The 558683-nt window shown below is 41.4% G+C and overlaps 61 protein-coding genes, 3 long non-coding RNA genes and 3 pseudogenes across 182 annotated transcripts; 41 read left to right on the plus strand and 26 right to left on the minus strand.

Moving 5' to 3' along the window:
* Positions 1-18286: 18286 nt before the first annotated feature.
* LOC110189638 (uncharacterized) lies at positions 18287-19424 on the minus strand. Of its 2 annotated transcripts, XM_086838179.1 has the most exons (2): positions 18818-19363; positions 18287-18628 (listed from the first exon to the last, which is right to left on the minus strand). In XM_086838179.1, exons 1-2 carry the CDS (start codon positions 19277-19279, stop codon positions 18359-18361), a joined length of 732 nt encoding a protein of 243 aa, XP_086694305.1. In that variant the 5' UTR covers positions 19280-19363; the 3' UTR covers positions 18287-18358. The 2 variants fall into 2 exon arrangements, with proteins under 2 accessions (XP_086694305.1, XP_020815442.2); XM_020959783.2 differs by having other exon boundaries at positions 18287-19424.
* A 118-nt stretch (positions 19425-19542) lies between these two features.
* Positions 19543-22458, minus strand: Elp2 (elongator complex protein 2). 2 transcript variants are annotated; one of them, XM_020959413.2, is made up of 7 exons: positions 22334-22458; positions 22146-22274; positions 21299-22082; positions 20681-21238; positions 20322-20625; positions 19752-20264; positions 19543-19699 (listed from the first exon to the last, which is right to left on the minus strand). In XM_020959413.2, exons 1-7 carry the CDS (start codon positions 22400-22402, stop codon positions 19576-19578), a joined length of 2481 nt encoding a protein of 826 aa, XP_020815072.2. In that variant the 5' UTR covers positions 22403-22458; the 3' UTR covers positions 19543-19575. The 2 variants fall into 2 exon arrangements, with proteins under 2 accessions (XP_020815072.2, XP_020815071.2); XM_020959412.2 differs by having other exon boundaries at positions 22146-22393.
* Positions 22459-22636: 178 nt separating this feature from the next.
* Git (ARF GTPase-activating protein GIT1) lies at positions 22637-26375 on the plus strand. 3 transcript variants are annotated; one of them, XR_002319943.2, is made up of 9 exons: positions 22637-22778; positions 22962-23876; positions 23987-24143; positions 24209-24294; positions 24354-24644; positions 25000-25190; positions 25265-25670; positions 25739-26117; positions 26199-26375. XR_002319943.2 is itself a non-coding variant. In XM_020959199.2 (8 exons), exons 2-8 carry the CDS (start codon positions 22983-22985, stop codon positions 25940-25942), a joined length of 2229 nt encoding a protein of 742 aa, XP_020814858.2. In that variant the 5' UTR covers positions 22637-22778; positions 22962-22982; the 3' UTR covers positions 25943-26375. The 3 variants fall into 3 exon arrangements, 1 of the variants encoding a protein (XP_020814858.2); XR_002319942.2 differs by having other exon boundaries at positions 26216-26375; XM_020959199.2 differs by having other exon boundaries at positions 25739-26375.
* LOC110189220 (uncharacterized) lies at positions 26323-37717 on the minus strand. Of its 5 annotated transcripts, XM_020959195.2 has the most exons (11): positions 37401-37717; positions 34225-34364; positions 30497-30695; positions 29658-30258; positions 29506-29592; positions 28883-29446; positions 28312-28826; positions 28006-28245; positions 27850-27945; positions 27714-27784; positions 26323-27619 (listed from the first exon to the last, which is right to left on the minus strand). In XM_020959195.2, exons 3-11 carry the CDS (start codon positions 30683-30685, stop codon positions 27547-27549), a joined length of 2436 nt encoding a protein of 811 aa, XP_020814854.2. In that variant the 5' UTR covers positions 30686-30695; positions 34225-34364; positions 37401-37717; the 3' UTR covers positions 26323-27546. The 5 variants fall into 5 exon arrangements, with proteins under 5 accessions (XP_020814854.2, XP_020814855.1, XP_020814853.2 ...); XM_020959196.2 differs by lacking the exon at positions 30497-30695; XM_020959194.2 differs by lacking the exons at positions 34225-34364; positions 37401-37717 and adding an exon at positions 31216-31372.
* A 1093-nt stretch (positions 37718-38810) lies between these two features.
* Positions 38811-41440, minus strand: LOC147642828 (uncharacterized). Its single transcript, XR_015272887.1, has one exon. It is a non-coding gene; the product is annotated as an uncharacterized LOC147642828 (long non-coding RNA).
* Positions 38811-127563, minus strand: psq (BTB-domain-containing protein pipsqueak). The gene is given in 14 exon segments (XM_086838342.1): positions 38811-41755; positions 44605-44788; positions 44860-44962; positions 45626-46015; positions 46070-46267; positions 46355-46652; positions 46654-46931; positions 47029-47167; positions 47344-48318; positions 100545-100709; positions 100772-101026; positions 104805-105601; positions 105656-105810; positions 127156-127563. Coding segments are annotated over 11 exon segments (3171 nt in total). The 5' UTR covers positions 100922-101026; positions 104805-105601; positions 105656-105810; positions 127156-127563; the 3' UTR covers positions 38811-41464.
* LOC110189496 (longitudinals lacking protein, isoforms A/B/D/L) lies at positions 125301-182318 on the plus strand. Of its 42 annotated transcripts, none has more exons than XM_020959590.2 (7): positions 125301-125789; positions 135554-135953; positions 136029-136422; positions 136549-137271; positions 137338-137415; positions 170384-170497; positions 170803-173416. In XM_020959590.2, exons 2-7 carry the CDS (start codon positions 135780-135782, stop codon positions 172269-172271), a joined length of 2952 nt encoding a protein of 983 aa, XP_020815249.2. In that variant the 5' UTR covers positions 125301-125789; positions 135554-135779; the 3' UTR covers positions 172272-173416. The 42 variants fall into 42 exon arrangements, with proteins under 42 accessions (XP_020815249.2, XP_020815245.2, XP_020815259.1 ...); XM_020959586.2 differs by lacking the exons at positions 170384-170497; positions 170803-173416 and adding exons at positions 161522-161899; positions 162517-165021; XM_020959600.2 differs by lacking the exons at positions 170384-170497; positions 170803-173416 and adding exons at positions 155016-155226; positions 155354-157773.
* On the minus strand, positions 137341-143255 carry LOC147642829 (uncharacterized). The gene is made up of 2 exons (XR_015272888.1): positions 143050-143255; positions 137341-137471 (listed from the first exon to the last, which is right to left on the minus strand). It is a non-coding gene; the product is annotated as an uncharacterized LOC147642829 (long non-coding RNA).
* LOC147642830 (uncharacterized) lies at positions 151066-154387 on the plus strand. Its single transcript, XM_086838497.1, has 3 exons — positions 151066-151083; positions 151514-151694; positions 152767-154387. Exons 1-3 carry the CDS (start codon positions 151066-151068, stop codon positions 153039-153041), a joined length of 474 nt encoding a protein of 157 aa, XP_086694623.1. The 3' UTR covers positions 153042-154387.
* A 59-nt stretch (positions 182319-182377) lies between the features above and the next one.
* Positions 182378-183992, plus strand: LOC110189497 (longitudinals lacking protein, isoforms N/O/W/X/Y-like). The gene is made up of 2 exons (XM_020959602.2): positions 182378-182428; positions 182516-183992. The coding sequence occupies exons 1-2, from the start codon at positions 182419-182421 to the stop codon at positions 183502-183504; spliced, it is 999 nt and encodes a 332-aa protein (XP_020815261.1). The 5' UTR covers positions 182378-182418; the 3' UTR covers positions 183505-183992.
* LOC147642831 (longitudinals lacking protein, isoforms N/O/W/X/Y pseudogene) lies at positions 183755-184957 on the plus strand (annotated as a pseudogene). Of its 2 annotated transcripts, XR_015272885.1 has the most exons (3): positions 183755-183885; positions 184072-184143; positions 184423-184957. The product of XR_015272885.1 is annotated as a longitudinals lacking protein, isoforms N/O/W/X/Y pseudogene, transcript variant X1 (transcript). The 2 variants fall into 2 exon arrangements; XR_015272886.1 differs by lacking the exon at positions 183755-183885 and having other exon boundaries at positions 184059-184143; positions 184420-184957.
* A 193-nt stretch (positions 184958-185150) lies between these two features.
* pre-lola-G (zinc finger protein pre-lola-G) lies at positions 185151-192296 on the plus strand. Of its 2 annotated transcripts, XM_086838379.1 has the most exons (4): positions 185151-186347; positions 186428-186479; positions 189182-189280; positions 189801-192296. In XM_086838379.1, the coding sequence occupies exon 4, from the start codon at positions 189962-189964 to the stop codon at positions 191162-191164; it is 1203 nt and encodes a 400-aa protein (XP_086694505.1). In that variant the 5' UTR covers positions 185151-186347; positions 186428-186479; positions 189182-189280; positions 189801-189961; the 3' UTR covers positions 191165-192296. The 2 variants fall into 2 exon arrangements, with proteins under 2 accessions (XP_086694505.1, XP_086694506.1); XM_086838380.1 differs by lacking the exons at positions 185151-186347; positions 186428-186479 and having other exon boundaries at positions 189172-189280.
* A 1-nt stretch (position 192297) lies between these two features.
* Positions 192298-194458, minus strand: Pef (penta-EF-hand domain containing protein peflin). Its single transcript, XM_020959603.2, has 4 exons — positions 194319-194458; positions 194038-194257; positions 193635-193778; positions 192298-192826 (listed from the first exon to the last, which is right to left on the minus strand). The coding sequence occupies exons 1-4, from the start codon at positions 194325-194327 to the stop codon at positions 192600-192602; spliced, it is 600 nt and encodes a 199-aa protein (XP_020815262.2). The 5' UTR covers positions 194328-194458; the 3' UTR covers positions 192298-192599.
* Positions 194459-194662: 204 nt separating this feature from the next.
* Positions 194663-195835, plus strand: trsn (translin). The gene is made up of 5 exons (XM_020959274.2): positions 194663-194849; positions 194902-194989; positions 195057-195153; positions 195206-195321; positions 195384-195835. Exons 1-5 carry the CDS (start codon positions 194775-194777, stop codon positions 195695-195697), a joined length of 690 nt encoding a protein of 229 aa, XP_020814933.1. The 5' UTR covers positions 194663-194774; the 3' UTR covers positions 195698-195835.
* Positions 195836-196465: 630 nt separating this feature from the next.
* On the plus strand, positions 196466-206022 carry whd (carnitine O-palmitoyltransferase whd). 6 transcript variants are annotated; one of them, XM_020959273.2, is made up of 9 exons: positions 196466-196719; positions 202190-202371; positions 202437-203174; positions 203241-203440; positions 203505-203843; positions 204195-204254; positions 204710-205091; positions 205154-205513; positions 205576-206022. In XM_020959273.2, exons 2-9 carry the CDS (start codon positions 202231-202233, stop codon positions 205699-205701), a joined length of 2346 nt encoding a protein of 781 aa, XP_020814932.2. In that variant the 5' UTR covers positions 196466-196719; positions 202190-202230; the 3' UTR covers positions 205702-206022. The 6 variants fall into 6 exon arrangements, with proteins under 6 accessions (XP_020814932.2, XP_020814929.2, XP_086694503.1 ...); XM_020959270.2 differs by lacking the exon at positions 204195-204254 and adding an exon at positions 203964-204029 and having other exon boundaries at positions 196493-196719; XM_086838377.1 differs by lacking the exon at positions 196466-196719 and adding an exon at positions 200002-200348.
* LOC110189261 (peptidyl-prolyl cis-trans isomerase-like 3) lies at positions 205841-206958 on the minus strand. The gene is made up of 3 exons (XM_020959275.2): positions 206837-206958; positions 206537-206773; positions 205841-206296 (listed from the first exon to the last, which is right to left on the minus strand). The coding sequence occupies exons 1-3, from the start codon at positions 206837-206839 to the stop codon at positions 206051-206053; spliced, it is 486 nt and encodes a 161-aa protein (XP_020814934.1). The 5' UTR covers positions 206840-206958; the 3' UTR covers positions 205841-206050.
* Caf1-105 (chromatin assembly factor 1, p105 subunit) lies at positions 206935-211249 on the plus strand. Its single transcript, XM_020959441.2, has 2 exons — positions 206935-207642; positions 207710-211249. Exons 1-2 carry the CDS (start codon positions 207047-207049, stop codon positions 209424-209426), a joined length of 2313 nt encoding a protein of 770 aa, XP_020815100.2. The 5' UTR covers positions 206935-207046; the 3' UTR covers positions 209427-211249.
* Positions 210941-242434, minus strand: Galphao (G protein alpha o subunit). 8 transcript variants are annotated; one of them, XM_020960003.2, is made up of 8 exons: positions 242274-242434; positions 240863-241189; positions 230221-230405; positions 229967-230127; positions 215798-215926; positions 215603-215732; positions 215333-215486; positions 210941-215266 (listed from the first exon to the last, which is right to left on the minus strand). In XM_020960003.2, the coding sequence occupies exons 2-8, from the start codon at positions 240978-240980 to the stop codon at positions 215079-215081; spliced, it is 1065 nt and encodes a 354-aa protein (XP_020815662.1). In that variant the 5' UTR covers positions 240981-241189; positions 242274-242434; the 3' UTR covers positions 210941-215078. The 8 variants fall into 8 exon arrangements, with proteins under 8 accessions (XP_020815662.1, XP_020815663.1, XP_086694509.1 ...); XM_020960004.2 differs by having other exon boundaries at positions 242070-242395; XM_086838383.1 differs by having other exon boundaries at positions 242104-242393.
* Positions 218275-229047, plus strand: Cyp49a1 (Cytochrome P450 49a1). The gene is made up of 14 exons (XM_020960002.2): positions 218275-218765; positions 221626-221855; positions 222036-222205; positions 222273-222438; positions 225896-225976; positions 226079-226195; positions 226271-226347; positions 226877-227072; positions 227130-227304; positions 227363-227532; positions 227597-227675; positions 227774-227888; positions 228484-228605; positions 228685-229047. Exons 2-14 carry the CDS (start codon positions 221653-221655, stop codon positions 228796-228798), a joined length of 1785 nt encoding a protein of 594 aa, XP_020815661.2. The 5' UTR covers positions 218275-218765; positions 221626-221652; the 3' UTR covers positions 228799-229047.
* A 426-nt stretch (positions 242435-242860) lies between the features above and the next one.
* az2 (zinc finger protein az2) lies at positions 242861-245057 on the minus strand. The gene is made up of 3 exons (XM_020959613.2): positions 244583-245057; positions 244144-244506; positions 242861-244080 (listed from the first exon to the last, which is right to left on the minus strand). The coding sequence occupies exons 1-3, from the start codon at positions 244967-244969 to the stop codon at positions 243052-243054; spliced, it is 1779 nt and encodes a 592-aa protein (XP_020815272.2). The 5' UTR covers positions 244970-245057; the 3' UTR covers positions 242861-243051.
* A 77-nt stretch (positions 245058-245134) lies between these two features.
* Positions 245135-251532, minus strand: LOC110189569 (phospholipid-transporting ATPase ABCA3). The gene is made up of 13 exons (XM_020959700.2): positions 251182-251532; positions 250529-251114; positions 250205-250348; positions 249367-250123; positions 248773-249257; positions 248399-248678; positions 247803-248325; positions 246857-247542; positions 246655-246793; positions 246420-246602; positions 245648-246307; positions 245514-245579; positions 245135-245415 (listed from the first exon to the last, which is right to left on the minus strand). Exons 1-13 carry the CDS (start codon positions 251397-251399, stop codon positions 245205-245207), a joined length of 4938 nt encoding a protein of 1645 aa, XP_020815359.1. The 5' UTR covers positions 251400-251532; the 3' UTR covers positions 245135-245204.
* Positions 251533-251675: 143 nt separating this feature from the next.
* On the plus strand, positions 251676-254274 carry LOC110189472 (uncharacterized). 2 transcript variants are annotated; one of them, XM_086838390.1, is made up of 2 exons: positions 251776-251877; positions 251934-254274. In XM_086838390.1, exon 2 carries the CDS (start codon positions 251964-251966, stop codon positions 253905-253907), a length of 1944 nt encoding a protein of 647 aa, XP_086694516.1. In that variant the 5' UTR covers positions 251776-251877; positions 251934-251963; the 3' UTR covers positions 253908-254274. The 2 variants fall into 2 exon arrangements, with proteins under 2 accessions (XP_020815212.2, XP_086694516.1); XM_020959553.2 differs by having other exon boundaries at positions 251676-254274.
* A 1974-nt stretch (positions 254275-256248) lies between these two features.
* LOC110189508 (glutathione S-transferase 1 pseudogene) lies at positions 256249-258296 on the plus strand (annotated as a pseudogene). Its single transcript, XR_015272889.1, has one exon. The product of XR_015272889.1 is annotated as a glutathione S-transferase 1 pseudogene (transcript).
* Positions 257530-258296, plus strand: LOC110189473 (glutathione S-transferase 1 pseudogene; annotated as a pseudogene). Its single transcript, XR_015272890.1, has one exon. The product of XR_015272890.1 is annotated as a glutathione S-transferase 1 pseudogene (transcript).
* A 14-nt stretch (positions 258297-258310) lies between these two features.
* GstE9 (Glutathione S transferase E9) lies at positions 258311-259985 on the plus strand. Its single transcript, XM_020959904.2, has one exon. It carries the CDS (start codon positions 259202-259204, stop codon positions 259868-259870), a length of 669 nt encoding a protein of 222 aa, XP_020815563.1. The 5' UTR covers positions 258311-259201; the 3' UTR covers positions 259871-259985.
* imd (death domain-containing immune deficiency protein) lies at positions 259941-262920 on the minus strand. The gene is made up of 3 exons (XM_020959902.2): positions 262139-262920; positions 261102-261955; positions 259941-260509 (listed from the first exon to the last, which is right to left on the minus strand). The coding sequence occupies exons 2-3, from the start codon at positions 261756-261758 to the stop codon at positions 260348-260350; spliced, it is 819 nt and encodes a 272-aa protein (XP_020815561.2). The 5' UTR covers positions 261759-261955; positions 262139-262920; the 3' UTR covers positions 259941-260347.
* Dp1 (satellite-binding protein 1 Dp1) lies at positions 262194-272236 on the plus strand. 4 transcript variants are annotated; one of them, XM_020959901.2, is made up of 7 exons: positions 262194-262316; positions 263226-263302; positions 266660-266750; positions 266805-267058; positions 267122-268975; positions 269038-270414; positions 270481-272236. In XM_020959901.2, exons 3-7 carry the CDS (start codon positions 266711-266713, stop codon positions 270880-270882), a joined length of 3927 nt encoding a protein of 1308 aa, XP_020815560.1. In that variant the 5' UTR covers positions 262194-262316; positions 263226-263302; positions 266660-266710; the 3' UTR covers positions 270883-272236. The 4 variants fall into 4 exon arrangements, with proteins under 4 accessions (XP_020815560.1, XP_086694513.1, XP_086694515.1 ...); XM_086838387.1 differs by having other exon boundaries at positions 262309-262361; XM_086838389.1 differs by having other exon boundaries at positions 262313-262382.
* Positions 272237-272865: 629 nt separating this feature from the next.
* LOC110189514 (tumor protein D54) lies at positions 272866-278031 on the plus strand. Of its 7 annotated transcripts, none has more exons than XM_020959636.2 (6): positions 272866-273062; positions 275972-276096; positions 276158-276318; positions 276446-276505; positions 276708-276870; positions 277742-278031. In XM_020959636.2, exons 1-6 carry the CDS (start codon positions 273053-273055, stop codon positions 277775-277777), a joined length of 555 nt encoding a protein of 184 aa, XP_020815295.1. In that variant the 5' UTR covers positions 272866-273052; the 3' UTR covers positions 277778-278031. The 7 variants fall into 7 exon arrangements, with proteins under 7 accessions (XP_020815295.1, XP_020815294.1, XP_020815291.1 ...); XM_020959632.2 differs by having other exon boundaries at positions 272879-273062; positions 277168-278031; XM_020959628.2 differs by having other exon boundaries at positions 272893-273062; positions 276708-276912; positions 277168-278031.
* Positions 278032-279628: 1597 nt separating this feature from the next.
* On the plus strand, positions 279629-284310 carry LOC147642833 (GPI ethanolamine phosphate transferase 3, catalytic subunit-like). Its single transcript, XM_086838501.1, has 6 exons — positions 279629-280296; positions 280352-280995; positions 281057-281240; positions 281302-282916; positions 282977-283272; positions 284272-284310. Exons 1-6 carry the CDS (start codon positions 280150-280152, stop codon positions 284308-284310), a joined length of 2925 nt encoding a protein of 974 aa, XP_086694627.1. The 5' UTR covers positions 279629-280149.
* PIG-O (phosphatidylinositol glycan anchor biosynthesis class O) lies at positions 283978-288146 on the plus strand. The gene is made up of 6 exons (XM_020959880.2): positions 283978-284645; positions 284701-285344; positions 285406-285589; positions 285651-287265; positions 287326-287777; positions 287856-288146. Exons 1-6 carry the CDS (start codon positions 284499-284501, stop codon positions 288054-288056), a joined length of 3243 nt encoding a protein of 1080 aa, XP_020815539.2. The 5' UTR covers positions 283978-284498; the 3' UTR covers positions 288057-288146.
* Positions 288117-301542, minus strand: Ttd14 (TRPL translocation defect 14). 8 transcript variants are annotated; one of them, XM_020959881.2, is made up of 11 exons: positions 300684-301492; positions 297443-297510; positions 297184-297221; positions 296817-296854; positions 295867-295998; positions 290598-290726; positions 290397-290533; positions 289594-289807; positions 289191-289521; positions 288942-289126; positions 288117-288666 (listed from the first exon to the last, which is right to left on the minus strand). In XM_020959881.2, exons 1-11 carry the CDS (start codon positions 300922-300924, stop codon positions 288623-288625), a joined length of 1557 nt encoding a protein of 518 aa, XP_020815540.1. In that variant the 5' UTR covers positions 300925-301492; the 3' UTR covers positions 288117-288622. The 8 variants fall into 8 exon arrangements, with proteins under 8 accessions (XP_020815540.1, XP_020815542.1, XP_086694525.1 ...); XM_020959883.2 differs by lacking the exon at positions 295867-295998 and having other exon boundaries at positions 300684-301542; XM_086838399.1 differs by lacking the exon at positions 297184-297221 and having other exon boundaries at positions 300684-301449.
* Positions 301543-302355: 813 nt separating this feature from the next.
* Positions 302356-307416, plus strand: slim (scruin like at the midline). Its single transcript, XM_020959753.2, has 3 exons — positions 302356-303788; positions 305558-306115; positions 306184-307416. The coding sequence occupies exons 1-3, from the start codon at positions 302913-302915 to the stop codon at positions 306613-306615; spliced, it is 1866 nt and encodes a 621-aa protein (XP_020815412.2). The 5' UTR covers positions 302356-302912; the 3' UTR covers positions 306616-307416.
* Positions 307417-308495: 1079 nt separating this feature from the next.
* On the plus strand, positions 308496-309231 carry Lamtor2 (Late endosomal/lysosomal adaptor, MAPK and MTOR activator 2). The gene is made up of 3 exons (XM_020959779.2): positions 308496-308707; positions 308765-308951; positions 309007-309231. The coding sequence occupies exons 1-3, from the start codon at positions 308640-308642 to the stop codon at positions 309127-309129; spliced, it is 378 nt and encodes a 125-aa protein (XP_020815438.1). The 5' UTR covers positions 308496-308639; the 3' UTR covers positions 309130-309231.
* Positions 309232-309289: 58 nt separating this feature from the next.
* Prp19 (pre-mRNA processing factor 19) lies at positions 309290-313050 on the minus strand. Its single transcript, XM_020959418.2, has 3 exons — positions 312876-313050; positions 311461-312814; positions 309290-309563 (listed from the first exon to the last, which is right to left on the minus strand). Exons 1-3 carry the CDS (start codon positions 312892-312894, stop codon positions 309419-309421), a joined length of 1518 nt encoding a protein of 505 aa, XP_020815077.1. The 5' UTR covers positions 312895-313050; the 3' UTR covers positions 309290-309418.
* On the plus strand, positions 309547-311434 carry LOC110189371 (uncharacterized). Its single transcript, XM_020959419.2, has 6 exons — positions 309547-309684; positions 309738-309814; positions 309872-309981; positions 310033-310788; positions 310848-311091; positions 311152-311434. The coding sequence occupies exons 1-6, from the start codon at positions 309645-309647 to the stop codon at positions 311347-311349; spliced, it is 1425 nt and encodes a 474-aa protein (XP_020815078.2). The 5' UTR covers positions 309547-309644; the 3' UTR covers positions 311350-311434.
* A 41-nt stretch (positions 313051-313091) lies between the features above and the next one.
* rswl (tRNA methyltransferase roswell) lies at positions 313092-314605 on the plus strand. Its single transcript, XM_020959394.2, has one exon. It carries the CDS (start codon positions 313238-313240, stop codon positions 314579-314581), a length of 1344 nt encoding a protein of 447 aa, XP_020815053.2. The 5' UTR covers positions 313092-313237; the 3' UTR covers positions 314582-314605.
* Positions 314596-316413, minus strand: Dnaaf3 (Dynein axonemal assembly factor 3). The gene has a single exon (XM_020959393.2). It carries the CDS (start codon positions 316331-316333, stop codon positions 314630-314632), a length of 1704 nt encoding a protein of 567 aa, XP_020815052.2. The 5' UTR covers positions 316334-316413; the 3' UTR covers positions 314596-314629.
* Positions 316414-319340: 2927 nt separating this feature from the next.
* LOC110189304 (protein qui-1) lies at positions 319341-358826 on the minus strand. 5 transcript variants are annotated; one of them, XR_015272891.1, is made up of 20 exons: positions 358279-358826; positions 356605-356749; positions 340257-340856; positions 339882-340189; positions 339105-339280; positions 338900-339044; positions 338661-338826; positions 334043-334955; positions 333511-333974; positions 331169-331616; positions 330922-331051; positions 330488-330599; positions 328018-328200; positions 325915-326010; positions 324777-325860; positions 324465-324707; positions 324083-324399; positions 323676-323754; positions 320671-320911; positions 319341-320415 (listed from the first exon to the last, which is right to left on the minus strand). XR_015272891.1 is itself a non-coding variant. In XM_020959339.2 (19 exons), exons 3-19 carry the CDS (start codon positions 340449-340451, stop codon positions 320375-320377), a joined length of 5100 nt encoding a protein of 1699 aa, XP_020814998.2. In that variant the 5' UTR covers positions 340452-340856; positions 356605-356749; positions 358279-358826; the 3' UTR covers positions 319341-320374. The 5 variants fall into 5 exon arrangements, 3 of the variants coding, with proteins under 3 accessions (XP_020814998.2, XP_020814999.2, XP_020814996.2); XR_002319947.2 differs by having other exon boundaries at positions 320671-321264; XM_020959339.2 differs by lacking the exon at positions 320671-320911.
* A 6315-nt stretch (positions 358827-365141) lies between these two features.
* On the plus strand, positions 365142-366878 carry GstE11 (Glutathione S transferase E11). 2 transcript variants are annotated; one of them, XM_020959681.2, is made up of 3 exons: positions 365142-365264; positions 365343-365451; positions 366220-366878. In XM_020959681.2, exons 2-3 carry the CDS (start codon positions 365354-365356, stop codon positions 366797-366799), a joined length of 678 nt encoding a protein of 225 aa, XP_020815340.2. In that variant the 5' UTR covers positions 365142-365264; positions 365343-365353; the 3' UTR covers positions 366800-366878. The 2 variants fall into 2 exon arrangements, with proteins under 2 accessions (XP_020815340.2, XP_020815341.2); XM_020959682.2 differs by having other exon boundaries at positions 365154-365255.
* A 10742-nt stretch (positions 366879-377620) lies between these two features.
* Positions 377621-379103, minus strand: LOC110189584 (cathepsin L1-like). The gene is made up of 2 exons (XM_020959717.2): positions 378552-379103; positions 377621-378481 (listed from the first exon to the last, which is right to left on the minus strand). Exons 1-2 carry the CDS (start codon positions 378863-378865, stop codon positions 377773-377775), a joined length of 1023 nt encoding a protein of 340 aa, XP_020815376.2. The 5' UTR covers positions 378866-379103; the 3' UTR covers positions 377621-377772.
* A 1336-nt stretch (positions 379104-380439) lies between these two features.
* On the plus strand, positions 380440-393870 carry LOC110189428 (sodium-dependent neutral amino acid transporter B(0)AT3). 10 transcript variants are annotated; one of them, XR_015272893.1, is made up of 12 exons: positions 380755-380900; positions 380952-381085; positions 386533-386856; positions 388083-388315; positions 388381-388958; positions 389329-389476; positions 389551-389912; positions 389971-390133; positions 390200-390403; positions 390662-390730; positions 390860-391350; positions 391756-393870. XR_015272893.1 is itself a non-coding variant. In XM_086838402.1 (10 exons), exons 3-10 carry the CDS (start codon positions 386586-386588, stop codon positions 391969-391971), a joined length of 2175 nt encoding a protein of 724 aa, XP_086694528.1. In that variant the 5' UTR covers positions 380756-380900; positions 380952-381085; positions 386533-386585; the 3' UTR covers positions 391972-393870. The 10 variants fall into 10 exon arrangements, 5 of the variants coding, with proteins under 5 accessions (XP_020815151.1, XP_020815154.1, XP_020815156.1 ...); XR_015272895.1 differs by having other exon boundaries at positions 380756-380900; positions 380952-380987; XR_015272892.1 differs by having other exon boundaries at positions 380440-381085.
* An 898-nt stretch (positions 393871-394768) lies between these two features.
* Positions 394769-403300, plus strand: Pepck2 (Phosphoenolpyruvate carboxykinase 2). The gene is made up of 2 exons (XM_020959614.2): positions 394769-395665; positions 401326-403300. Exons 1-2 carry the CDS (start codon positions 395631-395633, stop codon positions 403211-403213), a joined length of 1923 nt encoding a protein of 640 aa, XP_020815273.2. The 5' UTR covers positions 394769-395630; the 3' UTR covers positions 403214-403300.
* Positions 403301-405987: 2687 nt separating this feature from the next.
* Positions 405988-408722, plus strand: Pepck1 (Phosphoenolpyruvate carboxykinase 1). Its single transcript, XM_020959476.2, has 2 exons — positions 405988-406411; positions 406531-408722. The coding sequence occupies exons 1-2, from the start codon at positions 406380-406382 to the stop codon at positions 408440-408442; spliced, it is 1944 nt and encodes a 647-aa protein (XP_020815135.2). The 5' UTR covers positions 405988-406379; the 3' UTR covers positions 408443-408722.
* A 1081-nt stretch (positions 408723-409803) lies between these two features.
* On the plus strand, positions 409804-420043 carry Rgk2 (Rad, Gem/Kir family member 2). Of its 9 annotated transcripts, none has more exons than XM_086838406.1 (8): positions 409804-410118; positions 414856-415017; positions 415081-416237; positions 416305-416706; positions 416888-417178; positions 417269-417369; positions 417791-417975; positions 418460-420043. In XM_086838406.1, exons 2-7 carry the CDS (start codon positions 414866-414868, stop codon positions 417947-417949), a joined length of 2262 nt encoding a protein of 753 aa, XP_086694532.1. In that variant the 5' UTR covers positions 409804-410118; positions 414856-414865; the 3' UTR covers positions 417950-417975; positions 418460-420043. The 9 variants fall into 9 exon arrangements, with proteins under 9 accessions (XP_086694532.1, XP_086694534.1, XP_020815325.2 ...); XM_086838408.1 differs by having other exon boundaries at positions 416894-417178; XM_020959666.2 differs by having other exon boundaries at positions 417791-420043.
* A 6347-nt stretch (positions 420044-426390) lies between these two features.
* Positions 426391-484016, minus strand: GEFmeso (Guanine nucleotide exchange factor in mesoderm). Of its 2 annotated transcripts, none has more exons than XM_020959672.2 (8): positions 482787-484016; positions 432851-434576; positions 432584-432778; positions 431320-431485; positions 431092-431245; positions 430890-431035; positions 430614-430827; positions 426391-428728 (listed from the first exon to the last, which is right to left on the minus strand). In XM_020959672.2, exons 1-8 carry the CDS (start codon positions 482836-482838, stop codon positions 426603-426605), a joined length of 4779 nt encoding a protein of 1592 aa, XP_020815331.2. In that variant the 5' UTR covers positions 482839-484016; the 3' UTR covers positions 426391-426602. The 2 variants fall into 2 exon arrangements, with proteins under 2 accessions (XP_020815331.2, XP_086694537.1); XM_086838411.1 differs by lacking the exon at positions 426391-428728 and adding an exon at positions 429181-429381.
* On the plus strand, positions 481455-482606 carry LOC147642834 (uncharacterized). The gene is made up of 2 exons (XR_015272897.1): positions 481455-481614; positions 481854-482606. It is a non-coding gene; the product is annotated as an uncharacterized LOC147642834 (long non-coding RNA).
* Positions 484017-484884: 868 nt separating the features above from the next.
* Positions 484885-485846, minus strand: LOC110189616 (uncharacterized). 2 transcript variants are annotated; one of them, XM_020959754.2, is made up of 3 exons: positions 485485-485846; positions 485278-485413; positions 484885-485220 (listed from the first exon to the last, which is right to left on the minus strand). In XM_020959754.2, the coding sequence occupies exons 1-3, from the start codon at positions 485698-485700 to the stop codon at positions 485150-485152; spliced, it is 423 nt and encodes a 140-aa protein (XP_020815413.1). In that variant the 5' UTR covers positions 485701-485846; the 3' UTR covers positions 484885-485149. The 2 variants fall into 2 exon arrangements, with proteins under 2 accessions (XP_020815413.1, XP_086694306.1); XM_086838180.1 differs by having other exon boundaries at positions 485278-485408; positions 485485-485823.
* Positions 485847-486477: 631 nt separating this feature from the next.
* On the plus strand, positions 486478-487631 carry LOC110189469 (tRNA-specific adenosine-34 deaminase regulatory subunit adat3). The gene has a single exon (XM_020959547.2). It carries the CDS (start codon positions 486478-486480, stop codon positions 487582-487584), a length of 1107 nt encoding a protein of 368 aa, XP_020815206.2. The 3' UTR covers positions 487585-487631.
* mRpS28 (mitochondrial ribosomal protein S28) lies at positions 487582-488586 on the minus strand. The gene is made up of 3 exons (XM_020959548.2): positions 488054-488586; positions 487870-487991; positions 487582-487807 (listed from the first exon to the last, which is right to left on the minus strand). The coding sequence occupies exons 1-3, from the start codon at positions 488330-488332 to the stop codon at positions 487624-487626; spliced, it is 585 nt and encodes a 194-aa protein (XP_020815207.2). The 5' UTR covers positions 488333-488586; the 3' UTR covers positions 487582-487623.
* A 471-nt stretch (positions 488587-489057) lies between these two features.
* LOC110189665 (TIM double twin CX3C motif protein) lies at positions 489058-490187 on the plus strand. Its single transcript, XM_020959810.2, has 3 exons — positions 489058-489266; positions 489331-489495; positions 489561-490187. The coding sequence occupies exons 1-3, from the start codon at positions 489180-489182 to the stop codon at positions 489747-489749; spliced, it is 441 nt and encodes a 146-aa protein (XP_020815469.1). The 5' UTR covers positions 489058-489179; the 3' UTR covers positions 489750-490187.
* LOC110189664 (TIM double twin CX3C motif protein) lies at positions 490184-492659 on the plus strand. The gene is made up of 3 exons (XM_020959809.2): positions 490184-490319; positions 490395-490559; positions 492075-492659. Exons 1-3 carry the CDS (start codon positions 490233-490235, stop codon positions 492282-492284), a joined length of 462 nt encoding a protein of 153 aa, XP_020815468.1. The 5' UTR covers positions 490184-490232; the 3' UTR covers positions 492285-492659.
* Positions 492365-494089, minus strand: LOC110189663 (cysteine dioxygenase type 1). The gene is made up of 3 exons (XM_020959808.2): positions 493509-494089; positions 492871-493429; positions 492365-492797 (listed from the first exon to the last, which is right to left on the minus strand). Exons 2-3 carry the CDS (start codon positions 493406-493408, stop codon positions 492619-492621), a joined length of 717 nt encoding a protein of 238 aa, XP_020815467.2. The 5' UTR covers positions 493409-493429; positions 493509-494089; the 3' UTR covers positions 492365-492618.
* A 2872-nt stretch (positions 494090-496961) lies between these two features.
* Positions 496962-501756, minus strand: Atg7 (Autophagy-related 7). Its single transcript, XM_020959698.2, has 9 exons — positions 501166-501756; positions 500584-501105; positions 500311-500523; positions 500070-500214; positions 499663-500010; positions 499444-499608; positions 497485-497781; positions 497309-497425; positions 496962-497247 (listed from the first exon to the last, which is right to left on the minus strand). The coding sequence occupies exons 1-9, from the start codon at positions 501360-501362 to the stop codon at positions 497194-497196; spliced, it is 2058 nt and encodes a 685-aa protein (XP_020815357.2). The 5' UTR covers positions 501363-501756; the 3' UTR covers positions 496962-497193.
* LOC110189568 (32 kDa beta-galactoside-binding lectin) lies at positions 497949-499444 on the plus strand. The gene is made up of 3 exons (XM_020959699.2): positions 497949-498342; positions 498475-499062; positions 499120-499444. Exons 1-3 carry the CDS (start codon positions 498251-498253, stop codon positions 499403-499405), a joined length of 966 nt encoding a protein of 321 aa, XP_020815358.2. The 5' UTR covers positions 497949-498250; the 3' UTR covers positions 499406-499444.
* Sec6 (Exocyst complex component Sec6) lies at positions 501676-504201 on the plus strand. Its single transcript, XM_020959507.2, has 2 exons — positions 501676-502752; positions 502810-504201. The coding sequence occupies exons 1-2, from the start codon at positions 501781-501783 to the stop codon at positions 504055-504057; spliced, it is 2220 nt and encodes a 739-aa protein (XP_020815166.2). The 5' UTR covers positions 501676-501780; the 3' UTR covers positions 504058-504201.
* Positions 504202-505696: 1495 nt separating this feature from the next.
* Cth (Cystathionine gamma-lyase) lies at positions 505697-507090 on the plus strand. The gene has a single exon (XM_086838419.1). The coding sequence runs from the start codon at positions 505818-505820 to the stop codon at positions 506997-506999; it is 1182 nt and encodes a 393-aa protein (XP_086694545.1). The 5' UTR covers positions 505697-505817; the 3' UTR covers positions 507000-507090.
* Positions 507091-507336: 246 nt separating this feature from the next.
* Positions 507337-509594, plus strand: LOC110189435 (cystathionine gamma-lyase-like). The gene has a single exon (XM_020959506.2). The coding sequence runs from the start codon at positions 508319-508321 to the stop codon at positions 509498-509500; it is 1182 nt and encodes a 393-aa protein (XP_020815165.2). The 5' UTR covers positions 507337-508318; the 3' UTR covers positions 509501-509594.
* Positions 509595-510361: 767 nt separating this feature from the next.
* On the minus strand, positions 510362-512516 carry zda (peptidyl-prolyl cis-trans isomerase zonda). Of its 2 annotated transcripts, none has more exons than XM_020959430.2 (7): positions 512328-512516; positions 511686-512192; positions 511548-511630; positions 511338-511479; positions 511121-511288; positions 510831-511061; positions 510362-510764 (listed from the first exon to the last, which is right to left on the minus strand). In XM_020959430.2, exons 2-7 carry the CDS (start codon positions 512184-512186, stop codon positions 510687-510689), a joined length of 1203 nt encoding a protein of 400 aa, XP_020815089.2. In that variant the 5' UTR covers positions 512187-512192; positions 512328-512516; the 3' UTR covers positions 510362-510686. The 2 variants fall into 2 exon arrangements, with proteins under 2 accessions (XP_020815089.2, XP_086694543.1); XM_086838417.1 differs by having other exon boundaries at positions 511686-512245; positions 512328-512503.
* Positions 512517-512676: 160 nt separating this feature from the next.
* Positions 512677-517300, plus strand: GLaz (Glial Lazarillo). Of its 7 annotated transcripts, XM_086838420.1 has the most exons (6): positions 512760-513182; positions 513568-513615; positions 514366-514562; positions 516503-516657; positions 516722-516794; positions 516856-517300. In XM_086838420.1, the coding sequence occupies exons 2-6, from the start codon at positions 513600-513602 to the stop codon at positions 517126-517128; spliced, it is 714 nt and encodes a 237-aa protein (XP_086694546.1). In that variant the 5' UTR covers positions 512760-513182; positions 513568-513599; the 3' UTR covers positions 517129-517300. The 7 variants fall into 7 exon arrangements, with proteins under 7 accessions (XP_020815282.2, XP_020815283.2, XP_086694546.1 ...); XM_020959623.2 differs by lacking the exon at positions 513568-513615 and having other exon boundaries at positions 512677-512904; XM_020959624.2 differs by lacking the exon at positions 513568-513615 and having other exon boundaries at positions 512757-513182.
* A 134-nt stretch (positions 517301-517434) lies between these two features.
* LOC147642835 (uncharacterized) lies at positions 517435-518177 on the plus strand. The gene has a single exon (XM_086838424.1). It carries the CDS (start codon positions 517435-517437, stop codon positions 517855-517857), a length of 423 nt encoding a protein of 140 aa, XP_086694550.1. The 3' UTR covers positions 517858-518177.
* Positions 517860-521542, minus strand: Nrk (Neurospecific receptor kinase). Its single transcript, XM_020959253.2, has 4 exons — positions 520629-521542; positions 520286-520571; positions 519981-520223; positions 517860-519923 (listed from the first exon to the last, which is right to left on the minus strand). The coding sequence occupies exons 1-4, from the start codon at positions 521001-521003 to the stop codon at positions 518644-518646; spliced, it is 2184 nt and encodes a 727-aa protein (XP_020814912.1). The 5' UTR covers positions 521004-521542; the 3' UTR covers positions 517860-518643.
* ND-MWFE (NADH dehydrogenase (ubiquinone) MWFE subunit) lies at positions 521313-523241 on the minus strand. 2 transcript variants are annotated; one of them, XM_020959255.2, is made up of 3 exons: positions 523087-523241; positions 522823-522909; positions 521313-521542 (listed from the first exon to the last, which is right to left on the minus strand). In XM_020959255.2, exons 1-3 carry the CDS (start codon positions 523183-523185, stop codon positions 521384-521386), a joined length of 345 nt encoding a protein of 114 aa, XP_020814914.2. In that variant the 5' UTR covers positions 523186-523241; the 3' UTR covers positions 521313-521383. The 2 variants fall into 2 exon arrangements, with proteins under 2 accessions (XP_020814914.2, XP_086694551.1); XM_086838425.1 differs by lacking the exon at positions 521313-521542 and adding an exon at positions 521621-521736.
* TppII (Tripeptidyl-peptidase II) lies at positions 522903-529083 on the plus strand. Its single transcript, XM_020959250.2, has 12 exons — positions 522903-524177; positions 524246-524582; positions 524642-525191; positions 525465-526019; positions 526086-526207; positions 526273-526429; positions 526493-526686; positions 526747-526910; positions 526969-527080; positions 527145-528134; positions 528204-528531; positions 528597-529083. The coding sequence occupies exons 1-12, from the start codon at positions 523860-523862 to the stop codon at positions 528967-528969; spliced, it is 4200 nt and encodes a 1399-aa protein (XP_020814909.2). The 5' UTR covers positions 522903-523859; the 3' UTR covers positions 528970-529083.
* Positions 529084-529618: 535 nt separating this feature from the next.
* Ack-like (activated Cdc42 kinase-like) lies at positions 529619-539881 on the plus strand. Of its 4 annotated transcripts, none has more exons than XM_020959252.2 (8): positions 529619-529740; positions 530633-530702; positions 530808-531207; positions 531276-532358; positions 532424-533175; positions 533242-533470; positions 537954-539303; positions 539362-539881. In XM_020959252.2, the coding sequence occupies exons 1-8, from the start codon at positions 529737-529739 to the stop codon at positions 539551-539553; spliced, it is 4080 nt and encodes a 1359-aa protein (XP_020814911.2). In that variant the 5' UTR covers positions 529619-529736; the 3' UTR covers positions 539554-539881. The 4 variants fall into 4 exon arrangements, with proteins under 4 accessions (XP_020814911.2, XP_086694540.1, XP_086694541.1 ...); XM_086838415.1 differs by lacking the exon at positions 529619-529740 and adding an exon at positions 529947-530281; XM_086838414.1 differs by lacking the exons at positions 537954-539303; positions 539362-539881 and adding an exon at positions 533715-537785.
* Positions 539882-540276: 395 nt separating this feature from the next.
* Positions 540277-545866, minus strand: Cap-G (Chromosome associated protein G). The gene is made up of 7 exons (XM_020959251.2): positions 545116-545866; positions 544848-545024; positions 543954-544768; positions 542345-543893; positions 541652-542275; positions 541436-541594; positions 540277-541098 (listed from the first exon to the last, which is right to left on the minus strand). The coding sequence occupies exons 1-7, from the start codon at positions 545377-545379 to the stop codon at positions 540511-540513; spliced, it is 4176 nt and encodes a 1391-aa protein (XP_020814910.1). The 5' UTR covers positions 545380-545866; the 3' UTR covers positions 540277-540510.
* On the plus strand, positions 545803-549311 carry LOC110189442 (uncharacterized). The gene is made up of 4 exons (XM_020959512.2): positions 545803-547852; positions 547902-548134; positions 548189-548585; positions 548643-549311. Exons 1-4 carry the CDS (start codon positions 546389-546391, stop codon positions 549150-549152), a joined length of 2604 nt encoding a protein of 867 aa, XP_020815171.1. The 5' UTR covers positions 545803-546388; the 3' UTR covers positions 549153-549311.
* A 572-nt stretch (positions 549312-549883) lies between these two features.
* LOC110189601 (uncharacterized) lies at positions 549884-551408 on the plus strand. Its single transcript, XM_020959735.2, has 3 exons — positions 549884-550142; positions 550233-550441; positions 550500-551408. The coding sequence occupies exons 1-3, from the start codon at positions 550064-550066 to the stop codon at positions 550815-550817; spliced, it is 606 nt and encodes a 201-aa protein (XP_020815394.1). The 5' UTR covers positions 549884-550063; the 3' UTR covers positions 550818-551408.
* Positions 551409-558683: the final 7275 nt, after the last annotated feature.

Here is a 558683-nt window from a genome sequence, read left to right on the forward strand (position 1 = left end):
GGCATCAACAGCTGAGTCGGAGTCAAGCAAGTCTGCCAGTTTTTGAGTGTATTAAGCAAAATTTCGCAGATGGACTAATTTTAATTTTTAGGCAGAAGATCATGTCGTAAAACGGCAGTAGAATAGTTCTTTAAATTAATAAAACAGAATATATATATATATAAATCCTCGAAGTTTTTCTTAAAATTTGTATAGATAAATATACAATTTTTAACGATCCTAATAATCCTGCATTTGATTACACATATATGATGCATGATACAACCACATGGCTTATTCTATCCATAAAGTACCATTCATCATTCATTCATTTCAGTAGACACGTTAATAAAACGTTAATACATTTTGCTTGATGAAGACTATGGTACTGCAGGGTGAAGTACCGACACCACTGTGCGATGGTGGTGGTTCTTGTATTTCGTAAATGTTTTCGTATTTCAAGGGGGGTGACTGGCACCATGTTGCAGCAACACAAAATGTTGCTGTCGTAGACAAGGATTGCCATCAACATTGTTGCTAAGCACGGTTCATTCATTATTTTTTTACTGGACATTATTTTGATAAAATGTACATTTTGAATAAAGTGACAAACGAAAGGCAAACAATAATAACAAAAATATTCGATACGATGTGATTCTTGTATAATAATAATAATAATAATAATAATAATAATAATAATAAAGTAATATTTACTACTTACTTTTAAATGCAATATATTACGGCTTTTAGCAGGAGACACTTTCAAATTTTGTGAAGAAGTATTATCCAAGGTTATCATTAAACTTGTCCCTAATTAAGTGTTAAAATCAGAATTGAAAAAATAGGTTTTACTTAAAACGTGTCTTTTGTAGCAACCGAGTTATAGTTTTCTGCATGAAAAAGAATTTGTATCCATAACAATTAATTAAAAACTTTTTGGCTTGTGTCAAATTTTCCAGTCACCCTATCCTGGCAAGCCCGAACGCAATAACAGAGATTAATGGAAGTTTCTGAAGTCAAGAGTTGTTAACTCAATAGATTCAATTACAAACACATTACTTGGCACAATGAATCCACTTAAGCACGACACAACACAAGTATTCCAGAAATTCTCAGGTTTATCGCTTGAGAATCTCTTCGATTAGATTTCCATTTATCAAATTATGCAAAATATTTAATGCAATTTAGTTGGCAAGGTCCAGTCGGAGGAGCTGGCAACATATGGCGCGAGCAGGAGCCAGCAACCAGGAACCGAACACGCTTTTGGCCCGCAAGGACAACAGCCGGCGGTAATGGGTGGTTTGTGTGTGGGCCGGAATTTATAGGTTAGTCTATAGACCATGGGAAGGTGTTTGGCCAAGACAACAGCATTTGGCCAGCATCTCGCTTTTGGCCCAAATCCATCCAAGGGAAGGCGTCCTGCTTGCATGTAATTGACATTGGCCCCTTGCGTTTGATTAATTGCATTTGGTTGAGGGTCCTTCCAAGCCATTGGTTCGGAATGCTCCGAATTTCACCCATTGATCTGTAGTCCCCCTCCTCGTGTCCGTATATCCCCGTTTATCTATGTACGTGTATCTGCATCCGCATCCGTAATCTGTTACGGTTTCAATTTGTATCTGTGTGCTTTTTGCGGGGCAATAAATTCGACATGTTCGACATGCTTTCCAATTACTCGGCGCTGGCATTAAACAAATGCAATTCACTTGACACACGTCGAAAGCCGGCCGTCCTTTTCGGATATCGGAGTTCGGAGTTCGCAGGAAGGAGGCAGGAGCCAGGAGCCAGGAGGAACTAGGAGCCAGTAGTTGTGAAACGCGCAAGAGTTCAGTTCGGGTTGAAGAACCTGAATCCTGCAGGCTCCAGCGAACCAAGAAACTAACCAAGCGGAGGAGCCAGCACTGCAAAAAACGTTCAGCTTTAAGGGGTCAATTGTCTATAATATCTGGGAGACATTAGCAATATTCAAACAAATATTATTATTAATCATATATAATTTTAATTATATAAATAACAATAACAATAAATTTAAGACCCAAAAGCAAGCACTAAAGTATTATTTTTGAATAAGTTTTTAATCATTTTGACTGTCATTTTAAATTGTTTCATTTAAAACTGAACATATTCGAGTGCCTTTGTGTAAAAAGTATATATACCTGTTATGACAATTGATAGAACCATGTATAAATATTATAAATATGCTTTTTCCTAACTGCAGAATGGAGACACTTGTCCCTGCGTTTGGTTTATGCAAGTGCCGCCTGCGAGCGATATAAAAAAAAAGAGGAAAAGTCCGGAAAAGGCGAAGCGGAAGGGGTTGGTGGGTGCGATTCTACCACTTCAATGAACCTCAATGGCCGCCGGGCGGAGATGGGTGTGCTAGTGGGATGCTGGGCTGGTGGCGTTACCCAAGAAACATAACTCAACAATGCAAAGGACGAGAGCGAGCAAAAAGCGCAAGCCAAGGAGGAGCCACAGGCTGCATCTTCAGAGGAGCAATTTGAGCCTTCCTACGCTCGGCAAACGCTGCCCATGCATAGTTTATGATCCTGCAGCTCCTGCTCCTACTCCGGCTGCTCCTCAAACTCATATCTATGCATTTTCCTGAATTAAACCAACTGCACAGAATGTCGCAGATAATTCAATGCACCTACACTGTGCCCCATTTTATGGCCCTCATCCTCATCCTCGTTCTCGCCGGCCGGCGTCCTCCAACCTCCGTCGAAAAGTGCCACGAGGGTAATTTAAAAATCCATTTGTGTTTTGAGATTTCGCTGGCAGAGCCACGGAGATTCCAGTTGGCCAACAATTGTGGTGAGCAGCGAGGAGCAGAAAAAAAAGAACAGAAAATGCGAAGCGACTAAAAAAATGATGCTGCGAGAGGTGGGATAGCTGGGAAATTGGCGAGGACGGAAAACGGAAAATGCGAATGTCGAACGGCTGACTAGATGACTGCCCGAGACTTGACTGCGTGACACAATTTCAATTTGCATTGACAGCATGAATTATAGCAAATAATCCCCGGAGGCAAATGCGATTTTAGTGATGCCAACAGCCAAGCGCTCCCAGTCTGGGTCCCAGATTCCCCCGACCCGGGTCAAGCGGTTCCGGGAGTGACCCAGCAGATCCGCACCAAGGTCCAGCTGTTATTGATATGGAAATGATGCGCAGCAAACCGAAATAGAACTGCCAGCGGAAAGTTGCCCAGGGAAAACAAGCAAAGTTGCAAAAAAATAAAGCAAAGTAGGCGGCGGCGAAATGAAATGAAATAAAATAAAACAGCGACAATAAAAGCGAATAAAATTTAAATTTTATGCAGTGCGGGGCAAAAGCAGTTAATTTTTCCCGTTCAGCGGAATAGCTAAACGAGCGCGGAAAACCCAAAAAAAAGGCACTCCCCCGAGGAGGAAGAGTGATAGAAAAGAGAAGGCTAATGAGGAACGAGCGAGGGAAAAGGCCAAAATATGAGTTTAAGGCAAAAGCGCTGAGCTGAGCAAGTTAAATATAGAAATTCAGAAAGTAAAATCTCACAATGTTGGCGAGACCCTCCACACAAACACATTTCCATACATCGAGAAAATTGCATTAAATTCGAGAAATTCTATTGAAATATAACCTAATTCGAGCTTCTTGTATGCATAAAACATCTTTGAGCAGCAATATCAAAAGCTGTTTCGAGTTTCTCAGCTGCTGCACAAATGTATGCTACGAATTTTCTGCTTAAAACACAAATATCCCATTGCTTTGGCTATTCATTTAAATTCAAGCTTAAATAAGGATGCTGCCTTGCATTTTATTTTCTTATTTTGTGTAGAAGAGAGTTGAGGGAATTTCTCTGAAGATTTTACCAGAAAAACTCCAGGAATAACCTCTATGGCAACCGAAATTAAAACATAATTAAGAAAATTTGTAAATATTAATCTGCAAAGTTTAATAATGATACGTTGTATCTAATATTAAACTTGCAATTTAGTGTCTAATTCTAGTCTTAATCCCCAGCATCAACTGCCAATTTGTACACTTCTTATATTCACTTACATTTAAAGTTTAACTACAGTTTCAGCTTTGTGTTATGTTTCCTTATTTTGTCTTGAAAAGGGTCAGAGATATTTCCCTGCTCCAGGAGCTACCTCCATGGAAACCTAATGCAAAACATATTTGTTGAAATATTTTAACAGTTTACTAAAAAGTTTAAAAGTGAAACGTTACTCTTTATATATATATATTTTTTGTTCCATTTTCCTGTAGGAAATACAACTTATTAATATTAGGATATTTTCTACAATTCAAGCTTCTGCTTTAGGCTTCTGTTTTAAGTTTTATGTTGTATGTATAGAAGAGAGTCAGAAATATCCCAAAAATATCGCGGTATCAATTTAAATCAATATCTAATTGGTAAAATATTCAAATATTTATCCGAATTGTATGAAACTGGTACATTATTCATTATATAAAAGTCTTGGTTGGAATTGTAGTCCTATTTTGCTGTAGCAACTACTACTTACTAATTATTTTGCTGCTTCCATGGCTTCCTGAAATAAAAGATATCTTTATAATTACACTTTCGCCATGAAAACACAGCAATGCGAACTACTAACCACCTGCACTAGCAACCCCTGGCTCTCACCTTTCCCCATCCCAGCCTCCTCCCGTGGCTCTCTACTTCACACCTGCATTCGGTAAATTAGTGCACTCCACGGCACGCCGTTGCCACCTGGGCAACTCCCGCAGTTCTTATTTTTATTCATTCTTTTTTTTGGCGGAACCACTTATAAGTTGATATAAAAAATGCATGCCGAGTGCATTACGCTTCCTCTTGTTTTTCCAGGGGAGCTTCGAGGGGGAGCTAACAAGGACTCCTTCCTGTGCTGTAAAACCTAGCTCATTAGCCAGACGCGTCTGCTGCTGGCAACCCCTTCGAACGGCAAGGAAATTCGCGAGTGCGTGCGGGAAGGGCGTGCTCAAGTGGGCGTGGGAAAACTATGTCAAAAACTTTAAAAATATTCACCGGCATGGCATGGCGCTAAAATGTTTGTTGTTCCAAGTGCTTGCCAGCGTCTTAGGATGTTTGCCGCCGGTTCGCCGGGATGGCGGTGGCGGTTCGAGGAGCTTGTCGTTGTCGTCGGTCGACGACCAGGTGCGAGGAATACTTTAAAAGTTGGCCCACGACGATGAAGTTGCCAATGCCGGCTGCCAGGAGCTGTAAATTATATGCAAATTACGTCGAAACGACAAATATACGAACGGATCCGTGCGGTAAATCATGCGAAAAACAAAGTTGCTGACGCCCGGAACAGCCGGAATGGTATAAATGAGGAATGGGGAATCCCCCTTTCGCATGAAGTTGGGAGGTGTAAAGTGGGCTGAAACTAACAACACTTGAGGACGTGCGAAACGTGTTCAAGACGAGCAGTTGAGCCACGGAGTCCTGCATCCTTGAGACCGCCTCCGGTCTTCCCGTATTGATATTTGTGGCACGTCACAGTCGGAGTCATCACGTCGCTGAGTATGGGAGCGCATTCCGGGTGCACGGATATCGGGATGCCGCAATCTCAAGGCTGCAGACAGCACACGGAGAAAAATACTTGGTACCTGGGATTTCATGGGTGTACTTGAAGAAACTAAAACAAGGCAATGAAAACATTCTCTGCAGTTAAAAATAAATTAACAATTAATACATCTAAGCAAAATTACTTGTTAAACCTTGTAAAAAGTCTTTAAATATTCGAATAGATCGAAAAAGCTTTATTGGATATTTTTAAGTGAGATTAATTTCATTGTAAATTTGATTTATTTATGATTCCTTTACATATTTAATATATTATTTTTATAAAGCAACATTAAAAGCTTAGGATTTTTATTCATGATTCAGAGATTTAACTCATTATTCAATGCCCGTTTTGTATCTCTACTAAAATCCCAAAAAGGAAGTTTCTTGCCTAGTTTCTTAACCATAATTTCTTGCAGTGTAGAAGCAGCATGCAGCCCAAAAGCAGGCAGCAGACTGACGGCAGGCAGGCTTAAACACATCACGTCAGCGTGCTGTCAATGAGCAGCACTTGTACGGCCGCCGTCGCCATCGCCTGGCAAAGGGATACTGTTTCCAAATGGGATCCAATGGGACGGGATGCGATGATGGGCCTGGGACTCCGGGGGGAAGGTTTTGTGGTGCCACTCCTCCTGCGTCCCCCTCAGTGACTTCCCGCTTCGCATGCTCCCAAATGTTTTATAAGTCATTTTATGCATTTTTTCCTGTACGAGAATTTCCTTGTTTTGCTTTATTTTTTCCTTTGCTTTTTCCTGTTCGTAAGTAGAGAGTGCCAGTATGCCACAGAGATGCGTAATCATCCCTATTATTTTTTATGGAAAACGGTAGTTATTATATTATTTATTGTGTATATTAATAAACTTTAACGCAAATGTAAATGTTTCAACAATATTTTGTTTTTTGAAAAAGGAAAACCATTATTAAAATATTTATATCATTGTTTTAATGAACTATTAGTTACACACCTTTAAATAAATAATATGGTAAAGCAGATTATTAATGAGGTATGAAGTACAATGAAATATTAACCAGTAATTAAGAAAAATGCATTCGAAGTAGTTAGTTTAAAAGTTATAAAAGTCCATCATCCTATTTTCTTTGAAAGATGCGTGTTCTTCGAGGACATCTCAAGCGGCCAGAAAAGCCGCCAACTCCAGCGAGTCCTGGCATCTGTGTGAATTTTTTTCCTTTCTTTATTCATTTCCCATTTTCTTTTCAGTTTTTTTGCTGGCGTTGCCCTGATGCCATAGCTTTTGCCGGCGATACAGCCTGCCGCGCGCATGACTTGATGCTAACAATAGCACTCTGGGAATGGGTTACAGGAGCCGGGAACAGGGAGCTGGGAGTCAGGAGCCCAGGGCTTGAAGCCCCAGAGACTGGAAGGCTGTGAGGCTGGGAGCGTCAGAGCATCGCATCACGGCATCGGGACATCATCATGGCATCAGCCTGGTTGGGCTCGTCGAGTTTGTCGAGTTGTCGGTTCCTGGGCCGACTCACGCAGTGCACACACATACTATATGCGAGGACGAACACACAGATTGACAGTCTTTTAATTAAGAAGCCGTCAAAGATGACTCTGGCACGCTCTCGAGGCCCGAGAAGTCCTCGATCCGGAGCCATGTCACTGGCAATTATGCAGCGCCTGCCGCGATTGCGATTGCGATTCCGAGTGCCAGTGCGAGTGCAACTGCAGCAGGCAGCTTGCCGCTAGCGCAATTCAATTTAACGTTTATTCACAAATTAATTGAATTTTTTGGTATTCATTGTGCGGTGCCGCGAGGAGCACTTGCTTCGCGGGATTGAGTTGCGAGTTCCCCGGCTGATTGATTAATCATATGGCCGGCTAATTAACCACAAGCCTGGCAGCTGTTGTCAACAATTAAACAGACACCTGACAGACAGGATCGACAGGATGTGTTCTTTTTACTATATATAATGGAATAAGCTTGCCGAGCAGATTGGCCTCTTAATACAATTCAGCAGCTTTTGTTCCCAATTTAAGTCCAATTAATTGTCTTTAGTATTCAGGTTGTAATAAAGGAATAATAACATCAAAGGATCCTCTTGTAATTTCTTTCCCTATTTTCATTCCAAAAATTAAGTGTTCAGCATAAACTTATTTTCAACATACATCTTAGTCATTTCCCCCTAAGTGAAACAGATACATCCTTGGCACCCTCCATTTTGCCATGACGTCAACAGGATGCCGGCAATGAATATCGCAAATAAGCGATTGAATATACTCGTAACGAAGTTAATAATAATACGACACTCGCCCCGGATGGATGCCTGTGCTGAGCTCTGCTTATTTGTACTTTGGAGAACTCATCGTTTTTGGCTAACTTTTATTCGGCAAGTCGCTGGAGGCCATAGCCTCCGCCCACTCTCTTTGGTATCTTTGATGGGACAGCCTTGACAATTTATTCAGCTGCTGCTGCTGCTGTTTAACTTTGCCAGCGAAAAGTTAGTCGTGCTCGGACTTTTGCTAAAAACTACTACTGCTCAAAAGCACTTATTTTTAGTTTGCCAAAGGTAAGGAGGTAAGGCAGCTGCCGGCCTTGCAATAATTGCATCTTGTTGTGAAGAGGCCAATAGATGCTCGTCCCGGTCTTGAGTTCAATTTTTGGAGTGACACTTAAGCAGGCAGTGCAAGCAAAGTGCTAGTTCTACTCATAGATGAAGGACTGTTCAGGTGGAAAGACAAATGCTTGCACTGAAATAATAACTGGAAGTTTCCAAATTATATTTATTTTCAAGAGGAGAGTTCCTAATATATATATATAAAGCCTTTAAAGCAATCGGAAAATAGAGCAAACCCCTAGGACATTTATTGAAAATGGAATTGAATGCAATAAAATCGAGAAGAAATTTTCTTAAGGTAAACTTGAAGTTCAAAAGATATTCATATTTTAATATAGAGATGACCTCATATAGCCAACACTTTAGAGTGAACCTTTAATAAGTATACAATTTTGCTTTATATAGCTGTACACATAATAAATCTTTTAATCTTAAAATGAAAAATTTTCCTGAAAATATTTCAATGCCTTTAAGGTAAGCCTTTATTAATTATATATTTTCGATTTTTTAGATCTCTATATTTTAGCAACTTCAAAAAATATGAATTGAAATAAAATCGAGACACTTTCTGGGCACCATATGAATTGTCTTAAGGTGAATCAATAAATGAAATAAAAAAGGAAAGCCTCTTCAACCTCGAAGAATCCTCTTGCCCAGTGCATATATATTCAGATATATAAGCTATATTAAAATGCAGTTATTTAAGGGCCTCGAGGGCCAGCTTATGCAAATCATGCACATAAATTTCACAGCGACTTTGCGAAGGGAGGGAATATAGGATGGACTTAGCATGGCCAAAACATTCGCCAGCAAATACTTCACATTTGCCACTTTTCCGGCTGCTTGATTACTTATGCCACTCCACATATTCGCACAGACTTGGTATGCCGAGGAATGAATGCAACAATGTGTCTAAATTCGGCCAAACTTTAAAATGGTAGCAGGCGCCGCCCGCTGCTTTTGGCCATCTGTAGATGGCACTACTATATATGGCTAGAATAAAGTGCAGTTAGAAAGTTCCAGCTAGCAACAATGTAAATGGCACCAAAGTTGCCACATATTTTGAGGCTGAGCGCATAATTAATGTTTATTTTTGCACTTTAATTGGTTATTAGAGCTAGAACCGTCGAACTTTTAATGGCTTTGACATGGCATCAGCACAAAATAGTGGGGTCTTTCCACAATATTGGTATTAAGTGCATTGAAATTGATGTTAATGCGGAGGCCTGTGGTGATTGCCGCTGCCAGGGGCAACGCAACCAACCTCGGCAACGGAGAAGCCTGTTTAATTGAAATAATTGACATTTTACGCCGCATATGGCAGAGTTCCTAATGTTAACTGGAGCCTCCTGCTTGATATGCCACCTAATTAATTTCGTTATTATTGCCACACAAAAGTCAACTCTGTAGCAATCTGAAGAGCGGCAATTAGGGCGCATTGATAGGGGGCCACTTTAAAGTAACTATATATTATTAAAATCATAATCAATTCACAGCGCTAATAAAGCTCAGTTTAGTTCCTGGGTTAAATGTGTTTAAACATCGCAGCAACTAGGTTCACGTCAATTAAACTTTATTTGTTCTTTTACTTAATTGGAAGTTTTAAAATGATTTTGATGATTAACTTTATATTCAAAGTTTACAAAGCTAAGGCTGCTATAGAAGGAAAGTTGTTCGATTCAGCAAAGTATAAATAAAATACAACTTCGTGATGATATTATTTTAATTACAAAGTATAAACTAAGGCAAAGAAAGATTTAGTTCTGCAGAAATGAAGCTTTTTAAAGAAAGAACTGAAAACTTTTTTTCCTTAATAGCCACTCAAACTTTATTTTACAAAAATTTCATATTTATTAACTTTAATGTTATTAATTAAAGTTCCACCCGAGGCATCTCTCTCTGTCATGAGTGCACTCCGCAAAGCCTTTTCAATTATTTCCCATCCTGTAGTTGTATTTATATTTACATTCCCATTTACCTCGCACTTTTTATTTGCTTAGTGAAATTGCTGCACTTTCTGACATTTTTAACCCTTAATACGAATGCAGTTCTCCGTCCCCGGTCCACTTCATGCACATGAGCAGACATAAGCACTTTATAATTATAACATATTAATTAAATAAAGTGCACTTCCGCTGTCATTAACACGGCCAGGCACTCTAGGCTTTCGGCTCCCAACCAATCTTCAATCTCCCGTAGCTCAGACCCGGCTAAGCCAGATTCCAACTCCTCCACATTGTTCAACGTCATCATCAGAAGCAGGAGCAGGAACAGGGGCAGAAGAAGCAGCAAACAGACAACAAGGTGGATGCATCTGCAGGTGGAATAACAAAAGCAAATACTCTGACTGAAGGGACACTCCTCCTGGAGCTCAAGCCCATTCCGTTGACATTTGACAGCGGCAGTCAAACCGAGGACGAGGTCAGCACCCAGGCAAAGCTAGTTTATGGTCAACTAGCTGGTGCTCTCGAGACCGTCCAACTGCCTCTCCACGTGTGGGTAAGTCCCAGTTGATCCCCAGGCCCCTGAGGAGAGGTGTCACCCGAGCAGCTGGCTGTGATGGCATCGAAATCACGACATTGCTAAGGGAAATGCTTGAAGTAAGTCACTTTTTTAAGCCTGACATATTTTATTATAAGGTTAAAAGCTTAAAAGCTTAGCTTTAGATTTTTTGACTATTTTAAAGTCCAAGAAATATTATTTATAATAATATTTGATATTATATTATATTAACTAAACAATTTGAATCTTTTAGAATCATTGTCATGAATTATAATATATTAATATTTTTAAATATAAAATTACATAGTTTTTCCTACATAATTAAACTACTTAAAGAAATCACAACTATTCTAGCATAATATTATTAAGTACCTTTAGCCTTTTCAACAATTAAACATGTTTTCACTTTCATTAAAGTAATTATTTCCTTTCATTGACAGGGCATTGTTTTAACAATTTAACTAAAAATACTCCGATTCTCTTGTGCAATCGCAATTGTTTGTCATTGTTTTTCCAGTGACGTGACTGCTGAGGGAAATAATAGTGAGGAGTGCATTGGCATTGTCCCAGCACTGGCAGGCATTTGTCCAAGGCAAAGCAAAATAGGCGGCAAAAATGACCCCCCACCCACATAACACCCCCTACACCCCACTCCCACACACATACACACACCCAGCCATCAAACACATATTCAGACAATGACACTCGAGTTGTCTGTAGTTGCTGGCACTGCTGCCGTTGTCTGACGCTGAGTGTATCCGAGCTTTGTTGGCAAGTGTTGCTTTGTGCCCGCGACTTGCGATGAACTCATAATTTGAACTCTGACATCGGCCACGCAATGCAAAGGGCGGAGGGAGGAAAAAATCAATACTGCAAGTTGCAAGTTGCAAGTGCTTGCTAATGGACCGAGTCTATGTTGGGTCGAAGTTCTCCCTCATAAATTGGGCAAAATCGCATTACTATAACAATTGTGCATTATTGCAATTTATGTTGCAAATAAATGGCCAAAAGCCAAATTTAATGCTGTTGGTAAACAATTTCTCACTCACTTCGCCCTGCTCACCCAGTAATATCAATTAGCGCCACTCATGCAATTGATGGATGCATAAATTAAACGGCATGAGCACGGACACGGACACGGGCACGGGCACAAGTACAAGTACAGAACGGCATGGCTTTATACAAATTACGCGCAGCGTGTAATATGACAGTCGACACTGTTCAAACAGCCATCGCTCACTCTGAGAAACCAGGGGAAGATAGAGGAGCTAGGGGAAGCTAAGGGAAGCAGAAGGGAGCTGGAGATCCATGGGGTTGGTTCCGGGTTTCCGGGTTTCCGGGGGTGGTGGCGAGATGAGTTCCGAGGCATCCCATCCGAACTGACAGCAGCAGGTGCTGCCACTTGCCAGTTTGCACTTGCCAGGCACAGAGAAAAATAAGAAGTTTAAGCTGCATTAAGTAATACAAAAATAATCCAAAGAACATGTATTTGAATTTATTGTGTGAGTCAACCTCATTTTAATAAAAATAATATCATATTATTATAATTAATTAGTAAATAAAAGGTCCAAAGCACACATGGGGCCGTCTCGCTATCAAAGTATTTGGTGCTTAATTTCCACTGGAATTCCCAAAGGATTGTATCTGTAAGGTGGTTATAAACAGAATAAATGATAAGGAGATACTAAGGATGAGCTTTGAAAGATTCCCAAAAACTGTAAATAAAATATAATTATATAAATACTCTATACATAGTTATATATATGCAGATACTACATGGAATAGTTTTCTGATATATGTACATACATATGCTTGAAAAAATGATTTACTGTTTGTTATATCTAACTATTGAAAAAGATGTACAATAACAAAAGTGTATTATTGTAGATACTTTAAATATAAATTTACATATTTCAACTTCATATATACTTAAATTAAATTCATTTTTTAGATTTATATATTATATGATATATTTATGTTTTATGTAGGACTTTTTCTGTCGACTTTAATTCTTTGCGAAACCAATAGTGTTCTATAACGCTTCTTCTTAAAATTATTAACGAGAAAAATTTGACAAATTTTGTTAATAATACAGTTAACATTCGTTTTAGCTACATAATGTCAAATAAACATTTTAACAAGACTTGTCTTTAAACTAAGAAAATCTCTCTTGATGTTCTTATTGCATCGTATTTACTGAAAAACTATACATTCCTATACAAAAGTCCAATACTGGTCTTTGAAAAGTTTTAAAGTGTTATTTAAAGTTAATTCGCACTATAAAAATATTTATTAACACAAATGATAACTGAGCTTTATGCTTTCATTGAACAATTTTTGCATACATTAAACTTTTTAAAATTAACTCATTACATGGTTCTCAAAACTCATTACCTAATTTTTAGCAACTCCATAAAATGACTCTTCCAGTCACGAACAAACATAAAATTGAAAATTAATCAAGTAATGATTACTCAAGATTCACTTAAATAAACATTACAGCAAAATGCTGGCGATAATCATTGCCAATTAATCACTTTAATGATGGCCAAACTCGAATACATTTCGTTAAGTGTCTCCGGCTGTGCCCTCCTTCGTCCTGGTGGCAATGGCGTCCCCGACCGCATAATTTGCGGCAATGCCCGGAGGAAATGTCGCCGCTAAAGTTGCGGCTGTGTTGCTCCAAAGTTTCCTATCCTCGAGCCTCACAACACACACAAACACACACAGGCATACTTATAAACTTGCCTTCAGAGTCGTTCGGCATAAAAATTTATCATCTTTTCAGCCGGAGCGGGGACTGTCGGGGAGTTGCCTCTGGAAATTAACTTAAAGGCCTTTAAAGCAGTGCGCTTTTAATGTTGTTAAGTCAAAGTTGATTTTCTCAGCTTAACCCGATTTTCCTTTGTCCCCCATTTGGCAGCGAGAAGAGAACAGGAGCGAGCAGTGCTAACCACATCAATGGACGTCAACGCAGGGGAGTGGCTTTTCCCTTAATCGCACTCAACAGCATATTGAATTTATAAATCCGCACGATATGGCGAAAATTTGTTTTTACTCTGACAAATCTATTCGCAGCCCTTGATGATAAAGTCACAAAAACCGTATTTTTTTATTGAAGCATCAGCGTAAACAAATTAACTTTAACGCCCAACAGTTGCGACCATTCAACATACATCAGAAAAAATGCAAAAAAAAGAGTCCAGGAAGAATCCTGACAGCTGTGGGAAAATGAACTGAAATGAATCCAACCGAGGACCAAGTTCGTTTTGAGGGCCACAAACCGAGGAGTTTTTGCTCTCATTATGCATCAATAAGTAAGTATGTATAATATTTACAATATATCTTTCTGTTATTTATAGTAATTAATCTCGAATAATTTTATTTATGTGCGATTTAATGAATAGGTAAAATTAAACATTTATGTTTGAAAACAAATTGAAATAAATTTAGGTTTCAGGCAGTCAAAGTACCCTTAGCAAGAGCATTCGCGTATAGCTATAAATAAACCTTTATAAAGTGATTTAAAGTGACAACTTTAATTAATTAAAAAAATATAAATATTTGTAAATGGCTGAAAGAGTTTAAGCTGCCTTTCAGCTGGGCTTACATTTTTATTAATTATTATGTATTATCAAGAACTAGAATGTTTCTTATTTTAGCCTTAAACCATTTAAACATCACACATTGATCTTTAAGAAAATCAAAATAATATTTATAATTCCACAGCAAAATTAAAGTAATTTTGATTAATTAATATGTATTCTTAAGAACTAAAAGTTTTATCATATTCAGCCTTCAAACCTTTAAACTTCACACAATTGATGTTTAAAAAAAACCATTAGCAGGAGGTCCGTATCCGCAAATAATATATATAATTCCACAGCGAAATAAAAGTTATAAATGCAATGCATTTACAGAAGTCCAACGCGAATTGATAAAAAACATGAAATTGTCAGGCGGCTGGAAAAGTGTCCGAAACGAAATGAAAGCGCAAGCAATAAGGGAAATCGTAAATGCTGGAAAAATGTCCGATGGCTTTTGCATTCGGGCCATTTCCCTGCGGCTGGTGCCGGAGTCCGGTGGTTACGTTTCCCAGAGGTGATGATGCTGCTCCTGCTCCTGCTGCACTGTTGACAGAACACAATACACCGTTTGCTCTTTCATTTTTAGTGTTTTTCCCCTTTTTTGGCAAACATTTTTTACAACTGCAATCAGGAGTGTCGAAAATGGCCAAAAGCGATTCGCGCTTAAAACAATTAAATTGTTTTCGGTTTGAGCTGAGCAAAGACAAATGCAAATGCAAATGAAAATACAAATACAAATACAACTACCACTGCAGCTACAGAATAATGGCCGGATTTAAGTGGGCTTAAAGCTTAAAGGTGGTTAAGCATCGCTGCATAAATCAGTCAGGAGTTAATCCCTTAAGAACCCGGGAAATTCAAATAGGAAGCACGGTTTCACTGTCAAGTGCAGTGGCCTAAACGATCTGAACCAACTGTGTAATTATGCTGGCCCAAAAAGCAGTCTTTTTCCTCTTTTATGCTGCCAATTTATGGACACAACGCCTCCATGTTGTTGCACCTACCGAATGTCTGGGAAAACCATTCGTTTGGCTTTAGAGTTTTCAGCAAAAAATCCTCGATATTTTTTATTACTTCTTTTTTCGTCAGCTACAATTTGCAAGTGGCAAACAGTTGTTACCAATTTTTTTGGCTCCCTTCTGGTTCTTTTTTTGTTTGTGTCTGATTTGCTTGCAGCACACGTAATTAAAAATTCATCATACGCCACGTTGACTGCGAGAAAACAGGAGCAAAAAAGCAATGAAGAGCAAAGAGGAGATAAGGCGTCAGGGAGCGGGCATGTGGCAGGAGCTAAATGAACTTCAAACTTTTTACAGCGCAACTAATTGGAAAACAATTAAGGTTTACCAACTTTCAAAGGCTTGGCAGACACAAATGAAAACGGAATCAAGCTGAGGCCGATGCCACCCACTAAATTGAGCCGCTAAATGGACCTGGCCCGAAGTTCGCATTACAATATTTATAATCAAAATCCGCAACTCTCTTGCGCATTTTTACTCCGCTTTCCGTCTACTTTTTACTCTTGTCTTGTGTTAAACTTTCCCTTTTTCCCAAGCAAACAAAACTATGCTAGCCAGAAATTTGTTTCGGGATCTGGCAAGGATTTGGGTATCCTGGAAACACGAAACTGGAGACTGGAGACCGGAGACTGAGACAGAGCGCGGTCAGGTAATTGAAAAACTTTGAACTTCAGCTTTGGGCTGGCTTAGCAGTCTGAAAGTTTTCGATTTCGAACTTTTGCTTGTTACGCCAAATGCGCCAAAAAGCTGGACTACACTCGTTGCTTAATCAATTGGCAATTGCGATTTAACTGGTACCCACTGGCCACTCATCTCGAACTAGGCCAGCATGTTCAATGCGCATCAATTGGCTTTTGTCGCAGCTCCAGTTTCCATTCGTAGCCCCAGCCCCAGCTTCGGTTTCAGCTATGGCAGCTTCCGGTTTGCGTGTGCGTGCTGCCAAAAAGCGGAAATGCACAAATCATGGACCGTGCGCCATTGTTGCTGCCGCAGTCAAAACGGAAATACGAGCGAAACATATGCGTGGATATATGTACATACATATGTATGCATGGGGGTGTGTGACAGCGAAAAGCGAGCAAAAATATATATGGCTATGGACTGGCATACGCTGCACCACTGGAATAATTAATTTGCTTTTGCTTTAGGGATTTTTCAGAAGACGATGACCAGCACGAGAGTTGTATCAACAAGCCATTCCATTCGACCTCCTCTGCGGTACGACTTTGACGCTTAAATTGGCTGTAGAAAAGACACTGGAAAGTTCAATACGAATTTGTTACCTACATTTTGTACTTTAAAAAATGTTCATAAGGGTAAATAACATAGTTAACCAAATGCATAAGACATTCATTAATCTAATAAAGGAGGGAAAACCACAATTCAGTTCCATTTCCTTTGAAATTGTCGTTGTTTTATAATCCTTGATCAATTTTTTCCACAGTATAGGGAAGATTGAACGTCAAGTCAAACAAGTGAAAAAAAAACTATGGCAGGCAAACAGAAAGCGCAGCCAAAGCGAAATCCACTACTGACACACATGCAAACGAATGTCTGTTTGCTTCGCGTAGCAAGCTGACTATGGGATGCTGAAAGGCTGGACTGGGAAGCTGGGAGCCTGGGATCCTGCGTTGCTGGGATACTGGATCGGGGGAATATGTTTACACATGTTATGGCCAGAATGGCTTCAGTTTCCAGCACCAGCAACAGTGGCTGTCAGCAACTCTTGGGCACGTTCTCGCTGCAATTGAAACTTAAACTTTTTCCGCAAAATGCAAAATTGTTGCAACAATAACAAATGGCGGCGGGGGCTAAGAAAATAAATAAAGAGTGCGGAATCATGCCACAGCACAATGCAACTTGCAACAAAAGTTTTTTGGGTAACAAATGCATGAATGTATAGGATTTTTGTGGAACTTTCTGAACGGAAACGGAAGCGCGTGTAGCGCCATTGCAATGGACGGGACAGGCATTGTTTGCCAATATTTGACTTTAAATAAAAAGAATGCGAGCAATGTACATGGAGAATAAATATTTATTCTTGATAAATTATTTGATTTGTGTCCTATAAGTCAGTAAATACAGATGTGAACCCTAGCAATAAGAATTTAAGAATTATCATTTCAGGACTTAATTTACTTGTATATTATATTCAAAACATTGAAAAGTCTGCATCGAATACATATAACGAATGATCAGGGATCAGTTGAAAATTTAATAAATACAGATATTTCTTTACGGTGTAAGAATAAAACAATCATGAGCCGCGAATTCTGTTCCAATTTTTTCCATCGACGCCACTCAGTGTGAACACACAGACGTGGAACGCAGGAACCTCCCTTCCTCCACTCCCTTCCCCAATCACAATCCCGATTGAGCCATTGGGGACCCGGCAGAGAGCACTTCCCGCCGGGATATTGGCTGTCTCTGAATAGGTGCGAGGACAATCGACCTCCGACGTGGCCTAAATGCAATTCAATAGTTAACTCTCTGCCCCATTGTGGCAACCGGGAACAATGCAGATTTATGTGCTTATCTATGCGGTTCCTCGGCGGTGGTTCAACGACATAGTAGATGGATATAGAAGCTATGTGTGGCAGGGGAGTAGGAGTTGCGGACTCTACGAAAAACATAATTAAAGTGCCAGCAAAAGATGGCCGCCAGCCAATTAACCGCACTGCCAGCTCCGCGCCGGAGCTCCGCTCCAAAAGTTTGGACAACAATGGCGCTGGAGCAGGAGCAAGAGCAGGAGCAGGAGACGAAGCCAGAAGCCAATGGCAATCATAAAGTCAGTTGGAGCACGGAAATTGCAAGCTGCGGTTAAAAAGGTGGCACGCTCAGGCCATAATTCAGCACCCCCGGCTCCACTTTATCCCGTGATTCCTCCCGGTCACGTGGCTTTGGCCATAGCTGTCTTGGCCCAAAACTATGCAGCTAAACGGAAATTGCAAACTGCGGCTCCTTGTGCTCGCTGACTGCATCCCGTTCCCGTTCCCATTCCCGGCTAACCATTTTTATTTATTTCTCATTTTACAAGCATCTTGGGATGACTTGCGCCAGTGAAAAGCTACTTTCTGTAATTATACATATTTAATGCACTTTTATTCCCATACGGATATAGTTTTGTGTTTCGCAGCCACTTTCTATTGGCGCTGGCTGAGGTTCAGGTGTTGGTTTTGGGGGCCGGACATCGTGAGCTTATTATTCTGGTTGATCTCCAGCTCGAGATGCTGGGGTAGGTCCACCGGCTCCTGGACAGCCATGTCGAACTCAAGATGCTGTGGCTTCTGCTCCACGGGCTTGGCTCCCAGAGAAACCAGGTGTCCTTGGGCAGAGTCTTCCTGGTGCTGCTTGATCTCAAACTCGACATGCTGAGGCCTCTGCTGTTCGGGGCGCTGCTGCTTGATCTCCAGCTCAACGGAATGAGGCTTTTGCTCCACGGGCTTGACTTCCAGTTCCACCAGATGATTGGGAGAAGAGTTGGGGTGCTGCTGCTTAATCTCAACCTCCACCACATGCTGGGGCTTGTGATCCACGGGCTTGACCTCCAGCTCCACCAGATGATTGGGAGAAGGGTTGGGGCGCTGCTGCTTGATCTCCACCTCAACGGAATGATGAGGCTTTTGCTCCACGGGCTTGACTTCCAGTTCCACCAGATGATTGGGAGAAGAGTTGGGGTGCTGCTGCTTAATCTCAACCTCCACCACATGCTGGGGCTTGTGCTCCACGGGCTTGACCTCCAGCTCCACCAGATGATTGGGAGAAGAGTTGGGGTGCTGCTGCTTGATCTCAACCTCAACCACATGCTGGGGCTTCTGCTCCACGGGCCTCATTTGCACATCCACCAGTTGAACCTGGTGATTCTCCTCGACTTGCAGCTTCTGCTGTGCGGTAACCTCTCCCTGCGACTGAAACTGCAACTCCATGTTCTGAGGCTTCTGACCCGCCGGTCGCACTTGCGCAAATATGTGTGAGTACTGATCGTGGTCAGGTCTCTGCATCTGCCTGATGGGCGGAGCCGCCAAAACGGAACCAATCAGTGCCAAAACTATAGCTGCCTTCATCTCGAATGGGTTACAAAAGACTGTGAGCCACAAATGGGAATATACCAACTTAAATACCCGGAATCGAAACTCTTTTTTGCACCTAATTAGGTGTCAATAAATTGTTATCTCGGGGAGGGGGGTAAAACAGAAGCAAAGGGAAACCCCGAACATGCCTAATTGCAACAAACAGATTAGATAGCGTCTAGCTCGTCTGGGTCTCGATCAAGCCAACCCTCTCCCTGCCAAGTCTGCACAGATTCATAATTAAACTCAACGGCCAATAAGCTAATAAGGCTAATTTAATGCAGACAAAGTCAAACTTCTGTCAGCTTTATGTCGTAGATGCGCACCAGGTGATCCTCGCCACAGCTAGCGAGCTGGAGGAGCTTCTGTCCTGGACGGAACTGGAGCCTCCGAACGGTGAGATGATGGGCTTGGCTAAAAAGTTTCCATTAGATAGAGGAAAATGAATGATTTAATAGCTACTCACTCTTTGTGCAAATCGACAAGCAGCTTCCACTCTCCCTTAACCAACTGATATACCTTTATCAGGCCACTTTCCGTGCCCAACGCCACAATATATGTGTCATCGGTTCCGTTTAGGTAATCATGGGAAAAAGCCACCGCCGTGATTGACTCATTCTTGAGCTCCAGCACCGCCGCCGCATGCCAGCCATTCAGGGAGGAGGATTCCTTAGAGATTTCGTGATTCTCATCCTTTCGCCATGCCACTACCTTGCCATCCCTTGAGCTAGTCACAAAGAACTGTCCGTCGTGCGACCAATCGCATGACCAGATGATGCGTGTGTGCACTCCGTTCGACTTGTCCGTGCTAGCCACCAGTTGGTAGCTCGCTGTGGAATCCTGCTGCTTCTCGTACAGGCACCAGCGACGGTCGCGCGACACGGAGACAAGTAATCGGGCATCTGGAGAGAAGCTGAGTTGCGTGACCGTCAACTGGTGGCCGCTCAACTTCTGCAGTTGTTTCCAGTTTGATGGGTTCCTGTCAACAAACGCTGTAAACTTTTTATCCACATCCCCTCCCTCCTCTTAAACTCACCACAGGATTATCTGAGCATGCTCGGCATTGCTGGCCTTGCAGGTTGAGGCCAAGACAGAGCCATCGGCAGTGGCGGCCAGAGCAAAGATCTCGTAGCCATGGCCGTACAGTTTCTGCATTTCCGGCCAGAGTGTGTTTTGCATCAAGGTCTCCTCCTGGGGCGGCGTTTCCAGAGTTATGGGAACGAAGTAGCTTTCAGGATACTCGTTTTTGCCCTTGCTTGTATCCTCCGCACTACTGTCCACTTTGTATACAGCCTTGTTGGACAAACCCAGGGAGGGTACAGAGGCTCCCTTGGGTAGAGCTGACAGAGGGAATTAAGTGAACTATTAACTCAAAATGTAGGTCACTTCACTTACAATCCAGTAGAGCATCGCCCGCCTCATCGCTCTCCACCCTGCTGATGTTCCGGAAGTTTTCAATGAAGTTTGCAGGAGCCTGAAATGTGCGAACGATCTTCTCCTCCGCTCCACTGGCAAACTTATAGCGAGACAATAAGGCCAAGGCCTGCATGTCGTAGCCATGGATTTGTGGACGTGCCAGCTCATGCCAAGTGGGATCAGCGGATTCCTGGACCCAAGGAGCGTGCAGGCGAGTTGTCTGATCCGCCGATACGGTCATCAGATAGGCGCCGTCATGCTCCCAGGCCAGATCCCTCACCTCGCCATAGTGACCGCCCACAATTACGTTGGAGGACCAGAGCTGAGGACGATCTCGATCCTGATTCCAGATGTGAAACCCGCCCTGGTAACTGTGGCCCACGATCGAGTGTCCATCATCGGAGAACTTGCCGCCAAAGAAGCCCATTGAGTTGCCGCCAACCTCGCCGACGCGGACTTGCTCCAACCAGACGCCATCCTCGGTGGGAGCCCAAACGATGAGGGTTTTGTCAATAGAAGCAGAGAGCAGACGGAGTTCTAAAATGTAAACAGGAGAATAAGTTATAGTTTAAATATTTCTACAGACATTTTACCCACCTCCGTTATTCGTCTTATGCCACTGAACGCCGTAGACCCATCCCTCGTGGCCGTACAGCACCGATTCCAGACTCACCGCATACCAGGCCTGCTCGCCCAGTTGCAGGATCTTCTCCTCCACCTTGATCTCAGCCTCGCTCTCGCTCATCTGGAGGAGGTCTATGCGATTCTCGCGCATTTGCTCCTCGCTGCGTGGTGCTATCCTCCAGAGGCGTATAAAGTTATCCTGCGAACCGCTGGCCAGCAGCAGATCCTCTCCGTCGTAAACAAAGTCCAGTCCTCGGACCCAATCTTCATGGCCGCTGAGCTTGTGAACACGATGGAACTGACGGTTTAGAGAGTCGCCACCACCTGTGGCTTCCACCTGCTCCGCGTACAAAGAAACACTCTCGTCATCGCCGCTGAAGGCTAGGAGAACGTTATGGGTGCTGGGGAGCAGTGTGAGGCGCAGAGAAAAGCAGAAGCCGCCCGAAAGTTGGATAGTTTGGAAACAAGTAGCGACGCCATCGAGGTAGCTCCAGAGCCGGATGCTGCTGTCCGCAGCAGCGGTGGCCAGGAGCCACGAGCAGTCCGCCCGATGCACGCCATGCACAGCATTTACACCACTCGTGTGGCCTTTGAGAAGTAAATGCTTGGTGGCACCAGAGTCATCCACTTTCCAGAGAACAGCATTTCCATCATCGCCGCCAGAGAGCAGCCTCTCGTTGTTCAGCCACTTTACAGTGTTTACTCGCTTTGTGTGCTCCACTAAGGTAAACAGAATCTTGGCCGAGTTTCCATTAAACTGAAAATAATCAAAAGATTTATAGTATTTGTGGTTTTTGATGAAATGTAAATAAGAACTTACCTTTGGGTCCATAACAGCCACTGCATTGCAGGCTCCATAGGCAATCAGGCCATTTGGGCCCCAATCCGCGCATTCTGTGCAGCGATTACACGCCACCGAAGTGTACAGATTATCCACCTCCATGCTAATCTGCGTAATTTCTTTTTTAAATATTTAAAAACAATGAAAATACAATTTTAAGTCGGCACTTTGTTTTTGTTTTGCACGTGTGGCTCCAAGCGGCAGTGGCTCTCAAACTGTCGTCTGTTGATAAACATATGTTTTACCCAGAGCGAGCGAGACAACTATATAACCCAGAAGCGTTGCCAGAGAGGTAAAAATTAGTATGACCAAATCTGGACCATGAAAGGTCTAGTTGGATTGTTTTTGAAACTAATTACCTTTTAAAATGATTTTGTTGGTTTATTATATATATTTTATAAAACTTAATTGTCTGCATTTTCTGTATTTAAAATAATTTGTTTAAATAGTTCAGCTTAAAAAATTCAATTTAAGACCTTCTCCCTTTTAAATCTGGCGCTTCTCTACCCAGTCCTCTTGGTCACACTGGTCAGTGGAAAAAAAAAACAAAAATAGTGAAAGCCTTCGCAAAGAAAATGTTTTTTTAGTGCAGCCAGCAGCGTTTAATTAAAAGTAATTTTCCTAATTGATTGGCCAGGGTGAACTGGGCTGGCGGGGACACACGACCTCTGACCGCCAGCCCGTCCGATTCCCAATCAGAGCTCTTAGTTTGCCGTTGACTCACGCGGACGCCACTTGAGTTTTTCCGAGAGTTTTTCCCAACGTTTTCTATATTTATTCTTTATCCCCCTGCAGCCACGGAGCTTGGAATGCTGAATGTGTTTCGCCAGCAGCATAATCGAAGCGCATAAGAAGTTATTTATAGCGCCGCAGCCGGAGCAGCAGCAGCAGACGAGGAGCCCCACCACGCCCAGGAATTCGGTCAGCAGCAGCAGCAAGATGTCACGGGGCAAGTCCCGCCTGCAGACGGAGGTGTGCGGAGATTGCGGCGCCAGCGATCCCTCCTGGGCGAGCATCAACCGGGGCATCCTCTTGTGCGCCGACTGTTGCTCGGTCCACCGCAGCCTGGGGCGGCACATCTCGATCGTGAAGTCCCTGCGCCAGGGCAACTGGGAGCCGTCGGTGCTGAACTTCGTCAACTCGCTGAATGCCCACGGTGCCAACAGTGTGTGGGAGCACCATCTCTTGGATGGCTCCAGCGGCTCCACTTCCGGCAAGCATGTTCCGCGCTGGCGGAAGCCATCACCTAAGGATGCCCTGCATCCCACCAAGTCGGACTTCATCAAGGCCAAGCACGTTAATCTAGCGTTCGTGCTGAAACCAAGTCTGCAGGACGACGACGATGGTAGCGGCACGGCGGGCAGCCTGGAACAGGAGCTAAGTCGCCAGCTACATGCTAGCGTGCGGACCAGTAATCTGGAGACTTCGCTGCGTTTCTTAGTACAGGGAGCCGATCCCAACTACTATCACGAGGACAAGCTGTCCACGCCGCTGCACATGGCCGCCAAATTCGGCCAGGCCTCGCAGATCGAGATGCTGTTAATCTACGGAGCAGATGTGAACGCCTTGGATGGCAACGGCGGACATACTCCGTTGGAACTGGCCAGGGCCAACAATCATAATACCATCGCTGAGCGACTGCAAGATGCCATGTATGATGTAACCGATAGAATCATCATGTTCTTGGGCGGCAAGAAGCCAGATCATGCGGTGAGTGGACTGTAGTCTTGGTTCCTAAGGTGTATTCTATATGGAAATTTAAATTCTATAAATCTCATTTGATGTTATTTTAATATAAAAACCTTCCTTTCCATATTTAGAGTGGCCGCCACATGATCATACCAGATGCCAATGGCGCTGATATCAGCGAGCAGCTGAAGATTGCTCGTGGTAAGTTGCAGTTGGTGCCAAACAAGATGTTCGAGGAGCTGGTCATGGATCTGTACGATGAGGTGGACCGACGCGAGTGCGAAGCTAGTGAGTGTGAACTCTATTTCTCAATATCAACAGTCCTAATTGAACATTACCCCATCCCTTTGCAGTCTGGTCGACGAGCACCCTGAATGCTGACCATGCAACTGTGCCATTCTTGCCAGCTAATCCGTTTTTGAGTGCCACGCGCAATCAGGTCTGACAGCATTTAATTTTCTGAATCAAAATATTCATTCATACGCTTCGTCTTCACAGGGTCGTCAGAAATTGGCACGCTTCAATCGCGCCGAGTTTGCTGGTCTGTTGACCGACGTCCTCGTTGACGCAATGCGGCGCCAGAACATGGCCAACCTGCGTCCACTGGATGCTGCCGCCCCACTGCATGGGGGTAATCAGTCGCTGCAATCGCTGCCGTATGTCAACCATTCAATGAGGCTGGGATCTTTCGACGGTGGCCACGATCCGAATCTGTCGGACGATGAGCCCATCTACGATCCGGTGGCCAGTGACGATGACTATGCGCCGGTCCCTCCCATGGCCCAGCAGGTAAACCTAATGCGCCAAAAGATACTCAAGCTGAACAATAGCTTCGGCTAGTTAAGACTGACCCCGTGCTGTGACACCCGTTGTGTTCAATCCGTAGCTCAGGGCACTATAGCCCCTGCTTTAGCCAATATTTATAGCTAGTTCATTCCCTAATGGTAGCCCCCAAAGCGTAGACTATAAGCCTCAATAAAACTAGCTGATACTTGCAAAAGTGTAGTGTTTAACTATGTGTAGATTTTGGCTTCTCCGTATCCTTTTCCCTTGTTTGCTTTTAATTCTTTATAGTTTGTAAATATTTAATTTTGTTTAGTTTATGATTTGTTAAACTTGTTCTTATTATTTCCTTTGTGCTTAGGCCATTATCCACACGCCGCCACGTAATGCCACTTCGCAGCACGAAATGGATACGCTGCGCAAACAGTTGAGCGAGTACAAGTCTGAGATTAACCAGCTGAAGAATGTGGTCCAGATGCTGTCCAGCGAGAACTCGCAGCTCAAGTCCAAGTTCTCGAGCGCGTCCAACAACAGCGTCTACGATGAACCACTGTGAGCGTTTTGATTTGCACTTAATTTGCTTTTGTTTTATGATTATGATTTTCTTTTAATTTTCCTTAATTTAGTCGCATTGATCTGAGCCTGAGTAGTCCGGACACGGAGCACGAGCCGTTGTCGCTGCCGGAGGGGGGATCGGGTGCTGCTGGCAACGCAGACAGCGGCTCCTCCAATGGCTCCTCGAACCAATCGACCATTAAGCGGCCGGCCAGCATGTACGAGCGTCGTCTGGCCCCGAATGTGGCCAAGGGAGCCACGGATGTACGGAACACAACCAGCATGTACCAAATGGCTGGCGATGGCAAGCCCTTCGGCGAGGAGGTGAAGGTGCGCTCCGATTTGGTCACACGCTGCCTCAAAGAGCTCATTAGGGCCATGCAGCCGGTGGCGGAGGATCAAAAGCAATCGATAGCCCCGCACGGGGAGCTGATACACAGTGCTGTCACCGACTTGATAGCTTTGTATGCCAATTTGGTGAGTTAATCTTTAACTTGAACATTAATAAAAAGACTTTCCTTACAATGCTTTAATTTAAATTTTAGCCGCCAAATGCCAGCGAGACTACGCGTGAGACCCTGAAGCAGCTGACCCGCCACAAAATCCTTATCCAGCATGAGTGCGAGAATCTGCAGAAGGCTATAGAGACCGACGACAAGCAGGCCATACAGAAGAACACTTTGGAGGTTCGCGACTGCGCCTTCCACATTGCCAGTGCCATAAAGACCTTGGTGTTGCAGTTCTATTGACGGCTGCTAGCGAGCAACATAGAAGTTTAATTTAACTCACCCTAGGGATGCCAGAAATCATCAATATATCGATGTTATATTGATATTTAAAGCTGAAGTCGATATTTTTAACGTTGCGGTATACATTTTTGAGATAAATCGTGTTTCTGTATGATCTTTCGAATCGGAAAAAGAGGTAAATGTAAAAAAAAAACATTTTTCATATCGTTATTTTTCGATATATGAAAGTTTACGATATTTTCAATATAATGTACAGCGCGTTATTCTCAATAGGCATCCCTAACTTACCCTTTATGAAGTATTAACAAGACCAATTAAGTGCCCCCCGATTTAGTGCTGACTAACCAACGTGCTTCCGCCAAATAAATTAAAAAGGAAAATTATCCCCATTACATATAGTTTTATGTATTTAATAAATGTTTACATAAATCAATGTATTTCGTTCAATATACACACACAAAATGCGGTTCATTGCAAAATAGTTTGAAAATGTCTTGAAGCAAAGACCAAGTAACAAGTAAGATGCGTAAAGCCATAAGATTTGTTTGAACGCTCTCTTGATCTTTTCTTTAACTACTCCAGGATATGGCGTTACGCATATTAGCCTTTATATTGTCTTTGCTTAAAGGGTTGGCGGAATTTAAAAAGAATTACGATATCTCTATTATATATATATTATATATTTGTGTCCTTTATAATCAGTAATTAATAATCAGGTGCATTTTGAGCCTGCATATTGTTCACTTTAGTTAACTATACGTTCTAAGCATGGACAATCAGTTAAGCGTGGACTACGTCATATACACACGTTCTATACGTATGTGGCTTCCTCTACTTATTGTTTAACTTTGTGTGGTAATTGTGGCTGCCTTTGTGTTCTGATTTCCTGTTGGTCGTCGGCCATGCAATCAGATTGCTTCAATGGACATCTCACGGTCACAGTAGTGGTGGAAGGAACTCCGTACACATGCCAGAAAATAAAGCAACTATCCTTGAGTGTGGCGCACGTTTCTCTAAAAAATAATATACTTTGCTGCTGCTGCTGCTGCTCCAAAAGTGTCCATAAAAATATACATTCAACATTTTTCAAGTGCATTGTCTAAAATATTGCTTTACATATTCACTTTACATGCTTTCTCGTAGTGTAGTGTCCAGTGCGTTCTGCTTACAACCTGTAGTGTCTTTTGATTGCGTTCTGTGGAAAAACAACTACTAGGGGTTTTCTTTTTTGGAATATCTTTAAGGAATATCATGTCAAAGCTCAGCTCAAACTCTCATTTTATCTAGATCACAAAACATAAGGGCTTTTCAGTAATTAATTACTGTTTATAATTAAAAATCAGTTTATCTAATTAAAGGTAAATTAAACTAGCAAGCTTTAGGGATACACTCACTACATCATACATCATATACAATACATCAATACCAAGTTCAAACATCTCCCTGCCGGGGGGGAAGTCTGGCACTCGTTTACAACGAAACTTGGCCGAAACAGAAGAGCGCTGGCGGTGGTTGTTAACAATAAACGGCAATAAATAGAGCAACTAACTAACTAGCTAACGAGTACATCTTCTCTTTGCTTTGCTTAATCATTCTTCTTAAACTCAAATATTTTTCTCCACATCGGACTCAGGTCCTGCCCCCGCCCTAAAATCAAGTTGTCTTATTTTCTTGTAACTAGAATTAAACAAAAAAAAAGAAGAAAATAAAAAAATACAAAAATTAAATGCAAAATTTGTGAATTGGAAAAGTCTGGAATAAATATCTTTACTCGTCCTCGGCCTCGGTGATCGTGGAGTTCATAATGTGCGTCTCTTTTTTGAACAGAAGCTGTCGGTAATGCTGTGGACGGGGAGATAATATTTTTAATTATTAAATTGTTATTTTAAAGTATAAAGGTCACCCACCTCTTCGTTTTGTATCATGACGATGCGGTGCTCCAGCTGCGGCGCCAAATCGCAGGTTGATTGCTCCAGGTCATCCAAGGAGGCACGCCGCAGCATCTGGGAGAAGATTTTATATAAAATGAATAGTAAATATATTTATTAAGGCATTAAGCTCACCTTCTGGGAGTTGCCATGCGTCAGATCCATGGATTTGTTGTGATGACCCACAGATAACTTGCGTATGGGCGATGGTCCATCCAGATCCATGCTGTCCAGGCATTGCACCAAACTATGCCGCCTGGACAGGGTTACCAGCGACTGGCGATGCTTAGTGTTTTGGCCACATTTCCGCGAATTAATGGCCTTGAAATGGTTTTGCAGGGTTATGCCCAACTCGGGACAGGCATCGTCATCCATCTGAAAGGTATGATAATCCTTAGAACTAGGGACTTTAGAGATATTATAATGGGTTTGAAGACTCACCAGCACAGTGGCATCCTTGAACATGGTATAGCCATCGCAGCCCATGAAGATATAGCTCTTGACGCAGAGCTTGTAGGTCTGCTCAAGGTTGAGGTACTCATCACCCACCTGTATGAGCTGAGGATCGATTCGTTTGCCAGGCTCCGCCTGCGGATTGAAGGCGAAACTGATGCCCGCCACTTGGGGGAAGCGACCCTCCAGCTTGGGATAGGCGCACACACCGTTCTCCAGCGCCTGCCACAGCACACGACCGCTAACCTCCAGAAGGATCAGAGGATCCCGCATCGGTATTACATTGACCAGGTCGCCCATGGTAAAGGCCCCAACGGGATGCACCCGATCCGATCGGAAGGTGCCACCATTCAGGATAACCACATCGGCGCCAACGGCTGCCAGCACCACGTCGCACACCCAGTTGCCCAGATTCGTCTCCTGGGTCCGCACCCGTGAGAAGCGACCATCCAGCTCTACACTAAAGACGCCCATCACATCCGACAGCTTGCTCTCAATGAACTCTGCAAGGATAAATACGATTAGATTCACATTTCCTAACAAGAACAGCGCTACTTACTGGCATATTTGGAGAGCTCTTGCTTAAGTTCGGGATCCTCGGGCACCTTGGCCGTCACATCGAAGCACTTGACATCCGTGGTGAAGTGCTCTCGGTTGGCCGGATCGCGCTCAATGGTAATCACTGAAAACTGCTGGAAGTCCGTGCCCGATTTGACGATCATCTTGCCATTGATCTCGGTCACCTCGCGCACATGATCGTGGCCGCCTAAAATGATGTCAATCCCATTGCACTTTTCGGCCAGATTAATATCGTTGGGCGTTCGCATGTGGGTGAGGGCAATGATAAGATCACAGCCCTCGTTTCTCAGCTCACGGGCCAGCTTATTGCCCGCCTCCACATAGTCGATGTACGTCACCTCGTTGGGATCGATGGTGGGCAGGGTCTCCAGCCATTCGCGTTCCACCAGACCAATCAGACCGATGGAGATCTGATTGTGCAGAATAAAATGCGAGATCTTGCCACCGCCCAGAGGACGTCCGGTTTCATTGTCCACCACATTGGACATGAGCCAGGGGAAGTCCGTCTGCTTAATCAGCTTTACCAGCACATCTAGGCCGTGATCTGGAAAGGGTAATAGGCTTAATCTCCCCTTGGATATCTAAGTACCTCTAATGACTTACCAAAATCATGGTTGCCAAAGACGGCACAGTGCGTTCCCACCGAGTTAAGCACGGGAATCATCTGTTCGCCCTGGGTGAAGGTGCTCACTGGAGTGATATTTCAAAGATTGAATTACTTACTTCCTCCCATTTAATCTTCTAGGACTACTCACACATGCTGGGCGAGAAGGCATCGCCGCTGAAGAGCACCAAGGGGTTCAGGTGGGCAAAACTCTTGATGGCTGTGGCAAATCTGGCCGCCCCGCCCACCGGCTCCGTCTCCGCCATGGACTCAATGTTGTAGACATCGTTGTAGTGCAGAATCGTCAGCGGCTTGTCCTCGCCCTCGGTCATCTTAAGCAGCTTCTTGGTCTTCTCCAGCTGCGAGGAAATCGATGTGGAGCGGCCGGTCAGGCCGTGTGTGGATATCCTGGAACCTGTGACAGACCCCGAGCACGATCCTCGATGCCTTGGGCTCTGGGGCTGACTGACGGAGGCGTAGGCGCGAGTGGGTCGCGTAAGAAGTTCCCTGGCATCCAGTGGCGTCAGTGATTGACTGCCTCCGGCGGTCTCCTCGGGCTCCTCTGGTCCAAAGTGCAGCGTGGAACCACTCAGCGAGGCGGTGGCACTGGCTGGAGCAGCTGGAGCTTCGCTCGAGGTCGGTGTGACGGATGTGGGCGTGCCCAGAGATAAGTCCAAAGATCGAAAGTTGGGATTGCTGCTCTGCAGCATTGACAGAGTCCGTGTGCCGGCGTCTCGCACCTCGATGGAGGCCTGGAAAAAACCAAGAAAACAGCATATGAGCTCAAAGATTCTGCTCGGTGTGCAACGATATAACCACATCGAAGGAGATCAGGGGCAACTGAAGAGTCAGGCGGGGGGAGGATGCAACACAAAAGCAAAGGGGTGCAGGTTTCTATTTTTTTTTGTTCTTGGTAGTGTAGTGTAATACACTGTGTGTTGTGCTGGGTGGTTCACATCAATACGGATCAGTTTTGGGTTTGGACAGAACCTGCTTCAGCCAGCCCACCACATTGCCCATGGCGGCGGCTCCTCCCGAGCGGCTGCTGCTTGTCAGGTGGCTCAGGCGACGCGTGGATCCATGACCAGTGGGCGGTGGCGTTGTGGGCGGCACTCCTGCTGCTCCTCCAGATCCGCCGCCTCCTCCTCCTCCTCCTCCGTCGATTCCCGCATTGCTCATCCTACAGACGCTGCTTGGTGGGTTTTGAAATTGAAATGGAAATGGCACACAAGAGATTGGTGATAGATACGACTTGTGATAAGCTAGAGGGGATCTGCTCTCAGGATCTGATTGCCCAACTAAGAAATTATTATTTGTATTGTAATAAAATCTATATTTTCAAGGCCAACTGTGTACAAAAAAAATTAAAAAGAAAGTGAAACTTAACTACTAGCTATAAACGCATAAAAAGGATGAATAAAAAGTCAAATTTAATATTTATTTTGGACTGACAAGGAAAGTAAATGTTTTTTGTAGTAAATCAAGGTCTCAGCTTTTACATAATCCAAATCATAATAGTCTCTGATTATACGTAAAAAAATAACAAAGTAACAATAACTTATCAAAACCTCACGTAAGTGTATTTACACTATTTGTACATTTTTGGGATTGAAGTTTTACACTCAATTCACTGTTTAACACGTCAATAAAGATATCTCTATTTGAGAAATCAGATCGGAAGGAGCCATGATCATTTTTTGAGAACTCACAAGACGCCTGGAAAACAGCGTATACGGCTTAGACGCATTTTCACAAATTAATAATCAAACAAATTTCGTAATTTCGCGCTAAAAATAAAAACAACACCGAGATCGTTGCCACTCGAACGGCAAATGATTGCTTAAGCGAAATGAGTAGCTATTTCATTCGTTGCAAAAATACAAAAATATATAAGTAAAGTACAAACAATGATAAGGCTGAGAGGGAAAGAGCATAAAAGTGCACACAGAGAGGTGGGTGAGAAATGAACACATCAGAATAAAAGTAAATAAAAACAAAAAGGAAATCCATTTTGCATTATTTGCTCATCACAACGAAATGTATTTGCTACAGCTTCCCAATGACCTACAGATGCGATTCGTCACATTCTTCTCATCAATTACTACACTGCAAAGCAAACTTTGTTCTACTAAAGGTTAATAAGTGTAAAATAACAAAGAAACAGAAAGAAATAACTTGCAAATCGGTAGTAAATGATACGTTATCAAAATTTATAGGCATCTTTGGATATTTAACTAAAATTTGAGTTAAATTAAATGATAAACATGAAAGTTATTGAAAATAAAGTTGTAACATATCTCTATCTTGCTCACACGGCTTAAATGATAAGCAGTGTCTTGAACCTCGGGTTTGAAACCTAACTTCTAAACTTTATCACTTGTTAAATCTAGATTTTAACAATTAATTGTGTAATATTATATAAACTTTTAACCTACTTATTTGTTTTCTTTTATTCTGTCTGTACAATTTGCCCCATTATTTCAGGGTGAGACACAATAAAAAGAAAACAATCAGAGATAGTGAGAAATCGAGAGCTAATGAATCTCACAGAACACACTATGTAAATTCCTAGAGAACATTGACATTGATAATGAAAGCGACAAGCAAATCGGCAAAGTCATCTCATCCGTAGCATCGCTCATACGCAGCGTTGGCCCGAGCGGCGGCAAGGTCATATGTGTTTGCAAGTGCTTTTAGCAACATCTTCAGGTTGGTTATACATTGAGCTGGCAGCTGAAGCTAAGCTACAGATCCTGTCACAGGACACAGGAAATGAATTGCACTCGGGGGCAGGAAATGGCCGGAAAGCGGAAACAAGCTGGCAGATGACCTCAATACGTGGCCAGAACTGATTCAGAATATTCGATGCGATGCTATTCGGCTTTAACCGGTTGCAGTTGGTTGGCCAAATAATTGAAGTCAATTAGTTTGCGACTATTTTGTTTATTAGTTTCTTTATTTATTGGCATAATTAACTCTCACCGAATTAGATGACGAATTTTATTAGCTCCTGCTGCTCTGCTCTGCCAGACATATTATATTTCACTATAAACTCTTTTTGTTTTGCTTATTTAATGCAGACATTTCACATTAATTGAATCCGCTTACCCGAGCATAATTAATTTATATTTCAGCTATGGGGCAATATTTGCTGGAAAATCCATTCAAACTGCATTAAATATGCTCATCAAGCATATTTGAATACATCCACACATCACCGCAGAAACATTCAGGAGCATGCATATCGGAGCACACACAAAAGTGGCAACCGCAACATCTCATTTCGGTATTTGAGCAGAAAAAATATTTACACCAACGCCAACTTTGCAAAAGCGATGCTACAAATACCCTTTCAACATATTGTTTATTATTTATAAATTGTTTATTGATTTAAGGCAAGATTTTTGCAGCTCCTGAAGCCCTTATAGGAGTTCGTTAGTTTGTATTTTTTAAGGTCCTATCAGATAGGGCAGTTTATGGCGTATAGTTTTTAAGAAAAGCTTTATACCCTGGGTACATACACTTCAAAACAAGGATAAATAACCCAACAGGTCAGCATTAAATATGCTTTCGGTTATGACAGCTCTCTGATTTACCGAATGTGCAACAGTTGAAGTGGGTTCTGAAATTTGAATAATATTTCAAGGGGGCTCTCTGCTCTGCTCGACTGACTCTGAATAATGTTTAAGCATTTTCAGGTGCTTAATATCCTCACTCGCTGTGCCCCTCCAAGGATTTGGGACGGGATGAGCCGACAAATGAAAGTTGAAGGCAAAACAATTGCATGCAATCAATTGGTGAAATCAGGCATGCAATTCGCATGAGTGTGTGTCCTTGACTTTCTGGGCCAGGTAAGGAGACAGGCAAGAAGGTGAGCCGGTGAGCAGATAGGGCAAGTGGGGCCGCTGGGTAGACACTCACTCTAAGCAAGGGTTAAGGGTCAATTGGCTGAAGGCTTGCCAAAAGAGGAGGTCGAGCCTTTTCGCTTGTGAAGTGAGCAGCAGCAGGAGGAACTTTTCGCCTGGCTTGTTTTCCGACAACCTAAGGACAACCGCAGTAGGTTGAGGGACACACACTCACACACTCCCTGCTTAGGAGAAAGTAACTTTTGCAACAGTTGGGCCAATACACTGAGCCAAAATATAAGCCAGAGCTGAAGAGAGACGGAAAATGTAATCTGCTTTAAAGCTCTGCTGCACAAATTCAAAATTGAATAATACAAATCACAAATAAAGCTAATACATAATTAAATTTAATGCCATTTTGACAGTGTACTTTGTTTATCGCAACAGAAGTTCATTAGCATATTACATATACATACGTAAGGCTAACAGGGCACACTGATTGCCATGGAACGAACATTTTCATTTCAACTTGGGGCAGGGGCAGGGGCAGGGAAACGGAAATGAAAAGTGTAATGAGAAAAACGGAAACTCAAACAGCAAATCAGGAATAAATTATTAAAGACATTTCCACATCATCGTCATCATTTCAAAGCAGGGAAGAAATGCCTCTGCACCATCGAGTTAGCTCCCCAAACTATTTTAATCCTTCAGGCCTTAGCCTTGGCATTTACCTCTTGATCAATATTGCAGGTGCAGCAGCGAGCTCTCCAGCTGACCAAAGTTTTCACAACTCTCTGCCTGCGACTTTCCCCCATTTTAATTGCATAATTGATAATTTCATCTAATGGCTGCCAGTTACCGTTATTTACTCACTTGCGTGTAAGGTTCGGTGAGTTCTCCCACGCACTCCGCCCGCTGTGCGTCCTTCGTCCCCCTCGTTTGGCTTCTTTGCGGTGTTGAATGGATGTGTTGCCCCAGCAACACTACCGAAGGGTTGATGGGATGCAATGCAACTGCAAAGACACACAAGGATTTGGTTGTAGGAGGGCTGTGGTGATAGCTAGGTAGCTAAAATACAGACTATATCATTTAACTGGAATCAGGTGATAACTCAAACTTTCAAAGTGGTTCGGATAAAATTCATGGAACTTTTCAACTATATAATCAAATTTCAGGAAACTTTGCATCCAGAAAGTTAATCATAATTAAATCAAACTTATTTTCTAACCAACCAAAGCAGATACTGTCTAAAGTTTTCACTATTAAAAGTTATCTTTTAAATTCTATCCAGAATCACTTTAAAACTTAGGAAACTCTGCAAACTCTAATTATGAGAATTCTTACAACACATTGTTCCTCAAGATGTACATTTTAATATTAAAGTTTATATACTCTTGAAAAAAGTTTCTTTAATTAAAATATTAAATACTAATTAAGACTGCTAGTTTGTTGTTTATATTATCCTCTTTAAATTAAAAGTAAAATTTAAATGTATAGCTGTCAAATCTAATCGTATAGATTAACTATAACAAGAGCCTTAACAAATACTGTTGAAGATACATATATATATATGAATTATTATTATTTATATTTTAATAAATCTACAACAATTGTCAACAACCCTTGAAAAACAATTTTCTGCTAAACACCATTTACAAAATAAACTTAGATAAACAAAACTCTTTGTGCTTATAAATAAACAACTCCCACTGTACTTAAAAAGAACCTCCCCTCCTTCCAAGGCTGAAGGATAGTAATTACATTTTCGGGACGCAAAAAGCTAAAGCAAGTATCGATGGTCTATTTTTACACCTCCTCCCATCCGGTTCAGTTTTCTTTTTGAACACACAAAATACTATATATGTACATACATATATGCAACACCCAGCACACACACCCAGCACCTTCACTCGACTTCACACAACCTTTCAATATTATTATAGTGGCAGCTACTGGGGCTTCCACTTCAGTTTGTTGACTGAAATTTCAAAGTCAAAGATTCGACGATGCCACTTGTTGGTTATTTTCACAGATTGAATTCGCGTCAAAAGGCAGGCCTTCAATATTTAGCATACCTATTTTTGATTTTTAAAACGTGAATGTAGGATTGATTGTCTTCAAAGTTTCACGAAAACAATTGAGGAAAAATATTGTAAAGCCAAGAGTGGCTTTTTAATTGTTGAGTAATTAATCAAAACTGCTGACATTGATGTTTTCAAGTGTTTTTGAGTTGTCTTCAATGAAGAGAAACCCGAATCCCATTACAAGTTTCTTTAAAATATCTTTAAAACCATTTGTGATTCAACTACTACTTACATATATGGATTGGATGAGTCTTTAGATTTATTTAAATTTATTACATTTATTTGATTTAAACAAAAGTATGTAAGATTGTATAATTTATATAATAATCATTGACTTATTTTAAACTGTATTTTTGCGGGACTTTAAATAAACAACAACAACCCATACATAATAAACTTTTGAAATGTGTCATTTGGCTTGTTTATTTTTGTGCCCCCACCACAAACATACATATATGTATGTATGTTTTTATATACGAAAATTCAGAAATCGTCGAGGTCAGCAAACGATAAAACAGAATCTTTCTGACATAAGTATAACTTAATTATTTTAACCATTTAGAACCATGGTTCGGTTTTTAATAATTGGCCACATTATCTCAAAGGTATTTCCGATTGTTTAAAATTAAGATTTCCGAAATTATAATTTTCAAGGTTGAAAAATAATGAAGGAAAATAATTTATCCAAATTAGGAAGCTACTGTAACAAAATCTATAGTAATAAATAACTGTGTGAATAATAAATGTAATAATATGTGACCTTTCCATGTTTATTTATGAGGCACCAATCCAAAAAAATTTTAAAATGAATAATAAAACAAAATTGATCAATTTTTCATACATCATCAACATCATCTATATAAACTATTTAATTTAAAAATGATTCCATAATTATGTGTTGCTTTTCATCAGCATGGGAACTATATTCATCTTTTCTTGTTTTATTTTTGACAAATTCACCCTTGTTCTTCCGGAATCTTCAAGGTCAAACGGCCTATAGAAGATGTCTAGAGGCGTTCACACCCGTTAGCCTAGACCCAGTTGTGTGTGATGCCAAGTTCAAATGGCCCAAAGACATCGGCAGACATGGCAAACATCAGCAAACACGAAACACTTATTCGCAGCACTTGTTGTAAGAACAATAAGGGGGTGGGTAAGAGTGGGCTGCAAGTGCTAGAACTACCAAATACCGTTACAATTCTGGCAATCAGCTGTGTGCGAGATAAAGAGAGAATTCGAGAGAATTATAGAGAAGTGGAACCCAACAGAGGGAGAGAAAGCTTTCGTTGCTGTTCTCTGCCTCTCTTGATTTACTTCCTCTCGTTCTCTCTTAATAAGCACGTTGTTTGGTAGCTGTTATTATTGTCAGGTACTTTTTGTTGCTGGTTTTTTCCTTTTGTTTTTGCTCATGTCTGTTTTAAGTTAATATTTTAAAACGTGTTGAGCGACGAGCGTTAGCTTTTGCACAACCACACGCACATCATACCCACTGGCTATCCCTGTGAGGGAGTGCTGGAGTGTTTGTGAGTGTGTGTGTATCATGCGTAATGTAATTTCTCGGGGGTTACGAGTTTTGTACACTTGAACTTGCAGCTGTCCTCTGGCATATAAAAATAAACTGTTTATGCAGTTAGCTCGGGCTTGCTTGGGCCCCGTGCTTTTGGCCCCGATTTTGACTCCGATTTAGCATCCCCCACTCTCCCTCCCTCTGGGGTTAGCATTAATAATTCAGCACACACACACAGGGTTAGAAAATTCGCAATCATGCGAATTTTTCAATTGCCACTTCCGCCTATCATCTATATATTATATATTTAATCTTTCAATTAGAAGCCACTTCACACTCACTTTCATTCAATCAAGTCAAGTCCGTTTCAATTGATTCAGTAATATAAACACACATTTAATGCGCTGATTAATCAATTAGCACTGATAACGAGGAGGATTTCCCCCATCGACACTTACGGAATTTCTTTAAGCGTTCTTTTGTTTCCACCGAAAATGAAGCAATTTCCTTTGTTGTCTCCTTTTCCTTTCTTGTTTCCAGGAAAAAATGCTGGTCCTGCTGATTCCTTTTCGCCTCTTCTTTACTTTATTTTTCCTTATATTTATTTTTTTCCTGCTAAAAAATCTTTTGCGTCGCGAAAGGAAGCGGTGCAGAGGGTTCGAATCGCGGAAAAGTTACCAGATAAAGCACCGTTCGTTCGTTCACATGGACAGCCAGCAGAACTTTGACTACTTTGGCATCTTCCTCCGCTTCTAGGTGAGCAAAGTCAAATAAATCCAACATGTGGGAGAGAAGAGCGGAGCATGCGCCAGCTGAGCGAAGAGCAAGGCAGAGAGAGAGAGAGAATCATAATAATAATACCCCTAGCAGAGTGTCTAACAGAAAAGCTCTGCCTAACATTACTGGCCAAAAACATTCCCCCAGAGCCAAGATCAGGGTTAACAGAGGCAAAGCTTTTACGTTTTGTTACACTGTAAGGGGAGAATGTACAAAGTTTAGTATATTTGAAGACAATAAGCGGATAATGTAATAGCGCAAAACAAATTTGTTCTCTAAAAAGAAATAAATAAAGAAAATAAAATTTAAAATTTTAAATTAATACTTTAACTTTCATGCAATTCATTTTCTTCGAAATGAATAAAAAGAAAAGACTTGCATTGACCCCAATTAATCAGTACAATATAAATGTATTGTTATTTTCTCAACGTCAAGATTAAGTATTATTCTTTTGTTAAATTCCTTGATTCGAATTAATTATAAAGCAATAATAAAATATACATAAAATCAGAATGTGATTCAGTGGGCGACCTACTTTAACTTTTACTCTACTTTTTTGAGGGAGGAGTAGAAGAAGTAGAAGAAGTTGCACCACATGCGCGATAAAACAATATTCTCTTTAATATATTGGATCATAATCGATAATTCTGATATATATTTTCTGATATATTATATCAATAATTACAAAGTTTTAACGATCAATTTTATTCGAATTTTCCATAGTTAAAAATAGGATATATGAAAGTTAGCATACATATGATATTATACCCTCTTTAGATACTGCATATGTACATCCCTAATCTGAACGCAAATAACTTAAAGCTTTCTTTGCTGATCATGAATCTGAATTATATGTTGCCCCATCACTTTTGTTCCTTTAAATCAACATATCAATACAGATTGTCGTCCGAAAGTAAACAGTGATTTAAATATGTACATATGTATACGTGTATTTCCACATTGTCAACTTGAATAATTATCTAAACTCTACAGAAAAGTATTACAACACTTTCGGGGATGAACTTCACCCCTGTTTTGGGAATCAATAAAAAAATTCATTATACAGTATTTAAAATAAAAGAAACTATAGATTTTTATATTATTTAATAATTTTTATTTATAGTACCTCACTTTAAAAATTACGTTATACCAATATTACATTAAATGTTTTTGTTTATTTATTACATGGGTTGTTTTCGCTAATTTCGGCTGTTACATAGATTGTTTCCTTTCTGTGTTTTTTTTCCTTTTTCTCTTTTTTTTTGGGGTTTACCTTTACATTTACGGTTTATAGTAGATATTTTGCTGTATATGCATATTTGATAATCCAAAATGTGCTATAATATTGTGTGGTTAAAGTTTACTCTTACACATTTAGTTTAGCTTAAAATTTTAAATGTAATATTTTTCGTTATTATTATTATTTAAATCTTCTGTGATTTGCATTTATTTTCGATTTTCGATTCTTCTTCATCTTTAAGTTCTTAGCTGGGTTCATTTTTTAATTGCTCTTGCGACAATTTTAACAAGGTTATAATGATATTTGTTGTTTGTTTTTGTATTGTTTACTTTTAATATAACTCTTGTAGATGCTACTTCGTATGCTTTAATTAATTTACAATGATATACAGGTTTAGCTATATAAAAACATTATGATTCCAACTAAATATAATAGGAATAGAATTAAATTAAATGTTGAGTTTAAGGTAAGCATATTGCATTCAGTTCTACGGGTCTATAACGCTAAAATAAATTAATTTGCAACATTTCGATTCTTGTAAATTTCAGATATATATATACCTATTCCCTTCTTCGCTTAGCTCAACTTAAAGAACCTAAGGAAACTAAATTAGTTTAAATGTATTTACAAATTTCTAAAATCCTTCCTCCTCTGCACACTTTCTATAGTTGAGATGAAACCAAAAATAGTTGAAGTAACTTCAGATGGGTTTGTGTACGTGTGTTTACAAGTATCTGTTTTTCCGTTTCCTTTTTTTTATCTTTTGTTTAGATTCCTAAATATGTGTAGAATACGCTCTAGTGGAAGTTATTATACAATTTTATTTTGTTTTTTTTTCTAGTTTTTAAAAATTTTCAATATAATTTTTCTCCTTTTCCCTTGACGATCTTTGATTTTTTGCAATTATTTAAAAATGATCAAGTTTTTTTTATAATTAAAGAGAGAAGGGTTCTTTGTATTACTTTCATTCATATAGATTTCTTGTGTGTATCCATCTATATACGGTTGCTTTATTGATTGATTTCTCTTACACTTGCATTGTTTTCTTTTCTTTTTTTAATGAAATTTCCGAAAAAGACATTATTTTGAAGCTTAATATTAACATTTGAAGTTTACGTTTCGCTAAACTTCGGCGGCTTTTGCTACTGTATTTGTTCCTGATTTCTATAAAAAATACAATTTCTTTATTCCATGTTTCATTCAAGTTCTACATTTATTTATTGGATACAATATCTCATGAATTCAGTTGTGAAATCAAATAAAATCAATTATGGTAAGTTTGCTTCAGGGCGCCCTTCTGGTTTTAAATTCAAATAACTTTCATTGCGGTTTAGAGCTAATGAGTCTAAGCTAGAACCTTGATAATTTGGTTGGTTTAATTCTACTTTAAGGTATTTTATCCTTTTACTCTTTTCTCCCGTTTCACATAATGTAATGGATATAAAGCATTTGATTCTTCATGTTGGGTTCATGGGTTCTATGTTGTATATTGTATGTTTTGGGCTTGTTTTTTGTTTTTGTTTTTTTGTTTTTTGTAGACAGTTTTAGGCGCACTTTCAGTCTCACACTAAGAAGTAAATTATAACAAGACGTGGCTCAAAAGGTTCTTTAAATAATCACGAGAGTCCCAGATATAGAGGCGTGTCTATATATATATATATGTATATATATATTTGTCCATTGATAACAAAGTGCTCTTAAAACTGCTTAGCCCAAAACGAATATTCATATTCTTTTTCGAGTTTAGGCAAAAAGCAAAAATTCATTTTCCTCTTACGCTCTAGTTTATCTGTCTATATATCTATATATTTCTCTCCTCTCCTCTACTACTATCCTTTTCATCTTACTGGCTAGAACCAAAGGACTTTGCGAACCTAATACCTATTTTACTACTTATGTTCCGTATTAATTTAGATAAAGCATATTCTCGTTAAATATATACATTTTATACACATCTCGACTGTGTAATTAATGTCCATATATGTAGTTCAAGGATGTTACTTCTTTTTTTGTGATTGGTTAGATCCTCGGGAGGTGTGTGTCTCTTGTGTCTGTGGGTCGTCTCTCCAACTGACTGACTAACTACTCTACTGCTGCCGCCGCTGGTTTTTTGGACAATAACGAATGAAACTGCCTTAGCTTGCGCTTCCAGTGCCTGCAATTAAATCTAAACTTGATGTCCTCGGGCCTGGCCACTCCGGCAATGGCTTCTGGTTCCTCCTCCCCTTCCTGCTCCTGCTCCTGCTGCAGTTGATCCTGCTCTCAACGCTTTTGCTTGGTGGCTTTCTTGCGCTTGCTGGTGCCAGTTGCTGTTGCCGCCGCAACGGACGCCGACGGTGGTGGTGGCGGTGGGACGCTGCTGCTCTGTCCACTGACCAGCGCCGATATGCTGGCAAAGGGCGAGCTGGTGGCCGCCGCGCTGCCACTAGTGCTGGCCCCACCTCCTCCTCCTCCTCCTCCTCCTCCACCGGTGCTGCCCATTAAAGCCGCAGCGTGCAGTGATTCTCAACTACGCTCCGGCGTCCCGTGGTGCTGATAGATCTGCTGAAGCTGCTGCTGCTGTTGGCTGTGCACCACCTGGCTGCTCGATGTGACCACATCCTGCTGCATGTGCTGCGGATGGTGACCCGGATGGGGCGACTGCTGTTGCATATGCACCACGTGCTGTTGCTGCTGCATGTGCTGCGGCGTTGGCGGCCCCTGCGCCGAGCTATGATGCTGCGGCGTGCTGTGATGCTGCGGCGTTGGCGGATGAGGCGACGGACTGTACGGGAACTGTTGCTGCAACATGTGCAACTTTGCATAAATATAGATTGATTAAATCGGTTAGTCAAAGCTTGGCATTTGATGTGGATTATGGGTGAGGTTTAAAATTATAAATACTCATGTAACGGATGGTATAGCAACGCGATTAATTAAGCAAAAATTAGCGATACTATATCGACATTTAAATCGATATTTTATCGTTTCAATATACAGTCGATAAATCGAGTTTCTTTATGATCAAATCGAGAAATATCAGATATTTAAATTATGTTTTAAAAATATTTGTTTTTCAATTCATTTTATATTTTTGTTATGATATTGAGCGCTTTATTTTTGTCGATATGTTGGAAAATTGCAGGATCAATATTATCGATCATTTGATTTTGGTCTATCATCAAGTTGAGTTTAAAAGAACTAATGAATATTTAAAAAAATTTAACATTAAAGCCACAATTTTTTTAGTTTCGTTTTTTCATCATTTTTTTCTATGAAAGGTACTTTAATATGAATTGATTTTATTAATTCAAAAATTAAAATCTATTTAAATAATTATTGTTAGCAATTGAATTGGAAATTGCATTACATGATTATTTGATTTTTTGTTGTCGATGTTTAGAAATTAATTAAGTTTCCATTAAAATCGCAAATGAAACAGTTAAAATGAAAACCATTGTTATACCCTTGCAGGGTATTATAATTTCAGTCAGAAGTTTGCAACGCAGTGAAGGAGGCACCTCCGACTATATAAAGTATATATATTCTTGATCAGGATCAACAGCCGAGTCGATCTAGCCATGTCCGTCTGTCCGTCTGTCCGTCTGTCCTTCTGTCCGTCTGTCCGTTTCTACGCAAACGTTTCTATGAAACTTTGTAGTTAGCTTTCTATATACTCTCACTCGTATATATGTCGGAACGGGCCGGATCGGACGACTATATCATATAGCTGCCATAGGAATGATCGGAAAATTTTTACAAAAAATTTTTTAACTTTTTCAGTTTTCAATAGAATTGGATCAAATTTGAGATATAGCCATTTTACTATACTCTACAATTTTGCATAAAATTTTATGAAAATCGGACTACTATATCATATAGCTCCCATAGGAACGAACGAGAAATTTGAGAGGACTAAGAATGGCGGTAGCTGTTGTTGCTGGAAGACTGACAATCGCCGTGGCGATAACATTTTCAGTTTTCAACAGAATTTAATCAAATTTGAGATAAAGATATTTTATATTATTCTACAATTTTGTGGAAAATTTAATCAAAATCGGATTAATATATCATATAGCTCCCATAGGAACGAACGAGAAATTTGAGAGCACTGAGAATGGCGGTAGCTGTTGTCGGACCGACAATCGCCGTGGCGATAACATTTTCAGTTTTCAACAGAATTTAATGACTGACAATCGCCGTGGCGATAACATTTTCAACTGAATTTAATGACTGACAATCGCCGTGGCGATAACTGAATTTAATCGCCTGGCGATAACATTTTCAGTTTTCAACAGAATTTAATGACTGACAATCGCCGTGGCGATAACATTTTCAACTGAATTTACTGACTGACAATCGCCGTGGCGATAACATTTTCAGTTTTCAACAGAATTTAATGTCTGACAATCGCCGTGGCGATAACATTTTCAACTGAATTTAATGACTGACAATCGCCGTGGCGATAAATTTTCAGTTTTCAACTGAATTTAAGGACTGACAATCGCCGTGGCGATAACATTTTCAACTGAATTTACTGACTGGCAATCGCCGTGGCGATAACATTTTCAGTTTTCCACAGAATTTAATGCAATTTGAGATATAGATATTTTATATTATTATTTTGTGCAAAATTAAAATCGGATTAATATATAGGAACGAACGAGAAATTTGAGAGGACTGAGAATGGCGGTAGCTGTTGTCGGACGACTGACAATCGCCGTAGCGATAACATTTTCAGTTTTCAACAGAATTTAATGAAATTTGAGATATAGATATTTTATATTATTCTACAATTTTGTGCAAAATTGTATCAAAATCGGATTAATATATCATATAGCTACCATAGGAACGAACGAGAAATTTGAGAGGACTGAGAATGGCGGTAGCTGTTGTCGGAAGACTGACAATCGCGGTGGCGATAACATTTTCAGTTTTCAACAGAATTTAATGAAATTTGAGATATAGATATTTTATATTATTCTACAATTTTGTGCAAAATTGTATCAAAATCGGATTAATATATCATATAGCTCCCATAGAAACGAACGAGAAATTTGAGAGGACTGAGAATGGCGGTAGATGTTGTCGGAAGACTGACAATCGCGGTGGCGATAACATTTTCAGTTTTTAACAAAATTTAATGAAATTTGAGATATGGCCATTTTATATTATTCTACAATTTTGTGCAAAATTTTATGAAAATCGGACGACTAGATCATATAGGTGCCATACAAACGATCGTTAGATGCGGAGAAAAAATGCAAATCTGTGAATGTAAAACTGCAAATATAATATGTATAGGTGAATGAAATGAAAGCAGGTATTACTTCATTGTTTTTTAACATAAATATATATAATTTATATTGTATGGATTCCTAGTCATCGAAGTACTATCTGCAAGGGTATATAAACTTCGGCCTCCCGAAGTTAGCTTCCTTTCTTGTTTTTTAATTAAATCAAAGCTCGCAAATAACGATTTGTTTCCATTACTTTTCCTTAAATTTTTCCCAGTTAAGTTACTTTTTGTGCACTCTTCAATAGCATCCTAAATTGTTAATCGGTTCATCTTTGCTCAGAAAACAAGCCAAAAAGTCAACTGTTATTTGCGAGCCGGGTTTTGCGGCCGTTGAGCTATCGTCATAGGCCATGGGTTGTGTACGTACCGAATTCTCCTGACTGTGCTCGATAATCTCAATGCTGCCGGTGGTATTGCCCGAGGTGTTGAGCAGCGCCACGCCACTCGTATTGGCCACCACATCGTATTTGCCACGCTTGAAGCGGCCGTAGAGCGAGCTGTAGGGCAGGTTGTAGTGAATGGCCGCCTGGTTGATGGACATTTGGCCGACACTGTTGGAGGATGCGGTGATTAGAGGCTTAATTGAACGGAAGTATTTTACACACACACTCAAACCACTTACCGCACAGAGTTGAGGGCCTCGTTCATGGCATCCTCGGACCAGGGCGTTGGATTCGAACGCGACAGCTCAATGCCCTCCCGCTTGCAGCGTCCATAAAGTGTTCCTTTTTTATATTTTGAGGCGGAGGTTGTTTTGGGTGGAAAAAATAATGGAATTAGTCACAGGCAAACGAAATAGAGCTGAGGACACATGGCGGCACTGAAGCCAGGCCAACGGAGCAAATGGGTCACATAGAAAGGACATTTCTGATAGTGTTATTCCAGCTAATGTTCTGGCACAAAAAGGTAGAAGTAGTATATCGAAGAAGATATCAACTATCAAAGGACGATTTCTAAGTCGAAAGGTATGTGCTATAAAGCGATATTCCTTTTGATAAATCAGACCAATATGAAGGTTTTGAAGATGATTAAAATATATTCACACGAAAGACATATAAGACAAATACAATTTAGAAAACATTTGTTCCGATGTATATCGATAATATCGGTTAAATAAAATAAGGCGATATATCAAACTGTGATATTTTCGATGCGTTAAGCGTGATTTTTTTATCGATTAGTCATATCGAACTTTTTTACTCGATGCATTTTTCGATGCAAATTTTATATTTTGAGGCGAATATCTTCCCAATTTTCCCAAATAAGTTCCACAACCAATGTTAATTGAACACGACACAATATACAAAACGACGACGAAATGTGAGCGGAATGCCATCAACAGTAGGCTATAGATAAAAAATTCCGGACTGGATTTGCGGACAACTCACCTGTTGGGATGCCAAACTCGGCGCTTGCTTTCTGCACCGATGTATTACCCGCCCGTATCGCCTCCAAGGCACGCTCCAGATCCTCGGGCGTCCACGTGGTTGGGGCGGCATTGAACGGTGCCGCAAGGCGGATGCCCTCCCTTCGGGCAATCTTGTAGAGCGTCGACGAGGGTATGCCAAAGGCCTTGGACGCTTTGTTCGCGGATATCTGACCCGAACGTAGCGCCTCCAAGGCATTCTGCAGAGCATCCTCGTTCCATGACTTGGTGCCGCCCTCCTTCTTGGGCGTTTCGATGCCCAAACGATGAGCACGTTGCCACAGGGTGGTCGATGGGATGCCATAAATGGCGGATGCTTTCGTCAGGCTCATGTTTTGGTTCTTTAATGCATCTAAAGCTGAATTCATATCATCTTGTGTCCAAGCTTTGGGACCATTAAACTGACCTTTCTCGCCAGAGCCAGAGCCAGCCCCACCACTCATGCCCCCACCACCACCAGCACCACCTGGCCCCGGGCCACAAACGCTGCCGCCGCCCAGACCGTGCTGCTGGTCCAAATTCGTATAGTGCGGCTCCTTCTGATCATGTGGCGAGCCGTTGGCGATCATCATTGAATCCTCGCTCGTGTCCGAATTGTACATGTCTGTAAATTTAAAAGGAAAATATTTTATTAGTATTTATTAACTTGGGAGCAGCTTAGATTTATTTATTTATTATTTTTTACACTCACCCATATGTCCTGAGGACATCATATTGACAATCTCTGGCGTTATTATCATGCCCGGTTCGTGCTTAATTTGGCTCGGATCGATCTCCATGACTGTGGCACCGCCAATATCGGCATGCGTCACGTGTCCCCCATGTTGGCCATGCACACCTGCAGCAGCTGCTGCTGCGGCCGCTGCTGCTGCCGCCTGCTGTTGCTGCTGGTGGTGTTGCTGCTGCTGTTGCTGCTGCTGCTGCAACTGGGCCTGCAACTGCTGGGCATGAAGATGCTGTTGCTGCTGCTGCTGCTGTTGCTGCTGTTGTCTGCTGCTGCTGCTGGTGCTGCTGTTGCTGGTGCTGCTGCTGGGCTTGGTGATGGGCATGCTGCTGTTGCTGCTGCTGCTGGGCCTGGTTGAGAGCATGCTGCTGGGCAGCAGCTGCCAGGTGCTTGGCCTCGATCACCTCGCTTTTGATGTGCTGCACCAGATTTGAGTTGCTCTCGTCACCGGTGTGGTGATGGGATATCGAGTGCATGGGGGACTGATCGAGCCGATGTATTTGCTGGGCCAAATGATTGTCAATGTCGAGCGGTTCGGTGGGATCTGAGGAGTGAGAATAAGAGAGATCATTAGTCACAGATGTTCCCTCGGATAGGAGAGATCCCGGCTAGAATCGGTGGCAACACTACCGATAACTCACTTGATAGATCGCGCGTGTCCGTGCTGGGGTTGCAGGACAGATCGACGTGCTCCGTAACGGTGACTGGGGTGGCGGATGGTGCTGGTGGCTCGGGTGTAAAGTCCAGGAATCCCATGGGCACGCCCAACAGGCCGCCGTTCTGCGCATGCAATCGAGGTAGATTCGATAGTGAGGAGAGAGATAGATAGGAAATATCGGGTTAGCAAATGAGATCTACTCGAGATCTGGCAAATTCATCCTCCGGAGGGAGAGAGGCTGCTGGCAGCTGCTGAGAGCTGCTAACTAAACCAAAACTAACTAACTAAACCAACTTACCATGCCCATGCCTAAACTAGTCATATTTTTTGTATCTTTTCCGTCGCGCGCTACTACAATTTGTGTGACGATGGCTTGGTTGCCGGTGGTGGACACGCCGCCGCTCACGCCCGCTGCATTGTTTGAGTTGGCGCTCGATGAATTGGACGCCGGCGATGCCACCGACTGTTCCGTCTTGCAGATCTTATTCGGTTTATTCTCGAGCTCGTGGTCGTGATCGTGGTCGTGACTGTGACTGTGGCCGTGTCCGTGTCCGTGCGGATGTCCGTGTCCGTGGATATGCTCGTGTTCGTGCTCGTGATCGTTCTCGGTGTCCGATTCGTCGCCAGTTCCTGCTCCCACCGGTATATAATTGCCGTCGGCCGTCTGCTGTAGGCTGACAATCGAGGTGGGATTCTGGCCCTGGATGAGAATGGTCTGGTGGGGATGATGGTGTGCCGGCTGCGGTTGCTGCTGTTGCTGTGACTGTGAGTTGCTCGAGGCACCAGAGCTCCCAGAACCTGTCGGCAAATCCGGTGACTTGGATCGCTTTAGCCGGGATTTGCGTGGCGTCGCCTGTAGGCCGGATGACGTTAGTGTATTCTGCTGTCCGCCGGAACCGGAGCTACCGCTACTGGCGCTCGCTGTGGTACTCAACAACTGTCCGGATAGGGGAACACCACTGCTGCCACTTGGCACTCCACCGTGTTGCGTCAGCAAGGCGGCGTTGATTTGCTGCTGCTGCTGCTGTTGCTGGGCATGAACCTGCTGCTGGTCCTGTCCCTGTGCCTGATGGTGTTGCTGCTGTTGCTGTTCCAAGGTGGGCGAAGGAGCTCCAGGAACTATGGTTGCATTCACAATGTTTCCCACAACCGCCTGCTGAATGTTCTCCGATACTGTGATCGTTGCTGTGGCCGCGTCGTTTAAATCATCCGCATTCTCTGCAGTTTCGCAGAGACCCTTGATCTTTAATTGTTCGGCGGTGCGCAAGAGGCCCTGGAATAAAGTAAGTGAATGATTTTATTAGTTATTGCTCTCCGAAATATGTTTGGGTAACTTCTTGGCATTTAGCTGAACCCTAAAATCCTCAAAGAAACCTTTGCTTTCCTCAAAGAAACCTTTCCTATAAATATCACTGATTATTTAGCGTATTTTAGGTTTAATTTATATTTTTTACGCTATTAAACCATCTTTCTATACCTTCCAAAGGAGATTATCTTATTTATTAACTAAAACCTATAAAATTATAAAACATTTCGTAGTAATATTTATTTATACTTTGTCAAATTATAACCCTGTGCCATTTAAGCTGATTTAAATATGAATTATGACTGATTAATTCTCAAATAACTCATGTAAACTCATATATCAGACCATCTTACTATGAATAATTCATGGAAACTAGTTTGGCTTCTTTTTAATATGTATGGAAACGTGCCAACCTTTACTATCAAAGCCTTAACTTGAACTAATTTTGTGTCATATCCATTTCGAATTTGATTTTTTACTTCTCATAAAGGGTTATTTCTCTACAGGATATTACCCGTTTCCCTCCCCCCTCCCTTCTGAGGGCAGTTTCCCTTGGCAATTTACACACATTGAATATGAGATATTTTCGAAGAGATTTGATTGAAAAATAGCCTATATCATGGGATAGTTGAATGAGTTCCAAGAACCGCGCCCAATCCGTAAGAGGCACACACACTGTCGGAAGGGTGCCCCTGGGGGAATACATAACAGGGGCTTAGGTGATGGAAATTTTTGTTCACTCTTTTTTTTTTGTGGAATGGACAGCGACGGAGGCGGCGTGTGTTTGCGCTGTGACAGTCATTACGGCGTCGCTTGTCTTGGCAATGTTCGGTCACCAGTGTCCATAGAGAGTCGCAGCAGTGGACGCAGCAACCCGTCCAGCAACACTTTCGCCATCAGCAACGACCAACGACCAACGACCAACGCCTACACCCACTGCCCACCGTCCACTGTCCACTGTTGTCACCCAGCACCGGCACACACACCACCCACATAGCCCTCGCCCTCATCCTCACCCTCAACCTCGGCATCTTCGTCTCCACCTCCACCCATCTTTCCATCTCCATCTCAACCATTTTCCCAACCCAATCCGCGCTGCAGTTGGCAGTCGCCGCAGCAATTGGACAGACAAATATTTACTTCAGAAGTTTTTCTTTTAAGCAGTGCGCAAGAGCCTTCCCTTACCTTCCCCCCCCTATTTTTTTTTTCACCCACGTCCCTTCTTCTGCGACCAGTTTATACATACATACATACATATATATATATATATATATTTTCCATGCTTCGCATTTTAAATTAAAACTACGGAAAAAACACTACGGCTCACGCACACTCCGGAGAGATGCCCAAGAAAAAATTCTTATTACCGCCTGGCGAAGAGAAAAAAAATGAAGAAGCCTTGGGAGGTGGAGATGGGAGATTGGAGACGGAGATGCTATAGCTGGAGCGGGAAGATTGGGCTGGCGATGGGTGGCCCGAAGGTCTCCTGGCGAAACAGAAAAGAAATTAAGGCAAAAATTGAGTAGGTTGAAATTTGTGTACCCGTTCTTTCGGTTCGCTCAAGCCGCAAAAAAGAAATTCCCGCCACGGACAGACAGAGCAGGAGAATGGGGGGGGAGGGGAGAACGGGCAGATGAAGAATCCTTCGAATAAATGAAAGAACACAATTTTTTGCGCTCTGCTCTGCTGTAGATGCAAATGGCAGGCGCCGGAAACGGAACTACGGGTCAGGGGTAGGAGGAGGTATCGGGTATGGTGTGGTCCACGTCAGGAAAGGATGCATGATTGCTCGACTCTATGGCTGTGTGTGTGTGTGTCAGATGGGCTGTGGTCGCTCTGCTCTACTCATCAACGCCAAGACTTTACCCTCCGACTTTCTCCTCCTTCGTATTTATTTATTTAAGTTAAAAACAAAACAACAAAAAGAATTGTGGAAAAAAGTACATAACAAATTTACGCAACTTTCTTCTTGCAGAATTTTCTTGGACCTTTTTTTCCAGCTTCTTCTGGGAGCGCAGTGTGCCCAGCACTTTATTAAAAGCAGCAAAAACAAAACAAGTAAAGAAAAGGGCTAAAGAAATTAAGAAGGAGCCAAAAGAGTTCGGTACAGAAAATTTAAATAAATTGCGGGCAAGCAGGGATGAGGAATGGAGGGCAGGAAGGTGAGGAGAACCCAAGGCGAACCCCACAACCCGACCCGATACCAATCCCAATTCCAGACCCAATCCCTTCCTGGGTTTCCGCCTTCTTGGCACATTTTTTCTTCGCCTCTGTGCCGTGCAGAATTTTTCCTTGTTTTTAATTACGACAACGACAGAGCAGAGCACAGAAGCGCTCTAATGGCCGTGAGGGCACACCCGGACAACGGACAACGGACAACGGACAACGGACTACGGACTTCTCCGGACTGTCCGGTCCCGGGGTCTTATGTAAAGCAATACACAGACCAGAGCAAGAAAAAAAAGGCTGCGTGGCCAGCAAAGTCTTGGCAAGCAAGTCGAAGGAAAAAATTGGCATTGGGCAGGTATATATGTATATGTACGTATGTATCCAATGGCTACCCCAAAAAAAATCCAAGGAGCAGGAGCAGAGAAAAATCACTGCTCCTTGCCTGGTTTTGATAATCTCCCAACTGCAAATTCCAATTAAAAACTCTTCATGTGCTAAAGTCAAATCAAAGAGAAGGAGGGAGAGAGAACGAAGGAGGGAGCTCTTCAAGAGGATTGCTAGAGAATTGGAGAAAGGGGAAATCCCCTTTTCCTTCTTCTCCCTCTCTCTCTCTTTTTTCCCCCCTATTGAAATTCTAACGCAATTAGTGCATGAAAATAAAGCGTCGTCAATGCTGCGTATGAGTGATATATGGCTTAAATGGCACAATAGCTGCTTCAGCTCATCCAGCTCCTCCTCATATCCCGCTTCGTGGTCAGATCCCTCTCCCTTACTGGGCTAAAAACAGAGAGAATCCTGAACCAGTCGGGCATAATTAAAAAGCGAGACCGGCTCTGACAAGGACAAGTAACCAGTGCAGAGCACCAACAACAACGACACCAACTAAAAAACTGTATCAAATGCTTGGTTAAAAAGAAATTGCATAAAAAAGAAGAGGTTAACACAAAAAATGGGGGGTGAATAAAATCCAAAGCAACTGCAACCACGTTGATCAAAGACACAAAATCTGTCTAAACCATAAATGAACAAGGTTCCAGGGTGGCATCAAGGCGGCAAGACAAGGCAAGGCAATAAATGCAAGGAAAAAGGCCTCTCGACTTCAATTAAAAGTTCAATAAAGAACATTTCCTCATCTCTGGATTTTTAATATAACATATAGATGTTGGTACTTTTAAAGTGCATTTTAAATAAGTTTTTACCAAGACCAATATAACAACAAGAGTAGTTACACCATACGATTTGGTTTTTATGCATCTTGGTTTTATAAGAGTTTTTTAAGACCAAGTCAGACAATGCTTTCATTTCCTTGACATTTACAAATACGGAGATATTGATAACTTAATTTGTTGTTAAGATTTCCTGCATACAAGCTAGCTTTAATATAGATAATGTTTAAATTAAATAACTCATATTTAATTCAACAATTATTGTATTTTGTTTTTTATTTTTACATACTTTCAAACTATAATAATTAAAGGGACAAATTTTCAAAGTAGTGAAGGAGTCATTTAGACCCTTAATATCCTAGTCGATCTAGCCATGTCCTTCTCCATATTTTCTTTGTCCGTCTGTCCGTTTGCCACTTTGTTACTTTGTCCGTTTGTCCGTCTTTTTGTTTTAATGAAACGTTTTCACAGTTTTTGATTTATCTGATTTTTTCCCCATTAATATACATATAAGTCAGAAGGGTCCAGATCGGAATACTATCTAAAAGCTGCCAATTTATGAGGAAAATTTGAAAAAGTCATCCATTTTACACATAGTTGTTTTATATCTTTACTGTTAGGATTTTTCTAGTTTGACCAAAATAAATCAAATTTAAATGATTCAATCACTAACGGCAAGGGTTTTTAAAATTCGTTTATAATTAATCCATTACATTTGTTATAACTCACAACTTCTCCTCATTAGACAACAATATATCAGCCATTAATGACTTTATTTCCCATATACATTTCTTTTACATTATTTATGTAGCATGCTCCAATTTGTGTCGTTTTTTTGTCAAAAAAAAAATGAAAGAAAAAAAGGGAAAATTTTCTTAAAAGGTTTCCCACCCATCCTCAACCCCTGGATTTCCAATGAAACCCTCTCTGGACTTAAGCCCTTATTTCCGCTGGCAGGTACAGTTACGTCCAACGATCCTAGCCAAGGTCCCGTCAAGCCATGGAAAAATCGATAATTACTAATGTAACTAAATACAATTAAAAGCAGAACCAACGAAAAAAAAAGAAGAAAGAATTTACACATATACACATAGAATGGAGGAAAATCGCGGGTTTTTCATGCAGAGACAAATGAGCGGAAGGAAAGCGGCGGCAGGCGGCAGGCAGCAGTGAAAAATAGAAGCGGACGGAGAAAAAAAAATCGGGGAAAAAATGCGCTTACTTACAGCCCAGTTGGCAAATGGGCAACCCAGGATGCTGCTGCTGCTGCCCACCCCCAAACCCCCACTTTCCCCATTTGCCGGCTTTTCCTGTTTTCCCGCCGACCATCAAAGACAATGGCAGCGCCCATTCAAGGGTTTAAAATTTCACCATTTGCATTTTTTCCCTTGGAAGTCCAGGCCCAAACCCAAGCTCAAACCCCTCTATTTTTCCAACCCACTTTGCTGCTCAGTAATTTCATTTCATTTACCATTTTTTTTGTTCCTATCCTTATCTTTGTCTTTATTATTATTTTTTTAGAGTTTTTTGTTTTCTTGTTTGCCTGCATTTGTCATTGATGTTGAAGAAAATTCATTTCGGGGAGTCGAATTCGCAGCTTGATTAAATGTCCATTGAAGACGAATGAATTTTCTTACTTGGCCAACGCCGTCTTCCTTCGCTGTGCAAATTACAAGGCATCGGCATCAATATTGTGTAACTGAAACTGAAGTACATGTCACAATTTGTCTTTTTATCGGGAAATGCGAGACCCCGCCCACGCCCCCTGCACATCCAAGGGTTGGAAGTTTCTTCATCATCGAAGAGCGCCGCAAAATAATTGCATGCAAATGAGCCACTGACGTGCCGCATGAAAATCTACATAATCCCAGCGATAAAGGTGAGGGGAGGGATGGGACAAGGATGCTGAGAAGGGTACTACCACTACTACTACAACTACATACATACTTCTTCTGCTGACTGAGACCAGAGAAATCTCCCATGAATTTGCATTTTAACACGTTTCCGATGAAAACTCTATTCTTGTGATGCCCACAACAGGAACAACAATGTTGCTGGGATTTTTGCTACAAGCAAACAATGTTGCCAATTCAAAATGATTAGGAGAGACACAAAAGAAACAATAGTTGCAAGAGAAGTTCAATAGAAATAATATAAACGAAGAATAAAATCAAATTGAAGTTTCAAATATACCCTTTTTCCAGGGAAACTTTTGAGTTGATTAATCAAGTAAATATGCTATTAATCAAAGCATAAAATACACCTAAAATTCTCAAATTACAACTTAGAAACTAAAATTCTCAAGTTCGAAGTTGGAACCTTAAATTCCCAAGAACGAATACTACGAGAAACTGATCACCTTTTGAAGCTAAATCATCACAAATAACACTGGTAATACCCATTAGAATAATCAGATACTAATACATTTGAACAAAGGATCTTTGTTGTTAAATCCTAGGTGGACTCGGAATGACGTTAAGCACGAGTAAGTGAAACAATGTCACTGAAATTAAACATCAGAGAGGCTGCAATTTGGAGGTTTCAACAACAAATAATTTGTGTTTTACAACGCACATCCTGGTGACGATGGTGATTATTGCTGTATACTTTTTCCCTGAACTTCCCTCTGTCTTGAATTCAGGATACAAGAAAGGAGATCGAAATGATGTCCATATAACCAAATTGAAGTTTTCCATAAAATTTCAATGCCTAATCCTCCCTTAAACATTTATCTTTTTAACGCAACATTTTATTTCTTTCCCCCAAATCATTTTAATGTAACTTTTTATACAAACCCTAAGCCTTTCCTCGGTATAAATACTCTAGTTTTTTGCCTACTCTATTTCCTTTCGAAAAAAGTTTATAAATTCACTGAAGCACAAATCAATTTCAATCTTTAGACACCCAGGTTACGCTTTTGGCATTTTAATTTCAGGCCAAAAGCAATACCAAACAGTGAGCACTCACTAACGAATAATGATTTCTGATTGAGAGTCAGTCGGTTGCCAATTTCTACACCAAAGCGATCGATATTTACCTGCAAAGAGAAAAGGAGAAAATTTGCAAATTAGTTAAAAATGTATAATTAAGTTTTTGGTAAACATTTTAAAATTTTTGGATGATTTTTCAAAATTGAAAAGAGATTAATAAAGATTTATATGTAAAGAATACCACCCGGAGACGCCCGGTGGAGAGGTGGGCTCTTGGCCCGTGAAGAAGACACCACACCACACAACAAGGAAGGGGAAACTTTTCGAAAGCGGAACCAAACCAGTTGCTCCGATGGCTGACTTGCGCTTGATCATCAATAAGAAAACAAAATGGAGTCGGGAGTATAGGGGCCAGCCATCGCAACGTTAACGTTAACAACTTCAGCTAATTGCCTTGCCAACGATAGATACAAAGATATAAATGTATATACATATACTTATACATATATATTTACAACAAAGTAAACAAATTGCCGGTAAATGAGCACAAAATGATTATAGAAAATATTTGCCGAGAAATTGCTTGTTCGCTTGCTACTAAATTTAAGTGCCTTATAAATTAATAAATACAAATTAATGCTAAGAAAATGTTAAGATTTAATAAAGATGTTTAAAATTGATAGAACCAAGATGTATATTATTTTCTTAAGCAAAGAAAGATAATATTAATTGCATTCCATAATGTATTTTTAAACTTATTTAAGCTCTCAATTTTATATATAATTTAAAATGTAATACAAAAATCTATTACAAAATACCCTTCGAATTAAAAACTCAAAACAAGAACTAGTTCTAACTCTCAACTCCAATTTTGTATATTTATTTAGAAACTTCATTCAGAGAAAATCCATTGCGAAAAAAAGTGATGGAGAGGAAATAAAAGCAAATTGGTGAGCAAGTAAATTACAAAATTGCTGACACACACACAAAGGTGATGTGATAGTGACCAATCAAAAACAAAAAAAAAGGAAATAAAACATGTATAAGAAAAGAAAAGAAAGAGAAACAAATTCGAATATTTGCTAGCTGCAAAAGTTTATTGAACTTTTTTTCGACGTTTCGCGCTGGCTCTCATTATGGCTCCATTATACCCGTGTTGTTGTTGTTGCCCGAGACTTGGGTAAGGTGTACGCCAAAGTTATAAAATCGGCAAACAACGAACAGTAACAACAACAACAATACCCGACGCATATTAATGAGTTTTGCATGCGACGCGACTTTTGGTTTTTTTTTTAGCGCAATGGTATGTGTGCGCGTGCGGAAGGTATTTTCATAGCCAATTAACGAAGGCAACGAAATATAATAAAAGCTATTGGGGGAAAATGGACGGAATGAAATATTGCCAATTTTCCAATGTTTTAATAAACGTTTTTAACTAATTGGAGAGTGTAAAAATTGAGATTGTTCATTAGATACGGGTTTTATGCTTTGCTTTAATAACATTTGACACTGGGATAACTGGAAGGAATAGGGTTTAGTTTCGATTTCTAATCTTACTGTTAACATTTAGATTGTGTCAATGTGAGAGCCAACGTTAACAGGAACCCAAACTCCCTGGTAGGTAGAATACAAATTTATTTATTTTTACTGGTCTGTTAGCTAACAGGTACCTTAGCAATGAACTACACTTTACTGGTACCTTGTCAAAAAAAAAGATTCAAGCTTTAAAAAGTTTGAAGGTAACGATAGTACGATATGAGATATAAGAAAATAAAAAATGTTGAAATACTTTAGGTTAAGCTAGAAAATAAAATCTAAAAAAGCTAAAAAATAGTGTAATTATCATATTTCCGTTTAAGTCTAAATTTCTTTAAAAAAAAAAATTAATTTAAACAAATTTTCGAAAAGAGAGTACACAAATTTAAGCAAACTATACTAACAAAACAAAAATTTACAAACTCACGTTTGATTATAAAAACAAACTTTAAAAACGTCATTAAAAAAGATTAAAAGGTAACGATAGAACCTACCATATGAGACATCAAAAAGAACCAACTCTAATATTTGAGGTTAAGTCCGAAAAGAAAGCAAAGAAAACCCAGGAAAAGCTAACGAATAAAAGAAAAATTACCAAAACGACCTTCAATCATAAAAATAAAAGTAAGACAAACCCTCAAAAGCGCCATAAAAATCAAATAAAACAAATGCCAGTGGGGAACAAACAGAATGAAAAGGGGGAGAAAATGCAATTTTAGGTTTAAACTCCTCTCACTCACTCGTACACACAAACACACACTTACGCGCTCAATAAAAAGCGTGAAAATGTATGAATGAACGTCTAGCCGACTCTCTCCCTTGCACTCTCTCCCCCTCTCACTCAATGTGTGCTTAACGTAAGGCGCGACTTTTGATATTGAAATGGAGTGAAGAATAACGGAAAAGGAGGCGAGAGCAAAGCAGGGGGAAAGACAAAACAAAATATAACAAATTGATAGACTCAGAACGAAAGGAGCGCAAAAGCAGAGTAAGTGCTAAATTTCATGAGCAAAACAAAAGAGCAAAGTAACAAAAAATAATCATAAAAATACTTAACACACACACACATTGCGAGACCGAGGGCATAGAAGAAGGCAAATAAAAGAAAACAAACAACAACAAAACAGAAGAAGAAAAAAAGTAAAAGTTGAATTTTTCCAAAGAAACTGCAGACCAAAACAGAGAATTACGCGAAAAATAATAATAATAAAAATACCAAAGCGAAAAGGAGAGACGCGAAGGCAGACACAAAGTAAATAACGTGTGGGAGAGCAGCGTAGAGTAGAGTAAAGTATATATGACAAGACAACGGGACAGCTGGGCAAGAGGGGAGACCATCACAGAACAGGATAGGGGGGCAAAGGGGGCGAGAAGGTGTGACGCAAGCAGACGCAGCAGCACCAGCACAAGCATTTTTATGGCCCTGTCTACGCGAAAGGAAAAATAAAGTAAAGAAAAATAGTAACGAGAGAAGCTGGAAAATATAGAAAAACGTGGCACAATAAGACGCCGTCGTCGCCTCAGACGGAAAAGTGGGGGCAAAGGGGAAGTAACAGCAAGTGGCCCCCATCTAGACAAAAAAAAAAAGGACGAACGAAGGGGATTCCCGGGCTTCAATGATATGTGAACAACCCACAAAGAAGTTGCACAAGTGCCGGCTTACCAAACACACACGCAAACACTTACTTACGCGAAGACCCCCCACTCAAGAAACTGCATGGGAAGGAAATAGTGGGAGCAGCCGAAAGAGAGAGAGAGAGGAGTGAGTGAATTACCACAGAAAGAGATGGAGCTAAGCCTGTTAAGCAGCTGTTAAACGAGCACCCAGCAGCTGCCACCATATTGCACTTGTAACAAAAACGGAGAAAAAAACTAACTGTAAGAATCAATTTGTTAAGAAATTATATTAGCCGAATTTATAAATCAATTTTTCAACTGATTTTATTTATTTCAGTATATTCTAGTATTTCAAAGCATGTTAGAATTTTATTTAGTATGAAAATTGATTTGCACTATTACAGCTGTTAAGTAAGTAGAGAAGAGTCCAAATTGTAAAGCCCTATATGTATATTTTCAACCCTATGTTACCTATACTACGGTATTCTTAACTATTTTTGTTAATATTAAATGATTATTAAGATAGAGCAACATATTGCACTTGTAAATAACAGAGGAGAAGCAAGGAAGAAAAGAGCCATCAATAGGTTTACAGCTCTTTTATTATTTAGTTTAGTATATTCTTTTACGTTTAAGTATTTTTTTAATGTTATTAATTTACTTGGTATTATTATTTTTCTCTGTACGATGTCCCAGTATCCAAAGTATCTGCGTGGGATACGTTTAAAAATCAGGTGAAATAACGGTAAAATACACCGGCTGCAACCCCAAAAAGGCCGTTTGCGGCGGTACTTTATGTGGCACAAAATATGTAAAGATGTTGGGGATATATTTAAACTTGATTCGTAGCCTTGTTGGTTGTGGAAAGTAAACCAGACAGGAAGCCAGGATTGAGGGATCCGATAAATTGAGGACAGAACAGATGCAGCAGCTTTAACTGCTGGACCACATAAACCCTGTTAAATAATGGAAAGATCACTTTGATAAAATACCGCTACTCGATGATCTTATAGATAAAGATGCACAACTCATTTTAAAATGTACGTCAATCGCATATAACATTTTAAAAAATTATTTAAATTTAGATTTTAAAATACCTTTTAAAAAGGTAACCCAAACAATGCTTACAAGTATTATCTTAGCTTTTATTCCAACTCAAATGATTCGACACATCCAATGTCCATTGAACCCCATCACTTAGTAAGTAATCCAAATTACTGGCAAACTGTAGCATTATCCAGATACAAATCGGCAAACAACAGCAAACAATGACTAAATAAGAGCATAATGAGAGAACACAGTACAGAACAGGAAGTGTCGGTCATTTGGTCAGAAACAAGCATATTTATTGGATGGATGGAGTGGATTGAAGTGAAGAGGATTGAAGGGGAACCTTTGGCTTGCTTGCAGCTGAAATTGAAAACTTATAAAATCGAATCAAACCGAACCTAAACTGAAATTGAACTCGTACTCATCGAGGGGAAAAGGGCAATAAGCAGCCATCTGGGATGGGATGGGATAGAATGGGATGGGAGGATGTCATGGGGTTGAGGATTGCGGACTGAAAATGGGGATTGGGGATTGCGCGATGTCAGATAGGTTCCACCTTCTGGCTGACTCACACACACACACATTGGTGGGGCCAAAATACAAATACAAATCGTGAGGCTTAATATGCATGGCTGGATAAATTGCTGGCTGCCCCGAGTCGTCGCCAGCATTGCTGATTGAAGGCAGTCGCAGTCGCACTCGACGACTGAACTCTGGAAGGACAGGGAAAGAAAGGGGTGGCCACTGGGAGGTACTGAGCGGCAGGGATCAGGGATCCAAGCAGGGGGGGAGCCGAGGCCCGGGGCCCGTTATGGAACAACCATGCCGTGGGGCAACCAAGGAGAGGAGGGACTCCAACGACGACGATGACGACGACGACGCTGGCAGTCAGTCACTCAGCGAGTCTGCTTGATTGGACTTGGACGGACCTCGAAACGTGCCGATTTCCAGCTTGGATATATGCACACTAGGGTGGTCATTGTGCCGCATTTAAGTCAATACTAACACCTTCAAGACTTGAGGGAGAAGACCAGGCTTATGGGAATTTATTATTTTAATCCACTATAATTAAAAATTGTTCTTAAAATTCAATTATAAAAAATAAATTTTATTTTTAATTGTTCTCCTACATTGCTTATGTGGCTAAATCAAAGATCTTATAATAATATAAGATCTTATTATAAATAACGCCCAGTCATAAGTAAGCTATTTTTGTACAAGCTAAACATTTTTGTGACACATTTATAAAGGGATAATTCTTAAAAGCATATTACTCATACGCCGTGTGGCCTTTAATTATAATCTATTTAATTATAAACCAAAGCAAAATTGTAACAATACTAAGAACATTAAGGTTAATTCACATACAGTTAGCTGCCTTTTTAACAAGAAGATTCTTTAAAAATAAGTTTTATTTAAATAATTTCAAGGCGTCGGCCACGTGTCGTATACGTAATTTACACTTACATTTAAGGTAATAGTTTGTGTTTCCTAAGACTTTTTGGATACATATTTTAAATTTGATTAAGTTTAAGAATTTTTAGAAAATTATATTTATATTTTAGGGAATCCAAGCTTAAGGAGACAGGTCCACCCTAATATATTTGTATGTATGTTTTGCGGGCCAGGCCAGTGTTTTGTTTGTGGCTTCTCTCGGGCAAAGGTTTCGGCAGCCCTTACACACACACACACCACAACACACACTCACACTGGCACAACTAACGCACACTCAATGAAAATACACGGTTAATTTGCCATTTTTATGGTTTCATGCCTCTGGCTTGGACAGTCTAAACAGAAACAGAAACAGAACTACATATAGTTCATACACAAAAACATATACATATGTATGTATCTTTATATATACATACATATATACAGTCTCAAAGAAAATTTCATAAAGCGAACTTAACACAGATTATGCATACACACACATGTATATATATATATATATATATATATATATATAGGAAGACGATTTATACACTCGTACAGTCTGCTGTTTATGCACAAATCAAAGAAAAAAAAAACCTTGCAGAACTTCGAGGAGAAAAAAAATTACCCAAAATTTCAATTTCAAAACCCAAAGCCGAACTTCTCCCTTGGGCAGTAAGGGTCGCCATTGCCCTCGTCTGTCTGTGTATATGGATGTATGTAAATATGTATGTAAAAGCTTGGCCAACAGCAGGAAAAAAAAAAGCAAATTTGGGATGACGAAAGCCAAGCGGCAGCAGGCGGGAACACAAAAATCATCATCATTTATGCAGATTTCAAGGCACTGATAGCGACAGTTTTTTTTTTTCAGAGAGTGTGTGTGGATTTTTTGTAGAGTAGAAAATCCAAGCGATTTGTCTCCTATCTATGAGTATATAGATATATACATACAATATATATGTACATTTATGTATGAAGGAATCTTTAAGTCAAGGCTCACCACACAAAAAAAAGTTTGTTTCAAAGATTTGGGTTCGTTTTTAGACCCAAAAACAACTAATTTTAGCTGACAACAGTTTTTTTCTTTTTATAACATTTTTTCGCTGAATAAACAAAATAAATACTAACTTAATTGGTAGTAAGAGTGTGCTTAAAATTGTTAATAAAAATATGGTATTTTTATATTGTATATTGTATATTGTATATTGTACAATATATTGTTATATTGTGTTTAAATAATTTGTGGCTTTGAAAAAATACTCTTTTTGTTAGTTTTGAAAATTTATCTTTTTGTAAAGTACTAACTTTCCAATGTTTTTGTTAAAAATGTGCTAAAATTAATGGTTTTTGAGTTGTTAATGAATAAAGTTTAATGTCCGAATAAAATTTGTGCTATTTTCTTTTAAAGAAATCTATCCCTTTCATGTGAAAATAGTCATATATTTTGTGGCAGTCATACATAAGTTGTAATATCTTTACAACCACCTATTACAGGGCACAACTAAATCTGCCTTAACATTTTCCCAAATTCTAAACACACTAAATATACTCCCAAGTCAACCTTTATGTGCATAAAATTTTAAAAATAAAAACCAACAAATAACCGGACGCTATCAGAGGCACATAAAAAAGTGCCCTTAACTTCCTCTTTCAGGCCCCAACCCCCAAGTTAAAGCTACTCCCCTACCCCCAACTACTGCGTCCGCCCTTTTTTAAGATTTTTGCAATGCAAATTTTGTATTTTTTTATATGTATATAGCAAAACACATGCATAAATACATAAACCTACACAGAAAGAGACATCAAATTTAAAGCTCTCTTTCGAACAAAACTTTCTTTCTTTGGGGCTTTTTGAAAGTAAAATAAAAAATAAAAGTGATTGGAACTTTTTGCGGAACTGGACTGATTTTATAAAGCGATAAGCAGTTGGCCAGGCCAATGAAATATTTATGCATTTCATATACATATATCATATATATATACAATATAGTACACATCAATATATTTACATATAAATATATATGGAAAGGAAACAAAGATAAGGGGGCGACTTCTTAGCCTCTCTGATAAACTTCTGCTGGTGCCAACTTTATTCGCTTATCGTTTTCTCAGAGTTTCTCACCAGAAAGATAGATATGTACATAGAGCGAGGAGAAAGGGTCCGGGGAACAGCTGCAATTTGAAGAGACCCCAGAGAAACCAACTAAAAAACTGTAGACTTTGTTGCTGGGGCATGAGAATGGAATGAAACCAAGCCAAACTAAGCCCAAGAAATAAAATCTAAAGTGGCGGGGAACCCTATAATCGAAATCGATTTCGCAATGTGCCAAAGCAACACACAACAGTGAGATATATATGTATATATATACCTATATATATATGTATACTGTATAGGAGAAGCGACACCTACTGCAAAGAGGCTTTGGCTTTGGCTTTCGGCTGAAATGGCACCGAAAGACGATTTGCCAAATTTGCCAAACTTACAAACAACTGATGGCCATGTCGTGATGGGTATTTCTCTCTGAAGAAATTCTGTCTCGCCGTTGTTCGGTGTGTGTTGTGTGTGTGTTTGCATGTCTTTGTAAGTAAATTATGTTAATTGTATTCTTTGACTGTCACCATGGTATCAAACTGCCAGCCTGGGACAGCAAATGGAGCCCCAACAGTTCCCAGTCTCAGCTCCACTTCACTCCACTCTACTCTTCTACTACTCTCCAAGTTCAATCCGAATTTCAATCGTAGAAAAGGGGTTAAAATATATGGATAAAATTAGCCAAAATATTGGAAATCCGAAATAGGATTTGGGCATTATCTTCAAATATTACATTTTCCTTAGATGCAAGTCTTTATATAAAGAAAAATCTAACCTATGGAGTACACTAAAATATTTTAAAATTGAAATACTTAATTATAATAATTTAATTACCTTAATACATAATTTAATTAGTGAAATACACAATCTATTTAATAATTTAATTGAATTGAAATTTTTATTATTTTTTTCTTAAATATACTCATCTTTTATCCCAAACGTAAGTAAAAATAATTTATATAATTGATTTATTTATCATTATTATTATTAGTTTAAAGTAAGCAAAAAGTGTAATAAGCTGTAATTAAAATGAATGTAACAGAATAACAGCGTGCTGTTAACTGTCGATTATTTCTGTAAAGAAATGATTTGTGCTGTAAGGCGCAACCTCTTGAATGCTTTGGCTATCCCAACTACTTAAAACTCTCTCCTGTTTTCTTGATTTGTAAGCCAAAAATCAAGTATTCTGCCATAATTTGACAGGAAGTCTAAGTTCCTGTCAATACTAGCTAGTTATCTAATCGAAAGCCAACTCTATTTTCTTAGACGGGACTTTGTATGACCGTGGAATTTTGACAGGGAAAGCAGATAGAAATAGGTATATTTATATATATTTTTGATTGAGCTACTGAATTCTCATGTTTTTAAGTAACAAATTAATTTTAATTATATATAAATTTTTTATCAATTAGTATGAGCAATTTTAAATAACAAAATTAATTTAAAAAGTATATAAGAATAAATAATTTTTATAGTTACTTTTAAGAGAAACTTTCCTGATTAGTTGATTGAAACTTTTTGAACCACAAATCCGCAGGGTATTCAATTGAAATTAAAAAGCAACCATACACACACTCTGTCTCTCTGTACACACAATTGTGTTCGAGTGTGTTTTATGTGTGTGTACTGGTTGGATACCCGAAATATAAGGTTATGTACTGTACAAATATATCTTTATCTGTATCGGACCGAACCGATTGGCGAATGTGCACATGCGGATCGAAATAAAACAAATTGAAATTCATTTCGTGTGCGACAACGCAGGGGAGTGAGTTTTTGGGGATTCTTTAGGCAAATAAAAAGATACAAAATAAAGAGAGCAAAAGTCACCCGATGGGGCCATTTGGCACACCAAACCAACAGAATTTTATATAGTATATAGATTTTACAAAAAAGATCAAAACAACTCTCCCCGCATCCGTTTCAAAGACCATTTCTCATAGTTCTATCCAAACCATCTCAATCGCTGATAGTACCTACAATCGAAGCGATGCTGATTATGGCCCAAACTTGTGTAAGACTTAATTTTTGTTTTTGTTTTCAATAAAGCCCTAACAAGCCGAGGAGCGGAAGCATTTGTTGTGTGAGAAACAAAGGTAAAAATAAAAACGTGCGAACCAAACAACCAGAAAATGCCGGCTCAAGTTGGACATGAGCTGAGCCAAGCCGAGAGCTGAGAAACTTAATTTTTGGCTGACTGACGACGACGACGACGACGACTGGTGAGACAAGAAACTGGTTTCCAATTGCCGGCAAAAGAAGCCAGGAGGAGATGGAGGGCAGTCCGAAGGGGGCTGGAGGGCGGCACGCATGACTTCAGCAGCAGCAAACCACAAAAAAAAAAATAAGAAAAAAAACTATATATACTTCGACGCGCCGTTTTCCCAGCTGTTTGTTGACCTCAAAGAGCTAAAGCCAAAGCCAAAGACGGGCCAAGTCATGGTTACGGCCGGGCCAAGTCGGACCAGGCCATAAAAGAGGAGCACAGCCAGAGCAGAGCCGAGTCGAGTGGCCAGGTTAATAATAGACAGCGCAGTAAGCCAGCCAGCTCAAAGCAGGCAGAAGAATCAGACGCCAGCAGCAAGACAAGCAGAACGAGACTGGTTCTTCAAACTGGCCCAAACACGGCGAGAACGAGATAGGGAGAGAGAGACAGGGAAGAGAGAGAGAGAGGAAAGAGAGAGGTATTCTGTTTGGCTCTGGGATGAGGAAACATAATGGAGCCTTTGGGTTTTCCCTGTTTTCTGTACGCTTATTTATAGTTTTCTAATCACTTTTATTTTGTCAAAGAAATGATCTGTGTTTCATAATAAAAATTATTAAAATTTAAACTAAATTCAGCATAAGTCAAAAATAATTGCCATGAGATGACTAGAAATTTTCAAGTCTGGATATAAAATATACACTAATATAAATCACTATGAAATCCATAAATGATCCAATACCCGCAATTAATTATAAAAAATTTATAGCAATGATTTATTTGAAATTCATTAATCCTTATACATGAGTTATTATTTTATACCCTTAAGTATTGAAAATGGCGTTAAAAAATAACCTAAAAGATTTAGAAGTACTTCATTCTTTTCTAGATACTTAGGGTAGCTGAAAAGTATTACAGCTCTTAAGATGTATTTATATACATTACATAATAAATTCATATTAATAGTCTTAACTTCAAGACGATCTTATAAATATTCTACCATCTCTACTCAACCATAAGTTATTTTCAGCAGCTAGTAAATAAAGTAGCTCTCAGCTAATATAGTTTTAGATGGTATTTTGTATTTAAAGCCACATGTTTAAGCTTCAAGTTAACCGGTGAACCGGCAAAAGTGTTTATTTACACTCGTGGCATTTGTTGTTTAATTTTTTCTTTATTCCCCTTTGTTAAGCCACAATTGAGCAATCAAGCGGAATGACGATGTGAATGAACACATAAGAAAAGGATTTTCCCAAAGAAAACTCCAAGAAGATGAAGAGGAGGAAGACGACGCAGAAAACGGCAAGTGCCAAAATAAAAATAAAAAGCAAGATGAAAAGCGAAAAAATGGCAATAAGAAAGTGACGACACAAAAACCTATAAAAACCAAGAAACAACAACAAAAATGTAAGACAAATCTTCAAGGACGTATGCCAAGGTAAGCACACACACACACACATGGAATCCAAAGAAGGAGAAGATGGTGGAGGAATAAAAGGAGGAGATGAAGATGGGGGAGGAGAAGGAAAACGAGACACACACAAAATAAGTAAAAGTAGAAGCAGCAAAGCGGCTAAAGAAAACGCGACCTGTTTGATGGTAACAACACACACACACACAAAAGGAGATGTGAAAAGCAAGTGTAGGAAAAACTCGTTTCGTAAGGGAAGGGGGGAAAACCCCACCAACAAATCAGGAATAACTCGAGTAACAAAATGTAGGTAAGTTTTATACCGTCCTCTCTTCGCTCATGTTTTCTTCTATTTTTTTAAGGAGGCAACGGGAGGAGGATAACATAAAATTTAATCAAAAGGCAAACGTTTGAAAATGTGCCAAAGAAGGAGTAAGGAAAATAACAAAAAAAAATATAATAAAAAAGGAAAGGAGAAGGAAAGGAAGAAGGCAAGAAGACGTAAAGCAGACGGCGGCTACGACGACGTGCGCGTAATGTGGAGTAAAAGCCAGTTTGATAACGGTCTATGGTCCCTCTCTCTCTCTCTATCTATCTCCCTCTCTTTCATATGTGTATGTGTGTGTGTATTGTCTAGCCTAGATTTACGGACATAAATTATGCAAGAAATGGAGCAGACAGCGAAGCTCTGGCAAAAAGGAGGAAACAAGAACAAGAAGGAGCCGGCAAATACACGAAAAAGGAAGAAAAGTCAAAGACAAGACAAGGTCAAGGTCTCTTTTAGCTTACTCTTTGTGTGGCTTTTTACATGTTTTTCCTCCTTATACCATAAATAGCAATAATATTAATAATAGTGGTAATAATAATAATAATAATAGGTAATAAAGCAAGGCCTAAAAAAACTCGTTCCCTTTAAAAACCAGTTCTTTGTCTAATGTCTTTTGCCCTTTTTATTTCGATATTCATTTTTACCTGCTCTTTTCGCTACCTGTTGCAGTCCCTACAACAACATCAACCATAACCAGTGGTGAGTAAAAACTGAAAGTCACTTCAAGGGAACCACAAAAGACTAACCCTCCTCCAGGTTCTCCATTAAACCATCCTAAGACCCTAATACCATCGTACAATCGTACACCTGTGCGTCTGTCTAAGCAGATTGTAAAGTCAATGGGCTCAATTTATTTCCGAGTCACCCTATTATTGGTGTGATGTAACCCCGAAAACTATAAAAACAAAATGGTAATGAAAGAAAGGTAAAGAGAAAATTAAGAAACCAGAAGAGTTCTAGTTGTAATTCTATAGGAAATGGAAAGTTTTAAATAGTTGAATTAGGATAATCAGAAAAGAATACTTAGGAAAGAGTTGGATTAGGAAAATTTTGTAAGACTTTTGGCTCTTTTAATAAAATCTAAAATAAAATTCTTTATTGGAAATGTGGAGATTTAAATTAAAAAAGGTTAAATAAGGAAAATTTGATCAATAATATCTATAAGAAATTTTAATATTTTTAAAATTTAAATAGTTCAATTAGGAAAATTCTCATAGAGTATTAGACCAAATGTTAAAATAGTAGAACAGAAATTGTTGAATTAAAAAATTGTATAATTCTAGTTCTAATACTAATATCTACAGGAAGAAACATTATATTTTTATATTATTTATAAATTCTAAACGTACAAAATTAATGTTATATAAAATAAATTTTTCAAAAAGGACATACATAGTTAAAACTTATTAGAACCAGAATAAAAAAATTACCTGTTTTACAAAAACATTGATGTAGAAATTATTAAGTTGCAATTAAGTTTCTATTTCTACAAAAGTTATGCATTCTTTGGTTAATATTATTAAACAAGTTTCACTTACACCAAGTGTGAATGAGTGAATGAATAATTTCTTCATTTTCGAAAAACTTCCCTCTCTAAGAAGCCACAAAAAAACTAATCTTAATTGTCATGGGAGCGTAGCAAAGAAACGTTCTCTTTCTAATTCACTTCCCGCTCTTTGAGGTTTTTCGGTTCGTTTAGGTATATATTTTTTTATTTGTATTTTTTTTTGGTAATTAATTCTACGCACTTGGGCAACAATGTCGCGTTCGCTATAATTTCAAGCCGAATCCACGCACTGGGCTTTCAAGGTCTAATGAGTTTGTTGCCACCAGGCGAGAAACCATTGGCTATAATGAGCCTGGCCGAAGAAAAATTATAATCATCATTGAAATAAATGATTAAATTGCTGTGACTACGGTGCGTTTCATAAGCACAAACACACACTTCACCCATGGACCACTCTAAATATTCAGTTCTTGAAGCTAAGAAAACTAATGATTATTACAAACCTAATTTTATAATTGTGTGATCTTTTGTTGAATTAGATTATTTAAAAGTTTGAAATAGTTTAAATAAATAACTAAAGACTTGTATAATTAAATTCCTGTTTAAAAACCAAATTATTGGTCACCTCATTTACTATATACTGCTTTTGCCTTTTCTTTTGCGCACTGGGCATAATTCCTTTGCTTCATTATTATAATTGTAGTTGGTGTAGTTGTTGGTGTATTTGTTGGTGTAGTTATTTCGCCTGGAACAATCAACTTCTTGGCGATCTTTAACACCTGTGGGGGGCGACAGGAGTGAAGGGGGTGACGGTTTCCCATCCGGCTAAACTTAAGTTCAAGGCCTTTTGATAATATTTCAAAGAAGCTCGACTCTACTCGGGGATTGATTTGCTGCTTTTCGTTGGTCTCCCTTCTTTCTTTCTTTCATTTTTTTTTTGCAAGCTTTTTTTCGTGATTAATTAGTGTTAATTACAATGTCGTCCAGGCGAATATATGTTTCGTAAGGGTTTGCTTAAAAAAAAAAACTTATACAATCTCCCCAACGAAATCACAAATTGTAAAACGATTACATAAGCCTTTAATATGAATGAATTGGGAATGGAACTGAGACTGAGACCAAGTCTTTGCTTCGTTTAGGTATTTATCTGAGATTTTTTTGTTTTATTTTACGGATATATACGGGTGCGAGATGATCTCATTTGTGTTTAGTAGTTAAGAAGAGGCGATACATATGAATATTGAAATATTATATAGGGGCAGCAGGCAGGCATTACGCTTGGGGTGTCATCAGTAGGTTTTCTTGGCTCAAAAAGTTCTTTGAACTAAAACGCTTAATGGTTAGCCAAGAGGAACAAAAAGCAGTTTGAAATAAGTTAAATTATTAACAATTAAGGGACTCTCATTTATATTATATTCCAATTAACTTTCTAAAGATTTGTGAAGAATGAAATGGAATTTGGTAAGGAGAGCGGCAGCAGCAGCAGCAGCATCTGTGCAAGATTAGAGTGTGATTGCAATTGCAATTTAAGACCCCGTTGAGAAATAGAATGTGAACAGATAACAAGTGCGTGCGGGGCTAAAACATATAGCACACACGCTTTGCTCTCTCATACAAAGTTGTTGCCTGCCAGATATATATCTATCTGGTGCACTCGATTTCTTAATTGAATTTTGGTCTAAAGCATACTACTAAGCCAAAACCAAAGCACGAACTAGAGAAAAACGCATTAGGGGAGAGCACAGCTGATGATGATGTTGCTGCTGCTGCTGCTGCTGTGCGGCGACTTTGCGCTAATAAGTTTATTATAAAATAATAATTACAAACCGAACTAGGGAGGCGGAGGGAGAAGGAAATAACGAGAAAGTCGTTGCACGCTGATTAGCTTTGTGGCTACCGACTTGAGGAGAGTCCCGACTTGGGCTGTCTACATATAGATATATATACATATATCTGTATCTATATCCATTGGCTGTTTCTTGCATCTGTAGCCGTGGATGGATGGATGCTGATTAGGCATCAGCTGCAGTGGCAGCAAAGCGAAACCGAAATCAAGCCAAGCACGTACACGAAAGTGTTAATTGCAAATGTACCAAGATGCCAAAGTTGGGGTTACCCGGAGGTGCCACGAAAGGGGCCTTCCAGAGGTGCCAATATGTTACGCTGCGCTGGCAAACCCAATTGATGCGATCCTCTTTTGGGTCTGTTTTCTTCGTAGACTGTAAGTGAATTGTATCATGTTTAACATATTTTCTTTGAAAATGAAGATTATTCTATCAAAAACTAGGAACCACTTGAGAAACCTTTTCCGATTATATGGTTGATTTCCGTCCAAGGTAATCATGTCCGCTTTAGATATCTTGGAAGGCAAGGAATTAAAAGACAAAGGTTGCTATGTACTCAAAAGAGGAATCCTCTGATGTAAACATTTTATTCAAAAAATGTTGTTTGGCTGAGGAACCATGTCCGTTTAAAATGAACTTGCCCGCTTAAGAGAATCATGTCCGCTTGTCCGTCAAAATATTCAGAAGTAACCGATGTGTATTTCCAAATGAACTGTCCCCTCAAAAACTCCTTGAAAGAGGCATCCTCTTATACAAACATTGCTCAAAGTACCTTGTCCGTTCAAAATGAATTTGTCCGCTCAAGAGAAGTATGACTGCTTCTTCCGTCGAAATATAAAATAAACTATGGAATATCGTAAATCCAAATAAGCAGTTCTCCTTAGAGGTCCTCAAAAGCGACGTCCTCTTATTGGAACTTTCCATTTGAAAGGAATCTGATTATAGGGCCTGTAGCGCATGCGCAACTTGGGTGTTTCCCAGTGTCTATAAGGAAACAACAACTGGGCGACCGTCAAGCTCTGTGGCTCGGCCCATAAATCGATGATCGGCAATTGGATTATGGTGGACGGATTGGTGGCGACCACGGGAGGAGGCCGGAGGCGACCGCAGGGTGGCGGTGGGGGCACAAAAAGAGAGAGTGCCACACGCAGGCACAAACAGAGGCGTCAACGAACCGGTTTGCAAAGGGTCGTCGTCGTCGACGTCATCGCGGAGAAGTCGCATACGCGTCAGCAATAATTAATCAATCAATAATTGAGGCAGCCCAGGCACCAACACCAGTACCCACACCAACATACACACACACTAGCACTTAAACACACATACAGTGGCAGAAAGACAAATCCAGACGGCGAGTGAGAGAAACGTTCAACTAATGACAGGGCATACAAAATGGCCGACACATAAGCCCATTAAGTCCGAGCAAACAGACATCCGGTGACCATCCAGTAAGCAAGCAAGTGTTCCAAAGGGAAGAGAGGGGGCAGGGCTAGGCTTAACCTAACCCCCGACGACCTCTTGATTAATCGAAATCCGCTCAATAAGTCGCTGCTTATCTGCCTGCGAAGAAATCTTTGGCCAAAAAAAAACAGAAGAATAACCAATCAACTTACTTTCTTCGCTCTCTTTTTTTTTTGATGTTGCAACTTTTGCTTTTCTCTGGCGGTGGTTTTAATTTTTCAAGCTCATTCCAAGACTATAATCTTTTATTGATTTCATATTTATTATTTAATGTAATTAATTTGTATATATTTTGTATTTATGAATACTATTTCTTTCTATTTCGCGATCAACTTACTTTCTTTTGGCTGTAACTTTTGCTTTTCTCAGACACTTAATATTTGGTATTTTGTGGTTAACAGTATTTCAACGGGATATTCTTTAGGTATTTCTTTTTTGGTATTATTCTTTCTCCGTTTTCCTTGAGATTTATTCGTATTCCTTCTTGTTTCTTCTTTTGGTATATCCGCTATTTCTGCACTTTTTATTAGCCTTTTCGCGACGTTTCGAAAATTTTGTTTTTGTATTGTGTTTCTTTTTGATTTTCCTTTTCTTTTCCTTTATTTTAGTTTAGCGAAAACGGAACCCACATGTAAATGGCAAAGACGAAGACGAGACGAAAGCGGAGACGGCGAGAAACAAAAGGCGAAGCGCACAGGTAACGTTGCGACTGTGCATAAAAATCGAACTGAACTGAAACCAAAGAAGAGCAAGAAAAAAAATTCCAAAACCCAAGTTTTAACGCTGCCGTCGCCGCCGCCGCCGCTGTTGCCACTGCTGCTGTTGCCGACTATGATTGTTGTTGTTGTTGTGACGGCCGCTTTACCTGTAGACCGCTCTGCTGAATCCCAGAGAAGACCGAAGACTTTCAACGTCGCTTCGCTCGGTTCGGTTTCTTTTCTGCTTGCTGCCAACGTCGGCGTCAACGACGGCGTCGCTGTGGTTAAACGCCGCCGGCGGACAACAACAACAGCAACAACAAGAGCGGCTCAGCTTAGCGTGGCCCGTTCAGCTTGGCTTGAGCCGACGCGCACAGGTGCAAGCGGGATAGCAATACCGCCTCGATCCTCTCTTTATGTATGTGTCTGTCCACATGCAGGTAAGGGTAAGGTGTGCGAGTGTGTGTGTATGTGTGTCCCTTAGGTAAGAAAAGAAAATGTGTCCGACTTTGGCGAAACAGGTAGACCGTTCACATGCCGGTTGTTATTGTTGTTGTTTCTGTTATACCTCATGTTATTGTCGCTGCTGTTATTGGGTGCTGTTAAGTGCTGCTTATGTTGCCAATGCAGCTCATGTTCCCAATGCTGCTAATTTTGTATTTACAGCTAAATAAGCTGATACAAGAGGCTTTTCTTAAAAGCAAATACTGATTGATTGATTGATTGTGTCATTTTATGTAGCCCAAATATTTAAATTATTTAAATATGCCTTACATAATTGTATATTGTTCTGCTGAAAATTCGGTCAATGTTAATGTTGCTAATGTTGTTGCATTTACTGTTAGTAGCCTAAAAAAGCAACATCGACAGGTTCAGCAACATGGAAAGCTGTCATATAAGCATCGTCAAAAATAATGTTGAGCAACATCTAACATACAAGCTTTCTATGAACCTAGTTCTTGTTATGTTGCTCATCAATGTTGCATGATGCTATAATGCAATTACTGTTACGAAGCCAATTATAACAGTATTAACAATGAGAAGCTCTTGGCAACATTTCATGTACCTTGTTCCTAAAATGTTACTCATAACTGGAACTAAAGTTGCTATTAATCTTCCCAATGTTGCTGAGCTTAAATGTATCATGAGTGTTGCTACATACTTAAATTTGTCACCTCTTCTCATATGTTGCTAATGTTGTTTCTCATGCTTCTTCATCTTCTGTTATTGCCCGCTGTTAACGCTGTTGCTACCGCTCATTATGTTGTTCCTCCTGTTACCGGCGCCCGGCAGAAGCGACCAAGCGGCGAGACTTCGTTTTTGCGGCTTAAATGCGCACACCTCAATACACACACACACACATACGTAAGCGAGCAAATACAACAAAAGTCAACGCATTAGGGTGCCTCAACATATTGCAAATAAATTGACTTCTGGATAATACCCAAATAAACCGAAAAGGAAACAATGGAAAACGCGTGGCGAACATAAGCCGGGTTTACAAGCAGGGTTTGAGTTTTTGTTAATTGAAGGGAGAATGGGAAAATCCCCTGAGAAACCTATTCAGATCATCCTCAAGCGGAGTTTTTATTTTGAGAACATGAGAATATATATTTTTGTATGATTTGTTATGAATATAGGATTATAAAAAAGGTAATTTGCCTGAAGATCAGGGAAGTCTATAAGTCTATATAAGAAGCACAACGTCTAACTTTTATAATTGGAAGCTTTAGTATCGAAATCTTAAAAAATAAAACAAATTATAAATGCATAAATAGGGATATATTTCGAAAGTCTATATATATATTTTGTTTAACTTATTAATATTAAAAGGAATGCAAGAATTTGTTTTTAAAAGTATTTCACGCCTAAAATACTGTATGGAAAGGTTACAGTGGTGAGGCCCGAAGCTGGGGCCTCCAATTAGAGCTTAGCTCCTTTTTGATCCACTGTATGGAAAATACCCAAAATTCTCCTTCTACAGAAAATCCCTAAAATTCTCTTCTTCTCTTAAAATGTGATTGAAATGCTTGAAACAATTAAGGAATTTAAGTTATTTAACTTGGATCACCCCAACATAATACCTGCCCGCATGGCATACACAGGTAAATGCGAGAAAATACAAAACAGCGAACAACGTTTATGCATATGGAACGCCGCAGACAGACACATTTAAGCGACAAGAAAGCATACGTCATACAGTGAAATTTGTATGTGGAAAAATACTTGGTGGCGGCGACGACGACGAATGGCGATTTTTGCGCGTGAGTAATTTGTTGACTATGAGTGTTGTGTGTTGTGAAAAAAAGAGAGATGAGGGGCAATATAGTAGTGGCATTTGTCCAGTTTTGTCTCTTGTGAGGCTTCTACTGCAGGTAGATACTCACACACACAGATACAACCAGCCAACGGATACAGCTACAGATACCTTTGTATGCCGGTAATTATCGGTTTTCGATGCCATATGCCGGGGCAACAAAACACAACAGGGGGAAAAAAAACAACGAAATATACAAATACGATTCATTCGAAACTGAAAACCAAAAACCGAAATCGAGCCGTATGTAATGGCCCTTAAATTTTGCATTTTCTGTGTCGGCTTTTGGGTGTTATATTCCACCGAATGTTGCTAACTAGACACAAAATTAAAGACAGCGCGCTCTGCTACGGATCGTTTCGAAATGCCGCACATGAATATGTATCTATAAGATATAAGATACACATGTACACAAGTATATATCTACATACATATACCTTTTGGCATCATGCATACTAACTCAATTAGCACATCGTGTAAACGTGATGTAGGAACAACAAACCAAAAGTCACCGTGTCTCCTCGAAAGGCGCCTGGAACGGACTTGGACCTTGCCACAGTTTGGTTTCCTTAGTTGGCAGTCTCAATATTTCGGCTGGAAGACAAAACCCATGAAGTACACATGTTCGGTAGCTAAATGCAATCGCTGGCTTCCAGGAAAACGCCAAACTGATCATGCAAACAACAAATATCAAGTCACCACACAATACACACACACACACACACACACACACATTTAAAGCTGCTTTGGGGCAAGGGTTTTGGAGTCGGGCAGACCCACGGCCCCGCCCATGGTGCCCCGATGGTGCCAGGTGAAGTGAATGTAGTCCGTAGTTTTGGCGTTCAACAGGTAAATCTCCACAGTACATATGTACACAACAATATCGTCTCTATATAAATACATACAAATATATACATTTATCAGTCTGTCTGTACATCTGTCGTATTTTTTGGGAGTGTTTTGCAAAGCAGAGACCTCACCCCAGAGTGTCCAGCTGCTTTCGTTTTTATTTTTTACGCTTGCGATTTTTATTTTTGACACGATTTTCGAGTTTTATCAATGAAGTTTTTGCAAATACCCTAACGAAAAGCTATTGGATTTCAGGGGAAATTGTTGGTTTTTATAGTGGATACTGAAGATACGGATCAAGAATAATAACTACAAAGAGCTGCTTGAAAAAGTCTTATTAAAAGCTTTAAATATAAATATTTATTGACTTATTTTCTTCGCAAATCTTGATAACTTAAGACCTTCCTTCTTAATGAAAAGTAAATGAAAAGGCTAAAATCTAATGAGACCAAACTATAATATATGTACACGGTATTCAAAGTGTTTTTGGATGAAATTAAAAGGACCATAAGACATAGCTAATTCCGTTTATCTAATTTAAAAATTAAAATTAATGAAAAACTTCAATTAAGCCCAGTGGCAGGCAGAAGATGTTAACAACTGAAGATAAATGTTGCTAGGAACATGTTGCGCAACACCTCACTATACACAGAAATTGTCTAGTAACTCTTATTTATATTATTAGAAAAGGACTGCAATTTGATCGAGGATATACATACATAATTTACCCTGTGGGGTCAGAGATGCTTCCTTCTGCCTCTTACATATATTCTTCTTTGGTAATAAGCTATTACAACCTTGTACCCTATTAATTTCAGTTGTAAAACCACAAAATTTAGGGTATTTTCCCATTCGACCTGCTCTCAATCTGTATAAAATACATATCTTTTGCTCTCGCTTGCCGCTGCATTGTGATTCAGCCTGCATTTTTGCGCATTTATCGAAAATATTTGCTCTGGCTCAGCAGCGGCTCGGCGGCTCCTCTCGCCTCATATTGGATTGGATTCAATTTAAGTCGCATCCGCTATCCGCTGCTGGCCAGCGATGAGTGAAACTTACACAGTACATTTGTCGATTTTTATTTTCTGTTATTTCTGTTTTTGGAATATATATATTTTTTTGTGCGGGGCATTACATTGTCACGACTGGCGGCGATGGCTTGTGCTTACCTGCAAGGAGATGGAAAGAGAAAGAGGGCGCGGGGCCCAATTGAGGTCATTATTAAAAGGTTGTTTTATTTTCTTTTCAGGTCTCGGGGGCTTAAAAACTAAAGCGTACGAACTGCTTATGGCTAATTAGTGCAAATGTTTATAGATTTTAAATGAGTTTTTGCGGCCCTGAGACTTGAGAGAGCGAGAGAGAAACAGATTCAAAATGAGATAAGTTTATTTTCAGTTTTTCTTTTTTTTTATCAGAACTCAAAGGATAAGAACCTTTGAAGGCACAACAAGTCAATCATAAACATCAAATTCAAGCCGCAGCTATATTTTTTTCTCCTTTTTAATACACAATAAAAAAAATATGAAGCAAGAGAGAGAATCTAATTTTGAGTAAGAATCCTTGAAGCCTCAAAAGCAATTTTTAATTACAACTGGAGTGAAATTTATGTGCGAACTTGGCACAAGGCAAGAAAAAAAGAAAATATACTGCGGAAAACTGCAAAAGAAAGCTAAGGGGGGACTGCCAAGGGTGTGTTGTGTGCACTAGGGAGCCAGAGAGTGTATGTTGTGTGGGTAGAAAAGAAAGAAGAAAATCTGTGCAAAGGAAATCGACATGCAGATTAAAAGGAAGTTGCACAAACCAAATGGACAGGCGGCAGGCCAAAAAGGGCGTGGCTTGGAATGGGGGGATTGCGTAGAGATCCCGGGGAGAGGCAGCACAAAAAAATTCGATTATCTGCGAGAGGAAAACTGTAATTAAATCTATGGGGTTTTCCCCACACAGGATGCCAAAGAAAATATGGGTAGCGAAGAGCAGGGGAGCAAGCCAGGAGTGGCAAAGGATAGCAGCAGCAGCAGTAGAAAAAATGCAACGAAATCACGTAAAGCAAACTAATACCGCAACAAGGCGTGCAGATTGCACTGAAACGAAGGAGAAGAAATGCCAGGAGTAGATGATGGCAGGGGAACAGGGTCCTGGCCGAAGGAAGCCCCCCAGCTGAGCCTGCGCAGCAATTTCTCGCTCCTTCAACTAAGGAATCGGACCCGGGCTTTGAGCTTTGCATAGTCTGGGACAGTGGTCTTTAGTGGCAGGGATTAACGGCGGAGCCAAATGGCGGCATGGGCTTAGGCTCTCGGACGACCATTGAAACCATGATGATGGCACTACCGCCTGCCCACACACACACACGCACATCCTACTCTATCCAGCACACACTCCCTAACAAGCAGAGCGGACGCAAAAGAAGAGGCTTCATTAGCATAGGAGATTTAGAGAGAGAGAGAGAGAGAGAGAGAGAGACAGACAGTGGAGTGCGAAAAGAAAAGCTGAAATATCCTGACGGAAATGCATGGCAGGCGTTCGTTTCAGCGTTCCAGACTGAACTTTACCGTCGAAGCTTTAGCTGATTTCCCCAGGTGACCAATGTCGAAATTCTCCACAGTCTGCCAAACGCCATTTCCCATAAATAGTTTCATGATAATAAAAAACTTTGTTTAAACTACAAAATCAAGACAGGAAATAAAAAAGAAATATGTATATTGTATGATTACGTTGGATTCCTTAATTTAAAGCATACATTTTAAGCTCAAAATAACTATTCTGATAGTTATTGTCTTTGTACTACTTATTTGGTCCTTCGAGCCGGATCAAAAATTAATTTAAATTCAAATTTAAAGAAGAATTTGATGAAAAGTGATCACACTACAAAAACACATCAAAATATATTTATTTTAATGTTAAATGTACAAGCATATAAAACCTTTATTAGAAGCTTAAAGTAACATAGCGTAATTAAATTGCTTTAAGCTTAAGTTCCATTTAAAACAATATACCTTCTGATCCTTAAAACATTAATTAAACTGAAACTGGGATTTTATCCAGTCAATCCGTAGCAAGAGAGTATGAGAAACCTCTCACCCCTCACAGTCGTATATCGAAGTTTTATCGATAAACTGTCGCTTGCCCAGTCCCCAGACTTTTGAGGAGCTGTCATACCCTTTACTTCAATATTGGCAGGGTATGAGATGGTTGTATAGGAGAAAATATAAAAAAAAACAAAGCTATGTCGAAGAAGAGCGTTGCATGTGCGGCTTATGTACCGCCACTTTGCACTCCACTCTACTCCACACTCCTTGCCTTGCCCCCTTCCGCTTCTCCCCCTTCATCCAACTGGCCGCCTCGCTACAGTTGCGGCAAATGAACAAACGCCAAGAAGAATGCTTCTCACACTCCAGCCCACTTTTTACGCCTGATGCTGGGTGGTGCGCAAAAAAAAAAATAAAAACGAATATAAAAGGACATTGTGAGCCAGAAAAAAAGCGGGAAAAGGCAGAGAAATGGGAAAGCATGAGACATGGAGTATGCTCCGGGGGGACGCAAGATGCCACTAACTCAAACTCAGAGCTCAGAGGCACCGAAACAGCCCGAAAAAATGCCACCTGAGCAACCTGCAACAACTTGCAACTACACTGGAAAAAATGTACTACCGAAATGATCTATATTTTAAGATTTTATAGACTTAATTCATTTAAATATATTTGCGGCCTGAATAATTTGTTAGGAATAGAACTGTTCGTGTTATTTACAGATTTGAGTTTGCTATTTTTGTTCAGCTGTTCATACTAAAATATAAGTGTGACCATTAATGGTGCAGGAAAAGGTGAATTTAAGAATAACTGTTTTAAATGTTTTAAAGTTAATGGAATATTATACCTAAAATCTAAGTTAATACATTTACTGTTGACAAGATTTTTCATAAGGATTTTTAGGATAAAGTAGCTTTATATTTTTCGATGCATGTGAAACAACGTGAGCAGTGATGGTTGGTAGGGAGCAGCAGAAACCCAACCAAAGAGGAGCTCTAGGAGGAACAGGACACAGCACGGCACAGAAGGACCCGGAGGAACCGGAGTATTGGTCTGGGAAGTTCAGGCAGGACGCGCAGTTTGACTGCCGGAAATGAACATTGGAGTTGGGCTCTGGTTTCTGGTTCTGTTTCTGGCTTGGATCCGGCAGCTGGGAACTGGGAACTGGGAGCTGGGAACTCGGATCCTGGGTGGTTTCAGTGGGACGGCAACAACGACGTCGTCGTTGGAGCACAAAAGAAATTAATTTCATTTTTTTTCGCCCGCCTCTACTCTCTTTCGCTTTTCTTTCATTCTTTCCATTTCCATTGCTTTTCCTCTCTCTTCAATTTTTATTTTTTTCCTTCATGTTTTGTGTTTGTCTTTGTTGCTTTGGCAATGTTTTGTTTTACCCTCAAGTTTGCTGCAACAAAAATTGCAAAGGAAAAATTTCTGCTAAACCAAACATTGATTGTCAGCTGGTGTGTGTTAGTGAGTGTGGGTGCTTTGTGTGTGTGTGTGCAAAGATGAACAACTGCTGCAGAGAGAGAAATAATGATTACTTATATAATTTAAAAGATTGCCTTTATTAAAGATTAGTTTTCGTGTAGGTTTCTTTGAAGAGCAAAACTTGTATACATCAGAAAAATGTACAAATGAGGAAATATAGCTTACAAATCAAGTAAGCCATTAATGTATGTTTTTTAAACATGTTTGTAAAAGATTTTAATCACTAATTAGCTTTTCTTAAGATCTCTGTCAAAGTTTTGGTATTAGTAACCTGAAGAATCGCTTTTGTTAGCACACTTTTAGACACATTTTCAAGCGATTTGAAATCACAGAAGCCTTGATAACTTAATATCCTTGGACTTAAGAACCAAACAAACTCCAAAAAGTGACCAACTTTTTGCCCTCTAATTTTTCTCCGTGCTGGGGAATAGAATGCCAACTGGCCCAGCTGCCGCTTGTGCTGATGATGATGATGGCATTCCCCCAGCTAAGGCACTGGAATAGTTAGCTTGGGGAGCGGGAAAATTGCACTTTGCATGCTGCTGTTGCGAACAAAAAAAGAAATACAAAAAAATGTATAGGAGAAAAAAAACTAGAACAAAAAATCGGCGAAGGAGCAGCCGGAGAATGCTGCGGCGCGGAAGTAAATGAAGATTCGCTTGGGCTATAAACTGTCGCCGCACACAGATGCACAGGATGAGCACATCCTCCAGCCTCCATAGAGGCGCTATAGAAGTATACAGTGACACAGGGCAGCATTTGAGTTACGGAAATGAAATGTCAGAGGATGAGAAGGAATAGAAATAGGAATAGGAATAGGAGAAGCCAGAAGCTAGAAGGAGGAGCCAGTCATCCAGCCAGGCAGCCTCTCTGGGAGAATTGTCCCTTATGGGGCTTGTGTCCAGGCCCGGCCGGTGTTTGTGAATGATGTTGGCTTAAATGCCATGGTCCATCCATCCAGCCTAGACTGGCCCTGGTGCCTCTCTTAGTTTCTTGCCAATTTTTCGCTGACTTTTCCTACAAAATTTCCTTTTTTTTTGTGCCCTCCTATATCTCCGTTTCCGTGGTGGACTTTTGCCTGCGTGAACTTCCGGTAACGTGCTTGGGGTTTATTCCAACGCAAACACACACGCACAACACCTGTGTATATAAGTATTTTTCAGGTATCCATATGTTCATCTTTTTTTTTGTTAGCTCTGTCTCTATTTTTTGCAATTTACTAACTACTTTAACGCGCTCAGCTCTTGGCCAAAAACCACAGCATTTTCCGTCCACTCTCGCTCCACCCCCTTTCGCCATTCCGTTTGTTTAGTTTACAAAAATTACAACAACAACAAAAGCAATGAAAGCTGCCTTGCATTTTAATTAAAAATTCTTCAAAATTCGCTTTGTGCTTGCTTCGTGAATTTCCCCTCTGACACCTCTCTCAGCTCCGCACAATTTCATTTTCCTGCTTCATTTCTCTTTGGGTCTGGTCTATATATATACTCTTTCTTTTTTTGGGGGCTGCTACCAATAATAATACTCCTGTTGTTGGTCATTTTGCTGCTTTTGCTACTTTTGTAGCTGCAGCTGCATGCCACCCGAAAGTAGACCACATATTTTTAATTTGACTGCAGCGCAAGGATAAACGAGAAAATGTTGCGGTGGACCCGAAAAAAACCCGGTCATATCAAATGACCCAAGCTACTTGCAGTCATTACAAAAAAGTACTTTTAGACAGATTTTCCAATTAAATTTTCACTTATGCAAAAAAAAAAAACTAAAACTTAAAATTATCAAGGAAGGAAAGATATTTGAAATCAATTAAAAGTCTGTCAAAAAGTATGCCATAAAAAGTTATTCCTTAAACTTAAACAAGTTTTCAACACATACTTTCCATTTTTTAAAGCGTCATTCCATAGGATTAAGTTTACAGAGTGCACTACACAGTACACAGATATAATAAAAACGTTATTTATTAAAAAATCCCAAATATTTGTATTAAATTTTTTTTATGAACTGCAAAACAATTTGAAAATATAATATTTTCTTTCCTTTTTTATAATATTTGTTAAGTTTTCTTTAAGAATCTTCATATTAAATGAAAATTAAACTCAATGCTAACAATAATTTAATTTAATTATGTTATAATGCCAAACATTGAGCCATGAATTTTTACATGGTACAAAAAGGACTATTTTACATTGAATACAATACCAAAGAATATCACTGCATACTTTTTAACACCTATTTTATTACATTTTTTAGGTCTGAAGGATATAATATCTAAAACTGGGCTACTGCATTGAATATTGTACAATGTATTTTTAAATACATTTTTAACAAGTATAAAAACTCTAATGATTTTTGGAGCACCATAAATTGATTTACTTCATATTCTTCTTTTGAATATATAAATCACAAATTTAATTGTTCATAATTTCCTTCAGTTTTTAGAGCCTATTGAGCACAAGACAGTCTATTTAAAAGAACATCTCTCTATCTGTGAAACCAAACCTTAAATTTAAACTGGAATCTAAAAACCTCCGATTCCCAAGAAAAACTTAAGATTAAAGCCACTTGTATACCCATTTTCGCAGCTTGAACTTGCAGTAAAATGCGAAAAACGAAGAAAAGTTAGCATAGGTGATGAAAGACGGCGAGACAGAAAAACGTAAAATAAAAATATAAGAAAAACAACAACAATCGCAGCTGTCGCTGGAATTTCAAGGAGTTGGTGGCATTGGTGGGGAAGTATTATCAAAATACATAATAAAACGAGGTAGGAGAGAGGGGAAACGAACAGGCAGACGGCGAAAAACATATGAGAGCGTGTACGAGGTACTCAAAGTACAAAGGAGAAGGAGAAGGCAAAGAAAACAAGACCAAGTAAAAGAAGTAAGCGCCGCTCACTCAGCTGACTGACGAAAATAGTACGCGACGATAGAAAATCGCGTGTGTGTGTGTGTGTTTTGCAAAAAGAGAGAGAATGGGGGGGGAAAGGGGGAGATGCAGGATAGAAAGAAACAGAAATCAGCCGCTCTCAAGCGGCCGGCATTTTTATTATTATTTTATGTTATGTTATGTGGCCTTGGTTCGCCGCTTCTTCCAGCTTTTCTTCTTTTATTTCTTTTTTTTTGTGTGTTGCCTCTTTCACACTTTACTTTACTTTACGTTTATTTACATTGTCGACGCTGACGTCGCTGTCTCTGCCAGCAGCAGCAGCATCATCTCTGCCGACGGCGCCGTCGCTATTTTATTACTCGGTCACATGAGGCGTTTTCCGTCTTTTCCTTGCTTTCCTTTTCTTTTGCTTCGTCTTTTCAACAGAATATGTGCTTGATTTTCGTGGCTTTTATTTTGATTCAGCTTTAAACTTCAAACATTGATGCAGGTCAAAAATTAAATAAAATAAGTTTTGCCTCTCGCTTTTCTCTTAACATTCATATTGCCTACTTTCTGGCGTTTGGCGAAGCTAACCCCTTGACTTTTCCCTTGTTTTTTTTTCGTTATTTTTTCATTTCGTAAAACTAGGCGTGTTCGGGCATGTAAATGAATTGGTCTATAAAGAACAGGGCCACGCCCATAATGGTCTAAAAAGGAAAAAGGAGCGACAGATTGATGGACTACTAAAATTGCCAAAATAAAAACTTTGCAAAAAAAAAGGGGATAACCTCGAACTTTGAATTTATTTTAGGTTAACAAATTAAAACATTCATTCAAGTATGGAAAATATTAAGCAGAAAAAGTCCAAGGCTTGCGTAGATTTGAATTATATGCCTAAAGAAATGTATATTTTTATTATTCTTGGGTCCTTTAAATAGCGTTATTTCGTTTATTGAAATCAATTGCAAGAGTGTGCAAAAGAATACCTTAGAATAGTAAATAGATAATTTACTTATAAGTAAGATTTTAAAGTCTACCTCAAGACTTAAGTTTTAATGAATTTCCATAGAGACTATCTATAACCCCAATTTATTTTCTAATAAAATAGAAACTATGATAATAATAAGTAAGTAGAGTGTCACAGAAATCTCTATGAGTTTGAAATCCTTACAAAAGATGTCTAAAAGTATGCAATATAACGGTTGAGCCTTTACAATAAATAAACTAAGTTTTTATTATATTATTTGTAGTACTCAAATATAACGATACGATTAAAAATATTTAACTATTATAATTATTGCCAACTGTCATACTGTTCAACACCCATTTTAGATGATTTGAAATAAATATTAAAATAAACTTCAAAGTAAAACTTAAACAAAACGAACTTTTTAGATATATTTAAAACATTCTTTAGTAAACAAAACTATTTCCAAGAAGAACTATTGAGGGTCCTTTAGAAATCACTGGAAAAAAACCACACAATTTCACTGGCATGGCTTTGAAAACATAAATTACATATTTTAAGGGTTTTAAAAACCCCTAGTGTTATCTAGAGCAGCAAGTTAAAGATAAGAATGAGGTCTCATCAAACTGGAATTTTTCTAGCAACATTAGAAAACATATCTGCTGTTAGTGAAGGGTTCTTAAAAATAAAAATGATTTAGATGTTTTCCCACAAACTTATTGGTATAAGTTTATTTAGTGTCCAAAGCTGTGGATATATATTTGTTTGATTCAAGGACTCCTCCTCGACCGAATCATTGTTGTTTTTGTCTTTAGAGGGTGTGTGGATAACTGTCATAGCGGCAAGGGAGGACGGGCAGGAGAGACTTGCCCAATGAAGCACGGCGAAAATAGGACGGACCAGCAGCTAAAAACTTAAACCTTTTCTTTATATATAATATAATATGCCCCTGGCCCTATGGACACACACACACATACACACACAATCAAGCAAAACAACTATATATATGTTTATATACCAATTTTTAGCAGTATCCAGGCGCCAACAACAACAATTGTAATCTATATCTTTGCAGCTAAAAAAAATAACAACAACCAGGCTTTAAACGTGGCAAAAAAAAAGGAGAACTTCTATCCGAGAAAGGGACGAAAACCAAGAGGTTTGGGGATTTTTTTTTTTCGATGGGAGGGAAAGGCATCACGAAATCACTGGGTGCGCCGCCGCCCCGCCCGGTGGCTCTGAAAGTTCGAGGTGTGGGATTAGTTGAGAAATAAAATCCCGAAGCCAACCCAAAAAAGGCAACACCAACAACAATAACAACAACACCAACAATTGGAATCGACGACGAAAAAAAAACTGCTGATGAGTTGGAAACGTACCCGAAAAAAAAATCGGTTATTTAGTAGTTGTGTGGGCGGCAGCAACGTCACTGGGCGAATATTTTTCTCCTTGCGGATTTTTCTGTTGTTTTCCTTTTTTTTTGGGTGCGCTCCGAAGGAAAAAAGAGAAATTAAAACAAGGGATTTTTCCATTCGAAACGGAGTGGGATGAGAGTTCTTCTGTTTCCCTCCTCTTGGCGTTCTTTTTTTTCTGCCAAGCAAGCTGCTGACTTTTATGTAATTATATAGCATTGTTCAATGAATGAATGGTGGTGGTTGGTCCTCGTCGGTATATTCGGTAAAGGAAGAACACAAAAAAATAAATGCAATCGTTTGAAATTTGAATTCCTAGTGGGAATTGTGTAATGCATGGGAGGAGAAATCAGATAAAGTTATTTGCAATATCCGATTGTTCCAAGGACCTCTTAGAGAGTCTCTTTAGTTAGACAAATAAAAAGGTGGGTGCAATGTTATATATTTAATTCCTATTATTTTCCCCCAAAAAGTAATGGATTTCATTGCACATATTTCACAATTTGAGATAATTTAAAATACCAAATTACAACAATTTGGAATCACACTAAATGCGGGATTACAATTTGAAATCACTTAAAAGCATGCTACATTTTATTAAAGATGAATTGGTACTCTTAAACATTTCCCTTTTTGGTATATTCTTAATTTAACGCAATTTCTAATATTTAAAAATAAATTAAATACCATAATTATTTGAACCAAATTGTAATATACAAGTAGACGTAGAGTTTTTATGGAATTTCTACCATAATCGTTTTAAATAAAAATAAAAGTAAAGCGGAATAATACAAAAACCCAACTAAACCCTTATCGCACTTATTTCCAATAGGAATAATATATATTATAGAGAATATTGTTAAAACATGAAGAATAACACCGGTAAATGGGGAAAGTCCTTTCGGTCAGAGTCATAAATCCGGACGACCGTTTCTAACCATTTTTTTTTTCTTCATTTTTTTTGTCCCCTGGATTTTCTCGAGAAACTGAAAAAATGAAAGCATACCTGGAGGCGCTGAGAGGTAAACTTTAAGCTGCTTCCCATTGCCATAATTTCAGCTTAGAAGTTTATTTATTTCTATTATCTGATTTGACTGCAGGATTGCCCCTGGGCGAAATCTTTTGGAAATATACATATATTTTTTTTTGCTGACCTGCCGCTGACTGTGATTGATGTTGTTGCTTTTCCCTCACACAATCGATCGATTAAAAAACGGGAGAGAAGAAAAAAAAGAAAAACGATAGAGAAAAGAACGAAAAGTGTGGGTGGAGGTGCCAAAGTTGCACCCTTAAAAAATGGTGAGGCAGCAGCAAGCCAACACAACAACACAAATAAAAAGAAAGGCAATGAAATGAAAATGCTTGTCCAGTTGTTTTACATTTTCTCGTGATTTTCTTGAGTAAATTTTCGCCTTTTTCCCCAATGCTGCTGGGGGTGGTTCCCATTTCCCACCTATTTCCACCCACCCTGCAAGCGATTCATTTGAGCACTAAAAAGAAATTAAGAAGTAGCGCAAATGAATGCTGGCCGGGACACAAAAAAAAATGTAAAAACTCCCAGCGAGAATGAGAAAGAAAATATATAAGACGAAGAGAGAGAAAGAGAAAAAAAAATAAGAAAAACAAATTGAAAAATATAAAAATCACAGCACGGAAATACCCTGATTACGCTATCTGTAACTGTGCGAGTGTGACGCAGCGAAAGGAAAGCGAACCGTGATGGGGGGCAGATTCAGAGGGGCAGCAATACGGGTGAATGGGACCAGGGGCAAGTGGGTGGCAATAAGCCGCCTTCCCAACCCCAAACCCCCTTCCCTACAACAACAACAACAACCAGAATAAGAACCGCCGCTCAATAGGCTTGTGATAAGCAAGCGATGCTTGAACGGCCTCAGCTTTCCTCCCCCTCCACAAATGCACCCAACCCACACCCAATCCCTCCTTCTCCGAAAACCCCTTTTCTCCACCCACCATCATCATCATCCTCCAGCAGCAACAACAACAACCACAGCTATGAGCCACTCGGACCCGCTTCACACTCGACGCAAAATAGGTATATTTATATTTTATTTTGAAAGATATCCTAGTGGGTTTTGGAAATAGTATCGCTTGGATTTTAAGTTTATCTAGAAAGAGTCCTTCTGTATCATCAGTATCAATTTGCTGAATGAGTCTAATGAAGCTATAATCTTCTTTTAAATACGTATAAAAATCTACAGAAAGGCCAAAGAAATCGCTATAAATCAATTGATCGGTTGATCAAAAAAAAGTTTGCTTTTCAAATCAATTGATCTTTCGAGATAACTGCGAAAATAGTTAATACTAGTAACTGTTTTATTGATTAATTTGATTTGCTTGATTTTCGATTATTTCTGGAAAGTCATTTTGTATCATCAGTAACACAACTTCTTTAATTCTCTTTCAAATCTTAATTCTTTGTTTAAATACAGGTTAAAATATAAAGTGTTAAGAAAATCGTTATGCTTTGCATATCAATTTATCATTTAAGAGTTACGTTTTTCAGAAAAAATTGTTTTGTTCAAAGTGGTAGAAAGAATCATTGTATCCAATCTATAAAACTTATCTTGAAGCTCTTTTCCTTTAAGAAAATTATAAATTATAAAGATATATGATACGTGTAAATACAACGTTTTGAAAACTGTTTTGCTTGGCACATCGCCGCGATTTGGGACCCACTTGAAAATCGTTTGCATTCTTGTTTGTCTGGCTGCTCTTTCCCATAGAATATGTAGCCACATCTGTTTTAAGCTATATTTTTAATTTCAAAATAAAAAATATTTAAGATGGGCACATATCGTTATGCTTTAAACTCTAATTGATCAATCGAATGTTTTTAGTAAGAGAAGAAAGTAAGATCCAAATTGTATTATCAGAAATCAATCGCAAATTATTCATTTAAACTTGATTCTCTTGAGTCTGTTAGTCTTTTTGATTTCAAAATCTACGTTTTTTTTGCATTTAATGTAGATTAAAACATATTACTATTTTTTCAAGTGCAGAAAAGCAGGAGGAGAAGGAGGAGAAAAGGGCTGCCTCAACGGTTGGGCCGCTGTTTGGACTTGATAACCCGCCATTGTACACAAGTGAGGCCAAGCCGGCGCATAATCGTCGCCGCCGTCGTCGTCGTTGTCGACGGTAGGGCCCTCAGCCGATTTCTTCCTCTTCAAGGAGCCAAAGGGAACTGCGGGGCATGAATACCCTGAATACTGGATAGTGGAACTGACTGAACTTAACCAAAGGGGAGAAGGAACAGAGGTCCGGGGCTTTGGGGTCATAGTTTGCAAGCGCTCATGCAGCGAGTGCCCCATCTGCTCATCCGAGGAGACTCCACCCAGTGCCGCTCACTTGCACCAACGTGGACTTTATCATTTGAAAGGCTTTTGTTCTTATATCATTCGAATCATGGCCATTGGAGTCTTTTTTTTTTTGTATTTGTTTCCCGCTCTATTCGCGATCATTCCTTTGCTTATTTTATTTTTTATCGCCCCTTTTCCACCAGCAATTGCCCCCTCTAAACGTATTTCTCAGCCACTTGGCGAACTTTGACGGCGCTTGATGTGTGAACTTTTCTTTTTGTATTTGTATTTTTCCTTTGCCGGACTGCAATCATCGATTGGAGCAGCACATCGAGGAAACTTTGTTGACGGACTACTAGAGGAGCATCGGAGTGCAGCACCGGTTTACTCGAGTGGAAATGCGTACTTCAAGTTCAGCAAACAACATCAAAGGCAATGCTGCAAAAACCTTGATTTACTCCTAAAAAAAAACACACACACATAAAAGTAGGTAAAATAGCTACGAGGCCTTCGAGGGATGATGAAAGAATTTATGTTCACAACTAGTATAAACTAGAAAACTAAACGATCTGTTTAAAAATAGTTTAGGGATGCATGAGTGAGATTTTTTAATAATGATGGTAACTTATTTATTATTTTTAATTTAAAAGGATTTGAAAAATAAGAATAATAATTTGAATAATAACAATACAAATTAATATTATATTTAATGCAAAAAAGAAATAGTTTTCGTTTAATTTAAATCATTTTTAGCAGCAAAATGTAAGTTTTTAACTGCAAACTGCAATAGTTTTTTACTAAAGTCATTTTTCAAACAATATCTTAAAGGTTTTGACATTAAAGTCGGGTATTTATTTATGTAGATCAGCTGAGATTTAACGAGAAGAGCACCACTTAGTGCACATCGAGAATATAGATTAATAATTTGATTTTGAAATTGATTTACTACTCTAAATATTGAAATATTAAATACATATTTTCACAGATAAAATTCAGGTACGAATAAGTTATAAATACCTATTAAAAAGAAATAGAAAACAAAATTACAAATAAACAAGAAAGAATCCTAATTTCAGAAGCCGAAGATTGCAGTTTGCAATAGATTGATAGGATAGAATCGAAAATTGATTATAACTAAGCATTGAATCGATATTTATCGATACCAACTCATAACTACGCCAAAAAGAGTACTTTGAATAGGTTGGTATTAGAATAAATTGACATACTTAATTTAAAATCAAACAAAAAATTAAAACTTTTGCTAACTTGTAAAAAATGTATAAAACTTTTTTCTGAGTAAGATGTTTAGATCGACTCGGCTATTGATGCTGATCAAGATTTATAGGGTCGGAAATGACTCCTTCAATTTGAATAATAATAATCAAATTTCAATAATAATATTCCAAATTCATATTATGTTAAACGCATGAAAAAAGTTGTTTAGTTGAAAACGCGTAGCCATTTTTTAGCAGCAAAATTGAAGTCATTGACTCAAAACTGACACGGTTTTTTACTTAGTGTTTTGACATTAAAGTTAGGTCTTTATTGATGTTGATCAGCCATGAGCTACAAATTTGTTTCAATAACCTTTTAAAAATAAATAGACAACAAAAATACAAGTATACAAGAAAGAACCTAATTTCGGACGCCGAAGTTTATATACCCTTGCAGTTTGCAATTGAATTATAGGATCGTATTGAATGTCGATACACCAAAAATGTTTTTTTTTCTGCGTGAGATCACTTGGCTGCTGATGCTGAGCAAGATTTATGAGGTCGAAAATGACTCCTTCACAGTGTTACAAGCTTATTAAAACTTATAATACCCTGTAATGGTATTAAAATTCTTATCATTTGTAGCATTCATATACATATATAAAGCTAAAACTACTTTTAAACTGTACAAATACTAAGCAGCTATAAAACGAACTTCAATTTGATTTTATTACAGTTTAAACATTCATTCCCAAGTTTTTCTTTATTCTATACTGAAAAGTAAGCTAAGACATTCATTCCCAAGTAATTAGAAATTAAATGTATCAAATTCAAGTTCGATTTCTGTCAATTTCTTTAGCTTTTTCAGTAATCCCTCAGGCCTAATTGGTTATCGATATTAAAGAGACCTTGGGGAATTGAAATAAAGTCGCAAGCAGAACCAATTTTTTTCTTTTGGGTGCGCCCAAGTGAAAAGAATCCGGCGAAAAATTCTACAACAGTTTCTCTGTTTTCTGCGTTTCCATTTGTGCTTTTTTTCTGTATTTTCTTTTAGGTACTTTTTGTTTCGTTATGTCTCAGTTTTGCCGTTATTCCGATGGCCGCTAATTGCGGGCGGGCGTGTGTATGTGTGTGTGTGTGAGTTCGTGTATGCGTGCGAGGGTGTGTTTTGGGTGTAAATGTATGTGTGTGCGTTACACTATGGGTTAGGTATATCTAATTAATGGCATTATTTTATGTGGCCTAGCCCTTAAAAAATACACGAAAATTGGAGCGCACGCTAAATGCGCCTAAAAGTAAGCAACGAAAATTGAAAATGGTGAAAATAGCACTTTTCCTGATTTTTGTGTTGTTGTAGTTGTGTTTTACCTTGATCGCAGCGTGTGATTAATTAAAATAGTATCCGTTGAAACCAAGCCTTTGTTGATTTATTGTTTAAAGTTGACAAATTGTAGTAGACGACGTGACGGAATTAATTTCATACAAAAAATGGTAATTTTACCCAAATGAATATAACAAATTAGAGAAAATTATAGATATTAATTGCTAACTATAACACACAAAATGAATTATTTGTATTATTATTATTATTTTTTTTATAATTTTTTTTTGGACGCAATCGTTGCGATATGTAGTGGCGTGCGACAGAGAGCGGGAACAACTCCTGTTTCCTTCTCTGCTCAGAAGTTGTTGTTGCTTTTTATATTGTTTATCAACACGTGGCTTTGGTTATTTGTTGTTGTTATTATTTGCTAAAAAAGGAAACGGAGAGGGGAATCAATGAGAGCGAGCGAGTAACGGTAAACAAAATAGAGCGCGAAAATAAGAGCAAACACACGCGAATCAAACGACGAAAGGCGAATGCACATAAAGTAAATACACGCCAAAAATGTTGTGTATAAAATAATCATAAATGCGAAAACACACACAAAAACACATGTAGAGACGCGCGTGTGTGTGTGTGTTTGTTGTTTGTGTGAGGGAATGCCTTTTTACTACGTAATGCAAAAACGTAAAGCTTTTCTTTTATTTGTTCCGTTTTCTTTTTGCGATTTTTTTTATGCGTCTGCAGCCGGCTGTCGTCTGAGAAAGAGAGAGAGCGAGCGGAAGAGCGGCGGAGAGGCCCTACCGGAGAGCGTGCACTTAAATAACGGGATCAGGTGGGAGAGAGCGGAAAGGGAGAGCTGGCCTGGCCTGAGTTTTATTTTCAGCACATGTGAGTTTTTAATTTAGCTTAATTTTTTGGCACTTTTGCAGGGTTATGTTTCGCGTGGTTTTAACGAGGGTTCGAGGTTTATTTTTTGACCCGGTACGATTCGGTTCGGGCTGGGTGCTTTAATTTTGCTAATTACAGCCGATTTTATGCTTTTAATTCCGATTGTCCGACAGATCGAGAGCGCGAGACCCACCGACTACAAATACAAATGTTGTCTGATGGCTGGCGAACCAAAGCTGGCAGCATTGACCGTCGCCGCCGCTGCCGCTGACGCCGCTGCAGAGAAGAAGAAGCACAAGCAGAAGCAAAAGTAGAAGGAGGAGAAGCACAAGGAGAACAAGGAGGAGGAGGAAAAAAAAATCAGCAACACAGCAACAACAACACAAGAAATCTCACTCACACACACACATAAGGGCGGCGGGCGAGCGGCCAGAGCGAGAGCGAGACAGTTACATACATGCGACAGAACGATGAACGATGATGATGAACCGAATTACAAATAAAAAGAATGATGCCAAAAGACGACGACAACGCCAGCGATTAGCAAAAGCAAAAGCAAAGGAGCAAAAGCACACACACACACACACCCGCACACCTACACACCATATATAGCGGTGGAGCAAAAAAAAAATCGGTCGCAATCGGAAAAAATGCAAAGGCAGCGGCAGCAGCGGCGGTTGCGACGACGGCGGCAGAACTCTCTCTGCACATAAAAAAAAAGAGAAGAAAAAATAAAACATAAGCAAGCGCACACAAACACACACACCAGCTCAGAAAAGTGCTCAAGCAGGCTGGAAAAAAATGAGAAGAAACTTTGAGCCTGAGCGCCAACTGACAAAAACAACAAAAACAAAAAAGAAGTGCGGGCAAGAAAGCCGAGGAAAAAAATTGCGGCACATCACGCGCACAGTGGCATCGAAAGCACTAAAAGCATTTAAATATTGCATGGTACAACGAAGACTCGAAAATTAACTAATTCACTTATAAAACATTTCAACTTACAAAACTTGCATAGCTTCCAAAAATATAACCAAAGAATGTTCATCTTTAAAAAAATAAAATAAACCTTAAAATTAGCTAAATGTACACAGTTTCGTTTAAATAGTACCAGATATGTATGTATGTTGCCACTGACAGTGGGTCGAATTTAAAAAAAAATGCACACAGAAAGCAATTTGCATTATTGATGAGAGGAACACACACATTTCTTTAACAAACTTGTGTGGAAACAAGGAAACAAAAAAAAAGCACGGACGGGAAGAGAGAAAACAGAAAGAAAGAAGTATAGAATGAGTGCAAATAATACATAACAGAACCCACAGTACATAGCACCCTTAGAAAATGACCAGCACACTGACCATCTACAGATTACCCCACACTCCCGATACACCCGAAATAAAGCTCCCAGCTCGGAAACCGACTCAAACTCAAACTCAGACTTCCGACTCGCGACGCCCATTAACTGGAGATGAATTCCCATTCTCAGGACCCCCATGATTTGTGTTTGGGTGTCGCGTAGACATCGTTGCTCTCCCTCTTCCCCATTTTACCCAAGAACCCCGGAAAGAGTATAAAAAACAATGGAACAGATGAGCACCGAATAAAAAAATAATAAAAAAAATGGAATAGTGCAGGAATTGATGGAAGGACATTCGACATTGTTGTTCCTGGACGACTTCTCTCGAGGATGCCCATAAGCGAGAACAAGCAACATGAATGTAAAAATGGGTGTGGACATCGCGCGAATGAATTGGAAATTCGAGCTGTTCCATCGTCCATTCCTAATTGGAAACTGTTTCTAGACCTGGGTTAACCAAAGCCAACCCAAAGCTGGGGAATTGATTTCTACTTTTTCCGCTTTGAATATTCTAAGATTTGCATACACGAAGTTGAAGTTAATTATAAATGCTGTTTGATGTTGTATTGTACACCTAAATAATAATACTCCTTAGTTATAATTCATACTTCTTATGAACTGTTTTGTATATACATATGTATGTAATTATGAACGTAAATTGATAGAACATAGGCTAGGCTTTAATATATTTTCTTATATTGAAAAATAAAATTAGTTGCAATATTTATTAAAAATTTTATTTTTACTAATATTCGTTTTATTAATTCATAAGAATTAAATTTTCAAAATGCGTCAAAAATTCCCTTAATGATCTTAGTCCCTAGGCTTGATATAACTTACATATTTAACCACCGAAGCTCTCTCCACGACCCACTGTGCGGCAAAAACAATGCACGTTCCGTGAGCCGCAGAAAAAAATGCGCTCTCTGGCCGAAGCAACAACAACACAAACAGCAATAACAACGGCGACAGGAGCAAAACCAAAAGCTACAGGAGTGCGAGTAAGAAGAGCGGTGGCTAGCAGGCGAATCCGAAGACAAGAAGCAGGACGAAAAGTTGAAGGGGCAACGAGAAAAAAAATCGTGATGGAACTGGACAGACGCTGCGTCGTCCCCATCGCACGAGGTGAGCTAAGGGGGGCCTTGGGGGTTAAGGCTTCGACTTGGACTGAGAACGAAAGTGTACGAGGGTGTCTCTGTGTATAAGTGTGTGTGTGAGCAGCGGCCATTGTTGGGGGGCCCCCCCCACACACACACACACACATACAGAAAAGGCGGGCAAAAAAATTTTTTCTTTGCGCTTCACTCAATTTCGATTTTTTTTCTTTTATTTCGCTGGTCCGTTTCCTTCGAAAAGTTCAAAGTTGCAAGCGTGCTCTCTCGCTTCCACACTCTCTCCGACCCGGTCTCACTCTCTCTTTAAGCACAGGCGAAAAAATACTCAGAGAGGAAAAAAGTAATTCTGCACAGAAAAATAAAAATTGTTTGCAAGAAAGAACGAAAGAAAAAATCGGAAAAAATGCAAGCCAAGTGGTTCAGACGGGGAGGGAAAGAGATGAAGCGTGGGTGCTGGTGGGTGAGAGGGCGGGTGTGCCACCCCATTAACTGATGTCCACCTTATTCCCCGTCTCTGTCTTGTATTTGTGCTAGTGTCTGTGTCCGTTTCAGCTGCTCACATAGTTGGCCAAAGATAAAGGTGAAGGAGGAGAAGAGCAGCAGCAGCAGAAGGAGATGGCAGAGGAAGGAGAGAGGGGCAACACATGCAATGAGGCCAAAACAGGGGGTGGGCCGGGAGGGGGTGGGGCACGACGCATTGGGAAGACCCTCAAGTGTTGGCATGCAGCAAAAACAAAACAAAAAAAGAATATAAAACCAACACAATTTTTTTTTTTAATTAGCAGTTCCAAATACCCTTTGAATAAAATTAAAAAACAGATTAAAAATAACATAAAATGTACGAAAATAATACATGAACAAATAAGTAAATGAATAAAAAAATGAGGAATTAAAATTTGCTTAATTTAAACTAATAAATATGAAACATATAATAATTATTTTTTGTTTGCAATTTATTTTAAAAATAAATATTTTTTGTTTTCCCATACAGTATTAAATAGTATCAATTGAAGAAGCATCCATGTATTCCCAAAATATCACCACCCCTTGATAGGGTATCCAACAAAATACATAGCAATAAATATAACCAAAGCACATGGCGTGGCAGACACATGCATTTAAAAGGGGGGCCCAAGCGAGAGGTTAAGAGTGGTTCGGCGAGGGGTTAAGGGAGCCAACGGGGTTTTAGGGGCTCAAGAGGAGGGGGGAGGCACTACTAAATCATCTGTACATGTATTCCGCCGCATATGTACATATGTAAGGATGTATGTATGGGCTAGCTGACCACGTTTGCTAAAAGCATTAAAGCAGCGCCAGCATTAATTAACGCTTAGCAAAAATCGAATCTGAGCTTAACCCCAAAAAGCGAAAAAAAACCACTAGCACACAAAACCCCAGAAAGAAGAGTGGCAACGCAGGGGTCATCCGGCTTGAGAGCGAAAGGGATAGCCCTAGTGAAGACCTGCATACTAGCGTAAGAAACCGTTTCTTGGTGTGGCTATCTTGAGGTGGACCCTGTTCGAATAAAGGGAGGTCCCCTTAATTGCAGAGGAGCTGTTATACAAAATGCCACAAGCATTTGTTAGGCCCTCTATTTTATTTGGGGAGAGTAGAAAAATATACACATTGACTTCAAGATTTCTCTAAAATAAATTTTTAAAATATTCATTTACATTGACAACTAGAAAACTAATTGAATTTTTTGTACAAACATTTTTCTGGAAGCTTAATTTGTATCTAATTAAGCTGAGCTTTAAAAATAATTTGTTAGTTAATAAAGTTTCAGCAAGAACTTAACAAAGAATAAAGTCTTGAAAAACAATTTTTGTATTTTTTTGTTATTTATTTTTTATTTTGGAACACTTTACTGCACACTCTTGGTTCCGAAAGTTTTGGTCTTCCCATTTTCCCTCATTTCCGTTGCGATGGTCCCTAAGCATTGCCAATCTGAAGTCCATTCGCAAAAAAAATTTCAAGGCGAAATGGACGCGCCAAAAAAAGGGGCCACAAATACACAGAGTCACGCACACACACAGATAAACATATCCCCAAACATACACACATACTCTTACGCATTAAGCTAAAGACGAAAGCTCCAACTCACAAACATACAAACAGAAAGAGAAGTTGCGGTTGAACATACAAAAGTACAAGGGCAAATACAACAACAAACTGAAGAGAAGAAAAAAAATGGGCGAAAAAAATAATACATAAAGTGAAGGAGGAGCAGGAGGAAACTCCAAGAACATGTGCAGAAACAACGGCGACAAAACGAAAGAGATACAAGGCAACACACACAACTGCCGCTGTAGTTGTAGTTGTAAAAGTCGCCACACAAAACAAAAAGGAAAAAAAATATGGGCGAAAAAATTCAGCAACTTGTGGAAGTTAAAGAGGGGGTGGCGGTGGCCGACCCGGTGGGCACAGTGGGTGGATGGGTGCACAGATGGCCGGCGAAAATATAAAAATGGAGCGCACGTCTGTGACAAAAACAACAAGCGGTGCAAAGAGACGGCAGAGAGAGCGGAAGAAGGAGGCGGGAAGCGAGAGAGAGCATGAATGGGAAGTCGTCGTCTGCCAGTCGCCGCAAGAAAAAGAAGCAGAAACGGCGGAAGGAGAAGCGGCTTGTGTTTGTGTGTGTGTTATGGGGAGTGGGAGCGGGAAGGTAGACCTGGACCGCCGTTTGAGTTTTTTTGTTTTGGTGGCGTTGCGTCAGCTTGAGTAATTTTTTATTTCTCAGCAGCGGCGGCGGTGGCGACAGCAACGACTTGAGCGCAAAGCAAGTTGAGCATTTATTTGCTCAAGCGGAAACGGGGAGGGGGGTGGCGCCGAGAGGTGTGAGTGTTGTGAGCACTGTGTTGCCCGCCACTGTAATGTGGTTGCTGTCTCCGCTTAAGCGGTTGCTGTTTAAATAAGTTAATGTTAACACTTTACAGCTAAGCCGGATGTCCGCTGTACCGGACTTAACAGAAAGCCCTTAATTATTATTTTCTGCTAAATTTTAATAATTTACATTAAATTTCGATTAGTTATCGATTATTTCGATTATTTTAAATAAATAAGATAATTTAAAAAAAAAATAGGTTAAGTTCACGGTTTTTTGGCATAAGCTTTTAAAAATATCAATGAACAAACGTAAAAAAAAGCGTTCTAGACTATATTGTCAATATCATGTAATTAATTATATATTCTTTTTTTAATTAAATTTTAAAATCATAGAAATCAAAGGTTGCAATATTATTCAACTTTTTAATTAATTATTTTTCTCAGGTACTTAAAAATATATCCTTTAGATACTCAAAGTCACCAAAAACAACTATTCCGACCGCAGAACTAAAATTAAACCCTAATTACTGCGAGAAATCGATAAAATCGCATTGAGAATGCAAATCAATATCAATTATCCGTTCGCAGCAACAACGAACCATACAATATATATGTACATACATATATGTGTAGTTATAGTTTGGGGCACATTTCCCCGATAAATGTTTAAAGGTAATAATTGTGTATGTGCCCCGGAGCAATCGTCAATCGTTGTCGACGTCGACAACAAGAGTTAATGAAGCACACAAAATGACAATTACAATGGGGGGCGTTGTCGTCACAACACACACAATCGACGCTTGCACTAAGAGAAAAAATTGGGTTTGTCATTAGAGATTTTAATTTTCGGGTGGTTGAACGCTAGATTTATCCTGATTTATAATTATTTGATGTTATTACAAGGTGGTATATTTTTATACCCTTGCAGGGTATTATAATTTCAGTCAGAAGTTTGCAACGCAGTGAAGGAGGCACCTCCGACTATATAAAGTATATATATTCTTGATCAGGATCAACAGCCGAGTCGATCTAGCCATGTCCGTCTGTCCTTCTGTCCGTCTGTCCGTCTGTCCGTTTCTACGCAAACTAGTCTCTCAGTTTTAAAGCTATCTGAATGAAACTTTGTAGTTAGCCTTCTATATACTCTCACTCGTATATATGTCGGAACGGGCCGGATCGGACGACTATATCATATAGCTGCCATAGGAATGATCGTAAAATTTTTACAAAAAAATTTTTAACTTTTTCAGTTTTCAATAGAATTGGATCAAATTTAAGATATAGCCATTTTACTATACTCTACAATTTTGCATAAAATTTTATGATCGGACTAATATATCATATAGCTCCCATAGGAGCGATCGAGAAATTAATACAATTAAATTTATAACTTTTTTAGTTTTCAGCTGATTTTCATCAAATTTAAGGTATAGCTATTTTATATTAGTCTTAAATTTTTTGTCAAATTTTATGAAAATCGAACGACTATATCTTATAGGTGCCATACAAACGATCGTTTGATGTAGAGGAAAAATGCAAATCTGTGAATGTAAAACTGCAAATATAATATGTATAGGTGAATGAAATGAAAGCAGGTATTATTATTCATTGTTTTTTAACACAAATATATATAATTTATATTGTATGGATTCCTATTCATAGAAGTTCTATTTGCAAGGGTATATAAACTTCGGCGTGCCGAAGTTAGCTTTCTTTCTTGTTATATTTTATATAAACATTTTAAATTATTGTCGTACCCATTTATTGAAATTGTATTATTATTTATACATTACTTTTTAATTCATATAAAATTGGAATCCTTTACATAAGCAAAGCAAAACAATCAAATTTGGCCTTAGAAAAGCCGCACGATTTATGTGTGTCCTTTCTGTAATATCTCCTGCACACTACCAATTCAAGAAATAATTATTTGAAGGGCTTCAGATTATTCAGGTTCAGAATATTAACATTTTGTAGTTTAATCGAAATTTGTAAAAAATATATAAATAATATTCTTAACTAAATTTAAGAACTCCCTTAACTCTTGTTGTTTTCTAGTAATCAGTTAATAATAATAAACGTTTTAAAATATAATTAGTTAAACCTTTTTTTTTTAAATAATTATTGTGGTTTAAAAATTAATATTGCTTTTAGATATTCCCAAAATATTCCTATTTTTCTTGAAACCCTCAACTTATCCGTTATCAAAAACAACTTCAATTAACAATTTTCGCCTATTTTCTTAAAGAACCTGCCTAATTTTCTCTCAGTGCCCTGGGCAAGTGGGTGGTGTTCAAATAGATACGAGAGAAAGGGTTCAACATGATGGGAAATCGGGGGAAAATGGAAAGAGAGCTCGCTCTAGACCCCGATAACAGCGCGACCCTGACAGTAATTGTACTCGCACCACAACGATCCCGCCGTCGCCTCTACTATATTTGTGAGTTCAATTTAGAAAAGAACAACTTTCGTGGTTTTTGGCTAGCTCTCTGCCCGATGCTTTTCATTTGTTGACAGACCGATTAGGGGAGGTGGTAATTGTGGGTGCAGACTGGGTGTATCTAGTAACTGCTGCTGTGTATTGGAATTCATGCGATTCGGTTGTATTTTGATCCAAATTAGTCGGTTCTACGAAATTCTTAGTTTGTTTGGATTATGAATAATATTATTATATAAAATAGAGACCAGTGCAAGTTTGGGTTAAACATTATAGGAACAGGACTAGACACCAAGCTTCAAGGTCGGAGCCCGAGGACAAAAAACCGACTGAGAGCACAGTAAAACCAATTTTAAATATACAGTGCTTCGATTCCTTATGTTTTCTTTGTATATTAATTAAAAAAGTTGTATTTTTCCGCCAAAAAATGTGGAGATAAATGCTTCAATTCCACTATCTTGAGTTAACAACAACAAATCATATACGTATTTGCGACGCCAACGAGTATTTTTTGTATAATCGAATTAATTTATTAAATATCTGTTATAATCAAATAGAAACTAAACATTTTAGTTAAAGTAAATGTGTAGATTTTTCATCGTTTCCCCCTAAGTTCGCTGAACTTTTTGCAAAAAAAACCTATAACAAATACCATTTCTAATTATAAAGCATTTTGTTGTATACGTACATTTAAATATATATACTTTTAGCGTTGTAAGCCATGATAACAATAGAAAATAACACAATTAAAACCGTATAAAACTTGATTACATTATAATTATGTGATTAATTGCTTATCTCAGTAAGCAGCCTTGCCCCATAAAAAGATCAAACACAATTACAATCACATTTTATGAGTCATTAGATAAGGAGAAAGGCAATAGAAATTAAACTTTCCTGTCAAGAGTTGTCTTATCCACGCAGCATAGCATAGCACATAAACATTAAGTAGTTTTTATATTGTGTAAATTGTACAAATTCTCAATAAACAAATACTTTTACAATTATATAGAAGATAAAAGATTCTTTTGTGGAAACGGATATTGAACGATATCTTATCCGCAAAGCGCAAACATGAAATTTGTTATATAAAGATTGTAAACATCTTCTTGAAAAGTTGTATAAAAACTTTCCGAGTGACAAACAAGGGAATTTATCTTTTGTTTTGCTTCTTGATTTCTTTATAAATACATTTTTTTATATTGCTTAAGCTTATATAATCTAAATTTGGTCAAAATATACCTTATTACGGTCATAATTCAAAACTTATTTATTACTTTTCATTTTTAACACAAAAACTTATTTTATATGCAGATCATATGCCAGACAATTAGCTCACCTGTAGTTCTGATTCGGTGACATCAATTTCTCCTCGATAAACGAAATCAATAATTGTTTTCAGATCGGTGAAGATGATGTCGGCGGGCAGGATGATTGTGGGATGTTTGCACGGATTCTCCAGTAAAAGTTTTTGGAAATACGTCGAGCAGGCGGACAAAACAACCTAATAAATTAAGACTTTAGTTATTAATACATTCAGATTCAATATATTTCATCGATACTTACCTTGTGCGCCTTGAGGGATCCGTGTTCGCAGGACAGGGTGACATCCACAAAGGACAGATCCTCGCGGAGCTGCTGGAACACCGATGTCATTGTGTTCTGATAGTTGTTCCAGCGCAAACTAAAGTACTGATGTCCTCGTACCGCGGCCATTTTAAAGGTTTTTGATTTATCTTTTTTTCGTTTTTTATTTCCTTTTTCTGTATTCCTTGCGAGGTTGCTCAACACTTCAAAGGCTCACAGCCGCCTTTCGTCGTCCTGGAAAGGCAAGAGAAGCTTAAGTTAAATGAGGTTTATTTAGAAATTGTGGCAAGGAAAATCAATCAATACAAAATCCAAAGAGGCGGCGGCATCCTCAGCTAGCTAGTAGTTCCTTGCGAATTGCCGTTCCCGATGCAACTGAACTGAACTAAACTGACACGGAGCCACCACCACCACCAGCACCAGCAACCACATGTTGAAGATGTAATAAAAAGAAAAGGAGTCGCAGCAGTCCATTGTGTCGAAAGCTTTACACCGGATTGCAAGGAGAGGAAAGGGGATTGTGGGGGCCAAGGATGCGGGGTATTATTGGGTGGAGCAAGAACCATGTCCAAGACAGGAAGGAGAGAATAACAACTACAAAGATGGTCATGGTCGAATACCTGATGTCCTGAGCAAGATTAAAGATATTTTCAGGGACTTCTAGCAAAGTATATAAATTCTAATTAGGAAATAGAGTTTTTGAATAAGATGATATTATTTTTATAGGTTACGTTTCATCATATTTGATCGGGAACTCAAATATCTGTAGAGAATTGAAGGATTTTTAATATTTTAAGTTTACAAAATTAATTTTTTACATAATATATATTATTCTCTTAAGCAATTTACCTAAGTATAGAATAAACTGATTATTAAATTCAAAGTGGAGCGTCAGAGAGGAGGCAAAAATGCTTTAAAGCGTTGATTTTGAGTTTGCATCAACAAATCATATAAGTTTTGGCGACGCAGAGTAAATAAATAAAGTAAGTTTGTTATTTTTTAATTAGTAATTAAATTAATATTCTAATTAAAATTAAGTTACGTTATCGAACTCTATTTCTAGCTCTCAATTATCTCTACCAAAATCGTTTTATTTCCTCCCTTAAACCCCCCACTAAACTGCATCTATTTCAACCATATTTTGCGGTGGTCGTGTCGCGTGCTTTTTAGCCCTGCCCTCTCCAATAGCCGCCAATTCGAAATAGTTTTGCTTTGCGCATTTTCATGTAAAGTGCTTGGCCAGACCGAAACCGAAACCAGTTTTTCAGTGAAGCCTCTGATTTTCTTTTTTATTTTTTTTTCAATGGCACGTATTGCTCTGTTAGCGAGGAGTTGTTTTTGCTAGTTCGAGGCATTGGCAAAAAAAAAAAAAACAACAACAAAAAAAGAATATAAAAAAGAGTAATAGGAATGCTGAAAGGATGCTGCTTCTTGAAGAGGCACAGACTTTCCGTGCAAATAAAATGGGAGGCAGGAGGAGCTGGGGTTGAAATGCAACCACAATTTAATTCCGACAAACAATAAAATCCAAAGAAGCTTTCAAAATAGGAAAGAATTTCAAGAGATTTTTGTTAAAACGAAGTCAAACTACAGTGGTATTTGGTCTGTAAATCTTATTTGGGAAAATATCCGAAAATATTCCAGTATAATAAATATAGAAAATGTCATTCAGAGTAAAATAGATTAAAATTCCTCTTTTCGTATATAACATTTTATAAAAATATAATATACATATATAGTTCGTAAAACCGGTTACTTTTATAAAATATTATCCTAAATTAATTTAAATTCCCCTTTCTTTTATACAGAAGTTTTACTGTAATTGCATTTCGGTTTTTGTAGAAGATTCGCAATCAAAACAAAAACGGCTTGCGGAAAGATGCGCAAAAAGAAAGGGGAAGAAGAAGAGGGGGGGGGGGGTTACAGTGTTGCCGCCCACTCAAAATTCGGAAGTCCCTCTCTCCCGCTCCCGCTCCCCATGACCATTCATTCTTCCCGGCTCTTTGTATTGGCCAAAGAGCTTATCATCAATCGGCCATTATGCGGCATGTTTGGTGTTGTTATTTTCTTTTTTTATTCCCGTTGTTACATTACTTCTTATTTCTTTACTATTTTTGCCATTGTATTGTTTTGCCCCTGTTGCTTTACGTGTCTCTCTCTCTTTCTAGCACACACAAATGTTTGCCTCAGATTTGCCGCCTTTTGGAGCCTCCGCTTCTTCTTTTTCTTCTGCTTTCCACTTTTCGTTTGCCTTTCAGCATGTTTATTTGGCAAATGGATAATGTGTGTAAGTAAGCAAGGTGTGTATGTACATTATGTATATGTTTGTATATTGGGCTTTTCACTTTTCATATCTTTTCGATATTTCACGGATTTCATTCTCTATAATTAGCATTTAGATGTATTATCCATGAAATATTAATCATAAATCTAAAACAGATTCTATTATGACTTTGCAAATGGAATGCACATTTTATTTATACTTCATAAATTAATAATAAATTTAACATTTCTAAAATATGTTCCATTTGATCATTAAATGAGATGATTTTCTAATCAGAAAAAAAAACTTTTAAATTAAATTGGAGACTTTACATTAATTACAACAAATTACTTAAATTAGAAGTATCAATTTATATTAAGGGTAACTTTTATAACTCCAATAAAAAAAATAAACGTTAATCTTGTTATTAAATCTTATTATACACAAATTAACTAAACGTATTTTTTAAATTTTATTTCTCTATTAACTAAATCTATTTATATTTAATGAACAAAATTAAAGACTCTACCTAAAAAACTCAATTAGTATTGATTAATAAAGCTTAGCAATGTTGCTATTGATTTTTAATGTGCTACTATTTATTTACCAAACGTGTATTTAAGAAAGTAACTACTTTCGGGACAGTATATAAATTAATCTGAAATATATGTATGCTTATTCGAGATTTTAAAAAAAAAATATATAATATACTTCCTAATATTGAAGGTTTACTAATTGGCTTTTACTCATGGCAATCAATTTGGTCAATTTAAAGTTTATTTTGATATGCAAATAGACTCAAGTCGATTTCTCAAAGATATTATTAATGCGTGAAGTATTAAACAAATAAATCTCTAAATCTGTAACACTATTTGAATAGTTATATAGCCAAAAAATGTATAGATTGTCTGATTCATTTAAAAGCAATATGTTTTTTTGTACCGATATTTTAATATTTAATAGTTTAAATATTATAATCAAACATTCAAAGCTAAACAGACATTATTGAAATCTCATTGTTATTACTTAGTTCAAATGTATGATTCTGACTGGCGATAGTGAAAACAAGTGTGCCGAAAATTTCCACTGTACACCAGATAAAGATTGTCACAACAATAACGTAATCCGCTTTCTGACCTATCCACATCACTTTTGACCCACTGTTGCGCCCTCCAGGCAACTTCGTTTTCGTTGCGTTTTGCCTCTGTATTCTCTGCTTTTTGGACCGTATGCATGCGAGCGAGCGAGCAAGCGAGACAGCTGTTGGGCTCACGTTGCGCGGGGGCGATGAAGAAGAACAAGAAAAGGAAGAAGAGGGACGAGGCAGAGAAGGCGCAAGGCAAATGACAGCGGCGCTGCTGCGAAATGAGTGGTGGGTGAAGGAGAGGCGAAAGAAAATGGATTTTAAACATTTTTGTTTTGATTATTATTGTTCTTGTTCGTCGCAAAAGTTTGCGAAGCGGAATGGGCGAGGAGAGCGAGCGGGAGAGCGAGCGGGAGAGCGATAGAGGGCAATAGGGAGAGCGAGCGGGTGAAGAAGTGGGAGTGGAAGCGGGATAGGTGCAACCCCCAATGCAATGTAATGCAAATGTAATGCTGAACAATTGCATTTGCCAATTGAAACCAATTGAAAGGTTTGCAGTATTTTTATTTTCCCCCCTTTTTTCTGTATTGTAGATCACTTTTTCAAAGAACTCTTATTTTTATTTTTAGTGCACGCTCGTCTTATTTTCTAGTTCTTTTTTTTACCTTTTTGCTATTTATATTGGATTTCTGCTGCTGCAATTTGCCGCCTGCCTGCGATTTGTTGCTCTTTTGCATAATAATAGACAAATACGTCAACGAGTAGATGTATGTTCGTATTTTTCGTGGATTTTCACGTCTTACGTTGTGTTTGCCGTTGTTGTTATTGCTGGTTTTGTACTGCATGCGTATTTACCGCCAGTTTTTATTTGTATTTGTAGTTGTAGCTGTTGCTGCTGTGTGTGTTATTGTGTGTTTATTTCGTCTGTTGTTCACCTTATTAATTTGGTTCGCTTTTATTTTTATTTTGCTAGGTAGCTATTTGCATTTTGCTCTGCCTTCTGCTTCTTCGCTCGCACACAGCCACAAACTCGCGCACACACGGAGACACACACACACACTGGGAGCACTCGTCGCACGCACGCACGCACACGTACATAAGCGATTGGTTTTTCATAATTCGCAAAAACTTAATTTTATTCTATTTGATATACTGGCTGCTGGCATGCTGTCGCTGCATTCGGTTTTCCATTACCATTTCGCTGACACTGCACTTTGGGCTCTGCATGGCGATTTCCGCGATTTACCCACGCTTTTCCGCACTTTTTCACACACCGCACACGCACGCAGGCGAGGAATTTCGTTGGCAAAACGGAATTTAAAATAATAATTTATTTTTTCAGCTCTTCGTTCATCGGAGTGCTCGTGTTCGCCATTTTCGTATGGTGCTGCCAGATAGCCGCAGTGTGGGTGCAAACTCGGAAAAAGTTGATGTGACTTCATTAATTGTATTTGTGTTGGGCCTGGAAGATTTTGCTTCATGCAAAGGTCTTGTTTTTATAAATTCCATTCTATACTTCTCTGTGAAATTGTTGTCAAAATGGGAATTTCTTGGAAATCTCCAGCAAGGTGGCAACTCCTTATCGGCTCTCCTTTGCTTCGCCACTTGTTCCAGATAGTTGTCTCGCTCGCACTGCCTTTGCATGCCATACTGATTTTTTTTCTCTATGGACTTTGGATGGCGCGCGAAAAATACCAGAATTTGAAAGAGGAGATGAAGATAAATGGAAAAAAAGCAAAATTAAAAACGTTTTTATTTAATAAATATGTACCTAATTGAACAAAACATAAATGTAATATAGGTCATCAGATGAGTATTTATAAAAGGAGGAACGGAAAGATTTAAGAAAAGTAGTGTAATTAAAAATGTTGACAATGATATATTTTAACATACTAAAAGATAAAATCGTAAATTAGTACTCGATTCTTAAGATTGTATATTGTTTGTTGCTTGGAACCCCTTTAATTATTTTGAAATAACTTTATTTAAAAATAAAAATAAAACACCTAATCATTTTTAAGAGTTGCCAGAGTGTAAAACAAACTCTCCTAGCAAGAGCTCCTTGCTGCGAAACTCTTTCTATCGATAGACGTGTAGTTTCCTATCGATATGTGGGCGCTTTTCTGTTTGAAATTTAAAAAAAAAAAACGCATAAGCCAATTTAAACTCGATCATTACAATTAGTTTTAGAAACTCACTTAATGCTCGTGTGCTTGCAAGTCATGGAACTTTATGTATTTATAATGAGCAAATAAATATTCGCCACCCGAAGCCGGAATTTGCATAATGAAGGCGAAACCCATTTCAAATGAGTTGCACTTTTTCCGCTGCCACTCAGTGGGGGGTGGGACCCCATAAAAAAAGTGAGCAGAAAACAAACAAAAGCGATCGATCGCATGGCATACAAAGCATCTGATTTTGCAGTGAATCTCATGGATACATAGATACTACGGCCAGCGGTGACTGTATCTATGTGTCGCTCGTACATTTGCATTGTGGATGCGTGGAGCGCAGAGCTAATAGCTAAAATGGAGAACTTACGTGCCAATTGACATTCATGAGTCCCAAGGCCGAAAGCATTAAAATAATTGCATGTTCTCTGGGCTCCAGCAGCGACAGCGGTGGACATAATTGTGCCCCGCATGATCATCGAGTCGTTTCCAACTTTCCAAAGCGGAAAAATCGATCAAAATAAAGGGGGAAGCTTTGCTTTCAACATATAATGGGGTTTTCCGCGAGGTCGTTCCAGCAATTGACGTGTACTATATAATACACTCACTCGTATGCTGTATGTACTATACATACATATAATTATAGTCGCACATAGGACAACCCACCAAGCGCACCCTACATCTACTCCACTCGAATAACCCCACCAAACACACACGTCAGGCTACAAATACTATATACTATATAATATATATGTTTGCTATATATTCTGACATACATTCTATATGCACATGTATTTATTTTGGGCGCCTGCAACTGGCGTTGAATTTAGCGGGGAAGAACCTTATATCGTGTCACGAGGTTAAATTAATTTAGTCAAGTGACTAACTCCCAGGCTGTAATTTAATATTTGTCGTAAAGCTTTTCTCTCAATCCATGTTCTGTTACCTACATGAACTTAGAACTTAAATAAATTTACAATAAAAAGGAATACTATTATTTTTAAGTTATAATTTTAGTCTTAAGTTTGTACGATTGGGCAAAGTTAATTTTATTATTAGGAAGTTTCTATCTTTGGAATGTAGTTTTAAATTACATTGCTTTACATTTTATTAAAGAAAAGAAAAAAAAAACTATTTTGTATTGTTACTATCTAAAAAACGACAGTCGTTAAAATATTAATAAATAAATTACTTTAAATTTAAAAAGAAATTATACATATAAAAAAAAGGGCAGAAAAATATTTTCAAAGCTCGATCGAACTTAATATAAGAAACCAATTTTGTATTATCAATATCTAAAAAACGCAAGAATTTCGATATTTACTAAAACATAATTTATTTTCTTTAAATAAATACAAATTATTTCTTTAAAGGGAAAGAAAAAGCTGTTTCCAAATTAGTTATTTATTTAAAACTATCTATGTACATTTATTTATCCCATCATAACTATTCGTTACGCGAATTACATTTGCAACTAAGACTGCGAGTTTCTCATTTAAATAAGCAAAGGTAATCAAAATATTGATTTAATACTCCCCTCCAAAAAATTAGTTACTTAATTGCGGTTTTGTGCCATCTCTAGTGCACACACGCACGCACACAAATATCACACGCTCCCACAATTAGAGAGGGACAAACAAACAAACAAAACAAAAGATCCCCCGTCAGTGATGTCATTTCCACTTTTTTCCCGTTGCACAATTATGTACGTCTTTAATGCTAGATATAACTAAGGGAATTTAAACAGTAAGATTTTTAACACTTTTTATAAGATCTTAAAATTAAAAATTTGGAAGGGTTTATCTTTACTAACTAGTACAAATTTGATTATCCTTAATCACTTAGCGAAAGGGAGCTTTTTTCATCTTGTTTCTTTAAAATGTATTTTCCTAACTCTTTCAAACAATTTGGCTTTTTTAGCTTGTATTTTTTGTTGATCCAGCTTTTCTGCTCAGAAAGAAATGAGCGCACTGCCCAAAAAAAGCATAAAGCACGTAAATGGAAAATGGGAAGAGGGAGAGAGGGCTAGCGTGAGAGCATGATAGACGGGAAGCCAGAGCGAGAGAGAGCAAGAGTGGGGAAAATGAGAGCGAGCGCATTAGAATATGTGTAGCTTCCCGCTCTGCTGCAACAATTAATGCATATTAAGGTCAGCTGGCATTGCTGCTTTGCTTGTGTGCTTCTTTTTCATCTTCCTTCTCCTCCTGTTTGCCCTTCTGCTCTGTTTCTTTATATTTTCGAAAATGCCATAGCTTAGCTCGCCCACAGATGGCGCCAGAGGTTCCGAACCGAATGGGAAATGAATTCGAAAGTCCGTTCAAACATCGAAAATTCTACTGTGGGAGATCTTTGGTGACGGGTAATGTCCTAATTTAGGATATACTCTATGTTATTATTTACTATTGGAATAAAGAAAAGTATTAAGTTTTAATATAATAAAACTACTTAAGCAGTGTCCATTTGTAAGGTGAGAATCATAATAAAACTTAGGTATGTACATATGTATAAGATCGATGTTGCTATGTTTTTACAGTTAAGTAATAATAAAACTCTTTTTAAACCTTTAGACTTCCTTACTCGAATATTGGACTTTCGAATATTATTTGCGAATATGCCTTTTTAATACATTTTCAATAAAACAACTGGTAGTTTATTAAATGGCATACTTCAACTCTTTTATTGAAGATCAAGGAGAATCTGTAAAAAAGCATATTCCCAAATTACATTCGAAATTCCACGAGACGAATGAATTTGGATTCCAAAAAACCGGTGATGGAATAGGCAATAATCCATAAAACTTACAATTGGAACGACGAAAAAAAAGTTAATGAACAATCACGGCAGCCCACTCAAAGAACTACAAAAAAAATGAAGAAAAAACAACAACAAACAAAAACTTCTGTTTTTGGCAGGGAAAAGCGGCAGCAACAACGACGGAAAATAGCAACAAAAACAACAACAATCAGTTAACAAAAGCCACAATTTACAGAGCGATTGACGTCATTGGAAGGTTTAGTTGTTGTTGGTTTTTTTTTGTATTTTCTATGGAAATGTTTATGTAAGTCTGTGGGCAGAAAAAGCGTGTGTGTGTGTGTGTGTTAGTGCGCGTGCTGGGCGACAAGTGCAATGCAATTCTTGAATGGTGCGCATGCACTCGCACCCCCTAGCGCCCCTCTACCTTTGGCAAAAAAAATCCCCAACTAACAGAGAGAGAGAGAGAGAGAGAGAGAGAGAGAAGAGCGAGCGAGGGAGTCGGAGAGCTTTTATGAGTACTTTCCATATGTGTGTGTGTGTATATCACTATGCGTGTGTGTGTGCTTAGCAATTTTCATGTCATAAGTGCATAAAAATTGCAAGGCCCTGAAAAGCGGTTCGCTTCACATGATAGCCATACAAACATTAGATTTATCAGTCAAGCGCTCGCTCGCTCTCGTTCTCGCTCTTCCGCTCGGTGCCCCTCTCACTCCCACTCTGTCTCTGTTTGTCTCTTTCTCATTATCTAATGTTCACTTAGGAGGTTTTTTTTAAGTAAGAAATATAAAATATAACTTGCCCTAGAACTATTTTTCATTTTGACTTATGCACACAGGCGTAGATTAAGTACTTTGGTAAAAACAAATGCAGTTATATGAATAGTTATTCCCTAAATATACATATATGTACTTCCTTTAAAATATAATATTTGTACTGATACTTATTATTTGAAGTACTTGAAGTTAGCGTCCTAAGTGATCTAAATATATTTTATATTTTTATACAATATTTTAAAAGGAATTGTATACCTTATTTTTATCAAATGATAGTTAACATTTGTAACATTTTAAATATAATAATTATAATTATATTCATAGAAATAAATAACTACAGTATTTAAAACCTTAAAAGTATGTCGAAAAGTATGAAATGTGATTTTTTTAAGTGATGTAAAAGCTCTTCAAAGGTTTTAAAATTTGTAGTTTATGTAATAACCATATAATAAACTATATATTTATATAATTTATGGTTTTAAGTTGATTTTGGAGTTACAATCTAATGATCACCTTTGAATACTACTCAACATATATGCGGATTTTTTTACTAGAGGACTTAACATCTTTAGCCAATATCAAATATATCAATAATATCAAATTCACTCGAAATTCATAATCCTTATTGGGGATTTCTCTCCATGTTTTCAATATATTATACAAATATGTGTATAATTTTGTTAATATTTTTACAAAGAACTATAATTTTTTATCTCTCATATCTTTGAAAATTTAACGGTTTAAAAAGTCAAATACATATATATTGAATATAAATAAAATATTGTAAATAAAATACCCTTTTATATAAACTTGCACTTACTTAAAAAAAACGAATTTCATATCAGTGGAGTATGTCAATATAATATAATATCGATAAGAAATGCAAGTCCCTAGGGAGCTATCCAAGTTAGAACTGATTGAGACCTTTGGTTATTCAAGGGTTGAGTTCCTGCTACTAATATTATCACCTCATATGTGAATATGTACTGGGCTTCGGCTATCTCGGCAATATCTCTTATTCTAGTTGCAGTTTTCCGTTGACGTGTATTTCACAACGAAGCCCTTCAATGGATGCACCCCCCCTCAGGCCACCCCCATAGGCACACATGGAAACTAACTCGAAGGTAGGAGAGCTAGCCTCTAGAATTATCCACGTGCATATGCACATACTACATTGTAGATATGTATGTACATATGTGAACAGGTAAGCAGCTCTAAGTACATAGCTGCGACAGGTGTTGGCTTTTTTAACGACCTGCAATGCGCCCGCCCTTAAACGTGTCGTCTCATGCGTTGACATTCAGCTCGGCTAAAAAACTGGCTTCTAACATCGATAAGATATCCGATAGAACGAAAGATTATTGAGTAATTGAAACGATTGAAAACAAACACCGCGTTTGTTTGGAAATGTACAATAATGCTCAATTAACACGAAGAATGTTTGTTGAGGAAGGCACACCTCTGAAATTGACAACTCAATCAATTATTAATGCAATTCAGCGTTGGCTGAATAAATCTGGGGAGAGGGAGCTTTATATTTAAATAGATATTTAACTGTGATCTTCAATGATTATTAATGCTGTCAGAGGGATTTTGTATTCCACATATATGTTTTTGTTTTAATACATTTTTTTAATACAATTTTAAATCAAGTCTGTCCTAAAAAAGTGTATACAAAATTGGTAAATTTCAAGGCCAATTTGGGTGATGTGTCATTCCAGTGCTTACCTTGACTATGTCATAATGCTCATAAATGCTAAAAGTTAAAAAATTGCCCAAAGTTTTCGTTTTAAAGTTATTTGGTAATACGTGAAATCTAATATTTAATGATTCCTTATGTAATATAATAAATATTTACTGAGATTCTTTATGTTTAAAGAATTAAATATATTTTAATAAAACAATATGCCCATAATGATATTAAAAAAAAATAAATTAATATAATACAAAAGCTGATTTTAAATACATACATTTAATAATATAAAATAAAAGTTTCTTGATAGTTTAATTAAAAGAGTAGTTATTAGGTAACAGACACAGAAATTTTAGGTTAAAGCAAGAAATTAATATATTAGAGTTCAAAAAATGTTTATTTTTACTGCCAATTTAAATCAGTTTAAAACAATTTAATTAATTGCCTGACTGTCAAAATCATAGTAATTCGAACAACAAATTAGCCTTGATTAAATGTTAGCTTGTGAACGAACGGCTTCTAATAATCCTGCCATCTTATCCCACCCACTTCACCCCTTCCCTCCTTCTGCCTTATTCGTCGTCTCCTTATCTGCTTGTCTACATCTTTCCATCGTTTTCCTTTCCCACTGAAGGAAAAGCTCGCCTGGCAACACAACACACAAGTGGAAAGTAAAGACAAGACAATGAAAACGATGGAAATGAGAGCGAAAAAAACCGAAGCATACTTCGCGGCGCTTTCGCTTGAGCTGACTCTTGCACACACTCTCTCTCTCTCTGGCACTCTCTCTCACTCTCTCATGCTAGTGCTTTCTCTCCCTTACGCTGGCACGATTTCGGCTCGTGTGGATCTCGTGCTCTCTGTCACTCCCCCATCCAGCGGGAGGGAGCGAGAGCGAGTGCGCTCAGCATTACATGTCTTTATCCCTTCGATCTGGGGCTCAGTTGTTGTTTTTTTTTTTTTGTTCTTGTTCGGCATGCGGAATAACGGGAACGAGGCGGCGTTCTCGTTTAACCATTATTAGGGTAGTTTTTCATGCGGCGGCCCTGAAGCTCTATTTGCCGCAATCGATGTTCCCTCCCATTCCGCCTACCCGCCACCCCCCGACCAACGTACCACCCCTTGGAAATGGCCGCTTTTTTTTTGTTGGGGTGGAAATGGAAATTGTTTCGGCTTCGGGGATCAACATCATCATCATCATTATCAACATCAGCGTCATTATCGTTTTGTGCCGAACCAAACTCAAGCGTACTTTTCTGTTTAGGGTTTCACCACGTTGTTGTTGTTGTTGTTGTTGCTGATGTTGTTGTTGTTGTTGTTGTGGGCCGACATGACAACGTGAAATTTACTTTATTGTCTGTCCGTGTATTCCATTTCAAAGCATTACTTTTTCGCTGATGCGCCCTCGGGGCCGAATTTACGGAGCGCGCCCACACCCATCTCCATAAATGTATGGAACACCATACAACAACAACAACAACAGCAACAAAAACAACAACAAAAACACATACTCAGATATCCCCTATTACAGTTAAACTTCACTTGATCGAACTTTTTATAGCTTACTTTTTTCCAATTTTAAAATTAATTACATAATTTAATGATTCTAGGAGTCAATGTTAATTTCCTTTCCTTTCAATTTCAAAAGAAACAAGAACAACAAATTTAAACACCATTTTGAGAAACTCACAGATCCCATAACTTTTCAGCACATTTTAATAAATACTTAATTATTTTTATACTATCTAACATTTTATTTTAATCGATCCTAAATAAAAGCAAACAAAAAATTGATTAGATATTTTAAAACTAATGTTCCTTATAATACAACTATAAATAATTCCACTTTTAATAACTAAAAATTCACAAACTCAGACTTTCTAATACTCAAACTTTGTGTGTTTACTGAAAAACATTGGTTTAAACTTTAAACTAACTTACTTGATCTGCTTATATTGCCAGTTTTCTCTCAGGTTCTATAGTTTGATTATTCAATAATATTCAAGACGAAGACTTACTTCAAACTTGCATCTTATATCATATATCATATCTTATATATTATATCATATATAATTAACCATATATTATATACATATATGTGTAAAAAAGGTTTCTAAAAATTCTATTAAAAAAACTCTGAAAAATCATTTTTTAAAATTCAAGATATTGAAGTGGAACTGTGATACATTGTACATATATTTTTTTCTTGAGCGTCCCCGTCATGGGATCGTTAAAAGCTCAACATCAAAATCATTTTTAAACATTGCTTCCTTTTATTTTTGTCTTGATCGTTTTTTTTTTTTTTTTGCATGCAACTTTCTATGTGTGTATAAATCTTTTTTTTATATGTAATTAACTTTTATTCGCGGCTTGAGTTTTGTTTTTTTTTTTTGTCGTTTCTTTGTTGCCGTAACAATTGCAAAAACTTGATTTTTAGCGTGTACGAAAATAAGTGCTTACGATAACTGGTGTTCCATTAAAAAATCGCAGCAGCAGCAGTCATAATTTGGAAACTGTAATTGCGCATCTTAAAATTCTGCACATTATTAACAGCTCTTAAAGATACTGGCTGCCGTGAAAGAGCTCGGAGCTTAAAATAATTAACAGTCGTAAAAAATAGCACGGTAAAATAAAATAATCTGCAGTTGATCTTGTCAAGATATTAATATTTTCATTTAATTAATTTTATTTATTATTGTAGTGTCTAGTTAAGACTCATTATTAGAGTTTTTAACACCTTAATCCTTCAAAAATGTTTGGAAAAATTGAAGTAATTGAAGTAAATCTTGTATAAGGTCATGAAAGCGATCCTTTTACTTAATTATGTCGTTATGAGGTCATTGAAAAATAATAGATGTCACGGGAATTCCATATCCTTGATTCCCTTCAGTAGGCTTTTATTATAACTTCTTATATATTTAAAAGAATAATATATGTAAATAATGATATTTATAATATATAATAAATAATACATATTCAAACCTTGACAAATGACTTTAAAATTGGACAACATTTTCCGAATTTCCGCTGATTAATCCTTAGAGCAATGATCGCAAATCTTTGAAATATTTATTTTTCCATAAAGTTTAAAAATAAATAATATATTTTGGTTCAAGAAAAACATGTTTTTAAATGTTTAAGGATATAATATTGAATTTTTTATTTCTGGTTGAAAGTTATATACATACATACAAAAATGTTGCGTGTGTTAAATATTTATTATAAGAAATGTCTTTAAAATCAAAAAGGGAATACAAGTTTGCTGATCGATGCTTGGAACAGTGATCAGATTTTAAATTAAGTTGTAAATTACATAATATTTAATTTATAAGTTTTAATGCAGGTTGTCTAGCTTAAATAATAAACAACATAATATTAAATTCTATGTATATTATAGACTTTTAGTAAATTTTCTATAGGCGTGAATATTAATCTTTTAAATTTTGTACAAAATAACCTTTTCTACTTTCGTCATGACAATGAAAATATTAGTTGAGAGACTCTGAGATCATGAAAATAGCTTTGAGGTTGAAACCGAAGATCAAAAACCCCCGAAAACTTGTTTGGCATCGGTTTTCTGTTTGTTTGTTTTTTCGTCGGTTTTTTTTTTGGCAACATTTTTTCTCCATTACCGAAACAAAGTGAAAATTTATGCCGCACCTTGGAATATGTCTAATTTATTTATTTTTTTCGGTTGCCCCAATCTCTGGCGAGATCCAAACTTTGGCAAACTGTGTTAGCGAGAAAGCCGTAAATTTCTTTTGGATTTCCCCAGTGAAGTTTTCTTGAAATTAGACAAGTTTCTTAAAGGCGAAAATGAGTCACCTGTGCGAGTGAGCGAGCAAAGTGAGTGAGAGAGTTGCGTGGGCGAGAAAGATGACAGATACATGTACATACATACATACATGTATATGCATGTATGTAGCATGCATGATGCATGATGCTCCCTCCAAGCTTTTCTGTCGCTTTACCTTGCTTTTCTTCTCCTCAACCGCCTCCTTCGCCGTTCCTCTTTCGCCTGCCACTTCGCCAGAATGGCGAATACAGCTGTTCTGTTCCATAAAAATTCCTTTTTTCGCGTTTAATTTTAGCCAGAACAGAAATTGCACGGGGAAAACAACAGCAACAAAAAGTGCAAGAACAAAAAATGTTTATTTTCGTATTGTGCTCGAAACTCATTTACATGCAAACACACACGCACACACGCAAGCCCACAAGTGAGCGAAGAGCAGAAGCCGACGAGGAAGAAACGGCGAAAGGAGAGGAAGGAAGAATATGCGTGGGACGCCAACTCTACGCCGTGCGACAGAAAGAGAGGGGGCCAACCTTGAAGGAGCCTCGGGTACCGCGATGCCCAGCAGATGGCGTAAGCCCAGGGCGTATGAGTGCACGGGGAAAAACAAACATACTTACATATGTATGTATGTAAATACATACATATATGTATTTGCATAGAAAACAAAGGGGAGTACGTCATCCTGGATATTTTCATTAGAATTAATAACACTAACATTCTTATATAATTTACAACATATCTTATTTAAACTTGTATTTTATTGAATTTAGTTTTTAGTTAAGATACATTTTGTGAAATAGAGCAACATAAATCTTTTTAAGTACTTTTTTAAAACTTAAATCTATTTTTTACATTCATTTATTTTATAATTTTAAATATAGAATAATTATTATTATTGTTATTATTGTTATACGTTTTTCTTTCCATAGATACATCATTTTATAAATTTTGTTTGTAATTTTAAATTTTTTAGGTTTTGCCGAAAACATGTGTTATTTTGTTCAAATATAATGTTTTTATAAAATTACAGATTTTCTTGTAATTTTTGCTGTATTTAAGTTTGACATTATGATCTGATACACAGATTGTCAAGTATTTCTTTGCAAAAAGAGATTAATTTAAATTGATTCAATTTATGGAAACAATATTAATATAACAAGAGTTAGGTAAACCTATTTATTTAAAACTTGATAAACTGTATATACATGTGTATTTGTGTATATATTTATTAAAAATAGTTTTTCCCATATAATTGATTAAAAAGGGCGAGAAAACAAAAATTTTTTAAATAAAAGCCTATCATTGAGCTTTGATCATTTTTGGTCTCCAATCTATACATTTTTTTTTCTAGCTTTTCGTATGCGTGAGAGTGGTTCTGGTGCTTCCTTCCCACCCAAATTCATCCCTCTCCCCCTATAACCACCCCCTTGGTGACTAAGTTAAAAAAAAAAATAAATAAAAATAGTGCACATGCGAATGCAAATTGGAAATGCAAAGCCAGAGCACGCGGGAAACATGGCCACAATTCCTATAGAACCCACAAGACCATATTGCGGACCCAACCATACCCGAGTCTAGATCCATCCGTTGGAAACGAGAAAGCGAGCATTTATAGCCCAACAGAGCAGATGTGCGGCGTTTTGGCTCCCGCCGTCGATCTCCCCCTCCCCAGAGGGTACCTTGAATTTTCCCATTTTATGCGCCCCTCGAACATTGTGCTCTACACAGAGAAAAAAAATATAAAAGTTTCCTTCAAAGTTTTATTTTAAATATTCTAATCATTTTCTGCTTCGATAATATGTATCTGTGATAGAAAGTGGACTTGAGCTTTAAGTGGAACTAAAAGATAAACGGCCAAACAAACGGTAAAACGAACGGACAGATGAAATTTCAGCTGATCGTACAAAAGAACGGACTCACGAACGGACACAGGAACGGACACACGAAGGGACAGATGAATGAAAAGATGATCGGACAAATTAACGGACAGATGAACGGACGTGCGATCGGACAGAAAGGACGTGATTAGATCGACTCTGCTGATAAGTCTGATGATGAATATATGCAATGAATATTCATAAGTATTTTCATTAGAGGTATAAATATTTCTAAATTTAAAAATAATTATTTAATATTGTTCTGCCCAAACGATTTTTCTCAGTGTACATTCGCTGGGTTCTCCATTAATCTGTTTTTCGTGTGTACGTGGCACATACATACATTTATTTTTTGTTTTTTTGCATGCTCATGTTCATTTCCTTTTGTCAATTGAATTTAATGGAGTTGAGTGGCGGCCTGTTTTCGTCTATATGTGCATGTGAGTGAGTGTGTCTGCATCTGTGTGCATTTGTTCGTGTGGCCAAGGGTGGAATTGATCGATCAAGTTGATCAGGGGAGCGTGCAACGATCGTGTGCAGGGCATTATGCTTAGGGGTTGCTTTTCCCGATCCCTTGAGCCCTTTGGGTTCAGTTCCGGAGCTGCAGCTGTTATGTTTCTCATTAGGGAACGATTGGGACGGGAGGGAGGAAAAATCCCCTAATGCAACCCTTGGGGGACTGGATCCTACAGCTGGATCTCCTGTATGACCCCAGTTTATTGAACTTTTTCAGTGCACCAGTACAAAGGAAAAACAGAGCATATGATCCTTGTCCTGACTATTCAAGTGTAAAACATCAAATTCTTGTTTTAAATAATTTCTGATACAGGGGTATTGGGGTTAAAATAAGCAATGATCTTTGAAAATAAAGTTTATATAGCTTTTAAAATGTAATGTTTTACTAAACCACTACTCTGGTGTGGAAAGATTTTTATACCCTTGCAGGGTATTATAATTTCAGTCAGAAGTTTGCAACGCAGTGAAGGAGGCACCTCCGACCATATAAAGTATATATATTCTTGATCAGGATCAACAGCCGAGTCGATCTAGCCATGTCCGTCTGTCCGTCTGTCCGTCTGTCCTTCTGTCCGTCTGTCCGTCTGTCCGTTTCTACGCAAACTAGTCTCTCAGTTTTTAAGCTATCTGAATGAAACTTTGCAGTTAGCCTTCTATATACTCTCACTCGTATATATGTCGGAACGGGCCGGATCGGACTACTATATCATATAGCTGCCATTGGAATGATCGGATAATTTTTACAAAAAAAATTATAACAATTTCAGTTTTCAACAGAATTTGATCAAATTTAAGATATACCCATTTTACTATACTCTACAATTTTGTATAAAATTTAATGAAAATCGGACAACTATATCATATAGCTCCCATAGGAACAATCGGGAAATTAAGACAATTAAAAATTATAACATTTTAAGTTTTCAACAGATTTTTATCAAATTTGAGGTGTAACCATTTTATATCAGTCTTAAATTTTGTGTAAAATTTTATGAAAATCGGACGACTATATTATATAGGTGCCATACAAACGATCGTTAGATGTGGAGAAAAATGCACATCTGTGACTGTAAAACTGCAAATATAATATGTAAAGGTGAATGAAATGAAAGCAGGTATTACTTCATTGTTTTTTAACACAAATAAATATAATTTATATTGTTGGGATTCCAAGTCATAGAAGTTCTATCTGCAAGGGTATATAAACTTCGGCGTGCCGAAGTTAGCATCCTTACATGTTATTATACCCTTGCAGGGTATTATAATTTCAGTCAGAAGTTTGCAACGCAGTGAAGGAGGCACCTTCGACCATATAACGTATATATATTCTTGATCAGGATCAACAGCCGAGTCGATCTAGCCATGTCCGTCTGTCCGTTTGTCCTTCTGTCCGTCTGTCCGTCTGTCCGTTTCTACGCAAACTAGTTAATAATAATTTAGTAATTAATAATTTACCAATTTAACCAACCAACCAATTTAATTTATTGTTAGAAATTTACTTTACTGTAGAAGGTTATTTTTAATTCGTACTTGTGCATTTTCAGGATCTGTTTTATAATATTTGTTTGGTAGAAAAGTATTAACTTAATGTTCAATAAAACTAAGACATTCTTTAATGTAATATATTAATGTATTTATAGTTTCTTTGGACTTAACTTAATTATTTTTATTAGAAACGAATAAATAAATTTATATGTTAAATTTACATATTGTGTTTTTATTCCTGAATAAACTTCTCTTCTCTGTCTTTTTTTGGAATATTTTAGAAACTTGCATAAATGACATAAGAAAAAACATTTTTTAATTCTGTAGACGAATAGAAAGTATTCTAAAACCTCAATTAAAATGGTCATTCTAACCGGATTCGTCTTCATTTTACGTAACATATTTTTGATAATGATACACTTGTAAAGTACCTCTTAAAATATTTATTTTCAATTCAAAATATTTACGCTACTGTTATTTATTTGAAAGAATATTTTTGGTGTAGGGCTATCAAACCCCTTTTAAATAAAAAAAATATAAATAGGTGAGTAGAAAAAGCAAATTAAAATTCAGCTATATAGAACCCTTATTTGTTTTTTTTCACAATGAACATTGATTTAAAAGATAACTCTCAAAATACAGCGCATTAGTCGCAATGTAACCATTTTTTTATTATTTCAAGGACATTAGGGAAATGCTCGTCGTAGGGGTTGCATTCAACTCTTTTATTATATTTTTTTTTTTTGCAAAGTGCAAAGTCCCCTGTGAGATCGCAGCTGACGTTCGGTTCACTTCGGGGTTTTGTATAGTTTTTGGCAACGCAGTAAAAAGGGGGGACCGACCGAGATGGAACCAACCCCCGGGACAGGATCTCGGCGTCTGTGTGCCAATTTCCACCCCATGAACAAGAGCAGTGCCACCCTCGCACCCTCCCGAAGCTGAATACCAACTCCGAACCGACGACCACCCGCCGCCGTCTGCTCGTGATCTGACCCCCGTTTCGGGTTTAAGGGTTGCTTTTCACTCCATGTCAGCGGCGCAGCAAAAAAAAGCTCCTTGCTCCTTTGCTCCTTGCTCCTGAGCGGCGCAGCAACCCCCCAGCGGATGATGAGGAAAAGGCAACATCCGGCCTGCTGCAAGGGATGGCAATGGGAGGGTTGGCCCAGGTCTGCATCGTGTGGTCAGAGAGGGGATCATGCTTGGCTGCCGCTCGGGGCTCCGAGTTTCGAGCTCTGAGTCCTGAGACCTGAGGCCTGCACTGGGGAAATATTATAAAACAGAAAGGTGGTGATATTGTTTCCTCAATTTATATAGACTAAGCTTTTTTATTTGTGTTCATGACTCAAAGATTAAGTGCGTTTATGTACAATTCCACATATAAATATTCTGTTAAATACAAAATACTTAAGCTAACTTTCTCCCTAAAACAAATATCAACATTCTATTAAAAAAAAAGTATAATTTAATGTAAAAGTATTTTTTTGTGTCCCATTTTTCCCACTGTGTAAGCCTTATTTGTAATGCCTGTCGTTGCCAGACACCCGAACATCACCACCCTCCTGGACCTACTCCACCCCTCAGGGCATCTGTGTGGCTGACCCCCTCCTACCACCCCTCACGGTGTGTCCTTGCTGCTAGAACTCGGGGGGTATTAGTGTGTTTCCCAGGACCTTACTACTGTCGGGCCTATAATGTGTGTGTAAAAGGAACTTTTGTCTATTTATTTTATATATTTTTAATAACAACACTAAAACTTCTCTTAACTATCTAAAATAAAAGTGACGATGGAACCAACATACAATATTGTGATCAATAGTAACAGTATCAAAAAGTAAATTACAAATAATTTAATTCTGAAAGCTAGTATTTAGTTTTAAGGCTAGATACTTTTCGACTCAGTTTAGAAAACTTTGCAATCGTCACTACGTGACACGGCAAACCACAGTGATCACAGTGCAGAAAAAAGTTATAAATACAGATTATTTTAGTATTTATTTATGTATTTATTTAAAATAATTTATTTTATGCAACAAAAACTCCTTAAAAACTTATTTATGTAAGGCATAGCTGATTTCCACTTATTGTACATCCATCTCAACAAATTTTTATACAAATTTTCACATTTGTTCATATATACATATGTATTTAAATATATACATAATTGAAGACTAATTAAAAAATTATGTCTATAATTATAGAAAAATTGTTGTCAAGTCTAATTAATCAACCTTTAAGTATTTTAATTTAAAACCAGATAACCTTTCTAGGTCCAAACAAGTCTTATCATCAAAGTGTTTTTTCTATCGAATATTTGTTTTTTTTTTTAATAGTGGGGAAAAGATTTCTGTGTTTTCTAATTTTAGGAAGTTACTAACAAAAAATTATATTTATATCTTCAGTTAGTCACAAAATGTAATGCAACTTTTAACATAATGTTTCTATCATAACGGCGTTTTAATATAATTTATGTGAACTAAATCAGCTGATTATACCTTGAGCTAGTAAGTAAGTATAATAAGTTTAGTAGACAAATAACAAGTTCTTATTATCATTCATTTATACACTCAACATATTACAGCTTCATATTTCTTAGAGTTAATCCCTGGTAATTATTATCAGCATCAGTTAGGATTATGAGACGGCTGTCATGGAAACATCATCTGTCCAGGGGTCTTGAAAGCTTCGTTTCCCGAATAATCCAGATTCCTCGTGTGTGTACAAAGCAGGGCAGGAAAATCGATAATCTTGGGCGGATCGGGAAAATGGAAATAGAAATTGTGCGCAGTTGGCAAATCTGATAATGACGATGATGTTACGAGGGGGAGTTGACCGACCGTCCACAGCTCTCTTTCCCTTCACTCGGATTAACTCGCTTTTGTTACCAATTTTATGTTATGTACCCTTCTCTTTCCTCCTCTCCCTCCCTCTGTCTCTCTCACTATCTCTATCTTTCTCGCTCATCATCTTTGTTTTGCTGTGTGACCCAAAAAGTAATGAGCAAAAGAAGAAAAGAATTTAAATTTTTGCCAGCGAAAGAAAACCAGAAAGTTCCATTAACAACAAATATTTTTTGGCAGCCTCCAATTTCTGTGTTCTCTTCATTTTTTTCTTTAGAGGGGGTTCCGGAAAAAGGGGGAAGCTGTCCAAGGGGGGAGGTTAAAAGGGGTTTCTTTCGATTGAGAGCGAGCATTCTTTGAAAATCCAGGGCCATCAATCACTCAAAAAAATCAGTGGCGTATAGTAGGGGGCTATTTATACCCTTGCAGGGTATAACAATTTGGTTGTTACTTTGTTGTTATTGGTCAAAACTTTTATATTTTTTAACATTTTAATGTAGTATGCAGATTTGTTAACATTATTAAACTTAACATACGAAAGCTTTCCGAATTTTAATGCTTTTTTGACTTCGCTTTGATATTCTTAAACTTTGTTTTAAAAAATTGTCATAAAATATCGCATAGATAGGGTATAAAAGCCTTGGCTTCCCGAAGTTACTTTTCCTTCTTGTTATAGATTAAAGTTCTCTAGAATTATATACATATTTTAACATTTTTATATTTTTGTGTATCTTTATATTTTCTTTTTTTTTAAGACTTTAGTTTTTGTTTATTTTGTGATGTTGTTAAAGCTAATAAATGAAAATGTGGAAAATCCAATACAAAAATAGTTATAAAAAATTGCATACTTAATTATGTTATTTCGATCTGCTTACAAATATAACAAATTATTATTTATTCATTACTTCAATTTTCCCAAGATAAAAGCCCCCTTGAGATCACAAAAGCCCCTCTCAATGAAAACCTGCGCCTTTCCATTGCAAACACACACATGAAAATTGATAAAAAGAGAGTAAATGAGAGCTGTCGCGAGCAGCAGACAGAGAGAGAGAGAGATGCTAATTCTGTTTCGAGTTCGAAATGAAAACGAAGCGAAGCTCAAACCTTGGAATTGGGATTGGAATTGGGATTGGATTGGGATTGGAATTGGGAGCTGTGAAAAGAGCGGCGCGAAATTATAATGGAAATCAAAAATAGCAACTACACACACATATGTAAACATACACGAACATAATACGAAGTATGTGCAAAGAAAAGCCACAAAAATGTGCTCGACGGAGACGGGGGAAAAAATTCAATTACATATTGACTTTTGTTTATTTGTTGGTGGGGCTTTGAAATGGATTGGAATTTTTCGTGTGTGTTTCCATGTGTGCGTGTGTGTGTATGTTGTGTGAAATCACGAACTCCAAACTTTGTTGTTGTTGCTGTTTTCAAGCGGGGTGCGGCATAATTTTCACTTTGCCAGCGGAATAACAACAAAAGCCAAAGTCTTGCCAAAAATACAAAAACACACAGACGCACACTCACAAATTTCGAATGCCAAACGGGTTTTGAAACTCTGCTTCTTCTGCCACTTCTTTCTTCTTCCTCTTCTTTCTTCCCGCTTTCGGCAAAATATTTTCTTCGTCATGCGAGCGCCGAAAAAAAGCGTTGAAAAAATTTCCAACTTTTATTGTTAATTTCTTTGAGAGCGCAGCTTTTTTTTAAGCTCCTGCGCGGGCGTCGGCGTCGACAGAGATAGCGTAGTGGGAACACTGCGAGAAAGTCACGATCGTTCGTAAAATCGTTTTTAAATTTTTGTATAAATATGCTTTAGTAATGAAAATTAATTAGTAATTAATAATGAAAATTAAATAATAGTTTATAATAAAAATATTATTTTATTATTTTTTATAAAAATTATTGACCTGAATACTTTAAAATAAAAATATTATCCAACTATTACTTGTTCTGAAGATCATTTCACAATTTGCAAAGTGAAAAGAAATATTTAAAACGATATTAAACAAGAAAAAACTCAATAATTTTTAGAAAACGACTTTAAGAAACAACAAAAATTTAATAATGATAGTACCATCTAATAATCTGATTCATATATTCACAAATGTGTTTTGATCCTATTTCTTTGTGTGCAGCAGCATTATTGTTGTTCTTGTTTCTTGTGTAATTATGGTCTTGTGCTGACTTTTTATATACTATATTTGCTCAAATCGGGTAATCATTTATATTTAAGCATCAAAATCAAGTTTCTGGCAATTGCTAATGCAAGACAGACAAAAAAATGGTCAAAGATTTATACGAATTTACTCTTTGTGTTCACTTTGTTTGCAGGTATGCTTGTACATTGACGATTTTATTAGAAAGTAGCAATTGGCAAAAACAAACAGATATGCAAAAAAGTTAAATGCGAAAAAAAATGAAAAGAGTGGAACCATAAATTGAAAGTTTAATCTTTCCCGACACCTTTCCACTTCCCCGACCGGGAATTTTAATTGCCACGCTAAAAATATTTATTTACTAATCACAAGAGACACAGGTATCTGGTGAATTATGTTCCTTAGCTTTAATTAAATATACTTTCTTATTTTTAATTCAAAAAACATGGCTTGTCATTATGATTTGATCACCTTTTTTTGTGCAAGGTTCTATTGAATAAAAAGTATGTATGTATAGGGAAGCGTTTAAAAATAAATCTGGGAGTTATTAGTATGTACAAAAAACATTAAAGCAACTTTTTTTAGTTAAAACATTATAAAATGATAAATTTTTGTTGGTAACCTAACACCTCAAGGTCACTAAATTAATAAAACAGTGTTCAAAATTCTCGCTGATTACAAAATTAAATTGAAATTAATTGTAAATTAATTTTTCAAAATTTTGATTCTAAAATGTTGTTGTAAAAAATTTGTATTTATCCCATATTTTAGGAATCTTAAAAAACGTTTATGATCTCCAAAGCGTTTTTGATCAAATATCGGCATACATACATATGTGAATATGTATACCCCTGTAAATATGTAAAACCATAAATAAATATAAATAAGTAAATCATTTTCTTATGTGCCTGCCGAAAGAAACATTTTCTTTGCCTTTTCATTTAGCACGACTTCCTTTCCCCATTGCTTCCTTCTCAACTCGCTCTGCCTCTCTTCTCCATCCGACTGCCCCTTTTCCAACCGGACAGTTGCAAAAAGCAATCAACTGTATCGTCGTCCGACCCCGTCTCGCTCGCACTAACTGCGTCTAGCGCACGAGCGATCTTCGGTTTTTCGAATGCAGCAGAAAGAACAACAAAAGCAGAAACTTCGTGCTTACACACACACACACAAGCTCAGTTTTTTTTCGACTTTTATTCTTTGCGCCTCGCGCAAAACTTTTTTGCAGCGATTTTTCAGAAACAAACGGCAACTCTCAGGAATAAAATCGTCGTCGCTCCGCTCGTTAAATTTTCGTTACCCACCCACACAAAAACAAAAAATTAAACGATTTTTAGCTGCGCGCATTACATAAAATATATTTTGAGTAAAAACTAAGTGAAACAATAGCTTTTTGTGTTGAGTGTGTAGGAGGGAAGTGTACAACTATAAATTATAATAATTAAAGTTCACCATAGATAATAATTCGCGTTAGTGTTTGTGCGTATATGTGAGTGTTTGCTGCCCCCCGCTCCTGCGCGTGAATGAGAGAGACGGCGAGAGGGGCGCTACGTGACCGAGTTGCAATGAAAACTCCAGTGAAAATTCAGGTGAGCGATTGTCAAACGACGTGATGTTATGTAGCACATTATCTAGCTATATCTCTACATCTGTTTAGGGGTCCAAAGATCTGTAGAATTTATGTTCGCACAGGGGCGGGCACTCCTAGAATTGTCTCCACTCGATCAATTAGCATTTGGCGTGTAGAATTTCGCACAGAAATGTTAATTCTCCAGTGCCGAAAACCGTTAAGAATTAAGGTACATATGTACATACATATAAGGTGCATAATTTTTACAAAATTAGAGATTAGAGAGAGTGCGGAAAACGCGAGGCGATGAAGTCATGCTGGAAGCCAAAAATAAATCAACGGCGGCCAGAGGCCGATCATAAAAGCAAAATATAATTGGCGCTTTTTAGTAGAAAATGCATTGCATACAAAACTATTGCCCTCGCACTCGGACACACATTCAAGTGCAACGCGAGAGCGGGAGAGCTGCAGGCAGTGAGCTACAGAGAAAAAGAGAGTGTGAGCAAGAGGGAGAAAGGGAGCGTGAGAGTGAGAGATTGCGCTCGGCAACGGTAATTTCTACCATTCGGCTTTGGCGAACATTATGGCTTCGCTATGCCAACAACAAAATCTCGCCCCTTTATTGGGAAACACACACAAAAAAGCAACAACAACTGTAGGGACTGCGAATGATATTTTCGAACTCCACCACATAGAAACAGAGTTGCCAACCTGCTGTCATTTGCATATATAATCTATTTCAAAACTTTAAATTTTATTAATGGTCAAAATGGTTTATCTTATAAAATTATTCATAAAATGATTACGCATACATATGTGAATTTAAGATCTTTATTGTTAAATCGAAAATACTTTTAAGGTATTCCAACGAGTTATTGTACGATAACCATTATTAAAAGTTTGTTTTGTATAATTGGTACTTTAATCATATTTTTGTAGATCTGTTTGGTTGGCAACTCTGCACGGCAAGCATATAAAGCACACTTGCAAACACACAGAAGAAGAGGGAGAGACAAACGGACGACGACGTCAACTCATTTTCGAACTCGCACTCATACTCGCACTCGCTCGGTTTTGCTTTCGGTGTTGTCCGTCGAACATGTATGAAGAGAGCGTGAGAATTGTCCTCTATAGGCACTCTCTGCTTTTTCGCCCTTTCAGTCAGTTTTTCTTCAGTGGCTAAATTCTGTTAATACCATAGGTAATATTCTGTTAAATTGCGATTCCATAGGCAGACAATGTAAGTGAATTGCACACATAAATATGACAAACCAAACGGCTTTAAAATCATTTAAATCATTTGTATTATTTATGTTATTTAAATTTTTATTTTAAGCTAACAAAATTAAAACATTCTACAAAATAAATTTTAAATACATACTTACATAAATACAAATGTACAAACTTCGGCACAAGCTTAGATTGCTGTTCGCGAGGCCGAGGAGCGAGCATGGCATGTGGTGTTGTTCGTCGAACATGTTTGAAGAGTCGTAGTTGGATGCTAAGAATCTATATATGTGGGTACTCTCCGCTTTTTCAGTCGTCAGTTTTTCTTCAGTGGCTCCGCGTACGACATTTTCAGTGTGGTGCGTTGCTGTCGCTGCCTACTCTTTTTCTTTCTGCTCCCCAAAGCAGCGGGAAAGGAAAATACAAACACATACACGGCTACATCCCCACATGCAGTAAAAATAAATTCAACTTTATTGCTTTTCCCGTCGCGTTATCGTGCAAGCGTGTGTGTGTATTGGAAAAGCAACACCAAAATTTGATATGTGCAAAGTTTGTTGACGACTGACTACGTGCTGCCTGTGATTCTATTTCGGTGTGTATAAAAATTAATAGAAATACAAAATACAATATGAAAAGATTAAGAACAAAATATGGTACAAATAACACTGAAAAACATAATGAATATCACACTGCCTTGAACTGTACTTGGCAATTATCTCCGTGTGCTTGAGCGTGTGAGTGTGTGCGTGTTTTTGCATATCAAATCAATATTTCCAGTGGTGTTTCCATCGATTTTTCCATTGCGGAGAAAGCTTTTCACCAACGACGACGAAATATACATATGTATGTGGAGAGAGCGGGAGAAAGAGCGAAGAGAGCTTTCTCGGAAAATGCAACGCTTAAGTAAATGACGGGCGATTTTCATTAATTTTCAGAGGCACACATACACGGACACTGGCTCACTTTCCATGCAAATGAGGTCAAGTGTTGCAGTGGGGAAATGTGTGTTTTCCGCCTGCGTGTGTGAGTGAGTGTGTGTTACATAAGCTTTTTTACTAATTGCGGAGAGGCGTACCACCTGAAAGCTTGTGTAAAATTGAAATAATAAACAAAGGGCTTCTGGATACAAAACAGTTAAAAAATCAACGATTGCTGTTCGCGAACTCCTAGAAAAAAGCACGTTTTTCACTTTGCTAGATTCCCGAATGTCTCGGTGGCCGCCATCTTGGTTTTCCCCCCAACGAGTCGACATAAAAATATGTGCGCTCTCTTTCTCTCTCTTTTACTCCCTCTCGCTTGATTTTCGTTTTTATGTTTGTTCGAACGACGAAAAAAAAAAGAACAACAAAAAACAAGCGTGAAATTTTCTCTGCACTTTTCACACACACATGGAAAGAGTGGCGGCGGATAGAGAGTCCGAACTCGAGAGAGGGTCGTCAAGTTGGCGCTCGCTCTCTCGCATCCCCTTCTCTTTCGCCCGCCACATATTTTTCTGTTTCCACTTTGTGCTACACTTCTACTTGGCTGTTATTGTTGTTTTTATTTTTCTGTCTGCTCTAGAGACACGTTTACATTTTCATTTTTCATATTTTCGTCTCTCTCGCGCCTTAATCTTTTGATGTATTATCGAGCAGCAGTCGCAACGTTGCCGAAAAAACTGCAAAAACTTTTCGACAAAAAGTTTCATTTGTTTACATTCCACGCACATGTGCAGAATAATAACAATAATATAAAGAATATCTCGCTAACACAAAAAAAAATTAAAGCTTTTGCGCAACAAGTGTAGAAAATGCGAAATAGAAGGGGCGACAAAGAATAAAAGTGTCGAAAAGGCAGAAACGGATTGCTTTTCGGTTGCTTTAATGCTTTGTTTACCATTTCGCGTTTCGCACTTATTTCTCGAGTCATCTGATTTTAAAACACCAAATGACCTTGCAGATGATTTCTGACCTACAACACGCGTGCCAAAAAAAAAATTGTCGCACTTTTTTTGCGCTATTCTTTGTGCCTCTTCTCCAATGTTCCTCTTGTAATTACATAGTAAACAAGAAATTTGTATAAAAAGTAAAGAAAATAACGAATTAGATAGGGAAAGGGGAGGGAGAATAATGAGCAAGGTGAACCTTATTGGGCCTGTGCTACCCGTTATCGCCGCCTGCTCTTTGTTCGACTTTTTTTTTCTTATATTTTTTGGTTAGTTTTTATTATTTACCTTTTCGCTTCGGCCATTAGCGCAAAAAGTTCATTGAACTGTGTGTGTGTGCGTTTTTATTTTGCCGTTTATTGTTGATTATTTTTGGTGGCTTAGTTTTTTCACTTTCACTACCAGTTGGCGGCAATTTAATAAATTTAAAAAAAAAACGTACAATCAATATAATTATATTTGATATTTTTATTACCAAATACGAAGAGTAATTAGATGCTATTAATATTATGCTGTAATAAAAAGAATTCGGTTACTTGAAATCCAATTTCCTTAAGCCCACCATTGAACTTTTTTAATTAAATCAAAATCATAAAACTATTTCAACTGGAAAAATGCCAAAAACGTTTATGGCACCTGGTACTACAAAATGGCGGAAAAACCCACAGGTTTTTTGTCCAGAATTCACGGTTACAGCATGCCCAAAAAATCTGGCAAACAAAAAACGAAAAGAGCGATTCAGAATCTGAATTTGGAGGCCCGCTAAATAGATAGATTTAACCTCAAAGCAGCGACTTCCTCCGCCGCTCCCACACTGGCGATCCGCAGACACATTTTACAGATACAGATACACTCGCGCATAACAAGCCCTTAACATTCACTTTAAATAGCTTTTCGAGAAACAAGTTTTTGTGGTTGACGTTTTTTCTTCTTATATATTTTTTTTTTCGCTGCTTTAATGGCAAAACGACATTTTCTGCGGCCGAACACACATGATGGGGGAAAGGAAAGGCAAAGAAGCATGAAAATGGAAAACGAAATGTTCAATGCACTTTGAAAAAATTATGAGAGCTTTTATACATAAATAAGGTCATCATTTAATTTGTAGGTCTAGATCTATTTGGTCAAAGTCGTCGTTATTAGCTTTTAATTAAAAGGTCGAAGACAGCAATTTGTTGTTTACTATCTAGAACTACTGGTTTTATGTAAAACTATCAAGATTACTTATAATATTCAAGATCTTGCTACTAATACCCTTTTTTTTTACATTTTCCATGAGCAATACAACAAATATGTTGTAGTCTGACTTGCAGTAAATCCATTGAATTAGTAGGCTCCTAATTGCTTAAGACTGGTTTTAGCTCTGACGACTTTGGAAAATTACTTGATAATTTCTGGGAAATTATAATCTCGAACTGTTTGTTATAAATCATATTTTGGGGTAATTTACACTGACTCACAGATTGTTAGTAGTTAATATACCCCTGCAGGGTATTATAATTTTAGTCAGAAGTTTGCAACGCAGTGAAAATATAAATATATAATAATATGATCTAACCATGTCCGTCCGCCTGTCCGATTCTATGCAAATATTTTTTTAACATAAATATATAATTTGTATTGCTTTAATTATTAATGAGCAAGGGTATATGAACTTCGGCGTACCGAAGTTAGCTTCCTTTCTTGTTTTTCACATGAGATCGTTCCCTTACACTTGATTCAACTTTTCTCAATCGACACACGGTTATAGACTGTTGTTTTTGCAAGAAAACAACAACTTGACGAGCAGAAAAAAGGGTGTAAAAATAAATAAATGAGCGACGACGGACGCCTACGTGGGTTTTCAGAGGTGGTTTTTTGTATTTAATTTTTTTTTTTGGGCTTCGAGTCGAGAGAGTTGCTGTGCTGAGTGCTGTGTTCGGTGCTATTCAGCAACATTTTCAGCTGCTGCCAGAAATGAAATTATTGAAAGTCAGTGCGAGAGTCGTCGAGTTTATTTTTACGTCGTAAATATACAAATTTTATGTCTCACAGCACACACATACAGATGAGCTGAAAAAAGATTCCACTTTATGCAAAAATCTTGTGGGGGAAGTTCTTGTCTTGTTCTTGGCTGTCGGCTTCTCTCCCTCGGTTTCTTATTTAAGTTATTTCCATTTTAAATTTGTTTTTCTGAATATGTGTGGTGTGCCTGTGTGTGTGTCATGGCGACTTTTCTGGCTGCGATGTGAAATGAAATAAGTTTCTCGAAACTGGTTTTTCTGCCAGCCGATCATATATCGGATCGGATCGGTTTGGATCTCGGATCTCTAAACCAACAGCAGCAGCAGCTTGACGATGGCCACCCGCTCCTCCATCCATTTTTTCTTTTTTTTTTCGTGTGTTTATTTTTTATATTTTTTCCTCCCATTTTGTGTTCGTTTTCGAAATGGCACAGTTCTTGTATTTCTGCGGAACCGGTTTTTCTTTTGACTTTTTGCGCACACACACGCACAACAAAGCACTCAGAACTGAAAACCAGCCCCATTAATATTCCAAGTTCAGCTCTCTCCTTCTCTTTTTCGTTGGCCAGGAATTTTCACTCGGGGGCCCATTCTCTTTGTGTGCTGCGTTTCCAATTTCCAGACTTTGCCACTTCCTGTAGAGAGGAAAAAGGACGACGGCGGCAGTTGTTGTGATCCAACATCTGCCGTCAGGACTATATGGCAAAAAAAAAAAATAAGAGGGAGAGAGGAGGTTGAGAAACAGGACATGGAGAGGGGGGATCTGTTTAGTTTTTAGGGGTTGATTGCAACCCCAAAAAAAACCCAGGTCTGCAGGACCCTCGCCCTCCCTCCTCCTACCTTCCCGTTAAACCAGTTCCCCGGGGTTACCTTAGTTTTCGTACCGTCTGGCGCGTGCTTCGGGAAAAGGGGACTGACATCAACATGGACATCCTTTATTATCCGCTCCGCTCCCCATCCTATCAATGCATCCCATTTTCATTTCCATCTGGCACTCGAATCTGAAACCTGGATTAGAGTGATTTTAAAACAAGTTTATAACAAAGGGATACTTAATATATTGTATTTTAGTAATCATGTATAGGAAAACAGCAATTCGCTCTACTCAAGTACGAAAGATAACCATCCAATTTTCGTATAATTAAGCGGCTGCTAAAAAGAACTTGCAGTTGAGTTTTTCGCTAACAACGTTTGCTAAATTGAAAATTTTAAACGTAGTTTGATAGTAGATCTCAACACAAAATTTATATTTAATTTAAGAATTTTTAGATTGATCATAAGGGCAGCTCGCCTATGAAAAATTATGAAAAATTTACACATTTTTTGTAAAAAGCTGCGGCTGCTAAAATATATTCCAGTTGAATTTTTCGCTAACAACGTTTCGTAAACTTGATGATTTGAACGTAGTTTGATAGTAGATTTCAACACAGAATTTATGTATTTAAAAGGATTTTACTTAAACTTACTTTACCTTCAATCATGAATTGTTAAATGATTATTATTTCATAAGCATTTCAGAAAATGTTGACCCATTCTCATAGCGTGCAATATCAATTTTTAAAGTGTTTTGGAAATATTTAATCAAAACACAATCGATTGTAGTTGCCAGATAAAAAAACAGTTGAGATTTTCGCTAACAATGTTCCGTCAAATCTAAAAATTTTGGACATCGTTTGATAGTAGACCTCAACACAAAACTGATAAAGAACATATGATACTTTAATGAAATATTAATTAATCAGAGGCTTTATTAAAACCTTGAACGAGACAACTATATGTGTTATTTTGCAGAGAAATAGTGAGAAATATTGATTAATAGATTTACCAGAAAAGTGATACTTCATACAGTCACAAGTATAATTTTGTAAAATAATGCAAAATTTTCAAAACTATTTTATAAGGAGAGTTATAATTCAATAATTATAAGATATCATACAACCATATTTCCAATTTGCAACAGCAGATTTAAATAGTGTTTTGGCTTTATTCCTGACCAAAACATTTCCGAATGCAGTTGCCACATGAAAATTCAGTTGAGATTTTCGCTAACAATGTTCCGTAAAACCAAAATATTTTGGACATCGTTTGATAGTAGACCTCAGCACAAAACCTCTAATCACCGATTACTCATTACCCATCCCCCTTATCGGCGTGTATGCTTCATCTTTTGGGTTCTCGGTGGGAAAAGCGAACCCCAAAGAAGTGCACGTCTTTGGGCCCAACTGTACTTTTTCCGCACACACACAAACACTAACTCGGTCGCTCGCTCGGTCGTTCTCTCTTGCTCTGTCGCTTCGTCACAGGATCCCAATTCATAATCCTCCACCATCTGCGCAAAAATAAAACCTTGCAATGTGCAAAGAGCGCGCGTCAAAAAGGAGATGCAAAGAGAGAGCGAGCGGGAGAGATCCTTTTTGTTGCCTCCCTCTGCAGTTTTTACCTACTTCTCTTTGTTGCCGGATTTGTATGTACGTGCTCGTGTGTGTGTGTTTGGGTGTCTGTGGAAAACCCATCCGACGCATCAACGTTGGGGTAAAGCAGCAGCAGCAGCAGCAGCCGTTGTTGTTGTTTTCTCTTTTGTGATTTCTATTTTGTGCGCATGCCTTGCACCTTCCTTCCATGTGGACCATCTCTCTGTGTGTGTGTATAACAAAATCTCGAAAAACTGATCCCTCCGCCTAACGGTACTTTGTCTTGGTACGGCGGAACTCCCTAGGGGTGATTCTGTCTCTCCTTCACTTACGCTTTTTTCTCCTGGATCTGGCGAAAAGTAACAGGAAAATACCAAGGGGAGTGAATAGCCTCTAGTCACGTAGTCAGCGGCGTATCTCCATCTCACTCTGGCTCTTTAACCAAATGGTAGTTTTCTATGCTCCAGCTTCAATTGGTTTAATAAAAAGTGTGTGTATAAAACTTGCAACCAAAAAACATTTCGCATGAATGTTTTCCTGGCCATTTTTCGCTACCTGTAAATGTGTGTGTGCTCGTTTCATGCCCTTGTGTGTATTTCCCGTTATTTCGCTTTGGCACGATTATTGTTGCTGCTGCAGTTCTCCTTTTTCCTTTGGGCTCCCTTTTCCTCTGTCGACGTCGCAGTCGCTGCTGCGGCCTACCTGCCCCTTTTGTTCGCTCTCTCTCTTTCTGTCTACTTGGCAATTTCATAACGTGCCCCCAAAGGCGAGACGCGAGAGAGAACAACTCTCACTCGGTTCCTCTCGCTCTGGCCCACACGGCAGACAGCCGCTCCGCTCTCCCTCTCCCTCATGCAGCAACTTCGTTTGCAGGGCGGCCATTGCCGAGAGAGCCCAAACGAACGCGTCGAGAGCGTGCAGTGGGGAGCGAGGCAGAGCAGAGGCGTCAGCTCGAGCGAGGGTCGCTCAGTTACCGTTCATTTGCGTCGTTTCATTTGCTTTCGTGCTCTCGGAGCTTTTGTTTGGTTTTCCTGCGCTGTGGCGGCAGATCGCGAAAACAACAACGCGTGCGGTTTGCTGACTACATTACATACACAGCAACATATATATACATATATACTACGGCTACACCTACGGCAAGCGGAGCTAGAATAGAAAAACCAACCTTTGCAGTGCTAATTATTTACAACAGTAAGTGTGCTTGTGTGGTTGTATGGGTGTGGAAGTGAAGCATAATCGGCCGATAGAATGAAAGAGCGAGCGAGAGAGAAATTGTGAAATAGCGCCCATATCTATATTGTTTGTGTACATGTGTTGGTTGCTTCTAATGAAAAACGTTCTATTTTTAAATGCACACACCATAAAAAACTGAAACGATTGCTCCACACTTCAACTTTAAAAATTATCAGCCAGCAGTGAGCGAGTGTGTTAGTGTTTGTCTCTGTATGTCCGTATGAGCGAGGGGGAAAATGAAAATCATCATAAATATTCGTCTGTGTCTACTTGTGAAATTTTCCACAACGGAGAAGGAAGGAAAGAAAAAAATCGAGACACACGCACGTGTGCATATGTGTGCAGCGACGCCGACTGCGAACTTCCCCTCTTTATGTTTCATGCTTCGTTTTTTTTTTTCGGTCGTCACGAAGTCTCTTCGTCTTTTATCGTATCCATCGATCTCCACACCGATACAAACGCAGTCGGGAAGCAGAAACAGAAGCAACTGTAACACAAATCCGTTAGCTCTCTCAGAGAAATAGAGAGAGTGTAGTTCCGTTGGAAAGAGCAAAGTTGAAAAATTAACAAGAAACTCGCTCGAAAAATAGCAAGAACAAAAATTGCATTTTAACTGCAAGTGTGTATGCGTGCGTATGTGTTTGAATGCAAAACAATAATATTCTAGGTGAAATTTTAAAAGTACAAAAGAGATGAAAAATATTCAAGGCACTCTCTCTTAAGTGAACAAATTTTGAGCGTTTTGAAATGATAATTTATATGATTAAATTTTACATTGAAATGCAAATTATTATATATTAAAACAACGATAAATTTATTTATAAGTAAAAGTGATTAAGAAGCATATATACTTTATTCGTCGTGTACTGTGTACTGAAAACAAACATGAACTTGACCTTGCCGACATATAATGTGTATTATTTCGAGTTTTTTCTGGTTGAAACGTAACTAATTTTATTTTCTGTTTCGTCACTCTTTACAGCATAACTGCTGACAAACACACAACCGAAAAGAAGAATAAGAGGCAGAATAGAAGGCGAGAAGTTTTTGTAGACCCCACTGTACTTCCCTAAGTTGCAAATTGTAAAATCAGCGAGCGAGTGGCGAAAAAACTCTTAACCAGAGAGAGGGAGCACAGCGAGCCACGTCAAGGACGTGGGCCCACCCATTTCCCCCCTAAATAACCACCCCGGATCCAAGCCCCCAAAATGGATGACGATCAGCAGTTCTGCCTGCGGTGGAACAACCACCAGAGCACACTGATCAGCGTGTTCGACACGTTGCTGGAGAACGAGACTCTAGTCGATTGCACGCTAGCCGCCGAGGGCAAATTTCTCAAGGCCCACAAGGTGGTGCTGTCAGCATGCAGTCCCTACTTTGCTGTGAGTATTTCTAGCGTGAAAATCCCCTAAAAGTGTAACCTCTATAATGCTCAATCGAATTCCTTTCAATTACAGACCTTACTTCAAGAACAGTACGACAAGCATCCCATCTTCATACTCAAGGATGTCAAGTACCAGGAGCTGCGCGCCATGATGGACTACATGTACCGCGGCGAGGTCAATATCTCGCAGGATCAGCTGGCCGCTTTGCTCAAGGCCGCCGAGTCGCTGCAGATCAAGGGTTTGTCGGACAATCGCACTGGCGGATCGGCACCCAAGCCGGAGTCCACACAGCAGCAGCATCATCGCGGCAAGCTTAGTGGCGCCTACACACTGGAGCAGACGAAGCGCGCTCGCCTGGCCACCGGCGGTGCGATGGATGCGTCTGGTGATGTATCTGGGTCACGTGAGGGCTCTTCGAGTCCTTCGCGTCGTCGCCGGAAAGTCAGACGTCGCAGTATGGAAAATGGTGAGTGCCTTGTCAATCTTATGACATTGTAATTAAAACCAAAATCCTGCCAAGACCTTTTGTCTTGAATCGTCATTTAAATAAATTTTAAAGTTTTTATTGATTTTCGTAATTTTTGTTTTGCAGATGCCCACGACAACTCCAACTCGTCCGTGTTACAAGCCGTCGCCTCGAATCAGTCAATCCTCCAGCAGACAGGCGCTGGCCTCGCAGTCTCCGCTTTGGTCAGCACCCAGCTGTCCAGTGGATCGGCAGCCGGAACCAGCAGCCAAGCGTCGTCGAACCAGCAGCAGCCATTGACCAGCACCAACGTTACCAAAAAGACTGAAAGCGCTAAACTAACATCCTCGACAGCCGCACCAGCGAGCGGAGCAGCTGCGTCAGTGACCGCCCAACAACAGCAGGCCCAGCAGCAGCAGGCGCAGACCACAAGCGATGCCATTAATACCGAGAATGTACAAGCCCAGAGCCAAGGCGGCGCCCAAGGCGGCGTCGAAGGTGATGACGAGGACATGGATGAGGCGAGCGCCGTTGGCGGTGCAAGTGCCATCAGTGGTCCCAATCCTGCCTCCGCCTCCGCCTCTGCAGCCGCCGTTCACACTGGTGTTGTGGTCAAGCAGCTGGCCAGCGTTGTGGACAAATCGTCGTCGAATCATAAACAACAGAAGATCAAAGACAATAGCGTGTCGTCGGTGGGCTCTGAAATGGTGATTGAACCCAAAGCCGAATACGACGATGATGCGCACGATGAGAACGTTGAGGATTTGACATTGGACGAGGAGGACATGACAATGGAAGAGCTGGACCAGACGGCCGGCACCAGCCAGGGTGGTGAAGGATCTAGTCAAAGTGAGTATTGCATTTTAAATAACTATTTAACTTTTCACTTACTTATATTACTCTCTTCCTTTATAGCATATGCATGGCAGCACGACAGATCTCAGGATGAACTTGGACTAATGGCACAGGATGCGCAGCAACGGGATCCCCAAGGTGAGTGTTTGTTGCCTCAAAAGTCGATTATATACAATATATATATATATGAGCTACTACGAACAAATGAAAAAGCAAAAAGTACAGCTTAGCTTAGAAGTTTATTAGACAGAGAAGAAGAGATGTTTTTCGAACTCAGCGAGCACGACAACAACCATGACAAGCTTAAATTTCAAATGCAAATGCAGATATAAAGAATGAAACCACGTTAATTCAAGGTCACAACTTCATTTTTTCCACAAAAAAAAAAAAAAAAAATAACGACATAAATATATACATTTTGATTTTTTTACGTTTTAAATGTCGTGCTCCGAAAAAAAGCTCTTAAACGTTGAAAGTAAAAAAAAGAACCATTAAATAGAGAACTTTTTCGAATATAATTTTCAACAAGATAGCAGCAGACGAAAAAAAGCAAGCAACAAGAAAAAGTACAAATACAAAACAATACCAAAAATAACAAGATCTCTGTGAGCAAGAGTTGCCGAAAAAAAGAAAGAAAGAAAGAACAAAACAGAACGAGAAACAAAACAGCAAAATTAATGTTTAAGAGCGAGGAATTTACGACTCTGATTTCTGGTAAACTTGCTGCTGCAGTGTTTTCTTCTCTTTTTCTTTTTTTTTTTTTATAAAGACAACTCCGACAGAGAAAAAACAGAAGAATAATTAACCCGAAACAAGAATAATTTGTGCAAGTTGAAAAGTATTTACTTAAAACAAAAAATCTTTCTTTACTTAACATGATTTTTTAAAACCAAGAGACTAATCATTTTTTAATTATGACACACACTTGTTTAATTCGTATAACTCCTAGTAATCCTATTTTTTTTGTACATATACTTATTATACTTATTAATTTTTTAACACACAAAATGAGAAACATTTTATACCACTCACTCACACACAAACATAATACATATATATAATTGCTATATAAAAACCACAAAACCACCACCCACAACAAAACCCCCGTAACATCCCCTCATTTTACCATTATTATTATTGAATATATATATGTATGATTCTATATGTATGATCATTTGTTGTTGTTTTACAATTGGTGTTTGAATTAACAACTATTATTTGCTTTATTTACACTGTAAATGTTTGAAAAAAAGCCATTCCTAAAAAACATTCCCACTCACTATCTATCTCTGTCTCTTATCCTACTGCCCCCTGTCTTTATCTCTACTCTCTGGCCCCTCTCTCTTTCCAACATTAAGCCGTTAGCTGCAGAGCAAAGAAAAATGCATTCATAATTCATGATTATTCATAAAAATATATATTTCACACACAAACACATACACAAACATACACTGCAGCTTTAAATTAGGATGTATAATAATAATTATAATAATAATAGTATTTAACACAAGAAGCGAGGAAATGATAGAATGCCTTATCATTTAAGTTAGTTTTTATAAAAATGTGTACGTATAAACACAGATTCTTTTCTGTGCGTGTATTCCCAAATATGTGTGCGAGTGTTTGTGTTGATCTCTCTCCCCTTCACTTGCTTTCTCTCGCTATTGCTCTTACTCTCTCTCTAAGCTGCTGTTTGTGTACGTGTCTCCATCGAGAGAGTGTGTGTGTGTGTGTTTGCAGGGCTCTGGCAAGAACCACAACTACAACAAGTATTACCCCCAACCCCTTTCTCTGAAAATGAAAGCACTCAGTACAGTTGCGCCAAAAGTTGACTTTTTAGCAATTTAAACAGTAACGGGATTTAACTTAAACTTTGTGTTTGCATAATTAAAAAAAACATCTCCCACCACACACACACAGGCACACAAACAAACCATATCATACCCATAAATATTCACATTTTTCACACCCATTGATTGTCATTTCTGTTCCATTTTGATTGTCAAAAATCTGTTTTTAGAACTCTCAGCGCGTGCTAATGTTTATTTTTGATACACAGTTGTTTTTATTTTATTTTACACATTATATTTATATTATTATATATGATTACGAGAAATACGCATGCAGTTTTAAATTGTACTTTAGTATACTATATCTCTCTCTATATATACACATATATATATATTTTGCTTTATTTTGGTTGACGGGACTTTTTTTTTTCTTTGTTTATTTTTCCTTTTTGTATTTGTTGATAGTTTTAAAGTTAGTATGTAAGTTTGCCGTTTGAAAGTACGTCGCGCGCGTTGCTCCGGGCTAAGTCTTTAAACGTTAAAGACATTCAAAATTCGAAATAGTTGAAAGTAACAACTATAAAAAAACTAAACTTTAAACAAGTCAAGTGCCAAGTGATATTGTAACAAGAAACCCAAACTGATGACAGAGCAGAAAAGCGAGCGCAACGCGAGGTCACTGGAGGAGGTTCATCAGCTGGAGGATTTGGTCAAGTCGCGTCATTGCCACAAGAACAAAGCACGTAGCCAATCCGTAAGGATGGCGAGGTACAATCGCAGCTTTGGGCATTCCGACACGATCCGTCAACCGAACAGCCGGACTCATCCCGATCCCCAGGTGAGTATGCTCCGCTCGACGGTATCGGTTGGGCGGAGTGCCATACAAAATGAAGTAAATTTTGTATTTTTTAAGTTTTCTTTATGTTGCGCCCTCCAAAAAAGAATACCCCCCACCGTTCCTCAATCTTAATCCCTGACTCCTTAAATCCTAAATTCCCAAAATCAACTTTCATTCCTCACAACAACAAAAAAAAAATCAAGAAAACCACAAAAAAATATACAAATTTTCAGCAACTTGCCAGGTAATGTGTATAAAAAATCAAGCAACAAGCTTGGGGAAATCCTGCCCAAAAAGGTGCAATCACTTTCTTCCAACAAAAAAAAAAGAGTTTAAATGGCGTTAAATGGGTAAGCTATAGTGTTACTCTTATCCCCGTTTTCTACAAATCTTTCTCCTCCGATTTAATTCTAAGTGTGTACGTACTCCTTAAATTTACATTGTTTATATAATTTTTTTTTTTGAATTTTTAATTTAATTGCGTTTGGCGTTTGTTTCTCGAAATTGCTTAAAGCGTCGTCGTTGCCAAACAGACATTAAAAACTACAACAAAAAAATACACCAAAGAAAAACCACATTCTCGAACTATAAAAAATATATATATAAATATGCAAATAGAATACACTGCATTACGTGTTTATAAATTGGCTTTCCTTCATGAGTTTGTTCTCTTCATGAGTTCTTTGGATTTGTTACTTCTTTCTGTTAATTATCAGAAAACCTATATAAACTATACTCTCGGGATTATTCAAAAATTGTTTTCTCATCTGTTTTCGGTTAACAAAATCTCAAATAACTTTTCAAATTTGGAAAGAGAAGTATAATATTAGGTACTCGTTTTAAAGGGATTGAAAAAGATTGCCTCTTGATATTTTTTGAAAACCTAAAATTTCCCCATTAAATCTTTAAAGAACTTTAAAAGAAGATTGATGGGTAGTTTTCCGTATGTTTTTCGAGTTTTTATCGTTGAAGAAGCGCTAGAGAATTGAAAAAATATGGAGATTTAAAATTTCCATATTTGAATTCAAAAATAACCAACTTGGTCTAGTATTAGGAGTTATTAATTTCTTGAAATATCCAACGACTTGTTTTCTCTTCCCCTTGCTCTTCGATTCAATATTTTCTACAACAATCTTGTTTGATCAATTAATTTATGAGTTTTTTTTTATGTTTCGCTCGTTAGCCAGGTGAGCTATCTAAAATAAAAGGGGGTGTCTGTTATATTTTAATATCCACGAAACTGTCGTTGATCCCTCCGCTCGGCACCCTATCTTTTACTCACTTATCCGCTTTCTATGCCCGTTGTGTTAATTGTTAATCAGCAAAAACAATAGCAACAAACGGCAAACAGCAACAAAAATAAAAATAAACATAAAAACAATGGCCGAGAGGCAGTCAGTCAGTCGTTCGTTCAAGTTCAAGGTCGGCTAAATAATAATGTGTTGTTTCTATGTGTGAGATTGTGAGTTGCTTTTTCTCTTTTAATCAGCATTGTTCACTTGATGATGAACAGAGACGGACGGAGGAGGTGATGTGGCAGCGTAGAATGAAGCAATAATATTAATGTTCATATCTCTGTGAATGTTTATCATCTCGCTTGGCTTTTGATTTCGGTTTTTTTTTCTCTGCTCTACTGATGATGTTTTTCTTCTCAATTTTGTTGTGTGCTATTCTCGAAATATTATTTCGTACTGCTGCATCCGTGTAAAATGTCGTGTGATGACGATACTGATGCTCTTTTTGGCATAAAAAGAAAAGAATCAGGTTTTTGGAATTTTCGAATGGGAATTTCTACATCTAAAATAATTGGTGAACAATCTCAGAAAGTTGCTTGAAAAACCACTTTAATTTGCGTATGCTTTTTGAGTTGGTTTTATTGCTTAAGAAGGGGTGACGTTATGATCTTGGAGTCTTCTTGAGTCTGGAATATAACTATTTTATTCCTTTTTATGCTATTAGTGGTATAATATAAACATTTTAAATGACAGTGTTCCACTTGACTTTCAACAAATGCAGCTTATGTTTATGTTTAGCGAGTTAGAATTCTTTTGGAATTGCTAGAATTTATTACTTAAGCTTATAAGATAGGAAATCTTCTCATTACTATCAGAGTTAGTAAAAGATCTTAAAACCCCATTTAATGTATAATCCCGTACGTGGATTAGTATACTCCGATTATTTTTCCCTTAAAATTTATTTGTGATTATAAAACTTTTTGTTGGCCCAGTTGAAAGCTGTTTGCATGGCCTTGACCCAATTCACAGTTGATTTTGCTCACTGAAAGCACAGGCACAGGCACACAATCGCACTCACAGATACGCAGAAATCCATAAACACACACACACTCACACAAAACAGGCAGTAAAAGATACTTTTTTCCCCTCTTTTTGCGTTATTTTTGTGTAACATGCAATGTGTCAAAAGCTTTTGTGATTTTTTCAAACACGTCATAGAGGCAAGCTGTCGGGAGACCATGTCCTGACGTGCATTCCTTAATTTATACATATATTTGTGATTGTGTATCTGTTTGCATAAATTGATGTATGTGTGAGTGTCCTTTGAGTAAATTTTAAGCTCCTAATGTAGTTTATATGCAACAGTTATCCGTAATTTGTAGTTGTATATTGGTATATTGCCTATATCTCTCTTCTGCGGCTATTTGTGAAACTTGCTTTTCTCTCTTCCCCTAAACTTTCAACTTGCATAAATGTATCAATTTTTGGAATATACGAGATATAACAGTGTTTTGAACGAGAGAGATTTAATAGTTCATTTGTATATTATATTGAAAGATAAAGATACTTATGAGTAAGCTTTGCTTTAAAATAGGAATCTTTTGATGTTTTTATGTACTTTTCTTGTTGTCTTGTCATTTTTATACCTTTTCTTGTGTTTTTTTCAACTGCTATAATAGTTGTTGACTGGAATTTGAACCTTTTGTGGAAATTGGATAAATAGAGCAAAATTTGCTAGTGACTTTTGTAATTAAGGAGTGTTACCTGAAGTAATTAAGAAATATTTTTTTTTTTTTTTAATATTAGCGAGAAAAGAAACCTAGAAAGCTTCGTTTTGTTATTTCATTTGTGACTTTCTTATTGATGTCTCTATTTTTTGTTATTTGCGAGTGCCTCAATCTCTTCTTACACTACTCTTCTTTTCCGTCCCATTTCCATCCGTTTTGAATCCATATGTCGATGGTTGGGCAGACGCAATGGTTGTGCCCCGAATCACGTCGGTTCGCGGTGGCTCTCAGCGTTTGGCCGGAAAAAGGGCCAACACTTCCATTGCATCCGCTTTGGGTGCTGCCGCCAAGCACACGACATCCAGGCGCAAGTGCAAATCCACCAGCACCTCATCGTCGCACAGGTAACTTGGCTTGTGCCCAGACTCGATGCCCAGATCCCTGATGATGATCTCTCTCGTGCTCTCCCATTCCCCTTTCCGTTTTTCTCTAGACACACCAGTAGCAGCGGTGGACGAGATGGCGGTGCCTCCACATCCGCCTCGGCATCCAGATCAAAGTCGTCGAAATCGACGGATCCGACAGCTAGTGCTCCTTATGTGTGCCAGACGTGCGGTCGTCGATATCAGGTTTTGGGCACTTTGACGCGTCACATGCGCAAAGAGTGCAATCAGCCGAAGAAGTACGTTTGCGGCATGTGCGGTCGTGGCTTTCACTATAATTTCAAGCTACAAGATCATTACTACTATGTACACAAAGGCATTCCGCAATCGGGATTAGATAAGAGCGAAAGGAGGAGATACATGGTGGAGGAGGAGGATAGGAAATAAGTGTAATTAATGTAAAACTCTTAATTCACACACTATATATATAATCATCAGTATCATTAAATGTGCAACAATAAATTTGGGGCTAGAATATTAATCTGGGATCTATCTCAATCGGAGCAAGAGTTCAAATGGAGAAGATGTGGAGGCTATGAGAGGATATCTTACAAAAGGTGTTAACAGAGTGGGATGGAACAACAATTTAAAACAATATCTGAAATCAGTAAACTAAATTGAGTACATTTAAAGGACAATTATGGTTATATTTAGGTGATGAGCTCTTTAAAAGTTGTATGCTGAGATATAAATTTTCCTTAATCTTATAAAAAAGTAGTTTTCCAGTTGAAGAGTTTTTAAGGGATTGTATTTAAAGGATTGACATATTATTTTGGAAACAATTTTTAAAAATTCTAAATCTTTCAGAAGAATATGTAGTGGATACATTAGGTTGTATAGATTTGTAGGTTTTTTATGTTATAATTTCAAAATTTTCACATTTTCATGTAAAATGTATTTATTTTAACTTGTACTTTACAGAAAGAAATGTCAATTAAATATAGGATGATGTAGCTTATAGAGCTCTTCGAGTTTTTAAGGTTACAAAAATGAAACTTACACATCCTCATTCAGTAAGAAAGTTCTCGAAAGCTGGAGAAATACAAAACATACAAGTATTAAATTCCATATAGCGCTGACTTTGAAAGTGATTTGTTTTTAGCGTTCCGATTTTGCAGATTTGATTAGAAACATTTTTGAGGTTAGGCTTGAAGTTAGGGAGATGTCTTCTATGTTTAGTTAAAAATATTATTTAGAGTGTGTCTTGTTTTGAAATGTGAAAAGCTTTTGTCATGTCAGTTGCTCGCTCGTTCGTTTTATAAACTCTTGTTTTTGTTTTTCCTCCCCTCCCTCCTATGTGCGATTCTCTATCCAGCTCTTTTGCTCAAACCTTTAATTGCAGGTCTGCTCGAGTTGAGTTTTAATGAAATGTTTTACTATGAAACAGAAACTCTGCCGACCTCTGTTGCCGCTGTTGAATCGCGTCGCGGAAAGCTGCGATCACGTAAGAAGGCCACTAGTGGAGCCCAAATATTAAAGAAGAACATAATGCCGCCGCCGTCCGAACAGAGCTGTTCGGCGGCGAATCTGGCAAGGAATGCGAATATGCGGGAGGATGGCAAGGTGCAGTGTCCGCAGTGTCCGAATGCGTATACAAGGATATCGGCGCTGAAGCGGCACTTGGAGTTTGAGTGCGGAATGATGGAGAACTTTCGATGCGAAGAGTGCGATGCAGGATTCAAGCGGAAGGACTCGCTGAATCGTCATCGCAAGAAGCACATTAATACGAAATATTTGTTTAAGTGAGACTGGTCGGTCCAAAGATGAGCCATTAAAGAAGATTAAGATAATGCCAACTCGTTTGGTGGGGATCTACTCATTATATACTCACTATAAATTATCCTATCGTTGGATATATTTGATCTCTCTTTGATTTTGAGTGAAGGAATTAGTCCCAAGTCAATCAACCATCACATAAAGCCAGGATATATCTGTATATGTTTTTGACTGCGCGATAAAAACAGATTACAAATTGAATAAACACACAAACATCACACTACACATATCCTCCAGCCCATTACTCTTTCTCTATATATCCTTTGCATAAATCACAAAGCTGACGAACCACACGGTCTCTTCTCTGTCTTCTCTATCCAATCCCTGATCTCTCCTCTGACTAGTTTTTCCTCCTACGATTAATCCATAACCAAACAACCAAAAACCAAACGCCCGCTCTCCTCCTATTTTGCATTTGCTGTTCTGTGCAATTGTTTTTATGCCTGTTTGAAATTTGTTTTTGTTTGATGAAGAAACTACAATTAAACAAAGAAATTAATTTATTAATTTTTACCACAAAAACAAACGAATATCTAATGCTTTTCAAGACTAATATCTGGCATTTTTGAGAGTAACCCAACCAAAAAATAAAATTAATATTATATTGCTTGTTTTTGCCTTGACAACAATTTTAAACCGACTAAAATAAGAAATGAAACATAACAAGAATTAAAAATAATATTAAAAGCATGATTAACGTTTAACTTTTAACGTTTTTGAGAACAAAACAACAACAACAACAAAAAGAAAGAGAACTTGATAGAAAATTTGAACTCGAGCCCCGAGAAAATATGAAAAATATGAAAACAAAGAACAAAAACAAATTTCAGGCCTGCATCAGCTGATAGAAGACTCCTCATCCAGTCAGCAACCGGCGAATCATGTCCTAAATGGCGGCACCAACAGCACCAAGCAGGAGCTAATGGATGGCAGCAGTGATGACTTTCCTCAGGGATCGGGATCGGGATTGCATCACTTTCAGGCCCCACAATTTGATCATTTTCATGGACTCTTGGCCGGCGGTAACGGGGGAGTGGTAGGAGTAGGCGTAGGAGGAGTAGGAGGAGTTGGCCTCGGCCAAGAGGAGAGCTTCACCTGCCCGCAGTGCTATAGGACTTACCGTAGACACGGCACCTTGAGGCGTCACCTGCGACAGGAGTGCGGCAAGGGCAAGAGCATGGTGTGCTCAGTTTGTGGCCATCGCACCAAGCGAGCGGATCACCTGCGCCAGCATGTGCGCAAGAAGCATCCAGAGATTGCGATGCGATCGCTCTTTAAGCGCCAGCAGAGAGCAGCCGCAGCGGCAGCCTCATCCGCAGGAGAGGAGAATCAGACGGCAGAGTCCGAACAGAAGCCAGAGATTGTGAATCTAGTGGATATGCTGGACGAGACGGCAGTAGGAGATGAGGATCAGCAGCAACATGCCTTTCTAGTCGATGACGACGATGAGGATGAGCCTCTAGACTATCCTCCACTGCAGCAGCAGCAGCATCATCATCAACGTCAGGTGGAGGAGGAGACCAGGACCACCAGCTATTATCGTCAGCAGCTACGGCAGCAGGCTCTGCTGCAGCAGGCGTTACAGCAGGTGGCAGCGGCGGCGGCAGTGGTGGCCAGCGGCGGCTCCTCCAACTCCACCACCTCCCCCTCGGCCGAGCTGCTGAAGGGTGAGGGATTGTAGGTTTTAGGTCCTTCTCCGCTACCTCCGCTTTGAGTAAAAGACGCGCAACGCTAAATCCTATCCAGAGATATCTCCACTAATCAAATTAACCAAAGAGCGGCGACATTTGCCATTTTCTTTTCCTGCATTTATATATATATATTTTCTAATTCGTATTATATGCGATATATATATGAATATATATTTCTTTTTCCAGCGCTAAATCAAAAACAGTTGACAACTAATATAATAATAATAATAATAATAATAAAAAAAGTATATTTATATATTTTGTATAAAATGAAAACAAAAGGAAAAAAAAAACGACAAAGAAGAAAAGCTATAAAAACTAAAAATAAAATGCAACGTTTTTTACAAACAAAAACCACAAACCAATGCGTTTTTCAATTTAATGCATGAGATGAAAATCGAAAAAAAAGAAGAAAAGAAAACACGGATTTCGAAATTAATTTAATTACATGATTACTCGATTAATTTTCTTTGGTAAATAACATTTAATTTAATATGCGAAACGATCATATATATACATTATTTTGTTTTCGGTGCAAAAGTATTTTTTTTAATATCCTTTTTGTGTGTTTAAATTTAAGTTTAACTTAAGTTTTAACTTTGAGGCGAGGCGTGAGATGTGTATTATCCATATGTAATGGCGGCGTCGGTTCTTATGCTAATCCACAATATATACTATATTGCATAATACAGAATATACATAACTTTAAGCCAACAACAACAACAATACACTGTAAAAATGAAAACCCAAACATGAATTTAAAAACAGCCCAAACAAAAACCACACTACACATCACACACACACACCATCTCTCTACTCAACCTCTGACTCTGTACTCTCTCACTTTCTCTCTCTTTATCTCTGTTAAGAAATAATCGTTTAAATCAGTCTTTTAGCCAAAATCTTAGACATAAAAACAAACCCAATCACAATTCTTACAGATTTAAGGACGCTTTACTGTAATTATGCCACGGCAGTTATAGCAGCGGCCAATGCGGCCAGCAAGAAGCCGGCCATGGAGGAGGAGCAACAGAATCACCTCAACCAACAGCATCAACATCATCATCATCATCACCACCACATCGGCAACAGCAATAGCAGTGAGATTTGTGAGCCCGATGTAACGATACGCAGAATGTATAAATGTGGTAGCTCGGGTCAAGCGGAGCACATTGTCAATCACTTGCAGCCGGCTGCGGTTAGCCAGAGTAGCAACAGCAACAGCAGCAACTCCATTGCAACGCTAGCAACTGCACCGGCTGTCACATGTCTGCGGCAGCCGCCTCCTTTCAGTTGGCCAATCTGCTCAACAGCAGCATACGAAGCGGAAGCAGCAGCAGCGGCAGTAAACCGCAGAGGAACCACAGTCATAGCACAAGCAACAACAGCAACACAAGTGGCAATAGCAATTCCAACACAAACAACACCACAAATAACAATAATGGCAGCAGCAGCAGCAGCATTATTTCAGCGAGCAAGAAACCGCCAAGCGTCCAGTTCCATTGCGAATTCTGCAACTTTAGCTGCTCGTGGCGCTACGATTTGAAATTGCACTTGCGACAAAAGCATGGGATTCATCAGCTGAAGAAAGTCTAGAAGGGATTAGGGAATGTGATTCCAACTAGGATCGAGATCAAAACTACTGGCTGTTTTACAACATATATGTGTATATACATCCCCATTTTTATATAGTTAAGACAACACGTTGCTCTATATTGTTCTGTGTCTGCCAAGTCAATAATACCCTGAAGTTAAATATATGTGTACGAAATATTTATTGAAATGAAAAGTTGATTTTTTTAATGCCCATCCCTAAATATTGTTCCATATCATATAAACTAATGTATTTTTTAGAGAGCCTGTGATGCCCAGAAAGTCATTTTGGAAACCACACTTGATTTTTACACAATAATCTATAAAATATTTATATTTAGTTTATAATTATTTCATATGAAAAAGATTTTATTTCGATTTTTCCAAATTTAACCAGGTTTCCCATACAATTTTTTTGTATTTGAGTTTTAACAATTTCATAAGTACATTTTGAATTTTGTTACTCAATAGTTTCTTTAATTTATTTATGTAATTTTGTTAGAAAAAAGTATTTAAAATGTATTTGTTTATTTTATTGTTTTTAGAGTAGACTCTAGTAGTTTCTGTTGAAGATAATGTAAACTTGATTTTAGACATTGGATAATTGTATAATTTGTATTAGTTTTTTCCTTCAACTTCTCAAAAACGAAAAATGAAAACGAAAACAACAAATCCAATTGGAAACTTGACAATAAATAAGTTTAGTTTTTAAGTTATGTTTTTATAAACAAACATTTGAAGCGATGATTTCAGAATTGTTTATGCCACATTTAAGTATAAGCCTAATAATTCCTGGACCTTGTGTTTATAATTTTTCACACATTTTTCTCTTTTTATTTTCTTTTCATTTTCATTTCATACAATCCAAAAACAAAAATCCAATCAAATCGAATCAACCAACTCTAATCACCCAAAAATCACCAATAACAACAATCAATCAAAACAAATCACCAAAACCCAACATAAATCAACAATTCACCATACAACACACAATATTCCTCAACTCGCCAATTCACCAACTCACCAACCAACCACACCACACACTCCAACTACTAACAAACCACAAACTTGCTGGCCGGGATTCGATTTGATTCGATTCCCCACAGACCTGAAGTATGAATACAAGCACAGCGTCTTTGGCAGCGACGACCAGGATCAGGATCAGTACAAGGAGCGCTTCCACTGCGCCGTCTGCAACAAGAGCTATCTGCGCAAGCGCCATTTGCAGCGTCACATGCGCGACGAGTGCATCGGCATACCGCCGCGTTTCAATTGCGAATTCTGTCCCTCGCGCTTCCGCCGCAAGTACCACATGGTGCGCCATCTGGTCTCTAAGCACGGGATTCCCTCGGCTATTGCCCAGATGACCACCGGCAGTGGTGCGCGTTCGTCGAGTGGCTCGCTAGACCTTAAGTCGGGCATTAGCCTGGTGGGTCTTCAGCAGATGGGCGGCGGCGGCGGCGGCAGCAGCGGAGGCGGTGACTGTGGTGCGAGTGTGGGCAGCACCGGATCACACAACGGCTGCGAGAGTCCCATTCCCGAGAACCTGTCGCTGCGCAAGGAGAACTATGAGAATGAGAATTTGCCTGGCTCGCGTTGCACTTCGCCATTGCCGCCGCACATCATGCCGATACCCACGTACGGATTAACAGGTGCCATCACAGCGATTTCAGCCGCAGCAGCCGTGGTCGAGGAGCAGGCAGCGGCCGCAGCCGCAGCCGCAGCCGCAGCAGCAGCCGAGTCCAAGAACAACAATGATTCCGCAGGAGCAGGGGCAGTCGACGATGACGAGGCGGTGGCTGTGGCCGAGGCAGCTGCCGCGGCAGCAGCATTGGGCATCAAGCCGGAACCGGTGACGCCCAGCAAGGTGCAGCAGCATCATCTAATGAACGAGGAGTGGAACATGAAGCTGGGCCTGCAGATAATATCGAATTCGTTGCTCAAGGAGCGACTGATGAACACGATGCCATTTGCTTACAACAATAACTAAGCTCTCCCTTACGTCTATATATATATTTCTACGAATCTTATTTATTGAAACTAGAATCTCTCTCATTTATGTTTATTTGTCGAGAGTCTTGCGGGTCTTCATCGTATTCTTCGTATGTGTAACTGCCGTAACTATACGTTGTCTTATTCCCGCGCCATTGTATTACCATTTTCTGTATGAATCTCATTTGTAAGACATTCCATATTCTCGAAAGATATCACTTTTTTTCTTTTAACTATAATTTATGTAACTATTTTTGTGAGTCTCGCTATACAGACAAAATGTGTCTTAAAAAACAAGAATTACCAATATTATTACAATGTTGAATGTCAGCCAACAAACAAGCAACTTTCCTATACAAAAAAACACTAAACTTAAACCGTCACGAATTTGTAATTGTATAAGAACGTTTTTCTTCAGCATGACAGGATGACGAAATGTCCCCGCTTTTAAGCTATGAAAACAAGAACTTTTGTTAGTCACTTAAGATATGAAACCAAAAAAAAGAAAGAAAGAATGAAGGAAACGGAAAAGTCGAGAGGAAATCAAATCTTTTTACTACAAGTTGAGTAATTTACCATTTGATGTATTGATATATGATCCAAAAACACTCGTAAAATACTCAACGAAAACTCTAGCCGCCGTCTCCCCAGAGGCGGGAGTGGAGGTAGTAGATATTTCTAATTGTAATTGCACTTGATCCAAATGATATGCCACCAAATTGTACGACCTATGTTAAGTTATTTTTATACGAATACATTTTTAGCATGTATGTACTAATTTATCCAAAGTCCGAAAAACGAAACAAAGAACCATGAGAAAATTATATATATTATTAATTGAATAAATTATCAAAAAAAAAAAAAAAAGAACAAAATATATACCAACTGACCAAGAAATATATTATATCTATGATGTATTCAATTGCAGCCAAATCGAAAGTTGTATTATTTATTTTTTTTGTTTAGCTTTTTGTTGTCACATTATTTCACATTCATCGATCGATCCCCTTCATTCATGTTTTTTCGTTGCCACGTTTTGTCTTCTGTTTTCCATGATTTTCCTTAGTTTTTTTTTTTACTTTGGTTGTTTTCCCCCTCCTTTGAAATTGTGCAAATTTCACTAACCTATTTTATTACTAAATTTCTTTTAGATATCTTCTACAAACCAAAAAACTGTTGTTGTTGTACTACCCCATCTACTTCATCTACCAACCACTACTCCAATATCTACTACCTACTATCCACATACTACTATCTGTGATGACCGTATCGCCGTAGAGTGTTCTCCTGCTGTCCTCCTGGAAATCTCCGAAAGACGCGCCGCAACGAAAAGTCTGTCACTTACCGTATTATATATATTTCTTTATATATATATATATTCTATATGATATATATCTTTGTTCTGTGTAAAACTCTCGCCTCGAATTGTTTTTGTCTCTGGGTTTTCAACTTGATTCACATACACACATAAAATACACGATCGCAGGACGATATAGTGCGTTTTGGAAGGGAAATACTTGAGAAAATGATATTAACGAAAGACCCCCCTTAATGCACTATATCGTCCTGTTTAAGCATGTTCTCTCTACACACATAATTCGTGTCTATTTTTCACTTCCTTTGCTTGGGTTCTACTTCTCATGTGTCATGTGCTTTTTGTGGCCAGGAATGCGTGTGTGTCAGCAGTGTGTGTGTGGTGTGTCCTTTGTGCTTTTGTGTGTGTGTGCAACCTTGTTCTCTCGCTGAGCTTTTTCCAATTCATAGACTTAATATTATTATTATATTCTAGCTCTATTCCTCTATTTGATAATGTGATATTTGTGTGTGCGTTTCTTTCAAAAGAAATATTTATCAAAAACAAAAATAAATTACTTAACACTTGATGTTTTTTCTTACACATACTTTTTACTAGTATTTAAGAAGGTTCTCCACGCGGGTTATTTATATTTACATAAATATGGGCTGAAATTTTATTACTCTAAGACAATCTAAATGTTTTATATATATATTTATCATATTTTTATTTTCCCGTCAAAATATAGCTTAAAATTATATATTTTCTTTTTTTTTTATGGAATGCCTATTGACATGTTTTTAAGTCTATACCATGATTTCATTTTGTTAAAGAATTGTTTATAATTTATATCTTTTTTTTTCATTGTTTGTAGCTTAGCTAAATTTGACTTGCTCAAAAGAACACAAATAAGAAAATAACACGTGTAACTAAGAAAATACTATAAATACAGTCAGTCATGAACACGATCAGGAAAAACGAATCATTGTATCAAATCAAATCAAATCAAAACTCGAATCACTTTTCACCCACTCACACTTACCCATTCTGTGTCGCTGTGCGCACGCGTACCCCTCTCTCTTCTCTTTCGCACCCACTCTGCATTTACAGATTTCGTACTAACCTGGTATCAGCACGCCTGCGATCAGTGCGGCAAATCCTACAAGACCCGGAAAAGTCTCAGCCGCCATCGGCGGTTCGAGTGCCGCTTCACCACCGAAAGACCCATCTTCCAGTGTCCCAGCTGCAATTATGCCGCGAAGCGGAGCGACAATCTCACCAAGCACATTAAGACACATTTTGCCAAAATGAAAAAGGACTTTTTACCGCTGGCATTCCAGATGCAGACATCCAGCATCCCGACCAAATGGGAGGCCACCGCATAGGTTTTTATTCCTAAATGAAGAAAATTAACAAAAAAGAAGAGAAAGAGAAGGAAACCAGAAATCTCCAATCCAGTCCAAGAATATTTCAGCTTTTGTTGAAGTTTAGTTTTTAAACGTATATTTACCGTAACGTATTTTGATGATTATTTGCAAACAAAAAAAGAAAGAACCAACCAGGACAGACTGCAATGATCTACTGAGCAATGCCCAGAAGGAGTTGTTTATTAACAAAAACCAAAAAAAAAACTCTCAGCTTTCACTTTGTATTACTTTGCAAAGGCGATTTGCATAAATTTGGTTAATTCATGTAAATGGCAAACAAAACGCGTGCGGCCTGGGCTTGCTTAAAAATTCCATTCGTTGCAGTCTCCGTTGTCTGTGGGTCTCATTTAAAATTCGTATTCTTAGACCTAAGTTAAGCGCAGAAAATTTCCATATGCTTCTTTAGCTTCGATCTCAGTTTCGCCTAAGTTAACTTTAAAATTAATTTTAATATTGGTAGTTTATAGTGAGCCAAAACGATGAAAGAGGAAAACAGTCCAAAGAGAAAACGTGAACGAAACTAAGTCAGGGAGAACGGGAACGGGGACAACTACTGAGAGTAGTTTTTTGGGGCAGCCCACACAAACACACACTTTACTTTGCATTCCTAAGAAACAAGAAAAAACAAAAATCGAGTCAAAAACCAAAAAAGTGAAACATTTTTCAATATTTTATAGTCATAGTCGTAAGTAAAAAAGGCAATGCCAAAGCAGCGAAATTCCAAAATGCAAAAAAACTAACTAACCAATTTGTGGATTAAGTTCATAGACGATGAGCCGTACAATCTAAGTTCCTTTTGCTAGCTAGGATTATGACTAAACATATGCATACACTTATAGAAAAGGATCTCAAACTTACTGAAAAGTTGAAATACAAACAAAAGAGTTACAAATTAAATGCAACCAACAGTACAACAAACAAACAAACAAACACTTAACTAAAGTAAAACAACAGTCGCAAGCAAATAGTTCAAATATATTTACAGAGCAGCCAAAAAAGAAAAGCCCAAGTCTTAGCAGTTACCTACGATTAAAGATATATATTTTGTGAGATCTTGAGAAATGAAATGTGAAACGAATTTTTGTGAATCAGCAAGAGAGGATGAAAAACCTTCAACGATATTTAGTTAGCAATGTAAGCCAGAACTTAATCTTATACAATATATATTTATATTAACCGAAAGTCAACTATTTTTATATACAATATGTCAGAAGAGAGCCAACAACTAAGTATTTTTTATATGCATATATTACATATATTTAAATATTTTTGTAACACCAAATAAAATTGTATTGATCAAGAAACCGTTTGTATATCTGAGTGGGTCGATCTCCCAGCACCTCTCTTCTCTGCCAGACCACTTTACTAAACATGTTTCATTGCAGACCAAGCCATTAAATCAAGCCATCAACCACCACCATCATGCCATGCCATGCCATGCCATCATCTTCAGTCAAGATATCATCATCAAACCCACAGCGTTCATTCCAACCAAAATAAATCAAAAATCAAGCCAAAAACTGCAACTACTGCTGCTAGCTCTGCTCACGCTTCACCAAAATGCCAATACGCCCACACACAAAAATAAAAATATTACAAAAAAAAAAAAAACAAATCAAACTAATAACTGTAAATATCACCAATTTTTTATTACTATTCATACTATTTTTAATTTTTTTTGACTCAATGCAAAAATTAACTTACCAAAATTTTACAAACTCTAAAAATGTTTATTTTAAAAAGTGTTTTTTTCTTTTACTGAAATCTTGTTACTTCTTCAGAACAAAAAAAAAAAATAATAAAACGAAATATATCTGCTCTAGCTGTTAAGTCTTCGGATGAAATGCAAATGGAACACCTCGAGACTCATATGATGTATATCTTTCTTTCTTCTCCTTCTATATATGTACATAAACATCTAAACATTTGTAGCGCCAAGCAGCTATGCATCCAACTCGAGCCAAACACCGCCCCCGACTGGGACCTCGGCCAGTTCGGCGCACTCGCTGATCCGCGACTATTGGTACGAGCTGAAGTTCTCCGATCTATTCAAGTTCATCAATCCGGATGGACGTTACCAGTGCCCGAGATTCAATTGCCTGAAAAGCTACAAGGATGCCAGCTCATTGCAACGACATATCAGGTGAGTGATACAGTTTCCTCCTTCAAGTCTTTGTGCCCAGCTCCAAAGTTACCAAAGTTAAATGTATACTGATACCCGTCTTCTTTCTTTTGTCTTATTTCTATATTACCCAATGTTTCTAATTTAGATATGAATGTGGTGGACAGAAAAAATTTCGCTGTCTGATGTGCGGCAAAGCATTTTCACAAAGCTCCCACCTAAAGCGACACCTTGAGTCCGGTGTCTGTGTCAAATATTACTTATGAGATAATGTTTTCTTTAAAATCAAATAGAATAAGAGCGTTATCCCGGTAGGCAGAAGAAGATCCATCAACTGATGATCTTACAGATGAATATGAAAGTGAACATGGAAGTGAACATGCAAATGAACACTGAAATGAACATGATTATATACCTAAAGAACACGTATAGTACACACACACACAATACAAGCAAAACACAACAAAACAAATAACAAGAACAAAAGATATATAGAACAATTAGATAAAACCAAGAACAATTACAAATAACAAACAACAAAACGAATTTATTGGATGCCACATCATTTATAAAGAAAATGAAAAACAAAAAAAGAGAAAGAAAACCAACCACATATACATATATATATATATATGTGTAAAGTATATATATGATGAGAATTATTGTTGAAAACTGAGCATTAAAGAAACAGACAGAAAACTTAGTTAAATGAACAAGTGAAGTGAAAAGAAAAAAAAAACGAAATATTTAACAAAGCTAGAAGAACAACAACAATATATACACATATATATACATATATATTAAATGCAGTCAGTGAACATTTTATAGAATTTTAGTAAAATGTAAAACCAGATTTAAAAAAACAAACAAAGAAAGCAAACAAAAAAATGAATATATACTAAGGAATAGAACAGAGAGGCAAACGTTAAAAACAAACAAAAAAAAAAAACAAAAGCTAAAAAATAAAAACAAAGCAGAAAAACAACAACATACACGCAAGGAAGCTAAGAGCAAAACAATTTTAGTCAAACTAACCAAAACTACGTAATTTTAGTTAAAATATATACATAATTAATAATATAGAAACTAAACCAAGCAAAACTTAGTGAAATTAACAAAAGATGAGAGATGCATATAACATATAACATAACAACAAGAGAAGTGAAACGCGAAACCAGAAGAACAGAAATGCATATAACAAAACGTACTGTGTTTATTTGTTGCCAAATATATATCTATTATATATATTTCTAATAATATATAAAATATAATTAATACGATTCTTGTTATGCCACACACAAAACACCAACACCAACACCAACCACAACAACAACCCAACCACAACAACAACAGCAGCAGCTACAAATTAACAAAAGAAAAGCCGAATGAGGAGAACCTGACAGCAACAACAATAAGAACAAACCGAACAGAGCAAGTAAATCATCAAAAACGAAAGGATAATAACTATTACTGTTATTGATTAAGTTTGTTATTATTAGAAACACCACATAGACACACACACACAGCGTGCAGTGAAACCTTTGGGAAATGATGATGAAGATCAGGATCTCTTGATCTAATTATCCTTTTCGAGGCTTCACTTGCCGCACACACACACACGTCTCATAGAGTCATAGATTTCGGTTAGGCATCATTAATGGGAGGCGGCAAATGGAAAACAAGAATTGCAGGAAGATTTGTTACATGGTTCCAAGAACAAAACAAAAAAAACATAGTAAAAAGAAAGAGTTTATATACATATATACAAAGAAAAAAAGAAAGAAAGAAAACATATACATATGAAGAGAACCACATCTACATAAAGTATATACAAATATATATAGAACTATATATAAATGCTATATTAGCAAAAATGTTGTCTGTTGAAAAAAAAAAAACGAAAATGGGATATTAAGTAAATGAAATATTGTTGAAAATGTGCGAAGAATAGGAGATGTTGGTGTAATTATACTCACATCCCAAAAAGGGGATCCCCATTAGGTGTATAGGTGTGCTTGTGTCCGAGTCATGTGTGTCTGAGTGTTGTGTGTGCCAATCAATTGAAGGATTTTGTACCAGAAACCAGAAGCAGAAACAGAAACAAAAACGGAAATAATAGAAAACATTTTGTGCCATTAGAAATTCTCCACCAAAAGTGAAAATGAAAATTCAACAATGCGAATAGGACGCCATAGATAAAGAGATCGAACAATATACTCATATATAGAGAGATATATATACATATATAGTATATGTAAACCAATATGATTTGTTGTTGTTGCAGAAACCACAAGAATTCTGTTTGGAAAAGTGTAATTTACATTTACATCTTTCGTTGTTAGATTCAATGATTTGGTTTTCTAGTGAAATTATATTTTTTCAAAGGCAAAACAAGTGACAACTAAAATGCTATAAGAGTGCCATTATCAAACAAATTTTAAATATATATGATATACATATAATTAAATGATAAATTATTGAAATTATACGAGAATACGAGAATATATATATATGTATGAATAATAACCTAAACAGGAGGCAACTAGGCATAATTTCTAGTTAGGATCAGAAGGCAGAGAGCGCAGGATATATATTGTTTGTTGCTTGTTGATTGTTAATCTTTGGGTTGCAGATGCATACATATAATATAAAAAACCTACGCATATAAGAAAAGCATACAACAACACGTATATATGACAGTACAATAAACATAAATATTCTATATACAGAAAACCAAGCAGCAATAGAGAGAAAACTAAACTAAACTGTATGAGAAAACTCGAATGAACTAGACAAATTATACACGACAGAAGAGTATAAACGATGGTTGGATAGCCCCCAAAACGAATGAAAATCAATTATAGTAAAGTACTAAAATAATTCTAAAACAGCAGTCTCTAACCTGGTAGACACTAAATTTCAAAGCCATAAACGTACCGTACTCAAGGTTAAGACCTGGTCCTGAACATTCGGCTCAATCGTATGATCGATTCTACTCCAGAATTCACTTGAAAAATAGTTAAGAGAGGACTAACTCTCGGTTTTTGTTTCTCTTTGGAGAGTAAAAATGCCAGCTAAAAAGAAACTCCCTCGTTCGCTATTGTGTACATTGCAGGCAAAGCGTTCGAAAGAGAGCAAAAAGCAAGTGGGTTTCAAATAAGAGCAAGTTCTCGTAAAACCTTGCTTTAATTAGCCAATCATAAGCCCGATTTTTGTGTAATTCGTTGTGGCCTTGGATATTTAGTGTCTGCATTTGGTTATTAGCACACATGTTCACCCGCCCCGCCACGCCCGCAATTAACAATTAATACCAAAGGCAAATTTTTAAATTGATTTACTTCAATTTGATTTACAAAATTTTTGCTACAAGTGCAATATATAACTTCAAAAAATGAACCACAATTTGTCTTGTGCGGCTATTTGCCAAAGTCAATTTCTTGAAATGAATAGTCTTAAAAAAACCACACATTTTTATAACAAAACAAAAATATATTTAAAAACAAACCAAGCGAACAAGACAAAATGTGGGACTTTTTGAAGAAGTATAGGAAAAGAAACAGAAATCACTTTTGAATTAGTTGAAATTTATTTGAGAATTATTCGATTTATATAACATGTATAATTTATGTTTTGTTGTTAAACTAATTTTTACTAAGACCCCGTTGCAATTAGCTAAATTATTATTATTATTTTTTGTTTGCTGTTAAAGTTTATTAGATAAAAGGAAAGAAAGAATGCTGCGAAACATAAAATGTTTGGCAAAATAACTCTTGTTTGTTAAATCGTTTTTCTTTAAATTAGTTTTAACACTGTTTTAATATTATTATTACGAAAACAAAAAACAAAAAAATTTATATATATACTGTTCACATTAATTTAACCAGAAGAACAACTCTTTATGTTTTAACTTTTGTTATTATTGTTAATTAATATTTATCAAGTAAGAGCAGAAAAGAAAAACATTGAGAATTAGCTGTTAACTGTGTATGTAAGTTACAAAATAATGAACAAAATATACTCCAAAGAAACCAACCAAAAATATATATATATATATACAACACACATATATACAAGGACATATACATATACCAATATATATATATTTTAGACAAGCAAAAACAAAACTGAACAACCAGACAAGAAAACGTTTTAGTAAAGTGTATTTGGAACAACAAGAAATTGCCATAAAAACAGATTAAAAACCAAATAAACAAAAACAATAATTAACAACCGAACAAGAACAACCGAAGGAAAGTTTAATTGTAAACGAAAGTTGTTTATTTTTTGTAGATTAATATTTAACAATGAAAACCGAGTAAAAAAATTGATATACATATATATTTATTGTTAACGAAACCACGGAAAAGGCGAAATTATGAAAAAAAAAACAAATTTATACAACCAAGAATAATACAGAAAAACTTTAATTGAAGAAGCTGATATTGTTAGTACCTTAAAAAAAAAACAAAAAACGAAAAAAAAAACATAAAATTAAAATAATTATTATTAATAATTGTAATAACAAGAGCTGTAGGATTAAAAAAAAAAACAATGAACAAAATAAAAAACAGAATTGAATGTAACCAAGCCAAGACCATTTGGGATTATGTTTTAATTTTTCGAGAAACCAATTTAAACCCCGAAAATTGTTATTTTTGTGAAGCAAGGAAACTCGGAACAAATGGCATTATATATGGAAATCGTTTATATACAACACATTGTTTGAAATGAAAGTGGTAACAGAAACAGAAAACAAAAAACGAAAAAAAAAACAACAAAAAACCAAAACAAACAACAAGAATAATAAAGATTGATATTGAAATGTTGAAACCCCAAAAAAAGAGAAGAGCGAGATTATTTATAAAGTATTATTTACTGGGGGTTATTAACTAGTTCTCCTACTTACAGATCGTGAGCAGACTGGTGAAAGAGGTCCAAGAGTCAGGTCAATGGTCAGCCATTGCTACCGTTACGCCATAGTAGACGGTACTACCTGCAACTGTGTGAGCTCCAAATTACATTTAAATTTTAGCCCCCTTTTAATAAGTTCTAATAAATTAAAAATAAAAAAGTGTTGAAAGTTGAATGGTAAGATTATCCCACTTTTTCTGTTTAGCGTTAGAATTTCTATCAACTTTTTATTATTTTAGCAAACCGATGTAACCTCCTCTTTTATTGCTACAATTAACTATATCTATCGCTCTGCAAAAACTGAACTGGTAGTTGGTTAAAATGACAAATATTCATACATAAATATCATACATCTTAGCATATTCCCCAAATTGTATTGTTTTGTTTTTTGTTTATATTTAAATATGATCTCGTAAACGACATATCCGCTAACCTATTCCATTTCTTTCTGTCAATTCTTGTAGAGAACGCATGGACACTAGCCGTGAAATCGGTCACCTCGCTGAACAATGTCTCCAGGCCGAGGAGCACCTCGCACATTTGTCCACGATGTGACAAGGCCTACACCTACAAGAAGAATCTCTCGCGACACCTGCGCTACGAGTGCGGTCACCTGCCCACGGAGAAGTGTCGCCATTGCTCCTATGTGGCACGCTACAAGCATAGCCTTAATATGCATCTCAAGACGCAGCATCCGGAGCATTCCTTGGGTCCGAGGAGAGATGGTGGAGCTAATGATGGGCAGAGAGTCCCGATGCTGGCACCTCGCGGCCTGTTTGATTCGAAAACTGTTGTGCCTTGATTACATTTACACTTTGTTATTATTTTTTTTTAATTTGTTGATCTCGGACAGGTAAGTGTGAGTGGCCTTAAAAACAAAAAGAAAGCAAAGAGGAGAAGAGACGAAAAGATTGAAAGAAAGTGCCGTCGTAATGTTAATAAAAAATGCCTTTTTGTAAACCAAAATTGAAACGTGTCATTATTGAATTTTTTTCTATTCCTAGCCGTTAAGTTAGTTAAGCTTTATATATATATATTATATTAGGGGCACGCACGGTTTATTATCCTTATTATCCTTTTTTTTTTTGGCTGTGGTATTTTGTTTTGTCTTGTCCTTGGTTCTCATCTAAAAATAAAAAAAAAAATAAAAACACAATCCACCTACACTTATCTATATATAAATATATATAATATTAAGTTTGATTTAAGAACTAAAAAGGAAAAGCTATAAAATTGTTTGCTTGTTTTGTACCAAGATAAATAATAATTATTATAATAAAGATGAAGAGGATACGTTTAGTGACAGGATTCAACCCACACACAGCTGAGCTTAAGCGGTAACTTTGTACACTTGGAACTCTAACACTAACTATCATCTCTCCCATCCCATCATTCGCCTCTGCAGCCTCCTCCAAGCAGGACAAGGGTGAACAGACGGAGGGAACGCCCGAGGAATTCGAGTTGGACGATTGCCTGCTGGAGAGCAATGACATTGTCATCACCCAGAACAAGGATGGATTTGTGCTGCATGTCAAGAAGCTGGGCAATATCACCGCCGCCGCCAAGATGGAAGCCGACAGCGCGGATCATCATTCGCATCCCCAGCAGCAGCAGCAGCAGCAGCAGCAACAGGCTGCTGTCACCGTCACCGGACCGGCTGGCCAGCCCACGCCCACGATCACCGAATTGTTGAATGCCGCCGCCGCCTCCCACTCGGATAAGCCACCAGCACTGACTGCTTTGAGCAGCGGAACGACCATCAAGTTGCCCTCTTCGGAATGCGGTAAGTTTCCACATCTTGATCATAAATATAAAAGTGAATTGGAAAAACTTGGTTCGAGCTTTGTTAGGTCCGAGAAAATTAATGAATCAGAAAAGTTGAACTATGAGTTTTTGTTTTAATTAATAATATGTCATGATTGTTTTAATGTTTGAATAAGAAACAAAGCTCGCAGATACCATTTATCCGTCGAATTATCGGTCGAATCAAAGTATTTATTTAAAGATACTTAGAACAAATAGTTTTGTGATAAACTTCTCTTCCCTGTATAGTTTCTACAGAATCTTTGTTTATATCTGCATTAGATGTTATTGAAAGCAAGAAAACCCTTAAAACAAAGTTAAGATCAAAGCCACTAAGTAGAAGCTAAAATAAGGGATACATTAAGGAGTATAAATTTTAAAGAAAGCTATAAAGAGTAGTACAATTAAACTTGTTTTTAAAGACACAATATTCTATACACATATTATAGAAATAGTATCCTCGAATATATGCAGCTTTACGTATAACTAATTAAAATATTTTTCTATCATTAAGTTACTTGATAAATTTAAGATGCAAATCACTACATACTTCTTTACTAATACCGAAACTCTTCTTTTCCCCTTAAATGTTTACAGAGCTTATCAACATTAAGAAGATAATACCGGCAACCACATCGATTGCCACACACCATCATGCGCACACAAGCTCGGCGACAATCATACATCCCCATCACATTATCCAACATGTGCCACAGGAGACGCACCATCAGGAGCAGCAGCAGCAGCATCACCACCACCAGACGATCCACATCGAGGAGGTGCCACAAACGTCGCAGCAGCACCATCACCATCTACAGACGACCCAGCCGCCGCAGCACACCCAAGTACAAAGCATTATCACAACGCATCCCGGCCAGACGATCAACCTGGTTGGGCTGCGGAATGTGCAGCTGACCGATGCCAAGCCCATTTCCGCCTCAAGGATTCGGTATTCGCGCGGCAAGATTATCGGTGGGCCCACTGTGCAAAATCTGCAGATCGTGGAGACCCATGAGCCCATCCAGCACCAGCACCACGAGTTGGCCGATGGCACCAAGTATGAGATTAGCGAGATCGATCTAAACAATCCCAATGCGTCGGCGGCAATCATTAGCGACCTGGTGAAGTACGCCGAGATCGATGACATCGAGCTGCCAGATGGCACCAAGATTGGCATTGGATTTGCCCCCTCAGAGATTACGGAGCACATGCAGACCTCGGGCGGGGAGACGCACATCACCACCATTGAGCACGATCCACAGGAGGTGCAGACGGTGCACGAGGTGCATCAGCTGGAGGAGTCGCAGCAGCAGACGCATCACATTCATACGACACAACTGCAGACGCACCACATCCAGACGGTGGTGCAGACCGGAGATCAGCAGCAGCAGCATCATCATCATCAGCGCCTCGAGCTGCAGGACGACGATGGTGTGGAGACGATTCTACCCGAAGAGATGGGTGTGCACGACTCCAGCAAGAGCTACACTATTCTCACCACGAGACCGATGAAGGAGGAGTCCGATGCCGGCAACGATCCCTCCGGCATGACCTACGAACTATCGTTGAGCGACTCATCGTTGGGTCCCTGCGATGATCCCGAGTCGCGGTACGTGTGCCGTCACTGCGGCAAGAAGTACCGCTGGAAGTCCACATTGCGTCGCCACGAGAACGTCGAGTGCGGCGGCAAGGAGCCGTGTCATCCCTGCCCCTACTGCACCTACAAGGCCAAGCAGCGTGGCAATCTCGGGGTTCATGTCCGCAAGCATCATCCGGAGAAGCCGCAGCTGGAGAGCAAGCGAGGACGCAAGATCTAAGCGAGCCAGGGTGGAGGAGGAGTTGTGAGTAGACGAGAAAATGAAACCCTTTGAGTTCTAGACCAGTTTTTCATTATTTTTAATACTATTTTTTTATATCATTTTTTATCATACAAACACAGTTGTAACTATTTAAGCTTAAAACGTTCTTATTTGTTGATTATTTTTATTAAGTTTATAAGTCGAAAGATTTTTCCCTACTTGTTTCTTATATCCAAAAGTTGATCTTTTCTTAAAAACCCCATTGAGTTCTTCATATTTACCATAAGCTTTAATCTTTGTATGTCTTCACCTTTAAAATAATTGGTTCTTTTGGTAATTTTCAAAATTACAAATTAAACACTTACGAAAGCCCCAAAAAATTAACATAAACTAAAAAAATAGTCGACAAACGATGGAAGACGAAAACTTCAAATCAATGTGCAAGTATTTTCATGGAAATAACACAAAGAAATATATAGAATGCTAATTCTATATACAAATGAAAAATAGTTTAGAGAAACATTAACTGTAATTAGAAATCTTGATTCTGTATGTATGTGTGCGTGCTCTCAAAACAGAAAATTTACAAAAAAAAAGACTAATAATAAGCAAAAAAATATACATATATATATCTTTATAATGAATATAAATCTTGAAATCATGTTGAGTTAAAGCTAGCAAAATCTTAACCTGAAAACTATGAAAAAAAAAATATATATTAATTTCAACTGCAAATTCAACGTTTTTGGAGGAAACTGCACATAAAATTAATTTTATAAATATTATCAACACGAAAAAACGCTCTTAAAACTAAAATATGGAGGAAATTAAAATAAAGTGTAAACCTGTTTAAATTTGAGGCTTACAACATTAACACATATAATTATAATCTTGTTTTGAAAATACCCCTATACATAAAGATATGTAAAAACAAAGGGAACTAATAATATTGGTGATGTAAATTGCAGAAAACCTGAGAAAACCTAAAAAACGAACTTAGAAAAATTGTTTGTAAACCTTATAAATATTTGACTAAAGAAAAGGAAAAACTTTGAAACCATATTTTGACATAAATAAATATAAAATAAAAAAATAAAAAACTAAATCCATACATATGTATTAGAACAAAATCTATATATATACGTCATTTTACAGTTTTTTGTGTGTGTAAATCAATTACTTGATGGAAATTAAACATTTACTATATATACTTATCTATAGAAATTATATATTTTGAAAACTAGTTGTAACAAAAACAAAAAGGTCAAAATAAAATTATATAAAAACCCTAAAAAAAAACAAATTTGTGATCAGTCGGAACTTTAGAATAAGTTTTAAGAATTCATACTAATATATTTCTCTTTCCAGGTGACCGATAGAAACCCCAGCACAGCGAAGAGCCTGCGGAGCCAAAATACCACTTAATGATCCAATTTTTTCCGAGCATACCTAATATATTTCTCTTTTCTTTTAGATGGCCCCGAAGGATCGAACCTGGAACTGGGACTTTGAGGAGCCGGACGCATCTTGAGCTAAACTTAAGTAACAAACAAAAGCCAAAAACAATTGTGAAAAGGAAACAATTGCCTATGCCTATATATATTCCTATTATTATACATCTAAGAGCCCGAAAATCTAAACGTTCGTTTCTGTGTATGCCACTAAAAAAAGTAACAACCAGACCCGAATCGAACCATGAACCTGAACCTGAACCTGAACCTGTGTCCATACAATCCCAGCCGTGTTTCTAGTGTGTTCTAGTAAAAAAAAGAAAACAAAATCGAAACAAGAAAGAAACCCACCACCAACCACCAACCCCAAGCAGCACTTCCACCAGCTACTACAGTTCAATTAATAATTTAGTTATTCTTCTTTTTAGTTTTTTTTTTAAATTGATTTCTTTAAACAAAACAAAAAATAAATATGTTTACACCCTGCACTAATTGGCCTTACTTTGCTCAACGTGAAAGAGAGAGTTTTCGTTTTTTGCCTTATTCTGTATATATGTGTTTATTATAATTTGTATCCTAATTTTTATTCACGCCACATAACGACATCCTAATGCTTTCTTATATATATATATATTTAGTATCACCTCTAAATGCTTTGACTAATTCTCTATAAATTTTGCTTTGCGTGTGCCACCACCTCATCCAGCAGATACATAAATCATCATTCCCTAAAATACCCCACAATATCCACTCGCCACTCTCTCATTTGTGTGTGTTATTACACCCAAGCTACTCAACTAACAGCTAAAAGAAAAAAGAAATCCGTATCCCTAAGTGTTAAGTTTTGTTTCATTTTTTGTTATTATTTTCTTTTTTTTTGTGCGATTTTTTATATAATTGAGTTTGTTTTTTTGCAGTTTTATCTCCTGTGTCGTCCAGTCAAAAGTAATTCTATTTATTTTTCGTTCTTTTCTCTTTTGTTTTTCTTTTCTCCGTTTTTATTTTCATATGTTGTGCGCTGCGACACACCAACTTCAACCTCCAAAAAATAATAATTATAAAATAAATACAACAAAAAATAAAAATCCACCAACAATTTACAAAACTACATAAAACAAACCCAAAACCAAACCCTCGATTAAACATGATCAGATCTGAGTATTACCCGCATTGCCGGACTCACCTGGAACGAGTGGAACGCCCGCCTGGCCATGCCCTTGGTTACCCTGCGCGAAGGCGTCCAGCCACTGATCTTTCCCACCGATCTATCGGTGGATAAGCAAAACGCCATCGCCAAGGATCAAACGATATCATCCAGCGGAAGGAAGACACCCACCACGGATGGTGGTGGCGGCGGCGGCGGAGTAGGAATGGTCAAGAGTGAGCCCAGAGCGGCCTCCACGCCAGCCAGAATTCACAGCAGCGGCAGCAGCAGCAGCATCAGTAATAACAATAGCAGCAGCAATGGCAAGCCAACCAAGACCAGTACTGGTGGCAAGTTGAAGCATCTGAGCGAAGAGGAGGCCACTGCCCTGATGCTCAAAGCCGTGGCCGAGAAACAGGCCGCTGCTGCTGCCGGCACCGAGCTGAGCTTTGGCGAGGATCAGGCCAGTTCCGGTAATGGGAACAGCAGCGATTATCCCGCCACATTGAGCGGTGCCGTGACCTTTGCGGATGTTGGCGGCCCAGCTGGACTATGCCACATCAACATCCTGAACAGCATTAGCGCCATGAACAACCTGATTAGCGGTAGCACCGCGGCGGCCGGCGGAGGCGGCATACCCACTGGATCGGGTCAGTCGCCATCGAACAGCGGGAACGGCGGCGGCAACAACAATGCGCTGGGCGTAGCGGACAACGGTGCTGGACACCCGTGTCCCGTCTGCGGGAGAGTCTACAAGCTGAAGTCGTCGCTGCGCAACCATCAGAAGTGGGAATGCGGCAAGGAGCCGCAGTTCCAGTGCCCCTTCTGCGTCTACCGTGCCAAGCAGAAGATGCACATTGGCCGGCACATGGAGCGCATGCACAAGGAGAAGTTTAAGCTGGAGGATGTGAAGAATTTTGCCGGCTCCGGTGCCCTGGATGGCGACACAGCGGCGGCAGTTTCTGTGGCGGCAGCCGCAGCTGCGGCTGCTCTGGCCAGCGGCGTGCCAACCGAGTTGCATCCACACTTCTCGTAGAGAATATATATATACATATATATGTATATAGTATCTCTTGGGGAAGCCATGTATAAAAGAGTTAACGTTGATCAGTTATTAAACGATGAGGAGGCGACGAACTAAAAGAAAATAAAACAGAATCAGGGATTAATAAGAACGAAAGGAAATTACATAAAAGAAAAGAAAATAAGAAAAACAGAAATAATCACACACCAAGCTCTCGGGAAAACGGAATCAGTGTGCCAAATTAAGCTTAAAATAAACAAAAAAACAATCAATAAGCAAATGAGAAGAAAAAACAATAATGAAATAGTGTTGTAAGATGATGATGATGCCTGGGATGTTTCGAGAAAAGAAAAACGCGTTCGAAAGGATCGCCAAACAATTTGTTGCAAAGCACAAAACAAAAAATGTACGCCATTTCCACATAAAATAATCTTTTTTGTTATAATTGTTATTAATTGTTTACACGATCTACACGAGACCGGTTTAAAAATCTATCATTTGTATAATTTCAAGAAAATACAAAACCAACAGCAAAGTGATCAGTAAAATGATTTTACACAAAAAACAAAAAAAAAAAACACAACATTAGATATTGAGCAACATTCCATATAAAAAAAAAAAAAAAAAAAAAAACCAACGTAAAGATGAAAGACAAAACTTGTACAATGAAAACGGTTTATAGGTTTAGTTTGAGAAATATTTTATTATAAACATATGTACTAATACATAACAAGGAATTATAATAGTAGCAGTAGCGAAACTCAGTGGATATTTAAGATGCAACAGCAAAACACACAAAAAGAAGCAAAGGAAAACTCAGTCCATATTAAGATATTACTCGTTAAAGTAAACCAGAGAGAAGAAGGGTTCTACAAGTCAAGTACATTTACCCAGCAGCATGATAGCAGGAAACCAGTGGAAATAGTTGAGGAAAATGCTACACCTCGGTGATGTACTTGAACAGGAACCCCATAGGTATTCAGATATTCATACAGAGTGCCAAGCAGGTTCAACTTAGCTACCCATATACAAGCAGATATTACTGCAACAATTACAGCAGAGATACATAGGTTCTTTTAACCGAGAAACGTACAGAAACCAGTGGAAATACAAAATGGTAATGTACTTGGGGAAAATGAAGAAAAGAAAGGACCTCACATAGATATTCAGTAAATAGTGCCAAACAGATTCAACTTAGGTTCCCATATAAAAACGCAAACAAAACCACAGTCAGTCAGTCTCTTCAAACAACAACATTTTACCTCAAGTGGAAACATTTTTGCTATTATATCGATGTCTTAGGCTAGAGAGAAGGAACAGCAATTCACAAAGCTCAAAGTACATACACTTTTTATTTAGATTTTAATATAGGAGCAGAGGCAGCAGAACGTTAGATAGTCAACGGAGCAAGTGCCTTGATAAATTGATGGAATAATAACAAAAAAAAAAAAAAAAAAACATGCAATTTGCAAAACACATTTAAGCATATGGAAGAAAAAATCAACAATCTATATTCGTAACTGTTTAAAGCCATATAAAAGTAGGTTAAGGACAGGAATTTAAGTGAAAAGTCAACCGGAAGGAGGTCAGGATTTAAATGGTTTCGTAGATATTTAAACTCAGGTACTTAGTGAGGGCGAAACCCGAATTCCAACAACACAATCCAGTAGCTGAGCTACTGCACAAATGCAACATTAACAGATTTAAATAGCAACAGAGATGAGGAAACAGAAACACCGCCACAAAAAATACGTCACATGCGAGCGCACTTTATTTATTTTTATTATTTTTTTGATATCTTATAAATACGGTATGGATAAATGTGTGTGCTTATAATATATTATTATTATTACCTTACGCTGCACATTTATTAGATAGTCAAGTGTAATTTATTTAATTTTTTCTCTGCTTTCCACTACAACGAAATACATTCCATAGATGATTTTATTAAGCTTTAATCCTCTAATTAAACAAACGACAAGCAACAAACTACAAAACATTCACAAGAGAACAGACGACAAAAAAGAAAAACTAAACTGAAACCCAGACAAAAATGTGCGGCCAGTAAAACTGTGCAACAAAAAAGATATAAATATAAACATAGTTATTATTTAAGGGCTCTGATCATATTCTATTAAGAAACTTAAGGGCAGAGCAAGGAGGAGGAAGTGAAAATCTCGAATGCTTACATATTAAATATTTTTCTTTAAGGAACTAAAATTCTTAAATCAACAAGAAACATTGGTTATATACTTGCGGTGTTGGGCTAAGTTTAGCAACTCTTTATACAATGAAGAATAAACGAAACGAAACAATTTATACAAATTCTAAAAATCGAAACATTATGGCAAAATCGGAAAATTACAAATTTTCTTTAAAATTTTATAATAATAATATTGTTGAACAATAGGAAAAACGAAAACAAGCACACAAAAAAATATATAAATAGAGAATAATTTTAAATAAATAAAAAAAACACACTTAATAAGACAACAAATACTCATTAAACAAACAGAATTAGCTTACCTATATTCTATCTATATATATAATATATATATTTAATTTTTTCTATGAATTGTTTGTAAAACTCTTTTTGTAAATTGATAAAAACGAAAAAAAAAACCCAAATTCAATGTGAGAAATATACAAATTCCATGTAATAAAACGCAAAAGAAACAAGAGTTGTTTACTACTATAATAGTAAGATAGTGAATTATATTTCATATATGTTTTATGTTTATACTACGTCTCTTCATTTTTTTTTACACACACAGATTTTAGTAGCGTTTTGTTTACACTGCTTGTAAGTATTGATTTTAATTTCCCTTTACAATCATTATTATTTATAAAACATTTTTCATTTTTTTTTGGCAATATATCTTTTAATTACGATAATACACAAATTTTAATGATCAAAAGAAAATGAATATATAAAAGAACAATGGTTAGGTCTTCATCATAGCTTAGGCACACATCGAAGAAATATATTTAATATAAACTTGTAACCTTACTAATCAAAGAACAATTTAATATTTAACATTTGCAGATGATAATGGCCAGCTGGAGGGTGGCGAGTCCAGGATTCGAGTACGCAACTGGCTAATGCTGGCCGATCAGTCCATCATCGAGAAGGGTGGCTCCGTTGACGAACCCACAACAGGTATTTATTTGGCTGCCTTTTATTTATATTTTATTTCTTGATTATTACTATTATACATATCAGTTTATATTTGAATTATATTATCATTAATTTTACTTTCTTTTTACAGTCTTCTTTACATTTTATTTATTTTTTTTTGCCGCACTCGAGACATCATGCGTTTTTTAATGTTTTATTTTACCATCGTTAATAATAATTCCAAAATCAAACTAACTTAACATTCCGAATCTCTTTTTCATGACTAACCAACCGACACAAAAAAATCAAAACCAAAATAAAAAAAACAAAACAAAACTAACCATCAGAAAAACTAACTCAGTCCAAAAAGTCACTCATAAGCGATGCTAAAACCACTAACAAGACATCGGCGGGGCCAAACAGGGCGACTTCCACGACTGCGACGGCGACTCCGACCCCAACTCCGGCTTCATCAGTGGTGGCGGCGGCCACCATTGCAGCCAAGCAGGCGGCAGCGGCCATAGCCAGCAGCCACATCAACAACAACAATGGCTCCAACAGCAAGCATCAGCAGCAGACTGGCAACAAGAGCATGCAGCCGTCGACCTTGACCCAGACAGTGACCCGCATCGGCAGCATCGGACGCACAACCATTGCCTGCATCACGCCGGCGAATAATGGGAATAAGAGTCTGTCGAGCAATTGCAATGTGGATGCCGCTGCCTCGGCCGCTGCTCTGGCGGCTGCCGGCGTTGAGTTGGACAGTATTGATGACACCATGACCGAGGTGATTGTGAAGATCGAGAATCCGGACAATATGTCGCTCAATGGGGACGATGGCGAGGCCGTGTGCAACAATGAGGCTATCGACGATGAGAACACCTTCGACTACGACCTGAAGTTGGCCAGTCCGCTGTCGTGGACCTACGATGCGGTGAAGATCGAGAACGAGGAGTTCGAGGACAGTTACCTAATGGACAACGATGACGACGACGATGATCTGCTGACGACAGCGGCCGCCTCTCAGAAGCATGCCAAGCAATCGAATGACAAGCAGAAGGCGGCGGGCTCAATGGTCGCGGGCGGAGGCGGAGCTTCTGTCAAGAAGATCTTGCTGAGCGCCCAGCAGCAGCAGCAACTGCTCGAGCAGCAACAGCATCTGCAGCACTTGAATCTCCAGCCCACCAGCCAGTCGTTGCAGATCAAGCTGCCCGCCATTCCAGCCACCATTACCACCATTTCGGCGCCCAAGCAGATGGGCGGCTCAGTGGCCGGGACCAGTGGCGGCAGCGGATCGGGCAACTCAACGCTGCTGAGCAGCAAGCTGAGCGGCCTGAACATGGACGCCCTGCACTGGTCCCACTCGGACGACAATCGCTATCGCATCCTCGTCCAGAACAAGCGCACACGCAAGGAGTCGCTGGAGCACTCCGCCGACATGATCTACAACGCGGACATTGAGAAGCCGTGGGTGTGCCGCAATTGCAATCGCACCTACAAGTGGAAGAACAGCCTCAAGTGTCACCTGAAGAACGAGTGCGGCCTGCCGCCGCGTTACTTCTGCAGCAAGATGTGCGGCTATGCCACCAATGTCCACAGCAATCTGAAGCGACACCTGAACACCAAGTGCCGGGATCGCGAGAAGGATGCCGAGGAGGATAAGCCCAAGTCGATATCGGGTGGAGGTAACAACGTCGTGTCCATGGCTGGCAGCCCCGTTGTCCCCGTCAGCAGCAGCAGCAATAATAATAACAATAACAGCAGCAGCAACTCGAGCAGCACCTACACCCTGGTGTTCCAGAACGAAGGAGTTTAGGAGGAGAGACTAGGACTTGTACAAACCCATCTTAGTAGGCACTCCTCCCTCGAGTTTGGACTTGGATAACCTTTCGTTGAACGAAGTCAGTGAGTGAATATAAGAGATGTCGTGCAGTCACACACCGAGCGAAGGAGACTAGAAATAGTTTGGAAAAAAAAAACAAAACAAAAATACAAAATTAACAAAAAAAAAAAAGACAAAAACTGCAATTACAATAACAATTGTATTGCTTTAGCGAATTCTCACAAAAACAAAAATTTAACTTAATCTTCATATATATATAAATATATATATATATTTAAATATGTGTAAATTTTTTTCCCAGAAAAGACAATTATGTGAAACTAGTCACACAGCTAAAATATGTTTTAGGTGTGCTAAAAACAAACAAAAATACGCAAAAAAAGAATATTGAAAAAGACGAGAAAAAGAGGGAATCTTTTGTAACGAGATTATTAAAAAGAGGAAAAGGAAACCCCAACTATTATATGCATGGCATGATCATAAAGCAAATGCCCCATCCAAAGATATACTTAATATTTAATTATAAAAGATGAACATTACACATTCGTTCTGCATTATGTTTTTTTAATTTGTTAGAAACATTTTACAAAGACTTCATTTCTGGTCATTAAGTTATGCTTATATATATTACAATAATAATAATTATTAACTATAAAAACGATTATCTAGTCAAAACGAAACGATAATGAGATAATATTTTCAATTTTAGACAAAAATTATAATTATAATTGATAATATAAAATGATAATGTTTAAATTCGAACCATTTCATCGGCGCATGTATGCTTTAAAAGAAGAAACGTTTAGATTTAATGAGAAAATCACTGAATGAAAACCAAAATGAAAGTCCGGCACTGAAATCACTAACCTACCAGATGTAATGTAAACTCGAAATAATAACAAATACCTCTATGAAGTTGCAACAAACAAAAAAAAACAATTATTAATTAATTGGTTATGATTAAAGTATGTATTTCTCCCTTAACTGAACATCGTAATTATTGCCGGCTAAATGTATTAAAAAAGAAAAGAAACTAAAGATGAAGAAACCGAAAAACCCCAAAAAAGAAAATTCGAAATACAATTAAAAGCAAATGTCAAAAAGAAAATCACAAAAAACCAAGTTGTACTTATTTAAATGCCCAATCATTCCACACACATTTCACACAGGAATCCACATTCGCATCCGCATCCACCTCCTCGTCCTACTCCTCCTCTTTTCCTCCTCCTCCTCCACGTACAGTTGCAGGCAAATCCTTGCTTAGAATCTATACTAATCAGATCTATATTTCAGGTGGATGGTGATGATGATGATAATGGATGTGAGATGTGATGATGATGATGATGATGATAATGATGAAGATGAAGAAGTTGGTCTTGACTGATGAACGACGGCCAAAGAAATCAACGCAGCTCATGGTGTTGCCTCCTCCTTCCCTCTCTTATTGTTGTTTGCATGCTTAAAACTACTACAATCTACCTATATAAATACTATTTATATAATATATAGTTATGCATAACCATGTATTGTATCCTTCTACCTAGAATTTATATATATATGTATATGTATTTGTTAGATGAAGTAACTATATGATTTACAAAACTATGTATGAAACCTATTAGACTTGTAGTTTCTTCTTTCGTTCTCTGTTTTTTTTTTGTTTTTCGTTTAGCCTAAGTTCCTTTTACCTATTGATCTCTTCTGTCTTTTCTCCATAGCGATTGTGAAGCGTATAAATCTGATTACTTAATAGCCATACATTATTTACAAATTAAAAGTTGAAAATGAAAACAAAAACTGAAAACAAAAAACTTAGTTTGTATAGAGATATTTTATCTACATATTAAAAACAATTAATTATTTTATTATTTGAAAATTGTGTAATATGATTTCCCTGTTTACATTTTAATATTGCATGCGTATTCATAAAAAAAGAAAGAAAAAAATAAGAAAATCAAAACACTTTGGGTCCGGGAAATCGGAAGGAGAATTTTGACTTTCCTTCATCTCCGCCGACTCCCACTCCCCTTTTTAGTAATATTAAGTGTTTTTTATGTCACTAACCAACAATACACCACACACACACACACATTCTATATATATATTTATATAAATAATTACTCAAACACGTATATTTTTAAAGGACATTTATCACCTGTAACTGAGAACCAAGAAGTTGTTGTTTATTTTTGCTTAGCTCTCGAAATGTTTTTTACTCGACATTTATGATGTACTCTCATTGTGTTTTTAATTTAATATACTTAATCAAAAATTTACTTTTGCAGCCTACTTACACACACAAACACACAAAACACAACACACACCACACACCACACACACACCTATCCAGATCTCACTCCACTCCATAGCACCATGTATCTCTCACTAAAGCAACAAACATATTTAACTCAAAGAAACAAAAAAGAAAAAAAAGAACCAAAAGAAACATAAAACAAGTAAACAAACACAAACGAACTCGAAACAACTACGGTAAAGATGTTTTATATACATATATTGTCTTAGTGCATCACGGTCGCCAAGTGATAGCAACAATATCATTTATTTACTTCCAGTTAGTAAAATAGGTTTTTTTATGATTTTCTGATCAGATGAAAAAAAAATCTATGCAAAAATCGAAGGGATTATCCTATGCAGCGAACACTAAAATCTACCTCCTTTACTTTCATATTCTCATCCAATCTTCCCAGACGTTGGCCGCCTCTCACCCGGCCCTCATCCCGGCGGCTACAGCCTGATGGGCATCAAGACGAGTCCCTCCTACCACAGTCCCATCGACGACAGACCCGTGATCAAGTTTGAGCCGGGCAGCGGCCTCGAGTCTGACCACAACGAGCTCGAGAGCAACCGGGCCACGCCCACCCATTGCCCGGGCCACCTGCTGCTGCCAAAGACCCAGCCACGGCACGGCAACGGCGATAATGATGATGAGAACGAAAGCAACGACGAGGACAGCATGGAGCCCTGTGACCTGCGCACGGGTCTGGCCAAAGTTCTGCTCGCCGCCGCCGCCCAGGGAAACACCTTGCCGATAGGCGCAGCCCATCATCAGCACCATCAGCACCAGCACCATCACGGCCATCATCCGCACGTCCGTGCCCTGCCGCAGCTGCTTTATCCGGCTGGGCCGAGCCAAGTACAGAGACCGGATACGCCGACACGTCGGTATAGCAGTAGCAGCGGCGGTTTAGTGGCCGGCGGCGGTTCGTCTGGCCAGGATCCGTCGAGCAGTGCAGCGGCTGTGATTGTGGCCGTGGCCGCAGCTGCCGGACTGGCGGCCAACAATACAAGTGCCTCATCCGCCGGCGGTGGAGCTTCCACCTCGGCAGCAGCGGCAGCTGCAGCGGCGGCGGCAGCAGCAGCAGCGGCAGCCGGAGGAGGATCATCGGGTGGAAACTGGACGGGAGGTTCTGGAGGAAACAGTGGCGGCGGCGGTGGCGGCGGAGGAGCCTACGCCTGCGATAGATGCGGCAATACGTACGCCCGGCCGCACAGCCTCAATCGTCATGTGCGCTTCGAGTGCGGCGTTGAGCCAAAGTTCGAGTGCCCCATTTGTCACAAGAAGTCGAAGCACAAACACAATCTCGTGCTGCACATGCGCACCCATCAACATCGATGATACGACAACAAGTGCTGCTGCAATGGCATCATCCGATGACGCCTGGCTCTCAAGCAACTGTAGTGGCTGCTGCCCGGGATCGTATCGATTGGTATCGTAAACGGGGGATCTATGTAGGGCGGGCTTTCGGGTGGGGCTTCAGTCAGAGTCGTCTCTCAAGCCCCAATCACACATACACAGTTCAGTTCAGTTCAGTTCAGTTCAGTTCAGTTCAGTTCAGTTCAGTCCAGAGCGCCGTTTATTTTTTTTATGTAATTTTCCAAATGATCTTGAAACATATAGTCGTTTTTACATATATATCTACTATATATATGTATATATATATACCAACTACACACTAACTCGTAACTATGTATATAAAGAAAACAGAAGGGAATTCTTAACAAAAATTCTAATTCTTAGACCTTATTAATACCCTTTATTTTTAGCATTCTTCCCTGATAACCAATAATTTCTTTATTTTTGTAACTTGTTTTTCGGTTTTGAATTGGCAACAGAAGTTAGAATGAAATAGGGGAAGGGATGAGGGGCGCGCGAGAGGGCCGACGCCGCCGCATGTTGCATGATGATGATGATGACGATAATGTGTAAAATCCTTAGGAAAACTCAATGATCTCAATTAACTTTTTCTTGATAAAAACAAAAACAAAACAGAAATACGGGAAAAATAGGGGAAATTTATGCATTTTATTGTAGAAGCAGCAGCAAAAAAAAAAACCTAAACATTCACATTAATTATAGTGTAATTTCTAGTGCAGGCCACACTCTCGCGCGTCGTCGTCGTCCTTCACCTGGCGAGGTTACTACGCCCAATCGCAGTCAGAGTCAAGGACGTAGAGCTTAAGTCATAAAAGGGACCCCCCGGAGAGTAGATCACATTCAATATGAAACGGGCACCAAACAACACATACAGTCGTCGTTCTTTACCTTTTTCACATTTGTTTTTAGTTTTGCTTGTTTTATTAACAAATCCAAAAGGAAAAAATGTTTGAAGTTTGCTTAGGCACACGCTCCCCCCAAAAGCCACATTACGCATAATATATATAATATTATATAACAAATTATAGTTAGTAGTTAAAAACGATCTCTATCTACTATTTTTCTAAAAAAAAAAAACAAAACAAAACAAAACCAACAATTTATTAATTTATCTTGTGCTCATTCCATGTACGTTTTTTTTTAAATTATGTTTTAATTACAATGAACCACGATATGTGATAGCGGGAATTTTAATTTGACCAAAAATGAAATCAAAATTATCGTGGCTTTGGGTTCAGGGCGTCGCCTCTACACAAAGCAGACAAAAGGTTTTAAGAAGACAAACTGAAACTGAAACTTCAACTAAAACTACAACTAAATACTACAACTAAAACAGTTATTAATTATTTCGTAGAGAAAATATTAAGCTTACAAACAAGAGCGCAGGCAGGATGTGTGAGCGAGGGGAGGTTGGAATTGGCAATGTAAACGTAGAAACGGGTTTTGGGGGAACTCGCATCGAGTCACAGTCAGAAAGGAAATATAAATTGGTATGTGATATAAAGAATATAGTCGTCATTGTAATTAATTGTAATCGTAATTGTATATGTTTTCTTATTAATTATATAATTTACATTTGTCAAAATTGAGGAAGAACGAGGTAGAAGAGAACCATTTGGAAGCAAATCCTGAGAAGGAGGAGGAGTCTTTGTTATTACAATATAATATTATTTACACACACACACACACAACACGCAACATTACACAAACACGAATTCTAAACGTTTTTTGATAATTGTTAATATACAAAAACAAAAGGAAGAGCTTAAATGTATAACAAAAACTTAACTAAAAACAATACACACTTAGGGGCGCGCGCATACCATTAATTTGTTGTCAGTTTTTAAAGTTTTGTGCCACACACAAAAAATGTGATAAAAAAAGTAAATTAAATTACAGACAACAACAATGGCACAAATCGACACAAAAAAAAAGAAACAAAAACTAAAAAAAAAAGATTAGTACGAATATATTAAATGGAGAAAAGTGTTAGACACAAAAAAACAAAATTCTTATCGGTCAGTATTCGCGAATTAGGTGAGGAAGGAAATGCTAAAATTGTAATTCGTTGTAAACTTTTGTGAAACAAATTCGATTGGTTATATATATATGCTTTGGATTCATACACTTATAATTATTATTATACATTATATATTTTAAAAATAATCGCTTTCTTGCGCTAGTCAGTTTATAGAGAGTTGTTTTTGCTTATCATTTCGGATAGAATATATCTATTTCACCATTTGTAAACGTTCGTTTTTCACATATAATCAATAATCTAATTTTTTTTCTAAGGTTGTGGTTCTTATTTATATCTATAAACGAAAAGCATAATAATTTTAATTACCATTCTAAGCGAAAACATTAAATTTTTGTTGTTGTTACAACAAGAGGAAAGCGATGGATTCATCTATTACCAAGCCTATTTTATAATTTATCAACAGCGCATGTGATGGACTCGAAATGTGAACCAAATATACAAAAGGAAGAAGGATACTTAGGGCAATCTAAGACAGAGTCCGAAATGTTGGCATAACTTTCGAGTCGAGTTATAGTTAAAATGTAAAGAGAAAGGCATGTGATAAATTTCAATATAATTTGATTAACAAACAAACAAACAAAACAATCTATCTACTAACACAAATTAATCCCTTAGAACACACCCAAGGTACAGAAACACAGGCGGAGAAAAGGGGTCAGAGGAAGGTCTCCTCGGAGAGAGGGTAGGGTGTGTGTATAGCCCATAAAAAAGTGAAATATTTTTCGAGAAATTGTACTAACACCCCACAGATAACAACTCTATTCTACTAATATGTATCCTTATTAATTAATTCTGTTAAATAAAAACAATATCAAAGAGTAAACACCCCAAAACACACACACAAAACACAAAATACACGCTAAAAAAAGTTGTAAACAAGGAGCTGTGAATGTTAAATTATATGTAAAGCAAAATATATATCTAAATATATATTAAATACGAAAACAAAACAAACATACATATAAAGGAATCGATGTGATTAATTGTGATTGAAATGAAATGAAACGAGGAGAGGTTAGGATCCTAGATCCTAGATCCTACAGAGAGGGCGAGGGTGGCAATAGGTTGGGTTTTGGTCAAGTGAAAGGCTTTCTTTTCAAACACACACGACACACACACAAAAACATAAACATAAAACATACATAATAGATACAAGAATATGCTTTAGGAAACTCTGATATGTTGTTTGCAACACTTTCTGTTTTTTTTTAGTCATTTTTTTCCATTTTGTTCTAATTTTATTTCTGGATAGAAAACTAATAATACAAAAAATGGGGAATTAAAAACATAGCACACACCATAAAGTCAAGTAAATAAAGTAGCTTTAAGTTAACAAAACAAAAGAGTAAGAGAACGGGAAAGTGAGAAATGATTGTTAATTGCTGTTAAAACGCACGCTTCACGAATAGTAAATAAATGTTGAATATGGAACGCAAAGCGCCGAGGAAATCTGAAGAAAATGTCCACAAAATGCAGAAGAAATACAAATTCGATTCGAGTTGGAACACCTTTGTACTATAGCTAAACGATAATTATACAAAATAACAAAAGATTTATATACGAAAAAGGATGAAAAATCACATTGCTTTTTGCACTGCAATTTAGAAAATAACAAATTTAAAATAGAAATCAATCTAAATATATATATTTATGAAAAATGATAAATCTAACAAAACGAAACAAACGACGACATTCAAAATGCCAGTTAGACTATGAGAAAAGTGTGCTTAAAAACTTAAAACCAATTTCATTGAAACAAAAACGAAATGTTAGAACGAATTCAGAGTACATTTAATGATGATTGTGTAATATATAAAGCCGAGAAAACGCCTTAAACAAAATTTGTAAAACTATATATTTTAAATGTTAAACGAGTAAAACGATTTAATTGTTATAAGTATAAACACAGGCAGAATCCAGAAAACCAACAAATAAAAACTAAATTTAAATATATATTGAGAAAAGAAAATGAAAATTAAAAACTTTCAAATGCATTTTGAAAACTTTCTTCTTTGCAGCAAAAAAAAATAAATAAAGAAAGCAGCTGTCACTCGTGGAATTAACATTTAAAACTTTAAACTAACATAATCTTTTCTCTTTTTCTAGGTGGACATGATATGGATATGAACTCAGTTCCGAAGGACTTAAGCCTAAACGACGAAGGACATCTTTGCGGACACCCTCGCATCATGATAATGAATGATATTGTACTGAAAAAAATATATATACATATATGATAAAATTATATAATTTAATTTGCTGTATTGTTGTAGTTTTTGAAAATCACACCAACGAGTTACTCCAACACACACCAACACTGACATTTGTTACCCCGTTACCTATTTTTCGTTTTCCTGTATATATACCTATTTATTCTAAAGCTTTTGTTTAGATAAATGCTTGAGTGGCTTTTTGTATATGTGGTGCGTACATGTGTAACTCTCCTGGGATTATTGTGTCATCCAAACGTCATGTCCATCACTGCATCCCACCACCACCATCACCATCATCGTTCATAAAACCAAACATCATCGTTCCCAGCTGCTAACTCCAGAACCCAAAGAAACTCAACAACAACAACAACAAGACTCACCAATCACCAATCCAGCGCGACATTCACCATTCAGCGTCTATTGGGTAGAAGAAAGACACTAAGTTCTCGATATTATTTTTGATTTAACTTAATTTAATTTTAAATGTGCGCTCCGTTATCAATCCACTATTAATTTTGCCTTTGGTTTTGTTCTCCTTTTATTTTGTTTCGACACCGACACCGATACCGATACCGTCATCGACACCTCAATGCTGTGTGTGTGTGTACCCGTGTATATGTTGACCACCAGCAGACATCTACCCCATCCTGGGCAGCCTTCTGGGCGTGGACACATCCTCGACGAGCGCCAATCCCGGTGCCAGTGCCAACGCCGGCGACGAATTCTATGGCTATCATCTCAACAATAACAACAACAATAACAGCACAACCATAACCCAAGTGAACACCACCGCGTCCTCCAACCATGCCTCGGCACGCGGTGGCAATCCCAGTGGCGCGGGACTGTCGCGGGATACGTTTATGCAGTGTAAGCACTGCAATCGCTACTACAAGTCCCACCAGAAGCTGCAGGAGCACGTGCGGAAGTACTGCCTGAAGCAGAAGAAGTACAAGTGCGTGTCCTGCGAGTATCGCTCGCGGCGCAAGGATCATGTGCTGCGGCACGCAAAGCGCAAGCATTGCATGCTCTACGAGCAGTCGCGCGACGACGAGGAGAGCCTGTATGTGATACGCAACGAGGATGATCTGAGCAACGAGGAGGAGGACGGCGATCCGGATGACAACGATGCGGATGCGGATGCCGATGGCGGTGGCATGGACAGCGATGTGGCGGCGGCCCTCTGCGAGATCAATTTCGATTTTGCGGGACGGGATCTGACTATAACGGCGGTGCCGGCGCTGCAGGAGAGCGAGGAGGATGACGAGGACTACGATGACGATGGCTAGGCCCAAGAATCCGGGGGAGAAGCCACAAAGAGAGAGCAGCCGCTCGCAGAGGCGTAATGTGAAATGTTTACCAAATGAAAATATACAGACAATATATAGTTGCTTGTCCAAGTAGTAGCTACCTCCAAACATCCTTGCAACCTGCAACCTGCAGCCTGCGTCCCGCAACCAATAACCTATCGCAACCTACCGTACCCGTACCCGTACCCCAACCCTTCTACCAACGTTGTGGCAGAGCTGGCCGCCCCACATTCCGTGCACCAATTTACTTAACAAACTCTAAGCCTCTTTTATACCTTTAATTTCTCTGAGCGCATTCCGTTTTTTACAACTCTTTTCTTTCCCGTCTTTATGTTTTGAGTTATGTCTAAGTTAGATGCAACCGGTCAAAGACCAATTTAATTATTTATACAAATACGTACAGACACAGATTCAGATTTATACTATATTTGTTGTTTAGTGGTTGGTGTTCTCTCAAAACTCAAATATTCTTGCCAGCAATCAAAGACTTAAAGCGCCATTAGTTTGCCACGTTTTTCAAACAAACAAAAACACACAAAAATACACCTACATACATATATATTCCTCAGTTATACATTTAATAATTCGATATACCTACATTTACCTACCTGTAATTATATAGTGTTCTTGGTGTTCTATATAGAAGCAAAGCGAAGCGAGAATTTGTGTACATTTTTCTATTCTATAACTTTGTAAATGCAAGAAGCGATTAAGAATAAAGGATACGAATCATATATATATACATACATATATATGCGTAAAAGCAAATAAAAACAAACAAAACCAAGTCCAAGTTTATAAATCCCATCACATCACCAAAAAAAAAAAAAAAAAACAAATCCCCCCAAGACGGCCCCGCAGCTCACAAACACACTTGTTTAAAATGCTTACAAGTAAATATTTTATATATTTTTGAGTTACTCATCCAAGCGGATGACTGACCAGAATCTCTCTCTTCTCTTTTCCCCGCCTTCTTGCAGATGGCTACTGGACAATCCTGGAAACGGTGCCCTACTCGATCGCCAGTGCCGTACCCACCACGGCCACTACGCTGAGCAACGGTGGCCATGGCAATAATGGATCGTCAGGACTGTTGACAAGTGCTACTGTGGTGGTCGAGCTGCCGCCCGATGATCTGGGCAATCCGGTGGGCAATATCCAGTACACCATACCGGCGCTCACCAAGAATGCCACAACAAACACAAACACCACCAGCTTGCTGCACAAGCCGCAGGCCACCACCATTCAGATTGTGAAGCAGCAGCAGCAGCAGCACCAGCATCCGCAGCAGCCGCATCGCCAGCAATTGACCATCCAGCATCCTCCGCGGCAGGAGTACATCAAGATAGACACCTCACGGCTGGAGGATAAGATGCTGCTGCGCGATGTAATGCAGTATGGAGCCACTAGCATTGCCATGGCGCCGCAGAGTGCCCACAGCACCACCACTTGTGTGGTGTCCAGCCACGAATCCGGTCTGCTTCTGACCGATGCCGATGAGGCCGAACGGGAGCTGGAACTGGAGGCCATGAAGGGCAATGATCATCAGCAGATCGATGATGATGACGAAGACCATCATCATCTGCTCGACGACGAGGGCTATGTGGTGGAGAAAATACCCATCGATGAGGATCAGCCGGAGAAGTTGTATATAAACGGATTGTCGAGTGCAACGACGATGCACAGCAGCAGCAACAACAACGCGGCACACACCACCATGACACTGCATCAGCAGCAGGTGACCACCAGTGATTATCCGCTGGATGACTGCAAGTACGCGTGCAATGTGTGCGGCAAGACGTACAAGATCAAGGGATCGCTGAAGCGGCACAAGAACTACGAATGCGGCGTGGAGCCGAATCTCAAGTGTCCCCATTGTCCGCACAAGTGCAAGTACAAGTCGGATTTGCGCAAGCATATGAATCAGAAGCATGCCGATTCTGGGGACCCCCTGGTTCTGGGACATTAGGTCGATTGACATTAACTTAACCCTAAGATGGTAGTCTATATATATCTCTGTTTAGCAGTTGTTGTTGTGATGTATGTTCCATACCTTAGGTTTTACTCGGAAATCTCTGGAGATTTAAGAGCTCTCTTGATTAAAACCTTGACACCTTACTTCAGTCCATAGATTGTTATTATCTGCATAATTCCTTTGTATATATCTGGACCCTTATCCTTCTCAACGGTTTCTGAATCTCTGGAGATGACAGTAAACTGTTTGTAATATAGCCAAAGTTATGATCTCAATTGAATAATCATAGATATACTAAGCCGTCATATGAAGTTCTAGTTGAATTGCTCAAACAGTAGACTCAAACCCAATTTCGAATCAGCTCAAGTCAAGTGTGTAAGTCTAAGTATTTTAAACTCCAAACATTATACAAGCCCTAGTGAACGTTTTAACCCCCAAAAAGTAATAATAATTAATAAATAAATAAATGTTTACAATCGAAACCAAGGCCAGTAATTATTGAGTTCGTTGCAAAAGTCCCGATATAAAACAAAATCACTAACATGATTCTCTTTTCTCTAGGACGACGAATCCGAGGAACCGGAAGGAACTAACGTTGGAGGAGATGATGCCGGACTGGACCAGCCAAGAAAGGTCTATAAATTTAACTTGACTCTCTCTCTCTCTCTCGCTTAGCATAAGTAGTCCAATCAATCATATATCAGCCAATAAAAATGTCAAACTGAAACGAATTTGTTGTATTCATCGTCACCCACGAGATCACCTCAATACCTAGCCCCTCTCCCTGTAATCCGTGTGTGACTAGAGCTATAGAGCCCGTGTCTGTGACTGTGACTGTGACTGTGTTTTGGAAGCTAGCCTAAATCCAACCGCATTCCGTTTCTGTTTCTTCTCTCCCCGCCTGTCCAGCAGATTTCGTGCGTCACGGCCCCAAGAACCAGCTGCTGTGCCAATGTGGACGCTACTACAACACCCTGAGCCGCCTGATGCTGCACCAGCGGGAGGAGTGCCAGGACTTTAAGCGCTTTCAATGCGACTTCTGCCTCAAGTGGTTCAAGCGGCGATCCCATCTCAATCGCCACAAAAAGCTGCACGACGCGGAGCTCTTTCTGGAGCCGGTGCACCAGAGCAAGCAAAGGCCGAGGGCTAAGGCCAAAGGCGGTGCCAATACCAATGCCAAGACCAACGAAGAGGACGATGATGGCCTGGACACCGAAGCACCAGCCATTGATCTAGATCCGGATATTTTGTATACATCTGAAATCAAAGTGGAGACAGAAGAGGAGGAGTTCATTTAAGTTTCTGTTACCCGAATATTATTATTATTATTATACCAATACACTAGACCAGTTCTCGTTGATGCCAAAAAAGAGCCGAAAAAATACTGAAGTTTTGTAAATAAATAGAAGAGGATAACAAGAGAAAATCTTATCCTGTCGAAATCCAAGTCTTACCTTTTTACTCAAAATGTTACCATTTATTTTAATTCATTTTCTTCATCGATTTTAAATTTGTAAATATGTATGAATGCGTCTGAATGTGCACTGTGCCGAATATTTATTTGTTTATTTTTTTTTTTACTCCGTTTTTATGATTTGTATTTTTATTTTGATTTCCGTTGGTCTATTCTGTCGTTGCAGGGCACAGCGTTATGGATCTAAAGTACAACCTCCGCACCCATGAGCCCAGCCAGGACTATCCCAGCGGTTCCAAGCCGAAGGTAAACGTAATTGGAGTTGGACTCAGACAGGATCGCAAGTCTGGAAATCCCCCAACACCTGAAGCACCTGCCGCCGTGGAGCAGAAAAGCGAGAACGAGGAGCCATTGGATAACTCCAGCGATACCAGCCTCAAGAAGACCCTGGCCAGCTCGGACGCCATGATAGCCCTGCAGCAGCTGGCCTCCATATCGACGGCGCGGTCATTGCAGCATCTCGTGCAGAATATGAGCAACATTGACACCAGCAGCCTGGTTCCGGGCAGGAAGCATACGCGTCAAGCGCTTGCCAAGCGCTCGCCCACCTACGAGTCCAACCGGTGTCCACTGTGCTCCCGCACCTATCGCTCCCAGGCCTCCCTCAACGAGCACATGCGTAAGGAGCACTCGGTGCTCATCTAGTTAAGCCTTCGTCCTGGATTCCAAACCCACACACCCTTCGAGATGGTCTTAATTTCATCTATCATGACTACTTGATGATACATTGAGTTGAAAATACAGTAGATATTCGCATCAAAACAAGTATTTCCTATTAAATATTGAGTGTAATTGTGCAAAATTCAAACAGAAACACAGCTAAAATAATGATATCAGTCATTTTTACCAAATTTTGAAATGAAGACCAAAAAATATATATAGAATTTTTGTTCTATAATTCACTAATCAACACTTTTCTAAGAACGTACCTACAATTAAGTTGGTATAATGGCCAAGATATAAAGTACTCGCCTAATGGTTAAGATTTGTCTGCTTTGTCAAGCATTTATTGGTCTTTGAGTATAAATAATTAACTAGGTTATTATATAGAAGAGGTTAGCCGGATTTAAATTGTCCCAATTGATTAAACAAGGTCCAATTTAAGACTTTTTATACTTATTGCTAATAAACAAACAAAATAAATAAATCTTATAATATGGTACTTTGTGGTAACATGTACTTGAAATTGTTGTTCAATCTAATTTAGTTTATTTATTTTTTTTTAATTATTGTACGTTTTCATTTGAGCTAAGGTTGGTAGCCTTGTTAAGTTATTCCATTTTTTTACTACATTTTTGTTTCATGCTTTATTTCAGTTTTCGTATTTAAAGTTATCTGCGAACAACTATTTATGTTTCTTAAGGTTAGTATCTTATTTTTTGTATTTAAAATATTTTTATTTTATTTAATGTTTCGTTTTTCGTTTCTTTTTTATATTTTCAGTTAATCTGTTAATTGGCAAAAGTGTTTCAGACAAAAGGATGCTTATGACCAGGCAAGTACAACAAATCTTTTCATTTTTTTCCCCTTTACAAATTGCATTTGGACTCAGATTTCCTGAGAGAGATACAGGATTGCTGCTAATCCTTTAACCAAACAGGTTTTCGGATAACAATAGCACTGGTTGTCCTTGAATTTGGCATGGCAGTGCGAAAAGGAAACCACAAACTAACTGTACTCTATAGAGAGATACAAACCCAGAGAGAGAAAGAGAGAAAGAGACTTGTATCCCTCGGATACCTCACAGAGTTCTAGCTTCTCTTTCACCCACACACACTAAAATGCATTTGAAAAACATTTGCGCACACATAAATCAGGATATCTGTTTGTGTATTTTGAGTTTTTCTAAAAATAAGTTCGACCCGCGTCCGTCTGCCTGCCTGCCTGCTTTGTATCTCTAAGCCTGGGCTGTGTGTATCTGTATCTGAGTATCTGAGTATCTGAGTGCGGCTTTCGCAGTCGGGCGGGCTTCCCACGTGATTTTCCTCGATTTTCTCGAATTCCCTATTTAGCCTGCCCCATTATCCCTATCGGTGTCTCCTTTTGGGCTTTACCTTCGCAAAGCCAGGATACACACAAGTTTCAAGGGCTGGTTTCGAAGCTATTTGTGTGGGTAAATTCCCGGAAAATCGTCGGCAGAGGACCTTGATGCATCAGATAGTAAATGTGCGTCTGGCTGTGTTTACAGATATTTCCAAAAAGGAAACGCATTCGAAGCTGACGACGGCTCTGGGACATACCTAAGCTGGCACAGTCGTCCTGAGGAGTTACAGAAAATTCTGGAAAATTATATATGTATGGATTTAATGACCCATTTCCTAGTCGTATAATACTGAAGATTTTGGAACTTTAACCTTTAATTATTAGATAGTAAATTAATTGACTAAATATTTAAGAGAGCGCGTGATCTAATTTCCCAATTTATAAGAGAGCGAACGATTTGCAGGGGGTCCAATTGAGACTTTTCTTTGATTTTGTTAAAATCGAATCCTTGGGTATCCTTTAGGTAAAGCGAGAACTTAGCAAGCTCTGCTTACTAGTTTGGAGTTTTAGACCATTTACCTAAAATACAGATCAATTTAAAATCCTAAACATTCCACAAAAATAATACATTACATGAAAGGAAACTAACTTTGTGAAACCTAAGTTAATATACATTTGCAGTTTGCAATTGAATTATAGAAACGAATCGGAAATCGATCAAAAAAGTTGAATTCTTTAAATCCATATTTTAATATAATAATTTATTTGACCAATCAAAAGTCAAAACTAGGCAAAAAAAAAAAAATTAATTCGCTTTCTTTTGTTGGTTGTTGTTATAGTAATACATTAAGATTCAATTTAGTTAAAAAAAAATAAATTTTTGAAAAATTATTAAATTTAAAAAAAGGTAAATTTAATAAATTTCATTTCATTTCTGTCGGAGAGGGCTTAATTGAATCTGCTTTTTATGCTGATGAAGAATATATATTATTTATAGGATCGGAAATAACTCCTTCACAGTGTTACAAGCTTCTGATTAAAATTATAATACCCTGCAAGAGTAGCCAAGTTTCAAATATTTTGGCATACTCTACTTCCTGACTTTGGACCTTGAAAATAAAGAACTGAAGTTAAAATCTTATAGTAAATAAATAAATTAATAACTTTATGACTCACAAAACTTTACCTAAAATAATTGTATAGTTTCCCTAGTTCTTAAATTAAAATAAAGTCCTTAAATCAGGTGGCTTACTTAAATAAATAAATTAAAATCCTTAAATCTGGCGGCTATATTTATATTATATTAAGAGACTATTAACTTCGGCTTAATAATTTTTTTAAACCAGTCAAAACCTGAACTTTACTCAGGAAATTTAAAATGAAATCAGAAGTACTTTAAAATAATAAATAGCTCTTCATCAAAATTTCAAGAGAATGTGATTAAATTTAGACTCCCTTAACTTTTCCACTGCTGACCTTCAAAATATAGCAACATGTACTATTTGGAACAGATGCACTAGATGAAGGAATAGGAAAAATAAACAAGGAAAACACCACCGGAAGCTGGCTGAAGAGTATTTCTGTTTAAAATGCTTTGAAAATGCATCTAGTTTTCTCTCCACATACACACACACACATACTCTCGCTCAAGCGAGCTGCCTCTCAGAGAAAGTTTTCCCCAGTTGCAGTTTTCCACAAATAGAAAGAGAGGGCAGGACCAATAACAATAACAACAACTGTTGAGTTAGGTAGAAAAACCCAAAAATAAATCAAGGATCGGATCGGATCCTAACCGAAAAGCAGGCAAAACTGCACTTGCTGTGCAACAGATACACAGCGCACAGGCACACAGATACTCACCCATACAGTCATATCGGGAAACAGGCGACGCAGCTGCGCCTGCGTTTAGGGATTTAGGACTCTCGGCTTCGTGCTTCGGGGAAAATAGAAAATTTGTAAGCTAGAGCCAGCGCCGACAGTGCATTTTCGATTGTGTTGCCGAGCGGACGCTTTTCTTTCGCGTGGGCGGAGTGCTAATTAAGCTGGAATTAAGCTTGGAAAAGCGTGAAAAATTTAAATAAAATATATAAAATTAGCAAAAAGCTCTTCGCCCACAGCTTAAGCAGAAGAGATAAAGCCAAGCAACCTTGCACTCTATTAAAAGTAATCTAAATAGTGACAAATAACTAATTAAAATTCTGGTTTATTTTTCAGGTTACCAAGGATCCTTCAGTGCTTAAATAGTGATGCAATCTTAAATAATTCCAGCACTTAGCTAACCTATTCTTCTCTGTTTTCCAGATGCTTCGACAGGTAATGAGTTGCATTTTAAAATGGTTTTGGTTCATAAAAAAAAACTCACTCATTACATATAAAACCACCAACACACCATTATCATCATCATCACCACCATTATCATCAGCAACATCATTCAACACACAAAAAAATACAATGTTTTCATTTGCCGCTGCTATAAAAGTTTATTTTATTTATGCCGAAATTATGTGATTACCAAAATTAATAAAACTTATAATAACGTGTACTTTTTATTTGTTTAATTCCATAAAAAAAAGAAAAGACAAAAAACGAAACTGATCTGTGTTTTCCTTAATTATTTATTTGTATTTGTAGTGTTACCTGTAGTTTAATGCATGCTTCTTCATATAACTTTTTATTATTATTGTTTTTGTCTGCTTAATCCCAGCTAGCCAGGAGTTTTAACTTGCTTTTTCATTTGTGTCACTGCAGCAGCTCATCCAAAGCTTATATCAAAGGACCAATTCGGTGAAGAAAAATACAAAAAACTAATCCATATCTATGCTTCCGTTAACAGACTTGAGCAGGAAGGAGAACACGGCTCCGGATGTGGTGGCCGCCACTCAGCTCCATCGCTCCATTCAGCACAGCCTTCTTCAAAGCAAGCTACAAGAAGTACAGCGTAGCCATGTGGCAGGATCACGCCGCAAGCGCCTCTCCGTTTCGGAGGTGTCCGACATGCTCTTCGAGTTCTACAAGACCAAGTCCGCCAAGGTGCCCAAGCAGCAGCAACACCAGCCAATGGACCGTCAGGTGTCTCCCACCTCCGGCGAGATATTGGAGCCGTCGACCATTGCTGCCATCGCCGTGTACGGCTCGGCCTCCGAGACGGCCTCAAAAAACTTGAATGCTGATGAAATGACGCGCACACAGAACACCACCCAAACGGTGGGCGCTGCCGCTGGCGCTGTCGCCTCATTTCATCCACGGCCTAATTACACCCTGAAGGCAGCGGCGTCGACACCCATGGTGAAGGCTATACCCACCTCGGTGCTGGTGGCCAATAGCTCGGTGGTGCCTCCCCCGGTTGTTCCGTCGGTGGTTCCCAGCCCAAAGCCTCAGGCAGCCGTCATTGCGGAGGCTCTGATGCGAAACGGCCTACACAGCTTCCAGCAGCAGCTGCGGGCCCAGGAGATCCTTCGCCAGCAGACTCCGCATCGTCGGGTTAAGGAGGAGAACGATCCGTCAAAGATGGGCGAAATCACGCCCACCAAAATATTGGAAAACCTCTTGCGAAAGCAGCAAGAGCGTGACTTCCGCCATTCGGAGTGCGAGAACGAGCCGGGATCCTCGACTGAGGACGAAGAAGAAGGACGCTTTCATGCCTTTGATGATATCCACCTCATGGAGCAGGGTGGCGCCGGTCACAAGTTTGGTAACAACACTATAAGCTTCTTTAATGCCAACACTCATGGAGGCTCGACGAGCTCCATTCTCGACGCCCAGACCCAGGCCTTCCGCAATCTGGAATTTACACTGAGCGACTATGGCGGCAGCAGCAGCAACGGTAGCACCACCAGCCCCAATGGCATCGGTCTGGACGGAGAGCCGGTGTACGAGTGCCGCCACTGCGGCAAGAAGTATCGCTGGAAGTCCACGTTGCGCCGCCACGAGAACGTCGAGTGCGGTGGCAAGGAGCCGTCCCATCAGTGTCCCTACTGCCCGTACAAGTCCAAGCAGCGGGGCAACCTCGGCGTCCATGTCCGCAAGCACCACACCGATCTGCCCCAGCTGCCCAGCAAGCGGCGCTCCAAATACTCCATGAAGGGCGAGAATGGAATGAGTGGTGGATCCATGTCGGACGACTCGCAGGGCAAGCTGATCATCGACTGCAAAAATGAGGGCAAGCTGTTTATCGACTGCAACAGTGAGGGCACCTGAAAGGCTCCAGTTCCGACTCTGAATTCGATACCAAATAATATTACTGACTATATATGTTTGTGGGGACCAAGTGAAGCTTCCAATTAATTATAGATTTTATTCGGGAGGAGGAGAGACAGCGAGCCATGTTCGTCGATTTGTTGTGTGTCATCTGATTTATATCAACTTGCTAGCATATTATTTCTTGTCATTCATCATGTGTCATCCCAAATATTTAATGTTTACTTTGTATAAACTTATGTAGCATCTAAGCAATTGTAAACCAATCTAATCAAAGCAAATAATCAAATTAGTCTTAAGAAATCGCATCCCATATTTCGAACGAAGCGTATATCTCAAACGAAAAACGCTCTCTACCCCGATTATTATGATATTATATGATTGACGATTGATTACACAATTATTTACACAATTTTATATACTTAAGAGCTTATGTGCCGCACTCAAATATTATTTTTTAGGCCATATTATTGATTAAGAGATTAAACGCAATACGCTGCTGTCCAGAAATCAAAAAGTATTCTCTTAGGGCTTGCCATGCGCACATTTCCAGAAAAACATATTCTTTGGCATCTTGCCCAAAAACTTTTGCATTTAACCCTACTCGATCTCTTAACTGGACATGATCCCAGCTTGGTTAATAATGCCATTTGTACTGATTGAACTCTACGACTGAATAAGAGACACTTTGGATATTTGTATTGGACTATCCGAGCCCTTACCCTAAAGACATTCGCTTCATATATTTATGGACTGTTAAGACTGAGATTTGTATCTTAAAAATTATATACCTACAAAACCAAAAAACACAAAAAAAAAAAAAAACAAGAAAAGACTTTGGAACACCACAAATACGATTCCCAAACCAAAAACCAAACATATTTTATCCTCAAATGTTTTTAACTGATATATATTAATGTTTTGTATTTTAACTATAAGCCTTTGTGCCGCCATTTCGAGTCGCTTAAGACTTGTATCGATTATGATTGTAATTTCCAACTGCAAACACAAGACACGATTACGAACTGTAGGGCAGTGTGACTGCTGCTAGAACTAAGACATGCTTTTATAATGAACTTTTCATACATCAATGTTTACATACATTTTAAATAAAACAAAACACATCACAATACTTTGTATCTTTTATAAATAAACGTGTATACTTTTTATTATTATTTTTAGGCGCAAGAGACTTTGTACTATGAGTGTGAGTCGGACTGCGTTAACAAATACTTTTGAAATTTGATTCTGATAACAGGAGATTGCAATATGACTGTGCGGAGTGATGATTACATAACATTAAAAAGCTATCAAACACCGTAAAAGAATTTTGTAAGAAAATGCAGCTTCGCGGAATTAGTTTCTCTGTTCCCCTGATGGCTGTTGTCTATCTGCACAAGTATGGTCCTTTTAGTAACTGGCCGAATTTAGTAGCTTAGTAGGAGCAGCCAATGGCCACAGTCAGAAAGTCCTCAAAGCCAATGGTGATGGTGCCATTCTGCTGAGTATCGCGCTGCCTGAAGGCCTCCGTGAAACGCTGTACTTGCACGCAAAGCACTATAAACTGGTCCACCGACACCTCCTTGTGGGTCTGCGGATCGCTCTTCTTCACCAGGAAGTTGATGAACTCGGGCGAGAAACGGAAGCCCATTTGAGTGAAAGCTATGGGAATATATTTAAGAATTAATTGAGTCATCTTTGTAAAATTCAATAAACTTACTGGCTTAAACACTAAAAGTAAATCCTAGCTTTATAATAAAAAAAATTATATAAAAGTTAAAAAGATGAGGTGTAAACAACTTTTATAATTTGAGGGCACTCTGTACCAATTCGTAGCACTGTGATTCATGTATTGTTTATACACAAATTTGTTGATAACAGTGAGTCAGATAATTGTTTTCACTATAAAAACTAGATGAGTGTTATAATTTAGACCTGATATCTGCCATGTTAGATTACGATTTTGTTAGGATAAACCATTTTTATAGGTAGTATACAATTTAAAGTTTATATGATTGCTTAATCATACAACTGCTTACGATAGATTTAAAGATTTTTTAAGATTTTCGTAAAGATGTATTGAGAACTATTAGCGTGAATGACCAAATTGCTAGAGTATACAAACTTCGGATTGCCCTAGTGAGCTACATATATTGCTACGTTTTATTGATTTAATTTATTTAACTTAATATACAAGTGAATCGTTTTAATTTCTTAGCACATGAAGTTGAAGTTTATGTACATGCTTTAAACGAACCATTAAAGATTGCAATTGGATCATGGTACTAAATTTAAAAAGGATCATAATTAAAACAAAAATGCATTAGGTTTAATAAGAAAAGCTGTTGTTACTGATAAAGAATATAAAACGAGAACGGCTCTTTTACAATGTTGCAAACTTTTGGCCAAAATTATAACACCTTGCTAGGTCATAAAGATAGGTTTGTATCATGATCTAGGTAAAACATACCCTGGGTCAGCTCATGCTCCTCGATGTGACCGGAGGCGTCCTGATCGTAGGTCTTGAAGACCTGTAGCCACTGGTTAATATAGTTGTAGAGCTTCTCGAACTCATAAACGTCGATGGTGCCACTGGCGTCGTTGTCGAACATGCCTGTTTGGAGCAGAATCAAAAGTAGCGATAAAATCAGCATAAATCTCAGAGTAAACAAAAGAGATAGTATAGTGTCTGGCGGCGCCCCAAGGTGATCTAAACAAATATGTACGTGTCCGTCTGAGCTGTCCAAAAACTGGGGGGCGGCAAGGCAAATAAGTTTTTATGTATTCAGGCGGAAGACAAGAAGTCCCTGCCCTTTGACGTCACTGCTTCTGCTGGGGGAGCACCTATGGGTATTTCAATAAGACGTGCTTACTTATCATCAGCTTGCAGGCGTTGTCCGAGAAGTGGTCGCCACGCCCATTGACCAGAGCAGCCTGCAGCTCGGATGCATTAATCTTGCCGGATCGATCGCGATCCACCATTGCGAACCATTGCTGCGCCTGTGGCGAGACCTGAGCATTCTGCGGCGGAAATGCTCCGGGGGGAGCTGCATAGCCGGCACCGGGCTGAGCATAGGGGTTGTAACCTTGACCCTGTGGAAGGAAAAGTGTTAATCCTGACATTTATAATACTTTCTGGTTTTTAAACACCCACATAAGACATTTTTGTCACGAGCTGGAATTAACTTTAATTAAACACAAAACAATAGAGCAGCAAGAATATCGATGTTACTATCGATGTAAATGGTTTTAGTATCGATACTACCAATATTTAAAAACTATAAGCATACAATTTTAAAGGCAGGTAAATGCATATGAGCTTTTCATTCTTAAAAGCTGTCATTGCTACGGTGATACCTTTGATAAATTAGACAACAATGTTTTAAATCAACAGAACTATGCCGTTGTGTGCTATTCGTCGACCATAAAGAAGCCTTTAAAAACTTGTCTTAACTTTATTAGAATGTGGTTTGAAACTTTGCTGAACATATACGTAGTCAAGTTAAAGACGTTGCACAACACTAATTATCGGAAGCCCAACTACCAAGAGTGACATCGATATCGATATCTAAAAACCGGCATAAACAAGGAAAGCAACTAAAAGGCAAAAATGGCAAATTTTGTGAATATGGACATTTTCTCGAACTATCAGAAGTATATAGACAATGAGCAGGAGTTGCGAGAGGTAGGATATACCCCAAATAACAGCAACAGTCTGTGAAACCTCAAACTTTCAGAACATTCGCATCGTGGTGCGCGAGATTGAGCAGCTGGCAAAGGAAGCGCAAATTAAGCTGCAGATAATTCACAGCGATTTAAGCCAGAGTGAGTTACATTTCTGAGTTGTCAGTTAGTCACTTGACTTATTATGTGGGGTTGCCTAAATTTATAGTTAGTGGAGCTTGTGGCTTGGCCCGCAAGCAGATCGAAGCCTGCTCCGAGAAGTACCAGAAATTGGCCGGCTTGGTGCCACCAGGGCAGTACTACAGGTGAGCAGTGCGAAATATCCATGGTAGGCGTCTAATGATCCACTTTCTACAGATACTCTGATCACTGGACTTACATTACTCAGCGACTGATCTTTCTCATTGCCTTGGTCATATACCTGGAGGCGGGCTTCCTGGTAACGCGCGAAACTGTGGCTGAAATGTTAGGCTGTGAGTGGCAACAGCCTCCGTTTTAGATAAATTAATTAAATGAATATTGATTACAATTGCAGTGAAAACCAACCAGGCCGACGGTTTCCACTTGGATGTCGAAGACTATCTACTGGGAATCCTGCAGTTGGCTTCGGAGCTCTCGCGCTTTGCCACCAACTCCGTGACCATGGGCGACTACGAGCGTCCTCTAAACATCTCGCACTTCATTGGAGACCTGAACACAGGCTTCCGCCTATTGAACCTCAAAAACGATGGCCTGCGCAAGCGCTTCGATGCTCTGAAGTATGATGTGAAGAAGATCGAGGAGGTTGTCTACGATGTGAGCATACGCGGACTGTCTAACAAGGAGAAGGAGCAGCAGCCAGAGGAGTAGGCTACTCCCAAGCTAGAATAGAGCTAAGAATCAGTTTACTTAAGACCTTAGTTACGATGTAAGAAGCAAATATTCCATTTGAAGTAGCCTTTTATATATTTCGTAAATATATTTCTCAGTCGATCAAGCGAAACAAAAGTATTTGGTTTTGACACGCTGTTTGACTTGATTATGAAATTCGACATGCACTGGCAAGTTTGATTGTTTTCTTTAGCTATGTTAACTGGAACACAATTAAGAATGTACACAATTTTGCATACTGATCTAAGTTAATTATGTATGCTAAAGTTCAAGTTTGCACGAGAATAGTACCTTTTAATTAAATCGAAATTTACTATCCGTTTCAACAGTTACTTAAAAAGGCTCATAAAGCCTGGGAAAAAATACTTAACTTTTTGTGATGATTTGTTATATTGTTTAGCTACTGAGAGTACGAAAAAATGAAAGTGAAGTGTTAAATTTATTGTTTGTCGTTTCACGCATTCCACATTAACCTCCGGAGCTAATTGCACATTTTTTTGTTTGTTAATTATTCTGTTAACGTTTTTTCTTTCGCTTTGAGTTAAAAGGATTTTGAGGAAGCTAAACTAAAGCTTTTACTTCTTTTCTAAAGTTTAAAAAACACTTTTGATGGAAAACTAGTTGCATTTGTGTTGGGTTGTCTGGGTGAATGTTTCTGCTGTAACCACCACCACTGTTGTAGCTCCGATCATATGGTGGAACATTCGCGCTTGTTGCTGCTCTCTTGGCTGCATCTCCGTCCTCGTCGCAGTCGCCGCCGTCCACTTTAGCTTATGTTTTCGTTTCACTTCTCAGTCTCTCTTTTACCACCGGAAAGCTTACAACATTGCGCGCGTCTTTGCTTCTCACCGTTTTCGCTGCTGTCGTCGTCGTCCGTTGTACCTTCATTTTGTGTTATTGTTGTTTTCTTTGTGCGCCTTTTTCGTTTCGTTTAGCCTGTTTTGCATTTTTGGATTAAGGAGCTATTGCGTTTAGCAAGGATTGCATTTCATTGCTGGGAAGTAAGTAGTTTCCGATTACTGACGAGTTTTATTTATAATTTTCCGGGAAAACTCATGCTTCCGTTGCCCCAACGACCTACTCTCACTAGAGCACAACGCCGTCCCGCCCACTGTTTCCTCCCCCCAAAAGATAACCTGTTCGGCAATAATTGGGTCACAAATCTTGTAAAAAGAAACAAACTAGTTACCCGAAATAGGCACTAAAAACTTATAGCAAAGTATTTATTACAACACCCGTCCTTGTTGTTGTTTGTTTGTTTTAATTTTTTTGGTGCCAGCAAATAGTTGTTGTTTTCATGTGTGTTTTCAAAACACGCTTTAATCGAAGAGGTTCAAAGTCCGAGTCGCGTTTTCTGAGCGGCTTAACGGGGTTCTCTCCCTATCGCTTTGCTCTCTTCTGCTCAGCCAGAGTGGGCGGAGGAGAAGGTGGAGAAGCAGAGCAAAAGCTGAGAGAGAGCAGAGCTGAGAGCTTTGCTAGATGGTAAACATCTGTAAAACAAACACACCCACACACACATGCAGGCAGGTGCAGGTCTGTCACTCTCTCTATATCTCTCTCGTTCCCTTTCTGGCCTACGTGTCTGCCACTCAAAAGAAAATGCCAAAGAAAAGCTTAATCTGACCCAGCAACAACAACCACAAAGGACACATACACAGACATAGGCCCAGAATCCCAAAAACGCTAATTGATATGGAAAACAACGAAACTATTAGGTATTGACCTCCTCCATTGAGAGTTTTGTTTGTTTTCATACCCAGTAATCGTGCAGTTAACGGGTATACTAAATGTGTTCAAGCGATTTGTAACAAGCGTGCAAGAAGCGATTAAATGCATTTAAAAACAATTTTTGAAAACGTGAAAATGGCATGCGAGCGACACTTTCTTAGTTTTAAGGTAAAAATCTTATCTAATTTAGAGAAGTATTTTATTGATATTTCTCATTAATATCACATTAATACCCATCTTTAGTCTCAAAGAAAATAAATATTTACTATTTTAAAATAAATTATATAAATTTCACTGAATTGAGGCTTCCCTAAACATAAAACAGTTCGATTTAGACAATACATTTTCGATCAATATTGTGATCACTATTGAGCCCGGTGTCCCCTGTGCAATAGGGGACAATACATTTTCGATCAATATTGTGATCACTATTGAGCCCGGTGTCCCCTGTGCCTATAAAACTATTGATCACCTTTTGTCGTGTCACAATAATATCTTCTGTTTAGCGAAGTACTTTCCCAGTATCTTAAAGTCAAGTATTACTTTTCCATAGAGTGCTGTTTATTTTTGTTTTTCGGTTTCTTATCAATATATTTATGACAAATAAATAATATTTTTACTTAACATTGATGTGAAAGGTACTTCTGTGAGACTCAAGATTAGTAGGATAATAAGATAGTGTATTTCTAAGATTATACATATTTTTTTTAGCAAAATAAACTAAATTTTTAAGTTTACCTAACTTATAATATAAACACTACTTTATATTTAATCAAATTTAACTTACAGATTTTTAATTCAATTAATGTCAATTCCGTTCAAATATAGGTAATAATTCAGTCAGCTGGATCGCTACAAAGTTGTAGTTTCGTAAACCAGACAGTGTAGAAACCGGGTATTTCACAGTCGAGTATCTTTCAGGTAGCTCTCGCGTTTTTATTAACTTTGTTTTACTGCTGCAGCAGCTGTGAATGATCTGCGACGGGGTCGTCGCGGCACAACTGGTTCCCAGCGCCTAAATATCACTTCGCCTTTCGTCTCGCCCTCGTTAGACATGCGTCGCTTCCTCTGGCGCTGCCGCTGCCGCTGCCACTGTCGCTGCCTTGGTCGGTATTTCAAGTTTGCTGCGGTCCAAAGTCCAACGTGGAGATACAGATACACCCGATACGAGCGCTCCCGCCACATTGCGCTGGCATTCAAACCCCTAATGAGCCCCCAAATTCGGTCAGACTTTCTTCGGGAGAACCAAGATCTCTGGTGCGCGATAAGCAAGGTGTTATTTACGCCGGGTAGACACTTTCAAAGCGTCACCGATTGCACTAGGTTATTCTGGCAGAGGGACTCACTCGTCTCTTATCGCTGCCGCGTGCTCCAGTCGCTATCGGTTCAATTTCGCCGAAATTGCGTACTACTTACTAGGGTTCTCACAGGCCCCCCACAGCCACAGCGATAGATATTGGACTTTCAACTATAAATAGTGAGCGATAAGCACACTCTCAATTGTTACTTATCTGAGCATTTTCATTGGTCAGTTCTCTGGTTATAAAATCAAATCTTTTAAGACTTGTTTTTCAGCTCCGTTTATCATGTGTGGCAAACAAATAAACAGGCTTTTTAACTAACTAGTGTAACCTCGATAAGAGGCGATGTGGAGAGCCGATCTTGACTTTAAAGAAGCTTGCATAAAGCGTACTTAAGTATACACTAGAAGCAATCTGCATAAAGACCAAAGTCCTTTTTGCCGAATTTAAAGTTCATTCATGTTCTTATCTTTTTATGATACCGCATTTTGATGTTACGTGAGCGACACGGCTATAATCTTTACTATATTTCATTTATACTATTTTTATAGCCGAGCGAACGATATATCGGATAAGAACATGGTATCATGGGTTTGGGAAGCTCAAAGAAATGAGTATTCGGGGGGATTTCCTATTCCTAATTGTTATTAATCAGGTTTCTTGCAGGTAATTCAGCTAGCAAAGTCCATTCATATTTAATTTTAGATTTAACCAGGTGGACTTATTAGGTTGCAAAGACCTGTTACTATTAAAAAGGTAATTTTGTGTTTACACTGCAAATAGTACTATACAAAGGATAGATATAAAATAATTAAAAAAACTTTTAAAGACATTAGTTAGGAAGTACTTGTTTATTTGTTTATTCAGGATTTTCTTGTGTAACTATTAGGAAATGGTGCTATTGACACAGTGATTACAGACTCAGTAGTTACCAAGAAATCCGGCTAGACAAGTTCAAAAGCACTTTTTCAAGAGGTGAATGAAAAGCCTAAACTCTTCACCTGGGAAGTACATCCATCCAACTATGTAGTATACGATTATGAGTATATATTGGCCCAATCGGATATCAATTTCGCCAGCGAAATGCCAGTTTATGATAAGGCTCTATCGATCTGAGACGGACTGAGGCAGAGGCGGCGACAGGGGCGAATATCGCCGGTCAACACACTCCACACGATGTGCACCCCTTCCACTTGTGCGGACTCTCGCAGCAACGAGCCCCTCGACTCGTGACGCACCCACTCACTGGCCACCAGTCCGACCCTCACCCATACAAGAAAAGCACATCGACGGCGTCTCTGCGGCGCTCCGTGTGCTCCGAGTGCTTTTAAGACCCAAGTGAGCTCGTTCCGCTCACAGTCGATTCAGTCAACGCTCGGCGTTCAACCGATCAAGTCGCCTATAAAACAGGGGATCCCGACAAATCCCTCAGAAGCTATATTCCCGTTCGTGTGTGCATCTCGCCTAGGATTTCGAAATTGTCATCGGAAAAAGGCAAAGTTTATAAATACCACCGCCACACACATCGAAGTGCAATTAATTCTCAGCGTCGTTCTCGAGAAAATCGTTAAACGAATTACAATTAATTCGTTGTGAAGAAGGTTTGTTTGTGTTTTACCTCGTTTTTGCTTTTCCACCTCCGCTGAAGGTCGGAAAAGCGTAAACAACAATTGATTGACTGGGAAAAGGTTGCATTTTAACGGCTTATGGCGCTGCCCTGATCTTTCCCTTCTTCCCGTTTTTATCTCTCTGACGCTGTGTTTGTGACCTAGATTCTGGCACATGTTTTTTGATAGTTTAAAATTGTACATACATATGTATGTATTATTTGCCGAGATAGCTGCCGCTGTCGCTGTTATCAGTTGCGCGGCACAGGGGAATTTTTTTAGTTGTTACATAAAACCGGCGTTCCCGCCCCCTCTCACAAATAAACGCAAGGTCAGGGGGGCCGCTGCACGAGTATCTAGAAACACATCAATTTAGATTTTCTGCAATATAATTAACAACGCTCGAGTAGGAAGAGATCACACGGCCAATGGTCGACCGACGACAGTGGAAAAAATAATTCGTGGACTTTGCACCAGTCGTGCTCAGCGGAAAAAAAGATCTTGTAGAAAAAAGGCAACAAATCGCGCATATATTTGCTATTTCTTGTTTTTTTTTGTCGTTTTCCTATGCTGCCAGTAGTGAGTGAGTGAGGTTATTGTAGTATATAGTTATTGTTGCTTCTTCTCTCGCTGATACGCAAACAAATAAAATAATAATAAATGCCGGCAGTGGCGGTGTGTGTTCGGTGCTCAAATTATTAAGCATACGCCGCATAGTCGTCGCCTCGAACTGGGTCAAACGAAAATGAAAACGAATTTGTATCGTATCTTTTCGTTGTGGCTATTTCGAGTTGGAGCTTGTGACGGTCTTACTGGTTTATTGATATGCATGGACAATAGAAGGTATATTCGAGCCGATGCACTGACCTTCGCCAAGGTGTCTGTCTGCGACGAATCAAGGCTACATATGTGGTCTAGAGCAGCAGTTCCGTCTCACTTTTGGGCATGTCTATATGTCCTAACAACTTCTATTTGTGCTTTAAATATTAAGATATATAAATAAACTCGTTCCAAGCCTTAGTGTATATATTTAGAGGCGCACAAACAAATCACAATAATGTGCAATTGCGACATTCAATCCCAGCTGAGATATTCAATTGCAGCTCACCCCAGCTTGGGGAAGCCCAGAACCTATTAAGCGAAAACAATAATAATTATATTCCCAATGCGGTATTGATACATAGCTAGACGAGAGCGAACTTTGATTCTCTTTCACGCCGAAGTCCATTCTAGAAGTGACCGCCACATGCTAGTCTGTGAGTGCTGCCTAGACCTAGAATCCAATGATTCCAGTCAAACTCTATCTGCAGCCTCTGTGTTGGGGTTATCATCATCGCTGAACGAAAGCGCTTTCAGTGACGTCAATCATGGGTTGCATGCGGAATGTTATGACATCGAATGCTATACTAATTAATTTAAATAAAGCAAAGCCGGGCAATATGCCTCGCTGAACTTTGTACTGACTATAAACCTATTGAATATTTGATCTGAGACGCATTTAAACGCGATCGCAACGGGCTAACACAACTGGCCAAGTTGTGAGTCACATGCTTCAGATGTCTGGCACTTTCCAAGATAACTTATCAGCCATTCATTTTTGACTTGTTACGACTTGGAGCATCTAGACCACAAAGGGTTTAAGTGTCACAATTTAAATTTAGTGGGCGTCAACCTTTCGTGGAAAAATTATGGGTAAAACATCTTCACTTTGATTAACTTATACTTGTGAAAGTTTTAATATTCATTCACTTGGCAGAAACAGCGAACGCTAAGGGGCTTAGCCTAGAATTGTTTGAAATGAAATTGGTTTTTAAACATTTGTAATCTCTTTACAGCATTTTTCTTTCACGTCGGATATCAATAGAAGCCGACAGCTATGGCTGAAGCCCATTCTGCCGTGGCATTCTCGTTTGCCATCACCCACGAGGGCTTCGACATCAACTATGACCACGAAGTGCTCAATTTGGTGTGGAATTCTGGCGTTCGATCCTGGAAAAAGCGTCTAGCCCGTGCCAGGGTAAGTCCATGAAGCAGAATAAATAAAATTAATGTATTCTAAACAGCTTTTCGTAATTTTCGCAGAACGGTGTACGCAATGGCGTCTATCCGGCGCACATCCAGAGCCTCTGGCTGATCTCGGCCATAGCGCTGGGCCTGCACTTTGCCGGCTACCAGGCTCCATTTAATCTAACCAACCGAATTCTGGTCCATCTGCCCTCCAACACGATCAACTGGCAAGTGGCCGCCTGCTTCGCGGCCGCCCTAGTGGTCTGGCTCTCGATCTGTTTCACCATGAGATATACACTCAAGCTGCTGCTTATGTACAAGGGCTGGATGTACGAGTCGAGAGCTCCTGGTAGTCGCGTCTCTCTTCCTACCATGCTCTGGGTGGCCGTGGTGCGAGTGCTCTCCAGCTGGAATAAGCCTGGACTATACAGTTTCCAAGGATCACTGCCCCGTCTGCCGTTGCCCTCCGTCAGCGACACGATGACCCGGTACCTGCGCAGTGTTCGTCCCCTGCTGGACGATGACAACTACACGCGCATGGAGCGACTGGCCAAGGAATTCGAACAGACCATCGGCAAGAAGCTCCAGTGGTATCTCATCCTTAAGAGCTGGTGGTCCACCAACTATGTGTCCGATTGGTGGGAGGAGTATGTCTATCTGCGCGGTCGCAGTCCCCTGTGTGTGAACAGCAACTTCTATGGAACAGACGCCATCTTCATGAACCTCACCGATAAGCAGGCGGCGCGAGCGGCCAATGTGATCTCCCTGTTGCTGAACTTCCGCCGGCTGATCGAGCACCAGGAACTGCAGCCTGTAAGTTGTAAATAGTACTATTCTGGTTTATTTTCGATTAATATTATGATTCTGTTCAACTTTTAGATCATGGTCCAGGGCATGATTCCTCTGTGCTCTTGGCAGTATGAACGTACCTTTAACACGGCCCGTATTCCCGGCCTGGAAACTGATCGCATTATCCACTACCGAGACTCCAACCACATTGTGGTGTTGCACAAGGGCTGCTACTACAAAATGCCCATCTACTACAAGGGCCGCATCCTGCGTCCTTGCGAGCTTCAAGTGTAAGTGACTGACTCCCTATACAAACTACTATTAAATTTATAATTTATTAACATCTTTCCACAGTCAAATTGAGGAAATTCTAAAGGCGAAGGCAACTCCTGTGGATGGTGAGGAACATCTGGCTGCCTTGACCGCCTGGAATCGCTCCAAGTGGGCGGAGGCCCGCAACACCTTTTTCTCAAGAGGCGCCAATCATGTCTCCCTGCGTACCATTGAGTCTGCTGCCTTCGTCCTTTCCTTAGATGATGAACCCTTCGAGTTCGATCTGGCCCGTCCCGAGTTGTTGGACAACTTTGGCAAGAAGCTGCTCCATGGCAATGGCTACAACCGCTGGTTCGACAAGTGCTTCACCGTCTGCGTGGGCACCAACGGACGTGTTGGCTTCAATGCCGAGCACACGTGGTAAGTGGAAAACTAGTCGTGCTCTCAAGAACACATCTATCTTCATTCAAATGAGAAAACCTTGATTATCGCTATAAACTTAAATTTCTGAAACGATTTGCCAAATTGAAAATCCAAAAGGTCCGACGCCGCCATCGCCTCACACATGTGGGAGAACCTGATCGTCGACGATCTTGTGTCGGAGGGGTAATGATGATTTTCGATTCACCTATGACCCCAGCTTTGTCGGTTATCAGTTATCAGTTTTCAGTTTACACCCAATATCGTCCCATTCCACAGACAAATAATTATTTTAACTCTGGTTGTGGCCTAACAAATGATCTTACACCATTATTTACACCTTCTTTATAGGGCCGATGCACCGGTTTTGGGACATCTGTGGGAGTATATATTTGGTGATGATATTTATGGGTAAACACTTAATTCCAAAGCACAACAAGCACACACATAAGCACAAAGCAAAGCTAATTGCAATTGAAGTCGTTTTGGGTCGAGTACGATCGAGAGGTTTAAGGAGAGTTATAGTTTTCAAATGAATACATGTGTATGTATATATTTCACTCGGTAACGTAAATATTAGTTAAACTTTTAACAATGTATAGAGCAATATAAATGTAAATTTCAAACGAATGTATTCTCAAGTCTCTCAAGTTCTAAGACGCCGGTCTACCTCTCTCAGCTCAACCCAAAAAGGCAACAAAAACACAAATTTGAATGTTATTTTTTATTTCGTGACTAACCACAACCTCTTTATTTTACTACAAAATTAACTAAAATATTATCTTTGGTTTACGTGGCTTGCCTTCTACTGACATCTACACTAAGCGTTTCCTTTAAAGTAAACTAACATTATGGTGATCCTTCAGATACGATGAGACTGGCAACACCAAGGGAACCCCCGAGTTCCAGCCACCCACACCCACCCGCCTCAGCTGGGATCTGACGCCCTGCCTGACGCAGATCGAGGAGGCCACCATCGATGTGACCAAACTGATTAATGAGGTGAATCTGCGCATCCTGGTGCACCAGGAGTACGGTAAGGGCTTCATGAAGAAGTGTCGCATCTCGCCGGATGCCTACATTCAAATGGCCCTTCAGCTGGCATACTTCCGTGATGCGGGACGCTTCTCGTTGACCTATGAGGCCTCGATGACGCGCCTGTTCCGCGAAGGCAGAACCGAGACAGTGCGTCCTTGCACCATCGAATCGGCTGCTTGGGTGAAGGCAATGCAGAATCCCAATACAACGGTAAGATGCAACTGTTACAATTTTCTAAAGGTCACAATGTAACTAACATTTTCTAAAAATAGAACGATGAGCGCGTGAAGATGATGCAAGCGGCAGCCGATCGGCATCAGCTGGGCTACCAGGATGCCATGTGCGGTCGTGGCATTGACAGGCATCTGTTCTGCCTGTATGTCGTCTCCAAGTACCTGGAGGTGGACTCACCCTTCCTAAACGAGGTGCTCAGCGAACCCTGGCGCCTGTCCACTAGTCAGACCCCGCACGGCCAAACGCCGAAGATGGACCTGAAGAAGCATCCGAACTGCATCAGTGCCGGCGGCGGCTTCGGTCCCGTGGCTGATGATGGCTATGGTGTGTCCTACATTATTGCCGGCGAGAATCTGATATTCTTCCATATCTCTGCGAAGACCACGTGCCAGCAAACGGTAAGGAGTAGCAATTAATCCAGTATTCATCAAAAGACTCATTTTATCTCTTATATATGCAGGATGTGCATCGCTTCGCGGCAAACATCTCGCAGGCCCTGGCCGACATGCGCAGCATGTTTGAGAAGCATATGAAGGACCACCCGAAGCCCGCCAAATCACTCACAAACGGCACCGCCTCCACATAATCCACTTGCGTAGTCCATGTAGTCGAGAGATTCTTGTTAGCATTTGTTTTATCCTCTCTAGTTGATCGTTTTAAAGTTAAACACATCTATACATCCGTCTAATGTAAGTCCAAATTAAGTGCAAAAGTCGTTGAGAGAGTTACATATACAGAGAAAACAATGCAATTTTTTATAAACAATTGTGACACTTGGCTGATTTTAAGATTTAGTCGTTAGATACATACTTTTGCACAATATTTGATGTTTCTCAATCAGTTAGTTTGTAATCGAAGAAATCGTCTAAGTTTTAAGTGCTATAAATATATATTTCCTTGTAAGCAATACGTTCAAGTTTTTGTACTTTGCGTTGTCACGTAGCAAGGGGATTGGCGTGTATGGTGACGCCGTTTATCTTCTTGTCCACATGGGGCCGATAGTTCTTTGGATTCACGGGCAGCTTCTCCAGCTCATCCAGGGCATCGAAGCCATCTATGACGCGTCCAAAGAGTGTGTACTTCAGGTCCAAATTTGGCTGAGCGGCATACGTGATAAAGAACTGGCTGGCATTGGCATTGGGACCATTGTTGGCCATGGAAACCATTCCGCGATCCGTGTGCTGGAGAAATGTAACATAATATTGAATATTCGGAGTGTTTCGGAGTCAGGTTTTTTAGTTAAAAAATACATTACAATTCTTTTTTTTATAAGGTCTTGACCAAATGCAATCTTTTCTGCGACATCAAGTAATAGTATTTAATGAAGTAAATGTTAATGACACAACAAAACATAAACGAGGCCCAGAATCAAGATATCTTCAAGGCCCCCAAAGGCTATCAAACTGTGTTTTACCGCTCACCTTGATAGTTTCTTTGAACTCATCGTCAAACTTCTGGCCCCAAATGGACTGTCCATTCTTGCCCGTGTTCGTGGGATCGCCAGTTTGGACAATAAACCCCTTTATATTCCGGATGAAGACGCAGCCGCTGTAATAGTCGCTGGCGCAAAGAGCAAGGAAGTTCTCGCAGGCCTTGGGACAAGCATCACAGAAGAGCTCTATCTTAAGGTCGCCCACGTCAGTGTGCAGCGTTACAGACTAAAAAATAAACAGTGAAATAAGTTAAAACCGGCATAAACAGAACTACCAACTTTTGTTTACCATTTTCGGAGTATATTAGGGATGACCAGACAACGATAATATTGACGAACCTTCGGTCATCGATACGGTATCGCACTGCTTATCGATAACTGAACATTGGTATTTCTGTGACCTGCGGTCACATCACGTCTTTTAGGCGCGAATTCTGCCGCATAATTTTTTTCGCACTTAATTATTGTCAGTAAAAACGTAGCTAAGTTAGTTAATAATATGAAGTGCAAGATACCGGAGATCTCGTGGCACAACCGCGACCCCGTGCTCAGTGTGGACATCCAGCCGAATGGGCAAGGACTCCGATCGCCGACGATCTGTCGCCTGGCCTCGGGTGGCACCGATGCCCATGTCCTCATTTGGTATGTGAACCGCAGCAGCGAAGACGGCGAGGGTGTGGATCTGGAGCTGGCCACCGATCTGTCGCGGCACCAGCGTGCCGTCAACACGGTTCGGTGGTCACCTAATGGCGAACTGCTCGCCTCGGGCGACGACGAGAGTGTTGTGTTTATCTGGAAGCAGAAGGCCGACCACGAAGTAATCAACATTGTGGACGCCGCCGATGGAAACAGCGAGCAGGACAAAGAGGTCTGGATGACGCTGAAGGTGCTGCGCGGCCATCGCGAGGATATCTACGACCTGAGTTGGGCTCCCAATTCGATGTTCCTGGTCACGGGCTCAGTAGACAACACGGCGATGTTATGGGACGTGCACAAAGGCAAGTCTCTGGCAATTCTAGACGATCACAAGGGCTATGTGCAAGGCGTGGCCTGGGATCCGTGCAATCAGTACATAGCCACTATGAGCACAGATAGGTAAGCGTTATCAGTTTCGTTTCCGAGTTGAAGAAGATCCTCTCAATCCTCTGCTATTCTCCTCCAGGCAAATGCGCATCTTCGACACGACCACCAAGCGAGTGCTCCATCGGGTGAGCAAGTGTGAGTTTCCCGTGAAGGAGGGCCACGAGTTGCATGAGAAGAGCATCCGGCTATACCACGATGGGACCTTGCAGACCTTCTTCCGCCGCTTGTGCTTTACTCCTGACGGCAAGTTGCTCCTAACACCCGCTGGAATTACCGACTACGACGGCGTAATGAAGCCGATGAACACCACTTACGGATTTAGTCGTTATGACCTTTCGCGACCTGCTTTTGTGCTGCCCTTTCCCAACGAGTACACGGTGGCCGTTCGTTGCTCTCCGGTGCTGTACCGTCTCAGACCGTACAATGCGGAAAAGAATCCGCCGATCATTGCGCTGCCCTACCGCATGATCTACGCCGTGGCCACTAAGAATTCGGTGCTTCTTTACGATACACAGCAGGCGGTGCCCTTTGCAATTGTCTCCAACATCCACTACACCAGGCTAACGGATCTGGCGTGGTCCAGTGATGGCACCGTGCTGATTGTGTCCAGCACGGATGGCTTCTGTTCGCTGCTTACCTTCGAGCCGGAAGAGCTGGGCGAGCGCTACGAGGATATGGATGCAGTGCTGAGCGCTGCTCTCAAATCGTCGGAAAATGTGCCGCCACCACCAAGGAAAAAGAAGCAGAAAACTCGAAAGGCCTCGTCAGACGAGTTGGAAGTCACGAGAAAGCCTTTGCAGGAAAAGACCAAGTCAAATAAAATGAAGAAGACGGACGTTTCGGACCTCAAAGAGGAGGGCGGCGAGACAGATGTGGATGCTGACAACGATTCCTCGATGCAGAGCGCCAGTTCGTCCAGTTCGAGCAGCCCAAAAATTAAGGAGAAATCCGCCGACAATAAGCCCACACCTATTGCCTTCAGGCGATCGCCACGCAAGGTGACGCCTGCGCCGACGCCGATCACCATACGACGATCTCCGCGAAAACCAGAAGATCTAGCCGCCACGCCGAAATGTGGCACAGAAGACGCCGCTGCACAGGCTCCAGCGCCCATATCCAATCGCAAGAAGGAGGAAGCTGTGGCGAGCGCATCTCCTGTGCCCGTCAAGCGCAAGATCAGCTCGGATGTCGAGCTCCTATCTACAACAGAGCTCTCCCAGCCAGCAATTGGCGTAATTGCCGTGCTCGACAAGGAGATCATCAGCTCCGAAGAGAAGTTCGAGTCGCCCGAGAAGAAAAGTCGTCGGCCAGCGACGCCCATTCAAGTGCGTCGACAGCCGCGTACTCCTAGCAGCGCCAGCACTTCCTTCAACCTTACTCCCAAGAGCCAACCCGCCACCAAACATGCTACGCCCATTGCCATAAGGCGAACTCCCCGCGTTCTCGTCGAAATGCCTGTCAACTCCCCGATTGGACCCGTGGAGGAAGCCATGGATGCCTGGCCCCTTGATGAGGGCATCAGTCCCCTGCCGGACACAAAGAAAGATTCCCAAGAGCCGTTGTCAGAGGCCAAGGCGGAACCCCACACAAACACAGCAGCTGTCCTTGCGGTCAGTGAGGCGACCTGCGAACGGACAGAGGACATCCGGTTGGTCTATGAGGACACACAGGAGGAGGCCGGAACTCCGGCGAAGGCGACTGAGTCCAAGCCGTCCACGCCCAATAATAAGACGCCGCGACGGGTGTCTTTGCGAACCATATCCACGCCCAAATCGAAAAAGAAACTGTTAGAATAGCAGAGCAATAGGTTTTAGTCGTAAAGGATTTTAAACAAGAAAATTATTCAAATATACACAAGCCCCAAGACAAGGTATAGAAGAAAGTTAACATCTCTTTTTAGTTTTAAATCAAAGTTGTAAAATAGATCACTGTCCGAACAGCTTCTAAGGAATGGTAATTATGATTACAACTTTCGCATCATTAGTAGTATTATTACTCCCAAAGCAATTATTTTCCTATGAAGTCTGAAATCGAGATGGCATGACAAGACCTTGTTTATGCAAATAACAACTCCTTGTGGTTTATCTGGATCGATTAATGCACTATGGAATACGTAAAAGATGTTCTGCATTGATGACTGCGGAAAAACTTTCCTTAAGCATTACCGAATACCAGCCAAAAAGTACAGTCTGCGATCAAGTACAGTCAAGCGACGCTTGTAAATTTGGTCCCTTTGCTTCATGGTCAGTACTGGATTCTTACCTGATAAAATTCACTTTTATGGGTGACGAAATGTGTTGCGCTGACTAAAGACTTTGGATTCGAGCTACTTCATGTTTTTTTCTCTACCTGGACTTTAATTTTCTAGGGAGGTTATAGCTGTACACTTTCCTACATATTTATGAGTATATGTTGATATGACAGCAAAGCAATGTCAACCTTCATTATATATTTAAAGTATTTCAGTCACAGTGTTAAAATTTTGGATACATTTACAAAGATTTTTTTTTATAAATTGAATAATAATTTTCTAATATATAATATAATATTCTTGATTAGCATCAACACCAGAGTTATGAAAGCTAAAATCGGAATTAATTTTTGCAGGTTGACTTTTCTCTACTCTCATTATATATTATATCATTAGTATATATGTAAGTCTTAACGGGGTAGATTGGCTCACGATATCGTGTAGCAATTATAAAGAAAGGAAAAATGTAAATGTTGAACTGTGACTGTAAAACTGTTAATATAATATTGATAGGTAAATGTATTACAAATTAAAATTAATTACTTTGTTGGTTTTCAACATATATACATATTTATATTGTATTAGATATTTCAAGCTTAAGATATATTCATTATATTTCATAAGATTTAAAAATAATGTTATAAATTCAATCAAAGTTATATTATATATATAGATCTACTGTTAGTTTTTATTTTCATTTGACCAAAGGATCTAGATGACCCAAGTATTAACAGATAGCCCAAAAACTGTACGGGTGTACAAACGGATATGGCTAGATCATCTCGGCTATTGATGCTGATCATGACGGCATGCAAATACTTTATGTGAAGTCTTTTTTGGAAATCTGAGGGCCAAAATCTGTAAAATTGCCAAAAAGGGTCCTCTAGGGTATCACAGTTCTAGAGACGAAAAGACCACTTTGTATTGGCTCCACAATTTAAGAGAAGAGTCCTTCGATTCCTTCATTTGCTAGAGAAAGTGCCTCCAGGGGTATAATAAATTCGATCCCAGATCAGATTCTCCTCTTGACGTTGGGAATAAAACACTTGAGGCATTGTATTGTTTTTATTTATATTTATTTAAATTGTAGATGATCTCTAACGTTTTGAGTTTCTTTTACATACAAACATTTTGGTTTTGTTTTGTTCCTTTGTTATGCCTTATGCCTTTCTTTTTTTTCTTTGTTATAGTATTATTCTTGCTTTTTTGTTAATATTATTTTAAATTTTCAATTCAACGATTCAAATTCTGTCATCAGTATTATATCATTATCGAGCTTAGTAAGAAGATGCTGTGGCTCGCTTCGTTCTTCGTTTGCATTATTTAAAACTCTTCCATTTGGGCCATTAGCTACACATTATCCACTTGTGGGGGTCATTACAGAGAGAGAAAAGGAGCTCAAGACTTGAGGAGAATTGTATTTCCACGTATGTACGTACGTTATAATAATAAGTATATAAATATTTCTTCTGTTTGTCATATACAAGTTAAACAAATCTGATCAGCTGCATCTCTGGGACAACCAAAGCAATTTTAATTAGGCTAACAAATTAGATTAGATACAATGTCTAAACTTTGTCTAACCTATAATCTTGGTTCCACATTCCACGATTCCATCATTCATCCCATCCTCCGGTGGCTCCTGGCCTCGTTCCTCGCATCCTTTGGGATTTTACAAAAGGTCGTGTGAGTGTGAGTCGGAGGAATGCCCCCTTTGCTGACATTTGATTACATCCCCTCTGTTTTTACTCTTTATGAATTTCACTTATAAATGTTTTAACTGCTATTAAAGTAATTTTAGTTAGTAGTGGTGTGCGACTTGCTTCTGTGTGCGGTGTGAGTTTGGGGCGTGTGTGTGAGGTGTGAATGTGTGTGTGGAGCAAAGAGGTGTATATGAGTTTTAGAAAAATATGAATTATGTGTGATTCCATTCCGTCTGTTACATTATTCCACGCTATCATCCGTTTAGTATTGTGAAAATATGCAAAAAGTTTAGTATACTGCGGTTATGAATGCTATTAATGTTGCTATTATCTGAATGCTGACTTTACTTATGGTATTTAGTGTGTTCTTTTTGTTTGCCATCTCTCTTGATGCGAAAGTTGAGCTAAGTTCGAGGAGGAGGATTGGAAATTATAGTCGCTTTCGTATATATATGAGTACTTCGATTAATTATAATTTACGAGAAAAATATAGTACATATGTATGGGTATGTATGTAGCAATTTGTTGATTCTCCATTTACTAAATATATATATATGCCTATATATCTGTGTATATATAGAGCGACTTTGTTTACTTTTCGTCTCGAAGGTAAATGAATAACTTTGTTGTGGTTGCTGCTGTGGCTTAATTAAATTGTCAATAAATATATATATCGTTTGTTGTCGTTAATTGTTATATCTATAATTACATACAATTATTGAACTCTTTGGTTCTTGATCTGCCGCATTGCAGGATCTGCGGATCCTGCTATTACCCCGAAAATCCAGCAACATTGTAATCTCTATAGCATGCAACATGGCCAAATAATCGGGTAACTTAAGATAAATAATAACAAAATGGCTGGTTTTATTTTTGAATAAATAGTTTTATTTGAAAATGGTTTTTGCATTTGTTTTTGTTTTGTTCATTTTTTTGTTCTTTTTGGTAGAATTTTACAAGTTGAATGGAAAATACAGACGTACTAAATATTACAGTATTTGGTTGGTGGTTGTGGTTTTTGGGCCGGGATATAGAAGGGATATTCATAAATGTGTAAAATAAATTACGAGTTCGCTGATCGGTGTTTTAATTTCTAAAATCAAAATTTTACGGACAACATAACTTTTGAAAAGCTTCACTGGATAATCTGCTACTGGGATGGGGGATTACCCAATTAAAATCAAAAAGATGACTTTGTTAAACTATACTTTATGCTGTTTTGACTGTCAAATAATATATTTATTTCGCTAATAAACTTACTTAGTTGATGTTTAAGTGGTGTTGTGTGTGTGTTTGTGTTTTGTATGTGCGTTTACATAAATTAGACTTAAAAACTATAAAACATAAATATTGGATTGGATTGCCGTCCAACTCTAGAGCAGGAGCACAAGTTAGGGGGAAGAGGACTTTAGGAGTATAGGAGGAGAAGAAGACTGAGCTGAGATACAAAACAAAAGATACTCTATATAAAAATAACAATATATAAATTCTCATTGCAGCTAAAATCAAGAAATGCACAAAAGACCACGTTCAAAGCATATACACAAACATATACACGTAATCGGTAATCGGTAATATATAATTAGAATAATAATAATAATAAGTCTAATTGAAACAATTCAACATACTCGCGGGATTAAATGCCATTCGCTAAATACAGTTTACAGTTTGACATACATCAGATACATGTATGACGACGATTGTTGTGTTACCATTAAAAGTAGAGTTTTTCTTTATAAATATTATTACATACAATCCTTAGTTTCATTGTTTTGGGAGATTTGAGTTCTGCGTTCCATTTCACTTTCACATTACATTCTCTTTACTTTTGATTCGTATTGTGTGTGTGTGCGTGTGTTTTGTGTGGTGTTGTGCGCGTATTTGTGCGTAGAGATATGGCAAAAATAAATAGCATGCTTCTGTGCGCCGCCAAAAGTTGAATTATTTTGATCTTCGCTGATTTGTAGTTTCCCTCTTCGCTTAAATGCAACAAAATCATTATGAATTACAAAGAAATCAGCTCGTTAAGTGAATTAAATTAAATATGTATGTAAGTAGTTAGTGTGTGTGTCCATTGTCCGGTGTCCAGTGTTTGTGTTTCCAGCCAAACGTCTTTCTATACACGTAAATTCAACAAATTACAATTTACATTGAAATGTGATCAATCGCTAATGTCGCTCTTCTTTACATAATTTTGTTAAGTGGCCACATACATATGCGTTTACTTTACTTTTCTCTGGGTTTTAGTTTTTAGCTTTCTGCTTCGTTTTTTTGTTTTGTTTTTTTTTTCATGTTTGTTTGTAAATACAATAGATAGAGTTTTATATCCGCCTCTCAATTATCTTTAAATCCTTTTAAATTAGACTTAAACCTTAAAGATTTGCTCGTTATCTTCCCTTCTTTTGGTTTTGTTCATGTGTGTTTATGTTTATGTTTAGGTAATATTATTATTTACTTTTAGCCCACACGCTGACACGCAATTCAAATGAATTAGTTATTATTATTATTATTTCTTAGCTCCGCTGCCTTTGTTGCCGTCTGCTGTTTGGATTTGGTTGAAACTCTTTCGAACTTAGGTCTAAACAAGCATGATGCAAATGCAGAGCGTTGATGGCATGAATAATTCCAAAGAGAGATTGCAACAGGAAACATTTAATATATAATATTTATATATATATATATTTTTTTAATATATATGTATGTATATGTATAGAAGTGTATCGCTTTGTCCTTCTGACTTTCTTTTTGGTTTAATAAATACATGAGGAAACTAAGGGCTACCCAATAAATTATGAAGTTCTATAAAAATTATTCAGACCAAACAACAACTATATATATGCAATGCTTGCGCTTGTGTTTCGAGAGTGTGCGTGTCCGGTGTTGGTGTCATGTCGTACATGTGGCCTTGCATAATGCATATGTATGTGTGTTTTGTATATATGTATGTATGTATGTATGTATAATAGGAAATGCCTTTCAATCAAACTGCTGCTTCTGCTGCTACCAATCATTCAAATCAATCCTCAGTGATCCTCTGATCTGACATTGCATCTATGTATCTGCACCAAATATTATCGATATTATGTAATGTACTTGTCGCTTATTTCCTTATATTTTTCATCATCCATCCGGGATCTCCGTCATTGCGCGTTTTTTGTTAAACAAATAAAAGTTCTTTGGGCTTCGCTTGTTCAGTGTTCAGAGTCCTGTGGTGTCCAGTGTTTAATGTTCAGTTGAGAGTGTCCAGTGTAGAGTGTCCCGTGTCGTGTGTCCTTTGTGTTATAGTTGCGGTTGGTTCCTATCATCGTTTTGTTGCTCTCTTAAATTTGTTTGGTTTTTTGATCAATGCTGGTGGGTTGTTGTTGTTGTGCTCCCGCGCTGCTCTTTAATACCGTTACGGTGTTCCCTGCTAACGCCCCCCATTTCTGCTCCACATCATCTCGTTCTCGATCTCGATCTCGATCTTGATCTTGATCTCGATCTCGATCGGATCCTTAGTACAGACCGCAGCCGCGCAGATTGTTTGCTATGATGACATCGGTGACAGCATCGAATACAAACTGAATGTTATTGGTATCTGTGGCGCACGTCATGTGGCAGTAGATTTCTTTTGAGGTTGATTTGTTTTTCGCTTCAAATTGAGCCTGAATGTAAGCAGCCGCCTCGCCATACTCCTGTCCACCTGGAATAGTCGGATATCGAGGAACATTAATTACCTGGGAATAGGGATATTATATAGGCAACTCACCTGTGTATTCGGGGAAGCAAATTGTCAGGGGACTCTTGCGGATCTTCTCCTCGAACAGATCCTTCTTGTTCAGGAACAGAATGATCGAGGTGTCCGTGAACCATTTGTTGTTACAGATCGAATCGAACAGTTTCAGCGACTCTTGCATGCGGTTCTTGAATAGAAAATAGAGAATATTGTTTATTAATCATGTTAATTCGATTTATTGAATAGTTAAGTTAAATACATGTATGGTAGATATATTAGTATAAACATGCTTCAAATTCTCACCGTGGTTTCATCCTCATGCAAGACCTGATCGTACTCTGACATGGCCACGCAGAAAATGATCGCTGTGACATCCTCGAAGCAATGTATCCATTTCTTTCGCTCAGACCGCTGGCCGCCCACGTCGAACAATCTGCAAAATGAAACAAATCAAGTAAAAATCCAATCCCTTGTAGGAGACTCTCAGGAGATACTCACTTAAAGTTGAGGTTTTTGAAGGAGAAGTGTACCTCCACGATGCCAGTGGTCTTGACGCGAGTACGCAAGATGTCCTGTTCGGTCGGCTGGTAATCCTTGGCGCCTAACCGATCCAAATCGTCCAGGAAACTGCAAGGAAATAGAGCAAAGGCAGAATGTGTTACAGTTGCTGGGGCGAAAAAGCATTTCATTTCCCCACCCACATCGCTTGACCAGACAAATGTTTGCCCAGCCATCCTCCTACATCCTCCCATCCCTCGAATTTCCGGCCGTAGCCTCCCGCCAAGTCTTGAGCAAACAATTAAGGCGCAGACCGAAGCGCTGGGCAAACAATTAAAAACAAAAAAACCTGCGCGCGTGTCCTGCACAACAGCAGTGGGGGAAGGAACACACGATGCCAGCACTAGCCACACATGCCGAAGGGGACCGAGAACGGGACCGGGACCGGGATCCTTACTTGGTTATGCAAACGGCCTGGCCCATCATCATCTCCATATAGGTACACAGGACACAGGACTGCATAAACTACATGGCTATTCAGAGCCATGATTCCCATTTCCGTGACTTGTTTTCTGCTTCTAATTTCCGTGCTTACAAGCCGTATTTGCAATTAGTTTTATTTGCCGGTTGTGTAACCATTGCCCATCTCCCAGATACAGACACAGACACAGATACAGATACAGATACGGATACAGATACGGATACAACTGCTGTCGGAGATGGAGAGTCTGCGTGCGAGTAAGAGCGTCAACAAGTAGGTCATTGAAGCGGAGAAGGAAACCGTGGAGGAGCAACAGTAGCTCCAAAGTGTCCAGTTGGCTTACTTCATGTGGCCGTAATTAACTCGGGTCACGCAATGCCTCAAGAAACAAAGGGCTGAGGTGGAGGAGAAGCGGCTAATTTTATTTGTTGGCCAGGTTTTGGACAGGTCGTAAATAGTTTTTTATTTTTTCTGAGGGGGAATGAATCTACGCTGGTTATCGCATCAATCTCCGGTTGACTTGCTCTCTTGCCCAAAATCAGATTCATTCACTGGACAACTGGTTTTCGCTTTAATTACACGCACAATTGCCCAACAACAAGGCAAAGGAATGGCCAAGATAGGGCCAAGATAGGGCCTGGACCTGCACCTAACCGCGGAAATCGAGCCCAGTCATGCTCGTCCGGCTGCGGCCACTTTTCATGCGGAAAAGTTTAGCGCAGCTTTATAATCAAAGCAAATACATAATGCCCACAATATCTGTTACAATTTCTTGGACAAACGTTAATTGAACTCCGCCTGCAAACGGATGCAAACAGTTTGGGGATTGGGCAACCAACTTAGCACTTCGCATGCCAAGATCTTATTTAACATGTCCATCACAAAAGTTTTTCCCTCTGTTTACTGATCCAAAACCGCAGACCCACATGCATTCGTAATTTGTGAGCCCCGGAAAATGTGTTGCAATCTGCGAGTGTGTGGCAAGTGGCGCTAAGTTGTGGTAGCAACGCGTGTGTGTAACTAGATCATAAAAGTTGACGATGGGGTGGAAATATTAGCTAACATTAAAATAATTTCTACTACCGTTTAAAGAACTTCTTCATATGTGGGTCACCTTTTTCGTAATTATATATTTTAGGTCCTGATTAAGCGTAGCTTTAAATACATTTAAACATTTGAAGCCAACTTGTTCACGCTGAGTTTTGTCATTAGTTTACCCTTTTGGCTTTTATGGGCCTTTCAATTGAGCGATTTGTGTGCAATTTTGCCTAGGAAATGGCTCGTTAATGTCAGCTGCGTTTAATAATAATTTATTTATTTTACATAACCCGCAATTTCGCACTAAAGACCTAAAAAACAAAACCTCCAATCACGACCATTCCCCCCTATTAATGTCAATCAATGTTGCTGTAAACCGTTATGTATTAACACAAACTTTTGCTTTTTGATTAGCATTATTTAGGTACTTTCAATTTCATTTTCATTTCATTTCCAAAAATTATGCTATTCACGCCAGAAGACCACTATTTTCTGCCTAGATAAAACCGGAGAGCGAAAAGAAACAAAAACAGAGAACAAGATACGGCAGCAATTAGCAGAAATATCATAAATGACAAAGCCAACAAGAGCGCGCCAAAAAGCTGATGAAAAGTCAACTCGAAATACACAGTAAAAAAAATGTGAGCAGAAGGTTGGAAAGTATTTTTAAAGATTTTACAATATATTCGATATAAGAAATAATTTCTAGAAATTTCATACAATTAATTGCTTATTGTATGTTACAGAAGATTGTGTTGAACTTAAGCTATACATTGATATGTAAATGACATCATATTAGAGTTCAAAAATATATATTCTCAATATTTAAAGATCTTGCTTTTCTTCTACTATATTTCCAATCAGTTTCAACCATTTCAATGTCTAATATTTTTGTCTCAGTGTATCTTAAAGCCCATAGCGTACACAGTATAAGTAGACTAAGAAGCCCGGCGATCGCGTTTAGTGCGTCGCGGTTGGTCTACGAGGCAACAACAGCTCAAAAACCCGGAGCTCCATAGCTTTCGTATTTGGTTTGGATTTCTGTTTGCTGGAATTCGGTTTCGGTTTCCGACTCGGATTCGCTTGGAGCCAGGCAAAGGCATCACAGATCTGTGCAACATAACGACTCCGCGTTGCGTGACAAAAGACTTGGCGAATCTCCGCATTTTAAGTGCCGCCGCTTGCTCTTCAAGTCTTCAAATCTTCCGAGACTTCGAGTGACTGAGTGTGTGTGTGTGTGTGTGTGTGTGGGAAATTGGCCAAACAACAATAGAAATCCGCAACAAAAGGCATCCAAAGCGGTTTTAATTGTGCACAAACAGCCGGGGCCTGAAGTTCGTGGAAAAATCGGCACAACTAAATCGGTAACAAATTGATTGAAACTCAATCTGGAAACTCGATCGAACGAGAAATACGAATCGGAGGAAAATTAACAAGAAACAAAACGAAGTGAGTGTTTTCCCAAATAGTGGGGTTTCCCCCCAACAATTTGGGGCGTGTCGGGTAAACTAGTTGCACCTTGACAAGCTGTCAAAGAAATCAACTGTTAACCGCCGTGAAAGGCCAATTCAATTATAAAGACTATGGGAAAAGCCAAGGAAATTGTGTATTTCAAGGAGAGAAAGGTGTTTCAGGACAATAATAATCAACACATTGTGTATTGTTTTCTAGTTTCACTTATTTTCTAAACAATTTCTTCCGCTAAAGTGGACAATAAACCATTTAAAGCCAACTAGTTTGTTGTTGCAAAAAGTGTTGCAAGCTGAACAGGTCTAAGTAAGCAGCTCGAAAGACATCTCTTTTTATGGGTTCTAAGCATAAGTAAATATTTCGCCTTACTTTACTTGATTGTATTAAGAGAGAATCATGAAAGGTGTCATGTTAAAGAAACTTTAGTTAGAAGCTGGAAAACATAAATATATCAAAAGGTACTGTCTTCTAGTGACATATTGCTATAAAAACTGTGTGAAAACTGAGCAAACTGTGCTGGAAATGCAGTTTAAACTGACAAGTAGCTCCTCAAAAGTCACTCATTCGGCTGAAATATCTGTCAAAATGAGAGGCAGCTGGTAGCTGGTGACGTGAAAGCCAATTCAAATATGACTTTAATACCATCGATTCCCATGCCAGGCAACAGCCACACCTGTTCAACGGCTACACACACACCTGTGTGTGCCTCTGAGGGCAAGTCAAAAGGTATTAAGGCAAAGATTTGCCAAGCAAGCTGCTGCTGCTGCTGTTGTGACATAACCGGGCGAGATTTTTCGGAGCACCTTTTGCCAGCATTTAGCAGCTGACTGCTAATAGAATTCATTTTCAATTTCGCATTCATTCGAGTGTGAAGGAAACCCGAGGAGAAGGCGAAGGCGAAGGCGGAGGCAGTGGCAGTGGCAGTGGCAGAAGCAGTGGCATTATGGTAGCAGGGTTGTTGCCTGTGGTGGCCTCTGTCGTGGCGTTGGCTTCCATTTCAAACAAAGGCCATAAAAGCCAACGACAAGTGGCTACTTGACATTTCTCCACACATTACTCGCAGGCGCTAGGATTATCACTCAAGTTCATTATAACCGCCGTTGCGATAAAGCCCACCAGCGGCTGGAGGCTGAGTCTGGTCCTGGGACTGAGATAGTTGCGTTGTTTCGCCTCGTTTCGTTACGTTACGCTACGCTTTGCGAGGACTCAAGGACTCAAGGTCGCCGCTTGTGCGACAAGGGCAAGGATAAGCCCAGGCTCTCCGCTGCTGCCATTGTGCCCAAGACCAACTGAGTGTACATAAAAAGAAATAAAACGAAAGAAAAATGGCAGCAAGTCAGCAGTGTGTGTGTGTGGTGTGTGTGCGCAGATTTCTGTTCCATCAAATTTTCGGCATTTAAATTATATTGCCCTTGGGGAGCAGGCGCACAAGTCGCTGCCAGAATCTCCGTCTCCGTCTCCGTCTCCATCCCAATCCCAATCCCAGTCCCAGTTCCATCTCCAATGGCTTCTTCTTCATCTGCTTTCATTGTTTGCCGCTGGCTTACGCGGCGTATGAGCAATCTTTCTCCATTGACTTTTCGCCGTTTTGGCAGTTTTCCTGCCCGCAGGAGCAGCATCATGAATGCTCATATTTAATTCGTGTTTTGCGGCTTGTTTTCTCAAGGGAATATGTTAGTTTCTGTATTGACAGTGAAGGAACTTTAAGGCCAAACACCAAATATTGTTAAATCATTTGAATTTCGGATGCGCCCCAAAAGCAAATACCAATTCTTGACAGCTTTTTGGGTTCTGACGTAAGTTGGGAACGAACAAGGGGGCTTATTGTGCTTAAAAACTAGACTCGTGAGTTAAATTAAGTGAACAAGAGTTTAAGAATTAATATCAAAATCGAATCAGTAAGATAGTTAAAGATATTTCTCTATTCTTTATGGCATCATAACATGTGCTATCTCCTATAAATTATATTGCAGTATAAAGAAATATTAAGTTTCGGAAATTTAACAGCAGCCTAGCTTTATGAGGCCATTAGAAATATATATTTTGAACACTCGTTTTAGATATACTACATGAACATAAACTATAAAACTTGATTCGAAGCACAGCGCCTTAGTTGTTGTTTAAAACTTAAAACAGACCTTACTTTGTGAAAACTTGGCCAGGGTTGATGGAGCCCACTTGAATTTAGCGTTCGCTTTGTTTGAATTCACTTTTTACAAGTACTATTCGTCCGTAGTTATGTACTCAATTTTACGCTGGCTAACTCCGACTTGATTATTGACTGGTTGTGAGGGACCATAAAATGGAACGCACAAAACCAGAGGCAAGTCCCACTCTCACCCAAGTGCTCCCCAGAGATCCGAGGGACAATCGCTGACTGTTTGCCATCGTTTGTTTTGCAACTAGCTTGAACTAAGTGCTGTCAGAGCTACGGCGACCGATTGGGGCCCAATAAATGTATACGAATATGCGAGTGTGCGATAATATTTGCACTTCAAAGCGAACACCTTTCAGCACCGTCGATTCTATGGGGAATAATCGCTTGGAATAATAATAAACCCATAGTCGAGTCCCCGGCCTCTGCCTTGGTCCTTTTATATTGATTGATTTGCCCCGGGAAAACACTGGCCAGTCGGTCACAACTTGTGAATGCATTAAAAGTTTTTCCCCGGAACTGCGGTGAGGGGGAAGCAGCACTCTGGGAATCATAAATACACAATTTAGTTGCCGAGCAGGAGCAGGAGCAGGAGCAGGAGCAGGAGCAGGAGCTGGAGCAGATTGTGCTGCTCAACTTATGCTCAACTTTTTACATAACACTCTTCTGCTTCTCTACTGCCAGGACTCCCAGGACTCAGCTCGGTTCAGGATGTCGTCGAGCTTACGCAAAACCTCCTTGGCGCTGGTGAGGCGCTCCACTTCCAGCACCACCGTCAGCACCACCTTGCCACATCCTGCGGCAGTGTCGCCGCCCAGCAGCGGTGTGGGCCTGGCGACGGAAATTGAAAAATCAATTGCAATGCAGCGACTGCGACAAGGAGAGGCGGCGAATCTCAAGAAATTAAATGCCAGGTTAGTGGTTTTTCTTAAAACACTGAAAAGAATTTAGACCAAACTGTTGATAAATATTAAAACTTTTTTAAAGATATTTCTCTTTAGTAAAGCATTACAAAATATAAGCACAAGTTTTGCAAAGAATATTTTCCGAGTTCTAATTTCTTTCTCTATTTGTAATGCCTCACTAATTGGCAGCCACCAGGTCGTGGTAGCAGCAGCAACCACTCATCCAAAAGCCACGACAGCAGTTCATGCCACAGCCACTTCCTCGACTGCGGCTCCTGCCGTCCGTCCCTACTCGGAGGTGCCGGGTCCATATCCCCTGCCACTGATTGGCAATTCCTGGCGCTTTGCTCCCCTAATTGGTAAGTCTCACAGTGGTAGCTCCTCTCAAGGGGTACTCGGGCCTCGTTAACCGATATCCGCTTGCAGGAACCTACAAAATTAGCGACCTGGACAAGGTTATGAACCAGCTGCATGTCGACTACGGAAAGATGGCCAAAGTTGGCGGTCTGATTGGTCATCCGGATCTGCTGTTCGTCTTCGATGGCGATGAGATTCGGAATATATTCAAGAAGGAGGAGGCGATGCCCCATCGGTGAGTGATTGAACCCAGCAGGCAAGCTGTCATGCTGATGCATGATGCAGTAGCAAAGTTGCGTATACGCCACGTGTGGCACATTGAACTATGAGTTTCCCGATGATGATGATGCAGTGCGTCGAGAGACAAGTTATGTGATTGATAATCTTGGCATCCTTAGGTTAGATTTCAGTTAGTTTATCTTGCGGATTGGAATTTTTAAAGCACCATCCTTTACTGAAACAGAATTTCCTAGTTCCACTAGATTTTTACTTTAAACAAGTCTATTAAATTTATTTTTAAACCAAACATTACTGCCATGTTGCTGCCTGGCTGCACTCGGTCTCAATTGCGAGTAATCCCACGCACATATGCACACTCACCCGCACACACATAGCACACGTATGTGGCATATATAGCATATATATCCGCGGCAAATCATTCATGCATGGACGCACCCAACCCTCCCCCCTCCGGGTGGCAGTGCATTTTCCTGTTTATTTATGCGCATATTGAACGCTGCCTGTAATTAAATTATTAACTAACGAAGGCAAAAACGGGGCGATTCCGATTGCGATGCATACGACGTAGGAAGGATTAAGTTGGATGTGTGAAAATATTGTGGCAGGATCGAAATTGAAGCGACAGATGGAAAACATACTACGCATTTTCCGCGTGTGTGGCAAGTGAAAATTACATTGATTCAGGTTCTAATTAAAAATCGGAATAAATACAGCAAAAAACTTGGCCTTAGAGGGATAAAGTTCTTTTAATATTGTTTAATAAAAATTATGTGGTTCGTTTCCAGTTGCAAAAACATTTAAGCTGAACCCATTCGAAATGTATATTCATAAGGGGAAATAAATGAAGTATTTTACGACATCTTTGACGCTTTAAAAAGTCATAAATTACAGGAGAATGAATCAACTTACTAAGGACCTATGACATTTCCTCCTTTTATTTTATTTATTCAGTATGAAAACCAAATTCCCCATCCGTAAAGATGTCATAAAGATTGAATATAATTATTTTTTCAAGCGCGTGATAAAAATAAAACTATTAAATTGAAATTAGTTGAAAACTTTCACTCTGCTCTTATCCAAACTGGAGATCTGTAGGCCTAGCAACACCACAGATCCAGCCCCGAAATAAAGAAAATAATAAAACCGCAGAGCAAACAAAACAAACTATTCACAATTCGGACGGACAGGCGTTAAGCATTTTTGTTTTTTATTTTGCATCACAGAAATAAATAATGAAGGTAAAAAAAAGCAAACAAAACGAAAGTAAAGCCAACTTCGTGTTCATATCTTTTATAAGCTTTCTTTTCTCAACGCCTTTCCCCATCATTCCCACTCGGACTCGGACTCGGATTTGGATTTGGATTCGGACATATAGCCATGGCCATGAACCAAATTTGACATGTTACGTTTCTCATAGTTTATGTAGTTTATTATAGGCAACGCCAACAACATTTGCACGGATCGATGGCGAATCGGGAATCGCAGACACTGTTGTTTGCTGTTTGTTTTTTGGCCAACACATTTGGCAAGTCATCATTAAAATGAGTGAAAAGAATCGCTAATAGATGGGACATGAGACAACATTAACGTAATGTTGGCAGACAGATTGATGAATGAACCACGCACAAGTGTGAATTTGCCTCCAACTAACTGGCTAACTGACTGACTGACCAACTGACCAGCTGATTGATGAAGTTATTTTGGCCAAGACATGCGCCAGAGGCGTCGGCATTGTTGACTCTTTTACGAGGCCCATAAAACTCGAAGAGAAATATGTACATGTCTTTTTATGGTGGGAAAAGTGTGGCTAGATGAGTTCCGATCGTGACTTTCAGAGGGGTCAACATGGAGTTTACTTGGGATTCCCTGCAAAACTTTAACAACTTTAACCATTTTTGTGCCTGTGCATAAATTAATTATACAAACAGCGCTGACATAGCCATGTAAACGATTTAATTTTAAACTTAAACATCATCTTTAAACCGGTTTTAAGCTATCTTATTCAATCGATGAGGAGTATGAATTTAAACTATATCAACCGTACTAATTTCTAAATTATGCCAAATTAAATGCTTGAAAAGACTGTCTCTCACAGCTGAAATAAATATTAATGAATCCTTCCCTTCTTTATCCTTATTTTTCTCCCTTCTGGAAACTATTACGACGCCAGGGCATCAATTTGCATAATTCAAATGCAGAACATACTTATTTTATAGACATCTTTGGCTTGAATTTCCTTGGCATTTTATAAAACAAAATGAATTTACATATTTACACTTAGATCTCTGGCATTTAATTGGGCATTTCGTTGCCAGAGGCAACACGCACTCGACTAAGTGAAGGGAAATTTGGAAAAGGGCATAAAACAAAAGCCAATAAATACGTATGTGTATATTTGTTCAGTGACATGCGAGTAGACAAATATAATGCAAATAATAGGAGCTTCCAGCTTGTACAAATGTCTACACCAGGTCAGGGCACGGGGGAGAGAAATCGCTTCATTTTGTGTGTGTTCGAGTGTGTGTGTGTACGAGGAGTGTGTGTGCTTTAGTGGGAATTTGTGTTTGATGTTGTCGTCGCCGGTCTGTCTGCACGCAAGGGCAGAGGCGACCTCGAACAGGGGATCCGGCCGGGGTTTTGGCCAACTCCAGCTGCTGCTCCCCATAGAAATTCACAAAGCAAAAAAATCAACTACAAAGTCAGCCATTATTTGAGGATTGCTTAACATAAAATACCTGAGATGTGCAAAGGTTTCTTTAGCAAGATATTTTTATTAATACAAAATTCCCAATGCATACTTTATATTTCAATTTAAAAAGCATATTAAGCATCATAAAAGTATAATAAAATAAGCACGACTGTTACAAGAATATAATTAAAAATAAATCAAAGAACCCCAGGAGCTCAAAAGATCTATCAAACTCCTTTTGACACAAAACAAACATTATATCATAAATAAATAAATACATTTTAAACTATAGAAATTCCTAACCTAAAAAAACCTTTCATATGCAACTATAAATCAAATTTTTAACTAAGAATGTGAAAAGTTTTTCTTTAATTGTTGTTTATTGCTTACAGAAAGTTTCGAAAGGTTAAAAAAATGTTTAAATATAATTTCCGCACTAATTTCAGTCAAGAAATCGTTAATAGTTTTCAACAATTTTTCATTGTGAATACAACATAAAAATGTAGAAATTAAATGTTATTTAAAAAGGCTATGCTGCTACATTTCTGCCTAGCTTCACTAGTCTTCAACTTTATTTTTGGCTTCAACAGGCTTCACTTAATTTATTTAAACATTAAGCCCCTGTTAAATGACCTTTTCGGGGCTTTATTATTTTTTTCCTGTGCACTCATTTCCTTTTATTTATACTTTCTTTTCCATAACCGCTCTTTGTTTGCGCTGAAACCCATACAAAAAATAACCCGAAACCGAAACCGAAACGCAGACCTTCGATGCCCTCACTGCGCCATTACAAGGGCGACCTGCGACGCGATTTCTTTGGCGATGTGGCCGGCCTAATTGGCGTGTAAGTAATGTGCTTATATAACGGACATTATGGCGGGCATTTTGAAGTGCATCCACTCGTTTCCAACCCCCAACCCCCCAATGCCCCATTCCTTCTCTGCAGGCACGGACCCAAGTGGGAGGCCTTCAGGCAGGAGGTGCAGCACATCCTGCTGCAGCCGCAGACGGCCAAGAAGTACATACCGCCGCTGAATGACATTGCCAGCGAGTTTATGGGCCGGTAAGTCCAACATCTGGGCATTCCCAGCTGTTATGCAATCCAAACACACCCACATTCTGCATCCCCCATCTGCAGGATTGAGGCGATGCGCGACGAAAAGGACGAGTTGCCAGCCAATTTCCTGCACGAGCTGTACAAATGGGCCTTGGAATGTAAGTTCTGTTGCCAATATTCTCTGCATTTCCCTTGATTATGACACAATTTAATGCAATATGTGCAGCTGCAGCTCAATCAAAATGGCCTAATGGCATTTTTCTTATTTAATATATAAATCTTTCCCTTAACTTCCTTGGGGTTATTTGAATTTAAACATCTTTCCACAAACATAGACACAAGCCTCTATTAATCAAGTCTAACCGTATGCACTTTACCTGCCTGGCAAAGCGATTAGCTTAGAGATTAATTGCCTTGAAATGCTTTTAATTAAATTAAAGCTCAACTCTAACTCTCTCTCTATCCGCCGTGTAAACATTTTGGTTAACTTTTAATTGGCACTTTAAGCGCTCAACAAAAAACCCCAATAAAAGTTTACTGTGGAACGGGGAAAATTGCTGGAAACATTGGTTTCCAAAGCAACCACATATTTGTGGTTTTAATTATTATTATAATTTCGTTTTAAGGGGGAAAAACTCTGCAACTAGGCAAGTGATTGCTGAAAATTAGTCATCAATTTCAATGTAGCTGTAGGACGCGTTTCCCTGGACACGAGACTGGGATGCCTGTCGCCCGAGGGCAGCGAGGAGGCCCAACAGATCATCGATGCTATCAACACGTTCTTCTGGGCCGTTCCAGAACTGGAGCTAAGGATGCCCCTGTGGCGTCTATATCCCACCAAGGCCTATCGCAGCTTTGTCAAGGCCTTGGACCAGTTCACAGCGTGAGTGATCATTCACACTTCATAATCGTAATCATAATGCTTTCATAACTTGTGTAGAATCTGCATGAAGAACATTGGAAAGACCATGGACAAGGCCGATGCGGATGAGGCCCAGGGACTGCCCAAATCGGAGGCCGACATCTCCATCGTGGAGAGGATTGTGCGAAAGACAGGCAATCGCAAGCTGGCTGCTGTTCTGGCCCTGGATCTGTTCTTAGTTGGTGTGGATACAGTAAGATTAATCGAATTTGAATGCTTCCATAGCTTAAATCTTAATTTCCATATCACAGACCTCAGTGGCAGCCTCTTCTACTATCTATCAGCTGGCCAAGAATCCAGAGAAGCAGCAGCGTCTCTTTGAGGAACTGCAGAAGGTGTTTCCCCATCGCGAGGCTGAGATCAACCAGAATGTCCTGGAGCAGATGCCCTATCTGCGTGCCTGTGTGAAGGAGACTCTGCGGTAAGTCCAAGGGCACTCTCCTTGATTGTGACTCGCAGGTCTTAACCCTTTTTTCCATTTACAGAATGCGACCCGTGGTGATTGCCAATGGAAGGAGCCTCCAGTCGGATGCTGTCATCAACGGCTACCACGTGCCCAAGGGCGTAAGTTTGCGGAAAGAAGTGACCATTAGGACAAGACTCTTTAGTAACCACTACACTTTTCCCTTCTTTTTCTTCCTTTTTCCCTTTTTCCCTTTCAGACGCACGTCATCTTCCCCCATTTGGTGGTGTCAAACGATCCCGCATATTTCCCGGAACCCAAACGCTTTCTGCCCGAACGCTGGCTGAAACAGTCCACGGCGAGTGCAGATGCAGGTGAGTGAATAGTCAGGTGTTCACTCTGAGAAAGTCATGTTAATTGAACTTTCAAGGAATTGAATTGAGTTGCAGACAAAACTAGATAAGGGTCTGTTCCAAGAAATGCAATTTAATTATGTATTTTTCAATCCCATTTTAACTTAGAACTAAATGAAGATGTCTTAGGGTGACATAAAATAGACCTTGAACCTCTCTTGATGCATTTAATATTGTATTTCTTAAAGGAATCACTTTCTATACCCGGTATCCATTAGGTACAAGGGTATAAAAAAGTAAAATCGGATAATCCAAAATGTTTTTCTGTATATTGAACTTCAGTGTTAGCAACACCAACATGTTCTTAGCAACATTCAATATGTTCCTTGCAATTGTCAACACTTCATTTTGCCTTCCGCTGTGTTTTATTCAAGTTTTTCATCATTTTGAGCACAATTCTAGCCAGCGAGTAATCTTTTATTTCATTACTACTCTAAATTTCACCCACAAATAACGATTTCGAATGTCGGTTACATTCGACTATACCTCTTTGTTTAGTGTAATGCCGAATTATTTTTCCCTGTGCTTGTAATCACTTTTGTTTCCCTTTTTTTAGGTGGATGTCCCCATGCCAACCAGAAGATTCACCCGTTTGTAAGTTTGCCCTTTGGCTTTGGACGTCGCATGTGCGTGGGTCGCCGCTTCGCCGAAATTGAGTTGCACACGCTTCTGGCCAAGGTAGGAATTTGCAGGCACCTCTACTCCGCTCTCACCTCCTAAACCCTTCTAATTTGCCACGTTTAATTCCGGGAAACAGATCTTCCGCAAATACAAGGTCTCGTACAACTCAGGGGAGTTTGTGTACCGTGTGAACTCCACGTACATTCCGCAGTCGCCGTTGAATTTCAAGCTGACGCTGAGGGAGGAGTGAGCAGCTCTCCGAAGGGACACACGGACCCAGAGCTGTTTTCTGCTCACTTCTAAGCTGCAGCCAGACACACGGCGGATGTGTGATATTTATAGTCAAAGCCCAGCTGCTGCTGCTGCTGCGATGTTTCTTTTTAATTAAGCAAATGTACATAATAACGCAGTGCGGACAGTTACAGAGCAACGCGCATCCATGGACAGATATTTATGTGGGTGCGTGTTGCTGAATAAACGTCGTGTATTAATGTGGATACATGTGTATATAGAACCCATTATATTCGCTCCCCCATATTTCTAGTTCTAGTGTTTCCTTTTGTCGCCGAATAATTGTACCTAATAGAGCGTCGAAAAGTATGCAATAAAACGCGTTCCTTCTGCTGGCTTTTCTTGTCTCGGTCGGACGTTGGTATGTATTATCATTAATCAAAATGCGAGCGGGCTTAGCCAGTCTGGGGCTCAAAGTGTGATGGCTAAGGTCAAGCAAACGCCAATCTATGCGCATGATTAATTGCTTTCAAATTAAGGCTCTATCATTAGTTTTATGGGTTCAGAAGGAGACGTCTAGTTGGGTTAATCGCACAACTGATTTTCCTTTGGGTGTAATTTTAAACACGTTTCAAACAACTCTCAAAAGGGAACACCTTAAAGATGAAGCACATACATTTTATTTTTAGAAAATAACAAAATAAGCGCATGTATCGAATTACACGTTCAATTAGAATGCCAAGAAGTCACGTAGGGAGAAGACCCACTAATAGGGAGAGCTTTAAATAAATTTTCAAAGGAAGGTCAAACGTGATAAGGCGAAAGTTATTTTTAGCTAACAGAATGGCTCCTATCCTATAATTTAATATTGCTAAAACAACCTGCAAGCTAAACAAAAGTTCAACAGCTTAATCTTTTTCTTTGATAGAGTTTAAAGTTATTTTTCCTACTAAATAGCAAACGTTGCTTCGTTCCGAATTTAGACATTTGTTTACTGATTTAAAATATATATACAATTAAGTACATATACATATGTTTGCGCAGTTTGCCAAGTGATTCGATAAACCGCATTTAAAATAATATTCCGCCCATCTGCCGCCATCACTTGGCACCTCTCTCGCAGACCATGATATTTGTTGATATAGGAATAAATATATACATTTATTTATACTATTTGTTGTACTCACTATTTAGCGGAATCGTTCAGTTGGTATTCGTTGCTGCGCGAGAAGCACTCCTGGACGCCGGCGTCCTGCCAGAGTCGTTTCATGGCGGCCAGCAGCTCCTCCGAGAAGGGCTCGGTGTCGTGCATCCGCTGGCACACGTCGAACACCATCTTGGCATCGCTCTAAAAAAGGAAACGCAAGGAAAGTGGCCAGAATAGGGGTTGATCTTGTGACACTGCACAGGACCACTGAATAGGTCCGGGATTGGGGCTTACCTCCCGCTCGTTATTGCTGTACTGAATACTTAGGTTTGGCATCGCGCGCAATATTGCAACTAATGATTGTATTGTGTTGCTGTAGACAACCGGTCGATATTGTTTAAAGTCCTCCGCAGTGAAGCCGCTCTCGTGAATGATTTTCATCTGTTTGACTATTGTGCTCTTGCCCGACTCACCGGCACCTAGAAGTGAAAATGGAATGGAATCAAGAGTTAGTGATGCATGGGGACCGTACGAATGTATTTACATATGGATGTACATAAATGCCGTCACAAGAGTTGAGTGTGTGTCTGGTGGCCGAAGCCGACAAAAGAGCTTAGGGGTCGTCGCAAATATTTATGCTGCATTTAGTTTTCTAGCACTAAATGTCTGGGCTTTGTATTTCTCAAGTAGAGCTTAATGGCCTTTGAACGACGGACAACCAACCAACCAACCACCCACCCATCCAGGCCACGCAATCCCACATCACGATAATCATCAGCATCAGAATCATCATCATCAGCATCATCATCAATGTACTATATCATCTTGAGATGCCGTCGGCCAAAAGAAAAATGAGAAAAACGTAAAGAGGGGGCGGCAGCAACTATGTATAAATGGCAAACAAAGGATTAATTGTTTGGCCCTGGTCATCTGTCTTTGATAACAGGCCACAGCCTCAGTCTCCTTTCTCATCTTGCATTTGCATCTTCTGCCCGTCTTCTCCTCCTCATCATCCTGATCTTTGAAGGATTTGCAAGCTGCAATTTTAGCAGAATTTCCATCCAGTTGAATGCAATTCGTTAATTGAGCGACTTCTGAAGGGGTTTTCTTGTGATAAACAAGATAATCGCCGACAGCTGGCCGATGAGAGCTTGGCTGGAAAATTGCATAGCTAAGCTTTCCCGGGGAAAATGACATAACCTGATAAATGGTAATTCCATTTGAATGTACGCTACATATTCTGGGCTTAATTAGGTGAAAGAAAATATAAATAATAAAATTTTAAAGAGCCAACTAAGCTAAATACAGGAACTAATTACATTTTTAAGTTTCTACAAACATTTTACGAGATAAAATTAGTCCAAACAAATAGTTAATAGCAAAAAAAAAAAAAAAAAGGAAACGCACTCAAGGAAGTACATTTAATGTTATGATAAATTTCTGTATTATTTAACTTCACTTCACAGTTCACAGTTCATTGTTCTTTATTTTTAATATAAATTCTATTTAAGGAAAGTCTGTAAATGATTAATGAAATGCTTATTTCCCTGCAAAGTTCCTAATTCAATTTCCTGAAAACCATAAAACAATTCGAAAAACAGAGTGGGTTCATTGTCCAGCACTTGAAAAAGTCGACACACGCAGCTTTACAGAAAATATTAAAATCTTCTTTGGAAGGAGTTATCTCTCCGTCCATAAATAAAGCACCGACAACTAAGGAAAATGTTTAGATTTTTCTCAAACTCAAGAGCAGTGAACAGAGCATTTTCCGAGTATTGTTTATAGAGAGGCGAGAGCTCGGGGTAGTGAGGTGGTACCTGAGATTAATGCTTTGTTTGTGTGGAAATCGAAGGCAAAGTGCTTAAATTTAATGCCTCTGGAGATTGCAGGAAAACAAAAGATTTGGCCAGTGGCAGAGCTACATATATAGTGGGGCTTACTTACGTATTGCCCCCGATTATTATTATGAATTCTTGAATGCGCGCACGGCAAGAGAAGGAACCATTTTTTTAAATAAACATTTCCAGTACACTCGGGGCACACACAACACACTCACACGCAGCAGTGGGTGTTGCCCGAAAATTAACATTTTCATACTGAAACACACGCAAAACTGTCAGAAATTGAAATCTTTTTCCCCCCCTTGGCCAAACATTTTTCAGCTGAGTCCGGGCAAAAGAGGAAATTAAATGAAATACACGAAATGTAAACAGCAGCAGCCAATGATTCGTGGGGGATTTGGGGGGAAAGGCCGGGCGGTGTAGAGTAGGTGGAGATGGGTTGGACATGCAGCCGGAGATGAGAGATGAGAGGCACTGCCCAAGTGTATGAGAAAATGTACGAAAATTACTCATTTTCGGGTGGCAGAATGAAGCACAAGTCGAGTAAATGCAATTTTCCTTCATTTTCCTCCCAAATTTGGTCAATTTGCACACATTTACTATACTATACTATACTGTGAGCTAACTAGAGTGCTGGAAAAGCCACTGAGCCCCCACCCCGCCCGCAATGCATTTGCAATTTTTCATTTGTTAATGTCTCCCGGCGGACATGTTTATTATGTCTCCTTATCACAAATCGGAATCCAATTGCAATTACAATCAGCTCGCTATATACATATATACACTCGTACGGAGATACATACATGAGCACACTTTTCCATCGACTGAGTGACCTTGAACTCTCTGCCTGATATATGCACATACCGTATGAAAATATTATTGTGATTATTAAATTTATGGCAATCCCCATTCGAACTGTGCCAAGAAAAGGAAAGCAGAACCTGCGGGTTTTTACTCAGGAATCGATATATAAAGTGTGTCGAGGAGGTCTGCAAATGTAATAATAAAGTATAATTAAACCTTGTACAGACATCTCCCGTGCCGGATAAATTAATGGTCTGTAATTGATAAGTTGTTGGCAATAAGTTGCTGCTTTTTCTTTATTCAGACCAAGCACTTGTGTACACGTGCATTTGATATTTGAATAAATTATGAAGACAAGGGAGCCTAATTTAATTTAACCCAAGATACTCCCAGGGGTGCAATTGTATAAATTTCTCCTTAAGAATGTGTTCTGTTTCATAAGAAATAGGTTTTCATATAGTAAGACTTAAATGTGTTCTATTTGGATATAAAAGCAAAGGTCTATAAGACCATTTTGAATGTAAATAAGTGAAATATATTCATTATAAAACAGGAATTGTCTTAATACCATTTTCTAAAATGAGTGTATAGGAAATATAACCTACTAAATGGTAAATAGAAAGAATTGTTAAAAATTTTAGTTTGTCAAATTCAATTTCTATTTAACTTGAGGTCTTAATCTTAATCTTCAATTCAAAGAAATCTCTAGATCCCTAAGTTTTAGCCAAAAGCCTTTCGTTTATGTTAGCCGAAAGAGTTTACAGCTAGATGTTTTTATAAGAAAATTCTCAGAAGATATTAAGGATTTTATAGATTCCCTCAAAGAGATATAGACTCACAAGTGCATTTCATGGGGTTTCCCTCAACATTTTTAAAGATCAAGCTAAAATAGAAGCGAGTTATAGTACTCTTAGATAAATTTCGTTTTTACTGAGATCATTTTCAAATATGTTTACGGATTTTAAATGTTTATTTTTTAAGCCATTTTATGTTTTAATTTTACCAAACATGTATACATTTATAAAAATAAACTATTTAAGGAAATTAGTGGTATCATTTCCGAAAGGATAATCCTTTGACACTCTCTTTTATGAGCTTTAACATACACCCCAGTGTGTATTATTCAACCGATGGCAAAGTTTATCGTGCTGCGAATGGAATTTCCAAAAATAGCTTGGGTCAAAGGGCAAGGCTGCACCATGACTGACAGAGGAGGGAAAGCAATTCCCAACCTAAAACGGGGAAAACATGGATGTGTCCCTGGGCCTCTCCTTTTAATGAGTCGCCTGGGCAGCAGCCGGCCGCCGCCCGCCCCCAAGTATGCTACACTAATTTTAGCAGAGCCGCGAATTAAATATTGATGCGCCTGGTTTATGGCGACCATTCTGAGCCCGGAACACTCACCCAGCAGCAGGAGTTTGATGTCCTTTGCCGCCTGTATGCCATCCTCCTTGAGATTGCGCTCGATGAGGCGACTCCTGGCGGCTGCGGCTCGCTCCTCGGCAGACTGTGCGCAGCCCATGGTGCGTATTGCCTCGACGCAAAACGTTTTGAAGGTCGTTTGGTATCGGCCAACTCAATGGCCGACTACGTTGCCAGCGAAGAAAACCAAGGTGTACGACGACGGCGGCGGTTCACTTTTTCCGGAGGGACAAATATACACGATGACGGGGGTCTTAACTAAATCGGGTATCCGAGGGGATCGATCCTGGAGCACTTTACTTTGACTTCAGTTTTTATTATTCTTTCTTATACATATATTTTTTTTTCTTTTGTAGTGATGGCACTTATTAAGCACTTTCTATTGAGTTTCCTCTTGGGGTCTTTTCTGCATTTAATTTACAATTTCTCACATTAGCGAAATACTCAACACATTATGTCACCAACATCAGTTTTGTTTTTATCTGCGCATTTTGTTTTGATCAACGGGAAAAAAGGATGCTTGGCTCAAGGATTCGCGATTTGTCCGCCAAGGGGAGAGCCCAGTTGTAAACTGAAAAATTCGCGTGTCCGAATGAGCGAAACGAAATTCGTTACTCGCTTGCAAGTGCGGGAAATTTTGTTGTCTTTGCCTAGAAAAACTTGAAAACTAGAAGATAGAGCAAAGAGCGAAGAGCGCGAGAGTAGCGAGTGGAAAAGCTCTAACTGGGGGCGCTTTCGGAGTGTGTAATTAAGGAGCTTGTCCAAGACTCTTTATTTTTCATTAACCAAAATTCGTAATCTCCAACGCGAATGAACATGTGTGGCGACAAAAATCAATAAGTTATCACCGAAAATTCTGCACTTTTTGTCGCCTTTTGTTCTGCGGGAACATCAGCAGTTGTTTCCTGCGGTGTATGACATGTACAATATTTGCTATATAGATTTATATCTACATATATACGATTAAGAGCTCCGTTGTTTGCAACTCTCCACCATATTATTTTTCCTTCTCCATTCTACAAGTCTTACAAGTGGCCATAAACAAGCGAGAGCGACGAGACGGGGTGGAGAGTGGAGAGCTTGGGCTGGAAAATGGGCACATGCTGACGCAAAGGCAGCGAAAAGGAGGCGAGTTTTTTCGTTGTTGTTTCAGCCAAATAAAAAAAGCACAAACAAAACTTTTCTCTTGTACACTTCGCAGCTATTTGTTTTTGTATTCCAGCACGCTAAATGATTCATGCTTTATCCAAAAAATACAACAAAAAAAATAAGAAAAACGGAAAAATTTAAGAAAGCAGGGAAGATCTTTCGCCAGTTGTTTTTTTTAAGGTTGATCATATTATGCGGAAAACTAAACTGTAATTGGTAACACGATTTGCACAATTATTGTAGAATTTTTTACACTAATTTTTCGCAGTTTGTAATATGTTAAAAACACTAATTAAACGGATATTTGCATTTTGCAAAGCTCTCTTTTGTGCGAGTTGGCTGGAGAGCTGGCAGAATTCAACTGAAGCAATGGAACTAACGGAACCGTGCGTGCCTGGATGCGAGAATCTTCTTGCTCTCTCTTTCTCTGGCCACGGTGCCGCCCAAAGAGGCGAGCTTTCACAGTGTGTACATTCTTCAATGGTGAGGCAAAAGCTCTCCTTTGTGGGAGAGACACAGAGAGATAGAAAGCGCACCTGCGCCGGCGCCACTGGAAAGTTTAAAAGTCAGAGAGGGACATGGAGCCTGCGCAGTCCAGGCAGCAGCGAGTAGCTGAAAGACAAGGACAACCAAAGCAGCGAGTGCGCCCACGCGAGGTGGTTTTTTGGTCCTTTTTCCCATATTTCCATTATATTTGGTTTTTTTTTTTTGTGGGAGCAACTTAAAGTGGCTTTGCAGTTTAAACGGAGAATGCTCCTCCCTCTCACACGCAATTAAGTCGACGGCTTTAGAACTTTGCCACGTTTATGGGCCAAGCCAAAGCGCATTAACACAAACAGCAGTTGGCCAGAAGCAGGATCCTCTGGTTCCCTCTCTCGCTATCTCTCTCTCTCTCTCGGCCGAAAATTTAAGCAATGCCAATCGTTAGATAAAACAATCGCATTGATTCTATTGATAGGATTCCGATTGCGATTCCATTGCTGGAACTTTGATTGAGTGTCTCCTCGATATGCTGCAATGTAAATCGCGATGGCTGCAGGACCGGTTTGATTATGACCAAATCAATTAACGGTCCAATAAAAGCAGTCATTGAGCCCCAATTAGAGAGCTGCCTCGGTCCATCAACGGGCGAAATGGCGGCAATTATTTATACCTAAGTGTACAGTAGGGCCAGCCTGCCATGAATTGATTGCCCGGCCCTAATGGATCACTTCCTCGGGATGGAGAACTTAATTTGGGTTGGGAAATGTTCTGCGAATTACTTTGTCAAGGTTTAAAAAAGCAGAAAGTGGATTTAGTATATGTTCAAAATTAATTTGTGCATTTCTTAGACTTAATATTTTTCATTTCTGATTTAAAACGTGTTTTATTGTTTAACTTTATTACACTTTAAAACTAGGAAAAAGCTTAACAAATCACGTCCTGGTTTCCTTGGAATTAATTTGATATCCTGAATCTCAATTCAAGGAATACAAGGAATACTCTCGTTTCCAAGAAGACGTTGCAATTCCAGAATGCTCTTGTGAAGTCGGAGTAAGTAATAAATTAGGTACTGACATACTGATTCTTGAACAACGCAACATGGCAATCAAGCAGGATGTTTTCCTGGTACAGCCTGATTTTCTAAGAAATTATAATAGCAACGCCATTGCCCTCACAGCCAATGCAAAGCTAGGGCGACGATAATTACCCAAAAGGGTTGAAGGAAAACAAGGCAATTTTATGTTCCATGAGCGAATGGCGTGACAAAAACAAAATGTCAAAAAAGGACATTGCCAATGGGCGAAATTCCACTGAGAACGACTTTATTTTCTCGTTCTTAAATCACATAAAATATTTTATATGTAGGTACAGGAACAATTCCTTAAATTATAGGAGAAAACTGCAAAAAAGTATGCAAGGATATTAAATATTTCAATGTTTCAATTAAATATTTTATGCCTTTCTTTAGGGACACTTTTAAGAGATTTCAAATAAGATGTGCACATCAATAAATAGAATATAAATACTTATGATTTTGATATAATACTTGTATGTCTATGGAAATTTAATAATAATAATAATGGCTCTCCCCAGTGTATGGCATTTGAAATTCAAAGGGAAACCCCTTAATTTCGTTGCCCCTCGACCACCGTAACGAGCTTAATTAAATTATCACTGTGCGAATATGGACCAAAGCTACAGAGGCACAGGGAAAAAAATTGAAAACAATGAATGGGCAAATGAAATTATTGAATGAATTGGGAACCAGCAAAGACCACGGACCCAGAGGACCGAAGGGAGAACGAGCGAAATACCGCAAAACCCCAGTCAACGACAAACGGCAAACAAATTGACAGCGTTTTTTTTTTTTTAATTTTTTGTTTATCACGCGATCTCTTCGCTCTTCGCTCCAATGACAGGCAGCGGCAAAGTGGAGCACTTGTGCACTTGTCGCCTCCATCCGTGCTCCGGTAGCTTCTCCTCCATGCCATCCGTCCGACCATTGCCATTTGGCGTGCCGTTTTACGGGCTGCAACTAGCTCGGCGGAGGTCAGAGGTCGCGGGCTTTTGGCACTCGGGCGACATTTGACTCTGCTCAATTAGGTTCGATTTGTGTTGTACTTGGCATCTTTTATAGTTTACTTAACGAGCCTGTTTATTTGCATTGCCCTGGGTTTTGCGTTTGCAAGCGAGAGATTCGATTCCGGGAGTCGTGGGTCCAAGAACTTAATTGCTTTGCTACATTGAATTGTTTAGTAATCTAGATTGGATCTGACCATCGATAGCTTCGTTTGATGACCCCAAAAATAATTATTGCTTGATAGAGTAAATTGAAAGAAATGTTCAGAGGAAAGTTAAATAATCAAGGGGTGTGAAAGTGAATTATTTGTAGAAGATGCAAATCAAGAGATTTATCTCGTACTTTGTTACTTTGAGAATTGAACACTTTCAAAACATATATGAACTATTTGTAGAAGAATCAAGAGATATATCTCGTACTCTGTTACTTTGAGAATTTAACACTTTCAAAACATATATATAATTATAATTGCGTTATCAGAGCATTTTTTAATAGAAAACTTTCATGTCTGAAAGCCACATTTGTTATCATAAACTTATCAGTATCAATTACTAAGTCTTAGGGACTTTTACTTTCGGATAATATTATCTCTATCTTCAGTATTTATAAAATGTAGCCAAAATCTTATGAAGCTAGCTTTATCAATTATTATTTACTCAAATTCCATAACAAATAAAATACTCTTTGTTATTTTAGTGCCATAAATAAAGAAATATTTCATTAAAACTTTGGCCCCAAAAATTCATAACTGAGCCAAAAAAGCATCCATTAAAATTCCGAAAGCTTTTCTTTGTTATTTCTTACTACATTATTAAATCTGCATACTTCATTTAAAATATACAAAATTAAACATTTTGGACATCCTTTTCTGCGTTACAAGCTTCTAACTAAAATTATAACACCCTGCACGGGTATAGAACCTCTAGTATATTTATCTAGATCTAAATATAAGCAAACGCCTTAAGATAGCCCCCAGAAGTTAACGTATATATTTGTCTATCCCGCCACAATTTCAAATTGTTCAGGAATGCAACATTCTTCCTCTGCTGCCGTATCACTCAACACACAAGAGTTGGAAAAGAGGCAAACAATGTGAAAAACTGGCATCGAGAACGTTTCCTCAATAACCTTTGGCTTGAGAATTATGCTTCAAGTGGCAGTTTTCTTCAAAACTTCCGCTTGTATCGCCGCTTCCAGTCACACCCACTCGCCTTCTGCATGTCGCACACCCCTATAAAGTACCACCCACCCACCGTTCACTCTCTTTCCTTCCGTCCTGTGCCGTCCATTGTTTCGTTAGTGTTTCCTGGCCGCCATTCGATGCTTCCGCCTGCCATTTATTGCCCCTTCTCGGCCCACAAGCTACCCGCAACCAGCAACCCGCTTCCCGGTAGCCACACCACCGCCTGAGAGCCATGTTGCAACATGAGCTGCAATCCACAGGAGCTGCTGCTGCACGCCACTTCACTCCACTTGTGCTCCTTGTTGCTTGTTAGGGCGTTTAAAAGTTTTGCCTGATTGCACAGAACAACAGCGAGTTACTGTGGCAGGATTAATACGTCTACACTTGGGGAAAATCTTTGCGAAATACAAAATTATTTAAGCAACTCTATTCTACTTGGGGATTTTAAAATGAAAGTACACAGACCATAGAATATCCGTCTTTAACAATGTGAATCCTGAATATGTTCTGGTTCGAGAGTAAGCTTCCTTTTTCAGTGTAGTGCATCTCTGCTTCTTATGTTCGAATATCCAGGAACAAGCTTGTGTGTAGGATGTTACAGTGAAAGAGAACCACAAGGGTATGTTGCAGCTTTGTCCTTTCGCTGCCTTCCACCTGCATCCTTTCCTTTCCTTTTTTGGCGAGTCAAAGTCAATAGTATTAACTGACATTTCAATGTCACTGTCCCAACCTGGTTTTAGGCAACACAAACACACCCATGCCTCACCATCCCCTCCCACACCCAGTCCCAGCTGGCGTACACACGTGCGATTGTTTCAATGTCAAGTGGCGTCGATTGCCTTCACTCGCTGGCGGATGCAGACGCACTTCTGGCTAAATCTCAGCCTAAGGCTAAGGCTAAGGCTGCACCCACTTGCGGATTGCGGTTGATGTCAAACAGTGGGATGGCGATAGCACTTTAAGCTTGTGTTCCGTGTATTGTGTTTAAAATTAAACCATGTCGAAGTATCCTTTTCAATATTCATCAGAAAAGCCAGTGTCTTGGACACATAAGCTAGATCCTGTTTCGTAGTCTTTACTATTTTTCTTAAGTTTGTAAATTTCCCCAAAAACGTACAACTTATCGTAAAACATGAAGCAGGAATCAGTACCCCTTTAACGAGCAAGTTCTAAGAAGATCTTTGTAATTTTCACCTGTATTTACAATTTTCCATTTCCCGAAAATATCATGCATTTTATTCCCAGCGGCAATGAATCAGTATTCATCCAAGCACAGAGTGCCATTGCACCACTTGAGTAGAGGTGAGGTGAGGAAGCTCCAGAAAGCCACATGGCTCCTCCTCGACAATGTTTAGTTTTCACACTCGACCGGCAGAGGCAGATGCAACTGTTGCTGCTGCCATTGTTCTTGATGTAGCTCCTTCATTGCACAGTGGGACAAGGACTTGATAATAGAACTTCAAAGGCTAAAGGATAACCGTAACCCGTTAATTATAATTTTGAGTCTTAGAGTTGACGAAAGACTCTCTGTCGTAATATAACTTTATATTTATATTAATAAATACAAAGAATCAATAAAATAAAGTTTATTTTCCGTATCTGAGTGAATCATACGAATATCCTTGATAACCCTAAGGTAACTACAAGTCCGAGAAAAAGGAAAGATACCTTATAGACCTGTAAACAATACCGGATATATGAAAAGGAAGAAGCAAGTCCAAGTGCTCTGATAATAATTTCAGGGATATGTGAAGGCCGGCATTTCCGCCACTGTGCGGTGAAAGTGTGTGCAATAAATTTTCCCCTATCTATCGGCACCGAAAAACCGAAAATACAATTTTCCAACGCACTTAGTCAAGTAGCCCGTTTCCGATAAATGCTCGTCTATATCCCCCGTGGAAAAATATCTACATAAAACAAGTGAACGCTGACGCAGCGATGAATTTTCACTTCCGGTGAAAAGTGCTCACTTACCCAGAAGCAGGAGCTTGATGTCCTTGGCCGCCTGAATGCCATCCTCTTTGAGATTCTTCTCGATCTGTTTGGATCGCTGTATGGCGGCGCGTTCCTCGGCGGATGTGGTGCAGCCCATTGTGTTGTTTTTTTTCTTTAGTTTTGGGATTTGGGATTTGCGGAGGTGCGTCGGAGTCTGGATTTGGATCTGGATGAACGCGGGGACTTTTGCCAATACGCCTTTCGCTTTCTCTTGTCTCTTGCGCTCTCTTTCTCTCTCTATATATGTATATATCTCTTTGTTGTTGCCTTATTTGTTTATGTACAGTTTAACGGTCTCCGTCTCCACTGAAAACAATAACAAATGCACACGGGTCAGGCGGGTGACTCACGGGGGAATTGGTGTAATGGGCCAAACAAGGACAACCGTATGGCTGCTGCCACTGACTGTAACTGGGCCTACTTTTATGGTCGCCACTGTGTGTCCAATAGGGCGCGCACTGTGCTTTAACTATATGTTATTGTTGTTGCTGTTGTTGTTATCAGACAGACGCAAAGCAAAAGCCAAAAGCAAAGACAATGGCAAACGCAATGATAGCAAGCTAATTTGCATATGGAGAGTATGTTTTCTGATATCGAAAAAAAAACAACATAAAAAAACAAAAAATTCATCAATCGCCCTGATAAGATAAGACATCGGGCCAGATCTCGATAAGAGCGAGCTAATTTATCATGTAAGTGAATTAGTTTTTGGGGAAAATGTATCCTTGCTTTTGCTTCTACTTTTTGCGTATGTTTAGTTTATTTATTTAATTGATTTGTAATTTGATTTTTAACCGTTTTGTGTTCTTTTTTTGTGTATGTATTTAGCAGAGGGCGTAGGCGCAATGTGCCGGCTATTTGGGAAAACGCGAGCGGGGTTTGTGCTGTTCCGGGGGCTTTTCCCCTTTTCAGGGAAATTAAATGTTGCCAAAAATGTTAGCTCCGTTTTTATACGCTTTTTATGCAAAAAGAATAGTGCGTGGGCTTCCCGATTTCGATTGTATAAATTTTCATTTAGTTTTCGTTTCACTCACTCGCACACACTCACTCACAGATACTCACGCACACACTACGCACTCTCGCGCGCCACACCCCCCGCCCACTGGGCCGCGCCACCCACCACCACCCATTTGAGTTTTCCTTTCCTTTTTTTTGTTCACATTTCAGCTTTCAGCTTCACATTTACCACCGCCTAGTTTTCCAGCCAGCCGTATACACACCAGCACAGTGTGCCTGTGTCTGTTTCTGCTGCTGCCTTCGCGTGACTGTGTGTGTGTATATGCGTGCTGCAGGAGAAGGCTTTTCGCTTCCTCTCAGCTTTCGGCCCTTTTCCTAGCGCTTTTCGTATCGTGTTCCGCTTGCACCCGCACTGATCGTGTTCAGCATTTACCGTTGCACTTGCCGAGCACTTGCACTTGTACTTTTTGGCCGCAGTGATATTGGTAAATTACACTTTTTAGTGTGCGAAAATTTTGGCTGCTCTCTCGCTTCGTTCTCTCTTTCAAACTGCAGAGGGCGGCCAGCTGTTTGGCGCAGCTCTTGCGCAGCACTGGTCGCGGCGGGGGAGGGTGTTACCCAACACTGGTCGCAACAGCTGCGCGATCTATTTAAAAATCAAATTATAACAGAAAAAAGGATTTAAATTAAAAAATATTATTTTTCAGATAAAAACTTTTAGAGAATTAGTCATTTAATTAAAATTACATTTTTTCTACAACTAGTAGAGTAAAACAATCGGGGATCTAATTAAAAATGCAAGTAATGGCAAATGCACATTTAATTTTAAAAATATTATATTTCAGATAAAGACTTGCTTACGTATTAAAGTCATTTGACTAGTTTTACAAATATAAGTGCACAGTCAGACACATAACCTTCAGAAAAAAGTTGCTAACAAAAAAAATTTGTTGTTTAAAAGCTTAAAATGAATTAAAGCTTTGATCTACCTAAGAGAGAGAACAAGAAAACTATACAATATAATTTTATTTATTAATTTTTATTTAATCCTAATTTTAATGTCACAAGTGTTTTTAAACAAAGCATATTTGTTTAGTAAACATATGTAGAAAGCACTTTTAAGGAGTAGATACTATACTATAAGTTTGGGACACTATTCTAAGCCGTTTTTTGAGGGTTTAATTTGAAATATAATGAATTAATCGGTTTTTTTATTCGCTGGAAATGTTACCTTGGGCCTGAGGGAATGTGTGAGAAAAAAGAGCTTCGCCCGCCGGTTCCGCCACTTTCAGTGTGCTCTTGATGATCTTGTGCGTGCGTCGCATATGAACGCCCAAGCTGACGCGCTCCGAGAAGCGTGTTGTGCACAAAGAGCACTGCAGCGTCTTTTCCTTGTGGATGTGCCGATGCTTGACCAGGGCATTGGCATTCGTGAATGTCTTCTGGCAGATTTCGCACACCTTGTCGCGGATGTTCAGGTGCGCCTTCACGTGATCCTTGAGATCGCGCTTGGTGAGAAAGTCCTTGGTACACATGGTGCACTTAAAGGCGCGGATTTTTGTATGCACCGCCGTCACGTGGGTGGTCATTTGGATTTTCTGCTTGAACGACTTGCCGCAGAACTCGCAGACGAACGGCTTCGCGACGTGCTTTTCGTCGTGCGTACGCTTATGAGCCGCCAGTTGGTTGTTGAAGGCGAAGCTCCGGTCACACAGGTCGCAGGCGAACGCCTTGCTCATGTGCACCCGCTGTATGTGCTGATGCAGGTGGCATCGCCGATCAAAGTTAAGCTCGCACACCGTGCACCTGAACCAGCCGCCGTCGCCCATTTTGTGGTCCCGGAACTGGTGCGCCTGCAGAGCGTGATCCGTGCTAAAGGCCTGCTCACACGCCTCGCACTTGAGCTTCTGGCGAAACGTCTTCGTGGGCATAAAGGCTTTGCAGCGTTCAATGTACCGCTTTTCGGCCACGGAGAGGCCCACAGACTGCACATCGGTAAGGGTTTTAATCCGGCGGGAATACCATTGCCGAAGGCTCTGAATACTGTCGTATACCTCGTAGTGCGTGTGAAGGCCCAATCCCGAAATCTCAGAGCTCAGCAAATCAGTCATCTCCAAGATAGCCGACTTACGTTCGCTCAGATTAGAGAAGTGTTTGTGCGTCGGATCGTAGAGATGCGGGAACTTTGCGTACAGATCGATGAACAGGCTGGTCAGTCGGTTCTCCTCAGTAAACACCAGCTGTCGGGGAATATAAATATTCAGTTAGCTCTGATCTAAATGTTGTGTCTCCAATCAATCCACCTTGATCTTGGCACAGCCCTCATCCTCATCGGTCTCAGCCTCCGCGGGATTCCCACATTCGGCCAAGAAGGTATACTTGGCGTGGTAGTACAGTGGTACCTGGGTCAGCTTTTGGGTCTTTTTCTGGCGCGTAATGGACGCATATTGGGAGTGCAAGCTCGAGATGCACTTCTTCAGCTTGTACGCAGTGAGATGGAGGTTGACGGAGTTCTTTAGCTGCTCCAGTAACTCATCGTAAGCAGCGCTACGCTTCTCCTTGTCCTTGTATGCATCATCCGCTGGATCCCAGAGGCAGGGTTTTTGCTGGTACAATTCAATGAACTTTGTGATCCTTGGACTGCGCCGGTAAAACGTGGGATTGAACTGGACAGGTGGGAGTGAGACCAGAGATCTTGATTGAATGTATAGTCTTCTTGGCGGACCAATAGAAGTAGCTTACTTTCGACAAGGGGCTGAAATCTGTAACTCCCGGCTCGCAGCCAAGCGCCATTCTGACATCGTCCACATCTCCGTCTCTCGCTTCACTGCCAGACTCTGACTCCGAGGACACGGGCAGGTCCACGAACATGTCCTCGGCCAGACAATCTTCCTCCTCTGCCTCCAACTTCAGCCCGCTGTTCTCACTATCACAGTGCCTGTCCTTCTCCTCGACTTCCACTTCCGTGTCCGTTCGCTGGTGGCCTCTTATGTGCTGGATAAACTCCCGCCACCGCTCCAACTCCATCTCCACAGGGCAGGGGCTCTCATCGTCTTGGCCAGAAGCACCTGTACATGTTAGCATAAAGTGCTCGTAGTTGTTCCACGCCAAAAGATTCGCGCAAATCATAATACGGATTACAAACAAATGCAATAGAGGTGGGCAATCCGACACCAATAGCTCTGTGTATCGGAATGTGTCATCCTATATCGATATCGATAAAGGTGACAATGAAATCGATAATTCAATAGTTTGAATTTTTCTAAACCTGTCACCCATGTCATTACGCGTCAGTTCTTTCTTTTTTCTACTTTTAGTAACTATACACAAACATAACATGGAAAACACATTTATACATAAAATTTTAAAAGTCATTCGTTTGAACAACCATCTGGTTCTTCAGCTCCGTCCGCGTATCGTGCACATGGGCTACCACATTTCTCATGTGCGCCTGATAGATGCAGTAGTCCTGGATATTCAGCCGGACCCTGTTCTTCTCAATGGATCCGTAAAGGTACGAGTAAACAATCTGATCCACGGGCACATAATACTTTAGCCAATTGCGCCTGCGAGCTCTTTAAAGAGAAGATATATAAGTTAAATAAATCCAATTAAAAAAGAATTGAATGCAATCAAAATTCAATAACATTTCCTTATGGTGATCACTACTTACACCAACTCTGATCTGTTGTGCATGAAATTGACAAACTTTGCCAAGTTATCTACGTCCTTACGCAGGCTGTGAGTATAAAATGAAAATTAGTTAATATCAAGTATACGAGACACTTTTGGCACAGGTTAACCCACTTCTCCTCCGTTTCGGCGATGGTGGCACCGTCGCGTATAAGGCGAACCTCAAAGTAAAAGCCGTGACTGTACTTGTATCGCAGATACTGCAGACTGCCAATGGCCAGCATCTCGCCATGTATGAAAAGGATAATGAAATCAGCCAAAATTTTGCACTCCAGCTCATCATTGGTAGCAAAGATCATAGTCTTGCCGCAGTATCGCATATATCTCAATATATTCCAGATCTCACGCCTTGTCGTCGCCGGCATTCCGGCCGTCGGCTCGTCCAGGACCAAAATCTTATTGTATGCGACCAAGGCTAGGGCAACCTTAAGCTTGGCCAGCTTCTCTGCCGTAAGGAGTCCGCACCGACGGTGCATCCAACCGGTCATGTTGAGCATCAGGCACAGATCGTGTATCTTCTCGCTGATTTTCCTTTGCGGGACGCCGCGGATCATGCACAGCAGCCGGATGTGCTCCCTTGGTGTCAAATTGGGCAGCAGGCCTCGGTACTGCGGATTGTAGCCCATATAGGTGTGGATGCTCTCCAGGTCATACTTGAAGTCCAAGCCCCGCACATAGATCTCGCCGTAGGCAAATCCCTTCTCACCCACCAGCTGCTGGATCAGGTGGCTTTTTCCGGCATGGCGAGGTCCATAGATGCCCATGCTCATGTATCTAAAAATAATTTTAGTAAATGGATGGTTACTTTGGATACTTCAATAAACAAGTTAATTTCTCTATCCTCAATCAACTGTGTACAATTCTTAATTTCATCCCATTGACTCACTTGTTCAGGGCAAAGGATATGGTGTGAATTCTGTTACCCGTTTGTGGGATCTTAGCTTCCACCTGGTCCACTAAAAACACAGACTGCTTTGCCTTGGTATTATCCGCCTCGGCAATCTTTTGCTTCACATCAGCCACATCGCCGTCGTCGAAGGGATATGTGGCGGTACGCATTTTATGCAGGCTGCATGAGATGCACAAATTATTATTAACACATATTTCATTTATGATCTTACTCTCTGGAAGAGTGGAATTTCCTCTCCCGACGTTGGAGCTCGATCCAGAAAATAAGCACCAGGGCTATAATGGCGCATACGGACATACAGACAATAGCGGGCAAAATTCCCGGGGAAGACCATTTAAAGTAGGTGTCAACTGTGGGTAATGTAAGGTAGAATGTTCAAAAGAAAAATAAATAACAATTTAAACTAAACTCACATTTGCAGTTCGGCACTATCTCATGCATGTTCTTTGGTGTACAACCACGGTAATTCAAGCACTTGGCCCTACAGAGCCTGTGCTCTACGGACTGCGTATATATGTTGCTGATCCCGTCCAGCAGCGAGAAGCCCGGTGACATGCAAGCGCTGTGGTAGAACAACGAGTTGCTATTGGCCACATCCCAGTAGATAATGTACAGTACAAAACCGGACATGCCCTGCAGGATCATTGAGACGAGATAGGCCCGTAATATGCTAGAGTTAACAAACATGGTCACCAGATAGGTGATCGGAATTGCTGCCAGTCCAAAAAAGGCCAGCAGCATAACGATGATCAAGTTCTCAAACATCCCGAATCCTCCAATCCCGAATACAGCCATGATAAGCACAATGATGATCGAGTATATTAGGAAGTTAAACCAGTCCCAGAAAAGGTTGATGGTCCAGTAGACCGATAGACTCATACCGGCAAGATGTTCCATAAACCGGAAGTTATAGATTTTCTCCTCCATCATTGAGATGACGAACACGGATACGGTCATTGGGATGATGCATCCGATCGCTAAGGGGACGTGAATGTGAGCAATCTTGTTGTCCAACAGGTTGATCTTCTTGGATATTCGGGTGGGCATGGGATGGTTGGTCACCATAGTCGCTAGGTCGGTTCGTCCTGGATACGTAAGTCTAACAAAACAAAACAAATATTAAGCACAATCAAGAAGCATTGAATTAATGGATGTGAAGTTGAGTAAAAGCAGAGTTTTAAAGTATTTCAAATATGTTTCTATGGCAGCTAAATTATATAGTACACCGATCTGGGTCATTCCACATGTATTCGGCAACAGAAATAAGTCCTTTCGATGGCTCAACACATGAGCATAGTATCGGACAGACAGACAGCTAGACATGGCTAGATCGAATCGGCTGGTGATATTGAAACATACTTGAGGATAATGTTGTGGACCAGATTGAGCACCATGGGGGCCGAGTGGAAGATATCCGTGGTGATGAAGCCATTAATTTGGCTGCCATCTTCCAACAACTCCACGGCTCCCTTGCTCTTAAGCTCGTGCATCCGTATTAAATCATCGCGATACGATCCCTTCTCGCAAGTAAACGAGTTCGTTGTAAAAATCCTTGCCACCGCAACCCGATTCTCTTCTTCCGATGCGGTGCTATATGTCGTTGTCGATTTGATGTCAATGTAACCGCAACCTTTGACATCCGGTATGGACGAAATAACAGATGGATCCTGGAACCCGATGCGGATCGAGTTGGCGCGACTCTTCCCAGTACCGATCAGCACCGTGATGCGTGCAATCATTGCGATCAGTACAAATGTGGCGATGATCATGATGACGGGCCAAACATTCGGCGCCGAATTGATCATTCTCTTGTAGAACATGGCCCGAATTCGCTGTCTTTTTAGCTGTTTTTTGGACACCACCTGGTACTTAAAGGTTTGAGCTACACAGTGATGGGAAAACATTCCCATTATCCACTATCCATTATTTTATAAAACTAAAAGTCTCGAACTCACTGACATCCGGAATTATCTGCTGCTGCAGTCGATATGAGGTGACCAACTGCATATAAATATCGGATAGCTCCGCACCCACAACCTTGAAGTTCTCGATGCCCAGCTTCTTGCGATCGCTCTCCAGGTGAATGAGTAGCTTCTGCAGACGTGGACGGAACTCAGAAGGCAATCGGTAGGTTAGTGTATCTCCAATCTCGTTTTCGGGCTCCACAAATGGTTGAAACTTGTTAATAAATTCAGTGATTGGTACATCAGGGACGTGGGGTTTCTTTATGATAACCTAAAAAAATTGGTGCATTTAAATACAACATGTGTTAAATTTAGATCGATATTTCATAAGGGGAAGAGTATATAAAGTTTTTCAAAATAAATACCAGTTCCACGGAGCTATTGAACTTGGCTCGCAGGAAAAACGGCGTGCCACTAGCCTCCAGTACGCCCATGCTAAGGATTCCGATCCTATCGGCCACATGCTCCGCGTCTCCAAAATTATGGGTGGCGAAAATGAACGCCCGATTTTCCTTTTCCGAGTTGACAATCGACCAAAAGACCTGCGCCTCCCGGTCCGACAGTCTTTCCGTGGGCTCTTCCATAATGATGATCTTTGTGTCCCCGGCCAGGCAGCAGCACAATGCCACCATTTGCATAGCGCCCGAATTAAGCTTCCCAATTTTTGTATTCCGACTCTCGATGAGAGGATCGAGTATTGCCAGCCACTTGCGTTTCTCGATCTGATATCGATCCGAGTCATTGGCCGTCAGCTTGAGGCGCACATGAAAGTCGATGGTCTGCTCCACTGTTAGCTTCTCATTTAGTCCATGCTCTGCGAATCGGAAGTCAACCAGGTGACGTTGCCCACCTAAAAGTACACGGTATCAACTTTAAATTTATGAACCAAATGGGAAATATTGCAACAGTTTGTACAGTCACTTATTTAAATAAATAATTAAAGAACCCTCCCCACCTACCGGTGTTTAGAAAGGGCTTGTCCGTTAGCAATACAGTGCCGCGTATTGGGTATTTCAAGCCAGCCATGACCCTAAGGAGGGTTAGCTTCCCTGATCCGATATGGCCGAGAATCACGTACACCTCACCCTGGTATATGCGGAGAGATATATTCTTAAGAATCTTTCGCTCCGAGTCTCGGTGTGTGGTACTTATGTGGCGCAGTCGCATTAACTCTATGATGCCAGCGTCTCCGAACTCAAAGTTACTGATGCTTGGCACCTTGCTCATGTGCATCATGACCTTATCCGAATCCTTTGCCTTTCGCGCCCGATTGTTTACTACTCGCCGGCTAAGATACCTACCCGGAATTCGCCACTGCAATGCCAACAGGAGGAAGTAGTAAATCAAGCCCGATCCTATGACCGAGACGAAGAGCACGACGAAGTCGTTGGTTCTTATAAAATCGGGGTTTTCGTGAGAATACCTAAAAAGGTCCATGGCAAAAAGCATCTGGCAATTGAAGAAGCTAACTAGGATAAAGAAGACATAGTATTTGTGGGTGTCCCAGTAGCGCTCCAAAACAATGGCGAAGGCGGCATATGTAAAGAGCCACACGCCCAGAGCAAATAGAACCGCGTTGGTGGGATTACCGAATAGCTTGGCCACCACCAAAGCAGTTATTATAAGCTCCACAGTGAACAACACCACGAAGCAGACGAAGGCCAGAATAGCGAAGCCGGATAATTGTTTGTTATCATCTCCAAACACCCAGAAGCACTAAAATGGATAGAAACATTTTATTATCGATTATTTCTTTATACTGTACTTTTAGATAAATTCCTATAGGATGTTACTTACCACAATAATCAAAATGAAAATGGCACCAAGTATAATCAATCTAAAAAATAACACACAAAATTTTATAGCCCATTGCGTTCCGAAAGAATAACCATAATACCACTGATGGACCATGACACCATCCTGAACCTGGGACGCCACGTTCTAAGGGAGTTTAGTTTCACTATAAGTTATCAGAGTTATCAGAATAAACTTTTAAATACATAAATATACTATAAAGGTTATGTTACAACTTAGAAATAATGATATTTTTAAGCTCAACTGGCTTATTAGGTATATGTATATTATATATTGGAATATGTTAGATATTATGATTAGACTCACTCGGATAATGTTCAGGAAGGGGAGCAGGTATATAAAATAATACAAGAACGTGGGCAGCCGGGCAAGACTCATTGCGACGCAGGGCTCATCGGCAGCCTTAAGAAGGATGTTGTACATCAAGACATTGGGTTCCGAATATTCGCTGTTGAATTTTTCAAGCAATCGATGGTACCACTCTAAGAAGACCTGATGCTGAAGCTGCAGGAATCCCTCGCGTATGTATATATCCTGCTTAATATTTTTGTCCACTTGCTCCCGGTCGCTATTGATGAGTCCCGAGCAGCGAGTTATCCAAAGACGGTCCTCAGTTTGGTAAGATTTTACCGTACGGAACTCACTGGGGAAACGGATCAACATATTGAGTTTATTGGGCACATCATTGAGATCATCTCCTCTGAAAACCAGACCCGCTAAAGTGGTCCGTTCATCTAACTGATTCTCTAACTCGTCCTCGCTCTCGAAGGGAATCGTGTCATTAAGCTCCAGTGTCATCATCACCTTTCCGGCCAGTTGAGAAACAAAGGGCGTATTGGGTGTATAGCCCAGGTTCAACCGGGTCTTTTCCCGCCTTGAGTCCGTCACACTCCTAAGATATTGAGGTAGGTGAAGGTCAATAAAAAACGCTTATGTTAGGTTAATAATAATAAGCTTACTGTAATATGGAGAGGTCGGTCAGCGTGTGCGACTCGATGCTCTTCCCCTTCTCGGTTCCGGTACGCTTGTACAGCAGGCGCTTGGAGTGGGCGATGGGATTAAGCAGGATCACCAGGACCATGATTATCAGTGCGACTGCCTCGAAGAGCGTGTGCCGCCACATATTCAACTCGATGCCGATGTAGCGCCTAAAAAGCAGACCCTTGGTGGCCGGCATTGTGAAAATATCCCGGTGCCGGTGTATTTGAAAATTATGTATATATTCACAATAAAAATAACATGTAAAAGGGAGCCAAATTTGTTATTGGACCCAGGATGTGGAATATGTCAAGTTTGTTATATATTGAATTCAAAGCACATTGTGATGATTTTCTATGTTATGGCTTTATGGCGGTAGGAATAATTTGAAATGAAAATGTTCAATATCGTAAATTTTTAAGTTCAATTCAATATATCGATAAGATATACATATACATATATAATTTTAGTCGATTTTTCTACCTATCGATAAATATACGAAATCGAATAACCGCAGTTGATCTACAACAAATTAAAAACAAGCATAATTACATTTCCTCTTAAAGCAATACACTAAAGATCTTCGATGCAGGAAGACTTTGAACAGGACCAGTGGTCAATCGGGGACGACTCACTGTTCCAGGCTTGCGGACTGATTGTGGCTGCGGCGCACGCCGGCAAGTCGATATTCATAACCTGGAATCAGTACTATTTGCTTAACTTTCGTTTTAAGAAGCCGAAAGCGGACAGCAGTCGCGTCAAAATGACCAAGGTGCGAATACCACTGCCCTCGAGGACGAGTGGCAAGTACCTGAGGAGCGTGCACACGCTGAAGTTCAACACGATGCTCCTAATGTCCGACGGCGGGATCTACTGCTTTGGCTCCTTCAAGGCTCTGCATGCCATCCAATGGCTTAGTGGTGTACGATGCTTTGCCATAGTAGGCAATGGATTCAGCGTTATAAGGGAGCAGGAGCACCGTCTACTGCTGCAAACCTATCTCGACCTTCCCGGATTGGAGAAGGGCGAAAGCACGCTACAGCACACGTTCGACATTACGTACGACGAGCAGAACATATTCCAATGCGATTGGCAGCATGACGAGTACACACTGACCACTCTAATGGTATCCAGCGAGAAGGAGGAACAGTTCACGCAGCGCCTGTTTGGGGTCACAGCTGCCCAGCAGGAGTACGTCCACATTTTCAGCATAGGCGGGCATGTGTTTGCCCTGTGCAAAACCGAGCCTCGTGAAGATGGAGCAGAGAGCTCATACCACATCGAGCTGCTTTGCGTGTACGCTGCAATAGTAAAGTTCATTCGCATCCTGCCCGACCAGAACCTTTGTTTGGTGTTCCTCAGTAATGGCAGCGTAGACATGTGGTACGTTTCCTGTTTGCTTGACATCAAGCAGCGTCAGATGCATCACACCGGCGCCGAGTGGCTGGACTATGATGCAACCAGTCAGAAAGGCGACTTCTACTACACCGACGGCCTGCAGCTGGTGCGACTAAGATTCAAGTACAACGACCAGCTGGACGAGTGCTATGTCCACACCATGGTCAAGCCAGTGCCCGGCATACAGTGCTGCACTTTTCTGGAGCACAGCGAGCAATTGGTTTGCCTCAGCGACAATAATATATTCTATCGCATAGGCTTCGAGGCAACCGATCATAACAATGACTCCCCAATGGTCGACTTCACAGCCGAGTCCATTGAACGGATACAGCACAATGCCCAAGCCCTAGAAGCGTATAAACGACAGCCAGCTATTCTCCAGGAGGCACTACAGAAGGAGTACGAGAATCAGCAACTGATTGCTGTGGGTAGAAATCGTTTCGACGACAGCCTTCAGGCATCCCTCGAATTCCATCGTCGAATTCCCAGCTACGAGGACGACAATGTGCTGTTATTGGAAGCTCAACCTGAGGAGGCGACTCTTAAGGCAGGCAGCCTTTATGCCGTGCTGAACCTCACGGTCATCAATAGCCAACCTCTACAGCATAGTAATAACTGGCAGCTTTTGATTTGTTTTGACCGCAAGATACATGGCTTTCTGTTGCCCACGAACACGCTCTTGAACAGAAGATGTCGCATTGTGGTGCCGCTGAGGAAGCTAAAGAACGAGTTTTTACCTAGATTTAACATCAAATTGGTGGCTTTTATTGAGATCAGTAACATGATAAGTGCGGTGCTTCTTCCTGTAGCGGTGACCAAGAGTGCAGCCACCTATCGTTCTCTTTTCAGTTCCAATCGATCGTTTGTGGATTTTCGCTCGTATGATCTGCAAAAATTCACGGCCAAGGTATCACCAAGTGTAATTCAGCATACAATTCATTTCGGCAACAGCTTAACTCTACCTCAAATGGCTTGTCTCTTTAATGCCTCTGAAAAGAAACCCGACAGTTTATTAGAGTTGTACTTTCTGGATGACGCCAAGTTGCGACTCCAAGGGACTTCAAATGATTCAATGGGAAGTTTAGAAAGCGAAGACGCGTCCGCAATTTATTATTTTAAGCAGCACTTAGTTCTTAATGGGGATACGCGGGACCCAGAACCCATATCCTTGGATCAAGTATTGAAATTCCATTGTGAAACACAGCGATTGAACAGCAGTAAGCAAAATGAAAATATAGTAGAGTCTGGGGAAAATGTCATTATGCGTTTAGAGTCCAAATATAGAGCATTAAGAAGTTTAATTTTTTAAAAGATTCCTTACATATAAAAAGATATATTCCTTAATACATTTTCTTCAATGGATCGTTAGAAGGTAACGTTATATTAAGGCATTATGAATAATTATAGAGCTTATACTTTATTAAGGTACAAGCATTCCTTAATACATTTTCTTCAATGGATCGTTAGAAGGTAACTTTATATTAAGGCAATCTGAATAATTATAGAGCTTATACTTTATTAAGGTACAAAGCATTTAACCTACATTAATAATTAATTTATTATTTTTCAGATATAAGCTTTTAAATTATACATAATTATAAACTAATTTTTTTAACACCTCAGCGGGAATTTATTGTATGTCTTACAAAATAATAAAGATTTATTTTTATAAACAACTTCTATTGTACCTGGTATTCGATGGGAAACAATATTGATAAGCAATTATCGATGTGTCGAAGTTTTTATACTTTCGAAATTTTCAATTGAATATGTAGTGCATTGTATATATTATATATGGGCAATTCTCCAGAAACGTGCACCGCGGCCAAAAACTTAAAATTGCTTAAAAACGAGTATTTTTAACATGATTACATTAAAAATTGGTCAGGATGATCAAGACTAAGAGAATTTTTTATTTTCTAAAATAAGTTTCAAAAAAATCGATGTCAAACACGCGCAAACGCAAATAATGTTGTTTTTATCAAAAAATGGCATGTTTTGTTTTGATGCCCATCTCTTAAACCGAACCATTTTGCTTTAACTTTTGGTTTCTAATATGACATAAAAAACCCAAAGATTCAATATTAAGTGCAAAAGGACATATCCGATCACCAATATTCGTACAGTTTCAGTTTGAATTAGCGCTTTCCAAACTGTCGCGTGCGACATGTCGTGTGCGACCGGGACTAAAATTGAATTTAAAAAATAACTACTTAATATTTTAAAATCAAACAAAATACGTTAGTAAGATAATTCATTGCGTAATTCATTAAAATTTATTGTACTACAATTTTTCATCACGTTTCGCTGAAATCAGAGCTTAAACTGGTTTTTTTCAAATGTAACTTCTATTTTTGTCGCGTGCGAACGCAGTACATTTTAGTGAATATCTTGAAAACAAACAAGGGTTCAAAATCGACCTTTGCACCAATTATAGTGCTAACCAAGAGCTATACGTTTCAATTTTTATAAAATTAAAATAAAGTCTTGGCACATGTGTTTTTTTAGTTTGAATGCGTACGAATGTCGCATTCGACACCAGAGAATTGCCCATATACATCATTTATACATATGTTATATTATTTTATGGTCATAAAATTAAATTTTAATCCTAGAGTTAAAACAGAAATTATACTATATAAATATAGATGTAGAAAAAAAAAAAACAGAAATACTGTCAACATTTTATTTCCTTATACATATATTGTTTACAAGTCCAGTTTTACAATTTTTCTCCATACTTACTTATCGTTCCAATGGCAGCTTTATAATATAATAATCTGATTTGTATTAAATTAAAGAAAAAATTTTCCCTGCTATGCAAACTTTTAACTAAAAGGGTATACAAATTATAAACAAATATTTTAAATTATAAAATATTAGTATTAATAGTCAATAGAAGTTAAATTTTAATTTTAACATTTTTGTTCTCTATATAAAAAAAAAATAAACATATTTTCTGAGTGGAAATTTAAAATTCAAATTCAATCATATTTTCATGCCCGATATCAAAACAAGAGAATCGTTCACGTAAAAGCAACTAAGAGTATTTGATTATGTTTGTGGTCGTTTTCACTTTATTATTAAACTTTGTCAGCATGACTGGCACTTTACTATCAATTCCCTTAAATAATGGCATTTGCGAGGTAGTGTGGCAAACAATAACAATACAATGCAAAAGTAGGTGGGCTTATAATGTGTTATCTTTTTTTTTTTTGCGAATGTTTTATTCATGTGTATGTATCTGCCCTTTTGGTTTAGAATATTCCATAAACTTTTGTTTTTGAAAAACGGTATTGGGATAGGTTCAACAACTTTATAATGACATATAATTTTTTCCTACTTCTACAAGTATGTAGTATTAAAGAGATTAAAGAAAAAGAGAAAAGGTAAAAGCTCCAAAACTGATTGAAATATGTAGTTTCCTTTTTTAAATAAGTTATGAATAAAGCCAAAATTGTAGTCCGTCAATATCCTTACATATTGTACGAGTGAACAATATAATCTCATAAGAGTCTGTACCAAATATACCTTAATGGCACGCCAGTCCTCTCTTAAACTTTCTCTTTCGATGACCCGCACAGCCCCAATAAACAAGCTGCTTCTCCTCCTCCAGCGATCAGTTGCGACCGAGACCCCCCAGCGGCAACATGGTTAAATTGACTTTATATGGCTTGGATCTCAGTCCGCCAGTTCGCGCCGTCAAACTAACCCTGGCCGCTCTCAACCTGCCCTACGAATATGTGAACGTTAACATTGTGGGTCGGGAGCAACTGTCTGCAGCTTACGTGGAGAAGAATCCTCAACATACGGTGCCCACGTTGGAGGACGATGGCCACTTCATTTGGGACTCGCATGCCATAATCGCGTATCTGGTGTCCAAGTACGCGCCAACGGATGACCTCTATCCGAAAGATCTTCTCCAGCGTGCGATTGTAGATCAGCGACTGCACTTTGATACGGGCGTGGTCTTCGCCAATGGCATTAGAAGCATTTCCAAGCCAGTGATTTTCTTTGGCCAGACCACAGTTCCCAAGGAGCGCTACGATGCCATTATCGAGATTTATGACTTTGTGGAGACATTCCTAGGTGGACACGATTATATTGCCGGCGATCACCTAACAATTGCCGACTTTAGTCTGGTCTCTTCGGTGTCTTCTCTCGTTGCCTTCGTTGACTTGGATCCGGTGAAGTATGGGAGAATTAATGCTTGGGTCAAGAGACTGGAACAACTGCCCTACTATGAGGAGGCCAATGCCAAAGGTGCTCGGCAATTGGTGGCAATTCTGAAGAAAACGAATTTCACGTTTGAAAATTGATATTTGAATATTTAGAAATATAAAAAGAAACAAAAAATATTATAAATGTTATAATAACCAAAACTACCGATTATGTTTTTAGTACAGGATTTTGTTTTTTGAAAATAAATTGAATTCTGGGATCTTTTTTTGAATATATGCCTACATAGCTTCTTCCAAAGTCTAGTCAGTTGTATTAAAAACCAATAAATCAAAGCTTGACTTTATAACAGAAATACACAAGATCATTGTCAAAAAGAGAACAGCAATATGACTATAAAGATAGTCATTGATTCTTATCTACATTCACTTGCTAAACAGAGCCAAAAGCTATTTCTAAAATTGGTATTATTAATTTTAAATATATATACATTTCACCCCAATTGGGAAATAAAAAAGTAAAGAAAATTCTAGACGTGAATATATTTTTCTAAGTGCACGAGTGGCGTTATTATGGTGAAATAGAAATAAACGAAAAGAGAGAGAGAGAAACGCCTACAACTATCTAAGTTGTGCTCTTTTTTTTGTTTTTTAGGTTTGTGCTTCCATACTCTCTTTTGAAATAAATAAATAGCCGGAAGCCTATGAACCCGGCATTCAGTTATTGAAAATACCCCGACGAAGCAACACAACATGACCAAATTGATCCTCTATGGTTTGGAGGCGAGTCCACCCGTAAGGACTGCAAAACTTACGCTTGCTGCTTTGGGGATTCCATACGAGTTCGTTGAGGTGAATACTTTGGCCAAGGAGAACTTTTCGGAGGCGTTCCTGAAGAAGAACCCGCAACACACAGTGCCCACGCTGGAGGATGATGGTCACTTCATCTGGGATTCGCACGCGATCAGCTCTTATCTGGTGTCCAAATACGGCAAGGACGACAGTCTCTACCCGAAAGATCTCCTGCAGCGGGCTGTGGTGGATCAGCGATTACACTTCGAGTCGGGGGTGGTCTTTGCCAACGGTCTGAGAAGCATCACCATGCCCCTGTTCAAGGGTGGCTTGACCACGATTCCCAGGGAGCGCTACGATGCTATCATCGAGATATACGATTTTTTGGAGACCTTCCTCAAGGGTCAGGACTTCATTGCCGGCAGCCAGTTAACAATTGCCGACTTCAGCATTATATCTACCTTAACCTCGCTGGCGGCCTTTGTGGAGGTGGATCCGGCTAAGTACACCAGAGTCACTGCCTGGATTAAGCGCCTGGAGCAACTTCCTTACTACGAGGAGGCCAATGCCAAGGGAGCACGAACATTCGGAGAGATCATCAAGAAGACTAATTTTAAGTTTGCCTCTTAAGTACAGATCCTAATATATACAATATTGCTTACTAAATTTCACAATAAATTCTGCAACTATATTATTTCAACGGAATATTTTGCATTGAAAAAAATAAATATATAAGTGTGTATATACTTACATATGTATATTCTAAATATATTTGACTAATGCATTCTCCAGCACAGAGAGAGAGAGAGTAGTAGTTGTTATTGTTCATTTGTTTTGTTATTTCCTATTCTATAACTGCTTTTAGTTTCCAATTCTCTTTTCCAAACATTCAAACATTAGTCTCATTATTTCTCTCTATTTGTGCTCTTATCTTTAATACACATTCATCAGTCACCGTGTTTCAAGAACCTAGAATTTGTCAATAAAAACCAATAATATAACCAAATATAGATATACAAAATACATGTATACATTATTCTGTAAATTATTCGTTAAAACCAATATTTTAATTTTAAAATCGATATTTTCCGATATTTAAAAATTCGTTATCGGTATTCATATTTTCGATATGAGCAAGACGTTTTGGTCGATATAATAAAAAATAACATTTCCTTCTGATATACAACACCTCCTTAACTGTCCCATTGTAAAGATACAATTTGTTTAAACACTTATCAAGATCACTAATTTTTCACTTCCACTCAGTTGAAAATAAAGTAGAAAAAGAGATATGATAAGGCACTGGGCTGCCTTATGAAACACCTGACCACCTTTCGAGGGACACCTTCAAACAATTTTGATTAAAACGAGTGCCTTATCACAGCTCGTATCAATTATCTAAGCACAGAACTCTGACAACAGATATAGCTTCAGATATGTATTATAAAATATATTGGAATAGTCATGTCAATCACGTAGAAACTTAATTACTGAAAGCATGAAAAGCTTTGAATTGCAAAGTGGAATTTGTTTAATATATGGAATCAATTGAAGCCAGCAGCGCACTGGTTGCTGCGATAGCCGGCAAATCTGTGTTCAGTTTCGAATAGTCAAGAGGAGACATCGGACGACAATGGGAAAACTAGTACTGTACGGCGTAGAGGCGAGTCCACCGGTGCGGGCCTGCAAGCTGACCTTGGACGCCCTGGGACTTCAGTATGAGTACAAGCTGGTCAACCTACTGGGCGGTGAGCACAAGAGCAAGGAATACACGCTTAAGAATCCTCAGCACACTGTGCCCATGCTGGAGGACGACGACGGGAAGTGTATCTGGGAAAGTCATGCCATTTGCGCCTATCTAGTGCGGCGTTATGCTAAGGACGACGCCCTGTATCCCAAGGACTACTTCAAGCGCGCTCTGGTAGATCAGCGACTGCACTTCGAGTCCGGTGTACTGTTCCAGGGGTGTATCCGGAACATTGCCGCACCGTTGTTTTACAAGAACGAGACGGAGGTGCCGCGCTTCAAAATCGATGCCATCTACGAAGCCTATGACTTCCTGGAAGTTTTCATCGGCAGCCAGCCGTATTTGTGCGGCTCAGGAATAACGATCGCAGACTTCAGTATAGTCTCCTCCGTGACAAGCCTGGTTGGATTGGCGCCCATCGATCCGAAGCGTTATCCCAAGTTGAACGGCTGGCTGGACAGGATGGCCAAACTGCCAAATTATCAGTCGCTCAACGGAAACGGAGCCCAGATGCTGATTGACATGTTCAGTTCGAAGATCACCAAGATTGTGTGACTTTGCTCCGTGTTATTTAAAGGTTAGAAACGAGATAGGCAACCGCTGTTGCAGGTGCCGGTGCTGATGATTACATAAAAATAAAGCTTTTATTTGTTATACACTCTACAAAAAATGCTTTCAAAATGCTAACTTCAAGTGCAAGGGTTTCCGTTTTCGACGCACAATATATCACATCTTAAAGATTAAAACTTGGTGTAAGAATACAGTTAATGCAAACCATCTAGGCACTTATTCGAAGGGTTTGTTGGATTAATAAACAAAATATATTGCACACATATCTTCGGCCACTGGCCTGGCCTCCCTCCCCTCTCTCCAAAGCTCGATGCCCGTTGATTGCTGCGAGACTTTTTCAGTTGGGGTAACACAACCTTTCTCTGCTCTCCGACAGGTTTTCGGCATCGAGATGACAGGCTTCTCCGAATGCATAGTTTTCGCTAATAGTCGAGGTTGTTAAATGTATTCCACAGACTCTGGCTAGCTGTTCGTCTTGCGCTTCTCCAGTGCCTTCCAAACCAGTTTCATTCTCTGCACGCAATCGCGATGCTGGGACTCCCACAGCACTGTGGTGAGTCGTCCAACAGTAGCCGAACCGTTCTCCGCGCTGCGCGTCCACTGCAACAGTAGCTGGTAGATCACCTGGGAGGGAATGGGAAGCGGTAATTAATCGGGATTAGTCATGATATCATATCATAGCAAAGTGTATAAACTTTGGGTTATATGTATTATATTTATACATAAGTTTTTGAAGCAAACAACTTTACATTCCAGATAGAATTGCGCAACCAGTAATCTAATCTTATATTTTCATGTAATCTTAAATCTAATAGACCTTTCGCCAAAAAGTCATTCTCTTTTTTTCCAAGTAAGTACATCTTTGGAAATACTTAGTTTGTGCGTTAAGGGTCAAGCTGTAATGGATTTACTGAAATAAATCACATTTTAAAGACCTTTTTAAAAAGTATATAAATATTAACATTGTTTTGTTCATTTTCTTACTGAAAGATTGTTTCTGAATGTTGTGCGCACATTGTATCATTTGAAACAAGGGAAAGTGAGATATCAAACTTGAGTCATGATGGTATTTCCGAGCTATGGCCCAGAAATCTGCCCAGATAGCCTATTTTTAAAAATGTTGAAAATATTTTAAAAATATATTCGAAAATAGCAGATTCCCCTTAACAAGAGATCTAACGTAGAGTTTTAACCGTGTATAAGCACTATCCCTTACCTCTCTGATATTTCCATGCATTTGATGATCTATTATCGCCTGATCGATCTGTCCTTCCGACTGTCCAAGCTCCCGCATCACCTGCTTCCAGCCCTCGCCCAGATGGGTGGCTACCACGTCTAGCAGGCGAATATCCGGCTCTTCCTGCGACTGCATCATGGCCACTATGCTAACCGTTTTGCGGGTGGCCATAGATCGCTTGCCGCCTTCCGCCATTACTGCTCCTTCCTCGTTGGCACTTGTGCTGCCCTTGCGCGAACTGCTAGCGCTCAGGTTCTGGTTTATGTTGTAGACGGAGCCAAAGTGCAGGCCGCTGGCATTCGAGAAGTTCATGACCACCTGTTGCTGAGCGCTGTGCACGTTCATCGTGTTGTTTGTTTGCGAATTGTTGGTCAGCGCAGTACCCGGAAAACTGGCGGACTGCACCACGTCCATGGAGTTGTAGTTGGGGTCGCTGAGCTCGCGCAGCACGGACTCGGTGAGATCGGCCGATGCAGTCGGCGTGCTGATGGAGGGCAGCGCCAGAGCTCCGCTGTTATTGTTATCTCCCTCGCTGTCGTCTACGGGCGCTGCATCCGCTTCAAGGCGTCCTTCGGAAGGATTTTGGGCCTCCTTGCCGCCAAAAATGGTGGGCAACAGGTTCCTGAGTTTCGGCATGCTGTTTGCTGATAACTTCCCGCGATGAATGTGCTCTCTTGTCTCCGGAAATTCCACAGTTTGGGGTTTTTGCCTTTGTGTTTCTTTGCGTCAGTGGTGGCAGGCCACGGATGGCACGGCCTATCGATGGGGATGGGACTTATCGATAGCACCTTTATGTCAATCGAATTAAGGAATTTGTGCCACCACTAGGCACCCTAATAATAAAATATGTTAGGAAAATACAAATATAAAATGTGTAGGTGCTTTCAGAGCAAACAACAATTAAACTAATATCAGAGTTAAAATATTAATCAAATTATTTTTACTATTAGTATTTTTAATCTTATTTAATAAGATCATTAATAAAAATCTTTAGGTGATACTAAAACTTAACTTACCTGTTTATAATGAAAATACGTTTTTTAACGTTCTATCGGTCATTTCCAGTTCAGCCCAAAGGCCGGCCACTGTTCTTGCAGCCACAGCCGATAGACCGTTTGACAGTTCCGCAATGGCCTATCGCCCATCTCTATTTGCCACGTTCGCTCATGTTCATTCACATTTTACTTGGAGTCGGTGAGTTCCGCGTCCGTGTGTGCTGCCTTCCAATAGAAAGTCTGGGTGTGATTTTAACTGATTCAAGTGCGAGTGGCGGCCTGAATTGGCCAGTGATCCTTGCAGTAGCGAGCGGGCGGCCGCAGTTGCATAATTTACGGCGAGAGAGTGCACGGATATACAGTTATGAAGGGCCGGATGGTGCAGGCGGTGGCGGGGCGGTGGTCGGGTGGCCGAACAAGAAGAAGCAGCAACGGCTGTAGAAAATTCAGGCCGCCTTGAATGCAAGAACATTTTCCCTAAATTCGGTCGCTCGGCGAAAAACAACGTGTTTTCCAATGGTTGATAATACACGGTCGGCGCACTCACACAAACACAAAGGCGGCGGCGGCTGCCGACGACGTCGTCGTCCACGCATACACGGTCATAAAATCACATGCATCTGTGTGTGTACGTGTGCGCATATAAGAGCATATTTGTCCGATTGGAAGGCGCGCGTGTTGTTTTTTTGTCTTTAAACTTTCCGAATTCCTAGGAGCGAGTAGTGAAGAGGTACCGAACCCCGCCCAGTGACCGAAAAGAGGATCCCTCCATAACCTTTCACCTGGCTGAAACATACGGCACTGATTTCCGCATTCCATACAAACGTTCTCACACACACACACACACACACACAGAGCACGCACACCCACGCTCTGCTCCACTTTGACAAAAACAATTGTCCAATAAGCAGCGGCCCGCATATGTTGCCGCTGCCGCTGCTATTGCCCTACAAAAACGCATACATCGCCGCTCGCCGCAGACTTTCTATTGGATTGGGGGAATATGTGCAGCATGCCCGACGAACTGCAGTGTAGGGCATCCATCCTGTGGATGCCACGACGATCTGCATCCGCTAATTGCATTAATATTGTACCAATTGTCTTGCAGCCGACACGCCAAGTTATCAAACTGGATTTGGTCAAAGGAGAGTAAACTAGGCCGGATTTTTTGGATTTTACAGTACCGTAAGTTGAACAACCTTTGCTTCGCCAGTGATAATTTGCATAGTTTACCATTTGCCCAAAAAACAAAAACAGAAAATCAGAAATACGACTCAGAAGGTAACGGTTCCCTGCTTAAAACTGGCTACGTCAGACTTTTTCTTGGGTTGGAAATTTACAAAAACAAAAATCAATCCGATATGTGCATACCAATCTGTATTTATGTATTTATTTATTTAGTTTTTGGTTCAAACTGAACTTTAGCGCATTGTATTTGTGCTTTGTCTTCATTTGTCGACGTCAGCGTCGCTGCAGGCGTCACATATGAACGTTTATGCGCTGGTATTTGCTATGTAGGTATGTTGCTTGTTTTCGTTTTTTTTACCTGTGCCTTCTCGAAAGGTGCCAACACTCACACAGTCGCGCACGGGCAAAGAAAAAGAGCGACACAGAAATGTGCAGGCACACACACAAGCATAGGCGACAGGCACTCGATCGTTTTGTTGTAGTTGCCGGCTATCATCCGGTTTTATATGGAGCTCTGTGCTCCCCTGCTCCGTTAAGTTACTTCGTCAAGCTCTCGCTCTCGCGCTCTCTCTACCGCTCTAGTCTCTTCTTTTGACACATTTTTCATGCACACGCAAACAGAGGCTGCCTGCAGAGGGGCAATTTCAAAGGGGCTTTCAATAAATAAATTTCTTCTAACAGTAAAAATGTATCATATTAAGTATTCAAGTTTTTCATTGTTGATTTTTAAACCAATCTTATGTGCCATCTTAAAATTTTTGTGTTAATAAACCGTATATAATCATTTTAAGGGCATTATTAAGGTGGTATTAACATTTTATATTAAAATACTGATTGCCCCTAAAACAGCGTAACCCCTTGTTGAGTTAGAATTCATTTAAAAACACATTTAGAAATCTTTAAATAATTGCACATTTCTGAGTGGATAAATATATGTTGTAAAACAAAAAAGCAAACAATTTTGTTCTAAAAGTTTTCTGATACTTTTCTAGGACAGCCATAAAATAAAATTAACCAATAAGTAAAATCGGTCAAATAAATACACGTAAGACTATCGAAAAGTTTCATTTAGGTTACTCATATAAAAAAATATGGCTAGATCAACTCTACGCTTTATGCTGATCAAGAATTTATCGCCTTAACTGTGTTGTAAAAGTTTTTAATATACATGTCAAATGATCCCAGTTAGATTGAAAATCCTTGCGTACGCCACTGCCCTTGCACACTTATACACACACATAGAAACTGACGATAGTGGCAACTACAATATCTTTGTTGCTGTTCTTAAGGTGGAGAGTAAAATGTAGGCTACGAAACTCGTTGGGCATTGATTTAGAAAACAGCTTTTTTTGGTCGAACAAGTGCACGGTCTCTGCCAGAGATCTCTCCCACGTTCTCTGTTTCTCTCTCTCCGCAACCTTTCACCCAAGCGAAATCTGAATGATAGCAGCTTATTTCTGGACCTGCACTAATTCCCACTTTGTGTGTGTGTGTACCCAGATATTCTTTGGGGAGCGATCGGCCGACGACGACGCTTATCAGCCTGGAGCAGCCGATAGCTATCACTCGGCCCCGGAATCTGCCTGCGTGGCCCAGTGCCTTGGCGTCGTCGTCCACTTATCACCAGCAATAAGCGGAGCAGGCAGCGCCGAGTCAGGCAGGCACTTCATCTCACCGATCTCGCCAAGCACTACGTGGCCTTAGCTTTTACTCAGGGAACACTGAAAATATGTACATATTTCGGTTTATCAGCGCCACTTCGACGCTCCCCTTGTTGGTCACGCACTGTTTAAAATGACGATCAACTGAACTGGGCTTCGAAAGATCCACTTTTTCGGATGTGCAGCATTCCAAAATTTAATTTTAACTAAACTAAAATTATTCTTGCTCTCCCTACTTATTCAGAGAAGCAACTTTTAATTTCCGAGCTTGAATTTACCTTAAAGTCATTGCTTAACATCATGCAGAATTCAAGAAAATATTTACACACTATTAAGATAAAATAAATAAAAATAAATAAATAATAATAATAATGATAGTTTTGTTCTGATAATCCACCATCTAAGACCTAATAAAACACTCTATCTAAGTATGAAAACTAACAAGAAAGGAAGCTAACTTCGGCACGCCGAAGTTTATATACCCTTGCAGATAGAACTTCGATGACTAGGAATCCATAAAATATAAATGATATATATTTATGTTATAAACAATGAAGTAATACCTGCTTTCATTTCATTCACCTATACATATAATATTTGCAGTTTTACAGTCACAGATTTGCATTTTACATCTAACGATTGTTTGTATGGCACCTATATGATATAGTCATCCGATTTTCATAAAATTTGACACAAAATTTAAGATCGATATAAAATGGCTATTTCTCAAATTTAATGAAAATCTGCTGTAAACTGAAAACGTCATAATTTTTAATTGTATTAATTTCTCGATCGTTCCTTTCGGAGCTATATGATATAGTAGTCCGATTTTCATAAAATTTGACACAAAATTTAAGACTGATATAAAATGGCTATTTCTCAAATTTAATGAAAATCTGCTGTAAACTGAAAACGTTATAATTTTTAATTGTATTAATTTCTCGATCGTTCCTTTGGGAGCTATATGATATAGTAGTCCTATTTTCATAAAATTGTACACAAAATTGTAAAATAATATAAAATGGCTATATCTTAAATTTTATGAAAGTCTTTTGAAAACTGAAAATGTTATAATATTTTTTGTAAAAATTTTCCGATCATTCCTATGGCATATTCCAACATATATACGAGTGAGAGTATATAGAAGACTAACTAGAAAGTTTCATTTAGATAGCTTCAAACTGATAGACTAGTTTGCGTAGAAACGGACAGACGGACATGGCTAGATCAAGAATATATATACTTTATAGAGTCGGAGGTGCATCCTTCACTGCGTTGCATATACATATATATATATATACATATACATATACATATGTTCACATTGTGCGTATGCCGGTACTTCTTACGTATTTAGCTCTTATCAGCGGATGGCAGCCACATGCGGGCCTTCGGGTCACACTTATCAACCCAGAAAGTTGTTTTCGGTTCATCGAAAATAATGGAAGATGAAACCGAAGCTGGTAAAATATGTATTTACCAAATTTAAGTACTTTCCCTAGATCCTTCATTGATGGATTCGTCAATCAAATTGTTCGTTAATTCCGCCCCAAAAATAAAAAAATAGACTTACAATGACTAATAATCACTAGTCTTATCAATCGCTGATAAACTCTGAGTTTCCGATAGGTCCCCCATGGTGTAATAGTTTTAAACACAGTTTGATAAGCCATTTTTAATTCTCAATTTTCAGTGTACTGTAAACGACTTGGAACGAAAAAGGACTCTTCTCTTTTTTTAAGTAATGCAAGCAGCAGCAGCAGCAGTGATGGAGGAATCTAACGGTGAGTTGTGGCATCTGTATATATAGAGGAAGTATAAAGTTTTAAATCGTACAGCAACTACCATCGAGCAACAACCCATCGCCCTCATCAATGGCCAAGAGCAGGTGTCCAACGAGCAGCAACCATCATCGCCCACCACTTCGGTGGCCACGCCCACCAGCACCACCAGCGGCGGCACTGGCAATGCCACACCCGCCTTTAGCTACGACGACCTGTTCCCGGCTCTGCCGGCCAACACCTCAGCGCCGTCGCAGTCCGGAGCTTCCAGCTCGACGATAGCCCGTGTGACTAGCTCGCAGAAGACGCAGGTAAGATTGGTGCTGGGACACACAAGGGCTATTCTCTGAAGAAATAACCGTTTTCCGTTAAAGGTTTTGCATGTTCCCTGCGAGGAGCGCAAGTCAACGGAGTCGGAGAAGTTTGGCGAGGGCGAGTCAAAGCGGATTTGCCAGCAGATCACGAAGGAGACGGGCGCCCAAATTGAGATTGTCAGCGGCAAGAACCAGTCGCTGACCTTCTTGATCAAGGGAAAGCAGAGCGAGCTGCTGGACGCTCGCCGCAAGATTCTGATGAGCTTCTCGACGCAGGCTAGCCGTCAGGTGACCGTTCCGCGGGAACACTACCGTGTCATCCTCGGCAAGGGTGGCCAGCGGCTGCGGGACCTAGAGCGCCTCACCTCCACGCGCATCAACATCCCTAGCCAAGGCGATGAGAGTGAGTTCATCACCATTGCCGGCACCAAGGAGGGCATTGAGAAGGCCGAACAGGAGATCCGTCAGCTGTCCGCCGAGCAGTACAAGAAGTCGTCGGACCGCACCACGGTGCCGAAGATCTACCATCCGTTTATTGTTGGACCCTACAGCGAGAACTTGAACAAGCTGCAGGAAGAGACGGGCGCCAAGATCAATGTGCCGCCGCAGCAGGTGCAGAAGGACGAGATCATCATCTCCGGCGAGAAGGATGCCGTTGCAGCGGCCAAGGCGAAGGTGGAGGCCATCTACAAGGAGATGGAGAAGAAATGCTCCACCGTCAGTGTGGAGGTGGCCAAGCCACAGCATCGTTATGTTATCGGTCCCAAGGGCTCCACTATTGCTGAGATCCTGCAGCGGACCGGTGTGTCCGTTGAGATGCCGCCCAATGACTCCACCTCAGAGACTATTACTCTGCGCGGACCCCAGGTGGCTTTGGGCAATGCCCTCACCGTGGTTTACCAGAAGGCCAACTCTGTGAAGTCGGTAGAGATCAATGCCCCGCACTGGATACACAAGTATGTGATTGGTCGCAAGGGCGCCAACATGAAGCAGCTGGAGGAGAACTGCCCCAACGTGAACGTCAACTGCCTGGAGGACAAGATCAAACTGGAGGGCGATCCCGAGAACGTGGACCGGGCTGTCTCCTTCCTGACCGAAATTATCCGCAATTACGAGGATAACTTCACCTTCGAGGTAATGACGGTCAATCCCTCGTACTACAAGCACATCATAGGCAAGGCTGGCGCCAATGTCAACCGGTTGAAGGATGAGCTAAAGGTGAATATCAACATTGAGGAGCGCGAGGGCCAGAACAACATCCGCATCGAGGGGCCCAAGGAGGGAGTGCGGCTGGCGCAGCTTGAGTTACAAGAAAAAATCGACAAACTGGAAAACGAAAAATCGAAGGATGTGATCATTGACCGCCGTCTGCACCGTTCCATTATTGGCGCCAAGGGCGAGAAGATTCGTGAAGTAAAAGACCGCTATCGGCAGGTGACGATCACGATACCCACGCCCCAGGAGAACACGGACATTGTAAAGCTGCGTGGACCCAAGGAAGATGTGGACAAGTGCCACAAGGATCTGCTCAAGCTCGTCAAGGAGATCCAAGAATCGTCGCACATCATTGAGGTGCCCATCTTTAAGCAGTTCCACAAGTTCGTCATCGGCAAGGGTGGCGCCAACATCAAGAAGATCCGTGACGAAACGCAAACCAAGATCGATTTGCCAGCTGAGGGAGACACCAACGAGGTGATCGTCATCACTGGAAAGAAGGAGAACGTCCTGGAGGCGAAGGAGCGCATCCAGAAGATCCAGAACGAGCTCTCCGACATTGTCACCGAGGAGGTGCAGATCCCTCCCAAGTACTACAACTCGATCATCGGCACTGGCGGCAAGCTCATCTCCTCTATCATGGAGGAATGCGGCGGTGTGTCCATCAAGTTCCCCAATAGCGACTCTAAGAGCGATAAGGTAAGCAATGCTCTTCAGTATTACCAAATTCTGTTTACTAACGATACGATTATTTACTTTAGGTTACCATTCGCGGTCCCAAGGATGATGTGGAGAAGGCCAAGGGACAGCTGTTGGAGTTGGCCAACGAACGGCAGTTGGCTTCCTTCACTGCCGAGGTGCGAGCCAAGCAGCAGCACCACAAGTTCCTCATCGGCAAGAACGGCGCCTCCATTCGCAAGATTCGTGACGCAACCGGAGCCCGGATTATCTTCCCCTCAAACGAGGACACCGATAAGGAAGTGATCACCATCATTGGCAAGGAGGATAGCGTGAAGAAGGCCCGTGAGCAGCTGGAGGCAATCATCAAGGAGTGCGACGAGGTTACTGAGGGCGAAGTTGCCGTCGACCCCAAGCACCATAAGCACTTTGTGGCTAAGCGCGGCACCATCTTGCACCGTATTGCCGAGGAGTGCGGCGGCGTGATGATCTCCTTCCCTCGCGCCGGCACCAATTCCGATAAGGTGACAATCAAGGGTGCCAAGGACTGCATCGAAGCGGCCCGCCAGCGCATCGAGGAGATCGTTGCCGAATTGGAGGCGCAGACCACCATCGAGGTGGTGATCCCGCAGCGCCAGCACCGCACTATAATGGGAGCTCGGGGCTTCAAGGTGCAGCAGGTGACCTCCGAGTTCGATGTGCAAATCAAGTTCCCCGATCGCGATGCCACCGAGCCCGTCGAGGGTCTTACCAATGGCGGCAGCGGTTTTAACGGCGCCGGCGATAGCCAGGACGGTGAGCAGGAAGCGGAGGCGGCGGAACCAGTGCGTCAGTGCGACGTTATCCGCATCACGGGCCGGATCGAGAAGTGTGAGGCCGCCAAGCAGGCCCTGCTCGATCTTATTCCTATCGAGGAAGAGTTGTCAGTGCCCTTCGATCTGCACCGCACCATCATTGGAAAGCGTGGAGCCAATGTCCGTCAGTTCATGGCCACGCACGATGTGCATGTGGAGCTGCCGCCCAGTGAGCTTAAGTCGGACGTGATCAAGGTCTCTGGAACGCCCGCCCGCGTAGCCGAAGCGCGCGAGGCCCTGGAGAAGATGATCGAGGAGTACGAGGCCGATCGGGCCGACCGTGAACTGCGCTCCTACGTCCTGCAAGTGGATGTGGACACTGAGTACCACTCAAAGCTCATTGGTCGCCATGGCGCTGTGATTAACAAGCTGCGTGCCGATCACGACGTAAACATTTCGCTGCCCAAGCGCGAAGATCCCAATCAGCGCATCATCTCCATCACCGGCTACCAGGCCAAGGCTGAGGCAGCGCGTGATGCCATCCTGGAGATTGTCGGCGACCTCCAGACCCTTCATCGCGAGGTTATTGAGATAGATACGCGTATCCACTCGCACATCATTGGCCATCGCGGACGCACCATTCGCAAGATCATCGAAGATCACAAGGTGAGTGGGTGTGTTGAGAAGTTTTCTCGAGTTATTTTATTCAGCTTTTATTATTTGTTCGTTTAGGTGGATATCAAGTTCCCCTCTTCCGACGAAGCTCAAACCAATCCCAATGCCGTGACCATCATTGGAAAGGAGGAAGACGTTGAGAACGCCAAGGATGTGCTGTTAAGCATGGCCGAGGACTACGAGCGTGACTACTTGGAGAACTTGCCGCCATCGCCGCAGCCACAGACGGTCGGTGCCTTCCTAACTGGGTCTGGATCTGGATCCGGTTCTGGCAGCGGCGCTGGCGGTGCTGCCAGCGAGAACGGTTTCGTCATCAAGGACGCGCCGTGGGAAAAGAAACAGCAGGCCAAGAATCTGACTGCGCCGAACACTCAGTCGCAGGAGGACTTCCCTCACTTCGCTGCTGGCGGGGCTCCGGCCACCACGCCTATCACCTCAGTGTGGGGGCCTAAGAACTAAGCTCGCCCAGCAGCAGCAACAGTAGCAGCAATAACTACGCGTCGGGGTGCGCCAGGGATCGGAGCGGGCGGCAGAGTAGCGGCGGCTGTCGTGCGAACGGATGTCTCCTTAGTCGAAAACTAGTGTCAAAAACAAACGGTATATAGGTTGTCTCCCAGGAGCTTTTGTACAACGCAATTTGTGCAGGTTAATTGAAAAAAAAGAAATCGTGAATGACAAAAAAAAAACCAAGCAGAACTATTTTTGTATATGATTTGATACAGAATCGAACCCCAAAACACACACGATCGCAAAGCATAACAAAAACAACGACACCCACACTCACACACGATGAAATTGCATTTATACAACATAGAATACAAGAACCGCGAAATGAGAAACAGACTCACACGCCCACCCCAACCCGTTCCTCGTCATCCTGATGTGTCACTTTATACATAAAACATCTTATTGCCAATTTCTTTTTTGATATAATAATCATTCTTCATTGCAATACAAAACAAACATAAAAATATTCTAATTAGTTGAAGAGAGCTCCCCCCTAAAAATTATGGTTTTGTTAATTGAATTTTGAAAGGAAAGAAAGAAAGAAAGTACATAATTGTAAGCATAAAATGTTAATTATTTACATTTACACAATCAATCTGTAACTTCGATCCTCTGTCTCTAACCTCTCCGCCTCTCTTTTATCTTAGCTTGATTATATTCCATACTCAGATGTTTTGTTTACGGAAGATTCCCCCTTCAAAAGTTAGTGATTATTATGATTTATGCGGCGGAATATAAAAGCCAACTAAATGTTAAATGAACGTTAATTGTATTTGTAAAAACGTTTCCTCGAGAGAAAGAGAGAGTGTATGGATGATGGAGGTGGCGAACTTTATTTGAACAGCAATTATATAATTATACAAAAACATTTACATTACAATTTACACTCTGTACTCATACTCCAACTCTCCCAGATGCTGCAAAAGCGAACCCGAACACACACACACACAACACAAACACACCCCTACTATTCACATTTCAAAATGAGTACCAACATTTTAATTTTGTGCAATCCCCTTGATTTATATTAAATTGTTTTCGACTTATGTTTTCCGCTCTAAACTTAACTTTGTTTGTGCCGCGGTGTGCAAGGCCTTAAAAAAGGGAAAAAATATAGAAAACATCCGAGTACCAGCAGTACTTTGTTGACTTTTCAGTTTTATTTTCCACCGCGCATTATATAATCAGACAGTTGAAACACAAAAGTATGAGAAAAATTTTTAATTTTTTACTATTACTATTCAATAAAATGATGAAAAACAAAAAACCATATAAAACTATAAATAAAAAACGTAAACAAATTGTATCTTTTTCGTTTTTCTTCCGTTCTTCGTTTCGTATTTTTGGATCGCTTTTGTTTTTTTCGTTAATAAAAATTTAAAATGATAACACCAAGAATATAACAGACCTGATATTGTAAATTTTTAAAAAATATACATACATATTTACAACTGCATTAGTAATTCTAAGAACGTAGAGAATACGACGAAATGATATAAAATGTATATATTTTCCTATATTAACGGACAAAATCAAATGTACGACGAGAAGAGACGGAAGGCGAAGGCAAATGGTGGCATTTTGCACAGGCTGCAAACCAAGATATTTTCACTCACGATTCAACGTTTTGTATTAATATTATTATTATCATTTTCAATGCAGATATGTGGCAGAAAGATTCATCCGTTTATATTTATTTCTTTTGAAATACAAAAGTTTTAAACTGAAATGTGTGTTTAAATAACGGTCAATTCATTTTGAATAGGCAACTCTAAGAAGTGGTGGGAATGCTTCGATTAATGTTCGATGAATTAATATTTAACGCATTCGACAATAGAATTTTATTAAAAACAGCGCATAAAAATGTAAATTTAAAGTATTATCGAAACATATTAAGAAAAATGCTTTAAATGTTATTTATAAAAAAAAATCGATAAGTCGGTAGGTAAATTATAATCCGTTGGGCTTTTTGCTCGTGACTATTCTCAATTATTGAAATACGGCCACACTGCTAAGAAGCTCGGGCAACAAAAAGTAATTTTCAACTTAAAAATTTCGTGACAAGTGCGTTTTTTACGGAAGTAAATAAAGAAAATAGCAAAAGACCAGAGTTACCGTCGCTATGGAGGACCGTAAGTTTCCCGCTCAGGCGGAAAGTACAATCAATGCAATTTACAAGCCGCTGCACATGTTCCGGCAGAGGTGTATCTTCTTTGCCATTGCTGAGGGACACCTACCTTGCGTACCTTTGTTTGTGCGGTGCCGCCAATTAGGCATTCATTGTCGCAGGACGCTGATTCAGCGGACTAGTTACAGGTGTAGATGACCTAGAGTAAATAGGGTGTTGGGTCTGGCCTTGGAGCGGCGATGGAATCGGCAGATGAGTCATGTTTCTGATTTGCGTAGGGTGAAAGGCTTTCCAACAACCAAGCTCGCCAGCTCGTGGGAGTAGGTCGACATGTCGTGAATGTGAGAAGAGGAAGAATGTGAGAATGAGAATGTGGAAAATGTGAGGCGTAAACATTTCTTATTCTATACAGACGACGATGTAAACACTGCACGTTATTTGGACGCCGCTGCATACGTGGCTGCAACAGCCGAAGCGCAAATTCTGAAAAGCCAGTGATGGGGACAGGAACGCCTCCTCTGCTTTTGTAGTTTTTTATCAGTACATATTGATGCCCCGTTAATTGTCCGAGCTTTGCTCTTCATCCAATAACTCTGAAGCAGCCAATAATTGGCCATTGCCTCCACTTGTTGAACGTTCGATTGGCCCTGCCACAACAACAAAGACGTAAACACCAGCACTGGCAGCAGAGACTTCCATAAAACCAGACCCAAATATTCAAACATACATACATGCAAGTACATAAAGTAAGCCCTCACAAAGTGGCACAATTACATCATGTATTTGTGTGTTCAACAGTGGACAATGGTCGAAAAAAAAAGGGAAATTTCAGCATAAAAAATTAATTATGATAATTGCTATTTAGTCTCTAAAGTTTTCTTAAGGTACGGTAAATACATGTTGAACTGGACTTAAATTGTTATAAAAAATATTTTTGCTGTCGAGTAAAGAAGCAATTTCATGTGGTAATTATGTCCCATCAGACAGTAAAATACAAACCATTGATAAATATTTTCTGTTATTCCATGTTTTAAAAAGTGATAAGTCTTCAGTAATCATAAATGCATTGTTCTCCCGGACAGCGTATAGTGTGTACAGTACACAATCATTTCGAGGAACTTCAACACTTATTTATGTATAATTTTTTAAGTTGTTTAAATAAATATTACAACCTCAAAACCTATAACCATAAAATAATAACTTAGAATTCTTTAGAACTTTCAGAACTGGAAAAACAACCACCTTAAATGTTTCTTTTGTTACCAATAATTCCATAAAATTAGCATATCCCGCATCTGACTCATCATGATTTTGGCGTTTATCAAAGACATAATAGATAGTGACATTTAATTGGATATTTATCAACAGTTTGATTATCGACAATTGCCGCCAAATAGATTTATTCGTAACAAATTGATTGAGTAAAGCATTTCGTAAAAGCATTTTGTCTGAGCTGTTGTTTCTCTAAGCCCATCTTCACTGTACTTGGCAGTATTTACTGCTGCTGCTTGTTCCTCTTTTTGAAGTTGCCTCTTTCTGCTTTGCGCTCTTTTATTTTTTGTGGCATTTCTTTCGTCTTTCGTGCTGACACGAATCATGATGGCAAGCGGAGCCAGCCAAGCCAAGCCAAGCTAGCTACCACTTACCATTTACCTATTTCTAAGCCAAGATCGAGTCAGTTGGCTCTTGGCCGTAGGAGAGCGTGGAAGCAGAGGCCCAGAACCGGAACATAAACCGCTGGCCATACAGAAACTGAAACCGAAAACAAGCTCTGCGATCTCGTGTATTGGGGAGCAGGGGTATTTTTATGTGGAACTCGGCGGTGCACGAACTGAAAGCTCAGCAAAGACCCAGAGAGCGAGGAAAATGTGCGCCAGCGCTGACCGTGGAAACTTGATACGCGCCCAGGTGTAGGCCAAGAGAAGACCACATGCTCCTCCGCCAGCAGCTGCCTCTGCCACGTTCAAAATAGAAAGTGCTGTTCGGCGGCTGCCAAAGATGAAACGAGCCGCCGCAGTATGAGCGAATCGGAGCCGAATAGCCTGGAGTTCATTGAGGACTCCTATCTGCCGGGCATCGATGATCTCACCACCTTTACCCCTTCACTGGATCCGGATCCGGCGCTCAGCGATGCCGATGATACCTTAGATTGGTACGGCGATGCGCCCGAGGATAGTGAAGCGGAGCTATATCTGCGTAACCTAACGCTGGATCAAATCTTTTACGATGTGGACTCGGACTACACCAACAGCCTGGAGTTGCAGGCCGTGGAAACGGAGTTTATTGGCGCTAAGCTAGCCAACCAGGCACCCACCGCGTCGATGGCCAAGCGCTTCCGCCTGAAGTTCTTCGCCAAGCGAACCATGCGCGACCTTAAGGTCACGTTTATAGACTTCTCCAAGCCGTATCTGGCCAAAATATCAAACAGTGATAACTACAAGAGATTCCTCAATATAGCCCAACGTAGCAAAGGTACCAAGATTAGGTTTTAGGTCTAGCCTTGGGTTCTTTTGTAATATTTCCCCATTTAAGCCCATGACTAACCAAAGACTAACTTCTCTATGTCTTTCTGTCTCTCCCTCTTTCTTCTTGTGTGCCGCCGCCTTTCGGCTCGACAGTTTGTGAGTATTTTACCAAAAACTAAACCCGAAAACTAACCTAATTAACCAAACTCATGTCTTTGCAAATTGTACAAAACTAAAACGAACTAACCGAATTCGGTGTACTCACAGCCTATGACAAAGTCTTTGAGGAAGTTGCTTTTAAAGGAGGTACATACGAAAACCCAGCCCTCCCCCTCAGACAACATTCAAATTAAGCTACAGACAGTTATCCCCCTCACAGCACTCGATTTTTACCTTGTCCCCCACGGATTTATGCATATTTAATGGCCTTTGATTTTTTCTGGTACAGATAATACAGCCAACCTGTCGGAGCCCACATCTCCAGCCGCTTCTGTGGCCTCCGCGGAAATTGCCGCCGAGTTTGCTGCGCTGTCCGTAGAGGAGAAGGAACAGCGGCGCGCCGAGTGGAGTCAGGTGAGAAGTTATGGAGAATCCATTCAGAATTAAAACGAAACTGACCATTTCACTTCCGTAGGAGCTGGCCCGCGTTGAGGAAGAGATCAACACGCTGCGCACAGTTCTCGCCTCGAAGACGCGCCATGCGTCCGATCTCAAGCGCAAGCTGGGCATCACCGTCTGGAAGGAGGTGACGGATGACATGAATCAGGGACTGAAGAACATAAAAGAGAGTACCGTGTAAGTTACTAGTTTTACTTCGAATCCTTACTAGCAGCCGCCGCAGCCAATAATCATTAATCTCCTTATTTTTAACCAAGCTTTTGTTTTTAAACCCATGTAAAAACGAACATGTATTTATATTTAGTTACCAATCGGTGGAGCAGAGCGTGGAGAGTTTTACTAAAGCCGTGCACGAGGCACCCCTGTAAGTAACTTGGGTTGTGGATCGATCGCCTCTCGGGTCTAACGCCGTGTTTCACGCATATTCCTCATCTAACACAATAAAATAACTCTCCTCCCGCCTGTTTTGTGACTAAAAGCACTTGCGTTTGCCCACTTTATGTTGACTGGATGATCTTTTCCCGATGAGTTACTAATGCTTGGATGTTATTGTTGTCCTTCCGCAGGTACCAGCGCACTGAGTCGGTGCTGAAGTCGACGGGAGAGAAGACCGCCTCGGTGTTTGGCAGCATCACCAGCGGCATTTCGTCGAAATTGTCGCAAATGAAAAACTCCGAATCGATGCGTTCTATTGAGGCTTCGGTGGGCTCTGCCTACGAGAACGTTAAAGTAAGCTATGAACACAACAATTTTATGTGCCAATCTCATGCGGTAACTACTATTTTATTATATATCTCTCTGTCTCTACACACATCTCTCTCATACTGTTGCAATTCGTTTTGGTTCCAACTAACCCATGTCCATTGCATCTTTCACACACTTGCTCACGCCCACTCTTAAACTCACATTCTAAATTGGGACTCTTCTTCGGTTGATTTTGCCTGCTTACACAACGACTCCTTGGGACACTGGCTCCACTTGAAACTACTACAAACTGTGTCCGCTTTTCTGTTCTATCTATTGTAGACCAAGGTGACATCGCGTTCGGGTTCGGTATCCAGTTTCCCGGACGCTCTGGACGAGAACAACACATCTTCGGGCCTGAACTCACCCACAGACTCACTCACTAAGTAGAGGTTCCTGCAGATGGGAATCCTATAACTAAGCGTCGAAGAGTTGAAAATCGAAAAAAAATTATTCTACACAGTACACTAAAGACCCCAAAACCACACACAAAACACACACTCTACTAACTTATTAAGCTAACTGCGAATTGTCGTGTATGCACACTAACACCAGGATCAGAATTTAATCTAAAGATCATCATGTACGTGTGTGGTATATACATACATATATCTGGAAATAAGTATAAACCTGTGCAACATATATTGGCATGATGGGAGCACATAATAGGTTCGAACTGCATGGATTGTTTTCTGAACTTCAAGCCAAATTCATATATTTATATATCAGCCTAATGTGTATTTGTAAAAACTAAATAATTATATTTGGATGCCGTCATTCCCAGGGTCTTTTTTTCCAATACTTTAGTTAAAGTTTTTAGCGGATAAAATATATGTATATTTTATTTCTTCTCTAGGCTTTGAGTCACGTGGTTAGATGGCGATCCCATTGAGAAGCAAATTTCCAAAATTTCAAATGATCCTATATATATTCGAAATGCGATTCAGAGCTTGTGAGCAAAAATAACAAATTAACGAAAATCCATTGGTATTTTTAAGAAAAGCGGGTACAACCCGTACTGCTAAAGAAATGGAAAACATGTAAATCGCACCCAATTTGTTGCTATATAATGCTGATCTAAGATTTGCTATATGTGTATATGAAAAACTTTGAATAAATGCAATTTTTTGCCCCTGTAAAAGAGAACGTTGGTCTGGTGTTTTTGTTCATGTTACTTTGAATAAATATATGGGGGAGTCTTGTACAATCAAAGTGAATTTATAGCATTTCAATTAGGAGCTTTTTGTTATATCTTTATACAAGCAATGGCTATTTTTTTTGTTAGTGAAAGTCCAATTAACACATTAATTAATTTAATGGTAGTTTGTAAAAACAAAATTTTCGTAGTTGTCATTTCCTTATTTACTGTGCAAATTCGAAAGGAGTAAACATTTTTTAATAAAGTTGGATTTTTTATTAATATGGTTATGATATGATTCTTAATATGAATAAATACAAATTGAAATCTTAGTTTACAAAAAAAGAGCAGATTCTTATTATTTTTTTTCTTTGTGATTTTGTAAAAATAATAAAAACAAGAAAGGAAGCTAACTTCGGCACGCCGAAGTTTATATACCCTTGCAGATAGAACTTCTATGAATAGGAATCCATACAATATAAATTATATATACTTGTGTTAAAAAACAATGAAGTAATACCTGCTTTCATTTCATTCACCTATACATATTATATTTGCAGTTTTACATTCACAGATTTGCATTTTTCCTCTACATCAAACGATCGTTTGTATGGCACCTATATGATATAGTCGTCCGATTTTTATGAAAATTTCCATAAAATTTTAGACATATAAAATGGCTATACCTCAAATTTGATGAAAATCAGCTGAAAACTAAAAAAGTTATAAATTTAATTGTATTAATTTCTCGATCGTTCCTATGGGAGCTATATGATATAGTCGTCCAATTTTCATAAAATTTTACACAAAATTTTAGAATAATATGAAATGGCTATATTTCAAATTTGATTAAATTCTGTTGAAAACTAAAAATGTTATCGCCACCGCGATTGTCAGTCTTCCGACAACAGCCACCGCCATTCTCATTCCTCTCAAATTTCTCGATCGTTCCTATGGGAGCTATATGATATATTAGTCCGATTTTCATAAAATTTTACACAAAATTGTAGAATAATATGAAACGGCTATATCTCAAATTTGATGAAAATCTGTTGAAAACTGAAAATGTTATACTTTTTAATTGAATTAATTTCTCGATCGTTCCTATGGGAGCTATATGATATAGTCGTCCGATTTTCATAAAATTTTACACAAAATTGTAGAATAATATGAAATGGCTATATCTCAAATTTAATCAAATTCTGTTGAAAACTAAAAATTTTATAATTTTTTTTGTAAAACTTTTCCGATCATTCCTATGACGGCTATATGATATAGTCGTCCGATCCGGCCCGTTCCGACATATATACGAGTGAGAGTATATAGAAGACTAACTGCAAAGTTTCATTCAGATAGCTCCAAAACTGAGAGACTAGTTTGCGTAGAAACGGACAGACGGACAGACGGACAGACGGACAGACGGACAGACGGACATGGTTAGATCGACTCGGCTGTTGATCCTGATCAAGAATATATATACTTTATATAGTCGGAGGTGCCTCCTTCACTGCGTTGCAAACTTCTGACTGAAATTATAATACCCTGCAAGGGTATAAAAACAGCCTTAAAAACAAACACAATTTAAGTTATTTTAAAATCCTCTGCTAATTTTATTCAAATATTAATTCTTTAAATTATCATTTATAAAATTTTAATTTCGAGTTATAATTTGAATAAAATTATTGGGACTTTACGTTACGTTACATTAATTAAATAAATTTTTTTAAAAACCCCGCCAACAAGAAACGCTTGACAACCCTACGAGAAACCAGGGATACACAGCCTTAGCAGCTGTTTTGACCTTACGGCTGCTGTATCCCTGGTGATTCGTATTCCTCCAACTTTTTTTTTCCACCCGCCAGCAAATCTTCGGAAAAATGATGAATTTTAAATGAAAAGAACGTCTTAGAAGAGCGCATCGTGATGCCGGAGAGTTAATAAGCAGCTCCAAAGTAAAGTGCAATTAAATAATATAGTTTTAGATAACGGAAACGGCGGTGCTGACCGGAAGAAGGCGCAGCAGGGGGAGGAGCATTGTTCTAAATGCCGATTTATTACTCATTTTTACCAAAACGTATTTGTGTGTGCCTAGTTAGCTAAGTTAATTAATAAATTAACGCCAGACGATGAACTTCACGTACTTGTTCGTGCTTATTTGGCTGGCGCTGCTCATTAGCGGCGGAGTGCTGTTGTTCTCGCGTGGTTTCCTGCTGGCCCGCGTCTCGAAAACGGAGACGAGTTCATGCCGGAGATTGTCCACGAATCCCAATGATGTGAGCAATCTTTCTTTGCTAAAATCAATCAAACTTAATTTATTTCCATTTGCAGGAGTATTTCCTCACTCCCGAGGTTGTGAACGAGATCTTCAAGGATGTCAATGCCTCCGCCCATCTGTGTCTTCCGCAAAAGACAAAGGTTATTGTACTGGTAGTGGATGCCTTGAAGTACGAATTTGGCCTGTACAAAGAGAACGTAAAGGAGCCTTTGCCCTATGAGAACAAACTGGTGGTGCTGCAGGAGCTGCTCGATCGGAGCCCAGATCATGCCAGGCTGATGAGATTCCGGGCGGATCCGCCCACCACAACGATGCAGCGCCTGAAAGGTCTGACCACTGGTAGCCTGCCCACCTTTATAGACATCGGGTCGAACTTTGCCTCGCCGGAGATCAACGAGGACAATGTCATTGACCAGATTGTAAAGAGCGATCTGCCGCTGGTCTTTCTGGGCGACAGCACCTGGACGGATTTGTATCCGCGACGCTTTAAACGCGCCTACTCCTATCCCAGTTTCGATATCTTTGATTTGGACAGTGTGGACAATCAGATAATGAAGCATTTGCCCAAGGAGCTGGCTAGCGATGATTGGCAAGTGCTGGTGGCCCACTTTCTGGGCGTCGATCACTGCGGACACAAGCACGGACCCTTGCACGAGGAAATGGCGCGCAAACTGGGCGAAGTGAACGAGGTGATAAGGTAGGGGAACTTATGATGAGGTCACCAGCAGCTCCAGGAAGTACAATTTCTTCATATTCAGATCCGTGGTGGACGCCATGGACAACGAGACCACTCTGCTGGTGATGGGTGACCACGGAATGACGGCATCTGGAGACCACGGAGGCGACACCGATGACGAAACCAATGCCCTACTGTTTGCCTACTCCAAGCAGCACAGATTCTACGGCAATGATACGGGTTCAGATAGCGAAATGCTGCAGCAGGTGAGATAAGATAGGACAAGCGGTAATCTCTTGGCACGTCACTGTGATATCTCTTCACCAGATTGATCTAGTGCCCACATTGGCCACCATTCTCGGCGTCCCCATACCCTACTCGAATCTGGGCCTGATCAACTTCAACATTATTCCGGAGATCCCGGTGCCGCACTTGAACAGGTTTCAGACCCTGCTCCTTCATGTCTGGCAGAATGCCCAGCAGATCTATCGCTACTTCTTCCAGTACGCCCTGGAGAACAAGCGTACCTTCAATGTGGATGAGATGGACCGTCTGGAGACCGAGTTTATACTGTTAACCCATCGAGTGCAGACCATATACAATGAGGCAGCCTTTAAATCGTTTGTGCGAGATCTGAACATACATCTACGCGACATACTGAGTACTTGCCGCGAGATCTGGGTAAGGTTTGAGCCCACGCAAATGATGCACGGGCTGCTCTTCAGCTTCCTGCCCGTATTCTTCATTTTTCTACTGGTCAACAACTCGCGCCCAGCGGACTATGTACGCATCTTCAAGGCCAAGGAAGTGTTCTACACGTACCTGATAAACCTGGCAGCTGGAGTGTTTGGTTACCGCTACTACAAGAACTTTTCGTTCAAGACGGAGGAGCACGGCGTAATCTTCTTCACGGCGCTTGCCAGTGCTGTTATCCTTGCCTTCCATACGCTGCGTCACTGGGCCAGCCTTGTCGAGAACTGGGCTGCTGTCAAGCGATTTGGAAACATGCCCACTCGTCTGCTTCTCTTCGGCTCCATGGCTGTGTTCTTTTCGAATAGCTTCGTCATCCAGGAGGCCAAGATGCTGTCGTATTTGCTGGCGGGATCCATTCTTGTGCTTAGCCATGAACTCCTGCGATTGAGCACGCGGTTCGAGTTTAGGAGCAAAATAAAGGTCTCCCAGTTGCTGCGCTCGACTGCCTTCAGGCTGATCCTGGCCAGCGTCTTGGCGATATGCTTCATTCGCTTCGCATACACATTGTTCCGTTGCCGCGAGGAGCAGGGCAACTGCACGGATTTTGCCACCAGCGGCGGACCTGGATTCTCGCTCAAAAAGCCCGGCACCGGCAAGTCCTACATCCTGGCCGTATTCATGATTGTGGTGTATACAACACTCACGCGGTTGTACCTCCGATCCTGCGGAAATCTTACGGGGAACTCAGCTAATGTTCTATTGGCTCGCTACGGACCTACGGTAGCCTCCATCTGCGCCGGCGGTCACGTGCTGCTTGCCCAGAGCTCCATCAAAAATATCCAGCGTTCCCATATTGATGCTATGGCTCTAGTGATCTACGGTCTGCTCCTGCTGCAGATCATAGTGGTCTCAGTGGCTCCGCTGATGACCTTTGTGCTGCCCCCAAGGACTGGCAATACGGTGACGATCAACGGAAACGAGAGCATTGTACCGGAGATCTTCAGGAAGATGAAGCGCATGTACGAAGGCGACGACGTTGACTTGGAGCGTCGAAATGCCATCCCAGTGGTGTACGGCTTGGCCACCGTCTACTCCTCCATTGTCATTGCGTTTGGTGTGTTCCTGGCCCTGGTGATGATCGTCCTCCTGGAACCACGTGCCTCCATCGGTCTAGTGCTATGTGTGGCCGTCGCCGCTATCCTGCTTAGTGTGCATGGCATTCTGCGCTATCGCACTGCCACTAGCTTTGGTAAGTTAATCTCATGGAGAAGAAGATAAAACTGTTAATGCAGAAAGTATCCCCTTACAGAGAGCTGCGTGCAACCCACTTTTACGGCCCTCGTGGGCTGGTTCCTGCTGGCCCACTTCTGCTTCTTCGCCACCTCGCACCAGACGACACTGTCGCAGATTGAGTGGCGCGCCGCCTTCGTGGGTCGCACCACTGGCCTGGGACAGTCCAATATAATATCCGGTTGCCTGGTGATCCTGAACACCTTTTGCGGTCCCATCTTCTTCTTTTGCATGTACTCCTTGCTGAGCACGGAGACCTTTTCACTCTTTGCCCTGTTTCTGTTGAAAACTAAAAATGTTATCGCCACCGCGATTGTCAGTCTTCCGACAACAGCCACCGCCATTCTCATTCCTCTCAAATTTCTCGATCGTTCCTATGGGAGCTATATGATATATTAGTCCGATTTTCATAAAATTTTACACAAAATTGTAGAATAATATGAAACGGCTATATCTCAAATTTGATGAAAATCTGTTGAAAACTGAAAATGTTATACTTTTTAATTGAATTAATTTCTCGATCGTTCCTATGGGAGCTATATGATATAGTCGTCCGATTTTCATAAAATTTTACACAAAATTGTAGAATAATATGAAATGGCTATATCTCAAATTTAATCAAATTCTGTTGAAAACTAAAAATTTTATAATTTTTTTTGTAAAACTTTTCCGATCATTCCTATGACGGCTATATGATATAGTCGTCCGATCCGGCCCGTTCCGACATATATACGAGTGAGAGTATATAGAAGACTAACTGCAAAGTTTCATTCAGATAGCTCCAAAACTGAGAGACTAGTTTGCGTAGAAACGGACAGACGGACAGACGGACAGACGGACAGACGGACATGGTTAGATCGACTCGGCTGTTGATCCTGATCAAGAATATATATACTTTATATAGTCGGAGGTGCCTCCTTCACTGCGTTGCAAACTTCTGACTGAAATTATAATACCCTGCAAGGGTATAAAAACAGCCTTAAAAACAAACACAATTTAAGTTATTTTAAAATCCTCTGCTAATTTTATTCAAATATTAATTCTTTAAATTATCATTTATAAAATTTTAATTTCGAGTTATAATTTGAATAAAATTATTGGGACTTTACGTTACGTTACATTAATTAAATAAATTTTTTTAAAAACCCCGCCAACAAGAAACGCTTGACAACCCTACGAGAAACCAGGGATACACAGCCTTAGCAGCTGTTTTGACCTTACGGCTGCTGTATCCCTGGTGATTCGTATTCCTCCAACTTTTTTTTTCCACCCGCCAGCAAATCTTCGGAAAAATGATGAATTTTAAATGAAAAGAACGTCTTAGAAGAGCGCATCGTGATGCCGGAGAGTTAATAAGCAGCTCCAAAGTAAAGTGCAATTAAATAATATAGTTTTAGATAACGGAAACGGCGGTGCTGACCGGAAGAAGGCGCAGCAGGGGGAGGAGCATTGTTCTAAATGCCGATTTATTACTCATTTTTACCAAAACGTATTTGTGTGTGCCTAGTTAGCTAAGTTAATTAATAAATTAACGCCAGACGATGAACTTCACGTACTTGTTCGTGCTTATTTGGCTGGCGCTGCTCATTAGCGGCGGAGTGCTGTTGTTCTCGCGTGGTTTCCTGCTGGCCCGCGTCTCGAAAACGGAGACGAGTTCATGCCGGAGATTGTCCACGAATCCCAATGATGTGAGCAATCTTTCTTTGCTAAAATCAATCAAACTTAATTTATTTCCATTTGCAGGAGTATTTCCTCACTCCCGAGGTTGTGAACGAGATCTTCAAGGATGTCAATGCCTCCGCCCATCTGTGTCTTCCGCAAAAGACAAAGGTTATTGTACTGGTAGTGGATGCCTTGAAGTACGAATTTGGCCTGTACAAAGAGAACGTAAAGGAGCCTTTGCCCTATGAGAACAAACTGGTGGTGCTGCAGGAGCTGCTCGATCGGAGCCCAGATCATGCCAGGCTGATGAGATTCCGGGCGGATCCGCCCACCACAACGATGCAGCGCCTGAAAGGTCTGACCACTGGTAGCCTGCCCACCTTTATAGACATCGGGTCGAACTTTGCCTCGCCGGAGATCAACGAGGACAATGTCATTGACCAGATTGTAAAGAGCGATCTGCCGCTGGTCTTTCTGGGCGACAGCACCTGGACGGATTTGTATCCGCGACGCTTTAAACGCGCCTACTCCTATCCCAGTTTCGATATCTTTGATTTGGACAGTGTGGACAATCAGATAATGAAGCATTTGCCCAAGGAGCTGGCTAGCGATGATTGGCAAGTGCTGGTGGCCCACTTTCTGGGCGTCGATCACTGCGGACACAAGCACGGACCCTTGCACGAGGAAATGGCGCGCAAACTGGGCGAAGTGAACGAGGTGATAAGGTAGGGGAACTTATGATGAGGTCACCAGCAGCTCCAGGAAGTACAATTTCTTCATATTCAGATCCGTGGTGGACGCCATGGACAACGAGACCACTCTGCTGGTGATGGGTGACCACGGAATGACGGCATCTGGAGACCACGGAGGCGACACCGATGACGAAACCAATGCCCTACTGTTTGCCTACTCCAAGCAGCACAGATTCTACGGCAATGATACGGGTTCAGATAGCGAAATGCTGCAGCAGGTGAGATAAGATAGGACAAGCGGTAATCTCTTGGCACGTCACTGTGATATCTCTTCACCAGATTGATCTAGTGCCCACATTGGCCACCATTCTCGGCGTCCCCATACCCTACTCGAATCTGGGCCTGATCAACTTCAACATTATTCCGGAGATCCCGGTGCCGCACTTGAACAGGTTTCAGACCCTGCTCCTTCATGTCTGGCAGAATGCCCAGCAGATCTATCGCTACTTCTTCCAGTACGCCCTGGAGAACAAGCGTACCTTCAATGTGGATGAGATGGACCGTCTGGAGACCGAGTTTATACTGTTAACCCATCGAGTGCAGACCATATACAATGAGGCAGCCTTTAAATCGTTTGTGCGAGATCTGAACATACATCTACGCGACATACTGAGTACTTGCCGCGAGATCTGGGTAAGGTTTGAGCCCACGCAAATGATGCACGGGCTGCTCTTCAGCTTCCTGCCCGTATTCTTCATTTTTCTACTGGTCAACAACTCGCGCCCAGCGGACTATGTACGCATCTTCAAGGCCAAGGAAGTGTTCTACACGTACCTGATAAACCTGGCAGCTGGAGTGTTTGGTTACCGCTACTACAAGAACTTTTCGTTCAAGACGGAGGAGCACGGCGTAATCTTCTTCACGGCGCTTGCCAGTGCTGTTATCCTTGCCTTCCATACGCTGCGTCACTGGGCCAGCCTTGTCGAGAACTGGGCTGCTGTCAAGCGATTTGGAAACATGCCCACTCGTCTGCTTCTCTTCGGCTCCATGGCTGTGTTCTTTTCGAATAGCTTCGTCATCCAGGAGGCCAAGATGCTGTCGTATTTGCTGGCGGGATCCATTCTTGTGCTTAGCCATGAACTCCTGCGATTGAGCACGCGGTTCGAGTTTAGGAGCAAAATAAAGGTCTCCCAGTTGCTGCGCTCGACTGCCTTCAGGCTGATCCTGGCCAGCGTCTTGGCGATATGCTTCATTCGCTTCGCATACACATTGTTCCGTTGCCGCGAGGAGCAGGGCAACTGCACGGATTTTGCCACCAGCGGCGGACCTGGATTCTCGCTCAAAAAGCCCGGCACCGGCAAGTCCTACATCCTGGCCGTATTCATGATTGTGGTGTATACAACACTCACGCGGTTGTACCTCCGATCCTGCGGAAATCTTACGGGGAACTCAGCTAATGTTCTATTGGCTCGCTACGGACCTACGGTAGCCTCCATCTGCGCCGGCGGTCACGTGCTGCTTGCCCAGAGCTCCATCAAAAATATCCAGCGTTCCCATATTGATGCTATGGCTCTAGTGATCTACGGTCTGCTCCTGCTGCAGATCATAGTGGTCTCAGTGGCTCCGCTGATGACCTTTGTGCTGCCCCCAAGGACTGGCAATACGGTGACGATCAACGGAAACGAGAGCATTGTACCGGAGATCTTCAGGAAGATGAAGCGCATGTACGAAGGCGACGACGTTGACTTGGAGCGTCGAAATGCCATCCCAGTGGTGTACGGCTTGGCCACCGTCTACTCCTCCATTGTCATTGCGTTTGGTGTGTTCCTGGCCCTGGTGATGATCGTCCTCCTGGAACCACGTGCCTCCATCGGTCTAGTGCTATGTGTGGCCGTCGCCGCTATCCTGCTTAGTGTGCATGGCATTCTGCGCTATCGCACTGCCACTAGCTTTGGTAAGTTAATCTCATGGAGAAGAAGATAAAACTGTTAATGCAGAAAGTATCCCCTTACAGAGAGCTGCGTGCAACCCACTTTTACGGCCCTCGTGGGCTGGTTCCTGCTGGCCCACTTCTGCTTCTTCGCCACCTCGCACCAGACGACACTGTCGCAGATTGAGTGGCGCGCCGCCTTCGTGGGTCGCACCACTGGCCTGGGACAGTCCAATATAATATCCGGTTGCCTGGTGATCCTGAACACCTTTTGCGGTCCCATCTTCTTCTTTTGCATGTACTCCTTGCTGAGCACGGAGACCTTTTCACTGTTTGCCCTGTTTCCCAACCTAATCCGAAGCTGCAGAAATAATGCTGGCAAGGCAGATGCGACGGCAACCTTGTCGGATTTGGCCAACGAGGCCGTAGGCTTTGATATGACGAGGGGTGAACTGACACTGTATGAGTATGAGGATGTGTTCCTGGGCGCTAATTTTAAGCTGGCCGCGCAGTTCTTTATGCTGCAGGGACTGAAGGTAGGTGTTTATATATAAAAATATATCATTATCGATTTTTAGAAATTTCTAAGACGAATTTCATTTCGTATCTTGCAGATCTTTTGTGCAATGCTCGCCTGCACCATCCACTGCCGCCACCTGATGGTTTGGAAGATATTTGCGCCACGCTTCATCTATGAGGCCCTGGCCACCTTTGTCAGCCTGCCGGCCCTGATTGTGGGCTACCTACTCCTGCTTCGCATCCACCGCGCCGTGGACACTCTGATAAAGCGCATCAACAAGACCAAGGTTCACTAGTCAGTCCGAGTCTCATCCCGAAATGCAACACTATTTATTTAATAAAATAAAACCAACTGCTTCTGGTGGTCTTGTAGTTTTTTAATCTTATTTACTTTTTTTTGTTTAGCTTAGAGTTACAATTAAAAGTATCGGGTTCACAATTTCTCCAAAAAGTCACACAGAAAAACGCCTTCATCTATGGATTTACATACAAAGTGTGGTAGGATCTAGGTTTTATGGCTTACAAAATTAACACGAGCAAACAAATGACAAGAAAATTAAGTACGGGCTTCGCTTTCGAGTTTCAAACTATAGACTCGACGACACATACGACTCTCGATTACAATGCCTCCTTCATCATCTTCCTGGGGGCGGCTAAGTACGCAAATAAGTAACAATGTTTGTAGGGGTGTGTGTGGGTATATGTGTGTAAATCAGAGCACCCTCCACTCGGGTCTCTTGCATTTAAAGTTTCTGTTTAGTTTTCTTTTTTGTACATTTTGTTGCCAGGTCATTGGTGTTGCTTATCTGTCGTGTAATATAATGCGTGTGCAAAAGAGATTCGGGGACAGTTCTGAAGCCTACTACTGGCCATTAAGAACCAGTGGCGTGCTCGATACTCCGTTAGCTATAAAATAAAAAACAAACAGAGAGAAAACACACAGGTCAGGCCGAAATCATAAAGAGAGGAGCGATAAATTTGACAGTGAAATGAAATGAAGGAAGCGTAGGCAGAGGCTTATATTATGTACAGCTGCGGAAGTGCAAGCTTTTGGTTCCATATTCTTTGGCTATGCAAAATAGTTGTTGATGAATCCTATGACGATCCCACGGCCTAGTCGCTGTTCTCGTCATAGGGATGATACTGCTTCGGTGGTAGCGGCGGCTGTTGATCCTGCTTACCGTGCGTCGCTGTGCGGCAGAACTTCTTGGAGATGCTCCAGTCCTCCTTCAGGGACAGATTGAACATGGAGTAGTCCGGATCGCCGGTTACCTCCTTGACAATATTCAGGAACTTGGGCATGCAGTTTTTAAGGGCGTCCCCGGTGAGCGATGAATACGTCTCCAGCAGCACCAGTCCCTTGCAGCTGCAAAAGGGAATTTCTTCTAAATGAAAACATTTGTGGAAATATTAATAAGTAGTCAACGCACCGTGGGTGGCCTGGCTCCTTGTAAATGTCCAGCTGGAAATATTGGTTGTTGATGAGGAAGCAGCGTCGCTTCTTGTAGATGGTAAAGTGGGCATCGTCGCGCTGCGCCAGCAGGTTCATGTAGTCGCGATGCGTCAGCTGGGTCTTTACCTCGATGCGGGTCTGCCCGTGGACGTTGGGACGTCTCTGTGTGTGGATGTAGCTCCAGTGATTCTTTTGCCCCCGCTTGCGTAGGCGTGCCTGCACCTTGGGCCCGGCGGATTGCAGATAATGATGCACCACTTCAAAGTCCTGGAAGGGTGGAAACTCACTGTCGGCGGGCAAGGCGGCAACTACAAGAGAAAACGAAAATCTTTCAAAATGAGTCTCTTCTAAATAGAATGTTTTCCCGTTAAGAAACCTACCCAGATATTTTAGCTTGCGCGACGTGGCCTGCAAACGATCACCAATATCGATACCTAGCTTCTGGCACACGGACTCAATCATGCGATTCATCTTTGCCTCAAAGTTGGTGGAGTTATCAATCACATCAAAGTAGGGATGGCCCACCCAAGCGGCAGCCGATTTGTAGTCCAGTTCCCTGGCCAGATCAACGCCTTCAGAGCGGCAGGCGTGGTCCTGAAATAAACGAAAATAAGATTAGCCAACTTTTCCATTCAGAGTGCTAAGCCCTTAGCTCCGATTAGAAAGCCACTATGAATAGTTGAAAAAAAAAAAAACACGACTGTCACTAGAAGTATGGTCCTGACATTCTAATTTAATGTACAACAAAGCTTTTGTAAATATTTCGCTTTATAAAGAGTTAATACAATTATCATTTTAGCTATTGGTCATGAATTGTACAGTTTACATCCTATAGCGCGTACACACTATGCTCAAAAGTTTAAATATACAGAATTCAACTAATTTTGTTGAAATAGTAAACCATTAAAAACAATATTAATTGGTATATACAAGCTACATCCTCTTCTATCGAGCTCTAGCCTAGCTTAAAGTTCAAATATACTGAAATAAATAAACTATCCTCTTAAACAATATAAAAATAAATAATATATGACATTCAACTGGCGACCGTGACCATTATTAATTGGATACCTGATAGTGGCGCTTTCTGTTCTACCATTTTTATCGGGCGAATAATTATTGCAAACAAGAGAATTTTGGTCAAGTGAAAAGTGTTTTCTGACCAGCAGGAAAACACACTCACCTCTGTGGAGTAAAAGTCCTCGGCCCCATTGGCAGCCGAGACCAAGTGAAGGATCTGGTTGTAGCGATTGTCACGCATCTCCACGGGATTCCATTTGTTGCCCGCCATCATCTTCTCCCACTTGTCCTTTGATATATCTGTAAGGGGAGAGGGTTAATGGATTACTCTGATTCAAAGACGGGGTTAAAGATCAAAACTCACAGGCACTGGCATCCATAACGCCGCGATCGCAGATAATCAGACAGTTGCGGGTGCTCGAGTTGCCGAGCTCAAAGTAGGTGTTCTCAATTTGCACCATGGTGCGGATCAGGTTCTCTTGGAACTTGTAGGCTGCGTTTGGGGGAAGGAAAGAATGAATGGAAAATGTTACTCTTTGGACTCTTTCATCGCTTTGATGAGTTTTTTTTTTGTTTTTATTTACTATCAAAACAAATAGAAATCGAAATACAATTGCAAGCAAATTCGAATCGAAGGAAATTCAACACTGTGGGCATCGAATTGTAAGAGAATTAATTGGACTTGGGCTCTGATTCAAGTGGGATGACAGTGCTGTTGATGGACGATGGCCAGTATCCAGTTCTGCGAGTTCAGCGGTGTCAAGTCGAGGCGATGAAACCTAATCTGAATTCGAGTCGATGGAATGAGTGAGTGAGTGGCGGGCGCACGAATCGAATTCAATAGAGTTCAGTTCAATCAAATTGTTGTTGTCAACGGGGAACAAAATGCTATAATTTTTGTTTCCCTCATAAACAGTTCCTAATCAGCTGGAGGTTAAAGTGCTCATCTGCTCCCAGATGTTACTGTTTCAATGGTTGAAATTAAATGTGACTTTACTGCCTGTCTGCCTTCCTCCTCACTCTCAATTAGATTTCAACGATGACATTCATTTGGAAAGCAGTCATATTGCTGATCTGGTTTAGTATTTTCCTTAAGCTTGAAATGCATTGTAGCTTGAAGCATGAATTCGGAACAATGGAAGTAAGGAATTTTTAATAATAACCTGTGCATTTTGATGTGTTTTAGACTATCGTTAAACTATATACCTAGAAATTAGTTTTTTTTCGTAGCTTTCAATTTGCATATTAATGGTGAAGCCATGAATGCTTGCAATTTATTTTATTACTTGCGGTTTAATTTTGGCATTTCCTGCTTCTTAAGTTTTATTGTTTTCAGGTTGAACGAATTTAATTCAACCAAAATATTTACCAGAAAATTCTTAAACGGAATGATTCTATTTATAAACGCTTATTTTTATTTTCGTTTTCAATTCAAATATATGTTCTTTACATTCTGTTCCCTAGATTAATGCTGTGTGTTGTCAGACGTCGGAAACCTAAAGCAGTTGAAACAAGTAACTTAATGGTAATCTCCCACTGCGTCACTCACAGCCTCAGCTGATTCAACTGACGATGAGGGGGTTTTATTCCCAGAGACAGGCAGTCACCAAAGGCGATAAGATTTCTATATTTCATAACCGCACACTTAATTCTTTTGAAGCACAGTGAATGTTCTCGAGCACAAATCTTTTAAAAATAACTAAAGATAGCTTATATTGGTTTTAAATATAAAACCTGAGTGAAGGTACTTGATTAAACCAAAAAGAGAGATTTGTAAAATCAGCACTTTATTTTGTGATAATTTTAAAGGTATTTTGTTCCATACAAATTTAATCATGTAATTTTGTAGAGCAAAAAGTTAAATTTCACCAAGTCAGCATTTGAATGTCTGGAAACACAAGCTTCCGGAGAAGGAACAGCTTTTTTTTAAATGGTCTGCCTGGTTTCGACTTTGAAAGCAAAATATTTTGCCTTATTGCAAAGATTTTTTGACAAGAATTCAACTTAATTTTAAAACTTAAATTAAACAGTACAGAAAGCAGAAGTCATATGTTGACAAATTAAGGCAAATGTTGCGAGAAACATGTTGCGAAACAAGCAAATAATGAATATTGTTTCTGGGAGTATGTTGAGCAAAAAGGAATTACTTTTTCTTAAATATTTCATATTTCATAATAGTTCACTACGGCAAGTTCCTCTGTAGTTGTTATGAAGTGAAAGGCAATGTCAGGTGGGTTCAGTGGCTGTGGTTAGAGTCAGGTGCAATTTGGGGGAGCGACGCAACAACACTTGTTGCTATTCTCAGTCGCGTGCAGTTGCGGAAAAAAGTGCACAAAAAATGCACCACTGCCTAACGAGAGCTGCCTTTGTTTACGCATTAGCTTGTGCTTTTTTTGTTTATTGGTTGCAATTTCTATTGATATTGCGATTGCATTGAACTTGACTCGCCGCATCGTGTGACAGGTGAAATAGATCGATTTGTGGGACGCTGTTTGCTTGTTTGTCAATGTTTACCGCTGTTCTTTTTTATTTTTGTTGTGTTTTTGCTTCTGTTTTTGTTCTAATTCAATTAGCAACGATGATGCAAGAGAAAATATAATGAAAAAAAAAACCTCAAGATTGTATGTAAGCGAGTGTACGCGTATTTGCAATTTCACCAGCTATTGCGCATTAGACAATGGAAAACTGTACACTGGAAATATTAAATAACTTAATATTTATATATTCAAACTTCACATTTAGTATTCCGATTAAGTATGTATTTTGAAGATTTAAATTCAAGACTTTTTTGAAAGCCAAGAGCATTTAATTAATTCAATTTTGTCAGTACTTTCGGTGGGTATAAAGTTCAAATCTAAAAACTCCAGGAATTTTGTAAGAATATCTTGTCCCATTACACATTTCCCTTACGTTTTAATGAATATTTGGTACCAAAAAATAATTATTTTATTATATTATTTAAAATATATTATTCAGTATCCTGCATATTTGAATCATTCTTTTTAGTTCCCCATAAATTCTATATTAATTTGAATGCAAACTTCTGGTCTTTCTATTATAGTAATTAAATATATTCCTGTGCACTGAAATATTTGGATGATTGTCTTAAAGCCGAGATAGGTATGTACATATGCATGTAAGATGTGTGTTATTCTGGCGATTGTGTGTGATTGCCCAGCCAACCTTTAATGGACTCGAGATAATAAAAATGTATGCAGATTAGGAGGTTCTTTATGCCACATACAAACATACATACATATATAATTAGCCAAGTTCATTTGCATAAGCACCAGATTTGCCTAATGAAGGAGTTGAATGGGTAACTTTTACATATCTATATATAGATTCAATAAAAAAAGAAGGTAAATGAAGGGCGAAAGGCGGGGCTGGGAGTAAATCAACAGGCAAAAAAAAAAAAACAAATAAAATCGTTTAGCAATCAATTTGGGGAAATCAATCGAGCTAGGAGGACGGACCACCAACAAAACCGACAGACAGACGGACAGCCAAGCGACGATAACGAGTTCGAACGAGAATTCTTTGGCAAGACTTGTGACAAACCCCTCCCCCCATACCACCCACCTGCCCCGTCCAGCCCCCTTTTTCTTTCTACAATATCTATCAAATGCTCACAAAATGTATGTACACATGTGTATATATGGATCTGTGTACAACTATCTAACACAGAAACACAGCTACGGCTGAAATATTAGCATTAGCATGAATATGCGAAATATATAAAAAAAAATCAAGGTTCTTTCTCCTTGTAATTTAAGGAAGCTATTGTGTAGTTTCATAAAATATTTAATTACTAAAGTAAACGATAATTACAAATTGCGAAAATATTAGTTCTGCTCACAATTTTAAGTAAATATTGTAGATATTATTGTGCGGAATTTTAATCAAAAGTTTTTTTTTACTATATATTGCTTAATTCTTTTTAATTTTTTTTACATTTTTCCAAGGGCCATAATTGAAACAAATTATTGTTACACGGACATATAAAAACAATCAATATTTAAAGTTTGTTTTTCATCAAAGAAATTAAGAACGAAAGCTAAGTCTTAGTTCTTTTAAAGGTACTAAGGTGTAAGAAGGAGCTTAGGGAACTATTTTTTGCAATAAACAAAACCCTTCGTAGTATCTTACTCCTAATATTTTAAGCCCAGCTGTGTAGGAGAACGGCATTTAACGACCAACTGCGAAGAGAGAGTAAACAAAAGTCGAGGGGGGGCTTCGATGGGGGCCTCTCGATCGAAATGGGGGGAGGATGGAGGTAGTGGGAAGCGGATGTCGAACTCACGTCAGCATCACGAGCACACGTGACGCGATGATACATTTCACATTATATTCGTCCCATAATACACACATTAAATTAGCCAGTCTAAAGCATATAGGAGAAATACCAAAGAAATAAGTATAATGCCGAACTGAAAACGAAAATGGCTTTTAGCTGGGAAGCTGCCATGTGGCCATGGCTGACTGACTGGTCGAGAATAATATATATTTGGCGTATACAGTGAGTGCTAGATATGGTAGAAGGTAAAATCTGGAGGTTATAATTTATATACATATTTTCAAATAATTAAAAGGTTATTGTGCTTATATCTGGCTTTAAATTAATGTGATAAAAGAGATTGGGCAGTAAAAATATATATTAAGTCATAAAATGGTCTGGAATATGTTAAAAAACTTGAGGTTTATAATTCCCAACTAATAAGTTAGTAAACTAATGTCAACTGTTCATGTAGGAAAACCCCCAGAGGGAGAACCTTTTGTTACGTTAATAACTCCAAAATAATGTGTCTGTAAACTAATACTAACTCTTCTTATACGCAAACAACAAATTGTATGAAAAGAGTTAAGTGATTTGTTAAACAAACCCTAATTTTTTCCGACCATTAACAAATAAATACATTTAATCGTGTTTTTTGCAAAGACCCCACCCAACAATTCCATCTCTTGGATGTATGCATATTGCCCAGATACCTTCCCACACACGTGTTCAGCGGCACAGGCCTCACCAGACCAACGAAAAATATATATATTCGTCTTTCTGCTCATAACATATGTATACTGCGACCGGCTAAATTTAAAATGTCCCATTTAAATTTGCTGAAAGTGTTGCGACTAACGACGAATTGCAGAGGCTTGGCGTGAAATATTGTTATTGAAATGAGCAGATATATATTATCTTTTAGATAGAATATATGTACACAAGTGTTGTTAGATGGACGAGGCACATAAATCATAGTAAAGAAGCCAGAACAAACAGAGAACAAAACACACACATCACATACACTATATAGGAGTTAATAACGAGAGAGAGTGGGGGCTGTGTTTGTCTGTTTGGTGAAATGTCAAGTCATTTTAAGGACGGGACACAAAGCAAATATACGTGTGACAGCCGGTGACGGGGTCTGTTCCAAGACTTTGCCGATGCCGGGTTGACGAAATGCATTTTATATTTGAAATAATAAGAAAGCAGCTCAAGGACGCAGGTTAAAAACAGCAGAAGACTGGACTTGGACGCGGTTCGGTTAGAGCGGTTTGCGCAGCTTTTGCAGAACAGAAAGATATACATATGTTTAAATGTAACAACCGATCTGTGGCTCCTTTGTGTCGCAACTCACCTTCGCTGCCATTCGGCCGGGATGCAGCCTTGGCCAAGCAGCGCGGACAGGATGCGGTTAGATCGATGAGACTGTGCTCCGGAGCGGCGAAGGGCAGATCTTTGTAAACGAACGTGGTTGGCGTGGGCGGGTCTGTGAGTGTGGTGGCGTGTGGTTGGTTGTTTTGTTTTGGTGTGAGTGGGTATTAGATTAGCCCTCGCCAAAGGTTACAGCTCCTCCCCCTCCCCCAGTCGTCAGCTGTCGGTTGTCGAGTGACTCATTAAGAACCAAATTTGTCCCTATAGCCCGGGCTTTGCAAGGAATTGCGACAGGAAATCGACAGACATGTGATCAGAACTGGCCACTTTCTTATCTATATATCTTATCGGCTAGTGCTTTTGGCAATCTAAAGACAGTCCCTGCTCTTGGAACCCCCTGCGCTGCGAGTTGGCGAATCCATTAATAACCATAATTGACAAATTGTTTGCGCGAGTTAAAAGGAAGACAATTGCAAGTAAAATGGCCTCGAGTCACGCAATCAGGATATCGAGTAGGAATTCGAATCGTACCATGTCCAACGCCATTACGTAAGGTTTCATTGAAGACGTGACTTTGGCGGGGGCCGCCGACTAACTATATATACTCAAAGATATAGACTAGATATACTCATCTATACTATCTATGTAGAATGGCGGCTGTCGCACTTGCCGATTTTAAAAATACCCCTAGCATGTATAGTATAGGGATTCTTTGTGGTTGGTCGTCTCGCTCTCTCCTCGGAAAGTAAATATTTTGATTTATTTTCGTTGTTTCGAGAAACCGCACACAGCCTCTGCCCCGAACTTGACAGTGTGTGCCTGTTCGCTCGGAAAATGCTTGCAATGTAAGACTCCTCACTCTTCTGCTCCGCTCCTAGCCAACTTCATCTCTCGGTTCTTTCGTTCGGTAGGAGCACCTCTTTCACTACTTACCCTCTTTCTCGGTCAGGTCGGAGAACTTCACGCCGCCACTAGGGTTTAGATGTTTGGGGGAAGAAACAGAGAGAAGATAAAGAAGAGGGATTAGCATCTGTTCGTGGAATATCTATTGGTATTCACTAGGCAAAAGGAGAGTTATTCAGCAACGAGACTCGAATTAATCTGTTTCGGAATAAATACGGTGATCGTCTCAGGCAGAAGACGAGAGGCAGGCAAAGCTACTTGGGGCCCATCTCAGGTGGCAGCCTCCTTGAGTGGCTCCTTTCGCCTTGAGTGCCGCGCTTAGCTTGTTTTTTACTTTAGTTTTTTTTTTTATTTAGTATTTTTTCAGTGTAATTAAGTGTGTGGAGAGAGCATTTACCTGAGTAAAACAGTGGCCGTTTCAGGCACGCGGAATACCTGAAAATATTTAACATGCTCATTGCTTTGTTTCGCTTTTCAGGGGGCAATAGAAATGTTAAGAGAGGAGGGAGTATCTAAAAGTAATGCTACTCCTCATCATCCTCTTCCGACGTCGCCCGCCTCCGCTGGGGCACCACTTACACTAGGATCGGCTCAGGATCCCCTCCTAAAAGCCCCCGTGGTATCATCCCATCCCATTGCATCCCCACGACACTCACCTTCCATCCAAGGTTCTCGAAGAAGGTGCACAATCGGGACTGGCCCGTCGTCTTGCCGCCACAGGGCCCTGAAAATGTATAATATAATAATAATGTAATGTTATTCTTATTATTTATTTGCAGCCAGGTTAAGGTTAAATTTCGTACAAACACAGGGGCAAGATGTGCTATGTATTTTATAACTTAAATTTTATGTAACACACGTGATATTCCTTGATTACATTTAAGATTATTACAACTTGTTTTAAATAAAGAAATGATATTCAATGATATATTCAATTAGGTTAAAACAATTATTAAAGAGAATAAACATACAGTTTGTCAAGTAATTCTTTGCAAAACGAAAAATCCCTCACAATTTTGGGTTTAAACTGAAAATTTATTGACAAATACAAGAATTTTTTAAAATTTTCTTTTATAATATTATTAGGATAACTTTAATCTATAAATATAAAAAACAAAACTTAAATATTTTATCTTAAAACATGGTAAAAAATAGCAAAAACAAAAACATTGCCATTCGTATGCTGTCAATTAATTCTTTGCAAAATGCAAACAGGAGTTGAAGAGGTTCCTAGAATTAAGCAACGCAAAGCAAATTCTGCGGAAAATTAACGCTTGCCACTTCTTAGTGGTCTTTACTTTTATATTCTTGAAAGATTTCGTTGGAAAAAGTTCGTGTTTGATCGAGTCCAGAATTTAAATCATGCCCGGCAAACGTATTGACGATAATAACATAGAATTGGTTTACTTTAACCATTATAAAGGGTAATCGGCGTCGGAACATTCAGAAATTTTTGATATTAAGTTAGGAACAATGTATAAAATAATTAAACGGTCTAAAAAGAAAAATAGACTTGACCTGTACAATTCTACAGGCAGATTACCAAAAGCTCTCCAAACGCGACCATTATAAAATTTCGAAACAAATTGATAAAAACCCGCCAACAACCCTCAGAAAGTTGGCTTTGGACTTATAAAATTATTGCAGAAAAACAGGTTGCCATGAGACTGTGAGGAAAGTCCTGAATCTCCACAAATACTCCTCACACATTGCCAGGAAGAAACCAATGCTTTCAGCTATAAATATTGAATGGCGGTTTAATTTCTCTATCGGCCACGTTAACCAGCCTCCTGAGTATGGGGATGAAGTTTTTTTTTGTGACGAGACTAAAATAATGCTATACACTCATGGATGACCCAATAAAGTTTGGAGGAAACCAAACACAGGTGTCCAGCCGAAGAATATCATACCAACATTCAAACTTGGCAAGTTTTCTGTGATGATAAGGGGGTGCATATCATCCAAAGGAGTTGGTGAGCTGCGGATTTTTAATGATATAATGACGAAGGAGTTTTATTTGGACATCCTTAAAACGGAATTGACCAGAAGCGCGGAGAAATTTGGTCTGCATGACGTAACTTGTCCAAAAAGAAATAAATATTAACTGCACCAGGAAAACAAACTCCAGTTCAAATCGCAGCTGTGCAGGACCTGGCTCCTGTTAATTGCAAAAAAGTCATTGACACTCCTGCGGAAAGCCCAGATATAAATATAAATAGAAAATTTTTGGGATTTTTTGGAAAAGAAAGTGACTAAACGGACTCCAACAAATAAAAAGGGTTTAATTAAAGTAATAGAGGAGAAATGGGAGAAAATTCCAGAATATTACGACTTGAAAGGGCTAATAATGCCAATGTCGCGACGCCTCCATGCTGTAATTGATGCAAATGGACTCCATATAAAATATTAACGCCGCAGCTATTATAATTTTTAAGTTATCCTTGGTTAACTATAACGTCTTTGCAAATTGCAAAGAATTAATTGACAGCATACGAATTGCAATGTTTTTGTTTTTGTTATTTTTTACTATGTTTTAAGTTAAAATATTTAAGTTTTTTTTTTATATCTATAGATTAAAGTTATCCTAATAATATTATAAAAGAAAATTTTTTAAAATTCTTGTATTTGTCAAAAATTTTTCAGTTTAAACCCAAAATTGTGAGGGATTTTTCGTTTTGCAAAGAATTACTTGACAAACTGTACGTAATTTGATATAAACTGTAATTTAAATCGAAGAAAATAAATTGCCAAGTTTATTTAATTACTTTCATGATGACTAAAGAATATTTAAATACTTTATTGTTGTCCAAATTTGGAGTTCTTCAAGTTTAAGTTAATCGTAATGCCAACACTCATTTCTTTTTAAGATAAGAAACCTACGACGTAAGTTCAACCTTCAGTTTCCCATAATTGTGCATTGTTTGGATTGACGAGAAGGAAATAATGTGTAAAGACTTGTGCCCCAAATACCAGTGAGTCAGCTGCAGTCTCGAATTGTTGGTTGATTAGCTTAGCGCAGCCCGACCCTGACAGCAATTACGCCCATTGGTGGCCATCACGGTCGATGCACTGTTCACCGATCAGGGGAAATCGATCCGGAGTGCACTCAAAAAGAGCCAGACAGTTTGAAAGAATGAAGAAAAGAACCCCCCATCTAACCGATAAGCAATTCTTTGAATGGGAATTTAGTGGGAACTTTCTATTGAGTACCCGCCTCCCCACGTGGCGATGGGGCCTGTCATTTATCAGTAAGCCAGCCCGCCTCTCTGCTTCCTTTAACGCGTCACCACAGAATTATTAGCTTTCTGGGTGGAGGAAGTCAGCCCAAAACGAAAGCGATAATGCACAGGGACAAGCAATATACGTATATAGGAGAGATAGGCCCGCCAATACATCAATGCTATATGTACATATACTTGTTTTTGTGGGGCTTCTAATCACAGCCATAACTTGAGCCAAATTAAATGATTAGACCACGCGCCCAACCACTGCTCATATGATGGTGATGGCCCGGGCCAAAAAAAAACTGGTTTTATGGTGGCTCGCGGCGTTTTACATACGTCAGGCAGCGCGGGGGGCTTTGAAAAACGCCGGTAGCCGCAGTAGCTGTGCATAATGAATACAAAATTTATTCCTATCCCGCTAGCCAGGTGGGGGAAATGGGGAGGGGAAACGGAAGGCCGAACCGTGAGAATCCGCGTGGCGGGGAAGAAGCTGCGCGCAGGACACAATCTCTACCCCTCAATCGCAGAGCGACAACGACCTTGACACAAATCGTAAACAAATCGGAATTCGGGGGTGGGCCCTGGATGCGAAGATACGAGGATACTCGGACACTTGTAACAGATACACAAAAGCCAGATTTTGTGGCTGCCTGGAAAAACGAGCATAACTCACCGCCAGTTAGGACAATCTTGTACACACGCTTCTCCTTCTGGGACACGGAACCCATTTTGATCAACTTGAGGCTGGGCATGGCTCCGGGCTTCGGTGAGGTGGACTTGCTGATCACAACCTGCTGCTCTTGCTCTTTCTCCTGCTGCTGCTGCTGCTCCTGGCCATTGCTGGTGGCCATCATCGACTGCTGTCCGTTGAGGAGTGTGACGGCAGGTGGTAGTTGGTTGGCTGTCGTGGCCATGTCTTCGGTATTTTGTCGGAGAGGAGCCGACTGACTGTGTGTGGTGGCACGCAGAAAACTCTTCTACGTCGCAGCTGGCACACGGTGCACGTGCCTTTTTAGGTTATGCCTGTCTGCGAATTGGGAGCAACGCTCGGTGCTGCTCCTGCGAGGACTCGGTGCGGTCTTCTGGGTGGGGTGGGGAAATCCAATTCTTGGCCTTACAGACTACGCTCTGCAATTCAAAAAGTCGAACTCGCGTGGATAATCATGCCCAGCGATTGCGCGGGACACTGCAGTTGCGGAAAGCCGACAACTACTGGAATATAGAGATTCACCAACAGCGACCAAAGGGGCCAGCGTCAGACTGTTTGAATCCGTGCCGCATCCGAAAAATTGGGCGATATCAAAGTTTATTCGTTTTATAGTAGCACAGCGTTCTGTTTACGAGTTGACACCGCATTAATATTACACAAGTCGAAGCGAAATAACAAATAGTATTGAAAATATGTGCCGACCGTCGGTCTTATACTTTTGTCGAATCGCAATGTGGCCGAGTGCTGCTTCGTGAAGATACCGGAAAGTTATCGAAGGGGCAGAAAGCTTTATGGTCATATTACAAAAAAACAGCTGATGGAGCTTTGAAAATAAAACAATTCAGAATTCACTTAAATAAACTCAACAATCAATTAATATTATCATTTTATATTTTACTAATTATAATATTTTAAATAATAATAGTGTTTTGTTTTTGTTTTGTTTAATTTAAAATTAATTCAATTGGATCACAACAAATTTATAATAATAGGCCAAATTAATTGTTTTGTATACTGATCATTTATAATATAACGTATTTCTGTGGGTTTAAGTCGATACAAATGTTTTCGATATTAATAATATAATAAAAATGATAATAAATTTTGTTATACAAATTTGAGCTTTCCCTTTCCTTATCTTCTTTTTTTGGAATTGACCAGATTTGTTTTGGCATTTTCAGTATTTAACGCATCGAATTAAATTTAAAGTGTTTCAACATTGCCCGGTTTAATTTAATTTTCCTATTACGGTCACACTCGATTATTTCCCAATTTAAAGTTGGGCTGTCGAATATTTTTTTAAGAAAATATCGTCGGATCTTCCAAAATAGACAGATTTTGCGGGAAAAAAGCTGGATTGGCAGCCTTGTACCTGACAGCCAACTAGAGCGAATTTTTTTAATTAGGCTCACCCGACAGCCAACGAGATAGAATTCTTTTAATTTACGCTATTTTTACATCCTACATGAGAATTCTGTAAACGTGTAAAATGGTTACCTAGAATTTTAAGATGTACAATTTAAAGTAACAGCAGTTTTTGAAAACGTTAATACCATCATTGAGTATATAAATAAAAAAATATCAACAAAAAATAACGCAACATCGATATTTTGTTAAACAATATATCACGATATAAATATATCATTTCGAGAAAACTATCGATATATTGATATATTTTCAACAACCCTATTTTAAAGCGTAGTTTATCACAGCGGGCGCGGACGTCCTCAAACACTGCAATATTAAATTAAGCAACTCGCCACCAGTGCCACAACTAGTGAAATTGCATTACCCAAATCGGTATTATCAGACCCACAAAGCCTGGTGTGTACATTTTCACACCACGTAACAACACATGTGCGTGCGTGCATGTGTGAGTGAGCGAGAGCGAGTGTCAAAATGACAGCAGCAACAACAACGAAAACAACAACAATAGCAGCAGAATCAAAATCCACCATAACAAAAACAACAACAGCAAAAATATAGCCAGCCAGCTGTGCGAGGTCGTGTTTTCCCTCTCTCCCGTTGACAAAAACGAATTAGAAAAGAAACAACACAAATTTTGAACAAATTTTCGGTTATTTGGCGGAATAAGAGCAAAAAATAAAAAGTAAAACAAAACAACAGAAGACGGGAGACAGGAGAGAATAGAGTCCAAAATTGTTCGTTACTTGTTACCTCACTGAGCGTGTTATGAACATACTAAAACCAGACAAGCTCAAGTGCATCGTGTTTAACCAACTGCGTCACACTTGGACGTTTCTATTGTTTGTGGCGACTCTGCTGCGGCCACTTCTCCGCCTACCCCTACTTCCACGTCCACGGCCTTCCTCAGACCAGCTGGAGCCATCGCTTAACAACAATAACAACAATAATAACAACGAAGTGATCATGGAGCAGGACTTGCCGGAGGAGGGAATGGACCACCAGGTTCAGGAGGAGCAGCAGCAGCCGCCACCGCAGTTTCTTCCCGACCTACTGCCAGGAAATCAGGCGGAATTCATTGCCCTGCAAGTGTATGAAGGTGTGGGCGAGCCCATGGATGCAGCCAGTGATTTGGATGACGAGGAGGAGGACGAGGACGACGACGATGTGGACGTGGACTATGGCGACACCGATTCGGACCCGGAGTTCGAGGATATGTACTCTGATGATATGACCAGCTCCAGCGATGAGCTAGAGGAGGACAAGGAGAGCTCGAAGAGCGTGGTAAAGGCCTACCAATCCCCGAATGATCCGATGGATCAGCAGCCATGTCCCAACTATGCCTTCCAGCCGCTGCGTCTGGTCAAATGCCAGTACAAGAAACACTGCAAGGGCGGATTCCCGCTGGAGCGCAGTGGCCATCGCATCATCGCCTCCAACTCGCACCTGTACTCGCTCGGCGGCTACAATCCGCGCAGCGCCCTGCGTGCCTCCCGCCGCGGCCATTGCCTGCTATTCCAGGAGCTGTGGAGCTTCAACTTTGCCACCCGCACCTGGAAGCTGGAGCTGAATGCGGATAATGCCAGCAATATGCCTGTCGAGCTGGCCTCCAATGCGTTGACCATTCACAATAACGTGTTGATTGTGAGTATCTATCGGGGCCTATCTAAATGGGGAGGCGGGGCGGTTGAAGATGTGCATGAGGGGCAGAAGGGACGGTTAAGCAGACGAAAATAGATGAGCGAGTTTGATTGTTTCTCTCTCGTGGCATCTCTCTCTATATGTGTGTGTATGTTTGTGTTGGATAGCACTGAAAGAAAGGATCCCAGCTTAAGATCAGTGTTCTTTCTATTTATTTTATTGGGTAATTCTAACCTAATTGGTTTTTAGTGTTTGTAAATCAGAATACAAAATATAATCATTTATTTATGAAGGAAGTAATAGATGTAATAGATCAAAAGCTATTGCTTTGAAAATTTAAGGCCCAACCTTTTTTTTTCTTGCATTGATCAAATGTCTTAGTAGTCATATAATATAAGCTTTCCCAGTGATCAATTTCTTTTTGTTTTGTGTACGAAAGCGAAAACCATCGATTGCAAATGAAAACTTGTTTGTGCTTGAAAAGTTGAGAAAATACAATTGAATTTGTAGTGAAATGAGAGAGGAAGAAATCACACACAGCTGATCGCGCGGAAGAGAGAGCGTGGAGAGAAAGAGGGTTATTCTGGGCACTAGATATCGAGGGAATCGGAGAATTGCCAGGGCCAATGCCACGCCCAGCTCTGAGACCCAGCACCTCTCCTGGCTTTGCCTTCGCCTCTGCCGTTTTGTTTATGCATTCTAAACACCCGAAATGTCAACCCAAACAGCTGCCCATGGCCATTGCCATTTGCCTCTCACTCTTTCCCCAATGGCAGTCCCAGTCCCAGTCCCAGTGTGCCACCACCACCACCTCCTCCTGGGCCTCCCCTTCGACTCTGCGCATGCCAGGCAACCCTCTTTGGCCGTCGTGTTTTGTTTTCCACTTTTCGTTACTACGCAGTTGTTGTTTATGCTGCTGCCGCATGCAACAACTTGTTTTCCAGCTTTCCCCACCTCGCTCGCTCGCTTGCTGGCTCGTTCGCTCGTGCTGGAAAAACTGAAAACATTGTATTTACCATTTTTTATCCAAACAGCCAGCCAGCTGAGCGCGCGCGCTTTTTCTGGGTGGAAGCTCTGGCGGGGCAGAGGTGGCTAGTTGTGAAGGAAAAATGAGGAAAACTGAAAGCAAAACCAAACGGTAGCTGTTGGCATTTTATGCTGGTTTCCCTTGGTTTCCCCCAATGCATTCCACAATTAGCTATAATTTGATGACGAATCATGCCCCGATATACATATATACTTACATATGTACATACTCACACACACCACAAAAACAACAACAAAAACAAAAAAAAAAAAACACACACTGGAGACACATGTTTCCGCTTATCTGTACTGCAGCTCAGCCTCTGTTCTGCTGCTGATTCTCCTCCTCCAACTATTTCTCTGTGTACTCCTCCTCCATGGCGTTGATAAGCTGCTGCTCAAGTATCTGCTAATTGAATGCAATGTCAGGGGCGTGAATGCAACCCGCTTGACTTCCTATATATGGATTATATGCATATACTATATGTACATAAATATGCGTAGGACAGAAAATAAATGAAAAGTCTAGGCAATTTTTGAATAGATTAAATTACTCAATTTCAGGAAAAACCGTTACTTGATCTCTATTTGAAATTTAATACTCTTACATTTAAAGCCATTAACATTATAAATTACTAAGCTAGCAACAAATAACTACTATACCTCTTTGAAGCCCTAAAGCCATAAAATTAAAGTAAATATTTAATTATTTAATCAATTAATAATTCATCTCATCCCCTGTTCAGTCTCATGGCGGCACTGGATATCCCTTTGGAGAGTCCTGCTCCAACGACTGCTACGTTTATCGCACGGCAAGTGCTGGCGCGACACCTGGTGTGGAACGGCTTAAGGTCACCGGTGAATTGCCTACAGCCCAGTACGGGCCGGGTATAGTGATCCACAAACACTTCCTTTACACAATTGGCGGAACGACGGGCTTCGACTACACCTGTGATGTGTATCGCTTGGATCTGCAGACCCGTAAGTGGGAGAATGTGTATATTAGTCGCCCCGAGATGCGCGATGATCCGGAAGGACGCTATCGTCACGAGGTCGTCTACGATGGCAAGCACATCTTTGTGTTGGGTGGAGGTACATCGCACTCCGTCTACGATCTGCAGCGTATTCCGGCCTATAATCTTGAAGCGAACTGCTGGGATTACTTTGATACCCATCCAGATCGGCGTACAGCTGACATGGATGATGGCAACCGAGGCTATCCGCGACCACGCAAGTGCTTCTCCTGTGTGCAGCACCAGTCCTCAAATGGAGATATCGAGGCTTTTATCACAGGCGGACTGCAGGTAAGTTTTTATGATAAAAGAAACGTGTTGAAAAGTTTCTAATACTGAAGATGATTTTGCATTTGCAGGGCGACTTCTCTACGTATTTCTCGGACATCTGGAAGCTGAATCTGCGCACCAAGCAGTGGTTCCGCATCGAGACTGCCACCCTGCCGCGTCCCCTGTACTTCCATTCGGCGGCCCACTCGGATAATGGGTGTATGTACGTGTTCGGCGGCATCGAGTACAACGACAAGGAGATGCGTCGTCGCAAGGACCTCTACAAGATGTGGATGACGGTGCCCAAGCTGAGCGAGATGTGCTGGGACGCCATTACCTACTACAACGACAATCTGGACTTGTACGACAGAAAGACGCTTCTTAGTGCCGGTATTCCGAAGCGTTTCGCTGAACGTCTGCCGCCACAACGACGAAAGCTGATGGATAAAAACCAGCAGGACCCGTCAATCCTATTTTCGCTGTACTCGAACCCGAAACGCGCCCGCTCCACAACGCAATAGGCGTGCCCCCGCCCCCGTCCCCCTGTTCCCACAAAAATAAAAGGCGAAGAAGTGGACAAAGAGCGGACAGAGCTTCGTCTCGCCGCCATGAATCTGTTTCAGTTGCAGAACTTTTCGTTACTATTGTTTAAAAAAGTTTTGTTTCACATTGAGAGCGCGCGCTGTGATCGAATACGAAGGACATTTATAGTTGTACACATACATATTTTGATATTTCGTAGACTCGAAAGAAGGATGGATAGGCGAAGGACATGTTAAGCATGTAAATAAGATTGTAATTAATTTTAGCTAGCGGAACAACAGCCAGAGACAGGCCATGCGTATGTATTCTAAACTCCAGTTACAGATCAGCCAGCGCACCCCACACCCAATCATCCAAGCTACACCCGCTAACACCCTACAGTATCTCACTACCAACCAGGTCGTCCCCAACTCACTCGCCATATAACACGGCCCTGAAAATTGTTCACCCTTCTTTGAAAACCCAACACCCCCTTGCCCACTTTACACGCAAAACGAACCAATATGGAAGGCTACACCAAACAATGTCATATAGAGGGGGCCCCCAAAGCCAACCCCCCGATGTATTTTTGTCAAAGTGTACATAATACTTAGCGGTAGTAATATTTAATTAACATAAGACTCTCCATCATTATTGCGATATCATTGTACCAATGCAGTGCGTACGGTACTGCCAGCCCCCGTGGCGAACGTCGGTTTGCTCGGATTATATATTATTACCCAAGACTAAAATTTGGTTGATTCTAAGTTAATAAATAAATTTATAATGCAACACCATCACTCGGCATCGCCTCTATTGTCTCCGTACCATCCTGGCACACATCGCATTGTCCGCGGCGTAGTTGTCAATGACCTAGTTTTCGTTTCGGCACGTTCATGGCTTTGAAAGTCCTCGAAGGGATGGAGCAGAATGGCTCCGCTGAGTCATGCGCAATTTGCAATCCGAAAATGCACCCTGCCAGTAGCCATGATTTTCGGCTAACTGCGTAGCAGCACCAAAGTACAGGTATTCGGGGCAATGAAGCGTTTTCAAATCCGGTGGTTGAAAAGAAGACGGCGACGACTGTTGCTCTGACCCTGCGGAGCGCGCTGATGCATCACGCTGCCCTGGGGGTGGGGGAGAGTGCAGTTTTTGCTGCGTAATACATGGGTCCGTGACCTGGTTTTTGGCCATGACGTCACCGATTACGCCTACAAATTCCCACTGAGCCGGAAGTTATATGGGCTTAAAATCAAATATAATTTTATTGCCTATGGTTCTAATGCTGAGTGGGGCAGCGATAAATAAAATTAAAAGAAACCCTATGTATATTTTGAGATATGCGCCTCAATTTGAGTCATCCATAAGGAAAGGAAATCTAGGATAAATTCATTCTTATGGACAATCTTGTACTTAGCGAGACTTAAATGTAGGAAATATACGGCGATCCAAAACCTTTTTAAAAACTAATTAAATTTATATGTGGCTTACAATTTTATTATTATAATTTTTTAATATTTTAAGTAGGTATTATTCCAATAAGGCGCTGCATATATACATACTACCATTACCAACTTTTGACATCAGAACATATTCGCATGAATCATTTCTTAAAATCTATATATAAGCGTATGTTTAGAGTTTGTTTTGTTAATTAAAATGTCTAATCTGTATTACTTTATATTCTTTTATTAACCTTCGAATTGTTTAGAGTTTGTTTTGTTAATTAAAATGTCTAATCTGTATTACTTTATATTCTTTTATTAACCTTCGAATTGGTGGTAAGTATTTATATATATAAATATGTATATTCTTTATAACCAACAACATAAATACCGATGTAGAACATAACACAAGGCCTTGTCGGCATGTTGTGCTTATATTTAAAAATTAAAATTTGGCGCCTATCGAAGTGTCATTCACACCGCAACGCCTTCAGCTTATCAGCTGTACGTGTTGGAGTGTAGTGTGAATGCTGTTTTATTGTTATTTTTCTTTCTTTTGCACATTAAAAACATAAAAAATGCTGAAACCCAAAGCTTTAACGCAGGTACTCAGCCAGGCCAACACTGGGGGCGTGGAGAACACACTGTAAGTTACCCCCACCTGGAAGGATCCAGCAATTACAATTGTACACACTTTCCACAGCCTGCTTAGCCAGGAGGGTGCTCTCCTGGCCTACTCCGGGTACGGCGACAAGGATGCCCGAATTACGGCCGCCATTGCCAGCAACATATGGGCGGCTTACGAGAAGCACGGGAGGAATGCATTCCGCGAGGACCGCCTCACCTTTGTATTGATCGATTGCGAAAACGGTCATGTGGCCATCACCCAGGTGCGTGGTTTAATCAATCTCGTAGTTGAATCAGGACTTACTCATTCTGTTGCAGGTGGCCAGTGTGCTGCTGTGCTTGTATGCCAAGCAGACTGTGGGACTGGGCCTGCTGAAGCAAAAGGCCATGTCGCTGGCCTCGTATTTGGAGCGACCGCTGAAGCAGATCTCTGCCTCGTAAAGATAATGCGTTGTGCGATATACATAGAAGATGGCGAACTGAATATATTTATAAGTGTTTGCATAAATAATTAATTAAATATGTATCTAAAATGGTAGAAAATTCGAATTTTCATATCTTTAACTTGCTTCGAATTCAGTTTTTAATAATTTGAAGTAGATTTTAGATAAAGAGGGTCAGGTGTTTATTATTCTGCAAGTTTTGTTCACATTAATTAAGATATAAGTATCGAGGAAAAGAAAATCTGATTTTTGACTTAATAACTAAATATCTGGACTCCTGCAAGCGTTTATTCGATGGCATATAGCTTTAGGGTGCGGTCCATACTGGTGGAGGCGAGATATTGCGCGTGCTTGCCGAACCGAACGCCTGTTGCCAGGGCTGTGTGGTCGTTGAATACCTTCAAGTCCTGCCATTGTTTGCACAGGTAGACCCTAGAAATAAATAGGAGGCAGGGTTAGTATAGACTTAGCAACAGAACAACAAAGTTCTCCAGAGAAAATCATTGCAGGAATATGCGAAAATTCAAGCGAAAAGTCTATCGCGAATATGAAAGTAAGTTTAATACGGAGACAAGCCTATTTAGCACTAATCCTGTGCTCAACTAGAATTTGTGAGACCCAAGACCCATGTGGAGCCGGAACCACCGAAGCCTATCAATTTAACCATCGAGGATTTCAATGCGGTAGGAAAACATTATGTATAGGTCTCAGCTTTCCCTCAGTGATCCATTTCCTCCTAGCGCGGTGAAATTGCCAATCCTCGTGCTCCTTGTGTGGTTACCACCATCGATCCCGATTACATAAAAGATGCCAGTTTGCAGCGTCTGGCCAGGAAGTTTCGCATGAAAACGTAAGGTATTCAAGAAAACAATGCAATCAATAACGATTTCCTACGTTTCAGGGACATTCTACTTTTGAGAGAGATCACGCGCAACCGTTTCATGTACTATGCCACTCAAGAACTCTTCTTGGACAGAAAACGCGAGAAGGAGCACCAGGACAGTCTGTACGAGAAGGCTGAAGAGTTTCACAAGTTTGCAGAGGATTCACTCAAAAAGATGGAGGCGGAGGAGTTTAAGAAAATGCTCGAAGCCCAGGAGAAACTAAAGGCACTGAAAGAGAGCAAGGTGGCAGAGGAGCTGAACGAGGTAAAATTGGAGCACCAGCGCGTCTTGATGGAAGTGCAGGAGGTCTACGGTCGCTTTCAGTATCTGCTCAAGCTAATAAGTTACTTTGACGACACCGTGGAGGAGGAAGGCGAGAGTAATGGGCTCGTGATGCCACCCGAAATTGCAAACATGGAGATAACCGAAAGGCATCCGGCGGGGTTGGAACAGGTGCGTCAAGTCCAGGCCTACATGGAGAAGGTAGTGCGACCATATCTAGCCAAAAGAAATCACCTCAACGCAGAGATCTGGATTCGTGGCTACGAGAGGAACCGAATGAAGGTTTCCAACTACAACAGGCGCTTCACACATCTGGCCATCCTGAACCACATAGTGGGTATCCTCCACGACAGGTCCCAGAAGACGTACGAGCGACAAGTGAAAGCCAATGTGTTCCTCAAGGATCCGGCCTTCCTGCAGCGACGTGTGGCTGGTCTGCAGGAGCGCGCCAAGGCACTACTGGATGACTTCGAGCACAGCTACTGCAGGGAGTGAGTTCAGATAGCTTTGATCTTGTATTTTCAATTTATAACTCATTTATATCTCACAGCAAGCTGAACATCAAGCTAAAGAGCATTGTCCCTGTGATCCTGAAGCAAATCCAGAACAAAGTCCAGCCGGAGCAGAAGAAACAGGTGGCAGAGCTGCCGCCAAAGCCGGTGGCAAAGAAATCATCCAAGCAGTGGCGCACTCTGGAGGATATGCAAGCTCCACCACTGCCGCGCAAGTCCACTTACGAGGACGAGCAGGACACGACGCTGGCCAAGGTGGAGAAAATACAAGCCCATGTTCTGGTAAGCTGAATCCTTGCACTTTCCTCTAAATACATTGTATATACGAATGATTAATCACAGGATCTCTTGGCCAAGTTGGATCACATAGAACCAAACAAGTTGCGCAGCGTGGAGCAGCAGGTACGTCGGCGCATGGCTGCCGAGAAGGAGATGTCGCGTCGGGCTTTGGTTAAACAGAACCGCCTGCACAACTGGATGGCACATTTCAAGAAGCACCATCGGCTGCAGGTGGAGCAGCGAAAGAAGAACAGGGTCTAACTACATATTGAATGCAACAAATAACAGCTTAAATCTTAAATGTGCAATGAATTAATCAGAATACATTTTTTAAATATAAGAAAAACCTTTTGGATAAGTCTTGCAACTCACCTGACATCGGTGCCTGCAATTGCCAGGTAGGTGCCACTCTGGTCAAAGCATAGATCCTTCACCTCATACCCATCGTCCAGCTGGATCGTCTTGAAGTTCTTTAGCTTTCGCAAATCCCACAGCTTCACGCAGGCATCATCGGCGGCGGTGGCCAGATAATAACCGTTCTCCGAGAACGAAATGGCCGAAATGGGGCCCGTGTGGCCAGGGAAATTGGCCACATTGCTTTGCTCCTTCAAATCCCAAATCTTGACCTGCGAGTCCACGGTGCCCGTGCCGAAGATCAGGCCATCGGGATGGAATTGTGCCGTTGTGAGTCCTACCTCGGCCGTATCGATTACCTTGGTGAGCAGACGGCCTGTGCGTATGTCCGAGAAAGCCCAGTGCTTGTCCGATGAGGTGGAGAGCAAGTAGTCGCCAGTGGGGTGCAGGGAGAGGCCCGTAACCGGGCCCTCGTGGCAACGCAGGAGCAGCTGCGTTTGTGAGGTGGGCACGTGCCAGATGCGGATGTTCATGTCTGGTGATCCAGTGATGACTGTATCCTCGTTTGGGTGATAAATGACTTTGGTGATCTTCTTAGTGTGACCCTTAAGAATGGCCACCACCTGCTCGGTGTCCTTGTTGAAAACTGTCGCGTTCTTGTCGTTGCCGCCGGTCAAAATCTTGCTGTGATCGGCGCTGTTGATGTCCAGGGCCAGAATGCCGGGGACCGAGGCCGAGTGCAGGCCGGGATGCGAGGCGACCGTGAGGAAGCTCTTAACCTGATCGGGTGTGACCAGATCTTCGGGCACGGTGCGTCCGCGCTTCTTGCGCTCCTGCGTCAGCACGGTTGCCTTGTCCTGCAGCTTCTGTATAACCTCGGCGCTCATTCCCGCCTGCTCCATAGGATGGGCAGCGGCCCCGCCGGCCTCAGAAGCCAAAGCCGGCTGTGGAATCGCCGTTGGAGCATTCACAATGCCCGCTTGAGGCTTGAGCGTGGCCAGAGCCTCACGGGCCGCAGCCACCTCCTTGTTTAGTCGCGCAATCACACGGCAGGCGGCATCGTGTTGGTACAAAGCGTGCGATAGTTCCTGGCGCGTTGTCTGCAGCTGCTGGCGCTGTGTGAACGAGGTGATCATCAACGCGTCCCATTCGTCTTGCATCGTCTTGAGCGTAGCCGGTATGCTGGTGGCGCTCGGCGGCTTCGGCTTCACTACAGCCGGAGTCTTGATTTCGATCAGCTCCTCCACCTTCAGCTCCTTGCCGCTAATCGGGTCGCAACCGTTCTCCAGCAGATACTTTTCAATAACCCGCTTCTCGAAAACGGCGCCCGAATGCGGGGACACCACGGGAGTCTCTGGCACTTCGTTTGAGACTGCAACGAAAAAAGCGCATCATGAGTCGAAGTGCCTTCGAAGGGCATTTTCTGAACTTACGTGCGCAAACCAAAGCCATTGCTGTATGTGTTTCTGTTGCCGATCGCGTAATATAGCTATTTAATTAACTTTTTTACACGTTTTTCTAAAATTTGTCGGCGAAGCCGCTTCTTAGAGATGCAAAACCTTTGATATTAATAATGATACGATATCGGTAAAAATAGTATCGATACACTCTCAAGCTACTGGCACTGCCAGACTTTTCGAACTCAAGTAATTTGGGGCTGCCAGACTTTAAATTCACAAGACATTGGGGTTGCCGGACCTTTTCCTAGAATTGGCAGCACTAGTACCTTGTGCTTGTTATTTAATGTTTACCACAAATTGATTTACACTATAACTGCCATTAAACGGTTCAGAGAATGCTGAAAACCCTTTCACGGTGGCGCCTGGGGAACCAGCTGCTCCGAGCTGCCGCCCCATCAATGCGACATGCGTCAGATGCCGCAGAAAAATCGTTCGCCGGGCCGGAGGACCACTCGAAGAAGTACGTCAATCCATTTTCCCAGGCGATACCTGCGGCACCAGCTACACCTGCTGGTATAGAGGAGTCCAAGGAAGACCGGGAGAAGCGACTGAAGGTGCTGCAACTGGAGGTGGACATAGCGCACCAGGAAGGCCGCCGGGTGCCGGCTTTGAGCTTCATGCAAGACCACCACTGGGAGCACGTGCTGACTCTGCCCACAAAGTCGGCGCGCATCAAGTACTTTGCCTATCTGTGGCAGATTGAGATGAAGAAGGAGTCGGAGCAACAAAAGAAGGCACAGCGGGCAGAGGCCACCGAAAAGCGGTTGGCGGAGGTGAGAAAGGAGCGGGAGGAGAACACTCACATTATCTACGGCCTGGGCCACACTTCCATGTTCCTACGAATCTACGACTCCACAATCAATCACTGGCAGAACAACCGGCTGACCAGGGCCATGCAGTTTGCCCCTAAAATGGTGATGGACTGCTCCTACGACAGCCACATGAATCGCCGGGAGGCGACCTATGCTGCCAAGCAGCTAATGTTGTGCTTCGCAGAGAACCGTCTCAATGACGAGCCCTTCGACCTGCACTTCTGCAACGCCCAGATGGAGGGTTCGTGCATGCAGGGCCTCAAGCGTTTTATACCCACCATGCTGAATCCAGAGTTCCCGATGAACGTGCACACGCAGTGTTTCACAGAGCTGTTCCCCAAGCAAAATCTGGTCTACCTAACGCCCCACTGCCGCGAGGATCTGGTCACATACAATCCGGATGACGTCTACATCGTAGGCGCAATGGTCGACACAATGAACAACGAGCCGCTGTCTCTGGCCAAGGCCAAGCGTATGGGTCTGCGCATGGCGAGATTACCCCTGGATCGTTACCTGCAATGGGGCTCCGGATCGGGAAAATCCCTTACCCTCAATCAGATGATCAACATTATGCTGGATTTGAAGAATACCGGCGACTGGGAAGCGGCGCTGAAGCACGTGCCACGACGAAAGGTGGTCCAAGACTCGGAGTTTCAGCAGCGAAAGGAAAGAGACCAATGGTCGATGGGAACGCGGGCTAGGAAGCTCAACATACGGGTCGATCATTTGTTGGACTACGTGGATGATCGGCGGAAAGCTTCATCTTTTGGGACACCAAAGAAATTGAGAGAGCGTCGGGAGGGCATGGAGTTTCAACTGGACACTTGGGCGACGGGAAAGCAGAAGAAAAAGCAGAGAAACAATTAAAGTTACACGTTATAATTGCTTAAATTTGTGCTTTATTAAATTGGCTTATTAAGTGGAATCTTCCATTTCCTGATGAAGCTCTGGATTCGAGGTAGGTTCTCCAAGACCTAGTAAATCCATGTCCACTTGATTAGTTTCTGGTTTAATCTCTTCTAGGCTGTGTGTCTCGCGTTCAATAGAAGGCTCTTCTTTGAGTGTATCTTCAGGATCTGCTTTATGGCTTTTTTCTCCAGTTTCTGGCTCTACAACAATCTCTTCAAGCGTTAGAGCCTCTACTTTGTACTCGATTGGGGGCTCAGTTTCAGGATCAACGTCAGCCTCATCTTCGGCTGCATCTTCCACTTCCTCCTTGTCAGTCTTTTTGTATTTAAGCAGCATGTTCTTGGCATTGATAGCCTGGTAATTGATGACCGCCTTCAGACCAGCCTGCTTCAGGATTTCCTTGGCCTTGGCCTCGTAGTCCTGCACCTGCTCCCTGCGCTCCACCGTCATAAGCTTTGTTTCTAGCACCATGAGAGCCTGCGCGCGGAGAGCTTGGAAGAAAGTCGGACTCAGGAAAGTAAAGTAGTTGTAGGCCACATATGCGATATCAAACATGTTATTCCAGCGAGGAGCGCCCTGCTGCAGCTGCAGCATCTCTGCGGGCGACATATAGTGTACGGTTACTCCTGGCACTGGAATCCATGGACGGTCGTAGCTAGCCTGCCCATCGGCATCCACCTCCTGGTGGTTGAGCAACGGCGTCATCAGCAGGTGAACCGATCCATAGCGGCGAGAGCGTGTGGGATCGTGCTCGTAGGCTGTCTGCGTCTGAAGCTCGTGGAAGAACTCCATGAGATTCCGCTCGGTTACATCAGTGGCCCGGTAGTCGTTGTCCCCGTGCACTGAGTGATGCATGCGCTCCTCGGTACTGCGTAACCCGAAGCCACAGAACGGTCCTGTCTGGATGTCGCCCACATAGCCGCGGTTCAGAAAGGTACGTCCATTGCGCACCAATCCGGCAGCCAGCGTCTTGTTGGGCTTGCACTGCTCGTACTCCGGAAAGACGAAGGCCACGCCGGACTCGCGCCAATAGCGGTACTCCTGAGAGCAGATCTGCTCGCCACCACGACTCTTAAGGGTCATGCTCAAGTCCCAGTCGAAGGCCCCGTTCCGATGATCGTATCGTGTGCCCAGCAGAGCCCTGGATCTCTGCTCCCAGTACTTGGTCACTTCATATACGTGCCACGGTTGAGGCTGCCAGAAGCTGAAGGCCATCTCCAAGCCATCGCGCTCCTTGTACTTGAGGCCATCGATATTCAGCATGGGAGCCAGGCGCTGAAGCTTCTCCTCATCGGTGACCATCTGGAGTAGAGTGCGTGCCTTGGCGGCCATGTAATGATGGGAGCTGGGACGGATTACCGCATTTCCGTACAGGTCCATAAACAGGTGTGCCTTGGATACCAAACTAAAGGACTCTGGATCCTCCAGGGCTATGGCCAGTAGTAGCATATTCCTGGCTATGATCTCGGCACAGCCATCCAGCACATATATATTGAGCTTGGGCTGGACACCATGGGTGTATCTCTTGGCCAGGGTCTTGATCACATGGCGGGGATCAGCACCGCCGCAAATGAGGATGTTCAAGGTATTTAAACCATCGTCTCCGCCTGGACCTACCTGTTCTGCTTCTGCCAGCGGCTCATCCTTGATCTTGAATGCCTTCAGATACTCATCGTACAAATCCAACGCCGAGCTTAGTCCCCAAAACATCGTGACCCTGTTTTTGTATTCGTTATATCCAGACTGGGATGCGTTAGAAACTGTCAGTACTCAGTCTGTTTTTACTCGATTGACGTCAGTTGCCAGGACTACTTGTTGTCGCCGTCGTCCCGACAACGTCTTGGTCCTGTTCCTGCTCCTGCTCCTGCTACACTCATTTGCCTGCATCCGCTGCTGGGATTATGGAGCCGTGGCAACCATAACGGAAATTGCTTTTCGATATCAGTGGCCTGCAGCGGCAGCCGGACAAATGGCCCCGTCCTGGTGGGATGTGGTGCTATGTATATAGTATGTATCCAAGGGAGGAGCATGGCGCTTCATGCGGATAATGCATTATTCAGAGTTGACTGTTTGCTTTCAGCTGATTGGCAATGCGACCGGCTGCAGCAAATCTATGGGGGATTGCTTCCAGGATTCATAATTGTACAATTTTCAAAGGAAAAGGGAAAGTCCTCTCAAGGGAAGTGTTTTATGCAAATTGAAAAAAATATTAAAACCATCAAAGTTTGAATAGGGGTAGTTTTTGTTTGCATTTAAGTTCTTTTACTGCTTACATACTTTTTACAATTTGTTAAAATTAATTTTTGAAGCAGATAACTTGCCAATCTTTAAGCGTATTAAGTTTATTGTTCAATTATGACAGACAGGTCATTTTGAAATTTTTTAAAATTTATTTATTCTATATTATATTTTAAATTGAATACTTAATTATTGTTTATTTATTGAGCAACCCAAACAAACAATTTATTTAAAGAATCTTAAATCTTAATCTACCCTCTCAGCTTCTTAAACCCAAAAATCGATTTAGTAAATTTCCTGTCTTATTCTTTTTTTTAACTTGCTTAGCGAAAACAAATTTCCAAAACGAGATAAGAAATAATGCCTGTAGTTTTTTGGCAATTTATTTTTATTGCTGGCCTGTGGGATAATCGTTGGTGAACAACTGAATGGATACGGGGCCCGCGGCAAGTGGCTCACTTAATCCGGACACACTTCGGTGCTGCCTTCAGTGCTCGTTTTTTATTCAGTGTCAGTTTTGTTTTTCGCATCTTCAAAGCTTCTTCTGCTGCTAACTTTCGCTTGACAATGTCGGAAAGTTCGTAATACATGGTTAAGTCCTTACCATAAAGTTTCCTGCCTTGGCTGCCTGTTCGAGATGCCATTCAAATGCTTCTATGTTTCTCTCGTTAAACGCTGCGTATGCGTGATTTCATGGCGATAGCAGGGAAAAACGACTAGTTGTATGTGCTCAGCAGGTGCCTCAATGAGGGCTTAAAGGAAAGCACTGGAAATATGACCTAGATATGTGCTAGAACCTGAAATAAGGCCAAAAATATATTCTACAAATAGGGAATTAATTTTTAAAGATATGTTGGGAATATAACATTTCCTTAAAGTAGATTTTAGACTTCTCGAAATATTCCTCTGTGTAGGATAAACGAGAGATGAAGGGAAATGCACATTAGAAGCCTTCTGTGCTCTTGTGCTCGGCTGCAATTATGCGAAGCCCGAGCAGGAAAAATCCATTCAGATGAACAAGTATGATGTGGAGGCATCTCTTCAGCAGCGTTGGCATTTTTTCGAGCATTTTTTATTTTCAACATAAGCTGGAGGCCCGCAGGCGACTGTCGTTTCTGGTTTCCCATTAAATTCTCCGAAAAACTCAAGAGCAGACTCCTCCTCTCACGGTTTCGCCTCTCCTTCAGCGTTAGGAGTCCCAAATTCTAGGGCATCCGCATCCACTTGATTTGTCTGCGGTTCGCTAGATTCAATTCATCAGAACATGCTCCTTGGTCCTTGCCTGCTTTGCTATGGCTTTTAGTCTTTGGTAGAAAAACCCCAAAAAAAAAAGAAAAAGAACAAAAGTAATTAGAGAGGAAAACCAGAAAAGGGTTGACCCAGGCCCAGTATTTTTTCCCCTATTTCCTGGCAGCTCATTAGACGAGTGTATAACAATCGATCAAGGAGTCTGTGTATGTGGATGATGGGCCTCCTTGTGCTCATTGTGGCACATTGTATCGACGTCGGGGGCTGTGGACGTAACCCACAGACATGGGCTCTTATCGGGGGCATTCATTGTCAATGCTTTCCGCAAACTTTTCTCATTAGACAGTGCAAACAAAATGGCTGCGTCTGCGGTTTGGCCTGGCCACCCCGCCCACTCACTCCCACAGCTCCAATCCTGCCCAGTCACCGCCCATCTGCTGATGTGGACGCTTTTGGCTTTTGTTTGACATTGGCTTGGCAAATGGTGTCATAATGGCCAGAGAACTGCAAACAAACAATAGCAGGCGGCGCGACGGGGACAGATGCGACGGCGGCGAATAATGGAGAGCGCAGGATGAAGGGCCCGCCTGCATAATGAAACAAACGAGGACGACAGCAACGGAATTAATTGTTGCCAACTCGATGCATATGTCTCCGGCACGACCTTGACACAGAAGCCATTAATTCAGGGATTTCCGAAACAAAAAAATAATTAAGGATTTTCACACGTGGCGGAGATTACTGTGGACTTTTGAGGGTAAAATAACAGGTAAATATGATGATTTTTTAATTAAAGACATCAATAATCTTAAAGCGGCCTCTATATTTAAATTATTTTTTAAAAAATAAAATAAAATAAGTATATAAATAATAATATCATTGGGGAGTTTAAAAGCATACTTATTTAATAAATTTGAATTCAATAAAAAAACTGTTAAAAAGTATACTTTAAAATGTTGCACTTTAAACAGAGACGTCACAGACATGTATCCCAAAAATCATTTTAAAATGTATCTAAAAGTATGCAATGATATATATAGCACTAAAAATTGGCTGTCTTTTTGACAAATAAACAATTTTAAATTATTTCCAATCTAGAAAAACTTCGGAGGCTTCTCTTATTATTATTGTCTACTTCAGTACTCATCTTTAATTAATGTAAAATGTACAGCGGCACCCATTAAATTGTATAATTTCATTTTAGAACTCTCAAAAGAAGAAAACTTTCAAATGCTTTTGCTTTTCCGCAGTAAAGTTGAGTTTAATTTCGTTTTAATAGACATAGACAGGGTGTACATTTATCCGTGTTTATTCAGTAAGTAACCATATCGCTATCCGATTTCCGATTTCCGTTTCCATTTCCGTTTCCAGAAGCATAGTTCCTCGGGAGATGCTCGTGGCTCAGCTACAGAGGTGGACACTACACTACACGCTACGTAGACATTAATTGCTTAGTTTAACGAAGTTTCACTTGTGGCATGCATAGAAATATCCAGTGTAGAAATATCAATTTGTTGTCATCAGTTGAGTTTTTGTTTTGGTTTTTGCATTTGTGTTGTATTTTTTATTTTGTTTGTTTTCGTTCCAGGCAAGAACCTCTGATTGTCAGAAAGTTATTTAAGTTACATCCGAGGGAAGTGCAAGCCCGTGACCCGAACAGGTGAGATTCGAACTGAGGTCGTGGTTTTTAATACTAATAATCTACAGCGAACGTGGCTGGGGTCTTTTGGGAGAGCTTAATATATATACATTAGCTTAATATGTTGCATTAGTGTTTGCTCTGTGCTTGTGTCAGTGTATTAAGTTTTGTCTTTTGTTTATTTTTTGTGTGTTTGTTTTTTAAGCATAGTTACGCTTTTAGCCCCTCAGAGAGTTTTGTATTTGCATTTCTCATTTAAACAGATTCTAAGTTATTGCGCTATTTAGCTCGAGTTTAGTACATAAAACACTCTACGACAATAAAATGTCTAAATTGGCTCGCTTAATGCTATAATTCCTACAGAGTCTGAGACGGTGGTTTATCAGATTTAACTATATATTTTTTGTTTTCTTTGGGTTTTTAGGTTTCTAGGGTTTCTTAGGGGTTATCATCTACACACACAGAAACGATGGGGACTGGGGAATCCCCCAGCGGCCAAATGCTCAATATGGGGGGCTGGGAAACGGGGCTTAATCGTTACAATTGTGTGCCCCATTTATTGCTTGCCATTTTTGGATAAGTACTCCGCTTAATTGCTGGGGTTGTTGCCTGCCAGGCCTCAGGCCTTATCCTTTGTGGTATCCTCCTCCTCCTGAAGCGAAATGATCTGCGTAAATTGACAACAAATTGGAAAATGTTCGTTTTAGAATGTCTGTTGTCAGTGTGGCATCGGTCTACTGACATGCCTAACACCGAATTACGAAGTACGAGTACGAGCACGAGTACCAGTACTTGCTGGCCATGCCAGACTCTAGTTCAGCCATTGTGGATGCTGCCAGAAAATAAGGACTTTAAGCTCTAAGCTGACTCTAAGGGCTAAGATCTAAGGCTACTACTAGGAGGTGGTGGTCACCTTACTTACTTGCTGGCATCCAATGGGGTTGTGCGGCGTCGTTTGTCGGTTATAAATATGTGTTTATGGTACGCTATATATCATATATAATTATAAACTGCATGTAGAGTTCTCAAAAGTGTTTCAGCATTTGCATTTGAGGTATGCCCGTACATTCGAAAGGTATGCAAGTGTTGCCTAACCGGATTAAATATGTATTTTAAGCCTAACGTGTCCTATTATCCCCACTGAAAGAAATCGTCGAAGTCGTCTAGAAACGAAATATATATCCGAAATTAGCCAATTGTATGCAAAGTTAGTCAATTTTGGGGTGCCGTTATTTTGGTTTCTCATTTGGAAAGTGCACTGTATATGTATTTTTGATGTGACATAATTTTGAGAGAAAACTGTACTGGAAGTTATCATGCCAATCGGAGTGGGGAGTGCGTCAACTAATATGTTCTCATCTCGGGTTGTTAATTAATTATTTAATTTAATTATTTATTCACGATGCTGCTGGTGCTACGGTGGCTACTGTTGCTGCCTTGCAGTTGCAGTTGCAGTTGCAGTTGATTTATGGGAGCAGTGAGCTGCGGGAACTGGTTTTCGAACTGTGGGCGGTGGCTGTTGGTGTGGTGGTTGGTGGTCATTCGGAGTTCGGATAATTGGAATGGAAAATGGGAACTTCATTGTTCATTGTTTATATTTTTATATATTTCGTTTTATTAGAGCAGCAGAGTGCCTGGCCAACAATGGAACGAGTATTTAAATAGGCAAAGAGGAATATATACACATCGAGAGAGAGGGAAAGAGACTGGAAAACATTATATACTTAGAGAACGAAAGCAGGTAACACGTTATGGTACAATACACGGATACGGACGTTGTATGGGTCCTTCGAGGTGGGATTTCCGTTTCCCGTAAGCGAGAAAAAAACATGCCTGGCGAGAATGGATGAACTTAGAGTGAAGGAGAACGGCTTACCTCTCAGGAGGGGCACAGGGTGAACCCTTGCAGTTTCCCCCTCAAATTGATTGCTTTTAATTCGCTCAATTCATTACCCAACCAGCGGTGCATTTGGTCTTTCTGTTTGCTTATCGAGTTAATCGCGTTGCGAATTTATTGATTGCACTTTTATGCATTGGCATTGCGAAAAGAGCGGTCGGGGCTGGGCACTTAATATTCATGACGCTGCTGCCAATTACCCGATGGCCATTACAGTCGAAAACACGCGGAGTTGGCTTGTCATTACCTGGTTTCCTCCAGGCAAAAACTAATTATAATTAACAATGGTAGATGGCATTCGCATTACACCGCACGTATATTCTCATTAAGTGTGGAAAATGTTTCTTAAAACCTTTTGGCTGCGGACTTTGTAAATATTCAAGTCTCCAAGTTTTGGGTAAGTAATCCATTAGGAATTTTAAGGAAACCCATATCGAGGAGAGTCTAAGATGCCTTTCATGTATCAATCACGTATCAATTGAAGGTATAATTCTGACTTTAGTTTGAAAAGTTACAGAATATGTATTGCATATTTTCTTTAAAGGATTCTCTCATTAAATCTTTATTTTTAGTAGCCTTTATATTTGTTTATATAAGCATTTCCCTTGATTTAATATGTATAAAAAAACTGATCATAAACAGATGGATTTTTTCTAAAGAAAAGTGTATCAGGTTGTTTATAAAGCCTTTTTAGTTTTCACTAAAATGTTTCTTAACTAATCTTTGCTATTGATAGGACTTTAAGTATCACAGAACAAAGATTCGGAATTTTAAGGGATTTTTTTCTGCATCTTTTTCTTTTCCCTTAGAATTCTGCATCAAGAATTACTAGGCTATGCTGGCTCTATGTATTGTAATATATATTTTCCTCCATTTAAATAATATTTATCAAAAACAAACCTTACCTCTTTCTTCTTTTCATTGTTTTGTTTTTGTTGTTTTTATCAAACTACAGTCTTCATTTTTTTGCCAGTGTACTTACCTCAACTGAGCTTGTGGCGGAAAATATGAATAAACAAAAAATTGCTTATAATTGAACGAGCAAGAACAATAAAATAATACGAAATCAACTTTTGTGGAAATTTATTAAAAAAATACTTTAAATGGCGAAACAACTACGCATGGCCAAAACTACGGACAGAGAGTTGCAAAAAAGGGTGCTGTAAACCGGAAGTGGAGGTAAAGGTAAAGGTGGAAGAGGAAGTGGAAGTGAAAGTGGTGTGTGGCTGTCGGGGCTCGGGTCGGAGTCGGTGGTCATTGGGCAACGCAGTCGTTGCAGTTGGCCGTGGGATCGGGGGTGCTGCTATTCGAGTGAGAGGTGCCGCCCGACTCCCGGATGGGCGGAGGGGGATGTCGGGACTCGGACCGGGCGGACTTAGAGCGCAAGAGGTGCCAGCGGCGCTGCCAGTAGCCGCCAGTGGAAGCCTTCTTGGCCAGCGGCTGCTCACTGCCGTTGCTGTTGCCGCTGCCCCGGCCGTCCAGCTCGATGTGGCCAATGGAGGCGCGACTGGATTGCGGATGCAGGATCAGATCCGTGCGCAGTTGCCGCACATTCCGCCCATCGTAGTTCTCCACCAGAATGATGGGAGTGGGCCGCATTCGGATCCGTTCTGGCGGATTCAGGCGGATGTGCGGCTCCAGGGACTGGCAGTTCCGCTGGCGACGCCACAAATGCGACTTGAGGCTGGGCCAGTGGAGCAACTGCCTCAGCGAGATCCTTTGCGGTGACTCGGGCGCGGCGGGCAGAGCTGATCCGGAGACCAGCAGTAGATCCCTGACCAAATCGGGGGCGGTACTCTGTCCGGGGGTCAGCGGTGCAGGTGTCGTGGGGTCATTCGTGTCCAGCTGCTGGCTGCTGCCGTCCTGGGAGTTCTGTGGTGGTGGTGTGCTCACATAGAACTTGGTGCGGGCGGACCGCGAGTGCGGCCGCTTCACCCGCAGGCTGTTCGTCTTCCATGCATCGTGCAGGGATCGGAGGCCGGGCAAACGTGCAAGGAGGTGGATGTGATCGTAGGAGGCGGACAACATACCTGCGCGCTCGTCCTGGTACTCGTCGTCGTCCGAGGACTCCAGGCGGTCCTCCACCAGCGAAGTTTGCCTCGACAGGCCCTGTTTAATGGGTTCAAATTGCAAGTTGCACATTGTACATTGCACATTGCACATTGCATGTGACATGTTGCATGTTGCATGTTGCAGGTGGCACATTGGTGTGTAAGCAAACAGAGAGACGAAGCGAAATGAACCGAAAAGAAAGAAGACGAAACAAAAAAAGGAAATCGTGAGCGCATCTACTACGTATATACGTTATATAAGGATTACAACCACTAAAGCGAACTGCAGCTAAGGTCCTTTCGCCAAATATCCATTTCCTCCTTCCGCGCGGGACACAGAGGGAGAAAGAGAGAGCGAGAGATGGTGGAGAATCCCCCAGACTTACCGCATTGTGACGCCTTCGCGGCGGCGACCGCTTGTTCCACAGCGCCTCCAGCTGGTCAAAGTGCTGGGACTGGGCCAGAGCCGCCTGTTCCGGCCCCAGGTTCGCCTGTGAGGCTCCCGTCTTGGTTTCGGCGATCTTCGAGATCTCCTCCATGCTGGCGGATACGCTGAAGCGTCGCTTCAGACGCTCATCCACCTGGGCCATCATAACGGACGAGGTCAGGTGGCCGTACTTCTTCTGCCAGGTGTACGTGTCCAGGGAGACCTCCTTCTTCAGCAGTCGCTTCATCTGGCGCTTCGGGCCCTGGGGTCGAAGGTCTGGGAAGTAAATGATTTTGAAAATTATATTTAATGAATATTTCTTCTCCTTAGAATATGCGTACCTTCAACATCCTTGCTGGGACCCGAATACGTGGGCAGCTTCACATACTGCGCCGGGGTGTTGTGCAGACAGATCACGGGAAGATTGTAGCTGTCCACCAGCTGGACCAACACTCGGGACACCTCCAAGCTAATGTCAAAGTGGGTGAAGGGCACGTGCATTTGCAGAGAGGTTAAGGCCAAGCCGCGCTTGGTTTCCCATACAATCAAAGTCTTGTCATCGCTGCCGGACACCGCAGTGGAGCCTGCAGGATAAATGATCCGTAATTACTTTGATTAAAAAGATGAATCTAGGATAGAGTATTTCCACTCACCATCTGCCGAAACTTTAACTCCTATCACAGGACCTAGATGTCCCGCCAAGGTGTGCACCTCCTCGCCAGTGAGTATGTCCCAGATGATGAGATTCGTATCCTTGGAGCCGGACAGCACCTGGGTCTTATTGCTCACGGATACGGCCACGCAGGTAACAGCATCGCTGTGTCCCACCAGCACCTGGCTGAGCTTGCCACCCGTGGCCTGCCACACCTTCAGGGACATGTCCCGTGATCCACTGATGATATGAGCACTGTCCGCACTGATCTCAAAGCATGTGATCTCGTCGGAATGCGAGACCGAATACTTCTCGTCCTCCTGCGTGAGTGACCAGATCTTGAGGGTGTTGTCCCCATTGGTGGAGGCCGCAAAGCGCATGTTGTTGGTCACGGCCAGGCTCTTGTAGGGACCCTGGATGGTCTGCAGCAGATTACCCGAGTCAGCCATCCAGACGAGCAGCAAGGAGTCACGATCCGTCGAGATGACCCGCAGGGAATCCATTAGCACCACCACTTTGACCACCGGAGCAGCATGACCCTTGAATGTGTTGCTGATCTCACCCAGGGACAGGTTCCAGATGAGAACCAACCGATCCTCGGAGCCGGTGGCCAGGAACTCGCCGTTGGGGGCAAACTTCAAGCAGGACACACCTGCCGCATGGCCCTCCAGGCTGCACTGATACTCCGGCGTGTTGATCCGCATCAGGTGGACACTTCGCCCGGAGGCAATGGCCATCTGTTGGGAGTCCCGCGACAGGTCGAAGCAGGTGATGGGCGGCAGGGTGGTCGAGGGAGATCGCTGCGCCTGGGCGTGGCGCTTGAGGCTTCGCTTGCGTCGCGGATGCCGTGAGTAAGGATTTATGTAGAGCTCCTCGTTCCGGAACGAGTAGAAGGTAATCTTGTTGCCGCCCACCGTGACCAGGAAGTCGTCATTGTCCATCGCATGAACGGCGGTCACTGGCCCCGGATTCGGAGGCATAGATCGCACCAGTTTCCCGGCATGCATGTCGTATATCAGGGCCCGGGTATCATCGCAGCCCACCACGCACCGCTGGCTATCCTTGCCAATGGAAATGGTGCGGATCTAAAAAGGATTTCGGTGTGATTAAGGCAGAAAAGGGGTATAGAGGGAACCCACCTTTGACTTGTGTCCTTTGAGAGTGTGCAGCTCCTTGCCAGTGGCCAGGGTGCGGACATAAAGAGCATTGTCCTCGCACAGGGCCAGCAAAAAGACCTAACAATAAATGTTGTAGATTAATTAGGTTCTTAATTATAGCAATTACTTATTAGGTCATTTATTTAACCTGTTAATCAGTTTTTCAATCAGAAAATACTAATTTTAAAATCTGACTAATTGAGAGACAGCTTCCCATAAAATAATTGATTAAATTCCTTGGCATTAGGGCAGCCTTGGGGGCAAAATGAATCGAAAATAAATAAATTGCATTTGCGGCATGAAGGTAGAGGAGACACTGGCTGCAACCAATTCCAATTTGAGGACATCTCCCAGGAAGCTCGTGCCGAGACCACAAGTGCCACGAAAAGCCATCAGGGTGCCGGGTAAAGTGTAGGAAAGTTGATTTCCTCTTACCGTTTGGCCGAGGCTAAGAATCCTGCCCAAGGGGCCCGGTTCTTGTCACAACATATATACATATATAGAACGAACAGAATCTGTATGCTTGTAACCATGGTTGGTTGAAATTACATTTCAATTTTCAGGTTACAAGGGGAATGGGAAGGAATGGGAAATTTTTGTTCGGCGGATGTCCTCGTTATCGCGAAACAATTTTTCCGCCTGCTTATAGGCAATTTACCCTCAATTTTCGCCAGCACTTTTGTTTAATGTGTGAAATTGTATTTTCGGTTGCGGCAAGCATAGGAGGACATCATCCCGAACTTTGGTTCTTAAACAGCCTGAGCCCTGCTCCAAGCCAGACGCGATGGTAATTGAATCGCTCTCTTGGTCTATGTTTTCGCTCTGTCTCTGGCTTTTCAGTCTTGGTTTTCTGTTGTTTGAAAAGGGGAATGAAAGCTAGCTCACTGGGAGAAATGTTATCGGGAGTTTTGAGTTTTTTTTAATAAGGATTTGTATAGAAAAAATATTATCCAACCTTATCAATACTTTCTATATTTTTTCCCCCTTTTTTTTCCTTTTATTCTTCTCTCAATTGTTAGGCCTTCTTGATTTTCTAAGTGCATCCTTGTGTCTGGTATGTGTCATCCTAGGAGATTCACTTGAGCCTGAAGCCTGGCCATCAACTTCCTAGAGCTGCACACCCGGCACACACCTTGAATTACAGTTGCTTTCTCCTGTTGTCTGTCTATTGTGGATCCGCTGGAGCGGACCAGATGGATGGATGAATGGATGGGGAGGAGCGAGACCCAAGTGGAAGCACGCATCAATTGCCGTTGGTACGGAATGGGGGGAGGGATACAATGAAATGGGGACAGCAGTTGCCATTGACAAAGGACGACAACAGTGTCAGGGAGCTGGGAGCTGGGAGCTTGGAGCTTGGAGCACAGAGCTCCCCGTCGCTATCTTGATATTATTTTGCGTGCCAAATTGCTGCTAAGTATGCAATACTTATTGATAGAGGCAGGCACGAACACAAATACCCGCACACACACGCACACGTTTTGTCAAGCTGATTGACAACAAAGGATTTGGCGCGTAATACGTCCCCAAAGCCGGAATCACGTATTAGAATTTCGCCTCTGCCCCGCTTTATCTATCATATCTAAGCACATCTATTCGCCCCTCTATCTATTGTGTTTAGCTTTAAACTGAATTCGACTTTGACTTTGAATTCGGGGATTTCGTAGACGGTTTCCACTTCCATTTCCAGGTCCTCCCTGGCCCTTAAATTGCGCTTTTCGTTATTGGGTTACTTGGGATGCTTCACTCAAGTGGAATATGGCTTAAAGCTTTGCATTCTCCTCTTTCTTTCGCTTTTGCTTTTGCTCTCTCTTTTTTATTATTATTATTTTTTTCCTTTCCTTTTGTATGTGTCTCGTATACAAGAATTTCTTTTTAAAGCTTTACTGCTGAGCATGATGAGCAGGGAAATCCCCTTAAGGACTCAACTTTTGTCTTTGCTGCGAAGTTTTTTCGTAAGATTTGGAAAAAAGCCAGACAAAGCACAAGTGTGTAAGGAAGTAGGGAAAATCCACCAAGGATGCACTCCCGGGCTCAGCCAAAATTAATCCTTCCTTGGCAATTAATTCCTAACGTAAGACTCACCGAGTTCCAGGATATGTCAATCCGTAGCACGGGACTCGTCATCTGCATGGTGTTCAGTAGGCTGAAGTTCTCCAGATCCCACACGCAAATGGTACGGTCGTGGCTACCCGAGATCAGGACATCACATGCTCCGGCCACCAGGATACCGGTTACGGGGCCGCGGTGATGTGTGATGCGGTGTTTCTAGAGAGAAATCATAAAAATATGTGTTTATTAGGGAAGTTTTTAACGTTTTTCCTTTAGTTTTTCTGCCTATAAAAGAAATTTGATTAAAACCCACCCGCTATCCTATCATCTATGCTCATCGAATGCCATTTGGTTTTAGTGTCACATAAGCGAAGGGACTTTAAATATTAATCACTGGGCTTTGGGGGACCTAACTCTTGGCCTTCGCTCGCGTGACACATGTGATGTTGCCTTTGTTTTCAGTTGCGATCCCTTATGCCTCTCCCCCTTTGTTTGTCACATTTGGTATGCATTAAGTTAATTACCACCTAGCATGCGAGGTTCCCTTTCCCCTTTTCTCTCGGAAAATGCCAAAAGTTTGATAAATTACATGGACTTTAAAAAAGAAACAGAGGAAAAAAGCAGAACCGCGGCGACATGAAAGGAAATGCCAGCATGACACGGCGTATACGTAATATTGTAATTAATTCAATAAGAGCTCGTAATTGCAGGTGTGTGAAAGTGTGTGAGGAGGAGGAGGAGGAGGAGGAGGAGGAGGAGGAGGAGGAGGAGTCACTTCCGGCCATAAAAAATAAAAAGCGAGTGTTGCACCCTCGTCCAGATTGGGGACTGAAGAGGATGCGCAGCAGCCGACGAGTCAGCGAAATTGACTTTAAAATATGCCCGGGGCCAACCAAGTGGCAATAAATCTAATTTCTATATATGTGTGTCAACAGGACAACGAACAGGAGCGAACAAGGACACGGGCGGAGAAGCACCGCGAAATATGCAAACACGGCGCATTGTGGGTAATCACAGTTTAATGTGTGCGTCTCTGAAATATCAACTTGGCATGACTTATGGCATCTGATGGGAGTGAAGGTGGAAAGTGGAAGCGGCAACGGAAAAGTAGGACACGGGACCCAGGCCACGCTTCATTTGCCAAAGCCGCGAAATGTAAATGTGTGAAGGAAGGCTCTCCACTCTGGCTCCCGTTCCTGCTCCTGCTCCTGTTTAACCCATGTTCAACAAGCAAGGCACACATGTCTGCCAGATGGCAACGAACCCATTCGAGGCCCCACTTCCTCCTCCTCATCCGTGTGATCTTGCCTCCGCTGCCGCTTTGATGGAAGGCATGTGTAGCCATAGTAATTCGGAATTTATTTCGGGGCTATTTGCCGGGCCTGGAGAAATTATGCAAATGCATTCGGTTTGTCGGTCTGTTTGATTTGGCTTTGCGGTGAGGTCTCGCAATTAGCTTCAACAAATGCATTTTTCATTTCCCAAATGGAAAAGCGTTCAATGCATTTCAATTACGGCCTCAAATTAAAGTCCGGGGAGTGAAAATAATTAATAAAATAAAGCTGGGGATGCTTGCTTGTTTGCAACCTAATCGATTTGCATTACAAGTAATTAATATGGATGGACAGGCATTGATAGGTTTTTTTTTCTAATGTATAATTGAAGTATTAGTGGCTCAATGATGAGGAAAATTGTCTTAAATAAGTGAAATTTATGTTATTATAAGTAAAGTTGCTTTAGTTTAATTTAAACTTAAATTTTACCAAGCCTTGCTTAAATATTGTCTGAAGTAAAAATGTAATCAAGTGACTGTCAAATAAACTGTAGAAATATTTTTGCTCTGGCAAAGATTGTTTGCCTAAACTTATCCTGGTGGTGAGTAGAAATACCTTCAGCATTTCTCTCTGTTAAATTATTATTTTTATATATCAAGCAAGCTATCTCAGTGGTAGATTCAAATGGTGCCTGTCAGAGAAACTGTCTAGCTTTGTTAAAGATTAAATACAGATACCAAATATGCATCTAAGTAAGGAAAAAGCTATTTATTTTGGCTCTGGTAGAAATTTAAGGGACAATGTAAGTGTTTTAGCTTTGGAGTAAAGAAGAATGTATAACTTTTATTATTATCCTGTAATGTTTTATAATAGAAAGTACACTTTTTTTTACATATTTAAATTAAAACCTCTGAGATTCTTTTCTTGTCATAACTATTAGAAAAATCTACAGAGTATGTTATTATGAATCCACCGTATGGCACTTCCCTTCGAATTAGTCTATCCTTATGTCGAAAAGTCTCTCTAAAAGCATACCCCGTCACCATTGTCCCACTTTTAATGCGCTGAAAATAACCATTACAGCGACCATTATCCCTACACCCCGCAACACCCAAGACCAGAGTCAGAGTCCTAAATGAATCCGCTTACAAGAGTGGGGATTGTGTCGGTTTCTAGGTTCTAGGTTCTGGGTTTGGGTTTGGGTTTCTTGTTTGTTTGTGCTTGCTTACCAGCTTGCCACTGGCCAGGTCCGTGATGGCGATGGTTGCATCCTCGCTGCTGCTTATGATGAGCGTGTTATTGACGCCGGCTGCCACGCCCGTAATGGGAGCTGTGTGGGCGCTGCAAGGATACAATGGAAGAGTCATGAAGGCGGTGAGGGAATGTTTAGATAAATTGCGCCTGCAGAGATTTACAAATTACGCTCTGTGCGATGAGTGGCAAAGTGGGAATGATTAAGTTGGCTTGAAGTTCTCGACAGAGACAGAAAAAATATCAGAGAATTCCATGTGTAATTAGTATTTGAAATAGAAAAATCACATAACTTTTGTTTAAAATATGATGGAATTTATAAAAGCAAATACTTGTTAATTTTATGTAAGATTGGCTTAAGTACTTGGAATCCTTAATCAAAACGATACTCCTATTCTCTTGGTGTACTCACTTAATGTGCCCCCGACGCTCGCGGTGTGCAACGTGCCAGACGAGGACGCTGGCATCCTCGGAGCCGGTCAGCAGCAGCTCCGACTCCGATTGCGGGGCCACCAGGAGGCACGTGACTGCCGCAGTGTGTCCTGCCGCAAATGGAAGTATAAAGCAAATGGAAACAGAGGCAGACAGGAGAGATGGGAGAGACGTTCACGATTAGCCTCCTCAAATGGCAAGCCATTACGAAGCAACACAGTACTCACCCTTGAAGATGTGCTCCAACGAATTGCTCATGATGTGCCACTGCTGCACGTCGCCGGAGCTGGTGGCCAGGATGAGATGCTGCTTCGAAGGAGCCAGCCACACGGCTCGAATCAGGCCCGTGCCAGTCACAGTCATGGTGCGGATCTGTGAGGGCAGCGGTGCCGGTAGCCAGCCGGTGAGCGGTACCAGGAGAGGCACGGCATAGCCATCACACCAGGCCGTGGCCGAGCGCACCGTCATGCTGAGCAGCGAGTTGTCATCGTCGTCGTGCTCCCCAATGGGTCGCAGCCAGGAGATCAGCTGGGAGCCCAGCTGCATGGGGTCGCGGGTGAGGACGTCACTGGACTTGCGGATCGTATAGTAGATCAGTTCGATGTCCCTGTCCAGGATGTAGCAGCGCACGTGCTCGATTAGGCAGCGCAGGTAGCTAATAGACACGGTTTGCACCTGTAATTTAATACAAAGAAGGGGGTTCATGATATTAAATTCAATTTTGAATGTTTAAACAAGGTTTATGAAAATATATGTGTATACAATGCGTAACGCCTTACGATTTTAAATACTTATATGATATAGGAAAATATAAATAAATACGATGCATCACGCCATACATGTTTGTAAAAAAATCACCATTTAAAGCTCTTTTTGAAACTATACTCAAGGCCTTTCTATTGCTCCTTACTTTTAATTACCTATTATGTAGCTCTTAAGGGTCATTCACCAATTATTGCCTTAATTATTTTCGATATGCCAGTTCACTCCATAAAGAAACCCCCACAGAGATGACTTAAATACAACTTTTTGCATAAATTTGTAAATGATTGAAAAGCCCATATATCTATGACAAAATGTAAGTGACAACAAAGTGTAGTTAATTAAATTAAATGTCAGATTCATTGTCTCTCCTTAGTTACATATATTTGAAAGATATAACTGGGACATTTCCTTAATTAAGAGCAAACTGAGAATGTATCAAGGCTAGAGTTTGAGCTTTAAAGCCTTTAAACGGGGACTGGCCAAATATCGATTAGGTTAAGTCTCAAATAACGTTGCTTGATTGAAGTGGGCGTTAATTAGAATCAAAATTGCTCATATTTTATGTATGCCGCTTGACCAGCTTCGGTTTCCATTACTGCCCGGCGGCCATACAAATATTGACAACAAAAAATTGTATACCAAATTTGCATTACGTTCGTTCCAGTCGAGAAAATAAATAGCAACAAAAGGGAATTAATTTGATTGGCTCTCCAACACGCGCTCGCTCTTTCAGCGAGTCACAAAAGTTTAATTGCATACTTTTCAGCGCCAAATAAAGCGAATTGAAACGGAACACAACGGAATGAAATTAAATTAAATGGTGGGGCAAGGGAGGATTTGGGATCGGAAAACAATGCCGGATGGCAAACTGCAACGAACAATTAAGTGAGAGAATTAAAAAAATGGTCTGACAGCTGTCCGAGTTTTGCTTAAATTCAGCGTTTTGCAACAAGCAGAAACTCAGCGAAGCATCCAGCGAATGTAAGCCTGCGTCTGATTAACACATTAAATTATATGTTTTTTTGATGGTTTTGTCTGTCCGTTTCACTTAAAATTAATAAAACTATTTGTCAAGTTAATTTAGTTCCTGTGACAGAATTATTTGCAGAGATTTATTGATTTAACTGCATTTAAATAATTAATTTAGAGCGAAAAGGTAAACAAGTTAAGTATTTAAAAGGGAAAATAAAATTTATGAACTATGTTTTGAGGTTTTTATCTTCCAATAATTGAAGAATATATAGAACTGTAGCATAATAGAACCATAATAACTCTATCACTTTCCATAAATTTGTGTATATTACTATTAATAAATCACTTTTATCCACTCTTTTCTTTTAATTTATTTATAAATACTAATAATAATAGAAGTGTGAAGTGGTCAATAAAGGTTCATTACTTCGTCCTACCCCATAAATATCAAGTGTAAGCTGTCACTTTCTATGATATTTTATTCCCTGGAAACGATATGGCTAACCAGCTTCCAACTACCAATCAATCCGAGTTCCACTCAATGATTTTATTTCGGCCAGAGTGACAGCCAGTGAAAGGCAGCAGTAGAATCAATAATAAATAAATCATTTTGCTCTGTAATTTAGTTTCGCTTCACTTCTCAGCCTGTCCTTTGAATGCGCAAATTAACTTTGTGCCATTTAGCTGGTGCTAAATTTTGACATGATTGTGAGCGGAAGACTGGCAGTTTGACTGCCAAATTAGTTAGGCAATTAAGAGGAGCTTACAGCTCCTCTCTGATTGCATTTCCCCATTTACTTTATCTTAGGAGAAGTTATTAAAGGGAGCTTACCGCCGCCAGCAGAAAGTCAAAGTTGCAAACGGCTATTTGCTTGAACCGTGTGGTGTCATCGGATCGCATCAGGTGGTGCCAGCTCTCCTCCACGTGACGCATGCTGTAGCTCACATCGGCGGCAATGGGATTGTAGAAGGTGGAGGTGTCGTCGTTGTGATGTGTCGAGGAGGACTTACGGCCGGCCGAAACAGCCGATACCGCCGACAGGGAGTCCTTCTCCTTATCGCGCTCTCTGTCCTTGGCACTGATCACTGACCTGGCCTCGCTGGCATTCGACTCGTTCTCCAGCGTGCTCTCGTCCTCGTCCTGGGGAAAGAACAGGTTGGCCAGTTCGCTGTGAAGGCTTCGTGTCCGTTGGGCGTCCATGTAGCGACGCTTGGCCACCGCGGCACAGTAATTGTGGCGCCACTGGATGAGCACCTTGCCGGACATGATCTTGTCATGCAGCAGTAGGAGAGTGTCTGTAAAGAAGAAATTTAAGGAATCCTAGTAACTATTAACTAAGGCCTAAGAAGTAGAGACAACCCACCCATTTCGCGATGAATCTTCTTGAAGGTGGCAAAGCTAAAGTGTCCGCTCTTGGTCTCAATCAGCGACTCCGGATCGTCGGTGGGCATGAGCAGCTCCAACAGCTCCGTCTCGGTCAGCCCGTACTCCGAGCAGGTGATGTATGCGGCCAATCCGCCCACCGCCTGCTTGCCGTAGTGCCGCTCCAGCTGGTCGAACTGCTGCTCCACGTACAGGGCGAAGCTCACATCTCCCGGCACGCACTGCGGCGGTATCTTGAGCCGGGTGGCAAAGTCACCCAGATTCAGGTCGAACTGATATTCGGCGGACTTGAAACGATCCCGCTGCATGGGAGTGAACTTAAGCTGTTCCACGGGCGTGGTGGAGCTGCAGATGATCTGCACATTCCACGGCAGCGATGTGGGCAGCCAGGACAGGGCGGTGACTATGTCGCAGTCCAGCGGATTCAGCAGATGCAGATCGTCGACAAACAGGAAGAGCACATCGTTGCCCATGTCCTCCACGCGTCGCAGGAGGTTCTGGAACCAGGTGCTGATGTACAGCGGATCGAAGGAGGCATCCTTGGGCAGATAGCCCTCCGGTATATTGAATATGATGGAGATCTGCTGGCACACTACTCTCAGCAACTCCAGATTGTAGGCGGAGCGGGGTGTGGCCTTGGCGAAGCGGATCACCCGATGCACCCTCGTGGAGCCAAACCAAGTGCTCACCTGTCCGTACAGGTGGCTCATGATGGCACTCTTGCCGCTACCATCCGCACCGCAGATGAAGTACGGAGCATGCCGGCTGCCATTCCGGAAGTTGGCCATCAGGTTCTGGCGCAGCTGCTGTGGCACCCGAGACTCCACCAGAGCCGCACTTGCCGTGTGATCGCGCAGGATGCGCAGGTGGGTCGAGTGCTCATGAAAGATTTCCTGAAAATGGTATTAATTGAATAGAGATTAGATTATTAGAATAAGATAAAAATATTTAAAAAGTGAGGAAATAAGAGACTATATGGCAATGCGTGTATGTAAAGTAAAAAAGCTTTATGGAACTTTGCACCGCACAAAGACTCCTGTAGGAGATGCAGTGATTCAAAGATGTAATATGATTTTTAAATTTTAGTTACAATATCTTCAGAGAATATTAGTATTACTAAGATTATATTTTCCCTTGAATTTGGTTAACCTTTATTTGGTTAACCCTTAAAGCTCCAAGCTCTTTCCCATTAAAGATGTTATTTCAAACAGATTTCTTTTTCTGCTGCTCCCTGCTGGCTTTGCTTTTGCTTTCGTTTGAGTGTGATAAATGGGAATTTAATTCAATGTTTATTTATCCAACGGCCAATTAAGCCAATCGCTTGCCAAGTGATGTCAGCTGTAACTATAAACGATAACCTCATGTGCCGCCAGTTATAAAATAAATGCCATATAAGCTGTACTCCTGCTTTAGCTTTAAATAACATTTAAATCTGTTGAATCCAGGAAATTAATTGCTTAATCCGATGGGTGGATTAATTTTAAATGCGAACAAATCCAAAACTTATATTTCCCCCGCAAGGTCAACAGCAGTTTCAATGTTTTTTTTTCAGATTGTAATTATTTTTGATTGCAGGCTCCTGAGTATGAATATAATTTGCATAGAAATATATGTATATATTTGTATAGTTTGTCGGTAATTGGATTTGCCATACAGCAGCCAACATCCAACAGCCACCTGACACCAGTAACCGCATCTTCATTTCATCCTGAGACCCAGTGTCCTGGTGTCACTTCCACAGCATTCACCTCCTTCAGCCATTCATCTCGGGCCAGCTGCTGCGTGTGACCTCTAAGAGCTCTCTGCCGGCTTACACCTCAGATATGTCAGATATATACTACCTACCACCTTCTACATATATGTATGTTGGAAAATATATATGTATATTCCAAAGTGTCGCCTGCTTCCGTTCTCCGTTTCCCGTTCCCGAGGACCGACCACGTCATCATCATCATCCCCATCAGAGCCTGAATGCGAGTGAGTGGCATTCAGCGTGTTTGCCCCGTAACTTTGTTTACCTTTGCCATTGCCATTGCCCCTACTATTTTTTTTGTTGCCCACCTGCTGGGTAGCTTGGAAGTGGTGTTTTATTCGAGACACTAAGAAGAAAATTGTGTGTTTAGCTAGTCCTAAAGTCTAAGTCTAAGACACCTTTCACAACGTCTCATTTGCATGAATATAAATATCCCTAAGATTTTATTTTTCCTAATAATATCAAATATATTTCGTGATTTACAACATTCAATGAGAGTTCTTTTTCCCAGTTGTTATTTTGTGAGTGTGTCTCACCTTGTCTGGCCGTGGCATGTTTGCAACTAAGAAGTAGTCATCGCCCTGTCCTTGCCAGGACCTCCTTCACAGACTGAGTCTGATGATGATTCCGATTCTGAGACTCTGCGACTGAGACTGAGTCTGCGACAGAGTCTCTTACGCCACTTCTTGCCAGTAAGCGGCTTTTGCTTTGTAAATCTCATTTGACAGCATCTGCGTAATGCATTTCCCGGGGACATGACAGGCGAATCAATATGGCCAGGAGCTGTTTCCGGTAGCTGGTAAAGTCGCCTTAAGACAACTACCACAGTTTGCCGCTTAATTAGTTGGCATTTGACTTGATTTAATTTCATTTAAGGCGAGTGCCAGCGGTTGCCACACAAGAGGTTGCTCATGCCACACGTTGGACCATGCATTGCTCATACCACACGTTGTACCAGGTGTAGTTTAGGGTGGAAAGAGTGTGGGGCTGCTGCACACTTTGCATATTTCTTGGTTGCGGCAACGAGTGCCACAACATTTTGTCAAAGCCAGGAGATGGGCGATGGGCGATGGGATTTACCTTTGCCAACACTTTTATCCGCATCGGAGGCACTGAAGGGATGCAGGAGAATGGTGCCGTGTTGACCAGAACTGGATGCAGTTTACGTTGCTGCATCGTTAAGTGCAAACAAGGGACAACCTGGGCGTGGCTACATTGTGCCCAAGCGTAAGTGTGTTAATATGTCAGAGGCGACGGGGCAGGAAAAGCGGAAGGGTGTTCGTAAAGGAAAGCGACCCAGAGCCGTGAAAGGAAAATGAAGGAGGCGAAGCTGTAGCACGAAGCAGTGAGCCGGTAAAAGGCGACTTGCAACGGTGGCTGTTACACTAAGAAAGTGTAAGAGTAATAATATATATAATTTACTCTTGAGTTATATATACTTTCAATACTGCGGCATACGCAGGAGAATTTATCCTCAAAAAATGCGTACTCATTTTAAGGAAATATTTGACTTTTAATTAAATTTTTAATTTCATGAAATCCCTAATCTTAATTTTTCCCACAATTTCAAACCCTTTTTATGACCCAAAACTTTCTCCAAGTGCCGCTTTCGCACACATCCGCTAATGGCAGCGACCAGTTCGCATTACGCCTTCGTCCTTCGGCTGCGACCGAGCTGAAATGTTAAATGCTTTCAACAAAAGCCAACAAGAGGCGGGGGCAGGGAGGCTGGGGGCCGGGAAAGCTGAATGCAAGGAACTTGAAGCTAAGCTGGGCTGGCAAGGATGCTCATAGCCGGCAAATGGTGGCGAGTGCAACTTATGCAATGCAGGCCAAGGCAGGGAACCGCAACGGATCGGAGAGAAGCTGTAGTAGACCGGGCTACTCCTTGGGCTAAACGATACCGGTAGCCACTTTTTTTTTCTTTTTTGGGGCAACTCAATTGGTTTTTATTGCAGGAAATCTCTCTTTCAGACTCAATTTCGACAACTGTCATATGCATAGCATACTTTTTCGGGCATCCGTTCGCATACAGACGTACAGACAGGACGTGCTGCGAACAGGTTTAGTTGGATTTCCGTTGAAATTGCAATTTCCAAAACAATCTCAGCGTGTTTCAGGTGAAAGCAAAATATAAAGAGAATCTTTAAACAGTTTTTATTTGCATTTTTCGTTTGTGTATTTGTGTGTGTTTTTCTAAATGGTGTTTTTGGTTTTAAAGCTTTATTTACATTTCTTCTAAACTATATTTTGTTCTGTAAATGACAGCTTTATTTTGGCATTATTTGAGCCCAGAGAAGAGCCTTACTTTTGTGCTTGGGAGAGCAACAGAACTCGAAAAGTTTGTACTTTAAAATTTCCCTTAAATTTCGAAATGTTTTTTTCCACGTTTGTGTTTTCCCTGCCACAAACTCCTCTCCTTTGGGGCATAATTCACCTGCCACATACCGAACATTTAATTAACACGCTGCCATTAGCCAAAAGCACGGGACTCTGTGTTGGCCCGGCCAATATGCTTTTTACCGTAAACAATAGCAAAGAAGCCCAAGTAAGGCTCAAAAACAAAAATACCAAAAAGTGGAACAAAATAACGGCAACAAGGTAACTTGGAACCATAAAGACGTGGTGCTTCTGTTGGCCTCCTTTGTGTTTTGCGTAATTGTTTGAATTAATTTATGACTACAACGAACAATCAGAATGTCCGTTGATTAAATAAGTGGTCAGCGGTTAAAAGGTGAGAGGGGTTTGCATTTAATTTAATTCACAGCCCCAGGCGTTTTGTAGCCTGTCTGTTCGGCTAATGGGCCTCCGTTTCAGAGTTATACCTATCCTGCATCCAACTCACCTGCACAGTCTTTTTCCTCCCCTTGATTACGTCGGGATCATTGGTTATGTGCGCCTCGATTAGCAGGCGGAGCTTGTCGGTGACCTTGTTCTTGAATTTGCTCAAGTAGGACTCGTGGTCCTCGTTGTCCGGATCGATGGCCTCGCTGGCGGCACAGCCGGGCACCCTGTAATGGGGAAATATTAAATGGCAATGAGTACACTCATTAAACAATTTTAATCGCAAAAGGAAACACTTACACTAAGGTTGTGTGATTATCCGTGGAGAGGTTCATGGTTAGCTCGTCCTTGATCTTTCTTAGCCGCTCACTGGCCTCCACATCCCTTTTGGTGGACTGGGCAGCTCGCTCCCTGAACACAGCCAGGATCTTCTCGCTGGTCAGAGCTATAGAACAATTCTATTATTTAACAAATTAATGCTAAATTGAGTGTAAATAATAATTACCCATGGCTTGCTTCACTTCCCGTTCAATCTGCGTGCGTCTTAGTTGCTGCACCCTTTCCACAAAGTCCGCTGATCGTTCGGATGCACTTGCTCCCTGGACCAAGGATTGCAGAGTACTTTCCAGGAACTTTTGCATCTGCTGCGATTCCCGGAGCCACTCGTTCGCGGGCAGCAATCTGCATAGAGAGCAAAAACTAATCAATATATATGGCATTTCCATATTTACCCTGTCCAATACCATATCCCCACTCCACTTCCTGCCAAATATTTACCAAAGTTCAGCTTCAATTGAGTTGCCAAACAAGGCAAAAGTGGCACATGGATAATTTCAGTCAAACAATGAACAATGGAACGGAAATGGTCGCAACTTTGACAAATATTTTGCAACTTTGTTCGTTTTGCAAGTGCCATCATAACTATTTCGGTTACAGTTTGCATTTTGGATTATTGGATAAAGTATAAAATATGAATATGTATAACCTTCAGAGCGAATTGAAACAGAAGTTAGCTGTACTGATTTAATGGCTGAAATAGCAATATATCAATGTTCCTGACAAATAAAATGGCAATTCAATTTTCTCTTTCTCTTATCTTCTTTGGTAGTTCAGCTTACACTTATCGGGATTAAGTTGGTCAACAAAAACAAAAAACAAAAGCAGAGCCGGGTCAAAAATAATGTATTATTATCAAAAATCACTCGAGTGTTCAGTTGAGTTTATTAGTTTTTGAGATTAAAAGTTCTTCTTAAGTTGAGTTTTCGTGTCCTTATTCACTCACCGATAATCCTGCTTGAGCTGGCGCTGGGTATCAGTGGCATCCTTCTCGTACCATTTAACCAGCAGCGCCTCCTGGTCAGCGGAAGTCTCCGGATCTGCCAGGACGGCGGCAAAGATGTCCTCGTCCAGGTGTGTGGGCAACAGCAGCTTACCGATGCCATCGCCCACCAGGACCATGAAGAAGACACTCTTCGTGTGGGCATGGCAGATGTCGATCTCATGCAGATAGTCATGGATCATATAGGGATCCCGCTCCAACTGATTGACACTCAGGTCGCCAGTGCCAAAGTGCATGTCCACGAACTCGAGCTGGAGCAAAAGATGGTCCCCATATATATTTATCTTTCAAGGGAAACAGTCTAATAATTGTTCTCACCTCAATCTGCCTGTCATCGTAGAGGGTCTGCAGCTCGGGACCCACCAGCTCGAGGAGCATGCGACGCTCCTGGTTGAACTCCTGCTTCAGGCTGGCCACGTAGATCTTGATGAGCAGTGGCTTGGGCAGGCGGGTGTTCGTGGAGGTGACGCCCCTTAGTGCATTCAGGACACTCTCGTCGATGGGCGCCGCCATGATGCTTGCTGCCTTCCAAGGACTTGGCTGTGTTTACTATTCAGTGGGTGGGAGTAACTGTGTTGGGTGTGAGTGAGTGTGGGTTGTGGCCCGCTTGTTTATTTAACTTGGCCAAAATCAAGCAGCAGCATCGTCGCCCTCGTCGCGGTTTTACCAGAATCAGCTACAAGCAGCCCGCAGCCTTGGCACATGTTCAACTTGAGCGGCAGCGAATGTATCTGTACTCGTTTACGTATCTGAACCTGTCTCTGTATCTGTCTCTGAATCTGTATCTGTATCTGTATCTGTATCTGTAACTCCCCTCGTATCCGTATATCTATCTGCAGCCGCGCTCCACACTGCTCGGACCCGGACCCGCACGATTCCTGGGCATAGCGGGCCGAAAGTTTATCCTTCTCGATTCAGCTGCGAATAAAAATTGAAAAGAGCAAAAATTGTATTTATGGCTGGTCTTCTGCGGTTGGGGTAAACTTTTTGCATAACCCCAAACGTAATAAAAAAGCAACCCACACGAGACAGGGAAAGTTTCATCTGATGATCAGGCAAGGGATAAGTCCATATACACCATATATACTATGTATGCGAAACCAGCATAAGTTGGACAAGTCAGCAAGTGTTAACATTTGACTGAGTTTGTTGATTGAAACATTTGCCCAAAATATTTCTGCGGCATTTCTGAGAAGGGGGGAGGGGGACTTTGTGTTATTTGCAAGTTTTAAATTGCAGAAAGCGCTCTTTGTGTCCCTCAAGTGAGTGTGTCAACTTTATTAATTCCAAGAATTTAAGGCAATATAGAGAATAGATAGTGGATAAATTATTGATTAAATGTAAGAGTGTTAATACCATTCCTCTCATTCAAATTCGACGTCAAAGTACTTATAAAGCATAACATCAGTTTTATTAATTCCATCTATTACCATCAGCATAAAACAGATTAGACAGACTTAAAGCGTTTAAAAATGATTGAGACCGCGCTTTAAGACAAACATCGACTTGAAAGTGGGCAGTGGGGCATGTCCTGTCGGAATCCTGCTGCTGCTGGCCTGCCACTAATGAAGACCCTTTCCCTGCGCCACTTTTCCGCCCTTTGGCAGTCGTCCCAACCGTCTACCAACCGCCAAACAAAATCGATTGCCATTAATTCCGCTTCAATGAGTTGGCTAAATTGCTCGTTAGGACATAGCGCAGCGAAGGACCCAGGACGTGGTCCTGACCATTTTATATTGCGTCCACAGAGCTCCCCCTATTCCCAGCTGGACTCCGAGTGCTGCGAGGTGCCAGGAGTGTCAGTTTCAATCAGCCTTGGCAGCACACACACGTGTTCCTGTTGGCCAGGCCTCAATCCGGGTTATCTCTTAAATATTTGATTCCCAACGAATTAAGCTTAATGAGCATGGTCCCCGTCGCATTTCCCGTCAGCTGGCTCGCTGGCAAGTCAAAACGTTCTCAATGATGTGAAAATTATACGACCAGTCCAAAACGGTGTTTAAGCCATTAAGCCAGTCTGCCGACGAAAGGTTATCCGCTTAAAGCACTTCTTTATGCCAGCGGTCAGCTTTTTGATCATAAAATCTAGATTAATATGTTTCCCATTCGAGAGAAAAGGGGGAAACGCAATACTGTTGTCAAAATAAATAATAATTAGGATTTTCATGAGCTCGAAATTAGAGGAAAACCCATTAAAAACAATAAGCTTATCTACACTCATTATTCTATGGCAATTTTTGGTGGCTAATTAGTTGGAACTATTATTCATTGTATTTCTATATCGTGGAATATGTCGATAAACTAATTATTAAGTTTTTGGAAAAATAATACATCAATGTTGGGTAAAGTCTGCAAGGGCATTAGAAATATGCGATTACATTTTAAAATCAATACACTTGACAGTAATTTATTGTTAAAGTGGGATAAGTCATTCGAAATTATCATGAAAATGTTTAATTACATTATTTAATTTATTCAAAAAACATCACAAAATGTATATAATTAAGAATAAAGCGTGGATAAAGTAAAAAATTCATTTCAATTTATTGCATCCTGTGAAGCATGTATTCTTAATAGGAAATTAGACTATGTATTCCACTTTATGCATATTAAAATAAGTACATTTTGCGGAAATGTTATGTATAATTAATATGCTTGACATTGCTTGTCATTAAACAAGTTTATTTTATATATGCTCTCAGAGTATGGAAAATAAATTTTCAGAGTATTCCATTCTACGGACATTTAAAACTTCTACTTTGCTCATACAATTTCACATACCATATTCCTGCCTCTTTTTCCATATTCTGTCCCCGATTTTAGCATTTCGCCAAAGCCCCCCTCAACTAGCATTGTGCAATATGATATATACCCTGGTAAGCTACGATTACTGGGTAAACACGAGTAATTCCATGCTTTAACACATGCCTAATAGCCTGGGGCTGGGGCGGGAGCACTGCATTCACGTCGAACAGACAATTTACCTTTTCTGGGAATGATCGTTATTGGCGATTAACCCCATTATTAGTCAATTTCCGTCGTTTTAGGCCAGCGTTTCGTCAAAACTGTCAAATAACAAAGTGTCCTTGGGGGGTACGGAGGGGAGTAGATATTAGAGGTCTGAGTGGTGGTGGTATGGGGGATATTAATGGCCCCTGGGCAAACACAATTTCTTGTTGTGTTGGCAGTGCCATTACTCTTCTATCGAGCCTCCCATGCCACCGTGAGTGGTAGTGGATGTCCTGTCCTGGCTGAGTTTCCTCGGCTATCTCGGCTATCTCGGCTCCTGCGGGTGTCAAATGGCTCCCATTAGGGGACAACGGGAAGTGGCAGGGCAACTGAGTTGCATTGAATAAGAAATGCTCGGAGCTAGCTAGCTGTCGTTCGGTGCCATCGATATCCTGTTAAATATTAACGCCAGGCACAAGGATCCTTTCAACGCTGGCTGTCCGGTTGAAACTTTTGCAATGCAACCGGCATTCCTTTGGTATTTCATATTCAATCGATACGACATAAAGAGTTACTAAATTGTTAATGCATTGCACAACCTTTCCAGCTGGGGGGTGACCTTATTATTATTTAATTGAAAAAATTCCTATAACACGAATAGCTGCTGTACAAATTGTACTGTAATTAAGCTCTACTACTTAATTAAACTTTCAATTTAATATTTTGAACAATTAGTCATGGGAAATTTGTTAATGAAAAAATACATCATTCCAGTTAATTGAAGAAATTGGAATTTATATTACTTTCGTATATCAAACATTTCACTTTGATGGAGGGCACACCGTATACCATTCACAATTCAATGAACGCATTATCGTGGCAATCTCTGGACTTGGATATTGCAATATTTGCTTGGCAAGTTTATTAATGGGTCCCAGCTCGGGTGCCAAATAGCCCTAACCTCTGACCCTTGGTGATTCGCACAATCGAACGAGTGGCCGGCATCCGCATCCGCAAACTAAAATGAAAATAAAATATTGCCTCTGACGCGCTAGACATAAATAAATAAATAAATGATAATAAGCCAAAGGCCGCAACAGGCAGAAACGGAACAGTGCCGCCAGAAGCCACAAAAAGGACGAAGGCAGTCCAAGGTCCCGGGGTTACGGGGTCCTGGGCAAACATGGAGCGGAAAACCGAGTCAGCAGATTCAGCAGAAAAGGAACAAACATGGAACGGGCTGAACTGAAACTGAAACGTATGGGGAGCATTAATAATGGATCCGCTGCAGCAATTCAAGTGTGTTGCTGTGTGTGTGCACATGTCATTGTGTGTGCCCGCTTAGCTGCTCATTTTTTGTATAAATATTTAAGGGGGAAAACAGAACAAAAACAGACCGAATTCCGGCCTGGGCCAAAATTAGAACAGTCGCGTTTCATTTGCAAATGCCAGCCTCCTCCCGGAGTTAGTTTTCCCAGTCGTTATTACCTGCATTTGTATGCCAAGGAAAACTGCGCCGAGAAGTATGCCACACAACTTGCCGGTCTTGTTTTTCCCCCGTTTTCTTCTCTTGTCTTCTTCTCTCCAGCAGCACCACCGGAAATGGCGAGAAAGCCAGACTGTGTGTGTGTGTATTGAGTGTGTTTCATATTTTGTTTTTGTTTTTTTTTTTTTTTTGTATACAGCTGGGACTGGTGTGTCGCACACTGGGGTGAATTTTCACATTTTTTGGTTTCGTTTTCATCATGGTTTTAACATGTCGGCTGAGTAATTTTTTGTAGTAAATATTTAAACATTACGTATACGTTCAATTTTGCCATATTTAAATACAGTTTTATGCGCATGATTAGGTGCTGTGGCCAATATTGAAATGCCATTTGAAGTATTTTACTAGTCAATAGTACGGTTGAGTAAGTCTTGATGTAAATATTTCAAATTCCATTTAAGTAATTTAACGTTATATTAAATATTACAAAGCAGCCTGAAATGATTGCATTTATGTATTGCAAATGTCTGGGCCCATGGCGGATAAGTAATATTGGTTAAAGTTACTTGAATGCCAATACAAGCCAAGTGTTTTTCCCTACAAAGTTATTGTAATTATGGAAGAGAGTAAGTAGTAATTTAATTATGTAATTAAATTAAAGTTCTTAATGAAATTTCTGAATTATTTCTCACAAACTATAAATTGCTGTAGACCGATGGGTGAAATCAAAACAGATAGGTACATGAAAATGCTGTGTTTATGGACGGGAAAACCCTCCATTTTGACCAGTGTGCGGTGGAATGGCGTAACTGCTCATGGCTCTCATTGAAATAAAAGTTTATGCCGCCATCAGCCCAGACGTGGCTCCTGCCTCCCCATCGGCTCCTTTGATAAATACAAAATGAGCTGCCATTTGCCGAAAGTTTCATCTCCCTCCTCGGTCTGCGGAGTAGGACAATTGATTCCGCTCCATGTTGGCTTCTCTGCTCTTGTTTTTTTTTTTGGTTTTGGTCCAGTGTGAAAATTGAGCAATTTTGGGCTTTAACTGCAGACCCAGCCTGCTCGAAAATGGCCACCAAATTGGGCATCGTTCGATCCTGGCCGGTTTCCTGTAATCAGCTACGTGCTCGGACGCATTAGGCAGTGAGCAAGCAATTTGCATGAATCGAGCTCTGATTTATGAGGGGAATTCGGAGTGCACATCCCCTGGCCTAAGCTTAAGCTGGCAGGGAGGAACCTTTCTAGTACATCTACTGGTCTCTCCTCCTTCTCCACTCGATGGAGTGGAGTCAATTCTGTGGGGCTTCGATGGCCCTTGACTTGCAACCCTTTTCAATCCCAGGACTCGACGAGCCAGAACCAATTGTGTCCCCGTTTTCGCCCGAGGCTTTTAATTTCCAGGCGCCTACACCACCAATCCTTTGACAATTTTGTGCTCTGCTTACCTGAAGGTCATCGCCGCATTGCCCACTTTCAAAATTTCAAAAGCCGAAAGCAGCAGCTGCCAGGCCCCGCATTTTATTTATGCCGAGCAGGTAGCAGAAAAAGGATACTGGGTGGGGGCAAGGATCGAGGGGGAAGTGAAGGGAACCGAATGGAAAATGGAGAAAAGAAATGCAAAAACAATTCCAAGTGTGTCTTTCATTCGGTCCCCCACTTGTCGTCGTCTCTTTTGCTTCTTTGTCTTTTCGCTCCTCCAGCCTTGGTCCTTTTTCTATAATGGAGGCGGCATCAGTGATGGCAGCTATAGTTTGTTTTCTTATGTCAAATAGCTATGAGTTGCCGTTGAAGTTTTATTCTGATTTTCCGAGTATCAAGTGTCAGTTTTTAAGAAAGAAAAGAAATGAACGTCCCTTTAAATCATTCCGAAATCATTTGACTTGGATGTATTAATAGACTTCCATCCGAGCTAATAAGATAATTGAATTTATAATACTTCGAGAAAAGAATACAATTTTGACATTTAGACCATAAACTAAAATAAATATTGGTTTTTGGGAAATTATATTAATTTAAGAAAATAAAAATCCTTATAATTCCTTTTTTATAAAATTCTAGATTCCATGAATGCCAATCTGTGGACTGGAAATTGATTGGGGAATAGTCTCAAAAGTCTTTTAAGCAAAGGAATTATGGGACTATATCAAATCCTTGTATAAAAGGAAAATGGTATTATAAAGTATAGTTTTAGGGACAAGATCTGAGAGTATGGTTTTGGGAAAATAAGGATCCCTTGGAAATTCTCTCACAATTATTCGAAAACTATTCAGATCTTATACCATTCTAAATTCAATCTCTGGATTGGCGTGGCGCCAAATAACCCTCATCAAAAGTATACTGGGAATAATAATCTCCTTCGGGAACAAATCTTTAAATCATACGAATAATGGTGTAATAATCTACTTTAATATTTTCAAAGTTTTGGCTTGAAATGTTGTACAAAAATTGCAAAGAAATGTATTCAAAAATTGTAAATTGTATATATTTCTAGCTCTTCCCGCCTTTTCCACATACTAACGAAGACAGATTGAGCCAGAAACATATCTGGGTTAACACCACTGGCTGTCAAAAGTAAATAAGCTTGCACAGGCAGCTCACGCAATTCATGGCTGAATGGATCGAGCGGCGCAGGCAAATCTAGGGTAGCGCGAGTCGGCCTAAAACACGACAAACTTATGGAAAGTGCGGCATAAATCAGAAAACATGTCGACAGCAGTGGCAACACCACACCGCCTCCTTGTCTGTGTCTGCGAAACTCGCGCTCAAGCACACCCGCACGCACACATGGACAGACAGTGGTGTGCGCATTTCCGGTCGCTTGGCAAATTCGATTTCATGGCATTGTCACGTAAAATGTTCCCCGAATTTCATGTCAATGAATTTTCTTTTTTATGTCTGTCTCTTTGTACATTGTATTGCCCGCGTGTGCGTGGTGTGTGTGTGTGTTAACTTATTGTAGTCTTAACGTTTTGCCCAAATGGCTCTCTTTTCCCCTTTCGCAGCTCCCCCATTCAATTTCAGCAAACTTTGCCCGGCCAGAGTCAACAATTTTGATTCTATTTACACATTATTATGGCAGGAATTTCGCCCCTGATCGGGCTGTCGGGTTGAAGGATGGAGCAACGCTATGCCTTGTGGGTGGGACTTGACTTGGGAAAACCCTTGCCCAATGCCGCCAAATCGTATTTAATTATTTAAGGATTTACTTTTGCGTTGTTCAATCTTTTGTGTAAAGCCCTGGGAATTCGCAAATGCGAGTGATGGGAAGGTTGGAAGGAGTGGCAGGTGTCAGGTGTCCCAAGTATCGTTTTGAAGAGGGCTCCAGAAATAGTATTTAATGATATTCGATTAGCACTTTTTGTTCAACAACCCAGAGTCAAGTATTGTGTTTTGATTCTAAGGTAGCTCTTGGGGGTAGAGGTTATTGTAGTTATATAATGTGGAAAAAGCAATAAGGATATACAAGAAATAAATGTTTATAAGAAAGCTATTAACAAATAAATGGGAAAGTCCCTAGGATACCACGAAATAGCACAATTTAAGACACATCCCATAATTAAATAATTGATAACAACACATTAAAAGCAAATAAAATTTGTTCCATTAAATTCTATAATTGACTGGCTTTAGTGGAAATGCGGTAACTTTTGTTATTGGGCTTAACTTTTCCATTGAAAATGGAATCTCCACCAATTGAAATTTTGAAATTCCTCGGCTTGATTGTGGTTGCTTTTATTTTAGGAGGAGTCGGGGAGGCAGACTCTGCCTGCCATTCGAATTCAACGCGTAATTGTACAATGAGCAAATATGATAAGCAGCTTTCAAGTTAATGATGCGTGCTACGTGCATGCCCCACCACCACCACCACCACCACCACCACCACCAGCTAGCACCATCAGAGTGGTTCCCCAGCGCCCACTCGACCCCACTTATCGGTGGAAATCAGAAATCACAAATCATTTTCATGGGAATGTTGTGCGTGTGCTCCAATTAGGCCACCAGCAGGCACAAAGAGACACTGGGGGAGGGGAGGGGTTACAACGGATAATTCAAAATTATTGATTTCCCAAGTTTTCGTTTGGGAAATTCCGAAAAATCCCCGCTACTTGCAGGCATATCAATTGCGGCTTTTTAAGCTGCGAACATCGCACCACCCACCACCATTCATTCCCTTCCATTGACAGACAACATTTTGCGCTTTTCATTAGCCAAATTAAGCTCGCAAAACTTTTGCTGGCGCCCAGGAAAATTTAATTTCCATTTCCATTTAAACTCTTTGTTTAAGCAGATAGAAGAGAAAGAGTTCTGAAGAGGGTTAAGCTGTGGAGGATAAGGCATGCTCTTGTCGCAGTCCTTGTCTTAGTGCCCATAAAATGTAAAAAAAAGTTTACACAAAGAGAAGTCAATTTTCGTGCTCTCATGGTACAGAGAGAAAAATTTCGATTTATTATTCAAACTTTAATTTTCTTAAATTTGGTAATCTTTAAACACAAACTCTAAAGAGAACAAGTAGGAAAGAGAAGAGTGGGTCAACATTGTGCTAAATTTAAGGGAACATTGTTAAACGTAATTTATTTTGTTTAATTAAGCTCGAATTAAAGAGGGCGAAGGGCATACGAATATGTTGACAATTGGTTGGAATGTGTTTAGCAACACCCAAATAAAGGGTAATGTTGCTAGGAACATGCTGACCAACATCTGTTAGTGTTGCCGACACAAATTTAAATGTTGCAGAAGTTCAACATAATCACAAACTTTATTCTCTATAAACTCTCATGTTAATTATGCGAAAACAGAAGCACAGAAATATATATATTATTGAAGTTTGTACAAGTACTTAGTTCCTTTTTTAGTTTTCTAAAATTAGAAACTATTAAATTATTTTAAAATAAACAATTATTATAGGGTTTATTGTATTAAGGATTTCTCTAATACGTTTTCAAGTCTCAAAGTACGACTGATGAGTTTTCAGGTGGGTTATGTATTTCCGGTTTCCTCTACAGAAATCAAACTTTCTCTGTGTAAACACTACAACTTCTTTTCGTTTTCCTTTCATTTCCCAAAGTGTGTCTGTACATGGGAACTGCAAAGAGATTTGCATGCATAGTGCACGGCACTGAAAGTTGACCTAAAAGTCGGGGCAGCACAACACGGTGCTTCTGGTCCTGCGGCCAGCTGCAAATTGGTTTTACCGGAGGCTCTCTGGGTCCTGCCCAAGGACCTGCCGCCTCGTTTGGCTTCGTTGCGTTTCATTTCGCTGCATGTGCATTGTTGTGCCATAGTACATATACATGTATTGCCTTAGCTTCCTGGCGCAGTTTGGCAGAGTGCAGTTTGCCGTTTCTGTGGCTGGTGCACGCCAAGTGCCAACATTCATTAAACGGCCATAAACAAGTGGCGCAGATTGCGTTGAAAACAGAAACCAGCCACGAGCAAAAGCGACAGCAGCCCCGCAAATGGATGCCACGTCCTAACGAACACGCAACAGTTCTTATTTATGAGCTGCCTTTCCTGGGATTTTTCCTGCTTTTCCGCGCCTCACAAAGTGCTCAGAAAAATCTAAAGAAAATCGGTCATGTAATAGTTTTGCTTTATGAACTTGAAAAATCTTAATTTCTAGCTAAGATTTGATGTAGAAATTTAAGTCTAAGATCTAAGATGTTTTAACCAAGAAAGAATTTCCATACACAATGATAGATTTATTTGTTGGTGTTTTTTTCGCATTTTCTTTCAATAGCTCATTGACACTTATTGTCTGGCCGATCGACAAAGTAAGCAAATGCCCAGAAAATAATTATAGAAAGCGTGACTAAGCTCGATTGGATCTCTCATACTATTTAATATTTTAGCAAACAACTCGAACGAGTTTTCCTTGGAATAAAATCAATTGGGTATATGCACTAACTGTGACTAGCAGTGACTAATTCGGTGATGACAAGTTTCCCATACTTCCCTAAGGTGCGGCTTTGGTGACAAGTTTCAAGGCAGGATGCATAGGAAATTTGGGGGACGGAAGTAAGGCGGAAATATTTACGGAATAGCAAAGGTAGTGACACCTTGGAGCGTGTTAATGTAAACCTTAGAAACTGATACGCTGCACGGCAGTTAAAAGGAAATATAGAGCAAAGTGTTAAAGCCTTTCGAATAGTTAAAGTTATTTTAAAACACACAGAATACATTTAATTGCCTTTAAGGACTAGAGTGAAAATGAATTCAAAACGTTAGATTAAGGTATTTTAAAAATAATGTACAATATATTATACTATTCTAACTTTTTGAAGTTAAATTAAATACTTTAAAGAGTAATTAAATTAATACCTTGGAGAGCATATGAATATTTCTTGTCTTGTATAATAATATATTTTAAAGAAAATATTCTAGTTTTCACTCAGACAACCTAAGCAAGAAACGGCTCTTCCATATTCTTAATAAATTTATATGAAAATAAATCTAAATGATATATTATTTTTTATTAAAAAATCTTCTACAATCTTTAGACTTTCGAGCAAAGAACATTCCACATTCGTTGTCAATGGCTTTCAAGTTTTGTTTGTTTGGTTTTTTGTGTATATATTTCCAGCTGTGCCCAGCGGAGGCTAGCCAAGGCAAGCGCATTTCATATTTAATTAAAATCGAGGCGGCCACAGACACCCGCAAACACACACACACACACACACACCCATGCAGGCACACTCGCACACCACTAAAATACGTATGCATAATACAACAACAATTTAAACGAGAGCTGACTGTGTGTAAGAGTTAGGGAGCGTGTGTGTTGCCGCAGCGACGTCGTCTGGAAAATGGTAATAACAAAACGTTGTGCAAATATTTAAAATCTTTCGAATGCCGCATTAATGAGCTTTTATTTTGATGGCGATAAGAGCAACAAATACACACACACAGACACACACGCACACCCGCCCACACATGCTAACTTGGTAACAAATTATGGCTAATTCGCAATTGCTTTATGCTAAACAGATGCGAGAATGGGCAGAAAACAACAATTGTGGATAATATTTTGCCAGAGAGAAAAATCAAAACGGAGTAAGTGCGGCCACGCCCACCGCCCACCGCCCACCGTTATACGGCCACAATTGCTAGCCGCCAGACAGGCGTGGCAATTAAGGCGTGTGACGAAAACATTCCGCTGCCACGCCCACAAGTAATACGCCAGCGGAGGGATATGCCACATAGTGCACTGAGAAAACAAGGTAATTGCAAGTTTTGAAATTGAGTTTTGAAGGGAAAATTTAATATTGAAACTTTGCCAGAACTGTATTTTAAGAAATTGTTTTATCAAGATTTTTGTTATACTTATTTTTAACTATTTGCCGTATGGAAAAATAAATATAGAGCTGAGAACTTGAGCTCTTTGGCTTTTTTTTCGCCATGTGCGTTTACAATGCGAATTGTCGGCATTTGTTAATAATTTCTATTTCAATCAAGTTCCCCTTCCCTTCCCCTCTGCTGCTAGCTGCTAGCTTTTCTGCTGCTCCCCGCAAATTTCTCTTTGTTTTCGCAGCCATAATTCATTTCGCGCTTTGCTGGCGGCGGCGCGGTGAAAAGCGCGGGGAAAACATTGAAAGGGCGGCGAAAAATGCGAGGAATTTGAACAGAAAAAAAAGAATCAGACACACACACACATATATACAGCATTGTGAAAAGCAAGGATCGCCAGTGTGCATTTTCCGCAGCGGATGAGGATGTGGATGTGTGTGTGCTGGTCGTCCTTATTAAGTGGTTCGAGTGCTGATTTATAGCACTTTACCGTTTCGTCCCATCCCATCCCGCCACGGCAGTTATCCCGTCAGCCTCATACTGAAGGACATGACAGACACTCGTCCGGTGTCCTTCGTGTCTTTGGCGGGCACACCCAGCTCATTCGCTTAAAGTTTTAAGCGCTCACTTTGCATTCAAAGTGAGTTTTAGTCAGATAAATGTTTTGCACGCGCATTACTCATACGCCAGGTAGGTTCGATGGCTCCTTTTTTCCATCCTGCCTGCAAACCGAGTTGAAAACAAACCGCACTTTGCCTAATTGAAGCCGATAAAAAACAAAAAAAGAACAAAGTTGTTGATTAATTTAACCCCTGAAATTGGATGCAAATGAAATTGCCTCAACTTTACGGAAAAGGATATACAGTCGAGTCCCGATAATTCGAAATGGCAAGGGGATCACTTTTTTTACGAATTAGACGGGAATTCGATTTATCGAGATTTCTATTTAACGGGGCTCAAAAATGAAAGAGTCGAATAAACGGGGTTTTTAATTAAAATTAAATTGAATTAAAATTAAACAAACATTATAAGTATGTACATTCATTTGTACGTTTTTTCAAATTAAAGGAAAATAAAACAATAACATAAAATTATAGTAACAAAAAATTAAACAATTAAGCAGAAACATTAAATTATAAAAAACAAAAATTCAAGCTTTAAAATAATTGGTAATTTTTGATTGCTTGGTCACTTTCAGAATTGTTGGGCAAAACTTCTTCCAAAATTGGCTTGCATTATAAACTCCTTTTTTCTGTAGAATTGATGTTATTGTTGATGGAGCGACATCGAATTGTTTTGCCACCTCAATTTTCTTTGTTGCATTATCAATCGCCGAAATAATGCGTTGTTTTTGCGCGATTGATAACGTCTTTTGCGTACGTTTTTGTGACATTTTCACAGAACGATGTTACTCTCCGAAAAAAATCAGCAAACTAAAAGAAAACAGCGAGAGAAACACAAAATTCATAATGCATAGCGATATAAAGGCGGCATAGCTGTCTGCAAAATCTAACGGTGCTTTATCTACAAAAAATTTCGCATCGCATTACGATTTATAAGAGGTTACGAAACAAAATTATGATTTATAAGACGTTCAATATTCATTGCGTTGCGCCAAATAATACGAATTAACGAGGGGACCAAAATGTATGGAATTTTTACGAATTAACGAGTTTTTTTCAAGGGAACAGAATTTTTTACGAATTATCGCGATTTTCGATTTAGCGGGGTACGAATTATCGGGATTCGACTGTACATACATAGTCGGTCATATAGACGTTTTTTTTTATAACAATTATTTTTGGATAACCCTTTCTCTTTGATTAAAAAAGGGGACTTAAAAAAAAGGTACAAAATTAATGCTTTTCTATTAAGTTGGTAGACAATATTTTTTTATGGGTTAACTTTATGTACTAACATTCATATTTTAATAATTAATAATTCATATATTTATGAGCATATTTTATTACAATATAATTAGAAGTTTATCAAAGTAAGCATTAAATTTTCCTTGAAATATTTTATTATTAATGAAAGTATATCTCATAGTGCCTGATTTTGATTTTTATATCATTTTTTAATTTAATTATATATCTTTTTGAGTTCATAAGATATATTCATTTAATTGAAATAGTAATAGATTATATTTAGTTTAAGTAATAATAACTGATATATACGAAATGTTAGAGCTTATTTAAATTAGCTTAAGCCGCGACTTCCTTATTTTTTTTATAAAAAAAATATTAAGTAAATTTTTTCTTTACAATTCACTGGAAATAATAATTATCATTTATTAGATTATATTACTACAATAAAACCTAGTTGAAATAAGCTTTAAATCTTGATTTTCACATTGTATTGTTAAAGAAAGTAAAAAGATACCATATATTTTATTTATATATAAGTTTATGAGTTAAATATTTCTTATTTCATTTGAAATAATAATCATTTGCTTGCATTAATATGACACCCTAGTTTGTTTATTAATTAACTAAACTAAAATCGCTTTTAGGAAATGGCTCATAATTCCAAATATTTGAAACATGTTCATCGACAGTTTATAGCTCATTGTCTTTCTGTCTAAATCGTTTTATTTTCTATTTTGGCAAGTTGCAAAATTGACTTGAACTAGATTCTCCCATCTCAGGCGCTTCCCGAATGTTTACACTAGCACTCAAAATATATATTTCTTTCGCTGCCCATTCACAGAACAAAGAACGGAACGGATGCAATAAAAAGGTGCCAAGTCTGGGGCAAATTAATATATTTACGGATCCATGGATTGCCTCAGCAGACGGCCGTAATAAACTGGCTGTAAAATTGACTTATGGACATTACTCGCTCCTACGTGGGATCGCTTCGCTTCGATCGCTGCTGGATTTGGTTTTGGTTTGACCCACATAAATTTTCCACCCAAAATGGATTTTTCCGTGGGGTCAAGTGCAACAGCACCGGCCAGCGTTGGCCGTAAACATTTTATAGTTTCAATAAATATAAAATTTGAGAGCCATTAAAATCGGACCGAATCATGTGAAAGCTGGAACAGCATTTGCATTTGTTTGTTGCCATTCTTTGCAATTCTCTGTTGTTTTTTCGTTTCCTCCAAGTTTTATGTCTTCCAAATAATGTGCGAGTGTGCAAGATTTCGGTATACGATTTTGTGCAGCATTGAGAATCGTTCGTGCAAATATAAACAAGTTTTTATGTTTGTACACAGCTCAGAGACAGCAAATTACGCATACGCCATGGATGCCAAGAAGCTTTCGAAAGAGTTTGGGATATTAACAAAATTGAAAACCTAATTCTCACTTAAGATAACCTTTCAACTTAAGTCGATTATGAACAAGTAATTACAATTACTCTCTTAGATTGGATTATCCGCTTTTCCCGCCCAAAGTTTGTCTTTCGTTAACACATTTCAGTTTCTGTTATGCTTTGCCTTAACTTTGTTAGCAGAAAGACATTTTGTTGCCATTTTCGGGTTGGCTTCTATTTATTTTGCTTGATTTCTTCACTGCCAGTAAATTGCGGGTAAACAAAAATGAAAGGAAATTCGTTTCTCGGTACTTAATTTTATTTATAGCGAAAAGGAAAGCTCACTATAACCCTAAGCAATTTTTTTTTTGTATGCTTCTTATATAAGGAATGTTTTTAGTTAGGGGTTTCTCGTTAAAATGAAGGAATACCCCATTAAACTGTGATTTTAGGCTGTATAATTTAAAATATTTCATGAAAATTCAAGTTTAAAATTAATAATATAATTGCTTAATAGGACTAAACCAACAATTTCTTGTTGGCTCTAATTTTAACTTATCCAGCCTGCTTTCAAAGTACAACATTCTTTTCTAAACCTTGCTATGAAGTTATATATATTGATAAAAATTATTCCTAAATTCCCAACTAGGATTAAGTAATGAATAACAACATTTTCATTGTAAAACTTTCATCTTTAGGTGGTCCTGTCTGCTCTCGAAGTTTAATTCTAATGCTAGACTTTTCCTGCCATTGGCTTGCCTTTGCTGTCTAAATGAACTGGCGTTTAATTATTTGCCAATTTACCCTCATCAACTTCTTGGCGAGGCCTCTAATTAGAAGGGCGCGAACGCTCAGCATGGTCTCAGCACTGCCACGCCCCACTATGACGCCCCATGTGTGCTCGCCACGGGAAAGGGGCAGAGGAAAAGCCACGACATTTTCAGGGAATTATCAAACATTAAACTCTTTATGAAAATGGTAAATAATGAACCTGGCGAATCGTAAAACTGAATGAAATGCCGGCACGCATTTATATATATGTATATAGGTATTCCTGTATGTATAAGAGTTTGGGTAATTTTTTAATAAGTATTCAACGCTTCTTCGAGAACATTTTCCAGGAATTTACCTGTGTGTTTCTGTGCGTGCGTCGTAAACATTTTTATTGGCCATTTTCAACATGAGAAGCAATGAAAGGATATGACGGCCCAGGTCGGAAAATGCTTTATGATGGCAGAGAGACAGGGAAAGGGAGGGAAAACCAAGGCAAAGGCAAAAGCAGAAGCAGAAGCAGAAAAAATGAAACATTTTCATTTCCATTTTCGTTCTCGTTCCCGTTCCCGTTCCCGTTCTCGCTTTCGTTTTTGTTGTTTGTCATGGCCCATTCAATTATCTTAATATTACGCATACGCCGCATGGGCTGCCAAAGCATTTCTGGGCCCAGCTCCAGGCCCAGGGCCAGGGCCAGTGGGGAGCTGGAACTCATCTCAGGGGTTGAGTTTGATGGCAAACCATTACCAATGAGCTGCCAGAGGAAAAACTAATTACCAAGTGAGACAGAACGAGGGTAAGCGGGAGTGGGTTGCGAAAACAAACAAGACTCTTGAGAATTTCGGCTTGAATGCGTTTATTGATCCCGGAATGCGGCCTAAATGAGCCTGGAATTGTGGTTAGCTCGCGGTTCGCACTCACCTTCTGGCGTATTTCCAAACGGAGTCCAGTATCCTTTATTCCCTTAGATCCTTAGTCCTTGTCTCAGCTGATTCCAATTGATTCACAATTTATTTTCACTTCTTCATTTGCACTTTGGTTTCGTACACAATACGCTTGGCTTGCTCTGAATTTAATAAACAAAATGTGTTGTCCTGGGCTGTTGTTATTGTGGGTTTTGGCAGGGACACTCGCTCCTGACTTTGCGTTCGGCCTTAGTTGGGCATCTCTCATTTACATTTTATGCATATTTTAATTGCGCGCAGATACGTCCCTGGAATCCGCACAGGATTCGTTTCCAGCAGCAACTTTTTAGCCCCGAGGCGGAAGCCAACAATGAACCATGAATAGGTCCTGGGGCCCCTGCTGTGGTCATTGCACTTGGCACAATTTCTTTTCCACTCTTTGTTTTCATTTAATTGAAAATTAGAGCGAGCCGGGGGGCTAGAACTTTGAGCTGTCCTGTGCAGGACATGATTTGCATTTCGCCCTCCCGCCCGAGCCCCACACCCCACACCCCACACCCCACACCCCACCCCGCGCCGCTTTGTTTATTAAACTTCAATTAGGCAAGTTTTTTCCAATTAAAATTCTGCTCGCTGCAATTTTAAGGGTTCTCCTTTCTGGCCGCTCCAACTTTTTCAAGTGGTTGGTTTAATTGGTTTTCGTAGCCCCTCCAGCAGGGGCTCGGCTGCATTGTGTCCCCCATATCAATCTCAGTCAGCTAACCGACGACATTGATAAATGCAAGGGGGCATTGGAACCGAAGGGAAAACGCACACGGAAAGACAATTTATATAATGGAGGGAACACCTCTTGAAGGAAGCTAAACAATTTAAATATTTATAATTATAATTCGATTGTTTTTTGTTTTTCTATAATAAAAGTTAGGTGGAAAAACCTACATAGATCAACTTAAGTAAGCTTATTTTCCTTCTTTTTGTTTAAAAGTAATTCTGAACTTATAAAAGAATGTATTATTGATATTGTATATGCCGATGTAATCTCTTAAAATTTCTGTTTGCTATTTAAATATTTATTAAAAAGAGCAGCAATAAGATAACTGAAAAAGCTAACTTGTATATGACTTTCAAATGAAATTTGCTGATAATGGATGGCTCTTATCCTAAGCAAATAAATTAGCTCATAAACTCAGAGGGTTGCAAGGTAAAATATTATGAGAGAGACCTTAAAAAGGTTTAAAAATTTCTAACTGCGCAAATATTCGATTTATTAAGGGTGGGATGTAACGTAAATATTGAATAAAATATATTAAGGCTTTAAATTAAATATATACTTTTTGTCTTGAGCATTTGTTGCATATAAAAACGGAGATTTAATGATCTTGTGTAAATTTAACAATTCTAAACTATTAAAATATTCTTTAGGATGATAAATCTGTCAAGTTTGGAAAAGTTCAATAAAATCCAAGCAATGTGAGGTAATTGCAAGAATCTGGCACCTGTTCTTGCTAGGAAAGGGGATGTCTGGATGCACCCAAGAATAATATAAACAAATATAAACAACCATACAACCCCCCACCCCTGATCGTGCCCCTGTCTAATTCCGAAACTCCGCCGCCTGTGAGCGTGTGTATCTGTGTGTAAAGGAGTAGTATCTATGTGTGAGTGTGTGGGGGGTATTTCACTTATTTACACTTCACTTCGGCTGCTGCTGCTGCTGCTCACTTGTTCGCGCCCGTTTTCAAAGTTTTCCCCTTCGCAATGGGCTGTGTTTTCCGGGTGCCACCTGCGTTTTCACCGCTGCGAGCACCAGACGCTTTCAACTTCGACGAGGAACTGAGCGCCGGACTGGTGGCTCGGAAAAGCCGAAAGCTTTCGGCCCAGAAACAAACTGGAAAATGGAACAGACACGAACAGAGAACTGGGGAACTGGGAACACGGAATTGAGAGAGCGGAAAAGCGTGAGCTTCTGGTGGCTGTTGCTGCTTTGTTTTCCTCATTTAAATGGGCCAGGAACGGAGGCAGAAACACTTGTGGCTCAAAGGCAGCGGCGGGCTGGCCAGGTAGCTGGCAACATGGCCAAAATGTTGCCGATGTGATTAAATGATGTTGCCATGTGCACTTTTCCAGCTCCTAGTTTTATTTCATATTTATTTTTGGTTTGTTGTTTTTGTGGGTCAATTAATATCGGCGACCGCCGCGAGTGTAAACACTTTGTTGGCCATCTGTTTTGGCCAAACTGGCGGCCGATAAGATAAACAACACCTACGGCGAATCCGCTAGCTGCCTCATGTTGCTCGTTTCGATTTCTGGGCTCCTCTCGGTTCCCGGGCCACGCGGAGCAGCCGGAGTCGTCGGATCCGGTGAGCTTTAGGAGCCAGCGGCTCCTGTTTCACTTCCAGTCCGTTTCACGGAGTAAAACCCCCATCAATACGAATCTCTTAGGCATCCGACGAGGTGACAATTCCATTTAGGAATTGCGGGCATAACTTTATACAGCACCAGGCAATTCCAAGCATTTTAGTCGACAATGAAAATTGTCATAGCTTTGTCTCAGACTTTGACGGCAGTCACTATTGCTAGAATCCTTTTAAATAGTTGGAAATTAAGGTAAAGTTTAGCTTTCTTCAAGACAGGTATGAATAGATACTTTTAAGTTCAAGTCATGATTTAAGAGCTTATTTTCGGATTTTAAAATCAATTAAAAACACAGCAAAACACTTGAACATTTCTTTAAAATTTGCTAATATAGTCAGTATTTACTTTAAAAGGACACTCTTAATATGTAAGACGCCTAAAACACTCTTATGTTATGACTATATATATTTTAAAGTGTGACAGAGAAACGATTAGATTAATGAAATTTAGATTTAAAGTTTAAGCTTTAATCAAACTCCGAACATTTCCTTATGAAGATGTCCGTGCAATTTAGTACTAAGAAAGACTATTTTTAAATACTTGAAGGTAGTTTTTATTAACGAACGAACAGACTCACTAAGCCAAGAAACTCCGATCGAGCACTTTAAAATAAGGAAATATTATACAGAGTAATGATTCAAAAGGATGTTGATTAATATAAGAAGTTAAGAAACTGCTAAAAATAACAATAGCCTGATTATTTATAATAGTAAAGATAAAAGCTTTACTTAGAGGATCAATTACGTTCAATGTTACAGCTACGATACTTAACCGACATCGAAGTAAGGCCCCCTCTAGGATTTATGCTCCGCCAACGGATACACTCCATTAGGCCATCCCACGCCAAACTTGAAGTGTAATTAAATAGTTAAAGTAATGAATTGCTGTTTTCGAGAGTTTACATAGACATTTACATAAAGGTCTTTATTACAGGCGGAAAGGCTGAAAAGTAGGTGTAGTTGGTAGATGCTTCCGCGGGGTTCTCGGAAATCAAGGCCAACGAACTTTTGTTTTTCGCAGGAACCGAATGGGACAGGGATGTCGGGATGTGGGGATGCCTCAGGTGGCGGGACACAGTCCTGTCCGTCTGCAGTAAATTAAATACGATTAGTTAGGCAACGGGTTGCCGGCGCTCCGCTGGGCATTAACATTAGGATAGGGCCACCTTCAAGGATCTCCATCCCAAACCGTGCTCCCTGAGCTAAATCAATTTCTATAGTTAATAAGCCGCCCGCCCGCTGTGGATCATGCTGCGTGCTCTTTTCCCGCTATGCTAGTCGGAGGCTGGTAATTAAATGGATGTGCTCCGTGCTCCTGCGGCTCATTGTGTCATTGTCCTGCCTCGCGCATCGCGTATCCTTCATCACGCCTCCCTGTGGCTAATGCACTTGGTCCGGTCCGTTGATGTTGCATAAATTAATTGATTTATCAAGTGCACGGCGGGCGCCAGTCCGTCCTTGTGCTAAGTCTTAATTAGCATTTTCTGCTACTGGTGGCGCACGGTGCGTATACGCAATTAATACATATTTGCCTCGTTAATTACCGACCCATGTACACAAGCTGGTCGCCCACCCTCACACACACAGTTCCGCCGACACATTAGATAATGGGCCACACGTGGAAAGCTCCTTTCAAGGATTTATGGGCAAAGGGTCCAGCGTTGTAACCTTCATCCTAGCAGGCCGGCCACCTGGTTAACGACCCATAAATCCAAACAATCTCGCTACGGCACATAAATTGCTCCAATTCAACGCAATAAAATAAAATGTCTAGATAATGCATTTCCAAAAACCGAAGAAAAATCAATTTTCTAAAAATATATATTTAAGCTTGAATAATAAAGCTTAAACTGGTCAGTGTGGGAGGGATCCTTCTTCCCTCCCAACACGGTGGATGGGGAAGTCAAAACATTTATTTTAGTTGGCCACAGAGTACATTTTGGCCAAAAGTGCAAACGGAAAAGCTGGTTAACGGACTGCCACAGCTTCTGCTGCTGTCAAACTTCCAAACGAAATTCTAATTCTGCGGTTGGCAATTGAAATGCTTTTCGCATTCGAATTGTTTCGAAAGTGCTAATGGGATTAAACAGTTCCTGATGGGGATGATGATGAGCTCTTTTAGCAGGATTGCCATTTAAACCGGTAGCGTCGTTGGGAGTCTGATTATTTTCACATATTTCCGAGATGAGTTGGGAAACTATTTGGTATAAGGATATTAAGTGTTATTTTGTGATTTTAAGCTTAAGTAACTTTAAAATGATTTGTTTTAATTGGGAAATATATTAACCAAAAAAAGGGTATATAATTCTTTACATATATATATAAAATTGTAAATTGTTTATCATATTTTATTCAATGGCCCACACTACACTTTTTTTTAAAGCCCAAATACAAAACAGTGATACAGCATCTCCCATACACGTGCTCAGCCTGTCATTCTCATCATGATGCATTGAATGGCCAAAAAGGCTTAGGCCAGGGCCAGTGGAGAAAAAAAGAAGCAGAGTCTGGGCAAAACCCGGGCGCTGTGGTGGAATACCACCTGTTTGGCTTACAGTGCTAATCCATCAATGGCAACAAGGCAGAAAGTGCCAACAGCAGCTCCCAGTGCTTTAGCCAAAAGCAAACACGAGCGAACGCAGAAAAAAAGCCCAATAAAATTCCCAATGCTCTTGTTTAGAAAAACAACAGGAGAAACAGCCACACAGGAGCTCCACCAGCTCCATTAAAATACATATTCGAAAAGCCCTAAAAATCCATTCATTCAGGTGGGTCGTAAAAGCGCGAATGGCCGCAAACCACCGCCCACTCGACAAGGGATGCGGAATGGCAATGGCTCTCCATCATTCATCCACTGGGGATGTAGATTTTCCGCCATACACTGTAATCGGAGTTGCTCTAATCTCTTATATACAACAGGGAGTGTTTTTATACCGGTTTACTTACTTACTAGTTCAAAATCTAACATATGAACTCTTACTTTAATTTTTGTTAGCGAGCCTCGAAGACCACAGTTGGTGAGGTTCAACTTAGCTTAGTACACCTTGATTTGACTCGAGGAGCATGACTTCATTTTGTACTTTCACTAGATACAACAAAATACTTTGATATTCAGACTTTCTTCATAGAGTCAAAAGTGTAATTACCTAATATGAGAGTATACACACTCCTACTTTACGATGTCAGCTTCCGCTTCCTTTTATTTTAGCATATTTCTTAGCAATATGCTCTCCATTTTATTTATGTTCGCATTTTTACAGTTCAATAAAGTTCAATAAATTGACAAAGAGCAGAGCGAGGCGACTTGCAAGTGGATTTCGCTGATAAGCGCACGATTGATCAAACAAATTAAAGTCCAATGTCCGCCTCAAAAAGAGATGCAAACAAGGAGAAAGAAAAAGACCCCGATGCTAGCTCTGGCTTAGCCAGTCCTGTGTCCTGCTCTGAAAACTGAACTGAATCTGACACTGTCAGCGGGCAGAAGGTCAAAGGCGGAGTGGTGTCGGGCTGGCATTGATGGACGAGGGGAGTTTGCCGGAGGGTGAAATCCCCGTGATGACGGCCGGTGGATTGGGAAAACGGGACTGGAAACATATGCCAAGGTCATCGAAGCTGACATGTAATCGCTGTTAAGGCAGTTTACAGTGTTAGCCATGTTGTATCAGAAGGGAAGCCACACTATAAGGTTTATTTAATTCGAGTTTTCTTTAAGAACTTTATAACTGATTTTTAGTTAGACATGTTTTTAAACTCTGCTATTTGTGGAATTTATTCCACTTGAACTCGTCACCAAATAATTGGTGTTATATTCACACTTTGTTTGTCAAGTGGATATGCCAAATTCCATTTAAATCAAAAGGAGAAATCGGAATTTCGGTTATTTCGTTGGATCAACTCAACCAAAGCGGCACTTGATTTGCCAGGACAGTTCAAGGACCCCCACTTCATCGTTTTTTTTCAGGCTGCATGGAAACGATTGTCATTGTCAGTCATCGATGTCCTGTCTTGGTTTTACTTTTATTTTTATTTTTTTGGTTGCCCTTCATTTGACTTCATTCTGCTTTTCACGCTTCATATCTATATCTAAATAATGGGATGTCACTTTTAATTTGAGCCTCGATTTATATGGGCCTAGTCCCCGGACTATCCCCGTGGCCATGAAGAGCTTGGGCTTATTTCCAATAAAAAGGAAAGCGAAAATGACAAAGGGAGAGTGAGCTGCAGGACATCTTCATTGTGCTTATCAGATTCGTGGAAGTACTGGGACACTTGTCCCACGAACTCACTATGGATACTCCCACTCAAGAGAGAGAGAGTGTGTCCTTATCTCTGTTTGTTTTAGAGGAACGCTGGCAAGCAATTAGCTCCGTGGTCCCCGCAATTTAATTGTTATAAATGCCAAGGCTGAATGCGAATTAAGTAATATTTATGGATGGCGGCGAAAGGATATTGAGGGGGGCCATTGCGAATGCCAGGAAACTCTTTCCACGCGTCGAAGGATCATTAATAACAGTGGATTTTGCACTCAAACAGCTGACTCTGTGTGGGTGTCCGTGCTCGTGTTCTGCGGCATGTGAGAGTCCTGGCCTGGGCCATTATCCTATTACCATTAATCTCATGCACAGTTTGGCGCCTTAAGAGCGGCATCTGCTATCTAGTCCCTGGCCTCGCTGTGATTTCAATTAAGCAGCCAGCAGAAGGGGAAAACAGAAAAAGAAGCCTGCCAGCCAGCCGAGTTATGAAGATAAATGTCACTCGTCAAGTGGCAATCAATTAGTTAATGCTTTCAAGGCTCTCAAAATGCCTCACGGGACATAGTAGTTGCCCCCTTGGTGCACAAATAAACTTCAGAGACTCTCTGGCTCTAGCTTGGAGACTTTGTGTTTGTCACAGAAATTATTCAATTACCAAATTAAATTTAATGCCCTGTACTTCGGGGGGAGACTGAAGGACGACGCGCTGCTTTTGATCCCACTAAAAGCTTTAATAACTGAAAATTGCTTTCACAAATTTGTCTTCGAACCGAGTTGGAAAAGTGGGTAGGAAGAGCAAGGACATTGGAGGTGGATGAGTCTGAAGGAGCTCTGCCCGCATACCTGAGCAAACATTTTTCTCATTTCGGTTTCGTCCTCGCCCGTGACCAAATATTTAAAGGCATTCGACGTGAGTCGCACTCTGAGTTCGCTGAGCAGTTCACGAGTTGGGGTTCGAAGGCGAAACGTTATCGACTTTTTGCCCCGCTGCATTTCAAATTAATGTCTCTATCTACCTGGGCTACGGCGACGAGCATCAGAAATCCAATTATATACTCTTTATGTTCAGAAGAGCTTCTGCAGCGGTAAAGTGAATCCCTGAAAGGTGCGCCTCTGGCCTCTGAGCCATTAACTAATGCCGAAATCCGCTTAAAAATTTAATTTTTTTCACCTTTCGCAAACTGTGCCGCTCCGCACGCGTAACGAAATAAAAGGGCTGCCCAAGGGGACGTCGAATCCGCTTAGTCAGTCACCTGTTTGGTGTGTGAATTAAATAGGGTCGAACCGCCGAAAAAGTGAAGAAATCATTTACATTGAGATGTCAAGTCGAGCGGTGATTTTAAGGCTATTTTCGGAATTATTTGGCATAAGTAAGTTTATTGATTTTTGCAGAACCCTTGAAGGACCATTATCATTATAATTTGATTTAATAGGAGACAATGAAAACATTCCTGTAGTGAGGTTATTTATTAAATATTTAAGGACCATCCCTTGTCAAGTGTTATATGTACTTAATTTGAAGATGACTTCTATCGTTTTATTCGTAGTATTCTTGCCTTGATATATCTTTCGATGTGAGTAAATACATTAATTAATTGCTTTTTTTGAGGTAAAATTATTGATTCCCTTTGTTGATAATAATGATATTTACCTGACTGAGTAATTAATATTGGGCATACTTTTGGGCAGCAATCGAAAAAAATCATCATCAATGATAGGTTAAGATTAATTAATACAGAGGGTTATATGGTAATATTTCATAACAAACTTTTATTTCAAGATTACAATATATTCATTTATTTAATATTAATTTAAAAATATTTTAGTTGTGATCACTTTAAAGCATTTTCAGAATCGATCACCGATTTCGACCTCTCCCTGCAGAAATTAATACCAAAAGCTTTTGCAAGAGCTTCGATAACAAAAACTATCAACTTTTTTCTATATTTCTCTCAGTTTTTAGTTACGTTTCATCGTTCGCTTTAGCCGGTCGCCTTTCAGTGAGTAAAGTAAATAGCGAGAATTAATATTTGTTTTGTTTTGTTTGTCACACGAATTAGTAATTAACCCATTATATTTTGTTTCAGGTGCTTTAATAATGTCGTCCAAGCCCATTCTCTACTACGCACCCCGCAGTCCCCCCTGCCGTGCCGTTCTCCTGACCGCCGCCGCCCTGAATCTGGAGTTGGATTTACGGTGAGTTTTTTATGTGTTTCAGCTATGTTGGATTTTTATTTTAATTTTTTTTTCTGCCAAACCGGTCTCCCTACTGATAACCACTTCTTTAACCCTCACTATAAGCTATGGGTCACTAGAGACCCACACTGTTATGCAAAGTTTTTGTTGTAAAATATGTATACATATTTATACAAGTAGGAAAGCTGTAGTCGAGGGTGATCGACTTGGAAATACCCTGTGCCTAAGCTTTGTGAATTAAAATAATAAAAGAAACATTGAGGTGGCTAATGCGCTTTGTCTTAATTATGAAATTTATGAAAAACTTTAATTAAACAGATTGGAAGGCAGAAGAAATTGCTGATCAATAAACACAAGTATTGCAAAGAATATGTTGCGCAACATTAAAACAGATAGAAATGTTGCCAGGAACATGTTGAACAACAAACGTGGACGATGCAAAAGTTCAATATATGTTCATATGTATACACTTTATTGTCTAATAACAATTATTATTATCGGATTGCTCTAAATTATAATATTATTACTATAATTATACTACCCTTGTATAAAATGGGTATCAGGCATCATTAAGCTTCAAGATATGATAGGAGTTCAAGTAGTTTGATAACGTTTTCAATCTTGAATTTGTGAATGTCATGGAGTTTAAAATTTTCCATTCTCAAAAGAAATTAATAAAATATATAATATATAATTATAATCAAAAGGCTCCATTTAAATATTTCTCTCCAAGAATCTCGCTATCGTTTCATTATAATCTCCCCTTAGCACTGTCAACGTAAAAGCCGGCGAGCACAAGTCATCGGAGTTCCTAAAGCTGAACCCCCAGCACACGATCCCGGTGCTGGATGATAATGGCACCATTGTGAGCGATTCGCACATCATCTGCAGCTACCTGGCTGATAAGTACGGACCCGAGGGCAATGACTCCCTTTATCCCAAGGATCCCGTCAAACGGCGCCTGGTGGACGCCCGTTTGTACTACGATTGTGGGCACCTGTTCCCACGCATCCGATTCATTGTGGAGCCTGTGATCTACTTTGGTGCTGCAGAGGTTCCCGAAGATCGGGTTACCTACGTACAGAAGGCCTACGATGGTCTGGAGAGCTGCCTGGCCAGTGGACCATATCTTACGGGTGATAAACTGACCATTGCGGATCTCAGCTGCATTGCCTCGGTGTCCACGGCGGAGGCCTTTGCTCCCATCGAGGCGGATCAGTTCCCGAAACTGAAGGAGTGGGTAAAGCGCCTGCAGGCTCTTCCTTACTACCAGAAGACCAACCAGGAGGGCCTGGACATGTTAGTGGGTCTGGTCAAGGGATTGCTGGCTGAACGCCAGCAAAAGTAAGTCCAGACAGCATTTATTTGAAGTTTTTGATGATATTAAATAAAATCTTGTATTTTTGTAATGTTCAAATATTGAAAAACCTTGTGAAAAGTATATATATTCTTGTGAAAATGTTTATATTAATATATAATTGAGACATTTTTGGCAGCTGCTGGAATTTTTTTTAGAGCAAACTTTTTGCCAGTGACTCTATTTGATGCAATCAATCAATACCGGGCGTAATAAAAACATGAGTTTCATTAGACAGCAGCCGAGGACGATGAATCAGGATCCAAACAGCAAACAATAATAGGATATCCCATCCAGGACGAGGTGGCGGAGACAGCGACAGCGACAGTTATGTGCAGCTGGTCGAAAAGTAATGGCAAAACTTTTTTTATGGCCAAAAGCCGGCTGCGGAGCAACCAGTAACCAGTAACCAGTAGCCAGAAGCCAGTAACCTGAACTTGGACTCGCAAACCCATGGACTCCATGGACGCCACGGACACGGACACGGACATGGACTCTCATGGACTGCGGACTGGGTTTTGTGAAATTCAAGCCAGAAAGTTTTCTTTGAGCCGCTTCTCGTAGCGCTCCCTCCCTGCTTTCACCCTGATTGTTGTTCTTGGCTGTTTGTTGTTTGGCTTGTCCGTGTTGTTATTGTTGTTTTCTGTTTGTTTTTTGTTTGCTCTCCTTGTTCTTGCCGTTGTTGTAGTTGGTGTTTGGACGTTTGGCTGTTCCCGTTATTGATTACAAGCCGTAAGTGATCGCCTTTATAGTTGTTAAAGCTTCTTTAGCTTGTTGCGGCAAAACTCTTGACTCAGACTCCCACTCAGGCTCTGACTTTGGCCACTTAAACGGAAATAAGTCGAAGCCGCACAGCCCTAAAGTATGCCATGGATTTGCTCTAACTTATGGGGGTTTTAAAATTGCCCAGGTGCAACTGAGAATAGTTAATTTAACCTGTGCTCTGTGTAATGGAAAAAAGTATCTGCAGTCAGGGGAATAATAACTCATTTTTACCGGATTGGTTAGGTTGTCATAATTAAGTGGCAAAAATAAGAATTTTTATCATAATTTTTATATTTTTTCTTTTAATAAAAGCACTTCAAGAGGAAAAGTCATTAACACAACTACATTTTTTAGTTGTTTATATCTTTAAATATATTGGGGATGCTTCAGAAATTAATTTAAAAGTTTTTTGAAAGGTGTCAAATATATATACTAGCCCCTAAAGATTTCTAGAGTACCTTTTATATCTTTTTATCTGTTCACATATCAAAACAACCTATAATCATATACATTTTTTAAAAACCGTTTTGTTAAAGTGTTGCCAGGCTTAATAAAAGCGACATTGTGTGAAAGTGTATTGCATTTTCCACAAGGGAAAATGGAGTTTGTTTTTATTTTGGATTTTGCATCAAAATATTTAGCTTTTTTCCACTTGATGCATCCGGATATACTATGGACGCGTTCAGCTTTCCGCAAACGCGTTGTGACACTTCACTCTGCACTTACGAAGGCCGGAGGCCATTGTCGATCGGGAGAGGGGAACCCGGGACCGGGATCCCTCTCCACCCGGAACTCGTAACCCAAAACCGGGAGCCATCAGCCGCAGGGAGGCACTCAGTTCCGATTAAAGTGCAACACTGCGCGACAAAAGTTTCGCCGCAGTCCGTGAAACTGAATTTGGGCCACGTTTCATCGTGGTCTTTTCATTTTTTTGTAGTCAGAGTGAAATTTCCAAATGCCATTAACTGTGTGGGAAAAAGGTCGGGGCTTTTCTTTTTTCCCTTCACCGGTCTCTGTGTGTGTGAGTGTGTCTTTGGGATTAAAATTTAATGCCGCAAAAGGAAAAAGGCAACCTAAGCGCGTGCCGGTGAGGAAAAGTAAACCGTCGGGCCAACTGTAGCTACTCATGATTAATGATGCCTTTTTCGGTGGCTCGCCGCCAGGACCGTCAGGACCTTCGCCCATTTCCGGTTCGTTTAAAGTTGAAACGCCGCTTGGCCATCTGTTTGTTGGCCGGGCTTCGCTCCATTGTTTGCTCTGCGGTTGCGGTTTGTTTAACAATGAAATTAACTTCTTCTTGCCGCCCAGTCAAGGTCCCAGGTCCACACAATTGTTCCGATAATAATATTTCCATGGAAATCAGCCCAGTAGTCGCCATTGAACCCTGGAATCAGAATAATTAAACTAATTGGAATACACATTTATTGTGTGCAAATCTCGACTCAGTGTCCGCACTCCCCTTGGATTTTGGTTTCTTGGCTAACAAGGCCAATCAGCAGCGTTAACGATTTGGAAGTTCGATATGTAATTATGACATTTGGGGCATTGCTTTCCAATCAGAGCAATCAATCTTGGGAGTTCAGTGATGGGCATCGTACTGGTACATGTTTTGTACCTAAGAATAGTACAATATACAAGATAACTTATAATTAAATTAATGGGTATAGAATTTAGGTAATGGAAAACATTGTCTTAAATAATGACTTTGTTAATTAAATGTTATATGTTAAGTTCCATGTGTAGAAGTAATATTACGATTTATAAAGTAATTAAAAGTATACCACACCCAGGCAAGCTTTGTTTCCTTCGACAATCTAGGTACATATATAATATGCCTTAAAGAGAGTACCCAACCCTGTAGCTGGGTACACCTGTCACAGTACTCATCATCTCTGGCCACAGTGGAGGAGGGCCCACTTGCCCTCGACATGATTCTGCTCTTGAGTTGAGTTGAGTTGGACAAAGGACAGGTTCTCATGGGGAATTCATGTCGCCACTCAATGGCCGGACATGAAGCGTTGATGGCCGTGCTCTGTGCTCCGTATCGATATCCTTGTACATACGTTTGTCCGGACATTCGTTGGCAATTCGATGTGAAGTCGGACACTTGCTTCCATAAAGCATAATGTGGGAAAGTTGCTCTCCGAGCTAACTAATCGCCGGGCAATAAGCACAAATCTGTTTTGAAAAACTATCCCAACTAAAGTACTCTGCCCTTGAGGGCCAGTGCACTTGTCTCTGTGTGTGTGTGTGTTTGAGACAGGACAATGAAAGGCGATTATCCTGCTCAACTGTCCGGCTGTCTTTCCACCCAAAGGCCTAACAGCCTGAAGGCCCGAAAGCCTGATGCCTGGCTGGCTCCTGATAAACGGCTGCACAAACTTCTGGCCATTGTGCCGGGGCCAGGTCACTGCGAGAGCGCATCCTGCGCCAGTCTGCCAGACTGCCTGGCTGCCAGGACTCTGGGCCAGGATTCAATGCATGTTGATTAAGTGCTCGCAATTCGAATGCCGCCTGCTGACAGCAGCAACATTTGCATTTGCATAATTGGATATGTATGAACGGAGCAAACTTGATCTGTAAATGCAGATTCCCAGCAGAGCGGCGGGTCCGAGAGCCGAGTTCCTCATGGCCGTTGACATGTCACTGCACTTTCATTTAATCAATATCCTGGCAGGACCTTCGCACATCCACACTGTGACTGCAATACACCTGCAAGGAGCTTAAATGGTAAAACTAAGTAAGTTTTTGACATATTGCAGTTCTGAAATAAAGGACAAGCTTTTATTTTAATAATTAGCTCAAGTTGCTCATATATCTATATACTTTCTGCATCCTTCTTCTCGGTAAGCCAGGTTGCTGCGTTATTAACGCTGACTAATTAATTGGTAAAATGTGTTAAAAGTGTAATCTTTCTGAACCGGAGCATGTTGCAAGTGTAATTAGCTTTAAATAATGGAGTACCGACAGCCGAGGATGTGTCGGATTTCAGGGCTGTCGTTCTTTATTCATTACCCATTAGCCGGCAACTTAAAGAGCAAAAAATAAGTTATACAAAAAGAATGAACAAAGCAGGAAAACATTTCAGGCATAGAGCGCAACAGCAGCAATTATAGACAATAAATTCGTTGACACTAAGTGCTCGACAAACTTTTCCAATTAGGGGCAACAACAGGCGAATTATTGCCCCAAGCCATGGGGCGAAGTAGGGGAATGGAATTGGAAATGGAAATGGAAAGGGGGGCTGGGGTGACTTGCAAATGAATTCATTCAGCCATATGACTCCAGCCATGTCCGGGACTTATTACAGGCCGCCGGCAGCTCCAAAGCCCCCTGCTTTCACGCCGTTTTCACGCATCCGCCTCATTGCGCTTCGCCTGGCACTTTGCCTGCCCTGCCGGCTTCCACCTTCCTGCTCGCCACCACAAGGATTGCCTTCAAGGATTCCGCCTGCCGCCTGCCGCCTGCCTTTTCGCCACCTCGATTCCTCGACGCCTCGCCAGGCAATCTCCTTAAACCAATTAACTTTCATTTGCTGCCACAGCACGACCACAAAATTTAGCCTGCCAGCTTCATTTACGGTTTGATTCGTGTGTTTACAATGTTTTGGCCAAGTGCGAGTGTGACCTGGTTTACCCGCCATAAATCAGAATGAGCCAAGCCATGCCATGCATAACGAAGACTGCGATGGGACTGCAGCACACTGAAATAAAAATGATTAGTGGATTATTGGAAGTACCGATAATTATTTTGTAAAAGATATTTTAGGAATCCCTTTTATTAAAACATAAGAAGTAATTTTTGGGAAAACAGAAAGGGCGTCTATAGTAAAAATAATTCTAGATCGATTTTAGTACGTGTAAATGGACTTTAAAGGGGAAGCTCCAAACCTCCATATTCAAGGGATTTTCTCTCTAAAGGAAATCTCCAAACAAACTCTACCTAGTATTCTTCATTTTAGGAAAATGGAATTAGTGGTCATGAGGCCTCAAAGAAATCATGTTGGTCCTTTGAGGTGGATCTGCCAGCGCCAGAGAAGTAGAGGATCTTGCCCAAGAGAAGTACGATGCCAAGGACTACCACATATACTTCTACAAATAATATATATACAACATATATGATATGAAATGAATATAAATGAACCATAAAATGAATGATTTAAATAAGTTTTGTCTGTCATTTTTTTTCACTGCAACAAGAACTGCAAATCTTCGGGGCGTTCTTCATGTTTTTGTTTGTACAACACCAGGAGCCAGCTGCCAGCTGCCAGTTTCCCGTTTCCAGTTTCCAGTAGCCCGTTGCCTGCCGCCAGATGCAACCTTCTTGTTGCCCACAAACCCCCATTACATACACCAACCCTTCTGTCCCCACACAAAAAGCTTTTGTAATTGCCTGAATCATGGCCCACATGACGTATACGTGTTTTGCATACGTGATTCGACCGCTCCAACGATTCCCGCTTCCACATTCACCCATCGCTGGCTATCACTCTCTGTCTCGTTCGCAATTTTTGGGCAGCTTTTGTAATTGCTTTTGACTCGGCCTGCGTGCCAGGTGAGAGCAGGTGGCAGGAGGGCAGCGGGTTAGGGGAGATCCTGCTTTAATTATGAGCATTATTCCTATTGAAAGGAGGAGCCTGGCTGCGTGAATGCCATTCCGAGCGACAACTATGCTGAACTGAGGGCTGAGGGCTGAGGGCGCTTCTTAATAACTTGGCAACAAAGCGTCAACATTCCTGACGCCCCCAAAGAATGGCGGATAAAGCGGGAATTAATTATCTTTTGACTTTGACTTTATTTAAAAAAGTTTTCTGTTTTTATTATTCTAGCGCGGATTCATTTCCAGTGGGATGAACGTGAGTGAATTCTCACGTCGCTTAATACAGTGAGTGCTATCATTAACGTGAAACAACCGTCGGAAATACATTCCCCGCTTTTGAACTGTGAACTTTGAGATCACTGTAAAATATTCCTATTAAGAAATAAGGAAATATACATAAATCACTATCTGGAATGGTGCTCTATGGTTTCATATTGCAAGGCTTTCAAGCCAAATTAAACTGAATCGGGATTCTTTGTGTATCTTTAAGATTTAATTTAAAGTATGATAAAGTATGCTAGCTTCCATTTAACACAATTTTAACCTATTTATTGATAAGTAAATATTACATTTCGATTCCTTAAGATAAAAAGTCCTTGAGCTCAGCTTTAATTTTGATCCCGTTTCCAGCTTCCTAGTCTTATTCTCTTTGATGTTTATGCATTATAAACTCCCCGAATCCAATCTACAAATCAACTATCTACAATTGTATATATTATATTCTCCAAATCGATTTTGTTTTGTGTGTAAAAATGGGACCGGATGTTTGGGGCTGCCCAATTCAGGATGCTTGGGAACGAATTCGTATTTAACTTTGTCTAATCCTCGTTAGCATTAATTTGGCCAGTCCAGGTGTGTTTGTGTTTTTGCCGGAAGCAGCTTCAGCCAGGAGCTGGAGGATTTCATTTATTTGAGGCATGCACGAGGCCCACAAACACACACATCATTCAGGACGCATTACTAAAGGCCATTGTTATCCGCACTCGTTGTTGCTATTGTTGTCGACGGATGGCAGGCAGGTGTGTGCGTGAGTGTGTAAAGTTATTAAAACCATTCAAAACGTTTGCTTTGGATTCAGATCCCGATTCCCCCCGCCCATATATTCTATATATATATGTATATATATATATATTTTGTACGTGCAGCCATGTGTGTGGGCGTGTAATTTGCATAACTACATGCCAGGACCAATCCAGATACTGGCAGGATGTGAATAGGTTTCCGGCGACCTAACAACAAACCTATCCTTCGATAGTCCCAAACAGGGACACAAATACATACAAAACGAAGCACGGAATAACATAACCGTTGCAAATTAGCACACAATGGCAGGTGTAAGGAGACAGAGGAGTCAATTCCCTGCGACAAGCTTTGTTATGTGCCTTGGTCCTTGGTCCTGTTTGCTTATTAGAATCGGATAATCGTTTGAATGACAGCTCCGGCTGACCCAGCACTATTACATTTATTGGGACATTCACATACAGTCGGGGCTTTGCTTACAAATTACTTGATTTACACAAAAGGTAGGTATTTGCCATGTGTATATTAACGAAATTAACCTAAGATAATGAAATCGATATGTAGTATACATTTAATTTGTATTAAATAGGGAAAACTTTGTAGCAGTTTGTGGTAAATTTCCATTGTAACAACATTGTGATCTTAGCAAAAATAAAACCGGAAAAGCAATTAAAGTCGAAATGTTGGTAAAAAGGGGAAAAGAATCAACTTCATCTCTATAAAATAACATGTTTATGGCTGGCCAAGTTAAGGCTGCCATCAAAGCGGTGGTTTTTATGTTATTCCACAGGCAGGGGAGCATTCCCCTGGCCGAAGACAATGTCGATGGAAATGCCAGTGAAAATGTGTCAGGGACAATGGCCAGTTGGCCAATGACCGCAACCTGCAACCTGTTGGCCTCGTCAGGAGCAGGAGTGGGAGCGGGAGCTCGTGCACCATCCCTGGACGGAAAGAATGCCATTTTTTGGTTTGGTAAATATTTCTACGGAATATGAGAAATTGGCTCTGTGGTCTTCCAGTCAAATGCACCTCGAAATCGTTTTTATTCGTTTCGAAATTCGAACCCAATGTGGCGGGGGCTGTATTGCCCAAAGGTGGAATGGAAATTCATTAATACACACTTCGCTTGGCTAACAGAAACTAATTTCGATCGACTCCGAATGTAGATGCCTTTCGTGTGGCTTTTGTGGTCCCTTTTCTCGATTGCCTTTTGGGCACACGGAAAATAATTCACAGGAATCTCTTCAGGGAGCGAAATATCTATAGAAATTTGGAATGTAAAGGAAGCTCCAGGAGATATGTTTTTCAAATTAAAAACTAGAGAAGCTAGAGGAAACATTAGAAATCTTTAAAGTACTGGACAATATAACTTTCACTTCCATCAAATACAAACAATATATTAACTTAAATAAACCCACTTGTGAAGTCTCCGGTAATTTCTATAGAACCTCCACATGAATTAGCTTATTTTAAACACAACACACAAAGCATTTCCCTGTAAAAATAATGAAATTTTCTTTCGTGTGCATTGAGCTTGGTCCCTAAAAAAGAAAGTTAAATTTAGAACCTTTCGTGCCACGCAGAAAATGTCTTGTTTTCACTGCATAAAAAGCACATTTGTAATTTGTTTGCCGGGAATTTTCGGGGTCTGCTCCTGCTCCTGGTCGTGGTCCTGGTGTTTTTGGCTGCTTCGCAGATTTGGTCGCCTGCATGTTTCACTCTCGGGTAAAATGTACTTGCATAATTTATGCGAAATCAGCGACGTGGCTGAAAAAACAACCCCACAGGCCACACCACAACGGAGATGGAGGCAGGAGTAGAGGAGCAGAGGAGCACTTTATTTGCCAGTCGGTGGCACGTAAAATGCTTTATCCCCGATTCATTGTCACCGAAAAGATGCTTTATCGCTGCCAGACTACAAATTCCAGCGCAGCTAAAAATATTAACGCTTGAATCTCGTACTAGACAGGTATAATATCTGGCAGGTGGAAAACTGGGTGGCCCTGTGGGCGGGCGGCATTGAGGACATTGCTGCAGGGCAGGCTCAGAGAAAGGAAGTGGAATGAAAATGGGAGGAGAAGCGGGAGCAGGAGCCGAGACTGAGCCCGCATTTATCTTCTGGGCAGGGGAAAAACTTTGTCTTTAGTCATTCAATCCAGCCAGCCACACGGACGCTTTTTTTCGGGACGGGATTATGGATAATCACCTTGCCGAGGAGCAGGAGAGAGGAGAAAGATGATGCCCGACCAGAAGACGCATTTGTTTTTATCACACTTTTTACATTGTTTGGGAACAGAGAGAAAAATTAACATTAACTTTGATAGGATTTAAGTTTCCTTATTTATTATGTTCAAAGAGAAAATAGTGTATAATAAATATAGATATCATTGAAAAGGTATAATATGTAAAAGGCAGTTAGATCATTGTGAAAACGTATACTCTCTTACTTGTGAATATCGATACTGGAAGGACATACTATTTGGAGATAAAAGAAATTCCTTATTAGAAGGACATTCGAATCGATGATTAATAAATATTATTAATTGTTACACCGTAAAACAATTTAGGTTATAAACAGCCATATATCAATGCATAAATATTTCTCCATTTGTTGCGTTTAAATAACGTTTTAATGTTTAATATTTCATTATAGATTTATTTAAAGTTTCACAAATAAAATATATTTTGATACAACATTTTCGAGGTTTTTATATACAAAAATTTATATTAAATCGATATCCAGCGATATTTTTGCCAGCTCTGATAGAAAGCTCTCTATATATCCTTTCTGTTTTTTATCTTTATTAGTTTAGAAATTAAATATATGCTGACATACGATTTTGAGAAAATATGAGAAGGTATACTCCACAAAACTGAATTTAATATTAAAGGAATTCCCCTCTTTTTCTCCATTTAATTAATGACATTTATCGATCACTTTTCGCTCAATGCATTTTCGCTTTCCATTCACTTTGTTTTTCGCCTGTTTATTTTTGCATAATTTTCTAAGCGTTGTGCCTCAGTTTTAGTACATTTTCATTTACCTTGCGCCGTGTGTCACAGAGGGGGGACAAAGAGATGGCCGTGCAAATTTGTTTACCTTCGTGCGTGCGCAAGTTTTTCCAGATTATGCAAAAGTTGAATTTTTCATTGCATACGCTCGGGCGTATTATCCTCGCCGCGTGTCAATGCGATACAACAACAGACGTCGCTCCGTCGGCGGCCATTTCATTCCATGGGAAATTCAATGAGGCAACCGCCCCTCCAGCCCCAACAAGGCGTTTATATTATATTGTATTATTCTGTATTTTCTTTGAGGGCGGGAGCCTCATTTCGTGAGGCCTGTGCTGCCCACGGGCCGAAGATGTTTACTTTGCTGTATTTTCTGTAAACTTGCCGTTGGCGAAGCTATTGCCACTGCTGTTGAAGTTGTTTTTTTTTTTTTCTGCTGGGCCCAGGACTTGTCAGCATGCCAGGCAAATGAGTTTACGAGAGGGGAGAGAGAGAGGGTATAGGAAAGGAAAGGAAAGGCACGGAAAATGCGAACAAGGAAGGCAAAACTAACTTTGTGCACATCTTACTTAGTTACAGGACGCCCTTGTTTTCTGTCCTGGCTCTTGTTCGACCCTCTTCTGCGGCGTTTAGTAGGTTCCCCCTTTCACTAGAGACCAGAAAAGGATACTCTTTATTGAGTCAAAGGACCACTTGCGAAGAAGTTCGTCCTTTTAATGCCTAGGATTTTAAAGCTTAAGTTGGCCCAAGTCACATGTTTTTGCATTGGAAATAAATACTAAGGTCAGAGTTTAAAAATAAGACTTGCTACTAAAGGAGTTGAATAATTTAGTTTCTGTAGAGTATAGTAGTTTCAAAGTATAACTTATAAGAATGAATCATTAATCACTTTTAATTATAAGTAAGTATATTATAAGATAAATATTTCTCAAAATATTTTAGCAGTTTTAAAAATGATGTAACGTTTTAATAAAACATTTTAAGAACCCCTTTAATCTTAATATTTTAGTAAGCATATTAATGGCTTCGGTCTTTCGCAATTCAACTGCCTCCTTGGTTCATCCTATCTTTAATGTGCTCGTGTTCGGTGGCTGGGCCTGGAAAAGCAAATTTCAAACATAATGAGGGTCAAACAATATTTGTGATTTGGTTTTTTTTCGGGCCAACAAGGCGGGCTCTATATTGTTCGCGATGCTGCCAGTGTTTTGTTTTCCTTTTTTTTCTTGGTATTTTTTCTCCGGCCACGAAACAACATTACGAGTTTGTGTACATGGCGTACATATTTAACCTTTTCAGAGTCAGGGGCCACCAAAGTCTTTAACGTTTTTGTCATGTTCCTTCAGATTTGGCAGGGCTTTCATTAGGAACCAAAGTACACTTAATTTGTTAGCAATATTTACTTTGATTTATACATAATTTCGAATTAAATAATTCGTTTTTATTGAAATTGTTGAAAATAAATATTTACTTTACAATCCAGCTTGAAAATGATTATATAATAAATTAAATAAGGAATGACGCTTTAAGGGAACGTTTTAAAAATGAAATCTTTAAAAGGGATTTCCCCTTCAAAGCGTCGGGTAGACTGGAATGGTGGAGATGCCGCACTGGTTCTTTCCGTTCCTCAGCATCTTGATGTAGCCCTTGTCGCCCCATCTGGTGCTCCAAGAGTTCTTCACCAGCCAGTAGTCCTTGCCGGACTGCGAGCCGTAGCCCACAACCGTGACGCCGTGATTCAAGTTCTCCGAATTGCAGGATGGCTCGTTGTACACTCCCGACGAGTAGAACTGGAAGGAGCTGCGAGAGGCATCAATGGCCACCGAAATGGGTCCAATGTTGGCCACCGCATCGGCCAGCTTTTTCTCATCGCCCTTGGGCAGAATCCTGAATCCCTTGACAGTGGCTCCGATCGCCGCCTTGTTGTACTTGCACTTGTCATTTATGCCCTTGTAGGGATACGAGGCCTCCGTGTCAATGCCACCATTATCCCGAATGTAGTTAAAAGCGTTGGTCATGAAGCCACCTTGGCAGCCATGATTACCCCAGTTGGTGGAGCAATCCACCAGGTTCTGCTCGGACAGGGCGACCAGCTTGCCGGTCTTGCGGAACTGCAGACCCTCCAGAGTTCCTGTGCTGGCAAAGGCCCAGCAGCTGCCACATTGCTTCTGATCCTTTACAGGAGTAACGGCACCCTTGGAGCGCCAATCTACGGAACTGGGCAGGCTGACGGACTCCGGTGAGAAGAAGGTCACCTCATCCCAACTCTCATCGGCAATGCTAAAGTAAGTTTTAGTAATAAGTGATGAATTACAGAAACTGAACGAAGAATTTTAATCTGTGCACTTACTGGCTCTCCTTGTGCTGGGTGTAATTAAAGCCATTCATCAACTCGTTGAACTCTTCGCTCGTTAAGTCTGCATACTCGTTAATGGCCAACTTGAAGCTCACTTTGCCGGCAGCGAATCGCTGGTTGTGCTCTACAATCGAGTTTCTGTTCTCGCTGAATACTTTTAGGCGAAAGCGCTCTTCGGCTGCATTCTGATAGGTCCTGCGATGCTGCAGGGTGAAGTCTCGCCATTGCTGATCGAGGACTTGGTCCAAGGACATCACATTGCTGACAACGAGCAAAGCCAAAAGGGCGAGTACAACGGATTGGCTCATAATGGATAACTCAAAAAGAACTCGAAGGATTTTCGGTAAGTTAAGTCAACTCTTTAGGATGTCGATATGTTTTCTGAAGATCCACAGAAATGGCCCCGCTTTTATATACTACCCGCTAAGATAAGTAAAAATTACTCGCATTAAACAATTAAATAACGAAATCCAACCCAAAACCTTATCGTTCAAAATCTCTTTATCGACGCCGTGACACCTCTTTGGGCTATTGCAATCGCATTTCCTAGCAATTTCGGTTGCTCACTTATCAACAAATTGTTAAAGTGGATTATAAATATGAGTCTTCCGTGTGCGCTTTGTCAATTAAAATTACGCCACTGGAAAGGGGACTAATCACAAGCAAAATATAAAATGAATAAATAAATCTGATTGAATAAGTTAGTATTTTTCACAGATATGTATGTATATACAGGCGACTATTTTATAACATTAAAACTTCTTTAAAATATTTATTAGCTTTAATTGGCTCTTGGCGTTTCTTCGCTTCGATTTCAAATTTAATGTAAAGGATTAAATAAAAAAAAAATAAAGCAAATTCAATAAATTTTATATTTATTTCAATTATTTGTATTAATTTTTATGTTTTTATTCATTAAAATTTTTTTCAAGAAAAATTTAATAAATAAATTATATTAATAATACAGTAAAGGAAACATAATTTGTAAAGCCGAAGCTTTATACCCTTAGCTCTTCCGCCTTCAGAAACTACAATGTAAACTACTACTGTTTTGAAGTAGCATCAAAGGGACTTTAAATAGATTTTTTGATATGATAATTGTTTAAGCAAATCTTTTTTTTTAATATTTTAACTAAGCCAAGTACGCAGTCCATTTTATTTATATGTCATTGGCTTTTATTAATGTAACAAATGCGATTTTAAGGTTAATATTTTTTTGTAATTTTAGTTTATTTATATTTTTTTATCGTTTTAAATTAATGAAAATGGCATTTTTGTAGTACTGTTGATACTGGTAAATGAAGTATATATATTTATGATTTGAAAGGGTATAAATTGACTTCTTCACTGCGTTTAAATGTTCTGCTTTAATTATAGTACCTTTCGAGAGTATAAATAAAATATTTGAAAAAACGCGCTTTTTTTTATTTATCGATATTATCGATACTGTCGAACCAGTGAAATGCCATCTCTACCCGCTTGACTTCTTCGAAAATTCGAAAAGTTAGTTATTTCGAAAATGTAAAATATTTGTACTGAAATTGGCGCCCCTAGTGGCCGACAGAATTCTAGCGCCTTAAAGTCTGCAATGAAAATTGTACTTTTGCTTGGCGGTTATCTTTAAAATCAAATAAGAAATTTATTAAAACGATTATCTGTGAAATAAAAGTGATAATATTGATAACAAACGGTGTTTCTATGTTTTATTTATATTTCTTTTGTATTTCTATATATTTTTTTATATTCTAATAATATTAAAAATTCAATCTTCTAATCTTTTAAATCCCTCGCTCTTTGGTTTTAGCTCTCCCATTCTCTCTCTTTCTCTTCCAGCGACTTCCTCTCGCAGCCACCACCCCTAAAATCAGGCAAAGCGGCGGCATTTGCGCCTTCAACCCCGCCAAGGAGCCACGTGCTCGCCGAGCTTTTGGCCTCCTTTCGCTGGCGGCTGGCGAATCAATGAAAGTGAAGCTTTGCCCAAATTAAGCCCGCTCGCAGCCGTCCTCTGATAAAAAATTTCCATGCAGAGTCCTGTGTCCTGCTTCCTGCGTCAGCGCCTTGCCACATATCCACACACACATTTGCGATGGTGGTGGTGCGGCATCTGCGTAGTGTGCGTGCATGAGAATCCACCACCGAAATTCGTCAATCCACCATGCGAATATCGAGCTTCGCGCGGCGCCACGCGATTCGGATTCAGTTTACAACGGAAAGCACAAATCAACGGTCGTGAAAATCGAGCAAAGCTCCCCGGCACGGAAAACGGAAAAAACCAAACGCAGAAAATTCGTCGAACGAAACGGATTCCCGTAAAACCGAGTGTGCATTTCGCTGAAGCATTGAGTCAGTATTAAAACGCAGTTTTGTCAAGTTATTAAAGAAAAGGATTTCCAGATTAAAATTTAAGCGCGGTTGTGCTTCTGTGTGAGTGTAAGTGTGTGTGTGTGCGAGGAAAATCCGCCCTTAACAGCAGCCAGGAATTTTTGTTGGAGTCGCAATCCCGAGAAGCTAAGCCAAGACAAACTTTGGTACGGAACTCTCTGCCTGACGTGTCCTGCCCACCAATACACGCGCACACAAAGGACCTTTGTCTCTCTTTATCTCTCTCTCCCTCGATCTCTCTCTCTCTCTCTATGTTCAGAGCTCTTCATTTTGATAGAATAAAATATAAAAGTACTCTCGGGTTTGGTGGTTTGCACGTGGAATTCCATGAAAAACACTGAACCCTCTCACATGTAAATTTCAATTGTTCCGTGCCTTTGAACACCCAGCGTAAAATCTGCATTTTTGTGCATTCTATTCGAGAGTTTGCATTCCAAAACACCAACAAAGTGCACAAATTTGCACGTTGCCATGCCATATACTACTATACAGATGTTTTTGGGGTATGGCAAGCATCAGATTTTGGCAAGAGCCCATGGCAAGTGATTAATCACTTGACCAGACCAGAATGACCGACCAGCTGAGGGTAAACAACAATTTTTAATTTGATCTTTCGGGTTAGATAGAGGGAAAGGCAATTAGAAAACTCTTTTTTTTAGATCTCTCCAAAACCAAATCTCTGGGGGCGCTGGGGTACAATTTGCATATCCATACATTAAGGACAAAAGGAAGGTATATTATTTAAATACAAAGTTTAAGCTTGATTTTACCAATAATAAAGAATAATTAAGTATTTCCTAGTTGATATTTCGAATTCTCCAAGAGATAAAGGTACAATTTGCATCACAATCACTACATAACTAGCACTAAGCACTAATCCGATGGGAAAAAGCATTAAGAAAGATTTAAAAAGATTTGGGTACTAATTAAAATAGAAAGATCAAAGGGCACAAGTCCTGAATTCCTCATGGATTTTGAAGTTAATCCTGCATGAAATTTAATAGCATTCCAAAATACTTTTCAAGAGCAAACTGATAGTTAGTCTGGAGATGCTGATAAAATGCATTGGGGCTGGCAATGGCATTGGCCATCAGGGGGTTGATTTTGCTTCTATTTTTTGTTTTTTTGTAACGGAAAGCTCTCACCACCCTTCCCAGCGACCTCAACAGGCCAACAGTTGATGCTGTGCCAAAAAAAAAAGAAGGAAAAACGCAAAGACAAACAGAAAAAGGGAAGCACAAGAAATTGAACTTTGTGCCTGTCTGATTGCATCCCACCTTTTCTCTTTCTCTCCCTCTCTCCTATATTGTTTTCCCATCTCTCTCTGCAGTGAGAGCGAAAGTTGTGCATGTTCGGGGTATATGATATGTAGTCCTATATAAGGCACTGGCATTTTGGCACTCTGCTCGGCCAGACGAGTGCATGTGTCCCCCGGTTGGTTTTTGGCCAAGCAAACGCTCTTGGCTAAAATATTAACGCTATCTTCGGTTCCTGGGAAAGGAGAGTATGATGTTTATTGATTGTTTCAGCCACGAAGGACCTCATCTGAGGGGTTAGACTGCGAGTCCTTTTGTTATTTTTAGAAGCTTTGTTACAGTAATTTAAGTTGGAGGGTATTATGACTGTTTATAATTATATTAGTTTCATAAATTTTATAAAGTTCTCGGAATTACAAAAATTACTTTAATCTGTGAAGCTAATTTAAACAGTAGCAGAATAAATAGAAATCGGAATATACAAATGACAATATTAATAACAAATCACCAGTTATTGCATTCTATATAGCTTTTGTTGGCTTTATTTCCAACGAAATGAAATGTAATTGCATTTTTTTATTTGTAATTGAGCTTAACTCGTGCAAAACTGATACAGTGCCAAACAAAGCAATAGTTTGTATAACAAAAGGTACGGTATTTTATTTGTTTAGTCTAATAAAAGTTACTTGCGTTTTCAAATCAAAGTGAAACAGCTCTGGCATTCTTGAATTTGATCGAATTATATTTTATTTATCTGACTAACTCAGCAAACAATTCCATATTTTTCCTATTAAACAACACTTGAAACCCATTATTCCGCAGTTCTAACCATAAACTGGTTAAAAGTGACTGCAAAACTTTCCATCAGCTGCGTTTATTTACATAATATTATTGCAAAAACAAACTGTCCTTCGACAGAGGAGCAGCAGCTGACCAAGGTTAGGCGTGCGTAAACAATACGGGGGATCCGGAGACGAAGAGAAAGCCCCCAGAAGGGAGTTGGAACCCAACACCGGTGCTGAGGGGCAAGGGGATTCCCCCATTGTCAGCAATCCTTACCAAAGAGGCGCCGATTGCTAGGCGACTATGCCCGAAGATGCACACATCGAAGGCAGGGTATCAAGGTCAGCCGGAAGCGGAAGCGCGGGTGCTTTTTTTAGGTTAGGAAATGGCGGCCATGTCCTCGCTGGATTTTCGGTGCAATTCTCGCCTTGGCGCCAAACGATGGCCAAATCAATTACTATCCTTTTTCCCTTACTTTATTTTTACGAAAAATTGCCCAAATTTGAAATAGAACAACTTGCGCAATGGGGGGTTTTGTGTGTGTATTTCGAGGGGAGCCAAAAATAGCCACAAATATGGCACTAATAGTTGGCATTTAAAATTCAAGAGCAGTGTTGCGAATATTATTCATGTGTGCCGTAAACAAAAACCACAAATATATAAAATGTGCAAAATCGATTGCATAAACAGAGTTTATTTCATTGACAATCAAACTGCGCCGATTTATGCAGAATAGGAAAAGACAGCTGCCAGTCCCCGCCGCACTTTCCATTTTCCATTTCCACCCATGCACCTTCCCCATTCTTTATATTGCTTCTTATCGATTTAGTTCGGAAACACGCCATGTCATCAAAATCGCGATTCCATCGCTCTTTTCTCTCTCTTTTTTGTTTTAAACTATTTCGAGGGCCCTTTAACCCGAGTATAAGCTTAAAGTTGTATTCCAATTCGGATTCCCTGACCCGCGCGAGATGAAAAGGGGATGAACCTGTTTTTTTTTTCTTTTTCGGCACATCCTTTTTGCTGCGACGCAATTCGGTTGGTCCTTTGTGTTCCTTTGTGACGGGATTTAAGGGCACCAAGCTTTTTCTACCTGTGTGTGAGTTGCTTTGGGGTAGCTTTGTTTCTGTGTTGCTCCCAGTACATTTCCATTCATTTAAATTCAGCCCGGAAATGTTTCCTTAGCTTCGAATATTCGCACAATGTGCACTGGGGAAAATTTTATTAGATTCTATTCCAATTTTATAATTAAAACAATAAAGTAATATGAATACTACTGTTTAATTAAAGCTTTTTGGTTAGATAAGTGCTTACTGATTTTAAAAATTTTAATTATTGAAATGAGAGGATATTCTTAATTCTCTAAAATATGAATATATTCTGAAAATACAAATCTTTAAACATATTAAAGTTTTAAAAAAAAGTCTATAACAGTTAATTAAATATTTAAGTTTGAGAATTGTATATTTTTAAGGAAAGAAGGATACAGGAGCTCTAAATATATACTCACTCAAAAATAATTTTCAGTGAAAACCTTTCCAAAAAAAACCTCTTAAATCTTAAAGCTTTCGAAATATTGAAATCAAAGTTTCTTCTCTGTTAGATCCCTATTAAATATATTACATTTTCCTCCCCATGTTGGGATAAACAAGGGAATTATGTAAGAGAGCAACCGCTGGGATCTTCGTTACCCAATTACATCCTGTCAAAGCCAATCAGGCTCACTTTGCGGCCATCAATCTTGACCCCTCATTGAGTAATTTCCTACGGCAATGGCTTTAGCATTGTGTTTTATCCAAAGTGGGCTAAACCGTTCCAATGACAGGGCCATGGCCGCCACATCCTCGCCAGAGCCAGAGCTTTATTTAGAAAACGCCGGTGACTGTGGGGGAGGTGTGGAAATCCGAGCAAGTTGCGACGCAAAAAGCAACAGCACAACAATCACAGGACTTTAATATTTTCACACACTCGTCGGAGGAGGTTTACGTAACAGCAATCCGATTGTGTAATCAGTCCGTCGTCCGCCGAGTTTTCCCTCCCGCCCCCAAGATGTCAGAGGGTAAAGGAGGTGTCTCCGAGGTGGCTTGGGGGTGGAAAAAGTGCACACAGACTGTCCTGGTGGTCTTGTGATTATTATTGACCATTTTCTATGCAATTTAATCAGAGATGCCGCAGCTTGTGTCTATAATTTTTGGTTTGTGCATCCGCAAGATACATTCTGTGGCGTGGCAAATGAGATGGGTAAACATTTAGACCGAATGGGCGGCAGAAGCGCAATCCGGACAGCCGTCAAAAGACGTCATAGCGCATTACGTATACGCAGGGTATGGCGGAATATAAAAGGAATATATATATCTCTGATGGAGGTGTGCGTTCCCCCTGGGTCACCCCGCTCCCAAGTGTCCATCAATGAAGCGGCAGGACGCCAAAAGCTTCTCCACCGAGCTTTCCTTACTCTCTCCCTCTCTCTCCGAGTGGTGGATTTCTCTTCGATAGCTGCTTCTTGCCACACAGCTGCTGCTGCGAGCAACACACCCACGCTAAGGCCATCTCTCTTTCTCTTGTGGCGCCATCTCTCTCTCCCTCTGGCTTTAATTTACTACGTCAGCAACAGAGGACGAGCCTCCAAGTAAATGGCCACCACATAGACCTCCCCTTGGCCCAACCCCTCGCCTGCCTTGCTCTTTTTCGGGGCTGCTCTTTCCAGTTTACAACGACCTTCTGCGGTAGTCAACACAGTTTTTGGCTCTGCTCTACACCAAGCAACAAGGTTCCGAAAGTCACGTTTCAGGGGTAAAGAGTGGGTGCCATGTTAATCGATATTAAACTATCAGAATCAACTTGAAATGCAGATCTTAGGGGTTAAAGCCTAGACGAAATGATTGAAGAGACTTTGATTCTTGTGAAAATTTCTATGAATTTAAGCTTCAGTTTAAACATAAGCTTAAAATTATTATATAATCTGATTAAACTTTACAATTATATGTTAAGTTTGCAGCGTATATTTATAATTTCTTTACTCGGATAATAGATCCCTAATTATTCATACACATATGTAATGGAGCTCACCCTATTTCACTTCCCCGCTTTCAGTCCCTGGAGGTCCTTTTTTTGTGCAGAAACTAAGGATCTAATTAACCCACGACCCCTGACATTCATACGTGCTTGAACGAGGCATACATATTTTTGGCGAGCTGAAATGAATGAATTAGCGTTAGGGAATTATGCAGAAAACTAATAAACACACATCCTGGGTACACACACTCCAAGGACCTGAACCGAATTTGCATAGTAATGAAATTACGAAACAGACAGTAAATAAAGACAGGACTCTGACTCGGAAAGTTTCCATTAACCAGGATGGAACCAGCCTAATGGCAAACAATTAGGACCCAAATTGAGTTAGCAGCCACTAGAAGGCGGTTTCAAGGACGAACCGCCACACAAATGGGCAAATAAAGCGAAGCCTCACTCAGGGATACTCGAGGAGTATCGACCAAACAAGAAACCAAGTGGAGCGTGCCTTTTCCTAACCGATTGCTCCACTTTTGCAGCAGGTAACCACGGACCCGGACACGGACACCTCGCCAGGTAAATCCGCACGTTGATGGCTGCCACCAAAATCATCGATGCGCCGCGCAACGGCCACGAAATGGCGCCACTGAACACACGGGCCCGGGGAGATGGAACCCACGGAGTGACCATCGTCCTCACCGCCCCGCAGCGCAACTCCGTGCAGTCGGTGGATATTCCGGGTGCCGAACCGGAGCGTGCCGCCTGGAGTGGCAAGATGCAGTTCTTCCTCAGCATCATTGGCTACTCGGTGGGCCTGGGCAACATTTGGCGCTTTCCCTACCTGTGCCAACAGAATGGAGGAGGTGAGTAATGGAACATAAGGGGGGATTTTAAGGTGATCTCTTTATGGATTATAGAATATGTATATCTACCCATTATAATATATTTAGGGTTCACTGATTAAATGAACATCAATTAACATCGCATTATTACTTTCCTTTAACCAGACCCACTATAAGCTAAACTTAAATCTGATTAGTTGGCTATTTCTGTATGAAATAATACCTATTTGATTACCTATTCCTTTCCCGTCCCTGTCTGAGCTGGCCTGGAATGTATCGCAGTGCCTCGGATTACCAAATGCGCCAACTGCTGCAGAATTGTCCAATCAATGTCTGGTCGGCTTGCACACGTCAAGTGAGCGATAACGCCAAATTGGGTAATAGCCCCTCCTCCACCAGCGCCACATGTCACATTCCATATGCGGTGTATCCAATATCAGTTGGCCAACGAACTGCAGCTAATCAGGTGCATGGCTCTGACAATAACATTATGGGATTTAATGTGCACTAATTGCACGGCTTTCCGACGACGGAAGGGCCCAATTGGTGGCCTTGGGCGGGGTGGGCTCCGAGCACGCACCGTTCTAATGGCGAGGTAACCCCACCCTGCTTTTAATTCAATTACAATTACAATTGACATCGGTGACGGAGGCATCGAATCCGGAATACTCTCTAGTTTCCAGCACTGCCAGCCTGATATTTCCCGCCCCAAAAGCAGAAATGCAAATTTCCGGCCTGCTGGGCATTGATTTTGTGTCGGGTTCAATTGTCAATCAAATGGATTTGCACAAAATAGGGAAATTAACCAATGTTAAAAGCATTCTTTTACTCTCTCATGCTGTCATCTCAATTAGGGTAAAGTGAAAGTAATTTATTCATTCCAAATAAATTAATAAAATAATAAATACGTCTTTAATGGCCAAGAGTCGTTTGAGGTAGTTATTATATCATTTATAAGAAATATAGCTTAGCTCAGTTGCTTACTTCTTATTATAAATATAACTAGACTTTCTTAAAATACATCAAATTGATATATTCTTATTATAAAGCATTGAATATCATACTCCGTATTATAAATATTTTTAAGCCATAAATGGCAACTACCGAAAATTTTAAAATATCATAATAAATTATACAAAAGATATTCAGTTACTAAATAAAACCTTATTTTCCATTATTATATTCTTTATATTGTTCCCACCTTTTCTCTCTGTGAAACTAAACCACCTTGGTTTTCCCTCTGGCAGGTGCCTTCCTGATACCCTTCATGATTATGCTGATACTGGAGGGCATACCCCTGTTCCTCATCGAGCTGGGCATTGGCCAGAGAATGCGATTGGGGGCACTGGGCGTGTGGAACACCATCCATCCCTGGCTGGGAGGCATTGGCATCTCGTCGTGCATTGTGACGCTATTTGTGGCTCTCTACTACAATGTGATCATCACGTGGGTATTCTTCTACCTCTTCAACAGTTTCCGGGTGAGTAATGTCCGGTCTTAAGGTAGTCATGCTCTCAGATTTGATTTATTTCTTTCTTCCTTTAGTACCCGCTGCCCTGGTCCACCTGTCCCACGAATGGCACAGGCTTCGAGCTGGAAGAATGCGCCAAGTCCTCGGAGACGACGTACTTCTGGTACCGCACCACCTTGGACGCTGCTCCCTCCATGGACGAACCCGGCGGCCTTAAATGGTGGATTGTGCTCTGCCTTCTGCTCTCCTGGACCATTGTCTTCTTCATCGTGATGAAGGGCATCCAGAGTTCGGGCAAGGTGGTCTACTTCACCTCCCTCTTCCCCTACATCGTGCTGACTATCTTCTTCATACGCGGCATCACGTTGCGAGGCGCCGGAGCCGGGCTGATGCACATGTACACGCCGAAGGTGGAGAAGCTACTGGAGCCGACGGTCTGGCTGGATGCGGCCACCCAGGTCTTTTACTCCTTCGGCCTGGCCTTTGGGTCCCTGATAGCCTTCGGCAGCTACAATACGCCCAAGAATAACTGCGTCCGGGACGTCCTGCTGGTCTCCGTCTGCAATGCCGTCACCGCCATCTATGCCAGTGTCGTCATCTTCGCCATTCTCGGTTTCAAGGCCACCGTCAATGTGGACCGCTGCATAGCCAGGTGAGTCAGTGGGTCGGGAAATGGAACTGGGACTGGGTCTGGGAGTGGGAGTGCGCGTCACACGCATCGATGGTCATCAATAAGCTGACCCCAAGTGACCGACCAGTTGTAACCGGCGCAGGGCGACCGCCGCCTTTGTATCCATTTGCGTATCAATGAGGGTGTACCTCCCTCTCGGAATCGATACATGGAACCAATGGAATCGCGGTCGTGTCTGTCAATTTGCATCAATTAACAGACCCGGGCCCACGTTGAGTTATGCACAATTGCTCTTGAACCGCCAGTCAGTGCCCATCGACGGGATCGAACCGATTTCATCCGGAATTGGAATTGATTGTGATTTTCTATGCCCTTCTGCTCTTCCCTCTAGCAACACGGAGATCCTGGTGAAGAGCAATCTGCTGGGAAAGAACGATACCACCACATTGGCCTACGAGCATGCCATGAGCCAGGTGAACAGCACGGAACTGACTCGACTGCAGCTAAGCGAGTGCAGTCTGGCCCACGAATTGGACAATGTGAGTACTGTCTAAGGGGAATAACATGTTTAGAGGTGATTACCCAAGGATTACTCTCTCACTCTCCCCCCTAGGCTGCCGAGGGCACGGGCCTGGCCTTCATCGTCTTCACGCAGGCCATCGTGGAGCTGCCTGGAGCTCCCTTCTGGGCGGTGCTGTTCTTCACCATGCTGCTCTCCCTGGGTCTGGGCTCCCAGATCGGCATCCTGGAGGGCATGCTCTGCACCCTGTTCGACATAGACATTATCAAGCGGATCAAGAAACAACATGTCACTGGTGTGGTGTGCCTCTTCTGCTTTATTGTGGGTTTCATCTTCTGCACAGGGGCTGGCGAGTACTGGCTCAAGATGTTTGACTCCTTCGCCGGCACCATTGGACTGGTAGTGGTTGCCCTCATGGAGATGATAGCAGTGATCTTTATCTATGGACATGAGCGGTAAGATGGGAGTGGTTTCTGTTCTTGGAGAGTGTTAAAGTGGACCTCTCTTTTACAGCTTCACCGAGGACATTTACCAGATGACAGGCTACCGACCTGGTCTCTACTGGCAGTGGACCTGGAGGTACATTGGCCCTGTTATTATGGTGTGCATTCTGGCCTCCTCCATAATCTTCATGGTCATCAGGAATCCCACATATGGAGCTTGGAATGCCGACTTGGTGAGTTAATATATCAAGGTATCTTATTAATTTGAATCCCAATGTTATTCTTTGTTCCTTTACCAGGGCATGATTGAGCAAAAGGACTATCCGAACTGGGTGATGGGCATTGCTCTGGCCATGATCTTGGCCGGCGTCCTGCCCATGCCCATTGTGTTCCTCATGCGCAGCTTCCAGTGCCTGAAGGTGGACCTGGACATCCACCAGGGATCGATCCGGCGCAACGAGACAACTGCCTCCACCAAGGAGATGATTGACAACGATGATGATGTAAGTGAGCACCCCGATCGAGATCGACTTGATCTGGACTTGGGCCTTCTTTGTGCCATTCGTTGTGTTGTTAGGCTAAGTTAATACTAAGCTCATCTCTCTCTATCTCTCTGGTCTTTACGTGTGACTAATTGTGTCTTTCTCTCACCTAACGATCCATTCCTCACTCTTGCGCTTGCTCCTCCTATCTGACAATGCTTACATCCAAATACCGATCTAATATCGATTGCATAACCAAAACTCACGCCCATTGTTCAGAACATGAGTCCGGATATGCCACCGCAAGATTCACTAGCGGCGACACGCTTCACAATTGGAGACTTTGAAGTAAGTTGTGTCCCTCTAGAAAGGATAGAAGAGGTCCACCCCGAGTCACCTCCTGCACACACTAACGCTAATCACACAATTCTCTGCTCTTCTTCCCCTCTGCTCCCGCTCATTGGTCAATGTATTTAGAATTAGAACGAACCGAAATCCTGGAGTGACGTACTTAAGGGCAGCGCCAATTTTTAACAGAAAAAAAACACACACACACAGAAAACCAAACCAGACACTAGGATAAGCCCGAAACACTCAAAAGAAACACTCAGAAAAACGTTTGGACAGTGCTAAATTCCACGCGTCAACTCAAGTAGAAACCAAGTGCTCATCCATCAGTTAGCAAGCAATTACCTGTACTCAAAACACCAAAGAACTAATCAACGCACAGCAAATACTCTTAGTTAGTCAACTAAAACCGAACTAAGTTTAGCCAAGATGCTCTTTTAAACCGATTGAAAAAGGAATACTGAAAAGGCCAGAACAATTATTTACCAGAGGGTTAGGTTTAGTTTTAGGGAAAAGACTAGCGAATCGCTTGTGTGTGCTTGAACCTAGGGCCATGAGTGTACTACTATATACATATATCTCATATATCGAATTGGCGGCTGATCGAGGCCCATATACAGGTAAAGTAACCCCCTGCGAGTCGTCGATTTTTCCATTTACATTTCGTTTGTTGGTTTGTTCGTTCGTTTGTTCATTGTTTTCGATGTTTTTACCCGAAAAGAACAGGCTACAGACCCTGTATTTTTACTGTAACTTAACTTTTCCTACATTTTACTTGACTTTACTCTATGTTTATTTGGTTGTATTGTACATTTTATTGCCTCTGGGAGCCACCTGCCGGCCATGTAGAGAGCTTTCGCTTGGGCTTGTGTAGAATATCAAGTATACGCAGCGTGGTGTCAGCCCATTTGATTTATGTTTTATCATTTATTCGTAAGCAACTCTTGATTTCCTAGAGGACTTTGCTTTTGCTATCATAAATATCCGACTCGTTATCATTTGTTTGGTCTCCTCTATCCCTTCAGGAGGACGAGGAGGACGACGAGAACGATTTCAGCGGTCCGGCGCTGGGCGGACATGTGAAGACGCAAAGCGACTTCTCCGACGACGAGGAGGAGGACAAGCCCATGACCATGCGGATGATGATGATGCGTCCGACGACGACCGCCAAGACAGCGAACGTGCTGAATGTGCCAACCAGCAGAAAGCCCAACTTCAAGAAGGAGGCGTACGATGTGTAGAGCAGCCGCAGTCCCCCCAGGTACAAGATACAGGTAGAGTCCAGGTGCGAACCGAAACGATATGGCAAGTGAAACCTACTATAGTTGAGACGACGGGAGCGCAAAACACATTTATAAATATTTACTCTAAGTATTTTAACATAATTTAAAGCTAAACTAAGTGATTACCGATTACCAGAATAAACGACCGGAGGAGCTAATTGAATTCACGTTCGAGTAACTAAAATTGTTGAAAACTGATCTAAGCCCAAAACTAAACTAAATTTAAACAAACTATGTACGAGTACAATGAGAAATTCATTAACTGACACGGGTTGCAAAAGGTTTAAATTTCGATTATGTAGCATTTAGTTGGAATGCTTTAAGCTTTACAATTAGACACTCGAGCACACAAACTGAAAGTATTTCTCAGTATCCAAGCCCCACTCCTGCCCAAATGCCATTCCTTTCACATCCCGAATTCCTGCCCTATCCTGACCCCCAACTCCCACAAATACACTACTATGGCAAACGCTTTTTAGTCGACTTAGCCAGCGCATTTCCAACGAGTTAAACTCAACATTTAGTTCTAGTTCTAGTAGGGTATCTGCCATTATAATTTTGACTTCAAGTGCGAGTATATATGAAATCTAAACCGAGTTACACACTTTAAACTTACTTCAAACAGGTTAAGTGCGTTGAGACACCCTATTAACACTTCGAGTTCTAGTTGAGTTGAACAAAACTACCTATACTTATACTATACTTATTGATTAGACAAAGATACATGGAATGTGTGATATTCTAAATAATATCCTCAAAGCTTAGGTCTTAAGAGTCTTCATCCTGAATCAGTCCAACCCCCAGCCCAGCTCCAGCTCCCAACTCTGTTCCCCCCGCCCCATTCAAGAGTATTTTCCTAAGCCGACACTGAACTAAGCAAAATGGAAACAAAAACAAGTAAATAAACTGCTGTGAATAGTTTTAGTGGTTGTAAAGTTCTATCGAAGGAGGGAAACTATAAAGCGTCTAATATTTAACTAGTTATTAAGTCGCACCCAACATTGTTCACCCCCTGAGTTGGTCCCACCACGAGTCCTTGCCGCACTTCCAAATTCGGTTTCTGCAAATGGTTTTCACACACACTCCTCCCAGCAACTTTCTCTCATTTTGGTTAAGGCAAGGCACCACTAATTTCCGATTTCCCATATCTGATATCTGATATCTGAGAGGTGACAACTGAATCAAAACACATGGAATTTCAAAGTACTCAAAGTCAATGCTAAGGACAAAGGACGGCAGAACGTCGAAGACAATAAGACAATTATAGGAAAAATACTTATGAAACGGCCCCGTCGAGTTTAGAGAGATTTGTAGTCCCCGACGCAAGGGGAACCTTTCCACTTGAACCCCTTATTTTTGGGATCCGTTTTGTACACCAGAGACAGCCGATAGTTAGCCGATTTGTACGTACATTTTAATGACTGTAACTGTAAAGACAGAGAGCATTAGTTCACCTCCGCCAGCCAGCCACTCATCCACTTAAGAATCCAAGAATCCTCGCAATGGCAAACAAACGCTACCAAAACCGAAACCGAAACCAAATACATAGTACCAAGCCTAAGTGTATAGTTTACTTGTTTACGCCACTATATATACGAGCATAAATCTATATATATATACACAGTACATATTAATCTATATACCTAGCTCTACCATAATTATGATATATCAATTATTGTCGTAGTGCTAAAGCCCCGAGAGAGATGTGTAAATTTGAATGTATTAAATAAACATAAACAGAGACACTGCAAGGAGAAGAATACTTATATGAAACATTATTGTACCGTACGCAAGAAATTATTATTAATAAAGATATTTCAAGATTTAGAGTGTTAAGTTGAAGAAGAGCAAAACGAAGCAAGAGTTTCATTACTTTACTTAAGGGTTTCTCTGGGGAGGCTCTACTGTTTTTCCGCTGGCACGTTTAACGTTTGGCAGACGCATCTGCAGTTTGGACAATCCGCATTTATTGGATTTTGATAGACGACACAATGTTTTGTATTCGTTTGGCTGCCCCCTTGGTCAAAGCACCTTGGACCGAGACTAAGAATCCCCGATTGCGCTTATCACCCAGGGGAAAGTTTCAGTTTGTTTTGTTTTCTTGCTTAAAGGAAACATATCATTGGGGGGCAAGTCAGGCCCCTTAAGGGACTTCGGATTCCCAGTTTCCAGTGCACCAAGGCAAGAGTTTTCCCTTGGGCTGACTTTGGCGGGATTGGCCATTTGGATTGCTCTTTTTTTATTGGCAACAAGCATCGTAAATGGCATTGGTCTATAAATATGCTAACACAGGTAAAACGATAATGACCACCGGCTGGAAGCCACATTCGATATGGCTGAAATGATAAGCCAAATGCAGGGGGGAGAGACAAATCAATTTGTTAAAACACCGCACTCGGAATAAAAATAAACCGAGTACAGGAAATGGGTTTTGAAGAAGATGACTTTCTGAGAATACCCTTATTTTAGTTTATATAATTTGAAAAGTATTTATTCGTAAAAAAATAAGAGTTTATTGGGGGAATTGATAAGCATTGGAATTGTCACCTTTAAGCCTATTTTATTTGTCAGTTAAGTGTGTTCTAAGATGCTTTCATAATATGCTTTCTCTGAATATATTTACTCAGATTGTATACTGGAATACTACATTAATTTATGTTTAAAATACTTATATTTTCAGAACAATATTTGCTTGAATTTTTCCTTTCTCCTTGAGACTTTTACTATCTTTTTAGATTTTTAAATTGATTCTATTTATTTTTTTTGCTTTCTTCTCTTTTTCATGCACTTGTTTCTCTACGTGTAGACACAGATCAGCGATGGCGTAACCTGTGTGATAAGAGCCACCGTCGCAGACATTGCAAAAGTCACCCGTGGACCGGTTGTGAGGCATGCTGCTCCGCTCCAGGGGGGCGTGGCCTGGCCAAAGACTCCTCTGGATTCCTCCTGAGCTTTCCCAGCCGCCGGGTGACTATGCAGTGGGCGGCACGTAGCCCGTGGCAAGTGCAGCAGCAGCAACAGCCGAGTCGCGTTGCGTCTTATCTTATCGGAGCGACACTACTCTGCGTGTGCCCCAGCCATGAGAACCGAATCGAAACCGAATTCGAGGGGCAATCAGATCGGACAATGTGAGAGCTAGGGAGCGGGAGCAGAGACCCAACCGAAAAGGCAAAATGCTCGACTGGGCGCGCACACATGTTACTTGAGCGCAGCGAGTGCCGCATGAAGTCAGTTTGGCTCGTTGTGCCAGAGCAGCAACAAGTGCCCGCTATATCTCAATCCGAATCCGAATCCGAGTCCGAGTGGTGGTATCTGCATCTGCATCTTAGTATCTGAATCCGAGCGCGACTTTGAAACTGAAGACGAAACCGAAGCTGAAGCTGAAGCTGAATCTGAAGCGCCTCAAGTGCTCTAGAGAGTTCCAGGCTCACTCAATTGGCGAAAAGTGCATTTGGCGCTGCTAAATAAATTCAAATTAAGTCGGCAATTTCATCACATTAACAGCGGAGGGCCAAGCGGAACGGAAAGGAGAGCGATAAATTAATTAAGGCGGAGATAAAATTGCAACTGCGCCAAGAAAGTGAAAGCGACCGCAGTCGCCGCTGCCAGGTGACAGAATGCTGCTCAGGGGCGCACAGCTGCTGGGATGCGGGTGAGTCCGATGGCATTCTATGGGATTCCCACAAGGTGGTGTATTGACAGGTTCAATGGGTGGCACAGTCGTAACTAGCAAGAGGTTCGAATGCGAGATACCCTATAGCTGAGAGGGAAGCCAATTTGCTTTGGGTACAATTGCAGTCTTTATATCTTTTATCAATAATATTGTATTAAATAGGTCTTTTCGATCTTAAAAATATTATTAGATTATCTTAAAAAATAACATAAATAATAGTTCTTCAAGGTTCTTACTCCAAATACCCCCTAGCTCACAAGATAACCACAAACACTTTCAGATATAATTATATCAATCAACTAATAATCAGTTCTAACATAATAATTTTATAAGAAATTCGGTATTTTGGGACATCAATCTAATCTAAGGAAAGTGGAATTCATAAAATGTAAACAGCTCTTATCATTCTTATGGGGGAACATATAAATTCAAATTGTTTATAATCACAATTGCTTAGCTTATTTAATTGAAAGTACAGTAAAGTAATTATGCTGAGTACATTCGTGTAAGATCACATTATAATTAACCCTTAGAGAAAGACATCTGGAATAGAAAACACCATGTCTAATAAATAATAAATGTCATAACAAAAACACTCTGAGGTTGATTATTTAATATTTGCCTGTAGAATACTCAGAACTGTGTTAATATAATTGAGTAGATAGAAAGCACTCAGAGAAAAGGGGTATTTGTTTTAATCTATATTTATTATTAACTTTTGTTAATTGAGCAATTTTTCATTATATGTGAAAATCAGGGACATATAATTATTTTTGTTATGAAAAGTTGAATTTTTTAAAATATGTAAACAAATAAATATAAATATTATTTTGGTTTCATATTCGAAGCAACTTTTCTACAGCTTTACTTGTAACTTATATACATTCAAAACCGAAATTAAAGGGTATTAAAATACCAATTAGTTGGCATTGTGTGGTCTGGTTGGCTTACAAGCTGTAAGGTAAATCCAGCATTAGTATTCATTAGTAACTAACCTACCCCAACTGAGATTGGTTACGACTAGTTTCTGATTCAATCCAATCGTGTGTGGCGGGAAAATTCCACACCCTCTGTTACACTTTCATTCACGACGTAAACAAGCATCAGTACTTACTATAATCATCTGCCGCCCATCAATGTTAATGTCACTCGTAGCACCAAGATCATTGCACTCGCTTCGCTCTCAGCTTCTGAAGCTAAATATATGTATACAAGTGTGGAAATTTACTTAATCTCTCAGTTTGATGGGTTGTATTCCTCTTGGATGCTATACTAAAGCTTAATTTTAGTTATTTTCATTAAATTATTTAAATGTATAAAATCGTTGACTTAGTATTTATTGATTTGTTCAAGATAAATGGTATTTAATAACAATTAATACTTGTTTTTGTAATGTTTCTCTCTTACCTTTGCTGAGCACTCCTGATAAGCCTTCGCATCTTTGTGTTGCCTACTTTCCGGCGATGGGTGAGTGACCAAAGCCATAGAAGTTCTTATTTAGCGCCTAGGCTTATGCAGCACTTGGCTCTAACAACTTTTGTTCAATGAAAAGCTTTCCGCATTCCCGCCTTTTTCTTTGTTCGGTCTTTATCAGTGCCCACCTCTTGTTTTTATTTTTTTCTTTTGGTGTTTATTATTTTTGTAGTTTTGTTTTGACTCGTTTTCTTCAATGTGTGAGTGTGTGAGTGCGTTTGATCAAGTTGTTCGACTGGCTCTGCCTCTCTTTTGCTTGTGTGTTAGGTTGGGTGTGTGTGTGAGGCCATTAGGCGTAATCAAGCAAAAAAATAAAAACAATGCATTGCATGTATGGGTTTTTGAGGCCGCCTAGCAACAAGATACTTGAATCTTTGTTCCCCGCCTGTTGACTGTTTTTATTTTTTGGCTTCTGTTTTGCTAAGGTGGCGTGTTTTGGCCATCATCAGAGGAGAGAGGAATGGGGAGGGACAGTCGTTAAAAAAGCCACTAAAAGGCAAAGTCATAGCTCATCGGCAGCCGTTAATTTTCCCCAGGTATCCCTAAGATTCTTGTATCTTTAGCTGTTGTTTCAAGCTCCAAGTAGCTCCAAGTATCTCCCAAGTATCTCCCAGCTGCTGGCTGCCATTGATGATAAACTTTAGACACAGCGACGACAGACAACGACGACGAACGTTGAAGACAACAAAAATATTGTTGTTGACACCAAAGCTATTTCTTTTATATTTTTTTCCTCTCTTTTTTTCAGGCCGAGCCCCCCATAGCAAAATTTTTGCCATAACACAAATAGCATTACTTATGCATGGCAGGAATCAAAACAATTCACTTAAATGTAATTGTTTGGCGGATTTTAGCATGTTATTTCTGCTTATCGGTTAGAGCCAGGGGCACGCGCCTTTTCCCAAGGTCCCATCGATCAGTGATTTATATGAGAATTATAGGTAACACGGTTCGCCTATCAGTTAATGGTTTGTTTACCACATATTCCCAGAATTTCCAGAAACTGCTGATTGATAAAATTGCCCCACCCTTTGCATTTGATAATTGTGACGCTTCTGTTGATTTGTAATGAAGTGAGTCAACCCCATTGATCAAATAGACTCTAAACCAAATTACCTGCAGAGTACTTCCTCCATGTAATTCATGAAACTAGACCAGACTAGACTAGACCATTACCTTATACACCATAGAGCAATTCGCGGAACACTTTAATCTACAAATATGTGGAATATACGAGGTTTCCTGTGTGGGAAGCGTGGGCTGTCTGGGACTAGCTTATCAGTCGGTAAACAAAATACGAAATTAGCTGGACTTTGATATGCGGTAATGAGCCCGCTCTATATGTGTATAAACTATCCTCCAGCCTGGGTCCAATAATTACCAGTTCCGACTGGGTTTTCTGCTATAATTTCTGCGTAGTTTATTGATGAAAGGAATTCGTCAGCACCATTAATTCCTATAGAGAACCAAGGCAGGGAATTACTCACGGGTTCTTTTGTTATTTTTAAAAATATATACATCTATTTTTTATAAATAAAGTTCATAGGAATCTAGACAAAGTGTGCAAATGACGCCCATCATAATCTGGCTAGTGGAAAACTTTTTCAATTCTATCGTGATAGTGCAGTTTCCCCCTCTAAACAAAATCCGCGTCATTACAACATTGTGAATAATAAATAACAATTAAGGAAGCGTCACTTTAATTCTGACGAAATAACAAGCGCATGGGAATAAGTGTTTCATATTGCACTTTATTAAATGAAAAAGAAAAACTTTTCTCTTGGGTTGGAGTAGTCATAAAAATGTGACCAGTGGATCCTCCGGCTGATAAGCCGCAGATTGGGGCTGCCCTTCGCCTCCATTTGATACTCGATGCAAGGCGTAGGGCCAAGGCTAATGAACCCTCTTATTTTACTGATGGAACCAGTTTCGTTTATTTCATCAGGCTGCAAAGTACAGTTTCGAGGTTTTTCGGGAAAATGTATGTAGTTGAATCAGCTGACACCCCCATGACTGTTGCCAAGCGTTTTTTGGGGGAAAATTCTGTATCACTACAAGTACTATTTATAAACCGATATGTTCTTTTTCCATATAAAAAACACACATACACATTAAAGAAACACGCGCTGGCTGAAAATTCAACTTATTTTTACGCGTCTTTTTGCAATAAAAAATACAAGAAAATAGGTAAACACAGAAAAATGAGGAAAAAACAAGCAATGAAGTCGACGAAACTGGAAGTACACTATGTCATCGGTTTAAAATTATGTTTTACATGTGAATATTTTTGGTTAAAATTATTACTATGGGCTATCATTATTATTGTCTGAGGCCATACGTATCTGTAATATAAAGCTGGAATTATGTAACTTTTCATTATTAGTATTATTTCTTTTTATAGTTAAATTACCAATTTGTTTTCCTAGGGTATCTCTGAGTGCCAAAATAAAATGTGATCTTCGCTTGGTGGTCAGCATTCGTGGCGTCATTGGGACGAAACTTTGAAGAGACTCGGAGAAAGGGGGCTATATATAGTATATTAAGTATACGTAGTAGTTGCCATTTCAAAAGGCCAAGAGACATTCTCTGTTATCTCCCGAAAATAGCATCGAATACGCAGCAATTTCAGCTTCCAATTCTGGCGCGTGGCCCTAATCAAAGAGGCGCTGGGACAATTCGAGTGTTGTTCAAATAATTAGCTTAGCTGCCGCCTCTTTTCCGCTTCTAGTTGATAGTCCAGTTCAGTGAATTCAGTGGGATTTGGAATAAAGCGGTTATCGATGCCACCATAAATATTGTGACCGATTATTTGACTAGCAATCCATGCCAGAGATCCGGCATTAACTACACAACTCCTCCGCCCACCCTTCTATAGTTACACTTAATAACCAGCAGATAAAAGCCAGACGAAAGCCACAAAAACCCCTAATAATAAAAGCCAGTCCAGAACTGGCTTAATATGATTGAATTAAATTTAATTTTCACTTAATTTGGCGGCTTAATTGGCCATCTTTGGTTGTATATTTATATCAAAGCGAAGCCTAGTCGAGACATCGCTTTCGGTTTTATCATTCACCTCACATGCCCCGAGCATGCAGACGACAGCTTATGCTAATATAAACCAGGCCAGATTGCTCCGATACATATGTATATATACCCTCATCTGTGGAGCGTGTGTGGCGGAGAAAACTGCGCAGTTCCAAAATAAATGTATATAAAACATACATTAATTTTGGGGTATTTCTGCGGTTCAGACACTCTTGTGACGTCACAATTGGGGCAACCCTGACAACGCGTGTAAATGATAATTCCCTTGGACTTTGGACTCCCTGTAAGCAGTCGTCTGAGATATCCCACGGATCACTGGTCATAGTCTGCCGGAAGCGAGGGTTACACCTATCGGTGTGTACTTGGTGGCATCTACCTGCTGCCCCTGAATCTCTTATCTGCTGCAGACCAAACCAAAACAAACCAAAGACCTGAAAAGATGATGAAAGATTGCATCATGCTGCCACCGGGGAACGGGAAACGGGGAAATCTCGACGGCGGGGGAACCCGCTTCTAATGAAAGTGACGTGGACACCACCAAGTGGCACCAATACGACGAAGGTTGGAGTTGGATCCCCATCATCCCCAGTCCCCATCTTTGCGAATTGCCCACATAGCAAGTTTCTCGAGTTTTTTTTTTTTGTATTGGAGTGGAACTCTCGAAACCAGACCGACCAGACGAACAGCTGATCAGCCAGTTTGGCCGTCTGTCTCTTGCCTTTTATTTGTATTTCAGTATCTAAGTATCTCGGTGTCTCGGCATCGGTGTATCGCTTGTATCTGTGTATCTTTTCCAGCGGTGGCGGTGCGTTACCGCTTAGAATTTCAAATTCACGTTACGAGGCCCATGCCGGTGGTACAGTTGTGCTTGGCTGAGGTAGTTAACTGTACGATGACGATAAGACATGTCGATAGATAAAGTATGGGAAAGGGTCTGTTGATAAGTACTAGGTAGCCAAGAGAAAGTGAGGGGAAGATCAGAACCCACTCCTACCTGACGGTATCTGTCAGTATCTTAACCTAGGTTAATAATAAAAACAAATAAAATTAAATATGTAATAAATAAACAAAGATGTTGCCCTAGTTAAACTCTATACTCTCTCTGTATCCCCTTCCAGTCCGGTCTCCCCAGCCGCCCGAAGCTTCAACTTCCGGCTGACCTGCCGCTTCCTGTCCGTTCATTATGGAGACGCCAAGGTACTCACCCCCGCCGTCAAGCAGTATGTGGAAAAGTGCGTGGATCTCTGCAAACCAGAGCGAGTGCACATCTGCGATGGCACTCATGGCGAGAGCAAGTTGCTCCAGGGACTCATGCTGAAGCAGGGAACCATCCTGCCGCTGCCCAAGTACGATAACTGTTGGCTCGCCCGCACCAATCCGGCGGATGTGGCCCGTGTGGAGTCCAAGACATTCATCTCCACCGCCAGCAAGGAGCAGACGGTCCCGGTGACGGAGAAGGCCACTCCGGGTATGCTGGGCAATTGGATTTCCGAGAAGGATCTGCAGGCGTCCATCGCCGAGCGCTTCCCCGGCTGCATGAAGGGACGCACCATGTACGTCATTCCCTTCAGCATGGGCCCCGTGGGTTCGCCTCTCTCCAAGATCGGCATTGAGATCACCGACTCTCCTTATGTAGTCGAGTCCATGAAGATCATGACTAGGGCGGGCCAGCCCGTGCTGGAGTTCCTCCAAAGCGGAGATGGTCAGTTTGTCAAGTGCCTGCACTCGGTGGGCACTCCCAAGAGCGGTGTCCAGGCCCAAGCATCCTGGCCCTGCGATCCCGAACGCACCATCATCCTGCACAAGCCGGCGGAGAACGAGATAGTGTCCTATGGATCGGGATACGGAGGCAATTCGCTGCTGGGCAAGAAGTGCCTCGCCCTGAGGATCGGCAGCACCATTGCCAAGCGCGAGGGCTGGCTGGCCGAGCACATGCTCATCCTGGGCATCACCAACCCACAGGGCAAGAAGATCTACGTGGCCGCTGCCTTTCCCTCCGCCTGTGGCAAGACTAATCTGGCCATGATGACGCCCACGCTGCCTGGTTACAAGGTGGAGTGTGTAGGCGACGACATCGCCTGGATGAAGTTCGACAAGAAGGGCGTCCTTCGTGCCATCAACCCGGAGAATGGCTTCTTTGGCGTGGCGCCTGGAACTTCGAGGAGCACCAACCCCATTGCCATGGACACGATATTCCGGAACTCGGTCTTCACCAATGTGGCCTCCACCTCAGACGGCGGCGTCTACTGGGAGGGCATGGAGAAGGCGCAACTGAAGGACGTGACCGTCACCGACTGGCTGGGCAAGCTCTGGTCGCCGGAGTCGGGCAAGCCGGCTGCCCATCCCAACTCCCGTTTCTGTACACCGGCCGCCCAGTGTCCCATCATCGATCCCAACTGGGAGGACAGTGCCGGAGTTCCCATCTCGGCCATCCTCTTCGGCGGACGTCGTCCTGAAGGAGTTCCGTTAGTGTACGAGGCGAGAAATTGGACCCACGGGGTCTTCATGGGCGCTGCCATGAGAAGCGAGGCCACCGCTGCCGCTGAACACAAGGCCAAGACCATCATGCACGATCCCTTTGCCATGCGACCCTTCTTCGGGTACAACTTTGGTGACTACCTCGCCCACTGGCTGAGCATGGAGCAGCGCGGCCAGGTGCCCAAGATCTTCCACGTCAACTGGTTCCGCAAGAGCAGCGAGGGTAAGTTCCTGTGGCCCGGGTTCGGGGACAACTCCCGCGTCCTGGACTGGATCTTCCGGCGGGTGGAGGGTGAGCAGTGCTTCGAGGACTCACCCATTGGCCGGCTGCCTGCAAAGGACTCTCTGAACCTAAGCGGCATGGACGGTAGCATCGATCTCGAGCAGCTGTTCCAGCTGCCCAAGGACTTCTGGGAGCAGGAGGTGAGCGCCATTGAGCGCTACTTCGAGGAGCAGGTGGGCCACCACCTGCCCAGTGCGGTGGCCGAGCAGCTAAAGGAGCTGAAGGCGCGTGTGGCCGACATGTGATGTGTGTGTTCCATAGGTTACTCCCTCCTAATCTAAGACCCTATTGCCTAAAATAAAACGAAACGAAGCGAGATTTTTATAGCGAAATTCGACTGTTGGTTATGGTTGGGCATCGGTGTTCGGTATTCGGGATTGGGGCTTGGGCATTGGGCATTGGGGCGTGGCCTGGTCTTGGTCTCTTATCGGTGGCGGTCGGGGCGGAGGCCCGTCCACAATTGGCGTAAACAAGCGTATAAATCCATAATGCCGTTTAACCTGAGTTATCAGCAGATCGGGGCGATGGAAAACAAGCAAATAAAATACCAAAAGAAGCCAAAAAAAAAGAAACTTTATGGAACGAACTGTTTTCTTTTTCTGGCCGAGGGTTGGGTTGCCAAGGCCTGATTGCGCCTCTGGACGCGTGTGGTGTGATGTACCCTCCAAGTGATAAGAATCCAAAGAGCCAAAGAACCCCAAAAAAAGGAAAGAACCAAGGCAAAGAATGGCTTATCCCTAGAATCCCTCGATGGATCCCAAATGGATGATGATTTTACATTGGAAATTTCCTGGTCGCCGGCACAGATCCGGGTGCTTTCGTTCTATATTTAGACGAACTCAGAGGCTCGTCCCCTGATAACCCATCGCCGGCGGCTGTCCCACATAGCAGCCAAGCAGATCTCATATTGATTATGCATATTCACCGGCCCCTTCGATCGCTTCTATTGACGTAAATCCCTCGTAAAATTTAGCTCAACTCATCGAAATGCGCTGAGCAAGGTGCGGCGAGGTGAGAACAGGAGCGAAGCGGTGAGCACCCCAATCCAAGTCCAAGTCTGGGCTTTGCAATTAGCGGCGATGATGAAGATTATCAGGAACAACTAGAAAAACAAGTCCATAGTTTATAAATAAACCCACCGAAAAACGGGGCGACGACGCGTGTAGACGAATTCGATTAAATTCAAAAACTCGACTTGTGGCGCCAGTCGACAAAGGGAGAGGGTAAGGCAGTGCAGAGCAGAACAGGATCCAAGGATGAGGGCCACTTGCTGACCAGGTTTCCCTGGTTTCAAGGCCAATGGGCGCCCAGTCCCTTCTGGGTCTAGGCTAAGTGAGCGGTTTATGGGTATAGGAACCTGTTTTCCAACTGTCATTAAAGTCCGGTACTTGCACTGCCGGGAAAATATAAATAAAAGAGTTTCATTAAGATTAATTCAAGGGTTTAGTTTATTTATGCTGATAATTATTTGTAGTAATTTTATTTACCAGAACTTTAAGCCATGTATTAATATTCCTTATGTAAGTTAAAATATTGTTTAAGTGTTTTAAATGTGTTTATTATAGAGTATACTTGTTATTAATAATATTTACCACTTTTGAGGAAAGAACAAAATAATTATTTTTCTGTCTGAATAAAAACTATCATCTTTAAAAATGGAATTGTTTTTAATAATATGTTAAGATGTTAGAATGGTTTATATATTCATATTCTTGGCCAAAATAGTACCCAATTTATTAAAATTTTAGTTAGTAGGAATTAATTACCCAACATACATATAAAATATTTTAAAAATACACCCCGATTTTGGACTTTAAACCCAACTATTAATTTCTGTGGCATTTATTCGTGGTTAACTGGATTTTTGGGGGGCCAAAATCACACCACCAGTTGGCAGCAGCACCTTCATTTCTCCTTCCCCAGAGGAAAACACAGAGCGTGTGGCCACATGACAACCATCGGGTGGCTATTCTTGGTCCACCAAAATAAAAAAAAAAACAGTCACATGAATGCTGGCCTCCAAAACGGCCATGGCCAATTGAGGAGCAGGCCGGGATCCACGAAATACAAATTTTTCCGTCACCGATTCTGCAAATAAGCGAAAGTTTTTTCGATTTGGCGAGGGTCCAAATGTGAGTGAGAGTCCGAGGGGATTGCCATGTGATGAGGTGGCGGCGTAGGAGGACGCGTGTGGAGGCCTAATGTTCAAGAGATGGCCATAATGCACTAGGAAAAATTAGAAACTTTAGCTACATAACGACTAAATATTTAATATTTTAATTGAATAATAGTTACAGGTACCAACGGGAAACATAACAGCCGTAAATATATCCTTAAGTTGCTTGCTGCAAAAGATCTAATAACTAAATATCACTGAAACCATATCAAAATGAGCTTAAATCTATCAATTTTTGAGGTTATTTTTTAATGAATTGTATATTTATCTAGATTATATTATTTTTTGTTTCATTTTGGTACAATTTCCAATAGTTTCTTTCCTTCAAGTGCATGCGTTGCACATTGAGAGGCATCCAGAATGTACGCAGCTGCATTTGGCAGAGACAACTGCTGTTGCCTCAGCTGTCCGTGAACTGGTTTCTATTTTCGCCCGTCTCCTATCGCTGGCGAAAATCATAAACAAAATAATTAAATTAACAACGGGAAAGTGGCAAAATATCGGCAGAGTGTCAACATAACAACAAACGTTTGCTTTCCGCTCTTATCAATGCGAAATGCCCCTAAACGCACAAAGCTGAACAAAAACTAAGAGAGAATATAACACAACAACACTAGCCACTCACTACTGTTGCCAAGTGGGATCAGGAATATATATATGTATATATATATTGGTATGGACAAGTATATCCCCCCAGATCCCACCACAGATCCCCCCAATGGAACGAGAAAAACCAAAACAATCGCCGAGCCTCCGCCGACAACCAATCAGCTCGTCCGGAGTTTGACCCTCTCCCGCTCGGATCGGCTCGGAATATAGCGCTATATGACGATCGTAAGAGCCGATTGCCACCGATTCCACCGATCGGCGGACTTGTTCTAGTCGCCTCGATGCCGAGGCGTCGGCTGGCGAGTATAAAAGGCCCCCAGCCCGGGCAGCTGGCATCAGTCACTCGTGGTCACAGTAAATGGAAAGATCAAGTGAAAAGCCTACTTTCAGTGGTCTGAAAATCAAGCTGGTATTTGACAAAAAGCTGTGGAAGAACATACGGAACGAATAGTTTGCACTCGCAGAAGACAATAATTGTGATAATTAACCCACCATTTTGTGATACAAAACAAGATTTAGCCAAAGTGCCAAAACTCCTTTCACGACATCAGCAAATTAATTAGAAACTGTTGTGCAGTTTATTCCAAAGTTTTCAATTTGAAAAAAATACACAAAACACAAGCAAAATGCCTGAGCTCATTGAACAAAGCAAAATTATGTAAGTATTTGAAAATATACCCCTTCCTCCAGGGCTAAAATGACCCAAAAATCATCTCGATTTCTTTAAGAAGCAACTTAACTAATCAACATTTTCCACAATTTCCCATTTCTCTCCAGCTCCGGCAATGTGTGCGGTCTGCCCCAGCTGCACAAGCTCCGCCAGGACAACTGCGGCCTCTACAGTCACATCCGTGGCATTCCCATCTCCTATGGCGACGCCAACTCCCTGACCACCGGAGTCCGCAGCTTCGTGGAGGAGGGCATCGCCCTGTGCCAGCCCGACCAGGTGCACATCTGCGATGGCAGCGAGCAGGAGAACAAGATGCTCATCAAGACCCTCCTGGAGGCGGGCACCATTGTGGCTCTGCCCAAGTACGACAACTGCTGGTTGGCCCGCACCAACCCAGCGGATGTGGCCCGTGTGGAGTCGAGGACCTTCATCTGCACCGATCGCAGGGAGGAAACCATTCCCACCCCACTGGAGGGCGTCAAGGGTGCCCTGGGCAACTGGATTTCGCCCAAGGACATGGAGTCCGCGGTGCAGCAGCGCTTCCCCGGCTGCATGAAGGGTCGCACCATGTACGTGGTGCCCTTCAGCATGGGCCCCGTGGGCTCACCGCTCTCCAAGATCGGCATTGAGCTGACGGACTCCGCCTACGTGGTGGCCTCCATGAGGATCATGACCCGCATGGGTGCCGCCGTCCTGCGCCAGCTGGCCAAGAAGGAGGAGTTCGTGCGCGCCCTGCACTCGGTGGGTGCCCCTGCCAACGGAGTGGTGGAGCAGCCCTCCTGGCCCTGCGACCCTGAGCGCACCATCATCCTGCACAAGCCCGCCGAGAACCTGATCGTGTCCTACGGATCAGGATACGGCGGCAACTCGCTGCTGGGCAAAAAGTGCTTCGCCCTCAGGATTGGCAGCACCATTGCCAAGCGCGAGGGCTGGCTGGCCGAGCACATGCTCATCCTGGGCATCACCGACCCCAAGGGCGAGAAGAAGTACATCACCGCCGCCTTCCCGTCGGCCTGCGGCAAGACCAACCTGGCCATGCTCAACCCCTCGCTGGCCAACTACAAGGTGGAGTGCGTGGGTGACGACATCGCCTGGATGAAGTTCGACTCGCAGGGAGTGCTGCGCGCCATCAACCCCGAGAACGGATTCTTTGGCGTGGCTCCCGGCACCTCAATGGAGACCAATCCCATTGCCATGAACACCGTGTTCAAGAACACCATCTTCACCAACGTGGCCTCCACCTCCGACGGTGGCGTCTTCTGGGAGGGCATGGAGAGCAGCCTGGCTCCCAATGTCCAGATCACCGACTGGCTGGGCAAGCCCTGGACCAAGGACTCGGGCAAGCCTGCTGCTCATCCCAACTCCCGCTTCTGCACCCCGGCCGCTCAGTGCCCCATCATTGATGGCGCATGGGAGGACCCAGCCGGAGTACCCATCTCCGCCATGCTCTTCGGAGGCCGCCGTCCCGCCGGAGTGCCCCTCATCTATGAGGCCCGCGACTGGACCCATGGAGTCTTCATTGGTGCCGCCATGAGGAGCGAGGCCACCGCCGCCGCCGAGCACAAGGGCAAGGTGATCATGCACGATCCCTTCGCCATGCGACCCTTCTTCGGGTACAACTTTGGTGACTATGTCGCCCACTGGCTCAGCATGGAGAAGCGCGGCCAGGTGCCCAAGATCTTCCACGTCAACTGGTTCCGCAAGAGCGCCGAGGGCAAGTTCATGTGGCCCGGATACGGCGAGAACTCGCGCGTGCTCGAGTGGATCCTGCGCAGGATCAATGGCGAGTCCTGCTTCGTGGACTCGGCCATCGGACACATTCCCTCCGAGGGCGCCCTTAACCTGGCCGGCATGAAGGAGCAGGTGGACGAGAAGGAGATCTTCTCGCTGCCCAAGGACTTCTGGTCGCAGGAGGTGAAGGAGATCCGCACCTACTTCGAGTCGCAGGTGGGCGCCGATCTGCCCGCCAGCATCTACCAGAAGCTGGACGACCTCACCGCCCGCGTGGCCAGCCTTTAAGGATCGGTCGAGGGATCGACGAGGAGCCCCCAAGCTGTCACATCTTTACCCGCCCCACAATACCTGCCCCACATACTCACCCGCCATATATCTATCTATCCTGTCCTATATCCCTATATATCCCTGCCCCCAACTTAGTCGTTTCTCTAGATCTTAAGCAGAAGACTTCCAGACTATTTATTATGTAAGCAGTTGTAAGATTAGTTATTAAACAAAACAAATAGAAAAAACATGAAAAAATATGAAAAAATAAAACAAGATTTTATAACCCATCAAAAAATAGAGTTTATTGATTCAAGCCAAGGATGGGCCAGTTTTAAACACTGTGATCGAGTTGGAAATTAGTAATGATTAATATAATTTATTGCTAATATGATTGCTAAATAGTTAAACACGATCTATCGAATATTTTGTTAAAGAAATAAAGAAACCAGTTCATCTTAGTTACTTTGCGCAGATGGTAAGAAGTTGTTTTTATACTCGGTTTTTGGGGTAATTTCAATCAGAAGATTCCATGATACAAAAATAGAAATTTCCTCATTTTAAAAAATCTTAAGCCGATTTGTCATCTTTTGTTTTTTTATTCAATCATTTTCATGCACTTGCTTATTAAGAATTTTTTTTAATATTAAATTCGAACATGATAAGAGAACGATAACAAATAATAGTATCAAGGATGAGAGTAAATACTTGTAAAATACTATTTTTAAAATGATTAAAGCTCATATTGGTAAAATTAATAATTTAACTTAGATTCAAGATTAACATGATCAATTGCTCTGAACCCTTACTACCGCTAAACATTATGATATATGTTTAAATCTTCAAAATAAATTATTTAAGGAAGCTCCCAGCATCTAGAAGTCAAATACTAAGCCAGACATAAGACAAAATCATTAAACCAATCTTAGCAGGATAGATCTAAGTTCATTTCAGCTTGTCCCTTAGTTCCTTTAAGTTGAATTAACCCTTTAATAATAATTGTATTAAAAATATATCTTGTTCATTTAGTTTAATGAGCACCAAAATTATCTCCGGATAATTCCAAACTCCACAATTAATATTAACAATTCATAACAAAAACTCATTTTAATACCAACCATTCTTCCCCAAAATTCATTTATTCCTTGACCATCATTTCCTTACCCAAATCCATTAACCATTAACTTGAAGAAAACGTAAAACGTTAAATGAGTCCCAGAATCATCTTCAACAATGTCAAGAGTCGACTCCATTGCACTTGGCGGCAGCTTTCACTGGCTCCATTTTCCAGTCCAGTGGAAAATCCGAGGAAAGCTCACGCGAAGCCGGGGAGCTTTGGCAGCACGGTTCGGCAAAGGTAAACGCTTCGGCGATGGTTCACAGTTCAGCTCGAGCAGCCGCCGCCGCAGCTTCGTCCGGGCGGAAGTTGGTTGGTGCAAGCGGAAACGGAAACGGAAGCGCAGGCGGAAGTGCAGAGAGTGCCGAGCGTCGCGTCGCTCCGTGCAAACTGTTGCGTTGCGTTGAGCCAGCCACCAAACTGGTCGCCGTTGTCGTTGTCGTTGTCGGTGTTTGTTTTAGTGGCATTTAGTTGGCGGCGAACAATTAGCAAAGTTGCCAGAGCAGACCGAATTATCCGACAAATTTAATGAAAATGGTAAACATTAAACATTGAAGGCGGCACGCGGAGTGAAAGTGTAAGTGAGAGTGGAAGAGTGAGAGTGTGTGCTGTGCGTGTGCTTTATCTGTGTGTGTGTGGCACTTTGTAAGCTGCGATTTGACATGTTGATTTATGCGCTGCTCTCACTTTGCCCCCAAACGGCAATTGCCACCCTCGTCGGCACCCCCGGGTTGGGATTACTCGGGTCCTGTGCCTGCACCTTCCCTGCCCTATCCCGACACTTGTTGCGCGCACAGGACATTCGCTTAATTGCTAATCCTCGCGCCCAGACGCGTCTAATTACACCTAAGTTTGCGCCGTTTCTCTCTCCTGCCAAAGGACATCATCACTTTGTCCACAGCCCCGGCGGGCATTTAAAGTGCAAATTGGTTGTTGGGCCGGAGAAGGACTGGCTTTGGGTGTTTGGGGGTTTTGGGGGGTGTCCTGAAAAGCGGAGGTCACTTAATATGCCATCAACATGAGATTTGCACAAATGGGCGCCGGCCTCAAGAATTATGTGTTGCAATAAAATCGATGCGGCCGGAGGTGGGCGCCTCAAGTGGCGGCTAATGACCAACTTGCGACGTGACTTTGGCCAGGATTTGTAATTTGCGAACTGGCCGCCGCCCCCGCACACACACACACACTTTGTATGTATGTGTCTTTGATCTTAAGTGTTTTATGGACTTTCCTTGTTTGCCCCGCACACACACACTCCACAGTTTATTTTTACAGGCAGCGTGTCTCTGTTGGTGTAACGAGAAAATGGAGAAAGGCAGCGGAAGAGTAGGGTCCATAAAGTAGCCCCCCAACTGCGAAGGATACATTAGGAGCTGGGTTAGTGGGCGGTGCTAAGTATGCGTTTAACGGGTGCGGGCTTAATTACAGGCAAAGTTTACCCAAAGGGTTGCCCCCGTCCGAGTTTCTCCAAAAAGGCATTGTGACTTATGACGGCGGCCTGCAACTTAATGACGGTCCGTGCAGGAAGAGTCATTACTCTCTCTGGCCGCGATGATGAAGGCGGAAAAGCCCACGCAGACGGAAAACGGAAAGGGAAAGGAAGCTGAAGCAGAGGCAGAGGCAGAAGGGAAAACAGTGGGAAAAGCGGAAGCAAAGGGCGGAAAAGGTGCCAGATTGGAGCTCAAGTTGGGAATATATGCAAATGCAGGCCACCACATATCGTTCAGAGTCCATGCATAACTTACCAGCCGCAATCTGTTTAAAGTTGGGACAGGACACGACGAGGAGGCAGGAGAGGACGGCGCAGGACAACCCATGACATTCCATCAATAATTCAATACCCAACGACGACAACGACTGATTGGGTTCGCATTTCGTTCATAATCCATAAATCTGTGGCAATTATTATCTTACACAAGCTTACCTTTTCTCCGGCCAGCAAAGAAAGACAATAAGCTGTCCAGGCTCACATCTCCCAGGACCCTTGACAGCTCCTCGTTGGCCTTTATGCATACACAAAACCGTAGCAAAACGAAAAAGGAAACCCAGCATTTGAATGCGTCCGAAATGGAACGTGGGGAATGGGAATGCGAATGCGAATGCGAATGGCTCGGATTTTCCTTATTGATTTGTTGTCTGCAGATTTTTGCAAAGCCAAAAGAGACAGAGAGAGAGAGAGAGGGGTATAGAGGCAGAGTGAGAGAGATAGGTGAGCCCTGGACTCTGAGCCACTTTCACATCAGCATTTTGTTATCAAACAGAGCCCCCAAAGTTCCCATTCCCACCATCGATACGTTGCGTTGGCAACACACCATTATATTACGTGAAAATGCAAAATACGGCAGAAAAAACCCAGAGAATTGGAAAGGGGATAGGGGAAATCCAGGTAAAATCGGGGAGAAATGCGGAAAATGGGAAATGCGAAACGAAAAGGTAGCAGCCGTGGCAGGAGAAACAACAAGTTGACAAACACTTGAATCAATCACTCGAATAATTGATGCCTTGTAAGTGGTATTTACGGAAAGATTCTCCCCAAGATTCGAGGGCTTAAATTGAAAACTTTTAAGCGGACAACTTGGGAGCTCATTAATATGCAAAAAAAGGAACTTTTGCCAAACTCAAACAATCAACAGTAGATGGGAAATTTATGAAAATTATGGAGATTTTTTCGGACAACAAGTTAAACAAAAGTTAATGCTGCTCTGGTTTTCAAGAGGAAACTTTAACTTTAACTAGGTTTTAATATTAATAACAAAGCTGTTTAGGCGATCTCGGTGAAAGCAAATTAGCTCTTAGGGATTTTACATTTGAAAGATCAATTAAATTTTATTTAGAACTTTGTTGATAGAAAATATTCTTATATTCTAATTGGAACTTGAAGCATGTTTTCAATAAACAATTCATTGTTTCTTTATTTAATTCTATTAACACAAACTTGTGACTAAATAAATCAACTTGTACAGTTCACTATCTATAGAAAACCAACCTAAACTCTAATGAATACATCAAATTTCACAAATTAATGAGAACTCCAGTCGTAACATCAAATTATCGCAACATTTGTAGTCTGTAGTTCACGCAACAGTGACTCGCTTTCATTCGCATTTCACAAAATTCGACTGAAGGACATTCGACTGTATTAGGTTGCAGGACAACCACGAACAACTACCAAACAAACAGACAAATAATAGGAGCAACATGTAACAGGTAAATGAGCAGGTATGCTGTTGCGGCCATTATTCCGCACTATTTGCTTTGCCGTATGGACACGTACTCGCATTCATGGATGTGCGTGGCTGTGCTCCGGCTATTTGTAACCGCCGTAGATACATACAAACGTAGATACGTAGATATAGATAGCCGTAGATAGATAATAATGGCCCAGGGGTCAGAGTCGCACATACGTGAGGCAGGGAGCACGCTGAGTGTGTGTTTGTGTGGAAACTTGAAGCGGCCACGTGTCCAGGGAAAACTAAACGGCATCCAACTGCTGCTGCTGCTGCTCTGCTGCTGCTGCTGCTGCTGCTGCAATGGGAGGCAGGAACACATGCTCTTGGATATGCAACTCGGCACAGGGCACTTGCAGCAAACGCCTTTGGAGAGTTCAGCATCGTATAACTAAAGTGCCTTGCTAACATTTAAGACACTGAAAGAAAAATTGCTTAACAAATGAAAATTCCATAATTGAAGGTGCTTAATACATCACTAGGATATTGCAATCCAACAAATGGTATCCAAAATAAAGCTAAATAAACCTAGTTCAGAAAAAGGGTCTTCAGAACCTAAAGTATTGCATACTTTTGAATACAATTTTGACCCTTTGTTTTTCTTATTTGTTCATTGTAAAGAAATCTAACAAACATCCCAATAAAGTGTTCCTATAGCCTAAAACTGTGGGTTATATACTGTTGTAAATTACAGTTCAAATGAAGCCTAGTGATTTCTTAAATAATTCGGATACATATGTGCTATAGTAACTAAGAACTTTGAGTCTCTTAAAAAAGTTATAATCATGTGATACTTGACTACAAACTCTTTTGTTATAAATAGTTGCAACTTTACTAAATAAACTGCTACTTTTGTGGAAACAAAACTTTAGTACAACAAATAACTGTTTGTTTTAACTTCCTTGCACAATTCCTGCAATTGTTAATGCTGCTACTGTTAGCCAAGCGTCTGGAAAATCCCTTTGCAGCTCGATTAGACCCCCAGAAATGGACAACACTTTGGTGTCTCTGGGCGTCTGGTGTCTGCGGCAATAATCAAGTTCGTGGCGGCCCAAATGTAGACAGCAGTTGGAGGCACAAACTCAGAGACTTCGACTGGCTGCAAGTCAAACTCCGGAGCTAGCAAATCCCATTAGGGAACTTTGTCCCCGCACCGAGCGAACGAAGTTTGCCGCAAGCCGATTGTTTGCAACTCGGGCGGCGGGTGAGGAAACTTTTGCATAAGTTGGCAAGAGAGTGGTGTGTGTGTGTGCGGGGGTGTGTGTTGAGGTGCTGACAGGGAGCAGAAAAGTGGGGAGGCAGAAGTGCGGTTGCGGGGGCGCTAATAGGGGCAGCCACTTAGAAAGAGAGAGAGGAAAAAGGGAGCGCACATTTAACAATAATTGCCTGGCCAAATAGAGCACTTCCCCCGGAGAATGACTTGCGGCCATGCTGGCCTCCATCCCCTTCCCCATCCCCATCCCCATCACCATCCTGGCCAGCCGCCTCCATTTGCGGTCGGACGTGGGCGTGGCCTGGCCTTTATGATGCCTGGTTTCTATTGCCCGCTTTTCATTATTTTGATTAAATACAGATAAAGCCATAAATTATGTTTACTTTGTGCCCATTTGGGCCGGGCTCTGCACGGTCAGGGGCGCACTTTGTATCCTCCAGATGGGTGTGTTGGTGTGGTGTGTGTGCGGGATGAGTAATGGCCCATGATATTTACACATGAGTTGGCCATCAGCGAGTCGTTCCCATCGCATCTTCCCATCTCATCATCTTTATTCAAGTCCAAGTGCACGGTGCAAAAAGAAGTCATAACTTTTTGCATTTAAAAGGAAGAAGATGTCTGTCTCATTTCTCTGAATTTTTATAGAACTCATACAACTTTTATTTAGGAGATAAAATCTTAAACAAGACGAAGCACTAAAGTGCAAATATCAAGCATATTTACATCTTAAATCTAGAAATAATAAAACCATTTATTTTCTATTTCAAAGACACAATGAGAGCATCATCATAATTTTTCGTAGACAAAATTCTAGTTATACAAATATTTATATACCAAAAGAACACTTAAAATAACAAGCCACGTTTATCAACAGAAGCCCTGAAATGGCACAGCAACAGCGCAGCTGGGACGAGGGTGCAGTTGGCGGAGGAGGTAGTGGCTCCTATGGGCATCCCCACTCCTCGCACCACAAGGTTCCAGCGCGGGCCGCCAGCAATCCGTTGCCCTGCAAGGGAGCCACTCCCAAGCTGCCCAGGTAAGACATCAACAAGACATTATCCTCCATCAACTTTTCAGTTTCCCTGACACTCCCCGCTAGACAATACCACGGTGGTGGCAACTCCGGCTACAGCTACGGTGGCTACGAGACTCCACGGAGTCCCAAAATCACCACCACCTTTGCCAACGATAGCTGCGATGATGGCAGTAGCTCCACTCCGAGCTCCTACTATCAGACACCTTCATCCGGCTCCATAGACGACTCCGCCTCCCTGCTCAGTGGACGCACCACCGCCCGTAGTCCCAAGTCGCCCTGTCAATTCGTTTTCGATGCAGTGAGTCCTAGCCATGGGCGAAAGTTTGAGTACTACGAGCCCATCTCTCCAGACGACGGAGCCCTGTACTATGATCCTCCAAGTTCACCGCGTCGTCAGGGCTCCAAGAAACTAATGCGGGCCAAGACACCACTGGAACCACTGCCCCAGCTGACCACCACCGGGGTGGACGAGGGCATGGCCATGGCCATGGCAATGGGAGGCTCAGGCGGAGCAGGCAGGGAGAACAAGCGGCAGCGGGACGAGTGGGAACTGCCGGTGATTAGCAAAATAGAGGCCCGTAACCTGAGTGCCGTTGCCTCCGGCTCAGGAGGAGCTGGCTCCTCTGGTGGCAACTACTATGGTCTGAAGAGGGATTCCTGCGTCACTGACTGCACCCAGTTGTCCATGGAATCCGGCGAGACGGGCACTCAGCACACGAACAGCACTATGGTGACACACACCACCACTAGCTTTAGCTTTACGGAGCCAGAGATGGACCCGCACCAGGAGGGATCCGCTGCCGGGAGGCCCCAATCGAATCGCCAGCGCCGGCATGCGATCAACATCACCTCGAATCCCGGTTACCAGGTGCTACACAGCTCCCACTCCACTCTGGATCGTACCTGCTCCGATAGCGTGGTCTCTTTGCGTTATCGTAAGTCCACCAGTGACCTGACCCAGGATGCCGACCACGAGCTGAGCGGCTGCAAGCCGGCCAAGCCCAAGCGGGATCCTGCACACGTGGAGCACAAGCCGCGTCGCAGGGGCAGCTCCAAAGGTGGACTGGCCTACCTGGCCAGCAGGCGCAGCTCACGGGAATCCATGAAGAGCGCCTGCTCCAATGCCTCGATAGTGTCCAACGACGACGTGGGTCCTTTAGCCTTCCAGAGCTCCAACCGGGGCCGTCAGCGTCGGACCTCCAACTTTCTTGAGTTGCCAGGTGGGAAGATCACCCTTCCAGGTTAAGTAATAATTACTTACTCTCCAAATCGTTTATCCCCCTCCAGTTCCCGACCATGTTAGACCCCGGGTCTGCTCCCTCCCAGAGCGTCCATACAATCCGCGGGCCAGCGATGACCTCTACCGCCTCCGGCACTTCTCCATCAGCAAGGGCAACGTGGTCAACTGCGGCGACTCCATCATCTCGAGGAGGTCTCGGAGCAACACCAGCGTAAACTCGACCAACAGTCGGGCCAGCGAACGGTCGCCCTTCGAGGGCAGCTGCTGTGGCGCCGGCTATGCCAACGTGGACTCCCTGCCGGCCTCACCGGATGACTCGGAGAACCTGGAGCCACCACCTCCGGCCAGATACCGAGTGGTGATGCTCGGCGATGCCGGCGTGGGCAAGACGGCGCTAGTCAACCAGTTCATGACCTCGGAATACATGCACACCTACGATGCCAGCCTGGGTAAGTAGTACTCCAGAATGTGTGCCCCAGTCCCCCCAGATCCTACCAAAGACCTGGAGCAGCAGGGAACCAGGGAGCGCAGTGAGTAGTCATGACAACCCCTAGCTGGAACCTATGTGTGTGCCTGACCCCTAGCTTCCCGGCTGCCACTGGCGTCCTTAGAGTTTAATTCTGATCTGAGTTTTAGACGACGAGTTCGGCGAGAAGACGGTGAGCGTGCTCCTGGACGACGAGGAGTCGGAGATGGTCTTCATCGACCATCCCAGCGTCGAGATGAGCGTGGAGAACTCCCTGTCCACCTACGAGCCCCATGGCTGTGTCGTAGTCTTCTCGGTGGTGGATCGCAGCTCGTTCCGGGTGGCCGAGGAGATCATCAACTACCTGTGGCAGGAGAACTACACAAAGGACAAGGCCGTCATCCTGGTGGGCAACAAGGCGGACCTGGCCCGCGCTCGCCTCATCACCTCGCAGGGTAAGCACTGCCCATGGTGTCCTAATTATGATGGCTTGATTTCATTCCATTTCATTTCATTTCATTTCACTTCTCCCCTTCGATCCGAAGAGGGCAAAGCCCTGGCCGCCTCACGCGATGCCAAATTTATTGAGACGTCCAGCGGCATACAGCACAACGTCGATGAGCTGCTGGTGGGCATACTGAAGCAGGTGAGTTCGAGCTGGGGGCTCCGTTGTGGTTTCTAACAAGGTGCGAAGCACACGCAACCCACCGATGCATGGGTAAATTGTGCAGGAAATGGAGTTAAATGGATTTAACCAGACGGCTTGGGTTACCAGGCCATGTCTGGACTTGGGCTGGGCCTCTGCTTCCGGATCGGCTCACTAATTAATGAAAATTTTGCGGTTAGTGGGGCGAGCGGAAATTCGGTCAGCTAACCAGATTGGTTTCACCTGACCTGGGTGTTATGAATATAATACCACAATGTTGGCAATCAGGGGAAACGTCTAGGATTTTAACAAAGTGGCTACAAATGAGGCCACGAATACTTGAGTATTATTTAAAGCTGAAATTTCCGATTATACATATAATATAAATATAGAGAATTGCTACCTTCTCTCTTATCCTTAGATGCGCCTAAAGGAGAAGCGCGAGAAGAAGGCCACCGCTTCCAAGATGAAGACCTCGCGCACTCACATCTCCCTGCATTTGGCCAAGGAACTGCTGCAGAAAATCTGTCTCAGTGACATTTCCAAGTCCAAGAGCTGTGAGAATCTGCACGTGCTGTAAGGACAACCAACATGTGCTGCTCCCAGGTTCGTCCTCGCGGAATTCTATGTGTATGTGTGTGTGTGTACAAAGGAGAATTTTATCAAAAGAGCGGCTGGCTGCCTGGCAAAATATTCCAAATGCCATTCGACGGGGGCACAGATGTGTTCATCTCCGTTTATTAAAAGTTTAATGCCGGGTCGTAGTCGCAGTCTCTGTCTCAGTCTCGGTCTTGGTCTCGGCTTTTTCGGCAAGTCATTGGCTGTGGTCAGGCCTCCTCCTGCCCAGCGATAATCCGCTTGTTTATGGCGGATGTTTTGGAGTCTATGTGCTGGGATTATCATGACCAGACGAAGGCCGGACTGATAAGAGAGCCAACGAGGCGTGTGCAGCCTCCACCCCGAAAAAAAAAACAAAAAAAAACTAAAAAGATAGAAATGCTGAAAATAAGGGGGCGGGGTCTTATTATTATTATTATTATTATTAAAACTATATATATATATATGTATATTTACATGTGTACTTGCATAGATGTGTTCCACTGAGAAAATAACTTCAATTCCAATAATGCGCTGTCAATTGATTTAAAAAGAAACAGAGAGAGAGACACTTCAGGTGCAACACAAGAGGAACTTTATAAATGTTAAATGAGGGGGACATTATGTACACGTAACCTATATCCGATAAGTGTGAGCTATCCGTAAGTTAGGTTTATATACATAAATATATGTATTTACGGTACCTTCGCCACCAGCTTCGCAAAGAAATGAAATGAAATTCTTCCAATTGACGTCTCATATCGGAATGACTGTTGAATGTTGACTGTTGTTAGTCTAAGCCAAGAACAAACTACCGTTTAATCAAAGTATCCAACTCAGAAGCTATATATTATATTAGATGTACCTATACAAACAGCTAGTCTATAATACAAAGTATATACATACATATATTAATGATTGTACTTGAATGGAACTTCTAACACTTCTAAACTCATACGCTTATATTTGAAAAATACCTTTTACAAAATGCGAGAGGCAAATGCGAAAGCAAACGAAACGAAAACTAACTCTAACTATTTTCATACGCAAACTTACACATTGGGGGGATGACGGAGATTGGGACTGAAGGCCTGCCAGGCGCTGCCAGGAGCTGCCAGGAGGAGGATGTGTGGCCACCGGCTCGTCCAAAGTCGAGCACTCGACAGCTGTGCACTCATGTTTGCTTTACCCTTTTCCTTCCGCTCCACGTGTCACGTCCTATTTCCAGCCCCAGCCCCAGCCCCAAGCCCAGCCCCGAACGCAGCTCCCAACCCCCCTCCAGCCTGCGTCGAGTGCACTTTATCATTTTTAACATTTAGCAAACAAAACAGAGAAGCAAACTTGCTACGGCCAAAGTTTTAATTTGCAGCGCAGCATAAAAAACACAGAACAAAAAACCAAAAAAATGGCCAGAGGATTCGAGTATATCCAGAGACCGTACATCGCGCATACGCCGCGTGTGACAAGGCCGAGGCTTTAATTTGATTCGCGCTAAACTTGATTTCCAAAATCGAATCGCCAGCGAGCTGTAAACGCCCACCGAATTTATTGTGTAGAAGCCGTAAAAGAACACAAAACTAAACGAATGCTAAATGAATAACAATTGTTTCTGAATGGAATATTTATTGCGAAATTTAACTCGGCTTAAAGCATAACTTTAACTTGAAAGATATACCCAAATGCGTATGACATAAACATTATATATATATCTGTGTGTGTGTGTATGTGTGTGTAAAGATCAATGTTATATATATAATATATTTATATTTTTCCAAAGCCAAAAGCCTATACACGAAACTCTCTGTCTCGGAACAAAAAGCAAACTGAACCTTGTGCTGCATAGTTTAATCCACAATTGTACACTTTCGGCTTGTCACCGAGATGAGGGTGCAGAAAAAGCAAATTAATTAGAGTACACGGAGATAAAATCCGATTTCTCCTACAGTACATGTACCTAACTTATACATATATAACACTCCCTGCCAATCCGAAATCCGTATCCTCCGTGTCATCCCCGCTGTCTCGATCCCACAAAAATCCGATAAATAAAGGACAAGGACGCTCTGTAACTGGGTAACTAACTTGTTTTTCTTCTCCTCTGGAAATCGATGGAGGGAATGAGCTGTGGGCTGTGGACTATGGACTATGGAGCCCCTGCAGCTGACTGACTCCGGGGGCCACAGCCAATGCCAACTCATCCGGATCTCAGCTGTTGCGCACTTGCGGTTCATTAGGGGCGCGGGAAATGTGTTAAGTGCCGGTTGTCAATCGCACCCGAAACTTGCTTTTGCCGGATTTCATGCTTCCGTGACACGAACACACTCTGGCGCAATATTGGTTTTCGACTCTGCGGCTTGTTGCTGCTGTTGGATTTTCGGGGTTTCCCTCTGATTTTTCCGTTGAATCAATCGCCGGGCTTTTGGGCGGTCGTAATTAACTTACGCACCACCCAGCCAGATGAGAGATGAGCGGCTGAAAAGTTGACAATCCGGCTCTGATTGATGGCCAAGAGTCCTGGCATGGCAACCTCGATGCGAGATTTATCTGCCTTTCGCAATGCGGAGGAGAAGAAGTTGCCCGGGACCCGGACTCCCTTCCGCCACCTGCTGGGTCTCATAATTTTAATGAGCTTATTTTATTATATTTAACGCACCAAGGAGCGGCCGTTGCCGTTGCCGTTGCCTCCTCCTTGTTTATCCTGGAAATTGTTCCTTTTTGAGTTGTCGTTTTCGTTAATACGAGATTGCTCCTGCCCCGCTCGGCGTCTTTCTCTTCGGTGTCCTTTGTCGCTGTGGCTCGCCGGGCTCAGTGGCCAAATCAAACTAATTCCAAGTTCAATAAACAAGCGTAAATGAATATCCCGGCCCGGAGCCATTCCTTAATCAGCATCGCCCCCGTCATCATCATCAGCATCCTCGGAGGCGCTGTAAATTCTTATGAAAATAAGCAACGTTGGCTGCTTGGCATTCGAGGATAACCCAAGGATGCGAGGGTACAAGGTTCCGTCTCGCAATCGGAGAGTCGTAATCATAATCGAGTCACAGGAGAGTCGACAAAAATCGATTAAAAGCTTAAGCGCTATAACGCTTAAGCCAGGATATTCCGGCGGAGCTTAATGCCCGGCACACAATTAAAGTGAGGTCGAGGTGGATTAAGCAGCAAATGTATATTAAGCCAATTAGGTTTGTGGGCAGGTGAGGCACCAGGTGGGAATTATGGAATATCCTCCATTTGTACACCACTCCTCCTCGGCCTTTGTCATCCTGCGATTCCATCTCGAAGCTCGCATTGATTATATGGCACAGATAGGAAGGCAAGCGAAGGAAGGCCTTTCCAAACGGATTACTTTGTCCTTACCGGAAAAAAAGGGATCATAAGGGATGCCAAAACACACACAATTTTCTAGAGCTGGCCAGAAGCTGTTGGCCATCTGCTACGTGTGTGTTTGTGAGTGTGTCTAGTACTCGCAGCAAGGTACCTAAAAGAAAAATAAGGTAAAAATCGAGGCCACTCAGACGCACAAACAAACACAAACTCCCAGGTATTCTCGCATCGCTTCGGAGATGAAGAAATATTCACGCCGGCAGCCAACACTCTCGGGGGATTCATAACCAAATAAGCCGAATTTTTAAAGCATACTTCTCGGCGCTCCGGTTCATTTTCACCGCCGCGGCGGAGAGATGACGGAGAGGGAGAGGGAATTGGGATTCCCCGCAGCGGCGACCAAACTGAAAATTTACGAAAATGAAACTTTAAGCAATGTGGAAAATGAAATTTAAATAACGATTTATCGCCTTTGAAGTATGATTATTTGCACGGAGGGACGGAGGGCGATAAACAAACAGCCGACGTCGCGACGAGTCACCAGAATGGATGGTCATGTGGACTAGGGAATGCCCTGACAAATATTGGTAAAGTGGTAAAAAGTAAGGTAAATGGCGATTTTCCGAAAGTTTATGTACTCTTTCTGCTATGAAATTATTGAATAAATTAAAAAACTAATTGGTAATCTGAAGAAATGAAGAATAGTAAATGTGAGGGTAACGAAGTTATCAATATACTTTGTAGTTAAAGTAAGTATAAGTATTCAGTTTAATTTGTAGTTAAAGTAAGTAAAACTATTCAATTTGATTTGTAATTAAAGCAGTTAATCTTTAAGTTTTAACATCTTATTTTCAATCATTTAAAAACTTTTTAAATACTTTATAAAGGATCTATTTGGGCAGAGACTTTTTGTTGCCAGCTTTTTGATAACATGTATTTTTGTACACTTTTTATATTATTAACAAGTACAATTTTTAATTTCCAAATGAATATTTAATTTAAGAAGGTATCTTTAAGCATATTGCCCCTGCTAATTCTCATATTTCCAAATCTAAAACATGTTTTGAATACTTCCTGATCAAAATACAATATAAAAATATTTATGAAATACAAGAGAAGAGTATGCATGCTCCTTACGCTGCTCAACAAATCCTTTTCATGTCCACCGAGTACCCAGTACCATAAGCGTAATGAAGAGCCGGGCATCTGGGATGGATTGAACGGATAGGGGTCGTCGTGGTCGTCTGCAGGATTCCTCCTGTCGCCACTCCCCCCTTTCACCTGTCTCCCAGCACCTGCTCCACCTGTCCGCCGTCCGTGTGTGTGCGCCGGGTTATCAGAATCAAATGCCAGCGGCTGCTCTGCCCTGCCTCTGCCTCTGCCTCTGCTGTGTAGCATTTTCTACTCCTGTCGCTGTCAATTCATCGCATTGGCATGAAATTGCTTTTTGCGATGGCTGAGAGGCAACAGCAACAAGTTGCGCTGCCTGGACTAAGGACTTAGGACTCAGGACTACAGACCACGGCTGTATATATATGTATATATATAGTATGTCCCGGGTGTCTACACTGGGGCCTGCCTCGCTCCACAAAGGAAATGAGAAAAGGTTAGCGATGGCTTCCACTCGGCTGTTTGTTTGCCTGTTGATGTTTGTGGGCCTCGATATACTTGCAAATTTGCGCGGCGCAGGAAACAGGAAGTTGTCCGGGGTGGAGGGATTGGAGGTGCCTGCTGCTGGGTTTTGGAAAACGGGGAAGAAAAGCGGGTTTCGGGGCATTGTTTATTCTATGGCAGAGCAGGAGGCGGGAGGGCAGTAGGCCGCAAAAAGTCCTCGCAACCCGAAGAATACGATACGAAAATGCGTAAAGATTCGTTAGAATACGAGTGGGAGTGGCACTCGCGGCATGTAAATTACAAGCGGAATTTCGATTGTAGCCCACGACGACCTTCGGAAAGGGGGCAGCCGGCCAGGGGGTCGAAATTAAATGTGAAATGTGAAAGGACCACGACAAAATAATCTCTCAAATGTAAGAAAATTGTTTCGAGGCAAGCGGGGAAGCGTCGCCGCTAAATGCCAAAATGGCAATTTGCTAAAGTTTTCCCCAGAAACGAGCAAGACCAGAGACCGACCTCCAGACGGGGTGCTGCCAAAACTGGAGGGGGGTTGGGGCTGGTATCCTTACTGAGAGGGGGGTCAGGCTGGCATAAAAGTCAAAGCTTGTCTGTTACACTCTCTATCTACTTGTGCACTTGGAAAATATTACAAGTATATATAGATAATACGGCTACACACTTTTATTTTAATTTGTTGTGTACCAAACTACTTGAAACAAAAAGGTGAATTGAGTTCACGTGGCAGGTGTGACATTGTAGTGTTTCTTTAATAAAATGATCGGAACTTATGATAATAAATTTATTATTTAATGGGAATACGATAGCATAAACTCTTGTGTTAATACAAATTATAAGTTTACTAGACTTTTGTTAAGAACATGACACTTTTCATGACTGTTAGTAAATGAAATTTCTTACGAGGAAGAACAAAATTGTATTAAATAATATAAAATATGTATTGTCTTAAGTAAATCCTATAAAACCCCATAATTCAAGATGTATAGGAAACAATATGTGTTGTTTAATGTAACAGCTAAAGTCTTTCCACTTAAAACTTCTGCCAGCTAACCTTAAATAAATCTTCCTTTAAAAGTTAAGTTTTCTCGTACAAGAACACCTTGTAGAAACCCTTTATAATATGTATATCACTTTAACAGGACAGTTTTCTTAATAATTTTTCCCAGTGTCTGTAGCTCGTGTCACCGCCCGTTCTGGATGTTGGAACTCAACTGCTCAGCATCCTGCGAAGAAGGCACTTGTTGAGCGTTTTGCAAACGAACAGCAACAAGAACGTGTCAAAGAAATTGAAATTCAGTCAGTGTGTTAGTGTTCTGTGTGTTGTTTTTTCTTCGTCATGGTTTATTTGGGGGAGCCAGGTGGCAGGTGTACCAGCAAGCAAGCTTTTTGTCCGCTTTTTTCCGATGCCGACACACACTGACGCTGTCAGCTCCCCATGAAAAGAGGGAAAGCGGAAAACGCAGGCGACCTTTGGGCCAGGCCATGCCACCACCGGAGGGGGAAAACTCGGTTACGCAGACCGTGTGGCAGCCACATAATGCAGTCAGGACACGATTGGCAAACGCTCGGGGAGCAAAATAGAACTGGTTCCCGGTATACCGGTCCCTGCACCCAGTTTCCTCCTCACCACGACCTTGGGATCCGCATTGAACGACTCCATTTGTCCAGTGGTCCACAGTCGGACTTTGGCTTTGGCTTTGGCCTAGACTTTCGACCTTGCCCCCGCCGTCAAATGGGCTGTGAACCCACTTTGGCCTTCGCTGCTCCTTCGACTCCTCTGGCTCCTCTTGCTGCTCGTCCTGGATTCAGTGCCATAAAATGCAGGCAACTCTGTTGCAGCCGTCACGGACATTCGGTGGAGATCCTGTGGGCGATTCAACCACAAACTGGCCGCCAGTTTTGAGGACCACTACCGGTGACCGTCGAAAAGCCACCGCCACTGTGTTCGGACCAAGGGCAAGCATTAATTGTCGTCAGACGGACCATGAATTATGCAGGCACCAATTCACGTGGATTTTATATTTGCATTTTCAACCAGCCTGCGCTGTGTTGACAGTGGCGATATGGGAATTTTCGCGTTTGCATTTAATTTTCCACCAGATTACGTTGACAGTTGCCCACGGCCTGATTTTCGTCATTGTTCGATGGCGGAAGCCCCGAGAGAATCGTCCTGCCGCCTCCGGGTCCGGCGTTTGCATAATGAGTGGTGGGCTATGCCACGGCCGGAAAAGTTCCTGATTCGTATGAAGGGATTATGCGATGGATCCGGCATTCAAATTATAAATTATATTGCGACATAATTATCAGACGATTAAGGTGCGGGGGCAAGAGCACTTGATGACACACCATTAAGCGGGTAATAGAATTTTCATTAAAATTAATGCAAATTGCTAAATGTTAAAAATCAAATTATTTCACAATCGAAGGGGTGGGGGAATGGATTCTAAAAAAGGGATAGCATTTCGTTTTATATATTAAATTAAAGGTATAAAATAGCATTGTTTATCACCCGGCACAATCTACTTAATATATCGAACTATCAATTCATTCTCCCTATATTCGATAAACATTCTAGGATAAAAAATATATTTACATAAACTTAGTAACGGTAATTTATTTAAATTTCAAATATTTTCTTTTTTAAAATTTATTTTGGAGCTTACATTAAGCTTTAAGTATTTTCTCTCTAGAGAACTCGCATGCGTTTGTATATAATTCTAACTATAATCAATCAGAGTTTAAATATATATATAAATAAATTTTATTTGATTGCTTTTAAAACTATAGAAAAATGTACAGAATAAATATATATAATTCAAGGTCATATTTTTATTGCATTCTTTTGAGCTGAAATACGAGCTATTTTTAGTTGCATACTTTCGAGCGGATGCCTTATAACAGTTGTAACCCACCATAATTATAAACTGGCATATGTAATTTATAGCAGCCCGAAAAAGCTTGATGTAAGTCCTAAATTATTACTGAAAAAGCGTTTGGTTTCCAAATTATCCTAAAGCTCTACTTTCCAGGGGAAAATAAAAGCTTTTCATTGGATAAAATAAAACACTTCTTCATCCTTATCGGAGTGTTATCGTATTAATCGATGTCATCCGTAGCTAAATTTAAAAAGTCCTTACCTATTTCCTACCTACCTACCTATTATTAATCATATATTCTCAATCATTAGCAATTTCATTCCTCCTAATTGAAATGTTATTGCTTCTATTAATGTTCTCCATTTACGATTAGGCGCTTATTAATCAAATATTTATTAATCATTTCAGCTTTTGTTGTGGAAATCCAAGCTTTTATTTTTCTCTTTCAAAACGTTATCGGTTTAATATACGTTATCCGTTCATCAATTAAACCAATATATTTTTATAAATAAAATTTATAGCTTTAAACTTACTTTCTTTTTAACTTCCCACCACAATCTACAACAAAAAAAAAAACACTCTTTTAACAATATTCAAAGTGATTACAAATTTTATTAAATGACTCTGCGGTTATGCAACTAGGTTCTAAACATAAAACAGTCGACTAAATGTAGTATCTAAGATTAGAATTGCATACAAAGTGTGTGTGAATAGTACAGACACTTAGAACTATGTACAAATTATAAAGGAATTGTGTTTATGGCAAAAAGGGGAAGAGAGAAGTCGCTTGAAGGACTCCTCATCCTACTTGTTGAAGTTCTCGATCTGCTGAAGGACCCAGCTGCGGGAGGCGGACTGGCAGACGATGACACCACCCGCCGCTCCGAGACGCAGCTGATCCTTGGGGGGCTTTGGGGCAATCTGTGGGGGCTGATGTTGAGAGTGGGAGGAGTGCGGACGTGGTCCCAGGGGAGGCGGCGGCGGCGGTGGACTGGTGGGACGCCGCGGATGTAGCTCATAGTCCCCGGGACGCTTGTCATTGTTGTCATCACTGTAAATGGCCGAGTCCCGGAAGTCGTTCTCCAGACTGTCCTCCACCTGCTGCTCGTACTCGAAGCTACCGGAGGAAGCTGGAGTCTGCTCCGTGCCCGAACGCTGCTTGCGCTGCTGCTCGCACATGCTGTCACTGGAGGAGGAGGTCAGCGAGAAGACCGAGTCACGTTCCGAGTGGTTCAGGAGTGGAGCTAGGCCAAAGAGGGTCTTGGGATCGGCATAGTCCACGTGGGCCATGCGCTCACCCACCGCCTCGCTGCCCTGGCGATGGAGCACGCTCTGGCGGCACATCTCGCTCACGTCGGACACACGACGCTCCGGCGGACGATTGGAGCGACCGAAGGCCATGGTCAGGTTGTCAATGGACTTCAGGGCACGCGGCAGCAACGAGCTCTCCGAACCCGAGCCGGAGACCAGGCTCTTGGGCACCGCCTCCATGGAGAGGTTGATCACCGTGCTCTGGCTGTCGCGCTTAAGCGTGGAGCCGGACCCATGGGAAGAGCTCGAAGTGGACGTGGAGGAGGAACTGCAGCTGTCCCGCTGTACCGTCTCCTCGCCCACGCGCTGCAGCACTCCGTCCGGCGAGTAGACCAGCGTAACGTAGTCCGACTCCGGTCGCGGAGCCGGCGGAGCTGTCTTCGAGCGCTTCTTCAGCAGCTGGGCCGACTTGGCGCGTCCCATGACGGGAGAGAACTTGTAGGGGACGTGGACGTTGCGCAGCAGGGTCTCATAGATAGGCTCCTCGCTTCGCCCAGCATCGACGGCGTCTGCCTTGGCCTGCTTCAGCTGCTCCTCCAGTTCCAGGGGGGGCGGAGATCTCGAAGGCGGACGCGGTGGCGGCTGAAAGGGACCGCGATTCATGTCCTGGACGGGACTCACAGGACTCTCGCGTCGCTTCTGCTGCTTATTGTACATCCTTTCGAACTCCTTGGTGTTCTTGAGCAAGTCCAGTACGATTTGGGCGTCTCGCTTCGACTTCTCCGCCGGCGAAAGCAGCTCCGTCTCCGCCTGGTCCCTGGTTCCGTAATACTGATCCGACGAGGATTCGTCCAAGGTGGCTGCTTCCTGGGCTAACTCAATTTCCTTTTCCGGACGCAACTCCTCCGTGGACTCGGTTATCTTGAGCACTGTGGCACTACTGCTGTCGAACTCGCTGAGATCCATGTAGAACTTGGAGCAGCTCTTGGTGCTGCTCCGCTGCTTCTTCATGGTGGCGATCCTCTTGGGCATTGTCTTGTGATTGTATTGTCGCACCTCGAAGAAACCCTTGCCCTTGGCCTTGCGCTCGCTGAGATCGGGCTTGCTGCCCCTCAAGGAGGCGGCGCTGTCCTCGTCCTGTTCTCGTTCCCGCTCCGCCTCCTCGTCGAGACTGAAGCCTCCGATCCGGGGCACCGACTTGCTGCGCTCCTTGAGGGCTTTGTAGCTGAAGACTGGAGACTGTGACTTGGTGCTCCGACTGCGCTGATCCCGCAGGATACAGGTGCAAGGATCTGGCTGATCCTGCTCCGGTTTTGACTCCTGGCTGCACTTGCAGGCGGCTTCCTTGGGCGGAGACTTGGTCTCCTCCTTGACGGAGGTATCACGCTTGCGGTACCTCATGGCAGCGGCCAGCTTCTGCAAGGCCGTGTCATCCAGACTGTTGTTCCTTGACAGAGGCTTCGATGGCTTCTCCTGGCTGGGCTCTTCCTGCTCCGCCTCCAAGGACTCGTTGAAGCTGTCGAAGGAGCTGGAGTTGGTCACCGTCTTCCGTTTGAACTTGGAGTTCCGCTGCCGGATCTCGCTGCGCCGACACGCATTGCGCCGCTCCAGGTAGGTGGGCGTGGAGTTGCTGCCCGAGTGGAGGCTCCACTTCCAGGTGCTGCGATCCGGCGTCCGATCTGGGATTGGGTAAGGAGGATTAGTCGAAGGCTGCAGCTGTGCTTCCCAAGAACAATGATAAGCGGCGGAGGTGAGTGACATGAGGGGAGGCAGGAGGTGGGTGATAAACAATACACCAGTGAGGATGCATTCTAACTAAGGATCATGCGCTCGAACGGGTTAGTGGGTAACCTTTAAAGTTAGTCACCTGGTTAGTGGGTTAGTTCGTTCTCAGTTCGATTATGGGGGACTTATTTATCGAGAATAGGGATAATGCATGCAAACAAACACAGAGCCCGATCGAGTTAAGGAGGCCAATTACAGCTAACAATCCAGATACAAGTACGCTATACTTACTAGGCTCTTCGGACACCAGAGTTACGTTACGCTAACGAGAGTACTACGATTACGATTAGGATGTTTACAGTTAGATGTACTTGGTTGGGGGTTTACAGTTGTCTACAGCCCTTAGTTTCTGTCTGATCGGTTTGGATTTATTATATAACATGGTATATGTATATATATATTTTTTTTTGGTTGGTAATTTGATATCGGTCTCAGTCTCTGGTTGTGTGTGGGGTTTAGCCTTAGAACGAACGCCTTAAACACTAGTCAAAGTTTTTTCGTTTCTTTGTTTTGGGGTGTTTAGTTTTAGAATGCATCACTGGTAGTACTACAACGGTAAACATATAGCAATTCATAGAGTAGAGTTAGATCAAATTGGCAGTTTACACAGATCATTAAAAATTAGTACTAGCCTAGGACACCACCTAAGCGCCGAGGAGGAGGACCGCTTAAAGAAACCCCCAACGATTCGGATATTTTGCACAGATATATATCTCTACAAATATATTTATATAGATATATGGTAACACCAGGTTCGCAATTAAAATTTCGCCTACATTGGGTCCAAGTAATAAATCAAATCCCGGCCGACGAGGCGTCGACAGATTTGGCACGATTTTGGCGAAAGGCTGGCTGGAGTCGCCACTTGGTTATGTCACTTCACCGCAGTCGCCGCAGCTGGAGCGTGCGAATCATAAGTACACTGAGAGAAAAGTGGCTCTTACTCCCAATCGGAATAAGTTGGGAGTAAGGAGAACCTTCGTGCACAGAGAGAAAATGAGCAAAAAGTTAAATAGGTAAGGCATACTCTCTGGAGTTAAGCTCTTTTCATTTAAATTTTCAGTTTTTCAATTAGAAATCTTAGAATGTATAGCTATATTGATATATTAATTTATCAAAATTCTGATATATTTTAACATTTAACGTTTTTGCTAAATATATCAAACTGTATAAGCATAATCTACGATAATATATGATCATTTTGATGTGATATTAAACGGGATATGTTTTTTTTTTCAATATATGATACTACCCTTTTCTTTAAGGGTATTTACATTTCTAAATCGTAGTAGTATTTAAAAGGTTTTCAAGCCCAAGATCAGTTGTTATAATTATTATATTATAATGAAAAGTCTCAAGATGGTAGTCTCAATCGCCTGTTTCTCTAATCAACACGTCTCTTTAAAATCTACATAATACCTATATTAATTATAGAATTCTAGTTCAATGGCAAATGCTATATGGACCCTTAGAAGCCCTCTTTAAAGCCATTTCTCTCTCTGTGACTTTCCTTCCGCAGACGACGACGACGACAGGTCGACAGGCATTACCCAACTATAACAAGTACCCGCATGTGCATAACTGTGGGCACTTCATCATCTCGTGCAGTCCCCAATCCGAATCGTTAAGTGTTTTCTTTTTTTGGCCACATGACAAACATAACAGCAACAGGAAAAACAAAAACAAAAACTAAAACACAACAAAAAAAGAGTAAAACAAAAACTTAAACCCTAGAGCTAAGCCAAGTTATAACAGGCAATCCAGGCGGGGAGCGCTCACCTTCCTCGTTGCCCAGCTGGTAGACCAGCTCCTTGGCGCGCATGGGAATGTCGAGCTTCTCCAGCATGACACCTTTGATGTGCTGCGTCCAGATGCGCTTCTGGTCACGATTCCGGGCCGTCAGCTTGATCTGATGCCGGGGCTCGTCGAAGGGAATCACGTAGAAGCTGGTCGGCTCCCCGGGCAGGTGTTCGCTCAGCATCAGGTTGTTTTGCTGTCGATTGATCGGGGATTAGGAGTAGGACTCGAGAGGATTATATACGTATATATACTCACCGATATGTAGGTCTTGAACTGCAGGCGTCCGTCCTCCTTCTGCTTGGTAATGATCAGCATCGTGGCAAAGAGGAGCACCAGGCGGGGCTTGTTGTGCTGCTCCATCAGCAGGCCCTCCTGTCGCAGTTCACCCAGGACAGTTAGCTCTGGAATGGGACATGGTTACGTATGATCCCTTCTAGCATTTCCCATAACTGCTCACCTGGTCCCAGCCAGCCGTCCAGTATCCCCGACAGCTCCTTGACGCGACTCTGTTGCTCCTGCTTGCGCTTCACCTGGTCGATGTTGTGCGCCACCTGGCGCATGATCACGTGGGCCTCGGCCACCTCCTTCAAGTCGCAGTGCTTGCGGAGACTCTGCAAGGAGGAGAAGAGGAAGTGGAAAGTCATGTAGCTGGCAGCCACTCGTCACCCACTTTCCCCGCACTTACGTCCAACAGCAGATGGTACTTGAGGATGCGCTGCACTGGCTTCAGCAGGTAGGAGCCAAGGGGCAGCCGGTGCTGGAGTCCCTTCTGCGTGGAGGCCAGCAGTGTGTAGGTGTAGGTGGCCTGGAGCAGCTTGGTCAGCAGCGAGATGGCCTGCGGGTAGCTTGTGCTGCGGAAAGGAGAAGAAGAGTGGATTTATGACACATGCGACATGGGCTTTTAGGTCTTCATCATCGAGCGAAGCATTAAATCTGAATTTCAAATGGGATTCGGGGGAGTCAGGAAGTCAGAGGCAGCGCATGATGTATGCCAACGTGTCATTGGGGGCGACAAATCAAACTTCGGCCATCGGACCAAGCTCTCCAAATTGGCATCGCGGCCAGGTAAACGTCAGCGTTTAAATGGAACATGGCGTGCCTGGATTGCCAAGAGACGCCATCGCCATCGCCATCGCCATAGCCATCGTCTTGGCCATCGTTTCGTGTCATGCTGCTAGCTAGAGCTTGGCCTATCGAGATCGTTTTTGGCCTGGTCGTTACCGTTCTTGGCTTAAGACTCAGAAACAGTATCGAAGATGGAGCGAACACGCCTTGCGGCGATGGTCAGCGATGGTTGCAATGTTTTTTATATTTTCTTAGCTCCCCTGAAAGCAGGAACAACCAGGTCGCTGCGGGAGTTTGCCTCATAATTAGGTTGATGTGTGAACAAGCGTCAGGATTAGGCATTATTGTATATAATTATAGGAGAGTACCACAGTCTAGTGATATTTATTATTTAAAATATAGATACTTTTATGAAACTCTGTGATATATGATTATATATGAATGTAAAAATAGCAAATATGTAGATAAAAGTCAGGAGTCTTGTGGTATATTTCGCAGAACCTATTTGTACGTTAATGTTAGTCAAAGGAACCTTTAAAGCCAGGAATCTCCTACAAGACGAAGTAGAGTGGTAATTTAAATATTAGTTTTTATTAAATTACTCAGCATTTAAATTATTTCAAATATGTAAAGAGAAATCTAGTTCAAGAGTAGCTATAGATAAAATAATTTCCAAGTTAATGTTAAATATAACTAACGACTGAACTTGGTATGTGAGCGATAAGCTTTAAGTGAGTAATTTTTTTAAGGTTCTGCCTGATAAGACCCAAGTTTCCAAGGTACGTTTACTGATAAGATTCAGCAAAGCGACTTGGAGAGTATTTAGGGATTTCCCCCAAATTTTTCATGAGTCACTTGCCCTCTCCTTCTATGCAGATACTCACCAATAGGTTGTGTACACATCAAAGCCATCGCGCAGGTCAATGAAGCATCTGGCAATCCGGCCGGGCTCCAATCCCGTGTTGACCAGTCGCTGGAGCAGCATCGAGTTGAATTCGTAAATCTCTTCAATGTTCGCGAAGAGTATTTGCAATTCGTCCACGCGCAGGCATGCGCGCTCCTTCCAATCATTGAGGTACCTTTGAAATCCCAAGGATATACATATTAGTTAGGGATACTTTCTGGATGTAAAATATATAGATAAAGCTCACCCCTTGATGACCTGACCCAGATCCTCGACGAAGCTGCGCTCCGAGTCCACAATCTCCAGGCAGGTCTTCTCCAGGACACTCATGGCGGGCGGATGATGGTGCGGATGGTGATGGTGCGAGTCCCCCAGATCGTTCTCGCTCTCCGCCAGACTCTCCACGCTGGCCAAGTACGAGGTGGCCGTGAGCTTGCCATTGAGCAGCTGATCGGAGCCGGAACTAGAACTGGAGGATGTTGAGCAGATGGAAGAGGAGGATAGCGGCCGGTTGTTCAGTCGAGCCAGCTCACTGAGTCGGGCGGCAAACTTGGGCTTAATGTCGGTCAGCCTGTCCAGACTCTCCGCCGACAGCTTGTTGGCCTCCTCCAGCTCGGCCAGCTGCTCGGCGGTGGGCAGCTTCAAGGGCACGCCGCCGCCCAAGGTGCTGGCCTTGGCGCCCAGACTCTTGGTGCGGGCATAGGTCAGCAACGGTGAGCTGGAGATCGTGGAGGCGCAGGCAGCGGAACTGCTCCTGACCAGCGGCTTGCTCACCAGCGGCTTATTAACCGCCTCTACGAGCTCCTCGCCAGGTCCGTCCATTGCCCAAGGATCGGCCAGAGTCAGGCGCTCGATGTGCTGCGCCACCAGATCAAAGTTGATGGTGTCCACTATATCCACCGGACTCAGTGGTTCGCTGCATACGAATTCCTTGGGCTTGGGACTGGGCTTTTGGTTCTGATTGGGAGTGGGTGTAGTTGGAGTTCCGGGCGTTCCGGGCGTTCCGGGCGTTCCTGGTTTCGCCTGCTGCAACTGCACACTGGTGGCCGCCAGCTGCTCCATCTCGATCAGCTTGATGCTCTGCTGGGAGTCGTACCGCGGTAGGGTCAGTTTGCGCGTCGCCTGGAACGGATGTCCATCGAAGTGGAAAGGCGTTCCTGGCACAGATTTATTCGTCGGCGTCCGATCCTCGTCCTTGTCTGCTCCTGGTTTCAGTTTCTCTGCGGCCGCAAAGTTCAGTGATTGCAGGTACTCCGTGCTGGAGTCAAAGGTGGCCACCAGTTCGCTTCCCGACTGCGTGGACAACTTGCCGGTGATCTTGGACAGCGGTATGTGCGAGAGCTTGAGCTTGGGCGTGGAACCGGCGCCCTGTACCGGTGATGATCCACTGCTGTGGGTCTTGATGTACCGTCCCTGGGTGGGACTCCTCTGGTTCTGTTGCTGCTGCTGCTGCAGTGCCTCGATGGACACCGCCTCAACGGGCTGAATGTCCGAGTGCGTGATGATCCGGTGAACGTTGGGGGACAGAATGCGAATGTTGCTGCCCCGTCGACTGCCGCTGGAGGCGAGGCTGCCGCTGCTGCCGTGGATGCCGCTCTGGCTCTGGTTCCGCTGCACCACCAGCCGGCTCAACTGTGCGCCGTCGGGCTCATCGCGCAGACCCGCTACCACCAATGGAAGCGGTGGCAGTGGCCCCGGGTGGCTCGACCGGGAGCTGGACTTGGCTAGCGTGTAGCTGGCGCTCTGGTCATCGCTGGTGGAGACACTCGCAGCGGAGGAGGAGGAGTTGGAGGAGGTGTCACTGGTGCTGCTGCAGTTGCTGTTGCTCCGCTTGGGCGTCGAGTCCCCGCTGCTGGAGGCCTTCGCTTCGTGGGTTGTCGCCGACGAGGAGGATGTCGTGGGCCCAGCGCTCAGGCTGTTCGTCAAGGTGTCGTAGATGCCCAGCAGCGAAGGTGCCAACTCTGTGGTGCTGCCTGTAAACGTAAGAGAATGTACTTTAGTTGTATTTCTTACATACCTTAAGTAGTTTCAATTAATTTATTTTATGAAAAGGAACCATGGAGTGATGACTAATTTGGTTAAAGTATTTTCAAAGCGCGTGTCCCGTGGGCGTTGCATTCCCATTCCCAGTCCCAAACACATTCAATACCCCAGCGATCCATATCGATCGATGGAGGTGCTGCCATGTTGATGGCCACGCAACACACGCGCTCGTAATCCTCCGATATTTGCCATAATTTTGTTGCATAAAATGATTTATGCCGGGGCCAAACAACAACGCCAGACGGAGGACGGAGGACGGAGGACAGCGCTGATGTATTGAGTTGTTTAGCCGCAGGATGCATGGCCAACGAGCCGCGGTCAGAACGTGGCCATCAGTCAGTGCAGTGCTAGTAGTATTCTGGCCCGGCTTCGGGTTGCTCTCGGCATCGCAATCGGAGTCGCAGTCAAAGTCGAAGTCGGAGTAGGAGTCGGAGTTGGTAACTCGGCCTGGTCGGCCGCATAAATAAGTAGGTTGCTGCTGTTCGCCTGCCTGGCGGCCTGACATGTGAATTGATATGCCAACGCAACATGGCACAAACCACAACGCGCAGCAGCAACATGGCAACAGGGGCAACAGGCAACAGGCAACACCAACACCAACATGACCAGCCTGGCAAGATCGACAAAAGACGCAGAACATCGACCCAACCGACTCAACGGCAATTGGCATGGACATGGACATTCCCCAAGCCGCAGAGCCAGAGCAGCCTGCTGCTCATCGTCTCTCACAAACGGTTCAATTAATCAATAGCTCTCGCAACTGCGGATTTAATAACATTATCGAGACAGGGAGACTTGATCTATAAATTATAGATCGCGTCACTCAATAGTCAATAGTGCATGCTGGCCACTTTTAATGATTGCTCTTTGTTCCACACATGGAAAAAACGAGATCGAATTGCGAACTTAATTCTAGCTTAGCTCATTAAATAGGAAAATTGATAGGTAAACATGGTAATATGCAGAGAAATGTTAAAAAATATGCTGATGATGGTCATTGGTTATTTTTCGAAACAAGATCTTTGTTAATTCTTAATCAAAAAATGCAATTTTAACATTAATTTTGCATTTTAACCATTAAGGCAACATTTTGAGGCAGAATAAGAAATGAATTTTTAAAAGTATTTTTATTATATTTTCATGTTTCTTAAATGAAAAATTTAAGACACTTCAACTCTCTTTCTTTCTCTACTTTTACGCCCAACACAAAGACCCTAAAATTGCACTTATCGTCAAGATCGTAAATTCTATAAATAAAATACCAGGCAGGAGATTTCATTTGCATTCTGCATTCTACCATTTCAGCATCTGCCTCTTCGAGTGCGAATGCTCATGCTAGTGCCTCCTCCCGCAACCACCCCTCTCCCTTGTGGCAACTTCATTAAGGCCACAGTTTATGCGATTATCGCTTAGCACATTTGGCTAACAACATAACAGCCCATACATCTCACTTCCCGCTGGCGAGGCTGAGCAAATCAGGCAATTAACTTTTTCAAGACAAAACTGCGGCCCACGTTCGCCGGCTACCGGGTTGAATCGTTGGACCTGGAAGCTGGGAGCTGGGAGCTGGGAGCTGGGAGCCGGGAGCCGGGAGCTGGTTTTCAGCTATTCGAATTCTGCCATGAGCCATGAGCCATGAGCATCCTCTCATTCACGGTAGCCGACGGGCCACTTTTTCCCCTAATTGCGAATGGTGTCAATGTGGCCTGGAGTTTGGATCTCGCAGTTTGCTGTTTGGAACATGCTGAACGATGCAACATGTTGGGCAACATTTTGCCAAGCCACGAACAACAATTAGTTTGCATGAGTGCTGCCACGCCCACCGCCTTTTCGGGGAGACTGACGACAAGTCGTAAACATGATTTGTACATTTAATTTTCCATCATTCTGTCTGATTATTTAGCGTGGGCAGAGAGCGAACGCAGACGGAGCAGAAACTCCACCGGAATGGCCAATAGACAGTTTGGATGCATGGATGCTATATATGTAGCTTTTCCTATTGCCAGATACTAGCCGTCATCCTGCAGGCTGACCCAGTTTGACGGCGAAGCGTTTTGCTTAATTGCCAAAACGTGGGCCGTGCCGACAGGTTCCCCAATGGGTAACCATACAGAGAGCGAAAAGATGGGTGATATAAAAGATAAATCAGAGAAATTTAGCTAGGAATTGGTTATCTGACTTTGTACTTAAAACTGAATTAAAAGTCAGTAAATTTATATTGGATTTGGTACCCAAAATACATCACTTTTAGATACATTTTTTTAAGTGTTCAATAGTGGTTTCTGAAGCATATTTTTGAGTCCAACAGAACCCCTCTTTAATAATTAATTTAATTAATTATCTGTTATTATCTATACACTTTCCTTACAATATTCAAAACTTCGAGTGACAACTTTTTCGCTGTGCCTGCAATGTTGGCTATAATCACTGCCACTTGCCGGAGAGCATTTAATTAAAAGCCAACAGCTGTGGCCGTTCCAAAACTATTTATGGCATAATTCCGCCGAGACCTGGGAAACTGTTGGCCCAGACCTGGCCATAATCTGGTATCTGAAATCTGGAATCTGGCCGGCAATCTCCGGCAACCGGAGTGCTCAAACAAATTCTGCCCCACAGACGCCTGTCCAAAACGGCGAAACAATGCAAAGTGAGCTCTCTGTCATTTTGCCATTTGCAATTTGCAATTTGTTCATTTTTTTATTTTTCTTGCAATTGGAGTAGCCTGCTCACGGCCAGAAAGGGTGTCAGGGCCAGAATGTGGATGTGGATATTGTCGTGGATGTGGAGGAGAAGGAGACCCTAGACCCCAGATCCGAGATCCGAGATCCGAGACTCGAGACCCGTCTGTTGGTTTCATTTTCCACCAGACCCATTCCAAAATCCAAATCCCTTTAATGCCCCGGCGACAAAGTGTCTTATGGCAGCCGGCCATTCCGAGTCGGTCGTAATTTCCAGCAGCGGCTTCAGGTGTCCACTCCCCGGCGAGTGACTCGCCTCACCTCGGCCCGCCTCACCTGGGACAAGCTCCCAAAGCCGGCAATTTATGGCGGGCCTGATACAATTTCATAAGGCTCCCCCTGGTTACTGGCCAAAAGATTACGCGATTGTGGCTAAAAATAGTCGCAGCTAAAGGTCATCCTCGAGAGCCTCGAAGATGCAGCTGCTCTCTTGACGGATTTGCAATTTACGTGCAAGTCGCTCACTGAATTATTCGACGCAAGGGAAAGTGCTGTCATCTGCTGGATGCGTATCTGAATCTGAAGCCGAATCGGAATCCAAATCGAATGCGACGGATGCCGAGCGGAGACACCTTATTTATGCGCGGCCAGCTGTTGAGAGCATTAAATTAATGCGCTTAGTCGCCGCCATCGATGGATGGCCCAGGTCCGCGTCTGGCAATTGATATTTTAATCGGCATTTCATTTTGCCTCGGCCCCGACTTGGCTTGGCGCCATGGTTAGTCTGGTGTTTAGGGAGCCGTTACAGGGAGAGAAATATTTAAATGTTTCATGGAGTCGAGCTTAAGCGGAGGAGAAGAAAACTGTGGGTTTCCCTGATTCCCTGAAGCCGATTCAATTTCAGGGCTAGGAATAGCTATTCAAAAGAAAACTCACAGTGGTGACATCGATAAAAATATCATTCTTAATATCATATCGAAAATATCGTAATTTACTGAATCTAGAAACATTAAAAATATATCGCAGATATTATCAGGAAAATTACGGAACATTTTAATCCGAATCACTTAGTCATCTTTACACTGTACTGTAAATAAATGTATAAAAAATTAAACCGATATATTACAAATAATATCGATTTATCGAAACGGTAAATTATCTATTTATATATCGACCAAGGATTTCTCAATCGATTTAGTAGTGTGTTATTGATATTTTGTGTCGTATCTCATCATAAGTACCACAAAAATTGTTAGATATGTTTTGAGATCTCTTAATATCTCTTTTAATATACATAAAGCTACCTTAACTTATCCCTTAATATTTAATTTTAAGAAACACTACATTTCTTGCTGTGCACACCTTATCAACCAAGACTAATAACCGAGCCCCATACGTGTCCCCTTGGGTCTTGGCTTATGGGCACGCATTTTGCAACTACCAATTAAAATGTTATTCAATGCGTCGCCGTTGAACGCGACTTAAAAACACATTTCCCTCGATAAGACGACAACCTGGAACAGGGCTCTTAACTCAAACGATATTACCATAAACAGAAGCCAACACAGAAACAGAAACTGAGCCGAAAGGCAAACGGAAATGGAATCCGCAGGCAAAGGTTGGCAAGAGTGTTGTGTAGGGAAAACATGTGTGGGGAGAAAACTACGTGGAAATTGCAAAGGAAATGGCCCATATGTTTTAGCAAAAATAGGAAAACTCCAAGCATAGTAATAAAATGGGGAATTTTCCACATTTACTACGAGATGGGAATGTTTTTTGAAATTCTATAAGCAATTTTATTTTATTATTTGTTCGAGAATTCAAAGTAAGAGATACTTTTATTCACTCATATAATCCAGAAATTATTTATTAATTGTATAGCTTCAATTTAATTTTAAGTTTGTAGAACAAAACGCAGTCTTGCTTGACAATTAAAATTAAGCCTCCTCCCAGAAGCCAATTGCATCTAATGTTCCTTAAGAATCCATTGATGATTTCTTGAGGATTAAAGATCGTTTCCGCTTTCCTCCAGCAACCCAATGGAAATTCTTTTGAAATTGAGCGAATCTTGCAGACGCATAAGCATAAAAATTCCTCAAGATCTCGCTCCCTCACCGAGGGCAATGGATTTGGTTTTTATTTTTAGCCTCTTGCTGGATATCCAATGGATCCACTTAAACGATGGATGCTTTAGCTGCAAGCTGCGAGCTGCTCATCCAGGCCAACGCAATGGCAAATAACACGGCAACTTTTGCTTTTAGTGTGCAGCTCCGGCTCCTCCTCTAACTCCTCCGTTTCCAGCGAAAAGTGAAATCCTTTTAAAGCGGCAGCAAACAAAAATCTAGGAAAATGTCGCCGCCAAAAAGTTATAAATCTTGTTCATATTTGCACGTGAAGCCAAAGCCAGACTCTGGTCAGGAGACCCACTCCCGGACCAGGTTGGGGAAGCCATAAATGTCACACGGCCCGGCGAAGACCTGGCTGGCAGGCTGGCAGGCTGGCATATTAGTTTTCCTTGGAGTGGTGGAGCTGCAAAACGTGCTAAATTCCATGGGGCAGACATCCATTAAACAGCCGCGGCCAGGCCGAAACATGCCATGGCTGAAAAGTGCTAAAATCTCATAAAACATAGCCTGACTGCTGATTCTAAATTAACTTTGGCTTCCTCGGGAGTACAGTGGTTGAAGAGAGTTGATTCCCGAAGCTAAACTTCGTTTTATGAAGTATATCGTTGACTTACAAGTAATCCTAGTTTAAGGATCATATTTTAATTCATAATATAGTACAAGTAAGCTCAGTTTAGTCAGTAATTTTAGTAACTATTTGCTGGTTGTGGATCCACTGTGCCTCTCTCTTTTCTTTCAGCCATCCTGGCAGGCGACACTTCACTTGAGGAGCGGAGTGTTCTGAAGTGGAGTGGAGCAGCCCAAGCTGTTGCACTTTGCACTTCAGCCCCGGGAAGATGAAGGGGCGGTGCTGGGTCTGGGCCTAGGCCTACTCCGACATGTTCTTGGGGAACCTCCCTTCCTTTGGTGCCCTCTCAATGAGGTGCCCGCCTTGACTTTGACGTGACTCTGGCATTTCGGAGGATCTCCTGGACGTCTGTGCAGTGTGATGAGATGTGTCTGTTGATGAATGGCAACTGCGAGAAATGCATAAAAGTGTAAACACTACTAAATATAGCCACAGCCACAGTCAAATCCAGTTCATTGGCCTGAATGGCGGTGCCAAATATGGCTAGTTCAAGGGCTGCAAGCCTGCATGCGATTTCTCCAAGCCAAATGGAGACATCACCGCTAGAAAGGAGCAGGCTGGCGCATTATATAAGGCGATGGCCATCGGCTTTAATTAGCAGCTGGCACTGCCATATGCTAACCACTTTCCACGCTAATACAATGACCCAAGAAACGCTAATCTCCGCGGACAGGCAGACATTTCCATGCGGTTTAAGTTCGGCCGGCGTGCGGTTTTCGCTTTCGAAATCAATTCGATTTTTTTCAAACCCGCCATATCGCGCACACACATCGCACGCAGGAAATGTCAGTCAGGGCTTAGGCTTTTCCCTGATTGATTAATGTGGAGCACGGATTGCATAAGTGCTTGGATTGCAGTCCCCGAAAAATCTTGCATCTACGTGGGCGACACACACTGGTAACCCAGTCGGGGTTACCATCTCAGTCAGTCAATCACTCACTCGCAACGGAGGTGGAGCTGGCTCTAGAGATGGCTACGGAGTGGGGGAGTCGGGTCTGTCTGGTTTGAAGGCCAAGACACCTCACAGATAGGGCCAAGTGTGTGCTGGAACCACTCGAGGGCACACTGTTGACTCTAGATAGGAGCTGGACAACTGAACAACTGGACAACTGGACAGATCGCATTGGCTTCTTGGTAATGGCTTACCGCTAATGAGCTCCATAAACAAGCTGCTCCGCGTATCGCATCGCTTGGATAAATTTGCATTCGGGCCCAGATACGACTATATCTCTATTAACATTGTTAACAAGTTCTGCTGGCTGTCCATATGACAAGTCAATCCCTCGAGGCTTAAGTCTAGGGCGTGGTCTGGGGTCACCGAAGGTCCCCCTCTTTAAGTTGACAAACTCAAACAAGTTGGGAATACTTTAGAGATAAAGAAACTACTTCAGTTTGGAAGCAAATAGAAACTTGGCTTATATATAATACAAGATATTTAGAGGTTAAAGCCTTCAGTTACATCACGGCAAAGGGAAGCCATTCCCCTCTGGATCGACAGATGCCCCTATTTAGCAAGGCCGCATCCATGGAATGCGGTGCCTTGCCCCATTAGGATCGGATCTGCGATCCGGAGTGGCTGTGCCAGATCACCGCCCAAGGCAGTGGACCACATGCCGCAGCTAGATCCAATGTCAATGCTTTTGAAAGGCATCAATTAATGGTCAATGCTCTCGGAGACAAGTGAGCCAAGTGGCTCACAGATTTTCCAGCGAAAATATGCCGCTGGCCAAAGGAGGCGCAGAACGCGTTTGGTTCCATCGACAGTCATCCAGTTCGGGCCAAGATCGGTGTACACACAGAGACCACCGGCGGTGTGGCAGCTGTTGTTGTTTTGGCCATGGCCGTAATTGGCAAGTGGAAAACTGGCGGCGTGGCCATAAAAAGCAGGTCAGGCCACAGCTAAGACAATCAAATTATGGCCACTTCTTTAATTGATGAGCCAGACTCCGACTCGCGACTCTGCTCAGCAGCATCTGCAACTCGAGTTGGGCTTGGTCTGGTGGCATCATAAAGTTTCACTGCCCCATTCGCCAGGCTGTTCCCAGTCCCGATCCCGACCCCGATCCCGATCCCTGCCAGATCCCCTGGCAAACATATGTTAATGAACCTGAACCAGCCGGGGACTACGATGGCGTGATGAAAGACAGGAAAAGGCGAGCAACAATTTAGCGCTTTAATTTGATGGCCATGAGGAGCAAGGAGTCCCAAGTCCCGACTAGTGCCAATTCTATCAACAGCTCCGTTGGAGCGTTAGATGGCCAACACTAGATGTGGCTGGACGTGGCCGCGCTGGGCAGGCAATTTATTTTAATTACTGCCCGGTTAAATGCTCGGATGGCTATCCGAAAAAGCGCTAAAGCCCTAACAAGAGAAATCAATTTTCGCTGGCCCAACTTGCAGCATGTTGCAGCATTGTTCCCTCCACCAAGATCGTTGAACTCTTGGGCCGAGGACCAAGCACGGAGGAGTGGAGCTGGAGCTGAAGCTGTAGCTGGAGCCTTCGGGGGTCTTAATTTGAATTGACTTCCGTCAACAAAGAGGCAGCAGGCCTCGGTTCGGCCCGAGATTCTAATTGCAACATGTTGCAAAGTAAGTGCGGACACTTGCAATTAATAAGAATTGCTGCTGCTTCTGCTTCTGCTGCTGCGGCGCACAAGGAACCCATAAAAGTGCCTGCTCTTGGCCTTAGCCTTTGTCTGCATCTCTGGGATATGGAAACCACACTGAGAACTAGGGATGTACATCGAAATGAAATTACGAATATGACACTGCAACATACTATAGTAGAAAGAGTGCCTTTGCAAATTTTAAAGATTATAACTTTGCTATTACTTTTTAATCGATTTTCATTATGTATCTTTGGCTTTTCAGTTTGCAATAATCACTATATTTCTTTAAGAAAAAGCCTCAATTTCTCTCTGTGCCTTTGGAGATTGTGCACTGGTCCCTGGATATTCCTCTCGTGGTCTTGGATCCACGCTGCCATAGCCGAAGGGCTCGAGTCGAGACTCGGTTCAAGGAATGCGGCGTAACGCCAGCAACATTTCACGCTTAATTATAGACGCCAAGCGCTAGGAATTTTTCATAAGACATAGAGGCCCAGATGGAGAGCTGGGACCAGAGATGGGCACCAAGGAGGAGGCAGGCATTTCCTATTGCCATCATCTAATGCCCGGCCAGGGAAGAGCTTTCCACGATTATTTATGTGTGGGCCGTTGTTTTGTAATTTAATAAGCAATGCAAAAAGGGGCGCGACAAGAAAGTGCAGCAGATCCACCGATCGTTGGATACTCTATGGATTCTTTATGGGATCCTCTGCGAGGTTCTATGGCACACTGTCTACCCTGCGGAGGAGAGAGACTCTGGCCCGGCTATTAGTCAATCCACCTACACGTTGTGGTTGGAATGACGACGACAACGACGACGACGGGCACACGCCGTTGACGCCTCTGACGAGGATCGGCGCCATGGAGCAAACCGCTGACTCAGATCCCAACCGAGGCCCCAGGAATGCAGCGATGTTGCATATGCAATTAATAATTGGTTGCACATGCGCAGCGGCAGCAGCAGCAGCAGCAGCAGCAACATGATGCAGCAACACACGACGGCTAAAAATAACTCATCTGGACCTTTGACACTGTCCATGTCTCTGGAAATTGTGACTAATTAGTGGCTCCACGGAGGAACCACCTCCGCGGATGGGATCGGGGCCAGTCGCTCTCCATGGGAGATCTGAGTGGAGTCCGGCATTGCCACACATTCGAGCAAAATTAAAACACGCGGTCCATTCATCAAGCTCAATTGAAGATGGCACTCGGAAAAAATAAAGGTCAGTTGGAGATAAAACATATAATACAGAATTTTGAGAATATATTATGCGAGTTATAATTGTAATTATTTACTATATTTTAATGAATAAATGAATGAAATCTCTTTGAAAGTCTGTAAATCTATGAATATTAGAATATGAATATTATTTAAATTATATTTACATCGCTTTCTGATTCATAACAAAATAATATATCATTGCTGTGCACCAAAAGTTCCTAACAAAAATCTGATAATAGCTCCAAAGTTCAGTTCTCGCTGCCTAATTGAAGCATAAAAAAATTAAAGAGACAACTCTATCTCTGTTTTGTGGGTCAAGTTTAGTGTCAGAGCCTTGGCCATTGTTCCTCAATTTCTCCTCCCCTTTTTTGGGATTCCCTTTATTTTATTTTATCTGGCGTCTGGCTCTCTAATTAAATGCCTTTCCACAATAATAATTTATGGTAATTTAATACTTTATTGTCAGAGGAGAGCAGGCAAACCAAATAGAAGATTTATGCAGTCTGCAGAGTCCCAGGGAAGGCAGAACAAATTGCTGGCAATTTCAAAGGCTTCTCCTCTCTCTCCCATCATTACAATCTGGAGAAGATCTTTTCAATAATTTGCGCCAATTAGAAGCATATTCAGAGTCCCATTCCAAGTGAGTTGGGAGCCCTCGATTTCCATTATTATGTCTGCCTGCCTGCCTCCCTGAGCTTGTGCAATGCCCGAGAAGATCCAGATCCAGAATCTACTTGAGATTCAGAAACATTTGGCCCAATGGACTGGCGATCGACTGCGTCTATAAATAGTTCCGTGGGCGCACTTTTCCCATTTCCCCCACATCCCCCACCTCTTTTCCCCTCTCAGTTTTTCCACTGTTGTTGTTGAGGCAACATGATGTTGAAATTTTGATTGCGACATTCCTCAGCTCATTCCTCGGACAAATTGTGCCAGGGCAAAGGGAATGGGTCTGTTATTTGGTCTAGGGATTACTACACAGGAAGGAAATTAGGGTTATTAGCAATCCATTATCATGCAATCATAAGGATTAAAGTCCTTAAAAAGTTTTAAACATTTTCCAAGCTGAAATGCCTAATGAGTTCTGACTGCTTCAATGTGTATTATCTTTGATCCTTAAAATTCCTTATTCGTTTCAATTAACATTAAATTATAAACTGGAGTGCATGGCTACTTTTTCCTCAGTGTACTACGATTTTCTGTGGGGATCTAAAGAACTCTGCGCATTTGATTTACGGCAAAGGCCGTGTTGACATGCCGCAAAGCTTTTCGCTTAACGACTGCATTTTCCTCAGGCTTTCCTCGACTCATGTGGCGTGTGGCGGCAGTCGGATGATGATGACCTGGAAAAGCCTAGCCAGTATAGAACAGAATTTCCCACTCCATCTGGCTTCTAATTAAATTCTTTTCGTGTGTTTGCCAGCGACACGCCATCATTATCGGTGATTCCGATTTGTGACTCGACCCCCTTTGCTTTATGCTAATTCAATCGTGCTGGGATGTAACTCCGATTTTAAGTCTTTTTTTTGGCCAACTTGAATGGCAATGTCAGCCACAACAGCAGCAACAACATGCGGCACCTGCAGGCCGCTTCGGATCGTGATCAAAGGTGGGCGTGTCTGCGCTAATGGTCGCGCAATAACAACAACTAATGACTAAATTTCACATCGAACGGACAAGTTTTTTAGGAAGCAAATGTTAATTAAATTTAATCACGTTTTCGGCCGCGACAAAAACAATGCAATGTTGCCAGTTCAAGGGTTAAGTGAGTGCGCCAAAAGTGGCCGCATTCGGCTGCAGGCGACACACCCCAAATGAAATGCGAGACACACGCGGCCAAAAAAAAAAAAATGAGGAAAACTGAAAACTAAAAGGAAATCCAGCGGAAAGCCAACATATGCATGTCTGTGTGGCGGAGAGCAGAGCGTGGCATGTTTGCCAATTTTTCATTTCCTGCTATGGCTAAAAACCCAAACCTGCCACCGCCGGCGGCTACTCTCAGGTTGCCATTGCCGTTGTCCATGCTCCAAGTTGCAACTTGCTGGCAGATGCTAAAGCGGCGATAAGGCGCCAAATGTGCAACAGCCATGAACCAGGTAGCCACGCGGTTGCAACAGCAAAAATAGATGCATATATATATAAATAAAAGTAAAAATAAATAATAGCAAAGTGCAGCCTTGGCCACATTAGAATGCCGCAAATTCAATTTGTCTGATTACGTTTGCGCCACAGTCCGGTCGCGGTAATCGATTGTCTCCCGCGACTCCAACTTGGACGCCATCTCCTCTAGACTCCAGACTCCACCCTGCGCCTCAATATTTGCCTTTCGCAGGACTTGCGATCGAAAAGAAAAATGAAAAATTGAGCCAGCCAGGCGGCAGATAAATGATTGCACTCGAATTGCATTTCGATGATTGCAAAATTGCCAAGTCGCAGATGCAACGCACAGCGCAAATTATGTGCTGCATGCAGCAGATGCGAAGACCTAATGGAGATTATAGAGTGCGAGATGCTAAAATGGAAAGGTGAGACACTCAGAGAACATCAGAGGGAAATATATTTATATATATACCAATCACTTTTGCATCGAAAATCACCTTAAAGCTATCTCACATACATTCATTTCCCTGTGTAGAATTTTTTCTTTGATCTCATCAGATTGGCAATATTGCAGAATCAGAACTTCCTCCCGCGCCTGGGATACCGATCCCTGAGCAAATCCCATCAATCGATCGATCGGTGTGGTTCAGGTTGCCAAAAAAATAAATATAAAAACTAATCGGAGCGGATGTTTATCGCTGCACTGTCACAACAAACAGCGTATCGATTACCCTGCCGGCACTTTCGTTCGTTCACACGGTGCCCCGATAAATCCGGACTCTGGAGAGTGATGCATGTTCCTTCGGGGCGATGACTCACCCCATGCAGGCCATAAATTCCTTCAGATTTTATTATGGGAAGCCTGGGAGAGAGCAGGAGATGGTAGATGGGGGAGGGAGACTTGGGCGGGAGGCTGTCAGAGAGCCTGGTTCATGGATCTGAAAACAAAGCGCAGCTGTTCCATGTGATTCTGATTCTCAGACAGTCAGAAAGTCAGCGCTTAGCAATGCGCCGAACAGGAAACATGTGCTTCTGCCCCTGCCACGCCCACTGAGTTCGCCTCCTCCCCCTCTGGCAAAACCTTACTTTTGTGTTATTTTTTTGAGATTGCGCTTTTCCTTTCACGAAATGCGTTCGCCCAGGCAGAGCCATTAACATAAAAATAAATTTCGCTTTTGCTGGCCATATCGCGTCTACCAAATCGCAGCAGCGAAATGAAGTTGTAAGCCTCGACTTTTGCGCCTTTTGCCAGTTACGTGGCAAACTTTACAACAAAAACAACAACAACAACAAGTGGAGAAGAAATAAGATCGAAACGCAATAAATTTCACAAACGCGCGCAACAATTAGAAACCGAGCGCCACGTCGAGCGCAACATCGATTGCAACGGCAACATCGACGCGGACTCTGCGCGCATGCGCCTCGATAATTTCTTGTTATCGACGCGCCATGATCACGTAAATTATGTCCAAAACTGAAAATAAAATCAGGCAACACAGCCACAGTAACAGGCAGCACAGCAACAGCGACAACGAATGAAAAAAGATAAAAATAAAAATAAAAATAAATGCCATGCGACGGTAAATTTCGTATTGGAATCCAAGCGATATGCATTTTGGGCATTCAAGCGCCGCTGCCTATAAAATTCGATTTTCCTCGATTTCTTGTTGTTGTTGTTGGTATTCGATTTTCGATGTGCACTTTGTTGTTGTTGTTGCCTTTACCGCTTGATTAATTTTCGGTGCGTTTGGCAACAGCGAAAAACTTTTAAAGCGTCATTTTCTCGATGTCGCTGAGTCTGGCTCTGAGTGTGTGTGTTAGGCGATTGATTAAGTAAAATCAATTTTCGTAGCTCAGCGATTTCTAATTAATTGCCATTGGCCTATGGGAAATTGGTTTCAGGATAACGGCTTAGGAATTCCACAAAATGTAAAGACAGTTAAATAGAGATAGGAACTGAGTTTAAATATGTACATATATTTTTTTAGAATTTGTAGAGGGGTTTTGGGAGGGGATAGATTGAAGATATTTCTATTGTTTCAAAGTCAAGTTCATGATAAGAACTCTTTTGTTTAATCTAAAACTCTTTTCATCTTGATATATTTATGAGAAGCAATTATTTTTAATTACCTATTTTAGCCATAAACCCTTTTTTTCTCGCAGTGCTTTACAAGTTGTTTATCCCATAACTAAAAACGTTTTGCCAGCTCCGGTTAAATGAATTCATATTCCCGCTTAATAACGCCGCGTCTCTTAACAGTTTAACCACGAATGCAGCTGCTATTTTTAGGCTCCTCCACATGTCACTGCGGCAGCTCGGTAGTGATTCATGACTTTTTTACCTGGGCCAACGCCCCGCCTAATTAAGATAAATACACAGATGCAATCTGCAAGGCATAGAGATGCCATGCTGCTGCTGGTGTTGCAAGTCGGACTGATGTTGCTAGTGTTGCTGCTGTCATGTCATTGTCGCCACTGCCTCCTCCTCGACATAAACAACACAAGCGCCACCTACGTGAGCCGTTCTTCTGGCTATATGGCCACATGTTGTATGTATCTGTGTCCACAGATCCCCATTCCGATCCCAATCCTGATCGCCCTTGCCCCTGGACTTGTCCAGCGCCTCCACTTCGCATCCAGCTCTGCCTACGGCAAGTTGCAAGTTGCTGCTGCTGCTGCAGTTGCTGCTGCTGCCGAGTTGCTGCTGCTGGTGCGGAAGTCAGTAAACTTTCAGGGTTATTATTATGCCAGACTGGCGGTGGGCCAGCTTGGAGCCAGCTGGAGAATCCCCGTTTCAGCTGTCAATGGGTGGATCGTTCCAGGTAAGGAATTTCAATTGCCAAAATAAAGCTGTTCTTAAGGTTCCCCTCAGCTGTTTTTAGCTACAGGTGAAGTTTATAGCCAGCTTTTTGATTAAAATTAAGAAATATATTTATAAAAAAATAAAGGTTAAATAATATATATTTTTATATGCATTTAAAAATATATATATTAATTTATTAAAAAGAGAGTTGTTTTTAGAATTCCATCTCCCCTCTCATTAGCCATAAATTATTTGTATTTTCCCTCTATCAGCAACTGGCACTCCCTTCCGGGTTTCCCCCCTTAAATAGAACCTCAATTTCCATGGGCTTTCCCTTCAGAAACGGAAAAGGGCAGGGAAATTGGTCACGGTGTGGCCAAGATCGCAGGTACGAATCGAATGCGAGAACGCGCTTATCACCAACGGCCATCGCAGCCAACGGGGGTTCACTGTAGGCTAACTGTTGCCGCGAGCGTTGAACTTCTTTTGTTTTCCCAAGTCCAAATCCACTGACCATTATCTTTTTGTCGCTTTTGCGTCTCAATCCGCTCACTTTTGGGCTTCATTTGATAAGCGGATTGTGCGGATTGCTGAAGTGCGGATTGCGGATTGGGACTGCGAATAGTTCACACCCCGCACGGAGCGATGACAGATAGTGACCCCAAATAGCGGCGGCTGGGCTGATTAATTAGCTGCCATAGAGATATAGATATGGCAATCCAATGACTTTAACGGTATCATCGGGTTTATGGCTCAATCTGCGACGATCTAGTTAGGAAACCGTACACCAATTATGCGGCTTTTGGCCCCCACTATATCTGTATCTAAGCACAAGTATCCATTATAGCAGACGCAGTCCGTACTTGGGCCCAATATCACATTACTATATGGTATATATGGAATATGCATGACTTTTCCTCCCCTCCCCCAACAACAGTCATTGACTTTTGTTTATTAATTTTAAGTGCTGTTGTCGCTTTATGTTATGTTAATCCGTTTTATCTGCCGCCCTCGCATGTTCGCTTTGTCTTTGATTTTAGATTTCAATAGAATAGATTTATATCTGAATCGTTGTTTGTGGGGGGGCTGTGAGATGTTTGAGTTTTATGAACTGAGAGAAATATATGGAGACTATTAAAGAGCTATTGGAAAAGTCTTTGAAAGGAGATAGTATCTCAGGGTCTTTTTTATTTCTCGTAGAATACGTTTTTATATCCATTGTATTTCGAAATCAAACCGTAAAATAATATTGGTTTAAAGGTTTATAATAAAATGTTTTAAATATAGGTTTTATAGCTTATCATTAAATTGTCTATATTCATTTTTATATTTCTGAACTTCAAAAATGTTTTAATAGATTTGTTCTTTTTCTATTTTATCAGTTTTAGATATTAGATTTCTTTTGCTCTTCTGATACAATTATCAATTAGCAATATAACTTTAAATGTTTCCAAAAGCTAAATATCGACTTAAGTTGTCTTTAGCTTTTTGATTAAATAAGTTTCATTGTGATCTTTGTCTTTATCAGTATCTTTCCTCCCACGATTACTATCTTTCTTTAAAATTATCTTACTAATATGGTTTAAAACCTATATTTCTCTGTGTATTTTTTGTATCTCTCAGATGCGGGTATTCAGCAATAATTTTTTTTTTGTGGGTGGACACTGACACAATTCCCGGACGAGAGCAATGCCCTAGCCTGGAATCCCTTGGTCAACATCCTCCTCACTTACACTTGATATTGATGCAGCAACATTGTGGCTGCCCACTCACCTGGCTAAAGCAAATGTTTGCTCTGCAAATATCCACTGTATCCAATATGCAGTGGGTCCACTGTACCCTCTTAACCCGCTTCTCTCGACTGGTAATCCAATAAAGACCAATAAAGAGGGGATATATAGTTCAAGTGGAAGTCTGATTGCAGAGCGCAGCAGCCGCGCTGATAACAAGTTGCTGCCGGAATGCAATTATGGGCCGAGAGATACGGATACTATATACTTTATACTATAATTCCAAGACACACGCACACTACACATGTTGGTTCACTCAAGTGGAAAATTTACATATTTCATTTATTTACGATTTACAGTAAATGCACTGCACTTAACTTTGAACTTTACTGTTGAAATTCGGTTTTTTTATATGTATATTTTTACTTTTTGTTATCGGCAATTGGGAATGCAATGACCTCGTTTCGGGGCAACTTTGTTGCTAAACATTTGGGGGAAAAACACACACTGGAAAAACCGAAATTATTTTCCTGTTGCCTGTTGTGCCAGCGGGGGAGGGCGTGGTGGCCGGTGGCAATTGGTGCAGAACGGAAGCGGTATTATGCTGCGCTCAGAAAACTATTTAAATGCATCGCTGCACACACACACACACAACCAACTACTGTTGTTATTTTTTCGGTTTTTGTTTAAACAAAAAAGCGGTCAGCTGCACGATTTTCAATTCGGTGGCTTATTTTGGCTTTCCTGGTCGCTCTGTTCACCGGTCAACGTGAGACTGAAAACTGAAAACAGAAAACCAAACGACAAAACAAAAACCCAAATCGAAATGTAACAGTCGCCCGGAGAGAAAGAGCCAGTCACACACACAGAGCGAGAGAGAGAGAGGTGAGAGTGGGTAGCTGTTACTAAGAGAGAGAGGGAAGAATGAGCTGCACATGCGCGTGGGCGCTGTGGTTGCTGTTAGGGGGTGACTACTGTCGCCCTGCACTTGTATCTCGCTCCACCAGATGCGCGTATCTGCCGGATGCACTGCACGGGCTCGTTATGCCGCCGCGTATCTCAAGGGTTGTGCTGCCCTAATCTGGGGTAATAGGCGCATTCACTGCAAGATGCAGATGCTGCCCTAGCTCCCCTTGGAGTCGAGTGTGTTCCCACTGGAGTCTTTCACTGATTTACGACTATTGACAACGGCAGTGAAGCCGCTGTGTCTCCACAACTCCCCCACATGGGAACAATCCAGCAAAGAAAGAGATTTCCACACACACACAGACATAAGGGAAAATAGGAAAACAATGATATATATGGTGATGAAATATTCCCTTTATGTCATCTTGAGTTTATTGTTTTCTTTCTTGAATAATATGTGCATTTTCATCAGGAAATTTTTGGTCATATATCATTGATTTTTAATTATTTTCAATAAATAAAAATATCAGGGAATAAAAACACCCTAAAATATAAATAAATTAATAATTGTAAAGTTCCATAAAACCTTCTTTAAATAACTATATACTTCCTTATTTCGTTTTGATAAATTGTATAAATATTATAGAATGTGTACCAACCAGACACCTTATTTATTATTAATACCAATTTATTTTCTCCCCGTGCAACCGGCAATTCGAGTTTATTCAACTCTATAGCCATGGGGAGAAGAGCGGAAAATCATGGGGATGGGCTTTCCCTTTTTCCCTCCTTTCCAAACCTGGGGATGCTGCGCTTTGCGGCGAAAACTGTTGCGTGCCTGGAAAATTGGCGCACTCGTGCACTGGGACAACAAATACAAATATGTATGTTCGAGGGCTGGCCATTATGGGGTTGCTCTGCCCTGCCCCTGCCCCTGTCCCTGTCTTTCAGGGAGTGCCACCGCATATTGTACATTATGCAGTGCAGCACATATCCTCCTCCTTGCCTTGGCGAAGGGTGACTTCGAATTGAAAGGGAAACCCGACTTTGACACGCGATTGCTGAGGGGTGAACGCTGACATCGCAATCTGTTTAATTGAGGTGTTTAGCACGGTGAATAATTAAAGCCAAAAGAGATCCCCTCTCACTGCCAAGCAGACAAAGGTCAAAATAATGAATTAGACACGCGTCTGAGTGGTTTCTTTTCGAGAAGAGAGAGGAGTTTATAGGGATGACAGATTATTGACAGTTGCTTCTTTTGAAAAATATTTGTTGAAGATGTTCAAAAAATAATTAGGAATGCCCCTTGATCTAAACCCTCTCCGATTCCTCCCATTTCTCCTGCTCAAATTTCACGCTGTCACCACTAACAGCAGGCGAGGAGTTCTATTACCATCATTACCAACTTTAGGGCGATAAAACTCTGTCTGAGCCACATTTCGTGACCAGCCACACGTCATTAGCCCAAGCAGGCAAAACAAATGAAGGCTGCACTACGCACATGGCAGAAGGAACCAAATCGCTTGGCTGGAAACTGGGCCACCGTTGAAAACAAACACAGAGCACTAAAGTAAGAGTAATAAAGCGTTATTATACCAGACAGGCATGCATGGTGAAACCTCATGCAAAAGTGTCACCTACACGGAGAAGAAATGGTCAGAATGGGTTCATTCTTATGAATTAATTGGTAAGAAGTACACTGTAATCTAACGTTATACCTAAACAAGAAATATATTATTATTGTTAAGGGTTTAAGCTGAGCTCGAGGTCTAGTTCGGTTCGATCTTATATAAATAATACGAGGCAGGATTATAATCCCAAGATCACATATACATAGATCATCATAGCTAGGTTTGTTCAGAAGCCTTTCAATCTTTTTCAAACTCCAGATTTCGTCAATGGATCAATCTCATCTCTACAAAAAAGAAACATTGCCTCAGAAACCAGACTTGAGAGTTTCTAGGAACCTCTCAAGGATAACTTAACTTCTTGAATGTTCCTGGACTTTATTATAAAAATTCATTGGTCTATAAAACATATCTTAGAAATACAAATAATCTAAGAAATGTATATGAACCATATCGCATAAGATCCAACTCGAATAACTACACATATTTTGCATAGTTTGTACAGCTTTTTTCGTTTTAACAACTGTCTTGCCAGTATTTATTTTTGATAACAATAATCGAATAATCAAAAATGGTCTTATAAGAATGTTGAAATTACCTACCCAAAAACATACTATATTGATTATAATTAATCGAGAGAGAATCATTTTCTAAGCTCTTTGTTTTCTCCAGTGCATCTTCGTCGCAGTTGCATCTGTATCTCTTAGATACATTCAACATTGCAGCTCAGAGATCGCAAGATGCAGTCGCTTGCGTAAGAGTGGACAGTGGGTTTGCAAAGTAATGTGACAGGCGTTAAATGCGCCGGCAATCGATTTGATTTGCAGTCGCGATGCGAATTTAATTGAAATGAAAAATAGCCGCCCATTCCTGTGGATAGTGGATAGTGGACATTGGACAGTGGGCGTGGCACTGGGCGTCTGCGGAGGTTGGAGGACAGGCCGCCGAAAAAACTGGGAGGCAGCTGGTAAGGAAGTCAGTCGGTCGAGTGGTATATTCAAATGCAAATGCAAATGCGAGTGCCCACGCGAAATTATGAAAAATTATGAACACCGACCAGGCAAAGTTGGAAAGCTGCCTTCAGCCAAGGAGCAACTGCAACTGCAACTGCAAATGCTGGGAATGGACAAAAGTCCATTTCACGCTGCCTAATGAAACAAATTATAAGTGGCCACTGCGGAAACACATGTGAGTAGAGTCTCTCTGAGTCTCTTTTTTTGGAGTTTTTGTCGCTTTGCAGTTGTTGTATAATGTGAAACCCAAGATGGTATCTGTGGAAATGCGATACTTTCTTTGGTCGCGGCTGCTGTTTTGAATTTCTGCTTATTACCAAATATTTTTATGTCGTAAAAACAAAAGGCGAAAACGGTTTCGGTCTCTGTTCGCAGGTTGGTAATTTAACTCTCTCGCAGGCATAATGATCATCATAATGATGATGAATGTCTGGGCGCGTGACGCATGCGCACAGGAAACAAAGAACCCAGAGAGAGAGAGATTCATATAAAAATGTATATATATTCAAATAAGAGGGACTTGCATAAGAAGAACCCATGTCAGAAGCATGTCATAAGTCTGTAGTGATTCAGCCTTAAAGGGAATGAGATTGAGCTTGAGGTTGAGGTTGAGTCAAGTGGTCATAGAATGAGCCATAAAATTTTATCTATGTACAAGTTTAAGCATTGAATTTTGATAAGCGGTATATGACTATAATTTGAGAATTACCAAAACCAAAAAGACAGAAGCTTTCCACACCATTCGTATATATCTTCAGTTTGGTATCTGCTAAGTGGATTATCTCCCAACACTGTCACTGTCCCACACGGCTTTTACTTTTTGACTCACTTTAATGGGCCTTCTCACCTCCGTCTTGGGCTTCGTTCCTCCGTGTTTTCTTCTGGTCTCTTCAGTTTTTGTCGTTATTATTGTTGTGGTAACCCTTTCAACATTCCATTTCATTTCAGTGCTTTGTGGACCTAAGCTACTTTCGTTGTGTGCCCCGTTGTGTTCTCGGGCTTATTTTCGCTTTTAATAAGCCACCCAAGGAGCCCCACTTGACCGTGATTTGTTCTTGGGCTCTTAATGTGTCACTAATGTGAGTGAGTGTTTGTAAATACACACAAGGGGTTAAGTGGGGAAAATGATGGGTGGTGGGGGGTATGGGAGGGTTAAATATGTATTTGATTTCTAAAATCTATTGGAAAACGTTGTAAATATTTCGTACATCAGAGCAACTTATTATACATGATCATTTATTTATATATTTTCTTGAAAGCTAGTCATATCGAATTTCTCTCATGTAAAATAATTGAATATCATATTACATTGTAGCTGTAACAATAATAATAGCTATTTACATATATATTGAAATGTGAAAAAATCAAAAACACTTTCTATTTCATAGATATTTTTTTTTAATTTGGAGGAACAAATTAAGCAGAGTGTCAAATTTCAGGTACTTTTTTTAAGACTCCTTTTCAAGGTTATAATGTTATTTCTATGTAAAGTTATTTCTATCACCCTTAGTACTTATTTATTATTTTATAACTTTTTTATGTATGAATGAATATTGAATATTATACTTTCCTAAAAAGCTATAAAAAGTGTAATGTACAGTTAAGCGTAGTTTTACATTACATTCAATTTTTTATATTTTATCAATAAAACCATCTAAAGATTATTTTTCAAGGGAATTTAAGTATTTTAACCACTCCCTTAGTATGATTTGATATTTTAAACTTACTTTACGATTTAAATGCCTTATTTTTATACTTGTCCAGAAAGTTATATAGAGTATAAAAGGAATAATTATTCGGAGCTTCAAATTACATTCGATATTTGACATATTTTCTCCCAACTTTAAAGTTTGAAGTTTAAGCATCTTGATGTTTGGTAAATTTTCATTATTGAAACATGTCTAATCCTTTATTAAGGGATATAAAATATTTATACAAAATATTATCTCATTAGATTAACTTATTTCAAAAATTAAATCATTTTAAAGAGCTTATATATATTTAATTTCATTGATATTTCCCCAGCGTGTACGCAGTTTCTGTTGTTCCTGGAGCAGACAACTCCGACATTAATCACTGTCAGTGGCCACCTCATCGTCTGTCCCCTGAGTCCCTGGACTCTCCTGGACTCCCCAGAGCTCCCCAGAGATCCCCAGAGCTCCGCAGACCTACACAGAGCTCCCTGTTCCTGGCTCGTCTGCATCTGATTTCATTAATTTCGCATTCCAATGCACAACGGCGAATAAAGACAGACAGAATTCCGCATGTTCGATGCACGAGGAAGTGCAAAGTGTTGAACATGTGCAGAGCATTGGCTGGCAGCACTTGCATTTATTCATTTTATTCACTTCTCATTTTATTTATTGCTCTGTGCGCTTTGATCAATCAATTCGGCCGGGGGCCCTCGGTCTCCATGAAATATTTTAATTGAATGATCAGAATCGGGACGGGCACCGGCAACGGCAGCGGCTCCTCGGGGGCTTGTTGAGATCGAATTAGCAGCGGATGGATATGGATGTGGAAGTGCAGCTCTGCCACTCGAGCTTAATTGCACAGAGCAAATATGAAAATCAATCGACGCCAGCTAGGCGCCAGTTTCAATTTCGATTCCCTCAAAAACGACCGCCTGACCCACAAATGCCGCCAAGATCTCGCCTCGCGTCGCGTCGCATCGCATCGCCAACGCCAAATTGGGCCCCAAGAGCGACATGAGCTCAGGTCCCAGTTTCAATCTCCGTCTCCGTCTGAGACCCCATCCCAGTCTCAGGCACAAAGACCCGCAAAAGGCAAATATAAAATATTTGCTTATTATTTATATTTGAGATTTATTCGCCGAGAGGCAAACACACGCATCTGCCAGGCCGATCAGACAGCGGCGGCTTCGATTCCGACTCCAACTTGGACTGCCAAAAAACACAGCTGCGACTCGGAGTGCTGCCAGCGATGGAAATTTGGCCATTAATCGTGCTAACGATATTTTATTTATTTATTTGAATATATTTTATTGGGATGTAGTTATCGATTTGAAATTAAATTTCTAAAAATGAAAGTCTTGGCCTTGGTTTAAAGTGAAATGGAAATTAAATAATGCAATTTATGAGCGTAAACCTAAGATAGGCCGAAGGTGCCATTTCTCGTTATAATTCAGAACTAATTGTGAGCTTAAGATAAAAAGAGAAATATACATAATATAATATTAAACATATTAATAATAAAAGATATTGATCAAAATTATTTGTAGAGGAAATACCGTCAGCTTAAAGGAGTTTCCTTAATTTTCTTCATTATAATCAAAAACACCACACTTTTTATTAGGAAAACCAAGAAGAAGAAAAACCAATTCAGATCTTTAGTTTTATAAATAAATTCTAAGATATTAAGTAATTACATTTACATGAATATTGAATATATTATACGTATTATTTATACCAGTCTTTAACAAGTCTTTTAAATTATGTGTCCTTTGCTATTTCTTTGTCAATTTTAGTCACAATTCAAAACAATTCAAGTTGAACTTAATTTAATTCCAAGAAATTTAATAATTCTGTTTCCGCAAATATTTAATGTAAAATGTTATATTTTCAGTGCCATATCATAGCTGATTTGTAACAAATTCCTAAGGTTTGAGCGTAGCTTAAGGAAGTTATATTCCATGTTTCAACATAGAAATCAATCACAGCATAATGAATATGCAAGATAAAGCTTTCAAACCATTCCAATTCCTTCAATTAATTTTAGAATTCATATAAAACTCTAGATTCTTAAATGCTCTATCCATTCTAACTTCTTCTATCTTCAAATATATTCCAAAGACCCCTCCAGCAGAATCACGGTGCCATCTTTTTCCTGGCAAACATGTCACCATCACCTTGTCGCCTCTGCCTGGCTAAGTCGGTCGCACATGTCGCCGTTGCCATTTTAGGATTTGTGGCCAAAAGAGCACCAAATGAACAACAACAACGACAGCAACAAAAAAATAAAATAAACGCGAAAAAATAAGGTGGAAATAAAAATAATACAAATGTGTATGGAGACTATATGCAACATGGCTGCTTATTTTTGGACAGTCGGTAGAAAGTGCCGCCGGCGGCGTCGGCGGCCGTTAAAATAATGAGCTGCAACTGCTGTTGCACTGTGATTTGTTGTTGCCGCTTTCGGTTTTCAGTGTTCCAGCGTTCCGGCCTTTGGTTTTTGGCATTCGAAATACGAAATTCGGTTTTTGGATTTCAGTTTTCCTTTTGCATATCACCATTAGCGCTGACAAGGCAGAACCAACCACAAAAGAAGTCGCCAGTTGAAAGTGAGCGCCAGCTGTCGCCAATTTCCGCATTCAAAAGGCCGCTTCCTCTCGCTTTTCCTTTTCCCTTACACGGAAAGAAATTTGGTTTTGGCACGTGACAATGCATAAAAGTGGAACATTCAAATCTGGACTCTCGAGATGTGCAGATTATAATGGCTACAAAAAGTGTATAGTATATTTAACTTGCAGATAGGAATTTATCCAAATTTATGTTCTATTTTGTTATACTTATATAACATTATTATATATATTATATTTATATATAATATAATATAATATAATATAATATAATAAAACCTCTCACTGGTCGTTTGTTGTTAAAAGCTTCATGTTTAATAGTGCGAAATCTGATTGTTCTGAGAGCCTTTGGAGATATCTTTGTTTATAATAATTTTTTTATTTTAATATATTGGTCTAAAAAGAATCGCTAATTAACTCAACGATAGTTAACAGAAGAACGAAATATATGTCGCAAGCTTATTTTTCTTCCCTAATTGCACTTTTCAGATTCCATTTCCTATATTTTAACGAGACTTCAGTAAATGCTTACGGAATTATAACCTTTTAATTTCTAAATTAATTTTGCAATTTTGTTTTACTATTATCTTTCAATCTACTAATAACTTATGAGTATTTTTGACTAAAAATTAAAATTAAATAATTTAAATTATTTTGTTTTGATAAAGTTGACAAGAATATATGTTCTTCCCCTATTTTATATTCCAAGTATAATGTATTTAGAATTGTAAAATAGGAAATTAAGTATAATAGTTTTTGGAAAATTTATATAATAACAAAAATAATATGTACATTTTTTTCTCTCAGTGCACCAGAGGATTCTGTGACCCCGGCATCGCTTTCAGTCAGCAACATGTTGCGAAAGTGAGTCGCACAAAAGGCATTTTGCATGTTGCCGGCGCTTTTAATTGACAAACAAATTACAGGCCTGCCTGCTCGCTGCTCGCTGGTTTGTCTTTTGTCGTTGCCTGTGTGTTATGTTGTGTGTTTGGTGTGTGTTGTTTGCCGTTTGTCTTTGGCCAAATGGCCAAACCCCTTCGACGGATGACATGTAAGACCAGTGCCGAATGACTAATTGGTCGGCGTAATGGTCAAGCCGGGCCAAGGCGGGCCATGGTCCGGGCCAAGCCAGGTCCGGGCCATTAAAAGCTCTGCTCTGCACGGTGGTCAGTTAATCATAGCTTTAAATTTAAGCACACTGAGCAATTGTAAACAAGTAGGATTAAAAATATAATTGCATAATTAGTAACTCAAAAATATGAATGGTATCTAGTCTAACGTAGTTATCCTCCAGTGCTTCGAAAACTCCAGAAAGTGGTTTGAAATCTATAGAAATATATCAGTTCATTATGGCAAGAGTGTGGCATGCCTTGGTCCCACTGTGCACCATGGTCACAGCAGTTCGTCAAGCCATTCACACACGATTTAGAGTCGTCGCCGCGGGGCACAGGAGGCGGCGGCTGTCGAGGGATGTGGGCGGGTACATGGGGCTTGGATAGGGGACGGTACGGGACACTCATATGATGAATTTGCCGCCAAGGCGCCGCCGCCGCCGCCGCCACTGACGCTTGGGTGGTCAAAATGGGGCTGGGCGCCAGAGCGCAACTCCTGCGGCTTAAATGTTTCCACAAACAGTTCGTTTCGAACGACTAAATTATTCATTGCAGGATTTATGCAGCCGGCGGCCGAAATCACTTTCGCTTCAGCTCCGGTCTTGGTCTATGAGCCCGCCCCGAAATCATGAGCCCGCTCCTCCGCCCTGCTCTCCAGTTGTTTGCTCTGGGTTCAGAGCTCAGGCAAACATTTGCCGCAATTAATGCACATGACGCCGCTTAAACTTTGACTTGACAAATGGCGTCGCCTCCCCCCAAGGAATGTGTCCACTCTAAAATGCATAAACCCTCAGACATGCACTGGGGAAAATTCTAGAGTGGTTCCTAAGGGGGAATTAAAGAGGAAAAGATACTGGGAGAATGGTAGAAGGTCCTGGAAAAGGAACTGAACAGGAATAAGTACGATTGGTGGAAGGCTTTACAATCAATCAAAGATTACATTTTCTTAGCACCTCTTTTGCATTATTTCTTCAAGTGTAGTTAACTCATTACGCGAATCCCGGGACCTGCCATCATCAACCGCCCGGACGCATTTGCTGGCCGGCGTAGTCTGGTAAATGACGCCTCTGTTGCCATTGTTGTCTACACAGAACGGGGAGATGGGACGCAGATGTGGATGTGGATGCAGAGGCAGTGTCTGGCCGGGATGAGGGGCGACGCCCACCTGGGCTGCCGTTTAATGGCACTGGCAAATGGGGGCTAGGCCTGGCCCGGCTCGGCTCGGCTCGGCTCCGCTCGGAGCTGTCATCGTCTGGCATCTGCATCTGCATCTCGGCCTGGCCTTCTTCGAGCATCTGGGCCTGGCCAGAAGCACGCGCCGGCTGCATTGTCTGACTGACAAGGTGATTTAGAGAGTGGGGACTGGGAGAGCCAGTTGGAAGCGGGAACCGGAGGCCTTTATTGTTATTGAAAAGCTGGCAGTAACAATCACAGGCACTTGGCCGATCGCGGAAAGGTCGAGGACGTGCAGCTGTGGCGAGGTCTCATTTTTTACAGACCAGATTTAACCCTCTTTTACTTTCGCCAGCTTACTAAGAGATTCAATCAACAAGAAACTACATAGAAATAATATACTAATAGCTAAAAAATATATAAAAGTATATTATGTGTTTTTATAAATATTTAAAAGGAATGATTTTGTTGAAAACTTAAGCGTTAATGGGTAAATCTTTATTTTCTGCCTTTAAACATGACTACATTAAATATTACTTCCTTACAACAAAACAAATGTTTCTGATCAATTTATTTCTCTCTTTATGTTGTACAATTATGCGGCTTATAGCTTATGGCCTTCGTTATGGCCCCAATAATATTTGAAATTATGATTTCAGCCGCTTTCGTCGGCATGCCACACATTTTGGGCTATCGCAGCGGGCGATCGCCTTGCAGCACCGCGACGAAACTTAACCCCGCTGTAATAATAATCAGACGCTGGCCATTTGCCACAGTCACCCACAAAAGACAACTTCCTCATTGCCGCAAAACGCAGCAGCAGCAGCAACAGCAGATGTAGATGCAGAAAACACAAAGCACAAAGGCAGCAAACCGAGCAAATCAAAGCATCAGCCGTTGCATAAGAAAAAGGCTTTGAGGGAGGTGCTGCCTGCACAGAACGAAAAAATGTACCACTATTTATAATAAATTAAAGACAAATTGGGCAAAATATAAGATAAATGATTGGGTAAAAATCACAAGGAAAAACCTCCATATTGAAATAGGAATTGATTTTCAAATCTATTTAAATTTGTTGGATATTTAAAATGTATTTATTCCCGAACTCTCAAGTGTACTTGACAACAACTTGAACAGAGTTTAGCCTTTTTTTGTATGCACCCAGTGGCTTTTCCGATCCAAATTCAGCCCAACACAAAGTTATGAATGAAAACGAAGCGAAACAGAAATAGAAATTGCATTGCAAGCGGAGCAAATGAAAGAGCGGCGTCTTTGAGGGCCAGGCAAATCAGGAGGGGATCCGGGACAGGGAGCAGCGGATCAGGATTTGGATGTACTGTGGGTGATCGCTGTCTGAGGGGGGAAGCCAGGCAATTGTCTGCGGCTAAAATGAAAGGCATGAGTGCCTGGCAAATGATAGACAGCCGGCTGACTAACTGACTGACTCTTACTCCTACTCCTGCAATATGCAATGTGCAATGTGCAATGTGCAACATGCAACGGAAGCGCAAAAATAGCAACAAATAGCTGGCGTTTACTGAAAACCTTCAGCTCGGCATAATTTGTTGAACTTTCGGCGGCGGCGTTTGACTTATTGCCTACTGATTCGCAGACAAATCGCCAATCGCCGGCTCTGTGTGGGTGCTGCCCGTGCTGGGCAGATAAACAAATTGCAATTTAGTGCCACGGCGCAGGATGCTGCAGCAAATGCAACTTACAGATACAAAATGAGACCCATGCCAGGCGCCAGCTGTGCCGAAGAGAAAGTGAATGTTTGCTGACGTTTGACAGGTTCATTTGAGGCACTCGAGTGATGGGGAGCAGCACGGTGACCACCTCGATGCGAAGGTACCCAGAGGTGTCTCTACAACATTTTCATATGTGTCTCTGGTAACTCTGAACCTCTTATGCTTTAATTACTTATTTAGTCAAGTTACAGCCAAGTTAATACCTGCACTTGTAGCATTTCTAATTGCAGTGCCAAAAATCAGGTCAGTCGGTAGGCAGGCAGGCAGGCAGGCAGATAAATCATGCCACTCGCCATTTGCAACATCAATTGCTAAATGGCCAACGCCCGTTGCACTGCATCGGGGCTGATTTCTGATTTCCGCCTTGGGCCAGGCCGACTGCATTTTAACCCAATTAGAGAACACGTTGCCGGCACCTCCGCACACACACACGCCAATTTCAATTTGCAGCCAAAATATGGAGCAGTCACATGGAGATCTTATCAGTAAGCGGACCAGCATCATCTACTAACCGCCAGATGAGATGTAGGGAAAAGCGCATTTCATTAACCCAAACCCATCCAATCCAATCCAATCCAAACCAATCCGATCTCTCTGCGGGCAGGCCCATAACTCATGGAGTGGAAATCGCGCCCCGATAATGGTGACACATATCAATAAAGATATCCCACATGCAGATCCGATCGTTTCGATTCGGATTAGGTTAGATGCTTCGATACTTCGATGGTTGGATGGTTGGATGGTTGGATGGTTGGATGGTTGGATGCTGCCGCCCTGCGGGAAGGAGCTGAGGAGCTGGCGGCGGCGCCACTTGTTGTCGCCAAGCAAGTGGGTCAGTGGTGCTCCGAGGTGATTTGTGTTTAAGATGCTTACCTGCAAAGAAAGGAGAATACAAAATAGAGTTAGACGGGTGAGAAAAAGCAATTAAGCGGCTGCCGCCATAAAAGAAGCTTACAGATACTTGGCTCCACTCAACTGCAGATGAATTTGCCAAAACCGAACATGACACGAACATAAACGAGAATATACACCGAGAGAAATGTGACTTAAGACCTGAAAACTATAATCTGTAAAAGCGAAAGCAGGAGCTATAATAGTTTATAATATTAAAAAAGGAACGATGTCATTGAAATAATTGGAAAGTCGTATTTACTTATTTTTGTATATAGTCATCAATTAATAGGGATGTATGTAGATATATCCCTATAAAAAAATCAATATAATATAGCGATAAAAACATGACAATTTATTTCTTATTAAAAATATCTTCATTATTGATATATTAAAATTGTTTGTATTAAAAAAAAATCCCATTTAACTTTACAATTAACGTTTCTATAGTAAAATGTACTATCATATTGTTCATATATGTATTGTTATTACACATCCTTTGGAACTTTAAATAGTAACAATCTTATATTGATATTGATTGATATCTCATAATTTGTTGATATTTTTTTTATTTTTTACTTATTTAAAAATCGGATTAAATAAAGCTAGGATAAAATGTAAAATACCCTAGTATAAACTTTGATATCAGCATCGGTATAATAGTTTCTTTAAGGATTCTGGTAAGAGGGAAATAGATATTATGTATTAAAATGCCGAATTCACTTATCTTCCGATAAAAGATCTTTGCAAACTCACACAATATAATATCTGCGGATGAAATCAAAACAATCAATTGATCAAAAGCTCCCCTAATAAATATACGTACATATATCTTAATCATCAATATTTCTCTCACTGCAGCAAAATAAGAGACAAGAAAAGAGACAAGGTAATAAAAGAAAGCCTGGCATTAGACACAGATAATGCCGGTGTTCAGCCGTAAGAAATCGGTCAGAACTGCAGCTGAGATCGGTGTGTGAAAGCCAAACAAATCCAATCCAGAGAACCAGCATGATTTATCCCCAGAGCTTATATCATCGCGGGGCAAAGCAATTAAAATTCAAAAGTTAAACGCTTAACGGCCTATTAAAGTTACACAAAATTAAATTTTTATGAAGCATGCTCGGGGGAATTAACATAATATTTCAAACGCTGAATTCCATGGCATTCAACATATGAAATTATAATATTTTTCTTGTATTTTTTTAGGAGTCTGCATCTGTTGAATTTAATTGCTTCATTTGCGCCCTGGGTTTCGTGTTTCTTGATGTCTTTTGCCACACTTTTGACTCTGATGCTTGGCTCGGGATTTGGCTGGATAATAATTGCTTGTCTTCTGCACTCTCATAAATAATGCATCTCGATGCAAATGGCAGGGCAGCTAATTGGTTTACATAAGAGACGAAAGCAATTTGCTCTTTTTATGGCCATAAAAACGGGAGGAGAGCGTAATGCGAAACAATAACAATAATGGCGTAATGACAACTGCACGACATTGACAAATAAAAGGAAAGCATGCACTCGGAATAACCAAAATAAATCCACAAAAATAAAGAAAAGAAAAGAAGAGAAAATACAGAGACAAGCACATTACGCATACGCCACCGAGTCGCGGTTACGCAAGTGGGAAGGAAAAAGGTTTAAAAATAAACACAAATCCCTTTATTTACTCCACACCCCAATTAGGGCGAAGGTGCAGCCAGCAATTAGAGGTGCTAATTATGAGGTTAACTCCCAGGTTCACCCACTCCAATTCGATCTGCGATAAGAAATGGTCGAGAGCCCCTCGGCCATATATGTTTTTTATGCTCGCCGTGTGCTCCGCTTGCTAATGGCGATCGATTTGATTTAATTTGATTTGTTTCGTGTTCGCCTGTTGGCCAGCTTGTTTCAGTTTGATTTGTGTCAATATGATCCGGCCAAAAGGTGCCGACAGACTGCCAAGATATATGCTTCGAGTTGCTTTCCCATGTTCGGCCAAATGCAAATGAATTTATGAGCATTACGTGCGCGTTTTGGTGAGCGTTTTACGAGCGCTCATTATGGCGCTTGAGCTGATTTCTGCAATTGGCAGCAGAAATGCCATTAAAATGTTCAATTAATTGCTGCGTGGCAGGGAATTTAAAGAATTATAAACATTTTAATTGGGAATTTCAAGGAAACGATGGAAACGCATGGGAAACTTTGATTGTTTTCAAGCTTATTTCTAATACCTCAGTAATTTAGAGGATATTAGAGGGAAGTAGTAGTATATTGTAATTGTAGTATATTGAAAATTATATAGATTAATTTATAGACGTTTAACAGATAAGCTATACTGAAATAAATAAAATTGATTGCTTGTTAATTTATATATCAGATTTGAACAATTTATTAAAGGATTATAGAATATTTTGAATGTGTAAACTCTAGACGAAATATATAGCCCATTTTTAAGGAAGCTTATGTAGATGACTGTATTGATCAGTTTATTTATCTTTAGTCCAAGAAAATGTTCTTAAAATATTACTAAATAAATTTTAATATCTATGCCATTCTTATTTAAGGTATTTATCTTCATTTATTAATTTAGTAATGATTGTTAAACATTTATTTAGTATACAATCTTTTAAGGAGTTATATAAATCAGTGTTTAGATCAAATAAGACATTTATTATTATTCATTTCTGACATAAATTTCACTCTTAAATATTAAGCAATTAATTTTATTTTCAATTTAAAATCAATATCATGTGAATCTCGCTCAAAGTAACAAAGAAAACCCCACGAACACAATGTTACCAAAGAGGTTAACTTGATGTCTCTCAGCTGGATGTCTCAAGTTTATCACCTTAATGTGGCCCCATAAATAAATCCTAGCAATAATGAATTCAAATGTTTCTTGTAAATCAAACATGAGCTTTGGAAAGTGTGATTCTATTGATAAGGTCTTACAAGACCTATTCGAATATCTCTCTCTTTCGGGACAACAAAGTGTCCAAATGGGCCAAGTCAAATGCGTCTGGGATTTATGTATAAGCTGGTCATAAAAAAAAAGTAGAAAAATGTGTACAAGCCTTTAGCCGTAGCCTTAACCGGGCCATTAAACCGAAATCCGAGCTTTTGTTCGGGGCACCTGACTTAAGAGGCGTAACCATGATCTTTTCCTTTTTTTTCTCTCTCTCTCTACAGTTTTTTGTTCGATTTTCAGCTTTTCTTGGGGAGGTCATAAAAGCTGGCAGTGCCACCAAATGAGAGTGTGCAGCGAGCCGCAAAGAGATAAACCTCCGCCGGTCATATCGAGTGGGTGTTGCTCCGGCTCCAAGCGTCCAGAGACGTGCCAAAGATGAAGGAAAAAAACTACGAAAAATAATAAGAAAAAGAAACTAAATCTGAACTTGCAGTTGCAGCAATATCGAGGGGCGTGGCAGCAGGCTGCACCACGCATGCGCGCCTTGTTTGTGGAATACGTGTTATCACGACCCAAGTAAGTCTTTCACTTTTTTCCACATTTTTCCCGCATGTCCGCACAATTTGTTGTCGAATGGATTGGCCGGCCGCCTGGCCGAATGGCCCCCCGGCATAATCGTTCAATAATCGCAATGGAATGAATGTAGGAAATCCCATCCGGAGCCAGCGGACTTGAGAACCGACTCGAATTACAACAATGAGCGGCGAGGTGTAACCTTAGACTTGGCCGGGCATCATTAAAATCATACGCCACGTTGGCCAATGCCAGGCCCTATCATCATCATGAGGAATAATGTTGTTAAATACAAATTCATTTAAATTACAAAGCCCACAAAAGTCGGCGACAAACAAATTGTGTGTTTTTTTTGGGCCTAGCCTAGATCGAAGGTGAAGGTTAGGGTTGCATTATAAAAATAAATTCGAAAAGGGTTAAGATTCAAGAGAAATACTGAATGAATAGAAATACAAATAGAAAATTTACTTAAACATGGTCGAGATTTACACCTTTCTTAATTTCTTTAAAAGATTAAATCTAAACTAATATTAAAAAAAAACAAATAATTATTAATACATGCTACAATTGTACATATATTTTCTTTAAGTGATTTTTATAGCTTATAGTGGCCTAATGAAAAATTAGAGGGTATCCGTTATGCCGGTCACGCTGTTTGCTGTTTTTTAATGAGCGCGGCGTTAATTTCCCGGGCAAATATTCCGGGCCTTTTGTGGGGGGAGGGGGAAAACGGGTGCACAGGTCATGGGCCCCAAAGCTCCGATCGTTGGAATTAATTAGAGCGTCGTCGGTACGCAAAGCAAACTCATAAATTCCCAACTACACACACACTCGTTGGATGCTGGATGATCATTGGACCTAGCTGGAGCCGGAGCCGGAGGAGCTGACCCCTCTCTCTCTCTGAACAAGCGAGTCTTTGTAATTTTTGACATGATATGCCGCCCAGATTGTGAAGGAAATTAATAAGAGGAGAGAGAACGAGCGGCGATCATGATGATGCTGATCATTACGATCATGACTATTATATCGGAGAACAAGTTACTGGGTATCATATATGTATATATATGTATACAGTAAATGCAGTTTGTAGACAGCAGACCGTGCAGAGTGCAGACGACAACGAGTTTTCCGATTTTCATGCAGCAGGCGCAATCAGTGCTCATGATCTGTACATTAGCGTCGTGTGTTGATCACGCAGATTGCTCAAACAGACCGTTGAGTGATATGGCCATGGCTGGCAGGTTATAGCCAGTTTTACCGTGTTTCCACCGACCATCGATATCGTCGACACTTTTTTCTTTTTTCTTTTTGGGCATAAATCTGACTGGCAGACGCCTCTCTATGCAAATTCGGCACTCTTTCTGCATTTTTTCTGCAGCGAACGTTCGGTTATAGAGTCATCGCCGTTAGGAAATGCCATTATGCAAACACGCTTTTCTGTTAGTTTTTAATTCGAAAATTATGCAAAACAACAAAATATCTCCCATACTGGCATTTAGCAGGTGGGCGTGGGTGAGAGGGGCGTGGCCCGGGTGCAAAAGTGCCCCCGAGAAACTGGAATCTCGGGATCGTCATCTGCCGGTGATCATGAATCAAAGATCGATAAAAGATCACATATTAAACAGTGATTGGGGAATGTGATTTTGTTTTTGTACAAGATTAAACATTTAAGTGACTTTATAACCGATTTTCGATAACAACTGAAAGTGATCAGTCGCATCTACGAGTAATTATTAATAAAAGCTCGATAAAACAAGCACATTAAACTTTGATAATGTGATCTTTAATTAAGATCGATAAAAGATCGATTTAAAATTTCAATTTGGAGATTTTCGCCTTCGGGCGATTATTAATAAAAATACCGATAAAAGATCACACATTAAAAGATGATTGAGATATGTTTTACTTTTACAATTTGACCTTGTGATTTTCAATACAACCTGCATAAAACAATAATGATAATAAAAACCGATAAAATCACAAATTATGTAATGATTAGCAAATGGTGTTTTACAAGATTAAAAATTAATATGACGATCAGACATCGCTCTCTATTAATAAATACATCCCCAAAATATTATGCATTAAGCTAGGATTAAAAATATAAGAAATTTCGATAGCAATTGAAAGTAATCAATCGTGTTTTTATGATTATTGATAAAAATATCAATAAGAGATCACACATTAAAGTTGATTATGTGATCTTTATTTAATGATCGCAAAGTGAACTGTGATTGGGAAATGTATTTTTACAAGACTACGAATTTAAGTGACTATAAAACCAAATTTTAATAACTACCTTTGTGTGATCTTTAATTGATAAACCTAATTTGGAAATAAAGCGGAAAGTGATTTTTACAGCCTATAAGTGAAAAATATTTAAACACTAAATATTAGTTCAACGTTTATTTATTCTTTATAAAGCACTTTAAAAGAGTAATACACACCGTTTAATAGACCCAGAAAAATGACTAAAAAATGTAATTATTAGGCACAATAGTTATTTAGTCAAATTGCTACCTTGTGGTCAGCTCAAAGGCCCAGAAATCGGTGTCTCAATGCCACTGAAATCTTAATTACCAATCATATTTCTTGTTATTAACGAGGAATGTAATTCTTCACTGCCCAAAGATCGGTTACCAATACAATTTGTTCTCTTTTCTTGATTATAAAGCCGCGTTTAAAGATCTTACGTAAGCAGCTTTTTCGATTTGTCTTGAGCAAAGTTCAGGTTCTCGCTTCTCATTGTTTGCTTTTCACGGCTGCTCACGTTTTTCCCCCCTAGCACTCTTTTATTTTATTTTTATTTTTATTTTTATTTTTTTCCTCGCCTCAATTTTGTTGAACTTTTGCGCCAAACAAGGCAGAGAGAGAAAAAAAAACTAATAAAAACACAAAAAAGTTGCAAACCTGTTCAACAGCGCACACATATTTTCAGTGATTTTTCGGTTCAGAGAATTTTTGCATTCGTTCGGCTTTTGAGAGAAAAACAAACACAGAATTCTAACGCAATTTGTTTTGGTTTGACTCGGAGGTGGTTGTGTCAGCGAAACAGCTGTATTTGCCCAGGTATGTTTTGGCCAAAGGTAAACAATATTTGCCAGCACATGAATATTTAAATAATGTCCAGACTGTGGCTTTGTTTGATTTGCAAACGACAACGACAACGACGGCGTGAAATGTGAGACAACGTAACGAGAGACTGCATTTTTTAAACGGAATTTCCCAGACTCGCACTCCACCTTTTTGGGGTCTTTGATTTTTTAATTTCTGTATCTGTTTTTTATTATTATTGTTTAACCCGTACGTTTGCATTTTACACCTAAACTCTGGGCTCGAAGCAGAGGCTCAATGTAAAAACAGTCGCTGACATTTGAAGGTTGTCGGCTCGTAAACTTCGTTACACCCCAAGTGCTTGTGGTATTTGTGCGGTACAGTGCGTTTCAGAACTGTAAGACAGTCGGAAGTTTCAATGTCATCGCTTGACGGGCGACTCGTTGACTTTAATTGGTTGCAGACAATAATTCAATTAAAATAATCATGCGAGTATATTAAAAAGTAGTTTAACTATGCCGATATATGTATACCTTTGAAATGCTCACCAATGGAAAAAAAATGCCATTGCTTTTCTATTGTATGGAAATGATATAGAAATTTCCATTGATTATACACATGTGCATATGTACATATTTTTCGCAATAAAAGCCAGGAAGATCAAAGGCAATGCGGAAGCTCATTGATCGATCGATACAGAAGAATTGCCTTTTTCGTCTTAATTTTTTACTCATCTTAAAATAAAGTGAGTATCCCACATACATATGTATATAGTTCAGAATTTATATGGTCTAACTTGGCCAAGTGCCTGAAATGGGCTATTATGAGGAGAATGAAAATGTACTTTTTGTTTTAATTTCTAATGACTTCAGCAATAAAAGCTTTTAAAATGAGTCACTCAGTTGTAAATCAATTAGCAGATATATAAATCCACTTAAAGTTTTCTGCGTAGAAAAGTGTTTAGTGATCGTAAGTGACCTTGAGTCCGGTTTTAGGCCACCCCCTGCTGTTGGCCAAAAAATGCGGTCAAGAAAGTTAGTGCAGTGATAGCCCCCAAGGCACATTCACTCCAACTCCCGCTGATTTGGTTTTGGCATTTGCAATGACCCAATTTCATTCGGCATGGGGATAATTAATCAAAGAAATGGAGCTTCGCCTCATCCATGGAAGAGAAAAGAGGGAAATAACGAGCCGACATTTGTAGATTTAACGATCAAATAAACGAACAACTGACAGCCATTGTGTTTCTATGATCAACGAAAAATGTGGAAATCTAAATTTAAGTATGAATGAATGCGTTAATCGTCAATGCAATCTTATCAATTCACATTTGAAGTACACACATAGAGAATACACAGAGCTTTGGGACCTGAAAATGTCAAAGAAATATGCGAAATAATTAAAGTGTGACAAAAATTATAAGGAACTTAAAAGTCTATCAATAATTTCGGAACTTTCATACAAAAACCATAAAATAGAATGTATTTTATGACAATAAAGAGATTATAAACTCTGCTTGAATTTCGTCTTTCTCTTCTACTTTTTTAAGGTAAAATACCTCCAAATTCATTAAATATTAAGTTAATTTTTGGGAATTCAAACATTTTTTCTTTCTCTGCATGAACCGATTAATAATCGTTTAGCATTAAATGCAAATCGAGGAGCATTATGTCAGCCATCGACGAGTGCATGCGATGAAAGCGAAAGTGTGTCAGCGAGAGAGAGATGGCTTAATCGCCAGCCATCAAGAGCAAGTGAGATGGAAACAGAGGGCAAAGTCTCCAAGCGTGAAAGATTCTCCAATGCATTTCACTGCACCAAGAGGGGGGACTGCGCATGCGTGCCTGCTCAGTGAAATGGAATGGAAAGAAGGTGGGAGAAACGTCAGAGTAAGAGAGTGTGAGAGAGAGAGAGCGCGAGTGCAGTGACAAGAGCGATGACTTTCACTAGAAATGAAGCTTGATAACATAACTGTTGTTCACAAGCTCAACCGTCACTCTCTTTCCTCGATTAACACTCATGAGTCACGATCGTGCCGGGCCTATCGATACCCGAAATGCGAGTAACTCAAACACACACTCATAGCATTCACTCACATGTGGGTTCTAAGCTGCTTAAGTGCATGTCAGAGGTGCCCATGCATAGTCCTCCTCTTAGCCCGCTTATCCCGCCAGCGGTGGGCGTAAATTGCCAAAGCAAATGGCATTTTGGCAAGGAAGTTGTAAATCTGCTACCAAATAGAATTGTGAGCGGGATGGATGCCGATGCCGAGTCGCAAGAGCGTTCATTAAGGCCGGCGCAGACCCAACAGCGGCGCATAAAAAGAACGAAAAATGTGCCAGGCTCCTTAAAGCACTCCTCCTGGGCACCGAGGACTGAATACCCTTTTAAGAAAAATTTTTTTTTTTTAATTAAATTTCTAGTAACTTTCCAACAGAGTTGGGACAAAACTGTGATAAATAGTAAAATGTAGATATAATGAATCTCTAATTCATGTTTTAAACAATTAATTACAAGGGTTTTATACCTTTTTAAATTTTATTATATTTATGTTTACTAATATGATTCCACAAAAGGCTTGTTATCTATTAACCCCTTTTCTATTAGTTTATGACAAACATTTATTATCTAATTTTCAAACTCCCAAAATTAGGGTTGAGAGTATATGTGGCTAGACAGCCTGAAACTCCATTGAGAAAAAGCTTTCGGGACGTGCGTGCACAATACCCAGGTTTTACGACCTTCTGCAACGCCCACAATGGCAGTCATTGCACTGAGAGAAATGCAATTAGAGAACCGTCGAGGGCCACGTTCTGCTGCTGCTGCCGCTGCTGAGAGAAGTTCCATGGACGTCGACAGCCGTCAGACAGCCAGCCCACACACATATCACTTCAGGTCTGGTCTGGTTCTGGGATATGACTTGGGCTTCAACTTCAACTCCGTTTCCAGCTTCAACTCCAACTCCAAAATACAGCAGTCTGGCCAAGTCTCTGGAGTTGCAGCTGGAGCTGGGGGTTAGGCAATTAGAGGGGCAAGACTTATGGCCAGGTTGCAATATCGCCAAACTCGACTCTGGCTGTAGGTGAAGCTTAAGCCAACTTTAAAGCTATGAATCCCACAAAGTATTTATCAATTCTATAAGAGTTTTCAAGCATTATTTCATTTTCAACTCTAACGTTTCAGCTTGACAGCTATTTTCGGTCTCTTGTTGACACCCCAAAGCCTGGATGAGGTAATGGCATTAACATTCAATTGGCCAATGAACCCACTGACCGATTATGAAACAAAACTCTTCATCGCCAGCGGTTAATTCCCTGAACTTTGTAAATTGCCTTAATTAAGAGGAGACCTTCTGCCCTTCGTCGGCAGCGGAAGTGGAGCAGTGCGAAACTGACCTCTTAACATTTTTGGAATTTCAATTGTGAGTACACAGCCTATGCCTGTGACTGTGCCCATGGCTAGTACATAACTTCTGGCCTTGTCGGCATTATCAGAGAGTCAATAAATAGCTGCGGGGCAATCTTATCAACTCCTTAGTTCCTCGTCCATCGATATCTATATCTATTAGTATTTGTTGAATAAACAAAATATGAAACGCAGGCCAGTCGTCGTCGAATAAATGTCACAAACGACAAAAAGGGCAACGCAACCGCAGAAAGGCCAGAAAGGTTTCTTCAGATCACAATCGGCGACAGTATCGAATGAGCCGAGAAGACTCCGACTCCCGTGGTGTCTGTGGTTGTGCCCCCACTCCACTTCTCCGCACTCCACTCCCCAGTTATGAGAGGTAATAATCCACCGACTTGACCTGAACACACTATACTATACACTATACACTTGTGTCCACAGCCAACAAACCGAAAATATCTCTCTCTCCTCCGTTTTGTTTGTTTGTCGAGGGGAAAATTGAACTGGCAAACATGAGGCAGAATGTGAAAAGGAAAACCCGGGGAAACTGAAGACACTGGTGACATTTGATAGGCCATACGGTCAACTGCCGGCGATATCTTTCGGCGGTTCTATTTATAGGTCCCGATGCAATCTGGACCTGCAGCAGGACCCCCGAATGGAGTCACGTTCGGTGGTCGTCTTCAAATGTCAGCCACTCGCAACCAAGTCTTTATCTCTTGCTCTGGGAGGGCTTTCTGTATTTGGCCCCCTTAAGCTGGGGAGGATCGGAAGAACAAGCCCTTTATTGCCTAGTTACTGCCCCGGACAATCTCACAATATGATTCATTGAGACCGAAACGAGAGACTACTCATCAAGTAGCTCTATAATTGATATCGCAAAGGCCCCTAGCTGGGTGGCAATGGGTTGTACTGGCTTCTACTGGTTTTACAATACATTTGTAATCAATCATACAACGCGTGTTGTTGTAAGTCATCGGTAAAACATGAATGAAAATCTATAAAAATACATTTTCTGGTGATTATTATTCAGGCAATTACTATTGAAAGAGCTATGTCAAATAAAACACGTCTTCATTTGCTGAGTTATAATTTCAAACTGATTTTATTTTCTTAAAGTTCTAGCTTAGGTGGCTAACATGAATATCGCATAGACTTATTTTTAGGTAATCCCACTCAGGTACAAGCGGGAAATTTCCGCTGCCCGATATCCTTATCTATACAAACGTGTGGTGACCACTCGCAGGAGGTCCCATTGCATCGCAGGTATAATTATGTTTTATTGTCCGATAAGCGGTTATGTATATATATATATGCAGACGCTAAATAGTGCAGTGCTGCGGCTCGATCCTTTTACATAATTTTCTTATATATACGTGTTCATGTGTGAACATTCTGCCGAGGGCCAGCAAGGTTTAGGAGTACAGTTTTTTTTTTTTTAACAAATAGAATCCAAATACATATAATTTTGTTTTAATGAATTTTACATTTAAAGATTTGGTGTGCGGACTTCAAAAGTTACGGCTTGTAATTGCCTGCTTATATTACACTTACGTAACGAGTATATAATCAAAATTAGTACAATAATTATACATATAATTAATGAGGTATGGCCCGATATGTGGTGCACATTTAACCCTTTTAATTCGATGTGACTTTCATTTAACTGTTTTATTTTCTTAGTAAGTCTATCAATTTCTACTGTATGATTTATATACTTGGCCTCGAATGGGCTCCAAACAATTTTCGGCGTATCTGTAATTTCACCTATATATGCTGATGATAGAGTCTCTTGCCTTTCTGTCTTTAAAAGATATTGAGCCACTAAAATTTTATCATCCGTACGAGCTGTGCAATCAGACCTTAGAGTTAAAATTCCTTCCTCTGGCAAATTTATTAAATCCATATTTGAATTTCCACATTGAATTCTTACTTTAGCATTTACATGAACCTTAAAGAGCCAAGCGCTTTTAGTTTCTAGTTCAACCCAATAGGAGTTAGTATCTAACATTTGCCTGTATATACAGTTAGCTGGTCTACCTGGTTTGAGTGGCCTTAGTTCGCATGCCATGTCATTAGCGTTACTCCATGGCCAATTTCCTTCGCAAACTCTGTTCTGAGCCTGCCACTTCTGACAGTTGTTCAAGGTGGTTGATGTCATCAAATGATATGCATCTATCTCAAAATTGTAAACTAAATATTCTGATTTTAAATCCACCATCAGCAAGGTTTCAGCTGACCACACTGGTACTGGAATAACCTTGTACAATTTTGATGGATGCCTGCTAAATAGAGGGATCTTAACATTTATTATCAATTTTTTGTCGACAAAAAGACCCTTAGCAGTCAAAAGGGTATATACTTCTTTCAGCTCGGTTCCAGTTCTTTTCCCTGGCAACACTAACGCCTCAGATAGCATTTCCTTTATTTTTGAGATTTCCTCTTTTAACTGGCTAGGCTTAATGATATTAGTATTAAGCCTCCCATGATTTATATCAATCAACAAACTTATAATACCTGCTTGTGTTTTTTCGCAATCTTCAATCAAGTTGGACAATTGCCTTGCCAACATAAAAAAATTTGTAGACTCCTTATAAACGTAATAACTTTCTTGAAGTGCAGCCGTCATATTTTCAATACGCTTATTCATATATCTGAAATTATCATTAACTTCTTCATTTGTCTGTTTCAAAATATTAGCAGTCGAATCCACTATGGACAATTGTTTTTTGCCTAGCTCCTGGAGGTTGTTTTGGTTATCCAATAAGTTTCTCATATTTTGCTCCATTTGTACCCTATCATCTTCATCCATTATCCCAAATAGAATATGATAAAGGGATCCCATAAATTCAAAAGGAGCGCGTTTTGTTCTTTTGTTGCTATGAGCCATAAACAATTTATTGTTTTCTTGTAGCTCAGTTAGATGTTTTAAACTGTTATCTAATACCTGGTTACACTGATCTTCAAAGCTATAAAGCTTTGCACAAACTAATCTCATTTTAGTTACTAGCGTACTACTTCTGCTAATCATTTGGAAATACGCATCCATGTTATAGAACACTACTAAACTCCACGAGGAAGTAACTATCTCTACATCGCCCATTGGATCCAAATATAGGGCTGATGTTTTATTTATTTTGTCTATTTTATATTTTGGCGTGCTTTCTAACAAGGGAGCTGCAACAGATAGTTGACAAAATAGCATTACCATTAGCATGCTCATTATTAACCCCAGTTTAGATATCTTAGGTCCACCTCTTGTTAACCTTTTTGGTTTGGGTTCTTCTTCATTATATTCGGCCGAGAAATGCTTGCATCTTGCATCTTAACTTTCACTACACGAACCTTCTCATCTTTACCCTTGTGTATTTCTTCGACCTTCCCTAATGGCCATCTTGATGGATGACAATTTTCATCTTTTATCAGAACTACTTGTCCTTTTTCTATATTGGGAATATTTTTTCTCCATTTATATCTCTGTTGAAGGGTATGCAAATAGTCCTCTTTCCATTTTACCCAAAAATCTCTTTTAATTTTTTGAATTAATTTCCACCTGTCTAAATTTCCTATTTTCTCATTTCCCTCTATAGGTTCAATTACTTCCAACGGTGGTCGTCCTATAAGAAAGTGACCTGGTGTCAGAACTTCAGTCTCTTCTATATCGTTGTCTGATAAATATAGAGGACGAGAGTTCAAAACTCCTTCAATCTGGCATAACAAAGTTGACATCTCTTCGTACGTCAAACTTCCGTCCCCAATAACTCGTTTAAGATGGTATTTACTGATTCCCCCCCATTTTGTTGCCATACAAACAAATACATCTATATATCCATTATAAACTTTTTTGACCTCTATTTTTCGAACATTTAATATAATAAGGTCCTCTACCTATAGGTATGACATTGTTACCCTACATTTTAAAAGATTTCCCGTTATCTGTTGTGCTGCGATTTGTCTGTATCTTGCACATTTCGGACACGTGTTTAATTTTTTTCCTTAAAGAATTTCTTAACCCAAATATCCAATATTTTCTTTGGATATAAGTTCTCATTAAATTTATTCCACCACGTAAAGTCTCCTTATGGGCATTTTCAATAATTAACGACGCAATGTGCCCTTTATCCAGAATAATTGGATGCTTTACTTCAAACCTCGTTTTGGCATTCTGCAACCTTCTGCCTACTCTGATAATTCTATCCTTGTCAATGAATGGATACAAACTTAAAATTTTTGAATTAATTTTGATTTCTTTTTTATTGAGCAAATTGTTAAGCTCCGGACTAAATTGGAATTCCTGCTCCTTTTTAACAATTATATGTTCTGCATATTTTAATTCTTTAGCCGTTAAAAACCATGGATAAGATATACGTTTTGTTTTCATATTGATAAATCTTACAACGTAACATATCACTCGCTTCAATTTGTGTATGCATGAATATTTTTCCAACAGTTTATAGATCCGATCCTCATTCGTTGTCAGCACGGTATTGTCGATTGTTTCTACCTCGGCATTTACCTGAGGCGGCCAATTTTCTTTCGATTCTCTTAACCAACTTGGCCCATTCCACCAAAGTTCACAATTCAGTAGCTCGCTCGAGGGAATTCCTCTTGAAGCGGCGTCTGCTGGATTATCTTCTGACCTGACGTGATTCCATTCTTTTGAATCGCCGCCAAATGTGGGTACCTCGATTTTTGGTAGAATAGGTAAATCTGAAATTTTACTCATACCCTCCAATTTTACATCTACTTTTTTCTTCATCTGTTCGTTAACTTCAGATGATATATTTTGAATGTCAAATTCTAACTCGCTAAGGGTTAATTCGACCTCAAGGCTACAAGATCCTATTTTTGTTTTTAGTTCGACAATATTTTGCCAGAGGAAATGAATTTTGTTTTTTCTTATTCTCAAGGTCCCTCGTTTTTCATTTTGAATTTCTAAATATGTTTCTTCTAAATATGATTTTAACTGATTAACCTTTTTTTCAAATATGGATTGCGCCTCTTTTGTTGTTGACCTACTTTGGTCATAAGCGGCTCTAACTTCCTTTAATAAATCTAGAACCTTTTCATATTTTTTCTTAGTGAAATATTCATGGTCTATGGGCCCTAGCCTTACCAACATATTGTGGTTCGTTAACAACTCCCTCTCTAAGTCATTTAACAACTGTACATCATTGTTCGAAATTCTCCTACCTTCATGGCAATTGGCTATTATATCCCCACATGTCTTATTTAATTCAGCCTGCCTTTTTAGAAGGTTTAAAATTTGTTCGGACAGCATTTTTCTTTTTAATATTATTTTTAGCGGACAAAATTGGGATTTTTCCTTTTATCTTTGTTTAAATTTAATATGTTCTTATATATTACTTATATATACTAAGTAAGTAACAATTTAAATATTAAAATAAGTGAATATTTTAAAGTGGGACTTATCCGGTGCTGTCACTGCTGTCACTGTAGTCGCCGCCGATGTCGTAGTCGCCGCTGCTGATTTGTCGCCGCTGTTGATTTGTATCTACGGCTGTCCTTGCTGCCGCCGTATTTTTGCCGCTGTTGTGGATCGTTGGTGTTTTTGGTGCCGCTTCGTTACTGCTGTAGCTTGTAGTAGACTTTATATTTTTAGCTGCCGATGTTATTATGTTTTTGCGGTCCAATTTTTCACTTTTCAATATCCACTTGGATTGGAAATTGTTTTCACAATCCTTTTTTTAAATTTTATTTTATGCACTTTTATTTATGTATTTTTAAGCACATTCACTACTGATGTTAATATGGCCTCAGCACGCCTTACCATATTCGAATGGTAGCACAGCAACCTTTAGCTATATTTTAAGACTAAATGGTGTGTATTTAAAAAACATAAAAGACTCTTGTATATCTTTTTGCTTTATAGTTATTCTTCTCTGTTCCTTACCACGGGTGGGGGGAAACAAGAGATAGTTATTTTTGCAGCCTTCGTATTTGAAGGTGCTGGTTTAAAAAACTCTGAACCTCTTACCACAGGGGGGAAAGTTGCAGAGTGGCCGAAGGACCAAAATGAAAGAGCTATGTCAAATAAAACACGTCTTCATTTGCTGAGTTATAATTTCAAACTGATTTTATTTTCTTAAAGTTCTAGCTTAGGTGGCTAACATGAATATCGCATAGACTTATTTTTAGGTAATCCCACTCAGGTACAAGCGGGAAATTTCCGCTGCCCGATATCCTTATCTATACAAACGTGTGGTGACCACTCGCAGGAGGTCCCATTGCATCGCAGGTATAATTATGTTTTATTGTCCGATAAGCGGTTATGTATATATATATATGCAGACGCTAAATAGTGCAGTGCTGCGGCTCGATCCTTTTACATAATTTTCTTATATATACGTGTTCATGTGTGAACAACTATATTTCATTGTTTTTTTTTTTCTATAAATATAATTTTGTTGGTTTATTTATTTTTCGAAATGCTTTTATTATTATCGATATTTTTTATTTATTAATTAAAATAATGATATAAGGACTGATAAAAATAATATTATATATTAAAATTTAATGCCTTACGCTTAATGTACAATTGTACATTTATTACTTAAGTTTTTTTAACTTGTTGAATTTAACCCCTTCTTTGAACTGGGGTTAAGTAACAAAGATCGGTTCATAAGAGCAACCTTATCATATACATAGCTTTGACTCTCTTTCTTAATACATTTAACCCTGATTTTAAACAGGGCTAATTAAGTAACTAATCTTATATTAACGCTGCTGTTACTAATAGCTTTACTTTATTTAACAGCTTGGTATATAGCTTTCTTTATTTTTCCTATCTAACGCTTTCTTTAACCTAGAGTTAACTAACAATGACTTCTACTGATATATGCCGTTTTTATACCCTTGCAGGGTATTATAATTTCAGTCAGAAGTTTGCAACGCAGTGAAGGAGGCACCTCCGACCATATAAAGTATATATATTCTTGATCAGGATCAACAGCCGAGTCGATCTAGCCATGTCCGTCTGTCCGTCTGTCCGTCTGTCCGTCTGTCCGTCTGTCCTTCTGTCCGTCTGTCCGTCTGTCCGTCTGTCCGTCTGTCCGTTTCTACGCAAACTAGTCTCTCAGTTTTGAAGCTATCTGAATGAAACTTTGTAGTTAGCCTTCTATATACTCTCACTCGTATATATGTCGGAACGGGCCGGATCGGACGACTATATCATATAGCTGCCATAGGAATGATCGGAAAATTTTTACAAAAAAATTTTTAACTTTTTCAGTTTTCAATAGAATTGGATCAAATTTGAAATATAGCCATTTTACTATACTCTACAATTTTGCACAAAATTTTATGAAAATCGGACTACTATATCATATAGCTCCCATAGGAACGATCGAGAAATTAATACAATTAAATTTATAAGTTTTTCAGTTTTCAGCTGATTTTCATCAAACTTGAGGTATAGCCATTTTATATCAGTCTTAAATTTTGTGTCAAATTTCATGAAAAACGGACGACTATATCATATAGGTGCCATACAAACGATCGTTTGATGTAGAGGAAAAATGCAAATCTGTGAATGTAAAACTGCAAATATAATATGTATAGGTGAATGAAATGAAAGCAGCTATTACTTCATTGTTTTTTAACACAAATAAATATAATTTACATTGTTGAGATTCCTATTCATGGAAGTTCTATCTGCAAGGGTATATAAACTTCGGCATGCCGAAGTTAGCTTCCTTTCTTGTTACTTTTCAAATCTAACCTCCGCTTCTACCTTTAAGGACAACCTTATCTATGTATTACTTTCCCCACTTTTTCATATTTAACCCACCCTGGCAGCCTGGCAGCTAACCAGCTAACCTTATCTAACGGCTTGTATAACTTTCTTCCAATTTTCTTATCATAGCATCAAATTTAACCTGCGCTTTAACATAGGGTTAATCACCATAGCCTGGTAGTTAAGAGTAACCTTATCTAATAGCCGCTATGTCTTGCTAACTTGTTGCATCCAACCCCCAGTTAATCTGGGATTAACTAACAGAGTCCAGTAGCCTTATCTAACAGCACGCTGTTAGCGAGCATGCAATGATCATGAAGAACGTCAACGAAAAAACCCGATACACACGCTCGACGGAATGAGGCTTTGTGACTAATGCACTAATTGAATGAAAGCTTTCGGCGAGGAGGAAAACAAATGCAACAACAGACTCTGAGGGTGGGGAGGAGCCAGTATGGAACTGAAAGGTCTCTGTGACCGAGGCAAATCGGAATCGTCACAATTAAAGTGGGTCAGCAAACCGCGTGGAGGAGACGCCGCCCCAAAGCATAAATTGCAAATCCCGACACACGGACACCGACCCTTTCTTGGGCCACACTTGTATGGTAATGTGGGTCAAAAGCCCGAAATTATGTATTATCATTAAATTTCATTACGGCCGACTTTTCGAGCGCTTAAATAATGCCAAAAGACTTGGACTTTGCGGGCAAAGCGGAATGCAAAAACAAAGCGAACCCGTTACACCGCAAAATTCACGCAATGCCACACCACTCAGCAGTGGGTTGTTACCTTATTTCTTATTTTATTTCATTTTTTGTTGTGGCCCTCCCCCCTTATTGTACAGTTATGGGAACGGAATGGAGCCACCGAATGCAATCCAAGTCCAGTCCAAGTCCAGCCAAAGAAAGGCAAAACGTTGGTCAGTTCTTGCACGCATGTCCATATCGGGAGTTCTTTGGGAATGCGTAGAATCTTGCGACACAGAAAGAAACTCAACTGGAGATAAGGTTTTCTCGCTAAAATCGTGTCACTTGTCACATTCCGTGAAAGTAAACGATTACGCTGGGTTAAGGTCATATGTGAGTCCTTTTCATTACCAGAATTATTCTTATAGAAATAATTATTAACTTTAACATGGGATAAGCATCGTATTTAAATGATTATGGTTCCTGGTTGCCCTTAGAAAAGGAACCCTGCTTCGGAATACAGAATGTGATGCCATTTAGATATCAGGAATCATATAATATTTGTATATAATCTGATATTAAATTATTTGATAAATTTTGAGTTTCTGAGTTTCAATCAGTAATAAAAGTCATGATAAAATCTTATAGCTTTCATGGCTAACTTGACTTTTCTAAACCATTATTTTACACTTTCTGCATATATTAAATTAGATTTACCTAGAGATCGTTCTTTATATAGCTCATTGTTATTCATCCAAAGAATATTCATAGAAAATATAGTTTAAATTACAAAAAGAAGTTCAGTTGATGTAAAAAAAATATAACAAAAAATCACTCTAGACCAGTGAGCTATTAAGCAAAAGCAATATTATAAAATTATTGAACAATAAATCAAAACTTATCGGTCAAAATATAAACTTTTCTTGAAGGAAACTCACAAATATCTTCGAAACAAAACTATGATTCTATTTATGAAAACTTTACCCCGACTGAAGGATAAGCAACTAACAGATACATTTCTCTCGGTGCCTTTTGAGTCATGTCAGTGGATTTCTGCACGAAGATGGAGTTCAGTGATCCCGCCCGCTTACCAAAAAAGTCCTCCCATCTCTCGGAGGTGTCCGAATCGGATTCTATGTCCATCTTGGTCCTCTCCAGTGGCTTGATTTACGAGTGTCTTGGTTTTTGGTTTGGTTGGCTTGGGTTTTCCCCCGGCTCTCGGCTCTTGGCTCTGTCTAAATATAGAGACGACTGGCTTTGGCCTTTATGGCTGCTGCATTAGATATCGTAGCGTGTAGATACTGTATCTCAAGGAATGACTTCACCGCCGACTGGGAGCGGAAAGGCAAAGCTCAATCAATGACCGCCGATAAGATAAACTCGCGATTTAACTTTAAACACTGGCACTGGAGAACACTGTGCGATTTTTCCCGTCGTTCTGCGTTGTTTTCCTTCGTTTTTATTTTTTGTTTTATATTTTTTTAGCTGGTATTTAGCGATATCTTATCGCGGAGCTCCAAGGCAGGGCAAATATGTGGGGATCCAGGTGCGGTGGCATTGCAGCCAACAACAGCTGTTGAGGAGCGTGAATGTATCTCAAAGCTGTGCTCCCCGGCTTCTTGTGCTGATGACTAAACCGGCTCGCGAACTTGTATCCGTTGGATGTGTTTTCGTTTATTTTCGTATTCAGCATTTGTTTGTGCTTAGAACGCTTGAGCAGAGATACACACGCGGCCTCAGGTTAATCTCGCTCAGATCGTTGATTGAATTAAATGGATGGCTTTGGATGGCGCTTCTCACTTGTTGCGAAACGAAAACAAAACCAAAATGAAAATTCACAGAAATTAATGATCGCGCCTCGCTGATTTTCCAGTTTCTCTCGTGCAAAATCACCTTCGCACCGTTACTTCTAATTGCGCCAAGTGAAACAAAAACAACAACACAGCCAAGGCGGCTCACACAGGTACACTTTTCTTATTTATATATATTTTTTAATATATTTCTATTTGCCTCTCTCTCGCTCTTGTTGCTTTTCTTTTGATCGACGACGATACGCACACACACACGCTCACGCGCTGGGGGAGCTCGAGCGCTCCGGTAACGACATAGACTTGGCCAGTTGCGCGATTGGGGATTCACTTGGCCTCAGTGTGGCCAGTTTAGCGTACTTCCGACTATATCTGGCATATTTAAAAATTATGCTTATGCACTTTCCAACTAGCTTTTTAATTTATGTCCCAGTGAAGAGCAACCGAATCGAAATTCAAACTTGGCCGCTGAACAGACCGTTCGTTCGCGATCGCTGTTGGTAAGCAAGTAACACGGCCACACCACGAGTTTTGTTTTCCAACCCAGCTGAATAATCAGTCAGTGCTGTCAGTTTGGCTATCTTTAAGCTATATCTGGCATTTATAAAATGTATTGCATTAAAGCAATCTGTAATTAGGAACATAACATGTTTTACTCACATCTTTGTAGAATGAAAAACTTTTAACGTAAGAAGAAATAAGGAAAAATGGCAATCAACTTTTCGTTGAATTATTTTTTCTTTAAAATGTTATAATACATACTATAATTATTTCATATTAATGTCATTTTAACTAATCAAACCTGTTCGTAACTGAAAGATAAAATAGAAGTTCTACTTCTAAAAATCCTAAACACCTCTCTTAAAATATATTAAAAAAATCTACATAAATAATCTAATTCGACTATACTAACACATTAAAAAAAGAAAACTACCTTTAAACTGTTTTGGATTTCATTAAAATTAAATTTTATAATCATGTGTAAGTGCCATTGCTTACATTAATTGTCATACTAATCTTTTTACTAAACATAATAGGTGTAAGAACTTCATAAATGTTTAAGTTACAGATAATTAGAATGATAAACAGACAATTATTTAGACCAGTGATATACCTATTTTTCTATGACGATGTCTTTAATACATACAAAATAACGGTAGGAACGCAAAACCGCACTCACTTGGTAACCGAAAATTAATTCTAAAAAAAGTTTTGGCAATGTAATTTATATAGCTGTATCAAATGCAAAAATCCAATAAATATCGATTAAATTATTGTTATCTAGGGAAATTAAAAGAGAAAAAAAAATTTGTTCGTTTTTAGGTGATTTGAACCAAAAATCATTTTAGGAATATGTACATATTGATATTCCAACGGTAAATAATATTAAAATGTGATTTTATTGTCCACACAACTTTTTTAGAATTAATTATTGGGTTGCTTAGGCCTTTACAGATCTGAGGCGGTAACGGAATTTTCGCCGCGGTCGTCAAAGGTGCCACCACAGTATCTTGTATCTGTCCGATAAGCAACCATTCGTTCCAACTCGAATGCGCTCGCTTCGAACATCGAGCGAAGGTTTGAGTCCTTGCTAAAGTACTTTTCGACGTTGCTAAAACAATTTAAAAAAACTAAAACAATTAATCTTAGCAGTCCTGTGTGCAAGACCGACAGCACCACCAGGTGGAGATTATGAGCCACATATTGTACACCTCAACTAAGGGGTAAAAACCAATAAAATTAAAAATCAATCAAACATGAACATTTGACCTACATAAAATGAGGATGGCGCCGAACAACCAGTACAGAGGGTTTCCCATCACACTGCATAAAAAAAACACCGTAGCAATTAGCAGGAGGAAGGATAAGAGACCAATGATGAAGGCCAGCAGGATGGCCCAGCACCTGTCCTGCCAAATGGAAAATTATAGTAAGACCTAAGACAAAATCAGCAACTGTATGGTCGAGATCCCACACTCACCCACATCGTGCCGAAGAGCAGGCATATCCTGCCCAAGCCAAAGACCACGGCAAATACCATCGCAAGCACCTTGGTGAAGAAATTACTCTCTTGATTTCTCACCATCTCGAAGATTGCCACGGAAAGGACCATCACCGCCTCAATCACGCCCAGCACTCCGACGATCACGCAGCCAATGTATAGGGAAAAGTAGCCGCAAAAACCCTTGAGACACATTTTTTGTTTGTTTTTTTTTTATTACATTACAAATTTTGAAATAAACTTCAATTTTGGGCAAAGGGCTCTGAGAGGAGGTAAAAAGTTCGCATATCTCGTCCTATGTTTCGCTTTCTTTAAACATCATTAAGGTTTGGTTTTTGAAAGTCTTTAAGGAAAACCTCATCCGTTTACTTTATTTAGCCGTTTTTTCAACCAATTTCAACATTAAGTTAACGTTAAGGTGTAAAAAGTAAAAATGATACTTAAAAAAATTTCGACCGTTGGAGATATTTTAAATTACAAGTAAAAAAAAATTTTCGTTAAATAATGAATTTAAAAAAAAATTAAAAAGTGTGGACTTAAAGATCAAAGAAATACTAATTATTTTTGTATTGTGCAGTAAATATAGCTTGTAACACAAAGAAAATACAAACTAAATGATAAATACTAGTAAATAAAACATAACACATTATAAATTTTCTCTTTTTTAATATTTAATTACGTTAATTATTCTTTCTTTTTTTTAACAAACTAAAATCATTGATTGTTTGAAAGTGGTTTCCATTTAATGTTTGTTTATAAAGATTATTTATTTATTTAGGGTTAAAAAATGGGGTGAAAAAATAAAAAGGACTATAATAACAGTTATATTCACTTTTCAATCAGTAAAATAATTTATATAGTTAGTGTTTTAAACAAACTTAAACAAATATTTTAACTATTCGGACTTTGGCTGCTTTCTAGCTTTCTTCAAAAGAGTTGGCATCACCGCTGGAAAATAAAACATAATAACAAATGGATTTAACTGCTTCGCCTCCTATTAAACGTGCCCGGAGGGAATCCCTCACCCCAGTTGAGGAAGAGGACATCAACGGCATCCGGGCCATTCTGTCCGATGAGTTCGATCGGGATATAAAACTGGTAAAGGCGCACAGCTGCCAGTTGGAGACGAAGCAGCAGCTGCAGGCGGTGATCCAGGAGTTGTCCCAGAAGCTGCCACACTTCCATCATCTAAAGCGCGTACACGACCGCAGTGTGCTCATCTGTCCCAGCTCCGATATCGAGGCATCGGAGACCCTGGAGCAGCACCTGCAACGCTTTGCTTTCTCGGAACACGTACTCCGGGCGCTGTGCCAGGAAGTACGGGTGGTCGAGGTGCCAGAACGCATGCCTCGACTGAGGGTGCAGTACGAGAAGACACTGCGGCACTGGCCCTGCAAGTTCCACCCGAACCACTACTCGGAGTCCCTGCGAAACGGCAGCAACTTCAGCTCCGAGCAACGTCGATTTCACAAGCGGGTGGCCCAGCTGCTGGTGAGGCTTTCGCGGGATGTGAATGCCGGTGGGCCAGTGGGTATCTGTGTGGACCCACGACAACCCAGCATCGTTGCCATTGCTGGAGGTGAAGCGTCCCGAAGTCCGCACGAGCACTGCAGCATGCTGCTAGTGGATTATGTTGCGCGGAGCCAGCAAGGAGGAGCCACTGCAACAGACCTAACCTTCGCCGAGGACCCAGAAGCTGGAGCGAAAACCACACTGCGAGGCATTCCCACAGCCTACTATGAATACCTGAACAAGGACGAGGATTGCAAACACCTGGAATTCGGGGCGGAGACGGGGAGAACCGATGAAGTAAAGCAGCAGCAGCAGGATCAAGGAGCCGACAACCTAGCCAAGTTTGGACCTTACCTGTGCACCGGCTACGATGTGTATCTTCTGCAAGAACCCTGCCTTATGTGCTCCATGGCCTTGGTTCACAGCCGAGCGAAAAGAGTGTTCTTTCTGAGGACCTCCGAGAACGGAGCCCTCGTCACGCGATTCCAACTACACACGGTGCGAGAGCTGAACCACCACTACGAGGTGTTCCAGTTTACGACAAAACAGGACGCAAAACTGACGTAACGATTAACGAACCTTGATTTAATGCACAAAATAAATGATTTAAAAGATGTCTTCCATCTTGGGCGCCGTTCTGGTTGTCGACTGGCGGGTGGGCGAGGACAGGAGGCCTAGCAGCTGGCAGTCAGCCTCCAGAATAGTAATATCCTTGGATGAGCCCAGGAAACGGGTGGACAGTTCCAGATCCTTGACGCGCAGGCGGACGCGCGCTCCCTTGACATAGTCGCTGCGGGTAAATGAGAACTCTAAGAATTGTGTTCTATCTTTGAGTAAAGAGTACTCTCTCACCTGGCATTGCGAGCTGGTCGAGTGCAGACGCAGTGAAACTTCCACCCAAAGTCTATGTAGAGATCATCGCCCACCACATGGAATATCTTGCCACTGACCACCTTGCCCTCAGCACTGCCCAACTGCTCCCGGAATTAAGAGATTATTACATAAACCAAATGGGGGATACTCTGCCGCCACTTACATCCACGAACTTGGAGTTCCTCAGCAAAGAGGCGAAGTTCTGGTTGTCCTCCGGCGGCTGCTCAGGCGTGGCAGGAGCCGTATACTTGTCGAAAGCACGAGCGAATCCTCCCTTGCTGCCGCTGCTCTCCGTCGCAGTCTCCACGGGAGCCACCGTCTCCACCGCTGGTCCTTTCTCCGTTTCTCCACTCAGCAAGCGCAAGGCCACTGGCATCCGCCTGCGGCCATCAAATGAGCTCACCTGAAGCGCTGATTTGCTTAGTTTTTGCAACAGCGACATGACTTTTATTCAATATTTCTGACAAAAAGAAAAACAACAATTTGGAAAACACTCAAGAAGAAGATACTCCGTTATCGAAGAACATATAATTATCGATAAAACGCAGCTGATCTTGCACATCGCTAGAGTGCCGGTCTTGACATATTGAATTGAGATTTAATTCAACAGCTTAAAATAAACAACACAAAGTAATCAAGACATTAATTAGTAACATGCCCCAAGGACAGTGTCAACGCATCGAGTCTAATACGGATGTGGCCATCGACGAAATGGACAAGAATGTCATTTTCCTGCCACCATATTTTAATATTACTCTTAATAATAATACTCTTAATGAAGCGTTGCGCCATATGGTTAAATAATGAAATAATCCTTTATTAGCAATGCCAGTACCATGTTAAGCTAGAAATGCCACTCAATCCCAAAGAGGCCTTACCCGAAATGATGAATACTCATGAGGGCTGTGCTCTCGAAAGGATCGAGGAGCAGTCTCCACGTCTAACTATTAAGATGTTGAAACTCGTTTATCATAATTAGTAAATTAGTTTTACTTCCTCTTAAGCCAGGTTTTCAACACATTTTCAAATAAAAAGTCTAAACTCAATTTGTTTATTCATCAATTATGGTATAAAATATTTGTTTTTGGAAAAATATAGCTTATATTATATTTATATATTTTAAACATTCCGCTAAGAATCATCGATGTTTTTGATAGCAAATAATAAGATAATCGATAAATAGCAGCTGGACTGGCACATCGCTAGGATTACAAAAAACACGCTGCCGGCATTTATTTTGATATTACGAAATCAGTTTTTTGGCGTAAATCTACATTTTAATTAGCAAAATGATCCAGGCACAGCGTCAACGCATCGAGTCCGCCGTAACGGAGGCCATCGAAGACATGGACAAGACGTACCTGCGCAGAATGCAGGTAAGTTCCCGGCCCCCTAGGAAACATCAACCGGCATTGTTTCATCTTTCCTGATCCTAACCAGAATGAGATGCATCTGTGCGCCGCCAAGTGCTGTCAGGATGGAACCTCCTCTGCGGATAGCGTCCAGAGGTGCATCGATCGCTGTTCCACGCCCATGACACGAGCTCAAAATTATGTCCAGCACGAACTGGGAGAGTTTCAGGGAAGACTGCAACGTTGCGTCATGGTATGTCCAAAAAATTAAACATTTAAATTCCTGTTACCTATTAATTTATTATTCCCTTCCCTTAGCAATGTAACGACGATGTAAAGGTGAAGATGCCACCCAATCCCAACGAGGACCAAATAGCCAAATACACCGATCAATTCGAGCGCTGTGCCGTCCAGTGCGTAGACAAGCACGTGGGCCTCATACCCGGCATGATGAAGACAATGAAGGCTGTGCTCTCAAAAGGACCCGAGAGCATTCCCCAAGTCTAGCTGCATTTCTATTAACCTATAAAGCAGAGCTCGCAGGGATCCTGTATCACTTAAAGTCAGTAAAGTTGCGGTTCCAGCTCGCGGACTCTATCGAAAGAAAAAAATCGAGAAAACGGAACTAGAGCCGTATTAGCTCTCCAGGACATAACACATACCTTAGAAGTGTATTAAGCTAAGGTCTGAGTTCGGCATAGCTACTGGAAAGTAGACTATTGTAAGTTGCTTGGGAGTGCATTCAAATGATCAAAAGGATTGAGCCAATTTTAAGAGCTCTGCTATTAAGTTGTTGAAACTCGTTTACCATAATTACCGTGCAAATATATAGTGTTACTAGCTCTGGAGCTATTTTACACCTTTTCTAGCTTTACAACTTCCTGGAGTCATGTTTCCATCACATTTTAAAATACAAAATTCAACTGAAAAGCTGTCAAAGCCAGATTTAAATTGTTTATTTCCAAATTGTTAATTTTTAAAATTGGGTCAATGGCGGAACAGCAGAAGAAACGCTTGGAGAGTGCCATTAGCGAAATGATCGAGGACATGTACCGCACCCACTTGCGTCGGATGCAGGTGAGTGTGTGGTCTCCTTCTTGAGTGGAAGTGCTCTCTCGCTAAAACCAATCTTTCTGATATATTGGTGCGAAGTCCGCGATGCATCGCTGTGCGGCCAAGTGTTGCGACGACGAGCGCGGAACGCTGGAGACTGTGCAGAACTGCATCGAGAAGTGCGCCGGACCTCTGATGGATGCCCAGGATTATCTGCAACACGAACTAGGACAGTTCCAAAACCGCCTGCAGAACTGTGTCAGGGTAGGATCCTGTTCTTGGTTTTCATTTCTAGCTCCTTGCTTGGGTTTCCTGAACTTTTTAAGAGCACATTAGGGTTTGACCGGCTACTTAGACAATATTTTTTATACTTAAGACTTTCCATCCGCTTAACAATCAACTACAGACAAGATTTTTGAGGCAAAAAATATGCTGCCAATTAGTTAATATGGGCTGATATTGGCGTTACTAAAGTGTATATTGTCCGTAAAAGAATGATATGTGTAAAACATACGATACTTTCGAAAAATGTATTTATATCGCCTTAGTATTTTCAATCCATCCAAGTTGGTCCATCTGATCTCTTAATAATAGAACTAACTTCTATTTGAAACTTTAATATTTCATGTAGCTATTAAGCCGATTTAAGGCGGATTGGACTTTTTTCCTATTCAATATTGGACGATGATACACTAGGTCAGTACATTCAAGTGGCCCGTATGACACCAGGCACGTGCCTGTTTGGGTTAGGTGTTAGTAAGCGCGATGGAAAATATAGGAAAGAAAGGAAACGAGGAAATTGACCACCGGCGTGCTGCCAGGATGTTTGCTTGCATTACTAAGTGCGTTAGTATTAAAGATTTTCATTTGGGAGGGGTATCTACGTTAGAGATTAGGGTGTACAAATCATTATAATTTGCACATAACACTCTAAAAGGTTCATGCAGTTCGGAGGTTCTACAGTGGCGCAACACTAATGGGATATAGGATCTAGTAGCTCTGCATGGTACGTGGAAATTAAGCTGACTCAACAAGTCAGCACTTTCCACATCACCATGGATAAGGTTAAAAATAAAGGTTATTCCTAGCATCGTTCTACGATTGGCAGTAAGTTTATTAATAGGAGTTAATTTGAGTAGGAGAGTAATCTTAGGTTTGCATCCCAATTTAAACCGCGTAAAGCAAAAAGTAAAAAGTTCTTTTGAACCGTTTGCTATGAACGCTGTACTGAGGGCTTCAAACGCAGTATCCATATTCTAAGATAGGACGAACTAAAGAAGTAAATAACAATTTAGTAACATAGGGGTCATTGAATTCCTTCGACCGCCGTTTAATAAATCCAAGCACATCTCTATTCACTATTGACGAAATATGATCAATAATGTCAAGCTTGGGGTCCAAGCGGACCCCCAAATCATCAACAGAATTAATTCTTTCCAAAGAGCAGCAGTTCAGCGTGTAAGTTAGCAAGCTTAGGAACGACACGAGAGAATGTCATTAACTTGAATTTCGAGCCATTTAATTGTAATAAGTTTACACGGCACCAAGTTTGAAAATGAAAAAGGTAGAATATTACTCATATGACTGTTCCTGCTCATCTTTTCAGTTTCACTAAAAGTAAAATTTACTTAAATAGATTATAATAGCTTCTTTCAGTTTAATGAACGACTTTCCATCTGAATGTAACTAAAGTTAACTTTATTAAAGCCTCTTAAGGTTATCTTAGATTTGGTTCCTGCAGATAGTTATTTTAAATTTCTTGTCTAATCTTACCCACAGGATTGCAACAGCGATGCTCGCTCCAGTCTTCCCAGCAATCCAAGCAACCGGGACATGGCCCGATCCCAGCACATCTTCGAGGGCTGCACGGGCAACTGTGTGGACAAGCACATCGACCTATTACCCGCCCTGTTGAAGTCCATCAAGCAGACCCTGGAGCGGGGTCCACCCAAACGGTCTCCCATACGGGACACCAGGTTGGATATCTGAATTTTTTTTTTTGTTCTGAAACTGGAAAACCACCCGGGAAGCTCGCTTCTCGGAGCATTAAATACACCATTCGGGAGATGTCAATGATTTCACTTATATATTGAAGATTTTTGGTAGAGCTAAACTAAGGCTAAAGATACACTTAGAACGAAACTGCGATCCGGGAAGACGGATGGGCTTATCGGATGAGGGCTTATCAGCTAATCCAGTGCCCACGTGGCCCTCTCGCCCGATTCCGATCCCGGATCTCCTTAGGCCCTAGCACGTTAAATATCTAGTAATAAAGATTCTTAGCAATATGCAACAATAATTGTATTTGGGATCTGGCTGGGATCTACTGCTCGTTCAGCTTCGTCCTAACGCCGTACTTGCTCCAGAAAGTCACCTTGGCGGTGGTCTTCTTCTGACTGTCCTGGAACACCGAACACTGGTCGAATGGCGGACAGTAGAGATGCAGCGAAACGGAGGTGTCCGAGTGGCTGGGATTCTCCACGCGATGCAGTCCTAGGTTATCTGCAGAAAACGAGGAATGGAAAACCCCAAAGTAAGTGGAAATCCCCTTAAAAGTTCGAGTGATGTTCCTCACCATTTATATAAGCCACATCATTGACGGCAAAGGGTGTCTCCCCGATCTCAACCAGCTCCCGGCTGTCGATCTCGCCATCGGGATGGTGGCCTCGTCCCGTATCCCTGCCAGAGCGATTGGGGTACTCGTAGCGCTTCTCTCGCAGATCCCCCTTCAGCATCTTCATAAAGCAATGGGAGTCGGCATGGTCGTGCACCGAGGAGCCGTGTCCTTCGCCCCAGCACAGGATCAGCAGATTAAACTTGCCATTGCCAGCATCCACCAGGTTCCGGGTGTAGCTGTAACGATCGAACTTGGCGTACTTCCGCCACTCCCGGGGATTCGACTTGTACGAGAGCATCAGGTGGTTCACCATCTCGATGTTGACGTAGTTGGACTCGAACTCGCGATGAAGGGCGGCGATCAAGTCGGGAAGGCTGTCCACGGCAGGCCCGTACTTGAGGGGCTTCTCCAGCGCCTGATAGTAGCTGGTGGCCTGGCGCAGGTACTTCTCTTGGTCCACCTGCTCGATCTCCGAATCTATTTTGGACAGGGCCATCTTGGGCTTAGTCTGATTGACCTAGGGTTCGAAGGCGGGAAAGAGTTAGGGATTTTGTTCAGTGAGGGATCATAGAGAGCTGAAGGGCGTGGAAAACTACCTCTATATATATGGAGGAGAATCTCTTTATAGCTCGTTCCTCAATTGATTTAGATGAATTACGACGTTCTATGATCGATGATCTATGATCGATGCTAGCTGATAGCTGATAGCGGATGGCTAATGTCTATATATATATATGTATATATATATATATATATATATATTCCGATCGGTTGTTGTGTGAAAAGATTGAATTCGCTTCCAGTAAGTGTAATCGCGCACACGTTCCACCTCGACTGACAATCCCAACTGAACTGACACCCCGTCTTCTGGAGATTGACTCTCCTGGTTCGCTCCTATATAATCAGCATGGATCGATCGGACGTACGTAAGGCGGAGGCACAAGCCCGGACAAAAACAAGAAGTGATTATCGCCGGGCTTACTATCAATAGCTAGGCATCGAATGTTGCCAGGAGGGGCTCTCCAACAGATGTGCCTGCCTGATTTTCTGGACCAGAGGTTAACGACGCTCTAATGGGACCGTTCGGCGAATAAAAAACAAATTTCTATTCTATTATCTGCCCAATGGCCGAATATATGTTTTCTTGTTGCTGATACGGAGGGTCCCCGTTTGTCACCAATGATAGCTGGTTCGATTTGCTCTAATCTGGCTGCTGACGCATGTCCATTAAATCTTAAGGTGATGTTTTTCTTGAAAATAATATTGGATCCTTGGGATTTTACCATTTAAAATGCGCCATTTTGTTGCTCAGTTCAGAGGTTTTAAATTTCCACTTCAATGCAAATTTATTAGCTTTCGAATTTTGTCTCATCAAAGACCAGCTTTCTCTGCTAAAAGGGGTCAAAGTTTAAGAGCCAATAAAGTATGAGAGATTGAAATTCTTTTTGTTCTCAAGAAAAATTTTTAAATTATTGCCTACTTTCAGGTATATAATGTAGGCCTTAATTGTCTCCTTTATCTTTTAAAATCTGGCTTTAATTTAAAGTCATCGAGTGAGTGATGCATTTGAGTTCTCTTTGTGATTCAGGAAGTTTGTAAATGACTAATGACTGACCTTACTTTCTCCCTACAAATCAAACAACTGACCAAACAAAAGTTCTTTTATGGTTCTTCGTTCTTTGCTTTCCTCCAAAAAGGGGTTTAAATAACATATAACACTTTTCATGAACACTTTTCCAACTGCAATGTCACAACGCCAGTGAACTTGTCACCATAAAAATAATAGTTTTTTTTTTAACGAGACCCCCCCGAGCTGTATTATTAAATAATTTCCCCCCGCACCACATCATGATATTTTGGGTTTTTGGTTTGGTATTTGAAAAATTGTTTTGCAACGGACAACAGCACTAATGTGCCAACTTGGCAGTAGCCAACTTTCGCAACAAGTTAAGGCCAATGGCAAAAACGAGGCAAACAAAAACATAACTACAAGCTGCGTCAATATTAAGCCAACAGAAAGCACAAGCAATTTGAAAAATTGCTGGAAAGCAGGAGGCAATTTTCCAGCCAAGTTCAATAAACCTAGCTTGGGAAACTAAGAAAAGTAAATACTAGGATGCAGGACTCACCATTTTGCTGAAATAGTTGAACTTTTCTTTCTTCTCTTACAGTAACTGAATAATTTTGAATTTTTGTAACTTGCACTTTTCAAGGAATAACTCTTGCTTTCACAGGACTTGAGACTTAGACTTGCACTTTTTCGAATTTGCACTATGGCTAAGTTGCCACCCTGGATGCGCGCCACTTGGTTTGTGTGCCGTTTTGGGTATCTTTCACCAATTTATGGAGATCTTGGCCGGCAGAGCCGCAATTTCCACTCAAAACGCAATTCGAGTGACAATTTGCGACGCCGGCAGAGGCAACGCGACACTCGAATGGCATTTTGAGTGCTTTTACCACCTGCGAGTCGAAACTCAAAGCGGTTTCAACTCAGCGCCGCAACCTGGCCTGGCCTGAGTCGGCACTGCTTGTTGTTGTTTGCTCAGTTGTTGGCCCGAAATTTATGCTACCGATGTCAAGATCTCCGAGGTTGAGCTACCTGGCCGATACATTTCTCCTCCCCCTTCCCGGACGGCCTTAACTATTAATTATAGGGCTTGTGACGTTTTAGGCAGTCTTCTTTCTTATTTGCGTATTTGGTCAAGAGAAATGGCCGTTGGTGCGACTTGCATGTTGCCCTGGGGTTAAAACTGATGAAAGACGAAAGGGTTTTTGAAACCTTTTTCAGCCCCTCTTCGATTTTGGTGTCAAGTGCCGCTTGCCACTATTTATTTATCTCAAAACACTTGGCCTGACTCTGTTGTTGTTACATTTGCATTTACCCATTTTCTCAAGAGAACAATGAAAAGTCTAGAATTTGTATTGAAATAAAACAATTTATTTATATTCATTTTGAAATGATCCATTAGGTTTCCTTTTTATTCCTTTGTTGTTTTTGAAAACCTAAAACCGGTTTCAAAATCTTAAAACACTTGAAACGAGTCCCTAAAGCTTGCTTCAAAGCGCAAAAACCCAATTTCACATTTGTGTTCACTAATCAATCTGCACGGTAGTTTGTAGTAGCTAATTAGAGTCCGGTAGGCTATAAGAAACCATTTAAACATATTGAAAATACACATTTTAAAATGAATTTACTCAAATTAAAAATTTTGTGTGTATTGCTGTATATTTCAAATTACCTTAAATGTGGATGAGAAATATTCTATAAAATGTTAATATATACAATGGTCATTAAATTTGATTATTGTTTAATATGTTTGCATATTTTTAAACATATTAATAATATAAATTATTATTTTATTTTTAAATTTATTATATTTATTGTTGCCGGAATCGGTTAGAGCCATTAGAACATAACCAGACGTTTAGGATATGGGAAGGAAAATATGGTACATATGGGCCTGGATTCAATATAATAACAGAAATGATAACGATAATAATGATATATTATAAAAAAATAATAATAATTATATAATAACAATATGAGATTTTTAAATTAAAATCGCGAGTGTATCTGAAAAATGTCAGCTATCTTTAACACAATTTTTTTTGCTGGCCCAAACGAGAGCTATTTAGCATATGCGCTCAGCTCGTGGCTTTCTAACCAAGTTTATTCAACTTTGAACTATTCTTTTAGCAATGCCAACCCACTAGGTATGTAAATAATTTAAATATACAATACAAGACAAGACAAAATTCAACATTGTTTTCGTGCCTTTGCGCTTGCCTTGAAGAATGCAGTTAATAAAATGATTTCATTGACCGAACACAAATATTTTTATATTTTTCAATCATAAAAAGCGGGGGGAATTCTCAAATCAGAATAATATTTTGCGCGTTTGAATCGGATGCTCTTATCAGCAGGAACGTATTCAGCGAACAACAAGGGCCAAAAGCCGGGACTTGTAATTTAACGGAAACTTTTATTTTGTATTTATATTAAAAATAGGTAAAGCAAGTGAATCGAATGTCCATTAAAATGTAATCAGTTATGTTACAATTTTTCATTTAATTTCAGACGATTGTTACACAATTTACTTAATGACTAGATAAAGTACATGGAAAAACATACATTTTTGGCTTACACATTGAACTTTTAAATGCTGCAATAGCTTTGATAAAATATACTGTCTGGATAAATCCAAATTTCTTGCTCAAAGCCTCGATAAGCTTAATTAGTTTTCAAAGCGGAAGTAGTGAAAATCAATTAAGTGCGACCCTTTAATCTTCATCTTCCTCTGACATATCAAATTCCTCGTCATCAAAGTCTATTATCTGAAATAAATTAACAAATTGTAATTATTTTATGTTAACTTAAGGCATTATGGTCACAAACCTCGCTATTTAAGCGCTTGAACTCCGAAATTCCAGTCAAATCCTCAAGATACTTGGCTGTTTCAAAAGTTTTAAAGAGGAATGTATGACCCTCCTTTCTGTATGCCTCCAAAACAGGCTGTAAAATAATTATTATTATTTGTTATTATTACATTAAAAGTCCCAAACTAATCTTACCGAAGAGCAGGCAATGCATTGGGCAAACTTCTGGGTAGCTGGCAGAATGTTCTCATAGTTACACAGCATACCCCGGATGGAGTGCGGTAGAATGCCCAGCAAACCCTCGGGCACTTTGCCCGTCGCCTCCTCCTCCGCTTTACCTCGCACACTCTGAGCGTAATAGGCCGGAGCCAGCTCCCGCAGAGGATGCTGGAGCAGGGCCACCAGCAGTTCTACGGCATAGCTAGCAGCAATATTAGATACTCCAGGCCGTGTAACGGTGCACTGCTGGTCCAAGGTGCGATCCTTAAGGGACTGCAGGAAAAGAAATCAAATAGCAAAAAGAATTAAAGAGAATTTTCTTCAAAAATGGACTCTAAATAAAAAAGTTTGTCAAAGATCATAATAAATGTATCTAGGTTAAGGGGGTGTGAAGCTTAGGGCCGATGCAGTGGGAAGATCGAAAGCTCTCTGAGCTTTGCAGTGTCAACAAGCGAGCAAACAGAAATGACGTCTCCAAAGCGAGAACTAAACAAACAGCTTGTTAGTCCCGTACACAAATTATTAAGTTGCGCTCGCAGTTATAGCAGTTACTCAAGCAACCATATTTCCCGCCGCTGCTCCGCCCGTTCGTGTCTGATTAGATAAAGTTCCGACAAGCGGGAGAGCCGGGAAAAGGTGAACTCCGGTCTCTCCCACCGGCCCTAAAGCATTTTGTTTTTGTTCAGTGGACAGGCGATAGTGAGTTCGATTGGTAATTGTTGGCGAGAAACAGGCAGGAATAATGTTAACCGAGTACACTGGCAACTTGTCCCATCCGCTGGAGTTTGGCCATGTGCTGGAGGTCGTGGCCAAGACCATTGATGGTGCGGCAAGGTGAGCACCAGAGTGGAAGTCAGTTGGTTAGATGCCGCAACCCATTCCCTGACTTTTCGCTTGTAAAATTGGTTTCCTTATCGGACTCATGACTAATACTCCGATTATGATCGCTTTTGGCCTTTTTGGTAGGTTCCACATCAACCTGTGCACAGCCAAGTGCACGGTGGATCCGGACGCGGACATTGGTCTGCGCTTCTCCGTCTATTTCCGTAACGATGTGATCGTGAGGAATTCCCGCATACATGGCTCATGGGGCGAGGAGGAAACCCATGTCCTGGACAGCAATTCGCTGCCCAATCCCATTGTCAGTGGGGAGTTCTTCCTTGTGTACATCCTGTGCTGCGAGGACAGTTTTGCCATCTCCATAAATAGCCGGGAGTTCTGCCGGTTCCGGTACCGCATCCCACTGGGATCGATCCGCGCGCTGGAGATTCGGGATCAGATCCAGGTGATCAAGCAAGTCGATCACCGCACCGTGTTTCCCAATCCGTGGCCCGCGATCCATGCCTCGGACTACTTTAAGTCGTTTAGCAACGACCAGCCGATCCTCTTCAGTCCTGGTCATGTGATCGTCATCACAGCCCGCTGCTTCGAAAACAAGAAGGGCCAGTTCATTCTTAAGTTCATGGACTCGGACACCAAGCGCGAAGAGCTGCACTTCAGCGTGCGCTTCGATGATAAGGTGGTGGTGCGGAACTCTATGAACAAGAACTTTGAGTATGCATTAGCTACTATCTATATTGCCTTCCCATTTCAAACCTTCCCTTCTTTTAGATTCGGAAACGAGGAGCGCCACGGTGGATTCCCCTTCGTCTTCAATCAGCAATTCAAACTGGCGCTGGCCTTTACGGAACGAGAAGTCCTCACCGCCGTGGACGGGTACAACTTCTTCAGCTATGCATGGCGCACACCTAACGCCATGATGAATCTGGTGGGCTTCAAAGTGACCAGTATTAATGGCCTGGTGATTCAGATAACGGGAGTGGATCACCTGCAGACCGGCGATCCTACGTGCGGCGGCTTTGAAAAGTATTCCCGCCACGACTATGAGTGTGTCTAACTGAACAAAGTCTGAAAATATATACGTTGTTAACTCACATTTCCCGGCGCCGTTACATCATTGCAAAAGTAGCAGCCCAATTGGCTCCCACCAATGCACTTGAGTCCCTCAATCTCTTCCCTAGCATCGCCGCCCTCGTCGCGTGTGCTGCCATGTCGCATCACCAGGTAGCTATCGAAGCCGAGAGCAGCATTGATGACCACCTTGAAATGGTCAAAGATTAGTGGGATTTTACATTTAGATTATCTATAGCTAACCTTTTGGTTGGCCGCTCCCAGCAGCGTGGGAAGCCAGCGGCTCTCGCGTGAGTCCGTAAGCAAGAAGATGACATCATGGTCTCGAACCTGCTGCTCGATCACCAACAAATGCTCCTCCGTCTGGGCTACAAGCGATTCACCAATTGTGTGACCGGGCATGGGTATTTCCAACACATGCCCTGCTGTTTCCGCAGAGGGATTTATTTCACACAACCTCAGAGCAGCAGTGGTGGCCTTCATCTTGTTTCCCGCGACCGCATCGGCATGGGTGTAGAGATTCTGGCGTACGGGATTGGAGAAGCCCACCTTACCATTGTCCAGCAGGGTGATGTGCTTAAAGCCCCAGGACTGGAAATTCATAGGACTCTCAATAAGGTCGAGTGCTTTATTAGTATATGTAGGCTCACCAGGAGATTTCTGGCCACAGCGCATCCTAGAGTGCCCGCTCCAAAGAGTAGGCATTTGGTTTTGGCGATAACTTCCAAATTTAGATCGGGAACCAGGCGCCATTTCATCAGTTTAAGGTTGAGATTGACAGAGTTTTCAGCCAATCTACAAAAGACAGTAGGAGATAGTGAAAAAAGATAAAAATATACAGGGATTCCCCCTGAAATTTCCTATCATTTAGGCCATTCGTTACTAGCTTACTTGGCTGGATCCATGCTGTCCTTCATTTGGGCGATTCTTGGCCCCATTTTGGCATTTTTATTTAGCTCCCATCCCACATATTTTACGTCGCCGAACTGTGTTAGATCAAAGGCCTCCGTTTGAATTACCTGCCAAATGCGGCTGTCGTCAACTTGCATTTGTTGATTGTAACGTAGACCCAGAAACCTCAGAGTTTTGCCAACATAACTGGGACTATGAGAGAATAATGTGAAAATTATAAGGAGATACTATTCATTAAGGAAGACACCTCACCATTGCTGGAGCAGGAAGGCAGCATAGTTCCGCATCAACCAGGCCGGATGCTCGTACTCGCTGGGATCGGCAAAACAAAAGTAATAGTGCTCCACCTCTTCTTCAACCAGAGAGCTTAACCTGCGGGCTTCGTAAACCTGCTGCTCTGCATTCGCATACAGAATAAAAAAGTTCTGAGACTCGGAGGGCAGGTTGTTCAAGGCCTCTACATATTTGTTGACATTGGGCAAGTCCCGCAGCTTTTGGACAACGCCTTGCAGTTTTAATGTGGGCGTCAGGGGGCAGGGAAAGGCGAACCAATAGTAGTAGCTGTGGCACTTCAAGTCGGCGAAGGAGAGAACAAAGAAGCGGGTCAACAGACTAGGATCAGCCAGCACCCGACCATTGCACATATCAGCCAGCAGTTTCTTGCCCTCTTCGGCCAGCAGCTGCACTTTGTCCAGGGCCTTGAACTCTTCAATGGTGTTCTTGTTGTAGATAGTGCCACTGGCAGAGTGGCTGAACTTTGGCGGCTGCGATGACCTGTTAACCAACGAGATTCAAGATTACTTTTGGGCAGACTAAAATTTCCTTCGAACTCACCTGTTGTAGGCTGTGTAGTCCACCTCCAGAAGACAACCGCTGGCATTGCGATTCGTGTAGTGTCCAGTTATTGATCTCTTCGCGTCCGAGAGGCGATCGTGGTCCAGCTTCAGCTCCGCCAGTTTGTGCCAAAAAGTTGGCGACACAAACGACTCCCAGGGTGCAAATTGCAATATCATCTCTTGTTCCGAACTCATTCTTTTTCGGGGGCGTTGTTTACGTTGGGACTGGCTGAAAATAATAAACAAAGCTCTTGGTGGCGATATTCCAACAAAAGCATTTATCGAAACTACAGTAAAGCTTGTATATTAACTAATTCCTTTAACCAATGAATATTCAGATATTAAAGAGACAAAACTTTTTTCTTCAGCAAATAAAGTTTATTCCGTGACTATAACAGTTAATATTGTTGTTCCAATGACTTCTTATAATTATATTTAACACAAAAGCCTTCCATTAAAGGCGTTTATTTTACAGAACACTCGCTGTACTCATTTAAGCCGCGAAATTGTGGTTTTTTGCCACATAGAACTGCGGTCACACTAACCATCTTCTGACGAAGATTGGCCAAAACAGAAGAGGAAAGAAAACCGAAGAAACAAAGTAAATATCAAAATGGATCTGCAGCAGCTGGAGGAAGAGGCGCGCCAGGCGGCGCTCAAGGACATTCAGAACATGCTGCAGCGGCCGGGCCAGCTGGAGAAGGTAGAGCAGTACCGCCACCGCATCGCCCGCAAAAAAGCCTCCGTTGAGGCACTGCTTAAGACCGGAATGCAAAACCAACTGGACGGCGTCCGAGTGGGTCTCAAACAGCTGGAAACGTGCATGCAGGATGTGCGTGAGGTGAGACGACGGATGGACGAGGTGGAGCGCCTGCTGAAGGGCGTGCCAGAGGTGTACGACGCCCTGGAGGTCGTGCGGGAAGAGAACACGAAACACTCGCAGTACGCCACCGCCATGGAGAACCTGAAGCATATCTTCAACGTGGACGCCAGCGTGCAGAAGACGATGGCCCTGATCGAGGACGACAAGTTACTCAATGCCCACCAGTGCCTGGCCGATCTAGAGAATTCGCGGGATGACCTTCTATACGAACTGCACAAGCAGCCGAAGCAGCACGCCTCCGACAAGATCACGTTAAAGCGCCACTTTGAGAAGGTGGACACCGTGTCCCGGGAGCTGGAGAAAAAGCTACGCATCAACATCAGCCGGACGCTGAACATCCTGCGCAAAAAGCCGACGATTATCGTCACCGCTCTCCGCATCATTGAGCGGGAGGAGAAGAACGACCAGTTCGCACTACAGCAGCAGAAGGTGACTGGTTTCCTGCCACCGGGAAGGCCGAAAGCATGGCGCCGCATGATTATGGACGTGCTGCAGCAGTCGGTGGTCACACGCATCGAGGGTTCCAAGCTGGAGGAGCGGGCAGACAACAAGATGTGGCTAGTCCGCGATCTGGAGATTCTGCGCCAGATCATACTCGAGGACCTTCGCGTGGTCAAGTCGCTGTGCGTTCCCTGCTTCCCACCTCACTATGACATATTTGGGGAGTACGTCAAGTTCTACCACGAGGGACTATCCAGTTATGTGAGTTGCCTCGGGTGGGATTCCTTGGTTTATATCTAAATAAACTCTTCCTTTCAGCTGGACAACATTGTGCGCTCAGGGCTGGAGGGCAATGAATACGTTTCTATGCTGGCTTGGGTCACGCATACATATCCAGGCGTCGAGCTGATGGCTCACCCTGATCTCAATGTGGATGTGCATCGGTTAATCGGACCTCTCCTGCGACCGGAACATCTCAAGGCGCTGGAGGATGAGTACCTGCAGAATATGCAGCGCAACTACCAGGAATGGATGACCAAGGCTGCTGAAACGGAAAAACAGGAGTGGTTCTCTGAGATGGTGCCCGATCAGGACGAGCACTACTACCACACATCGGCGCCAGTTATTATCTTCCAAATGATTGATCAGCATCTGCAGGTGACCAACACTATTCACCAGGAGCTGACATTCAAGGCGCTTGTGATGAGCATCCAGCAAGTGGAGATTTTTGGCCAGACGTATCTGAAAAATGTGATTGAGCTGAAGGAACACCACTTCCGCAACCGCGACCAGATCAAGTACTTCACTCACTACATTATCACCATCGTGAACAACAGCCAACAAATGGTGGAGCTGGCGCAGCAGATGAAGCAGCTGTACTGGCCCAAGTCGCGCACAGAGCACTACGAGGACTTTGAGCGCCTTCTGGTGACTTTCCAACGGATTCGGGCGCATGCCGCTAGCTACTTGCTGGAGGAGGCCTTCCTGGACATGGAGTGCCATTTCAACGACCTTTTCACCGCCAAATGGCTGGCCAGTAACATTGCCGTGGACACCATCTGCGTGACGCTGGACGACTACTTCCAAGACTATAACCACCTTCGGCCCAATAATTTCGAGATGGTGATCAACGAGGCTCAGAAACTTCTTGCCAAGCGCTACATTCGAGCGCTGCTATCAAAGCGTCTGTCAAAGCCGCGCACCGAGTGCGACGCCATCACCCGGAAAATCAAGGCGGAGGCCAAACGTTTTAAGCTATTCTTTGAAAAGATCGCCCCTAAGATCTCTCTGAGTGATTCCCCGCTCGACCTTATCTCCATTCTGTCGGCACTGCTCAGCTCAGATATTGAGTTGCTGGTCCTGGACCTCCACACATTGCTGGGCAGCTATCCATCCTTAAACGAGGACCATTTGGTGCGCCTTTTTTACATCCGAAATGACGTAAAAGCAGCCGAAGTGCGCGAAAAGGTACAGGATGCCATGAAGTCCAAGAAGGCGAGTATTGTCAGTATTGCCAAACAGGATTGCATCTTCAAAGAGATCGTGTTTAGCGACAAACTGTGGTAGACAACGCTGCTTAACCACTCACCTCCGTTCCCCATGATCCATTATGTGCAGTATATACTCTTAAGCTGGGATTGTAAAATATATATAAAGTGCTTTATCAATGATTAAATATTGCCGATTAAATAAAGTTTTTAACTTTAAAAATATTGTTTTAAATGGAAAAAAATGAATTGTAAGTAAAATGTTTTAAACATTAACCAAACCATCGATCAAACAATGCCACATTTTTAGTACAAATGAAAGCGAATGTTTTGTCAAACTTAAACCAAACATCCCTGGTCAATTATTTAAATGTTTATTACTAACTTCATTTTGTCATTCATGACATAGGATGTAATTTCATTTTGCTGGTTGTGACACCTGGGGTAACGTTTGGTTCCTTATTTAAATAAATTAACTCTGTATCTCATATTAGGCATTGTAATTTAATTTAAAAACCGAACTCATCTTCGTATCACAGAAAATGTTGTAAAGGCAAAGATTAAAGTCGATGTCATATGTATATTTCTTATAGCTACGAAATCAAATTTGTTGGCATTGATATACGATCGAAAAATTTTTACAAAAAAAAATTACAACTTTTTCAATTTTCAAACGATTTTATAAAATTAGAGATATAGCAATTTTATATTATTCCAACAATTTTGTTAAAATTTTATGAAAATTTGGCTACTATATCTAATACCTGTCATAGGAACGATCGAGAAATGAATACCATTCAAATTATAACTTTTTCAGTTTTCAACAAGTTTTTATCAAATTTAAGATATAGCCCTTTTAAATTATTGCATTTTTTAATTTTATGAAACCCTGTAGCTGCCATACAAGCGATCGTTAGACAGATGCAAAATGCAAAACTGTGAATGTCAAACTGTAAATATAACATGTGAATGAAATGAAAGCAGGCATAACTTCATTGTTTTTTTTAACATAAATATATATTATTTAAATTGTATTAATTCCTAGTGATAGAAATTTTATCTTCAAGCGTATATATACTTTGGAAGTTAGAGGAATTTAGCTTCATTTCTTGTTACAGTTCGAATTATTCAGTTGAGTGCTTTTGTAACATTAAGTGTTTTCTGTTAGGTAACACTAGTTTATTATTACAAAAATAAAAACAATGGCGAACAAACAAAAATGCAAATATTTTTTTCAAGTTAAAAATTAAAAAGAAAAGTTTAAATAAAAATAATTCATAATATCAAATAATACATGTATATTATTGTTAATACCATTGTATAAAACGTTAATGAATCATTTCAGAATTTGTAATCATTTACGAATTCAGTAATTTTGAATTGAAATTAATCGATGATTCATCAAAAGCACCGACGAATATGAATAACTTGTGAATTATTGATGAATGGCACGGCAGGGTATTTTTTAAATTTATTTGGGAATTCAAATAATTATTCAAATAAAATAAATATTAAGGCAGCATATTTGAAATGCAGATTTAGTCCTACACCTTTCCTACAAAATATGCGTAATTAATAATGAATAGTTTAAATTTAATGAAATAATTAATAATCATATAAACAATAAAAAGTTGTTTAAAATTAATCTATAACATTTTCAAATTTAAAATCTATACAACATGGCCACAAAATAGCTTAAGGAGCTGTAGCACCTGTGGGCGATATCACGGCGTTGGCATCTCTGACTTGTATAGAATCGGTAGATTCTATTACGAATATATACATATATTCCGTAGGAATCGCAATCGCGTGACAGTTGTGTTTAATCCGAGAGCCGAGATGAGCTTCAAACCCCAGCCGAGCGGCTTCGCCACCAAGTCCATCCACTCAGGCCAGAGTCCCGAGCAGTGGAAGAGTGCCTCAGTGATCCCTCCGATCACCTTGAGCACTAACTTCAAGTATGATGCTCCGGGCGAGCACCGCGGCTATGTGTACTCCCGGAGCGGAAACCCCACCCGTACTGTCCTGGAGACCTGTTTTGCGGCGCTGGATAATGCCCAGTACGGATTGACCTTCTCCTCGGGACTGGGAGCCACCACCGCTGTGCTGACCATGCTGTCCAGCGGCGATCACATCATCATGGGCGATGATGTTTACGGAGGAACCAACCGTCTGATCCGTCAGGTTGCTACTCGGTTGGGCATCTCAGCTAGCTTCGTGGATCCAACCAAATTGGATGCCATTAAGGCTGCCGTTAAGCCGGAAACCAAGCTGGTGTGGATCGAGTCTCCCACAAACCCGCTGACCAAGGTGGCAGACATTGAGGCTATCGCCAAACTAGTCCATGGCATCCGAGAGGACCTAATCTTGGCGGTGGACAACACCTTCCTCACCTCCTACTTCCAGCGGCCCCTGGAGTTGGGAGCCGATCTTGTCTGCTACTCGATGACCAAGTACATGAATGGACACACGGATGTGGTGATGGGTGGCATCACCATGAACTCCGAGAAGCTCTACCAGAGCCTGAAGTTCCTGCAGAAAGCAGTGGGCATTGTGCCCTCTCCCTTTGATTGCTACCAGGTGAATAGGAGTCTGAAGACCCTGTCGCTCCGCATGGAGCAGCATCAGAAAAATGCCCTGAAGATTGCCAAGTATCTGGATAGCCACCAGTTCGTGGAGAAGGTTTTGCATCCTGCCTTGCCCTCGCATCCCCAGCACCAGATCGCTCTGAAGCAGACCTACGGCTACAGCGGCGTATTCTCGTTTTACATCAAGGGCGAGCTGAAACACTCCACAGCGTTCCTGAAGGCCCTCAAGGTGTTTACACTGGCGGAGAGTCTGGGCGGATACGAGAGTCTCGCTGAGCTGCCATCCGTGATGACACATGCTTCTGTGCCCGCTGAAGATAGAAAAACGCTGGGAATCACCGACGGTCTTGTCCGCCTGTCTGTGGGGCTCGAGGATGCTGAAGATTTGATTAAGGACCTGGAACAGGCTCTTAATGCTGCTGCCAAGGCCTAAATTACACAGCATTTATGTATATATGTATTGTTAGATCGCTAGATCATGAGTGTGTATTTTACCCACCAAATACAATTTTCAGAATATTCTACCGATTCGACATTATCATTTGACAACCTTTTTAAAGTCGACGCTCATTTTCTCTCTATAAAAAATATTTGATGAATATCTAATGAAAAAAATTCAATGATTTTTCATCATTTTAAATCAACTTTTAAGTATCTCCGTCTCTCACAATGAGTTTTAACTTTTGAAGGATTTATAAGTAATACATTGAAGCTGCCAAAAGTGAGAAAAACGTATTTTTTTTAATTCGAATTATCCAAGTGAGTGCTTGTGTCTCAGCAGTATATGCATACAGAAAACAGTAACATTAAGTATTTTGTGCTCGGTAGAACTATTTAATTATTACTAAAATAAAATCGAGAAAGGAAGCTCATCCTTGCGATTCGATCACTAAGAATTAATACAATAATATACATAAATATTATTACATTCGTTGCAGGCATTACATGCACCTTATACATAGTATATTTGTAGTTTTCCAGTTTTACATTTATAGTGTTGCATTTTCCACTATATCTAACGATCGTTTGTGTGGCAGCTATTTGATATAGTCGTCCGATTTTTATAAAATTTAGCTCGATATACTAAAATAATATATAAATGGCTATATTTTAAATTTGAAACCTAAATAAAATTATATTTCTTTAATTGTTCTAATTTCTCAATCGTGATATAGTAGAAATCAACTCCAAAATTCTAAAATAACACAAAATGGCTATACCTAAAATTTGAAAATCTTTTGATAAGAGGAAAAGTTATAATGTTTTTCTAAAATAAAAATAATTAAAAATTAAATTGAATAAAATGTTAATGAATCATTGATTGCTGTTTCAAAATTTATAGAAACAATTTATTTTTCATCAAAAACTCCTACGTATATGAAATACTGATTAATGGCACTGCAGGGTATTTGTAAAGTTTATTTGGGAATTTAAATAATAAATATTAAGGCAACATATTTGAAATTCAGATTTAGTCCTACATATTTGACTTTAATAAAATAATTAATAATCATTTAAAAAATAAAAAGGGTTTGAGGTTAAACTATAACATTTTTAAAACTAAAATCTATAAAACTGGCCACAAAATAGCTGAAGGAGCTGTTCTGTCGGTGAAAGTATAGCGCCTGTGGGCGATATCGCGGTGCTGGCAACTCTGTCTAGGCAAGAACATATGTCGGCAGATTCCATTCCGAATATATATTCCGGACGGATCGCTCCCACGTGTCAGTTGTGTTTAATCCGAGACCAGAGATGAGCTTCAAAACCCAGCCGAGCGGCTTCGCCACCAAGTCCATCCACTCAGGCCAGAGTCCCGAGCAATGGAAGAGTGCCTCGGTGATCCCTCCGATCTCCTTGAGCACTACCTTCAAGCAAGATGCTCCAGGTGAGCACCGAGGCTATGAGTACTCTCGCAGCGGTAACCCCACCCGGAATGTACTGGAGAACTGCTTCGCATCCCTGGATAATGCTAAGTACGGATTGACCTTCTCCTCGGGACTGGGAGCCACCACCGCTGTGCTGACCATGCTGTCCAGCGGCGATCACATCATCATGGGCGATGATGTTTACGGAGGAACCAACCGTCTGATCCGTCAGGTTGCTACTCGGTTGGGCATCTCAGCTAGCTTCGTGGATCCAACCAAATTGGATGCCATTAAGGCTGCCGTTAAGCCGGAAACCAAGCTGGTGTGGATCGAGTCTCCCACAAACCCGCTGACCAAGGTGGCAGACATTGAGGCTATCGCCAAACTAGTCCATGGCATCCGAGAGGACCTAATCTTGGCGGTGGACAACACCTTCCTCACCTCCTACTTCCAGCGGCCCCTGGAGTTGGGAGCCGATCTTGTCTGCTACTCGATGACCAAGTACATGAACGGACACACGGATGTGGTGATGGGTGGCATCACCATGAACTCCGAGAAGCTCTACCAGAGCCTGAAGTTCCTGCAGAACGCAGTGGGCATTGTGCCCTCTCCCTTCGATTGCTACCAGGTGAATAGGAGTCTGAAGACCCTGTCGCTCCGCATGGAGCAGCATCAGAAGAATGCCCTGAAGATTGCCAAGTATCTGGATAGCCACCAGTTCGTGGAGAAGGTTTTGCATCCTGCCTTGCCCTCGCATCCCCAGCACCAGATCGCTCTGAAGCAGACCTACGGCTACAGCGGCGTATTCTCGTTTTACATCAAGGGCGAGCTGAAACACTCCACAGCGTTCCTGAAGGCCCTCAAGGTGTTTACACTGGCGGAGAGTCTGGGCGGATACGAGAGTCTCGCTGAGCTGCCATCCGTGATGACACATGCTTCTGTGCCCGCTGAAGATAGAAAAACGCTGGGAATCACCGACGGTCTTGTCCGACTGTCTGTGGGGCTCGAGGATGCTGAAGATTTGATTAAGGACCTGGAACAGGCTCTTACTGCTGCTGCCAAGGCTTAAATTACACAGCGTATATATATGTATTGTTAGATCGCTAGATCATGGATTTGTACATTTTACCCACAAAATAAAAGTGTTTTTATCTTAAAGACTATATTTTTATGGTTTCTATATCCATTTTAAGCAGGGGTGGGCAGCCAATGTAAAGCTGGAAGCCATAAAAATTACTTTTTGAAGTGGAATTACAAACTCTATCACACGTGTAATTCGTACTTCTGAGGGCGTGGCTTTTCTTTAAAATCAATGTCCTAGGTATAAATAAATAACAAAGCTTCCAGACAAATCATAAATATTAGAACCAACTGTTTTTACGGGAGACTAATAATATTTTTCTCAGTATAACTACCCGTCAGAAATACAACTGTTTTCGATTATCACCTAAGATATTTTTACATGCATTCATCACACGCTTAAGTTGAACTAAATTTTACATTTAACAACCTAATTAAATGTAAAGTTTCTTTTAAATAAATCCTATATTAATGGCGTAAGAAGCGGCCTCCTTGTGACCCCCTAGCTACAGCCTTGAAAATAACGAAGTCGGCTATTGTCATGTGGAGATTATCATAAACAATGAATCAGCACAATTTATTTTCGCCTTATCACTAAACATTCTAGTATTAGCGATAGAATTAAAGCATATTGGACATATGTATCTCCCGAACGGATGTTCCGACTTCTACAATCAAAAATTTTTTAGATCTGATCAACTTTTTAATACCGTTTCCCTTTATTTCAAAGTTAGTTTGCTAATCTTTACTGTGCGTTTTATCTTATCAAATCTCTATTTCCATATGGCACTTGATGGGCCAATAAACGTTTTAATGGATGATAGAAAAACTAAAAAAAAAGTCTGAAGAATCAAATGAAAATTAAGGGTTTTATTCAACGTTTCCCGGTACTCGACTGACAGAATGTTTGATTAAAAATTAAGCTTTAACATTATATGTACGCTACTACCAGAACCATACCATACTACTACAGTGAAGTGTGTGTGTGTGCATAGGATTAGATGTACAACAAGAGCCATATATCGATATAATAAGCAACTGCGGCTTTCCAACATTCATAATTTTGCTTTTTATGTAATATATATATATATATACATATATATGTATATATGTTCCTTAAAAAATGCATTCAAATTGCTTAAAATAATCCAATAGTTCATGTGCAATGCTTGTCCTTAGTACTTGTAACGATAAATGGCGACACCGGCCACGCCAATCAATATGGTTCCCATCAGATAACCCAGCAGCTTAAGCTAAAAAATATAAAATTATTAGAATTTTAATTTAAAAGAAATAAAAGATTACTAGGGCTATGTTACTTTAGAGTTGTCTACAAGGGGCTGCTTTTGTCTGGTGGCAGTCTTTTGTTCCATTTTCTTGGCCTGACCGAGCATCTTCTGGTACATTTCCTTTTCGTTGTGTTCCTCGCGGCGAGCCTTGATGAAAAGCCTGGCCAAATCCGACTGAACGGCCCTGTTTTCCGGTTCGAGAGTGGCCACCTTCTGCAACAGTTTGATCGCGCCCTGTGTGTCAGCTTTGCCCTCTAATATCTGGTGAATGAACAGCCTGATTATATTGAACTTAAGTGAATGATAAACTAGGCACTTACTCTGCCCTTGCGATAGAGGGCCTTGGAATTGTTCGGCTGGCAACGCAGGACATGCTCCACCGACGTCAGTGCAGCGTCATAGGCGGCGATTTTGATTTGGGTCATGGCCAGGTTGTTATACACAATTAGTCGATCTTCCAGCAGGGTCTGCATATCGCTGTTTGAAAACTAATCAGGGAATTCAAGTTAAAGGTCAACACGATTGTTTAGTACTTACCGGCAGATCTTCCTTAAGTAGTTCGGCTTCGGGATCCCCGTCTCTTGTATCCAGATAGTCCAAGGCCCGCCTGTACAGATGAATGGCAGTATTAAACTCCAAGCGCTTGTAGAAGAAGTTGGCACGTTCTTTCTTGCGGGTTCTAAAAGAGTAATTTGTTTTAATTAACTAAATCTCAGCCATATGGCAGGTGACAAGTCAGACACACACCCATATTTGCGCAGTAACTCGAAGCTCTTCAGATCCGCAAAGTCTTCGTATTTGCTGTCCAAAAGCTCTATTTCGTAGGTGAGCTGCAATATGTGGGTCAGTTAAGATTGTTCTTTATAAATTTTAGTCGAAACTTACATTCGAGTCGGGTGGCACAACGAATTCGGAATCTCCTTCCCTTTTCAGACCAATGGAACCGTAGCCGAAGCGGGGATCCACGCTGACCTGGCTCACTTCACCGACCAGCATCATGGGCAGCACCATGTCCATGCCCTGGACTACCTCAAAGTCGCCAATGTGGCACTGGAAGCCCTTCTCCTCCTCAACCACCTTGCCGTTATCCAGTTTGCCGGTAAAGTTAATGGTCACCAAAAAGCCGCGACTCGGCTGATTAGCTCCCTTTGGCGCCTTCTTGATGATTCGCTTTATCAACTGCTTGTTGCCCAGAATATCACATTCGTCCTCGCCCTCCACTGCGGCCTCTGACTCCTCAGCTGACGTCTTTTCCTCGCCAAGGTCCGTCGAGGTGGTTGCGCCATCCCCGGTAGCGGCTTCCGCCGTCACCTTTCGGATGTCCTTGGTGTCCTCGGCATTCGTCAGGTCCTCGAAGGAGCTGCTGCTAGACTTCTCCGTATCCATTTTTACCTGCAGATCACGAATTGCGAGAGGTGGGCGAGAAAGTGTGTAAATCACTGGAACTATGAACAAAGGGCAAAGGCAAATTGAGGTGAATAAACGGGCTCTTTGGGGTCGCTCGGACTGCAAGAAACCCCAACTTACAGTTCTAACTGACACTGGTCCTGTCTTTTATTAACAAAAAGTCTTAGTTTCCGAAAACAACATGCGTAAACGTTGCAGGGAAACGAAAAAAAAATTATTTTACGATTGCCTTTGGCATTTCACTGCCTGCTAGAGGTGGGTAGCTTTGGCCGATCGGATGTGTCACTGTGACTGGCAACTATCGTTTGTAGTATTCCAAAATCATAATCAAATATTTCAATAAGTTCTAAACTAAAAAAAGGGTGTTAAAATATTGTTTTATTTTTAAGATCTTGAATTATAAACTGCTATATTTTTAAATTTAATTAATATTTTTTATGTGGTTTGTGTTACCTTCTATCGATAAAATATTAACAATAAGCTAGGCAGCAGTAGTGTGGCCATTTGCGCGAATAAAACTGAAATTGAATTCAATTTAAATTCCGCAGCTTCATTTTAGTTTCAACGGTTGTCCCGGGCGGTTGGTTGATCAATGTGAGCGATCCGCATTTCCGTCGCGATCCGAGATCGAGTTGGCGAAATAAAACTCCGAATGCAAAAAGAACGCCGCAACAGCAGCAGCAGCAGCAGCCACGATGTAAACAAAGAGATGACATTTAATATTAGCTGTACATACACGGGAACATAAAATACAGATGCGAATCGAAACGAGACGGGCTCGGCACGGGCACGGCACTGTTTGTGCACAAAGTGAAATCAGCTGGACAACAAGTGGATTTTGCAATTGCCTTGGCTTGGATTATTTTGTTTTGTGCCACTTGTGATGTTGTGGCTGCCGTTTTCTGTGAAATTAACACCCTTTCTATTGGCAGTGATGGGAGGTATCTCTGAGTTGTACCGAGACTGCATATTTAGGTACTCGTTATGAACCCTTTCCCAGTTACTTAGCACAAGACCTTTGATTTTCTTTGATGTTGTAATGGGTTTATGTATATTTAAAACAATTTGAACTAGAAACTTTCTGTGATATTATATTTTATCTCTTAACTTATTTGCAATCTGATAAAATAAGTTTTTATTGGGTAGAGAAATTGCTTTTATAAATTATAAATATGCATTCTTTTATGATAGAAGGTATAGTTAGCATTTAGATGAGAATTTATAGTTTATATAACAGATAAGAAAATTAATGACAAAGAAAATAATCTTTCCTATTTTAATCTATTCATCTATTTATTAAATTAGATAGATTTCATTTCATTAATAAAGTTTCCTTGTAATTTCTTTCACTGCGATTTAGTTCTACTGAACTGCAAACCAGTTTTCAAAACGATGTTGCACATTTTGTGTGAGTAAACCTTTTACCTTTTTTCCCATCACCGCCTCTAATTGTTTTCATATATTTTTCCATGCTGTAATGCTGTAAAGTCGTGAAAATAAAACCGACTTCCTAGTTGTCTTGAACTTGATGCGCTTGAACAAACATGTACAGAGAATGTACATACATACATATGTACGTGCATGTTTATAAATCGAGCGATGCACCCGAGTAACTCCATGACACAATTGATGCATTCCGGTCGGAATTTCCTTGATTAGGCCTTTTCGCTTTTTCCCCGGTTTTCTTTTTTTTATTTATTTTTTTTTCTTTTTTTGCAATGCGCAATATATGCTTTTCGCAACCCGTTTTCTTTCGCCTGCAGTTTGGCTCTGGCTTTTCCTTTACGTAACCCGCCGCGACAGCGCTGGCCGAGCACGAGCCAAATCCGAAGTGAAGTGTAAATAAATAAATAGCCACCGCGAAACCCAGTTTTGTGGTTTTCACTTCTTGACCACTTCAGTCTCCAGGTTTAAAGCCGGTACGACGGTAGCCAGCACGATTTCATTATCGCACAACACTTCCCCTGCGGAATAAACAATCGCGGTTACTTTTTGAGGAAATGTATAAAATGTTAATCCGCAGTTCGTTGGCCAAGTGAACCCGTCACTTTGTGCATATCCAAGTTGGACTCAATGGAAATAATACCCGATTTCGAATTCTATACAGCTTGATAGTGGGTGCTAATCAACGCCGCCGTGCTAATTCTCTTGATTTTAGTGTCAAATATCCAAAGTGAACTCAACAATAAAACAAACAAACAAACAATTATGGGCAAACTGACGTCGTCGTCGGTCGTGACGAGTGGTTTTTTTCTTTTGTCCGGAGTTTTACTACTAAGTTTTACGGAGACAAGGGCCTATGGATTTGGACGTTGCCCGAATTACCCATCGATGCCAAAGTTCAACATGAGCAGGGTAAGTGATAAAGCCGGAAGTGCATTCCATTAGCTTTAATTAGGTTAAGAATATTCAAAGGCAAAGCATTCCTTAAATAATATTCATTCCATTAGAATTATATGGGGTTGCCTTATATGTACTTATCTACACAGATCAAAGGCTAAAATGTGTAATTTATTGTTCTTCAGTTGTAAAATAAATAATCATCTATTACTAATAAAGGTTAAAAGTCAAATGCCTTGTAAAATGTGCAATAAAGCCATTGGTTTTAAACCCGTTTTTACAAAGATCAAAAGGTCGTGAACAAATTAGAAAAAATATACAGCGCTCTAGTGATCCTTAAACTTTTCTATAAACGTCATTTAACCAACCACACTTGCCTCCATTTTTACAACATTAATATGCGGTGTAAATTCCGCAGTGTCATCGGTTATTCGCCATCAACCCTCAAAACGAGTCACATCTCCGATTAATTAGCACAAGGCGTCGGAGAAGACCTTTCTTCATTTTATTTCGTGGATTGTGCATAAGATGAACTTGAACCAATTTAAGGCCACCAATCCGAGATCCGCTGTGTAAAATGCAAAACCTGTTTTACAGAAGGAGACGAGAGGCACAAAAGCTTTATGGCCTGTCCAATGGTAAACAAACCACTTAGTTTATAAAGAAGTAAATCAACCAGTAGCAAAGTCGAGAGACATGGGCATGCCAAGGACAACAAAGTGAACCACAGTCGAGCATCCCTAACTGGAACACAGCACAAGTTGCATTTTTTTTAATAATTTAAAAAAAAAAAGTTTAAGAACTTGAATATTAAACTTTAACTTTTTTATAGACTAACTTCTTTTCATATTCCTGAAGAAAGAAAAAATTAGTTGTAATTTTTTTTTAAATTTTTTTCTACTAATAACAAGAGTTTCCGAAATTGTTCGCATAAAGCTCGAATTTTTACAACGCCTTGTTGTAAGAAATAACAAATTTCGTAAATTTCTTTTTGGATTAAACCCAGTTTCCGAGACTTTCTGTATTTCCAAGAATTTTTAAGGTGGATTTCATTGTGGCATTTAGTTGGCTGAGTCATGCTAGAGCTATGCTGTTAATTTAGAGACTGTGGCCATAGACTAGAAAATTGGCTCCATCAATTTAACAGCTTAAGTTAAATTGATTAAGCCTTGATTTGCATAAATGATAATGCACCATAATCGTACCCGCCGCCGTATCTGTGACTCCAATTATGTGGCGGGTCTCTGCTTCCAAGTGGCACACCAACCCATTGAGCTGTTGATAGGCGTGAATTAAGCCACTTGTCATCCTCGCCCACAGTTGACCCGGGGCAAAGACCTCGGCTCGTTGGTTAAATGCCAGCTACTGGTCATTAAATCCGCGGCGCCCTGCGACTTTGAACTGCATTAAGATGGGAGAGCAGCGCCTGCCAAAAGTGCGGCAGAAGCTCTTCTCAATGGGCCAGCAGCCAAGAAACCAGTTTCAAATAAAAAAAATGTTTATGTTTTACGCATTGTTTAGGTCGTCGTATTGGTAACCCACTTTGGCATTTCTTGACCGAGAGAAACGCTGCTAGGTGACAATGCCTCTGCCAAGTCTGAGTTCTCAGTCTTCTGGCTCGGTTCCATATGCCGGATGCATGATAAAAAAAGCCTGAGATAACAATGAAACTATGGTGTCAAAAACAATGAAATGTATTGATAACTCCAATGCAAATAAAGAACATGTGTAGAAACCAGACGGTTTACTAAGAAAAAATAAAATGTTTTCTACAGTGCCATTTAGAACAGATGCATGTATTCAGAGCTATATACAACTATTAACTATCCAAACCAATTAAAAACTAACACAATTAGCTTGTTTTAAGGTTGTAAGATATTGGTTTAATTAATGAGGATTTGCTCTGCTGAACTTAATCAATCTTTTATGAGAGAAAATATCTGATTCTCTTGCAGGTTCTTGGTCATTGGTATGAAGTGGAGCGTTCATTTTATCTGCCGGAAATCGCCTCCGGCTGCACTACCTTCCAATTTCAGCCGTACAATAAAGCAGAACAGTCCAAGTTCGCTAATTTTAAATTGGCAGTGGCCATCAAGAACATCAATCGCATGTGAGTGGCATCATACACTATCCTCATCCGCATAAGAAGCTCATATTTTTTGTATCCATTTCAGAACTGGTAATCCAAATGTAAACATTGGATATGCCACTCCTGAAAATAGTCGATCCTCCATCATGGATTTCAAGGTAAAAGTTTGCTTCGTAAATGAAATTAAATTATTTATTATTAATTCAATATTTTTCCCAGTTTACCACCCGTTTTCCGGACGTGATCGCCCGCCTCCTACCGGGCTCTGGCAAGTACCAGGTACTCTACACGGACTACGAGAACTTTGCCATTCTGTGGTCCTGCGGCAGCATCGGTTCCCTGGGCCACTCCGATCAGATCTGGATTCTGGGACGTGATCGGGACTTTGAGGTGGACATTCGCTCCAAGGTCTACGATGTGCTGAAGCGACTCTCGCTAGATCCAGAAAGGCTGATCATCAGCAAAAACAAGAACTGCCCCGAGGCTCTGTGAGAGAAGCAAAGCATCATCATCCCTATCCCCATCTACATATATATTTAAGTTCATTTGGTTAAGGAACAAAATCCCATTGGATGCCTAATCGTTTAGGCTGCTGTGATATAGAGGAGAGGAGTGTGTGAGTGCTGAGAGAGGAATATGCAAATACAGAAACAAATAAGATTAACTCGATCGGGGACTTTCAGTACCTTCTTTAATTAGCGATGGCGTCCTAATTAGTTTGCAATAAACAGAATTTCCCAGACATTCTAAGTCAGTCGTGATTGACGAACGGATCGATAAGGTTCTGAGTAGGCAAAGATGTCCCGATTGTGGATTTTAGTGTGTGCAACTTTGTTCCTGACCCTCTGGCACATGTCTGAGGCGAGAGGAGGAGGCGGCGGCGGCGGTGGTCATGGCGGAGGCGGTCATGCTGGAGGATTTGGAGGAGGAGGTCGCGGTGGGGGGTTCGGGGGCGGACGAGGTGGAGGATTTGGTGGCAGAGGCGGCTTTGGAGGCAGAGGTCCTGGCTTTGGACGTGGATTTGGAGGACGCGGCCCAAGAGGTGGAGGTTACTGGGGAGGAGCCCGTCCATATTACGGCTATAGAGGTTATAGAGGATACGGAGGATTTGCTGCTGGATATGCTGGTTATGCCGGAGTTGTGCCCGTTCCCGTTCCCTACCCTGCCACGTACAACCGCTGCTACTACGGCGACTATTACTACAACTATTACTATTGCTGATATTTCTGTTACGATTATGGATGGTTTATTTATACAAATTACATTCAACACGTTTTGTTTTGTAGTTACAAAGATTATGTAAAGTTACCCCAGAAAGTTCGGGCTATAGACAGTTCTCTAAATATTCCATATCTCATGTATTCCTTATTGTTTTGATGGTCTCCGGTGTGTGGCTCCTTCCTTGCGGAGTGTGCTCCGATGGCAGTGCTTAGGCCTAGTCAGAAATGAATCCCATTAAAATGCAATCTACATATGCGCATCTATATGTTAATAAACTTAAACTACGAACTAGATATGAGTACACGAGACGTTGCTGATGCGTTCGTTGTTGTGGCAGACTAATCGATTGCTGACCGACAGATCAGAGGGCAGGGAGTAGAGTATTCAAAACAAAAGTTTTGTGGTGTGGAAGCATCCGAATCCGATAAAAGACTTAGTTTGGAAGCGTTTCCCTAAAGATATGGAGTGGTCTTTAAACTAACTTAATCACAACATCCCTCTGATCTCGCCTATTGCTGCGGTAATTCAAATCAATATGCATATAGATTTAGTATAAAAATGTGCGAAAATACACTGGAGTAAATGTAGAGGACAAGGCATCTTATCGGGGAATAATAAATTACATTTTCCCCCTAAGATAGCTCTGTCATCTCCAATCACTCTGTGTGTTTCTGTGTGTGTATATATGTATATGGTTCTATTGAATGCCCGGAAGACAGCGGACGAACGTTGTGTGATGCACGGATTCGTTTCGTTTTCCTCTCTCTCTATCTTTTGAGAATTTCTCTAGAGCATTGCCTTGCACTCGCTTTCGGCAATGCTGTGCTGGATGCAGTGGTTTATCTCAGCGAAGCCCGGCCGCTCGCTCGGTTTGCGGTTCCAGCAGCGACGCATCAGGGCGTAGACAGAGAGCGGTGTATTGTCCGGACACCCGAGGACGTTGCCCTCCTTGATGTATTTGATAACCTCCTCGTGGGTCAGGCCGAAGTACGGCTGCAGGGCAAAGGAGAATATCTCCCACAGGCAGATGCCGTAGGCCCACACATCCGACTCCAGGGAGAACTTGTTGTACAGTATGCTCTCCAGCGGCATCCAGCGGATCGGGATGAAGTCGTTCTCGTCGCCCTTGTAGTAATCCTGCAGATAAATCTTGTGAGACAGCCCAAAGTCGGCAATCTTTACTGCCATATGCTCGTTGATCAGGCAATTCCTCGTGGCCAAGTCCCGGTGAACGAACTTGCGCTCCGAAAGGTACAGCATGCCCGCCGCTATATTAGCGGCCATTTGGAGCAGGTGCAGCTCGTTAAGCTGCAAGCGATCACGGTTTGGCGCCTGGTGAGTGGCATACGGTGAGCAGGCGCGCAGGAACTCGCTGAGATCGCCGGGGGCCATGTACTCGAACAGTAAGCACATGGGCCGACCCAGGGCACACACACCAAGCAGCTTGACAATGTTCGGATGATCGAACTCGGCCAGCAGGCAAGCCTCGCGCTCGAAATCCATCTGCATCTGATCGCTGGCATCGTCTTTCAGCATCTTCACGGCCACCAGCAGGTCCTCCTGGCCGGGCACCAGTCCGGGAGCTCTGGCTTGGAAGACGCGCCCAAAGGCACCTTGTCCCAGGGATCTCACATATACTATTTCGCCGCGTGGATACTCCAGCTTCTCGAGACGAGCATTCTGCTTGGTGCCCTTTGCTTCCTCCTTGGTGATCGTGGTGAGGGCCACACAGTTGCTGTGCACGGTGGCCGTGCTCCGGATGGTGCCCCACTTGCCTAAGGTGTTGGTGTTTGCATTGCCGCCCAGGGTCTCCCGACTGGTGTTTAAATTAGCGCCACACTCTCCTATGCCCCGCATAGAGATGCTGCACTCATTGGTGGCAGCTCCCGCGGGCTGGGAGTAGTCCTTGTGCCTGGACAGCTTGTAGACGAGCAGGATCATTAGGTGCAGGAGCACAATGGCCACAAAACCAATGCCAGCCAGCAGGAAGATCATTGAGGGCGTAAAGAATTTTTCCATTTTAATGGGAGTGTTCATATCGCCGGCATTGGGGTCCACATAGTCCGCTGAAAGGATAACCAAGTAAGGGTTAAGCTTGAATGATATATAATCAAAGAACTTACGACACAATGGTATGTCACAGTGTTGCCAGCGCACTGACTCGTCCACCGTGTAGCACCAGGGATGCGGCTCCTCGCCACCTGCATTGCGGCAGTAGTTCTCACCCTCCAGAAGCTGATGGAAGACCAGCGGCGGTTGGATGTGCTTGTGGGGGTATTGAGTGTCCCAACGCTGGCAAGGAATCCCTGTCTTCGTCATATTTGCTGTGCCCATGTAGAAACGTCCGTTACCATTGCGGCAGTCATCTGCAGAAGATTTGGTTGTGTGGTTAAAGGTCGCTTCTTCGAATCCAGATAGATGAACTTACAGCTCACTTCCGACTCCTTGAGCTCGGTTAGGCCAATGTAAGAGCAATTGGGCCGTCGCACGGAGGCGTTGTAGTGCGGAAGGGCAGAACAATTGGGCAGCCGGAAGTGGCCACGGCTCTTGATGAATATGTTGCGTTCCTTCTTCTCCTCGATGAGCACCCAGTCGTTATAGCAGAACTGCAAGTGCGTGGCTTGGCAATCCTCAAAGCAGAGTGGAGCTTTCACAGCCCGACCACCAGGACCCTCCAAATGGCAGTTGGGAAAGGCGTAAGCACAGAGCATTTTCTGCAGAAATAGAAGTTAACCTTTAGAATTTAAGGAAACAGACTATAAACAACTCACCTCGGCAGCTTCGCGACACAGGCCCGAAAGATCTGATATCAACTCATCCCAGAGCGCAGTGGTCACCTGCTCGTTCTTCCAGCCGCCCGTGGGATCCTCCAGGCTGTACCACACCTGACCGGTTATGTATTGCTTGCACACCTTACCATTATACGGGGCACAGTAGCCGCTCTCCTCGCGCTGCTGCTGCTCCCGTTCCCGCTCGTGATGCCGTTGGTGGTGGCGCCGGGTGACGGGTTCCTCGATGGCGTTTAGGGAGCTCGCGTGCGTGGCGCTGGTAAACAAAAGCACGCACAGCAATATGGCAGTCGAAGCTCCTGCCGTCCTGCCACCCACAATTCCCTCATGCACCCCCAACCACTGCCCGGCCGCCATGGCTGCTGGTGTTTTCTGTATATGCCTTGTTTTTTTTTCAACAAACTCTACAGGGAACTCTTACAAGCATCCACAAAATCACTCATTTCACAGATAAATACTAAACTATACTCTCTGCCCGCATTTAACCGAGATTATTAATTAAAGTTAGTCGGTGAAATTTGTGTTTATTTGCGCGCTCGCTGCTCGACTACGTCGACGACGCCTTTTCACCGAATACCACACAGAGTTTGACGACGGATGGGAGGCTTTAGCCACCCATATTTATCCCTTAGGGGTGGTTTCCTGGCACACACAAGAACAGGGTTGTTAAATGCGCGGCAAATGCCGAGAGTCCTTTATTCTAATTGGGAACTGTGAAGCCGAAATGTTTACTGTTATTACTTTGCCGCCTTCTGCTTCTTTTCCTCTTCCCTTAGCTGTTTCTCCCTCTTTTTTTCCTCCTTCTTACGTTGCTTTAAGAGCTTAGGATCCTCGTAGTCATCGCATTCCTGTTGATCTTTCTGTTCCTCCTCTTCATCGGGAATTTGTTCGAGCCCCTAGAAAGAAATGGCTCTGTACACAGAAGGCGGAAATAAGAGGGAAACTACAGGAAAAACTCTAAACAGGCGACCAAATTAACTATCACTTTCGCACTAAACGCATTGTTTATTCACTTTTGCCCTTAAGCTTAAAGAAAAACTTGACTTAATTCAAACTAGTTCTTTTTCTCATCCGGTATGGCATCGAGACCCTGCAAGGAAATCAGAATCGTTCTTTATAGAGGAGTTTGGGTCTAAAGGCTTAGACAATGAACGTGCAATTTGGGTTATTTTCGAAAATAAAACAAGTGTTAGTAAACTAAAAAACTGATGAGTTTTGGAATAAGATGAGATTTAAAATCATAGATAAGGAATAGGATAAAACGAAAATATTTATGATCATGAAAATACTTTAAAATCTGTAAAATATATAAAAATTGCAAAAATTGTAATGTTATAATAGGATTTACTATATGAAAAGAGATCTATTAAAATAAAATATTTATAATATTCAATATATTTATATGTTATCATAGTGACTATATATATTCTGCGCCATTTCGAAAAATTAACTTGAATAAACCTTTTTTTTATTTTTTTTTTATCACCTTGCTAAGAGGCTTAATATTGATAATTGAATTACTCACTATTTAATTTAATTACTTTTGACTTTATTTTAATTTTAGGCTTTTTTAATCTCTTTGTGATATCAGTTTTTGGGGCTTGAGAATGTTCAAGTATTGAAGCAGTGTTGGAAAATGTCGACCAACAGAGATGGACCAGAGATTGGAAAATATTAAATGCGATGAATTATCGAAACTTGTTGATATTTCCAATGACATCGGCCAATCATCAATCTTTTAGTTAATTTGACGTGTTTTAAGTTTAGTTTTGTGTTCGGAGAGTTGAGCCGTACATAGTATGGTCGGAAAGAACTGCCTGTAGTCCAGTTCGAACCGAAGATCATCGCTCTCCTCCCTGAGCCTATGATTTATTTTTTTTAATTTAAAATAACAAATGCCCGATTTAAATATGAAATACAATTAAACAAAATTTCTGAGCCTTTTGCAAAATTTATAGTATTGCGTGCAATTCTATTGAATATATAAACCATAATTTATGTATTGTACCTAATGTGAATGAATAATTTTGGAGATGACTGTGTGATAAAATAAAACACAAACCGTGCAACAAGAAATCAAAAACGAGAATAAAACCGTGAAAAAGCAAACACCAATGCTGGCCAACTGTTGTTGAAAACTGGCCAAGAGATTAAACTATTACAACATATCACTTACGTTCATCAAATAGGGATTGTCGGTCAGTCGGAAATCGCGCTGGTACATCACTCGGCTGAAACGCTCGTCCATGTTGCGACGGAAGGCCTGTGGAGTATACGAAAAATATCAGAAATCGCGCAGAAATCTAACCGGCATCCAGGCAAACTCTTGTCGACAAGTGCGTGGCGCAATTATGTTAAACAAAATCCGTTTCGTGCACAACCAACAGCGATTATATAAGAACTTCAGACTACTCGGCCAGAGAGCGACAATCAAACTCACATTGCCAATCGTGACCTTCTGCAGGCCGTACATGGCGTATATGGGCACCGACAGGAGAGTGGTGATGATCACGGCGCCAGGTAGGATTTCAAACCACATCTTGACGGGAAAATAAGTTTTGTTATGATTTTTTCAACAAGACACCCAGACAGTGTGACCGCGTCTCGACCGTTCCAAATATCCCACAAAAAGGTGAAGTTTCAGGTGTCGATAGGTAGTCCATTAATATGTTATCGGTTTACTAGAGATGGCAGTTAACTACTCAAAAGTAACAGTTCACTTGTAAATTGTGACTTAACGCGGTCCAGAATATCTTTGCGTACCTAAATATCTGCACCTTCGGCTTTAGTGATTTACACAAAATATACATGCATGAAATGAATATGAATTTTAAAAATATTATTTAATTTTATGGTACATCTCAATTTCGCTCGTTATGGTTTTTATATGTTATGTAGGCTAGATATTTTATCTGACAAAGATGAGATCATGTTTGTACTCTTGTGGGAGGCGTATAGACATGTCATCTTCCAACTTGGTATAATTTAAATTTTATGTATATGTATCATATGAATAGCAACTATACCTATCTATATAAATCATTTTAAGGAAAAGAGTAGGTCCATCCATGTAACTTACTTCGGGTCTTAATGTTTGATTCTTCTTTTTTTTTAGTACTATATGTTTGAGCGATCATCAGTTTTCTCAAATATTAGAGTATTCTTATATTGAAAAAAATTGTAACATCTATCATAGCTATCTGCTCAACACTGATGCAGTGTCAGCTATTTATGCAAACCAATACCGGTCACACTGAACCCCCCTTCGATTCTCCAAAAACAGCTAGCAGAAAAGAATTTGCAAAGTGTTCTCAGCGCAGCAACAACAACGAGAGCCACAAATCAGCGGAGAACAGGAGCATGAGTATGGCCACAAGCGGTATTGTCGAGTCATTTCCCACGGGCGCCCTGGTGCCCAAGGCCGAGACGGGGGTGCTGAACTTCTTGCAAAAGTATCCGGACTACGATGGCCGCGACGTCACCATTGCCATCTTCGACTCCGGTGTGGATCCTCGGGCAACGGGACTTGAGGTGAGTTGGCATTTTTTTTTGCAGCACCAAGCGAACGGCGGCTAATTGTTATTTCGGCTCGGATACAGACACTTTGCGATGGCAAGACGGTGAAGGTGATCGAGCGTTACGACTGCTCCGGTTGCGGCGACGTCGACATGAAGAAAAAGGTGACGCCGGACGAGAACGGCAACGTGAAGGGACTTTCTGGCAACACCCTTAAACTGAGTCAGGAATTGCTGTCCCTAAACACGGATCCCGACAAGACAGTGCGCGTGGGCCTGAAGAGCTTAAGCGATCTGGTGCCCAGTAAAGTGAGGAACAATATTATTGCCCAGGCTAAGCTGAAGAACTGGGACAAGCCGCACAAGACGGCCACCGCGAACGTCAATCGGAAGATTGTCGATTTTGAGTCACAAAACCCAGGTGAGCCAACAATCCATTGTCCCAATTATAACTGAGTAATCCATGAATCCTCCCACCAGGGGAAGCCTCCAAGCTGCCCTGGGACAAGAAGATTGTAAAAGAGAACCTAGACTTTGAGCTGGAGATGCTTAACAGCTATGAGAAGATGTACGGCGACATCAAGACCTCCTACGACTGCCTCCTCTTTCCCACGGCTAACGGCTGGCTGACCATTATTGATACCACGGAGAAGGGCGATCTGGATCAGGCTCTACGCATCGGCGAGTACTCGCTTACGCACGAAACCCGCAATGTGGATGACTTTCTGTCCATATCTGTGAACGTGCACGATGAGGGCAACGTGCTGGAGGTGGTGGGCATGTGTTCACCCCATGGTACCCATGTTGCCTCCATTGCCAGTGGTAACCACAGCTCACGGGACGTGGACGGCGTAGCTCCCAATGCAAAGATCGTATCGATGACCATCGGAGATGGGCGTTTGGGCTCCATGGAGACAGGTACGGCCTTAGTGCGGGCTATGACCAAGGTGATGGAGCTGTGCCGCGACGGCAGGCCCATCGACGTGATCAACATGAGCTATGGCGAGCACGCCAACTGGTCAAATTCCGGGTAAGAAAGTCATGGTCTTGGTTAGAGTTAATCCCAGAATTGTGGCTGTCTTTTAGGGAATCGGGTGAAGTGCGTCGCAGGCGAAAGAAGATGGGTGCGTCGAGGTAAATGGCAGATATAAGATATCCGAAAACTCTCCACACACCAATCCTCTTGTCTCCGATACACTCCAGCCGCCATCCAATCTCCAGCAAACACATCACTTCACGCTGACGACAGAGTTGCTTAAACTGTACCCCTAATGACTCCTTATCTTTCTCTAATCTCATGTAGCCGGATTGGGGAACTGATGAACGAGGTAGTCAACAAATACGGCGTCGTTTGGGTAGCCTCGGCCGGCAACCATGGCCCTGCGCTCTGCACTGTGGGCACTCCGCCGGACATCAGTCAGCCCAGTTTAATCGGAGTGGGCGCCTATGTGTCGCCCCAGATGATGGAGGCCGAGTATGCGATGCGAGAGAAGCTGCCTGGCAACGTCTACACTTGGACATCGCGGGATCCCTGCATAGATGGCGGCCAGGGTGTGACAGTGTGCGCTCCGGGCGGTGCCATTGCATCCGTACCGCAGTTCACCATGGCCAAGTCCCAGCTGATGAATGGCACAAGCATGGCCGCACCTCATGTGGCCGGCGCAGTGGCGCTTCTTATATCCGGACTGAAGCAGCAGAATATTGAGTATTCGCCTTACAGTATTAAGCGAGCGCTCGGCGTCACAGCCACCAAGTTGGGCTACGTGGATCCCTTTGCCCAGGGCCATGGACTGTTGAACGTGGAGAAGGCATTCGATCACCTAATGGAGCACAAGCAGTCCAAGGACAATTTGTTGAGGTGACGGCGATTAGATTTGAGCTTCAGGGACTCCTAACTAAACAATCACGTTTCCCATCTCCTTAGGTTCTCCGTACGCGTGGGCAACAACCAGGCCAAGGGAATCCATCTGCGCCAGGGTGTCCAGCGAAAGTTTGTCGATTACAATGTAAACATTGAGCCAATCTTTTTGAACGACAAGGAGGCGGGTATGTAGAGAGTCTCTGGATTAAGCCGTTGTTGGCCCTCAGCATTTTCTATTTCTATGCTACAGACCCCAAGGACAAATTTAACTTTAATGTGCGCCTAAACCTGATTGCCTCGCAGACATGGGTGCAGTGCGGAGCCTTCTTGGATTTGAGCTACGGCACCCGTTCTATTGCGGTTCGCGTGGATCCAACTGGTCTGCAGCCGGGTGTGCATAGCGCCGTGTAAGGAGCTCTGAAGTCCCGAGTTATTTTCACCTAACTGGTTTTCTTCTATATAAATTATAGGATTCAGGCTTTCGACACGGACTGTGTGCAGAAGGGATCTCTATTTGAGATTCCCATTACTGTGGTCCAGCCCCATGTCCTGGAGTCGGATCAGAACACCCCGGTCTTTGAACCCGCTTCCAAGACCGTCGAGTTTCAACCGAACACCATCCAGAGGGACTTTATTCTCGTGCCGGAACGTGCTACCTGGGCGGGTAAGTAGTCTACTCCACGAGATAGCTCAGGATCTCTTAAATAAATGTTATTTCCTCCAGAGCTGCGCATGCGGATTACCGATCCCAATCGCGGCAAGGACATTGGCAAGTTCTTTTTGCATACGAACCAGCTACTGCCTAAGCAGTCTTGCCTTAAGCTGGAGACAATGAAGATTGTGCCTGTCGGTTCGGAGCATGAGTCCACCACGGTTTTCAAGGTTAAGGTAAGGTGAAACTGCTTTATATCCTGATCCTTTTAAGCACCAACATTGTTTTCCATAGGGTGGCAAAATTCTGGAACTATGCATTGCCAAGTACTGGTCCAACTTCGGGCAGAGTCACTTAAAGTATAGCCTGCTATTCCGTGGCCTTGAAGCCCACAATCCAAATGCCTGTGAGTGGGTTTAATAACTTTTTTTCGTTCTTTTAACTTACGAATCAAATTTAATCTCTTGTAGATGTCATGCATGCGGGCAATGGCATTCACCGGCTGGAGATCGAGGCCCTGGTGTCGGAGGATTTGCAGCCGCAGCTGCAGTTAAAGAACGCCTCCGTGGTTCTGAAGCCAACCGAGGCCAAGATCTCGCCACTAAGTGCCACCCGGGACGTGATTCCAGACGGACGCCAGGTGTACCAAAACCTATTGGTTTACAACTTGAACATAGCCAAGGCGGCCGAGGTGTCCCTGTATGCGCCGATCTTCACCGACTTGCTCTACGAGTCCGAGTTCGAGTCACAGATGTGGATGTTGCACGATACGAACAAGGCCCTTGTGGCCACCGGTGACGCCCGATCCCACAACTTCTACACGAAGCTCGATAAGGGCGACTACACCGTCCGCCTGCAGGTACGGCACGAGAAGCGCGACCTGCTGGAGAAGATCTCGGAAGCCAATATGATGGCCTGCTACAAGCTGGCCAATGTGCTCACCCTCGACTTCCACGAGAACTACAATCAGTGCATCGTGGGCGGTCGCAAGTTTGTCTCGGCACCGATGCGGGGCGCCACCCGTGTGCTCTACATTGCCCCCATTTCTCAGGAGCGGCTCACAAAGGCCAATCTGCCTGCCCAGTGCTCCTGTCTAAACGGAAACTTAGTTTTCCCCCAGGACGAGGCTGGTCGTCGTGTGGCCTTGCATCCCTTCCACTATATCCTCAACCCCGCTGAAAAGAAAACGCACACTAACGGCGCTGGCAACGGTTCTCCTCCGTCCGGCTCCACTGCTGCAGCAGCTGCTGCTGTCACTGCCAATGGTACTAAGCCGAAGGCCACGCCCCAGGCAGCCACATCCGTGGCTAATCCAGCGGCCGGCGATGGTATCACAGTTCAAAACGATGCACCGATGGAGAGCAGTGCTTGCCCTGCCTCGCCCAAAAAGGGAAAGGCCAACGCCGATGATTATGCCGAGAGCTTGCGCGACTTCCAGTGCTCGCACATCGTCAAGTGTGGTGAGTTTAAATGAAATCGAAATTGTTTATGCTTTTACATTTTTATTATACCTTTGATTCCATTTGTAGAACCTGATATGGCCGAGAAGATCTACAACGAGGTGATTGGCGCCCATCCCAAGCACCTGCAGGCACACCTGCTGCTCATCCAAAGCATTGAGACCTCGCAGCTGAAGTCACAACTGCCGCTGACATTTGTCAATGCTCAAAAGTCGTCGCTCGAGGAGGTAGGAGAAGGTTCCGAAAAACAGAAAGAGGAACAAAAGAAGATTCGCGGCGCCCTCGAGCGTATTCTAAATCTGGCTGAAAAGGTTATCCAGGAGACTGATTCCGAAGCATTGCTCTCCTACTACGGCCTCAAGAATGATACTCGTCCCGATGCGGCGAAGATTAAGACGTAAGTTAAAGGTTTCGGTTAAAATTTCTAAACTTAATTAACACTTTGAGTATATTTCATACTAGCAACATGGACAAGCAAAAGAATAATCTCATCGAGGCGCTTAGCAAGAAGGGTATTGCCCTGGCCAAGCTGGCAGTGTTAGATGATAATGTAAAGGATCGTGTGGCCGACATCAATGAGCTCTACACGGAGGTCATCAAGTTCGTCGACGCCACCGACTCCAAAGCCATTCAGTTCGCCCTTTGGCACGCGTATGCCCATGCCCACTACGGCCGCATGTATAAGTGCGTGGTCAAGCTGATCGAGGAGAAGCGCGCCCGAGAACACTTCGAGGAGCTGGCCGCCATCAATGCAGCCTTGGGTCACGAGCACATCCGAGCGGTCATCAATCGCATGATGATAACCGCTTTTCCCAGCAGCTTCCGTCTGTTCTAGACATTAGCCGTTCAACAGTAGCCACAATACTAATTATGCACGCTTAAATGCGATCATTGTTTTTTTATATATACTGTACTCAATATGTAAATGAATAAAAGATATTAACTGAAATTACTCTGAAATGGCCACTCATACAGGAATAATTACCGTTCAAATTTCAGTTTAGATATGAAATGGAGACTCTAAAATTCACACAGTCGTTTATGGGGAATTTTGTTGTACAACGGCAATGAATATTATAAATAATCGTATTTAACTATACTATACATAACATATACATATAAATAAAGACAATTATATTTTATTGTTCTTTAAAAGTGAAAAGAAATAACAGGTAATTTGAACCCCCAGTGTGACCAGCGTGCGATAGGCGGTGCACTGAGTCGCAAATATGGAATATATTTTTATTTCTCTAAAAATTTCAATAAAAACGATTTTAACAGAAAACAAACTAGTTGGAGTTTAGTTCCGGTTTTAAAACCATTAGTTTTAACCTCTTAATTTTATTGCTGAGGTGTATATCTTTTTTATATAAAATAAATAAATATAAATATTTTATGAAATATTTATTTATCTTTGCTGTTTATTTATTTAATAAAAAAGTTTTTTACAGAGCATACAATTTTATTTTTGAAAAAGGCTTCGATTACCTAAAACCAATCGATAGTGGGAAACAATCGATATCCAAAATCGATGCCTTGAGCCAAAGCCAAACGAGTAAAAATAAAAACAAAATACAATGCAGACGCACAGGCGAGAGTAAAATGGGTAAGTTTGACAGAAAAAATGCATTTGAAAGGCGGATGAAAGTCTTATTGAGCTGCGGGAGGAGTGAATTAACCGGCGTTGATTAAAAAACCAGAGAAAACCTTGTTTAAAAGTGGCTTTTCCCTCTACGTAGTTCTTGCTGGTTTCCTGTGCAGTGCGTGCGCGTCTGTGTGTGTGTGTGTTGAGTGTATGTATTGGCCGATCGATTTTATTTTGCATATTCAAGGACAAGCTTAGTCCTGCGGGAAAGCACGGATAATGCACCGACAGGGGCGGAGCCGGAAAATGCCAGTCGATATCTGCATCCGGCATTGGTGACTCAATGCAAATCCCGGGGCCACAATCAGCTCCGCAATCTCTGTGTGCATATCCCCGTTCCCGTACCCTGTTTCAACTCCGAAGCGGGGCGAAGAGGACAAACAATGGATGACAAATGCGGGTGCAGCAGCAGCAGAAACAACAACACCGAGTTTTGTGTCAATGTGCTCACGTACTCCTTCGTTCGCGCGTGTGTGTGTTTGTGTGGGAAGGAAACTTTTAGGTATGCAGGAGGTGTACACATGTGTGTATGAGTGTATATGAGTGTGGTGTGTCTTATTTTATTTTCTTAAATTTTTGGAAAATAAAATGAACGAAGAACGAAAGAATCTTCGCGAGAGAGACCTGGCTGCGTTGGCGGATCGATCGTTAAAGAAGTTATTTATTGCCTAGGGTATTCCCCCTTTCCCACACTCCCATTGAGATGCCCACTCACACAACCCACATCTCCAGCATTCTCTGCGAGACGCCAGAAAGAACATCAAAGATAAGGGCCCCGGGATTTGTTTTGTGTGGTCTCTTTTATATAGTATACTTAATGTGTTTATTTTTATATACCTCTCCTTGCTTGCAGAGTATCCACAAATTGATTTATACGAATTCCTCACGGAGTCCGAGCTGCAACAGTACTACAATGCCGTCAAGTGAGTGACCTAAAAAGCGGAAACAGAGCTCCCACCCCGCCACTTTTCACTCTTCCACTATTCTCTACCTTTTCACTTTTTAATTTTTTACTTTTCCCCACGCAGAAACGAATTGAAAATAACAAACGCGGCGCAGTTCAAGTATGCGGCGGACGAGGATTTGCGCTTCATCGGGCTGTCGCGGCCGGAAATCCGGCGGTTGCGCAAGTTCTATGAGAAGCACTTCCCGCACAGCTACCTCAGCAAGATCAAGCGCCTGCTGCAGGCGCCCGGCACGATGGTGAAGCGGGAGGAGGCTCCCGGTAGCGGGACTCAAGTGGCCACCGATGGTAGTGGTGCCGCCGCGGGCACATCGCTGGCCGCCAAGAACGGGGCCAGTTCGCCGGGCAAGGTGCCCAACAACAAGCACATCATTCCGGCGGACTCGATCAGTGTCAACAAACAGCTCGGCACCGGAGAGTTTGGCATCGTCCAGCAGGGCGTCTGGACCAATGGCAGCGAGAGGGTGAGTCCGTCGTAGAACCCCAAAGTCCTTCTATCACAAAAGCCTACTAATCTCATCTCCATCGGCAGATCCAAGTGGCTATCAAGTGCCTGTGCCGGGAGCGTATGCAGTCGAATCCCATGGAGTTTCTTAAGGAGGCGGCCATTATGCATTCCATCGAACATGAAAACATCGTCCGGCTGTACGGTGTCGTCCTGGCCACGGATTCGCTCATGCTGGTCACCGAGCTGGCCCACCTGCGCTCGCTGCTCGAGTGCCTCAAGGATTCCGGGCTGCGGGTCAGTTTCCTCACCATACCCACTCTCTGCGAGTTCGCCTTGCAGATCTGCAATGGAATGCGGTACCTGGAGCAGAAGCGCTTGATCCACCGAGACTTGGCGGCACGCAATATACTAGTGTTCAGCAAGGACAAGGTCAAGATCTCCGACTTTGGCCTGTCGCGGGCCCTAGGCGTGGGCAAGGACTACTACAAGACCAACTTTAATGTAAACCTAAAGCTGCCGATTGCGTGGTGTGCGCCCGAGTGCATCAACTACCTACGCTTCACCAACGCGTCCGATGTGTGGGCCTACGGCGTCTGCTTGTGGGAGATGTTTTCCTACGGTTTTCAGCCCTGGGCCGCGCTCACCGGTCTCCAGATACTCGAGGCCATCGACTCACCCAACTACCAGCGGCTGGAACAGCCAGACTGCTGTCCCAGCGAGTACTACACGCTTATGATGAAGTGCTGGCAGGATGATGCCGCCAAGCGGCCGCGTTTCGGTGAGATCTATGACCAGCTGCCTGACATGAAGCCGGAACAGCTCAAGGCGGTGGTCAATTGTGCAGAGCCCAAGAAAGACCACCTACTGTATCGCCAGGGCGACATTATCAGCGTCCTGGACCGCAACACAGGCACGCCCTTCTGGAAGGGAGTGCTTAGCACTGGCAAGACGGGCTACTTCAACCCCTCGAATACGGTGGCATTCCTCGAAGGCTTGCCCAGCTCCAGCCGTGACTCGTTTAGCCGGGTGAGCGACCACCGGAGTAGCAAGCGCAAGCTGCGCACAGAGATGATATCGAAGCCGCAGAACGACTTCAAGCACACCGGTCACGTTGGCATTGACGGCGCCACTTTTGGCGACATTGCCTTCCTTGGCAGTTCGCAGAACGTAAGAGTATTCGATCAAGACAGCTTTATGTTTTCTAACTAATCGGTAAAATCCTTCTTCTTTAGTACAATCACGTGCCCAAGCAGATTGTGACACCCTATAAGCCCTCTGAAGACATTGAGCAAACGCCACTCCTGCTCCCCCCGACACCTACGAGTCCGGATTCGTTGCAAACGGCCAGTGGCTACTTCCCGGAGGGTGTGAGCAGCGGAGGTGGTGCCATGGGTACCTCCATGAACCCCACCTTTATTCCATCCGCCGAGCACACGCCCAAGCTGATAGCCACCAACGGTCAGAGCTCCTTCGATTTCGCCACTGGGGGCTCCACCAACCCGTTCTTTCTCAACCGCGGAGATGATGAGCAGCTGGAGTTTACTCTGCACAACAATAACTACGGAGGGGATGGCAAGAGCATGCACTCGAGCGAGGCAGGGTGGCGACCAACCTCTCGAAGTGTCGCGGATGATCCGCATGAGTACCACGAGATATCAGATGACGAGATGACGGCCGATAAGCTGGACTTTGGGCCGTCGCTGCTGGATGAGATTAACTCTATGTTTGGGTCGATGAGTGGGGCCTCGGGTAGCCAGCCGAAGTCGCCGGGATTCGACCAAGTGAATAGTAAGAACGAATTTGCAGAAATGTCGGCCAAGCTGGCCCAAAAGAGCGGCGATACTAATGGCAATAGCAAGCATGGCCATGGACTGTTGCCAACGCTGTCGAAGAAGAAAACCTCGGGCACCGTAAAGCCCATTTCAGTTAAGGATGAGAAGATTCTCAATCATGCCATCGAGATTGCCAACGAGATAAGTGCCAGGTGATCTATTGCTTTAATGTTTTATATATAGAATATAACTGACTCCGATTTCTTCCGCATGTTTAGGTCGATGATTGACCTGGTTTCTGATCAGACGCCCGCAATCCACAGTCCCAAGCGCAAGTTTAGCTTCCGGTTTCCGCATTTGAGTAACAGCAGCGGAGGGGATAAGGCGGGATCAACGGGAGGCGGCGGTGCCAGCGGATCGGCCCACACACCTACACACGGCAACGCCTCGCCGTTTTCCAAAAAGAAAAACTTTACGGAGGAGCTGCAGAGCATTCCGGATATACAGGTGAGCAGCATATCGAGTGGGTAGATCAACTTAGTTTTCCCGTAGCGCTAGGTTATCGATTCTTGGCCGTGAGAGATTCTAATCCTCGAGTTTTGTCTACACTCTGCTCTTTCTTCTACTCGTTCGCCCATCGTTGCCCCTTCATTTCCCCCGTTTTGTGTTTGCGTTTGGCTTTTTGTTTTTTTTCTTTCGGTTCTGTTCTCGTTTTGCACCTCCATCCAATCTATCGATCCGCCGTGTGCAGCGTTTTCGCTCGCTGAGCGAGATCAAGAACAGCACGGATCTGCGCGTGCCCATCTTCGACAAGGAGAGCTCTGACTTCCTGTTCCAGAAGTCGCGAGAGATCCTCAGCAGACCGCTGAATCTGGAACGGGAGCGGGCAGCGGAGGAAGAGGATCAGCAGCAGCCTCAAAAGAGCATCGACGACAACATAATGGACATTGAGAACACCCTTAAGGCGCTTAATCTTGACTTTATGCACACATACACGGAGCTGGACAAGAGCGACTCCAACGACACGATCCTCAACGACCAGCTGCCGCAGCTGGTCAGCCTGGACGATGGCATAAGCAGTGCCACGGGCAGCCTTAAGTCTGCCGTATACAGCTATAGCAATGGGGTGCAGACCATGTTTGATTTCAATGCAGCCACCAGTCACCTGGACAAGCACCTTCAGTACATGCACAACCAGGCACAGTTGAGTGCCGCCGCTCCTGCGGATCCCAAGCCAATGGAGGACAAGCGCTCTAGCACCCCCGACACGGGTTTCGCCTCGCGGGATACTAACATCTCACTGTCCCGCCGCAGCAGCCAAAAGTCCAGCTATAGTCCCCAGGAGAGCTTTCATTTCCCCCTCAAGGGAGAGGCCCTGTTCAGCGCCCCGCCCGTGGTTATGACGGGCGGCTATACCAGCCTGAAGGATGAGTTGGCCTACGAGAGATTTGGAAACGGTGCCACCAAGCAGATGCTGGCCAGCGCTTCGCCCATCAAGTCGGGATTGAATGCCAGCAGCGGTTCGGTTTATATAGGATCCAAGGGATACCGTCAACGCTCGACATCCTTCAACGAGAGCTTCCATCCCATTTCGCCGGTTCTCTCGGAGCCACAGCGAGAACGTGGTGTGATCCAGCGGCAGGTGAGGTTAGAGCATCAGGCGCCACTACCACGACGCTCCGCCTCTTACAAACCCCGTTCCATTCGAGCGAGAACCCTTCGGCGTCTGAGCTACAATCCCATGACTCTGGACTCGAGCTCCTCCAGCGGCGAGGAACCAGTCAAGCCCAGTCTGGCACGATCCGAGTGCGATATTCGTGCCAGAGTGGCGGCCGGCTCAAACGCCTCCTTGGGCAGGCGGCGGCGAGCGGGATTAAACCGCCAGGTGCAGTCCGCCTGCCATGACGAGCGCGAGGCCATCATTTCGCCTCGTCAGATCTACGGGTCTAACTCGAGCATCAAGTCGGCGCCACACTACAATATCGGCGGACAGCGGCGCAGCTTCCATCGCGGAGGGAGCGGCATGCCTGGCGGTGGCTACGAGCAGTTCCAGTACGACGAGCGCATCTACGACTTTGGAGGCCGCGGTCCGGGCAACAACTACAACATGGCGCATGCCAGTTATTTAAGCTCCAGTCAGAAGCCGAGTTACATCTTGAACGGAGCCGAAATGCCAGGTTCCGGATCGGGCTCCTCTTCGGCAGCCTCATCAGCAGTACAGCAGGCAACCTATCGGCCGGGAGCTGGAACAGCCTTGCAGCGGCCTATGAGTGGTGGAGCCGCCTTGCATGAGTTCGACATCAGTCGGCTTACGGGAAAGAGCCCCACGTCCACCAATTTTGTGGGCAGTTCACCCGAGGAACTTAAGCAGCGCCAGCTCTCGATGGGCTCCCTGCTGACGCCCACTGGAAAAATGACGAAGCCACAGAGACCCACGGAGTTCCACTGGCCGGAGAAGATACACGCCTCAGCGGTGAAGCAGCACGAGATGCACTGGCGGCAGATGCAGCACCAGCAGCAGCAGCCCCATCACCATCAGCAGCAGCTGACCACAGCCGTGATTATCAGTGCCGGTGAAGGCGGAGTGGCTGTGGCAGCCAGAAGATCCAGCGATAGCTCTTCCTCGTCCAGCACCGAGAGTGGTGATGAGTTTCAGTTCCGGCGCGAGTTCGTAGCACCGCGAATCCCGCCCAGTCCGGCTCCATAACTAAGGAAAATGCTGAAATACGTTCTCAATTTACTGTTCGGCAATGTGATGTCCGATTAGAGGATGATCGGAAGGCAGGACGACCCTAAAAGTGTGGCGTAAAGATAGGAATTGGGCCCGGAATATCATGGTCAGGGATGGACGCTCCACCGTGTGGAGCTCTTGGCGGGTCTGTGTTAGTGCTAGTGTCTGTGTGTGTGAGAGAGAAAGAAAGAAAGATAGAGAGGAGGAGGAGACGGAGTATGTTGGACGTCGAAGAGTAAATTGTAGAAGTATTTACAGCGAATAGATTATATATATTTTTTGGATTTGCATTTTTTGAAACGAGATGAGAGTGTGTGCCTTATAGGAAAAACACCGAAGACCTCTCAGAACAGATAATAATAATGTGCAGATGAGCAGCTGCATAGCTTCCAAAATGCATTGCATCCACTCTTAATAGCTCACTATAGCTCCTCATCACCATCAACACTCTTTGATTCAAACAATTCGATTGGGTTTCTGTTTTTTTAAATCCCATTAAAGTTGACAATATAGGAATTGTTACCAGTGACAGTTTTTCAAAGACGTGTTTAAGCATGTCTTCCGATTTTATCGATTTACCTAGCGAACTATCTGAATCCAATACCACTTTTAATCGAAACCTAAAACGAAAATATGTCTGAAATTTTATCTGCAACTCTCAAACAGGAAATACTTCACTCAGTAGCCTACAAACCATATACAACTAGAAATTCAAATATAAAATTAAAAAAGATATATTACAAAGATAACAAAGAGATAATGGCTTCCAGAAACGGAATAGAAAATGTTCAAGTTTTTTTTTAATACAAAAATAAAAAACCAGAAGAGCTTGGAGCTTGTCGGAAACAGTATGTCAACACAAACACCACACACTTAAGGGGGGACTCCAACTAGACAGGGTATTTCCTATTGGCCATGAGTATGCATTATGGCGTTAATTATAAGTCACACACAGACACGAAGAAGCCAAGGCCTTAAAATGACCAGATGCAAAGCGCCCAAAGATTTAAAGTAACACACAGATAGCAATTTTTATGTCTGCCCTCTGACTTTAAACAACATTTTCACGAAGCCTGACGCCAACTCTACAGTCAGCACGAGTACAAAAAATCATACGGCGTTACGCATCTTGTTATTACAGGGCCTTTGATAAAACTACCAGTAGTACAGACAGAGACACAGACACACAACCACAACAGTTGACAATCCTCAGAACTTGTCCACACACATCAGAAGGCAACATTCGTCGTCGGATCAAGGATTCCGTACATATGCAAATGGATTATCTGCCATATCCTGAGACGCTTGCATTTTTTATCGAAACCGAAGCTAGAGTAAAGCTAAAGCGAAATATGAAACCAAACGATACCGAAACCAAGATAAGCATTTAAGCTCTCACTACAGCTAGAGTGTTGAACCGAACCCTAAGATAAGATAAGATTTGAGATTGAAGAGTCAAGTATGTATTTGCCTACTAACCTAAAAAACCCTAAACCTAAGACCTAAAATTAAAAAGAAAACCAAAAACCTAAACGATAGCTAAAACTAAAAATTAACTTCAATCGAATTGCCGACGGCTGCAGAGTGTCGAAACATTTTTTGATAACCTCACTAAGAATATATATATTATACTATAAAAAATATACTTATACTAAAAGATTTTCGCATTCTATGCATTTATGGATAAACTCAAATTGAAATTATGATATACAGATTATATATATATACACCTACTTAAATCTAAACCTAATTCTATGTATACAAGTATAAGCATTACGGAAAATGATATTCTAAACTATACGTTCGAAGCGTTTCAACCCAGAGAACATTAAAAAACTAAATGAAAACCAAAATTTACTCAAGTATTATACAAGAAACCAACCCCTAATAATTAACAAACTAAAATAACTGAGATCCGAACTAAACTAAATTCAAACTAAGACAACACCTATTTGAAATCGAGAAATTCGAGAAGGGTTTGCATTCCAAGAACCAAAAACAAACAAGTTAAAATTGGTAATCAAAAAAACTAAGAAAATGTTGTGCATATTTAAAGGGATTTAATAAAGGAAAAATAATTCAGAATTTCAATCGTGGGAGCACGGCTTTTAAGATTGATTAATGGACTTATGTTATTCCGTTTTACTTATTACCTGCCTCTGATTATTTCTTATTAGTTTCGTTCTTCCTATCCACCATTTTCATTTTGTACAATTTCATTTCCCTTCACTTTATTCCTCCTCCGGCGCTCCGTTGCAGTCGCTGATAGGAAAGGAGGGACTAGAGGCCTACAACAGCTTGATTGAACGCAAGGCCCTGTTGGACATTGGACCCAGTCCGGCAGCCACGCTTCTTCGCCATCTGGACACCGACGAGTTCGACCTGCAGAGCCTGCACCAGTCGCAACGGCCCATGACTTTGCCCACGCGAGGTGCCGCCCAGCGGGTGCGCAAGGCGGAGCTGGCGGCCACCTTAAGTCGCCACAACGATGAGAACTTAAATTCGCTGGAGGCCTGCGAAAGTCCCAGCTACATGACCCACGGCAGCTACAAGTTCCCGGAAACACAGCAACAGCAATCGGAGCCGCAACAACAACAGTCTCTGCCGGAGCCGGAGTCGCCCAATCCCATTCCCTTGCCGCCGCGCGAAGGCAAGAAACAGGTGAAGAACAGCACCAAGCGACATGTCCGCAAATATCCGCTGATTATACCGGCCAACGGCCTGCAGCGAACTCTTAGCAAGTTGGCGGACTTTGGAGAGGAGACGGGAAAAAGCATGGAGTCCGCTTCGTCCTCCCAGCAGCCGCAACCAGGTCGTGCCATCGAGGTGGTAGCAGCAGTCCGACCAAGTAGCATGAGACGCCCGTCGCGTCCCTCGGAACGGGAGTACGCGAATATGCCGGTCGTTGGTAGTGAACCCTCGCACACCTACCAGAACCTGGAAAAGCTGGCGCCGGCTGATGCTGCCGGGCTTACTGACACCGCATCCCTTCAGTTCGAGTCCATTCTGGAAGCGGATTCCAGCAAAGAGGGAATTTTACAATCACCAGATGTGACCGACGGCTTTTACAATTTCTCCATTCAAAAGGAACATTACAACAAGGCCAAGGATGTGGAGTTCGAGGCTACCCAGATCTCCGGTCTATATGTAAACGACGATGAGCTGCGCAACCTGGATATGGAGAGCAGCCGCAAAACGGCCACTGCAGCAAGCACTAGCAGTACCTTGGACCCAGAGGTAGTGGCGCATCAAGAGGCGCAGTCTGTGGTCGAAGCTGTCCCCGAGGAGGCAAGTCGTCGATTCTCCAGCGTGGACAATGAGCTGGCGGGCAACGCGTTATTCAAAAAAGTACGCGCCTCCGTGAATTTGGCCATGAATCGCAACTCCATTGCTGACTCGAGTCCAAGCACCAGCCAAGCTAGCGGAGGAATTACACCGAAGCCTCAAACAGAAGCTGAGTATTTTGCAGCCACAGCCGCTCGACTGGCAGACTCGAACTCAGTGAGCTGCGAGGACCTGCTGGAATTCTCTGACAAGAAGCCGAAAGGCTGCGAACGGGGCGTTGATTCTGATGAAGTGCGCATCATGGTAAAAGTTCTGGGAAAGGACGTAAGTTTAGTAATATAAATATATTAAACTCTAATTGAATTCTCATTCTTATCCACAGAGCACCCCCAATCGATGCCTGGGAGCCTTGGAGTTCATCAACTGGGATGTTCACAAATCCATCAAGCTTATTAAGTTGCAGAATCTGGTTAGCGAGGCGAATCTCAGCCTTGAAGCCTCGTTCGAGGCGCTGCAGCAGTACGAATGGGATCTGCACACGACGGCCCATAAATTGAATGGCCTTAAACTTTAAGAATACTTCACATAGCAGCGGCTGCTGCTCTTCCTGCTCCTTCTCTCCACTTCGATCACCTTGTACTGTTTTAAACTACCGCCGTTGCCTTAACCTCGTAACTATCGTTTCTAGTTCGTGTAGTCTAAGCTTTTCGGATAGATCTAAGGACTCGTACGTAACTTGAACCTAATGTAATCACTGCTCGCCAACCATTGGCTTCCTTCATTCGTATCGATCGGAATCTCAGCATGTACTTATTCACGCATGCTTCCCAGCATCAAAATACACACACTTATACACATTTATACAGATCTTTTTGAATAAATTATAAACTTTTTTTATAAAACCCTTATGATTTTTAACCTTTGTCTTGAAAAAGATTGAGAGTTATATAGAATTGATTTCATATTTAGGAGGAAAAACTGCGATCTCAGTCCTCAGGTATGAGAACCTTAGAACCGTATATATCCTGAATATATAGGGGAAGGGGGTTACAAATGAATATTTGAATTTAAAATAAGGATATTATCAAGGAAATATCAAACAAAAATATTTTTCTGAATTAATTGGCCCGTAAATAACAGAATGTTTATTTACCTCAATGATAAATTAATGATTTGGGCTATACAAATATATGCTTCAAATATCGATGTTGATATTTTCTATCAGCCGTTATCGGACTTCCAGCTTGACATTTGACGCTCTGCCCTACCTTAAACAAAAAGAAATAATTGAGAAAACTTTTGGCTTTTATATGTATATTTACTATATTTAATTTTATGGTGCGGCCTAAACATTGATTAAATTATTCAACGATATATTTATATTTGAAACTATATAATTTACACATATTGTACACAATAAAACTCACGGAAAGTTAGCAACTCTAAAATGAAACTCGTAAACTGGAACGGACTAACACACGAACATAGAACACAACGAAAGTGGACATACAATAACGCTGATTGCTGGAGACTATTTCTGTCTTCTACTACTACTACGTGTCTTGTGCTCGCTCATAGATGTGGGCGCCGCCCGCGTCACTCGCTTGGGCGTCGACTGCAGCTGGCCGGCACTGAGGTTCATTTCTAGCGACATCCGTTTCCGGGTCATGACATGGGTGTTTATTCTCTGGGCGCGTGCAGAATTCCGTGTCGTTATCTTTGGAGTGCTTGTGCTGGCGCTGGTGAGCCGGGTTCGAGACGTTCTAAGCGTCTTGGCGATGACTGGCTGCCGTCGCCTGGACGTCGATGCCCTTGATTCGGGTTCTGGTTCCGAATCAGATTCAGCTTCGGATGTCGACCCAATAACTATCGTATCCGGCACTTTGTTCTCCTTAACAGAGGATGTGCTTTCCGTGGGGCTGTTGGCATTCTTCTGTGTCGCCGTTCGCCGGGAAGTCGTCTCGTCCAGGCGCTGCTGCTTGCGCTGTGGTGAATTGCGGGGCGAGGGAGCGGCCGAGCCACTGGACCGCAAGGAGCGAGAATGCGAATCGGACGGCGTTCGCCTGAGCACCCTTTTCCGTCCATTTCTGAGAGGCGTTTCCAGGGCCAGGACTTTCCGCTAGTGAAAATAAATCAAACAAAACAAAAAAAATTGAGTATTGAAATAAAAAACCCAAGGGAAAGTAAGCTAAATAGGGGAGTGTGTGCAAGTGGATGTGAACTAAACATTGCCTTCTATAAAGCCAAAAGATGTTGACAAGATATTGGCTTCTATAAAGTCTAAAGGAAACAACTCTTTGGTATTCAGTTTTGAAAACATTTGTTGATTTGTTAATGCAGATTGCAACTTTTCTCTTACAAGCTAAATATAAATGGAGTGTCTTGTCATTTAAGTAGTGGTGCCTATGATCCTGTCGCAGTGGCTAGAGCTGCATACGTAAGCGCCTGGTACTCACTTTGCTAGCGGAGTTCGCAGCGGGCACTGCGGTCGCTCCAATGCCCTTTCGGTTGCGCAGTGATCGAAGGCGAAGATGGCTGGCATTGGGCATCGTCATGCTCTCATTTGGCGGCGAGGCTGCCGTGGGCGAGGCTTCGATCACCTCGGAATCGTTTGACTAAAGTAGAGTTGAATAGTTAGCATGCTAGAGTATCCCGGATCTTTAACCTCTTACCCGATTTCCTCTGTCTGGACTAGCAACATCTTCATTTTCAGATGTCGATGATGCTTCATCGTTGCTTGCGGGCGGCTTCTCCGGCGTCTTGGATGATCTGGCTAATGCTTTCTCGAGACGTTTCTTCATCTGCGGCCGGCGTAGATTCCTCTTTGATGTCTCGGCCGTCTCAGTTGCTACAGCTTCCTCAGATTCTGATTCGGGGTCTGAATCCGCATTGGCTTCCGCATCCAAGCCAAGTAGGGCATCCGCTTCCGAACGGCTAATGGCTAGGGATCTCCGCAGGTTACGAAGTCCGACAATGTTATCTTCGCCAAAAGTAGTTATAATGGGCTCAGGAGCTGGTGCTGCTGCTGGCGCAACTGCTTCGGGTGGAGGGGTTCTTTTCTCACTTTGTGACGTGTCCGTAACTGCTGCCATAGATGGCTCTGTTGCAGATTCTTCGCCATTGGGTGCTGTAGTTGTCTGTGCGTGTCCTACATTTACCGATGTCACTGTGGCTGTTTCGCACTCCTCATCGCTGTCACCATCCTCCGGGTTCCGGCGGGGCGGCGGGTCAAAACTGCCATTGACCATTAGTTTAAAGTTTTCAATATTCTTGGTCATGCGCGGATCCAGATCGCTCTGTGAAGTAAAGGAAATGGGAAATAAGCACGAAGATACTTAAGCTAACCAGTAAAGAAAAGTACTCACAGCTATCAGCTTGTCCGCGAGCTCAAGCATTTCAGCTTTAATCTCCGGCCCGTTGAATACATTCACTGTCAAGGAGGTAAGCTCCTTGGATAGGAGGCGGCACATGTCCCTACGCTCTGTGAAATAGTTCTGTATGTACTGGAGGAAGCTCAGCGCGATCTTGTTGTGGATATTAGTCTGCGGAGAGGAGCCCTCTTGCATCGTCATTTCGATAAAGAACTTGGTCAGGTGATCGGGCTGTACTGTACAGAGCGGCGAGTCAAAGTTGCAGTTCATAATGGTCCACACGCAGGACAGGAGGCATGGTTCCAGCAGGGCCTGCTTCTTGTGATGAAGCAGCTGCTCGAAAAACATACCCAGCACTTGACTAACGATGGCCTCGGTGTTTGGGTTGAAGTAACGCTTCAGCAATGTTTCCATGACGTCTGTGCGATCGTCTATGTGTCCGCGGAGCACCAGGCGGCAAAGCCCACGCACTATGGCCAGACGTACACCCTTGCTTTGCACTCGATCGACGAAGTGACTCAACACCATGAGAATGTCAGAGTTTTGGTCACTGTTCTGCGACTGGGTGCCATCGTCATCGCAGTCGTAAAGCTCCTGCATCGTGTAGAGCTGGCGCCGCTTGCTCTTGTTTAACTCTTTACTGCCGCCACCTCCAGCGCCTGTTTGGTTCAGCTCGTTGAAGTAGTCCAGACCGTAGTGGTCCAGCAGCTCCATCAGGCAGCCGGCCGCCGTTTCGCACAGCCGCGGAATATTGTTGTTGCAGACCTGCTCCACAACCACCTCGAACATCTCCTTGCAGTACGTTTCGTAGAACAGGCAGTATGTGGTGCCACACTTGATGGCCCACTCGAAAATGTCCACCTCCGTGGAGGCCAGGTGTCGGCAGATAAAATCCTTGTAGAGCTGGCAGAGGGCTGGCGTCAGTTTGTGTACGACCGGCGAGGCCACCATGTAGTACGAGGTGTACAGAGCCTTCAGTATGCGCTCTTGTTTGGAAAGCTTGGGTCGGGTAGGCATCTCTAGAACGCCGGTCCGCTCAAGCAGTGGCCGTATTAGCTCCGCATACTCCGTGGTGACGTTGGTCTTCTCTTCAGTCACCGCCTGCGCGCGTATGTACTCCTTTTGGCGCACAAAATTGTCCTCGTGCTCCTCCAGCTCCAGGATCTTGACCTTCAGAGCTGAGATTTTCATTTTCAGCGGCGTGTCCAAGTCGTCCAGCAACTTATTAATCAGGCTGCGGTCGTGAATAAGCTCGTTCTGCTTGGTATTCAGCTCGCACAGTTCGTAAATGATGTCGATGAGATATTGCATTCGGTCGTTAAGGTCGGTTATTAACTTCTCCGTGCACCGCACCAGTACGCACACAATTTTGTGGTCCAGCAGGCAGTCCTTGAGCAAGCCGGAGATTAGTACTCGCATATTACCACGCCCGATCTCGTCGCCCAAGTCGTACGACTGCAACATCTCCACCAGCGACAGAAGCATGTTCTGGAATTCGATCTGGGCGAACTTGTCCATGTCGGGCTTCTGGAACAGACAGAATCTGCAAGAAAGGGAACTCGTTTAACAATCAATTATTGAGGATGGGGATAGCCCGACTTACTTCTCCACATAACTGCAAAAGACACTTAGTTCGGGCAACACCGGGTCCGTCTCGTACGACTGCGTCTCCAGAAACTCACTGAGGCACTGCCAATAGAGCAGCAGTTCCACGTTCAGTTGTTCTTGCGGTATACAGCGGTGCAGTTCACAGTCGTCGCTCAGCGGCAGCAGCTCTATCAGCTGATCGACCTCCGTTTTCTCGAAGATCACTCGCAGCATTTGCTTAGCGACGCGCCGGAAACGCAGCAGCTCCTCCTCGTTGGAGTCCAGCTTCAGGGCAGCCGTGAGGGAGATGTAGTTTTGCTGATACGACTCGATCCAGGCCTTCAGCATGTAGTTGATCACTGTCTTGCGCACGGTGGCCGAGGTGTCATTGAGGCCCTGTTCTAGCAGAGTCAGGCGCTGGGCCACCTTGTAGGAGCGGACCGGGTAGTTGCACATATTGACGTAAGTGTGCCGGCGCACCTTCTCGTCGACGTCCCACAGGCGCTGCAGGATGTACGGCACAGTGATGTAGTTGCGGCCCATGCATGTTATGATGCACTGACGCACGCTGGGCGACGGATCGGCGGAGAGATGATACTGGTAGGCAACCACAACGGGATCCTTCGGATTGTCTGGCATTTGGAGTCGCTGCATGGCCAGCACGGCCTGCTTGCGCACACTGGGCGCCACATCCTTTACGCGGTCCAGCATCGACTCCAGGATTTCGTCACACTGGGTGTCGTCCAAGGCGGCATTGGGTCCCAGCTCCTTGAGTATGAGATTCACGAAGTAGCAGAGGCGATACCGAATGTGCGGATTGCTGGAGTATGTCTGCGGGGCATAGGAATCCAGAAGGGTCAAATGGATTTATTGTAAAAGGGGGTGGGGTGCGGGTACAGTAGACACTCACCGTGAGTAGCCAGTGGATGGTCTCGGCAAGCACTGGGTGTGTGCGTTCTGATTTAAAGCTGGTCACCAATGTGGCGCAAAAGTTGAGAGCCATAGTGGCATTCTCATTGCCCTCCTCCGCCTCCAGGATCGCCTTCAGCACGTTAATAAACGTCGTCTGGAACGCTTGGTGGCCCGCCTGAAAGGCAAACATAGATGCATATCATTAAACTCGAGTCCTAGTTGAGCAAACAAGCGCCGTTCCTAGAGTCGCAGCCACAGCCACTAACCTTCGTGTACAGTTGCTGCATCTCCTTTACGTAGTTTTTGTGGAGTGACGCCTTCCGCTCGGTGTGTCGCATTATCGTATACATGGCCTCTGCCACAGCTGATACTCTGCTTGGTTCAATTGTGCTGCTGGATGCGGGCGCCACGCTCTGCTCCTCGTTCTCCTTTTCCCCATCCTGCTTCTTGGCACGTCCTCGCCTCTTGGTGGATGCTGGCGGGGGCTTGGGATTGGCCTTTTCCTTGGCACTTGCCTTCGGTCTAGCCATGTCGTCGTCGTGTGCTTTAAGTGATCTTCTTCGCTAGATCAGCGCGCGCGGTATTCGAGCTGTGTTTATTCTAAAATCCGACTATTTTCGAATTGCGGAGAGAGTGTGGGAAGCGATGGCGAAACAAACAAGCGTCGCGTTATTGCTTATTCCTCTTTCCACCCCTGTTCGCTTGTTAAATTCAAACCAACGATGCGACGCGCCTGGCATATTTAGTGAATTTCCACCGATAATTGTAACATGGGTGCGATCGATAGCATCAGCTGCCTATCGAGTTCGGTTTTGAATTTAACGGATTTTTCTGCATATAAAATTTGAGGAATATCTATCTGAATAAAGGGTCTATTATTAATTTATATTAGCTGATTTGTATACAAAAGCATAGTTTCCTTGTTGTCTGACATTTTCCGTAAAGTTCTGGGTATTCAATTGGAGTTTGAGGGGTGTGTTTTGAAGACAACGATAGCGATAGGTTTAGAATTTCTAATAACTGCGAACTCCGAATTTTCTTTCGGAGTGAAATTGCTAACACATCGTTTATTTTCTCCTTGATAAGTGCCAAATTGGATTCATCTGACCAGAATTGATGCACAATTAGTTTTAATACTGAACAGACTACATTTTCAGGGGTTTTAAGGATCTGAAATCGGATTCTATATTAGATGCCATTTAAAAAAATATTTAATTTTGTCAAAGAAACTAATTTTTATCCATTTTATTTATTTGAAAACCTTCAAACTATTAAGTCCAAAAATCATATTAATTTTAAAAGACAGTACATTTTTCGTTCCCATGTTTCTACTCATCTATATTTAAAAATAAATTTTTTTCAATTTAAAATGAAGTATTCTAATAAAAATACTTTTTTTCTTTCTGGAGTGGAAATTTCAAAAACTTACATGTTTCTTTTGCTGTTTTTGTCATTATCTAACTTTTTTTTAATTTAACACGTTGTGTTCATATAAGTCGATTCTAAATAAGTAGTCAAGTCCGGATCATCCACAAAGATATGTCCCGAATTTCGAAGCGCATCTATGAGCCCCGCGCCGCTTATCCGGATCGTACCAAATCCGAGGAGAAGTCCGTCACGGAGCTAAATGTGACGATCAAGAAGCTGGACACGGCACTTTTGCTGCTTAGCTCGATGGAGGAGTGCGTCCTGATCTCTGTCTTTAGCCATATAACGGACTTTGCTCGCCGCCAGGATGCGAATGTCCTGGAATTGAAGGAACATCGGCTGCTGGAATTACTCCTGGAGAAGGAGTTATTCATCAGCTGGGACAGCACAATGATTCGCCGCTTCGCCTTGTATCTGCTCACGGCTCTGCTGGACATCGTGGACATGTCCACCTTTGAGCCAAATCAGCCGAATCAGATCCTGGAACTGGCCCGCACGTACTACCTAAGGGAGTCCGACGACTTCTGCATCGAGTATCTGACATACATTCTGAACGTGTGCCTGAGAGATCCGCAGATGGCGCACAGTATTGTGGATGAAACAGAGTTCCTGGAAAAGTTCAAGCTCGTGTTCATAAATTCCGAGAACCCGGACACGGTGTTGCATTCCATCGAGGCTCTGCATCAGATGCTGCAGGCCCAGAGCGCCGACCAGATGCTGCAGTTCACGACGCAGCCTGACTTTCCGGTGGATCGCATCATCTGTGAGGTGACCAGCGAGTACCAGGAGATTCGCAAGGCGGCCTTAAAGGCCCTAAAGACCCTGCTGTCGGATACGGGAGAGGACAGTGTCTTTGAGCCCATGTATCGCTGCTTTATGGTGCTGGAGCAGCTGGTCAAGGCCTTCTGCGACAATCCCCAGGGCCCCGAGGCGACCGATATAATTGAGGTGCTAGCCACGGCCCTGCGTTCTGAAAAAATGACCAAGCTATTCTTCGAGCAAAACCTCTTTGATATGGTGGTCGAGCAGCTGCAGGTGTACATGGACCAGCTGCCGCTGCAGATGCGCTGCACCATCATTTCCATCTTCGCGGAAACTGCCCAGTACGAGCAGTTCTTGTCGCGCATGCACAAGGCGGAAATCACGGACATGTTCCTGAAATGCCTCATGGAGAACAAGCCAGCACCGGCTGCCTTTGTGATCCAGGGTCTGTGTCGTCTCTCCCAATACCCGGAGGCGCTACGTCGTATCGTGGCCGAGTATAAGGAGGGTGCAATTCGTAAGCTAGTTTCCATCCTGCTGTCATCGGAAGTGGCCATCAAGACGCGAGAACAGGCGGCCGAGTTCCTATCTCGCCTGCTGGTGGCGTCCTTCCGGGAGACGGCCATTCAGCTGCAGGAGCAGGACATAGCCGCCGTCCTCGCCACTGTCTTCGCCCAGGGGCTGCCAGCTCTCTCCATTGATCTAATTCTCTCGCTGCTGACAGTGATTGAGACTCTGGCTCAAAACGAGGAGTACCGAACCCTTCTGGGGGTGTATTCATCATTGACAGAACAGATTGCCCAGCTTTTAATGGTAGGTCTGCGTAGTAAGTGAAATTATATTCATTCGCAACCCATCACAGCGCGCCTTTGCCCACTCGATCCTGGTGAACAACATCTTCCGATGCTTTTGCACGCTGATTGATGAGGAGCGGGTGCGTCTGACTCTGCTGGAGAACTACATAGTGACTTCTATCAAGCGTGCCCTCAAATCGCTGTCCAATCTGGTGAAGACCTCGGTAACCAATTTCATACTGCAAACTACGCGCTTCAATGAGTTCATCGACGTCTACATCGATCGCGGCATTCTGGAAGTGTAAGACAGAGGTCATTTCTCTTTAGAGTGAGCATAACACTTTTCCAATATCAGTTTGATAGATTACCAGAAGCACGCCTTCTGCGTTTCCACTTGGGGACCGGCCATCGAGAGCATTCTGTCCAAGTGCCCGACCCTGAAGTTTTGCATCCGCAATTGCCTCACTTTTACGGACATAACCGCTGGCAAGGACTTCTATGTGCCTCGCAAAATGTACGAAGACTTTCGCATCTTCCAGAACATCCTGCGCACCGACTGCTCGCCGCTGGACGCTGTGCTGGTGGTGAACTTCGATCGTCCCACGGCGGATAAGTGCGATCTAGTCGATGTGCCCCTTAGGTGCTTGCACACAATCACGGAGCAGACTGCCGAAGAGGGCTGGATCTACTGCAAGCGTCCCGGGGACTCGTATCTTCCGGAATACCTGGAGGCACTAAATCAGACGCTGGAGGTCAGTCTTGGTTGCCTCTGAGTATAAAGTTTTTGCATAAGTATAATCCCATTTTAGGAGAATGGTTTGGTGGAGAATCCCGAACGAGTCCGACGCTCCATTGACTTCGACAACGTAGCCAAGCGCAGCAGGCTGATCGCCCAGGCGGTGGCGGGCGTAATGAGCGACAATCTCAAGATCTTGGACCTAAACTCGACGGAGGAGTGCTCCCGCCACACGGTCAACTGTCATATGGCTGACCTGCGCTACGTTTATCACACCAACTTCATCCCGATCGGAGCAGTGCGCAGTGGCTGCCAGTTCGAGCGAGCGATCCTCTTCAAGGGTTTGGCCGACCAGATCGGACTCCCATGCACTCTGCAGCGCAGCGTGGATGGCCGAGTGCTATACAACGAGGTGCCGCTGCCCCTAGAGCCCGAGGAGGATGTGCACTGCGACAAGAAGACGCTCAAGTTCATGCCTTGGCGGATGCTGAGACCCACCCATGTGGTTGATCTCATGTACAACGTGGGCGATCTGTATCCCATGCAAAGCCGGCAGGCGCTCCAGTACCTGCGTCTCTACTGATTTACAGTTTTCACTGTACCACCATTATCACTGTACCACAGTTACCACTGTACTCATACAGTTGCGTTTTCAAAATTGCACCGTCCAGTTGTTTGTAAAAAAAATTAGTAAAGAGCAGCATCCTGGAAGGTTAGCTGTATATTGTTATTTAGTTTAAAAGTTATTAAGTGTTCTTATTTTAATATTTTTATTTACAATAATTGAAATTTGGTACAAGATAAAAATGGCAATGATCGTTACCTTATTTAAACCAATTAACATGATTTTATTTACATAATGCTTTAACGGAGAGAACTTATAATAAATTTCCAAACCTTTTTTACGGTGTCCAAATGATCTAAGTTATTCTAAGATCTAAATTATTCAACTATGAGGCATAGGATGTAAAGTAATTATTGTATTATGTATGTACTTAGGCACTTTCATTGAAGAATTTATTGTAAATGTGTCCAATTCCGCAACGAAGCCTTAATTTAGGATTAAGTTTCTCTTACGTGACTACAATTTTTATAACGCTAAATAAAGTGTTTGTTGCTAATTATTAAACACAATTTTTACTGTATTATCTTCGTTTAAAAACTCTAATATTAATAAAGAAAATATAAAAAAAAAATATAATTATCTTTTAATTGAGTAATAAATAGCAATTATATATTATATTGAAAATACTAAAAGAAACCGATTGATAAGTATTATTTTTTCAATGGTACCGATAAATGTGCAAGAATCCTGGTTTAAGTCCTTGATACCTATCGAAATCTTGTGCGCATGACCTCCTCGTCTTTCACTATTTCTGACATTCGCGGTCCCCTTGAGGGGACAGATGGAGAGAAGCAGCGGGGCCAGCGGAATGAGGAGCACGTAAACAAGGTTTTTGGGCCGAGCAGAGGAATCTCCACGGTAGATTAGCCATGATCAGGCCCTTTGTTACGCTGCTCTACTTCCTGCTGACCAGCTCGTCCATCGTCTTCACGGCATGCGTCAACAATGGTGAGTTCTGCTAACTGAAGGTAGCTCTGCGGAAACTAAGCGTCGACCTTGGTGTTGGAAAAATCAATAACAAGCCGTTCCGTTGTCCAGTCACAGGCACCAGCTCTCCGGGACCCGGTCCGAGCACATCGCTGACCAGCGGACACATTCATCGAACGGCGGCTGCCATCGAGCGGGTGAACCTCCTCTGGTGCTACGCCTGCCACACGATGGACGATGGCGAGGCCTGCGTGGACGTGGCGGTGAAGAATGACACCGCGATGATGAAGAAGTGCCACGGCGAGGAGTTCATCTGCATGGTGAGAGCGGAGGAACAAAATTCACTGAGAAATTTATTTATTATTTCATTGCCACTAGGTCAAGCGCTTCTCGTACACCACCAGCACGGAGAACTCGACCAGTTCGCCGAAGATGTGGTCCCTGGACCGCCGTTGTGCGGCTAACTGTGAGCCTGGCTGCATCATCATCGGTGAGCGGACCAAGCTCTATGCCTGCACCTCCTGCTGCGAGGAGTCCTTCTGCAACACGGGTCGCGGAGCAGCCTCGGGGATCTTTCATCGCGAAGATACGGGCATTGGCACACGCCTGTTCTGGCTGGCCGCTCCCTTTCTGGTCAACATGTCATTGGTGTTGTACAAGCGCCACGCCGGCCACGTTATCCTCAAGCTGCAATAGTCTTGCGGTTACCTCACTGAATTTATAATGGATCTCTAGGTTCCGCCAAAGATGCTCAAATCCACTCAATGCCAAATCCTAGCTAATTTTAGATCTATATCCTGTGTGTAATGTAGATAGACTATGATGTTGTCGTGTGATAATAAAGGATGACCAGTCATAGTGCTCGATCTCACACCCGAAAACCAAGCCAAAGCTAGATCTTTCTGTGACTTAAGGAAGAATCGTAATGTAATAATGTTTTATTAGAAGTGTCTTAAAAAAAATTTAGTTGTATTTATAAAATTTTCTTTCTCATTTCAGTTTATCTTAAGTTTTAATTTGCATTTCTGTATACATTTAAGTGAAGTTTTAAAAAACTTTTGGAATTTAAGTACAAAGTAATTCGTAAGATTTTAATGAATAGTAACGAAAGGTCTTCTTATATAGTTTAGTTTTAATTCGGAAGATTAGAGTTTTGATCTTAAAGCCAATTAAATTAAATTATTTCATTAAATTCTAAAGCTATCACAAAAGACTACTTCATAGTAAGCTGTTACACTAGATTACCATACATTATTCATAACAATAAAAATGTTGTCACTTCCAAAATATTTATATATATTGATATTTCTATATACAATCAATAGTTCCAATGCAATTCAATTCGACTGAAACAAAACTTGTGCAGGTTATTTTAAAATATTCAAATTCGTATGGAGGTTTCTAAGCTTTCATTTCTGTCTTTACCAGTTTTTTTGCCTTCTCATCAAACGATTTTGGTTTAATAAATTATTTGCATTGTCTGGCGAATAATTCCATTTGCTAAGTCGATTGCAATTATAATTTTCTAATTGCCCAGCAAATGCAACACAATCCACTGGCATTGGCTTATCCCTATGTAAACTGTTAATAGAATAATTTGATGCTCGGCATAAGGGCTCCTCCAATGCCCATCTCTGGACACTGTGTGTTATTGCTGATTCTGGTAAACATCGTCGCCATGAATACATGCATTAAACCCCTCATTTGGCCCTCCGAATTGCATTACGTTTCCGCTTCCATAGGGTTTCCTCTGTCTGCATCCGCATTAGGTTGGGATCTGTTGGGGGAGGAGAAGGTGGAGCAGCAGCTGGAGGGAGGAGCAGATGCCGTGGGGCGGCTCTTCTGGGCAGACATGAATTATTTATTGGACAAGCAGTCGCCGCATCCGGGAGGAGTATTCATAAGCTGAGGGGGGCGGCAGCTCTTATCCGGCCTTGGCTGCTGGCCGGCAGATCCTGTTCGTCTAATGGAGTTGCCATTAAAAACAGATACTAACACGAGACATGCTGCTGGGCCTTTGGTCTTGTCCTTATTTTAGGGTCTGGAATGCAGCACGCCCCCTCATTTGGGGCAGGGACATATATGTATGTACGTATACACATAAGTGAACGGCACACACGAAAGGCTCGTTAACGCCCATGAATTGCACAGGACACTTTTACAATTACACAGAAAACCCAAGACTACAGTTCTGAAACTAAAGGAATTACATTTCTTTCTTTACAATTATTAATAATATTCTTTCTCAGTTTTCGTAACGATATAAGTTAGTTGTACATTCGTTTTAAGCTATACACTTGTACCTATCTGCCAAGTTCTGCTATTTAATGACCAAATCTTGTGCAGTGTAGATGAATTCGTCCTACTCTAGTTTCATTTCCCTGGAGCGACATTCTGGCAGTTGGGGAGGCAAAAATGCTGGCCTCCTAGCTGCTCCTAGATGAACTGGCAGCCTAGACTCCTTCATCTTGGCTAATAAAGCCGAGACAAATCTCTTCATTTCGGGCTTAATTTTCTTAGCAAATTTACATAAATGACCGAGGGGAGAATGAAGGCGGCCAGGAAGTCGGATAGGGTTCATCCGACTGGCCATCCATCATGGGTCTCAGTGGGCGGCGGCGTCGGCGTAGCAGGGTGGATTGCTTTATGTGGTGGCCTTCGTGTATTCGGCGTTTATTTTTGCGGCTTTCATGTCGTAAATCTTCATCAGACGGCAAATTACGTGGTTTCCAAACGCGCCCTGCTCCTCCGGCTCCTCCAGAGCGGCATCCTTTGCTTTTTCGGGGGCACTTTTCGAAATGTGGCGGAACGTATCCGGCAAACAATAAAGTGACCGCAATGCGAGCCCCCACACCCAGAATCGCTCCAGGAAAAACAATAAACGGTGACAAAAAGGCAAACAGGATGCGCATAAAAACCACCAACAACAAAAGGCTATTCGGCAGCAGCAGCCAAAAACAACAACGAAATAAGGATAACAGGAAGGAGGCGAATGCAGACCATCCATTGACAACAGTTTCATTTATGAAAAATAATAGCAACAGCAATATGCAAAATTTATTATTATATTTGCGTTGAGCCGCAAAAATGCGACGGATTTCGAGCCGCGACCCCAAAAACGGTGATGAGAGTGAGTAAAAAATAGGAAGAAAACAATGCATTTCGGATACACTTTAAATTTTTTGTTTATATGATAATAAAAGTTAAAATAAGTATGGGAAAATTCTTAAATTAAGTCATGTCTAAAAATGAGTTTTGACACGAAAATTTCCTCTAATTTAAAATATTGTTAAGATGAATAGAAAATATAAAATATATTTGCATCATACAAATAATTGTGGTGAACACTGCGTATGATTGACACCGACTCATTTAAGAAGTAGTAACAAGGGACAAATTTTTTATATTTATTGTTTAGTGTCTGAAAGTATATCTTTTGTAATATTAAAGTCTGTATTCTTCAAACGATTTTTAATATTACATTAAAAAGTCAGCAATTGCACTGTACAAATAATTATTGTGAACACTTGAACACTTGTGAACTTGATATTGACAATTATACACATAGTAAAACTGAATAACAAGAAGCTTTTTGTGATACTTTTGTATATGTATTGTTTTTAAAAATTTTATTTTTAAGTATTAAAACCTGTATTCTTCATGCTTTATATAAAAAAAAAACACAAATCAATAAATATTGTAAACACTGCGTAGGAATAATGTTGGAAGTCTTAAAAAAAATCAAAATCATTTTAAATAAAATTAATATGATGATTCATTCTGCTTTGGGCACAAAGCATTATTTAATAATTATAACTTGTTGTTTATAAAATCCTTAAGATAGTGAATATACCCTTCCGGAATCGTACAATAAATGTCACAGAGATTCCCCGTTGCTTCGCTTTATTCATTCATTATTATGTATTGCCACTTTGGCATTGGGAACAGTGTTCCGCCTTGATTCGCGTTGTTTGCTTTGTGATTGCACTCGACACTGTTCTTTCCACTGTTTTTTTGTTCGTTTTTTTTTTTTTTTTTTTTTGCGATTTCCCGCTTTTCCGTTGTGCCGTTGTGCTTCGTTTTTCCGCTTTTATTTGCCATCATTCCGGCGCTCGTTAGCGATTGTTGTTGCCATGTTGGTTTGCTTGTTGTCGTTGTTGTTGCTGTTGCTGGTGCTGCTTTGTCGCGCCAAGTCCACAAAGATATTTCAATTAAAATGCAACAATGCCGCACTCCATCATCCAGTGCCAAGCTGACAAACCGCGACACATTCCCCTGGCTAGCGCTACCGCTCCGGATCCTAGCACTCCGCCAGTCTGGCACTCCTCGAAGTTCCCTAGAATTTTGGCAGCGGCAGCCACCAATGTCGCACGTCTCGCCAATGGCTGGCAAATGAGTTTTCATTGCTTAAAGTTTTCCGGGGGACAGAGGAAGAGGAGTGTTTTTGAAAACTGCCATAATGAGTTAGGGAAAATGAATTAAATCTAAAGAAAGTTCATTGGGAAAACTACTTAGGCTGAGCTAACTTTGTAATGCAATGTTAAGTAATTATAATTCGATAATTATAAGTAATAATTAAAACTTACGGTTGCTTTCTTATTATTTAAAAAATATCTTAAGTTCTCCTTTTTATCCTCTTTATTGTAGGTTTTCGAGACTGAGTTAGTTTGACTTTTTTGCTAACTTTGTGTGATATTGAGTTTTTATGTAATATATTTAGAAATGGGTTTTTAATAGATATAGAGATGTTTTTCCTGATCTAGGTCGAGGTGTTGTTAATAATATTATAATAATGTTAGATCAAGAAATTTATCATAATTTAAATTGTTAAACATATTAGAATCAAACTATAAACTATTTTAGGAAATTTAGATTTTCCTATTTCAGTTTTAATCGATATCTGCATATTTAAAACGATTTTGTCATCCTTTTACATGGATAATTTTCAGATCTATCAAGAAGAAGTGTTCTTAAGACTGTCTTGCAAACGGATGACAAGATAAGAGAATTTCTCATAATTTAAATTAGAAAATAACTAAGAACCCAAATAAAAAATATTTTAATACTATTTACAACTTTACTTTCGAAAATACCCTCTTCCCGTTTTAAGGCTGGTGATAAATTCTTGTTGTCGACTTTGCAGGTTCAACATGCTAGACAAGAAAAAAAAAAAAACAAGAGCCCAACTAGGCGGCATGGACAAGACCGGGCTGATGTTCCGAATCCTGCACCGGGACACAACATCCAACATTTGCAGCATCGCAGCAGCCTTCATTGACAGCCCCCGAATGTCGGTGGCCTTGTAGCTGCTTGTTGCGAGGAGGCCCCATCTCGCACTTCCCTGGGAGGCATCCTTGCAACGACTGTGTAATTAAAACTTTGAGTAACAGCCACGAAAACTACAATTGACTGACTGCCTGACATCCTGGGGGCATTGTAGTGCTATGCGGGTGGCGTTCTGTCGGGTGCTCTTTGGTGCTTTTGGGGGTGGCGACCTAAGCTGTCAGTTGGCGCCACTTCGGGTGCGAAGTGTTTTCGTTTTCGTTTTCGCTTGCCTCTTTATTTATTTATTTTTTTGTTTTTTAATAAACTTTCGCCAAGCTGCTGGCAGTCGCTCATCCCTTATTGGATTTTCAGCTTTTAGCTTTCGGAGCGAGGACGAGATAGTGGCAAGTCGCTGGGATTGGGCTTGCCTCCATTAGAAGCTTGCTACTGCGAGTCTTGCGATTTGCGTAAACGATTTTGATAGGTTTTGATGGGATTTTGGTTTCGGTTTGCGAGTCCCTTAAACTTTCCCAATGACTGGTTTGCTCGGCTTTCGGTTTAGATGGGTTTGGGTTTGGGTCGGATTGGATTGGTGTCCTTACGACTTACGGCTTTAATTCCTGCCATTCTCTCTGACAGCTGCAGGACACGAAAACGCACTAAGCGCAAATTAGAGAGAGAACCAAGGAAACTCCGTGTTGGGAAATTGATTTTTTCGTGTCTTTTCTTTAGCCAGCTTTACGGTAATTTGCTCAAACACACAGAAACTTGCACTGAAAGAAAATATCGAAGGTATTTTTTTTTGAGCTCAAACAGCTTAAGGGCTTGCCGTCGTCTTTTTTGGCGGGAAAGTTGGTAGCGGTGTCCTTCAGAAATCTTAACCAAAATATTTTATAAATAAATCTTAAAGGAAAAAGCTATGTTTTCTTTTAGTTTTTAGACTTCAAACCCCTTTACTATTTTCCGTGCAGAGACGATGTTCACTTGGATGCACACACAAAATGTTTCTCTGCTCACGTTTAATGCTTTACATGAATTTGCATATTAATCTTGGGTTTCTACTCTCCCCCCCTTGGCTTTCCCCCAATGGTTTTCCATCCCTTTTCCTGGGCGCCATGGCAGCAACCTTTCCGAAATTACACGGAACTACACATTTTGGTTTGTCACCTCGGCATTAAGGCACGTAAAACGTAATCAGCTGTGTGTGTGTCTCGGTCTGTTTGTGTGTGCAAAGCTTTCGGGAATCCCCCTTAGCCTCCTGTGTACATCCCCCCTCTCCGCAGTGTCATCCCCTCGAGCGTATGCAAATGAAGGCCCCACGTTGTTGCCAGCTGCTGCTCTCAAGGCGACTTAACGCCTGCTTAATGAACATAAATTAGTCAGGTGTCGCTCCGCAGCGTCCTTTCCCCTTCGCTGGCATCCCGCCCGCAGGACCAAAGGGATCTGCTCAGCATGCGTTTATATTTCAATTTTGTCGCCCGTTACTTCCGTTACCGTGAGGCAGGACCATGCCGCAATCGGGGATTTCCCGCGGGACTCCTAACTCAGGGAGTCTTTAATCAAGGTCGCCGCTTGACTCCACCACTGGTTTCAAAATCCGAATGAAGCTGCGATTTATCATGCTGGAATAGGAGAGAGAACGGGAAGAAGAACTAAAGAATAGTATTCACAGAATCGGGGGGAAATTAAATAATTACAAAATTTTAAATGAATAAAATGTATACTAAAGTATAGAACATATATATAGGTAAAGACTTCATTTATTATAGGTTCTTAAAAAGTATTGTTTTAGGTTTTTTAGACTAGACTTTTTAAGACTCTTTTCAAAATTTCTATGTGTTTTCCTTTTAACCCATTTAAAAATCTTTATCAAAAAGCCAGGAAAATACAAATTAACTCTTATTGCATTGACCATTGACCAACATAGATAAATCGATTAAATTTACCACCATTTTCAAGAGAGACCGAGTGTGTGAAAGTTACGTCGCCTGGTTCGAATTGGGAATATTGATTTCCCACAAATTAGTGGGAATGAAAGCAATTCATTTTGCAGTCGGAGGATGGTTTTAATTGCACAGTCCGTTTCCGTTTCCATATCCATTTGACGTTTCGTTGAAGAGCCTGTCAAACACTCGTCGCCGGAATGGGATTACTCCTCCGCTGACCTAGTTTGGAAGCATCCGCTTTTATGGGAAACCCTTGTCTTCAATTAATGTTGGCTAATCATGGCCCCTCGATTGCGCCATTACAGTTGACAGTGAGCATTAAGTGCAGGTCCAACCCAGCCCCAGCCCATCCATGCATCCACTCAAAGAGTCATCCAGGCGGGGGGGGCCAGAGCGATTAAGGCCAGCTGTTATGTTGAGCCACCACCACTTGACCGCAATGCGGAATCAGTGGGGGCATCTATGATGTCCAGCCTACTATAGTTGGGCACGAAAACCGCGGCATCCCGTGGAGGATAATAAGTGATTATGTGTGGGACCAGGAGGTTCCAATCCCCGCCACTGACAGCAGGCAATCAATAGCTGTAAGTCGGAAATCAGCTGACTTTTTGTGTAGTTTGTCTAGGTTTTAAATCTTTGGATGCTCCACTTTAAGAAACTTTATTAAAATTGCTACTGCCAGTTTTGTCACAAATGTAAATAATGTGTTTTAATCAAAAGGAACAACAGTGGTAAATCCATTAACGGCCTACGTGCCGCCAACTTTCTTTGGGGAGTTGTTTTCCGGGAGTCCCGCTGGATAGCTCCATTCCCCCTTTACAGGATTCCTTCTCCCCTGTGGAGTTACCACGCTGTGCTCGTTGCCTGCAGGTTGATTTACAAATTTCTTTAATGGGGCGACAACAACATTTTTAATTAGCACCTGTTCGTGTTCCTGTTCTTACCCAGGTTAGTCAGCCATTTGTCGATCCAGTAATCTCCATAAAGCAGGAAGACATGCTCGCAGCTCCATGGAAATTAATTCTCCAAGTTTCGCTTGTCCTTCTTAGCGCACTTTCCACTTTTCTGGGAATACGCCCACGCACTTGGTTAACTTTCCCCCCTTAATGATGCCATTCAAATGCGTTGCACGATGTTTCGGGCTTCTCCTTAACCCATTGCTAGCTGGGTTCTTGTTTTCTTGGCTCTTCTGGCATCTGATTTCTCTTTTCTCTCGTCGTTCCAGCTGATCCAATATACTAATGCCTTTGCTTAGGTTCTGTTCTGCTCTTTTCTGTTTGCATATGGCGCATCCGCCCCGTTGCCACCATCATTCCCTTTGGGGCGACTGCCTTTTGTTTTTGGGGATGCA

The sequence above is a fragment of the Drosophila serrata genome, unplaced genomic scaffold, assembly GCF_035046125.1.
Source record: "Drosophila serrata isolate PLE 108 unplaced genomic scaffold, ASM3504612v1 contig_347, whole genome shotgun sequence".
Lineage (NCBI taxonomy): Eukaryota > Metazoa > Arthropoda > Insecta > Diptera > Drosophilidae > Drosophila > Drosophila serrata.

Bases quoted from the DNA above. Each gene is read 5' to 3' on its own strand.
- LOC110189638 (XM_020959783.2), bottom strand. From the start codon at position 19,279: ATGAAGGCAGCTATAGTTTTGGCACTGATTGGTTCCGTTTTGGCGGCT.
- Elp2 (XM_020959413.2), bottom strand. From the start codon at position 22,402: ATGTTTATCAACAGACGACAGTTTGAGAGCCACTGCCGCTTGGAGCCA. The intron at 21,239-21,298 runs GTGGGTAAAATG...TTTACATTTTAG, and splicing joins GCATAAGACGAATAACGGAG to AACTCCGTCTGCTCTCTGCT. The intron at 19,700-19,751 runs GTGAGTAGCTAT...GAAACTTTTTAG, and splicing joins CTTGTCGATTTGCACAAAGA to CCAAGCCCATCATCTCACCG.
- Git (XM_020959199.2), top strand. From the start codon at position 22,983: ATGTGTTTCGCCAGCAGCATAATCGAAGCGCATAAGAAGTTATTTATA. The intron at 24,295-24,353 runs GTCTGACAGCAT...TCGTCTTCACAG, and splicing joins TGAGTGCCACGCGCAATCAG to GGTCGTCAGAAATTGGCACG. The intron at 25,671-25,738 runs GTGAGTTAATCT...TTTAAATTTTAG, and splicing joins TAGCTTTGTATGCCAATTTG to CCGCCAAATGCCAGCGAGAC.
- LOC110189220 (XM_020959194.2), bottom strand. From the start codon at position 31,253: ATGCGTCTAAGCCGTATACGCTGTTTTCCAGGCGTCTT. The intron at 30,696-31,215 runs GTGAGTTCTCAA...CCCACCAAGCAG, and splicing joins CGCTGTTTTCCAGGCGTCTT to CGTCTGTAGGATGAGCAATG. The intron at 30,259-30,496 runs GTTCTGTCCAAA...GGTTTTTTCCAG, and splicing joins TGGTGGGCTGGCTGAAGCAG to GCCTCCATCGAGGTGCGAGA.
- LOC110189496 (XM_020959586.2), top strand. From the start codon at position 135,780: ATGGATGACGATCAGCAGTTCTGCCTGCGGTGGAACAACCACCAGAGC. The intron at 136,423-136,548 runs GTGAGTGCCTTG...TTTGTTTTGCAG, and splicing joins ACGTCGCAGTATGGAAAATG to ATGCCCACGACAACTCCAAC. The intron at 137,416-161,521 runs GTGAGTGTTTGT...TCGCCTCTGCAG, and splicing joins GCAGCAACGGGATCCCCAAG to CCTCCTCCAAGCAGGACAAG.
- LOC147642830 (XM_086838497.1), top strand. The intron at 151,695-152,766 runs GTCTGTCACTTA...CTGCATTTACAG, and splicing joins AAGACGCGCCGCAACGAAAA to ATTTCGTACTAACCTGGTAT.
- pre-lola-G (XM_086838379.1), top strand. From the start codon at position 189,962: ATGCTCTTCGAGTTCTACAAGACCAAGTCCGCCAAGGTGCCCAAGCAG.
- Pef (XM_020959603.2), bottom strand. The intron at 193,779-194,037 runs GTAAGCACGTCT...TGCTCCAAACAG, and splicing joins CGCCTGCAAGCTGATGATAA to GCATGTTCGACAACGACGCC. The intron at 192,827-193,634 runs GTATGTTTTACC...ATATTCCCATAG, and splicing joins GGAGCATGAGCTGACCCAGG to CTTTCACTCAAATGGGCTTC.
- trsn (XM_020959274.2), top strand. From the start codon at position 194,775: ATGGCAAATTTTGTGAATATGGACATTTTCTCGAACTATCAGAAGTAT. The intron at 195,154-195,205 runs GTGAGCAGTGCG...CACTTTCTACAG, and splicing joins CCACCAGGGCAGTACTACAG to ATACTCTGATCACTGGACTT. The intron at 195,322-195,383 runs GTGAGTGGCAAC...TTACAATTGCAG, and splicing joins TGTGGCTGAAATGTTAGGCT to TGAAAACCAACCAGGCCGAC.
- whd (XM_020959270.2), top strand. From the start codon at position 202,231: ATGGCTGAAGCCCATTCTGCCGTGGCATTCTCGTTTGCCATCACCCAC. The intron at 202,372-202,436 runs GTAAGTCCATGA...TAATTTTCGCAG, and splicing joins AGCGTCTAGCCCGTGCCAGG to AACGGTGTACGCAATGGCGT. The intron at 203,844-203,963 runs GTAAGTGGAAAA...AAAATCCAAAAG, and splicing joins TTCAATGCCGAGCACACGTG to GTCCGACGCCGCCATCGCCT.
- LOC110189261 (XM_020959275.2), bottom strand. The intron at 206,297-206,536 runs GTGAGCGGTAAA...ACATTTCTCCAG, and splicing joins AGTTCAAAGAAACTATCAAG to CACACGGATCGCGGAATGGT.
- Caf1-105 (XM_020959441.2), top strand. From the start codon at position 207,047: ATGAAGTGCAAGATACCGGAGATCTCGTGGCACAACCGCGACCCCGTG. The intron at 207,643-207,709 runs GTAAGCGTTATC...ATTCTCCTCCAG, and splicing joins GCCACTATGAGCACAGATAG to GCAAATGCGCATCTTCGACA.
- Cyp49a1 (XM_020960002.2), top strand. From the start codon at position 221,653: ATGTCGTCGAGCTTACGCAAAACCTCCTTGGCGCTGGTGAGGCGCTCC. The intron at 226,196-226,270 runs GTAAGTCCAACA...CCCCATCTGCAG, and splicing joins GCCAGCGAGTTTATGGGCCG to GATTGAGGCGATGCGCGACG. The intron at 227,533-227,596 runs GTAAGTCCAAGG...TTCCATTTACAG, and splicing joins TGTGTGAAGGAGACTCTGCG to AATGCGACCCGTGGTGATTG.
- Galphao (XM_020960003.2), bottom strand. From the start codon at position 240,980: ATGGGCTGCACCACATCCGCCGAGGAACGCGCCGCCATACAGCGATCC. The intron at 215,927-229,966 runs GTGAGTACAACA...ATTTCCTTGCAG, and splicing joins CTGAACGATTCCGCTAAATA to TTTCCTGGACGATTTGGATC. The intron at 215,733-215,797 runs GTGAGTATCTCC...TTCATTTTGCAG, and splicing joins TTCAAAAACCTCAACTTTAA to ATTGTTCGACGTGGGCGGCC.
- az2 (XM_020959613.2), bottom strand. From the start codon at position 244,969: ATGATTTGCGCGAATCTTTTGGCGTGGAACAACTACGAGCACTTTATG. The intron at 244,507-244,582 runs GTAAGCTACTTC...CCACCTGTCCAG, and splicing joins ATTTCAGCCCCTTGTCGAAA to TTCAATCCCACGTTTTACCG. The intron at 244,081-244,143 runs GTGGATTGATTG...ATTCCCCGACAG, and splicing joins AGGGCTGTGCCAAGATCAAG to CTGGTGTTTACTGAGGAGAA.
- LOC110189569 (XM_020959700.2), bottom strand. From the start codon at position 251,399: ATGCCGGCCACCAAGGGTCTGCTTTTTAGGCGCTACATCGGCATCGAG. The intron at 250,349-250,528 runs GTGAGTCTAATC...AAACTCCCTTAG, and splicing joins CCTTCCTGAACATTATCCGA to AACGTGGCGTCCCAGGTTCA. The intron at 249,258-249,366 runs GTAGGTGGGGAG...GTGTACTTTTAG, and splicing joins CAAGCCCTTTCTAAACACCG to GTGGGCAACGTCACCTGGTT.
- LOC110189472 (XM_020959553.2), top strand. From the start codon at position 251,787: ATGCAGGAAGACTTTGAACAGGACCAGTGGTCAATCGGGGACGACTCA.
- GstE9 (XM_020959904.2), top strand. From the start codon at position 259,202: ATGGGAAAACTAGTACTGTACGGCGTAGAGGCGAGTCCACCGGTGCGG.
- imd (XM_020959902.2), bottom strand. From the start codon at position 261,758: ATGCCGAAACTCAGGAACCTGTTGCCCACCATTTTTGGCGGCAAGGAG. The intron at 260,510-261,101 runs GTAAGGGATAGT...ATTCCCTCCCAG, and splicing joins TGCATGGAAATATCAGAGAG to GTGATCTACCAGCTACTGTT.
- Dp1 (XM_020959901.2), top strand. From the start codon at position 266,711: ATGCAAGCAGCAGCAGCAGCAGTGATGGAGGAATCTAACG. The intron at 268,976-269,037 runs GTAAGCAATGCT...TATTTACTTTAG, and splicing joins GCGACTCTAAGAGCGATAAG to GTTACCATTCGCGGTCCCAA. The intron at 270,415-270,480 runs GTGAGTGGGTGT...TTGTTCGTTTAG, and splicing joins AGATCATCGAAGATCACAAG to GTGGATATCAAGTTCCCCTC.
- LOC110189514 (XM_020959638.2), top strand. From the start codon at position 275,077: ATGAGCGAATCGGAGCCGAATAGCCTGGAGTTCATTGAGGACTCCTAT. The intron at 276,319-276,445 runs GTAAGTTACTAG...ATTTATATTTAG, and splicing joins AACATAAAAGAGAGTACCGT to TTACCAATCGGTGGAGCAGA. The intron at 276,913-277,167 runs GTAACTACTATT...TATCTATTGTAG, and splicing joins TTATGTGCCAATCTCATGCG to ACCAAGGTGACATCGCGTTC.
- LOC147642833 (XM_086838501.1), top strand. From the start codon at position 280,150: ATGAACTTCACGTACTTGTTCGTGCTTATTTGGCTGGCGCTGCTCATT. The intron at 280,996-281,056 runs GTAGGGGAACTT...CTTCATATTCAG, and splicing joins GAAGTGAACGAGGTGATAAG to ATCCGTGGTGGACGCCATGG. The intron at 283,273-284,271 runs GTCAGTCTTCCG...TTAAATGAAAAG, and splicing joins ATGTTATCGCCACCGCGATT to AACGTCTTAGAAGAGCGCAT.
- PIG-O (XM_020959880.2), top strand. From the start codon at position 284,499: ATGAACTTCACGTACTTGTTCGTGCTTATTTGGCTGGCGCTGCTCATT. The intron at 287,266-287,325 runs GTAAGTTAATCT...ATCCCCTTACAG, and splicing joins TCGCACTGCCACTAGCTTTG to AGAGCTGCGTGCAACCCACT. The intron at 287,778-287,855 runs GTAGGTGTTTAT...CGTATCTTGCAG, and splicing joins TTATGCTGCAGGGACTGAAG to ATCTTTTGTGCAATGCTCGC.
- Ttd14 (XM_086838394.1), bottom strand. From the start codon at position 300,924: ATGGCCACGACAGCCAACCAACTACCACCTGCCGTCACACTCCTCAAC. The intron at 296,855-297,183 runs GTAAATGCTCTC...TCTAAACCCTAG, and splicing joins ACGGCCACTGTTTTACTCAG to TGGCGGCGTGAAGTTCTCCG. The intron at 289,808-290,396 runs GTGAGTGTGTTT...CGTTTATTTCAG, and splicing joins AGGACTTTTACTCCACAGAG to GACCACGCCTGCCGCTCTGA.
- slim (XM_020959753.2), top strand. From the start codon at position 302,913: ATGAACATACTAAAACCAGACAAGCTCAAGTGCATCGTGTTTAACCAA. The intron at 303,789-305,557 runs GTGAGTATCTAT...TCCCCTGTTCAG, and splicing joins TTCACAATAACGTGTTGATT to TCTCATGGCGGCACTGGATA. The intron at 306,116-306,183 runs GTAAGTTTTTAT...TTGCATTTGCAG, and splicing joins TTATCACAGGCGGACTGCAG to GGCGACTTCTCTACGTATTT.
- Lamtor2 (XM_020959779.2), top strand. From the start codon at position 308,640: ATGCTGAAACCCAAAGCTTTAACGCAGGTACTCAGCCAGGCCAACACT. The intron at 308,708-308,764 runs GTAAGTTACCCC...CACTTTCCACAG, and splicing joins GGGGGCGTGGAGAACACACT to CCTGCTTAGCCAGGAGGGTG. The intron at 308,952-309,006 runs GTGCGTGGTTTA...ATTCTGTTGCAG, and splicing joins GTCATGTGGCCATCACCCAG to GTGGCCAGTGTGCTGCTGTG.
- LOC110189371 (XM_020959419.2), top strand. From the start codon at position 309,645: ATGCGAAAATTCAAGCGAAAAGTCTATCGCGAATATGAAA. The intron at 309,685-309,737 runs GTAAGTTTAATA...GTGCTCAACTAG, and splicing joins AGTCTATCGCGAATATGAAA to AATTTGTGAGACCCAAGACC. The intron at 309,815-309,871 runs GTAGGAAAACAT...ATTTCCTCCTAG, and splicing joins CCATCGAGGATTTCAATGCG to CGCGGTGAAATTGCCAATCC.
- Prp19 (XM_020959418.2), bottom strand. The intron at 309,564-311,460 runs GTGAGTTGCAAG...ATTTATTTCTAG, and splicing joins ATTGCAGGCACCGATGTCAG to GGTCTACCTGTGCAAACAAT.
- rswl (XM_020959394.2), top strand. From the start codon at position 313,238: ATGCTGAAAACCCTTTCACGGTGGCGCCTGGGGAACCAGCTGCTCCGA.
- Dnaaf3 (XM_020959393.2), bottom strand. From the start codon at position 316,333: ATGTTTTGGGGACTAAGCTCGGCGTTGGATTTGTACGATGAGTATCTG.
- LOC110189304 (XM_020959337.2), bottom strand. From the start codon at position 340,451: ATGGCGGCGCCCATCGACGAGAGTGTCCTGAATGCACTAAGGGGCGTC. The intron at 334,956-338,660 runs GTGAGTTGGATG...TACCATTTTCAG, and splicing joins GGAGGAAAAAGACTGTGCAG to GAAATCTTTCATGAGCACTC. The intron at 333,975-334,042 runs GTGGGTTGTCTC...TCTTCTTTACAG, and splicing joins GAAGATTCATCGCGAAATGG to ACACTCTCCTACTGCTGCAT.
- GstE11 (XM_020959681.2), top strand. From the start codon at position 365,354: ATGTCGTCCAAGCCCATTCTCTACTACGCACCCCGCAGTCCCCCCTGC. The intron at 365,452-366,219 runs GTGAGTTTTTTA...ATCTCCCCTTAG, and splicing joins AATCTGGAGTTGGATTTACG to CACTGTCAACGTAAAAGCCG.
- LOC110189584 (XM_020959717.2), bottom strand. From the start codon at position 378,865: ATGAGCCAATCCGTTGTACTCGCCCTTTTGGCTTTGCTCGTTGTCAGC. The intron at 378,482-378,551 runs GTAAGTGCACAG...AACTTACTTTAG, and splicing joins ACCCAGCACAAGGAGAGCCA to CATTGCCGATGAGAGTTGGG.
- LOC110189428 (XM_020959492.2), top strand. From the start codon at position 386,586: ATGGCTGCCACCAAAATCATCGATGCGCCGCGCAACGGCCACGAAATG. The intron at 386,857-388,082 runs GTGAGTAATGGA...TCCCTCTGGCAG, and splicing joins GTGCCAACAGAATGGAGGAG to GTGCCTTCCTGATACCCTTC. The intron at 388,316-388,380 runs GTGAGTAATGTC...TTCTTCCTTTAG, and splicing joins ACCTCTTCAACAGTTTCCGG to TACCCGCTGCCCTGGTCCAC.
- Pepck2 (XM_020959614.2), top strand. From the start codon at position 395,631: ATGCTGCTCAGGGGCGCACAGCTGCTGGGATGCGG. The intron at 395,666-401,325 runs GTGAGTCCGATG...ATCCCCTTCCAG, and splicing joins GCACAGCTGCTGGGATGCGG to TCCGGTCTCCCCAGCCGCCC.
- Pepck1 (XM_020959476.2), top strand. From the start codon at position 406,380: ATGCCTGAGCTCATTGAACAAAGCAAAATTAT. The intron at 406,412-406,530 runs GTAAGTATTTGA...ATTTCTCTCCAG, and splicing joins ATTGAACAAAGCAAAATTAT to CTCCGGCAATGTGTGCGGTC.
- Rgk2 (XM_020959666.2), top strand. From the start codon at position 414,866: ATGGCACAGCAACAGCGCAGCTGGGACGAGGGTGCAGTTGGCGGAGGA. The intron at 416,238-416,304 runs GTGGGAAGATCA...ATCCCCCTCCAG, and splicing joins CAACTTTCTTGAGTTGCCAG to TTCCCGACCATGTTAGACCC. The intron at 417,370-417,790 runs GTGAGTTCGAGC...TCTTATCCTTAG, and splicing joins TGGTGGGCATACTGAAGCAG to ATGCGCCTAAAGGAGAAGCG.
- GEFmeso (XM_020959672.2), bottom strand. From the start codon at position 482,838: ATGGACATAGAATCCGATTCGGACACCTCCGAGAGATGGGAGGACTTT. The intron at 432,779-432,850 runs GTGAGCTTTATC...GGGATTTCAAAG, and splicing joins CTGGGTCAGGTCATCAAGGG to GTACCTCAATGATTGGAAGG. The intron at 430,828-430,889 runs GTGAGTATATAT...ATCAATCGACAG, and splicing joins AGTTCAAGACCTACATATCG to CAAAACAACCTGATGCTGAG.
- LOC110189616 (XM_020959754.2), bottom strand. From the start codon at position 485,700: ATGTGTCTCAAGGGTTTTTGCGGCTACTTTTCCCTATACATTGGCTGC. The intron at 485,414-485,484 runs GTGAGTGTGGGA...TCCATTTGGCAG, and splicing joins TGCTCTTCGGCACGATGTGG to GACAGGTGCTGGGCCATCCT. The intron at 485,221-485,277 runs GTAGGTCAAATG...TTTACCCCTTAG, and splicing joins CGGCGCCATCCTCATTTTAT to TTGAGGTGTACAATATGTGG.
- LOC110189469 (XM_020959547.2), top strand. From the start codon at position 486,478: ATGGATTTAACTGCTTCGCCTCCTATTAAACGTGCCCGGAGGGAATCC.
- mRpS28 (XM_020959548.2), bottom strand. From the start codon at position 488,332: ATGTCGCTGTTGCAAAAACTAAGCAAATCAGCGCTTCAGGTGAGCTCA. The intron at 487,992-488,053 runs GTAAGTGGCGGC...TTCCGGGAGCAG, and splicing joins GGAACTCCAAGTTCGTGGAT to TTGGGCAGTGCTGAGGGCAA. The intron at 487,808-487,869 runs GTGAGAGAGTAC...ATTTACCCGCAG, and splicing joins CGACCAGCTCGCAATGCCAG to CGACTATGTCAAGGGAGCGC.
- LOC110189665 (XM_020959810.2), top strand. From the start codon at position 489,180: ATGATCCAGGCACAGCGTCAACGCATCGAGTCCGCCGTAACGGAGGCC. The intron at 489,267-489,330 runs GTAAGTTCCCGG...GATCCTAACCAG, and splicing joins CGTACCTGCGCAGAATGCAG to AATGAGATGCATCTGTGCGC. The intron at 489,496-489,560 runs GTATGTCCAAAA...CCCTTCCCTTAG, and splicing joins GACTGCAACGTTGCGTCATG to CAATGTAACGACGATGTAAA.
- LOC110189664 (XM_020959809.2), top strand. From the start codon at position 490,233: ATGGCGGAACAGCAGAAGAAACGCTTGGAGAGTGCCATTAGCGAAATG. The intron at 490,320-490,394 runs GTGAGTGTGTGG...ATTGGTGCGAAG, and splicing joins CCCACTTGCGTCGGATGCAG to TCCGCGATGCATCGCTGTGC. The intron at 490,560-492,074 runs GTAGGATCCTGT...TCTTACCCACAG, and splicing joins GCCTGCAGAACTGTGTCAGG to GATTGCAACAGCGATGCTCG.
- LOC110189663 (XM_020959808.2), bottom strand. From the start codon at position 493,408: ATGGCCCTGTCCAAAATAGATTCGGAGATCGAGCAGGTGGACCAAGAG. The intron at 492,798-492,870 runs GTGAGGAACATC...CGTTTTCTGCAG, and splicing joins TGATGTGGCTTATATAAATG to ATAACCTAGGACTGCATCGC.
- LOC110189568 (XM_020959699.2), top strand. From the start codon at position 498,251: ATGTTAACCGAGTACACTGGCAACTTGTCCCATCCGCTGGAGTTTGGC. The intron at 498,343-498,474 runs GTGAGCACCAGA...CCTTTTTGGTAG, and splicing joins ACCATTGATGGTGCGGCAAG to GTTCCACATCAACCTGTGCA. The intron at 499,063-499,119 runs GTATGCATTAGC...CCCTTCTTTTAG, and splicing joins TCTATGAACAAGAACTTTGA to ATTCGGAAACGAGGAGCGCC.
- Atg7 (XM_020959698.2), bottom strand. From the start codon at position 501,362: ATGAGTTCGGAACAAGAGATGATATTGCAATTTGCACCCTGGGAGTCG. The intron at 500,011-500,069 runs GTGAGCCTACAT...ATGAATTTCCAG, and splicing joins CTGTGGCCAGAAATCTCCTG to TCCTGGGGCTTTAAGCACAT. The intron at 497,248-497,308 runs GTTTGTGACCAT...AATTTATTTCAG, and splicing joins TCAAGCGCTTAAATAGCGAG to ATAATAGACTTTGATGACGA.
- Sec6 (XM_020959507.2), top strand. From the start codon at position 501,781: ATGGATCTGCAGCAGCTGGAGGAAGAGGCGCGCCAGGCGGCGCTCAAG. The intron at 502,753-502,809 runs GTGAGTTGCCTC...TCTTCCTTTCAG, and splicing joins ACGAGGGACTATCCAGTTAT to CTGGACAACATTGTGCGCTC.
- Cth (XM_086838419.1), top strand. From the start codon at position 505,818: ATGAGCTTCAAACCCCAGCCGAGCGGCTTCGCCACCAAGTCCATCCAC.
- LOC110189435 (XM_020959506.2), top strand. From the start codon at position 508,319: ATGAGCTTCAAAACCCAGCCGAGCGGCTTCGCCACCAAGTCCATCCAC.
- zda (XM_020959430.2), bottom strand. From the start codon at position 512,186: ATGGATACGGAGAAGTCTAGCAGCAGCTCCTTCGAGGACCTGACGAAT. The intron at 511,631-511,685 runs GTAAGTTTCGAC...CACATATTGCAG, and splicing joins TTGTGCCACCCGACTCGAAT to CTCACCTACGAAATAGAGCT. The intron at 510,765-510,830 runs GTAACATAGCCC...TATATTTTTTAG, and splicing joins CCCTTGTAGACAACTCTAAA to CTTAAGCTGCTGGGTTATCT.
- GLaz (XM_020959622.2), top strand. From the start codon at position 513,789: ATGTTTATAAATCGAGCGATGCACCCGAGTAACTCCATGACACAATTG. The intron at 513,847-514,365 runs GTCGGAATTTCC...TCTTGATTTTAG, and splicing joins GACACAATTGATGCATTCCG to TGTCAAATATCCAAAGTGAA. The intron at 516,658-516,721 runs GTGAGTGGCATC...TATCCATTTCAG, and splicing joins ATCAAGAACATCAATCGCAT to AACTGGTAATCCAAATGTAA.
- LOC147642835 (XM_086838424.1), top strand. From the start codon at position 517,435: ATGTCCCGATTGTGGATTTTAGTGTGTGCAACTTTGTTCCTGACCCTC.
- Nrk (XM_020959253.2), bottom strand. From the start codon at position 521,003: ATGGCGGCCGGGCAGTGGTTGGGGGTGCATGAGGGAATTGTGGGTGGC. The intron at 520,224-520,285 runs GTAAGTTCATCT...AATCTTCTGCAG, and splicing joins CAAGGAGTCGGAAGTGAGCT to ATGACTGCCGCAATGGTAAC. The intron at 519,924-519,980 runs GTAAGTTCTTTG...TTATCCTTTCAG, and splicing joins CTGTGACATACCATTGTGTC to CGGACTATGTGGACCCCAAT.
- ND-MWFE (XM_020959255.2), bottom strand. From the start codon at position 523,185: ATGTGGTTTGAAATCCTACCTGGCGCCGTGATCATCACCACTCTCCTG. The intron at 522,910-523,086 runs GTGAGTTTGATT...TATACTCCACAG, and splicing joins AGAAGGTCACGATTGGCAAT to GCCTTCCGTCGCAACATGGA. The intron at 521,543-522,822 runs GTAAGTGATATG...ATTTCTTTCTAG, and splicing joins ACAATCCCTATTTGATGAAC to GGGCTCGAACAAATTCCCGA.
- TppII (XM_020959250.2), top strand. From the start codon at position 523,860: ATGCAGTGTCAGCTATTTATGCAAACCAATACCGGTCACACTGAACCC. The intron at 526,687-526,746 runs GTAAGTAGTCTA...TATTTCCTCCAG, and splicing joins GGAACGTGCTACCTGGGCGG to AGCTGCGCATGCGGATTACC. The intron at 527,081-527,144 runs GTGAGTGGGTTT...AATCTCTTGTAG, and splicing joins AGCCCACAATCCAAATGCCT to ATGTCATGCATGCGGGCAAT.
- Ack-like (XM_086838413.1), top strand. From the start codon at position 530,167: ATGACAAATGCGGGTGCAGCAGCAGCAGAAACAACAACACCGAGTTTT. The intron at 533,176-533,241 runs GTGATCTATTGC...CCGCATGTTTAG, and splicing joins GCCAACGAGATAAGTGCCAG to GTCGATGATTGACCTGGTTT. The intron at 533,471-533,714 runs GTGAGCAGCATA...CGCCGTGTGCAG, and splicing joins AGAGCATTCCGGATATACAG to CGTTTTCGCTCGCTGAGCGA.
- Cap-G (XM_020959251.2), bottom strand. From the start codon at position 545,379: ATGGCTAGACCGAAGGCAAGTGCCAAGGAAAAGGCCAATCCCAAGCCC. The intron at 543,894-543,953 runs GTAAGTCGGGCT...CCTTTCTTGCAG, and splicing joins TTTTGCAGTTATGTGGAGAA to ATTCTGTCTGTTCCAGAAGC. The intron at 541,595-541,651 runs GTAAGAGGTTAA...ACTCTACTTTAG, and splicing joins GTCCAGACAGAGGAAATCGG to TCAAACGATTCCGAGGTGAT.
- LOC110189442 (XM_020959512.2), top strand. From the start codon at position 546,389: ATGTCCCGAATTTCGAAGCGCATCTATGAGCCCCGCGCCGCTTATCCG. The intron at 548,135-548,188 runs GTAAGACAGAGG...TTCCAATATCAG, and splicing joins GATCGCGGCATTCTGGAAGT to TTTGATAGATTACCAGAAGC. The intron at 548,586-548,642 runs GTCAGTCTTGGT...ATCCCATTTTAG, and splicing joins CACTAAATCAGACGCTGGAG to GAGAATGGTTTGGTGGAGAA.
- LOC110189601 (XM_020959735.2), top strand. From the start codon at position 550,064: ATGATCAGGCCCTTTGTTACGCTGCTCTACTTCCTGCTGACCAGCTCG. The intron at 550,143-550,232 runs GTGAGTTCTGCT...TCCGTTGTCCAG, and splicing joins CACGGCATGCGTCAACAATG to TCACAGGCACCAGCTCTCCG. The intron at 550,442-550,499 runs GTGAGAGCGGAG...CATTGCCACTAG, and splicing joins GCGAGGAGTTCATCTGCATG to GTCAAGCGCTTCTCGTACAC.